This window comes from Nyctereutes procyonoides, unplaced genomic scaffold (genome assembly GCF_905146905.1).
Source record: "Nyctereutes procyonoides isolate TBG_1078 unplaced genomic scaffold, NYPRO_anot_genome, whole genome shotgun sequence".
In the NCBI taxonomy this organism is placed as follows: domain Eukaryota; kingdom Metazoa; phylum Chordata; class Mammalia; order Carnivora; family Canidae; genus Nyctereutes; species Nyctereutes procyonoides.
In genome coordinates, this window is record NW_026575141.1 from 5766157 (window position 1) to 6342872 (window position 576716).

Consider the following 576716-nt stretch of genomic DNA (forward strand, 5'->3'; position numbering starts at 1 on the left):
TCTAATGCCTTCAGATTCAGGTTCAATCAAAGAGGGTGGGGGATGGGGACATGACAAGGCTCTGCCTCCTTCTCTCTAGGCTTATTTCCCAGCAGGACATGCACCAGGGCCACATGATCTGATCTCCCCTCACCCCTGCCCTCTCTCACCCACAGCTCCTGTCCCACTGAACTGCAGCCACCATCAACTTGTCTAGCTCCTCTCTGGACCATGAGAGGGACCATGTGGCACCCCCTGGCACAGTGCCTGACACAATAGTTAATATTAATTGTTGGCAAGCCAAAGATTGACAGTCCTTCTCTTGGGAGCCTCTTGCCCCAACCCCACTATTTCCACCTATCGCTCCACAAAGAGTCAAAGTCCACATGGTCCCCAAGCCCTGGGTCAAGTGCCAACTCCCCTACACAGGCTTCTCTGGTCCTCAGGGGCACGGACTCACCCATCATTAGTCCCTGGATCACTTAGAAGAGTTCTCATGGCATTGACCATATTCTGTCCTAAATTGCTGTTCTCTATGTAAGTTGAACACCTCCCCGCTGCGCTGTAACTTCTCAGAGCCAGAACTGGGTCTTGCCCATCTCCATGTGCCCCACATAGCTGAGCTGTGCCCAGCCCAGGCACGGTAGATGCTCAGGAGATGTTTCCTGAACTGAACTCTGCAGGTCTGCTCATGATCTCTCAGCCGTGAGCCTGGCCTGAGATGGGCAATAATGCTGTTGATGAACTCTGCAGGTCTGGGCTCAGAGACATGTCAGTCTGATGCCCCTTCTACCCCACCCCGAAGACAGAGGCACTGGGAGAGGGTCCTGTTCTCCTACCCTGGGGGAAAGCACAGAGTATGTCTTGCCACCTGGGACGATGAGGGGGACGTGAGGGAAGGAAGAGACCCACAGGGGCAAAGCCACAATCCACCAATCAGCTCTCTGACAGGAACACAATTATAGGACAGACCCTCGTCTCCCCCCCTGGGCCCACAGCAGCATCTGCTGTTCAGTGAACAACAATAAACTGGAGACCCAGAGTAAGGCAGGGGCTCTGTCCCTGCCAGTGAAAATGTGGCAGCCACCAGCCCCCTTCACACAGGTACAGACCTGTGACTATCTCAGGCTCCACACTTGCTGCATTGCTTCCAGAGACTGTCTCAGCTGTGCATCCTAGGCTGGGGGGCACATCTATTTTTTCAGACTGTGTGTCCTTAAGGTCCTTCTGGGTCCCCTAATATAGCACCCCTTGTCCTCCAAGTTGGGCACTAGAGGAGTGCTCTATGCAGAGGGGGCAGCAGCACCCTACTTTGCCTCCAAAATGCAGCTTTCCATAAGTATGTCTCTGCTGCCATCACAGGGGCCTTTTGGTGACAGGGACTCACTCCTGCTGCCTTAGGTAACAGGCCATGTTGTGAAGAGATGTGTGGGAGTCAGGCAGCAAAGATATTCTGGGTATGTTCAGAGGTGGCGGACATGGGGATACAAGGGGAGCCAGGAAGGCTGTTTGGGATCCAGGGGGGCTCTTTTGACTCCTTGGGCTGTCTCCCAGTCCCGAAGCAGCAGGAGCTGTAAGATCCCATGTTGGCGTGCTGCCTGGAAGGCTGCTCAGCAACTTAACTTGTCACTTGCTTCCTTCTGGCTTTCTCTCCACAGTTCCAGTTTAAATTACTAACAAGGGGAGAATCTGATGACCCAAGTGCATATCAAGATTCCCAGTTAGCCAGAGCCTTTGACCCAGGCCACCTCTAGGCTCCTGGGATGTGCAGAGATCCACAACCCTAGGATCAACATCCCCCCACTGGTCCAGTCAGCTGGGCCGAAGTAGGGCCCAGTGCAGGCGGGGGTTGCTCAAATGTAAGTAGTCATGACTCCCCACCAGCAGAACTATAAGAATGGCGAGTTCCTTGGAAAGACCTCTTTGATACGTTGACCACTCTGGCTGGCTTTTCCCATATAGTTACACTCTGGAATAGACCTCCACCCTCCTCCACCCTTAGCCTGGGAAGATCAAGATATTGTTAATATCAAGATATTGTTGGGCAGCAGGTTTCATTGTGGAGTTGATTTTCATGCCAGGCCTCCCACTGGGGCCCAGAAGGCAGTGGTTGACCTCACTGTGTGCTGCTGATGGCAATGGGATCAGAAGGCCAGTGATCTAGGAAAAAGCCTGCCAGCTGTCTCCCCAGAGGCTACTCTGTGTCACACTCAGCCTCCACTTCGTTTGCAAGAACAGGTTCAGTTGGAGAATACCTGGGACTCCTGCTGAATGCAGGTCAGAAGGAGAGCCCCCTAGTCTCCCAGTGGAGGCCTTGTTTTGAGTCTTGCAAAGGCAAAGTGACTAACTTGGCCACAGGGTCAAGAAGAGAGAGCTCTGGGCTGGAATTAGGAAAATTGGCTTTGACTCCAGTACTGCCGTAAGTTATCATGTAAGTCAAGACAAGTAATGCCCCCTCCCTAAGACTCTTTTCATCACCTGCTTCATGATGGAATAGAATAACCAAGCAGGGTTGTCAGCACAGATGTGGAAACCTGGCCATACCCTTGTCTTCAGTAAAAAAATTGGCCCAGCCAGCAGGAACCCCAAGACCTTGGAATCTGGGACTATAGAATGGCAAGTAGCAGAGTGGGCTGCTCTCTTTGGATCTGGCCTCTGGCTGGCTGAGCTTCTGGTGGCCATGGGCTCTCTCTTCCACATCAGGCCCTCCATCTTATGCCTTCTTAGCTTCTCTTGGCTGGCAGCCTTCTGTATTAAGCGAGGATGCCACAGCCCCTAAATTCTTCCTAACAACACAGGTGAAAATCCATTCATTCCATCATTCAACAACTTCAATTAGTCACATGTCACTTTTACTCAGATTGCTTTCTCAGTACCTGTTCCTTGACCATCAAATGTTATCCCAGGCCCTGCCCTTGACAGTTGAGGCTTTGCCCTCAACATTTCCCTGTACACGAGTCCAACCTGTTTTCTAGAGGCACCATCATCCCCATCATCATTTTGCCAATGTCCACATCTGAATCTGAGAGTCCTGGAAAATCCTTGTCCACTTTCTTCTTCTCCACTGTGCTGGTGTTCCTCCCACTTAGCCACAATCTGTTTCCCCATATCCGGTTTCCAATCACTGGGAGGGGAGAGCTGAGCCAAGGTTACAACATTGCAGGACCCTAAGTTCAGGTCTTGCTTCTGATAGAGGAGCAATTGTGCTCATTGCTCTTTTGGGCAGAGGTGAAGGTAGCTGAGCAGCAAATGATTAAATTTGGAAAACCTGCCAAGGATCCAGTGGCATAAAGCCAAGAGTTGGATTCAAACTGAGAGGTGGAGTAGGTGCCAGCTCAGCTGGTGTGGACAAATTTTGCAACCAACATTCAGAAAAGGGATCATTCAGGTTGGAGAAAACTGGCCGGCTACACACTGACACTTGGACTGAACCCCAAAAGATAAGTAGGGCCTGGAGTGGGGAGTGGGAATGAAAGGAAGACAGATAGGTGAGAGCAACTGTATTAAGCAATGGATCTCAACTCTGTTTGCACTTTAGAATCACCTTGGAATAAATCTGAAGATGGTATAAAGATATTCAGGCCACACTCTCAAGAAACTCCAATTCCCATGGTCTCGGGTGAGGACCAGGCATTTGTAGTTTTTAAATGTTCACTTGTACTTTGTGATTTATTGGCAATTAATCGTGTTCCATGCTATCAGAAATTATTTTTAATTTGTAATTATCTCTAATATAGTTTAAGGGACTACACAGTAGTGGTTTAGAGGGAAGTCCTTTCTGTTGGAATCCTGGATCCTGACTCACTGACCCTCTGACCAGGACTAATATCCTGAACTTCCTAAATTTTTTGTTGTTTCTTTTGTAGAATGGTGATGATGAGAGTACTTACATCTCACAGAGCTGCTTTGTGGCTCACAGGAGATAATGCCTTCATGTGTTGAGTGCTAAAATGCTGGGCTCTGCTCATGTTCAATAGCTCTCGATGATTCTAATGTGTGGCCAGGACTGAGGATCTCCAGCACAAAGTGATGGACAAAATGGGCTGTCTGGGGGACTCCCCAGACAACATACCCCCCTGGATATTGGGGAAGATCCATATAAGAGGAAGGAGGAGTTGAAAACTTTGGGGCTATATTATGGAACAGTGTAATGACAGGGTGAAATGTTGGGGCTTCATCCTGTTAAACACAACAGGACCCCAGGTTTTAGGGTTTAAGGACGGTGAGTGACATGATGAATGTGACACTTCAGGAATCTGGAGGTTATGCAGCCTTGCTTGGAGGGAGAGAGATGGAGTCAAGAGAACAGGCTGGGATCAAAACAGGCCATGGAAATTACAAAAGAAGGGGTGAGTGTGAGGTGAAGCGCAAAGGAAGAATCAACAGGACTTAGGACCTTGTGGGCATAAGAGCTTAGAGGATTGAGGGAAGAAAAATATATTTAAGTTTTCAAGTCTAGCGAGACTAAAGAAATAACCCCCATGTTGGTTAGGATTATATTAAACTCTGAGTATCAGACACTCAAATTAACAATGGCTTAAACGAAATAGAAGTTTCTTTCTTTACTGGTTGTATGTCCAGAGATCTGCAATTCAAAGCTGGGAAGGCAGCCCTATTCCACAAAGTTCTTGGAGATCCAGGGTTCTGACAATTCACTCATCTGCCATCCTGGGGTGTGGTCCTTATTCTCATGGTACCAGCTGGTGGCACTTGAGTTCCAGCATCTGTATGGAGAAAGGAATGAAAAACTGGCAAAAGGAAAGAGGCAGGGTCACTTGAGGAAGATTCCTTATAGCTGCCACTCATCATTTCCACTCATATTCCACTTCTAGAGATGAGTCTTGTGACCACACCTATTTGCAAGAGATGCTAAGAGTGTGATCTTTGTTTTCTAAGTGGCCTTTTCTAAGTACCCAGCTAAAAATTCCATGATATCGGCCATGGTAGAAGTAGATTCTGTTTCTATAAAAGAAGAGGGATTTAGATAGTGAGGGGAGAGCTAACAGTCTGTGCCATTGCCTCATTTCCTTAAATGGTGAAGTTGAAACATGGAGTCAGTTTAGGAAAGCATTTGTTTCTGAATATGCTGAGTTTGAAACAGGGGCAGTCGGGTCCAGGCCTAGGGGCTGTGGGAGGTAGAATTCTAAGATGGCCCCAGGATTTCTGACCCTCTGGTGTATACACCCTGTATAAACCCCTCCCTGTGGGTGGGATGTGTGAATATGGTGGGAGCCTTTAGAGGCCTGATGGGATGCAAGTCAAACTGTGGGAAGTTAGTGAGGAAATGGCTGATGAGCAAGGGGAGGTAGACATTAACAACGAAAGGCCTTAGCACAGCACACAAAACTCTTCATGAGTTGGCCATGATCTCACTCTCCAGACTCTTTTCCTTTTACATCCATTCAGAGGATGACTCTCAGGCTTCTGATTCGAGAAACGGAGTGGACACAATAGAAAACACTGGAAACAATAGAAAAAGCATGGATTTGAGGAAGAAGACAAGGAGGTTGATTTTGATTGAGTTTGAGTATCTGTGAGAATACCAGGTGGAGAGACTGCAGAAACAGTTGAAATACTCAGAGGGATGGGAAGACATAAATGTCAATGGCCTTGAAGGATCATTTCCCTTTTTTGTAAATTAGCAGTTTGTTGGCTCAGCAGGTCTGAATCAGCTCATGGGAAGAATGGCTCAGCCCAGCACTGAGCTCTGAGATGCTACTTCCTTGACCACAGAGCTGCCACTGTCACAGGGCTGCGTGGATGTGTCTGTTCCTCTGTCTCTATAAATAGGTAGAGTTAAGGGAACAGAGTCCCTCTCAACCAAATGGTTCTAGTCTCATCTTTAGATGTCGCCATCAATATCTGTGAAACAGACTCTAGGAAAAAGACTAAAAAAGCTATCTTTATTTAGCCTGGAGAAGAGAGGGAGGGAGAACTGTGAATTTGCTAGGAATAAACGGGGCTTCTTTTATCTTTTTGTCCTCAAGGAGGCCGGAGGAGGTCGACTTGGGATACAGTTCCGCAGGGTTGATTCTCCAGGAGGTGGGGAGTCGGGGTTTTTGCACACACACCCTCCCCTGCCTCCGCCTACCAGGGGTCATTTGGCGATGTCTGGAGACATTTTTAGTTATCATGGCAGGCAGAGGGTGGGCGGGCAGTGCTATTGGCACCTAGTGGGTAGAAGCTAAGGATGCTGCAATGCAGGGGTCAGCCCCCCAACAAAGAATTATGAAGCCCCAACTGTCAGTAGTGCCAGATTGAGAGACCCTGAATTGGAGGAATTTTAATTACTTATTTCTTTTGAGGCAAAGAACAAATAGTCAATCCATGCGCCTTAAGGGAAAGGGTACTTTATTTTCATGTTTGTTGAAGGATCTAAGCGGTTGGGAACTGGGATTAGAACCGTGACAGCTGTCAGGAATCCATCTCTCTCAACCACCTCTTTGTTTCTAGTTGCCTGCTCCCGCCTCCTCTCACTGCTGATTGGCCGAGCCTTTTAAAATTCCAGGAAAAGCAGTCTGATAGGCTTAGCCAGTCACCACTGCTCCAAGTCTCTGCATGCGGGCCACCTTCCGGAGCTCTGGCCAGCTTGTCCATGGAATAATACCGCTTGGTCAGCAGTCCGCTTCCCCCTACCCCATTCAATTAGAGGCCACTCCTATAAGGAACAGTCTAGACATATTCCCTGGATAGGAGAGCTGAACCAAGGCAGTGTGAGTCAGAAGGGGCTCTTGGAATCAAATGCACCATGGCCAGCTTTTGTATTTAGTGGCTACCGTATGGGATGGTGCAGGTGCTGAACATTTCCATCATTGCAGAAAGTTCTATTGAACAACACTGCTCCAAAGGAAATTACTGACTGAACCAGAGGGATCGGATATAAATGGAAAATACATTTTAGGGTCAGCCCTAAAGAGAAATCAGAGTTGTCTTTTACTGATCTGCAGTCATTAGTGCTAGGTGTGTATGAAATACTGTGAGCAACTGTGCCTGTTCCCGAGTTTATCCCTTGGTGTGGAATGTCACCCAGGGATTATATGCTCCTGCTCACTGAAGCGAGGGCTTGGAGAATAATTTTACCTGAGGAGGATTGCTGTGACTTACCCATTTGGAAGGGTGCTATAAATGTGTAAGAGTAAAGAGTTGAAGAGCTCTGTATAGTGCATAATGAGCTTTTCAAACACCATGACAATAGATGACACACAGAAATTTACAGCTCAGGTGAACAAATGAGTGTGACCAGTTGCTAAGCTGACTGGCATGCCCATGGGGGCCTCTGAGACCTTTCTTCCTTAGCTTCTATCTTTCTTGCCCTCCCTTATCCTGGTCTTATTTTTCCTCTAAAGAGAACAAATTTTCTTCACCCTGTGTGGTTGTCATTACTGCTGTTCATCAAATATTCCCAACCCTCTGCCTTCCAGGCACAGGATAGGATTGCTCTCTCGTCCCTCGTGACTGGGAGCTGAGTGCATGTGACTAGTTATGGCTAGTGGCTGCAAATGCTCTGTACTTCTCCATCAGAGCTTAAGGTCCCTTTCTGGCACAGCAACTAGCAACGCTCAAGTTGGCAGCTGTTCTGCCATCATGGGTTCCTGGGTGACCACCATGTTCATTGGGCTCTGTCAACCCTTGATGGAAATGTAATGTGAGCAGGAAATAAAGCTGTGTTGTTTTCAGACACTGAGATTTGGGGATTGTTGTTTTACTGGGGCATAATCTAGCCAATTTACCCCATGCCTTGTACCTTTCACATATGCATACCCCCAGCTGTCTGCAGCATTGCAATTGGCCATGTCCATTGGCTGGGGTTGTTTCCTGTTACTCAGAAAAAGAAATGAGGGGCACCTGGGTGGCTCAGTCGGTTGAGCGTCAGCCTTCAGCTCAGGTCATGATCCCAGGGTCCTGGGATTGAGTCCTCATCAGGCTCCCTTCTCAGCAGGGAGTCTGCTTCTCCCTTTCCTTCTGCCACTCCCCTTGCTTGCACTCTCTTGGTCTCTCTGTCAAATGAATAAATAAAATCATGTAAAAAAAAAAAAGAAAGAAAAGAAAAGAAAAAGAAGTGAGATGAAACTTTTTATATTTGTACCAGTCACCAAACTTGAATGTTTATATGATTAATCTTTTTTACGGATTGGGGCTCTTGATAGTAGAAGAAAGAGCCTTTTCACCTGCTGAGAAGGGGAGACATTTCTTCCTTAAACTGGTTAAGTACCTGCTGTCTCCTTGGTTTTTTGCAGAATGACCTTAAGGCTGACAACTTCCTCGGGAAAGGAACTGATGGCAGTTAGTAACAGCAGTGGGCGCAAGAGGAGAAAAAAATACTAGGGAGGAGTTGATGGGAATATGTCCCCTAGGACAGAAGTAACCCTGTTAGGGAAATGGACACATAGCTCCTGGGCCAATAAAGGCCTCATGTTCATTCATTCATTCATTCATTCATTCATTCATTAGAAAACAGTTCTTGAGCATCTAATATATGCTCTGCCCAGGTGGAGCTTATGTCCAGGTGGTGGTGACAGAGGATGCATAAGTAGACAGACAAATGGAGGACAGTGCAATGGAGGAGTTGAGGAGGGAATGAGATGGAGGGACAGGGGCAGATATGGTCAAGGAAGGCCTCTCAGAAGAGGTGACATAAGAGTGGAGACTTGGAGGGACACCTGGGTGGCTCAGCGGTTGAGGGCAAGATCCTCAGACTGGAGATTAAGTCCCGCATCGGACTTCCTGCAGGGAGCCTGCTTCTCCCTCTCCCTGTGTCTCTGCCTCTCTCTCTGTATCTGTCATGAATAAATAAATAAAATCTTAAAAAAAAAAGTGGAAACCTGGAGAAAATGGAGCCAGTTACACAAAGAACAGAAGAGCATCACAAGAGAGAAATAGCATTTCTGAGGAGGAAAGGTTAGCATACACAATGAATGAGGGGAGGGGACCCAAAGTCAGGAGACTTAAGTGCGGTGGTGCTGGTGTGGTCGGAGGACAGGGGATGAGTCAGAGAGGCAGGGGGGCACCTCTGGGACTTTGGGTCTCCCTCTGGGGGGAGGAGGAAGCCCTCAGAGGAGATTGGGGAGGGGATGATGACCCTGGTAGTTAGCCTTTGCTGGCTGTATGATCACTGTACCAACTCTTCAGCTCTGTGGAAGCAGCCATGGGCAATACATAAATAAATGAGCATGACTGTATTCCTATAAAATTTATGTATGGACAATAAAATCTGAATCTCATATTCTCATGTGTCACAAAATATTATTCTTTGGAATTTTTTTCCAACCATTTAATAACATGAAAATCATTTTTAGCTCATGGACCAGATTTGGCTTGCTGGCTGCAGCTGGTCAACCCCCCAACTTGGATCACTCGGGCTGAAGGACAAATGAAGCAAAGAAACTAGTTAGAGGGCCCCTGGCTGGCTCAGTCAGTATGGCATGAGACTCTTAATCTTGGAGTTGTGAGTTCGAGTCCCATGTTGGGGGTAGAGTTTAAAAACAAAACCAGAAACTGTTTAGGAGGCTTTTGCAAAATAATCCATCAGGAGGTGATGAGGCTTGACTCCTGTGGTTACAGTGGAGGTGATGAGAAGGTATTGGGGTCCAGGACATGCTGATTTACAAGATGCGGAGGTGAAAGCAGGACACAAGTCAACGATGACTTAGTGGTAGCTCCATTCACTGAGAGACCCCTGGGCTGGAGCAAGCAGGAGTTGTCCTGGGCCAGAAACAGAAACTTTGAGTTTGTTTTTGTCTTGATTGACTTAGCCAGACATGAGCCCAGGGAGCAGTGCATTCCAAACCTGGATTTTTTCCAGAGCCTGTTGCCTATCTGCTGTATAACCTTGGGCAAATCCCTTCTGTTCAATCTTTTGCTGCTCTCAATATGGAGATAATACCTCCTGCCCATCCCTGTCTAGGTCATAGTGGATTTCAGCTGAGATTTCACTTGAACTCGAGTCAGCACTCAGCACACCCTTCCTAGCCAAATCCAACTCTAAATGAATTGATGGGTGATTCTTTAGATTTGGGGGGAAATGGAGAAGCTGCAATCAGTCACCACACAACTGATAACCCCCTGTAATCTTCTCTGTTCTTTCCATGAAGTGCCTCTCCTACTACAGCTGCCTCAGGAAAACAAAACACTCACTGTTTCCTCTTTCTATTCAACATTTCCAACACCAAATATGGGGGGCAGTTTACCCGCAATGACCCATTCTCCAATTCTCTGGACACAACTGGATGTTCTAGAATTCAACTCTGACACTAACTGCCTGAGGGAGGGCTCAGTCCTACCGGATTGCTTTCACTTCAGACACCAATTGCCAAGTAGTAGGTCCCAGGTTACTTCCACTTTTGTCCAACTTGGCTACAAATCAGGGGTTCCCATAATCCTCTCCTCATGTTTGATACTTTGTTTTGCCATTTTAGGATGCAGGGAAGCACTTGCTTATGTTTGCTGGTTTGTTAACAAAGGAAATGATAAGGGATACATACATATGAACAGCTGGAAGAAGAGGTCCACAGGGCATGGTGCAGAAGGGTCCCAAATGTAGGAGCTTCTGTCCCCATGGAGTTGGAGTATGTCACCCTCCCAGCACGGGGATGCCTTCACCGACCTGGAAGCTCTTTGAACCCCATACCTCAGGGATTTTGTGGAGGCCTTATCATGTAGTAAGATCAAAGATTAACTTCATCTCCCACGCTTATCCCTTCTTCGGAGCCATCCAGGGATCCCCTCTCCATATCATTTCTTACAAGTACATGTGAATCTACGATTATCTCAAAATAAAAAGTGTAGTTAAAAAAAATCTTAGGGAGCACCTAGGTGGCTCAGTTGGTTTAAGAATCTGACTCTTGGGGATCCCTGGGTGGTGCAGCAGTTTGGTGCCTGCCTTTGGCCCAGGGTGTGATCCTGGAGTCCCGGGATCGAGTCCCACGTCGGGCTCCCGGCATGGAGCCTGCTTCTCCCTCTGCCTGTGTCTCTGCCTCTCTCTCTCTATGTCTATCATAAATAAATAAATAAATAAATAAATAAATAAATAAATAAATAAATAAATATCTTTTAAAAAAATAAAAGCCCAGGGCTTCATAAGGGAAAGAATGATAATCAAAATTGCTATAATATAATCATATCATCTACTCCTGATATGGCGTCCTGGGACTCTAGCTCCACAAGACACTTAACACATATTCCTTGAACATGAGCCCCACCGTGCAGGAAGTTAAGGGAACCGTGTGCAGTCCTCTTGTGTAAAACCCTCCTCAGAAACCCACAAGGTGCAGTAGAATTTAAAGACTCAGGCATGGGATCCCTGGGTGGCGCAGCGGTTTGGCGCCTGCCTTTGGCCTAGGGCGTGATCCTGGAGACCCGGGATCGAATCCCACGTTGGGCTCTCGGTGCATGGAGCCTGCTTCTCCCTCTGCCTGTGTCTCTGCCTCTCTCTCTGTGACTATCATAACTAAATAAAAAAATTTAAAAAAAAATAAAGACTCAGGCAAATCCCTCAATAAGCCTGTTTAGCTTTGTTTAAATCAGCAATTCTTCAATTTATTGGACACCTATCACTATCACTTGCTTACCTGGTGTTTGGAGAAAGGCACTTTGGCTATGCTGGTGAGCTCCTGCTACCTGTCTGCCAGGTGTTGCATGGTTTCCATTCCTTTTGCTGCAGGTATGAGAGCTCTGGCTGTCTTCCCTTTGCCTACCCTTTCTTTGCTGCTCTGGAAGGGTAGGGGGCTTCTGTCTTCCCAGAGGGGCAGAGAGTACTAGGCTGCTGAGCCAACAGGTTGTATTCTGAAATAAAAGAGGAGGGAGAAGGAGTTTCCTAAGAAGAGGAGGAGCCTTACCTGAAAAGAGCACAGGGGGTAGACTTGGCCAAAACCCACTGCAAGGAGGGTTATTTGAAACCTTGGCACCCAGTGGAAGCTGAGTCATTGCCTGGGAACACCCCCTCCTCCATTCTAACAGTTACTGCCACCTTGCACACCCAGGCATCCCATCACTGCCCTTTCTGCCAGCGTTCACCCTGGATGTCATTGTTTATGCTCTCACCCCTAAGAAATAATCTCTGTAAAACATCTTGGCATTTGTGCTTTTCCTTCTTACATTTTATGTCTATACCTTTAAAAAGTATATAAATAACATATGAATATAGTGTCCTTTACCAAGAAAATGGAGACATAATGAATAAAGCTAACATCTCCTCAGACTTCCACAACCACCAGGAGAAACACTATTATGAATTTGATGAGTTCCTTCCAATTGTTTAAAATGCATTTTACGTACATAATTGTGTTCACAGAAAATATGTAACTGTTCTGCAGTTTTATTTACATAAACCAAGTTTTGCTATACATATCATCTGGGGCTTTATTTTTTCTTTTTCACTGAACACTGTCTTTTGAGATCTACTCAAAGTGATACATATTGATCTATTTTTTTTTTTTACCATAGGAGAAATTTTTATAACTTAAAGAAAATCTTTTAAAGTACAAAACAGGGATCCCTGGGTGGCTCAGTGGTTTGGCGCCTGCCTTTGGCCCAGGGCGCGATCCTGGAGTCCCGGGATTGAGTCCCACGTCGGGCTCCCTGCATGGAGCCTGCTTCTCCCTCCTCCTGTGTCTCTGCCTCTCTCTCTCTCTCTGTCTATCATAAATAAATAAATAAATAAATAAATAAATAAATAAATAAATCTTTTAAAAAAAAGTACAAAACAAAACCTAGATGCCATAAAAGAAAAGATTGAGAGGAGCACCTGGCTGGCTTAGTGGCGAGAGTGTGACTCTCGATCTTGGGGTTGTGAGTTCAAGCCCCACTTTGGGCATAGAGATTACTTAATTAAAAAAAAAGATTGATAGATTTAGCTATGTAGAAACAAAAACTAGTCTGTAAGGCAAAAACCACCATAAGAAGAGTCAGATGACTAACGATGACTACTTACATGTGCATTTGCATTTCATATCATGGGAAAATGGATAATTTCCCTCTTGTTAGTTTTACTGAGAAGTTGACAAATAAAATTATAAGGTATTTAAATTGAACATTGTGATGATTTGATATATGTATACATCATGAAAGGATGCCTCCATCTAGTTGATTAACATATACATCACCTTACACATCAATTTTTTTTTAAAGATTTTATTTATTTATTCATGAGAGACATACAGAGAGAGACAGAGAGAGAGAGAGGCAGAGACACAGGCAGAGGGAGAAGCAGGCTCCATGCAGGGAGCCCGACATGGGACTCGATCCCAGGACTCCAGGATCACACCCTGGGCTGAAGGCAGGTGCCAAACTGCTGAGCCACCCAGGGATCCCTAGATTTTATTTTTTAAATAATTCTCTACACCCAATGTGGGGCTCAAACTCACAACCTGGAGATCAAGAGTTGCTCTACCAACTGAACTAGCCAGGAGCCCCTACTTATCTTTTTTTTTTTTTTTAATGAGAACATTTAAGTTCTTCTCTCTTAGCAAATTTCAGTTATACAATATGATAGTATCAACTGTAGTCACTATGTCACACATTAAATCCTGGACCTTATTCATCTTATGGCTGTAAGTTTGTATTCTTTTACCAACTTCTCACTATTTCTCCTACTCCTAGCCCTTGACAACCACTTTTCTACTCTGTATGAGTTTGACTCTTCTTGTTTGTTTGTTAGATTCCACATGTAAGTGGCACCATGCAGTATTTGTCTTTCTGTCTGGCTTATTGCATTTTGCATAATGCCCTCAAAGTCCATCTATGTTGCTGCAAATGGCTGGAAATGGCTGGATAATATTCCATTGCATATATGTGTGTATACACACACATATGTATCATATCTTTTTTATCCATTCACATTTTGGGGAGCACATAGGTTATTTTCATATCTTGGCTATTATGAACAATGCTGCAATGAACTTGAGAGTGTAGATATCTTTGATATCCTGTTTTCATTTCCTTTGAATATAAATCCAGAAGTATGGTTGCTGGATCATATCATGGTTCTACTTTTAATTTTTTCGAAAACCTCCATACTGTTTTTCCGTAGTGGCTGCACCAGTTTGCATTCCCACCAACAGTGCACACCACATGCTCACCAACACTTATCTGTTGTCTTTTTTATGACAGCCATTTTAATAGGTGTGAGAAGTCATATCTCATTACAGTTTTTAATAGCATTTCCTTGATGTTCAGCACCTTTTCATGTACTTGTTGGCCATCTGTATGTCTTCTTTGGAAAAATGTTTATTTAGTTCCTCTGCCCATTTTTTAAAAAAGAGATCTTATTTGTTTACTTGAGAGAAAGAGAGAGAGGTACGCGCCCATATTCTCTATTGGGTTGTATGAATTCTTTATAAGTTTTGGATATTAACCCCTTATCAGATATATGATTTACAAATATTTTTTCTTATTCTATAGGTTGCTTTTTGTTGATGGTTTCCTTTGCTGTGCAGAAGATTTTCAAGATTTCAAGGGACATTGGGATGTTGCCACACTGAAGGTCCTTGCGTGGGTCTCCCTGCACATGGGTTTGAATGAACGGCAGTGGAGCTACCGCTGGATTGCCAACAAAACCAATGATCAGACTTATACCTAGGCCAGTGCTGTGCAAGGGTGCTATTTCCCTACTTCAGTGACAACCCTTGAAATGGTCAGACGTTAAAATTTTTACTTAGCCTCCACATAGTTTTCAAGAGAAAACAAAATGAAGCAAAAACAAACCCACATCTGCAAGGAGAAATCTAAATCCCATCCTCCCTCTCCATCTCTCCACATCCCTCCCCCAGCCACCCACCACCTCTCACTGCCACCACTGCCAAAGCCACCAACAGGGCTTGCTCCTCGACTCCCTCCCCACAACAGCTATGGAATGCTCTTTTTATTTCAAAAATAAATATTTCAAAAACTGAGACAAGTAAAGAGAATACTATAATAAAGCACCCATACTCCCACTTTATCACTCAGCTTTATCAATTTTTAACATTTTTTGTATTTACTTCCCGTGCATGTTTTTATACTTTTCCTACAAATTTATGTGGTAACCATAACCATAAACAATATATAGTCTAGTTTTGCATATTTTGGAACTTTTTATAAATGGCTTTAGACACCATGCATTTTTCTGTTACTTACTTGATTTAAATCCTCTGACTTCAGAGGCATCTACATTGATATATGTAGCTCTTGTTCACTTACTGTTAATAGCGGCCTTGTATTCTGTTATCCACTCTCTTGTGATCTCAGTTTTTCATTATTACAAACAGTGCTGGGATGAGCATTCCTGTTTATAGTCTCTTTATTCATATGCATGGTGATTTCTCCAAGGAATCTGCCCAGGAGTGGGATTGGTGGGAGTAAGGACATACCCCTCCAGCTCTGCTGGATTTTCCCAAATTGCTTTTGAAAGTGGTTATACCAGTTTACACCCATAAAACTGTAAGTGTGTATTAATACTAAATGTCTACTATCTGACAATGGCTTGATGTATATTTAATGTGCAATTGCTGATGACTTGATGTTGAGCAGTTTTTCAGATTGACTTATTGACCATTTGGGCTCTCACCATTTGAAGTGCCTATTTGCACCATTTGTCATTTTTTTTAGTGTGTCTTTCTAAAAAAATTGACTTGGAGGACTTTTTAATACATTCTAGATGCTAACTCATTGCTGGTTATTTGCATTGTAAAAAGTCTCTCCAGTCTGTGTTTTGTGGTTAACTGCATTCATAATATCTTTTGTTGTACAAAACCTCTTAATTTTAATGAGGTCAAATTTATCGATCATTTTCTGTAATTGGGAGGTTTTGTGTCTTGTTTAAGATACCTTCTCTTCCCAATCCAAAATCACAAAGATATTCTACTCTGGTTTCTTCCAAGAATTACAAAGTTTCGCTTTTCACATTGAAGTCTTTACTCTAGAAAGAATTTTTGTCTGGTATCTATGATGATTGATTATCCAATAAAGATAATAATTTGTTCCAGCATATAAAATAGTCCTTCTTTTCCCTACTAATGTAATCAGCCTCTCTCATATATCAGGTTTCCGAATACGAGTGAGTTTATTATCTAAACTGTAGTCTGTTTGCATCCATGAGGCTACTTTTCTGTCCCTGTGCTAATACCACACTGTCTTAGTTAGTACGACTTTATAATAAATCTTCATATCTTGTATGGAAAGTTTCCCCCTCCCCATCTCCACCCCTCTTCACAATTATCTTCGCTTTCCATTTTAAAAAAAATTTTTTGGTCTTCCATATTAATATTAGAATAAGCTTGTCAAGTTCCACAAGAAGATTTCACACAAATTTTCATTTGTACTGTATAGGATTTATACACTAAACTCACAAGAGCTGACACCTTTACGAGAGTATCTTCCAACCCATGAATATTGCCCATGAACATTTAAAAATCTCCATTTATTCAGATCTTCTTTTATGTTCTTCAATAATATTTTGTGATTTTTCTCCATAAAGATCTTGCATATCTTTTGTTAGAGTTATTCCAAAATGTCCTAAAGTTTATTGTAATTGTGAATGACCTTTTTTCTGTCATATTTTCTAATTGGTTATTACTTATGTATAGAAATATTATGCATTTTTTATGTCAGAGTCTTTCAGCAATTTGCTGAGTTCTCTTCATTAGTTTGATTCTTTTTCTGAATATTTTCATGGTCAATAATTCCTAGGACTTTCACTTCTGGGAAGTAGCAGTCTAGATACCCTGACAAGTCTTGTTGCTACCATCAGGTCTATCCTGCAGGAGTTTAAGTAAAATCTCCAGGGGACCACATGAGCTGAAACCAAAGTGTAAGGTTACAAGCAGAGAGGAGAGATGGAATCATCCTGAGTGCACATGCCCATGCTTGTAAGAGGTGCAAGAAAAACTTTTGGCCAGCAGGCAGGCAACCTAAACTCAAACTCCTGCAATAAACCGGGACCCTCAAAGGTAGCTAAGGTGACACCAGCCCTGATTCAGTACACCCTTAGACATCTAGAAAAAGTAAACACAAACCTTCTCTGGAGAAATTTATCCTCAATTAGGGCCCAAAGATTTCCACAGATTAATATTTATCAATGTGAACTTAGAGTAAAAAATCTCCAGGGGTGACTGGCTTGCTTGATTAGTGGAGCATGCAACTGTTTATCTCAAGGTTGTAAGTTTGAGCCTCATGCTGGGTGTAAAGATTACTTTAAAATATTTTTTAAAAAATCTCCAAAGAAAGCAAATTCCCATGGGTGAGAGTCAGGGAAATAACCAACAAGAGGGTTAAAACCCTCAGGATATTGGATACTGGAGTCATTAGACAGAGGGATAGAGTAACTACATAGGAAATATAAAGAAATGAGAGACGAAATCACAAAAATGGGCCAGCAATGAAAGATTATCAAAAGTGGGGGGAACTGACCATTTCTGACATGCATGTAGTGCTTTGAGAAATGAAAAATATAATTTTAAAATAAAAAAATTCAGGATTGGGGATGCCTGGGTGGCTCAGAGGTTGAGCATCTGCCTTCGGCTCAGGGTGTGATCCCTGGGGTCCTGGGATGGAATCCCACTTCAGGCTCCCCTCAGGGAACCTGTTTCTCCCTCTGCCTATGTCTCTGCCTCTCTCTGTGTCTCTCATGAATAAATAAATAAAATCTATTAAAAAAATTTCAAGGGGGGATCCCTGGGTGGCGCAGCGGTTTGGCGCCTGCCTTTGGCCCAGGGCGCGGTCCTGGAGACCCGGGATCGAATCCCACTTCGGGCTCCCGGTGCATGGAGCCTGCTTCTCCCTCTGCCTATGTCTCTGCCTCTCTCTCTCTCTCTCTCTCTCTCTCTCTCTGACTATCATAAATAAATAAAAATTTAAAAAAAGTGCTCGCTTCGGCAGCACATAAAATAAAAAAAATTTTTTTCAAAAAATCCATTCATTCATCCATGATATTCACACACACACAGAGAGAGAGAGAGACAGAGACACAGGCAGAGGGAGAAGCAGGCTCCATGCGCCGGGAGCCCGATATGGGATTCGATCCCGGGTCTCCAGGATCGCGCCCTGAGCCAAAGGCAGGCGCCAAACCGCTGCGCCACCCAGGGATCCCAATAAAAATGTTAAAAAAAAATTTCAGGGCCGACTAGCAGATTGGATTCAGTTGGAGACTTAGCTGAGAGATTAGTGAACTGGAAGATCAATACAAGGAATTACAAATAATTTAGTCCAGACATAGAAAGAAAGGACATAGAAACTATAAAAGAAGTTAAGAGATATAAGATAATCTGGTATATGTTTGACAAGAGTCCAAGAGGGGAAAATAGAGAATTGAAGAGATTATAACTGAGAATTTGCCAAAACTGATGAAATAAATCAATCTTCATTTATCCCAAGCAGGATGTGTTATGAAGAAAAATCCACCCCCAATGTGGTGGATAGAACATCCACAATTCTTGGACACTCCTCTCTTCAAAAGGGGAGCCTAATTCCCTGTTCCTTGAATATGAGTTTCATTTAATGACTTCTACATCTCTTTGTTTTTCTTCTCTATTTTCCATTTCTTTTTTTTTCCTTTATTTTCAGGGGAGGTGGGGTGCAGAGAGAGAATCTTAAGCAGGCTCCATACCCAGCACAGAGCCTGACTCAGGACTCAATCTTACAACCCTGAGATCACAACCTGAACCGAAATCCAGAGTCAGACACTTAACCGACTGAGCCACCCAGGTGCCTTTCATCTCCCATTTCTTCGTCCTTTCCTTCTTCCTTCTTGAAGATTTCCTCAATCAGACCTTCCAAGTCACTCCTCAGCCTGTAATTACCCTATCCTGTTATTGCAACACTTCTATTTTCCATTTCTAATATTCTATTTTAACTATTACATTTTTCATATCCAGGGCTGTGTTTCTGCTTGGTTCCTTTTTAATGTTTTCTTATTTTGTTTCATGTTACTAATATCTTCCTTTATCTTTCTCTGCTTATGAGGCTAATTAGAACATTTGGCCCATCTGTTCTAATATTTATGCTTCTGATGGAATCTGAAATCCAATATGTTGTTTTTCTTTTGAAATATTTGTGCTCCTCGGTGTTCATTTTCCCCTGGGGCTCTGGCTACCCTGTCAGGCAATGAGGACACCCGGACTTCTGTGCTTGTCAGCCCCCATTAGTTCTGTGGACAGGGGGGTGGGGCAGATGAGATCTGGGGTGGAAAGCCCCAGACATCAGAAAACCTCAGTGTGCACCCCACAAAACAACTTCTTGTATCAGACACACACACACACACTCCCCCCAAGGATTGGGAGGTGATACTTAGATCATCGTTTAGCAGAACTGGGGGTGTGCAGAGTGAAGGGTGGGGAAGAGACTATCCAGGGATAATCGGTCTCTATTTTCCTCAGCTGCTCACAGGTAGAGGGCTTCTAGTTCACTCCCACTGACCCCTGGACCAGAAGTCTGAGTGCACAGAACAGGTACTATTTCTCCCCAAGTGATGGCAGAGGAGACAAAAGAGAGGAACCCCAACAGTTCCCAGGGGGTCCTCAGAGCCTTCTTGGTGTTCTCCTCATACAGCTTCTTGGGCACTGATCTCTATGGAAGGAGCCAGAAGTTGTGCTTGTTCAGTACCTTGGTCAGAAACGGAACTGCATCCTTTTCTCATTTCATGGATGCAAAACCTCTTTTGCCTCCCAGGGTATTTATGATAGCTCTGTTATTTTTTTCCTTCTGATTTCCTAGTCTGTTTCTGCTGGCTTGCCTTGTAATGTCGTTTTGGCCTCTGTCTTTCATGTTGGAGGCTTTCTTCAGATGGTGATGATCCTTGCTTGTGTGTTTATGACCAAGAGCCAGAGCCATGGAGCTGTTTGGAAGCTCTGAGCCCTTGGGAGTATGAGAGGTGGTGGTGTCAACTCTGAGCTTCTTTGTAGAGTCCTCTGACAGACCGTTTGGTGTTGGCCTCATCTTGCCCCCTTTTTAGGTCTTTTGTGTTGGGAATCTAGTAAGGAAGAAGGCAAGGCAGTCTCTGCATTCATAAAGCATGCATTAACTAAATTCCTTCTTTCTTGGATACAGTCTTCATACCCTCATAACTTGGTTTTCTCAATCCCAAAAATCATCCCTCAGACTTCTGCCAGTGTGGGAATGGGCATTGCTCAGCAGCTGGAGCAGGAGGGAGGCTGAGATCTAGGGTCCAACTGGTTCCTGAACAGCTTTCAGCCACTTATCCCTGTGTACCCCACCCATTACGCCCAGTCTCAGCAGTGTAGGGGCTGCCAGCTTCTGAGTCCTTTGAGGAAGCTAGGGGTTTGCAGAGCTGGTGCCCCGCTAACCGGTCAGTGTGCGGTATGGCCTCCTTGGACCTGCTGAGTCAGCAACTTCTCGTCCATCCCTGTTTTTCATTGTCTTGTTAGTTTGAATTTCACCCCTTTTTAAATCACAAAAATTTTCTTTTTAAAGCTGGCAGTTAGGGGGCACCTGGGTGGCTCAGTGGTTGAGCGTCTGCCTTCAGCTCGGGTCATGATCCCGGGGTCCTGGGACCAACTCTTGCATTGGGCTCCCTGCATGGAGCCTGCTTCTCCCTCTGCCTCTCTCTGCCTCTCTCTGTGTCTCTCATGAATGAACAAATAAAATATTTAAAAGAATAAAAATACAGCTAGCAGTTAATTGCTTATTGCATCCCACATCTTCCTTTGGGTTCATTTTTCTTCTGGCGGAATTATTCTTTCTTGTGGTCAACATCCCGAGGGAGGTAAATTCTCTTTCTATGTCAGAAAATGTCTCCGTTTTGTCCTGCATGACAATCTAGCTGCATATAAACTCAGAGCTTTAAATATATTACTCCATTGTCTTCTGGCAGATATTGTTGCTAATGGGAAGTTGGCTGAGAGTCTAATGGATGGGCCTTTATTTTATCTGAATGTTTGTGCCCCCTAAAATTTGGATGTTGAAATTCCAACCCTCCAAGGGGATGGCCTTTGGAGGTGGGGCCTTTGGAAGGAGCTTAAGTCATGAAGGTGGAGCCCTCATAAGTGGAATTAGTTCCCCTACATAAGAGAATCTAGAGGGATCCCTTGTCCCTACCACCATGTGAGGATATGGCAAGAAGTCTGAGACCCAGAAGAGCACCCTCACCCTACCACGCTGGCATGCAATCTCAGGCCTCCAACCCCAGAATTGTAAGAACTAGACTTCTGTCCTTTGTAAGCCGCCCAGTTTGTGCTGCTGTGTCATAGCAACCCAAATGGACTAAGTCAGTAGTGTTTCTGAAATCTCATTATTCTCTGTACTCTGCAGTTTAGTACGATGTGTCTAGGTGCACACTTATTTTTCTTGACCCTGCTTGGCACCTGGAGTGCACTGATCATCAAAGAATTCATGTCCTCTTCAATCCAGGAAATACTCGGTTTTATCTTTCCAAATGTTACTTCCCCCTTCTCATCTTCTGAGATGCCTATTTTCATATATTGGAGGTTCTTTCAAGCATTCATGAGTCTTAATTAACCCTTATTTGAGTCTCACAACCTCACACTGCATTCTAGGCTATTTTGTACTATCTTCAGATTCACTAATATACTCTATGTTTCAATTGTGGAATGTGTACTTCACATTTTTTAATGGTTAATTTTTTCCCCTCATTTCCAAGAGTTTACCTCTTGGTTCATTTTCACCTATTTGCACATCCTGTTCTTTAAAAAAAATTATTTAAAGATTTATTATTTATTTTAGAGAGAGAGAGCACAAATGGGAGGGGCAGAGGGAGAGGAAGAAAGAATCTCAAGCAGACTGCGCTCAGCACAGAGCTCATCACAGGGCTCAATCTCACAACCCAGAGATCGGGACCTGAGCAGAAACCAAGAGTCGGATGCCTTACTGACTGCAGCACCCAGGTAGCCCTAAAATTTTTTTATTTAATAGAAGATACTCTTTCTTGAGCCCCTAAACACATTTATTCAAAAATATTTGTCAACCTATTCTATAAAATTAATGCGGTTCTCATGAGTTTGCCTTCTGATTGTAGATTTTGTTGTCTTTCTTAGCATTAGGATTCCTCTATGTCTTCTAATTTTCAGTGGAAAGTTTCACTGGTTTGGGTTTTTTCCCCTCCCTCTCTTTGGCATTTTTTGTTGTAGTAGTCCCTACTTGGCACCCCAGGGACCCCAGTTCAGAACTAAATCTTTTAATAAGCCATCACCCATGCCTTAGTGGAGTTTAAATATATATTTTTTAAAGTAGGCTTCACGCTTAGCATGGAGCCCAACAGGGGGCTCAGACTCACCACTGTGAGATCAAGACCTGAGCTGAGATCAAGAGTCAGACTCTCAACTGACTGAGCCACCCAGGCACCCTTCTGAAGTTTAAATATTAATGGAAGGACAGACATTAAGCAAATAAATCTAATCTACGTATCAGGTAGTAATAAGTGCTATGGAAAAAATAAAGCAGGATAAGGAGACAAGGGTTGCAGAGGTGGGGGTTCATTTGAGCAGAGACCAGCATGCTCCTAAGATTCAGGCTGCAAGGGTGCAGGAAAGCGGGGGGGGGGGGGAGTCCTTTTGAAGGGGCCTGGCTGGCTCTCTGCCCCCACCCCCTGGTGCAGCCCTCTCCCACTGGTTGCTAAGCCTCTGATACCAATATTCAGACATCAGCTGAGAACCATGAGCACTCCCGAGCCCAGGGAGCCACAGAATTTACTTAAGTGAAACAAGGAGAGTCAGCAGCGGAGCCTGGGTGAGATGAAGCGGGTGACAGGGGCGCAGCCCTCCCGGGGGTGGGTCTCCTACTGGAACCATCTGCCTACAGAGCCAGGGAGCTGCGAGCAGGGCCAGACGGGATGGCCTATGAAGATTGAGGAGCTGCAGGGCTGCAGGCTGTGATCTGGCTGTGGCAGGAGGAAAAGCAGAAGGAAGGGGTCCTTCCTAGGACCTGGAGGTACAGGGAACCAAAGAGCCTTTGGGGGACAGGAGTGAGCAGTGGCTGTGAGAGTTTGGGCCCCAGTGGTGCTGCCTCCCGGGGAGCATGTATTGAGCTGGCACTGGGTGAATCAGCCACTGCCCTTGAAGGGCCTAGATGGGCTGAGGGTGAAAAAGCCACCTCCTCTACTACAAATAAAAGGTGCCAGGGTGCCTGGGTGACGCAGTGGGTTAAGTGCCCGCCTTTGGCTGAGGTCATGATCATGGATCCTGGGATGGAGTCCCACGTGGGGCTCCCTGCTCAGGAGGGAGTCGGCTTCCCCCTCTCCCTCTGCTCCTCCACCCAGCACTGTGCTCTCTGCTCGCTTTCAAATAAACAAACAAACAAACAAACAAACAAACGATCTTTTTTAAAAAGGTGCCAGAGTGGCCCCAGCTGAGGTTAGCCAAGAGGGACAGTCAGCCTAAAAACACAGAGGCCGCTTTTAGGCAAACAGGCCTGCGTGGTAGAAGTCAGAAAGGGGCCACGGCCACCCTCTGGCTGAATCCAGACAGGCCCATCACGGGGCCCACCTCAGAATAGCCACAGGCCCAACTGACCAATGGGCTACGTACCACTAGGCACACTTAACGAAAAAGGGAAAATGCTATATGTCACCACACCTCCTCTTCTTCCCCCTTTAAAAACAGCCCCTACCCACTGCCTCAGGCAGACAGCCGCTCCTCTACTCCCTGTGGGGTGGACTCAATCAACTTCTATCTCCTTTGTTGTGCCTCAGGTGAATCCTTCCGTGGCCGCCCCATGGGCTTGACATGACAGTCGCCCCGCATTTGGGACAGACACCACATTTAGACACTAAGCTAAATGACTCATTTAATCCTCAGGCGACTCTTGTGGTAATGCCTTAAGTAATCCCATCTCTCATTGTAACTGAGAGGAAAAAGAGGATTGGAAGATTAATGTTAAAAAGGAAAAACAAGCCCAAACTGGAGTCATATGCCCCCCACAACAGCAAACCAAGACTTACAGTTTCAATCTATTCCAGGAATAGGAATTATCTTATTTTTTATTTAAGTATATATACATATATTTTTTTATTAAGTAAATTCCACACCCAACGTGGGATTCGGACTTGCGACCCTGATTTCAAGAGTTCCCTGTTCCACAGACTGTGGACTGAACCAGCCAGGTGCTTCGAGGAATGTGATCTTTTAAAAGGCAATCTGGAAACACCTAGGTGGCTCAGTGATTGAGCACCTGCCTTTAGCTCAGGGTGTGATCCTGGGGTTCTGGGATCAAGTCCCACAGAATAAATAAATAAAATAAATGAATAAATAAATAAAAATCTTTTTAAAAATAAAAGTCAATCTGAAATTTTCTTTTTTTTTAATTTTTTTTTAATCTGAAATTTTCTGATCAGCCCTAGTGAAGTCATGTGCATGATAAAAACCCTGCCCATCCCTTCTCCCCAAAAGGAAGACCCTGCCTGAAACAATCCTTTCTTTACTTTTTCCAATAACTTCTTCCTCTTCTTTTTAAAATGTATTCATGAGAGACACAGAGAGAGAGGCAGAGACACAGGCAGAGGGAGAAGCAGGCTCCCCCCAGGGAGCCTGATGCAGGGCTTGATCCCAGGACCCCAGGATTACACCCTGAGCTAAAGACAGGTGCTCAACCACTGAACCACCCAGGTGCCCCCCCAGTGATGTCTTACCCCACCCTCCTTCCCGTAAAAACATTCCATTTTGTTTTGTTTTTTTTTATTAAATATTTTATTTATTTATTCATGGGAGACAGAGAGAGAGGGGGGGGGCAGAGACACAGGCAGAAGGAGAAGCAGGCTCCATGCAGGGAGCCTGATGTGGGACTTGATCCCGGGACTCCAGAGGCTCTGGGCTGAAGGCGGGGTTAAACTGCTGAGCCACCCTGGCTGCCCCAAAAACATTCCATTTTGTACAACTCCTCAGAGCACCTCTCCAGCTTGCTAGAGGAGATGTTGCCCTATTCAGGAATCGCTTTAAAAACCAATTAGAGGGACTCCTGGGTGGTTCAGTGGGTGAGTGTCCTGCCTTTGGTTCAGGGCATGGTCCCAAGGTCCAGGATCGAGTCCCACGTCGGGCTCCCTGCATGGAGCCTGCTTCTCCCTCTGCCTGTGTCTCTGCCTCTCTTTCTGTGTCTCATGAATAAATAAATAAAACATTTAAAAAAACAATTAGAGGGGAGCCTGGGTGGCTCAGTTGGTTAAGCGTCTGCCTTCTGCTGAGGTGGTGATTCGGGGACCTGGAATCCCGTCCCCTATCAGGCTCCCTGCTCAACAGGGAGCCTGCTTCTCCTTCTCCCCCCTGCTCATTCTCCTGCTTGTGCTCTCTCCCTGTCCAATAAATAAAATCTTTTAAAAAAAGAAACCAACTAGATGGCCAGATTTACTTGGCTGGATTTTGTTTTGTTTTGCTTTTAAGATTTTATTTTATTTATTCATGAGACAGAGAGACACACACACACACACACACAGAGAGAGAGAGAGAGAGAGAGAGAGAGAGGCAGAGACACAGGCAGAGGGAGAAGCAGGCTCCATGCACCGGGAGCCCGACGTGCGACGCGATCCCGGGTCTCCAGGATCAGGTCCTGGGCTGAAGGCGGCGCTAAACCGCGGAGCCACCCGGGCGTCCCTGGATTTTGTTTTCTTAACAGTAAAGTCCTGCACGTCACCCGGCTGGTTAACGGGACTTGAACTCGGGTCTGCAGGACTACCAGCCCTGCGCTGCCATCCCAGCGGGCAGGGGCACTGGGGGAGCTGGTTAAAGAGGCCTGGTGGAGAAGAAATGCCCAAGGCTGGGAGGGCTGAGCACCCAGAAGGAGCCTGCGTCTGAGCCAGGGGTGGGGAAGGAGAGGCCTCCGGGTCTGAAGCTATTTGCCCTGCGCAGCTGCCAACTCACCTGCCCGCTGGCCCTGACATGTCCTTAACCTGGAACACTCCGTGCCAACCGGCGCGGGGCAAGGAACGTCCCTGGGGCCTGAGTCCATCCCAGCCGCGGCTGTGAGGAGAGGCGCTAACCGCCACCACCCGTCCCACCCTTGAGGCACGTCGTCTGCGAACCGAGGGCGCAAAGCTCCGAGCGAGCGCTGCTCTCTTCCAGAGGCTTCTTTTAGTATGTGACTATCTGCGGATGTAATAGGGTGGGATAGAAGTCAAACCTCGAATTTCTCCCTGTGGCGGAGCTCACAAGGCATTCATTCAATCAACAAAAGCTTGTCGTAGTCTGCTGGGCTCGGCCGGCAGAGCCCCAGCTCCCGAGGGGTGTGGGCAGCTGGGGCCGCTCCACCCAGGCGCCCCTCCCGCCGCCCCGCGTCCGCCTCCACCGCAGGCGCTGAGCTCGCGCGCCCCCTCGTGGGGCCTCCAGCCGCGGCGCGGTCCGGCCCGGCCCCCGCGACCCGGAGCGGCGGGGCGCTCACCCTGGGCGGGCCACCGAGGGTCCCTCCAAAGCCAGGGGAGGACGGCGCGGGCGGTGCCTGGCGGAGCCCTCCGTCCCCCTTGGTCCCCAAGGTCCGATTCGACGATCCAGACGCCTCGCCCTTCCTGGACGCTGGTGGCCAACCCCTACCTGCCTGCAAAAGGGCCCCTTCTTCCTCCTTCATGCTGGCTCCCAGCCCACCCTCTCTGGGGTTTCTGCTCCAGCAGAAAATGAGTGACTGAAGAACAATCTACTCTGAACCAGACTTTGAAAATTCTCTTAGTCAAACTCCTTCAGGGTCTTCACCAATTTTTCCTAAGCCTCACTTGAAAATTGCACTGAGCTTCCAGTTCTAGGCATCAGACATAACACTTACCTCTGCCCCACCTGGGCTCGGTTAATACGATGAAATGCCACTGAGAGAAATCAAACAAGACCTAAATACTTGGGGAGACATACTGCGTTCACAGATTGGAAGACAACATAGCGAAGACGTCAATTCTAAACAAATTGATCTATAGGTTACAGCATTTCTATTAAACTCCCAGCAAGGTTTTTTGCAGAAAGAGACAAGCTTATTCTAAAGTTTATGTGGAAATGCACAAGCGCTCTAGGAGCTAAAAGAATTTTGAAAAAGAATAATACAGTGGGAGGAATCACCCTACCTGATATCAAGACTTAGTATATAGGTTAAAGTAATCAATACTATGTGATATCGCCAAAGGGATAGACATAGAGGTCAGTGGAACAAAATAGAGAACCCCAAAATAGAGCCAACACAAAGATGGTGGACTGCTTTTTTCCAGAAGTGCAAAATCAATTCAATGAGGAACATTGCCTTTTCAACAGATGGAATCTACTGGACATACATAGGCCAAGAAATGACCCTTGAGCTAGGTGGCTCACCTTATACCAAAAGTAACTCAAAATGAATCAAATGGTTAAATGTAACATGTAAAAACTGTAAAACTTTTAGGAAAAACATAGGATATAACCGTCAGGATCTAGGGGTAAGCCAAAAAGTTCTTTAGCTTGACACCAAAAGGAGGATCCAGAAAAGGAACAATTGACAAATTGGATTTCTTCAAAACTAAAAACTCATTCAGAGACAGACCCTTTTGAAAGGATGAAGACAAGCTACAGATGGGGAGAAAATATTTGCAAATCATAAATCTGACCCTTGAAGGGGGACTCGCTCAATCCCAGGACTCCCCCTATATTTCCCTGTTTGCTACACTCCCCTCAAATCTCCAACACTTCCTCACCTTCAGCTGATGGATGTCCTTGCTTCGTGTTTCACTGAGGACACATAATCACTTGGGAGAGGACTCCCACAGGCCACCCCCAGCAGCTGCCTCCCGCAGCTTCTTCCCGGGAGGGGCCCCAGAGACGGGCAGCGCTTCTCTTTGGATCATAATATTCCAGCCCTTCTGCCCACTCCAAGACTTGCCTCTGCAATTATCCTCTCTCTCTTCCATTGTACATCAAAATTCCTCTCTTTTGGATCCTTCCTATTAGCATACAAATATGCCATAATAACACTAATTTTTAAAGAAAAAAAAAAACTCCCTTGACCTCATATCCCACCTCCAGGCATGACCTCATTTCTCTGATGTCTTCTGCAGCAAAACTCCTTCAAAGATCCATCACAGTGGCCACCTTCACTTACTTCTTCTGCATTTATTTTTATTATGAAAAAGGCTTTATTATAAATAAATATTCGTCAAAATAGAGAATGGTATAAGAAAATCCTATGTACCTGTTACAAGTTGCCTTGTGTCCACCCCCCCACCCTCGTACCCCCCTCAAACTCATATGTTGAAATCCTAACCCCCAGTACTTCCAAGTGTGACCAAATTTGGAGACAGGGCTTTTATTTTAAGATTTTATTTATTTGAGAGAGAGTGAGGGCAAACAAGCAGGGGGGAGAGGGAGAAGCAGGCTCCCTGCTGAGCAGGGAGCCCACCACGGGGCTCCATCCAAGGACCCAGGGATTATGACCTGAGCCAAAGGCAGATACTTGGGCAGCCGGGGTGGCTCAGCGGTTTAGCGCCGCCTTCAGCCCAGGGCCTGATCCTGGTAGACCCAGGATCGAGTCCCACGTCAGGCTGCCTGCATGGAGCCTGCTTCTCCCTCTGCCTGTGTCTCTGACTCTCTCTCTGTGTGTGTGTGTGTGTGTGTGTGTGTGTGTGTGTGTGTGTGTCTGTCTCCCATGAATAAATAAATAAAATCCTAAAAAAAAAAAAACAAAGGCAGACACTTAACTGACTTTGACTGAGACACTCAAGGGCCCCTGGTGACAGGACTTTTAAAGAGGTAATTAAGGTCAAATTAGGTCATATGGGTGGTCCCTAATTCAATCTGACTAGTGTCCTCAGGAGAGGTGACTAGGGCAAAAACAATACAGCCCCATGAATGACTGTGTGAGCGCCAGCCAGGAGACAGCATCTGGAAGCCCAGGGGAGGGGCCTCAGAAGAACCTAGACAACCTTGATCTTGGATTTCTAGCATCCACAACTGTGAGAAAATAAATTTCTGTTGTTTAAGGCCATGCTATTTTGTTACATTACCCTGACCTGTTTAATGTAATACCCATCACCCAGATTCAAGAATTTTCAAAAGTTTTTCTCAGCTTGATTATTCTATCTCCTTTTTTTCTGAAGTATTTTATTTTATTTTTCAAAAGATTTTATTTTTAAGTAATCTCTAGACCCAACATGGGGGTCGAATTCACAACCCCAGGGTCAGGAGTTGGACAGTCTACTGACTGAGCCAGCCAGGGGCCCCTTTTTCTGAAGTATTTTAAAGCCAATTCCAGAGCTCATGTTATTTAGCTCCCATGTGCTTGAATGTGCATCTGGGGGAGGAAAGCACATTTTCTTACATAATCCCAATGGCTTTTTCACATTTAGAATATTAGCAAGAACTACTTAGTAATATTTAATATCCTTGTTCATATTTCCCTGATTGCCTTTAAAATGTCTTTTCATCGGCTCCTGGCTGGCTCAGCCGGGGGCACATGCAACTCTTGATCTCTGGGTTGTGAGCTGGAGCCCCACGTTGGGTGTAGAGATTACTTAAAAATAAGATATTTAAAAAAATAATAATAAGATATTATAAAAAAACAAATAAATAAAATGTGTCTTCAGAGCTGTTTTGTTGGAATCAAGATCCACACTGGTTTATTGTGTCTCTTAGACCAACTTTTGTCTAGATTAGCCCCTCCTCCTGAATCCTCCCAGATATTCTGAGAAAACCTAGTCAGTTGTGCCATATGACAACCCACTTTCTAGATTTGTCTGCCAGCTTTCTCATCCATGTATTCTTTCGTGTCTTTGTTTGTTGTTCTTTTTCCTTTCACTTTCCAATATTTCAAACATAAAGAAAAAGTGCAAGAATAGTATAATAAATTTTCTTCTTCATGGAATATTTGAATATAAGTTGCTGACCTGATGCCCCACTACCCAAGAATACTTTCGTGGATATTTCCTACAAACAAGGACATTTTCCTAGGTCCACGAGCAAAATGAAGAAATCAACACGGATACATCACTGCCACCTAATTTTAACATTTCATTCAAGTTTCACTGATTGTCTTCATAATGTCTTTCCTGTCAAAAGGATCCAATCCACAATCATGAGTGTACCTTAGTTGTCACGTCTCCTTCAGTCTAGAATAGTTCCTTGACCTACAGGACCTTGACTGTTTTGAAGATTAAGCCCAGTTATTTTGGGCAGTGCACCTCAATTTGGATTTGTTGGGCATTTCCTCATGATTAGATTCAGGTTATGCATCTTTAGCAGGAGTATCTCAGAGGTGGTTCTGTGTCCTCATTGAGTCCTGGCGGGTGGTATGTGATTTCAATTTGTCCCATTACCAAGGATGTTAACGTTGATGAGTTGACTGAGGTAGTGACTGCCAGGTTTCTCTGAAAGCTATTCTTTTCCCTTTGGTAATCAATAAGTGTCTTGAAGCTCTGTAATAGCTTCTTCAAACTTCCACTCACAAGTTTTAGCAGCCATTGATATTTCTTGGATGAGTTCATTATTATTATGAGGATTGCCAAGTTTTCTAATACCGTCATTCCTTCTGTATTTATTAGTTGGACTTCTATCATAAGGATGAGCTTTGCCATTGCCTCCCCACCCTGCCTTTTTCTATCAATACAGGTTCATGGAATCCTACTTTATTCACTGGGTTATAATCTGCTGTTATTATTATTATTAAGTTGATGCTCCAATAGCCCCAGAGTGAATGAGTGAGAGCTCATCGGGCTGGCTTCTCTGTCCTTTTGACATGATTTGAGCACTTCCTTACTTTCTGGTACAAGATTTCCAGGCTTATCTTGTACTTTTCCTACCTCAGTCTTGGAATCAGCCATTTCTCCAAGGAACTCTGGTTCATTTTAGGGGACAGTGGTATTTAGAAACCAAGATCCGGGCATTTGGTGTGCTCTTTGATTTTAGACAGTGTTGCTCCCAGACCCTCTCAGTGGAGAGAGTTAGAAAATCCGTATCTCTACACAAATTTTCATCTATCTTTGTTTCTACATTTAATTCCAGTCCAACACCATAGGATTCTAATTTTATCCTTTTTACATTTATAACTTTTTTGCCACCAGTGAGAACCCTGAATTCCATTATCCTCAATACATTTGTTTATCTGATGAATCCTATATGTAACAAATCTTCTGTTGATGCTGTCAGCACAGCGCGCCCCACTCCCCTGCTGCCCACAGATGCCCTCATCACTCCACTCAGGTTCTAACACCCTGCCCCAGGCTGATCCCCTCCACCCCCCAACCACAGATACCCATCTAGCCCAGCTGTTGGACTAAACAGCTTTAGGGCCGAATTATTCAGGAAAGAGTGAAGAGGAAGGATGCATTTTTTTCTTCCACTTAAACAGGAAACAATACAGGGTCACCAGCTACTTCCCCTAGTCACGCATCAGCCCTGAGATTCTTTGTACCCCAGCAGCATGCTACACAGCTGTTTACCCCCTCCAGACTCTCCCACTCCTACTTCACTGGCTGCTTCTTCACAGACTTCTGGGCTGGATCTTCCTCAGCTTCATGATCTGTAAACTCTGGAGGGCTCCAGGGCTCCAGCTCACTTTTTCTCCCCACCCACCCATATCATTTTCCAAGTCATTCCATCCAGTCCTAAGACTTTAAAAACCATATACTGAGGCCTTCCAAATGTTTATCTCAAGCTCCAACCTCTCCTCTACTTCCAGACTCAAATATCCAATTGTCTCTTCAGATTGCATGTCTAATAGAAATCCCAAGTTAGCATACCCCCCAACCAACTCCCAAAGCTCACTCTCCAATTTTTTTTTAATCAAATCCAACAGCATATTCTGTCAGTGATGGCTTCAAAATATATCCCAACACCAATACTTCTCACAATCTCTACCCTCCACTCCAGGTCTGCACTTCCCTAGGAATGTGTCTGTAGGTCTCCTCACTAGCCTCCTTGCTTCCTCCCTCATTCTGAATGCTCCATTCCCTGCCCCTCCAACCCCAGAAGCCACAGTGATTCTGCTAAAATGTAAATCCCACTTCCAGTTCCCAGAATAGAAAAGACAAAACAATTTCAGAATTTAGGACTAAAGGACAAAGAGCACAAAAGGACAATAGACACCATATAAATGAGAAAAGAATAGCAGTGATGAGAGTGGACATCCCTGTCTTGTTCCTGATCTTAGGGAGAAGGCTCCCAGTGTTTCCCTATTGAGAATGATATTTGCTGTGGGCTTTTCGTAGATGGCTTTTAAGGTGCTGAGGAATGTTCCCTGTATCCCTTCACTCTGAAGAGTTTTGATCAGGAATGGATGCTGTATTTTGTCAAATGCTTTCTCTGCATCTATTGAGAGGATCATATGGTTCTCGTTTTTTCTTTTGCTGATATGATCAATCACATTGATTGCTTTACGAGTGTTGAACCAGCCTTACATCTCGGGGATAAATCCCACTTGGTCATGGTGAATAATCTTCTTAATGTATTGTTGGATCCTAGTGGCTAGTATCTTGTTGAGAATTTTTGCATCCATGTTCATCAGGGATATTGGTCTATAATTCTCCTTTTTGGTGGGGTCTTTGTCTGGTTTTGGAATTAAGGTGATGCTGGCCTCATAGGACGAGTTTGGAAGTACTCCATTTCTTTCTATCTTTCCAAACAGCTTTAGTAGAATAGGTATGGTTTCTTCTTTAAATGTTTGATAGAATTCCCCTGGGAAGCCATCTGGCTCTGGACTTTTGTGTCTTGGGAGGTTTTGATGACTGCTTCAATTTCCTCCCTGGTTATTGGCCTGTTCAGCCATTAGAAACGACAAATACCCACCATTTGCTTCATCGTGGATGGAACTGGAGGGTATTATGCTGAGTGAAATAAGTCAATTGGAGAAGGGCAAACATTATATGGTCTCATTCATTTGGGGAATACAAAAATAGTGAAAGGGAATAAAGGGAAAAGGAGAAAAAATGAGTAGGAAATATCAGAGAGGGAGACAGAACATGAGAGACTCCTAACTCTGGGAAACGAACAATGGGTGGTGGAAAGAGAGGTGGGCAGGGGGTGGGGGTGACTGGGTGACGGGCACTGAGGGGGGCACTTGATGGGATGAGCACTGGGTGTTATGCTATATGTTGGCAAATTGAACTCCAATAAAAATAAATTTAAAAAAAAAGAGAAAAGAAAACATAATACAATGGAAATAAAGAACGTGATTTTTAAATTAGAGAGAAAATGACAGCTGTGTAAGGCAGGCAACGGCAATCCAACATCACATAATCATAGTCCCCAAAGGGGAAAACCAAAAGCATGGAACAAAAAAAATTATTTAGAAAGTAATTAAAGAAACAAAAGAGAAGACTTAAATCTCTATATCTCTATATTGAAAGGACAGATTGACTAAAACTATTGAATTTAGAAACATATCCTAGTATGACTAAGTGTCAAAAGAAGCTTCATGACCAGAGGAGGCAAATCCTGGGAGGAAAGAACCAGGGACAACTGACTGGCAATGGGGTGAAGCTTCCAGACGTCCAAACACACAGGTGTACACTCGCAAATGTGCACACGCACACACGTGCACACACGCACACAGCACTTTGGGTCAGGCAACAATAATTTGGGCATTTGTCTCAGGTAAAGCAATGAATGTGAGAGCTTAGGTTATAAAATTGGGCTGTACCCCAGCCCTACTGGTTGGGAGGAATAGGGAGCAACCATAGCAAGGGAAGACAAGTTACCCAGAAACCCTTCTGACTGTATGTCCTCCCCTCCACCACCTTCCCCATTAATTGAAAACAATTGTTCCCTGCCCTTTTCTCAAGACAAGAGGTTCATACAGATCTAGAACTTTCCTGCAAACATTTGGGGAAAGCCATGCCTGTTGACTACAACAACACATAGAAGACTGATACCTTAGGAAACAGTTAATAAATTGGGCAGGAAAGAATTTTAAAATAAATATTGAAAATATCTTTGAAGGGGGTACCTGGGTGGATCAGTCGGGTAAGCATTTGCTTTCAGCTCAGGTCATCAGCCCAGGGTCCTGGGATTGAGTCCTGCATCGGGGTCCCTAATCTGTGGGGAGCCTGCTTCTCCCTCTGCCTCTATCTCCCTCCTTCCCTCACCCCTCTCTCTTTGTCTCTCATGAATAAATAAATAAAATCTTTTTAAAAAGGAAAAAGAAAATATCTTCAGAGGGACAAAGAGATAAGGCATCCATGAAAAAAAAAGTCTATTTTGGAAAATATTTAACAAGGTATTACATAAATTAAAAACATAAATTATAAAATATGTTGAAGATAAATTTGGTAAATGGGAATAACAGAAGGAACTTGGTTGAAGAGCAAATCAGTGAACTAGAAGATGGAGATGAATAATTCTTCCAGAATGCAGTAGAAGGTATAAAGTTATACAGATCATAAGAGAAAAGATACAAGATGTGGAGAGCAAATCCAGAATTCCAACATCCATTTACTAGGTATTCAGATAAGAAAAAAGAGATTAAAAAGAAAGTGATATTTAATGGAGTATAGAGTAGAAATATAGATATAAAGTTCCCCAAAACTTAAGGAAGATATTAGTCTCAGGTCGAAAGGGCCCACTGTTGTAATAACTTTATACCTTGACACATCTTAGTATAATTTAAGGACAAAAATAAAGGGAAAAGCCTAAGAAATTTCTCTGAGAAGAAAAGTTATATTGCCTATAAAGGCATATGGTCAGATTGATATTAATAAGAACTATTAAAATTAACAATATTGAGGCACCTGTGTGGCTCAGTCAGTTGAGCGTCCAACTCTTGGCTTCAGCTCAGGTCATCATCTCGGGGTGGTGAGATCGAGCCCCCATCAGGCTCTGTGCTCATTGGGGAGTCTGTCTCTCCCTCTACCCCTCCCTAAAATAAAAAGATAAATCTTTAAAAAAAAGTTTTTAAAAAATTAACAATATTAATATCAGCCAAAATTTATTTCAAGGTGGCAAGCATTTATGACATCTAAATAACTGAGGTTAAACAAAAAACAATAAAACCAAAGTTCTAAACTACTTATAACTGAACAATATGAGAGACTGTATGACTTATGGGATATAACCAAGTCGTACTCAGAGGAAGAGTTATAGTCTTCATACATCTATTTGATAATAAGAAAGAGTAAAATTTAATGAACTGTGCTTTCAAATTAAGAAGCTAGGGGGAAAAAACAACAAAAGTAATGCAAAGAAATGAAAAAGAACTAATAATGATAAAAAGGAAGATTTAAGGAAAGAGAAAAACAGTAGAGGAATTGTTCAACAAAAAGAAAACATGGCTCTTTAAAACCATTATTAATACAGACAAATTTCAGGCAAATGTAATTTTAGCCAAAGAAATAAGTGAAAAGCTTGAACAAAACAGCAGGAGTGAAAAATGGACAGGTAAATACAGAGAGAAGGGATTGTTAAAATGTAAAACAAACAAAACGAAGAAACCCCACAACTTTTTACTAATTAACATGAAAACCTCTGCAAAACTAATGACAAGAATAGGCCAAGAACAAGCAAAATACCCGAATAGGCCAAGAAACAGAGATAAAATTGAAATGGTGGTCAGGTGACGAGTTCAAAAATTGACAAACCCTGACAGTATTCGAGGAGTTCTACCAAACTTTCAAATTATTAAAGAGTATCCGGCTTGTATAAACTTTCCAGAGCACAGAATGAGAGGAGAGTCTCAGTCTCATTCTCTGAGACCACCTTGCCCCTAAACAAAGACACAGGAAGCACATGGGAAAACCGGAGATCCCTGCCACTTGTTAGCATGGATACAAAATACGGATCAATTAATGATCAGGTAGGGTGGTTCCAGAAGAAAATGCAAGAAAAGAGCTGAACAATAAAAGCTATACTGAGCTCATGGGTGGGAAGATTCCATATACGTCGGACTTTTTTTGTTGGGTTTCTCCTAGTTCTTTAGTTATGTTGCCATTAAGATGCCACGCCTGGGCAGCTGGGGTGGCTCAGTGGTTTAGCGCCGCCTTCAGCCCAGGGTGTGATCCTGGAGACCCGGGATCGAGTCCTGCATCGGGCTCCCCGCATGGAGCCTGCTTCTCCCTCTGCCTGTGTCTCTGCCCTCTCTTTCTCTGTGTCTTTCATGAATAAATAAGTAAATAAAATCTTAAAAAAAAAAAGATGCCATGCCTGATGGTACTGTTCATCCAAAGTCCGACAGCATAAAAGCCACACATTAACAAAAGTGCAGAAGAAAGAAGGAAGCTCAGTTTCCTGTTGACATCATGGGGGGGGGGGGCTGTCTCTGTACCAGTTCAGGTCTGCATTTCTGTGGATTTACTAATTATGCAACACTCACAATTTTGTTATTTTAAATATATCTGTCTCTGTTGCTGAAAGCTGATACAAATTCCAGTTAGACTTCCAAGGACATTTTTTCTGTGCAACATGACAAACTAATTCTGAAATTCTTGTGAAAAAATAATACACCCACATTCCAGGCAGTGAAAGGAAGAAGTGAGAAAGAGAAAAGGACAGTGCCTGTAGCAGGAAAGTGAACCTCCCCCCTCCTTCCAAGTCCCCCATAGCTGGCTGCTTGCCTCCCGGCCTCCCACCAGAGCTAGGTGCCATGGAACCCCTAGCCGCAAAGAAGACTGGGAAATGTAGTTCTATCTGAGTACAGTATTGCCATTAAAAAAATACTCCAGATGAATTAAAGACTTAACCGTAGAAGGAAAAACTTTTAAAATTTTAGAATATATGATAAAAGACCATCTTCTTTACTTTCCAGTAGGGAAGGGTTATTTAAACAAGACATAAAGCCTGCAAACTGAATCATAGAAAGATTTTTACATAAAGAAAACTTTACAATTTTGCTACAAAATACCAGAAACACATTTAGAAGACAACAAGAGTGTGATGGCAAACTCTTTTTTGAGAAAGAAAGAGAGAGAAAGTGTGTGCACACACTTTGGGGTGGGGAGGGAGAGGGAGAAAGAATCTCAGGCAGACCCCGTACTGAGTGTGGAGCCCATCACAGGGGCTTGATCCTATTACCCTGAGATCATGACCTTACCCAAAACCAAGAGTTAATCAAGCTTAACCAACTGAGCCATCCGGGTGCCCTGGGAAACATTTTATTTTATTTTATTTATTTATTTTTAAGATTTTATTTATTTATTCATGAGAGACACACAGAGAGAGAGGCAGAGACACAGGCAGAGAGAGAAGCAGGCTCCACGCAGGGAGCCCAACGTGGGACTCGATCCTGGGTCTCCAGGATCACGCCCTGGGCTGAAGGCAGCGCTAAACTGCTGAGCCACCCAGGCTGCCCAAACATTTTAAATATATAGAAAAGGAACTGAAATCTAGCATTTATATAACATCTATAAATCAATAGGAAAAAGAAAAAACACCCAATAGAAAAAAAAAGAACAGTGGCTATTAAGTACGCAATTCATGAAAAAGAAAATATAAATGGCTGAAAAACAAAAAGATGCTTAACCCCAGGATTAATCAAGGAAACGTGAATCAAACACTACTTTCAATCTGCAGCTGGCATAAAACCCTTGTTTTATAATATCAAGTGCTAGTGAAGGTGCAGGAAAAGAGACGCTAATTGGTACAAACCACATTGGTGAGGGGTTTGATGATGTCTGTCCAAACGGAGTGCAGGGGCTCCTGGGTGGCTCAGTGGGTTAAGCATCTGCCTTCGGCTCAGGTCATGATCCTGGGGTCTTGGGATCCAGCTCTGCAATGGACTTTCTCAGCAGGGAGCCTGCTTCTCCTTCGCCCTCTGCCTGCCACTCTACCCTACTTGTGCTCTCTCTGTCAAATAAATAAATAAAATCTTAAAACAAAACAAAACAGGGTGCCTGGGTGGCTCAATCATTGGTTAAGCATCTGCCTTTGGCTCAGGTTGTGGCCCAGGGTCCTGAGATCAAGTCCCATGTGGGGCTCCCTGCTCAGCAGGGAGTCTGCTTTTCCCTCTCCCTCTGCCCCTCCCCACAGCTTGTGCTCTCTTTCTCTCAAATAAATAAAATCTTAAAAACAAAATGGAAAGTGTGCATATCCTATAACCTTGTCATTCTGTGTGTCAGTGTCACACTAGAGAGATCCATGCGTGGAAACATTCATACATGCACCCTGATACCTGCGCAAGCAAGAATGGTCTCTGAAGTAGTCCTGAAATAGCAAAATAGGGAACTATTTTGCTATTTCGCAGTCCCCTGGGGTCCCATTACCCCATTGTGTGGTATAGAGCAGTAAAGTATGGTATATTCTTAGGATAGATGATGACTGCAGCCAGAAAGAATAAACCAGGTTTAAATGTGTCAGTGTATACGGATGTACAAAATAGCAGTGATGAAAAGGGCAGTTGCAGATGTAGGGGTTCAGAATATGTCACCCTAAAATATGCTACTTCGACATATTGATTATTTTGAATTAAAGGTATTGGAGAGACAGCTGGTGCAAGAAGGACACTCTGACCCTCCTTTGTACCTCTGTAAGCAGGAAATCAATCTCCCGTGTGAAAGGCCCCCACCCTGCACCACGAGGGCAGCAGGCCTCCTTATCACCAGAGACAACGGAATTTGGGGCTGAGAAAGCTGGATAACCAACCTTGTTACTTCTACATCACTTTATTGCCCCAAGCCCAAACACCTTCATCTTGTCAATTCTTCACAAATTTATTGTTTCTTTGTCTGAAAGATATAAAAGTTTCCCGCTCTGATAATTTCTTTGTGTCTCATATGTTTGTGGGGCTCCGGATGTATATAATTAAATTTGGCTTTCTCCTCAATCTCTTTCTTACAGTGGATTTCAGCCAAGAGCCTAGAAGGGTAGAGGGAAAATTTTTTCTTTCCCTGTACGGAACATATGTGATAGCATTTCTATTTTTTAAAAAGCACACACCTAAGACAATACTATTATATATGTTTTTTGGTCTATCTAATAGATTTAAATATATATATATTTTATTTTATTTTATTTAAAAAAATTTTTAAAGATTTTATTCATTCATGAGAGACACACAGAGAGAGGCAGAGACATAGACAGAGGGAGAAGCAGGCCCTATGTAGGGAGCCTGATGTGGGACTCGATCCCAGGACTCCAGGATCACGCCCTGAGCCAAAGGCAGACGCTCAACCACTGAGCCACCCAGGCATCCCTATATATATATTTTTAAATCTGAAGGATCTACACCAAAATCAAATAGTGAGGGGCTCTCTCTGGAGATGGGGAGGGGCAAAATAGGATATTTTAGATTTATTTTTTATCATCTCTAAGGCGAATAGATTCATGTATTGAAATAAATTCAAACCCCAAATCATACAAAACAGAAATTTATATCAGAATGGTTTGTATATCGCCCATAGGCTCGCGCACATAATTGTGATCACTGAGAGCAGACCGTACCGGGCTCTCAGGCCAGTAGCGGGAATCCTTTTGCTGTCTTCCCCTAAGGCTCCTTCGGGCTCCCTCCCTTCACAGGAGGGCTGCGCCTGTCAGGTACCCGAGGGGACAGGGGATGGAGCCAGGGAGCAGGGTCCTTAGACACCTTGACATGGCCAGGCAGGCTCCAAGAGGCTCCACAGCCTCTGGGGGCCTTGCGCGATCCTATTTCCCACGCTGTCCTGATCTCTGCGGCCAGGCCCTGGGTGTCTGGTGGCCCCGCCCGTGTTTCCTGCTGCTGAGAAGATACAGACCTGTCTGTAAGTGTGGGAGCTGGACACCCTGCCTCGATGGTCACGATTACTATTCGCAGTCCCCTGGAGTCCCATTACCCCATTGAGCCCAGCACCGTAAGGCTGTGGCAGCTCTTTCCTGCTGCTGCCTCCCGGAGAGGGCTCTGGGCGGCCTGGGGTGGACCTCACATGCTGGGCACAATGTCCCTCACAGCCAGGGACACCCCGCTGCAGGCCCCAGGGACTCCTGGGCTGCTGGAGGCCTGCATGGTGGCAGTGCTGCTGGCAACGAGACCCCTGCCCCCAGAGACCCAGTGTCCCCAGAACCTTTCCAGCTGTTCATCCCAGCCGGGAGCACGGGCCACCCAAGTATCACCATCCTGGTCACATCGCTTTCACCCAGATCTGTGGGCACTGGGCGGGGAGGTGGGGGCATGCACCCATCAATTACCCCAGCTCCAGGTACAGGCCTGATACACCGAGGATGTATTTGCTGGTGAAATGCCTGTTCTCTATCTCTTGCTCCCAGATATCCCCATTTCTCAGTGAGGCAAACTGAGAGCAGGGGCCCTCCCCTGAGTGAGAACCAGAGGCCAAAGCTGGGGACCCTCTCCTGTCCTTGCTCCTGCTCCTTCTCTGTCTCCCCTGGAAGCTTGCGCTTGCAAGCACACAGCTAGCCTGAAGGGAATCAGGGTCCCCAGGCTGTCCCCTCAGCCCAGCCCCTCACCTCCTCCTCCCTCAGGAGCTCATCCCTGGCAGGCTTAATTAACTTCCAGAGACATTCGATAGCCCTGGATGATGGGAGCTATAAAATTGCAAAGTCTGATTAAAAATAATAATGAGAATGCCTATTGTCGATTAGCCTGTGCCTGGTCCCTTAACGAGGGTTAATTAATTAATCAGCCTCCTTGCAGCCTGGGAAACAGACAAGGGTGATTGGCACCCTTTTAGATATTGGGGGTGGGAGCAGTGGGAGGAAGGGCTTTGCTGGCCTCACCCTGGACCTTCTTAGCTGCTGGAGGAGAGCTCTGGCCAGCCCTCAGAGTGCACTCTTCTAGGCTGTCCACTAGCCGGTGGTATGTGCATTGGCTCCCACTCCCTGGGCCTCAGTTTCCTCATCTGTCAAATTCAGAGATTGGAATCATCTCTTTCCAGAGCCTCTTCCAGCCCCAGTGTTGGGGCTGACCAGGTGGCCAGAGAACCCTATCTACTGCCACCTCCCTGGGGTGCAGGGCTGGTGTGGGCTTTTCTCTGGGGAAAGGAGGTCCAGCCCCTTGCTCATGCACCTGCCCTGCAGGAAGATCTGGTCTTGTTAACCAATCTGACCCTGGATGCCTTCATTTTTGTTGAATTGCGGTAAAAATGTACGTAACAGGAATTTTAACATCTTAACCATTTTTGCGCGTGCAGAACAGCGGTATTAAGGACATTCGCATTGTTGGGGCATCCATCTCCAGAATGTTTTCAATTTGCAAATCTGATACCATGTAACCATGAAACAAGGGCTCCCTCCCCCTCTCCCTGGCAACTTCCATTCTATTTTTCTGTCTCTATGAATTTGACTAGTCTAAGTGTCTCATGTGAGTGGAATCGTTCAGTGTTTGTCCTTTTGTGACTGGCTTATTTCACTTAGCATAATGTCCTTGGCTCATCCATGTTGTGAATGCCCTTGGCTTTGACTTTGGGATTTTTTCCCCACCTTCTAGGATTCCAGCTTGGGGTGGGGGGTGGATGTGGGGAGGGGTAAAGGCGGGCTGTAAGACTCCTTCTCACACAGGAAGATTCAGGGTAAAGGGGCACAGCCTCTGGGCATGTCAGTTTTACTCATTGGTAAATATTGTAAAGCATTATACATGAAAATAAACATGAATATATTACAAGACATAAGGTAAAATGCACATGAATTTTTCACTCAAAACTGGTACTTGAAAGAAATTCTGTGCTTGTGGCAAGTTTTCTCCAACCTTGAGCCCTAAGGGGAAGTGATGGGAAGCTGAAGGAACCAAGCCCAGGAACCTGAGTCCCAGCCGGGGATCTGGTCTGCTTGGGCCTGAAGTGCCCCCGGGAGGGAAGGGGCAGCTGACTGGCCTGTACCCTGCAGGGCAATGGGGTTGCGCCACACCACAGTGTCATTTAGGCTTCAAACACCCAAGGGATCTAGAGGGTGCCCTCTTTAGGCCCCATTGCTGCCAATCAGACATGCACCTCCCCAGCCAAGGGACCTGCAGCTGGGGACTGGTTGGCTTGGATTCAAATCTCCCTGGTAACCTGGGATCTATGGTGGAAGTGGACAGCTTCCTGTGCTCCCCCAGCATCCCACCCCGAAGCAGGAGAGGCTGTCAGAGGCAGCAGCCAGCCAGGAGGGCAGGCAGGGAGCTGAGGGCCACCCCACACCCGGGGCCTCCAGGAAGCTGCAGGTAAGCCCCAGAACCCCTTGCTGCGCCGGCTCCTCTGGTACCAGTGTGCTTCACAATCATTTGGCCTGAGAGATGAGAGCCAGAAAGTTGCCCATTTAATTTAATTTATTTCAATTTAATTTTAATTTTAAGCTATTCCACATTTGCTCCCCCGGCTATCTTTTTTCACTCCCGAGGTGGTTAAATGATTGCAGCTCATGAAGAAAGGGAGGATGGGAAATGGTCAGAGAGCCTGGAGGAGCCCATCCCCAAGCCCAAGACCCTGACCACCACCATCGCACTGCCCTGGGGGTCCCCCTTGGGGTCCTCGGGGCTAGACTGGGGGGTTACTGCCTCTGATGGACCCAGAGACCACTTTCCCATCCATACAGTGAAAGCAGTGGTAACACTGACAATCTACTGAGCACCTGCCATATATACCAAGTCCTCTTAGCTCATGATTCTTGGCTTGGCACATGCCGGCCGGCAGGCACTCGTCCCATCTCCCAGAGAGCCATCTGAGGCTTCGAGGCCCAGTTGTTTGGCTAAAGATATATGACCTCTAAGTGCAAAGAGGGTGGGGAGGAGGAGGGACTGGCTATGTGTCCTTGGGTGGGGGAATTATCCTCTCTGAAACTCAGTTCCCAGATTGCAAAAGGCAGTGATAATCATTCTTAAAAGGGTTTCATGGGTATATTGGCTTCAAAAAAATTAAGCAAGTGCAAAGGGATTAGCAGAAAGACTGGACTTAAAATGTGGCAATGGTGGGAAGATAGCTCTTTTTGGATTACAAGCAAACTCTGTCTTGGAGGATGGAAACCTGGATTGTCTGTCTTGGGGACTAGCCTTCCCTTTGTTCTGCAATGAGCCCTTTGGGAAGCCAGGTAGCTTGTGTGGGGCGAGACAAGGACCTGCTCCCTGTTGGGTGGTCCAGGTGGGCAGACACCTGCTGACCTAAAAGGCTACCCCCCAAGCAGAGGCTCGGTTGATGCTGTTTGGTTCTCCCTTTGCTCATCTTTGGAAGAACCTGCCCTTGCAGAGGTATATATATATATATATATATATATATTATATATATATATATATATTTATATTTATATTTATATTTATATCTAAAACCTAGAAGATCTTTGGTTTCATCCCAGACCACAGGGTCTTTGTACCAGTCGCTCCCTCTGCCCAGAATACCCTTGTGCAGCTATTCACGTGGCTGGCACGCTGTGAAGAGAGCACACAGAAAGGCCACACGTAGGTGTTCTTCTAAGATCCCAAACCTCAGGCAGCAGCAAGTGCCAGACAGCAGAGTGAGGGAGCCTCGCTCAGAGCCCTCACGTCCCCACCTTGTCCCTGTCTGCCTGCCGAGGCCAGGACACCTGCCAAGAGGCAGGATGCGGTGTCTGGTTCTGGTCTGTCCCTGATGCTGCCCTGACTCCCCAGACCCGGCCAGCACCTCAGGCCTGAGGGCAACACTCAAGTCCTTGGCAGAGGGTCCCTAACCCCCGCCCCTGGCCCCCTGAGTCCCCCAGCCTGCCTGGCGTCCCTCACGGCTGGTGGTGCCGGGTGAGAGTGCCCAGGCCTCTGAGGGGTGGCTGGGCCCCTGGGAGCCGTGCGCTGCTTCCCGGCTGTCTCCCCAGGGCCCTCCTTTGCCTTCCCTTCAAAATAGTCTCAGATCAGCTTCCAGCCCCATCTCTGGCTTCTCATTTGCTCTGTTTCTTGTGCGTCTCGGCTTCGGTCCATTTAGCATGCCTCAGGGTGTCTCTCTGGTCCCTGCTCCCCACGCCTGTCCCTGTCCCTGCCCCAAGTCACTCCAGACGACTCTGCTGAGCACCACACGGAGGAAACTGCATCCTGCCCAAACCTGGGGCCTGGCTTTGTCTCAGTCTTCCTAGTTCTGGGCCAAAGAGTTGTTCTGAGTTTCCCCGGGGTTTACGGAGGAGCAGAGGCAACCAAGGAGAGGGGCTACAGGGCACCTGGGGGCTCCATTGGTTAAGCGTCGGACTCTTGCTTCAGTTCAGGTCATGGCCTCTGGTCATGGGGTTGAGCCCCGCGTGGGGCTTTGTGCTCAGCGGCGAGCCTGCTATGAGATCCTTTCTCCCCCCTCCCTCTGCCTCTCTCCCTGCTCATGTGTGCATGCTCACACTCTCTCTCTGTCAAATAAATCTTTTTTGGGGGCAGCCCAGGTGGCTCAGGGGTTTAGCATTGCCTTCAGCCCAGGGCCTGATCCTGGAGACCTGGGATCGTGTCCCACATTGGGTTCCCTGCATGGAGCCTACTTCTCCCTCTGCCTGTGTCTCTGCCTCTCTCTGTCTCTCTCTCTGTGTCTCTCATGAATAAATAAATAAAATAAAAAAAAAATAAATCTTTTTTTTTAAAGATTTTATTTATTTGGGAAGAGAGCACACAGGGAAGGGCAGGGGGAGAGGGAAAAAGAGAAGCAGACACCACCCCGCCCCCCAACTGAGCAGGGAGCCCACCACAGGGCTCGATCCCAGGATCCTGGGATCATGACCTGAGCTGAAGGCAGATGCCCAAATAAATAAATCTTTTTTAAGAGAGAGAGGGGGGTTATAATCATGGCCTGGTCCAAATCTGACCTCATCTGTTACTAGCTGTGTGAGCTTGGCCAAGTTACTCAACCTCTCTGAGCTTCAGCTTCCTCATCTGCAAAATGGGGTATAATGAGTAAATGAGTAGATGATGCATAGGAAGCATTTATTTAGAGCAAGGCTTAGCACATAGCGAATGCTGAGTGTTTGCTAGTACTATGCTGGCCTCTGTGCTGCCAGTTGGGGACTGGCAGGCTAGGGGGAATCTTCCATTCCCCTGGGGAGGGCTATGTGCCTGGAATCCTTTCTAGAAGAGGAAACGTTAGCATCTGCCTCCTCCCCTACCCTCACCTTCCACTGCATTTCCACATCTTTCTTTTTCATTGTTCTGACCCAGCTGGGGAAAGGACCAGCTCCGGGTCAGCCAGGTAGCTCAGGCCTCCATGCTCCCCAGCTAACATTCTTCCAGCCCATCTTTCTTTCTTTGTTTTTCTTTGAGAGAGAGAGAGAGAGAGAGAGCCCAAGCATGTGCGAAGAGTTGGGGGTGGGCGGGGAAAGAGGGGCAGAGGGAGAAAGAGAATCTTAAGCAGGCCCCATGCTCAGTGTGAAGCCTGAGGTGGGGCTCGATCTCCGGACTCTGAGGTCACGACCTGAGCTGAAATCAAGAGTTGGATGCACTCGACCAACTGAGCCCCCAGGCACCTCTTCCAGCTCATCTTTCTGCCAGTGTCCCATCTCATGCTGTGGTCACGTGGGAGGTCACGATTCCGAGGAGTCCCGTTCACAGCAGCATCAGCTCCAGGAGACACCAATGTCTACAGGACTTGGGTCCTACTCCTGCTCCTATTTCTGGCTTTGGGATTCTAGAAGACCTAGCAAATCACAGCCTAGAAGGGGGGGCGGCATTCTCTCTGTTTGGGGATCATCTCCAGCTGAGCCCAGAAGGAGACTGCTAGGGAGACCGGGCCCCTCCTGGAAGAGTTGTGGGGACAGCTGGGGTGGCGGCAATGAGACAGTCCCAGCTTTCTGCACAGGGTGGGTCACTGGAGAGGGGCAGCTGCAAGCCCAAAGTGCCCAGGATACCTCTGTCTGCCCTCATCTCCATTTGTGCATGCCCTTGCAATCCTTCTAGCCCCTCTCAGGTGTTCCCGGAAGGTTCCAGCATCCCTTATGCCATCTTCTGCTGGGTGGCTTTGAGAGTCCTGTTGGCATTTTGGTACATGACGCTGTGACTTGCTCAGATATTTCCTGTGTCCCAGAAGGTGAGGCCTGTGCCACCTTGGACTCTGAATCCCTACCTTCTAGCATGATGTCTGCTGATGTGACCAACGCACAGGTGACACGGAGGCTTCAAGCCTCTTGTCCATCTCTAGAAGCTGGGGGTCTGCTGGGGGCTCCACGCGACTCACAAGAGCCGGGGATTTGAAGTCATCACCACCCGTGTCACTAGCCATCCCTGGCTTTTGTCAAGCCCCGCCTTCCTGAGTGGTGACCTACTCTCTCCTCGCCTCAAGCCAGAAGCTGGAGCCATGCTCAGCTCTTCTGCGGGAAGACGGGGCACAGGCTGCTGGCAGCCCCTCGTGAAACATCAAAGTTCAAGGGCAACCACAGAGGACGACAGAGGGAAACTGCCTCCCTCCCGTGGAGCGGGGAGCTCCCCTTGGCAGGTACCGGTGCCACCTCCCGGCAGGGAGCACCCCACCAGGAAGGAGGGGCACACAACCATCAATCACAATTAGTCATAATCACTAACAGGGACGCTGGCAGAGCCCTTGCTGTGTGCCAGGCCCCCGGCTTGTCGTCACCTCTCTCACTCCTCACCTCGGCCCCACGAGACACAGCCTTTTACTGTCATCCCTAGTTTATAGATGAGGAAAATGACTCACTTGTCCACGGGCACACATGGCAGCAAGAGGCAGAGCCAGGACTTCAAAGTGGGGTGCTCTGACTCTGTCACCATATTAAGAGCATCCTTACCCCTGTACCCACCCATCCTTACCCTGCACCCACCAGCCCTCAGCGCCCACCTTGCCTGTGGACGGGCCCCCACCAGCACTGCTCGCTCCTCCCAAGTGCTCCATTCTCCCTGGACCCGCTGGCCCAGTCAGCTCTTGGCACAGTGATGCTGTGTAACAAAGCACCCGAAGAAACCTGGGTGGCTTGTTGGAAAACATGTTTATATCATGAGTCTGCAGGTCGACTGGGGCTTGGCTGCATTTATTTATTTATTTTTAAGATTTTATTTATTTGACAGAGAGCATGAGCGAGAGAGTTAGCACAAGCAGGGGGAGTGGCAGGCAGAGAGGGAGAAGCAGGCTCCCCCTGAAGCAGGGAGCCCCATGTGGGGCTCCATCCCAGGACCCAGAGATCACGACCTGAGCTAAAGGCAAATGCATACCTGACTGAGCCACCCGGTGCATTGATTAGACGTCTATTATGTGCCGGGCACTGTTCTGAGTCTCAGGCCCTGGGGATCCAGCGAGTCAGCAGGAGACATACACAAGACAGTAATTGTAATGAGAAATGTGACACTGTGATAGAAACTGTCCAACATGCCTGAAGACACAGAGAGAATGACAATTTTTCTTTGGGATGAATCAGGGATAGAGGGTACCATGTGAACTGGGCTATGGTAGGAATTCAGACCTCCTGGCTGGCTTAGTGAGTAGAGCATGGGACTCTCCATCTCAGGGTCATGAGTTTGAGCCCCACATTGGGCACAGAGCCTACTTGAAAAAAATTTTTGTAGGAATGGAAGAAATAGCAAAAGTAGTGTTCTAGAAAGTGGGAGCTGCCTTTGTAAAGGCAGAGAGGAATGAAGAGATGAGTGTCTCCTTTGCTGAGGAAGCATGTGGGTCAGGCCAAGCAGTTTGGGCAGCCTTTTACATTTTTTAAGCTGGAGAAGGGATTTGAGGGGGATGGGGTCGAAGGTGGGAAGATAGCTAGAGGGCTTTGGCCATTCTCCAAGTAAGACACGCTGGGAAAAAAAAAAAAAAAAGACACGCTGGGAAGCCAGCCTGCTAGACCCGCACTGGGCAGGGCAATTAGCAATATTTCTGGGGGGCTCACGCCCTCATTCTGTTTCAAAAGAGGCATCACTGAACTGTGTGCTTCAGCCACGGCAGCATAGTCATGATTCGAGATAAATGTTTGTCCCACCTCCTGGCCCCAGGGGATGCTTTGCAGAATCCCTACTCATCCAATTCCTTACTAAAATGTTCATTCTTTGTTTGAAATTAAAAAAAAACCCAACAAACCCTTCATTCTTTAGAGACACAGGTGCACACACCGGACACCACTAGAGGCTCTTGGAAGAGCCAGCAGCCCCTGCCCTCCAGGGTCTCCTCTCTGTGAGCACAGTGTTCCAAGAGAGCCAGACGGGCGGGGGTCCTGTGTGTTCTTTCCCCCCAAGGGCCGGCCGCTGGGCCCCAGGGGCTTTGTCTCAGGCTCCTTAGGGGCCCAGCTCCAACACGTTGCTCAGAAAGTGTCTTTCACCCGCTGGCAGCTGGATGTTCAGAACAGACAGGAAGCAGCTGGGGGCCAGGTGACCCGGCCAAGGCCGCCCAGGGGGCCACCCTGCAGTCAGAGGAACCTCCTGCCCATCCCTACTACCCCGTTGCCCCCCCACCTCCTGCAGGCACCCCAGCCTGGGCGGTGCGCAGCAGGCAGACACCTGCCAGCAGGGAGGAAGCCGAGTCGCCAGGGAGCGGAGGGCTCCGCAGCAGGGCAGCAGGGCAGCAGGGACAGCAGGGACAGGTTGCTTATTTTTAGCCCACTTACTGGCTGGGGCTTTGCAGACCAAGACACAGCTCCTGCTCCTCGCTGATGCTGTTGTTTCTTCCCACCAGGCCCGGGAATTGGTTTCCTTTGCAGGCAGTCACCTCTGTGTGGCCGGCAGCCGCGGCAGGCCCCGGGCAGGTGGCCGCGTGTCTATTATCTTTGATCGCCCGGCTGTCTTCTGGACCATGAAATCACCAGGGGGCTGCGGGCTCTGCACGCGCCCTCATCTCCCCGGGGCGCGGCCGAGGGCGGCAGGGGGCAGCGGTTGGGGCCTGCCAGGGGGCCTGGCTCAGGGGTGCTCCCATGCCGCTCTGTGCTCCTTGCCCTCCGGCCCCAGACGGAGCACTGGGAAAGGCGGGCAATGGGAAGCAAGAGGAAGGCGTCAGCGGGGAGGCAGCTCCCGGCCCAGTCCCCCTCCCTGCCCTGGCAGGTGCTGCGGGAAGGCAGGCCCCCTTCACGCCCAAGGGGAGCAGAGGTGGCCCGGAGCCTCTGTTTCCCCTTTCTGTCTAATGAGCAGGGCTGTGCCTTCCCTGCCGGAGAGCTCCAGGGGAGAGCTTGCCTCTTCTAGTCCAGGGTGGCTCCTGGTCCTTGGCATGTGCTGGCACAGCTCTGACCTCTCCCTCTGCCTGCTGAGGGAGAGCCCAAAAGACAACTGGATGAGCTCAGGACCTGCCATCCCCAAATATGCTGCTTTGGCACATTGATTATTTTGAGCTTCAGGAGCTTGAAAACACTGAATGCAGGGAGAGGCTTTCTGTGAACTCCCCTCATCGGCAAGGCACTCACTTGTCACCAATCCCCTTTCCAGGGGTTGCATCTGGGGAGACTGAGTTTTGCATCAGGAGAGGGCACCGGCAGTGACCCCACACCCATGCAGACTTCGTCAGAAACAAGCATACTCCCACCTTGCCTTCTAGGGGCCCCTTTGTTTTTCCTAAAAACCCTCTAGTCTCCCCTAAGGGGCCAGTCTCCCCCTTCCCTTCCCCTATTCAGATGGTACTTAATCCTGAACCCTAAGGCACTTTGGGAGTTACCCAGTTTCCTCTGGGTCTCTCCCATGTTACATGAGGTACATGTTAATAAATTTCTATTTATTCTTGGCTAAGGGGTGTCAGCTAAGAATGCAGAGGGATGGAGGGAGGGTGATTTTTCTACTGCCTTCATCACTTGGCCTCTGCCTCTCCTTTTTCTTATAAGACACCAGGCACTGGATTTAGGGCCCGTCCTGAAACCAGAAGGATCTCATCTGGAGTGCCTTCCTTAATTCAAGTGCAAATCTAATTATATCTGCAAAGACCCATTTCCAAATAAGGTCGCATTCACAGAGACCGGTTGTCAGGACATGGACATATCCTTTGGGGGGATGCTATTCAACCCACTATAGCCAGGTACTTATGGAGATGTTGCTCCGTTCTCTTCCCTGGCTCTAGATCGACCAGGTCAGAGGGCATGAGGCTCCTGGAAGAAGGTGTCTGCCCAAGAGCTGCTTCTGTGTGGAGCTGCTCACTTACCTCCCAGTCCTGGTGCAGATGAGAAGCTTGATGAACGTCTGAGCCCTGAGCACAGAGTGAAGGCTTACCGCAAGCCCTTCTCCTTCCCCTACCTGGAAAGCAGAAAAAAAAGGAAGAAATAAGCAGAAAAGGGATTAAATAAAAGAAATCGGAGCCTTACAGAATGTGCGGCCACCTGGGCAGAGAAAAGAAGGAATAAACTAAGGGGGTGCCCAGCTCCGCAGGGAGGCCTAGGGCAGAAGCTCCAGGGAGAGGAGAGCTGCAGCCCGGAACCTGCCCCTCCCTGGGGTATGAGCAGAGGGGTCAAGTGCAAGGGACACCTCAGCCCCCGCCCCCCCAGCTCCTGGCAAAGCTCTGGCTTGTCTTCACTTCTCCTGCTTTCCTGTTGGACACTTTTCAAACTGAGGGACCTTCCCCTGGAGACCCCAAGCTCCCCACCTTCAGCATCCCACCCACTTGGAGTAGCTTCCCTTGACACACATTCCAGAGGCTCATTCTCCTTTCTTCATCAAAATGTATCAGGTGCCCAGCTCATCCCTTAGGCCACTCTTCTCAGCTGTTCGGTGATAGGGAGCTAATCCTGTAAACAAATTCAAACCAACATGGAAGTTAATACTGAGCCTGTTGATGACTGCTAACAACAAAATGGGCTGGTGTGTAGAGGGGGAATATTTTGCTTTTTAGCGAAGAAGAGGCTTTAGGTGGAAGCAAAGAAACCCTAATGGTGGCTTGTCAGTCCTGTGACAGGCTAGTTGGTGAGACATAGTTTTGTGCTGAGAACTTTGTCAGCCCTCTAGTCATCCCATTGTCACGGTCGTGGCTGCTGCGGGACCATCTCCCACAGCTGGAGCAACTCCTTGCCATGCATGTTCAGGCCAGAGGCCTTCGGGGACCCTGCACCCCAGAAAGGGTCTCATTGGACTAGCATCTGGTCTCATAAACATGCCTTGGGATCTGTTTATTACTGTTTCCTCCTATTTTACTTTATTTATTTTAAAGATTTTATTTATTTGAGAGAGAGAGAAAAAAATGAGTGTGGGGGAGGGGCAGAGGGAGAAGCAGACCCCCGCTGAGCAGGGAGCCCAACTACGTGGTTGGGCCAGGACCCTGAGATCCCAGGACCCTGAGATCATGACCTGAGCCCAACCAAGCCAGATGCTTAACCAGCTGAGCCCCCCAGGTGCCCTGTGTGCATGTATTTTTAATCTTGAGTGCTTCAGAATTATAGATCTCATTGTCTGTCTTGCTTTCCCTCCTCCATCCTGCTCTGAGGACCCCATGCTGACGTGGGCAGCTACCTCCTTGCCGTTGCAATCTGCTTCCCGGGCATCTAACCGGCACAGCCGCCCAGGGGTGGCTCTCCCTCTACTGTCACCACAAGGAATCCGCCTGCCCCCGTAGGAGACTGTGTGTGAGGAGTCTTTGGGGCTTGTGCCAGGAGCAGAAACGCCAGGCCTCAGGACAGGCAGAGCCGCATTTGCCTCGGGCCTGCCGGCTCCCTGCCCACAACGGCCACTTTGGTCTACACCCCATGTGCACTACCACGTGAATCTTCTCCTCCACGTCACATGGGTTCTCTGGTCACGAAGACTGCCAAGGCTCTCGCTGAATATAGGTTCTGATGAACCAAAAATGTGAGAAGCGCAGCTCCTGAGTGGCACAGTCTGTTAGGTGGGTGACTCTTGGTTTTGGCTCAGTCCTGATCTCAGGGTCATGGGATCAAGTCCTGCATCGGGCTGCCCCTCTCAGGACAAGGTCTGTGTGGGATTCCTTCTCCCTCTCCCTCTGTCCTCCCACAGCTCATGTGCTCTCTGTTTCTCTCTCCCCCCCTCTCTCTCCATAAATAAATAAATAAATATCTTTAAAAATGTGAGAAAACTATAGAATTTCACTGTATAGGAATATTAATCATAGTCACTTTTTTTGCCACATTACCAGACTGTCCAATAATTGCCACTATGTGCCAGTGGCTGGATGTCTTCTGTTTGCAAATCCAGATCTATTCTCCACCCTGCTCTCTGCCCTGAGGCTGACCCGTCTGGGCAGCACCAGGCTGCCCCCTTGATTGCTGGCTTCTGGGTTGGGGGTGGCCGTTGGAAGGCACTGGCAGAGACCAGAAAGCGCAGGGAGAGTGAAACAGGGTTTTCCCCTGGCTTCTCCCTTCCATCAAAACCTGCCTCATTCCCTTCGGTCTTCTTTGTTTATCTTTCTAGGTGATGGCGAGTCTGGTCACCTAATGGCCTTCTCCATCCAGCTACTGCCCCTGCCCTTCATCCTCCAGGCCTCAGGGTGGTAACAGCCCTTCTCTCTCCCTGGCCCTGGGATCCTGCGTCATTTCTTGTTGACTTCCCTCAACTCTACGCATACACCTTCAAGCATATGGCTTTCTTGAATGGAATGTGTTACCTGTTTATACTGGGACCCTGACTGATGATACAGCATCTGATATTTGAAAAGAATACATAAAATGTTGGGTTAGACTAGGTGATAGCGGAGGACAGTGGCCCCACTCTGCATTTGAGGACAGCTAGCGCCTGCTCTCATCGCCTGCCTTGGTGTCCCACTGGGGACACTGCCTGGCCTGGGGCCTGCCTTCCAGGACACACTCATCTTCAGAGCTCCAGAGCTCACTTCCCCCCTCCCCAACAGACGCCTCAGGTTTAGGGCCATGCTTCACCCCTCCCACCCCAAATTCCTTTGCACCCTCTCCTCTCCCTGGGCTTACCTGCCATAGGTAGTTTTCATCCACTTGCTTACAGTGTGACTGTCACCAGATTGCAAGCTCTCCAAGCCAGGCACTGGGCCCCAGACTCATAGGTTCCTAGCACAGTGCCTGTCTGGTGGCAGACCAGTGGCTGTGGAATGCTTGCTGGCCCTGGGGGTGGGGGGCGTTTGCTCTAGACCTTGGGATCTGTTCTGGCCCAGTGGAGACAGTGGTCCATTACCCTTTTCTGGGCCCATGGCCTGTCCCATCTTTGGAGAAGTCAATGACAGAAGCTGGAAGATGTGGTTGGGAGATATGGGGGCCAGAAGGCAGACACTTTAATTGCATAATAATTTCCTCAGTACTGATGGTGCTGGGGAAGATGATGCCTGCTGCCTGCAGGATGGATGATGTGGGGATGGGTGAGTTATATTTTCCCAGATAAAAGCACCAATTGCCTATAAACTCTGATTCTGCCTGATGTAAAAGCCACTTTATTGCACATCCAGAAATTACTACCCGTATAAAAGCACATTATTGTGATGTAAAAATAGATTTTTATATAATTTTTTCATGCCACCACCTTGTAATTCCTCATTTCCAAGCACCCTGAGATTGCACTGGGGTTTATTTTTCTCTTTTAATTGTTTGCCATGGCACGCCAATTTATGATGAGATATTTTCCCTGAGATCAGAGCAGGGCCCAGGCATAAATAACAGCCATCACCTCATGGCAAGCAGAGTTCTGGGGTACTCCAAATGCCATCAAACATTAGGCTCCAAGTGACAACACAATTTGGAGCGGGGAGGGGTGTGGTTTCATGCCCATTTGAAGCCCTCCTGAAGGCAGGAAACAGGGAGGGGCTCCATCCCCCCCACCTGACCAGAGGGTGCAGTATACTCCCACCTCTCCTGTCCCCTGCCTGCCAGAATGCAGCCAAGGGAAATGCTCTGGGCTGTGTTCAAACCCCACTGGCTTGATCCATGTAGCTCATAGTTCCTCTTCCTCTTCAGAAATTCGACCTTTTCTTCATTGAGTCCCAGAGCCTGGGTTCCTCCTCAGGTGGTCAGCCCACAAGAGTGCATCCAGAGATGAAGGAGGGTCCTGTCCTGCAGAAAAATCTGTCCTTCCCCCCTGTCCATCACCCCACCCCCACACACACCCCAGACTGCTTCCTCTCTACTCGGGGCAAAAGACTCCTGACCCTCCAGAGACTGTCCTTGTTTGCCAAGGGCAGAGGAGGTTCATTCTCTGTCCCTATGGCTTCCATGCTGGGTGCTGTGAGTGCATCACACCTCACTCCAGGGGGACCCTTAGCAGCCACTCGCTCGCTCCTGGCCTGGACGTGGGCCTCCTTTCCTGTTCCTGAGTCCCTGGTTTGCCCTGTCTGCCATCCTGAGCTATTGAACAGCATCTCCCTGTGGGCAGCTGGGGTGGGGCCTGGGTAGGGGGGCATCCTGGGGCTTCAGGGTGCGACTCCTCCACTGGCCGAATTGCATAGGTCTGGGGATGAATGAATAAAGGAAGGCACGTTTAGATCAGCGGCTGGCAAACTTTGGTGTGCCTCGCAATCTCCCGCTGGGCTCCTTGCAGTTGTTTGTTTCAGTGGGTCTGAGGTGAGGCCCGAGTTTGCAGCTTTAACAAGTTCCCAAATGCTGCTGATGCTGCTGATCCGGGAACCATATTTTTAGAACCGCTCCGATTATTTGTGTCTCTGTTACCCTGATGAGTGGGAGGGATTATTGACAGCAGGGAGTCGGGAAGATGGGGGAAACTGGGTGCCTGCAGCAGTTCCTGGGACGGGAGTGGAGAGTGGGGCGGGTGTCGGGGGGAGGGAGGAGGGGAGAGCAAGGACAATTTTAGAAAGTGCCCAGAGACCTCAGGGAGAAGGATGGGGGCCAGAAGACGGTGGTTTTCTCTGGGGCTGGGGTCGCGGGGCCCCTGGCAGCCCCAGAACGCGCCGGTTCCCCGCGCGGGAGGGGCCGGGCCTCCGCCCCCGCGCCGGGCTGGCTCGGTCGCGCTAGCGGGTGGGACCCCAGCGCGCGCGGCCAGCACCCAGGCCGCCCCCGCCCGCGGCCCCGCCGCCCCGTCCTGCTGCCCCCGGCCCGAGGTGGCGCCCCGGGCGAAGGCGGGGGCGCAGCGTCCAGGCGGGCCGAGCGCGCCCCGCGGCCCCCGAGCCCCGGCGGAGAACCAGCCGCCGTCCGCGGGGTGGGGGTGGGGCACCCGGCGCAGCGGCAGGAGGCAGGAGGCAGGAGGCAGGAGGCGGCGGGCCGTGGGCGCCTCCCCGCCCCCACCGCGGCCCTCCTCCTAGCTAGTTTCGCGGCCCTGGCCCAGTCGCTTCCTCGCCTTGGTTCTGTTTCTTCATCTGTAAAATGGGGGGGGGGGGGGTGACGGCTCCCGGTTCTGAGGCCCTACGGCATTGTGCCGTGGAGGGCACGGGGGAGCTCCTGCAGAAACCAGCCCACGGGTCGATCCCCTAACCTCGGCTCGCAAGCCGGCAGCGGGTGCCCTCGGCTGTGACACCGGGGCGTGGACTGCCAGCCCTGGGGGCATCCCGCGGCCATCCCTCGGCTCCCGCCCGACTCGTCTTGCCCCCTAGGGGGCGCTGCTCCTCGGGCGTGGGCGTGGTCGCTGGAGTTGGGAGCCCCACCTCAGTCTGCGACCTTGGACCACAGGAAAGTGGCTGTGGGAAGCAGGCATGTGATGTGCTTGGCACAGACCTGGCACAGGGAGGACAGCCATGTTTAGGGACATTTGGATAGTGTCAGCCTAAACTGCACCAGGTGCTGCCCTGCCCGCTTCAGCACAGGGGACCTGGGTTTAGAGATCTCCAAAAAGAACTAGGGTGTCATCGACTTGGAACAACAGGGCTTAAGGATTTCTTTTTCCAAGCAAAGGCTGGCCACAGGCCCCCAGCTGGCCTGTTGCCACAGAGTCCTGCAGGGGCTGGTGGCAAGGTGACGGCTGTGGGGGCATGGGGAATCCTGGGTGCTCCAGCCTTGCTTCCCATTCTTTCTCTCTGCCTGGTTCCATGCAGTACCCTCTGTGGGGGCTGAGCTGCACTTCATTCATCCATTCGTTCATTCATTCATTTATAAATCACTTACTGCATACATGCTTCTCTGACAAATACTGTGCCAGGGAGGGGGATACGTAGATCAGTAACACCTGGCCTGTCTCTGGAGGGGATCTGTAAAATTGGGGGCAAACAGTCCTCCTCTCTTAGCACCTAGCCTAGCACCCAGCAATTGTTAGCTATTGCTGACATCATGATGTTAGAGGGAGCTTGTCATCTAGAGACCCTCCACTCCGTCATGTAGGTCTGCCACTCTCCCATGCTGTCGCTGGTACTCCTAGAGGAGAGAGTTAACCAGCCTGGAGCGCCGAGTCAGGATCTGGATCCTTCTCTCAGATTTCTAGCTCTTTACAGCATGAACTGTTTTCTCTCCTGGTCTCCAACCTTAAGCCTTGGTCCACCTCACAGCACGGTTTCATAGCCAGGCAGTTTCTCTACCCACCTCCTTCTGGTAGGCTCTGAAAAGGGGAGTGGGGAGGCCTTGCTCCTACTGCCTGAGCCCCCTCAGGGAGTTAGAGATGCAGACTCTTAGCCTTGCCCCAGGCCTCCTGGATCTGAACCTACATTTTAGTAAGACTCCCGGATGAGTTATATGCATGTTAAAGTTTGAGAAGCACTCTTCCAGGGCCCACTGGCCTGAAACCAGAGGAAAATGGAGAGCTAGTCTTCAGGAAATGCCCCCAGTCCAAGTCACTCAGATACTTCCAGGTTTGGGGCCTCAACTCTTTCTGCTGTTGGAGAACGCCCTGTTTCCACCTTTAGGCGCCTCTCCTTCCCTAGGAAAATTAGTTCTGCTAAAGTTGACAGGATTCAAATATCTGCAGGTGATGCCCACTGACAGGGCAGGGAACTTGATGGACTCAGCTGTGGGTCTTCTGTGGCCAGCACACAGTAGGTGCTTAGCTTATGTTTATTAAACTGCAACACATTCCTTGCAATTGGAACACAGTTCAGTAATAGGGTAGGATGCCTGCGGTCAGAAATGTGAAGCAAGTGACCCCTGCTCTGATGGGTCTGAAGCCCCTTCCCAGAAGACACCAAGAGCAAATATATGGGACATGCATGATGATCCTCTTTCCCAATCTCTTGGTAGACATCAGGAATTGATTACAGCTGACTTTCTGGCATGACGTTGGAATCCTTCTCTACATAGCACCCTAGGGAGTCACTATCAATCGATCTCATGGCACTTTTGGAGATCTTTGCCTCAGGTCTTCCTCTGGGAGCTGCCCTCTACAGATCAGGCAAGCTGAGACAGGACACTGGGCCAGTTCTTACTGATGCCTACTGCTCCCACCCTCCCACGGAAGCCCCCTGGTTGGGTGTGCTGCTGCCCCTGGGGGACTGCCCTCCCCAAATGTTCACAGCTGGAGGGATGATGTCCAGCCCCAGACCTGTCTTGCTTACACAGGCTTCTCTCCCTAAGGGGTAGGAGACCACATAACTGGCCACCATGGTGGGCCTCCATGAGGCTTTTGATGCTCTCGTCCTTTACTGACTTCTCCTGCTACCCTGTCAGATGGGAATGCCCCCAACAGTCATGCACTGTGGTGTTCTGGAGTGTGCCCCTCTGACCCCATGGTTTTGGTGGAAACGAGGGGGTTCTAGGGAGCGCCCACCCAAGGGTGTTCCCATCTCCTCCCTGGCATGGTGCCCTGGTAACCGCCAGTACTAGGATTCTTGCCATGGGTCAGGGCAGCTCTGCTCTGTACTGGACTGCTGTAGCACCCTGTTCTCCTAGCACTGCCCCTGCACCCTGGTCTCTGCCCACTACCCCTTGGCTGCCCCCCCACACTCACCACACCAGCAGGGAGGAGTCATTTTCTTTGGCATGTTATCAGGTCTACTAATCAAACTGCCAGTCGTCGAGAGATACCTATACTCACAGCCAACCCCTACCACCATCTTTCCCTTCTGCCTACTAGGTCCAGAGTTTAGCTCTAAGGAAAGGTGTCCATGTGGAACTTTCGGCTGTTTGTGGGCTTGCGCCCTCACTAGTCTGTGAAGTCAGGCCTCTGCTGTGTTTACTGCTATCTCCAGTGCAATGCAGGTGCTCAGGACATGTGGGCCGCTTACCAGCCCTGAATCCTGAGATCACCTGTAAAGGCTGGATCTTTTACCTTTTTAGCTTCAGTTTACAGATAAGGAAACAGCCTCAGAGCTTACTTAACCTGCCCAAGGGCACTCCATGAGTACAACGCAAGCTAGGGCAGCCTGTCTGCCCTCAGAGGTGTGTCCTCGGCCCCTACGCTGTCCTGAGTCCTTGAGGTAAGTCTCATTTCCACATACTCTACCAGCATCAACTCAGCCTAATAATTACTAATCTGGTTGACTATCTAGCAACTTGGCCTTTGAATGCAGCCTAAACTCCGCAATTAATTCCGAGTCCCAGAGTCTGAGCCAGGCGCCGCAGGACAGGCTGGAGAGAGTACAGCCTGGCAGGGCAGCAGCCGGGGGCTGGGAGCATGGGCCACCGTACCGCCTGCCCCGACACCACTGCCTCTTATGAAGCCTGAGGCCCAGACACTCCTGCCCACGGCCATCTGTGCATGCAAACACCACCTTCCGATGTCCAACAGGGGGACTGTTTAGATTAACTGCAGCTGTGTCTTCTCCTGCTTCCACGCGGACAACTGGGAACGTGAAATGTTAATACTGGGGGCTCTGTCCCTGGGCCACACTCACCTGGCCTGAAACAGCACTTGGGTGGCTGCGAAGAGCACCAGACATCCACTCCAGAGTAGAGGGTGAGCTGGCGTCCTCGGCCCAGGCACCCAGATAACACCTATGGATTGAGGCCGCCTGCTCACTGAACCGCATCAATGTCACACTCTCAGGGCACAGTGGCTGAGCCTAGGGCATAGAATGACTCCATCGAGCTGGGATGATGGATCTGCGCTGTCAGGGTGGCAGCAGCCAACGCCCTCAGGCAGCAGGGAAAGGGACTGTGGCCTCCTGCTGGCCTTGTCCAAGGTCCTGAGGCAGTCATGATGGAGCTGTGAGTCCCCTGTCCTGCCCGGAGTCGATTCCAGTCCCGGGTTTAGATGCTCTCATAAAGGTCCCTAGAGACCACGCAACAGCCTCACTCCCCCAGGGCTGTTTTTGGAAAAATGTCTTTTGAAAGAGCCCGGCACCAACAGCCAAAACTATGGTGACATACTTCTGTCATTACTTTTAGGGGGGCAGGGAGGGACTATCAAGGAACCTTCTGGGATGCTGTTGATCTGAGTGGTTGCAGGGAAGTTCAGATTTATGAACATCTGCAAGCCATATACTTAAATTTGTGTATCTTAAAGTTATACATCAACTTGAAAAGTGATGTGGGAACCCTGAAGTGTCTTATGCAGGCCTTGCCCACTCACACTGACTGCTTCTCCCCACAGGGCCGATGGGACCTCAGCTGGTCAGCACCCAGGGCTGGCGAGGACAGGCCTTTGGTCCTTGGTGCTATGTGGCCACATGCTGCCCTGGAACCTAGGCAGGCAGTCTGAAGAGTGTCACAGGCCAGCAGAGAGCTTTGCTGTGTGACCCCTGGACTAGACCCATTCTTCCATCTGGCAAACCTGTTGAGTCACCTCGTCCTTGAAAAACCTCCCATAACTTTCCTTGGTAGACAAGTGCTATTTGAGGTTTCTCTAACCATAACTTCTAGCCCCTTACACTCTCAGACACATCCCATACATTATCACTTAATATTTATGTATGTAAGCAGTGTATTACTTGGTTTTGAACTTTATATAATAATGCTCAAATGGCAATGTCATCTGAGATGTGCTTTCTTGTTTAAGATTCATCCATTTTTCTGCATGCTCACAATTCATTTTCATACACCTGTATCAGTAAGGTTAACTGGGTTTTCCTATTTCCTATCACCAGTATCTGATGTCCTCAGCAGCTTGTAGGCGGATATGAGGGATGATTCTTCCCTTTATCCCGGCACTTAGAACAGTGCCTAGAGGCAGTGGGGAGGAGGGCACTAAGTGCTAAGTGCCTCATTACCAGGGGGTTAAGGGTTCAGGGCAGACCCATTCCTAATGAGAAAACCACCTGAGGATGTTGCTGCTGCCAGGGCAGGACAAGCAGTGGCATTTTGCACATGCTAGTCAGTGCAGTGGCTCTGCACAGAGCAAGGTTGTAAGCGTTCTGCTCACTGGAGGGGTCGCCTCCCTGTACCTAGGCAAGGGCACCCTGGCTTCCTTCAACTGAACCAGGGCAAGGGCACCCTGGCTTCCTTCAACTGAACCAGGTCCTCAGGCCCCTGGGGGCCAGACACTTGCCAAGGTGAAAGCCATGATGTAGAGAACATAGGCTAGGGACTGGTTTTCTATTCCTGGCCCTGCCATAAATAAGCTAGATGGGCAAGTCACTTTGTCTCCTTCCTTACCTTATAAAATGAGTTTGGACAGTGATAGCTAATTCTTGAACTTGAGAACTAATCAGTATCACCAAAGAAGCTTGTTACAAGTGCTGGTTCCCAGGCCCTGGACCACAGGAATTGAGGGAATGGTTCTGGAGTGGGAAGCGATACATGCAGATTTACCTGATAATAAATAAAAAATCAGAAATACTCACCGATGATGAAAAAGTTGATACACAGGGAGTTATAATAAGTGCTCCCAACCTCAGCTGTTACCTATACGCAACCACTTTTAATCATCTGTTTCAGATTTTTTGGTGGTTACCATCATTGCTAAACAGGACAGTTCTTGTTTTATCAACTGCACAAACATTACCCATTGTCCTCCTACTGTGATGGACGGTTCAGTTACACTCCCACGCCCAGTGAGTCCTGGCAATTTTTGGAAGCTGTGTTTTAACGAGCACCTCAGGTGATTCTGAATTAGCTGGTCGGTCAGCCACACTTAAATAAGCACTGGTCTAGAGTGGCTTCTGATAGACGCTCATGTTTCCTTAGATCACCTCTTAAGCACCTGGTTCCTCTGCTTGGCTTCTAGAACATGCTGACAGACCCTTTCCCCATCTCTGGGAGCTTTGAAAGGCGGGGCAAGGGAGCCACTCTGGCAACCACACTATTCCACGTTTGTAGTGGGTGGAACTGCCCTGCCCTGTCCTCTTGCTACCCCATCTCATCTAGTGTTACCTCCTGTCCCCCAGTTGCATAATTAGAATGAGCAGATTTCTCCTCTAGGGACTGGCATAGCTCTGGCTCTAGCAGATTGTTGAGCATCTGACTCCTTCATAATAACCAAGAAGTGGTGTATTCAGACAACAGTACATACAGAAACAAGGTACACAGCAAAATGAACCTAACAAGGACACAGCCCACAGACATACAAAGTGAGAGAAGGCAGGCACACAAGAATCCATACTGCAGGACTCCACCTATGTTAAACTTAAAACCAGACAAAATTGAAAAAAAAAAAACAAACCACAAAACAGACAAAACTCTGGACTGGGAGCAAGGTCAAGAGAGGCACTACTTTGGAGGGGGACAGTGACTGAAGAGCAAGTTTGAGGAGCTGGTAATGTTCTTTTGACTTGTGTATATTTACATGGCTATGTTCACTTTGTAAACCCCTGTATCCTTTAATTTGTGGACTTTTCCAAATTTGTATTTCCTTATAAGTATCCCCAATAAAAAAAAAAGAAGAGAAACCAAGCAGCTCTCTCTCCTGCCTAAACAAGCCCTTCCCCAGGATGGGATGGGCCCTGGTAGGCAGGGGAAGCCAGGGATGGGGCTCTCATCTGCGTAGCTCGGCCTAGGTTGGGGGAGGAAGGCTGGCGTTCTGAGCGCTGATCCTGCTGGTCACTGTGTATTTCCGAGCTCCAGCCTGGAGCCCCACAGAGCAGAGCAGCCTGCTGGGTCAAGGAAGTGGCTGGAAATGAGGCCCAAGCATATTCTCTGGGAAGGATGACAAGATATTAGCCAACCAAGACTCATATGCCATCTTCCCCACCTGCTAGCAGCCAAGCTGTCCGGGGGGAGGGTGGTGGATGGGCCCCCAGCCCGCCTCCCCAGGCTGCTAGCCAACCCAGTGTAAATATTATCATACTCCTACGCATCTGAAGGACGTTAATTATTAAAACACATGCCACCCAGGGTAGTGCACTGTAATTAGGTTAAAATTAAATTAGCATCCTCTCGTAATTAGGACATCAATAACTACTCTTGAGGCACCAGTTCTCCAGCCCCTCCCCAATGCTTCCCAACATGAGCTAATGCAAGGAAAGGGGTCCATTGACTCTCCCTGGGATGCAGAAATAATCAAAACCATAAATAAAGTAAAGGCAGTTGCAGAAGCCCTTCCCTCCCCCCTCCCCCCCGCTTTCCATTCTGGTCCTGCTTGCTGGCAGGGAGAAGGTAGATGACAGTCACTGGGGAGGGTCTTGGGGTGGCAGTTACTTCCCTGTTGGCTAGCCCAAACCTGGGGCTCTGATGCATCAGCCCTCAGAGACTGGGAAGCTTCCAGAGCCTGTCCAGAGCTTAGCATGCTGTTTTCCTTCCACTTGTTAGCTCTTGACTCTGCTGCCCTCCCCATGTCCTGGTGCACTGCCCATGGCTGTGGCTTGTTAGGGAGGTTTCAGTTGCTCCAGCCTGGCCTACATGGCTCCTGGGGGCCTATGGAGACAGCCTTGGCATCCACTGGACCCAGTGTTGTCTGGGTCTTAATCTGCACTTGGTGGGTGGGTGGATGGATGGATAATAGGTGGTGCTCAGGAGGTTTTCGAGCTCAATTGGAAAGGCAGGCAGGGGAAGGGACTCTGGAGAAGTTTTTGGTGCTACTGGTGCAAGTGCTGGTGTTGGCTGATCTTAAGTATGGACAAAAGGCAAAGTCTCTAATGCATCCACATGCTGAGTGCCCCCCTGAAATTCTGCATCCTATGTGCCTGGCTCCCGTCACCCCAGTCCCAGCTCCACCTACAACAGACCCCAAGAACTCAACAGATGTGCAGGGGAGGAACTGAGATGAACTGTCAGCCGCACCGTCCAGCCTTGTGAACGGTCTAGCCTGGGTTGAAACCAGCCTTGGAAGAGACAGAAAAGAAGTAGGAAGGTTCAGGCATTATTTCAATTGCAGAGCCACGGAGGGCTTATCCTTTGGCGCAGATGTAACCAAGGCAACTGTGGAGACAGTGAGCTGATTTCAGACCCTTCTGCTAGAGAGTGGGCTGGCATCTTGCCCCTGCCAATGGAGCTCATGGGGAGTACATCCTGACCTGCCTCTGGACCCCACCAGGAGGTAGAAAAACGGGGGAGGCGGGAGTTCTCTTCTCTATGACTAGCCTCCCCCATGCATGACAAAAAAAATGTAAGACCACAGGGAGTGGGCTTGCCTGCTGGGGGCAGGACAGCTTCTCTAGGAGTGGAGACAGGCAGGGACCTTCACACTTCTGCTTGGGTCCTGTCAGGGGCTATATGAAGTAAGTCAGGGGAAACTAGTTTTCTGGGCCGTAAAGGCTCTGATTTGAGGACCATAAGCTCTCTAACCCAGAGGGATTGGCAGGCAGGCAGGCAGGCAGGCAGAAATGGGAGTCTTCAAGGGAAAGGAAGCACACGGTTTCTAGAGATGCACACACACTTCTCCCCCACTCACCTCTCCCCTTAGCTAGAATGCACCCTGAGTTCAGTTAGCACATATCTTTTCACCTAAAAGACAGGTTCTGGGTAGAACCCCATGTAAACTCTGTGCCTCAACAAGCGGGTGTAGGAGCAGAATTGCCAAGAACCAGAATTTTCTGAGATCTAGGATGTTTGGTTTAGGGATAAGAGCTCGCCAGCCAGGCCCTACCACCTCCCCTTTCTTCAATATCAAAGGACCAACCTTATATGGCAGCTTGGAGCACCATCCCAGATTGGAAATGGGGGGTTGAATGTGGGGCCACCAGGAAGGTATGCCACGTTTCACAGGATTATGTGCCTAGGAAGGGGAGGGCTGCATAGATGAGGCAGATTCCCAGGACAGGACACTGTGGTGACCTGTCGCATACCTCATTTCTCTCCCTGGCATTCTCGGACTCACACAACAGGTTCTTCACTGCACATGACAGTGGCTGCTCTTGAGCCTCCCTCTTCCATGGGGGGGGGGGGGTAGGAGTGGCCTGGGGTTTCTGAGCTCTGTGGCCAGCTCTACCTCGATCCCCTGGAGGTTACTCTGTTAAGTCAAACAGAGCAGGAAGAGCAGGAACTAACCTGGAATGTCAGGGTCTCCTTGGCGAGCAGCCGAGACCCCTCTTGGACTTGCCCTTGTCCTCTAGCAGCTCCATTTTCCAATGAACACACACTGTGGAAGGAGATGGGCAGGCACTGGGGCCCCCAATCCTTAACACACACTGTGCCAGCTTATCTGGTGCTAGCCTTTACTCCAGCCGCAGCAGGAGAGGGAAGAGAGTTCCTTCTGGTCCCCTGCCGGGGCTCCAGCAGAACTTGGCAAAGGACAGTATCAGCGACTCTCCATAGGGGCCTGGTGAGACCGAGCCCAGCCTTTTGTGTGTGGTCACTCCTGGGCACTGCTTGACAAGCTGCTCTAAATCTTCCAGGTCCTTGAGGGCAGCCACATGCAGTGGGGAGTCTGGACTGACGAGTTAAAAAAGAAGCTCTCCAGCCTTCTACAGGATGGCCAGGTGCCATCATGCCTCCCAGGTCCAGGGAGCTGCCTATGACTTTGAAGAACTGCTCTGCTTCCCCTGACTGGCCGTTTCTAGGGCTGAGGCCAGGCATGCAGATGACTATGCTGAGGGTCAATCAAGTGCCCAAGTCTTCTCCTGCTGGGGCTGTCAAGACCCCAGGCTCTGGACTCCACCATGACCAATAAGAGCTGCAGACAGCAGGTACTATTTTATTGGGCCTTGAAAGCTTTAAATACAGAAGTGGGGAGGGCTGGCAGGGGGCAGATGTAGACACGCTGGCATTTGAGAATGGACGTATCAGAAGAATCACATAATCAATCAACAGGTGGACAGAGAGCTGGGGAGAAAGGCAATCTGGGATAGAAGTGGGGTGCCAGCTGGCCTTGGGTGTCAGGATCATGCCCTATGTTAGGACAAAGTCTTTCATGTTCCTGATTTGAGGACAACTTTAAAAACAAAACTGCCAAATAAAAACACAAAATCAGCTGGGACAGACTGTGGACAGCAGTGCCTGTCATCTCAGAAGACAATGGCCTGCCCTCCGAAAGCCTTGGGCTCCCCCATCCCACCTCCAGCCCAGATGGTGCCCCACAAGACATTTCCATACACTGAAGCAAAGCTGGACCCAATCTACACCCCTGATCTGGGGTCTGGAGCTGAAAACACCCTCCCTGCAGAGGAGGAGGTATTGGTGTGAGCGGGGCTGGGGGCCAGACCCGCTTCCTTCCTTAGCGGCTGTAGCCAAACTCATCAGCATCGTCGGCCCGGAAGTCTCCATAGCGCCACAGGTTCAGCTGTGAAAAGGCAGAAAATGACTGTGAGGTGGGACCCGTTGGAACCCTAGAATTAAGCCCCCTTTCTCAGCTTCCCGTGGAGCCCTTGAGGCAAAAACTCACCCTGGCGCTCTTGGCTGACTCTTGGGCATTCAGATATTCTGTTATCTGGAGGGACAAGGGAAGAAAGGGAGGTCACAAAGAGGGTATTTGCCACTGAACAGCCAGAATGACCCTGGGGGCTGCCTGGGTCTGGTCTGCGTCATTCCCCCACTCAGCGGGTCGCCAGTTCCCTCAGAACAAAATCCAAAGTGCATGGTCACATGGGCCTTCTTGCTGTTCCCTGACTCTTTGGACTGGCTCTTCCATCTGAAACGCTCTTCCCCTCATGTCCACCTGGCTACTAATCTTGCTTCTTTGAGAACTGATAAAGCATCACCATCTCAGTGATGCCTCAAATGATCCCATTTTGAATTCTAATCATCCCTCCCCCACACTCCTGATTCCTTTTATTTCTATTTTCTCTTTTTCTGTTGCATTTATCTTTTTTTTTTTTTTTTTGCATTTATCTCCTATCAGTCAATTTCACTGACTCAGTATATACGTTTTTTGTCAACTCATGTTTGAATGTAGGCTCCATAGTGGCAGAAATGTCTCTTACGGAGGTTCGTAGGCCCTCAATAAAAGCTTGTTGAAAGAAAATCAGTGAATGAATGAACACTTGTAGGGTGTTTATTCTCAGATACTGGGCAAAGGAATGTTCTAGACACTAGAGACGTTATGGGTAGCTTCCTAGGGGAGACAGTGAGAGCTCAAACATTTACAGGGAAACTTATGTCAACTCCAAGGGCAATCTCAAGACACTGGGGGTCTCTAGTGAGAAGACTAGGGGTGTCACGCTTCTCCTGTCCAGAGGAGACACAGTAGCAATTCACACTGTGGTCTTGTTCCAAATGAATCACCATCCTGCACAACCAGTGCCATAGACCCAGAGGCCGCAAGAAAGAGAGGCCTGGGAAAAGGCACACTGGAGAGAGAAGGCTGCTTTCAGCACTGCCGCTCTCATCCTTCCTCTCAGAGAGACTGCGGGGAGGAACTGGGTTCCGCAGGAGGGCACAGGCTTCCCCCCAGCCCGTCCTGAGGTGGAGATGCCCATCCCAACTCCCAATGCTTAGTAAGAAAGGCAGTGCAGGTGGGTCCCAGGTGTCAGCCACAGGCCCTTCATGGTCCAGCCTGTGAAGCAGTGAGGCCCCAGGTGCCTTCCCCGTCTCCGCACCGGAAGACTCAGGCCCAGCTCCACACTCTGGGCGGGTGGCTTTTCAGAGAGGCAGGAGGGTGGCAGGGGCAGTCCCTTAGGCCCATCCCAGTTGAATCTGGCTCCAAGTGGCACTGCAAGTGAGCAGCTGGCTCCAGACTTGGGAGTTTATGTTAGAGAGAAGGAATGATAAAGGGAGGTGGAGGCCCTCTCCAGGCTACCCCTGGCAAGGCTTTTCCAGCCTGCCACCTGGGGGCACATGCTAAGGGACCCTCCCGCTCTAGCTTATAGCTGCATTCTCAGCCAAGCCTGCAGCCAATTAATTTGAGATGTAATTAGCTTTTTTTTTTTTAAACCCCAACAAACCCAAATCCATTATCTTTCTCCAGCAGTAACAGCAGGATGGAGAGTTCCCTGCTTTGTCACTGGCTCTTGATGCGGCCCCAGCCCCCTTGTGATAGCAGGTGGGGAGCACTGGCAGCCTGGTTCCACATCACGTACCACTTTCTGGAACTGTTTCTCCTTGCGCACCTCCACCATGACCAGGCCCTCCTTTACCAAGCCGAGCCCCACGTCCCCCTTGGAATCAGCAAACTGTAGGGTGACATGGGGGCAGCCAGCGCTCAGGTGTTCCACATTGAGCAGGCACTGAGTGTTCTGGATATCCCGTACCACACTGTCCACAGCGTCTGTTCGAGCATCCTCCTGGAGCAGACACACATGCAGCTTAGTGGGAGGCAGAAGGGTGAACTTTAAAGACAGCCACGTGGGCCCCAGGTCCTGTTCATGGACCTCCAAGTAAGTGTCCAGCAGGTGCAAGCATCTCATTCCCCACTTCCTAACAAGGAAGGAAACAGCCTCCAGACAGGAAGCATCCCCTCTCCCTGGCCTGTCCTTTCCCTCCCCACCTAGCCTATCTGCATATATCCCAACCTTGTCACCACCCCTATACCCTGCCCACCTGCCTTCTGTCTCTGAGAAAAAGTGGCTTTTGTCCATCCACAACTGACCCTCCACTTGCTGTCTTGGCCCCCCATCATCTCCCACCCCCACCAGACTGTGCTCTAGTGCCCTGATCCCTCATAGTCCTGCTTTTGTGCATGCATTGACCTCTCAGGCTCTCTCCATCATGCCCCTGACCTATGCTATCACCACTTTCTCCCGCTGTTTCTCTTCTGCCCTTCAGCAAATTTCATGAAAAGGCATAAAATGTTCTATGGCACCAATTCCTACCCTACCATTTGCTCCTTAGCACCCTCCATCTGGCAGCAGCTCCAAGCAGGCTGTTCAGACCCTGCTCTGAGCACCAGGGACCTCTGTTAGGGCTGAAGCCAAGGGTACTTGCCAAGCCTTATGCCTGACCTCCCCAGGGAGCTGGACACTGCAGATCGGCTCCCCACTTCTGGAAACTGGGTGGCTCTGCCACCCTGAGCCCACATTTTCCTCTCTGGATGCACACTGTCTCAGGTTCTTCGTTGGATTGGGGAAGGCCAGCATTTGCCAAGACTCACTCTCTTCTACAACCTGTCTTCCACATACTGCCCTATATGTGCCCATGGTTTTGGCTCCCAACTCTGTGGTTCTAGGTCTCCTCGCTTTCCAAACTGAACACTATCAAGCTGTCTGGAGTTCCCACAGCCCCTAATTTGCTCCTTTTTGTCCTAGTATCTTGGCCAACAGCATCATAGCCACATGTAAGAAACCCAGTCATCTTCTGTTCCGCATTTCCTGCTTCCCCTCCTCAAACAGTGCCCCTGTGGCACATTGGTGTGATCAGGCTGTCACTGTGTCTAGCCTGGACTTCCACTACTACCCCATCCAGTCTCTGACAATGGCCCCTGGAGGAACTTGCAGAACCAGATTTGACTGTGTCACACCTATGCCGAAAATCCTGCCCCTACCCATCAGGCCCTGATTTATCTTTCCATTTTCATCTCTTGCCACTGCCCACAAGGTCCCAGAATCCCAACCGTGTGGACTAGTCTTTGCCCAAAGTGCTCTGGCCCACTGGGCCCATCCATCTACAGAATCAGCTCAGATGCTCTAATGCCACCCCCTCTGTGGCACCTTCCCTCAACTTCCTTGGTCACTCCCATCTCTTAAGTCCTGTCACTAAAAGGCTAATGGTCACTGTTCTATCTTCTAGTAGCCTGTGAGGGCCGCCATCAGTGGCTGAATGTCACGGGACAGCCTTCTTAGGAAGGAAGGAAGGAAGGAAGGAAGACTTACGTCTTGGGGCACCTGGATGAAGGCGAAGGCATACTCTGTGGCCTGAGCAGGCAGCACACGAGTGCTGAAGGCAGGTGGGAGGGTCCCCAGGCGGGTGGACGGCAGGATCTCTCTCTGCAGAGGACATGTCAGGCAAGAGCATCACATACTTGATGCCCACCCACCCCTGCCCTTACTCTCTCACAAGATGACTCCTGTGACTGGGTCTCTGGAATTCTAACTCAGGCTCCGGCCACGACTTGCTCCCACTTAGCCCCATGTGCAAGCAGGCAGCCATGGCTCACACCTTCTCATCCTGGGCCTGGTGTTGGCACACCTGGTGTCTACTAAAATAATCAACTTGATCACTGATCTCTAGCCACGATTTCCACCTTTTCCCAATGCTTTCCCTCTGTGATTCCTTGAATACTTTTCCACAGTCCAGGGGGTGCTCTGCTGGAAAAGCACACTGAGGGTCCCGACAGTCCTGCAACATGGCAGGACCTCTTTTGTGTATCCCCTGGTGCTAAGTTGGGAGCATGGCCCAACTCTGGGCTTCTGCTAATTGACCCTCAACCCTAGCCTTTGAGGAAAGTAGACAAACATCAGGAGTAGCATGGTTCTGAACTCCAAATTTCTCTCCTTGCTGCTTGCTGCCGTGCCCACAGGGAATCTTCCAGAATTGTTAACAGACTCCCAGGCCCAGCCCTAAGGGCTTTTCTCAAGGGTGCTCGTCACTCTGCTCCCTTACGACTGTCCTTTCCCAGCAAGCCTAGGTTTGGGCACATGCTGGGATCAGCACACAAGCACCTAGTCAAGCATGAGGACCAGGAGCTGTGGGGCAGTGAGAACTTCCATGGGCTCTCTCTTCAAAGAAGTTGGGCAGAAGATGAGCCAACCCTGGGTGTGGCTGGGCACTCATCCTTAGTGCCCAGAAAGGAGACTCCTCAGAGATCAGAAACCTCTGATGAGATACATCAGCTGTGCCTGGTCTCTCAGGGTTCAGCAGCCTGTAACACGAACCGCAGAGATGCTTACATGCTCACCGTGGAGTCAGGAAGGGATTCAGAGCTTGCAGGAACCTCTGAGAGCTCAGAGGGACTTGACGCAGGGGACTATTGTGCTGAATGACCCTGGCAGCCCCCCGGGGGCCTACTCTTTGCCTACTCTTCCACTTTCCTGGTCCCCCACACTTACATTGCCATAGTCAATGTAGAAGACGTGCACTTTGGCAGGAGACTCGACTTTTTCCACTCGGGCGCGGTACCTGCAACGGCAGTACAGGCAGAGCTCAAGGGCCAGCCCTGGAGAGTCTGGCCTCCCTGGAGCCTTAGTGACAGCAGGGAAGTGGCACACTTCCCTGCCCTGGGCTCAGAGTGAACACCCCTGGGTGTCGCAGAGGGCAGTTCTCAGACTCCATGAAGGCCCAGGTGCGGGGCATGGTGGCCACCATCTAATGGAATCAGAGCCTCGCTGGGAGCAGGGGGAGGGAGAAGGGAGCATGTGGAGCAGATTAATGTGTCCTTGGGGCATAAAGCAACAAGACTAATGACTAGATTGATGTCTGCTGTTTAAAGCCAGCACACTGAACAGCAGCTGTAATTAGCCGGCAGATCTGTCTGGGAGGCCGCGGCAGGGAACACATCCAAGTCAGTTCGTCACCCAGGGAAGGCCATGGGCCCTACTCTTGGTAGATCAGACATAAGTGACCTTCTTGCAGCCTGTGAGTGCTCCTGCTCATGTTCCAGACAGCTGGGCTGGAGGGTCGGGCGGCTGGTCTGGACTCACTAAGAGTCAGCCTCCACCCTCCCTACCCCGTGTGACATCATTTTTTCCCGTGTGGGGTAAGGGCTGTGTCGGAGAGTCTCAGCCAGCCATGGCTCCCTCAATAGTTTCCCAGGAACAAGAAGAGACACTACTTCTATACATGAGGCTCACCGGGCTGCAGGAAAATCATAGGCCCCAGATGGGTGGTGGGCAATGAGGAGGGTCATACTGGAGAGCTGGCCAAAGTCAATCACCACCACCACCCGCTGGAAACCAGGTTGCTAAGGCAAATGCCTGAAGTCTACCTGGTAGCTATGCAGGCCTGTGCCCTGAGGACAGACCTGCTCTTGCTCCTGCTTAAGACTCTCTGCTCAGTTCCAAGTGGCTTACCATTCTCCATCTACAAACTTGGCAATGCAGAATTCTCCCCGGCGGGGGGCATAGGAACCTTCGACAGGAGGGTGGCTGGCGATGTCATTTCGCATGTTCTCCATCAGCTTCTCCAGCTGGGTGCCTGCAGGGAAGGAAGGAGTGAGACCTGGGTTGGGGAGTAGGCAGGGCATGGTGTTCTGCATCTGCCTGTGGCACTGGCCTGCCCCATTCCACAGGGAAGCCCTCTTTGGTCTCTGCTCAAGAGGTTTACACTGTCTTCAAAAGTGGGACAGGGACCTGCTGACACGTTGGGCTTCAGAGGCACACAACCACACAACGTCAGCTCTCCAATCCACCAGCCAGGGCTTTGGAAGTCACTTGGGATGTTCTTGGGCTCCATTCAAGTAGGTGGACGAAACATGGGGATGTGGAGCCAGGCCAGCTGGCCTCGTCCAGGGTGGGAGTGGAACAGCTTACACCCATTCCCATGAGGGCTGCAGCCATTCTTTGCCAGTGTCTCCCCGGGACAAACATGAAGGATGGACCCCACACAACCTTGGGCAAGGAAAGAGCCTCAGACTCTGAACCACAGAAGATGGGGAGCAGAGCCCAGAGTATATTCAAACTTGGTTACTCTGGCTTTGCTTACCATGTCAAGTACATGCAAAAGCAAGCTTTGGTACTGCTGGCGTTCCAACCTCCCACTCCAACTTGTGCTCCCTTTGGTGGGTGGGGGAGAGTCTTCTTCCCTGCCTATCTTTCCCCAATCTTGAGTCCCTGTTGCTCATCAACTGGTAATCACGTTTGGCAACACCCAGGGTCCTCTCAGGTTCCCTCCTCAAGCCCTAATGCTATGTCCTCCGGCCCCACTCAGCTAAGCATCAGTCCCCAGTAACTTTACTTTCCCATCCCCCTTGGCCCTGCCTCTAGCTCTGCATCAGCCCTGTTGTGCCCCCTTTGCTCCCTGAGTTAGTGGTAGCTGGGTTCGTGTAGTGTGGGTATGGGATTCTTCTTTCCACCTCCAGAGCCCATGGCCACACTGTAACAGGTGCCTAACACATGCTGGCTGTTGGTACACTTGTCAACAGTTGGCCTTATATGTTCCTTGTCTGGTTTATGTTTCTGCCACTATGCTGTGAGCTCCTTCAGGGCACAGACCATTGCTCACTTGGTTCTGTTTGCTCTTGCAAGGCTTAATAAATCCCTGACACATGCAGAGTGCTTAAGAATTCAACTGTATTGAAGATGCACTCTGCATTCACACACAAAGACATGTCCACTCTTGGACCTCTGCATGGGCCACTGTCCCAGCATTCATAAGCCCCAGTTTCAGAACAGGGACTTTTAGGAAACAGCTGTCCTCCCATCCCCACCCAGCAGTAAACTTTCTACAAGACAAATTCTTTCCATACTTGGTCTACTTTTATTTTTTTTGCTCTAAGGCAATAGAAGCAGACTTTGCCTCCTGCAAACAAGTCCTTACACAGAGCCTGGCTGGTCATTTACAGCTAATGGCAACGCTTTCATCATTTCATTAGATCCTTCCTGAAGGCAGGCTTTAATTAAGAGAAGAGACACAAGGCAAGAGGATGTCCCCCAGGAGAGGATGAAAGGTTTCAGAAGAGGGAGGCTGTAGTTGCTGAAGTTTATTTTCAAGGATTTTATGGAACCGAGGTCAGGTCTTCTCTTCAGGAGTCCACTACAGCCCTCCAGATAGCGTGCCAACAAGCGCCTCACCCCCTTCCCCAGTGTTTCAAGAATACATGGTTTCCCCCTTGGTTCCTTTTCTCCTACCTTGGCCACTACTCGCTGCAGTGTTCTGGCTCCCTAGAGCTGACCGAGATAGCCAGGTGGGACACAAAGCGTGCCCAGGAAGCCTCTGAGATTATTGGCTGAGGCCTTGAACCTGTAAGCTCTGTCCCCTGGAGAGGCCATGAGGAGCCTGCTAGGGAGCTGTTGAACCTTGGCCAGCTCTTCAAGCTCCCTTTTTCCTGAGCTTCCTGAGGCCCATTCTTCCTGGCTCCTGTGCTCAGAAACAGCTCTTCTTCCTGCCTGGACCACCAGTCAAAGACTCCTTTCTTTGTCACACCACCCAGACCTGGCAATGCCCAGCAGGACTGCAGCTGACCTCAAGGGAACCTCATCCTGAAGGCTCATTAGCTCATCTCTACCCCTCTCTGGCTCTTTTCCCTCCCAGGCCTCAAGAAAGTTGGTTTTCCTTGGTGAACTGACATGGCCACAGAACAGCTGCCTGAGAAATGTCATTAGAGGGAAGTGGCTGATGATGCGGAGGGGCCAGGCAAGGGGAAGGGGGCACCGGGGGGGCTGGGCAGGCCATACCCTGCCACCCACAGGGCTGCCTTGAGTGTCACTGACATCCTCAGGCTCCTCTCCCTTGCAAGGATCTGGCTTCTTGGACCCAGAGGTGGCTATGAGCTTTTCCCTCTACTCTCAACTAAAATGGTTCCCTGCAGAGGGATTCAAGGAGAGGAAGGAGGGGAGGGTAGAGAGCAAAGGGAGTGGAGGTGGGAAGTTGAGCCGGAGGGGTCACAGGGCCATGGCTACAAGAGTGGCTTCTACTGCTCTGTCCTCCAGAAGCCTGAGGTATCTGCTGAGGTGTCCCCTGGTCACAGGGCACAGCATTTGAAGGCAGGAGGAGGATGGAGACAGAGGGTCCTTCAGAAAGACTGCCGGGGGATGACTTCCCCTTGAGCGCAGCCTGTTTCCACGGCAACTGGCTACCACTCAGGGCTCTGGTAACCTCTAGAGAAGGAGAAACCCCAGAGAAAAAAGCCCAGGCTCCTCTCCTCCTGCTGCCTTCCCAAGGAAGCTGAGGGGGAGGAGGGTTAAGTGATGCTGGTTTGTGCTTCCTGACCACATTGCGTCAATCTTTTCCTTGCTTCCTGATAGACTCTCAGGGCTACAAATCCCCATGCCTAGCCCAGCCAGGGGTGTCTGAGAAGAGCAAAACAATTCCCCAAGAATCTGAGTATCACCCAGACCAGATGGGTTACCTCACCAGCCCTCAGAGACCCTGCTTAGCCTCATCCACTCCAGGGCTCACTTGCGGTACATGAAATAACCTGAGGGCCCAGAGCAGCATGTGGGGCCCAGGGGATGGCCAGTTGCCAAAGGCTATTTGGGAGAGGCCCCTGGAATGCACAGGCTGTGCCCTTCCCCAACCCTGCAGAGCCGAGGTGGTTCTGGAGGCGGGCCGGGCTGGCGTACTCACCGGTCTCCACATCCTGCACATAGAAGTGCAGGTCATCAGTGATCTCAGTCACGAACACTGGCTTGTAGCTGGCAGAGCGCTCTTTCTCCTCTAGCACGGGCACCACCTCCTCCACAGGCTGCTCCTCATAATGGGCCCAGACCTGCATGTGCAGTCAGCAAAGGGGGTTAGGAGGTTAGGAAGTAAAGCCAGAAAGGACACAGGAAAGGGGCTGTGGGCAAGTGGGGCCACCCCTGGGATGAGACTGTAGAGTCAACACAGGGGCATTCACATCACACTGAGCTGAGCCCCTAGAATTCTCCTACCTCTGACTGGGTAAGGAGAGCACTCCGAAGTTCTTCTGATCAATCATTTCTCAAATGCTGGCAGGTATCAGAAGCAAGTGGGGAGCTTATTAAAAATGCTGGTACCTGGGTCCCAACACAGTCTACCAAGTTAGGATGTGTTATAACTGCATTCAGAGAAAGTAAAACAAACCAAAGCAGGCACCCAGGCAATCCTCACACATACCAGAGCATGAGAACCTTGGTGTTGCAGTGGTTCTGGATCCCCACCACCCTCCTCCACAGCACTCCAGAGGGGTCACTCTGAACTCCCCAGGCCCTCCAGGGCCATGGTGCTCCTGACGCTCTCCAAGTGACAGCCCTAGGCCATGGAGGGGAGGGTCTGTCACTGTTTGAGAATGCCTCCTCACAGCACCTTCTCTGTCTTCACTGCAAGCAGGTTGTTCTGACTGCAGCTCAGAAGCTGGGCCACTCCCCTCCACCCGGGCCCTTCCCCTCCTCCCCTGGCCCTGCACTCTCAGTCAAGGCCACAGCTGCTCAGAAGCTGATTCCGTGTGACAGCGCGTCAAGTCCGATCCTGCGGCCAGGAGATTATCCCAGTAGTGAAGCCTGTCAGAGTAGGAGTGGGCAGGGGCTGTCCAGCTGAGTAGTGAGAAGGGGGTGAGGGGCTGGACCACACACAGAGTCCCCACAGATACACAAGAACAGGGGGTGACAAAAGTAATAGTCAAAACATACACACTTCCTAGGTGCCAGGCGCTATTCAAAACATGCTCCAAGCAGAAATTCATTGAATCCTCATGACAACCCTCCGGATAGGTATTAATGTTGCCCTGTCTTACAGACAAGAACTGGAAGCACCCAGGCTTGCTAGAAGCAGCAGAACCATGATCTGAACCCAGGCATCTGGGTCTCCTGAGGCATCTGGGTGTCAGAGATCTCTGAGGGGGCGTATCGACAGTGACCAGGCATCTAGAAATGGAGGGCAGCACTGAGCAGTAGGAAAAGTTGTAGATGGGAGATGGGGTGTCTTGTCCTTGAATTTGCTGTTGGACTTTGGTCAAGCCATGTGCCTCCTGCATCTTCTTTTTTTCCCTTGCAAGAGGAGCAAGTCTGACCACATGATCACTCAGGTGATCCTGAGATCCCCAGACGGCAGGTGGAAGCAGCCCAAGGGCAGGAATGTCAGAATTACTGAACTTCCCTGGGTCACACCTGCAGAAGCCCTGCTCCCGCCTTCAGTGTGGTGTGAGTATGCTTCCACTAGAAGGGGAGGCCAGGGCCCTGCAAACTGGCATGAGCAATAGGGACTGAGCATGGGGGAGGCTGCTAGGGAGTGGCTGAAGGGGATGGGAGAGATGTCACCTGGGTGCAAACCTCTGCCAGTCACACACAGCAGTGACATCACCTTCTGACTTTTGGGGAGGGGCTTTAACCCAACCCTCCCTGACCCCTCTCACCTACTCCCAATATTGGTCCCACACAGCTACTTCCCTCCTCACTAGCATCCAGACATCTCTGTTTTGCACGTGCCCAGGCCTGGGTGCCGTAGGAGAGGAGACAGACAGACAGTAAGGCTTTAGTTTAGTCACATCAGAGCCTCCAGGCCGAAAGGGGTCTCTAGCTTTCAGACTTCCCTGTGAAAGGGCCTCTTCAATCAGAGGCCATGGCACGGATAGCTGAAGCATCCTGGGGGATAGCCACAATGATTTCTGGTTCCAAGGCTGACATCCTATTGAGGCACTTTCTCCCCAGACCCGAGAGTGGAAGGTCCCCAGGGAAGTGACTGTTCAGTCACCGCACCCTCCCCCCACCCCAGCCACTCTGGGATGCATCCGTGCAGGGCCAACTGGACTCTCACAAGCCTGCCAGCACTGCCTTAAATGAGCTGAAGCCAAGTGCTGCCCCCTCCTCCCCACCCTCCTCTGCTCCCTTCTCCAGCCAGCACCTATCTTCCAATCTGTCTGCAACCCATCCCCCCCACAACCCCAACCAGGTTAGTGGGTCCTTTATGGCCCACCTCGTTGTTCTTACTACCTATCTCCCCACAGCACATTAGAAAGTCAGGGCCCCATCCCAGCCCCACCCTGCATCCCTCCGCTGTAGGGAAGGAGGCTCCTCAGCAGTGTTGATGAATTGGGAACAGACTGACAGGGTGAGAGCAGAAACTGCTAATGACTCCTCAAGCTAAAGCGCCCAGGGCGACAGCATCAGGTTTCCTCCTGGGGGAGGGGGAAGGAGCTCCTCTTCCGGCAGGCTCAGGTGGGCAGTAAGCTTGAGGTCAAGGATGATGTAAACAAAAGCTCCAGGGAGCCTGCAGGCCTCCAGCTCCCACCAGGGAGGGTAGCAGTAGGGCCAGTCCCCTGACAAGTTCCACAGCTCACTGAGGAATGGGAGGGGCACAGCAGGGTGTACCCTGCTGCTTCCCAAGGTGAGAAGACACCAGAAGTATGAGGTGGCCTAAGGGTAGGACATTGAAAGCTGCTCCTCAGATAAAGAATCTCCAAGGGAGGGCTGGCTTGGCCCCACAGTAGAGCCCTGCAGGTTTCCCTCGGAGGATGGAGGTGACCATCTATTCCCTGGGACCTAGCTAATGGCATTTGGCAAACTGGTAAATGCAGCCTGGCTAAGTAGCTTCTAGGTGGGAACCAGCTAGCCAGCTGAGGCCCTGACCCACTCTCAAAACAAGGGCACATTTTGCCCATATTGGCTTATGTTGCCCTTCTGCAGAACTGGGGCAGAGAGAGGACAGACATACTGGCAGACAACTGCCACTTCCCCACAGCCACGCTGAGCCCTCTCTCAGATCAGATCCCTGACAAAGAGCTTGTTTTGGTGAATTCCCAGGGAGATGCTCCTCATCCTGGATCCACGGGGTGATGACAAGGAAAACCCAAAGACCCTTTCCAGAGAGTACAGTAATTGTGCCTGAACACACTGAACACAGACTCCATGCCTTACGACTCTCCCCCAAGTTCTGGGCAGATGGAAGAGCTGGGGAAGGACCTGCATGGCCAAGATGCCAAGCAGAGGATGGGACTCTGGAGCTGGAAATGACCTTGGCCTTTGGTGGAGGCCAGCCTGAGCTGGGCATCAGCAGCAGGGCCCAGGGATGCCCGGAGATCCACCCAAGGCAGGGATCTGCTCTGTTCTGGGCCCACTCCAAATGTGGCATTAGTGTGGAAAAGTCTTTCCCAGCTCCTCTAATTTATAGTAGGGTCTGTTATTAGGCTGGGGGCTAGGATGGCACTGTGTCCTGGGGCGGGGTTCCTCTGTAAGCCCTCCATGACCCTGGTTACAGACCCAGGCGGGGAAATGCCTAGAGAAGCAATTCCTTCCTTCCTCCCTTATCTGCTCCACTGCCACTCTGTCATGCCAATTCCTGTTCTGCTCAGGTCCCCTCTACATTGTGGGGCCAGATTAGGAGCACAGGCTGTCTCTCCTCCTATCCTCACCCATCCCTGGCCCTCCCTCTTTCCTGCACTTCCTCCCCAAGGAGCCCCCCAGATCCTCGCCTGGCAGAAGATGGGCGATGTGGACTGAGGCTCCACTGGCTAGAGGCTTTCCTATTTAATATCACTGCTCAGGAGGCTCCAAGGGTGGGGCTGGCATAGGACCAGGGTGGTGGAGGCCTTCAAGTTTGCAGTGGGGAAGACAAGTTCAATAAAAGGCAATCAATGGCCAATCCAGCCCTGTCCAGGGCCCTGCTGGGGCAGAAGGGAGGCTGGGGAGGGTGGTCCTGCTGCCTGCCATCTATGGCTCTGTCTTTGGTCCTCAGACCAACCCAGTATTCCTGCAGGAGGAGGGGATAACTCGGCATTAGCCTCCTATAGAGGAAAGCATCTCCTGACTAGCATCTTCATGAGAGGGGTCTTCAAGGTACAGGAAAGAACTGGGCCCAGTAGGGAGGCAGCTAAATTCTCATAGCTGGGAAACCAGCATTGCCAGGTTCCCGCAGATAGACCCACCATGATCTCGTAACCTCACACGTGCCTGTCTCTGGACAGTGAAGGCAGCCCTCCTGGGGTCACAAGCAAGGCAAAGTTGGAAATCCTGGAGACACTTCAGACATGCCATTTGCTGTCCTCCAGCTGGCTACCAAATTCTCTGAGTCCAGCCAACTCTGAGGGGTGGTGCTATGTTCTACACATGCTGCTCCTGGGAACCAACCCCACCAGAAGAGGCAAGCCACACCAGATTCTGCCAGGATCCTCGAAGAGGATGGGATGTGCAGGAGAGGGACCCAGGAGGCAGGCAGGCCCTCACACTGAGAGGAGCACACTGCATTTTAACTGGCCTGGAATAAAAACACGTAGCCTGTGTAAGTAACTACTGAGGATTACTCCTCATCATCATTGTGCGGCACCAATGAAATGATGTCCTGGGCTCTTTCAGACAAATCCACCGTGTAGTAAATAGTGATGCCAGGGTAACACCCAGCAAGGCAGCCATCCCTCCACCTCAGGTCAGATTCCCCCCTCTGTCTTCTCCTGGGTCACTCTGGGGTCTCTAATCTCAGACAGCAGAGCCTGAGGACAAAGATGCTTTCAGAATCTGAGCCTTAGGAGCCAGTGCTTTCCACACAGACCCCCAGCTAATTCTTCAGTGAAGGCTCAGCCCTTTGCACACATGGCCCCAGTACCACGTCTCCTCCTACCCCTGTAGTAGGCAGAAGACATGGGGGTGGCAGCCTTAAGTTCAGCTGTCACCAACAGGAAACCCAAGAAGCAGTTCCTTTGTGCTAGAAGCTAAGACTGCCCGCTCCCTGTTACTCTAGAAAGATGGGGTTTAATGTGAGCAGAATTGGGACAAGAAACGGTTAGAAGCCTCCTCAGAGGCTTCATGGTGGCCTATTCCTCCAAGGCATGGACAATCCCTTTCAATCTGTCCCAATCTTTTTGGGTCATCTTTCCCTAGAGTTCTTTCACCCCTACTGGGGGTTGGTCATGGATAGGGGATGGGAAGAAAAGGAATAGAGAGATCCAGGCAGGTGTCCCTCAGCTGGGTCCCTGAGGGAAGACAGTCAGGAAGAGGCAGAGTGAGGTGGTGTCTGTTCTGGGTTGAAAGACAATGGGGAGCCCTGGGGCCCTGAAGCCCCCTACTCCTTTTGGCAGGTGTCTGGGCCTTGGCTCTGGGAGGCGAGTTGCAAGCCAGATGGCTGCCCCATGGGGAAGGAAACGTTTATTCCTGGAACAAATTTATGGCTCAGCACGGCTGTCCCATGAAATCCTCCTCAAGCTCAGAGAAGCCCTGACAAATTGGTGGCCGGCTGATTTACTCCCATTATCAGGGCTGGGCTGTAAGTCAGTGGTGACAGGCTGAGTTGGAGGGTGCCAAGCCCAGCTCCCACCACCAAACCACTGGGTTCTTTAATCGTCCATTTGTTTCCAAAAGCTGCTTTCCAACCCCCACCCCCCCTTGTCTTTTCAATGCAGTGTCTGCAGAGACTGATGGGCTCTAAATCTGTTTTCTTAACAGCTTTATGCATCTCCTGGGGCAGCTTCCACAATGGGGCTCCCTGCAGGGCCATGTAAAGGAAGTTCAGAAGGGGGCTGCAGGTGTCCAGGTAGCTCTGAGGGCAGGGGGAAGGGTTGGGCTGGAGAAGGGACAACCCCCTGGGTTCCTGCTCCCCAGGGGCTCCCCCAGTCATTCCTCTCATGGTTTTGAGATCACTTTCCAGACACCTTTCTGCTCCACCAGGTCCACCAGAGTAGGCCTATAGCCGAGGATGCCTAAGCTGGCAGGCTCTGTCTCGCTCATGTGTGGTTCCTAAGGTAGGGTCTCAGACCAACACCGACCAGGGTCCCTCAACTGTGGGATAACAAAACCACTCTGCCTGCTGTGCGGAGGCTGTAATGTTTTGGGGGAGGAGATGGAAGGAGAGTCTGAGCTCTGGGGTGGCACCCGCCTCCTCCCCAGCAGGCCCACTTCCCCATGATACCTTCTCTTTCTTCTGCTTGGCGGCCTCCTCAGCAGACAGCAGGGATTTGTAGTAGGAGCTGCGCTCGGCAGTGAAGTGGACCTTGGAGAGTGCGTGCTCCACCAGCAAGACGGACAGGTTGGCGCTGTCAATGTGCAGCCAGCCGATGAAGTTGCCGGCCTTGTCCATGCTCTCTACCTCCACCTCTACCTGGGGAACAGAGGAAGGGGGTGTCAGCCTGTAGGGGGCAGCCTCTGGGCCACCAGGGGGGCCCTCACACCACAGGACAGGGGCTCATCTGGCCCAAAGAGCCGGAGCTTCTTGGAGCTCTGGCACTGCTGACCCCTTTTAGAACCCTTTGCTTCAGTTCCGTAAGTGTGATTCTTGCTTTTCTGCCTCACACCCAGAATCATCCTTTACAGAAATGTCACTGACCAAGCAACTTCAAAACTTCCCTCATCTCAGCTCTTTTGAAGTGAGGGAGTCTGTGGTCATCGCTGCGCGCACACGTGCGAGTGTAGCTTGGGGAGGAGTGAGATAAGCCGTAGACACAACTCAGGGAACATCACTCTCTTCTTCAGCACCCACCTGGCCCAGCTCTTCTAGAAAGACAGGCAGGCCCCAGGAGCAGGGCAATCCCCGAGGGTGCAGAGCTGAAGGAATTAATGAGGAACAAATGTAATGAAAGTGGCTGGATGAAAGCCAGGTGAGGAGAGGAGGTTAAGGGGGCAGGTGAGCAGAAGGATGTGAGCAGGAAGTGCACACAGGGCAGCTAGGGGGTGACCCCAGCAGGAAGCTGCCCAACAGGGAGCACCAGGAAGGGTGTAGTCACTACTCCAAGTCCAGTCCTGGGGGCTGTGCACTGTGGCTGAACTTCAGAACCCTCAGGGACCCCTGCGGTGCTCTAGAGCTCCTGAACCTCTTCTATGGAGGGCCTTCCCAAGACCCAGAACCACAGACACAGTACGGACTCTGCTCCTCCAAGAAGGTGGTCTCGATGCCACAGCCTTTGCGGTGGCTGATCGGCTCCCACCTCATGAAGGCAATGGCCCAGGGTAAATTTCTTCTTTGATTCTCTCCCAACCTCCTCCTTTCTCTGCTAAAGGGGCTTGTAAAAGCCTTTGATGCCAAATATGAAAACTTGTATTAATTTAAACAGCTTCAAGCTCGATTAAGCAATAAAATGAATGTCTAAATACGTGGGAATTCTCTGAAGCCTGGGCTGGAGCCTGGGCTGGAGCCTGCGGCAGCAGCCTAGGCCAAAGGGTTAGAGAGGGGAGTATAGGGGAATGGGGAGCAATGTGGGGGACAGGACAACTCTTAAGGAGATGGAGGTGGCTTGGGCTTACGGAGAGAAGGCAATGGGGAGAAAAAGAGGGACAGGACCAGGCAGGCAGGACCTGGGCTTCTCCCTATCCTTGAGCACCCTTTTCCTACTTAATTAAGGCTAACAGCTTACCTTTCCAATGGAAATGCAAGTTCAACGATACCTGAGGTTGGGGTGTGGCCCAGAAGCAGATATGAAGAGTTTATTAAGAGTTAGGAAAAAAGATTCTACATAGATCCATTCTAAGTTGACTCTGTATGTGGGTAGATAGGTCCCCCATTCCTGGACATCTTATCTTTTACCATGTTAGTGGCCCAATACCTTTTCCTAAAACCGATGGTTGCCCTGATGGAGTGCAAGGCCTCCTTCTAGTTTCAAGTAGCCTGTAGTGGGCCAGTGTGGTTGTAACAAGAAGCTTGATGGCTACCTACGTCATTTCTCTTGGCACCGAATTGCTCGGACAGAGGCAAGAACCTCAGAGGCAAACTGATGAAGTACCCAGGTAGGTACAATCATGCTCATCTTAGAGGGTGCCCAGATTGAGACCTCAACTCACCAGCAAACCCTGAAACCACACCTCACCCTGGAGGCCACAAACCAGATGCTGGCCTTGCAAGGGCTTGCACTAGCGGGAGACTCCAACAATGAGTAGCCATGCCTGGGGTCAACACTGCCAACTCTCTTGGCAGGTGAACACTGCCTTCACACTACCTAGCCTCTCCCTGCCTGCAATCGATACACTAACTTGGGCTTGACAAGTCCCTGGGCCCAGCCAGCTTCAGAGGAAAGAAATCTCTATCCTTGGGCACTGTCTTCCAGCTGAATCCATTTTGCCTTAGAGAGGGAAATAAAGTTGTAGCCTGGAGGTCTCCACTTCCCCTTTTATTATGGCTGCTGCAAACTCCTAATTTCCCAAAGGCACTCAAGGGAAGGTGGACTGGGCTCAGTGAAGGGATGAGGCTACTCCTGAGTCTCTTGGCTTGTGGCCTCTCTATCCAAGCCCTGTGCTGTGTCTATTCTTCTGGGCACACAGCATTCACTTTGAAGACCAAAGTCTTAACCCTCCTCTAAACCTCACCAAAGTTTCACAGGGAGCAAGCAAGGGTTAACAAGCATGATGCTCCCAGGCTGGTATATGTGTTCACTGTTCATCACATTTCTCTTAGATTAACTGCCAGGAATTTGTGGCTTGACTCTAGCATTTCATGGGCCAATGTCTGTATATGCTCTATTTCTCTGATCAACTTTAAGACTCAGGGTTTTTTTTTTTTTTTTTTTTTTTTTTTTACAATTTCTCTATCTCTTTTAGAAGATTTATTTATTTATGGGGGTGGGAGGGGAGAGAGAATCCTCAAGCAGACTCCCCACTGAGCAGGAAGCCTGAGGCGGGGCTCTATCCCAGGACCCTGAGATCATGCATGACCAGAGCCAAAGTCAGAAGCTTAACCAACTGGGCCACCCAGGTGCCCTGGTATTTTCTCTTAAATAAAAAAATACATATAAATACATACTCATATAGAGATATACAGATACAGTTGATTCTTGTTATTTGTAGTACTTATGTTCTATAAAGTTACCATGAACACTGAATTAGTGAATCCTGAGCCACTGCTCCCAGAGGAAACATAGGATTAGGTTCCTCCAAGACTCTGGTCACAACTTATCAATACGTAACCTGCTTCTGTGCATGTTTTTGTTTAAAGACATCTTATTTAATATATACTGATGTTTCATTAACATTGAATTCACAGTCAATAGCACTGTAACTCATGCCTGAATAAAGCTTATCTAACACATATATTTTCTTCTTCAGGCACATCACAGCCTTCTTGTACTTAGGAACACTAGACAGCACTTCAGCACTCTGCTCGGAGGCCATTTTAAACTGAAAAATTGCCAAGAAAAAGCACACACCAAAAAGAAACGGGGGGAGGAAACGTGGCACTAAGGAAAAGTACACTTGTTTATGGTGTGAGAGCTGAAACAAAAAGGCAGAGCACCACCTTTTGCAACCTTAATTGGGAATGTACCCACCTGGAGTCTCCAATCTTTCATGACTCTGCACATCCACAAATGATCAAAAAGTACCATGAGTACTGATTTTGGGTTATAAATAAAACTTAGTAAGCGAATTTGCAAATATGGAATCGTATATAACGAGGATTGACTATATAGTGATGCACAGAGAGCTATTTCTTTCAAGTTTTCCTCAAACTGAAGACAAGAGTTAGGGGAGGCTTGTTCTTGTCAAATACACAAGAAACCGTTTCTGTTTTTTTTCTGGCTATTGTAATCACGAATGAGACCCATTATTCATCATGTGTTGAGTAAACTGCAAAGTGCTATACAACATTGTTACTTGTCTCTTCAGCATCTTGTGGAGTGTTTTAGGGAGAGATTTGGACTCTACAACTTCCCTACAACGGCAGGTGACATCAGGGAGTTCAAGCCTTGGGTGACTACCATGGGCTACCAGGATGGCTGATTTGTGTGTGGGCATTTGGTGTGTACACGTGTGAGCTGATACGGCCTTGAGGGCACCACAGGATTTGTGTACACATGGACACAAGCGGCATCAGCAGGGAACAGATGGAGGCTCTTCTCTTCATTCCCCTCTTCAGTGTTCAAGTTGAAGCTGAGACCTAGGAAAACAGCACAGAGGGGAGGAGAAGGCTTCCTGAGAGAGATGAATGGGGCCATGGCATCCCACTGGGGAAGTGGCTGGGTGAGAATGAAGCAGCAAGCAGCCTAGATGCCCAAAGGTCAGACCTGCTCCTTGGGTGCTGCTGCCTCACTGCGTACCCCTGCTGGTCTGGCCAGCCACCAGCATCTCTTGCCCTCTGCTCTTGAGGCAGACAGAGCAGGTGGTGAGCCAAGCCTTGTGCTTTGTCTATTCTCCTGAGCACACAGAATTCACTCTGAAGACCAAAGTCTTAACCCTCCTGTAAACTTGACCAGAGGCCCTGTGAGCTGAGCTCGTTCAGTTTCAACACCACCTCCCTGTGAGGGCTTCTCTAACCCACCAAGTGAATCACCCTCTGAGCACCTAAGGGCTCCCCCACCCTTTGGCACTGAGGCAGCAGTGTGTAGCACAGAGGTTTGGAACTTAGACTGTGGAGCTAGAATGCCTCAGTTCAAGTCCACCTACTAACTGCATGAGCTTTGACAAGTCACTTATCTTCTGTGTCTTTGCTACAAAACTGGAATTGAAGTATTACCTATCTCAAAGGATTTGCTATGATTAAATGAGCTAATACAAATATACTAAGCAGACACATAAATGCTTCATTATCATCATCATCAACTTTGTAAGAGGGGCACTTATTTCACTTCCAAATGTCTTTATTCTCCAACTAGACTGTCAGAGCCAAGGGGAACAAAACTAGTTCTCCACTCTGAATCTTCCTCAGAGCTGGGCAGTGACATAGCAAGGAAGAGCATGGATCTTGGAGTCAGACAGATTTGGGTTCAAATCCTATCTCTGGCTGTGAATTTTTGGAAAGTCACATGAACTCTTTTCTTTCCTAGCCAGTTTTCTTTCTCTGTAAAAAGAGAAGTGGGGCTTGTGTATTAAATAAAGGCAGTAACATAAAACGGCTTCCTCTTCCCTTCATCAAATAGGGAGCAGCAACAGCTCTGCTTGGGCTGAGCTCCATCCCCTTAGCTCTCTCCCCACCTAAAAAAGCTTTGGGTTTCTTAAGCCCTGGTGGCCTCATGTGAAAGACAGAATGGAGGGAAGGCAAGTAGGAAGAGCTAATGTGTGACTGTCCTCAAACCCAGCCGAACAAGCAGATGTCTTTCTCCACCCTAGGGCCAAGGGGGGTGGGGGGCGGTGCAGTCCAGCCAGCCGTGCCCAGCCAGAGAGCAGCTAGACACACTGGACTCAGCCTGCCTGTGGGCTGGGGTAGCAGGCCCTGCTGCCTCACAGTGGGACACGTCTTCCTGCTCCCAAGCACATTAATGTGCCACTAATGAAATTGTTCTGGCTTATTTACCAAATTAATACAAACGGCACAGGCTGTTAATTTGCATGTCTCCTAATTACTGAGGAAGAGCTCCCATGCCCAGGCAACTGGCACACCTCAGGGCCCACCCAACCGAGCTGTGGCCTCACCCTGTGGGTGGGTGAGGAAGGGGAGAAGGGAAAAAGTAAAGGGGAGAATCAGAACAGCCCCCAGCTCACTCTCCATGGCTGGGAACAAACAAGGAAGAGAAGGTGTCGGTAGCCATGAATTAGTTTCACTGCCTATAATTCTCCCCTTAGGGGCTGGAGTGCCTTGGACTCCAGAAATATACTCTGTCCCTGTCCTGCTCTGTCTCCCAAAATGCTCCTTTTTCTACTTGTCTGGATTCTGTCCAGCTTCCTAACTTAGGAACTACTTCAATCAGGCAGGCAGTGGGGTCTGAGTCACCCTCCTCTAGGCAAAGCAGCACTTGCTGAGCCTGGGGGTACAGTGCTGGGCCAGAGCGGTGCCGGGGGTCACAGGAAGGGAAGTCCAAGTGAGGTAGGGGACAAGGCTCTTATAGACACTCCTCCTCTCTCTCAAATTGTTCTGGTCCTTCCCAGCCAGTCAGCCTTCAGATTCTAAACCTTCTGTAAAGTGAGTGTGTGAGTGTGTGTAAAGGAGCACGGAGAGCTATATCAGTTAAAAGGTCACCATAAGACCACAGAGAAAATTCTGACTGCTCTGGGCGTTCATTTAGCTGCCCTACCTCTCCTGATCCAGAAACCAAACTGGATGCCTACTGGTTTCAAGTCTGGGACAAAGCTGAAAAAACACATAGGTCCTCCCGTAGCCTTCTTTGGGTCTTGGGGAGGTGTGGGCCAGGGAAGGAAGAAGGTATTGGAAGGTGCCTCCACTGAAAGGCAAGCTACAATAAGGCAGCTAGTTACCCCCCTCCCCACCACAAACCACACTCAGGGCAAAGAAACCCCATACATATGTATCCCTCTTCCCTTTTCTGTGTGTCAAGAGGATGGAGAAAAGGTCCAGCCTCCCCAAAGTGCACTGGCCCCATCTCTCAGCAAAGTGTCTGAGGCAGCACAGGGAAGGCTGTGGAATGCGCGTGCGTTTGTGTGTGTGTGTGTGTGAGAGAGAGAGAGAGAGAGAGAGAGAGAGAGAGAGAGAGAGAGAGCCGGCGCGCGCAAGAGAGACAGAGTGTTTAGAATAGCCGAGGGGATGCTCCCTCCCTCATGGGGAGATGCTCCCTCCCACAGGGGAAGTGGGCTGCCTCAGGCAGGACAGGTGAAACCAGGTAGGCCCCAGGAGCAGCGCAGGCCACCCCTGCCCTGGCACCTGGAAACAAGGACTTCCCACGGGTGTGTGTGTGTGGGGGGAGGCAGGGGGGGGAGGTGTGTGGGGGGAGGGTTATACAGGCCACCAGTTCCTCCCACAGGCAGAAGGCAGAATGCTTAGGGCTGCCTCTGGGGAGGCAACATCAGGGGCCCTAACAACAGGCAGAAGCCTCTAGCCATAAGCCTGCTTTAAAACACCCCCAAAGCCACCAGCAACAAGAATGGGGCAGAAGCCTGGAACTGGGAACAAAATGGGAAAGCTTGGATGGGAAGAAGGCCCCAAACAGCAAAGAGAAAGCCAAGAAAAAGCCTAGACTGGAACTGTGATCTGAGCTGGGTGTGTGTGTGTGTGTGTGTGAAAACCTCCCCTAGGCTCAGTTTCTTCAGGTGCCAATGTGAATGGAACCAGGGTTTTACGGTGCTCTCAGCTCTGAAGTAGCTGAGGTTAGAGTCTGGCTAGACGGCTGGCGGTATACTAGTATGACTAGGGGCAGAGGAGAGAGGAGACAGTGGGTTACGTGGGAGGAGGGCTAGTGGAGAAGCCCCATGGAACCCTCAAGCCCTGCAGAAAAACTTGCAGAGGGGGATGAAAGGCACTCAATCCTCTTCCCCACCCGTGCCTCCCACCAGAGTTCTCAGCCACAATGTGAGTAGTGATCCAGAGCAACCAGATTGCAACTGGGACTCCTTGCCTGCTACCCAGAGGTAGCCACGTCTCTGTAGAGCTGGGTTTTCCACCATCACTGATGCTGCACGAAGGCTATAATGTGCTGCCACAGCTACAGCTGTGAACTTAAAGAGACACCTCACCTTAATATAGTAGCAACTTAACACAGCCAACGTGTCCCCTCCACTCACAAGCACGCACAGATACACCGTCTCTTAGAGACGATGAACATTAACACAACGCAATTAATAATGTAACGCTCTGGGAGCTAGAGAGGCAATGCCCATGAAATACCTCCCGGGTCTCATTACCGGTGGCTGCCAGCAGGGAGTGGGCAGGGGAGAGAGGCAGGCAGCTGTACAAATCCTCCCGGTGCTGGAGCAGCGGGGCCCTAGTCCTTACCAGTGCCTCTGCTCCTAACCCCTCAGCACCTCCAGATCAGATGACTCTTTCAAGTCCAACCCACAGTGCCAACTGTTCTCCAGAAAACCTCTTCTCTGACATCCGTGCGCTGGCCCAAGCCAAAGCCCTAGGAATGCCTGGAAATCAGGCCTGGGTTGGCACAGTGGCAAGAGGGGCCAAGGAGCTCCTGGAGGTTGATGGAAGGCCTGAGCACTGAACAAGATGGCTCAGCCAGAAGCTCAGGGTTTCTTTCTCTCTCTCTCTCTCCTTGACTACCTCAGGGATGAAGGGTGGGATGACAGGGGTAGGGGTGGGGGGGACGGGGCAGCTCCCAGTCCCGCCTGAGGCAGAGAAGCAGCAGCCAAGGCGATGAGCAGTGTCTGAGTCTGCCGGGAAATGCAAACCTGCTGACTCCAGGCCTTTGCAAACGGTAACACAGTTTATAAACTGACGCAATCTATTCCTTTGGTGCAGACAATGAGGAAAGGAGATTGTTCATCTTCCCAAGAAAACCCAGGGTAAAGACTGGAAGATTTAACTCTCTCTTCCCTGAGGTTCACACAGGGAATGAAGCTGCCCGCATTCTGCCCCCTGTCCAGGGCACCACTGGTGGCAGCCGTTCCCACAGGTTTCCTGGGCCTGAGGCAAGCTTTGAAATTCCTTCAGAGAGTAGGGCATGCCTGAATAGCCCAGCTCCTCCCATGCTCCCTGGCTGGCGCGGAGAAGAGCCATGAAGACTGCTTTCATTGGGCCAGGGAGGCAGCCACAGCAGTGTTCTCCAAAGCCCAGCCAGAATACCCCAGGCTGTACCCAAGCCCCGTGAGGACTGAGTTAGTGGTAAGACGATGGTTGGCGTCTGGTCAGGACAAATCAGCGTGTGCATGCCATGGCATAATTGCGAGTGGTTATCAAACATCTGACTTGGTCTGAAAGGAACCGAATGTTGTCCAATCACATTAGATTCAAATGCCAGTTCCCCCTTTGCAAGCACCTGTATCTCCCTGATCCCAAGGGCTGCTCTGGGATACGGGCACTCTGCTTTACTACCCTGACTCTCAGGCTTCTTCACCTCAACTACAGAGGGTTCCTATGGGGGACCCACACCTCGCCCTTTAAAGACTCCTTATATTAATGACTTCTTTCCTTTCTACCTTGGAGAAAAGGAAATGAAGCCGACTCTAGATCACACCCTCTTCCACTTCCTTAGGCACCAATCACCTCTTTTCTACCATTCCTATTCCCTTTTTTTGTCAGTGTCTGCCTCTTTGCCTATGAATCTCTTGCCCATCCTAGAAAATCTTGCTGCAGTCTCCATTCCCACCTGGCTGACGGGGTTCTCCTTGCCCAGACTTCTGCTCCCCTCCTGTTTCCTTCCCGGTCCACCGTGGTGGCTCACCACTGTTGGTATTCCAACATAACTAGCCCCACACAGTCATTCAAGAACTCTTGTTATTTTAACTATTTCTTCTCGTGTTTCATTGTTGTTGACCTTTTGAAGGATCTGATAGTAAAGAACCCCTCTTCCATTTTAAACTTTCTTTTCTTTTTTTTTTGTAAAGGCTTCTGCGCTTCCCAGTCATGGTTTCTTCTCCCTGTTCTTGGTTTCAATTGTGAACTCTTTCCCAACATGCTCCTTGAATATGGATATTCTCCAGGGGGCCATTTTAAGCTGTACAGTCCCTGTCTTTCACTGCTCTCGGAATTATAGGACACCACAACTTTTATTTCCAGTCCAGACCTCTCTTCAGAATTCAACTCCACCTGAGAAATTTCACATATAACAAGCGGAATCCTGAATCTACTATCTTCACTATAAAACCAGTTCCTCCATCTGCATTTCTTATCCCAGTTGGTAGCATGAGAAGCTTGGAAATCATCCTTGGCTCCCTTACATTCACAATCAAACTCCAGGGCACACTACTCCTACATCATAAATATCTTCTGGATTCTCCCCCCCCCGCCCTTTTTTTACCCTTACTATCTCTCCTTGAGTGCGGGTCCTACTTTGGGTAGCCATCTCCTTCACTGGTATCCCTGTCTCCCTAATGGCCCTGCCACAATGCTGTGGAGAGGCTTGTCGCAGCCAGTATGGCCTGATGGGTAGACAGGCTAGGGAGCCAGACTACCTGGGGCCAAGCCTTGCTCAACTACTTACTAGCTGTGTGACCTCCAGTGACTGATTTAAACACCCAAGAAGAGTTTGGTATATAGCAAATGCTCAGTAACTGTTGTTCTTACTTAACAAAAAATCCAAACCTGGTAATTTCTTCCATTGCTGAAATCCTTTCCTTGTTCTCTGCTACAGTTCAAATTCCTCAGCACAGCAGGGTACAAGCTTCTTACAACTGGATTCTTACCAGTCTCATCTTCTACCATTCTGGCCCTCATTATTTTGCTCTAGTCATGCCAAACCAACTCTAGCTCCACACACGATGCACTGTTCCAGGCCTCTGTACACACGAGTCCCTGTGGCTAGAATGCTCCTTCTATTATTGCACCTGTGAACTCCTACTCAACACATCAAGACTCTGCAGATGGGATTTCACTCAAACCATTCCATTATTTACTTAGTAATGCTTTTCCCCACAGCACTTTGTTTATACCACTATTACTTACAGTATTCTAATGAGCATTTATTAATGGTATCTTATTGCTAGCACATGGTAGGCATTCAGTAAGCAGACGATGAAAGGTAAAAGGTCTTAGGACAGAAAACTATCTATTTCTGGGGAAATCCAGTGGCACCAAACCGACTGGAGAAGGCCTGTTTTGAGAACCTCTCTAAGGTGACAGGGCTGTCCCATAGCTGCCCCAGTCAGGGCAGGTCTGCTCATAGGAGCCCAGAGGGGCAGATACCGGCTTGGTCAGTGCAGCCAGCACTGATGACTCAGAGGCTCCCAGACGTCACGAGCAGAAGGGGCTGTTTCGCACTTGGCTTTGCCTGTACTGAATATAACTGGAGCGAGGATGGATTCTTCTATTTATCCAGGCATGAACACAGGCAGCAGCTGTGTATGCCTCCCTCTGGTCTCCTACACATCTACTACTCCTGGCCACCATCCCTCAGCAAGGAAGGGGCGAAGAGCAAAAGCAGACATGAGACAGCTAGAGGAAGAGCTATGAGGACAGGACAGGATCCTAGACCCTATGTGCTAAGTCTTCCAAGCCAGGGAGCAGATGTCCAGTTTGGCCTTGGTTGCCTGAGGCAGTATCTTAGCACAAGGCTGAGAAAGCCTTAAGTTCACAAGTCCCTTGCCAGTGTGGGCAGGTCTCAGGCCCTTCTACAAGACCACAGAAATCTTCGAGGAAAGGCAATTGCTGTTGGGTTTAAGGGCATCTGGGGCTTGGACAGGCTCAGCCACTCCAGAGTTCTCAGAACTGGGCCGTGGCCAAGGGGGTCACTCAAAAGCGGTCAGGTTGTGGCAAAAGATGTCCTAAGCTGTGGGAAAGGGAACAAGGATCTCCTTTTCTGTCACCATCACTCGGTTTCTTAGAAACAGGAACACAGACACCAATCCTTCTTGCAGGCCAGAGAAAGGCACCAGAGAGAAAAGAACTTGGAACAGACAGAAATCCTATACTTGCAGCTAGGGACCAGGCAATTTGCTTATTTTATTAAACTGAATATAAGAAATAGCAACCGATTTCAACACAAAAACATGGAATATCCATCCCTCCTAATGTCAGAACACCTGCATGAAGGCACGGTGGAAGGCACTGAGAGGATGCTGGAGAAGCCACCAGACTATGAGGCCCTCACCTCTTCTTCTTTCCCTCCCTCCCCACCTGGCTAGGTAAGTATCATCTCCTCTGGGCTCCTCTTATTGAGCCGCCTGCCCTGTGTTCACCTGTGTCCTTCCTTAAGATCATGCTGCCTTCACTTGCCAGCCGGAAGCCTGGCCTTGGTCTGCTGTCTGTCCTCAGCAGGCCATATGCCGTGTATGCTCTGCACTCTGCCACCCAGGGATGGACATGTGCTGGGCTGGCAGCAGCCCTGTGATTGACATTCCTGGACAGGCCATAGGGAAAGAGTCCCCTGCTCCCCCCTCACCACACTGAGGGGCTGCTCTCTTAGGCCCAGGGGAGAGGAGATCTCAGTCTCTTCAGGGACTCTGTTTCATGCATGTCCTCAAACTCTGTTTTAAACCTATTTCAACACAGTAAGGAAAACAAAAAAAATCCTCTGAGATGATACAGTGTTCATGCTCCAGCAATGCTAGTGGGCAAGGGCTATTGTGTGTTCACCCTCCTCTCACATGGGCAAACTGGATCCTTGCTTGGTAGGACCTGGAGAGCTTATGATCTCTGTGGTCTCTCCATAACACAAAGAAAAGCCTATGGGTAAAAGCTGCCATTATATGGTCTGAGTGCATACAAACCAGATTGGGCTAACTGCAGCATGCCAGAGGCCACACTGGCCTAGTCAGAGACCCTGGCCCCTGCCCTTGTCTGTGGGTTGAGGCTAGACTTCTTCATTGCCCAGTTTTTATTGCTCATGACAATTAATATATGGCATTGCTTATGCTTTCACAGTTGGAACTCTTGCATACCATAAGCCCTCCCAAACCCCTCCAGTCTACAGCTGGCCCCAGCCTTCTTTGTACAGGGAAAGCCTGGGAGCAATGGGCACGGGCCAGCATGGCCATGCTGACTCCACCGCTTCTCCACACTGGGACCATATTCCTTCTTCTTCTTAGTCTTTACCCATTCCCCAGGGCACGGCCTCCTAATGCTGTTTTGGGCCTTGGAATTGCCTCCTGAGAGTACTCACAGCCACTGGAGTGAACACAGGTAAGAGAGGGAAAAATACTAGTGGCAGGAAAGGACAGTATGTAGGAGGGGTCAGCAGGTAGTTGTTGACACAACTCTGTCCATCCTCTTGACAGGAGCCAAGGTGCCATTAATCACAATTATTTATCTCTCCCATTTCAACCAAATGTCCCAAATAAAATTCAGCTTAATGAGGTCCCAGGGGCTAGTGGGTGGTCCCTCAATTTGCTCAGGCTGATTTTGCTGTCCTCAGGCAGGAAGTAGCTATCGTATGTTCCCCTAAATGGGGCCAGAGCGGCCTCACTTGCCTCGCTCCACCTTCTAGTTCTGTTGCACTAAGCAGAATTCCATTGACATCTGCTCTCCCGCTCTATGTGGGGAGTGCTACCTCTAATGTAGGTGCGTTCTGAAATGGAGACAGGAAATGAAGATGCTCAACATGTCTAGCTAAGATTTCTAGAAGTCACAATTAAACTTTTAAATACAGTTCCTTTGATTTTGGAGCAAGCATAGTGAACCTGACACTTGCGCCTAAGCCTAGCTGCCTGTTCAAGGCTCCTCTGGCAGAAGACAGCTTCGCTGCAGTCACTACTGTTAGTATAGCATCTCCCATCGTAAACTTTCTACCAGTGTCCTTGGAAAGAAAGCTCTGAGGCTCCTACCCCCACCCTGACACTCCGTGTAAACATCATTTAAGCAATTTGGTTTTTTATTTTATTTGTTAAAAGATCTGTCTATCTATCTATCTATCTATCTATCTATCTATCTATCTATCTAATGATAGAGAGAGAGGCAGAGACAGGCAGAGGGAGAAGCAGGTTCCATGCAGGGAGCCCGACGTGGGACTCGATCCTGGGACTCCAGGATCACACCCTGGGCCAAAGGCAGGCACTAAACCGCTGAGCCACCCAGGGATCCCAGCAATTTGGTTTTTTAAAAAAGATTTGAGAGAGAGCATGAGTGCATGCATGTGAGCACGGGGTGGAGGTACAGAGGAGAGAGAAAATGAGAGAATCTCAAGCAGACTCCCAGCTAAGTGTGGAGCCTGATGTAGGCTATGTCCTAGGACCCTGAGATCAAGATCTGAGCCGAAATCAAGAGTTGGGCACTCAACCAACTGAGCCACCCAGTGTCCCTGATTTCTTTTAATGCTATTTGAAGACGCTCTCACTTGCCCACTGCTCCTGAGCTGCTGCCTAGAGCCAGTGGGCAGGTCAGAAGCAGGAAAAAAAAGAAGAAAAAAAAGAAAAAAAAAGTGGGGTGGGGAGTGGTGTGAATCAGCACCATCCTCTAGGTTAGGCAGTGCTCACAGGGATGCTGTAGGGAGGACAGAAAGCAGTGCTGTGAGGAGAGATTCTCAGCATCATGCACCTTCTTAAAGTATACCATACTCCCCTTCTCGCCAACCTTATTTCCTCTACCCCAACTCCACCCCCACACTCTGGTCCACGTGATCTGCCTGACCTGCCTCCTGTAGCCTGGCTAGTCCCTAAGGCCTTGACCCTATATCTCAGCTGTAAAAGCCAGATTTGCAGCAGCCCCTGTCCTGTCAAGGGAGGAGCAGAGAGAGGTGCAGAGCATACTCAGGGAGATGCCTGGTCATTTACCAGTAAGGGAATGCTAAGGCAACCCTCTCCTTCAGGAAGTTTCTGCCCAGGAGTACTGAGAGAAATGTGTGAGGCTGTTTGCAAGGGGCAACTTCCCCCATACCACTTTTGTCTTTTGGGAAGCCTTCCCTGATTCACTCTTCCTGACAACTCCATCTTTAGAGCTCATGTTATGTCCCGAATCAGCTAGACTGCTCATTAATCCATTAGCTTTTACATTATGCCCTCCAAATGAGGCTGTTGCCTATTTCTTGTGAACCCACCCCTAGTCCCCAAATCGTATGCTCAGGCATCAGGACTCTAGGCAGTGCTGGAAGGTGCTTGTTGGAGGGGGATCCTAGGCTTCTGGGAGATACTGTGCTTGGCAGGGCTCTTTTGTTTCTGGGCAACACCTTCTACATGGGTACAATCCTGGTTGCTGTCCAGAGGTTCCCTAACAAAGACAGCTTCCAAGGCCAGGCAAGCATCAGAAAATTCAGGTTACAGTGATAATAGAGTACAATGTACCCTGAAAGAAGAGATCATTGTGATTCGGCCTTGCATCTCTGGAAAGATACAGCAGGGCTGGAGAAGGACCAGGGATGCCTAGTTGTTGAGCTGATTAAAGAGATGAGAACATGCAGAAATGATTAGGATTCTTCAAAATAGAAAGACAAATGCCGAAGGAACTGAAATGTATAATAATCATTAAGGACATGTAAAGAGACCTAGGACTTATTGTAATCAACCAACCAAGAAATAGCTATTTGGCATCTACTAAGTAGAAAGACATTGCATTAGGCATTGCAATAGACGCAAACAGAAAAAAGTAACTTCTGTCTTCCAAGAGCTTAAGTTGAGAAGATACAACAGAGCCACATCCTGCCGACTAGTAACAAAATGCCATGTAAAACACATGACCACTGAGTGGAGGTACTGGAGGGATTGAGTCACAGGAGTTGCAACTCTGAGCGTTAGACAGTTCAGGGAGGGACCGGGCAGGACATTACAGGTGGGGCCAAGCAAACATGCTCTAGCACATGGAATTACTTGGGTCATGCTTTGGAAATAATGCATGATCAGTAGGGTAAAAGCAGGAAGAAGGTAGAATTTCAGAACAGAAAGGGAGGCTGAGGTCAGTGGGGGTACAAGGAGATATTGAGGGGACATGGGGAGGGGTGACAAAGACAGCGGACCAGGAAGAAGTGCAAGTTGCTCAGAAGACAAGCTCAAGAGGGTGACCCTGAAGGACAGGGTGATGAGACAAGTCACCCTCCCTCCCTCCCTTTCTTTCTTTGAGATGGAGATAGTATAAACACACATGCACACACACACAGAAAGAGTGAGTGCATGAGCGTGGGGAGGGGGAGAGGGAAAGAATCTCAGGCAGACTCTGCACTGAGCATGGAGCCCACTGCTGGGCTTGATCACAGGACCTTGAGACCATGACCCAAGTCAAAAACAAGAGTCAGATACTCTACTGACTGAGCCATCCAGGCGCCCTAGCCCCTTCTTAATATAGATCTGGGACAGATGGATCAGGGGGTGGGTTCTGTACATTCTTAGGAAGGCAGGAAGGATGGGAACCTAAACAAGATGCACAGTAGTCCTGTTACATACAGCGACAGTGGTTGGGAGGCAGGAATGAGAAGGAAAAAGCGCAGCATAGCTTGTTAATGGATCGTGCATTGCAGAGGGAATGCAAAGAGGAGAGGAGGCAACGAAGTCAAAGAGGAGGAAAGCCTTTACCAGGCTTGGTCTGTTAGCATGAATTTCCCTTGCTCTCTTGCATAACGGATAGGCAGGATGCTCTGTGCCTGGTCCCACCTTCATCTACTCGTCTCAATTCCGACATGCCTCCTGATTTGGGGGACCTCATCCATGAGCATAACTGCATAATGGTTACCAGCCAGAACTCTGGAGCCCGACTATCTGGATTCAAATTTGGCCTCTGCTGTTTAGTAAACTGAGTTATTTTTAAGTCTGGGCTTCAGTTTCAAACTTGAACATGGGAGCAAAAAACTGAATACCTCCCTAAGGAAAATCTGAAGTTTCAATGAGTATACATGAAATTCTCAGAACAACATCTGGCATGTCATAAGCACTCAATATAATGTTGGTGCTTCTTACTGGGTTAAGCATAGACAGTGAGAACAGAAATGTTATTTTGAGTGTGCATAGGTCACACAGAGTGACCAAACTCTGGTTTTCTCAGGGAAAAATCACAGCCTTTGTCCAGTATCCAGTCCAATTTGCTGGGGCCTAGCCTTAGCAGTGTGACTTCTAGACCAACATGGATGCTTTCCTTTGAGAGGGAAGGGTCTGAACGGGAGGTGCTAAGCTGTGGCCTGAGGCTTTGGCAGATGCCACCTGACCATCCCTGCCTGAGCTCTGGCGATTTCCCTGTTCACCGGAACAACAGAGCTTTCATACCCAGAGGGAAATGTGGACTTCTCTCGTTGCATGTCCTACCACTTCTCCCTCTTACACTAACCACATGGACTCTGGGACTCAGGCAGACTGAGATAGGTGGTCCCTAAGCAAGTACTGAAATGTCACATCACATGCTGTCTGTGGCACAGACCTCCCAAGAGGCCTTCTTTCCTTCTCAGTAACAGGTATTCTTTTAGTCCACGTGTCAGTGTGACCAGCTGAAAGACTGTCCCTCTCATTGGTCACACCATGGAGATTTAGCTGAAATTTTTGAGTGGGACTTCTGAGAGCATTTGCCATCATGGGGTTTTTCCTTTTCTCCTGGTGTCCCAACTAGAAGGCAGATGTGAATGGGTGGAGCTCCAGAGGCACCCCGGACCCTGAGATTGGAATCCATGTGTGTTATGACCCAAGCAGAAGAATGAAGGGAGTTCTATCTCTGTTGACACTGAGAGTCACTGTACCAATTCAAGACTATCTCTGCAATTGTTCATGAGAGAGAAGTAAACTTTAATCCTGTTTAAGCAATTACTGTTTCTGAACTATACCAGCAACTGAATGTAATTCCTAACTGGTGCATTAGTGTCTCTATGTGGAAAGCATGTTCTTCTACCCTTGGTTTGGCTGACGTATACTTACCCTTAAAAATTCGGCCTAAGCAGTACTGTCTCCAGAAGGTCTTTCCTAAACTCTTCATTGTGCTCTAAAGAAATCCTGTGAGTTCCCGAGCATGTATCACCCTGTACTCTGGTTCTTGAGGAGCTCTTGAGCCTGCCAGCCAACTCCTTGACAGAAAACATTACCACATAGTACCTGACTTTGTGGTGCCAACTCCTAGCATGGCACCTGACACACAGTAGAAAGTCAAAACGTGTTTGTTAAATAAACTGAATGAAAAGAAAACCCACATGCCAATCACTGGCACTTATCTACTGATTTGTCTTCACTTTTGAGCATGTTTGATTTAAAGAACATGAAAGGAAGACAATCTCAGAGAAACAAGGCCTTTCTCTTATTACAGGTCCCAACATCGTCCCTGGCACACAGTGTCTAGGGCAGAGGTCTGCTCTGAGGATCCACAGCATTATGGCTATACCCTTCTAGCTACTGTCCTGAACACAAGCTCTGTCAGACAGCCAGGATGGGTGCCGGGTAGATCATGAACACTCCGGGCAAGAAGGTTCAACAGTTCCCACTTCCACATCTGGAAGGGAAGAATGGTAGCCCCTCACTATAAGGAAGGGGGAAGGGAATTAACATTTATAGAGTACCTTCTGTGTACCACACAATGAATTAGGTTCTCTGACATGCATGTTGCCTTGGTCAATCCTCATAGCCTTTTGGTGAAGTGATTATTTTTAGTCTCAGTTTACTGATAAGGAAATGGAAGCTCAGAGAGGCTGAAGAACTTATCCAAGGTCATTTATTAAGGAGAGAAGCCAAGATTTGAACACAGTTCTGCCTAATTGCAGAACGACCTGTTGACGTCCAGGAGAATCACACTCCTAGGTGCCTGAGAGTTTTCTGAAGCTCTGACCCAGACAGTGGGAGGACATTAGGGACTGGGAATGGGGAACGAAGGCATGCCGAGAAAGGCCAGGAAGTGGACTTGGGGAGAGTCACTGGTCTTCTTGCTGGCCCTGGCCACTCTGCTCTTGGGCCAAGAGGTGATATGTCAGTATAAAGAAAGTCATCAAGAAAGCCTTGATTCCCCTCTACAGAGATTTGTCTGAGCTTGTTTCCCAATGATCCCACGCTGAGCACTCCAGTTAGCAGTGTTATGGGCTCATTACCCTTTGGGACTTGTTGCAGCTACTCTCCGTTTGTTGCTCAGCATGAGTGCAGCCCTGGGAATGCATCACCACCTCCCTGACTGCCTGGGAGAGCCACAGGCTGCAAACCCTTCCCTCAGGCCTGCATCGGGAGGTTGTCAGGCTAGAGACATCCTCTCACCATGAGGCCAGGAGGTTGTGGTATGAATGCTCTAGCAGACACCCACAGAGGGGCTCCTTTAAATCCCTGTGGTGGGGACACCAGCCACACTGAGATGATAAGGACAAGGGAAACCATGGTCCAACAGAAGTGCCCAAGGGAGGAGTATGGGCAGCAGTAAAGGTAAAGATGAAGGATGAGCCAAACTTGGCATATCTGCCTGTTCTCCAGCCCCAACTGGATCTGCCTTTTTAATCCCTTGACCAAAACAAAATCCTTCTGGCTGCCCGACCGAAAACGAAGTTTATAATTGAAAAGCCCAGAGAATTTATAGCTGTGGAGATGAGGAAATTTAAAACTCATAACCACCCTGCAAGCCAATAGATCAGGCTGATATCCATCCTATTAGGATTACTCTACACTGCAGATATCCATCATATTAAACTAAATGGTTAAGAAGGCCTTTCCCCCGCATCACAGAGATGCTGGATGGTTTTCTGCTCACCTTTCCAAGTACATTCATCAGCCCATTTTGTTTCTTCTGTTGAAGGCGGCCTCAGAATTACAAACTGCTGCATGGCAGCAGAAGTTTTAAATTAAGCATTCATGGGCGTAGGTGAGCTTGGGAAATGATGGTGGGTCGGGAGGCAGGCAGGCAAGATTTAGTGCCTCGTGTGTGGGGGAAAAGCTGAGGCTCATCAACAAGTCTGGATCAAGCCGGGGATGGAGGAGCCAGGGAGCCAGGGAGAAGAAAGGGCTAGGGAGGAGGAATTTAAAAGCTCTCTGGTCAAAGGGCCAGACGCGCCGTGTGACAAAATGAAAATTATTGAGACTCTGAACCACTGCTAACGCCAACCTTTGTGCAAGGCATAAATATCTGCTGTGTGAACAATGTCTGTGCAAGGTGGGGACCTCGGGAGGACAGTCAGCCAGGTGCTCGTGCCTCTCTCCATCTCCCTTCAGGCATTTCCAGGTACAAGACTCCCCCTCTTACAGCTAGTTTTGTGTTGCCAGGCACCTACGCCAGGTATACCCCATCACAGATTGTACTATCAAGGCTTGTCTTGGGGTCACCTGAGGGCAGAACTCCTTTCCTCTGTACCCTGGTTTGCCTTAAGTGAAATTCCCTGTCTTCCTGCCCTGAGAGAGCTGTGAGAAGGCCCCAAGGCCTGGGGTATATGGAGTGCTGAACCAGGATGCATGTGTACATGCTGCTGTTGCTTCTATGATGGACCACTGCGTGGGGCTGCTCACTCAACCCTGGAAAGGCGGCCTAAGGGACTGCAGATGACTTCCTGATGGCAGCCTTAACAGTGATCAGTGGTGCGGAAAAGAGGGGCAGCAGCGGGCCCAGCTCTCTGGGGGGCTGCCGTCTGCACCCATCATTCCCATTACTTTGGTTTATTTTATTTCATTGCAGAACGGCTCCTGTGCGTGGGTAATAAAGCTCTGCATGCTGCACTTCACAGGCCTGGGGTGGGGGAGAGCTGCACTTGCTCAAGTAGGGCCGTGAGGGGTGACAGATATCAGAAGATTCTTCCCGAGTTTGAAAGGCCCTTTGAGGAGTAGGAGCAGCAGCAGCAGCAGTAAGGGGCCACTCTGAAACTCTGGCTTCTCCCTAGTCTCCCATTCATCCAGGATCCCCACCCTCTGCCTGCTGATTTTTACAACCCCCTACCCACGCAAAACCACCTCATTTTTCTCAGGTGTTGTGTTCCACCCTCCTGCTCCTGGGCTGACCTCTTTCCCTCACCATCCAGACATTCCGCTTCTATCTTTTAAAAAATTTGCTGTTCTGGTCTTCTAGCTAGTGGGGAAAAAATATTACCTTCCAAAGTGACTGGCCTCCTGAAACATTTTTCTTTGACACCTGTGAGTCATTCAGAACCCTGATGGGAGGGCAAGCAAAGGGAAGAGAATTACTTGGTGTGGCCACCACCAGAGGTGGCAAACAGGAGAGTTCTTCACTTAAGAGCCAGGAGCCTTGGGCAATGAGAGTGCTGGAGTGGCTGAGAGTTAGAAAAGGTCTTCATGAAGGTTCAGGTACAGGCTTGTATGGGATAAAAGAGGCTTTAGGGAGAAGAAAGAGAAGCAGCTGGCTGGCTTACCGCCAAGACACAGGGTGACAGAGATTCTTGCAGCCCCAAATGGTTTACAAACACAGAACCTTTGCCAACACTTGTCCTTGTCAATTTGAAAGCCTTAAAACCTCATAATTGCTGTTCTAATGAGACCTTCTAAAGAGACCCTTCTCTACCAATTGTCTACAACACACCATGCAATCTGGTCATGCCCTACTCAAAATACACCTGCAAAATTTTAAATTAAATCCATTTTATGGGCAGCCCGGGTGGTTCAGCGGTTTAGTGCCGCCTTCAGCCCAGGGTGTGACCTGGAGACCCGGGATTGAGCCCCACGTCGGGCTCCTTGCATGGAGCCTGCTTCTCCCTCTGCCTGTGTCTCTGCCTCTCTCTGTGCCTCTCAAGAATAAATAAAATCTTTAAAAAAAAAATCCATCTTATTTATGCTCTATTTTATGCCAATCAATTTGAGATAATCATATATATATACATATATATATATATATATGTATTAGACCTGCACTGTCCACACAGTAGCCACTAGCTCTAAACTGCAAGTTCCTAAAGGGTAGGGGCTGGGATGGGCAGTTGTGCATTATTTTCTTAACTGTGATTCTCCTGCCCTAGGAGGCCCATCAATGTAACACTGAAATCCCAGAGGGAATGATTTTCAGGGCACAAAATAGGGTGGGATGTAAGACTGGCATTCTAGACACAGCCCATCGGGCCAGCTTTGGACAAGGAGATGGATTTCGTCTGATTTCCTTTGACGGACGAGTTGTGTTCAGCAAACAGCCCAGCATGCGGCTGTCACTCTGATGTGGAGCTCTGACAGGCATCGATCAGGCTGCAGTGTGAGCATGCAGATACACACAGAGGCCTCGTCAGCATCCCTGGCTTGAAAGACAGTTCTGTCTGGGGCCAGGAGGGCAATACCCCCCTTGCTAGATGCAGCCACAGAGGAGGCTACAGGGAGCGGGACAGGGAAGAGATGGGATATAGCTTCCTCCAAGTGCCCATTCCTGGGTGGGAAGACAAGCTGTGCCAGTGGAGTCAGAAAGGGGAGGAAACCAGCCCCAGCCCCGACAGACAGGCCACTGGGAAGACAGCCTGTTGGAGGTACTGAGACTAGAAAGCAAAGCAAAGGGGCAAAGGCTGGCATAAATAGCCTGTCATCTGTGAGCCCGGGCAGAAGGGGTGCTGGCAGTTCCCAGCTTGCCCTGCACCCGCCAAACAGCTCTCCTGTGCCCAACAATGCCCTCAGAGAGCCCAAGAGAATTCCAGAACACCCTACCCAAACCAAAGGTCATCGTGGTCTTCCCTCCCCACACCTCTGGGAAATGGTCAGCTTCTATGAAAATATTCCAGACCAGAGAGCATTCTACTTTAAGCAAAGTCCATTTCGCTTTAGAAAAGTCCTCTTTCAAGTTGAAACCACCAACCTGATGCCTTTCTCTTATTTAACTAGCAAATAAAGTTCTTTAAGTCCAAATGCCTCTTAGCTCCTAGGACTGCTTTGAGAGTTACATGAGAAAAGACTCATTTGTGAGTGACTAACACAGTGCTTAGCCATAGCAAGTCTACAAAAAGTGTCTGTTCTCTGCCTCCCTCTGTGAAACAACCAATCATATTATTACCGTTTACTCTGTCCTCTCTTTCCATCTCCCATTACTCCTTGAACCTGGATCCCACATACTGTACCATCCAGTCCTTTTCCAGGAATGCTCTCTTATCAAGAACTCTCTAAAAATGCAAAGCTCAGAGCTGAACACAATGTCCCAGATATTGCTTAAGCAAAGCAGAATAATTGCCTCCTTCAATCTATACTATTTCTGTATTAATGCAATTTTTATCAGTCACTTCACACTGTTGTTAGTGTACACTTTGTAGTAAACAAAACACCTTGGGGTAATTTTCAAATGAATTGCCATCAAGCTAGGTCACCATCTTGTAACCATGTAACTGATTTTTTGAACTTCAACACAGGACTTGGTATTTGTCACAACTGGTAAACTACATTTCAGTTTGTAAGTTGCAGCCCATCTCTCTTCATACTTGTAAGAAATTCTGAACCCTGGTTTTCTGTTCTAAACAGAACACAGTCTTGTTGATCTCAAATGTAATAAGCATGCTTTCTGTGTCTTTGCCCAAGTTTTAGAAAGGGTAGACAGACCCAGGGGCAGAAACCTAAAACTTGTACTGTGATTCCAAGATGCCAACATCCAAGGATTTGGTAAGTGCTTTCGAGAAGGTAAGCACTATGGTGGAAGCTTGCGGAAGCTCTTGAGGCAGGGCAGAGCTGAGAAGGATGGGGTCTGCATTTTACACTCTGCAAACCCAGACCCTTTCTCCTTCATATTTACTGGACTCATGGTTTCCAGAAAAGTAAGGCTACTGCCATTTACATGCACTCACAGATGGATATGGGTAAGAGTCTATGTTAAAAATGGAGATGAGGCAGAAAAGCACTTAGAAATAGCGAGGGAATGATGTTCTTCCTCTGCCCAGGAGGGCTGACTTGGCTCTGTTGCCTCCCAAAGCCCCTTGTCTCCTCTTGGCAGCTCTGCCTATCTTCTTGGAACAATGGTTCTCTCTGGTAATTATAGAAACTCTCTGGGGAAGGCTGGCTAGGTCACAGGTAGATGGCTGTGGGAATGCAGAGAAGGATCTTGGCAGCAGCACAGACAGTGGATTTGCGAGCGACGTGATAAATGGAAGAGGAATTTGCGCCGAAAGACCAGGGGAAAGTGGTGTGAGAGAGGACTAAAATAAAATAAAATAAAATAATTAAATTAAGCTAGGAACCTGAGGCCAAAGTGAGCTTTCTTCATAGACTGCTCTGATGGCAAACCCCTAGACATCTCAAGGGCATATGTGACCTACTGGGGGTCCAACTCCCCAGATTTTACACAGCAATAAGGTCTTCTGGGTAAATGGGTTTTACACCAGGGAGCTCCCTGATAGCACAGGAAGTGAATCACTCAAGTCAGTGAAGGCAAGACTTAAAGCTTTCTTTCTTGGGTGTGAGAGCATAGGCTCTAGACGAGTTTTCTGGGGAAGGGGGTCAGCAGGGGAATGATAAGGCATGGAGATTCTTTAGGACCTGCTGGGTCACACTGACTTGATCTGTCTATAAATGATATAAAAATGGAGGTAAGATCACCAGAAAACAGTGTTTTTTTGCAGAAATTCTTTATCCTCATAGGGGTAAACAAACAAGAATTTTCCACAGGCCAAAAAGAAAAAGGAGAGAAAGAAGAGCGTGAACTGGTAAACATCTTCTGTTAACTACCCACACACACACACACACACACACACACACACACAGTGCCCGGCTCAGCCTCCTTATGAAAAGTGGATGGGACCAATCACATGGTACCTGAGGCCATGTGCCTGGGGCAGAGGGTGTCCTGAGGTTCATTCCTGCTACAGAATGCAGTGCTCTCTGGGAAACTTCTGTGTACGCTTGCCTCAGCCTCCCTGGTTCCAGCCAAGCTTTCATCGTGTGAAACTACAGCATCAACTCAGGACATCTTTCCCACTCACAACCCCACAAGAGACCTGCTGCTCCTGTGACCTCACCATTCTCTCCCTTCCTACACCTTGGGCTCTCTGGGTATTTTCCTCCCTAGCTGTACTTCCTGGATCTGTACTCCATTTCATAAGGAGGAGTCAGAAAGTTAAAGAGATTCAGTGCCTTAGGTGTAAGGACACACAGCTACTGAGTGATAGCACCGCAAGGGAAAAGTGGGGCCGTTTTCCCATTTCACGATGGTTGCTAACCATCGTACCATCCTGTTGCACAGACATGTCATTAGACTCGAAGCTCCTCAAGTCTTCTGGTCTCATCAGTAAGTTGAGGTGGTGGGTGGTTAGAGCCACAATGGGCCCAGGAGAGAGAAGGAAGAGGGGAACTGCTGGGCCCTGTCAGGGTGGCACCTAAGGAGAAAGCTGTCCTCTTTGGGAGGCCCCGGAAGAACAGAATGGGCAGCTTGGGGTAATGAGTGAGGGCTGCGGGACAAAAGCAGGGAGCAGCTGGGCCTTGTTTCTTTTATCCAGACCGGAAAGGGGAAACCTTCTGGGAGTCACACAGAACAACAGATCAATCACTGAGCCCTCTATGGTACTTCCTGTAAAAGACCTGGATGGAAAGGGAAGAGTCATCAATTCCAGGCATTGAAATGATGCTGTGTTTGCTCCTTTTGTGGTGGCAAAAAAGACCGGCAAGGGAGCAGATCCTTAAGGGTGAAGGTTCTAGCCCCTCATCTACTCCCAGGAATGACCACAAGGCAAGATATCTGAGGTTGATGATAAGCTCTGAAAGGCTTTGCAATCCTGCTCAGCTTCCCCACATGGCTTGTTCTCTGGGAGACTGAAAGACATACACCCATGCAAACGGCTAGAAAGTTCTGCAAACCAGAGACAGCATTTTCCATGGAGGGCAAATGTGCAGCCTGAAGCCCTCGGAGTGGAGGCAGCATGCACAGAGTGATGAATAGTTTATGTGGGGAATGGAAGATAGCTTACAACAGCAGGGATGATACATATACACTCTGCGTGGCTTGAGAACCTGACGCTACCCCTCTCCTAATGGCTTTCTGCTCTCTTGCTCCCAAAACAAAAATTGGTCCTGGACGCTCTCCCTTGAAGCCATGCAGTAGGCCAGGTCACCCCTTGAAACAGTTTTCTGTGGGAACACCTTCCCTCCCCCCTTCCCTCCGTTCATTCCCGAGGTTGTTAACAAACAGCCTGCATGTTTCCCCAGTTCATCCCACTCTTTCCAATCAGGGCTAATTGAACCACTTAACTCAAAGACAATAACATTTGTGTTTCAAACCATTAAGAAAGCGTCTCAGTTGAGGCGTTATGCATGAGGCCTGCTCAGGGGGGATGGTTAGTACACACTCACATACAAACATGCCCACAAGACATACTCAATGTGTAAACGCACAAACGACTAACAGCTCTAGGAGAAATTCTGCAGAAGTATATTCAGCAAAAGTGTCAGCCTGTCTTTTTAACAGGGTTTTCTAAATTAAAAAAAAAAAAAAGAAAAAAAGAAAAATCACTGCCAGCTCTAATTCAAGGCCTGGGAATTGCAGCTGTGTGCTTATCCTTCCCAACCAAGAGCTTCTACCTCCTGTGTTCTCTGAGGTCCAGAAAAGAGAAGGAAAGAAGAGAGATGCAGAGCTTAGATGCTACCACACTTGGCAGCTAGAACCTTTCTGGGAGGAGGTAGGATGGCAGAGAAACAAGTGCTTCCTGCTGCATCCTTTTGGGGTTTCCTGCTAGTCTCCTCTTGTCATAAGGGAAGCCCATAAGCCACAGCATTACATAAAGGAGAGGTCCATGGGGCACAAAGGTTTGACAGCACCAACACGAATATCCTCGCTGAATAGTTTCTCTCCAAGTCCTAAGAGGCCCCAGAAACGTGAGGAGAGGGATCAGGGGCGCTGCTCTGTCCTCAGGAGCATGGTGGAGAAAGTGAGGATTAAGGGGTGACGCCAGTGACAAGTGAGGAAAGGGGAAGGGGAGGTGGGCCCGTGACCCCAAATCAATTTTAACCCTAGGCAGGAGACTTAAGATAATGAGTGGAAATAGCCCCTGGTCCTAATCTTAGCTCTGCCACTACTTTCTGCCAGTGTAACTTTCAGGTTAGCCATTGAACTTCCCTGGGTTTGTGTTTCCTCATGGGATGAGATGGCAAACACCCGATTCCAACCCTTGCTTTTTTACCTTCCAGTTGCAGGCTTCCTTCTATTCCCTCTCCAGCACGTGCCTCACCTGCCAGGACCAGGGCCTGGAACGCTGGGGCAGTAATCTGGCTTTTAGGGTGTTTGCTCATCTCTCTTTGAGCTCAGGCGCTGTACCTGAGGTGCTGAGAGGAGGTGCTTCTTCTGCCATGGGATTCCAAGACCGATGCTTTCCCCTGGAAAGTCCCATTATGTAACAGCAAGCCTAATCAGTTCACCACAAGTTGCTGTATTACAGTCTGTATGCTTTCAGGGACCACAGAGAAGAGATACTGTTAGAGGGAGACAGGCAAATGCTAGTCTGACCTTTAAAAAGGGGGAGAAAAGATCAAAGAAAAGGAAAAATGGTGAATTCATAAACCACAGGTTAAGAAAGCTTAAAGTCTGTCCTGGACCAAATCCCAGAACCAGTTGTTGAGATGTGGTTTGTGAGCTCTTAGAAAGCATTGATTTGAGACTAACCCTATTTCCTTTGTTGGGGGTCATGAAGCCATATGATGAGGGGTCTACCATATACTTGCTTTCCCCAGGGAATAGAACTATTTTGTTTTAGGGGGGTGGCAGGGCATAAAACGATAACCACAGTTATCCCCCTCTCAAGTATTTCTCAACTCTTTTTCTTAAGTTAACGAGAAAGTCCCGGCTTGGTGCTAAACTGTCTTTAGCAAAAAGAGGGCGGCCCTCAGGCTCAGAGCCTGGCAAGCCAACAGGCTATAGCCAGAATTCAGTACCACTTTTCTGTGTTCTCTGTATTTACGTTCAAAGTTTCCTCTCACCTACAGCAGGTGATATATTTCCAATTAAGGACGTTTCCTTTAAGATAATTTATTTCAGAAAAAATACACAGAGATTTAAAGTATTTAGGAAATTATAGTATGGTAGTACTTGCATTTGGCAATAGCACATAGGTGGTATAAAGATACCTGGAGTTTTGGAGGGAATGCTGGGAACTGAACACAGGCTGGCACAACCAGGGAAGGAGCCACTCAGTGGTATGAGGGCTGCCCACTGGTTGCCCACTCAATGGCCATTTCCCCTTCTCTCTGCTGGCAACTATCATTTTTTCCTTGTGACATCTGTATGTGACTCAGGAAAATGCTGAGTCTAAGTTATATTTTTGTGCCATGGATTTCTTTGGCAGGGAGGGAGGGAAACCTATGGACCTCTTCATAGAATAATGTCTTTGAGTATAACAAATTAAAACATACAGTATTGCAAAGGAAGCCACTTATGCCCAGAGTTATTAAAATATTTTTAAAAGCCATCCAAATCAGGATATATAATATAAAATATTATAATATATATGCACATATATATTTACATATATGTAAATATATGCTTCTTTACTAACACACTAAATAGCAAGATCAAAAAAAGGTCTAAAAATTGTAATTTCGGGCAGCCCGGGTGGCTCAGTGGTTTAGTGCCGCCTTCAGCCCAGGGCCTGATCCTGGAGACCCGGGATTGAATCCCACATCAAGCTCCCTGCATGGAGCTTGCTTCTCCCTCTGCCTGTGTCTCTGCACCTCTCTCTCTCTCTCTCATTAATAAATAAATAAAATATATTTTTTTAAAAAATTAAAAAATAAAAATTGTAATTTCAAGGCAGTGATAGGAGTAAACAATTATTTTGGAATTCCTGGTACAATTTTGATAGGAAAATATTTCTGATTTCTTTTGGTAATGAAGTCATAGATACACTAGTTTTACTGATTTGTTGCTTACATTCATATTTAAAGGAAATGCTAAATTTGAGTTAGAGTTTAATAAAAAAGATGTGATTTTTTTCCCCGTCCAAATTCATGGACCCCGTACCTGGTCTCAGTCAATCATTTGGGTGGAGGAGAAAAAAACACCCTTCCCTAATCCCACATAACAGTTTGAAAGTGTCATCCAAATCTGGATAATAAGATATAAGAAGTCATGTGAAAGGCATGTGGGAAAGGACATTTTTGCTTTTAAAAAGAGAAGGCATAAAATAAAAAGCCTAATTTATCCTGCCTTTGGAGATTAGTGTGTGTGTGTGTGTGTGTGTGTGTGTGTGCGCGCGCGCGCGCGCAATGTCTAGAGCTATGGCAACCATTTTGCAGCCAAGAAAAACACTTGTGGTCATGCTGAGAGAATGGCACAGCAGAAAAGATGGAAAGAACCAAGGTGTCCGTTCTGATATGGGGCCACTTCTCAGTTAAACCAACCCACCCTGGAGCTCCCTTACTTTGGGACTGACTTTATATAAGGTAATCAATCTCCTGCTTGGATATTCTATTACTTGCAGCATAAACCATCTATAGCCTAAACACCATGAGCTTTTTCCATGGTTACAGGTCATTTTACAACCTCCACAAAAAAACCAGGTAGGTGGATCCCCTAATATTTCCAAGGCATAGGATTGCTCTGTATCCCAAGCCCCTGTCTTTTGTCAGCCTCTCAGGCTCCTCAGTGTAGAGCAGGAGAGTTTTCTATAGTGTGATGGGACTGCTAATGGCAGGAGGGCTTTTAGTAAAGGATGCCACACAGAGCATTGGCCTAGAGCTTTATTGTGGGTGCAACAACCTGTGTGGACAGGCAGAAGAATCAGGGTTCATGAACTCGGTCTAGGAAAGAGGGCACAAGTGGTTCAGCACAACTATAAATGGACAGCCAGAAAGGCTAGGTTTCCAGGTTTTTAAGTGGTTCTGATTCAAATATCAGGGTGTATACCATTTCAGTTCTTTACAAGAGATTCTTTCCCTTTTTCTCCCTCAGCAGCCCACATCTACCTTCAGTTTCCATTCTATCATTGCATGAATTCCTCAATTCATAGCCATAAATCTGATAGAAAGCTTGGAGAAGACATCAGAGACTTTATAATCTCTGCTAATCCTGTAATCGGGAGCTAAACCCAGGACACAAGTGGATTTGCAAAAATAAGGATTTTGGAAACTCAAATGGCATTAGCAGGCCCCAGAGACAAATGTACACAACGAATGAATGAGATCCATCAATACAGAAATGGGCACATTCCTTCTACTCCACGTGAACCATGTAGAGAAAGGAAGAACTGAATGGGAAAAGGCTGAAGAGGAGAGTAAAGCCATCCCTTTTGAAGGTTCTCTTAACTGTAAATTTGGGAAGTAGGAGCAAGAAGAGGAATAAGAGGTTGGGGAAAGGAGGTAAAAAGGGAGACAAACCTCTATTCTAAGTGCTTTTTTATTATCTTCTTTGGGGCAAAAACAATGAGTGACTTCAGCAAGGTGAGAGCAAGAAGGACAAATTTTTAAAAAGAAGCATCTTGCCTATACATGGGTCCCACATAGAAAATTCCTTGGTCACCAGTTTTCATGTCACTGGTTTTAAAATTTCTGCTTATCTGACCTGCTTGGGGCTGGGGGTGAGGGGGTGTTTGCCACCCATGACAAGGGTCTCTGTGAGAGAAGCAGGGCTAGATTCATCTACAAAGCCTATTTCTTCAGAGGCCTCCCTGTGTCTTTTTGGATGAGGCCTGAATAAATCTGTTTGTGTTACCCATCGGGGCAGCAAAGCTCCTCAATTGCACTAAGCAGAGAAGTGAATGACACACAAACCACTGGTGAAGGCAACACAGCACTGGAGATGGGAGCTGGGTCTGGGGGAAATGTTCCTTTAGCTGGATGGAAATATTTCCCTGGGTTTTCTTCTCCGCCGAGCATCCAGATATGATGGCATTGAGTCTTTGGGTGAGTCCCTGAGTGGGGCAGCATCTGCTCCTTTTGGGGACCAAATGTTCCTTGGGAAAGGCTAAGTACAGGCCAGTGCAGGACACCCTACTCTGCTAGATTCTTGGCCCCACACAGAGCCTTTTTCAGGCCCATGGTGTTTCCTAGAGGTTTCTGAAAACAACAAAGTATTTGTTTGGTTACACCCTCCTACTTCATGGACACTCTTTACAAAGTGTTGCAATGTTTCATACATTATTTAAGACAGACTAAAAAAATGGGGAACCATATTTTTTGATCATATTTGTAGCCAAAGAGTTGGACATCAGGCCCTTTGTCAAAATATTCAACATAATTAGAGAAAATGAGATACAAAGGGGGTTTTAGCCCTGGCAAAGGAGACACCAACAGAGAAACCCTGCAGAACTGAAATGAAGGGGCAGGGATAACTGAAGTCACCTTTGAGATATGCCATGTAAGACAAAACTCAGCCGCTCTCTTGGTTTCTCCAACAAAGATGTAGCTTAATATGGAGATGTTTGGGAGGGGGTCTGTCAGAGACTGAGAGGACCCCTCCCCCGCCTCACTTGCCAGTGCTATTGTGCTCTAGCTCACATGTGAGGCTTTAGAAAAATTCAATACCTACTTAATTCTTCTTCCCAGAAAACAGTATTTAATGAGAATGGTCTTGTTCACCTAAGCAAGTGAGTCAAGGTTATGTGTTTAGAAAACTCATTAATAACAAATAACATTCTTAAAGAGACAGACACTAGTGGAGACAGGAGCTGGCAGGGAGCCAGCTGAAAATGGGGTAAGGTTGTCCACAGTGGTAAAGGCCAGAGCTGGGCCTGGTCTATCAGAGTAGGAGCTCCTCTTGGTCTCAAGTTGACAAAGAATTTTACCCTGCAGCCCCCAGATACACAGCAGAGCGTCTTTTTCCTGTCCCTCTGCACATACAGAAGCAAAAGACTGCTTTAATTGGTCAGGAAATTGAGAAAGCTCAGGCCAACACAGGGTCCTGCTGGCTGATAGACAGCTGGACCAGTAGAGCACAGTGTTGCACATAGTCTATATCCTAGTTGAGGTTTCTGCCACAGAGAATTAGAATGTCCCAATTTGTTGGTTGGTATTTTCATATTCGTCTTTCACTTACTGTTTCATGTGCACACACATGGCCTTAAATAGATCCCATGGACTGGCATCTGGAGGCAGACTGCCAGAAGCCACAGCCGGAGGGAAGAAGCTGAAGTTTCTCCATGTACCTGGATCCCAAGATGGCCTCCTCTTGGGGAGGGATACCGAGGGTTTGGTGCCAGCTCCAAAGCACCAAGTTGCTAGGCCAGAGGGGCCAGTTGAGGGGGGGTGGGGAGGGTGGGGTAGGGCAGGCAGCCCTTCTCCAGCCCAGAGACTGCTCACTTACACAAAGAAACCTTTCAGAGTTATTGGCTGACAGGGCTCCTAACAGACTCCCCCCACCCCGCCATGGTTTATGCACTGAATACAAATCAAGCAGCTTCACTGGGCTGCCACACAAACTGGCCCAAATCACCAAGAAAATGATACAGAATGAGGGCTCCTCCCAGCAGGCTGCCAGGGTCCAGATATTGTGATAGGTGGTTTCCAGATCCCCATCTCATCGCCTAAAAAAAGTGTGGGCTTTAGCATCCCTCATCAGAAACAGCCATTTCAGTGTGCTGTCCTTCAGAGAAGTTTAAAATAGATCAGTGACAGGTTCATGAGAACACAGTTTACCATTCTTGGCTGGTAGTGAGGCAAGAACTGAAAAAGTGGGTATTCATAGCCAGGGGGTGGCATTCTGAAGTAAAGGAGTATAAGTTTCAAGGTAGTCATGTTATTCTTGTATAGAAACAAACAAATCTACCTGTCAGTTCAGGCCAAATTTAGAATTGTGTGTGAGAGATAGTAAGTAAAAGAGAGAGAATATGAACATGAGCAGATCAACTGACCAACCAACCAACAAACTGAGGAATTCTAATTTTCTCTACACTTGCTAGAGGAGTGGAGGGTGCTAACTTCTTTATTTCAAGTTCTTTCATCCCAAATTCTTCTAGATATAAAGGTGATTCCCACTAGAAGCATTTGCAGATAGAACTGCATTTAAAAACACAGACCAAGGGGGATCCCTGGGTGGCTCAGCGGTTTAGCACCTGCCTTTGGCCCAGGGCGCGATCCTGGAGTCCCCGGGATCAAGTCCCACATCGGGCTCCCGGCATGGAGCCTGCTTCTCCCTCTGCCTGTGTCTCTGCCTCTCTCTCTCTCTATCATGAATAAATAAATAAAATATTAAAAAAAAAAAACAAAAAAACCACAGACCAAGAGCAGGCTGGAGGCTGGGAAGATCTAACTCCTGAAGAGGCTCACATCACAATAAGAAAGGAATGCAGCATCTAGGAACCTGGGTGTCAGCCAACCTACCCGTCAGTCCTTTGATGACTCATGGGGAAGCCAGTGGTGTGAGCTCCAGGCTGGTCTCCTGGTGTTCCCAATGCTATATTCCTCTCCACTTCTAAGGCTAGAGAGCCTGTCCCTCTGCTCAAGGATTTTGAAGGGGCAGGGGGCACAGTGAAGATGCTCACAATGGCATCTAAGAGACAGAATTCAAGTTCACGTTTCCATTAGGATCCCTCCAATTCTACCTCTGAAGCTCCTTAGAGGAGATCAAAAGAACCCACAGAGCACTAGGCTGGTACTGGATGAAAAACTAATAAGGCTACACCAACTGGAACTAAGAAAACTCTAGCCATAGCTGAAGCTGGAAGCATGAAACTGAAAACAACAAGTTTTGTGAGCCAGCTTGATGGCTACAGATGCTGAGCCACAAAGAAACCGAATAGCAGATCAAGAAGGCTGGCAGAGAAGAGGTAGTGCCAAAATAGCACTGCCTATGAACTGAGGGGATTAGAGTGGCTTGGAGACCACACAAGAGATTCAAGAAGAAAGTGCAGAAAAGGACACAACAGGTTTCAAGCTAAATTGAACAGATTAAAACAGAGGTAGTTCCAACCTGAGCATAGTTCTTAAATTCAGTCAGAAATTCCCTAGGGTAAGTATAAAAAGTATGTTCTCAACTTGTTCATACTTTCTAAACTAAGTTTTTCCCTAGAGCAGTGAGCTGCTCCATAAGAGACCCTAGAATATTCCCAGGAAGATAGTTCAAAGCTATGGGACTGGAAAAAAAAAAATTCGGTGACACACTCATAGTTGAGTAAAATGGAGTCACCACATGAAGAAGCAGGTTCTCTCAAAGCAAAAGGGAAACAAAATTAATGATAAAGCTGGTGAAGGACCCAGGTGGCCTGGGCTCCCAGTCAGGCTCACCACATAGCTCTTTGCCTTGTCTTGCCTGAGTGTTTTAAATTAAGAGTTTGTTGATGGAATTGTTTGTTCTTTAGGCATACAGAATTTGAAGACTGACAGCTAACAGAGATGAAGACCCTGGACAGAAGCTCTGGGCACCTCTCATTGCCCAGCTGGATGCCCACCAACTGTGCTATAGCTTAGGCACTCAGTGGGATATTTATAGCTGCCTTTATATTTACTCAGCTCTCCATAAAGCGAGATAATGGGGCGCCCTTTACTGCTGCTAGTGGTGATTGTCCTAACATTCTTTAATTAGCAAAAAGCGTTGGCACAGCCACTTTCAAAACATTTGATCTTACTGTCCCGGTGTTCCCTATTTCAGGCTCAACAGCCCCCACTCCCTTTGGAGAAAATGCACTTTAACAAATTTGAGATTGACCAGCATGTGTGTACATGAGCACCATTAAGTGTATCTGCGTTTCTCTACTCACTCTTCTGCTCGGTCCTCACACATCACAAACTGCCAAGAACCTGTGAGGCTTTGTAACTCCGTGAAACTCTCATGAATCTGTCTGTAAGGGGCTAGGAATTCTAAAAATTGAGGACTGGAGAAAACTTAAGGTCACTAGGATCCTCCTTAATTTTCCCAACATCAAAAGCAAAAAACAAAACAAACAAACAAAAAAAAACCCAAACCCTGGTTATTCCTCACCTATCTTTTCAAAGATTTATAGAGCAGGGCTAGGGCTATTGATATATGACTAGGGAAGCCTGAGCTCTTATTCACATGGGCCAAAGAACATTCCTCTTTCCTCTGAAATAATTCACTATTATGATAGAGGTACTGGACATAAGATGGGAAGGGTGAAGGGCCTCTGCTTTCTTGGGGATGTGTAATAAACGAATAAACAGGGCAGCTCTGGTGGCTTGGCGGTTTAGCGCCGCCTTCGGCCTAGGGAGTGATCCTGGAGACCCAGGATCAAGTCCCACGTCGGGCTCCCTGTGTGGGGCCTGCTTCTCCCTCTGCCTGTGTCTCTGCCTCTTCTCTCTGTGTGTCTCTCATGGACAAATAAAATCTTTAAAAGAAAAAAAAAGAAGCTTGGAAATTTCAACCTTTTAAAAAAAATAAATAAACGAATAAACACATAAACAAGATAATTTCAGATAAGGGTAAAAAAAAAAGAACAAGAAAATAAAACCTGTAACATAATGTTACTGTGAGTGGTGGGGCTATTTTAAACAAGGCAGTCATGGAAAGTCTCTATGAAGAGACCTGTTCTGGAAAGAATAAACACCTGAAGAGTAGCGGAAGGACATTCCGGGTAGAGGACAGAGCCGAAGACCTAATAGGGAGAGAACTGGCTTACAGTATTCCAAGAGAAGAAAGCAGAGCAGTATGGCTTAAGTGGAAGAAATGAGGAAGATGATAAAAATATGAGGGTAGAGGTGCAGGCAAGGCAATGATGGCTTAGGACGTGTGGTCCATGGTAAGCAGTTTGGTTATCAAGTTAATTATGAAGGGAAGACACAGGAGCATTTTAAGCAAATCAATAACAGTGTAATAGAATGTCACAAAGATCACTTTGGCAGCTGTGGAGAATACACTGTTGAGGGCAAGAGTAAAAAGCTACGCCTTTAAGAGGTAGATTTCTTAGTTCTGAAGTAATGTTCTGTGGTCATCTCTTATGTTTACATTAAGGGAAGCTGGGGAGAGGGTATATTTTTTATCTGTAAGTCAAGAAATTATCTAAAAAAAATTAACTGGTAAGAACAATGGAAACCACTTTATTATTGTTAATGGAGAATTAAAAGGTCTAAATCAGGTATGCTGCCAAAGACAGAGTAGTGTAGGGTGGGAGGGAGGGGAAGGGAGAGGAAAAAAAAAAAGGATCAAGAATCGACTTTGGATAAATTATTTCATTTCAACACTAGTTTCCATATGAAGAAATAATAGCTGCTGTGGTCACAATCTACTAAGATGGAGTGTGTTTTCCCTTACTCCCTTCTTGTCCAAAAATACCACACAGTAATTATAGTTATGAATTCCACTTCATACATGAAGAATTTGAGCCTTACAGAAGTAACTTACATATGCAGTATGCAAAAGGAAGAACCAGGATTTGAACCCAGGCCTCTAACTCCAGAACACTTTCATAACCACCACTATAATGCCCCACTAGCACATGCGCAAGCACATGTATGTCTGCCTCCTCCTCCCGAGCTCCACACTATCTTATAGGAGTCAGTTTGGGGGAAAACTTGTTTGGGTTTCTCCCAACCAAAATATGAATACATTTATACACACTGGCAAATCTGTGAAAAGGTTAACTACAGGCATGGACCCCTACTTAAGGATCCAATTTATGATGGCACACATGAATTGTTGAAAAGTCATTCTATGCATAACTCCCAGTCCCACATCTGTATTTGCTGGACTCTGATCTTAATGTGTCTCTTAGTCTTCAATGAACAGGAAGCTCAACATATATGTGACATAGTTATACTTGAGCCAGATTAGGTAGTAATGTCCAAAGGTACTTCTAGCATTACTGGTAAATGCTCGGGATAAAATACTGGCAAATGCTTGAAATAAAATCTAGAGGCCAGGTAAAGAGTGAGCAAATTACCAAGACAAGGAATCATGAGAAGCATAAGGCAAGCAACAGGATGCAGATGCTTCACGTTGGTCTAGTCAGCCTGCCTCCTTCACTTGGCTCATGTGATCTGTCCTAGCTGCTGAGCTGACTGAGGAACAGACGGATTCCTTCCCTCCTGGGGGCTGTCCTGCTCCCATGCTGCTCCTCTCTACTTCTCAAGCACAGGCAGGTGGAGGGGCACACTGCTGGCTGTCAGATGCACCCTTCCCTTCCTCTCCCTCTTAAGTGGCACCTCACAGTGGTTTATAATGTGGGCACTAGACAGATGTGAGATTGAACCTGGCTCTGGGATGCCTGGATGGTTCAGAGGTTAAGCCCTGCTTTCAGCTCAGGGTGTGATCCTGGAGTTCAGGGATGGAGTCTCACATCGGGCTCCCTGAGGAGAGCCTGCTTCTCCCTCTGCCTCTCTCTCTCTCTCATGAATAAATAAATAAAATCTCAAAAAAGGAAAAAAAGAAACCTAGCTGTCACTGTAGTAAGCTCAGTGAGTCCCAGAAAGGTATGTCCATATCCTAATCCTGTGACTATGACCCTATTTGGAAAATGGGTCTTTGTGGATATGATTAAGGTAAGGATCCTGTGATGAATTCATCCTGGATTACCTAGGTGAGCCCTAAATCTAATGACAAGTGTCCTTATTAAGTCACAACGCAGAGAGAGAGAGAGAGAGAGAGAGAGAGAGAGAGAGAGAGAGAGGCAGAAGAGTCAACATGACCACAAAGGCAGAGATTGAAGTAATACAGCTACAAGTCAAGAAACGCAACAGTCACCAGAAGCTGAAGAGGGAAGGAACAGATTCTCCCCTAGGGCCCTTGGAGGGAGCATGGCCTTGCCAGATTTTGCAATTTTAGCCTTCAGAACTGTGAAAATAAATTTCTGATGTTTAAGCCACAAATATGTGGTAATTTGTTATGACAGCCTCAAGAAACTACTATAGTCACTTACTAGTTAGTTCTGTGACCCTGAGAAAGCTGCTTAAATTCATCTGCAAAATGGGGACTCTAATGGTACCCACCACACGAAAACTGTGAGGATTACATGGGTAAGTGCCCCGTACCTGTGAACCCCAAGTAAATATTGCTGTTCACATCATTACTGTTACTGCTGTACAAAGGGAATTAAAGAGAAGGATAGAACACAAGAGCCTGTAGTGGGCCAGTGCACCTGCAGAGGTGAACATTTCTAAGGCTTCTGGCTGGACCTCGGGTCTGTTTGAACACAGAGGAGGTTGTGGCTAAAATGGGCACCAAACCGATTATTCCAAAAGAGGAGGCTGTGGGGAGCTTTGGGAGGTTTCTCCCTTTACTAAGGCTTACCAGCCCACAAAGAAATTTTAAGCCCCAGGAAACTAGCCTCAGGAGAGAGAAAGGCCCTTCTATTCTATAGTTTTTTCTGCCATTCTTATTAAGCATCTCGTCTCTTCTTTGCTGAGGTTTTTGCAAATTACTCTGGATGGGACCTGCAGAGAAAGTGCTTTTTTTTTTGTCCACTTCCTTCTGATTTCCTTAAAGAACAGAGTTCTTGGGGGTGGGGGAAGAAAAGTGGATTCTCAGGGCACTCAGAAGAGTAATTTTACAATACCTGGGTTCAAGGGATAAAACCCATTTCCTTTATGATCATGTATATACAGCAATGGTATAGCCACAGCTTCACTAAGGAATCACAGCCAAGAGGGGTGCTTAGGTGGCTCAGTTAGGTGTCTGCCTTTGGCTCAGGACATGATCCTGGGTTCGGAGATGGAGTCCCACAGCAGGTATCAGGCTCTCTGCTCAGCAGGAAGCCTGCTTCTCCCTCTCCCTCTGCCCCTCCCCACATTTATGCTCTGTCTCTCAAATAAAATCATTAAAAAAAATTGTTTTTAAAAGGATCACAACCAAGAAAAATAACATTATTATTATTTTGCAATAGTGATTTTATCCATGAAAAACATCGTGATCGGTTGACCATGTAGGGGTATTTGCATACATGGGGGAGAGTGCGAGATGCAAACATATGAGAGCTTGAGTGCACATGATGTGTTCTCTGCTTGGTTAAGAGGAGGTGACTATTTCCATATGGATGGTTTCTTATACTATTCTGTTGTTGCTAATTCACCAATCAACTGATGTCTTTCCTTCATTTGTGGAGGATAATTTCTGTACTATTTTTTTCTTTTCCTTTCTTCCTATTTCCCAAGTCCCTTTTCCACCCTTGCTCTTGTTCTGTTCTTTCCTCGAATGGAAGAGTAAAATCTATAAAAGTGGAAAAGGTGCTTGAGTAGAGGTTGGCAGCCCAACAGTACTGAAAATAGGAACTAGAGTTTCAGAGCATATGTGATCTTCCTACCACTGGTGGATCTACTTTAAGGGACCAAAGCCTATTGGAGGCCAAGATAGCACTTGGCCAAAGATTATTCACTCCTGGCAAACTCTATGAGGCATTATGGACATCTAGTGGCTGCTCGGGATAATGGCTCAGGGATGCACATCAGTGTAGGGAGTAGTCTAGCTCTGGGCTTTATCAGGAGCCCAATTATCCTGACTGAGTGAGGCGGTCCTGTGTCCCCTTACAGTCAGTTCCCTGGGTGACTATTTCTTTCATTTCTTATTAGGATTTCAAAGTCACTCAGAATGGCAGACTGGTTCTACTAAAGACCCATCTTGATCCCTGTCCAACAAAGTATAATGACAACACCGTATAAGACCACAGAAGACCATGGTCTTCAAGTTCCAGGCTTAAACATTATTACGCTGTCCTCCCGACCAAGGGGCAGAGCTCAGGAATGACAGACTCTTATCAGTCAATCCTGTGGCTTTAGGTCAGTCACTATGCTTCTCTGAACTTCACTAATGACTCTGATGAGAGGCTGAGTCAATATGCTCTCCAAGATACCTTTCACTTTAACATTCTGTGATCTATCAGCCTTTTTAGTAGTTGGGAAAACAAAGTGTGATCTACTCTACTCTGGCACTGTGAATCTCTAGATTCAACTAAAGGAAGCATTCTCTTCAACTTTGTGGCTCATTTCCAAGTCTTGGCTACCATCCCAATGGATTAACCTTCTTCAAAGGGCTATGTATCTGAGAAGAGGTGGGAATCAGGGACTATGAAAGTCAGAGGGAATATTCTAGTCTACTTCCTTCAAATAAAGAAACCAGTGTTTGGAGCTGTTTTAAGATCTATAACATTGTCTAGCCAGTGTCAAAAAGGAGACGAGAACGCAGGTATCCCAACTTTAGGGCAGGTACCAAGTTGCTGACAAAAGCCTTGCCTAATCACTGGCTGGCTTCTTCAGTTCTCTCTGGCTTTATCATAGCAGTCTCTTTATGCAAAACCACAGTGACAACATTCTTGAACCAGTGTTTCCTCTTACTCTTCCTCTCAAAGTTTAAGCTTTCCTCTTTGTTTCTTGGTTGTACCACTCCAAATCAAGGAAGCTGTCAGAACCAGGGGCTGAAGAGCAATGGATGATGGCTAGACATTCAGGCTCTGGGATTAGAGATCTTAGGGCCACTTTCAGTTCAAAAGGACTGTGGGGCACCATGGCTCTACAGCCTCATCAGTCAAGCCTATATCTTCTGTGGTGCTCCCTTGGCTTAGCCGGCCTCCAGAGGGCAAAGCAGTCCCATCTAAAACTCCATGGGCTTCACCAAACTTGGGCTTATTCATGGTCATCAATCATTCACAAATATTTACTGGGAGACAACCTCATTATTACGTACTGGCTGGATCCAAGGCAGCCCACCCTTCCATCCACCTATACCATAAGGGGGCATAACCTTTCATTTTCAGTGCCTGAAGTGAACAGATGGGGTCTGAGTTTGCCTACATTGGCAGGAAACCGTCTGGGCAGAGTCCCTCTGTTGCCTGAAGAGGTAAGGGCAGCCATACCCCAGTGTACCATCACACCCTGGCCGGGGTGTCCTCTGGCATTCTACCAGCCTGATGCCATTTGTGGCAAGGAGAAGAACCACTCACCAGTAAGCTTCTGATTTTCCTCCACAGTTCCCTGTCAGGATAGGATTACATTCCCCGGATCTATAAGATGGTAGGGTTCTGCTTGAAGCTGATGACGTGCAGATGGGGCTTCAGCCAGGAAAGCAAAAGGAGCCACTGCAGAATCCAGATAAAGCCTAGTATCAGGGTTTAACTAATCTCCCCTTTCTCTCTCATTCTTTCTCTTGATAGAATCATCGTGAATAAAACAAGTTAAAGGATGTATTTTCTCAGTTCCTCCACTCCTACCCTTTGTTCTGTTTATTTCTCACACACCTGTCACTGAACTTTTTTATACAGCCTTTCCCTCCCTTTGCTTCTGTCATTTACTCTCTGCAACGTAGACACAATGGACATTTTTGTTAGTGATGAAAACACTGGGCTCAGGGTGAGAAGACTGGATTGAAATGCTGGCTCTGCTGCTTTGAGGATGTATGACCTTAAGTGTGTTATTTGCCTGCATGAGCTCAGTATCTCCATCTGTTAAATGGAGGAAACTATGGCAATTGCTTCACTGAATAAGCAAAGATTAGACAAAAATACAGATAAATTCTCTCTCTCTAAAGATCCTTGTAAATGACTTTTTGAGTTGGAGGAATGAAACCTGAATTCTCATCAACTGGGAACAAACTGGAGAATTACTTCCATGCCCAAGTTTCTATACATCTGCAATCTGCCAGGGTTCACATCTTGGCTCTGCCATTTACTATGTAACTTTAGGCAGCATATTAACGATTAAAGTTGTTGTTATTTGACTGCAAAGGCAGGATCAAAATGTCTCAGTAATCAATGGGGAATCCAGCTTGCCTACCGTGGAACTGTTTCCAGGAATTCAAGAATTCCCTGGCATATTTAAGGGCATATTCCCTGCCCAGGTTACTGGGCAGCAGACAATCCTGAGACACAGGGGTGGTAGAATGCAGAGAGCTGAGAAATCCAGGACCGCCTCATTCCTCAGCATTAGCCCATACACAGGCAGAGGGGGGTGGTTTATCTAACAGGCAAGCTTGCCAAGGTGGAGGGGTGGGGCACAAGGGAGGAGTCTGGTGGCAGTCCCTGAAAAGAAGCAATACTAGACCAGTGCCATATTCTAGGGCTTTCCAGGGCTTAGCCACAGATGGCTCCACCCCCACTAGGCAGAGAAAAGGGCACTCTTTTTCTGGGGTGGGAAAAAGGCTGACCTAGTCTGGGTTCTCTACACGGGTCTGTGAAATGCCCCAGGGTGCCGCTTCACCAGCAGTGAAAGCAGGTTGCTATGCAGTACTTCTCGGGAGATCCAGCAACAAAGGGGAGCTAGCGAAGCCCTCTGGCAGAAGGCTTGAGACCCATCCTACTCCAATTCTCCTGGCTTAGCGAGGGGAAAGGGCGACACAGGACTGCCAAAGAGTGAGAAGTGGTTGAGGCTGAGGCTCCCTGAATGAATGGGTTTCTCCAGTGGTTTCTGGGAATTCACCTCAAACCCTCCTGCAGGCCGCTGTGTTGTCCCAGGCTGTCACTGCCCGGGCTCCTCACACCTGGGCTTTTCTTCCACTGTTTGCCTTCTCTGTAACCCTCATTAAAACAAGAACGACAACAAACTGCCATTTAAAAGTTAAAACCGAGAAGGGGTGAGGAAATTTGCAAGGGAGGAGGCAGGACGAGGCATCGATGCTGCTGCTGCTGCGGAGCCCAGGCTCTCCGTCCTCTGGCTCCCAGCAGCCCCGCCGCCCCCGCGTCCCCACCGCGCAGCTCCGAGCTCCGCGTATGCTGCCCGGGCCGCGCGGCCAGGCGCCCCGTCAGCAGTCGGCGGGGGTAGGATGACGCGCTCCGGACGGGAGGCCAGCCAACTGCAGCAGCCCCGTCGCGCCACCGGCTTCCCAGTCCGGAGCCCACCGCGTCCGGAGCCAGAGGGGGCCGGGCGCCCGAGGGCGGGGCGGGGCACCAGCCAGGTCTCTCCCGCAGCAGCCCCGCTGCTCCAGCCTATCAGCAGCCACCCGGCGGCTCCCTCGGCTGGACCGAAATAGCTGCGAACGCCTGCGACTTGCGCGCGGCCCCTCACTTGACGCTCACTCCGGCTCGCTGGCCCCGCTCGCCCGCCCGCTCCGCTCCCCTCGTCTAGAGGGGGCGGGGAGGAAGTGCCGGGGTGGGGGGTGGGGGGTGGGGAGTGAGAGGAAGGAGGAAGGAAGGAAGGAAGGGAGGGAGGGAGGGAGGGAGGGAGGGACGGAGTCGGACGGAGGCGCGAGCTCGGGGCTGCGCGGCGCCTTCCAGCGCCGGCGTTAACCCCTCGAGGGCAGGCAGCGGAGGGGGAGCGGTGTTAATACATAAGAGCACTGCATCACGCTAATCTTCTCCCCAGAACACTATGCGTCAGCAGTACATTCACGTTCTGACTGAAGGACAAAAGGATGAGAGAGCAGTCTGCGTGGCTGCTGCCTGCAACACCGCGAGCCCGGCGCGAGGAGGAGACGGTGGGCGCCGAGCGCAGGGGCTCCGCTGCTGCTGCTGCCGCTGCTGCCGCCGCCGCCGCCGCTAGCAAGCGCGGACCATGTTCTCGAGCTCCGGAGCGTTCCCCGCAGCCGCGACCCCCGCTGCTCACACCGCCGCCACCGCCGCCGCCGCCGCCGCCGCCGCCAGTGCTCGGGCCGCTGCAGCAGTCCGCAGGCGGCGCAGCCTCTGAAGGCGCCGCGAGCCGAAGCCCGCAACTCGCTCCCTCAGCACAAAGCCGGAGCCGGCGGCGCGCCGGGGGCCCGGCTGCCGCGGGCGGCGGCGGGCGGTTGCGCGCCACCAGGGGCTGTGGCCGCTGTGGCCGCTGCCGCCGCCGCCGCCGGACCCGCGCCCGCCCCCGGACTCCTTGACGGGGCCTTGCGGTGCGGGCGCGACCCGGCCGCCGTGCGCTTCCCTGGGCAGCGGACCTGGTCCCCGCGCTGCCTCCACGCCGCTGACCCTCAAGGGGCTTGGACGGACTGCTGCTCCTCGCGCCAGCAGACGGCGAATTGGGAAACTAAGCCCAGTTTTGATCTTTTTAACCCTTAAGAGAAGAGGCGAGGCGAGAAGGGGGTGTGTGTCTGGGGAGGGCGAAGGAGCCGCGAACACCGCCTCTTAACTCTCACAGCCCCTCACAGCCCCGAGCGCGAACGACTGCATCAGCTGCCTCCGGCCGGGAGCCGCCGTCACACGGCGAGGGGGCAGCGCAGCGCAGCGGCAGCTGCTGGCGGGCGAGCGAGCGAGCACGGCCTGGGAGGCTTCAGGTGCCCCCTCAACCGCGCCGGGTGGCTGCCGCGGGAGCGGGCCGGGGGCACCGGAGGCAGGCTCCGGCGATGAAGCGGCTTCCCCCGTGGCTGGTGCGGGCCGGTGCCAGGGTCCAAGGACAAAGCAGCGAAGCGCTGGTGGCGCCGCTCCTCGGGCTGAGGGGGGGGCATGCACCTGCATAGCCCGCCGGGCCTTGGCTCTCCCCCGCGCGCCTCAACGCCTCAACTCCGCCGCTTCGTCGTAGCCTGCTCCGGATTTACTAGAAGCCATTTTGTCTCCCCCACCCCTCCCCTCCCCTCCCCTCCCTTCCCCTCCCCTCTGCCCTCCCCGCCCCCTCGACTTCCCCCTTTTGTTAATTAAAACTAAGAAGTAAGAATGGCAACGACGTGGCCGGCTCCGGTGGAGAACGCTTAAGGACACCACTCCAATCCCTTCCTTCCGAGGTAGGTGACAGCGACTGGATGGGGATGGTTGCCACGGGGGAGAGAAAGTCTCAGCTCTCTGAGGGGTTGCCTTGAGGGGGGCTGGAGACACTGGCCACGCTTTCCTTGGGCATGTTTTTTTTCCGCCGGTCTGCTCGTCTCTCTAATCGCCCCCTCCCCACCTCCTTCTCCAGATGGAAAGAGGAGCTCCTAGCTCATTTAAGCCGGGGTAGGGCTGGTTCTCCTTTCCGAGCCAAAATCCCAGGCGATGGTGAATTATGAACGTGCCACACCATGAAGCTCTTGTGGCAGGTAACTGTGCACCACACCTGGAATGCCGTCCTGCTCCCCGTCGTCTACCTCACGGCGCAAGTGTGGATTCTGTGTGCAGCCATCGCCGCTGCCGCCTCTGCCGGGCCCCAGAACTGCCCATCCGTTTGCTCGTGCAGTAACCAGTTCAGCAAGGTGGTGTGCACCCGCCGGGGCCTCTCCGAGGTCCCTCAGGGTATCCCCTCCAACACCCGGTACCTCAACCTCATGGAAAACAATATCCAGATGATCCAGGCCGACACCTTCCGCCACCTCCACCACCTGGAGGTCCTGCAACTGGGCAGGAACTCCATTCGGCAGATCGAGGTGGGGGCCTTCAATGGCCTGGCCAGCCTCAACACCCTGGAGCTGTTCGACAACTGGTTGACAGTCATTCCCAGCGGGGCCTTTGAGTACCTGTCCAAGCTGCGGGAGCTCTGGCTTCGCAACAACCCCATAGAAAGCATCCCCTCTTATGCCTTCAACCGGGTGCCCTCCCTCATGCGCCTGGACTTGGGGGAGCTCAAGAAGCTGGAGTATATCTCTGAGGGCGCTTTTGAGGGACTGTTCAACCTCAAATACCTGAACTTGGGCATGTGCAACATTAAAGATATGCCCAATCTCACCCCCCTGGTGGGGCTGGAGGAGCTGGAGATGTCAGGGAACCACTTCCCTGAGATCAGGCCTGGCTCCTTCCATGGCCTAAGCTCCCTCAAAAAGCTATGGGTCATGAACTCACAGGTTAGTCTGATTGAGCGGAATGCTTTTGATGGGCTGGCCTCACTTGTGGAACTCAACTTGGCCCACAATAATCTCTCTTCTTTGCCCCATGATCTCTTCACCCCACTGAGGTACCTGGTGGAGTTGCACCTACACCACAATCCCTGGAACTGTGATTGTGACATTCTGTGGCTAGCCTGGTGGCTTCGGGAGTACATCCCCACCAATTCTACCTGCTGTGGCCGCTGTCATGCTCCCCTGCACATGCGTGGCCGCTACCTGGTGGAGGTGGACCAGGCCTCCTTCCAGTGCTCTGCCCCCTTCATCATGGATGCACCTCGAGACCTCAATATCTCTGAGGGTCGAATGGCGGAACTTAAGTGTCGGACTCCCCCTATGTCCTCCGTGAAGTGGCTGCTGCCCAATGGAACAGTGCTCAGCCATGCCTCCCGCCACCCAAGGATCTCTGTCCTCAATGACGGCACCTTGAACTTTTCCCACGTGCTGCTCTCAGACACTGGGGTATATACATGCATGGTGACCAACGTGGCGGGTAACTCCAACGCCTCGGCCTACCTCAATGTGAGCACGGCCGAGCTCAACACCTCCAACTATAGCTTTTTCACCACTGTCACAGTGGAGACCACCGAGATCTCACCTGAGGATACAACGCGCAAGTACAAGCCTGTTCCTACTACATCTACAGGTTATCAGCCGGCATATACCACCTCTACCACGGTGCTCATTCAGACCACCCGTGTGCCCAAGCAGGTACCCGCAACAGACACCAATGATAAGATGCAGACCAGCCTGGATGAAGTCATGAAGACCACCAAGATCATCATTGGCTGCTTTGTGGCAGTGACTCTGCTAGCTGCCGCCATGTTGATTGTCTTCTATAAACTTCGGAAGCGGCACCAGCAGAGGAGTACAGTCACAGCCGCCCGGACAGTTGAGATTATCCAGGTGGATGAAGACATCCCAGCGGCGGCGTCTGCAGCAGCAACAGCAGCTCCATCCGGTGTATCAGGTGAGGGGGCAGTAGTGCTGCCCACAATTCATGACCATATTAACTACAACACCTACAAACCAGCACATGGGGCCCACTGGACAGAAAACAGCCTGGGGAACTCTCTGCACCCCACAGTTACCACAATCTCTGAACCTTATATAATACAGACCCATACCAAGGACAAGGTACAGGAAACTCAAATATGACTCCTCCTCCCCCCAAAAACTTATAAAATGCAATAGAATGCACACACACACACACACACACACACACAAGACAGCAACTTTTGTACAGAGTGGGGAGAGACTTTTTCTTGTATATGCTTATATATTAAATCTATGGGCTGGTAAAAGAAACAGATTATATTAAAATTTAAAAACAAAAAGTTAAAACAAAACTATTTTCTAACTTGTAAGTTCTATTTAAAGGGGGAGTGGGGTTCTTGGGAACGTTGTGGGGCAGAAGCCACAAGTCAACTTGCTATGATGCCAGAAGGGATTTCTGATCTAAGGTCGAAACTAAGATGAACTAAAACAACAAACATCCCTAAAGAGGCAGGGTGTGGGCTGCTGAAGGGTGCGGATGGGGTGGGGGGCAGATGGTCATTTTTTAGAAGATGCTTCATAGCATACAGGACTACCCATTTCTAGAGACACCTTTCTTAAGCTGAGAGCTGTCTTTGCAAATTTCTCTTATTTTAAAAATACAAAAAAAAAAAAAAAAAGAAAAAAAAAAAAAAGAAAGCACCAAGAATTTGTACTGTGCTAAGTGTTGCAAGGCAATAATTTTTTTTCATCAGAGGCCAAGGGGAAGATAGACTTGTAAATGTATTTTAAACAGGAAAACCACTAAACTTCAAGTGACTCCTTAAAGGGGCTCAGTCCTTCCGTCTGTCTGTGTGCACAAGTCTCCTTGGTTTGTGCACTGGGACACGCGTGCGACCCGCCTGACAGTGCACCTCAGGAGGGAGCAGAGAAGGAAGGGAGCTGGCGTAGCTCTCAAATGCTTTCCCACTGCACCAGATTCCTGCAGATGGGTTTAACCCACTCTCTGCAAGGCATGTGTCTATTCAGGGTTTCCCTTGAGGGAGGAGGCCCCTGAAGGGGGTGCGGCAGCAGAGGGGGGACAGGAAAAGAGAGCAGGAGTAGACAGAATGGATTCATAGGAAGCCAGAGATTAGCATTGTGCTATGTCCACCTGTTGTTCCTGGTATCTGACAAATGATTGTAGACAATGATGGCATTTTATGATTTTGCTTTTTATAAAGATTTTGTTTGTTTTAAGGTGGAGAAGGAAGAGAGGCTGGGATTGGGGAGCTTGGGGGAGTGGAAGCTTTTCTCATGCTTGTGATTTGGTGACTATTCTAAATGCTGATTCATTAGGGATTATTACAGCTGATGTCAACTGGTTGTGGCGGTGGGGTGGGGGCAAAACACGGGTGGAGAGAGTAAAAGGGCACAGGCTCATTTAAAGTACAATGAAGCCTTGACTCAACAGGATGGTTCACAAAAAAGATGTGAGATACACAGTTAAAACAAAAGTGATACACATGCACACAAGAAGTGAGTTCTGCAAGGAGTCCTGTTGAATGTAGTGGAATGGGGGGAAGGCTTCCCTCTTCCAGGCCTACCTCAGGAGGAGGTGGAGGAGAAAGGGAAGGGTGTGGGTGGTGAAGGCAGAGATCTCTGTTATTCTGGTCCATTTAATGCTGTAACTTCTTTCATTTATTATTTTAGCTTTAAAAAGAAATAAAGGGTTCAGATTTGAAAGGGGTGGGATGGGTGGGGTGGGGAATGCCAACAAAAGAACACTGATTGTAATGTGAGAAAAGTGTATTTTTGTATTTTAATAAATATTGTTCAATTTTTACTTCAATGTCCCTAAAGGGTTAAATTGAATAAGATCCTATAGGTTCTTACAAGCATCAACCAAGTCTTTTCTATTTAAAGATAAAAAGGGGAGGGGAGGGGAGAGGTAAAATCGGAGGGGAAGACAATGTGAAAAATGCTAAAGCTGTCAACAATCTTTCCTTAGCTTAAATAAAAGCACCCCAATTCTAGTGCACCTTCCATAAGCTAAGTGTGTTGGTACCTGGCTTTGTTGGGGCTAGAACCAAATTCCTGATGCCCTGGAAAAGCAGGGGAAATGGGTCAGCCTCAGATCTTGGGACCAGGCCAGAAGTTAAATGCCACCTCAGCAGAAGCTGCTGGTCAGGCAGCACCGGCTCTACTCAGGGACCCTAGGGGACCTGGATTTAAGAGGTCTGCAGCAATGCTGTTTGGCTTCAATTTCCCACAGGCACTGTTCCTTCTGTTCTCTGGGAGCCAAATAGCCAAACGCGTCTTGGTGGTGGTGGGTATCTGTCTCCTGATGCTTCCCCAGTGATAATGTCCAGGGATGCTGCATGAACTGGGACCCTGCGTCTCTTCAGCGCTTTTATACTACTGCAGGGAATCGGGACTGAGTGGGTGTGATCTCTCTGGCACTGAACAAGGAGAGAAAGGCAGGCAGCACTTTGCAGCAGCTGGCTAAGAAAGGGCCAATTCTTAATCCCCTGGGCATATACATGTCATTTCTGGGTATCAGTGTGTGTGGCAGCATGCACGCATGGTGCACAATTAGAAACTGCCACTCACATTTCTGGGCTCTGAATATATATTTCTCTCTGTCTCTCCTTTACCAGCCTACCCCCAATACGACAAGGAAACTGCAGCAGAGTAAAGGGTGGGACTTGGCCAGGACCAGCTGAAGAAAGGATGTGGGGCCAATTTGCTCACGCCTCTGCTTTTGTGACAGCTACTTGGATAGTTAGGGATTATACAGTCACTCTGGAATGAAGAAGTGTCTGTGGCTGTACCAGAGGTCTGAGGGGAGGGATATAGAAATGGTCTCAAAACATTCCTGGGGAAGAGTCCAAAGGACAAATGCATGTGTCCTGGGGGCTGAGCATGTTGCCATCTTGGGATCTGAGGGAGAAGTGCTTTCCAGAAGGAAGATGAAAGAAGGTGGGGGAGACTGAGAATATGGTTCCTGGGTGTAAGCGGCCTTAGAGCTGCAAGGGTAGTTTGCTCTCCCCACTGGGCTCACTCCTTGACCTGGGCAGTATTGCAGCTTGTAGAGTGGCAGGGCTCCACTGCCGTAATGTTGGGTATATCCTCCTTTGTAGCAGGCACCTGGGACAGCTTTTCAGAGAGGAGTCCCAGGAGCACCGAGAGTACAGCCTTTCATGCCGTGTTGGTGACTCATCCTCAGGCTTGGCGGCCAAGCTATAGGATTTGTTACTTAAGAATGGGACATGGGTTGGTAGCTCTTCAGGGGAGTAGCTGGAGCAACACATTAGAGGGAAAGACCACTGCTGATTATATGCAGTTAGAGAATTTTCATTAGAGAATTTTTTAAAGGACGTGAAAGATCATTTATTTAGTCTAGAGGTGGGACTGAAACCCAGATCTCCAGACTCTCAGGTCAATGTGCCTTCCTCACTCAGGCTCTTCTGGGCCTTCAAGAACCTAGTTCTTTCCTGGCCGATAATGCAGTGAAAATGGGACCTTCCTACAGATACTGCTGTGTTCTCTTCTTAGTGGTGCTCAAGCTCCTTCAGGACTGGCTCTGTTGTCCTCCCAGGACTGACCAGAGTTCTGACCACAGGGGTCCCACACAGCTGGCCCAAGAGCCATGTGTGCTCACTAAGGACTACACATAACAGCTTCTGATTCTGAGGTTCAATGGCAGACAGCTGCCAGAGAAAGGGTGACGTAGGTAAGCAGGTATTCACAAAGGGAAAGGTAGCTTGGCCTTCTCCCAGACCTCAGCCTTGGAAGCTTTGCAGAGTAGAGGAGTGGAGGAGGTCTTAAAGGACTGATCAGTTTAAGTTCTCCATAATGGAATGGTTTCTACTTATTTGGCTCAACAATGAGACTACTGGGGGAGGCTCCTTAACTCCTCTCCTCCACTAAACCTCCTTAACTCCTCTCCTCCACTAAACCTACCCCAGCCCAGTCCTTCAAGTGCCATGCTGTGGCTGCCATTCCCATAATCCCATAAAAGTGCCTTTTATCACTCTCTAGTGTTCTGCTGCATCTTTTTATCAAAGGAAGGAGAGTAGACAGGATACTTTCAAGGCCTAGAGACATTAGCTTTATCATGGCTGTTTAACATGTTGAGGCCAGCAACTTGCTGGGTGGAACAATGTATTAAAGAGTCCCTGGTAAGACAATTCCTGTTGTTGGTGGGGGAAGAGGTCCAGAATCCATGACCATTAATAGTAAAGAGCTCTGGCTTACTTCTGTGGAGATGGACATCAACTAGGAGAGGGCTGAGGGGGCCTTAGCCCAGACTACTACCTGAGAGGGCCAGAGCCCACAATTAAGGCCCCAACATTTTACTGCAACAAAGCAGCAGGGGATTAAAATTAGAGGAAAAGAAAAAGAGAGAGAGAGAGAGAGAAGAGAGAACATTTATATTCAAACATATGTCTGATTTTATCTCCTCTGCTGGCACTCAGCACTCCATGCCATCGGCTAATGCAGGCACTGTTCACGCCATTTCTAAATCCTGCCTCAGCTAAACTGCAAAGGCAGCTTTTGGCTCAAAAGCACCTCTCCTGGTCTCTATCATTCAGAAAATACCCTTTACACCTGAGGGGGTGAAAATGGTTTGGGCTGTAGATTAAGGTTGTTTTCATCTTTGTTTTAAATTAAAATGAAGTGGGACATCTGGGTGGTGGCTGCCTTTGGCTCAGGGCGTGATCTTGGAGTTCCGGGATGGAGTCCCGCATCGGGCTCCCTACCTATATGGAGCCTGCTTCTCCCTCGGCCCATGTCTCTCTCTCTCTTTCATGAGTAAATAAAACTTAAAAAAAAATTTATAAAAAAAAAATAAAAAAATAAATTAAAATGAAAAATTGTTTCTTGGAACAGGAATAAATGCTTCAGGAACCAGATCAGTGAAACATACATATTTACAAAGCAACACAGCACAGTGCTTTCAAGTACAGACTTTGGATCTGGTCTTTTTGGGTTGAATCTCAGCTCCATCGCTTACTACCTGTGTGACTTGGGACAAATACTCAGTTTATTCATATGTAAAATGGATATAGTAGTATCTGTACTGCACCACCTCATAGGTTGTTGTGAGAATTGAAATTATATAAATAAAATCACACCTAGAATGGTAACTGACATCATACAGTAATTCTGTATTGCTGATAGTTATTTGATGATAAACATAAGGATACAGACCAACTGACCAGCCTTCCTCAGTCACAGTCACTACCTCTATTCTAGAACCTCATCTGTGCCCAAAGAGAGAATATGCCTACTGAGCTGTTCCAGAGAGGAAGGATGCTTATCGAGAAGTCTGGGACAGTGGGACAGCACTATCTATATAAGCCCAGACCCAGTGAAAAAGAGGAGTTGTACTTTTGTCCCCAGGAAGGCAATGCCTTGTGCTCTGTTGCCTAATTCAACTCTCTAGCTGGCCCAAGGCACCATTTTTAGTCCAGGATCAGATTACCTTCCCCTGAGGTAAGCCAGAAGAAAGGAAAGGTGCTACTGTTGATATGATGCACAAGCTGAGGGCTGGGCCAGGAAACATTTATATTGGAAAGCTCGGTCCTTTACTGAGAGTACACAAACTTCCTACAGTCTTCTCCACCTCTCCTTGTTTCTCTGTCGGGGTGCCTTAAGAAGGGCGGGGGGAAGGGTGAGGCCCTAGGAAGGAGAAGGCAGCACAGAGAGGAGCTATCAGGGCCTTAAGACAGAATCAGAGGGCTTGGAGAAGATACAGGTGGAAGAAAAAGTACAATTTGAGCAAGTGAGAACAGAATGGAGCTACATGGCAGATGCACAGGCTAAGGGTCTGCAATGCAGTTAAGGAGGAAGCCAGGGAGATTCCTCTGTCCTAGCAAGCAAGAGGTTGGCTGGACCCTGGATGGGGGAGGACTGTTAGTATGAAATCCATGACATAGAACAGAAGTGAAGAAAAGCAGGGAGATCAACTTTCCAAGAGAAGCCTAAGAGAGAATGCATTTTGATTTCCTAATGAGTGGCTAGAATTAGATTTTAGGATGATCACAGGTTTTTATCCTCCAGAACATGCCAGCTCTGTCAGTACTTGGGGCAAATCAGCTACCCACAACAGTCCTGTTCTCTATCCCGCAGGCTGTCCACTGCTTGGGGGAAGCAACCCAGTCTTTAGGACTGTAATCTAATCCTGACCCTGACCAGCTCACTCAGAGGTCTGCTCTGAATCTGATCCTTCATTTCTATTAGGGCAAAGTCACAGGGGGACAGAAGAGGGTGGTGCAAGTCACTATTTATCCACAAAAGGAATATTACTCCAGAGGGAGGATATTATATAAATTGTGTTTTCCCATAAAAATGGTGATGACTTTCAGTGCACATGGATGCTGGCAGTAGGTCACAGAGATTAGGCTGAGGCCTGTAGGGGATATCCCTGGGAGAAGCTCTCTTTCAAACAGTGTTATCATTTGAGAGGATGGTGTCTTCCCTACCTTATCCCACTAAAACTTTTGACCCTCCAGCGGGAAGCACTGAGATGAAAGGCTGCTCTAATGCCAGGTGTAGGGATGAGATGGAGTGAAGTAGGATTTAGGTACTTTCATGGTCATTCTGTGCACCTACGAACAATACTAGATCAATTACTAAAGTTTTGATTACTATATACCAAAGGAACAGTCCTTGATCCACTTGTTTCTTTAATACCCATGCACCTCCTTATAACCCCATTAATAAGCAGCATCCTCCAATTTCTTATATTAGGTTGTTTCCCTCCATAATCCCCATCTGAGTACAATCATCTGTCATGATAGGACCTAGGACATTTTTGCAAGATCCTTCCATTCTAGAAGACTGGTGACTCTTTCTTCCAACAGTTCTCATGCGGTTTCCTCTTCCAAAGCAAGTCCTTCATCTGTAGTCTTTTCAAGTTCCTTTAAGGTCTCACCTCTGGTTTCCCTATATCTGCACTGGTGCTGATTTAGTCACTGGATAAGTCACTCTACCTGCTCAATGAGTCAGCAAGGATGACGGAGAAGGGCTTTTATACACTAACCGGTCTCTAGGCAAAGGTTGGTTTCCTGGCCTCCGGCTACTTCCTAGAGTCTGCGTGGCCCTGGCTTCTTCCCTTTACCTACCTACTCAACCAGATTCATTAAGACCATTTAGACAGCTTGTCCCACTCAGATTCCGCCCTGTAGGTGAATTGAATGAGTTCCAGGCAGCTCTCCACAGAGGCAGGTCCCTGCCCTGATAGCACAGCAGTGTTTGTAGGAATGCTCAGTGTGTCCCTCACAAAAGGCCCAGCACAGGTCCAGGGATGGAGCTGAGGCCTCAGATACTAACAGATTGTTTCTGCAGCCTACCAGCTGCAGTGGTTACAAGTTCTAATCTATTACCATTGCTAGAAGACTTAATTTCTGGACTTAAAGGAAGTCGGATAATACTTTATCCTATTAGCTTTGCCTGTGTGAATTGACAATGGCTTCCTTCTGACATGACAGCATATTCTTCCAATTCATCTCTTTAAGGGGATGAATTGGGAGAGTCTGGAGTAAGGAGGGAGGGCAAAGGAAGAGACTGCCAAAGGAATCAGGAAAAGAGAAGACAATCTTTTAATTAGAAATGGGAAGGGGGGGCTGGGAGATATCTGGCAAGACTGAGATATCTCAAAGCACATTTGCATTTCACTTTGTTATTCTGATGAGGTAAATGATTGCACCTACTCGGTGTACTGTGTGCGTGTATGTCAGAATAAGGTTCTGAAGCCACAGAGAAGTATAAAAACAAGAAGCATAAGGAACTGGCCTATCCCAGTGTTCTTGTTTCAGCCTGCTGTGCCTGCAGGGTAGCTTTCCCTTTCCTTAGCACCCTCTGCCACATTCCTGTTTTAAGTCCACATCTGCTCTGACCAATGGTATCATGCCAGCTGAGGGCACCTTCACATCACGGGTGTGTAATCAAGGCTAGCCAACCTCAGGATGGCAAGACACTTAAGATAGAATGATGATTTATAGCTTCAAAATTCAGAGATGTGGAGACAGAGAAGGGAATCTCCAAGTTAATTTAGAAAACTTTTTCTATTTATGAGAAAAATGAAGGCCAGGGAGATGTGACTTGCTCAGGTATCACACAGCTGATGATACAGAGATCAGATCTCTGGTCTTTGGGTTCCCAACTCAGCACTACTACGGAACACCAGTAGGACCACAGTGACTGACAAATCCAGGGGGGCTATTTACAGAAACTACAAAATGATTAGTGCCTGCTGGAGTTTGCAATTTGGTACAGTCCCTTACAGTTGGCCTCTAGGGAGAAAAGGGGAAAGCCTTTCACACCAGTACCTTATCTGGGCTTGATTCTCTGACATGGTGCCTACTCATGACATTGTTCAAATAGCTGGAGCTGAGAAATCAGGCAACTCTTCCTTTCTCTTCAACCAGACATGTTCCAAGGCAGGTGAATTCTGATGGCAGCCCAAACAGGTAATAAATTAAAAGGAGCATTTGTTGCTTATGCCACCCCCCAACCTTCCCCTACAAGAGCAAAGAACTGTAAGATAAAGAACATGTACTCCTCTTGTGCAGGGAAGGCATACAGAAGCTAAATCAGGTTAGAGGTCTGTTCAAGGTCAAGATGACCACTGGGGAAGCAGAGAAGTCTGGAGTCCTGCTTCCACTTCTCTTGCCTTCCCTGGTACTACGTAAACAAGGGGACCCTTGCAGGGAAGGCTCAGACAGCTCAGGTTGACTCGGGGGCCTTCTTTGAAACCTGGTCTGGGAAGCTAGTAAATGTCTCCTCTTCCCAGCCATGTCAATAAATCCTCTCTTGGGAAATGGAGTGGTCCTGGCTATAATTTTATCACATACATTTAATTAGAATCTGTCCTTTCATGATGGTTTCAAGCCAAGTCCCAATAGAAACATTCTAAAAGAACAGCTGCTATCAACCAAGGATCTTTTAACCAAGTTAATTTAGCAGAAATTTGCAATCTTGGATGGGATAGCGATAGCATTACCTCTCTTTTTGACTTCAAAGCTGGGAAGAGCAGGGAGGGGGGAGAATGCAGGAAATAAAGAAGAGGGCGGGGGCTTCAAGCAAATGAGTTTTCATCTATTAGGAGTGGTAATTTCTGCTAGCTCCCCTAGAGACTGGTCCCCTTCAATAATGGCTTGACTCTAATGATTCCCACTCCTAAGCAAAAGCCTGTGTTCTGCTGGTGTTGAGACAAACTGTGCCAGAGAAATTCCCTTTCTCTCGGAGGTGCTGCTATCATTATGCAGGAGAGATTAGCCAACCAGGAGGATATGCTCTTGGTGGGGAGCAAGGGTAACAGGAAAGTGTGCACTTCTCCAGTGGCCACGGTACTGCTGACCTAGGATAGAAAAGGCTGGGTGGGAGGCTAAGGTTAGTGAGAAGATGAAATGGCAGGCACTCTGACAAGAGAGAGGAGACGAGAAAGTGACAGCTTAGGTACCTCTGAGGAGTGATGGTCTCAATGTGAGACAAGCACTGGTGGGCTGAAAGGAAGAGGGAGGGCTCTGGAGTGTGGACTGTGGTTGTGAATTGAGCTTGGACACAATGGACAAAAACTGAGCATTTGAGAAGTAAAACATGGTGATAAGTTTACTGAATCAACCTCGAGTCCCTAAATATGGATCTTTTCTAGAAGTACAGGGATGTGGGCCAACACAGAAATTGGGGTGATAGCTATTACTGAGGCTATGGTGTCGGTTGAAGGGGTGGGGTCCTCCCATTCTGCCCCCTCCCTTCCTATACACTGAAATCAATGGGGAAAGCTAATGTTGTGGCTCTAGTTTTTCATGAGGCTGCTGCCAGCAGGTCTTGAGTAGGGGGCAAGGAGCCCTTATTTTGCCCCTGGTGGCTTTCTTGTGATAGAGACGGAATGCTTCCAGAGGCTGCCTCTGCCAGATGTGCCAGCAGGCAGCCCCGCCAGAGAGCCTGCAGTGCAGACAGATGCCCTGGGCCGGATTCAGGATGGTGAGACCCTTTATGGTACTGTGGCTCGGCTCTGGGGCAGTGCCAGAGCGGCAGGGTAATGTTCCTCAGCCAGATTCATCCCCTCCCCCCAAACATCTTCAAACATGTGGGCCATGGAGGGAGGCAAATTTAATTAAATTACTATGTCATGGGCTGCCCTTTCTGGGCAAGGGCTAAAAATGGGCTCACGCTGATATGCAGACCCATTTGTGTACACAGAGCATGCGTTTCTTTGTGCTTGGGCTGTCAGCAGCTGGATGGGGTTGGCAGTGCCCAGCGCTGGCCCTACTGAGATGGACCCTTTGCTGCAGCAAGGCAGAGTTAACAATAATCTAACTCAGGCCCCATACGGCTCTGATGACCTTTTCCTTTCTGCTTAAAAGATGACCAAGCAGCACTCCCCCTTCCTACATCAGTTCATCTCTCCTCAAATGCTTCTCTTGCTGACACCCAGGACTTTCCCGTAAGGCGGCGCCGTGTGCTGAGCTCGGGAAGGAGGAATGAAGCTGCAGAGAAATGTGATTCAGAGTGGTGCATGGGCAGGGTTTGTTTAGCTTGGCAGGAGACAGAGGGGTCTCCCTAGTGATTCTCCAGAGTGCTACTTCAGCAGTTCCCCACTGGCAACTCTGTGCAGCATGGAGAACCATTTTCAGGTGCCAAAGTAAAGGAGCCAAGCTCTCTCTCCCCGATCCCTGCATGAATGCCATGGTTGATATAGAACCTTACCATCAAAAAACAACAACAACAAAAAAAAAAACCCCACACAAAAGAACCTGACCATCACACAGAGGCAAGGAAGTTCAGTAGTGATGAAAACCATTTAATATGTGTAAATCAACAACTCAAATAAATGCCGGCTGGGCTGTACATGTCACCCCACAAGGTCATTCCATTTCGTTTCTGTTGTGGAAGTTAAGGTCTCACTACTTCAGTTTACAAAATACTACAAGGCTAAAGACTTTGCTCCCGAATAGTGCTTGCTACTGTTGCTGCTGGACTGAGGGCTTCCCTCTGCTGGTACAAAAAGGCCTGAGATGGAATCAGGTGTGGTGTGTAGAGCAGGAGCCTGGTAATGGGTTTGTCCATTTGGAATTAAGACCCTGGAAATGTCAGCGGGGGGAATCCTTTCCCCATTTATCCCCTGAGAGAATAGAGCCACCTCTCATATCTAAAACTTTAGTGCAGCATGTGGAGCCTGAGACGCAGCCCTGTACAGTGACGACAGAAGGAGTTATCCTTCTGCACCCTTCTGCACGCAGCCCTGTACAGTGACGACAGAAGGAATTATCCTTCTGCACCCTTTCAGGTCAGGGCATCCTGGCATGGAGCAGACCCCCAGGCAATGTGAGCAGTGCAGGCAGCTCTGGGAACTCTGGCAGAGTTATGGGCAAGCGGTGCCACAGTGAGTAGAGAGGGCAGACAATGCAGGGCAGGACCTTCTTATCCCAATCTCTTCAGCAACTTGCAAGGTGGGGAAGGCAGCAAGCCCCTTTGGAGAGCATGACCTGGGCCAAGCAGCTCAAGGGCCATTCTCCTTCAAGTAATTGGGGATACGGTTGGCAATGTATCTGGCTACAAATCTGATGGTTACTCTAAGAGTTAAGGCAAATCCTGTCAATTTGGGTTCCTTGGGACCCAACTCAAGGACCTGGACTGTGCCATGAGTCACTCAGCCCAGCAGTTTTGACTAGAATTTGTGGATCAAAAACCAAAAGCAGGCAGTCATTAAAATGTGGTCAAAGGAGAAAACAATGGACCCAAAAGAGTATGTATCCTATTAAGAGGGTAAGCAACAACTGCAGCAGGAAGAGAGTACAACATATAATGTTAGAAGGAAGCCTAGGGGGCAGCCCGGGTGGGTCAGCGGTTTAGCACCGCCTTCGGCCCAGGGCGTGATCCTGGAGACTGGGGATCGAGTCCAGCGTCAGGCTCCCTGCATGGAGCCTGCTTCTCCCTCTGCCTGTGTCTCTGCGCCCCACACACCTCTGTCTTTCATGAATGAATAAATAAGATTTAAACACACACACACAGAGAAGGAAGCCTAGGAGGGCAGGGCCAGTTGTGAAGAACAAGAAATTGACCAGCTTGGTGATCTAGATTATGTGGCTTCAGAGAAACAAAAAGATACTGGGCTATGCCTAAGGATCTTTCCTTCCTTACCTGCCAAGTGGGACAGAAGAGAGGAGACCCCCATCCTCAGGTTGTAGGAGCCATGGCATCTGGAGTGGAATAAGGTCCCTTAATTCCATTCCACCCACATGGCCCCATGCTCATGAGGACAAACAGCACTCACCAAATGCCTGGCCTCGAACTATGGAGACAAAAGCAGGTAACTCTTCAGGTAGTCGCTGTCTCCTTTAGTCAGTATGTTACTGGTTGTTGGGCACCAACGGACATATTTTATCATTATTAAGTATTAAAAATATCTTTATCCTAAAGAAAACACTACAGGGGCTAATATATCTCAGTCCTGATATTCCCTATAAAAATGGTTGGCTGGGGGGCTTATGTTCTTGTTTAAGCAGCCTAGGACTGGGACAGTTTTCTCCATAGAGAAATCATATGTGTACAGCTGAGTAAGCCTCAGGATGAATCATGTGATTATTAATACTGCTGAACCAAAGGCATTCCAAAGCTGCAGGTTTACAGATGACCCAAATGAGCTGGTGCATTTGCTCTGGATGCCCCATCCAAAAAGTGGACAGACTGCTACCACAGTACTTCCTCCCTGCAGCTGGCTGTGGCTGGAGGGCATGGCTGTAGGTCTGTGTCAGAGAGAGCCTGCTAGATGGGACACCCTGATTCCAGTGTCTTGTCCTCAGCTCAGCAGTGAGCTACCACAGGGAGAGGCAGAGTGAGGCCCTCAGGCTACTGCAGCACATCTTTCTCATATACAAGGTCACCCATGACCCCCTCTAGCATTTGTTACCTGTCACTTCATTTTCCTTGGAGAGGGACAGAGAGAAGGGAAATGAACTGATTACAACAGTGTATTACAGCACAGTACCTTTCAGCACCCTGAACTAGACGGAGGGGCTGAGGGATGGTGCCAGGAGAAGCTGTCAAGTCTGCATCTGAGGGAGGAGAGGGTAGGCAGAGCAGAAAAGATGATTTCTGGCACCTGCTCTCTCAGCTCCCAATAATATTTAGGAAGCAGGGTGGGTGGAACTAAGCATATTTGCAAAAATAGATGACCTCTGATGTAGGCATCAGATCCTCCTGTACCTTTGTCCTATGTGTTTCAGATAAAATTTTTATCATGTTTCCTAGGTTAGTATGCCAGAGCATGAGCTAACAAGAGTGGTCTTCCTATTAGTCTTAGGCTGATCTGCAGGCAAAGCCTGGCCCAGCCCCTTCATCTGGGGGAAAGCAGGGCAGGAGAGGGATGGGAGTGGCAGACATTGCTGGTGAGGCTGGGGCCATCTGCACTACTGTGAATCAAGGTTGGCCCAGACAGAAGGCGCGAGGGAGGAGGTGCAGCTGCTGATGGCTCAGACAGCTTGGACCTGTCCAGGCAAACAAGCCGCTCAAGTGCAAGAACAGCCAGCCAAGTAGGCAGAGCACGAATAAGGACTTAAAGCTTGAAATATCTGACAAGATATGGAAGGAGGGTAGGAAGCTGTCTGGGATTTCAACTGGTGTCTGGCCTTGCTTCTCATTGCCGAGGCAGACTCTTCTGCTACCAAAGGATGGGATGTGATATTTGGGAGCCAGTGGGCAAGCATTATTTGAGCTAAAGTCGTAAAAGAAATATTCATCTTAAATTGCAAAGACAGTTCTGCACGGTCTGGGAATGGTATCTGAGAACTAGCTGAGGAAGGAGATGTGGGGTGTGCTGAAGAGGCAAACACATGCTCTTCTCTTCCACCTTCTAGGGTGGGGGGAGGGCAAGGCCAGCAGATGTTCAAGTGCTATTATAGCTCCTTCTAGTGAAGACTCTTGGAGACAATGATTCTCAGTCCTAAGTATACATTGCCAGCACTGAGCAAAACGTCCAGACTCTAGATCAAATACAGAGGCATCTATAAGGGCGATGGTGACAGGATTTTGATATTTAAAAAATATTAGCTGGGTGATTCAAGGGCAGGCCCAGGATTAGAACCTCTGCTCTTGAGTCTAGAGGGAGCAGGGAAATTCTCAGTGGTCACACTGGTTTCTGAGGCAGGACAGTCCTGTCACCAACCACAGAAGCACTTCTTGTACATAGTTTTGCTGTAGCTGAGCTAGTGCCCCTGAGGTTTCCCTGAGGTTCTGGAGGAGGAACCTGTGAGAGAGCTGGCCAAGTATCAACTGACTACCCTGGAAAAACAAAGGGAAACCCTCCTATAAACATGTCCATTTATTCCAAAGGAAAGCGGAAAGAGAACCAAATAGCATGCTTCTCTCTAGCCATTACCAGTCAGAAACCCTCCCAAACACATAGGCTGCTCTGTAAGTTAACTCAGGCAGGGCTCAAGATTACCACACAGTTCAGTTCATAAGCCCAAATGAATGAGAAACTACTCTTTAAAATGCTAGGTTTCTGACCCTTAGCCTAGTGGCTTTCCCTGCCATAACCCTCCTTTGGTTCACTTACTCATCTATATGTTTACTTAGAGCCAGTACAGTGACTGGCACTGTGCCAGGTGCTGGGAACAATGGAGATGAAAGACCTGATTCTTGCCCTTAAGGAGTTCCTACAGTGGGGAAACAATACAATGAACAGCCTAAGGGTGACAACAGGGGAGATATGTATTAGGGAGCAAAAGACAGTCAGTGAAAGCTTCTGCCTCCTCCCATCCAAACAGCCCAATGAAGGCCATATGGCTTGGAGTTTTAAATTTTAGTGACTCTAGTGACTCTGAGGCTGAAAGTTCTTATGAGCAGGCAGAGGAAGAAACTGTCCTTTTGAATTCTGGGTGTAGGCACTGGAGAGTGGTAGGACCAATAGTGACTGGACCCTGGGGAAAGTCAGATGCTCTGGGCCCTCCTACAGAGGTGCAGAGGGAAACTTCTGCACCTTTCTCAAGTTGGCATTTGCTGAAAGGACCATTCCCAAGTCTTCCCAAGGGAGTGGGGAGAAGGGCACCCGTGCACTCGGTAAATACTATTGGTAGCAAAGCTCTGGGCTGGTCGAGTGACCGAGTGACCGTGGGCAGTCTATAGCTTTCTCTCCACTTCCCTTCACAACCACACCAACTTGTTAATAGATCTACATCACAAAGCCCCTAGAAAAAAGGAGAGCCAGCAGCCTGCTCAAGAATGGAGAGGTGGGTGTTAAGTCAGGGTCTTAAACCAGGCTGTGATATTTAAATGTGGCCTGGAAACTTCCAGCCAAAGCTCCAGAGCACCATTTAGTTGGGCTGCAGCAAGCTTCTGTTTATCCCACCTGTTGAGCAGCCCGAGCAAAATACTGCTTGGGAGTTGGGACTGGTGCTAAGGACACAAAAGAGCCCTCATACACTTGCACTCAGAACTGAGAGCATGCAGACTCCCGGGAAGGACAGGGAGGTACAATTTCAGTGCCCTTGCCCCCCACCCTAGCTTCAGCTAAATCCCACTAGATAAAGTGCTGAACACTACAGAAATCAGCGCCTTCCCGTGCATGCAGCACACTGCAGTGGTCTTTTATTTCCCTGGTGTGGCAAGAAAGGTTCTCCGGTCAGTATGCAGGAGTGCTGGCAAGTGACAAGGCAGGTAAACCACAAAGTACAACAGCCCTTGGGGCTGGGTGATACTGACGTCTCTCAATAGAACAGACAAAGCTGTCTATGTGCGTCTGTCCACTCTGAATTCTGATTCTAGGTGCCTATGCTGTTCTTCACCTCCTCAAGAACTGAGGGTCCAGATTACTGATGGGAACTTATCCTGAAAGGTCACTCTTAGGTTATCCAAAGTGCCAAGTCAGAGCTGACCTAGGGTGTGGGGATCCAAATTTAGTCTTCTATTTTTTTTCAAGATTTTATTTATTTATTCATGAGCAACACACACACACACACACACACACACAGAGAGAGAGAGAGAGAGAGAGAGAGAGAGAGAGAGAGAAAGAGGCAGAGACACAGGCAGAGGGAGAAGCAGGCTCCATGCAGGGAGCCTGATGTGGGACTCGATCCCGGGTCCCCAGGATCACACCCTGGGCTGCAGGTGGTGCTAAACTGCTGCACCACCGGGGATGCCCCAAATTCAGTCTTCTAAACCACTGGTTCTCAATCTTAGCTAAACGTTAGAATCACCTGGAGAGATTCTAAGTGGTTTTTTTTTTAACATTTTTTTATTACTAAAAAAAACTTTGATTTGAAAAATTTGAAACACTAGAACTAGAGAATATACCAACCATCCAGATCCAGTAATTATCAGAACAGATCTGCTTCATCTATCCCCCTTTCTTTGCTGATATATATTAAAGCATATCTGAGACATGATGTCACCTCACCTTTCCATACTTCAGAATGCATCTCTAAAAAACACAGCCATTTTCTTACATGATCAAAATGCCATTATCACATCGAACAAAATCAACAAACAATTCCTTGGTATCACCTAATATGCCTGGGGAACTTAAAATAAAAAGCTGGGGCCTAATGAAGACAGAATCTTGGAAGGAAGGCCCAGGTACGAGCGTCTTTCCTGAAGCTCCCACACTCCATGATTCTAGTGTACGGCCGAGGTTGAGAACCTCTGCCTCATCAACCCAGAATCCTGCTATAGGCCCTAATGTGAGCTCCAAGAATGTGCCTTTACCCCTGATCACATGGTACACAATAAAAAAGCTAAGGAAAAGGTGGCATGTCACAGAACAGGACAAAAAGAAGGAAATAAGGGAAGCCTGGGTGGCTCAGTTGGTTATATGGTGGACACTTTTGATTTCAGCTCAGGTCATGATATCAGGGTTGTGAGACTGAGCCTGGAGTTGGGCTCCATGTGGGAGTGGAGCCTACTTAAGGTTATCTCTTTCCCCCTGACCCAACACCCACTCTCTGGGGGTGGCGGGAAGAGAAGGAAAACTAAAGAATTGAGTCAGCAAGATACAGAATGGGATCTACTATATAATGCAAGGAGCTGAGGCCTGCTCACTTGATCCTCTAGATGCATCAAAGGTCTGAGAGGCCTGGAAAGAGTTGTTCCCAGCTGCCAAGGCTGCTCAGAGGGCCCTTAGCACCTCACACCAGGCCAGCCTGCATTATGCCTCCTCTCTATTTCTAGCCCTTCTCCCTTTCTGTACATGCTGTCTCTCTGGCCTAATATTCTGGCAAACTCAGAGCTTCAGCACCTGGTCTTAGGATTAATTAGGCCTTTGGTGAAGGGGTGTGCCAAAATTTCTTAGGCCTTGGCACTAGGGCTTGGGACCACAGTCTTCAATTTTAACTATTTATTTTATTTAAAAAATAACTAAACAAAACATCCAGCAGAAAAGATGAGGCTGTATCACTGCAGCTAAAAATACCTCTACCGAGGGCGTCCGCTTACCAGCTCTTCAATTAGAGATGTTACAGGGCCCTCTGTGAGCTGTGCAGAGTTGGCAGCTCCACAGGGGCTCTGGGCGGCTGGGGACAATCCCTGGAGCAGTAACCAGTGACTGCTGGGTGGAGGGGTTGGCAGACAACCAGCCAGCCAACATGATTGGCACACAGAGGTAACTCCCAAGCCCCTCTTTTGCTTTATGGACCCAGTGTCCAAGCCAAGAAACCTCTTGCCTTCTTTCCATGATGGATCAAAATGCTACCTCTGAGGATGCATCAAAGTAACTGGGGAACCTTGAGGTTCACATGAGTGTGATAATAACCAGACGAGATAATGCTACCCAGTCTACCTCAGGGTGTGTCTGTGCTGCCAGACAACTTCCAAGTTTGAGTCAGTGCTAACTAGACACAGGTGAGGCATCCTGGCAGAGTCAGGAAAGTCAAGGAGGAAAGCCTGCTTGAAATGCAGGCCTGACATCTGAAGGGAGAAACTGAGGGAGGTATACGACTTTATAGTAACTAGGGTTTCTTTCTCTAGGATCTCTTTTCTACGTCCTCTCAGTCCTAGAGGTCATTTAATCTAGCACATTCATTTTTATGTGGGAAGATGAAACCTTAGGGAGGTTAAATGATTTTTTTGTCAAGGCCACAGATTTAGTAAATAGACGAGACAGGCAGGACTTACACATGGGATTTTTTATTACAAGTACAGTGCTTCATCTACTTTACTGTGTCATCCCAATGAACGGATCCATTCTACAAGCGTTTAAAGAGCTACTAGAGGGGATCCCTGGGTGGCGCAGTGGTTTGGTGCCTGCCTTTGGCCCAGGGAGCGGTCCTGGAGACCCGGGATCGAATCCCACGTCAGGCTCCCGGTGCATGGAGCCTGCTTCTCCCTCTGCCTGTGTCTCTGCCTCTCTCTCTCTCTCTCTCTCTCTCTGTAGCTATCATAAATAAATAAAAAAATTAAAAAAAAAAAGAATAAAGGCTCTAGGCACAGCCAAAGTTTAAAAAAAAAAAAAAATAAAGAGCTACTAGAAAAGGTATTTTCAGTTTAAGGGACCAAAGAATGTCAGGTGAGAATTCCCTGGATGACCTGGGAATTTTATAATCCCCTGGTTCTGCAGAATTCAAGGATCAGACTCACAACTGAATCAGATGTTCTGTGGGAACAGCACCACAGATGGGTGATAATTCATTTAGCCAGAGATCCAGAGCCATTCCCTTCATTTCTGCTTGGGGGAGTGGGAAACACTTGACTGGCGGATACCAGGAGAAAAAGGGGCAAGGACAAATAGCTGCCTGGTTGGATGCAGGCACTGATCCTTCTCATTTCTTGACATTGTATATAACCCTTATGAAAGAATCTGGAAGCTTAAGTTAAGAGCATGGGATGATTGGTTTAAACAAACAAACAAACGAACGAACAAACAAAAAAACTCCAAAACATTAAACATTCAGAAGTATATGGGAAGGTGCAGATTGGTTCAGGAAGAAGAGTACAATGCAAAAACAATGTTTCCGGGGTGTTTATCATGGGCAAAGACTGTCTAGAGTCCTGTGTTGTCCAATATGGTAGCCACTAGCCACATGTGGCTATTAAAATTTTAGTAAACATTCTGTGCCTCAGTTGCACTAACTACATTTCAAGCGCTCAATTTCCATATGTGGCTAGTGGCTACTGTACTGGATAATGCAGATAAAGAACATTTCCATCACTGCAGAGAAGTCCTATTGGACAGTGTGGTCTGTAGACTCTGGTTGTCTTCTTACATTCCTTGCTGGTCATAGTGAGTTGTTTCTGAGAACCCTTTGGGAAAGTGCTGAACTTGGGGAAGCCAGAGGGTACCATTGCTCACTCTCCAGCAGACCTACTAAACCTAGGAATTCAAAGAAGCTTAGAGCAACTGGAAGCATGAATGCCCCAGTGTACTAGACTCACCAGGCCCTAACTCTTCTCCCCTCAGGGCCTTGTCTACTCCTTCACAGCCATTCTGACCTTTGCATATTTTACTTGGTTTCTATTTTACACTGTTTTAATTGATGTTTAATATAGCTTTACTCTGCGTGATGTTCCAAGCCCCTCACTAGGGGGCCGCTCACAGGCAGAAGCACAATTAATAGCAATCCCCAGAAAATTATGCCCTGTATCAAAGCTGTCATTGTACTTTATAAATGCTTATTATTACTATTGAATTCTCCAGCCCTGACACCTCCCTGTGTTTACTAGGTAGCGGATAAACCTCTGTGTTTGTGTCTTCCTTACTCTACCACACCATCCAGACTAAATATAGCCCCTGTGTGTATGTTTAGCTCCATTTAGCTGTGCTTTGGAAAAGGGGGGAGAGGGGACTAAGAGTTAATAAAATTAAATTGCTGGAAAATGCGATTTGTTCCTCCCCCACCTGACAAGCCCTTAAAAGACACACAGACATCACCACTAATGAGATGGGTAAGCAGCCTCAGCTACAAGGTGGGGGCAAGGCCCAGAGCCTGCTAACATGGCTTACAGCTTTCAGATCTGCCTCCTCTGAGAGAATAGAGGGAGCAACCCCAAGAGCACAGGGCCCTAGGGGCAAGGGATGATACCCAGGGGTCCACCCTGTGGTCTGGCAGAAAGCGACCAGAAAACTGCCTGAGCTGAAGTCCTGCCTAAGGAGTTAGAGGGCAATAAATTTCACCTCTGCCCTGCAACTCTCAGTTTGGGGAAAAAAATAAAAAATAAAAAGGCAAGCAATGTACGCCTCTCCCCAACCCCGAAAGAAAAAAGAAAGCCCCTCAATTTAAAACAGTTTAGTATTCCTTGGTTGTTTCTTTTGGGCATTTCTGAAGCTTAGTTTTTGGCATGAAAAGATAACAGCTTTTCTATGATCACTAATCAGGAAAAGCAAATGGAAAATTCCAGGCTTGTAAGACACCTGTACTCCTCCCTCTCTGGCATGCCTTCTTATCCTGTGTGCATTCTCTCTGCAACCCTGTCTAGTTAAGAGTCTTCTTTACAGAATGCTGAGGCCACGGATGACTTCCTCCTCTGACTTAGCCCTATGTCCTTTTCTTACTAAAATAATACAATTTGGAGAATGCATGTGTTCACCTCTTCTGTCCACCTCTATCACAAACACCCCACTCCATCTTATATGACACTCTCAGTCTTCTCCTACTTATCTGTACTGCCAGTGGATGAACAGGTGGCTGTCTGGGAGGCAGGTGAGGGTGCAGGTAAGATCAATACAACAGTAATGTGCAGACGTTAGCTTTCCTGTGCATGACAGTGAGTGTCCCGAGGACTACCTTCCTCATGCCTCAGTTTCTCAACTACTGTGAACTGCTTTGATTGGACTGTGTAACCTCTAGAGCCCTGACAGCTCTCAAAGGATCTAATTCAGTATTATGAAGGCTACGACTCAAGTCCTTGGAAACTGAATGGGTCATGTTTATTTCTATTTATAATCCATTTTTAATTTTTGCACTCAATGCTCTATGGAGAAATGTAGATTCTAAATTCTTCTAACCAACAAAGAAAAAGCTCTATTTTAAGCTGTTTGACAGGAAAATATTTCTAACTACATTGAGTTTCCCATATTATATTTGCTTTGCTTTATTCCATCTTTGCCTAAAAAAGAAGTTTCTAAAAAACCATAAATGCTTTTTGTGCTCAGGCATAGCAGGAATGAGGCTGCCTTGGCTGAAGGAAGAAGATGGTGCGGATCTTGGGCCCCAGTGGGGCAGGACTGTTTGCCATCTGCTGTACTAGTTGCCTCGTCTCCAAATCAGGCCTGGTTTGTAGTTTGCTGCAAATATTAGGAGCTGAGCCACTAGCACTTCCCACCCATCATGGCAAGCCTTGAACCCTTTGTACTCTGGCTGCCAAGAGAATCTGAAAGCAGGGGGCCACTTTCCATCTTAGGATAAAAACATGTGTTATATGGAAATAGATTTTTCTTTTCCCTTCCTCTCCTCATTCCCAACCATTTTGAATGCTTTAGACTGAAAGGGAGGAAGACCTGTCCAACAAAGCTGAAGACGGTGATGGAATTGTCAGAGACTTCCCCTGCCCCATCTATGCAGGCCAGGATGGTTTATTAATGATCCATGGGAAAAGAACAATCATCCTGCTGGCAGCTTCACATGTAATTAACCAGCTTCACAGAGAGCTGGCTGCCTTCTCCAGGTCTGGCATCTGCAGACTGCAGAGCTACCTGACATAGTGACAATGGGTTTCTAGTGAAATCTTCCTACTGGGAAAGGGGCATCCAAAATAGTGACCTAAACCCACTGGGCACTCAGGAAACATAACTGTGATGGCAGTGCTCTTCTGGAAGCCTGACTGTGTACGTGGGCTGACACAAAATCCTCCAACCTCCCTGATGGCAACAACCAGCTCTGGGGAACTGCAAATCCCACTGGTCACCATTAATTGCCTGCTCAGGTAAGTGGCTCCCTCTGCTGGGTAGAGGTCATGGAGCAGGGTAAGCTTCCAGGTGGCCCTGGAAATACTCCCCCAGCCAAAACTCTACCCACAGGAGTTTCGGGAATTGGTTCATGCTGTGCAAGGCAGCGGACTCAAGCTCTCTCTGCCCCTCCGCAGTGCTGAACAACCTTGCCAGGCGTGGTAGGCAGCAGTTGCTTCTGTGTATTTATGCGTTAGAGAACCAACAAAATTCAAACTACAATACACAAAGAGAAAAGCAGCTAAGTTAACCACGTTTTGCCTCTGTAGTCAGCGCTAACTTCCCTTGTAAGAGCCCTGGGATTGAAAGACTCTTGGTCATCCCACCAGGTGAGTGAAGAAATAACTATTTGCCATTCAAGATGCAGTTTTAAAAATGAGCTCTTTAGTGCACGGCACCAGAAATGTCATGGATTGTGTTTCCATCACCATTTCCAACAGAGTCAGAGGTATTTCAATGAGGGAGAACAGAACAACCCACAGACACACATGACCTTCCTGTGCTTGTTTCTAGAGTGGAGAAAGAAGCAGATAAAAACTAAAAACTGTCTCCATTCTCCATCCCCTCGTAGATACAGACCCCTTCTAAGCACTAGAGCCCTTCCTTAACCCCGACTCAAGCTCGAACCCTAGGCACCCCCAATTCCCCTAGGGTGAGCCAAAGTTACTACCTGAAGTCTCAAAGGGAATGACAAACATTTGCATGTGCAGCAAAGCCAGAGCTAGTTCACAGGTGTCATGGACTTTTTGCTCCCCCAACTCCGTTTACATTCTGTAGGATCATAAAGGAAGGCTGTGCCCTTTAGAAAAAGGGGAGAGGAAATGCTGGGTAAGGTGGTAGTGTCCATCAACTAATACCATGCTCTCTCTTCTTGAGAATACTGCACGTGTGATGAACCCCTCAAATAAAGCTGTGGAGTTGAAGAACAGGCTCCACAGTCATTTTCTTGCTCCTTACTTGCAGTCTCCTTCCTCACTCAGCTCTGATTACAGGAGCCAAACACAAACTCATTCTTGTTAAAACAGCCTAAAATTCTCAGCTGCAGCTCAGCAACTAACAGGCAGGAAGAGGTCACTGGTGGCCTGGTAGGAAATAGATAGCTCATGATGAATGAATTGGTACTGCCTGCCATTTTTATTTGCCACCACTTTAATCAATAAGGGAAAAGGTGAATTGCTATTGATCTCTTCAATACCTCTCAACAAAACTGTACAAATTACAGAAACACAAGGGGGAGGGTGAAAAGCATCAGAGAGGAAGGACAGATGAAAGAAGTCTAGGCAGGGTGAGAATGCTGCATCTTCCCAGTAGTCTCCTTGTCACTGGATGTTAGCCATGGTTGGGTGTATATGTGAATGTTTCACAAAAAGCCCTTCCTCACACCTTGAAGAGCTGGCCACGGAGAGCAGTTTCAGGGCCTCCCTCTCTACTTCATGTGGTTGCTATGCCTCATCAGGGCAACAGGGCAAGTGAAACCATATGGCTTCCCTTGATGCAAGGCTAGAAGTCTGCATGTTGAGAGGTGCTACAGGTCCCAGGGCCTCAAAAATTTTAAAGTTGTCATTTTTGAGTGGTGTCTAGCTGGGCTATCTCTCAACAACTAATATAATTCTGGGTGGGAAAACAAGAATCAAAAGCTTTGAGGGCAAACTCCAGCTTTGTCATACTGACCCCCAGCCCTGGGTTAATAGCCAAAAGAAGCCAGACAAAGCTGATAAAGTAGAACTGTCTTGCAACATACTTGGATAATAACAAAGACCATGGCTCCAGGAGTTCAAGCCTATCCTTTGAAACATTTTGGGCTGAAAGATACATCATAAAGATCAGAGGCTGGGGCTAAAACGTGAGAATTTTGATCTGAATCCCAGGACAATGACCATGCACAGACACGCAAGATGACATACTGTATGTAAATACGGTTTTACCCAGAGAATCAGGAAGCAGTACACACTGTTATGACAGACAGGCATAAACAACTAGTAACAGAAAGATATACATTTAGTGTCGGATTGTCAGGGCTTAGTCCAACCAGCTGGCTATAGGAAAGACTTGTGAGAATCCTTCAGTGCTCTGGGACAGCTTCTGTTTAAGATATAATGCTTATCAGAACCAAAGTCACGTCAAGAAAAGGGCAACGTAACAGACATTTTATGCCAGGGAGAAAAGTGAAAACTGACTAGAGCTAAGCCCATGAGGTAAAAAATGGTCAGATCTCAGAATCTGTCTTCTGTTTTATCAACCGGGTCTAATTATTCAGATGCAGGTGAGAAGAAAAAAAGCAACCACAGGTCGCTTTCCAGGTCACACAGTGGCCTCAGCTTGTATGTGGTGATTCGCCTTCTACCTAGGTGGGAAGAACTAGGGCTCCTTGGATCCTATGCACCATGCCTTAGTAATCACCTTTCAGCTCTCTCCAGGCAGAACAGGGCTGAATGCTCCCATTCTGCAGATGGTGAAACCAAGAAGGCTGTCACATATCAAATATGAAAGAGAAACCCAACCTTTAAAACCCATACGTGAAAAGAGTGCAAGCCCTTCAGGATGCTCTTGGCGCTCTTGTTTAAATGATTCTCCAGAGACAATGACTCAGGGTGTAATTGTGTAATTCTGAAATCAGTGAAAACCCAGTTTGCCAGTCCCCTCACCTTCCTCCCACAAATACCTGAAGGGCCAAAACATAGGGCAAAATAAAATGCAAGTTACAAAGCTGCTGATGTGGTTAGAGTGGAAGTGCTGATATTAGAAGGAAGTGGTTAAGTGTACCCTGGGTGTTTGGAAATGGCCACGTCTGCAGCCCTGTAAGCTGATGAAGGATGAGCTCCAGCTGTCTCTGCCAGGCAGACAGAGAGATTGGTCCTACACTCAGGAGGTGGGAGCATGGCAGTGAGAGGGCATGAAGATGAGAAACACTATTTAGCAAACACCAGTACCCTCCTACACGGAATCTTCCAATTACGAAAGTGACCCTATTCTAAAATTACCACGTGGCAAGTGGCCAGGCCAAAAATCCATATCCAATCAGTGGTAATGGACTATTTGTTGAATTTCCTCATATAGGGTTGCAGCACTGCTATAAAAATCTTGGGTCAGTAGTTTTAGATTTATTTAACCAGAGAGGTACCAGCATCCTAGCATTGCCAGCACCAGAGAAACCTGTGCAGGCTGCTGGTAGTGGTGGAGGGACCTGTTGGGTTTTACTTGCATAATCTTCCCCTTCTAGCTGTATGTTCAATGCCAAGACCCTCTTCTGGTACCATTTGATAGGAATTCACTGCATCGAGAGAAGGCAAAGAGGGAGGCATTACGCTAACCTGGAAAGAAAAATGGTAGAGTGAAGCTGTTTCCAATTCAACTTTTCACTACTGGCTCAATAGATAGCTTTTCTTCTTCCTGCAGTGACTGTCCCAAAAGATTCATCTTGGGTCCTTTTCTTGTCTCTTTCTATCCTGGTTAACACCTAGATCTTTCTTTAGAGCTCGTGCCTGGCACTCCACTATTCTCCAATCCTCAAATTTAATACAGATCAAAGATAAACCTATGACAATCTTAGACTGCTGTGGCCAGCCTAAGGTGGCATGGGGCCAAAAAAGAGCAAATGCTATTCCAGAGGATAAGGAAGCCTGGGCCAGTTAGGACCTAGATAGGTCATCCCTATATCTGTGATTCTCAAGTCACAGGGACACCAAGAAATAAGCAAGGTCAGAAGTCCTGTGTAAATGGAAAGAAAGCATGGAGAACCCTGAGGATTGGCAGATCATCCTCCAAATATTCATATGGCAGTTCGACTGAATGGCAAATATACCCAAGCCATTATTTCTTAGATGTCTATGAAGAATCTGTAGAATCTTGGCTCTTGGTGAGGGTTGGCCTTACCTCTCCAAAGTCTAGAAGAGGCTCTATGCACAGGTTAGGACTCTGTGGCCATTACCTTCCAGATCTTCACTTTTCCACTGAATGTGACACTGCCTAGAAAGATGAGATTCTAACATGTAGGACCATGTGGAAGCAGAGGCAAAAAGACCCTGTTTCTGGGACGCTTGGGTGGTTCAGCGGTTTGGCGCCTGCCTTCTGCTCAGGGCGTAGTCCCGGAATCGAGTCCCCGCATCAGGCTCTCTGCATGGAACCTGCTTCTCCCTCTGCCTATGTCTCTGCCTCTCACTCTCTCTGTGTCTCTCATGAATAAATAAACAATCTTAAAAAAAGACCCTGTTTCTTCAGAGAAAAGGGACTGGATAAGCCCTGATGGTATTTAGACTGCCCTCTGAGAACTTAAACCAAGGATGGCAAATAGGTATCAAAGTGCCAAATTCACTCAACTGGTAGAAGCTCCTAGGAGTCCTGTTTTAAGAAGATTCTGAGCCCTAAGCCAAAACAGTGCTGTGACTGTAAACATGTGCCATGGGTGCTAGATGGGGGGAGCATACATATTTGCCATCACTGGCTTAGACAGGACTGGTGTGTGAAGAGCATTGGTGAGGACTAACCATTGTTCTTTGTTGATTCTAATATGAATACTGCTTCCAACACATAGGCTGATGACCAGCCTACCTCCCTACTTGGTATCACAGTTTGTCCGTACTAAGGTTCTAGTCCTAGATTTTAGCTAACGTCTGAGGGAAGAATTTTCATTCAAAATAAAAATAATGACACAAGCTGTTGTTTGCTGAGTGTTTACTATTTAACAGGGCACCACTGCTGGGAATTTTACATATATACATGATTTCCACAATAACCCTAGAGAGAAGGTACCCTTTGCTGCAGGTGAAGGAGTTAGATTTAGCAGGACTGCTGCCCTGTGCAACTCTAGGAGCACCATTCTATTGAATTTCATTATGCACTGAGACGGTCCTGGATTTAGAAAGATTAAGGATCATGTCCAAGGTCATTCAGTGAATGGTGAAGCCAGAACAAGAACATAGGTCTGACTCTGAACACATTACTAATGGAGTTTTTAAGTGACCAAGAAGGTAAAAAACGTCCCTAAATGTTTGAGATATTGGTCTAAGGATGAACTTATCCTTCCTGAATAAGTGACACATGTTGTTTAGACCCGGTTAGGGTATCTGATGTTAATTCTCAAGCCTGCTCATAATCTTATTTCATGCACCACAGCATTTCATAACAGACCATTGGTCACTTTCATTTTCAAAATCCATTTAAGTTCAGCTGACCAGAAACTGTCACAGGTGGAGTGGCAAGTGGGAAGTTCATCAATAAAGCCAGATTTGGAACACAGAGAATCTTGTCTAGTCGTTGGCAACAGACACAGGGAGTGAGCATGCTAATGGCAAGAAGAGGGCAGGGTTAAGGTTGGCTCATGCTCTAGAACAGTCACTATTATGTCCTTGGAGGAGTCACACGTGAAACACCAGAATGTTAGTATTACCTGAAGAGCAAATTAAATGTACAATCTTTATTCCTTGCTGGCAGCTCTGGCAGCCCTGCTATTATATATTAAGGGCTTCGTTCTAAAAAGATATCTGTTGAATTATGTAATTCCAAGGAGAAGATATGAACATTCAGGCAGTGGGTGTGTCTGGTAATGGTTAGGACAAACTGAAGAGTGAGATATGATGCCTAAAGACCCCCAAACGTGACAGCATGAAAGCTCACACTCCATTTTACATGGGTGCTGCCAATGTCTTGGGGTCCTGTGTGAAGCTCTTCTGGAAACAAGAGAATGGGGCAAGTCTGCATGAGGTCATCTTTAGTATGTAAAGTAAGTATGATCTGCTAGTCAGAAGATATGAAATAAAGAACTGTTTTCCAAATGAGGCTCCCAGAAGGAAATGGACAGACTTCACAAATAAGGGACTTCATTTGAAAAAAATCTGGAGCTGCTTTTCTCTTCTATTCTATTCTGGATATTAGCTTCTTTTTTCCCCATTTTTCTTTTTTAAAGAGAATCCTTACCAAAGCTCAAGAAGCAGTGAATATTCAGGATGACTGAAGAGATAGGAAAAACCAGGCATTATTACTAGTGGCACCTGATTAAAACTAAATCAAATAAGTGGGGGCAGCCCCGGTGGCTTAGCGGTTTAGCACGCCTTCAGCCCAGGGTGTAATCCTGGAGACCTGGGATCGAGTCCCATGTCAGGCTCCCTGCATGGAGCCTGCTTCTCCCTCTGCCTGTGTCTCTGCACCTCTCTCTCTCTGTCTCTAATAAACAAATAAGTAAATGGCACCCAGCTCTCCTAGCCCAATCCTAACCTAGGAGTTGTCCAGAAATTTCTTATTTCTTACCTCTTGATAGAATGTTTCCATTTGTTCTGGGTCACAGGCTCTACATAACTATACAGAAGGCAGACCAGGATGCACCTGGCAATAGCTGCTGTCCACAGGGATGGCTCATAAAGAACTCTAGGTCAGATGGGCAGACAGTACTGAATATCATAGGTGGCAGGAGTTCTGCTTAGCAAAGCTCTGTCCGAAGGATTTTCATGGTCATGTGTGTTTATAATGATAATCTTGTATGAACCAATAAATGCACTCTCCAATGGCAATCAGTGTCCACTATACTCATTTCCAGGCTTCAATTTAGATGAGGTTCAAAGTACGTACTGTGGACCATTCTAGCAGAAAGATGCAAGAGGAAGTAACGTTTGAGCCTTTTGCATCTTTACTCTAAGACTGATGTCGGTCAGAAGTAAAGATGGAGAGAGAAAAAAAAAAAATCAGTCCAGGGACCTGCCTCACCATTGCTAAGGACCTACTTATGGAGGAAACAACATCCGCGAGGTCTAAGGCCTATACTTTCTATTTCCTTCTACTGGTAGGAACAAATTGAACTGGCAGAGGAAACATTAGTGTCTCTGAAGGAAGAGTTCATAGTAGTAAGGACCAATTCCCCAGGGAAAGGAAGAATCCCTCTGCTGAAAAGGATTTTCTTCCTTGAGACAGGATTACATCCTTGAGACCTTCCTACATGTCCCCCAGGAGGCCAAATCCCTTGTGGCCATAAACCTTATTCTACCTTATTCTGTCCCCAGTCCCAACAGGCAGGCTGGGATGTGAACACTAGTCTCGAGAGGGCAGTGAGGCCTATCAAACTTTACCAGTCAGCCTGTATGACATAATTACAGGTAATAGGATCTTGGCCAAGCCAAAGAAAAATTAGGCCCAGGAGCTATTTCAGAAGAATGGATGCAATTCTATGCTTGACTGGCTATGAAAATTCCAAGCAGAAGAACAGGGAAACAGACAACAGCTTAAGCTGAGCCAGCAGCTTTGCAGAGAGGAATCCCACTGGAGCCAGCACACTATCGGCACCTATCAGCATATGCTGCTGAACTAGCTTAGGGAAGGCTACTGGTGACTGTCCACCCGGGGAGTTTAAAAGCTGACAGGGGAGACTTAGCAGCCAGGGGAAGGGAAAAACGGGGTGACCTGACAGTATCCTCCATTCTTCATTTTTACCTCACCTCTAAATGAAATGATGCCGTTTTCATTTAGGCGTTGGAATGGGAATTGAGGACCTTCCTTCTAGGGTTTTTAGAGATACTTGGCAAGAGCCAAGAGCCCAGAAAGGAAGGAGCTATAAGTAGGCCGGTAACAGCCTAGTTACCTGCCTAGTTCACATGGTGCTTACAGCCTATCACTGAACAAGAAATGGTTGACTTGAACTTCAAAATAAACCCTTTGATCCACAAAAGCAGAGGACAGGAAATACACCATGGGATGAAAGAGAGGAGGAGCATACTAGGAGAATGATGAAGGGATACTAATGATTTCTATTTGAATACTAGAAGTTTTTCAAAAACACACATCATGATCTCATTACCTTTAAGTATCTTGGTTGGTGAGCTGGGGAGACCCAGGGATGTCAGAGTCCCAGAGTGATAGCAGAGTCAGGTCTTGATAATGTACTTTTTCAATGAGAAGCACCTGAGTTAGCAGCTGTGTGTCTGGCTTCAATACTCCAGTCTTCCTCCCTGACCCACAAATGCTGAGCTTAGAGAGCCTTCCCAAAGTACTACAAGGAACAACAAAAGAACAGGCCTTCTTCCCAATCTCTAGAGTTAGTCACAGGGAACCAAGTAGTAGATTTAATGAATGTCAATCTATTAATTATCTCTCAGACACTAGGCGAAGTACAAAGAACACAAGGACAAGAGCATGCATGGATCCTGTCCTTGAGAAGCTTATGATCTAGGCGGGAGGCTGACCCACAGATCCCTTCAATGATATTGGTCAGTGCATGACAGATGTGTGCACAGGACACTACAGGGACCAAAGGAAGGGCATCTTTCCCAGTCCGGGTGATCAAAAAAAACCTTCTCAGAAAGGAGTTGTATCTTAAAAGGACAGATAGGAATAAGAAAGCAAAGAGAAAGTGGTTGATATACTGGGTGGGGAGCCTGGGTTGACCTAAAGAATGAGGTGAAATGGAATGGTAAAAATGGGGAACTGGGAGTATAATAAGGTGAGTGAAATGAGTAATGGTGAAATATGAAGCTGGAGAAGTAATCAAGGATATATGTAAACTAAGGAAAGCAGACTTTATCCCAGGGACAATGGGGAGTAATATATATAGTTTATTTATTCATGACAGAGAAAGAATGGGGGGGGGTGCGGCCAGAGACACAGGAAGAGGGGGAAGATGGAGAAGCAAGCTCCTCACAAGGAGGCTGATGTGGGACTCGACTCTGGAACCCGGGATCATGCCCTCAGCTGAAGGCAAATGCTTAACTGCTGAGCCACCCAGGTGTCCCAGGAGTTATATACTTCTAAATGATTAACTTACTAGATACATCTTTTAAAAAATATTAGAAATAGGAATATGGATATATATATCAAGCTGAAATGGAGCAAGGTAGGTCAGAGAAGAATCATGAGAAAAAAAAAAGAAAAAAAGCCCACAAAAGTCAAACAACAGATAAAGCAGGTATCAGACAATTGAGAGGTGTAAAAGCTGACAAGAGAATAAATATTTTGGGAAGGTGTGGCCATAGTAAATCCCTCAGCTCCCTCAAGTCTTATGAGCATCCAGAATCACACTCAGTGGTTCCTTACTGGAGATGAACTCTCAGTTTATTTGCTGGACTTTTAGGGAAGTCCTCTACAAATTAATTAGGTCCTGATATTTGAGGGTTGAGAAAGGGTATGTACTGTTAAAAGAATGACCACATTCTAATAGAAAAATTGGCAAAATTTAGGGAAGAAAAAGCACCTGATTTGGAATGCATTTGGGTTTGGTATTTGTGCTGCAACAAACTCTGAATAGAGGCAGGTCACCATCCATCTCAGTTTCCTGAACTGTGAAACTGGGATATTTCCTGTGTAGGTTTACTTTGAGATTAAAATGAAATATTGTATATGAAAGCACTTTTACAGTAGAAAATACTGTATAAATGGAAAGTGTGATCATTATTAAGACAGGAGGTCCTTACCCGAGCTCCCTTCAAACAAAATAGCCTTTAATGGAAAACTAACTGAAAGACCACTGGGAGGGGCTGAACCATCAAGAGTGTGTGGGGAGGTAAGAGAAAAGCCTTAGCCTCCAAAAGCCCTCAACACCTCATGAAGTAGGAAAGTGGCTGAGAAAGGTGACCTTACTGCATTCCCTTTTACCTGGGCAGTGGCAGAGATGTAGAATAGGGTGTTCTTTGGAAATAAGGGAAATGTTGGTAGAGAGCTGGCTTGCCTTCCCAGCAGGTTATTATTTATGGCTCAGTGAGGGTTACAGAACCAAGGGAGATTCTAAGAGCAGTGATCACTGGCTTTATGGGCACTAGATTTCCTTTACCTTTCTGGGTTTCCCCGTGGCTTGAAATATCCTTATTGCTTTGATCCAGAGATCTAACTATGCTACTGTCCCTCCTCCCATATGTCTCCTGGACAAGGAAGGGACCTGCGTGGATAGCTGGGAACAGCAAGGGTGAGAGCATATACCACAGCACTATGGGGAAACGGGGGGCAACAGTTTCAATGGTAAACTTCTTAGACTGTTTATTATCTTTTTCAGACATGATGCAGCACACTTGGTGCTAAAAAAAAAAAAAACCCAAAAACCCCAAGAAACCATCTCTTTTATGCTAAGGTTTCTCTTCCAAACATCTCTCCATAAATACACACCAATATTCATTGCCAAGTCCATAGTCCTCTGAAACGTAAAGACATGTTCTTCAGACACCAAGAGTTGCTTGTGATCTTTTGTGCATCTTTGTTTTTTTAAAAAAGCAGGGGGTAGTGGGAGAGAGGGGATCCAGATTATGCCCTGGCCATGGCAGCCTGCAGAAGGAGCTCCCTTGGGGGGGGGGAGGGGTGGGCAGGCGGGCAGCCTCCCTTTTGATGCCAGCAGGGAAAAGGGAAATAGGTCAGGGCAGTAGTCAGAGTTTTCAGCTCAGGCTGCCCAGCATGAGGATATTTTCCAGGCAGCAGCAAAGGGTAATTTCTGAGATCTCAAGAGGACAATGGGGTCATTGACAAAGGTCTTAGAAATGATCACCAAACCTCCAAACATCCCACCTCCTGCCCTGGGGAAATGTTTACCTCTCATAGCCTGGAACTGTGAAGAGGGTTAATTGTGACACTGATCTCTACTAATACCTTAGAGCCCCTTCTCTAAGAGTGCAGGATTTCCTGACAGCAACCAGAGTGCTGTATAGGCAGCAGCTGGTCAGTGAGTGAGTGCTGGCTAGCTGGCCTTCTGGCAAGGTGTGAAGATCCCAGATGACTGCTTTATTCATAGGAAGGCCCTTAAAAGGAAGAAGATGGCTTTGGATTGCCAGATTAATACTTTAGACAGGAATACCAAGTTAGGAAAGAATCATCCAGAGCCACACGATAACTGTAGTACAAAAACTGAGAGTTTGCACATTTAAGCCAGTTATCTACCCATTAGCAAATGTTATCTCTTGCCACTACTTCTGGGAAGATGCTAGCAAAGGGCACAGTTCCCCAACTGGGAAGCTACACCAGATCTTCCTGTTCTTGGCAGTGCAGCAGAGAACTGCCTGAAAGAGGCAGCTGTATTGGGGGAGGAGGGCCCACAAGGGGGGATTGCAAGTTCATGCCATCCAGGGGGACACAGAACTCATATAGCTCACAGTCACAGCTACAGCAATGGACACAATGATCTCACTCTGCGTGGCCCAGAAGTAGCCCAGCCTCAAAGGCAGGGGCATAAGAGCAAATTGTCATTTTCAGGGCTACAAGCTATTTAAACCAACCCACTCAGCATATACCTACTGTATAGCAAGGGTCAGCAAACTTCTTGTGATAAAAAGACAGATAAGTAGGTATTTTAGGTTTTGCCAGCCTTACAGCCTGTCGTAACCATTTAACTCTGCTGTTAGAATATAAAGGCAGCCATACCCGTAGTTCATAAAACAATTAGTATGGCAGTATTTCTTTCTTTTTCTGTTTTTTTTCTTTAGTATGGCAGTGTTTCAACAAAACTTTATTCACAAACACTGGCAGTGGGCCATATCTGCCCACCCCTGTTACATACTGAGTCAGGGTGGGAACAACTGCTGAGCTAATTGGATTTCCTTCGAGTAAAAAAATAAGTATAAAGTCCTTTCAGAGTTCCTTGGCTGCTTTGGCCAAGGCTACAAAGAGTCAGGTAACAAGCTGGTGTCTAAATTGCTCTTTCTCTTGCCCTGGAGCAAGAATGCCAGAATACTCAAACTCCTGATGTGGAATAGTCCTCTGAGACCCCTAGTTCAGGGAAAGCAACAAAAGACAACTGGGGTGCCTGGGTGGCTTAGCTGGTTAAGCGTCTGCCTTCAGCTCAGGTCATGATCCCAGTCAGGGTTCTGGGATGGAGCCCTATCTCAGCAGGGGAGTCTGCTTCTCCCCTCCTCCCACCTGTGTGCGAGGTCGCATGCACATGCGCTCTCTCAAATAAATAAATAAATAAATAAATAAATAAATAAATAAATAAATAAATAAATTCTTAAAAAAAAAAAAAGACAATGGGAACCAATGGCTAAGAAGGACCACATAGAAAACTGGAGAAAGAAGAAATACAATGATACATGAAAGGTGACAGGAAAATGGAGCTGAGTGGTGGCCAGGAATGTCAGTAGTTCCATGCTAGTGTGCTAGTGTCACTGTAAAACACATTTAAGGAAAGGAGGGCTATTATGTCTCTGGTATTAGGGACCATCTGAAATGTCAACAAGAGACTTGTGTGATACTCTGGCAGGCTCTACATGAGGCTATGGGATGGAAAGACTATGACTTACAACTCTTTACTCAAAACAGAGAAAGACATAGGCAGCAATTTCTCCTCTGGCTACTCAAAGCCAGACAATGCAATTCATAAACAGGGAGTCAGGCATCTGTACCCCGGCTGTCTGTCTGCTCCCTAGCAGGGGGGCTAACCTGGGGGCAGTGTCATTATAGTCTCCCCCCCACTCCACATCCTCTTCCAGTCAGTTTACTGGTTCATACATGTGAGTAACTTGATGGAAACACCACTGTGGGATCACACAGGGGGCCCAGGACATGCTGTGAAATCAAGAAATCTGTGTACTTCTCTCCTATATGATACTGTAAGTTTCTAGTGACTGGGGAAAGTGGATAGAGGGTAGAGAAATCCTGGTCAAAAATAATATAATAAAAGAAAAATTTAAAGGGGAGGGATGGGGGTCAAGGACAATCACATCATCATCATACCTGAATACTTTAGCTAAATCTGATTATCAAGGGAATAGGCACAAGATACAAAAAACCTGTTCAACAGGGGCCATGAAAGCAACAGTTCCGCTCTAGAAGAACACCAGAGTGGGGCACAATGGAGGCGGCCCTGAAGGTAAGAGCTACTGGGTGAGAGGTTGTGAATCCACACTCAGACATCCAATTACACAGTAGTTTCTCCTAAGGGTGGGAGGGATCTCTGCACCCGGGAATGCCAAACCATAAGGCTGTTTTAGATCCTTGTGGGGTGAAAGGAAGAGAAAGAACGCCAAGAAAAATGTTCTCTAAGACAATGTACGGAATAAAAATACAGGTAAAAGTTAAGTGAATAAATCTAGAACAAAACAAAAAACGTTCTTCATTTGTACAGCATTCAGAAAACAGTTTTCATACATGATATGAAGGCAAATGCCCAGGAGAACAGGCTAGAAATGTCCTTTATTAAATAAACTTCCAAATTATCCTGAGTTTAGGCCATACTCCTTTTTCCTCTGGATAAAGACCTTCCAAAACAGGCCAGGAATGCCCGGGTGGATCAGTGGTGGAGCATCTGCCTTTGGCTCAGGGTGTGATCTTGGAGTCCCAAGATCAAGTCCCGAATCAGGCTTCCTGCATGGAGCCTGCTTCTCCCTCTGCCTGTGTCTTTGCATCTCTCTGTCTCTCTGTGTCTTTCATAAATAAATAAAGTCTTAAAAAAAAAAAACCAAAAACACAGTCAGGCCAAGTAATCATATAAGCAGCTAAGAAAAGGCAGAAAGTTTCTATATCAGGAGACCCCAACTTAGGGCTCTGCAAGATTGGGCCACTACAGCCAAGAATGCTAAATATCAATCTGGATTATACTAAGACCTACAAACTCATGCACATGTTAGGGGCATCAAAGAAGATAAGGAAAAATTTATCTTTTCCCACAATCAAATATCAGTAAACATACAGATAAAGTAAGGTCACAGTAACTAAGAGAGTAAAAGAACTTTGGGCCACTCACTCTGTTTAGTGGTCAGTGTTCTCTCTGACCCCCTTGTGCTGTTGGATATCATCAGTGGGCCAGAAACACGAGCAGGTAGAAAAGTGGCTGGGGAAATGAGAGTTGAAAAAGAAAGGGAAAGAAACTTCAGGAGACTACACGAGGGGAAAGGTGGTGGTGAGAAAAGGGAGGACAACACAGAAGTGGGGAGGGGCAGGAAGTGATGAGAATGTTGCTACTGCAGGTCTCACGGGATCCAAGGAGGGCCTTTCCTCCCTCCATCCAAAGTACAACCACCAAAAGAACATCTGTTGCTGCTACCTCTGTGATGTCTTTAAGTCCCAGACCTTGTGTGGACTTACCTGCTTTTTCCAACACAGAACTGCTCTGTAGTTCGTTATCCAAAGGCCCACATGAAGGAAATTCTAAAATATCTGTCCCTTCTACCTCATTACCATGCCCCAAATCGCAACAGCTACTGAGATAACTGGAGTGTTTGGATTCTTAAAATACTTCTATAGCAGGGGCCTATCTTCAATTGATAAAAATTCAAGCTACGTTGCACAGTTACATAGGGGAGGGATAAGGCACTTTGCATGCCAATATGAGGATTTCTTCTTCACAAACATGAATGAATGCATCTTATCAAAACCAAAATAGGGGTCAAGGTGAGACTGAAGAGACAGCTGAGGGGGTAAGCACTCCATTGTACAGATGGCCAACAGAGCTGGCGCAATGCCCAGGAAGCTGCAGTTTGTTTTTGGGAACTGGAACTCATAGCTCTTGAATTAAGAAACTCAGGATTTCTTTTGCCATACCACTTTTCATGAAATGGGAAGGTAAGTGCTAAAGAAATCTTAAAGAGGTGGCAACCAAAAGCAAATAGTACTGCTCACCCAGAAGTCAAAGAGGTGGTTTTCTACAGGCCAGGGCAGTCCAATGCAGTATCTTGGGCTAGTGTGTTCTCTTGTGCCCCTAGTACCCAATATATTCACTGGTGATTCAAATCAAAATGAGCGATGCTGAAGCTTATGAACCCCCCAAAGCCCTCATGTCTGATTGCAAGGATCTACAAAGACCCATGGAGCGAGCTAACCTCCTGGACTCTATAATCTTTTAGTTCTGTGCATATTATGATATTGCATGAAAGCTGAAGGGACCCTATGGGTTTGATGGTAAAAGAAATGAGGACAAAGGCAGATCTAAAATCCTCAGTCTGAGCCTAGCACACACTCCCCCACTGTTCTTTTCTTGTGCCCACCTAGCAGGATGAATGACTGGAATACTCCTGGAAAGAAGATGGATCAGTTGACTAGGACTCGATAAAAAATTAGCAGGTAGATGGACACCACAGCAGCTAAGAATCCTGACTCCTGCCTGCAAGAGCCAGCCCAACAGGCAGAAACAGAAATACAATTAAATTAAGTCAGAAAACCCGCTACAGAAAATGCAATTACTCAAAGATACAAATAAATGTTCAAAGAAAATTGGCCTCTGACAGGGTTAGTCAAGCTTCTAAATCCAGCTGGAGGCAGGCAGCTCGGGCTAATTCACCAAGAAAGAGAACTGCAAAGCTGTAAGCCCTCTCTGCGTTAGGACGCTGGCTAGGCGGGCTTGGTGTACACCACGTATCCTGGGTTGCCAATGGTGAGGGGCGACTTAGGGGTGGCTGGTCAATGATGCAGGGCTCAAGGAAGCAGGATGAGGGCAGACACACAACAGATGGTGGATGTGGAAGGCTGAGCACTGGAAAAAGTGACACACTCATCCCTGACGTGGCAGAAAAACATTAGACCAAGGGAGCCCCATTTTCTCACCCCCCTCCAGACAAGAAGCAATTGTAAAATGTCCCACCTCTCGCTGCAGCACCAGCTCCTTGGTGAAAAGTGTTGCTTCCTCACTGAAAGGCTCTCCCTCCTGCACCAAGCCTGGGAGGTTTCGCGCTCCTCTGGGGCATTCGATGCCTGTGTCAGGAAAGAAGGAGAATTTGTGATGAAAAGGGGCCCAGTAGGCCTAATGCCCCTAACCTTTCCAATAAGGCAGGAGTCAGATCAGAATGCCATCACATCTGAGATAAGGGACCCCAGACGGAAAAACCAACACCACCAGGGCAGCAACAATGGAGAGGAACTCTCAGTGACAGCACCTGGAAATTATCATGACGACCAAGGGAGTTCCATATAAGGCATGCAGGAACACAGGACACCCAGATGCAGGATGCACCCCACCCCCATCTTGTCCTCCTTGCAGTCTCAGAGTCTGTCCTAATGATCACTTACATAAATGGTTCTCTCACCTAAATGATACTGCTATCCCCAGGCATTCTGCCTTCTGAGAGCCATTCCAGTGGACTCTTAGACGTCTTCTCTTTATGATCCGACTTAAACGGCCAATTCAAAGTGTTAACTCAGTGTCATTTTCCCTTCATAAGCTTCCCCCACCGTCCTCTGGCTATATTCTAGATAATAGTACCATCAGTTTTTCATTCAGAATGAGAAACAGAAAAGACAATACTGATCAAAGTACTAGGTGTCTGGAACCAGACAGACCTGGATTCACATTCTAATTCTGTCACTTATTTGCTTTGTGACCTTAGCCAAGTTACTGAACCACTCAAAGCCTCAGCTGACCTATTTGTAAAACTCGTCAAATAATATATCTACCTCACTGGGTTGCTGTGTGAACTAGGGGAGATTATGTATGTAAAATACACAGCAGACAGTAGCTTCGCATATGGAGAGGTATAATACATTTTAACTCTTATTGTTTTACCATTATGATTAATATTATTGCCTCATAATGCCTCAGTTGTCTTTCACTCCATACCTAGCCTATAAAGATCTCTGAGGATCCCGTTCTTCACACTTCTTTATATCTAGGACAGTCTTTTTTTTTTTTTAATTTATTTATTTGAGAGAGAGCACAAGTGGGGGTGTGGGAGAGGGAGAAGCAGGCTCATTTCCAGGACCCCAAGATCATGACCTGAGCCAAAGGCAGATGTTTAACCGAGCCACCCAGGTGCCCCTCCAAGGACAGCTTTTTATACAACACACATGCTTACTGCCCATCTCAGACTGCCTCTTCTTACTCTGAGTCAGCCATTCATTTTGCCGATGTATTTATCACTTACAGTGGTCACCAGTGACAGACCATGAAATATGTCATATTTTGACAACTGAGTTACTTATAAATATTTCAAAAAAAATTCATACTGTAGCTGTAATTTTAAAGCAAAAAGCTAAACTAGGCTAGAGACACAATAAAAGGAAAGGATCAAAATATGGGGGAGGATGCATTTAATGCCCAAGTCTCTGAAGCACCGCTGGTCTCTCTTGCTGCATAAGGCAGAATAGCGGGGTGTCTAGGCTACTACCAACACCTACCAGGGAGCCTTTGGGCGAAGAGGGGCAACCGTTGCTGGGAGAGAATATATATCTCTTATGGATGAAGCCAGGTGGCTGCTCATGTTTCTGGCCACAGCAAAGATTCAAGGTCATGAAGCTCAGAGGAAAGGGAATAGTTTATACCTTGAGTTTTCAGAAGCTCAAGAACAGAGCCTTTTCTCCGAGCCTCAAGGCTTCACAAAAGGAATACATCACATCAAACGAAACAGCAGAGTGGGAGAGCAGCAGGACAGCAGCTTGGGCTGGTGGCCAGGGCCATTCTCCCACCGATGCAAAGATGGGACAGCCACAGGCCCTGCCCAAGTGTCCCACGGGTAAGAAGATCACCAGGGCTGCCTCATTTTGGGTACTTCAATGCCAGGCTGCATGGGAGAAGTGGAACTTATTTTTGTAAAAGAAAGTAATAAACTCTGAGCCAAAGAGCTTGAGATTAACCTTGAAGGGAAAGATGGAGCTAGAGTAAAACTGAATGAAAGACAGCCCATAATCTCTACAACAACAGCCAAAAACACTTTTCATTTTATATCTGCAAACTAAGCAAAAACAAAATTGTCAGGAAAAAAATAAAAAATTCTATTGAACTTTTTGGCCACATACCACAAAGCATTGCTGCAAAACAAGAACAATGCTAAAGTAAGTTTCCAGTTTGTTTCCAACCCTTAGCAACCATCTGGGTGGGACCGAGCTGGGTGCTGCTGGTGGGGTGGTTGCAGACTGGGAGCCAGAACTGGGAGAAGGCTGGGACAACTGGGCAGCAGGAATTGGGGGAATGACTGCATAAAAAAAGGCAAAGAAGATTTCTGAGACTCTCTGGCTGAGTAGATGTACTCACTCTACTCTGCTGTCATGATCTTGGTACTCAGAAATCTCAAGAAATCTAGAGATCCCAGTAGCTCTCTCTCAATCCTGGGAGACTACAAAGTAATTACATTCAGAAAACAAGATGGCTCAACAAGCCCAGGGAATTAAACAAATCAACCTGAAATGAATTCAGAATGTCTTTCAGGAGAGAGACCGTTGGGCCTGAGGTGACTAAAACCCAACTGCTCCAAGTGGACTCAGAGACAAAGGAGGGCCTTTCTTATGCTGCTCCTCCACCTGCCAGCAGCTTCAGTTCTTCAAGTGGAGGGAGCAGAAGGAGGTGGTCTCCCTGGTTTTTTTTTTTTTTTTTTGAGTAGAAAAATGTAAAAACCTCACTGCACATTAATTCCTGTCAGACAAGGTGGGCAAGAGAAAGGAGAGGAAATAGAAAGTACTTGAGAACAGGAGCATCATCTCTGCTTTTCTCATTTACTACCTTTTCTTCTGGGCTGTCTCTTATAAAGTAACTCCTTCTCAGTCAGAAACTCAGTCAAAACTGTCACATCTCAGCTCAAGACAGACAGGAAGAAGTTGTATGCTAAAAACACATGCAATGGAAGTAGGAACCTGGGTATTAGTGCTAAGGGGTGCAAAATGAGTATTTATTGAGTACCCTTTACCTATAAATAGACATAAAGCCCAAGATCACAAAGCTACTAAGTGGCCTATCTGAACCCTAGATTGTCAGATGCTAAAGCCACTGAGAAAAAGTCCAGTTTTGGAGTTCAACAACACTGTAAATTAGAGGGCGTTATAAGCTATAATGGAGACTAGGTAGGAGTCCAGGGTCTGTGGTCCTCCATTTCTTGGTGAGCAGGGTTAGGGAGTCCAGGCACAGCTGGTGTTGGGACATAAAGTGGAGGGGTGCTTGGCCCTGGGGCCACCAAAGTAGCAGTTTCCGTGCTCAGGAGAAATTGCTAGACTGGGGAGAAGGGGCACTAGGAAGGATACTAAAACAGGGCCTGAGCAGGGAGAGGCAGAATGTACTTCTACAGATACAGAACTGTGTAGTTGAGCATTTAAGCTTTTAATTTTATTATGACCCATATATACATTTACATATAGGTATATACACTTACACAGTGAGGTTTCCACAAAACAATGGTTAGTCTCGACTACAAGTGATATGCTCTGTATCTCTTCTGTTCTATTTCACTAAAGAGAAAAAAAGATGCTTATGACACTGAATTAAGACTCCAGTGGGTCAAGGCCCTCAGCTTGACACTGGTGTAGACTAAAGTGTTAAGATAAAGGCCTGGGGGAGGGGGGGGAAATCCCTGGATGGCTCAGCGGTTTAGTGCCTGCCTTCGGCCTAGGGCATGGTCCTGGAGTCTCGGGATCCAGTCCCACATCAGCTCCCTGCATGCAGCCTGTTTCTCCCTCTGCCTGTGTCTCTGCCTCTCTCTCTCTCTCATGAATAAATGAATAAATAAAATCTTAAAAAAAAAAAGATAAAGGCCTGGGAGGGTACTGATGGCCCTCTTAGAGTTCAAAGGTTACACTGAGTGCTTATTTATCAGCTTCTGGACTTGCTTTTGTGTCCCAAGGGATCAAGGAACAGTGCAAGAAATAGGCTGTTCATAAGAGGGGAAAGCAAACAAATGTTAACTTCTAAAGCCAGAAGGACAGCTGTTGCTGCTAAACACCAGGTAAAGGAAGATACCAGGTGAAGGAAGTGCTCTGTTCAGCCCACCTTCCCCAAGAACCTGGCCAGTAAGTCAATGGGAGAGTAAGTCTATGCTGCACCTTTATTCAAACAAAGACTGCACTACTGGGCTGGTGTCCCTGGTGTGCTGCTTTGTTACCAACAGAAAGCAAGCAAGCAAGCAAGCAAGCAAGCAAACAGGTCAAAGGAAAGAAAATTGGGCTCTCAGAAAGCAAACCCCCAACTGTAGCTGTTGAGCTGTGCAGGCTGACACGCAGCAATGGGGAGCTCCTAAGACTGTAAATATGAGGTGAGATATCACTGGAGTTCCAGAAGCTCTCCCCAGCCAAGTGAGAAAGTGCCGGTAATTCTGGATGGTGTGCATTACCACTAATAGCTGTCTTTTCTGATGGTGCACTGGGGCAGTGCTGCCTGCTGATAAGAACATACCAACTCTGCTGTGATTCAAACAGCACAGGTGCAGGTTAACTGTCAAACTTACTCCTGACACAAGCCATTCAAAAAACAAACATTTTGCCTAAAACAAAACATCACCAAAAACTGCATTACAAAAATCCCAAACATTCTAAAACATTTTACTTCCCTATTATGGAGTGTGACAGAATGAAGACACCCTGTACCCTGTGGAGTTTTTCAGCTGATGTCCATGAAGGGCAGATTAAGACACACACCCTCTCTCTCCTAATCTATACATATGGTTCCTTGGCCTCTTTATTTTTTAAAGATTTTATTTATTTGGGGAGGGGGGAGAGAAGGGGCGGGCACAAGCAGGGCAGAAGAGGGGTAGAAGTGTCAGAGGCAGAGGGAGGCAGAGGGAGGCCAATGTGGGGCTTGATCCCAGGACCTGGGATCATGACCCGAGCCAAAGGAAGACACTTCACTGAGCCACCCAGGCGCCCCATCCTTGACCTCTTTAAAGCCCGAAAGACCCATCTGCCTATAGCTAAACACCCCCCCATTTTTAATATCTTTTTTTTTTTAATGCTTTCTGGGATATGATGATTGCCCAAGACTGCTTAAAATAAAAGAGGATATATCTGATTTTGTTTGGTTTAGAAAGATAAAATGTATACCCTAGCTATCAGCACATCATGATTCTGGTTTCTGTTCTGCCAATGATGAAGTATGAAACCTTTCTGGGCCTCGGTCTCTGTCTATAAAATAAAGGACCTCCAAAGCCTCCCCTGGTGATAAAATCCTACAATTTTGGTTATGCCCTTTTGAGATTCCTCACACGAGGCTTGACTCCTGGAGTTCAGGGTGCCCCCCTTTCAAATTAAAAATGCTGGGCTATAGAGCATTCTATTAAAAAGAAATTATACATTCAGAGACACTGACTAACTAGGTCAATTAACACAAACACTTCGGTCAGTCAGCTTTGGAACAAGAAGTACAAATTCTTGTTAATGACACAATAATGGCTATATAAGAGATTCTATTGAAGGCTATGTAAGAGTCATGTATCGCTCTGAATATTTTACATTGTATGTTAAGTTTTATGATAATTAAGCCTCTGCACTCAAAGTGTGTTTGCTTTTCCCTTTATTGGGCACTAAAAGGAAGTGTGGCAAATCTGCCTTGGCTAGAAGTGACAGCTTCTCAATGGCACTTTGTCTAGCAAACAAGAGATCAGGCATTAACTAAAAGAAACAAAACTCAGGTGAAAACAACAACCAACTGGAAATATATATATTTTTTTAAATTTATGATACTCACAGAGAGAGAGAGAGAGAGAGGCAGAGACACAGGCAGAGGGAGAAGCAGGCTCCATGCACCGGGAGCCCGATGTGGGACTCGATCCCGTGTCTCCAGGATCGCGCCCTGGGCCAAAGGCAGGCGCCAAACCGCTGCGCCACCCAGGGATCCCGCAACTGGAAGTATTAGTCAATGATGCTGACTTCATGTCCAGTGTGTTTCACAACTGCATCAGACAGTACTGAGGGATGGGCACAGGAAGCATGCAGACATGATCTTTGCCTTCTGCCTGCTTTGGATACTTAAAAATGTCACAGTTCACTCAGTTCCATTTCACACAGACATATCATCAGCACCTACTCTGGGTCAGGCACTGTGCTGGAAGCTGAGCACTCAATGAGGAAAAAGAGGACTTTGTGCCAATAAAGCTTAATTACCAGCAATGAAAACATTATATCCATCATATAAGGTCTGTGACTGGTGAATGAATTTACTCTTAAACCTACAGGTTGCAGAATGTTGAGAAACAACACATGCTAACTGGACTATGTTAGGCAGATGCATGTGTGCCTGGGAGACTTGGTAGAATGTACCGGACAGGTCAGTCATGGGGCTCACCACACCAAGTCCCTTGCTAAGGCATCAGGCAACTACGTTTTCTAGCCCTTGACTCTGGCCTCTGTCCTCTCCCTTCACCACAAACTGGGGATGGAGGTGAGCTGACAGGGGGCTGGGAGGAGAGGGAGAGAGCTGCTGCTGCTGCATGTGATTCTATGTGGCCAATCTACAGTTGGTCTGGCAAAGGGAGAAAAGCTCTGTCCAAAAAGAAATGGGAGATCATGAATGAGCCAAAAAGATTCTCTTTCTGGAATCTGAACCCAGCAGTGTGCAAAACATAAGCCCATCAGGAGCCAGAGGAAGGAGACAATAAGCAGAAGGGACTTACCAGCATCAACACTGGAGCACTCCCTCTGGAGTCCTGCTGTGGAGTGCTGCATACCCACAGACCACCTCCCATTCTAGGAGTGGAGACACTGGACTTTACCTTGGATCCTGTTAGATTTTTCAGGGATGTTCCCAGAAATCAGCTCTCTCCTCTTATTGCTACCATGAGCAAACCTCTAGGAGAACCTGGTATTTGCAACCCAAATAAAACTAAAATTAAATTGCTTCTTAGGCTGGGTACTGTGTCATTTAGATTTTATTCTTCCCAAGATCCAGTACACTGCCTAGCACACAGTGGCACTGTCGATCCTCAAGAAATGATGAATGAGTGAGTATGGGTGAAAAAACTTCTGAGAAGAAGTAAAGACACAGAAAAGGAAATGGCTAATGAACTGTCAGGGTTAATGCAGATATTCCGCAAATACCAGGGGAGGGGCCCAAAGAACCCCTGGCTACATGCATCCCACTTTCCCATTGGTTACATAACACTTCAAGAAAAAAAGGTGAGCAGAGCTACATCCATTTACCCCAATGGTCTTTAGCTTGGCTCACTTGGGAGTGCAGCTGAGCTAGGGAGAGGAAGAGGTCAGCGCTGACCAGCAATGCCAGGGAGGCCTGATGGAGCATGGTAGAGATATTCAGGTTCCTTTCCAATACAACAAAGGAGGGAAACCATCCCCACTTATAACCTGGAGTTCTGCTATAGGAAGCTGTGTGGCCACATGGAAATGAAAAAAACTGGAGCACATTTCAAGGGAGCAATGGAAATGACTCAGGGGCGGGGAGGCCTGCCTTTAAAGGAAAGATAAAAGGTGCTAAATCTGTACAGTTCGGCTAAGCGGTGACTAAGAGGGTGACAAGATAACAATCTGCAAATATTTGAAAGGTGTAAACACAAGAAAGGAGGGAAAATGCTTAGCTTGAGAACAGGGAGGTGTAATTATTAGGGGAAAGAAAAATCTGGACAAAATATCAGAAACACTAAGTGTGGGGATGACTACTGGGTTATAAATAAACTTCCCAACTGAAATGAAAATACTGTTTTTTTTTTTTGACCCTAAAACTGAAATATGGCCACTAAGCCCATCCCTCTTCTTACAAGAAAGTAGCCCAGACCAGGGAGCTGTTATTTTCTTTTCTACAATTTTGGGAAAGACTTCTTAAATAATATTCAAGTTTAAATATCTCTGCTTTAAATGCTGCTCCCTGAAAATTTTAACACATTTTTGTTGATTGAATCAGACAAAATGGCTGTCTTGGTGAGACTTTCAGAACAGTGGCTTTATCTGCTAGTATGTGCCACATGCCTGGTTGACAGCTAGAGGGGGGCTAGGTACAGAGCCAGGTGGCAGACAGCTGGGAAGAGGATGGGAGACTATATACTGTCTCATCTAGCAGCACAGCTTCATCCTTTGCCTTTTAAGACCCCAGGTAAGAATGCTGTAAAAGTTTCCCAGATGGAAACGGCAGACACCTCTTCCTTCTTTTTAAATACACAGTCCCCTGGAGTAAACGTCAAGGACAAGGCAAGGCACAGAAAGAACCAAAATAAGCTTCCTGTCATACCGACTGTACTCCAATACCTGAGTTCCTGCTGCTGCAGCGAGCCAATTTATAATTCACAGACTCTCAGTAGAGATTTTTACCCCCAGATTCAATTAGTTCCATTTCTATACTTTTTGCCATCCTCCAACACCACCAGAAAACTAAACACAAATTTTAAAACCCCACTCTGTATAGAGAATAAGACACTTGAACTCTGTATGTAGCCTAAGAGAAGTAACACTTAACTATGTCCAAGTTAATGTAATACTTAACTATGTCCAAGGCAATTTCAAAAATTCTTAGGTGTTAACAATGTTTAGACAGTTATTTCTTCCCTAAGCATCAAGAACAAAATCCAGAACTCTTAAGCCACTGGCACAAAATACAGAAGCAGATAGGCCATCTGCCTAATTTTGAGGAATGTAGTTATCACCTGAATATACATATAAAACCAAATTAACAAACCACATTGTTGGTTTTCAGCAACATATGTAACACATCTCATGCACCAAAAGCTTGCTTTGAGTTTTCTCATAAGCTTTAAATTGGAATTAATTTGGAGACCTCAAATTGCAAATACTATCAATTAATCTGTTAATAATGGAGAACTATAAAACATCCCATTCGGGCCAGCTGGTCCTACATTACCTAAAATGGCTCAAAGAGCAAGGCCAATGTTGGACTAGTTGGCTTCTAAGAGTTAGTTCTACAATTATATGAGGCCTTGACTTGTATTAAAAGGGTCAGAAATGGGATCCCTGGGTGGCACAGCGGTTTAGCGCCTGCCTTTGGCCCAGGGCACGATCCTGGAGACCCAGGATCGAATCCCACGTCGGGCTCCCGGTGCATGGAGCCTGCTTCTCCCTCTGCCTATGTCTCTGCCCCCTCTCTCTCTCTGTGACTATCATAAATAAATAAAAATAAAAAAAAAAGATTAAAAAAAAATAAAAGGGTCAGAAATGAAACAAGGATTCTGTGCGGTCTCAAATTCTTTCTTCTCTCCCTTGTTCTCTGAACTGCTATGTTGTTACCTTAGGGGAGGTAGCATCTTGTGGGCCAATTTTGGAACATGTCACTGCTAAAGCTCTTTCAGTGATCAGAATAAAGGCATAAAAGAAGAATGAAGGGATTCTAATTAAAGGGATCCAACTCCTCAGGTAATTGTAGGCAAGGTGTCAGAACTGGGTAAGAGTGGAGACTGAAGCTGTTTTTAGTTCATAATTCCAATTGACCAATTGGTCACAAATATGACCCAGTCTTTACAATGCCACGGGAATTACAGCTTCTTTTGAAGAAAGGAAGGGGAGGCATCTACAGAAAGGAGGTACAGTAGTTCCCCCACTATCCATGGTTTCACTTCCTGCAGTTTCAGTTCCCCATGGTCCAGTGTGGTCCAGAAGCAGATGATCCTCCCTCTGATGATTGTCAGAGGGTCATTATAGCCTAATGCTATGTCATAGTGCCTGCATCATGCACCCTGCTTCATCTTATCATGTAGGCATTTTATCATCCCAAGAAATGGGGGTACAGGATAATAAGATCTTTCAAGAGACCACATTCACATAACTTTTATTACAGCATACTGTTGTAATTGTCCTATGTTATCATTGTTATAAATATCTTACAGTGCCCAATTTATAAACTAAACTTTATCACAGGTATGTAGATACAGGATAAAATGCAGTATAGAGGGTTTGGTTCTATCTGTGGTTTTCAGGCATCCACTGGGGGTCTTGGAATGACCCCTCTGCGCATAAGGCAGGGCCACTGTACAGTGCTTGGTTTCAAACATGTCTGGAGTTTCTCTGATGTAAGTCACGGGCTTTATATCACCAGGACAGGGCTGACTTCTCAGGTCCCATCTCCAGCTGCTGTTAGCCTCTTAATGGTGGATCCCCACTCTGCGATTATTTGAGGTAAAGTAAATGCCAGTTCTCTGTGTATCCCTGGTATCTGGAACACAGTTGATACTCAAGAATTGTTTTTGCTAAATGAAAGCCAGAGACATTAAACCTAGCAGAAACAGATGCAACAAACCTGTTATAACAACACTTGAGGAGTTCATTAAGGAAATCTAGTAACTCTTATTTCTAGGACTCTAAGGTGAGTGGGTGTTAAATGCTAAACCACTGCCCACTTCTAAGGAGATGACAAGGAAGGGATGGCTTAGGGGCTTTCTACTGGATTTCTGGCTCTAAGTCCAGCCAGGCAGTGTGCAGAACTGGCTTCATCAAACTTGATTTATCATTGGCTGTAGACACCAAAGAATCATTCCCAAAATGAAAAAAAAAATTCAGATAACAATCGGGCCAGCATCAGAACCACCTTTTATAATTCTCCCCATTGCAGAACAGGATCTGAAAACGATTTTTAAGGGGAGGGAAAATGCTCCCTGATTAACAAGACCTTTCCCTCCCGGTGGCATCTTAAGAGCCGGGTGGTAACGGGTGGTAAACAATCCAGCCAGGCTGGTTCTGGGGGTGTGTGGGAAGGGGGGGGCGGGTTGGAGATGGCAGGCTGTCTGCTTCCCAATACACACATTTGTTTTGGGTTTGCTATAAGTAGCAGCTGCAATAATATCACCACCAGCTAGGAGAGGAACGAAACAAGCGGGCCTAAGAAAGAACCATGCCAACCCCCAATTGTCTCTTTGAATTTCTCTTCAGTGCCCATCTCAAACATCCACCTCATATGGACATTACATAGAAAACAAAGCATTGGAGATCAAAAGCAAGGGTCATGATGGTCTTTTCAATGACAAGAAATCAACAGGGCTTTAGCTTTTATGTAACACCGTGGCACCATGGCGACAGCACCCAACAAGCACAAATCCCATGTCTGAGCAATGAGGAGGAGTTGGTTTCTATGAGAACCCTCAACTTTTGCTTTTTCTGACTTATTTTAAACATGCAACTTTATCTTTGAATCAAATAAAACTTAGATGTATTTTTTTCCCTTTCATTTTTGGCACTAAGGAATTCTAATCTTGGTCTTTTAAATTCCATGTTAATAGATAAAGAAGAGAATATGAATCTACTGTCCAGGCTGATAGAGAATAGCCACTGGGCCAGGAGAAAGCAATAGGAAATGCCCACGTGGATCTTGCAAGTACAAGCTTCCAGAAGGTATTCTGACACACATCTGGCAGCCAAATGTAAAAGCTACTTACTTGAATAAATTTAGAATGACTTTCTAAACCAAGCTGTGTTGTGTTATTGAACAAAATGCTTCTGAGATGTGTGAGTGTACTTCCAATCTATTGCCCTTCTTGAGCCTTCACTCATAGAAAAAAATTGTTCTGAGCTTCTACTCCTTAGGCAAGTGAAACTCAAATGTCTAGCAATCAGTATATTTGGCTATCAGAACTGAAGCAAAAACAAACTAGCTAGTGTCAGGAATACTAAGACCCCCAAACCAATGGGAATGAATAAAACTCTGAGAGCAGACAATCTTTCATTAAGAGCCCTTTACTGACGTAACCTAACAAACCTAACAATAAATAAATAAAAACAAGCAAAAAGAAAGGAATTCTGAAAGGGCAAGCTTCTTCAAGAGGCTGATCTTTTTTTTTTTAATATTTTTTTTAAATTTTTATTTATTTATGATAGGCACACAGTGAGAGAGAGAGAGGCAGAGACACAGGCAGAGGGAGAAGCAGGCTCAATGCACCGGGAGCCCGACGTGGGATTCGATCCCGGGTCTCCAGGATCGCGCCCTGGGCCAAAGGCAGGCGCCAAACCACTGCGCCACCCAGGAATCCCAAGAGGCTGATCTTGATACATAAACCCATCCTATCCTGAAAAGTAGCTTGAATTCTGGGCTGTGGGTGAAGAGTGGCTTTAATTTTTCCTTTTTATTTTTTGGTTAGCATAACATAAAGGGGTCAGGAGATAACTTCCTGTAGACTAAATCCAGCCCGCTGCCTACTTTTGTACAACTCATGAGCTAAGTAAGACTGGGTTTTACATTTTTGAATGGTTAAAAAAAAAATTGTGACGTGAAAATTACATGAAATTCAAATTTCAGTCTCCATAAACGAAATTTTACTGGAACATAGCCATGCTCATTTGTTGTCTATGGCTTCTTTCATGGTACAGCAGAAGAGTTGAGTATTTGTGACAGAGATTATCTGGCCCAGAATGCCTAAAACATTTACTCTGTGGCCCTTTATGGAAACAGTCTGCCAACTACAGCTTTAAGGAAAGCTATATGCTGGTTAAAAGAAAGTCTACCCAAGACAGAGTTCAACTTCCCAGGACTAGAACATTAGAATGGGTGACAGGCTAAGAATATCTTAAACAGTAAAAATAATACTAAAAAAAAGCCTACAGTCCTGGAGCAGAGAAGAGGAAACACAATGTGGCTCAAAGGAGAGTGGCCAAGATAGCTGACATTGACCACAGGCTCGTGCTCAGCTTTCTTCTTCTGCACCTCATTTTAGGAATGTCTCCTCTCCTACACGGGTGATCTTTCCTCTTTATTCCCGATCTACTCCACCCGACTCAGATTTCCCCATTCAAAAACTTAAATCCCATAAGCTCTAAACTTGATGTTTCCAGAGTTGCCGTTCTTCATTCCTTGCCACAATGGCTTCTCTCCACTCCCTGACATTACACTTGTACTATCACTCTTCTTGTACATACAGAAAGCCTTTGCTCCTATGATTTTGTACTCAGACTTTATCTTTCTACTAGAAAAGTAACCTCTTCACTCACAAATATCTAATAATCTCTTCTCAGTGGGAGCCCTACTAGATCTCTACGTGGCTTTCAACACCATGCATCAGTCCTGTAGTGCAACGCTTTCCTTCCTTTGCTTCTCTTGATTGGTGTCTTAGCTCTCTGGGCTGCTTGTCTTGTCTCCTGCTTTGCCCTCCCTCACGTCCTGGACTTTCTTTTTATGCTCTGCACTATCTCTTGGAAGGCCCACCCTTTTTTGTGTTCTCGATAACTGCGATCCCACAGAACCCACAGACTAAGCCACAGACCCAACCCAAATGTCTCAAAGACATGTCCCCTGGGAGGTCCTGCCAAAACCTCACAAACTCAGGATGTCTATAACCAAACTCCTTCTCGTCTTCCTTCCCTTGTGCCCTATTTCAGTTTCAGTACTATCATCCTCCCAGTCTAAAAACTTCATCTCTGATTTGTCCCTACTTTATCCACGTGACTCAATGACTTCTACCTCTTACCAAGTCCAGGAATTTCACCTCCACAGCTGTTGCTCAGTATACCAAATCTTCTCAACTATCAACATAACTCTGATTCTTGAGGCTTCTAAGGCAAGAATCTTCTATCTGCCTGCCTTCTATTTTGCCCTATATGGATTCTTCTTACACATAGCTAGCAGATCAATTTTCCTGAAGCATATGCTGTCAGTGGCTTCCTATAGTTTATCTATTATAAAATCAGAACTCCACAATCTTGACATTCTAGGCCTTCTAAAATCTGGCTCACTTTACCATATAAAACATCCATTACACACTTGACAGCCCCTCAAATATGTGAAGACAGTACTTCTAGTTCCTGCCATTCTCATGTCTTATTTTCTCCAGGCTAAACATTGCCAGGTACTCACAGGATGAGGGTTTTGATTTCCTACCCTTCTACTTGTTTTTCTCTTTCAGCCCAGATAATATGAAGGGTATCGTTATAGGAAATAGCTTTCTGGTTGATTTAATTAAAATTCTGATGGGATGCTGGGGCACGTGCAATGGGGACGTCCCTTCTTATGTGCCATTGTTGAGAGCCATCTTCGGAGGGGAAATCTGCTGCCTCTGCGGGGCTGACTGGGTAGGGGTGTGGAGAGATGGCATACCAGTCCTCCCTCCTTGTGACAGGGCAGAGCTGGACTTTTACTCCAGGCAGCATGCTGCGGCAATACAGACAGCTCCATTAGTGCAGGAGGAATCCCTGGGCTGAGGAAGAAGGGAAGCCCTCAAGGGACTGTGTGGGAGAGGCAGAGCACGTCCTGTGGAAGGCTGCCTGCTGCCATGGCCTCCATTCCAGCCCACTTCCATTGTCTATCTCTCAGCAGCAGCCTCAGGCACTGTGGAGACCCTGGTGGTGTTGTGACAAGCAGTCTATTCATTTCCTTCTCTCATTCACTGGGCTCTTGGGGATAAAAAGGAACAGCAAATCCAAACCACTGTCTAGAATCCACTTTTCAGAATTCAGGAAAAGACTGTTCTATTGAAGTGATTATTTTCCCTGTTTGGGAGACCCAAGGGAAAGAACAGGATTTCTGCATCCTTTACTTTCCACGGATGCAATGTTGCAGAAACCACTATTTCAGTCATCATTGTGGCCAGTGGGACAAGGAAAGCACGGCTTGCACTTAATTGAGGCTTTTTAGCTCCTGTCACAGTGTGGCAACAGGGCACCAAAGCACCAGGATTTAACTGTGATGCTGGATACAAAGCTTCAGTTGAAAAGCAGGAGACAAGGGAGGACAGCAGGAGACAAGGGAGGACAGCAAGAGAGAAAACCAGGAACCTGACAGACAAGCTTCTTGATTTTTTGCAGCCGGATGAGAGGTATTAACCAGTCTCATCAGGCTGTGCCTGTCTTTAAGGGAGAAGAAAGCTGCTCTAGTGTGCTGCTTATTGCATGACTGAAGGATGGCACAAGTCCCTGGAAGGGAAGCTTGCCAAAAATCATTGTTAAGAAGGGCCCAACAGGTGAGGAAGTAGTGGTGGAGTGTCTAGGGAGGGAGCGGGCGCTATGCTTCCCAAACAGAGCTCCAAGTCAGGCAGGTTGCCCAATGATGACTCCCGGTGCCCATCACAACCAAGAGCACTCCTGTGCCTGTCTAGTGTGTGCACACCTGCGTGTGCTCGCTTGCTCAAGGCAAGAGGGCAGGGGGCAAGGCTGAAAAGGGGGAGGGAGAGGAGGAAGGTCCACTAAGGAGGAAGAGGGAGCACTGGAGAAACAGAAGTGCATGTCTCCAAAGGCTGAGCTCATGTGTCCCAGCCTATGGTGGGGGACAGCATCTGCTGTAAGGGGGCCCAGATCAGAAACTGGGATTTGTGGGGAGAAGGACACCGGAGCTGTTCCTACCTACTGACAGGCACACATACACTCAGTGGGGAGTGTCCAATGTGGCAGACACCAGAGACAGGAATGGGGGGAGTCCTCGGCACAGCATACATGAAAATCTGGTTTTATTCTAAGGGACAAGGAGAGAAGCCACTCCATCTGCTTCGTGCCCTTCACATCTCGTCCAAAGCACCTGGCTGTCTGCCAGTCCCCTCTACTGACCTGAAATCTGCACTAGATGTTGGCTTGAGAAGTGCCTTCTCACTTACTTTTGTTTCTTGCTTCTCTCCACCGTATCCCAGCCCCATTCCATTGTCACAAATGGAGAGGGAATGCCATCAGCTGAAGTCTTCTAGACAATGCTTACTGGCTCCTTGGGGGTGCAGGTGGGGAGAAATCTCTCCCTCCCTCCACCCGCAGTGCTTGCTCCTCCCATATCTTCCTATGTGCCTGGTGCTGGGGTCTACAAGGCTTGTGAGAAGGCATCTAGATTAATGGACAGTTATGGATAGGGTTCTTTCTTTCTGGGGCCTTCCTCTGAAGTCTAGCCAGTGACTGGATGTCCTCTGGCCCAAAAGGATCCCTTGGGGTCAGAAGGCAATAAGATTTCCCGGCACAAGGAACTCTTCGGCTCTACAGCTGTGGATGTATGTGTGGGGGGGTTGGGAGGTGAGGGGGGGTGGGGGGCGGCGGCGTGGAGAAGGCACTTCCCATCTCATATAGCTATCCTAGGGAGGAGATGCCAGCTCCTGAATGGCAAACAGGACAGTTGTCAGCAAAAGGATGGGGAGCGATGAAGCAAATTTCACAACATAACAGGAAGGAGAAAAACAAAAACAGAAACGTTTCATATGGAGGCTGTCTCCCCTAATGTCACCAAACTGGAAAATCCTACATTCTGTAATTCACCCACCCTTAGCGGACAGCTGTTTATGCCTGAGTCAGGAGAAAAAGGTGAATGCTTTTGGAAGGAGAAAGAGGGATTTCTCCTAGCCAGCCTGGAACCACAAGAAGCTTAATCACGTAAATGTGTCATATTTTGGGCTGCCACAGAAAAGTGGACTCACTTCTCCATTAGAAAACCAACTTGCTCCCTATACAGTGAAGGACAGCACAAATGGACTGCAGCTCCAAACAGAGGCTGACCCCACAGGGAGACAGTTGCATGCCCAATTCCTGCCTATAGGGAGGACAGGGTCAAAGGAGTGTGGGAGAATCTTGAGGCACCAAGTTTGGTCCAAACCCCTGAAGTCACCTTTTGTACACTGAGAGAACCAGCACTTAAAATTGAGAGGGCCTCAGCATTCTTATTTCTCTGTTACCGGAGTTCTGGCTGAGACTCTATAATATATTAATCTCTGTAGATGAGTGATGCGGTTTAAAATACTGCAGGGTTTGGCTGCCATTCCCTCCCCTGGGGTCTCAAAATAACTCCACACAAATCATTTCTGCTAAACACTCACTCAAGGCAGCTCTTTCCTGCCAGAAAACACACATCTTATATAACCAAAAAAACCACGTAGCTTGCTGGAAGAGGAGGGCGTTCCCAGAGAGCAGTACAGCTCACTGCCCTGGAGGCTCTGCAGAGCTGGGCTTTAAACCTATCCCTGTCCCTGGCCAAAAGGCACACAACTCAGTCTGGCTGCCATGCCTGAGCTCCTTCCTGAGCAAGAGAGCCCCCAAGGAGATGCAGGCAGTCAGATATGGGAAGGTCATCCAGCCCACTCGGGGCTGTCTTAGAGACAAGTGCAACCTGGACATGCAGCGACCAGTTACTATGTAAAAAGTCTACTCTGGTAGATTTTGGACAGGAATAAGGAATGGAAAGAACATGGCCCTTCTCCTTCGAGAATCCACACAGTTCAGTGCATATCGTGAAGCCCAGGGAGTGAATTTAATTGCGGAACCCAATTCCACGATAAACTGGTGACTCTTCAAGTTTTAATCCCTAATCCTGGCCTTTTTAATTGAAGTCATTTGGATTTGCAAGAATCCATAGGCAACTAACATTAAAAGTATCAAAATGAAGAGTACTTGCAGATATTCTATTATTTACAAGCTAAGCTAGGAAGCTATCATCTTTCTTCCCCATCATCTATAATCAAGTAACCAAGAGAATTCTATAGTTTAGAACCCTCCTAAGCAGTTCTCAGATCTGTTCTTTTCTCCTCATTCCCACCCTGCAGCCTAGTTTAGGCTCCTGTATCTCTTGAGAGGTCAATGGCAATCACCTCCTAGCTGTACTTCCTGACTTGAGTTTGGATGCTCTCCAATCTAAGTCTTCATACTGTGGTAACACCAACTGTTTAAAAATACATACTGCAATGAAAAAGGAAAGACACTACATTTAACAACAAGGATGAATCTCATAGACAATAGGGCAAACTAAGATTAGGATTTCTGGTATGAAGTCCAAAACAGGTAAAACTATATCTATGGAGACAAAAGCCAGAATACTAGTTATCTTGGAGAGAATGGCCATGAGAGAACATGCCAGGATGCTAGAAATATTATATATTGTGTTATAAGCATATTTTCATGCACATAAAAATTAATGAAGCTTAAGATTGCTTCCTAAGGAGTTCCTAGCCAGGGGTTGAGGGGTTCAAGGACAGGCTTGGAGGCTAGTGTTTGTAATCTAATGAAACTGTATGAAATCTATGTGTACGTGTATTTTCTGAAGAGAAGACTGACAGCCTTCTTCAGATTCATATTTGCTAAGAACAGCTGTGACTCAAAGTTGTCAACAACTTATCTCTGTGGTACAATCTAAGCAAACTTGCAGACACAGGGCCCTTCAAAGACCTGGGTATCTGACTTTCCAAACTACCCCTTAACCACTGTCCCTCTTTCAGCTGACATGACAGCCACTTTAACTTATTTCCCATTTTATTTATTTTTATTTTTTTATTTTTATTTATTTATGATAGTCACACACACACAGAGAGGCAGAGACACAGGCAGAGGGAGAAGCAGGCTCCATGCACCGGGAGCCCGTCGTCATGGGATTCGATCCCGAATCTCCAGGATCGCGCCCTGGGCCAAAGGCAGGTGCCAAACCGCTGCGCCACCCAGGGATCCCTTATTTCCCATTTTAAATAACAATGCTTTTTCAAGGCCCTCACTTTCCTTAGCTGGCCACCCCACCCCCACTCCTGTCTTCTCCCATATGTGGCATTTTCTAGAGGGAAGGCCTATAGTTTTCTAAAATGGGTAAAAAGGTCGAGGACCGGGGGATCCCTGGGTGGCGCAGCGGTTTGGCGCCTGCCTTTGGTCCAGGGCGCGATCCTGGAGACCCGGGATCGAGTCCCACGTCGGGCTCCCGGTGCATGGAGCCTGCTTCTCCCTCTGCCTGTGTCTCTGCCTCTCTCTCTCTCTCTGTGACTATCATAAATAAATAAAATAAAAAAATTAAAAAAAAAAAAAAAGGTCGAGGACCAACCCAAATAGCAAGGAAACTGAGTTACAGGGTAAGGTGACATCTAAACAATTCAGAGCTGAATCCTAGCAAAATAATCTGCCTGCAAAGAGTGGCTTGGGGCTGGGCGAAAGCTCAGTAAATGCTGTTGAAGGAATGAATGAATGTGAGCACTTGAATTCACTGCCCCATGGTCCTGTGAAAATGATCAAGTGATGATAGTGCACACTTGGGTCTAATCAGAATATTTACTCAAAAATGAGGTGAAGGTACTGAAGATCTACTTACTTAATATAAATCAAACAAGAAAACAAACACAAAAAGATTCAAATAGGCAAGAAGCTAGGGTCAATGTTAAAACCTAACATTGAAAAGGGTTAACACCCAGTGCTGCACAGAAGATGGGGGTGGGGTGAGTGACATGGTTTAATTTAAGCTCATGTATAAAATATGCAAACCCGGGAGAGAAACTCACACTGCCTAGCTTTCCTGGGTTTCCAGCCTAAAATGAAAGCGAATGATGGCAAAGTCATTTACATCTATCACTTATGTGTTGACAGAACTGTAACATTTTATAGCTGGAAAGAACCTTCCAAATGGTTGAGCCCCAACTCTGTTTTTACAGACAAAGGAACAGGGTCATATACAAGGTCAGAGGCCAACTTGGTTATAAGGTACAGATTATAAACTATATCTTTTGATAGACAGTTGTTCTTCCATTGTATCATCCGTTCAGGATGAATGCACTTCATCTCACTCAGACTGCCCAGTGCCCCAGTTTAGCCTATGGAATTCTGGGTTTATATGTCTCTGAGTGGATAATCTGATAGGCTATACTGGGCTTTTTAAAAACTTATTAGGAAATACTTGGTATTATCATAGCTAGGCTTACATATAGTTTTCTGATGTATATCAAGAGAATACAGACTGATCACAAAGAAATTAGTAGAGCAACGACAGTTACTATAATAATTTGTTGACTTCTGTTGTGCCAGGCATCAGACAGTAAATTAATTTACAGATAAGATAACTAAGGCAAAGATAGGCTGAATAGCTTGTTCTTGACCACAGGGTTTATAAATGAAAAATCCAGAATTTGGGCCTATGCCTAGGCCCACTGAAGTGTCCTCCTCAAAAAGGGACTTTCCACAGAATTCCTGAAGCTGGAGTTAAAAGAGACCCGACCCTTGAGATTATCTTTGTCCACCACTCTCATTTTATATATGAGGGAGTGGAGCCATGATCAGACACCAAGTGTCATGGGACTGTCCTCTTAAAATCTTACTTTTTTCCTATACACCACCTTCCACATGGAGTCTGCAGATTCTGCTTGCTTGGATATGTGTGATAGAAGAATGAGCTCTGCTCACCCTCGTTCCCAGGTTGAAGGCACTCACAGGGACTGACTATAGAGATGGGACACTCCATGATGACATTTTTTCCTTAGGACACAGTGGTTGGGTAGGTTGACCAAGAGATCACCAACCTACTAAGTCCCTATGAGGTCCCAGGTATTAAAACTCCAGATGAAGCAACAGTCACCAGGCAATCCAAGGACAATGAAGTTACAAGGGTCACATGATGGCAGAGGCAGCAGAAGACGCCGTGGGAACAGGGGGCAGGCAGGGCAAGACTCGTAAAGGGGTCAACTTTGGCATTCTTATCCTTAAAGAATGAATAATAACTGGCCAGGGGAGCATGCATCAAGGAAAACAGTGGGAGTGGTTTACTGAAATGGTGGAAGGGTGCTGTGGTACTTGGGAGGAGGAGCAAGAGCAAAGTCTATACATGTGCCCTGGCAGGTCACTCGAGCTCCTTTTGAGAGCCATGGCCCAAGTCAGGATATGTGACAGCAGATCCCTGGGAAAGCACAGTATCAAATCTTCCTGTCACAACTCACTTCTAGAGTCAGGAAAGGAACCAGGTAGGTAAAACACAACTCACTGACTGCTTCCTATGCATTCTTTGTCCCAACAAATTTTGCCATTAATTTCATAAAATCAAAACAGCTAGTAATTATTCAAACACACTATGTATAACTACCATGTATACACAGCGTTTCATGTTATCAATTTCTTTGTAATTAAAATTATGAACTATTTGAGGACCAGTGTCATAGCCTTCTTCTTTCTTCTGTCAATGTCTAATCATCAAACCTCTGCAGAGAAATTCAAAGGAGGCTGAAAGGGTAAAAGGGGGCCTTTATGTTGTTTTTATTTTTATTTTTTTATTTTTAAAGAGTTATTTATTTATTTATTTATTTATTTATTTATTTATTTATTTATGAATGTATAGAGAGAGAGAGAGAGAGAGAGAGGCGCGCAGAGACACAGGCAGAGGGAGAAGCAGGCTCCATGCTGGGAGCCCGATGATGCGGGACTTGATCCCAGGACTCCAGGATCACACCCTGGGCCAAAGGCAGGTGCCAAACTGCTGAGCCACCCAGGGATCCCCTGAGGGGGCCTTTTTAAAGATTCATCCGCAGTTTCCAAAATTCATTAGCTTCCTATTCCTATGGAGATGGCTTTTCCCCAAATTACATACATTTATCAGGCAACAGGGACTGCAGGTTTCTGTTACTGAGACAACTTTCAAAACCAAGAGTAAAGTGGGTTAAAGGGGGACAGAGATATTTGATTGACAGGAGGTCACAATTCATTGGCAGAAGAATAAAGAACTTGTCTCAATGGAAGATCAGAATTGAAAAGCTTAAAATATTCTTTTTAAAAAAGAAACATTGTTCTGACATCTGAAGAGGACAAATCAAATTGGTCTCCTCCCTCAGTGTCTGAAAAGGAGAGGGAGGAAATGGTGGAGGAGTAAGTGCCAGTTTCATCCTTAATTAAGCTGTATGACCTTGGCCAAGAAACAACTTTTGAGTCCCATGTTTTAACTTGTTACATGGTGACAACCACCCTCCCTACCTCACAGCACTGTAATAAAGAAAAAGAATGTGAAAGCATTCTAGAAAGTATGTATTATACAAATTGATACTCTAGATGATAATCATCCTGATAAATGTTAGCATATTTAACCATGGCCTAAACCACCATTTGAAAATGGCCACACTGGTGACTAGAGAGCACATAACCCCAAAGATACCTGTTGGCCTTCTTGGAAATATTTTTAGGAAATTTAGTTACTGCAGAATAAACCCGTACCTAATGTAAAAGGATACAACAAGAAAAATTTAATTTGAGAATACTTTGGATTCTGAAGAGCATGGCAGGAGTAAGGATCAGCTGGGAGGGGTAGGGTGCTGCACAGGAAGAAATGGCCTGCATCTCCTAGATGCCAGGACTTGTTTCTGACTGAGGTCTGTGAAGCATGAAGAACAGACAACAGCTGGGAATCGGGGAGAGAGTAAATCAAGCTGCTGTTATTCATGCTCAGAAAGCTACAGCACAGATAGCAACAAGTGATAGTTACATGAAAACAGAAATTACATTCCGTACTGATTTTTTTCCATTGTGATTTCAGTAAAAAACTTTTTTCATCATTCCCATGCCTGCCACTATCTTGTGTATGATGCATCAGGGTAACATATGAGTGAGCTTTCTGGATGCTGCTGTCCTTAAACACTGAACCTATGAAAAGGGTACTGCTGGCTCCTGAAGCAGGAGAAGGGGTTGTCAGGGTTCCCTCAGTTTCTACCTTTTGCCTTCTCCATCACCAGTACCAAACAACAGGTCTGCCTGTGCAACATCCTCTGGGAGCACTTGGAAAACTGTGGGAGTGGTGTACTAATGTGCCCAGCATTCCTGATAGCAGAAGGTGCTATGGGATTTCTGAGGGGGAAATGATGCTAAATACCCTGCAATTCATAGAAAGTCCAGGTGAGAAAGTATTCCACCCAAGATGCCACTCTGGACCCCCTATGAGAAATCTGCAACTCTAGCCTCACCTCCCAGACCCCCTCACTTGCCATCTACACTCATCCCAAGACAATGACTTTGCTGCCTATTCATGCTTTGCGTCTCACAGTTTCAAACCAAGCTGCCCCAATCTTCTTGTTCAGGTCAGAACATAATGATTTTGGCCTAAGGCTGCTGAACAACTTAGAGAAAAATAGATCAAATAGAATGCAATCATCAGAATAAGCTATAAAGTAATTGTTGATTTGACTTGAGGTTCTAAGAAGGAAAATATGCTCCACTCCAAAGTTTTCCATAGACTCCAAGAGATCATAGTATCATTTGAACTGATGCTTAAAGTAGCTCTGGCTCTGAGTTGGGAGCAATCCGTTCAAAGAAGGTGAGTTAAGAAATGTGTTATGCCTGAATGCAAGCTATAGAGCTGAAAGTCCATGGGATGAAGCCCATGATTTATTACAAATAAACCTGTTTGTGACCATGACAATACAATTCCATTTCTTTGTGTCTCTGTTTCCTCCTCTGTAAAATGAGAAGCTGGACAGTTTGCAATACTTGCTCTGGAAAGGCCGTCAGAAGCTGCCTGTAGGATTGGCCTGATGAACACACTGGGCTTGATCATTGTGACCCACAATGATCTGCAGCCAGCCAGAAAAATATTAAGAAACAAAACTCACATTAAAAACAATCAACAAACATAGGAAATCTAAGGATCCTTAAAGCCAGAAAAAACATACAAGTACCATTTATTCTTTGCCAATGGACTTGTCTATGTCTGATAAAGATTGCCATTTGGGGGATCCCTGGGTGGCGCAGCGGTTTGGCGCCTGCCTTTGGCCCGGGGCACGATCCTGGAGACCCGGGATCAAGTCCCACATCGGGCTCCCGGTGCATGGAGCCTGCTTCTCCCTCTGCCTATGTCTCTGCCTCTCTCTCTGTGTGACTATCATAAATAAATAAAAATTAAAAAAAAAAAAAAAAGATTGCCATTTGGGGAAATCTGCTCTGCAGTTTTCTTCTTCTTGGATAGAGGATACTTTTTGCCAAAGAGATCTGGGACTGCAGGAGTAGAAATGCAACTCTTTGCACATGTCAAGAGAAATATACACATATGTACAAAGAGGCTGGTTTTGTTCAGCCTCAACTAAGATCACATATTCTTTGGCAAACACTTCTGTTTGATTTGTAGTCAGCTTGCTTACACAGCACTATTTGGGTTTCGAGGTTTAATCTATTTGACTATATTCATTTCCTTTCCCCATCTTCCTTCCAGCACAGCAATTCCAAGTAGTGAGGGAACTCACCATACTGCTTTATGTAAAAAAGTACTTCTGCTTTACGTTAAGATTCTCTGGAATTACTTTTTCTTTTTAATAACAATGAGAAAAGGCATACATTATGCACACCAATGTAGTGACCCTATCTTTATATTCTTTTAATTTCTAAAAAGTTACGCAAAATAACCTTATTACGCTCACAGGATCAGATCCCTGCAAATCACAGGTTCTGTGCTTAGAATGAGCAGGCTGATCAGCTATCTCTGGTGATGGTCGGATGACCTACTGTCTCCAAAGAGCAATGGTGTTGTTGCAGGAGGGTGTTCTGGGCTAAATCTGTTGATTTCACCTAAGTTGATAAGATAATACCCTTTTCCTTCCAAGTAGGTCTCAAAGGCCTGGCAGGGGAACAGACACTGGCATTTGTGTTGATTTATTTTGGTTGAGAATGGACCCACAGGAAATGGTAGAGAAGCATATTCCAACCCAGGGAATCTTTCTGCTTTCATAAGCCCATAAAGATACTAAAAATGAAGCATCAGAACAAACAGAAGCTGATGATGTCAATAGAAGAAAATGAGGCTGATTAGACAATTTCACGTGGTAAAAGTGGTATTTAAATTTTGGTTGTTTTGGTTTTAGGTTTTGCTTTTTTTCTTTTCTGGAAAATGAGTACTTTTTGCACGTGTTTGCTACAGTGGCAATCAAAGAATTTAATTTTATTTGCTTTGTTATCATCCAAAGTTTTCTTCTATTTACTTACTTCAGCTTGCTTTTTAAGCAGCTCAGAATAGATACCTGAATCTAGACCTCATCATCATGTAGCTCCATTTGTAAAAAAGTGAAAAAAATATTTGTAAGTAAATACCATTTATAGCTAGTGTATGAAAAAATTGCCACTGATTGACTGTAACAAGATTATTTTAGAAGTGTACTTTGGTAATACGTTAAAATTTCATGCTCTTTAATTATCTAATTCTGCAAAGCAGGTTAAGTATATATTTCTCATTATCCACAAATTCTGTAACTATCTGGATAAAATACCGACTATGGGAAACCTGGAGAGGGCCCACATACGGGTGGGTTTACATGGTTTGAAAGAATGGGGATACATTTAATGAATGCCTCTCCTGCAGAAAGAAGTTGACTGTGGTTTGAGGCACCTCTGACAAGGACCTACCTATGCCTCCCAAATCCATCTGGAGACCTAGCACCTCTCGGGATTCCCCTAAGCTCTATCCCAGAATGATCCTGGGCAGTTGGCAGCCTAGCATCCAGCCTCTCAGAAGTTGTGCCTTTGTTCCAATTTCACTGTAACACTGCAGCATCCGATATAATCCCTTAAAGGCTCTCAGAGTCTGGCCCTAATCTCCCTCCTAAAATATAACTCAGAGAAGATGTAACTATAGATGGCAACCTGGTCCATTTTGCTGCACAGATCAACACAGAAGGATCATGGTGAATACAGATTTAATGTCTATTTCCTCAGCAAGTGATGCCCCTGGGGCTGCAGAGCACAGCTGAAAGGGATTAGCCCTATAACCATGCTGATTTGACTTCATTATTAATGCATCTTTATTTAACCTCAGCTGAGGCCTCAAAAAAAAAATTTATGATGCTCATTAAAACTTCTGTACCCCACCCCATTTCTAGATAGATGTGATACTTTCTTTTTTCTTTTACTAGTGACCAGTGGCTCTTAATCATGAGCTGTATCAACTCCCAAAGGGAGTTTGGAAATATGTGGGGAAATGTTTTTGCTTGTTACAATGGCTGAAGAAGGGGAGCTGTTAATGGCATTTAATGATAAAGACCTGTGATGCTGATCTGGCCAGTTCCACACAGTAAACTTACTGTCTTAGGTAAAGCCTACGCCTCCAGTATGGCTAGGAATCAGCAATGAGGGTCCATTCTGGAAAGCTGAGAAAAATAGGGTGTCTCAGCCACTAGCTGTGATATTGGCCCAGATACTGACTACCGCATGGGACTGGGAGAGGAAAAGGCAACATAAGCAAAGGCACTGTTTGCCTTATCTTCCCCCACCCAAGCCAGTTCAGGAGCACATCTGAGCTAGAAGAGCAGGTCTATTTCAACTTCTTTCCCCACCTGATGAGAATACATAGTAGACTGCTGGGGAAGAAGTAATGGAGGGAGCAGGGCAGAACAGGAACAGACTCTTCCACTGGTTGGTGTTTGCCAAGTACTGAGGACTACACTCACAACATGACTGCCAACACAGCTTTCAAGATCTCTCCATTATGGGGAAGCACAGTGATCATCATTCAACAAATATGTACCAAGCACCTACCACATGCCAAGCATAGCCACATGGGTGGAAATACACAAATTCTGGAGGGGTAGATGGGGCATACTCATAGGCCACAATAAAAACTCTAGTTTTTACTCTGAATGAAATGGAGAGCCTGTGTTAGATTGGTATCCAGGGACAAATCAGTATACAAACAGCTACATGTGTAGGCATGGCTACATAATCTGCCAGGAAAAAAAAAACCCTAGTGGTACCCCATGACCATGAAGACCTGACCAGTATGTTGCAGAATCGTAAAAGCCACTGCCAGCTGATGTGTAGATCCTGTTTCTCCCATTGCCTTATGGAATAAGGCACAGGGCATGTGGCAGTGCCTGGGGAAACTCTGGAGGGAATCACCCCCACCTTCTCCCGAACTCGTGGGCTGTTGCTATTACAATCACTACCATTCTAGGATGGTGTTAAATTAGCCAATTTAACAACAACAACAAAAAGCCCCACACAAGTGTAGCTTCCAATGGCATATTCATTTTTATTAATTGGCTAATTTAACACTGCCTTAGATCTGAAATGAGAGTGGCAATCAGTAAACATACCAGCGCGCTGCACACTCTCTTTCTCCATCCCTGGTCATATTTCTGTGTGTGCAGACACATACCAGGCAGCTGAGAAGTCACTGGTTCTGGGTTGGTACTCTGCCTGTGGCTTTAGAACGTGGCCCCACAGTTTCCTCTCCACAATGCTCCCCACCTATGCAATCTATGCAGGCAACTGCTACTTCAGGAAAAGCCTACTTGCCTCTTTCAAAGTGGAGCAGATACAGCTCCACAAGAAGTAGCAGGCCCTTTGGATGCATAAGAATGGATGGAATGAAATAAAAGAGTCTATCTAAAATGATGTTTATTTTGCCAGTAGCTTCACACAGAGGCTTGAATCTTTGAGGAAGGAACTTGAACTCTGATCTTACAGGAAGGACTCTTATTAACTTGCTGGCCAACCCTGATGCTCAAAGTAGTCAGGGTTAGTGCCAGTTCTGCTTCTCAGGGCTGCCACACATGGTTATGCCCCACATGCCCTGATTAATTCCAGGGGTGCCATTCACACAGACAACTGCTCTCAGTTTCCTTACCTGCGAAAGAGATCAAAATTTAAATGCATTAAGGGGTTATTAAACATATTAAGCCAGATAAGGTACTATTTATTAAGTATCTAACGATGTTAGGGGAATAATAATTGCCTACTACAGTAAGTCAGAAGAGAAAACCACTTCAACCTAAAACCCTTTGCAGCAAGGACCAGTGTGATTTGATAGGGAGGAAACTTCCCATGGCTGATCTGACTCTTGAATCTGGACTGGCCTAGTACTACTGGACTTCAAGCAGATTCTACTGGGGCCTGTTGGTCCACACAGTTCACCATATATCCTCATTCCCCTCAGCCTTCAATAGAGCCGTGCACCAGTGAAGAAGCCGCTAAATACTTGCTGACCACAACAATTAACTGCTGTCATTATTCTCATCACCCTCTGTGTAGTCTCAGAATCCTGAGCAATTCTGCTCTAGGAAGACCCACAACCTCTACTATACAGTCAAGACTATCAAGGACAGGCCCCTAATTTTGTTGCTGTTTAAAGGTACATACCAATAGAATTGAAACTACGGCTTTCCAAGGAACACGATGGTCAGAAACAAGAGTATTTACAAGGTCATATTCAATGCCTGTTTTAAATCAACAAGATGGCAGCTGTGGCGTTAAAAGAACAAGATGAGGGAATGAATTTCAGTTCGTCGAAGGCATGTTCACAGTGATAGGGCATTCTAACTGGCTAGCACCTCTGAAGGACTGGGCTCCACGAAGATGCCAGGAATCTCTGCAGCAGAAGACACTAGTTAGCATATTACTGCTGGCTCCAAACGCAATGCTGATGTGGTCCCAACACTGTCACATCTCTATTTTCATGGCTCAAAAGTGGCAGGGACAACACGGCAAGACTCCTTTGAAGAAAAACTGTACTCCGACTTACTTTCTTGGGGAGGTGGGAATAGAACTCTAGGAACACACATTTTAATTACTTGCGGTTCTCCTGGCCACAGAATAATGAGTAGCAGACTGGTAAATGCTAGTGTTCTCTATGGCTCCTTATACAGTATTTCCTTTTTTAGGGAAATGGTCTCTATTGATTCAAGACCTGCTCTAACTAGGCAATATTCTAGGTGCTAGGTTTCCCTCTATGGTGGTGAATAAAGAGCAAAGAATCCCTGCTTTCGTGGATCTTATATTTTGAGTAGAGAAAAAAAGTTAATAAACAAGCAAATTGCATAGCATGATTGATGATGAGTGACATGCAGTAAAGTGAGGGAGGTGGTGGGTGCTAGGGAGAAGACAGCCAAAAAATGCATGCACACACAGTACCTGACCTGGAGTGCCTGGGCCTAGGATGACAAGATGATTTGTCCTAAATTATGGTTTGTTTCTGTCCTTGGAACTCAACAGTAGGCCAGTAATAATCATTGGCAGACCAGGCAACAGCCCTCAGGACTCTGATGAGGCTAGGCTCCAGGCCTTCCACAGAGCTTCTTCTGATCATGTCTCCTCACATGAACTTCCATTCTGTAATCTCATCCTTGCCTCGCTTCCCTGATAATCTAATCTGATTTAATATGTACGCTACCTTATCCAACATGGACTTGTCACTCCTTTTGATGCCATGTGATGTATCCTCCACAGTTCTTCTGCACACAGTGGAGAAATTTAAGCAAGTAGGGTGCCTGGGTTCTGGATTTCAGGGAACATGTACAGTCCCACAGGAAGCAAATGGTAGCGGAGACCTGACAGGTGATGACTGGATGACAAATGTGCATTGCTCCATTCACATAGCATGCATGAACCCCATCTCTGCTCTGTGCCAGATACTGAGATGAACAAGAAACATACAGACATGTGCATGGAGAGTCAGGATGTTAAACTGAGCTTTTTCTGAGAGCACACAGACTCCTGGGGGGTGAAGGAGTGATGATAGAAGGAGAGAAGGGGTGAGACACTAACCTGAGTCAACAGAATGTGTACAGCCCCTGTGGCCAGCATGGCTGTTCTGGATATTTTCAAGTACATCTGCCGAGGAAGAGGCTTGGTGAGGGTGGAGGGTGGCAAAGCTCCAAAGATGAACAGGGCTCAGATCACAGAGAGCCATAAATGCCTTATTTTGAAGGCAAAGAAACTACTGAAAAGTTACAAACAGGTGCAGGTACACATTTTAGAAAGGTCTCTCTGGTACATGGAAGGCAGACCAGGAGGGTCACGAGAATTGAAGCAGAAAGACTCACAAGAGACTGGGATCCTGTCTGGGAAGGGAGATTAAATTGATTCTCTATACTAAGGATCCCTGACGATACACACAAGAAATGAGGGTGGCTGGTGGTCCTTGAAGAAGGGGTCTCAGAAGTTCCAAAGGAGCCCAAAGTTTCCATTCAACCACAAATTCCAAAGGCCAGGACCAACGACAATATAACAGGATTTAGGGCTGTCTTCAATCCAGCTCTCTCTCCATTCTGTTCTTAATCTCCTTTAAATGTACCAGTCTTATATTTTCAGGGCAGAGACAAGTTAATCCAAGTTACTGAGGTCCTTTGCATCAGATTCAGAGATTAAACCAGGTCTCTCCTGGCTCTCAGAGCAGGCAGGGAATAGGCGGAGAACACTACGGGAGAGCACTTACATGCAAAATATTGGAGACTGGATGACAGAGTTATTAGTGATTATTCATTACTATGAATGTTACTATGTATTTCCTTAAAACAAAAAACAGAACAATAAATCACTCAAACTTTTCTTTTAAACATGAATCTAGGGCAGCCCTGGTGGCGCAGCAGTTTAGCGCCGCCTGCAGCCCAGGGCGTGATCCTGGAGACCCTGGATGGAGTCCCACGTCAGGCTCTCTGCATGGAGCCTGCTTCTCCCTCTGCCTGGGTCTCTGCCTCTCTCTCTCTCTCTCTCTGCATCTCTATGAATAAATAAATAAAATCTTTAAAAAAAAATAAACATGAATCTATATGGTTAAACCAAAGAGAAGAGAGAACATGCCAGGAAGCAGGTCAAAATATGCCACCCCAAGGAAAGCTTATTAGTTGTGTTTTCCTGTTTCCTGTTTTTCAGTCCTAAATCATTTTTCACCAGAGTCTCCCTTGTAAGTATGATCCTGAGCCGCCCTGACCCCAGCAGGGGGTGAAGTAGTTTCCCACACAGACTGCCCCAAGGCCCGGGGAGGATGAGTTATGGGTGTACTTTCCCAGCTCCCTCTCAAGATAAGGTGCAGCCCTCCATGGGAGCTGCAGGCAGATATAGATCAGAGCCCTAACGAACAGAGATAAATGTCCTAACTCCAGCCCCTGTCCATAAATACACAGCGGCAGGAACAACCTGAAACAGCCCACTGTGCCCAGAAGAGGCAGGATTTAGTGGGTTTCCTTACTTGCTCGTGTGCTGAAAAGCGCTTTTAGGAGGGTGTTAAATAGGCACGTTACGCAAGCTCATGGACCCAAAATAAATAAGGCACTCTCGTTATGTGGACATCGCCCACATGGAGAGGCTGCATGTGCTCTTTCCAACAAGAAAGAAGAGAGATTTTACAGAGCTGCTGCTCTAGAGCCAGGATCCTTCAAACCAGTGCCAGCAGCTGCGGTGGCAGGAGGGTCGGGGAGGAGATCCCCCCCCCCCTCCGCCCCGGGAGGAGATTCTTAAGCCCACTGTAGACCCCAGGGACGCTGGTTCTCAGCAAGAGACCTTGCTACCGTCTTCTCTTACCCACTACCTGTCACCACCAAAAGATTCATGTTTCTTGAGTGTAACCGGTGGGCTCCTTCCTATGCAACACCCTTTATGATGTTAACCAACTCCCAGCATCTGCTCCTGCTTTTAAGTCTAGGCTATTAATTTGGCTTTTCATACAAAAGCTCTGCTCCTAAACAAGCAACTGGCTCTTCTCCCCAAATCAATGAAGCTCTCCAGCTCCCCAGAGAGGGATATATTAAGTATCAATCATGCGTATTATTTTGCAATATAATTACTTTGGCAATTAATCCATAAGAAGCATTGCTCTCCAGATCCTAACTTCTGCCAACACAAACACAATACTCTTAGAGAGTGGTCACGTGGATGGAGACTGAGTTTCCAGGGGAAGAGAGACAAAACTGAAGACATAAGAGATTAGAGGATGAAATGAATCTCCCCAGGGTCTCTCTCAATCCTTGCTTCAAGAGTCCGGCAGAGCCCCTGTTTAATCACACAGAAAAAAATCCAGCAGCAATTAAGGAAAGACTGACAATTTTACTGAAGTAGGTAATAACAAAGGCTCCTGAGCTCAGAAGGTTTATGTGTGACATTGGTGGGGGGGATCAACATATATATTTCCAAAATCAAATGTTCAGTAGTGCAACGCCATACCAAAACCCACTGGCAGCTCCATGAAGGTTGGCCTTTAGTCCTGCTCACTGCTGTGTCCCTGGAACACAGTTTATGTTCAATAAATACCTGTCAGAAAGTGGGAAGAGAACCGGGGAAGGAAGGACACAGGTTCTGCTAGATTCATTCCATGGAGAGGCACTTGTGTAGTTGCCCTTTGTAGCTTCTCAACTTGGTCAATCAGGCAATCCATCTTTGGCCACAAAACCAAGAGGTACTTGTTAGTGAATTTGAGAAAGTCAATCCAATTTCCTAAACCTAAACTGTTGTCAATTTTTACATATTGCCTCAGAATAATCTAATTAAAAATAAGGAACAACATTTACTGTTTAAATTTTCTTTCCTTTCCCCTCTCCTTCCCTATGCTGGAGGAGGAACAGTGAAAAGGCTAAGATAAGAGTAGCAGCAGGAGAGTGCAGAGAAGGAAGTGATAATTGCCAAATTGGATAAGCAGCCTCTGAATAAATGAAAATTAACAAGACTTGCTTTCCAATAGCTTCAAATCTAAGTGAAAAGGATTCACTGATGGTAAAAGGAAAAAAAATTCATTTGATTCAAAGCATTTAAAACTTTTCCTTGATTCCTTTTACTATCCCCCAAACTATCATTGTGACAGTAAATTAAATAAAGGGCAGATTGAGAGAGTTAAGGGAGATTAAATGAGCAATCCACGTAAAAGCACTGAGCACATGCGCTGGCTCACAGCCACACAGAAGAAAGGTTTATTTCTTAGAGGGAAATGGGAGAGAAAAAAGTTAAGGGGCAGGAAAAAGAAAAGTAACTGGGATAAATAAGAGGAAATGGGATTGAAACTATAAGAGATCGGAAGAGGAATCCCTGAATGAGAAGCGTGCGTGGGTGGTCAAGCTGCAGAGAGGAAAAGTTCACGGAGGAGGAAGAGAACATTCTAGCACATGGCCCTCTGCTCTAATCAGCAGACCTCAGTGGCAGAGAGGAAACTCTTAAGTAAGTCAATCACTTTTACCACAAATGCTTTCTTCTCTTTTAACTGTATGCTCCTCTTACTTGTGTTATAATCAGCCATTCTAGGAAAAAAAGTCAAGTCTGTATTGATAAAGATGTTTTACAGGTATTCTACATAAATAAAAATGTCCTAGTTAATTACTGGCCTCAAAATATTGGGTATCTGACACTTTTAATTTTGATAAGCAACTTCACAAAAAAATCTGGACTGTTGTAGACTGTCATGTCAAAAATGAATTAGGAACATGGAAAACTAAAGCAAAGAGCCATAAAATCTAACATAGCTGTTTTCCTTAGTGTATGATGGATCAGCTCAGGAATCTCCAGAGGCTACAAAGGCTACAGGTCTGAAAAATACAGGAAAGCTAAGAGTTCTTAATTTTTTGCCTAGAGCTAATAGTTTCTAAGTGAAGTTTGCTTCTCCCATTCCCTGAGGTTGCTCCATCAATTTGCACCCTCTGTGGCTGATGCCGGCTCTTTGGAAATCAGTGATGATCTCTACTTATGTACAGTCCTGGTTCCTGGAGGCAGAATATACTCTCAAGAGAATCTTACAAATGTATGTTGGTGCCACAAATACAACTATAGAACAAAAATCCATGAGTACCTTGGAAATGTATTCAACAGAAAGCTGCTGTACGATTAACCTATATCTAAGACTATGCATCACCTTCTTGCTCCCTATATTCCACTGAAGAAGGCATGGCTTCAGAAGCAGGGCAAAGCTTCCACTTACTCAATACTTACTTACTGAGTGCCTACTATGAACTAGGGGCTGTGCTGAATAAGCACTGGGGGCACAACATAGGCAACACGAAGACAAAGGGAACTTAGCAGCTACTGCAGAAGGCTTACGTAAAAAATAAAAGCAAGCATAAGGTAGAACCTTGGGAATCTGTGGGAGGGAAGGGCTTACTCTATCTAGTCCAGGAGTCAGCAAAGTTCTCTGGGAAAAAATGAGAAGTGGAGAAGTGAAGGATGAAAGAAGCTAGCTACACTTCAATGTGGCAAAAGTGGATTTTCCAACATGCAGGGCCAAGTAAGTCCAAATAAGAACTAAAACATCCTCTCTTAGAGAAAGTAGGACCCCCACTCACCCCATAATACAAGAGAATACCTGGGGTTAGTTGAGGTTCCCACACTTACTACGGAAGGGACCAGGATGTGTGAAAGGCCTCATGATCTTGGGCATGCTTTTCAACCAATTCAGCTCCCCATTTCCATCTTCTACTTTAAATCATCACATTCTGTCCTCAACAAATATGCTTTAATCCCTAGAAAGCCTCTGCAGACACAGAATCTATTTTCATAGTGTGTAACCTTGTACGTCTGAGATTGAATTGGCAACTACCATTGCTACTGAAGACAATGCCTGGGGACCCTTCATGGAGGGCTAACTTCCCCACTTTGCTGTTTTATACAGAAGACTTGAGTACAGGTATCAAGGTAGGAAACATTCATTCCAGTTCCAGAAGATGGGCTGAGGCAGAATACACTTTCAAGAAAATCTTACAAATGCATGTTGGTGCCATAAACACAACTAAGAACAAAAATCCATGAGTATCTTGGAAATGATATTTAGACCTCAGTGACAGACCAGCTTAGGATGCTGTGTTAGGGGCCCCACATCTCTGAACAAGCAAGGGCTACTGTGAGTGGGAGGGAACACATCATTAAGACTATAGTTTGAGGTACATGGATGAGAAAGAAAGCCAAGTAGGGCACTGGTTCAAATACAGCACTCCCCTAAAATATAAGGATGAGGCCTCCCCAGATGGCATTTCCAAGAACAGAATTCAAATCATGCATCAAGTATGGGTCAACATGGCCACTTAAGGTTTTGCTGGTCACTGGATAAGAAGAGCCTCACATGAATGATTTGCTGATCACCATTTCATCCCTACTTCATTCATTCATTCATTCATTCATTCATTCATTTTTAAGGACTTTATTTATTTGTGACACACACACACACACACAGGTAGAGACACAGGCAGAGGGAGAAGTAGGCTCCATGCAGGGAGCCTGATGTGGAACTCGATCCCGATCCCGGGTCTCCAGGATCACACACTGGACCGAAGGTGGCGCTAAACCGCTGGGCCACCCAGGCTGCCCTCATCCCTACCTCTTTTTTATTTTATTTTATTTTATTTTATTTTATTTTATTTTATTTTATTTTATTTTATTTTATTTTATTTTATTTTATTATTTTATTTTTTCATCCCTACCTCTTTAAATGGGGAAAGAGAGTTTCAAATATCTAGGCAGTGGAGAGCCTAAACTCAAGATTAGATGGGGGGCTCCAAAACCACTAAGGCTTGGTGTGTACAATGGTATTTCATAATTTCTGAGTCTAAGGGAAAACAAAATAGGAAGACAACCTAAAGTGTGTCCCTTCAAGAGTGGCCTGCAAATTAGCAGCAATGACATCACCTGGAACCACGTTAGAAATGTAGAATCTCTAGCCCACTCTAGACCTACAGAACAGGTAATAAGAAGCACCATACTAGAACTCACTGGGAGTGATGGGCTTTCAAGCCCTACCTGGAAGTGCCAGGGCACAATGCTGTGACTCTGAGGCCACACCACAGCAACAAGTGGTGAGAAACCTACCAGTTTCCATTGGGTCCTGAGGACTCCAGGGTCTCCCTTAAAGCTCCTGCTCCAAACTGCAATCAAGAATTTCCACTCCAGGGATCCCTGGGTGGCGCAGCGGTTTGGCGCCTGCCTTTGGCCCAGGGCGCGATCCTGGAGACCCGGGATCGAATCCCACATCGGGCTCCCGGTGCGTGGAGCCTGCTTCTCCCTCTGCCTGTGTCTCTGCCTCTCTCTCTCTCTCTGTGACTATCGTAAATAAATAAAAAGCCTTTAAAAAAAAAAAATTAAAAAAAAAAAAAAAAAAAAAAAAAAAAAGAATTTCCACTCCAGCAGGACAATCTTCTTTCAAATGCAGGGAGAGGAGTGAGTTGAGAGGGAAGGGGAGGGATAACTAAGTTATTTTCTATTCAGCATAAAACCAGGCCCACCAAATAACAAGGGAAAGAAAAAACAAAGTGGTAGAGCACTAAACACAGCTGGTGATTAGTGCTGACAAAGGCTGAGGAAGCACCTTTTCCCTTCTTTAGAGAATCTAACCCACAATTCACCCTGAGGAGGGGAGGGAGCTGAAAAGAAAGGGAAGGAGCTGGTCTGGAACCAGAATTTCTTTCTCAGATCAAGTACAAAACAAGGAAAGAGGATTTCTGAACTACCTGAGTGTTTTTCTATTTATTTTCCCTTTAAATTCAGATTCCACACACACATGCTATAGATGAGATGCTTTTTTTGCCTCAAAAAACAAAACAAGAACAAAAAGACCCACAGTTTTTTGTTCTTAAATGTTGCTGGGAGAGGGATTCAGTTTCGAATGTAATAGTTAAGGTTGCAAGCTTACTTTCTCACTGCATACACGCATCTTATCTCCTTCCAAACATTAAGAGATTAAAATCCACCTCCTCCAAACGTGGCTCATTAAAGGCAATCTTCCTGCTAAGTATTGAACTGCTGTGAAGCTCAATGCAAATAAAGGTCAAACTATTTTACTTCCTTCTTAAACATTTAGGGAAAACAAACTTCCACAAGGGCAGGAGGTTGAAAAACTGAATGATCACTGAGAAGTTACCATTCAAAGTGATTCAAGAAAGAAGAGTTCCATTTATTTGCCAGCTCCACATCTTATCACCCCCCCCCCCTATTTCTTCACATTTGCATTGTTCATGTAAAATGAGTCAGGGAATGCAAAAGTTAAGGTTCCACATAGCAACTGTTAACAATCACACATGGTACATACGCAGTATTGGCAATTGCTAATTGGGTTGCTGCTAAAGGTGAATCCTTAATATACCTCACGTGTGAAGTGGGCGAACCAGCATGTCAACAGAATTTTAAGCTTAAGTGTTTCTCAGCTTCTGTGTTTACATCTGTAGCTTTAAAAAAATGGGCACATGAAGAAGAAAAACCAAATCCCAGATAAAGCCAATGCTTAGCACAACACATCTAATTTCACCAAGAAGAGGAATAAGAACGTTAGACGCCCCAGATCCTACATGAACACATGGAAGACATTTGAGCAAAGGGTGCATCTCAAACAAACAGCTTGCCTCCAGACTTCTCCCTGGTGCTATCCCAGAAGCCCCGTCCTCATCTCATTAGGGTCCTAATTGCTTTTCTGAGAACTTGATCGATGGCTTTAGTGTTAGCCTTTGGCTAGCTCACCTTTGAGCTCAGGATACTTTAAAACTGAGGTCTGTCATCCAATTAGAGCATTTATCTGATGAACAAAGAGAAGACACTGGCTGTCTTAGAAGTTCTCATCTCCTACTCGCACAGATTACATTCATGTCAAGGTGAAAACTTTATCAACTCAATTTATTGGTCAGCTGACTTGATTTCAAACCCCAAACGTAAGAGTAAGGGGAAGGGCTCATAAGATTATGGCATTTTTAGGGCTTGAAAGAAGGTCAGCTGCCATTTAATATCCAAGGCCACAGAGCTAGGACCATATCCTGGAGTTAACAATAGTGGGGCAGAACACATAAAAGTATAGGCCAATGGGAGTCAGGGAAGTGGGGGCAGACACCTGTGTGAACATTGTTTAAGGCCATAAAGTGCACAGTAAAGTCTGGGTGAGAAATCAGGTCTTCCAATTCTTTGGTGAACTATTACCCATTTTCCTTTAAAGTATTTCAAATTCACCTTTCCCCTATTCTATTTCCATATAATTAGACTTATCTCAACTCTATTAAGCCGAATAATCTCCTGCTATACTGAAAGGTATGATCTCAATGAAGTCCCCTAAAGGATCATGAAAAGCAGTGGGGGCAAAATGCTTGACTAAGATGTACAAATGATAATAATGCTGGCATCATTATTGTGAAATTTCTTGCTGTTATAAAATCAAGACCATTCACCAATGAATGAAAAAAACAAATCCCAGTGAAGTTGAAAGAGACACAAGCAACAGGACAAGTACACATACCAACACAGTTTTCATTTCAGTGAAAATTCAGGAAGACATTAAGACGGAGTGGATTCAGAAGAGCAAATATAAGAATGTACAAAGTTGAAAGCAAAGAGAAAAAAGACTTAAAATTCTGTGCCATGAAACATGAGATTAAGCAGTCAAGGTCCCTCAATAGTTGTCGTCATGCTTTTTTAGCTGGCACGTGGGGAAGTATCAACCTTGAGATTCCTTTCTGTGGTGTTCTGTAGCTTGCAGCAGCTTACAACTCAAATAAATGTAGACTTCACCAAGACATCACTGATATTCACAGAGCACCTTTAAAAAACAGAACCCCAACATACGTGGAGGTAGGTGTACGTGGAGGAATCATTTTGCTTTATTCTGATCCCTTACTTACTGAAATCTTAAAGGAAGTAAGACTAAGACTATAAAGCCCCTATCATTTCTAGGGGCAACATGAAAAATTCAGGACAGCAAGCATGCAGAGATACCAAGGTGTGCTTGCTCCCAATGGCTTACAGGTGGAGCTCTAACTACCTCACAGAAGTGCTGCTTCCAGGTCCTCTCACCCATGGAGACAGCAGAACCTGACAGGGGCCCCAAAGTTGTTATAATGAGATCTTCTGAACCAAAAAGATCCACTGGACACTAGGCCTGAACTTTGAACACTTGAAAGTAAATGGCAAAGCCAAGATGTATAACTGCTGCAGCCCATCTTCCAAACATGATGTTTCATGGTTGTCACCAGAGAGCAAGTAAGGTGACTACACAAACTTTTTAAGTATGTTCTGTATGGAAGAAAGTATTTTACAATATGAGAGGCAATCTGGCAAAAATCTTCTGATTCTAAAAATACATTGATAGCAAATGGGGCAATATGTAAATTCAATAAAGGTAACTTCAAGATCTCTGTACTACGGTTTTTCTATGAACTTGAAATTATACCAAAATTATACCAAAGTTAAAGGAATTACTTTTTTTCCCCTTTAAATCCCAACAACTTCTGGTGCTTAAATGTTGGCTATCCTGGGGCACTTAATCATGACATTGTGAAAGGTGCAGTAGGTCAGTCCAGGGAAACTCAGCAGGGGCAGTCCCCTCCAAGGAAAGCCCTTTGTTAGTCTACAAAGTTAACATTCAACACCAGTTTCATGTATTAAGCTCTCAAAACTCTGCTACTCAAGGTAGTCAGTTTAACCCTTTCATCTCTAAATTAGAAAGGAGGGTTCCCTGATGGTCAGCAAATATTCTGTCCCTCTAACCTGTTCTAAGCTATGCTTAAGTATCACCAGGACTAGGCTTTATTAGTAAAGCAGCTGAATAATTTATAAGCGTTGCACAGGACCCATTAGAAGTGCCAGAGCAGTAATAACTGGCTTAGGACTTTGCTTACTCAGGGCTAAAGTTTAATTTGTCCATAAATGCCCTAGCTCATAAACCCCTCCCACAGGTCTGACCTGCCTGCTCTTTCCACAATCACATGTCCCAGCCATGTTCTCATCTTAGATGTGTTCTTATCAGTGTCATCTGGAGGGCCAAAAAAAATTCAAACTCCAACAGCAGCTAAAATCTCATACCCTCATTACTACATTTCCTAAATAGGGACACTTCCAATGTCCCCTTAACCTTTCTTTGGGTCATCCCCAAAGGCTTGATTCCTGGCCAAGAAGAGAACATAGGCAGATGCAACAAAAGGAGGGAAGACTGGAGAAAAAAAAAAGATTAAGACCTTGGGAACAGTATGTTCAATATCCATTTGGGCACTGCCTTCTAAATGATAGGACATACAACATGATCAAGAACATGTGCACTACTTATTTAGGAAGTTAATTACCTTTTCTAAGCCTCAGTTTTCTCATTTGTGAAATGGGGACTATAATGATATCCACTTATTAGGGCTGTGGTAAGAATTAAATGAGTTAATCCACAGCATAAATATCCATTAAGTTAAACCTATTGAGATTCAGTCCTACAACGAACCCTAGAGAAATCTAATCCACTCCCTCAACTCAGTGCACAAACCCAAGGCCCAGAGACGCTATGTGACTTATTCAAGGTTAAATGACTTTGGGGACAGTTCTAAGTCTTAATTCAGTTCTCCAGACCCAGTTTGGTAGTTTGCTATTTTAGGGCTGCTGTGGCTCTAGCACTCATTCTCTACAGGAACAGAGTTATTTTGTTTTCTGAATTTTAAGATCAGCTAATATAAGGGGCACCTGGGTGGCTCAGCTGGTTAAATGTCTGCCTTTAGCTCAGTTCACGATCCCAAGACCAGCCCTACATCAGGCTCCCTGCTTCTTCCTCTTCCTCTTCCTCAGGGTGTGCATGGCTCTCTCTCTCTCAAATAAATAAATCTTTTAAACAAACAAACAAACAAACAAACAAACAAACAAACAAACAAACAAAAATAAGTTAGTAAGTGTCAGTCCAGAAACTTCAGTGTTTGTTCATTCATTCACTCAAGAACTCTCTACTGAGTTCTGAACTCTGAGGCGATATTTTAGGGGATGTTATAGGGTTTCAGCACCTACAAAACAGACAAGGTCCCTGCCCTCAAGTATCCTGCATTCTGGAGATGCGGTAAGTCAACAAAAAAGCAGATGAATAAACCAAGTAATTCCAGATAACGGCAAGTGCTATAAAGGAAATAAAAAGGTGATATGAGAAAGCGAGTGGCAGTTGGAAGGGCAGAATTCTCTTCTGGAGGCCTTCTGGGCTGATTTCTTTGCAGTTTAATCTCTAGGAAGATGACATTCTAACATCGGTTTTAGCATATGCATATATGAATATGCATAGGTACATGTGGTAAGAAATTAGTCAAAGTGGCATCAACATCTAAAAATTTCACTCTGGGGCAATCATATCAGAAATAAACACACTAGCCATTACAACTTTAACATAATAAACCTTTTCTGGTCTTCTGTCTTACTTCCCTGGCTATTCCTTCCAGTGCAGATAGGCGGGTTAAGACAAAAGGACACTAGGATAAAGTTCACATGACTTTCTTTTAGGTGAAGTGCATTTCTCTTACCCTCTGGAGGTTAGATGCTTAGCCCCTGGCATTTGTGCTATGGTGCCATGAAATTCCTGCCCCAAGAACCAGTTCAGGGGATCAAAGAGCTATTATTAAGGTCTCAGTTTAGGCCAACTAAGGGAGGGAATGGCAGTAGAGGCAGGCCACTCACCCCTTCATTCAGCCGCCCTCCTCCACAACGGGACCATTGAGCAGGCGCCACAATGGATGGCTGAGAAGAAAAGTCCGAAGGAAATCATACAGAGTCCCCTCGCACAGACTCGGTCATTCATCACTAGGCAAGTGCCAATATCTGGGAACAGCAATCTCAATTTCTGCAAATCCTCCAACCTGCAACAGCTGCTAGTGACTCTGGTGGGCGGCTTTGCTGCTTACGCGAATTTCCAATACCAAGCCCTGGACCGGATCCAAGTTGACATTACTTAGGTTAGAGACACTCTGGCTGCAGAGAGCAGCAACAATGGACTTCACAGCTTATAAAGCAGCTTACAAAGGGCTCCCGTGTATTTCAAAAAGTACTTCAGATAGCTGGTGAGAGAGGCTATCTTGCACAAACGCATTCAAGCAGTTTATTCCTAACCCACTTAATTCAAGGTTTCTGTCAGAAGCCAACGACATAGTGGAGGAAGGTGCAGAAGCGTGAGAGGGCTGGATGGCTGGGCAGCTAGGGGAATGCAGGCAGCCCCAGCCCTCCCCTCCGGAGCACCAGCTCAGCAGGACTGGGAGTGACAGCAGCAATCAGCCCTCCACCTGGATAACACAGGCAATGAAAACATGGAAGACAGTGTGTGGGATTCCTTGGTTCTTTAGTGAGCTGTTTGTCTCCACTGCTTCCGTCAGTATCATTCAGGGGAGCATTTGTAAATGAAGAGTATGAATGCCCTCTAGATGCCTGCCACCACACAACCAAATACACCATCATCTGTGATGTATGGAGCACAGGTGACTCCAGTCTTAGCACTCCCAAGTCTCTAGGGATCCACTCATCTCTTCCATGCTATCTGTGCACACCCTGTTGGGCACAGCTTAAGTTCATAGAAAACAATTTTGCCAGGTAAAAGTCACAGAGACCAAAAGAAGCTAAAGACTAGAAGAAAACACTGAGGCCCAAAGGCCCATGGATTTGGAGCCTGGAGCTCACAGAAGCCACTCAGGTAACAGAGCAAATAATGAGTGTGCCGAACAGGAACCATGTCTATGGAAGAAAAGGGATATAGAGTAGGTAAGAATTTTTTGTTAATTTTGTCTTATCCGTGACCTTTTCAAAAGAACTTCACAAGTGCTTTCGTTTTTGGAAAAGTTGTGAAGAAGACCATTCCTGAACATGTTTAAATGGAAAAACCCCTCACAGGACTATGGGCCCCTCACAAGACAACAGAGCCCATTTGGAGATCTGTGGGTTTCTTGGAAAAACTGCATCAGCAGATATCCAGGTAAGAAATTATTACAAGATTGATTAACAGAATCCAAGAAGATATACAGAGCTATATTAAGTGTGAGGTATGATTTGGAACTGGAAAAAAAAAATTACTAACTTCCCAGCACTCATTCCAATGGGTAAGACCTATTTGCTAAGGGAATAAAGAGGGATGAATATGAGGGCACGTGGGTGGCTCAGTGGTTGAACATCTGCCTTTAGCTCAGGTCATGATCCCAGGGTCCTGGCATCAAGTCCCGAATTGAGCTCTCCACTCAGCAGGGAAGCCTGCTTCTCCCTCTCTCTCAAATAAATAAATTAAAAAAAAAAAGTGAATATGATATGGCAATGTTCACTATGAGGCCAGTCTCATAGTATGAAATGGGTCAACATGAGAGTAGGTTTAAAATGCTATTATAATGTGATGTGGTGACTGCAGCATCTTGACCACAAGAAGCAAAACAGAAATGTCCAGCCATGGGTCATGGACCTGTGAGTAGAGCCTTCCTAGGCTTAGTGCACCCAAATTAGCCTAAGCTAGTGTTTTGATGGTTTCTAGCAGCAGATTAGGGGCAGAGCTACAGCAGTTAGGTCTGTGATCATGCCACTGTGCTGTTTTCTCTGTGATCTTCAGTTTTGGTTCTCTTGAGTTCTATTGCAGGGACCTTTCCATTTGGTGAAATTCGACTTTTAAAACATAAAAAAATCCAGGAAGTCACACTGGAAGTTGCGCATTCTGGGTAAGCAAAGTTTGGTTCTGGTAATCAAGATGAAGTCACCATCTGCCAAGAGCAATAGTTCCCCCAAGAGGACTGACTGAACTTTTACTGAAGCAGGTCACTTCTAACCCAGTCTCATGAATGCTGATATTATATATCTATATATGACATCCTGTAGCATGCGCTTCTTCCTCTCAAAAGGAAGGCACACAGTTTCCCAATCTTCCCCATGCAAGCGTCATTCAGTAACAGGTTTACTGACGAATCAACAATAAAAAAGAGGGATGGGAGCATGAATACCAGCAAGAACAAGTACCCTTTACCATGTCTTCCCACCCACCAAACTGTGGAGGAGAAAATTCCCTCCTTTCGAATCAAAGCACACTGCTTACCAGGAGCACAACGCAAAAGGGAAAGATGGCCACTCTACGCAATATGCCTATTTTGATACAAATAGCACTTCCCAATCAGAGCACTCACAAATAGGTCTAAACTTGGAACAGAATAAAAAAAAAAATCCCTATCAAACAATGAGAATCAAGAGTGAAAAAGAAACAGTTTGCTGAAAGAGAGACGAAAATATATCAGGGCCCTAGAGGAGTTATTTCTGAATTCCCTGCACATACGACATCATTCATGAAGAAGGCAATGGTACAAATATAGCATAAATGTCGTCTGCTCTAGCTTGTAATTTAAAATGCAAATGCTAATGAGCGAACTGGTATATCAGTGGAGTTAATAACCGCATGCCTAGCACAGGGGCTGCATCCAAAACACACACAGAGAAGAGACAGACACCATGTTCCAATTTAAAAATAAAAACACCCAAATTAACCCTAGAAAAATCACTAGCAGATGTACAAGCTCAGGAAAAGGAGGCACACCAGGGCAGGGAAATGGGAACTTCTCCACCCGTTGTAGACTAAGTAGTCAATTTAAATAACTTCCTACATATAGTGAAGGTAAGTATGGGAGTTACTAGGGTTTATTCAGGACTACTATTGTAAAACACAAGTATAATAAGGAAAAACTACAGGGAATCCAGAAAGCTTAAAGTTTCTCCAAAGCCCACTTGGAAGCCCATAAACCAACCTTGAAGGGAGCCATATGTCCAAAAATCAAAGGCCACAGAAGAGAGACACAGACCTCATTTATTTTAACATAGGCAAAGAGCGGTTAAAAAACAAAAAACAAAACAACAAAAAACCCCAAACTTAACAAGTCTGGATTAACGTGGTAATTTAAATAAATGGGTAAAAGCTCTGATGATTTAAAAAAGTAAAAAATAACAGAATGCAATTGTGTCTCAGACGCCTTCGAGATCTGAAAAGAACTTCTATGAATTGTTCTTCCTCCTACAAGTTCTGTGTTTGGCAGCTCTACATGAAATTCTGGGACCAATCCCATGGTACCAAGACTGAGCGCAGCCTCAAGACTGAGGCTTCCTTGGAGCCCCTCAGGCAGGAGGCATGAGGACATGCAACATGTGGCCAGTGCTTTTATCCAGTTCTTTGAGTAAAAACCCGTGGTGTCTGCTCGGGCAACAGGAGGGTGTGCTAGGATCAGTTGCCCATAGCTGGGCACCTAGAATGTTCTAATTCTCGTGTTAGTGCCATTCACTGAAATTTTATACAAAGGGCCAGGCTTAGACTGGCATAGCCAGCCCATAAGGTTGGGGAAGCCTCAGGAAAATTTTCTGAAAGGAATCCAAGGTGAGCAATGATCTAGAGTTTGGGGGCCAAGATAGTTTTTCATGATGAGGAACTCTTTTTTTAAACCCAGTCATATCTCTGCTTGAAAGGGGGATGTGAGAGGTGGTTCCCATAGCAACTAGGATTAAGTCTCATAGGCAGTCTGTACTGTTCACCCTGAGGCTGCCCATTACCAGATTTCAAAGCATTTCCCTTTAATTTCAAATTACCACACCATTTATACTCCCTCTCCTGCATCCAGGTCCTGCCATTTTCTACTATTAGGCTGGCCAAATAGACACCCTACAGGGCACGGTAGTGGTGAGTAGCCCAATTCTGGATGCTGCTGCTTGCCACCACTACTACTAAATGGTTGCTGACAAATGCCAACAGGCTGACAAGATGACAGTGAAAAATCCACACTAAAATGTATTTTTCTGGGAAAGCCACAAGGATGGAATTAGAAGTGAGGTATTTGGGCACAACCAGGGACAGGTGCTAGTACTGGAAACACTCCAGCAGAGAGCAGAGATCTGACTTTTGTAAGCTTCCTATTCCCTACCCGCCATGCCCACGAGGTAGAAGGCAGCCTCGATAACTTTTAACAGATTCAGAAAGAGCCATCCAGTGGGAGGGGAGGAGAAGGAATAGAAGAGGAAGCTTCCCAGGGGAAAAGCTCCCAGGTCTGATCATTCCGTGCCACTCTACTGGCTCTTATTGGCTCTGTATGGAATAGGCCTGATTCCTATTAGGAATATTTTTGCCTTTGTCTCAATTAAAAAACCAACCAACCAACCAACCAACCAACCCTCAAACATCAAGAGTAAAAAGCAATAGAAGGCAGGAGTCCGAGGATTTGGAAGGAAAGAATTCTTTTTTCTTAATTTTGACCCATCCATCCAGAGGGAATGAATGGGCCCATCCCCTAACAGCTGAGGAGAAATCAACAACTTTCTTTTCTTGGCATAGAAAACCCTACTGAAATGGTAAGAGCTGAGCATCCCCATTAGGAGGCTGTACCACCCTCAGCAGTCTGACGGGCTCCACAGAAGGTGGTGCCACTGCTAACATGCTTCCCTTCAGTTGCAGGTCTCTAGACAGGCTGGCACAGAACTGCTATGTGGGCCTTGCTGTCTCCATCATCTCTAAGGTCCCAGCATCAGACCAAGATGCAGGCCGGTCTGATAGAAATAATTAACCAGGAAGCAGGAGAGCAGGAATTCGTCTTAAAATGTTTTTAGCTCCAAGGTCTGTGACTGCCATTAAACCATGATGAAGAAATCTTATTTTTATTGATGTCTTCATTACTCTGACTCAAAAACCAAACCAAACCAAATGGCTACTGAGCAGATAATATCCCTGCCCTTGGACCCGGAAATATTCCATTATGTCCTGAGAGTCTCCTTTGATTCCTACTACTAGTCTTCAGGTCATGGCATTTTTAGGTCTCTTACCATCCCAGTCACTCTCCTCTGATCCTTCTGCAATTTGCTAATGTCCACCCTAAAAGGGTGGTTCTCAGAAGATCACACTCCAGGCCTGCTCTGATCTGGGCTAGACCAGCATTCATTTCCACCCTTCTCCAGATGGTTGTACTGTTGGGTTATAAACTAGGATCGCCTTAGCCTTTTTGCCAGTTATCTCAATATATGTTATTGTTTTATAAAAATTGGAGTTGTTTTCATTTATATGGTTTTTAAGGCATGTTTCTCTTACTCTTAGCTTTCTTACAGAGATTTTTATTTTTCCTCTTCATGTCTATACATTCTTTACCTCAGTAGACACAACTACTTTGCTTGAAGCCTAGAACTTATGTTCCTAAATTCCTAGCACAGTGCCAGTGGAAATAAATTATTAAACAGCCATGTCATTGAATGACCCACAAACACGATGAGGATCATTCTGGGGATGATTCACAATCTAAAGACAGGAGATAATTAGGCTATCTTTGTAGGCCTGCACTTCTATCCACGTGACATGATAGGGGTGGTGGTATGGTATGCATGCAGAGATGGCAGTGGAGGGCAGGGCACTGAATGCTCAATGGCAGGCGAGCAGAGAAGGAGATTTACAGAGAGAGGAAAATGATTGATGAGTACATCCATTTCTTTTAGACTACTCTTCCTGAGAACTAATGATATAGGCTAAGTTGTTTTGCCTAGATGAATCACTCCTAGCCTGCCAAAAGAAAATGTTCCTGATCTTGGATGCTCAAATGCCACCTCCCTTGTGAGGTCTTTGCCATTCCCCAATTAATTGTACTTTCTTCTGCATTTTCATGGTATGTTGCTCATAGTTTTCATAACTCCTTTTAAGTTCTTTGTTCAAGTTATTCATATGGCTGTCTACACTGCTAGGCTAAAAGCTATTCAAGAAAGCAGGAACTATCATATTAATTTATGCATCACCCAAAATCTATCTATCAAAGATTGCTTTCTCTTATAGTGGGCTTGCATAATCTTGGCTTCATTAAAAAAGGGTCCCCAACTTGTTTATCGTGTTAATGCTTTCCTAACGGGCGATCCTCCAGGACCTTCTGTCATGAATGTAATTCATACAATGGTATCTTTAAAAGTGAAGACCTAGAGCAGCTCCATAAAAGTCTCCTGTCAAGCTGCCCATTTCTGGTAATGGGACCCAACTGAAAGCAAGTAGGTGGTGGAGACAGAATCAAACTGGCAAATCCCAAGAGAAAGAATACCCCACTTTGCAAATACCCATTAAGTTGCAATTCAATTAAAGCATCTGAAAGGAATTCATAAGTATCAGCAGACCCTGTAATTGCTTAATTAAGGATAGAAACCCAGCAAACACAACCATATAACAGTCTGATTCATTAGCACCTCTGTGATAGCAGAATGGGATTTCTCACTTAAATATACATTGGCTTTAATTGTGTAATTTGGTTAGGCACTGGTAATCAATGGGGATCCACCATTTCTGGGGCCAGGAAGATGGGAAGGATATTCCTGTTCACCTTCCCTCTCCCCTCTCATTAGAAGTTTTTGGTCTATTGAAACAAGCAGTTGATATTCTAATAGGAATAGAATGGAGAAGAGGCATTAAAAAGAAAGGAGGACATGAGATATTTTCCTCAAAGGCATTCAGGGTCGAAGGACACACAGCCGAACCTTCAGTTTATCCATCAGGTACCATCAAAATTTACCAAACCCTAGATACTTAGGGTTTCTCACTGCATCCCTTGGCTCCAGTGGGGAGTTGTAATCAAAGAGAGAGAGAGAAAAAAAATTGAAAAATGCCAAAGGGCAGGCAAAGGGAAGTCTCATTTTCTAGTCTTGTTTCATATGACTAGGTAACTGGTTAATTAAAAGTCACCTGCTGTGATCTACATGGGAACCCCCTGCCAGGTAGCTGTTGCCTCCTAGGTGACATCTACTCCCCCACACTCCAAACTTGCTTCAGTCCCCAATTCCACATACATACTGCTGCCCTAGCTTTAGGAACATAGAAACGCAATTGGGGTCAGTGAGTTAACAGAAGACATCAAATACTTGATATGAGACTACTTAGATGACTGCACTGAAACCTTAAATTATTATTCTCTTCCAATTCAGGCAGCTGGTTCACAAACTTGATACCTGCTTAGTCAACAGGACTACTTCCTGAACTATGCCCTTAGCATGACCCAGATACCCCAGAGCCAAGAAAGTAATTCAAAATAAGGAAATGTACTATCAAGGTCATAGCGATATGACACACACCAAATGCCCAATGGCGCTGTTAAATAAAAAATGTGAATCAAAGGCCAAGTGATATGCAAATATGTGCACCTCAGTATCCCTCTAGCCAAAAAACAAAAACGTGAAACATGTGACAAATGAAAATAAGTGAAAAATAAAGACTGGGAGCAAACTGCTTTTGTTCTAATGGAAGGAAAAGCATGGGGCACACTAAATGCTAGATGAGGAAAAAGGGTGCTTTCAAACAAATGTGGGCTGCCCAGGGATCCTGACTTTCCTGCAAACTCGGGACAAGACCTGGCTGTGATCACCTCCACGACTGAACGAAGTCTGCACAGCAGCAGAGGGACCATCAACAGTCTCTCTTCTGATGCTGTAAGATTACCTGCTCACCAACCAAACCTAAGCCAGGTGCTCAAAGGACTAGAGGGCAAGAGCCTTCAGGAGGTACTGACCTGTTAGCTCCAGCTGACTCTGGCCAGCCCCACCTGCTAGTCCATCTGACCAATCATTCCACATACAGGGGTGCAGGAACCGTGACAGAGAGGCCAGCTGGCTCGCGCCAAATGCCACTCCCTATCAAGCTGTGGGGCCGTCTGCCCAAAAAAGGCCACGTAAAAATGCAAAGTGTCCACCCCACCTTGATGTCCAGAAGGCTCTGTGAAAGGCTGGGATTAATGAGAGCAGCACATATGGGATTGCTGAGCAATTATCTTGACTTTCCCCTTGAGAATCACAGCCCAAACTCCCTCTTGGCTGCAGAGACATCATTTCCAGCAGAATGCCTTTTTTTTTTCCATGACGTAAAGCACATCCCACGGATATCTGCAAAGCTGTGCCATTCATCTCTCTGTCCAGGTGAATCACCCCACAATGTGAATGTTGTGTCTGTGTCTACACTCACGTTCAGCGTTCCTTGTAGTTGGTCTCAGAAGACCAAGGGGCCCTCCTCTAAGGATCCTCCCTCCACTCTGTTCCCCCCATCCATCTCATCCCAGCCGTCTTCTTTAGGTCACTGCTCTGTCAATCTTTCCTTGCAGCCTTTCTTCGTTCTTCTCCTCAGCCTTCAGACCAGTGTTTCTCATGTTTCCTAGAATACTTTCTCACTCCGTCTTTTTAATATCCTCATTTGCCAAGAAGATTTTGTTGAGTTTTACATTCTGTAATGGTATTATGAAAACAATCGGTGTACTGAATAGCTTTTCCAACTACATGCCATGTTTTGCTCCAGTCTTGAGGAAGAATTACCAATATCAAAGTACTCAAGTTGTTGACATCCTTACAATGTTATTGTGACCCTTTAGCTTTCATTTTTATGCATTCCTTTTGCAATCTGTTAGAATTTTGTAATGAGCACTCTATTTTTGATTCTGTTCCTCATTTCCCATATTTAGGCCCTACTCGCCTGTAATCTGCCTTTAGCTGAATCAACTCTGATGAAATTGCACTGACAAAGGTCATTTGTGACTTTCTAATTGATAAATAATATAACACCACTTCATAGTTTTTACAGACTTGACATTTTAGGTAAAATCGGACACTGCCGACTCCTTGGACTTCTTTCTTCTCTTGGCTTCCTGAATATTACTTGCAGTATTCTCAACCTAATCCTCTGACCACCAATCTGTTCCTAAAACTTATTCTTACTTTTGTGTTGATATCCCAGTCTGCCCAAACACTCAAGCAGGTTACTTTCCCTCCTACACTCAATGTCATCCCCATTTCTGCCCAAAAAATACAGTCATTCCCCTAATTATTTACTCCTTAATACTTTTCCAACCTCTCCTCTTCTTCATTGCCAGATGTTAGGCCTCTACCTTTGTTTCTTAACTGCTTTCTCAGCCTCCAGCTGCGATAGGCACTGGTAATCAATGGGGATCCAATGTATTCACCAAAATAAACTTTCTCAACACAAATGTGAGCATGCTGCTCTCTTAATACCCTGAGTGACTCTGAGGGTCCACAATACATCCTGTATGCATTTCTAGCCTCATCCCACACCAACCCCTCACTCTTTATACTCCATCAATACAAAAGGGGGCACAGTTGGCTGGACACACCAGGATATATCATACCTCTACACCTTAGTACATGCTGTTAACCTCAATTTAGAAGGTTCCTCTCTACCTCCTTTTCCCCTCCTATCCTAACACTGAAAACTCTTATTTGTCCTTCAAAAGCAGCTCAGGTATTAGCTCCTCAGGGAGAGAATCCCCGATTTCCCTCTAAGTAACCAATCACTCCCTCCTCTGTGTTACTTCTGTGCCTTAAAATGCATTCTCTCGTTTTGAGCCCAGCAGTTTGTTTATATTTCTGTCTTTCCTCTAAAGCTTCCAGAGACCTAGGACAATGCCTTCCCAGGATGCAGAATTCCTTGTTGTAAACCTAAAGGGAAAAGCCAGTAGCCTTCCTTTCAGTGAGCCTTCTGCTCATTCAGGAGGAGGCTAGAACAGCAACTTTCCTTGACTTATTTCCATTAAGAGATATGTCATGGAGAAGGAAGATCCACAGCGCACACATGCTCTAAAGTCCTGTCCTTGGTGAGTTAGTCAAAAAGTATACTATTCCATGTAAGAATTAAGAAGAGCTCTAGTTATGAACTCACCAAGTCTTTGTGAGAGGAAGGGGAAGGAAACCTATTTATGAATCATCTACTTTATGGCAGCCTTGTTCTGAATCCTTTACACATCTCCTTAAACCCTCACAAAAATCCTAAGAGGCAAGAAACACTTTCCAGTTAACTGGTGTGTAAACTAAGGCTTCAAGAGTAAAAAAAACCTCCCCTAAAGTCACCTGCATGTGAAGAGTAGAGCTGTGATTCAAACTGAGGTCTGCATGCTCTTACAACTTTTCACCATCCTGTATCCTTGTCAGGTTTCTAAAGAAATTGGAAGATGCAGAATATAACTGCATAAGGTATGGCAGGAGAAAAAACATAAAAGCTTCTATTTTATCATGTATTTGCTTTGGTAATCAGGCACTGTGTTTCAAACTGCTAAGCTTAGAATAATGCCAAGTACACACAGGAACTGGCTGCTATGGAGTTGAGTGACCAGTCTGTGTGTCTGAGCTTCAGTGGGCTGGAAACTGGCCCAGTGAACACTTAAGCAACACATATTCTATTTTACATATAGATGGGACAAGGCCTTTCTAGCAGTTGGCTGAAGCCCAGAATAGTCAAGCAGGACAAATGGTCCATGGGAAAGAAAGTACAACCAGAAGGGTTCTTCAGGAAAACCCCACCAGGATAGATCTCAAGCTCTGAGCTGGCTCCATTCAGGTAATTTTGAGTTTAGAAGCCAGAACTTTACTGTTTTCTTTCCCTTACAAACCTGTGGCAAAGTTTCCCAGAAAGAATAACACGTTTTCTCTTGTTCACCTCTGGGAAAAAGCTCCACGCTGCCAAGAGGATGTTTTTGTTTTCTAAGTATAGAACAAAGGAGAATATATACTTCAAACTCTGTAACAACAAGAATTCACTGATAAGAAACTTCTCTGCTCTGGAAATCTTAAGTGCACAAATGGCCTCTGTCACACACTGCTGTGCCACCCCTCAGTTTATTACAACTCACAAAAGTATAGCCCTTCAGTAAGGTGTGGATTTGTTTTGGCCCTTCTGTTCCACGGCTGCCCCAAGCTTCATGTCATACTTCAATTAGTCCCTTCAGAAAGCCTGCAGAACTGTGCAGTGATCATTAACTTCTCAGAGTGTGAGAGAGAGCTTCAGTCAGAGGTAGTGGCCCAGCAGCATTAGGGCCCTGTGTTTGGTGAGTGATTTATCTCACATAACAACCCACTTAGTTAGGGCCTGAGGGACACCCTTATCCAGAGGAGAAGCTATTGGTGCCTTCTAGGAGAAGGAGCCTGAGGCAATCTGGTAGGGGACAGCAAGCATGGCTCCCATTTCTCTTCTCCCATGGCAAATTCTACTCAAGAATTCTAACAGAAGGAGCACTGAGGGAGCAGAGCAGCAAGAGAAAAGGCAATGCGCACCGGGCAAACATTGTAGTCCTGTCCTTGGTGAGTTAGTCAATGTGTGTGTTTTACGAGGCAAAGGATGTGGGCCACTGAAGTAAAAGGACACTTTCTCTCAAAAACCATAGTCTCTGTGAAGTACTGCCTGGAAACAAATAACTTTATTATCTGCCATTGGGGAAGAAATAAAGCAATCTGCTCTTTCAATGCACAAATGTAAATTGGTTTGTGAAATATTAAGTTACTAGAAAAAACAGGGTAAGAAAGATGAACACTGAGTCAGCAAAGAAAGGGTGGCTTGCCCTAGCATGTCAAGCTTAGTGCAACAGAGAAATACTATAGATGCAGAAGCCTGGGAAGGTAATGTCCTATCTGACGTTTCATAAAAGATTTGGATCCCAATGACATCTGAAAAGAATAGAAGAGAGACAAACAGCAGTGCCTAGGGAGACACAAGGGGAGGGTGTCTTAGCTCCTTGGTGGACTGCCTGTGACTAACATGGCAAGGATGGTCTATCCCAAATGGGAAATACCAACTGAAAATTCCATCATTAATAGTTTTCTTTGTCTGGAATTCCCTTCACTCAGGCTGTGAAAGGATACATGTTGTCTTTCAAGCTGCTCTACTCTTATGCCCTGTGGTTGGTGGAAATGAGGAGCAGGAAGAGTTCCAGTGTTTGGTCTGCAGTGACAGAGGGATCAGATCTAGCAATTTTGTGTTCATCTCAATTAAAGACTAAAACACCTATAAGGGCTCAAGGTCCTATCTAAAACACAAGGGAAAGGAGGGCATGTGACCTCTAGGCATGACCTCTGAGCTCCAAGAAGAATCATCAGAACATATAACATATAAGACTTACCGGCAAGCAAGAAGGTGATAAGGCAAGTTTCCTTTGGCAAATATAGCTTGAGACGAGAACCACTGAAGACATATTCCACCACAGCTTCAGAACGACCTGCCCGCTGAAGGAAGGGCAGAAACTGCTTTGCTTTCTGGGTATCCTAGTGGACAGAAGAAAAGAATCATTAGAAAAACATAATAGAATCTGAGCAAATGATTCTTTCTCTCTGTTCTAGGGCAAAAAGTCTGGCAGACAATAGAAAGCTTGGCAAATAATCCTAGAAAAAAATCAGACAATTCTGAAACTATGACATAGGCAAGATACCCATGTGGCTCCCACAGAAGAAACAGAGTTAATCTGAAGTTTCCAGAACATTCTGAGTGCTTCCCTCTGTTCTGTTACTATGCACTCAAGTTAGGAAGGTGCTTTGAAATGAAAATTTCATTTCTCACAGGATGTGAGAAAGGTTCTCTTTCTTTAATAAAATTGATGGGAGAAGACTAATTCTAACCTTTTGTGGAGGTTAATTTAACTTTTAATTTTTATTAAAAAAAAAAAAAAGAGTGACTTCCAGGCTATGTTATATATAAAGCCCCTTCCCAAGAAACCCAAGCAGTTCACCTTTAATCATTAATTGGTTATGTAGATTCAGAGCTCATTGTTTCTGAACATGAAGAGTACAGCCCTCTTTGGGTGCCTATGCAGCAAGCCTTGCTCTACCGGCTTTTCAGGAGTGAGCCGGGACATGAGCATACTATTATTGATCCTAGCCTGGGAAATCTTTGACAGTAGGACATGCCGGGTGGGGACATATACCACATCATGTCAGCATGAACAATAATAGAAACAAGAAAAACACATGAAACCAGGTAGTACTTTAAAACTTTTTTTCACACATAAAACACAAAGTGCATGCCCTCTACCCTCAAGAATAATCAAACTATGGACATTTTGAACCTCAGAGCTCTCAGCCACAGAGCTTCAAATCCTTTTGGTCTTTCAAGCTCATTAAACAGATGGAGTAAGCAAGCACCAAAACATCACAGTGCATGTGCTGTGGGAGTAGTCAGGGAATGTCAGAATTTCCAAGGTTTTCAGCCCAGCCAGAACTGTAAACTCCCACCAAGGACAGCAAACTCTGCATACTTTCCTGACTCCTGCGACACAAGCAGCCTGCAATCCGCCAAACTCTTCCTTTCTGACTCTGCTCCTAGCAACAGAGCTATTGTATCTAAATTAATGCACATTAGATAATGAAATTTTAACAAGCCATCAAGTATTTGAGAGCTTTCACAGAAGCCAGAGGGGCTTCTCTCATTCAGAAGCAGTGAGGTAGGCTGGGATGAAAACAGTATTTATAGTAATGAGATTCATCCTTCCCTTCAAACAGATTCTCAGAGAAAAGGAGAGACAGTCATCCATTCTCAGTGTCTCTAATGGCACATTGGTAAAAGGTAAAGTAACAATGAGCTTTAGCGAGTTGGGAACTCCCCCAATGAACACTTAAGCAACACGTATTCTACTATACACATACAGTGGCACAATGCCTTTCTGGCAGTTGGCTGAAGTCCAGAACAGTCAAGCAAGACAAATACTCCATGGGAGAGAAAGCACTACCTGATTAAAATCCGTTTGCCACACTAGTCTAAATCTGGGACATTATTCATGAGCTGAACCAGTAAGTCAACAACAATTATCAAATTGATTATCGCAAATTATGAGGCAATATAGTGTCTCTGAAGAGAGGGCCTTTCCCCTCAAAACTGCAGTAATCTATATTTTGCAGAAACAGACTTTTACTCACTGTCATATGAATGTATTTATCTGGAGGGGGGAAAAAGTGCTTGTAGGAATAATAGCAGCACGCGCATACATAAGTATTAATACAAAAAGAAGGTTGGAGCAGCCTCTCATCCTATTTTGCTAAACGATTACCTACTTTTCCAAGAGAGATCATTTCACAGAGTGGGAACCAAGGAGAAACGAAGATACCTTACTACCAGCCATGCAATTAAAACAAATTTTATATATATATATATATAAAAGTACTCCTCCTAAGTCTCAACCTACAATTTAATAGTCCTAATCCAGAAACAACAATATATGGGAAGATAGCAAAGAGAATGTGACATGCCACTGATGATGACAAAGATTAGAACTGAAAGCCAACTATGACAACTGAAGGAATGCAAACAAATTTTAAAAGCCCACCACAACTATCCATGTTTACTTCCAGAGACCAAATTGCAAGACAGGACACACAGCCCCCTCATCATTCCAAAGGCTTAAAGATGATATGCCTAGGAACAATCCGTTATGGGAAAAAATACAAAATTTCACCCAAATTCATTGATTTTTAAAAATAAAAAATTCTTATCATGTCAATTAAATTGAGCGTAAGCACCAGAAGATGTCAGTTCTTTCAAATCTCTATCACAAGCAGACAATGGTGTCGGTCTTTCCCTGTCATCTCAAGTGCTTCTTTTGCTTGCCATGTTCTTTTACAATGTTTCAGTGGCTCTTATGAAAAGACTGGGAAATCAGACTGAGAAGTTGCCTCAAGTGATGTAGCCATACATCATTCCCTGCTAATTTAGCTATGGAATTTATTTTAGGGCTTTTGATTGTTATTACCATAAAATTGACTGAATGTGCTTTAACTCTGATTTGCCTTCCAAAGAGCCCATGCCAGTATGGCGATGTGCTTCAGTCTCTTACACTCCTTTCTAAGTTTCAATGCTATGTAAATAAGAGAAAACCTGATTATAAAAAGCAGTGTAAGAGAGAAGCTTAGGCCCCAGTGAGGAACTGAAGATGCCAGCCAAGTGGATCTTAAGCACAGCAGAAAGAGCAAGTTCAAATGACATCATTAATACATTTGAAATTCTCCAGTAATCCTGAAGCAGCACCTAGTGAGATTTAGTGAAATCAAAAGTTTCTTTATAACCTTATAACTCCAAAAGATATTTTTAAAATTAAAGATTAAAGGCCTCAGATTTAAAGTGATAACAACACTGAAACTTATGGCACAGAAGGCTCATTCCAAGGTTAAGGTTATTCAGTTATCAAATATTTCTGTCTAGTCTAATCGCAGAGACTCTCCTCCACAGATATTCCATGCTGTGACTTCTGCATGTGAGGCCTGGGAATCTACCCACCATAGTTATATGGCATGACATTGGTTCAAGGCTTTAAGAATCCAAGCAGATAAATTAGCTATAGTTTTCTGCACCAATATTCCCCTCCACTGGTGTAAATAATCAAGAAGCAACTGTACTTCTGAGCAGGTGAGTCCTTTTTTATTGCACTGCTAGTTTTCACATTACCTGCGCTCCAAAACAAACCACACATAAGTATTTTCCTGTAATCCTAGAAAAGCTAATTTAAGTTGCATTAGCTAAATTTAACTTGCTATTGTGGATGGCACCTCTTTAAGGAATGTTTCTGCCTCCTCAATGCACCTTGAAATTGAGAAAGTAATGGTGCAACAAATGTGCCTGGGGTGACTTCATTTCAAAGGATGCTAATATCTATACCTCAGACTTCTTGAAACGGGGTTTGGACTGACCCCAAAAAAGGCAGGATGATCCTTAGAGGGAAACGTTGTAAAGACATCTTAATTACACACTTCTCCTCTGTCCTTATGTCTGGCCTGTCAGGCCATACCTCTTCCAAATATAGGTATATGTGTTAATGCCTATAAGAAATGCCCTTCAGCAGTCAGACTGCAATCTGTTTCTATAAAGTACCTTTGCTCTGTAAGCAAACAGGTGTTTAAACTAATTTAGTACAATGAATCATCAAGTTTGGGATAGTGGGAAAGTTGAGGGCAGAGAAGAGGCAGAGGCAGAAGAAGCAGAATCCTTATATGGCATGCACAGGACTGATTGAGGGTGACATACATGCTACTTAGACACCCATGTCCTCTGTATCCTAGAAGAGCACAATTTACATAAATCAAAGTTCTGTGATTTCTGGAACAGGATTTAGGCTGTCAGTTTGCGCTGGACGTTAGCAAAGTGAATTCTATGATTTTCCTACTGAAAATATCCATATAGTAGGCATAAACATAGTTACTGGTGAGAAGCAAACATCACAACACAAAAAACAGCACAGAGAAATGGGAATCAGAGTAAACCTATTAGTTAACCATTAATCAGGATTATCATGGGCAAGTCTCAAAAGGGAACTGTTAATAATGAAGCTCACTAATTAGTTTTCATCATCACAATCACTCTTTGATTAACATCATAGCAGAAAGAACTAAAACAAACACATGCAGAGCTTATTAGGGTGCCATGGGGGTACTCTACCAGCACTTGAGAAACTAAATTTGAAAGAGGCCTATCAAACCTGAAGCAGCTGCCTGGCAGTACAACAGAACCCTGCACTGCCCACTCCAGCAAAACAGGAAGGCTTCTCCCCTGTGAGCGCTGACTATCCTCTATACTGGGCTGGCCAGAGGCTAAACAGCCTCTAGAGCACAATGCTGTCTGGGTCCAACCAATTTTAATACTGAAGCAGCAGAAGCTCTTTGTACAAAAGAACAGATATAAAGGGGAAAAAAAGAGCATGGAGATCAGAACTAATAGCTAAGGATAGGACCCAAACACACTTGCTTTTGAAGGTACTGTGATAACTCATTGCCATACTCATAGATCTTTTCAGGCCTCCCCAGGCCAGGAGGATTTTTCCTGCAGCTATGTGGAAGACAAATTATAAATATATCCCCTACCAGAAAGGCAGAAAAACCATCCATCGCTCCACGCTCTTCCTCTTATCTACAACCTGGGCTCTATGGCCACCACTAATGTTTTAATTCACAGAATGAGGCTGTGATTCTGTGAGGAACCAGCTGTACAACATGATAATCTCTTGATATAAATGGGACCCTGGAGGGAGATACTTGGGAATGCCCTCCAGCTCCAACATTACCAGAGAGTACCTAAAAATTTGAAACCACCATTCTCTGGCTAGTTTTTCGATGTTTCATGGTGAGGTGTGTGTGAGGGAACTGAGGGTGTAAACATCAGTGAGGGTCAAGTTTAATAGGAATGAAGTGAACATAGCAGAGAACCCAGAATAAAACACTCTACTGAAAAACCAACAAAATTACAAGGAAACAAGAGGAAAAAAAAAGTGCTGAAGCTAGGTCATCAATAATCTTTCATTAAGTGCTGTCTATAGTTTAGTTTCTTACACTATTTGCTTGCTTGGCACAGAATCTCACTCAGACCTCCAACATATCTGGGCATAGGAGAAGCAAGGCTTTATGCTCTGAGCTCCACTTCTGGGAGCATGAATCAGGAGGACAATCTCAGGAGCACTAAGGTTATAACACAGTTTTGAGCTTGGGAAGCTGGTGTTCCAATCTGTGGCACCCTCAACAGAGAATACAACCTTCTGTTTTTTTCCCTGGCTCTACTCCTTTATTTTTATTTTTTTAAAAAGATTTTTAATTATTTATTCATGATAGAGAGAGAGAGGCAGAGACACAGGCAGAGGGAGAAGCAGGCTCCATGCAGGGAGCCCGATGTGGGACTTGATCTTGGGACTCCAGGACTGCGCCCTGGGCCAAAGGCAGGAGCTAAACTGTTGAGCCACCCAGGGATTCCCTGGCTCTATTCCTTTAGCAATTAGTAGCTTAGGATGGCCTGGCTAAGCAAAGCTTCCAAACTTGCAAGCTAAGGACAGACCAAAGGGCAGAAGGAGCAGCATGGTGTGCTTTCCAAGTTGGAAGAGAGCTGCAGAGCATGTCAGTACAAGTGCAGCTTCATGCCCCAAATATGGAGGAAAAGCAATTTCTCTGCAATGAGACTTGAAAGAAACTCTGAGGATATGCCTGCTGGAGCCCTGCAAAGAACAGGTGTCTCTAAATGTTTGCATTTGGTTGAAAATGTCCACTATCTATTTTCTTTCCAAAGGGTCCAATACTGATAAAAGCAAGCAGGGCTTGGCGATGCCAAGATGAGAAGATACAACCTGTGTTTAGAAGAAAAATAGGCAAAACAGCATTCTGATGGGCAATCATGGCAGCCTGACTAGGAAGAAGTCAAATTGAATTACAGAAATAGATTTGGGTAGCCCAGAATATGGCCTGGACTTCATCTGTACTCACCCCAAACTGGAAATAGCCTAAAGCTCCCTCAAGAGAGGAGGGAGCAGTACCAGCTGCAGTACACTCACACAATGGAATGCTACTCTGCAATAAAAAGGATATGGCCAACAACACAGATGGCTCTCAAATACATAATTCCATTGATAGGACACTGTTGCAAAGGTTAAGGTATAAGAACAGAAAACAGATCAGTGGCTGCCAGGGATTAGGGGAAGGGCTAGAGTTTGACTCCAAGGTGGATGGAAGAATTTTCTGGGATGATCCAATATTTCTACTGTCTTGACTATGGTGATGATTACATGTATATGTTGCTTCTCAAAATGTACATGTTTGTCAAAACTGATAGAATTATATACTACAAATGATAAACTTAAATTTGAAAAAAAATTGGCCTAGATAGGTAGTCTATACAAAATTTTGATTTTTGGGATGCCTGGGTGGCTCAGTGGTTGAGCGTCTGCTTTTGGCTCAGGTCATGATCCTGGGATGGAGTACCGCATCAGGCTCACCACAGGGAGCCTGCTTCTCCCTCGGCCTATGTCTCTGCCTCTGTGTCTCTCATGAATAAATAAATAAAAATTAAAAAAAAATAAAGTTTTATTTAAAGCGTTTTTGCTTAGTCAACTAGTTTGTAAGTATCTCAGAGGAACAATTTCAAAATGAAAGACTTTTAATGCTTCTAACTGTTCAATAAATTATTTAAAAAATTCAAGCCGAAAATAGTTTAGATGAGAAAAATCATGAGGTTAGAAGAGTAGAAAAAAATCCTATTGGTTTCCCAAAGCAGCATAAGAAAGTATTAATTTTTGGCAACAGCTAAAGGAAAGCATGATGCCATCCTCAACTGGCTAAAGAGGAAATGTTTTGTTCAAATAAAGAAAAAAAAGTACTACTAAGTACATACCCCTATTGACATTTCTTTTCTACCTTGAAATAAAATCATGTGATATGGCTTAATGTGAATAAAATAATATCAAATTCTCTATCAAATGAAAATTCTATACTAGCTCAGAAATTCTTTTATTGAATGACTTCCAATTTCCCAAATTTAACCAGCTGAAATTATACTGTGATAACCATTCAATTTAACCTTTAGAAATGAAGTTATTGCCTTTTAGTGGAAAAATCTGCATTTTATCATCAATAGGAAATACAATGCCCTTGGCCTATTCTACAAGACTTCTTTTTGTACTTCAAATTTAGCACTGAAAGAACAGATGGTGGTATATGTGTGCCTCATACAAATAGTGGAGAAGTATTTACCTAATTAGAATAAACTATCAACTATCCAACCCTGCTTTCTTCCAATATTCAATCCTCTTTCCCTAACTTGGGATGAAGCGTGTGAAGCCCATTAGGGTGGTATGCCAAGGGATGTCCTTCCTCAAGTCTGCCAATCCACAGAATTACCTAAAAGTTATGACTTGTAATTGGTAAAGTCCAAAAAAGTTTCCACAAATAAAACGTACCTTTCTCCCATCCCAAACCATCCCTTTTCTCATTTCTCCATACTCTAACTTCCCGCCAGATTATTACATTTTTTCTTAAATTGATATTCAGTGTTCAGTAAGACTGTAAATTACAGCCCTCCTTAGAGTATTCCCTTCCTTTCTCCTGCGGACTTCTGCATGATGGCCTCATGAGGTCTGCCTCACAATGGATGTCCCGGGCATTCCCTTCACCAATTCCCTTCACATCCTGTCCTGGGTTGTGCTTCCTATATCCATGACTTCTTTCTTGGTATACTTCCTTTCCATTAAAAAAAAAAAAAAATCCTATTCTTATTTCACGTAGAAAATGTCTTCTCTCTCTAAGGTCAGGTAAGTATAGTATTGATTTCATAGTTTTATTCAGGAGATACACTATTCTGTTCATAAGTACTTTGAGTCAACAGACAAATTCCTTTTATAATCCATCAGCATAGTAATAAGGAAACTAGAGGAACTTCACACACTGGAAGACATATCTTCCAGTTATTTTCAGGTTAAATAATTTTCAAAAAAACCTGTGTAATTTATTCAAATTGTAGACATATGATTTGTAATAAAGAATTAAATTGGTTAAAAAATAGTTAAAGGAAGCATTTCTATGTCAAACTGATAAAAATAAGTACAACTAATGATAAAAGAAAAAGACTATATACATTTAAAACAACTGTGCTGTTTGGGCATCTGTGTGGCTCAGTCGGTTAAGCATCTGACTCTTGATTTTGGCTCAGGTCATGAGACAGAGTCCCACGTTGGGCTTCAGGCTGAGCAAGGAGTCTGCTTTTGATCCTCTCCCTTTTCCTCCTACTTTCTCTCTCTTAAATAAGTAAAATCTTTAAAACAACTGTTCTGTTACTTTTCTAAGAATGAAATGATGAATCTTTATAGGAAAACCATAATAGACATCCTGAACATTTTTGGAAAAAGGACAAGAGACTAGTCTAAAAACACAGCTTATACATGGCAGGTGACAGTGAGAATCTGGAACAAAGCAGACCAACCAGTCTACTGTTTTGGATATTAATTACAAGGCCATGATCAAAAATAACAAATTTGAAATACATTTTTTCTGTAAAGTTTTAGATCAATTTTTACCACTTCCAAAGTCTCTATAGGCAAGAGGTAAGAATTTATTACAGAAGCAGAAAATGGCTTGAGAGATAATTAATATGTGTGAAGTAAAGAATTTAAAAGACTGTCCGATAAAGCACAAGTTTCATTTCATGGGCAAATCAAGAACTCAAGGGCAAGGAAATCAATGTTATGCTAAATTCTACCCCACCTGAGATAAGAAGCAAACTTCAGAAAAGGATAAAGGGGGGGAAAAAAAGAAAAAAAAAACAGTAAGCAATCTGTGACATAAAATTTAAGAAATCAAAATAAATATTATAAAAGGTTAAAGGATTAGAATGATTCCAATATTTCCTTAAAGTACTCTGAACATTCATTTTTGCCTGGAGACATAGCAATTTAGGTTCAATGAATCTTATTTTTTTTAAAAAAAGATTTTATTTAAAAAAAAACAAAACAAAACAAAAAAAAAGATTTTATTTATTCATGAGAGGCACAGAGAGAGAGAGAGAGAGAGAGAGAGAGAGAGAGAGAGAGGCAGAGACACAGGCGGAGGGAGAAGCAGGCTCCATGCACAGGGAACCCAACGTGGGACGCGATCCCGGGTCTCCAGGATCACACCCTGGGCTAAAGGTGGCACTAAACCGCTGAGCCACCCAGGGATCCCCAAGTCCTACATTTTTAGAGTTAATAAAAATAGACAAAAAATTGGGGAGAGGAAGTTCTAGTTTTTGAGATATGGAGAAAAATGACAACTATTACAGCAGGAGTTTAGTACTAATTAAGACAGAAGGTGATCAGTATTTTGAATATATCAAACCAAACTCTAGTCATTTCACTCAATAAAGATTTATAGGTGATGTTAAAAAAAAAAACCTACATGCATCCTTTGGCATAAGTGTCCACTTTATGGGATCATTCTAAGAAAATAATAACAGACTATGAATTAGCTAGAGGAACAAAAATGTTTATGAAAGAAAAAAATAATCAAAATAACTTAAATATTTAAGAACAGAATGCTGATGAAATAAATTACAGTACATCAAGAAGACCAGATAGACATTAAAAGTATGGTTCAAGGGACACCTGGGTGGCTCAGCAGTTGGGCATCTGCCCTTGGCTCAGGGTGTGATCCTGGAGTCCTGGGATCAAGTCCTGAATCAGGCTCTTTGCATGGAGCCTGCTTCTCCTTCTGCTTGTGTCTCTGCCTCTCTGTCATGAATAAATAAATAAAATCCTTAAAAGAAAAAAAAAAAAAGTATGGTTCAAGAAGGCATTCATGTGGAAAAATAAAATTAACCGGAAAAAGCAATTAAGTACCTACTATGTGCCAGGCACTGTTCAAGGTGCTGTGTAGTTAAGAATAAAACAAAGCTTCTCTCCTAAAAATAGTTTATATCATTTAAAGAGGAGGAAGGAGGGGGTAAATAAAATTTAAAAACCTACATTTTGATAATAGGGTTGTATTTTTATTAAATAGATGTATTTTTATTAAAAAATTTCTGATGTAGTAGAGATCATTTTCTTCTTTTGGCTTATTTATATTTGATGCATTTAAAACAAAAAAAAATTGACAGAAAATCTTTGGTACAGAAATGTGTTAAGTTTTTGTTTTCCAAAGAAAATATATTAACATTCAGTGCTGATTCAGCTCTGCCCAGACAAACTCACAAATTATTCAGGTCAGATAACTGTCTCTCTGGTTTTTTAAGAGCCCAATTCAATATTTTCCACAGTGATAATAGGCTTAAATTGTAATGAAACTACCCTTACAGAAAAGGGTAGTTTGAAATGTAGTGTTTTGGATATACTGGGGAATTCTAATTTCTCCTAAAAAACAAAAAAACAAAACAAAACAAAAACAGATTTAACTCTGCCTCACCTAGTGACTTTATAATTCGGGTTTGATGTCATCACATGTGGATACAGTACTGGGGTTCTGTAAGTATGACCCTCAGGATCTAGGTTATCAATGGAAACCATGTACCCCAGAATGCATGAGTTAATGGCAATTCAGACAAAGAGTTTTTTTGATCAAGATACCCAAAGAAATTTGGGGGTTCTCCCATTATTGTCATATCTTTCTTCAAGAGTACATATGTAATTATGGATACTCTGGATTTCTTACTCATTGAAAACTACACAGAGGGGCACCTGGGTGGCTCAGTCGGTTAAGCATCTGCCTTTGGCTCAGGTCCTGGCCCCAGGGTCCTGGGATCGAGTCCCAAGTCAGGCTTCCTGCTTGGTGGGTTGCCTGCTTCTCCCTCTCCCTCTGCGGCTCCCTCTGCTTGTTCTCTCGCAATCTGTCTCAAATAAATATTTAAAAAAAAAAAAAAAGAAAGAAAAAAAAAAGGAAACTACACAGACACCATCATTACACACATTTATCTACTTGCTATTCTTAGGAAACCCCCAACAGTGATGGCATAGAGCCGCAAGACATTGTTCTTGGGGATAATCCAATTGGGACAATTAGTTCTTGCTCCCTATGCCCCTTCAGGCAGTTAAAACTGCTCTAACTAAAAAAAAAAAAAATAAAAAAAAAATAAAAAAAACTGCTCTAACTAAAGCCACGAGTAACCGGTGTTGCTAAATCCACTGGACAGTTCTTGATCTTCATCTTTCTTGACCTTAAAGCAAGATGGTCAAGTCTTGTATTGTAAGGCTCTCTCCTCCTAGTTACTAGGATTTTTCTGATAGCTCAGAAAGCACCTTTCAAAGTTTGTTTGGTGGGTGACATCCCACCTATACATGATCTTTAAGTTTTGGAGATAAAGGGCTTGGCCTAGGAACTCTTCTCTTGATATTCTCTGGGAACTTTGTATATTCACACACACACACATATATATATACAGCCCTTAAGTTCATGTATGAATCCAGTCTACTTTTTGGGGCTCTGGAACACTTGAATGGTTTATGGGTACCTCAATTTTAACATGTCTAGAAATTCTTAGTGCCTCCCCCAGCCCCCACCAAATCTATACCACCAGTGTTTCCCATATGGAAAAAGCAGTACTACCAATCACCCAATATTTGTAGTTGGACACTTAGAGTGCTTATGCCTGACACCCAGGTTTATCCCCCTGATGCAAGCAATGGCCAAATTCTAACAGTCCTACCACCAAACTAGATGTCAAATTTATTTTTCCACATCCAATGTCACAGCCCCAGTTCCAGCCACTGTCTAGTCCTCCAGTAACTAGTGTCCTAAAGTCACTGTTTCAAGTTTATATCCAAAAGCAGCCAGGGTAGGGGCAATAGGGTAAGTATATCATAATACAGAGATATAATGATAAAATGCTGACCTAATTAGTTCTTCCCTTGTTAACGATTTCTCATTATTTTTCAGACAAATTTCAAAATCTTTCCTCAAGGATCACAAAGTAAATGTTTCAATCATTTGCTGTCTTAATTCCAATCACTATCTTCAACATTCCAGCAATAATGGCCTTGCCTTTTGAACCTAAGCAACTTCCTATTTCAGGAACTTTCCTGTGCAATTTCATTCTTTTTTAATTTTTATTTTTTATGATAGTCACAGAGAGAGAGAGAGAGAGAGAGAGAGAGAGAGAAAGAGAAAGAGAGGCAGAGACATAGGCAGAGGGAGAAGCAGGCTCCATGCACCGGGAGCCTGACGTGGGATTCGATCCGGGGTCTCTAGGATTGCGCCCTGGGCCAAAGGCAGGTGCTAAACCGCTGTGCCACCCAGGGATCCCATACAATTTCATTCTTTAGCCCTGAACAAGATCTTCAACTAACTTCTTCTTTGACCTCATTTTAAAATTATTTAAAAGACTGTCTCTGACAATGTGGAATGAGTTTGGGCCCTGAGCACACACACTCACTACTAGCACAAGTGTAATTATAGACAGAATTGCATATGCCTTGTAAGGACTGTAACCGTCTTGTTCAAGGTTACATCCTCAACACCCGGCACTGTGTCTGACATAAGCAGCAGTTGATAAATACTATTGTTTGATCATTCATTCACTGACTCAACATGACAAATGCATTTTAAAAACAGGCCAGATGGCGTATGTTAAATGTTTAAAGACATAAAGAGGTGGTAAAAGAACTCAGAAGAGGGAGGGTTATGATCTGCGACTTGAATTGGATGGAGAGTTTAGAATACAAATACAACTGATGATGATGGTGGTAGTTATCATTTATAGCAGACTTTCTGTATGCTCAGCAATTTAATAATAATAATCACCATCACATGAACCACTACCCTGTTGAAATCTTATTGTGTCAACTGTTGTTAAGTACTCTGCATGTATTAAGGCATTTGCTCATACCACAACCTAATGAGGTAAGGGCCATGATTATTCATTTCATAGTGGAAAAACTATGGCATGGAATTATGGGTAAAATCACCACCTCACAGTGACAAAGTAATAAGGAATGGAGCTGGGACTTGAGCTTGGGTCATTAGATATTGGACCCATGCTACTACTCAGGATTCCATAGTGCCACTATATGGTAGTAAACATGCACACTTTCTGCTGCATCCTTCTATAAGCCTGTCCACTTCCAGGGTACTTAACTAACACAGTTAACCCTGTACCTAGCAGCAAGGGTCACATATTTTTCCAAAAACGGTATCATACTGCTTTTTGATGATCTGCCATCATACTAGCAAGTCAAATCTAAATTAGGCTCTGTGAAGAGAAACAAAAAAGACCTCCCCTTCCTAGGAGTTTAGAAACTAGTGAGGAAAACCAGTGCACATTTCAACTTGAGAATAGTTACTGTCAATAGACCAATAAATGCATAATCATGATAGTAAATGATTATATAAATCCTGAAGAAAGGCCTGATCAGAAGGCAGTGAAAATAAAAAGGGGAAACTACCTGGAAGAAGAGAGATGCCCTGAAGGAAGAGAAAGGCAAGGTCAGGAGAAAAGGGACAGCACTCCAAGAAGAAATCCCATTCCAGAAATGCTAATTAATAACATCGTCAGGGACACCTGGGTAGCTCAGCGGTTGAGCATCTGCCTTCAGCTCAGGGTATTACCCTGGGTCTGGGGATCGAGTACCACATCGGGCACCCTGTGAGCAGCCTGCTTCTCTCTCTGCCTAGGTCTCTGCATTTTTCATGAATAAATAAAACCTTAAAAAAATAGTTAAGAACTGAGAAACTGAAACAGGGGTATAGACTGAATATGACCTGAAAGAAAATAAATAGTTTTTACAGTGGGTGAAGTATTTGGGCATGCTGCAGTAATGTATTATCAACAGAACTCTACATTCGAAACGTTGGTAATAGCTTTTATTCTCAGACACCTCCCAAATCTGATACTGTCTTAGGAACTTTATCATTTCTTCCTGAGAACACCATTTTCTGAAGAACTGAGGCACAAAATTACTAGGTAATTTCAAGCTGAGGCTGAATTCTGATTCAAGGATATTTATCTGGACATCAACATTGCATTCATGTCCAAAATTCTGTACAATATATTCTGTAGGAAATATGTTGGAAGCATGCTAAATAAAGCCTTAAAATACGAGTAAGCTCTAAAATGACTTATTTTGAGATGTTTATATAAGCAATAGCCACAGGACAAAATGAGTTCAATCTAGGGCTAATTAGTGTTATGATGGTGAAGTGGAGAGTGAAAACAGGGCTGGTCAGAAATATTTCAAGTTCTATCACATAACTCAGCAGCCATGGGACAGAGAAGACAACACAATCACACACCTGAACCTGGGAATCAAAAATTTTATTATTTGCCCTCAAAATACCGTAACATTCATTTAGCCACGCCTGTAATGAGCTCATTTAACCAATTTGGACCCATGAAATAGAATCAAAAAACAGTAACCACATGCACCCAGAGAACGGGAAAGAAAACTCAAGACCATGAACTGATACCCAAATCTATCCTAGAGACCACTCCCTGTAGATCCTTACTCAGAATCCTTCCTACCAGAACTCACTTGAGCTTTCAGATTAGCAGTGCCCATTGCGTGACTAGAAATATCATGGGATCAAAGACATTGGAAAACTTCAGTGGAGTGACCAGTGCATAGATTGTCATTCTTTTTCTCTGTCTCTCGTCATATCCTCTTTTCCCCCATTGCATCATACAGTCTCAAAGTCTCTATTTCCAAGCACATCATAGACACTTATGCCACTGTACTAGTGCCCTGCAGACTAGTCTAAGAGGGAGGCTGTTTGGTTCCCAGCAAATTCTTCAAAATCTGGTTTTAGGGACCTACGCAACTCAAAATAAGCACCTACAGCAAGTAAGGGAAGTCACATTATTGTTTGGAAAAAATGCTCCTCAACTCCCTCAATTTTCTTTCTCCTCATGCTGAACAAAGGAAGAAAGTAGAGTCATTATCAGAGCTCAGGACACTGAAATGAAAGCCAGGACCCTGTTTCTAAGGGGCTATTTGCATGCATTCCTATGCCTGAAGTCATGGTTAAATAAAGAATCAGAAGGGAATCAGAAAAAATCTGAGGCAGATAACTTCCTGAAACAGAGTTCAGTGCAGGGACATACCAAGTCTGATTATTTTGGAAAGAAGAGGTTTTATTATCAGAAACAACAAATTAAGAATGCCTGTCTTTGATAGTGCTCCACCTCTGGGCAAGTCACTTGATCAGATGTTTCTTCAGAGGTGCTGAATTGCACAGCTGGGACACACTTAGCAAATGTCAAACTGTGCCCTGTCTTCAATGTCCAATCTCTTTACTTCAATTGGCTATGGTGCCTGAATTTTCTGTAACAAAAGCCTACTGGTGAACATAATGGCAGACCAAGTAAGGTACAGGCATAGAACCACGCATTCTGCAGATGAGAGATTCACTTTAGAACTTTAAAAAAAATTACTATCACAACCAAATGGATCTTCACATTTCTAGGCATATAGCAGGCAATAAAATAAAGGCCTTTCAAAGCACATGATTACATGATCTCTTATTGGCCAATTTATAAATTGGTTTTCTAGTTCTCTCTTGTTTCTGTAATGGCTTCCCCTTTTAAAGAATAATTCCCAAAAAGGGAAAAGTCATGACTGTATGTATGTATTTATTTAAAGTAGGCTCCACGTCTAGCACAGAGCCTAGTGTGGGGCTTGAACTCAGAACTCTGAGTTCAAGACCTGTGCTGACATCAAGACTTGGGACACTCAACTGATTGAGCCACCTCGGTATCTCCAAATCACAACTTTAATACAAACATAAAATATGAACACATCAAATATTTATTTTAACCCCCAAACTAATGAGGGAGCCAAGAAGATATTACAACTTATTCAAAAGAGAATTTGAGGACCATATATATATATATATAGGCAACTAGGACACAGAAGTGAATTTACAAAAGATGCAAAACTGTACAGTAAAACTAGAGTGAACATGTAAAATCTGAAATTATTTATTTTACAGGGTGGAAATCAACTGTGTGTTAAGTATAGGACCACATTTGTACAAGCAAGAGATCATTTGCATCACATGGGCTTTGACGAGTTAAATTATCTCTCTGCAGAGGTGCAAAACTGCCCAGACACAAAGGAACAGACTTGGACAGAATCAGATAACCCCAAGGGGTTTTCTAGGCAGAACCCAGAATTCTACTGAAAGATTACCGAGTCATCTGTGTGCCTGTCCCAAAATCTTTAATAATTTCTTCTGATACTCCCAACTAAAGATGAGATACTATGTCCTAAATCTCGTGCCCTATGGTGCAAAATGAAGAAACAAACAAAAAATGTACTACCACTAACAAAACCATGCACACACACATAAAAAGAACAGAACTCAGTGGAAAAGTGGATTAAATTTGTAAAAGGAGGTGCCTTAAATATAACCATCACGAATTGTGGTAAACACTGAAACACAATCTTGAAACAATTCCAGCATTTCTTTCCAGTTTTCATTGAGAAACTCAATCTGAGAAAGACTTCTCTCCTATGCCCACTGAAAGCATAAATCCTTTCAAATTTCATTAGAAGGAGAAGGGGATACCCCTGCAGTTCTGGGGAGTTTGAATAAAGAGCTTCAAAAAAATAAGAAGTGGCCACAAAGGACTTCTATGGCTGAAAGGAACAATGGACAAAAGACAATGAAGCAATGCCCTCAACTGTTAGGGAGAGCAACTAGCTGAAAGACTCCCCCAGTACAATCAAGGTCACCTTAAAAACATCCAACTCTGGAGGGGAGGAGTGGGGAAAAAGAGGAACAAGTTAAAGAGAAAAGACCCCCATCCATCTGAGCAGCTGAGAAACTTCCAGAGTAGCTGCCAATTTGGCATCATAGGTCCCTGTGCCACAGGGCTGCAGTACATGTTTCTGTGCTACGAGAATCCAAGTCAATGAGCTGTATGCATGTTGCAGTCCACTTCAAGTTCAAGAACCTTGAGTGGGGACAGCGGAAGAAGGAAACAGAGGAGTGATACCTTCCCCTAGATTAGCAACAACTTGGCCTTCTAAATATATAGGAGAAATGAAAGAAAACCACCACCAGAACCTACCACCAGTACTAATCATGGCTTCCCCACAAGGGGCCATCATATCTATGAAGCACATCATGCTGGCTCTAGAGAGCAAGGTCAGCAGACAGTGAGGGTTCCTGTGGGATTTCCCCAGGGTGGCAAATGCACAGCCCACCTGTGGGGTCAGTGGCTATGCTATGAATGGAGCTCTAGTGCTAAACAAACCTCCAGGTCACAGAAGCCCACCAGGCAGAACCACAGGCCACGGCCTTGTGTAGTTGGTACAAAAAGGGACATTAGAACAAGCTCTGAGGCTAAGAAAGAGTAAGAGAAAGGAGGGCTATTTAAACAAGACAAAAATAACAAACATGAATAATGGTGCCATCAAGATACAGTGATTTAAAAGAACAGAAGGGTTGTTGAAGACTACAACTAATGCAAGACCATTTATCCATGTGGGCCAGAAGACATGAAAGGAAAACTAATTTCACATTGACTTAACTTACATAGCTTCTGGGTGATGGTGTGGCTTTCACCTTCTTTACACTTACTGGGCAAACCACTTTTAACTTCTCTTTAGCCAAAAAGGATATTATTATTTAACTCTTCCAATGAGGCCCAACTTCATGGGGAAATAGGGAAAGAGAATTTCTGTAAAGAGCCCCTAGTCTCTTACAAAAGGAAGATAGCTTAAATACCCTAAGGAAAAGAGGACAGTACTTGTATAAGAAGACACTGAAAACTCAAGAACTAAAGAAAAGGTCAGAAGATGCTGAAGAAAAATCCTATTCATTCATTCATTCATTCATTCATTCATTCATTCATTCATTTTTAGGGAGAGAGCATACACACACAAAGTAGGGCAGAAAGAGTCTTAAGCAGACTATGCACTGAGCACAGAGCCTGACATGGGGCATTTCAATCCCAGGATTCCGAGATCACAAACTGAAACAAAACCAACAGACACCCAACCAGCTGTGCCACCTAGGCACCCTTATTTACTTATCTTAAAAGGAATAACTTTGATCCTTGAGGTTTTCATGTTAGAACCTCACTGGTCAATTCTATAAGCCCATCTTTCGTGATATTCTAGAGCAAGAGAGACCCAATTTTTTTACCTTTTACTTCCTATCCCCAGAGCTAGCCTGTGGGTCACTCCAGGCCCTGCTTTAAGGAAATTCTTATTATTAATACTACGCATGTCCAACAAAATCATCACAAAGAGGTTACCAGAAAGTTTGCATGTCATAAGAGCAAGGAACCAAAGTCCAAGTGAACACAGCAGCATTTAACATAAAAAAAAAAGAGACACAGGATTTACTGAAGGCAAGGAAGGAAAGCAAGCAATAGCAATATGAACAGAGGAGCTGCCATGACTCTGAATCAAGAGGCAGAGATGTTCAGAGGAGGGAAACTCCATCTGACAGACCTGCAGAAGTTCGACTAGACAGGGTGCTGGTCCCTGCTCTATCCCCTTGCACTGCTGTCAAAAAACAAAGTTCCTAACTCCTCGGGCACCAGGAAGGAAAGAACAGACACAACAGGAAACAGAGGATGAGGGAAACAGATGGTGTGACTCAGTGAGTACTACTCACACACCAACAGAAGAGGAAGAATTGATGGGAGGCGCAGGAAAAACTCAGTGCCTGCTGGCTGCGACCTGAGGAGTGGGTAGGTTCCGTAGAACAATAACTGATGTGTCTGATTTACCAGAACAGTAAGCCACGCACCAGCCCCATTTTATTGCCTGTTTTACATTCTCTATCTGCAGGGATCGTATTTATTACAGAGCAGGCTACAGCAAAAACAATAATAAAGCTAAGATAAGAAACAGCCTTATATTCCACTGACATGCACATTCCAACTTTCGTCTTCTGGTAAGGGAGGAATGGAGATGGGATCCAGGAAAGACAAAACACACTAAGAATAAAAACGTGAACCTATAAAGTGAAGCAGTTAACACAGAACCATCTTCCAAAACAAATCTGATCTAGTGCCAAGCCTGTCAAATTCTTCCATTGGTTTTAAATTCATAGGAGGGGGAAAAAAAATTAATTAATTAATTAATAGGAGGAACATCTTGGCCTAAAGGAAAACCAGAGGATTACAGAAGAGACCACAAAGATACCACTTTCTTCTGGAAACACCAGAAATAAAGGAAACTAGTAAACTTCTTCAGGATCCATATTACTGGACTGGCAGTATTTTTTTCTTAGTGGTACCCTGAGAACACATGCAAAAGATGCAGAAAAGCCAAATTTAACTAAAATATCACTGTCCAGGGATCCCTGGGTGGCGCAGCGGTTTGGCGCCTGCCTTTGGCCCAGGGTGCGATCCTGGAGACCCGGGATCGAATCCCATGTCAGGCTCCCGGTGCATGGAGCCTGCTTCTCCCTCTGCCTATGTCTCTGCCTCTCTCTCTCTCTGTATGACTATCATAAATAAAAAAAATAAAAATAAAAAAAAACCGTAAAATATCCCTGTCCAAGGGGTGGGGTTCACTCAGTTGGTATTACACACAGATGCTGTATACCTTATGGAAAACACAGCACTGGGCAGCCCCGGTGGCCCAGCAGTTTAGTACCGCCTTCAGCCTGGGGTGTGATCCTGGAGACCCGGGATCAAGTCCCACGTCAGGCTCCCTTCATGGAGCCTGCTTCTCCCTCTGCCTGTGTCTCTGGTTCTTTCTCTATGTCTGTCATGAATAAATGAATAAAATCTTTATTAAAAAAAAAAAGGAAAACACAGCACTAAAATAAACAAACAAATAAATAAATAAAAATGAAATGAGATGAAATGAAATGAAAGAAAACACAGCACTCAGCTGACCTTAGTGGCAGAAATCATCTGTATTAACAAGAAAACAACAGAGAAGAGAACCACCCAAAAGTTGGGAGCTAATAACATTCTTGAAAAATCAAAAACCTGTAACAAGCTCATAATATGGGAAGTGCTGCAAAAGGCTCTAACAGCGTAGTGGAACACGAAGTTAAAAAGCATGTCAAGTAGCCAATAAATGTCCAGTCCAGTCCCAGAAAGCCAGTGAGCGGATATGAAAAGGCCTCCCTGTCTCATTGCCCAAAGGCTAGTGTCTCTCTTCCCAAAGCAGGCACTCTTTCTCCCACTCCTATGCTGGGACTACACTCCCTTTTTACCACAGGAAATCAGCTACACAGGCCTTACTCTTGTTAATACTCTGTACAAGGCCTTTTAAGGTACTCTTGACCATTACACAGTGAAATCGTCTTTGAAAGCGCAAGAGGAAAAGATATGGACGAGGATAAACTCAACCCTAAAAGTAGAAGGCCATTAAGCCTAGAACAAATTTCATTATGACATAACATCGTCTGTATAGCATATTTCTTGAGGGTGTTTAGGAGACAAAAATGTGATTAGTTTATATGTGTCTTGTTTTTATTCCAAGGATGTCTATTGGGATGGGAAGAGGCATTATGTGTAAATACTGGTCTACACTAAATTATTTTGGCAGTATGTTGCATATCTGATCAGTTCAACCAACACTTCCATTTACCATGACCTGCGCTTAAGAGGGGGAAATATGAACTGGGGACAGACCCAGTTAAAAAGAAGGAGGAGGAAAAAAAAAGGGAACTCAGAAAATTTTACAAAACCATTATGCATGTATGTATCTGTACTGAGGGTGTTGTCTTCATTGCTTGTAAGCTATTTGCATGTCCCCCTTGGACGGTAACATCACCAGCATGCTTTAGGAAGCTGAAAAGCCATACGTTTCACTGAAATGGCATAAGGGAGCCCAACACACACATATGTTAATACAACATTGTAATGGAAAGAAGGGAGGGTTAAAAGCAGAAGACAAAACTCCTCTATTGGTGGGGGGGGGGGGGGCGCACACACACAGAAGCCTGCACTCAGAGCTGAATCATATGTGATGGAGGTAGACAAGTTCACTCTTACATCTATTTAAATGGAACAGCTTTTTCACTTTCTCACACTTGTTCAAGCTTTCCTTGTTTATTTATGTGATAACTGAGGGAGATTTAACTCACACGTATTTTTAAATAACATGAGAGCAAACCAATTTTCCGAAATCAAGACAGAAAGGAGAATAAAGATATGTATGAAAATGAGTTATAGTTGGGGAGGGAGGAGCCAAAAAAGGGGGGGGGGATGAAGACAAGTTTCATTAAGACCTTTGCTGAAAAAAGGAAAAAAAGAAAACACCCAAACGCCTCAACGCATAAGCAGAAGAGTCGAAGATGGTAATAAAGAACATTAGGATACTACACTAGCAGGGCCAAAAGCACAGAACTGAGGCAAGCGTGACTCCATTCAAAAATCTGCTGAGGACCTTCACCTCACTGCCAATGGGTAATGTGAGCAAGAACATGAATTCCACAGCCCAAAGGTATCGCCATCCCCAAGGCATATTTCAGCTTCTAGAACGCCCTGGAGTGCAGGCCTGACGTAAGTTTTTTTTTCTCCTTCCATCTGAACAGCCAAAAAATTGCCCTTAGATTACTCCACTATCTTCAACAAAAGAATATTAAGGGAAATATTGTTGAGAATACCACAGGAGACACACGCGGCAACTGTTAGGTATGTTTAACGACAAGGTGAGCCACAGGGAAAACAGGCCTTAACACTAGCAGGCCAGGAGTCACACCTCTTAACAAGGAGCCTTTAGTAGATACATCTTGGTCATCCAGGGCTTGAAGGCCACTGCCAACAGGTTTCTGGGCTTCAGAGGAATCTTAGCTACAAAGAATGTGTATCAATGTACAGCACTCATCAGACAGACACACAACTTTTTGACAAAAGTCCACTCAATGTAAGGAATACTATTTAATCTGTAGTTTGAAGTGACTGGTCAGAGTAAGAAAAGTTCAAGAGAATCCCATTGCTTAAAATGAACATGGTACTGCCACACCCAGGCAAGGGACAGCTGGCCAGACACATTTATAATAAGCAATCACAAGGAACAATAAGCAAAGTCTCAGCCAGACTCGAGAACAGAACATAACAAGAAGATAATACACTCTAATCCATCACTGCCGTGGGCCAGGCTGAGCTCAAGAATCAAGAAGCTTTTGTTTATAGGAGCATTTTCTTCTGGGTGCCCAAGGCAAGCTCCCTGAGTAAACATGCTAAGATTTACTAGCCCTTCCTCAGTCATCTTCCCTGGGCAATGTAGTGCCCCCTACACATGACCTGGATCCTCTCCTTAATCATAAATTACTAATGGAGTTGAAACGGATGGTGTGTGTCCCAGGAAGAGAGGGTAAACCGATGAGCCAACAAACCTTCTCTGGACACCTTCAAATCAACACCTAAGCGGCTCACTCTTCCCCTAGTTGGTTCTGTTTCTCTTCATAGCAGTTGCTGCTACCTGACTCTGCCACTCCCCTTTCCCACTTGGATGCAAGGACTTCTATCAGTTTTGTTCATTGTCACATTCTTAGTGCCTACAGCAGTTCAGGCACAATAGGTACTCAGATACTTGCTGAATAAATGAATAAACCTTCTCAAATAACAAAAGTATCTTCTTCAGCCAAGAGATTCTAAATGTGCAAAAGTAAAGTCCTATTCATTAAGTAGTCACTTGGACACAGCCCTTTGGGAGCTCATTAAGTATTTATGCCTCCCATTCTTCTATATCATCTATATGTATTAGCTCACAGGATGCATACACATTCCTCCCACTTAGAGGCAACAAGAGGAAAAAGCAGCCATAAGGAAATTATGACAAATTTTTAAGGTTGTCCTAAAATCTACACTTAACTAATTAAAAAATGGAAAGGCAACAGAGTAATTGTTCAGGTGAAGAGACAGGAGGAGGTTTTATGCCCGAGTTTGAATTCTGCTTTTTCAGAATATAGAACAGGATCTCCATAGATGCATAAGCAGCAGCCCTGGAAAAATTCACATTCTGTGTCTGAAAACAAACGAGCTACAGAAAACACATAAGCTGAAGTCCTTTGGTGAATAAGCAGCCAAGCTCTTGGCGCCTCTGAACCCCACAGCTCTATTCAGGGACACAACTCACCCCAGATATGTCTGCGACACGGTGGATAGGCACTTCCTTCTTGCTATGCAATCCTTTGCCATTCTTAATAGCTCTGTAAAGGAAGAAGAAAAAACTCAATTAATACACAAATCACATTAAAAAGGGTAGGAGGGTGGGGAAAAAATGGGTGAGAAGAGAGGTCGTTCAAATGCGGGGGTCTATCACCACACAAGTCACACTGCACAATGCTGAGTAGCCAGTCTCTGCAGGAGCATTTGGTAGACTGGTAGACGGGAGAAGACAAGCTTGCTCTTCTAAGCCCAGTTCCAAGGACCTGGCTGCTAGTTTCAGCTAACAGTGTGCCTGGTAATCAGAGAGAGCTTCCGAACTTGTTTCCAAATTAAAGGCATTGTTCCAGGCACAAAAGAAGAATCAGTTGGAAGAACACACTCCTAAGTAACAGAAGTAATAATGTTTCTTTCTGCATTTAATCACACAAAACATTTTAAATGCAAAATATGCAGTTAGTGTTCCAATTCTAATGGAAATAAGTTCCTCCCAGGTAGAAAGATAAGTTGCCCTGAACAAAGAAACACTGTACTGTACAGAAAAGTCATTTTTAAAAGTGGGAGAAAAAATTAGCAAAGGCTACAGTAAGTGACATTGAGCCTCATTTTAAATCAGTTTCAGGTTATAACAGATTACAACAGCAGATGTAGTGGGGGAACTCTGTCACATATCTGATCACTGCTTGGTTTGCTCCAATCTCCCATCTTTTATCTCTTAATCCCCTGAGTGGTAGCTTCAGGGACAGAAGCCTAAGCATCACTGGGTGTGATCATTCATGTTAACAATGAACACTATTAGATTAAACCTTCCTACATACTGCAGACCAAAAGCAAGGAATGTTTTTGAGTTTAGAGAATGGGAAATAGAGATTCAGGGACTAGCCTTTATAGAGTTTCTGAATTCCAAACAAAGTGTAGAGAAAAGTGCCCAGACCAGGATGGGTATGTTGGATCCTTATACTATACACTAGCAACCACACTTCTTTCTTCCCTTGCTCAGGCTCTTACTTATTAATGACCAGAAGTAGAGGCCACTACTTTGCAGGGGTTACTCTGAGATCCTAACTTTCTAAACCAACCAGATACCAAATGGAGCATGTGTTGCTCAATGCAAAGAGGCACAGTCTTATTTCTTATATACTTGGCTGTGAACATCCACCCCTCAATCCCTGCCTGCCTCCATCTCTGGAGATTTCTCCCTCAATTAATTTGAAATACCTTCTATTCAGAAATAACTTACTACCTACTTCCTATTCCATTAAAAAGGGTAGGAAATGGAAGATATAGATGTTCAATAAGAAAGACAAAGCAAAACACTGACTTTGATCTGCACTGTTAACAGAAAAACCATTTCCCAGTCCCTTGAATTCTCATAGTTCCTTCTGAATTTGAGTCAAGGGCTTCGGCTTTACAAATTGCAAATGGGTCAGAATTTTCCATTTACAATTTAGTGTGGTGATTTATCATTCAGGGAATGTGTTAAATGATCAGAGATCAGGGCTGGTTCTCAAGGTGTGCTGCTAGTACCTTGGAATTTGCAAACTAATGGCAGAGGATGGGAGGATATGGAAAACCAATGGGTAGAAGCCAACAACAGATTTGACTCTTTCAAGTCACAAAACCAGGCACACATCCTCTGCCATCAACAGGCTCTTTTCATTTTGCAACCATAAACTCAAAGGAGCAGCCTTGGGAACAAGCAGCCTCTGTGAGGTGAGGCAAGCTCACTGCCACCCTGATTGTAACTCACCTTCCTTTCAAGGTGAGGCCTGCTAAGTCTTCTGCAGGTCCTCTGGGGGCACAAGATGCCTACAGCCTTATCCTCTTCTAACAACAAGGACAACCAAAATAAATGGGCCTGCCCTATAAACAGATGGGTTCATATGACAGCACTGCTGAACTTGTGGCCTTTCCTGGGGGTTGGAGAGCATCTCATAAACTACAAGGAAAAAAGAAGACGGTCTGAGCAGTAAGTTAGAAAACAAAGGTTCTTGAGGCAAAAGCAGTTAGGTGATAAACTATAATTCTGTTTTCTTTTTGTGACTCCAGAGTATTTCCATGCCCAAAGCAGAAATCTAGGACAAGAGTAAGCATGCTTAAGAGAAGAAAAAAAATATTACCCTAAGACCAGAAAACATGAATAGTGTAGATGATATTTAAAAACCAAAATTCTGGGCAGCCCGGGTGGCTCAGTGGTTTAGCGCCGCCTTCAGCCCAGGGCCTGATCCTGGAGACCTGGGATCGAGTCCCACATCGGGCTCCCTGCATGGAGCCTCCTTTGCCCTCTGCCTGTGTCTCTGCCATTCTCTCTCTCTCTCTCTCTCATGAATAAATAAAATATTAAAATAAATTAATAAATAAAAGCATGTCCTTTTTTAAAAAAAACCAAAATTCTTTAAAATTAAGTCTTAATAAAAAATTCTTGGGGATCCCTGGGTGGTGCAGCGGTTTGGCGCCTGCCTTTGGCTCAGGGTGTGATCCTGGAGACCCGGGATCGAATCCCACGTCGGGCTCCCGGTGCACGGAGCCTGCTTCTCCCTCTGCCTGTGTCTCTGTCTCTCTCTCTCTGTGACTATCATAAATAAATAAAAATTAAAAATATTAAAAAAAAATTCCTGAAAAAAGGGAAAGCTCTATGCTCTACCTTGTTCCCAAAAAGGATACTATTAGTTATCTATTTGCATATAGGCATTGATTTTGGAAAAAATTTCAAAGACTTAATCTTTTCATACTTTTGACTGCTAAAATAAATCAATTTTGGGCACATTCAAGAGGCAGCAAGAAAGCAGTATTTTATCATCATCATGCACAGAGAAACAGTTCTGTTCTTAAGAAAACAGAGGCAAAATAGAAAGTTAATAATTTATAAACACTAAGCAAAATAATGCCCACCTAAGAAGCACTTTAAAAGGTAAGTGGTTCACCAGACCCAGGCTAAAAAGCTGAGAGCGCTCAGAGAAATCAGCAACAGAGTCTAATTCAGCTTGGGTCTCCTTCTCTGTGCTGAGGTTGTTTTGGCTCTTGTTCCCAAACTGCCATAGAAATGACCCAGGAGGCATCGTCGGAAAACCTCCCTCAGCCTGATATGAGGCTGATGCCACAGCAAGAACTTTTTCTCAAGAGAGTATCTGGGGGAAGTGCCCAGTATAGAAATTCATGCATGTAGCTCAAAGAGGAAAGGAATGGAGCATATACTGAGAGTGGCAGGCTTGCATGGTTCTCTGCCAAAGGAAATATAATATACATTTTGTTCCAGGACTATAAGGGATATGTGACATGACTGCCTACTAACTGTTGTATAAATGGTAAATAAAGTGGAGATCCAGCGTCTGTTCCTTTGTCACTGCTTCTCAGTGGACCCCCCCTGCATCTTATGTAACCAAGTTTCCCTGGGATAGGTTTGGGAAGCTCCGTCTTTGAGACTGGGAGGACAGGTCAGGTACTGGAACCCGCTCCACCCAGCTAACACCTGACTCCTCTCCCTACACTCCCTTTACCCTATCCCTCTCCCTGCAGGCTGCAACCACAGCTCAACATCCCTTTTCAGGAACCCTCTTACACTGTTGGTGGGAATGTGAACTGGTGCAGCCACTCTGGAAAACTGTGTGGAGGTTCCTCAAAGAGTTAAAAATAGACCTGCCCTACGACCCAGCAATTGCACTGTTAGGGATTTACCCCAAAGATTCAGATGCAATGAAACGTCGGGACACTTGCACCCCGATGTTTCTAGCAGCCATGTCCACAATAGCCAAACTGTGGAAGGAGCCTCGGTGCCCATCGAAAGACGAATGGATAAAGAAGATGTGGTCTATGTATACAATGGAATATTACTCAGCCATTAGAAACGACAAATACCCACCATTTGCTTCAACGTGGATGGAACTGGAGGGTATTATGCTGAGTGAAGTAAGTCAATCGGAGAAGGACAAACAGGGTATGTTCTCATTCATTTGGGGAATATGAATAATAGTGAAAGGGAATATAAGGGAAGGGAGAAGAAATGTGTGGGAAATATCAGAAAGGGAGACAGAACATAAAGACTCCTAACTCTGGGAAATGAACTAGGGGTGGTGGAAGGGGAGGAGGGCGGGGGGTGGGGGTGAATGGGTGACGGTCACTGAAGGAGACACTTGATGGGATGAGCACTGGGTGTTATTCTGTATGTTGGTAAATCGAACACCAATAAAAATTAATTTATTAAAAAAATAAAATAAAAATTAAAAAAAAAAAACATCCCTTTTCATTAGGCAAGGAATGAAACTCCTGACTTATAAACTTCTCCTGCTGTGTCTGCTTAATAGCTGCTTTCTCACAAAAGCAGGCTGGTGCTCAGGCCAGCCAGGAGAAAGGAAGCAAGGAAGCAGTAGGGGAGAATACAGCCTGCTCCTCTCAGAAGCTTTTGTCTCCAGGAAGCAGAAGTATAAAGACGGCAAAGCCAAGAGGGGTCAGTAATGGACAGAAATCACCAGACAGGAAAAGTGAGTATATGTCCACCTACATACACAAAGGGGTAACAGGGCAGAAGAAGAATTAAAAACTCAGCTTTCTAGGTTACTTTTAGAAGCATCTTGAAGCCACAGTGTGGGAGAGGAGTCCCATTCCAATCACTGGAAATCACTTTTCTTTCTTTAAAGTTTGAAATTCTCATGTATTAGATGTTACTGCCTCCCCAGTAGAAGTTAAAACATGAACTTTTCAAGGACAGGTAAGAATACTGTTTAGTGAGCTATGTGCCTCAACACCACAGGATTAGAATCTTAGCACTCTTAATGCAAAGGAATGGAGCTTACTTTAAGGTTTTGGGGTCCCTTGCTCAGGCAGTAAAACCCAAAGACCAACCTATTCAAGGCACTACTGACACACAACAGTTCATCTTGTGCCAACAAAGAGGCTGTGGTCTTAATTCCAACTCAATGATGGCACATTGTTATTCTCAATGTATATTTCTGAGTGATTACAAAGAAAACCAAAGGCTTTACAGTTAGATCCAATCTGACCCAATCATAGAACAGTGGATCAGGGATTCTTAACCTGGGGACATATATGAGCTTCACACTTAGGATGCTGGGAATATCTATAAACTAGCCTGAAACAGCAGAACTACACATGTGAATTCTTCTCAGGAGTAGAAACTTCCAAAAGGCTTTCGGAACAACTCTTTCACACATAAAAGAAAGAAATCGAAAGAAAACAAAGTAATGGAAAGTAGAAATTGCATACAACAAAGAGGTAGCCAGAGAATGATGAGGCAAGGGAGGATGGAGAGCTAAGAGATCAGGAGATCCTGAATCCATAATTTCCCTTTAACAACACTTTCTTGGTAACTAGGAACCAAATTGTCCCTTAACTGCTTCTGCTTCATCGCTTACATCCAATATTTTCTTCCTTCCTAACTGTACTCACTTGGCTCTTTTGTAACCCTATGGATTCAGGCCCTTCCCAATTTATTCCAAGATAACATCAGAAAATTTTTAACTAAACTCACTCAATCCCTTTGGACACTGCAAACACTGCTGCATGACTTCTCCGTAAAAATCTTTTTTGTTATTTTGTGGACTTACTTTTATAACCAAAACAAAGACTACCACCACCCTGTGACATCAAGTAAAAAAAAGAAAAAAAAAAATGATGCTTGGTTTTCATGGGCGTCTATCATACGGTATCAGTTTATGTCATCATATGATTTTCGTATTAACCCTACCAATCCAATTAGGCCCATTATCTCCATGTGTCTTGTAAGTTATTCATTATGGGGGCCTAGCTAGGTCCAAAAGTCATAGCGTATCTGTAGCAACAACCTCACCATAATAAAAAATTAGTTATCACTTCGGGAATACTCAATCTAGGGTCCTAGGTATGCTGCAGTTTGTATGCTGGGGTCTCTAAGAACTATACTTTGAAATGATAGTAGAATCATATTCATATATATATATATATATAAATAATATTTGACCTATACATGAGTGTGTATCACTCAGTTCAGCATGATATTATGACATATAATACATTACTTTCAAAGTTCATTATGTGTTACTCTTTCTTATAGGGAAACCTCAGGCTCTTTGAGGGTTAGAATTCGGTTGGTCCTTAATATTTGTTATGGTGTTTAACACAGAAGCTATGTTCACATCGTCCTATACAACTCAGGGTCATCTAGTTCAGTTATTGTGTGCCAAGTAAAGCTGAATAAATGATTGGCAACTGACTAATGCAGAATGCTGAAGATATTTCAAATTAGAGATATGGGTAATGCCCAAGTGACAGCAGGGCAGGAGCGTGAGGCTTGCTGGCTCTCTTGGATACAGTTTTGTGATCTATGCTCCAGTTCTAAGGCATCTTGGTTTTGCTACTTGGAATGGTGCAGGGCAGAAGAGCTTAGAGTCTGGCCTCTGAGCAGAGGCAGTACATCAAGGACTAGAGGAGATAGGCAACCATCAGAATGGCAGTGAGTGGGAGCAAAGAAAGCCCTGACCGCCATAAACAATGAAACAGAACAGAGTGGCAGGATTTTATGAAACTCCTACTAGATAGCACAGGATAGATGACTGAGGGTAAAGGAAAACAATTCCAACAGAAAAGGTTAAAAAGCAGAACAAAGAGTAAATAACCTGCTAAACTTCTAAGGCACCTCTCACTGTTTCAGTTCACATTGATGAATAGTGTTTCAGCATGAACCAAACATAGATATCAATGAAACACAGTGGCAATAAACAATCCTTATGGCATTTCTATTGGTTCTTTGGTAGCTGGAGGAAGCAACAGGTCCTGATGATGCTTAGAAAATCAGATACATAGCAGGTGCAGGTGCACAATGGTAGATGGGGGTGCTAAGATTGTGCAGCTGGATTTTCAGTGAAATCAGAATTTACTGATAAGAAAGACAGAAAAGATGGAGAGTGCATGGACTGGAAATGAGAAAACTGAATCATATGGTCAAGGGAACATAGGTGGACTAATGAGTCAACAGGTGTTATGAGGCAATAAACCAAATAAAGAACTCTAAGCCATCATCTCCTCTAAAACTAATAGAAGAAACCAAGACACATGCTATTGTGCCAGGTGTGAAAACAGATGTGCAGTGCTTAGGTAAGGGGCAGGGTGGGTGACGAGGAGGATGGATGGATTGTGAGGTCTGTGGCTGGTGACTACTGGAAAAGAGATACCCTGGTGCTAGACTGATGGGAAACACAAGCAAACTCTACTGTCCCAGATTAGGACCAAAGGACTATTAGAGCTGGGTAGAAATAGTATCAGTCTAAAGTCTTTTTGAGAGGACAAGGCCTTAAGACAGGTGAGATCGGAAACAATGATAGCCCCAGTGACCTTGCTTTTTTATAACTTTCTATGTCACCAAGGCAATAATACATGATCATCAGAAAAAAACTGGTAAAACAACGATCCATAATTTTATTCTAAGATCAAAGCACCGCTAGCATAATTTCTAAGTGCTTATACACACACACACACTCATCCATTATATTTTAAGAAAACTATGGAATAGTTTTGTAGTCTTTTTTTCTGCTAGAAATGATAACTAAATGAATGCTTATGTTATTAATTGTTTACATCATTTTAATAGCTGAAGATAAATCCATCACATGGATGTAATGTGATGTAATGTAATGTAAACCCTGTAATTTAATCAACTGCCTATTGCTGATGCTTATGTGAATAAAATACTATTAAAAACAATGCCATGAGGAATAGCTTTTAAATAAACTGTTGGGTCTCCCCTAATTATTCCTTAGGATAAATCCCTAAAAGTGGAAATGCTGTTTCATATGGCAATGGAATACAGACTCTGGTTTCAATCTCCCTTTCCCAAGGTGAACCAGCAAAACACATTTTGCCTCATGGACTGAGAGGATAAGGCTATGACTTAGGTGCTTCTTCTCCACGCATCCAGATACCTACATATTATCTCGTCTTACAACTGTATTTGTAATGACTTAATTGCTCGTTCAAATCCCCATGAAACCACCATGTGTTTGTTTTTATCTCCAATGCACTTGATGAAATATTTGTCACTGGAATATGAACAAATCAGAGAAAATTTTAATGTATCTTTTGACTGAGAAAAAAGCAACAGACTCACAGTTCAGAAAATGGTTTTTCCAATATGAGCTACATTTACTGGGGACCTACTAGAAAAGATTCATTGCTGTTCCACAAGAGATTTGGCTCTCTGAACTTGATGCAAAAGCAAGAGGAATGGGAAATAATCTTTCTCAACTTCTGTGCCCAAAGCTGGAGGGGGAGAGTCAAGGGCAGCTTAGGATAAAGCAGAAGTGCACAAGAGAGTTTATAAGAAATTTGGATGCAGAGAATCCTGCAAATGAAAGAAAGCTATGAAGAGGATTTCCTCTTCACAAGCAGCTATAAAAGTTCTGTACATTGATGTATCAGTGATTAATTATTCGAACTACAGTCATCCTGAGAGATTTCCAAGGATTAGAGCACAAGTAGGATAGGGATGTCAGTAATAGAGACTCAGCTCTCCAACCCACTCAACCACCTGACATTGCAGATGAGCCAAATCAAGTAAGCACAGCAACTCTCAAGATGATTTCATGTTAAATTAGCCAAGAGCTGGTGGAGGCTACTCAAAAGGAATCCAATTAAGGAGCCATGAATGCAGAGTATGAGGAAGGGGATAGAGACAAGAGTCAAAGGGAATAAGCAGCTGTTCAACTGCCTTGGTGGAGAACAGGTATGGCTGTGATCACAGGGAAGGCACTACTAGGCAGTGAAGTCCAAAGAAATCCAAAGCTTCCCCATTCCCTGGCTTGTTCTCTATTACTCAGAATCATGATCTTAATTCCAACTATAATAAAGATTATTAATCTTTCATAAAAGGATATCTGTTTCGATTTGTTTTACAGTGGTCAGTAATTGGGCAGTGGTTATCAAATTTCAGTGTGCACCATAATTACCTGAAGTATGTGTTACAAGACATTGCTGAGATTTAACTCCAGAATTTCTGAAGCAGGAGGTCTCAGGTGGGGGAAAAATTGGTGGGAGGGGAGAAGCCCATGAATTCACACTTCTAACAAACGAAAGTTATCTAGAAAGATAACTCTAGAATTTCCTCTGAATGACTATAGCCAGAGCACACCAATGAATACAGGAAACACTGGGCAAGGAAGATTTATTCTGAGTTCATTATTTGACCATGACCTATAGAACCACCCATGTCTCTGTGTACAACATAGCAGAAAACCCTAATGGGTTCCAACTGTACCCCAAATCTTCACACCAGTCATCAAGATACATCTCACAGTCTGAGTTCTACCAGAAGGAACTGGGGGTAGGGTGGGAAGAGAAGGATATGGTAAAGAGAGTGAGCAGATCCTCATAATATCCTGAAGGAGTAAACTATCTGGAAATGGAGACATTATGCAGCTCTCCAGAAGTGGCCATTTGTGTTGCTTTAAATGCAGATTGATTACTGCTATTTGGATGTTGAGTGCATCATCTTTTCTGAAGAAAGGGAAAAGCTAAATTTCCCCACATTCAGCTGTATCGTCAAATCACTTCCCCACACCAGCTCTTTTAATGCATTTTCCTGTTATCATATCCACTTGCAATAGCTGATCTACCCCACTCAACAGTGAATCCCTCCCCTGGCCCACTAACATGTGCTGAATCCCATTAACAACTTCATAACCATGACATGTAACTGCAAGCCCCAAATGTAGTGAGGTGTGCACTTCCAGGGTTAAAAAAGGAAGGAAGCCACCAAGATACTGAAGAGAAAGAACAGCCTCCTTTCTCTGTATTGGTCTCCAACCTGTACTGGCATGATGTAATGCAGCTGAGTGGAGAGAGCAGCAGAAGACCATTCACCCAACTCCAGCTTTCTAGGATACTCAGGCTAGAAACCCAAAAGCTCCCCAGTGTTACAGAATTCTACAACTCCACAGTAAAGGAGAGAGGAAAGCTTCCAATCAAAGCTGTTTTTCACAGTATTCAGGAGGCCCTAGTTTTATTCAAAGAGAAGTTTCACTTGTTGAGGTCATTAGATTGAAAGTGAGAAATCTTGGTTTATTTAAAGCTGTACCATTAAACTATTGAGAAGATAAGAACAGAGGCTGGATAGAAGAGATGAATTTCACAGAAATGCTCTCATGGGAAAATTTAATAAAAATGAGAGATGGAATAAAAAAAGATGTAAGGCAGGCTGAGTTAATGGAAAGGGAGAAAGGAGGAGGGGCTAAGAAAACAGGAGGAAAAGCAAAGAAATAGGGAAAAATCACAATTTCCAGAGGTACTATTAAAGTTATTTAATGTCGGTCCCTCTGAGATTACATGCTTTGTAAGGCTGGAGTCTATTATCTTTCTTCTTCTTTACTATTATCCCCAATGCCGGGACCCAGGATACACTCAAGAAAATGAGAATGGAGAGAAGAAATGAATGCAAAGCCATCACTGGCAAGAGAAATCTGCCCTGGGGCAGCCTGGGTGGCTCTGCGGTTTAGCGTCACCTTCGGCCCAGGTTGTGGTCCTGGACACCCGGGATCGAGTCCCACGTCAGGCACCCTGCATGGAGCCTGCTTCTTCCTTTGCCTGTGTCTCTACCTCTATCTCTCTCTCTGTGTGTGTGTGTCTCTCATGAATAAATGAAATTAAGAGAAACCTGCCTTGAACCACTATTCCCAGTAGAGGAATGATCTGTTTTCTTGGAGAAGTGGTTAACTCATATAATCTATACCTTGTGATAGGACATATTAGTATCAAAATTTCAAAACACACACTCAAATTCAATACCAGTTTCCTCACTGGATAGGTATAACACAGATGAAACTTGCTTTTTATTAACACACTTAACAAATGGAACTGCATTGTGCTGAACTCTTCCATTTAAGAATCCTAAAGCCAGAGGTCTTAACTTAGCAATGGAAAGTGCTGGTGAGTAAGTCTTCACATTTCATTTATAACCAGTACTGTAAATGCAGGTTAAAGATACAGAAAGGAGGGACTCTATCCAAAAGCTCTGTTTTTTGTTTTTGTTTTTTTTTTCCCAAGAAATAGCTTAAAAAGATTTTTTTTCACCTATTGAAATTTTGTGGAAAAACTCCTATAAATCAGGAAAAAAGTGAAGGTGCTCTGGCTACATTAAGAATAGGAGACTAAAACACTTCTTTCCCAGTGGTACTGAAAGCACTTTAGTAGAAATGCAAAATGCATTTGTAATTCACTGCTACTAACGCATGGAAATGGTAGGTCCACCTTGGCCCCCAATAACTGCATCATCAAGGGAGAATGTTACTTCAAACTGCTTCCCTCTTCATAATGACTACTGATATTGGCCTAGGAAAGGGTTAGCAAGTTCTAGATTTCTGATCAAAGTCTGTGATGGAAATGCCAGTCTGGATTTCCTAGAGGTTCCAGCAGAGAGAAGCCGCAACAAGGGAGTGTGCTGTCAACCACACTAGGTAAAAGCACAAGAGACAAATGACAGGATTTTAATCAAGGACTGGTGTTTATGGGGTTTGGAGACTAGAGGTGCAGAGGTCAGCAAGGCAGGATTACTACTTATTTTTTATATTTTTAAAGAAAAGGGATCTTGCAAGATTTGTTCCATAAGAAACATAAGTCCCCATGGAGACTGGAAAGGAGCCCAGGCAGAGCTGAGATAGGGGCAGGCTTCCACTTGCCTTTTAAAGAGAGGACACCACCAGTTTCCTGAATCTGCAGTGTGCAGGGCAAGGAGCATACACACAAAAAGATAAGGGAGAGTCTGCCCTTTTCTCTTCTCATGAGATAACCCTAACCTCATTATGTCCAGAATGATTCTAAATTCATTTAAATCTGCTCAGACACTAGATTGTTCGATGCAATTGCTTTCCCACAGTCAAGCTGGGGCATCAATTTCTTTTTTGAATATATACATCCTTATGTTGAAATTACAAAATCTTAGAATTAAAAGGTGCCTTAAAGGAATAAAGTCCCAATGCTGAGCTAACAGAACTTCTGTGTTTTCCAGCAACAAGCCACAGATTCTAACAGTTTCTAAGAAATTTTAAAATATTACATTTTTAAATCACGTTACTGGTAGCTTCAGGAGAATGCACAGATGATATCCCCCGGGTCTGGATGTCCAAGGAAAACAAGGCACACAGCCAGGCTTTGATCTGGCTCCAAGCATTACCACCAGCTCATCTTCAGTGCCCATAACAAGCTCAACAAAAGCCCACTCGTAAGACCTCTTAGAATGCTAAGGAAATTCACATTCTGGGCTACTTAAAATTAAACTGGAAGTGTTATACCAAATACATAGGCTAGAATATGAGAAAAAATAAAAAAGGTCCCAATAATGACTCACTCAGTATCTTAGAAATACTTCAGAAGGATATGAGACAGATCCTCTAAAGGAGTCAAAAGCCCCACCTTAGGCTTAGGACACCCATCAATCCAAGTAAAGCAGTGAGCCAGCTGAGTGAGAAATACCACAATAAAATAAGAATTCAAAGTGTTGGAAAGTCCACATGGAAATGAAAAATTAGGGGTGTGCAGAAAAGACATGATGTGTCAGGTTCCCAGTGAAGCCTATACAAGCCCCCTAAAAGGGAGAACCAAATTCAGGAGTGACAACATGAAGCATGGGTCAGCTGCATATAAGGTCTTTTTTTTTTTTTTTTTTTTTTTACTAAAAACACAAAGTACACACACTAAAACTCTCAGAACCCTGGGACAAAACCAAGGGCTTTTCAATGGAGCCCATAAGAGAGGCAAGGTGTGAGAGTACCAGCAAAAATGCCAAAAATCTTATCTTGCCAGGACACAAGGTAATGAGGGAGGAGGCAGCTGATGACAGACAACCCAACTGGAAAGGAAGGTGCCTACTGGGAATTACGAGTGTTATTTATCCCTCTAACAAAGAAGATGTGCTTTCCTCTAAATATGCCAGGTATTGGAGGTATAATGAGGGTTTCCCAGAAGTAGAGAAGCATGTGAAAAAAAGGGCCTGGAAATCACCGTCAGGCATGCTGAAGAGAGTGGCCGAGATGATATGAACTTGTTCCTGGCAGGCAGGAGGATACGCTTGAAAGTAGTGGGCTGACTTCAAACTGGTACTTTCCCTCCCCTCTCTCTCTCCTGGCTTCCCAGTGAGCACATAATGCATCACTTTCTGAACTTGAACCACGTGGTCCGAGAAACTGTGACAGGACAGAGTCCCTGGCAGGGGAAGCAGCGGCTGCAGAGCCCTGAGAAAGCTCATCGACTCCTGGACAGGCAGCCACGCTGACCTGCGAAGTCAGGCACATTAACAGGCTGCTCTTTCCCCAAAGCTTACAATGTTTCTCAAAAAGGATTAATGGCCAAGCAGTGCTGTGGAAAGCAGAGTCAATGGAAGAGCACTGTGCACCAATGCCGATATTGCCAGTGATAACCAGAGGGAAAAACAGGAATCTAGAGGTCAGGGACAAAGCAATCTGTTAGAATCAATACACCCCTGTAGGGAAGGGCTAAAGAAAGTGATAGCCTTGCTACATTACCTTCATCCATGTATTATTTACCTAGTGAGTTCCAGGATGAAAGACTGATATGAATATAGCAGAAGTTATTAATTTGGCCTTTGCTAAAGCATTAGATATAGCACCTCAAGAAATTATACTTGGGAAATTAATTCAAATTGGCTTGGTTCGGCACACAATCACCGAAGATTAAAAAGTAGCTGAAGGATGATTATTAAAAGACAGTTAAGTGACAGTCCATGTAGTGAGAGACTTGGGGTCAACATCAAAGCCATTCTTGTTTAGGGGTTCTATTCAGGGCCCAGGAAAGGAGTAAACAACTCACTAATGAGATCTGCAGAGGACACGAAGCTGGGAGGTGGAGGAACTGCACTGACAGGGGCATAAAATTACAAGGCAGAGTTCAACTGGAAAAAATAGCTCATCTATCTAGGGGAAAACAGCCCTATACTAAAATAATATTCAGCAGACAGGCTAGATAAGGGGCAGCAGAAGCATGTAAAAAGAGCTCAGACATGCTGTAATGTGCCAGAACCAAGTAAGAATGGTAAGGGAACACAAAGAATGTATGTCATGAAGAAATGGAGGGCTTCAAAGTGAAAGCAAACCAAAAGCAGAGTGGCAGAAAATAGGTGGTCTTAAAGCAAAGTCAATTCTACCACTAATAAAATGGGGGAGCATACATTCTGAACTGAAAACATTTTTTGGATGGCTACAAAACCACCATTCCCATCTGGCAGGTGTTCCAATCTTTCTCGGATCTTCATTTACCTCACTGAGGGGTCGTATCTACAGGATGGCACTGGGCCACCATCCTGGGGCTAACATACTGCTTTTAAGGAAGACTCACAGGTCATGCTGGCCATTTCTCCTACTTCTTTTATGAGGTCTGTACTGCCTTATGGCAAGGCTTCACCCGTTTGGGAAGTGGTTAATTCCTCTGTTTACTCAACCTGCAACAGTGCAATGGCCCCGAAGCCAGTTTTTCCACTACCAGTCTGAAAGCAATGGCTCAACACAATTATCTCTAGGTTGCTCACTGCTTTACCAGACAAGCATGTTGTTACATTGATTCCACTTTAAAATGAGTGCTAAGTAGGCCGTTTTCTTCCTAAAACCTCAAAGTTTAAAAATGTCACTATCCTCAACACCCAAAAAATAGATAACACAATTCCAAAATGGGCAGATATATGAACATTTTTTTCCAAAGAAGACATACACACGGTCAACAGACACAAAAAAAGATGTTCAATATTAATGATCATCAGAGAAATGTAAATCAAAACCACAATAAGATATCACCTTGCACCTGGTGGAATGGCTAAAACATAAGAAACAGGTGCTGGTGAGGATGCAGACAAAGGCGAACCTTCTTGCACTGTTGGTAGGAATGCAAACTGGTGCAGTTACTCTGGAATACAGTATGGAGGTTTCCAAAAGTTTAAAAATAGAAATACCTTATGATCCAGCTATTGCACTACTAGGTATTTACCCTAAGAATACAAAAATACTGATTTGAAGGGATACATGTACTCCAATATTTATGGCAGCATTATCTACAATTGCCAAATTATGGAAAGAGCCCTAGTGTCTGCTGATTGATGAAAGGATAAAGAAGTGGTGTGTATACATACACACACACACACTGGACTATCACTCAGCCATAAAAAAAGAATGAAATCCTGCCATTTGCAACAACATTGAAGGAGCTAGACAGTATTATGCTAAGTGAAATAAGTCAGAGAAAGACAAGTATCATATGACTTTACTCATGTGGAATTTAAGAAACAAAACAAATGAGCAAAGGGGGAAAAAAAGAGGGAAGCAAACCAAAAAACAGTGTCTTAACTATAGAGAACAAACTAATGGTATCAAAGGGGAGGTGGGTATGGGAAATAGGTAATGGGGATTAAGGAGTGCACTTGCTGAGATGAACACTGGGTGATGTATGGAAGTGCTGAATCACTATACTATACACCTGAAACTAATATTACACTGTACCTTAACTGAAATTTAAATAAAAACTTAAAATATATTTAGAACATAATCTATAAAAACAATTTCAATATCTATGCATACTCATTAAACATAGCACAAGTAGCTATCTTCAACAGCATAAGAAAGCTTGTTGGGGTGGCTGGCTAGCTTAGTTGGAAGAGAAGGCAACTCTTGATCTTGGAGTTGTGAACTCAAGCCCCACAATGGATGGGTGTATAACTTAAAAAAAAAAAAATTAGGGATGCCTAGGTGGCTCAGCGGTTGGGCAGCTGCCTTTGAATCAGGTCATGATCCTGGGATCTGGGATCGAGTCCCATATCGGGCTCCCCAGGAGGAGCCTGCTTCTCCCTCTGCCTATGTCTCTGCCTCTCTCTCTCTGTGTGTGTCTCATGAATAAATGAAAAAAATTAAAAGTTTAAAATAAAAAAGAAAGCTTGTTGTGGCCTCACTTTCCAGAACAGCTAGGCAAATTATTTTCATAATTCCAGCAAATATTTGCCTGTTACATATATTTACTAGTGGCAGAGTGACACCAGGGCAGAAAACAGGAGTCTAGATCCCGTTGTATTAATTAGTGCTCCTGCTATGCTGGGAACATATAACCTATTTTTTTAAGTTATCACCAGGTCACACTGAGCCCACCCACACAGGCTGAGCACAGACTCACCTTCTGAATCCCACTGAAGTGTGGTCTAATCGCTATCCATTTCCTAGAGTATCCATATCATCAAATAGTATTTAGCAATGTGAAGCTGCATTTCCCAATATGGGTTCTTTCGGCCAGGCTGCCTTAGTGATAATATAGGCATGGAGAGAAGGAAAAGTGAGGAACAATTGAGAGAAAAACCAATTATGGATTACATATCATATTATTTTATGCTGGCCATTAAAGAGTCTTAAAACAACAAAGATACTGGTGTTTTCACTGAACTCTTTGTGTTTGTCAATTAGTTTTTTTTTTTTTAAGTATTTTATTTATTTATTCAGAGACACACAGAGAGAGAGAGAGGCACAGAGACACAGGCAGAGGGAGAAGCAGGCTCCATGTAGGGTCTCCAGAATCACACCCCAGGCTGCAGGCGGCGCTAAACCGCTGTGCCACAGGGGCCGCCCTGTCAATTAGGTTTTATTTAGACAGGGGCTACTGGGAAAAGCCCACAAGAAAGAATCCAAGAAGCCACAACAGTCTGACACACTGATTTCTTAGCTGACATTCTGTGTGACATTCTATAGATGCTCTATCCATCAGTATGTGACATGATGTTAGAGGTAAATGTCACATATCAGGGCAATGTTCTGTGCCAAAGAGCAAAAGAAGTGATCTCAATGACAAAGTCTGGAGTATAGATAACATGTGCCCAAACTCATTCCTCCTCAAACTGAAGAGTATAACCTGGCAACTACCAAACTTCTAGAACTAAATAAGTGGCTGAGTGTGGCACATGCCTCTTTGAAATAGTGGCTATATTTTGATTGCGACCAAGCAGTCAGCTGAACTACCCAAGTTAGTTCAGCATCAGCTCATTTTTTGTTCTTTCCTAAGAAGTCTGGGAATCACTAAACTACCAGCACCACCCAGTGACAGAAGTCTCTGTGAGTAAGAGCCATAAGGAATGTCACTGGTTAAGAAATAACACTGAGCAAAACGCATGTCCTTGGGGCAACCAGCCACAGGGATGAAGGACAAGAATAAAATGTCACAGGGCTTCTTAAATGCTCTCCTGCCAGCTGTCAGAAGTGTGAAACAAAAACTCATTTCCTAATAAATGTTTTCATTTCCTTTGTACATGATGAAAGGCTGAGAGGTGATAAATGGGAGGGGCTTGGGAGCAGAGGTCTCTAGAGGTAAGAACCGGAGGCAAATGTCCTGCACACATAAGCAGAACTTCATTGTTAGTCCCATAGAACGACAGGATGGGGGTGGTAAAAATACCTTAAATTCTCACCTAGGTTTCATTTTATATCTACTGGAGATCATATTTAATATATGTCTATTTTGCAGATCTAAAGAAAATGGAGGTCCAAGTGTATTTAATCAAGGTTACACAGCACATTCAAAGTGTGCCCTTTTCTTTCGATCCCTAAAGTGTGGGATAAAAGTGTACTACAAGCTTTTTCAGCGTATTGCTTTCCATCACCTTTTGCTCAGTGACAGGCAGGATAGTGAGAAAGAAAAAGTGGGACTGTTGGTCCCAGTGTGTTCACTTTGGAATTATTCATCTCACCTGGCCTCTGCAGCAAGCAGCTCATCATAGTGAGAGGATCGCTGATCGTCATCCTGCCGGTATCTGATCACCGTGGCTAGACCTTTGCTGACAAGGGCCTCAGCAATGTTTCTGCAACAGAAAAGATAGGTCAGTGAGCACTAGAGCTGCATACAGGGCTCAGTCAACAGAAATAATAACATTTAGCACCTGGAGGTCTTAATGCATCCTGACACAGGCAGGGAGAAGACCAATGAATTGCTTAACTAGAAATCCAAATAAAAAATGGAATACCAAAGTTCCTCCCTAGTTCAGCACCTTTCTGGTTACTACAGTCAGATGCTATATGAATCCATACATAAAAACTAGCAGAAAATATCTGTAAAAAGCCCACATTAGGCAGGGCTATTTACAGAATGTTATAAACAAGCCACTACCCTCAAGAAAAGTCTTCTCTAAAATATCAGGCACATAGATAAAAAAACACATAAAAGCATGACCTAAATTTCTTAAAATCTCCTTTCTAGTCTATACTGTAACTAGAAAAAATTTCTCATTCCAGCTTGGCAATGTTAGAAAGGTTAGTTTAACCTAATACCTCAGTGCTTCTCTTCTCCTCAGAACTCCTGAGAGTGGCTCTTCCACCCAAAAGGGGCTTCTGGAAGGTAAAACTATGAATTTGGTGGCTGGTGCATGGTTCACATGGTATAAATGGAAGTTCTTTATGAAGAAATGGCATGAGATAGAAGAAAAAATTAGGTAAGAAGTGTAAATTTGAGATGACCAGCTTCATAGCAATTCTCCAAATAGAGAGTCCTTTTAGGACTACAGAAATATTTAGCTTAAAACCCTGTTTATTAAAGCAATTCTCAAATGTGTCTTCTTCACCAGAATAAGAGGTGCCACTGTAAGTGGCCTCCATATACTCTAACTAGAGAAGAATACATTGGAAATACTCTCAGACAACAAATAGAGCATATTTGCATGGTTCCTCCCCAAGATGGAAAAAGACTTTTGATGTGAAGCAAAATAAGCTGCAAACTGCAAAAATAAATTTTCAAAAATTACCTGCAGCAAGCACTGTAGGACAAGAGGCATGATACTATTGGGGGAGAGTGATGGTTATGTCTTTCTTTGTGTCTGTCATAGTTACACCAAAGGCCCCACTCAAACCATCTGGTTAGCTGCCCTACAGGGAGGAGGTAGGGTAAGCAATAGGCTACTGTACCATATGCTATGATTTAGTGTTGTTTGGAAATGTAGTTAACTCTTAACACACTAACGTTCTTAGAACGCCAGACCTTAGAGATGCTGGAAGCCAGACTAACCATTCTACATGCATGTTTAAAACACTGAAGGGTTCTCTTCATCAAAACCCAGGTATTTAGTTTTTTAAAAGAAGAAGAAAAAAATATGTGCGGGTAGAGAAAAAGAGGAAAAGATGCTATGGCTGATTCACTCTCATTATGTGCCCCTCTACTGCCTGCTTATCTACTGCCAGCATGATATTAATATCTCCAAACCGCCACAGAATTAGCACTTCTCAAAATCCACTCCCACAAAGAGGCTGCTTTGCTGGCCACCCTGTCTCCTGAGTCACCATATAAGTGTGCTGGCAAATGCTCTCATTATCACAGAGTCGGGTTTGGCAGCATGGAGAATACCAACAGCCCCAAATCAGCAGCTGTAGGTATTGATCTATGGTGAGAATTTAACTAAGGGTACTATCAAGAACCCCAAAGGGGCAGGAGAGCAGCTCCACCCACCAACAGGTGAGAGAGACTAGGGGGATGGCTCCACCTACGGCAGGTTGAGATGTCGTGGTGACCTGAAATGCTCAAAGAACAAAGACTTATTTGTTACTGCATTTGGAACTACTGCACGCTGACATTTTACAGTCAATACATGGGGACTGAAGGAGAAAGCTGGAATGACTGAGCAGGCAAGAAAAGATCCACACAAATAAGCCCCTGCATGAAGAGAGAAAATGAAGCAAAAGAGCACAAATGTTCAGTGATACACTCCTGTTAGTACTGCTCACATCAATCCGCAGAATGGAACTGAGAACTTACGCAGCCAGCAGACAACCAAGGGCACAGTCCTTCCCTTCTGTATCCTGTCAGCTAACAGACATTATTAGACAAAGCAGATAAGGCCTAGGATTCCCACTCTACAACCTGTCCACAACCAGCCTCTCCCTTCTCTCCATGGCTTAGCGCGTATGCCTTGTTTTCTTTGCTTCTTATCCCTAATTACAGATTTCTCCTGGAGGAACAGTGGTGCTGGTGCTTAGTGAGCAGTGAGGAGAGTAAAAACACATGAAATAATAACAGCTGTCATTACTGGGTGTTTACTACGAGGCAGACATGTGAAAATAACAGCACATATATTTTCTTCTTGGTGTATATTCCCCTGTGATGACTCATCACCCCATCTTACAATTATTAATTAATTGCCTATCTGTCTTTCTGAGAGGGCCAGGGCTGCATCTTTCTACACTGAAGTGCCTAGACCAATAGCTGGCATAAAATAGGCAGTACATATTTTCTGAACAAACTTAGTTTATTCAGGGTAATTTTTAAATGTGGCAAAAATCACAGTACATTCTTTTATTTTTGTTTTAATACATCCTGAAAATTCTGAGATACTCTTTTGGAGTATCAGAAAAACACCTAATGGTTTTGGAAATACAGCCTTGGAACATTATTATACTAAGCAACTATTAACCAAGCTTGCCCAGCATAGAATTAAGGACAAAAGCTTTCTATGTGCCTTACCAACTTTTGTCTTTCTCCTCTACATTATCTAAAATTTCAATTTAAAGAGAATGAAAGGGAGAGAGAAAATGGAATTAGCCTAGATCCATGTACTTGACTCTCTCATTCATTTCTTTTGGCCACTAATGAAAGGTCAGGAGATTTTCCCCTTGGCCAAAGATGGCTCAAAACCTGACATGGGTGTACTGACCAGTTGCCCAGTGGAAAAAAAGAAAATATTAAATTATGTGCCATGGCATTAGGCTGCTTTAGACAAATTTATAAGTTCTGCTTTCTTGAGTGTATCAGTAATTCTACTCAAATTACACATGTCTGGCTCGAATGGATAATTCATAATCAGCATATAAAAAGGGACCTAACAGCCTTGGAAGTCTAACAGGAAATCATCTCTCTGTATCAGCTAGAAACACAAAGAATTAGTGCTGATATTGAAATTCTTCTCCAAGCTAAAAGAGAAATTTAGGTTCTGGTAAAACTGAACTGTTGCCATCAGGCATGATCAGATGTTTCTGATACAAGCACAAACAACTTTGGCCTCACATACAGGCTGTCTCAAAAGGTCTCCACATAGTTGACACCTTCTCTGCCCACTGTTTCCTCAGCAAGCAGATTCCAAAAAGCTCATACTTTCCCCTCATAAGATACCTTTGAAACCATGGGGTAGTAAACTCTGCCAACAGGGTGAACAGGTGTTCTATGCCCATACAAAAGAGGATTCTTAAAAAGTCAATTTGAATTACAGTAGTTTATAGTTCATCACATTTTTGCCTGCCTTTCCCCATCCCGAGACCCCACCCCAAGGATGGAATAGCAACACGCTGATAGGTCAGATAACTGTCTAAGATTACCTCAATTACTTAACTGGTGTATATGTGTGCAATTCTGAAACAAACTTACAGAAAAGTTTGGCATACTGCATTTAACAAGGAACATGTCATTACTCTTTGATCTATTTGGTAGTGAGTAACCCATCTGTTATACCCTCACCCGCCAAATCTTTAGTGTGCATTTCCCACAATTCAGGATATTTTCCTACAAAATCAAAAAATAATAGAACCAGAATACCAATAAAGATACATTATTATCATCTAATCCACAAACCCTAATCAAATTTTGTCAATTATTCCAATAGAATATTTAGGGGGGAAAAAGGATCCATGTCTCTTTAGTCTAGACCAATTCTGCCATCTTTCTTAAGCTACCCTGCAGCCTTGACTCTTCTGAAGAGTACAGCCCAGTTATTTTGGTTTTTCTGATGTTTCTTTGTGATCAGATGCAAGTTACGTATTTTTAGCAGGAATATCATAGAAGTGATGGATGTACAGTTCCCTTGGCCTCCTATGAAATGTACAATTTACTGATAATGTTCACTTTGATCAGTTCCGTTTTTTTTAAAGATTTATTTATTTATTTATGATAGACAGAGAGAGAGGGAGGCAGAGACACAGGAGGTGGGAGAAGAAGGCTCCATGCCGGGAGCCCGACATGGGACTCAATCCCGGGACTCGAGGATCGCGCCCTGGGCCAAAGGCAGGTGCTAAACCGCTGAGCCACCCAGGGATCCCCTGATAAGTATTTTTTGAAGAGACTTTGAATTATATAATTTTCACCCCTCAAATTCCAAAGTTATTCATTTATTTAATTATAGCAAGATAACATCATGGAATGTCATTTCATTTAGTCATAATCCACTACTATCATTATTTGTTGTGATACTGAAATGGTTCCCAATTCGGCCAGTGGGAGCCATGTCAAGCTGGTTTCTGTTTCCTCTGGACATGCCCCCACCCCCATCATTCCTTGAGTACTTCCTTGCTTTCTGGTATAACAACATGTTCCAGGCTTCTCTTGTACGGTTTTCTGCAGCTCTGAAATTAGCCATTTATCTAAAGAGCCCACATTTACATCTTTATTCCCATACATTTATTTCTAGATCAATCTATGACTACTGTGTGTGTGGCAGTCATGAAAATGTGCCTTTCAGATCTCTGACTGCAGGAAGCATAATTGATGGACAATCCCAGCTGCTGTGCTCTGAAATCCATCACTGTTTCGGCCAAAGCTATGCTTCCCACCAGCTGCTCCTTGCGTGGGCACAGCAGATACTAAGGCAGGCCTATTGCTAAGAGATGTGGGACTTCTCTGATGGCAACTTTGGCTTAAGGACTCCTTGTTGGCTTTGTGGTAACTCTCAGACTTTTCCAATTCAACCTTCCTTTACTCCCATCTTTTGCCATAGATATTAGGGCTGCACTGCAGTCTGATGGCACTCCCAGCCTCTTTGAGCTCCCCTCCCATTTTCCCACAGAAGGGTTTTCCACCAATTAATCTCTTTCATGTCTAATTCTGTCTTGGCATCAGCGTTTTAGAGAACCTGAACCATCTACCATGAGTTCACAAAGATACCCACAATCTCACTCCAACACTACAGAGTTCATTTTCATTTTCTTCCTTTCCATATCTGTTACTTCCCTTCTGATGGAAACTTGGCTTCCATTATCCTTAATAGTTTTACTTATATGAAAACCTTCACTATATATATACACATACACAGTCTCAGTCACTCACACATTTGTGAATTCTATGATTTGGTCCTAACACTAGAGCTAATTTAAAGAGAATGCATTACTTGATAAAACAGAATCTGCTACATGGATAAGTATTTCAAGAGTGGGAAAAGAGTAATTCCAAAACACACACGCTTGTGCACATGCATGCATACCCCCCCTTCATTCTCCATCTGACTAGGGAAAACAGATAACTCAATAGCTCTGTCTCACAGATCATTCATTCATTCATTCATTCATTCATTCATTTATTTATTTATGATAGTCACAGAGAGAGAGAGAGGCGCAGAGACATAGGCAGAGGGAGAAGCAGGCTCCATGCACCGGGAGCCTGATGTGGGATTCGATCCTGGGTCTCCAGGATCGCGCCCTGGGCCAAAGGTAGGCGCCAAACCGCTGCGCCACCCAGGGATCCCTGTCTCACAGATCTTTATCTAGATATTTGACCCTAACACTTTCCACTAAGAAAATATCTACATTTTATCAGTCACTGACATGTCCATGGACATTGCAAAAGCAGAATATTTTCCTCTTGGTAAACATACACAAGGACACATTCAGAATAATGTAAGCCTATAAAGAAATATCTTTAGCCTACATTCAAATCAAGGCAAAAGAAAAGGGTTGAAGATATTTAACAGCTCGATTCATTCACAAAAGTCACATCATCTGTATCAGAGGTTCATATCTCAACGTGTGCATGCATACAGACACATACATTTTCCATACAATGTCTTTACAGTAACTTTAAGGCTCCGTAGTCAAATTTCATATGCCAAGAACAATATGCTCTCCACGGCTATTCACTGTGACAACATGGATCCAACAAACAAGACATCGGGCATATAGCTGGGCTCTCTGTCACCCATGACCCTCGAAGACTCCAATGTCTTAAAGCCAGAAAACTACCTTCACATTCTTTTTATGTTGGCTGTACCTTTGCCATAAGGAGAGGCTTTCTCACAAGTGCTGGGATGGAGATCCCCAGCTGACAGGGTTTCAATATTGATTTCTAACATACCAGATGCTCATCTCACTTTTCCTCAGCTATACAAGGGATGTACTACTGTGGGGCTGAACCAGAGACACTACAAAATGCTAACATCTCTCTTCACAAACAGGTAAGAGAAAAGGAAGGAGAAAGAGGTCACCAAAGGATTTGATAAGAAGATAGAAAGCAGTAAGGACAAGAAAGCTATTTCCTTTAGAATATTAGGTCTACCTTTACTCATATGGTTGGCTTTCCACTCTAAAAAGATAGTGCAGAAATGGGGAAAATGATTAACGGCTACCAGGCCCAAAAGCCAGGCTCCCTTTAGATCTTCTTTACAAGGTCACACTAAGGCCTCTAATATCCATGCCCTTTGAGTCAGGAACCTGACAATTTCAGGCTTGAGACAGACTTGTTTTTTTATAGGCTGACAAAATAGGCTATAAAGGGTGAGAGTTAAATTCTAGATGAGAGGCATCTACAGACAATGGTCAATGAATAGGTTTACTGTTTTCAACCAGGTCTCAAACCAGGAAAAAGTCTTAGCAACAGGTAGCTTCCCAAACCTAGTATGATAATGACACCAAGGGGGAACGTGTTGCCCCTCCCACCCAATGTCTTTATCCTCCAATCTCCATTGACTGAGGTCCTATGGATCTGTAACAATAATGCGGCCCCCACACACACCATTTTTTTCTTAAAATACATTCATTCAAGAGGCACTTCCAACATAATGAAGCAGCATATGTCGACAGGAAACTGTTTTAAAAGCAACAATAATTAGAAACGTTTGAGGTGGCACACAACGCCCTCTATAGATTTACCAAATCTCTCTCCTACCGTACCTTTGAACTAACATAATTCGAAAAATAAAATGGGATTTTTTTTTGATCTTTCATCATTAAAATTTCCTTTTTTTTATTTCATTAAGTCCTATCACCAGGATGACCACTAAAGGATCTGAACAGTGGCTAGAGACTTTCCCAGAATTCATGACACAAATTGAAAACAAGAAGATAAAAATTTCTTGATGTCCCTAGACAGGCTCAGCCAGGAACTATGGTAAAATGCGGAAGAAAAGCAATAATTACCAAGGGCTGTATTAAGGCACCTGGAGTCTTAGGATAGGACATCTTTGCTCCTGACTTGGATATCCACCAACTCAGGTGTGGTTATGTGGAACACAAGACACAACATAACCCACAGAGAAGCATGACCCCAGCAAGTCAGACTCACGAATAAGCAAGTATGGAATGAGACTGATCTGAACCCACAGAAGCAAATTAAGCAATAAAACAAAACAAAACCAAGAAACCAACCCCCACTCCTCTGAACAAAACTCTCCAATAAGTTTTAGTTCACTTTTAATGAGCATTCAGAATATGTACAGGTTCTAAACACAACTGCTTTGTTGATGAGAGCATTTTCTAGAGACTGCAGTTGAGAAATGAAAGTCAAGAACTCTTGAAACATGGACTCTGTCTCCTCTTTGTACTTTAATGAATCCTAATCCTGCTTTCTCAGCAGGAGGGGGATGCGTAGGGAAAGAAGGAAGACTGATGGAGGCTGACTTCAGTTTGAAGAACTCAAAGGGTTACCCAATTCTAGTGGAAGAAGGCCCGTAAACAAGACTGGCAGGCAGGCAGAAAGAAAGGAGGGCACGAGGGAAGGAGGAAAGAAGAAGAAAGGGAAGATGGAGGGGAAAGAAAAAAAAATCATTCCATGAATAAATTACTGCTTTGGAGACAGATAAATCCTTGAGTCCCCACAGTACACATCCATCAAAACTTCATTATTAATAATAGGCTTACTCCTGAGCACTGACAAAAGCCTCTCGCTTCAGAGGCCATGTCCCACTGAGCAACCAACAGTACTCCTCAGTTTAGGAAGAACTAAAAGCAAAGATATCTAGGGAGCAGGGTTTCAAAAGTGGGTGATGAAGAGATGTCACTTCATATTCAACCTGTCAAGAACTGCTAATTCTCTACCCCAAGGCAGTCTGTGCCACATCATACCCATTACTTTAGTTCCACTCACACCTCACATGAGGTCATATCTATTCTTGATCTCCTGAAAGAACAACTAACAGGAAAAGAAGATGGAAATATACTTGGAAGCAGTAGAATTAACATCTAACCCGCTACAGAACTCTGGATAGTGGAGAGAATAGTGTTGAAAAATATGGGTCAAAGTGATTTTAGAAAAGGAAGGAGAAGCAGCATAAGATCAAATAGTTACATATAAAATAGTTATGCTTACTAAACAGACAATTTTATTCTGCCCCCAGGATTTCTGCAGTGCTGTAATCTCATTGCCACCTCTTACATGATAGTTTCATTTATTCAGCAATATCATGGTTATGGCTTTCTAAGGAAAACTGCTATTATACTCTATTATGTCAGCTCCTCTGAGTCTCACTGCACCTACCAGTCCTATCTGAGATAGTTAGGACAATGAAGACTCTTGGATGAAGTAGGAGGGTTATATTAAATATAAGTGGCAATAAAACAATGTCCACCTTCAAAATACCTAATATATTCCCCAATCTCCATACCTCAAAATCAGACAGAAAAGAAACAGGAAAGAAAAATGTCTGTTTCACAGACTTTTCTGAATCTCCCTTACACTATAGGACAGAATACAGAGTAGGTACCCAAAGTGACACATCCCTGGTTAAACAGTAATGCTTCCTTCCCAGGAGACAAATAGATCCTTCAAACACTATTAAGCAATTAAATACTGGATCTAGTTTGAAGAAAGCAAACTGTCTAACAAATATGTACTCTCAGTCCAGCCATGTTGGGCCCCTCAATGCTAAATATGCCATGCAGTTACATTTCCAACTATTTGCAGGACATGTGAATTCACATGATTCATCACCATGTAAAACTCAGCATTACAAAAATAAAATTCCCTTCCCCAAATTAAGCTTTTCTAAAACCTACTAAATTAGCTCATTCTCCTAACATCTCTAACCGTAGGGCCATCACACTCCGAGTCACCTAGGCCTGCCTGATCTCTTATTTCAACATAAAATTAGTTGTCAAAACTTTCAACTCAAATTTCCAATCTTTCCCTCATGAATGCTTTCTTTTCTTTCACCCAGTTGTGGCTCCCACTGCCTCTCACCTGGACTACTTACAACAGCTTTCTCCTCCTTGGTCTCCTTGCAATGCCTACCAATTCTCAACACTGTCAGCTGAAGCATCTTTAAGCAGGCCTCGCGAGTGATCCTCATTCTCACATCCACCACAATTACAGTGACCTTTTGTTTGAAATTTTCCAACATGGAAACAATATTAAGTTACCATATATGAAATGCTGATGGAGGGAAAGGAGAGGAGAAGGTTGGTGGAGGGGGAAAAGGGGATACAGAAAGAAAGGGAGAGAGAAGTGGGGAGGACTACTTAAATGCTTTACACATTTATTAAATTCACTTAATGGTCACAAAATCCAGGAGTTAGGAACTCTTATCATCCCTATTTTACAGATGAGACACATGAGGCATGGAAAGTTTATAAAGGTCACGAGTGACAGTTATAACCAAGAAAGGCTATGCAGACACTTGGCATTACAGTGATGTAAAGGATCTTGCGAATCACCTTACCCGAGCCCCATGCCGTAAACATCAGATGACAGAACAATTTCTTTGATTTTAATTCAAAAGAAAATTTCAAATTTAATGAACATCAACTGGGAGTTTACTAGAGGATAGGCATTTAACACATTAATTTACTCCTGCTTGCGATGCGCAAAGTGATTATGTATAAACAGTAAACAGTTCAGACTTACAAGTAATCCTGTTTCTACGTGGCAGAGGCACGATTAGAAGCCCGATCTTTAAATTCCAATTCCAGTTTTCCTTTGACTATACAGTGTCATAAATTACAGGGTAACAGACTATTTTTTTTTTTTTGGTAACAGACTATTAAAGGCATTCTGCACTAGAGCCTTCAAATACCTCTTTAAACCTAGTCCATTAAACACCTTTCAATCTTCTCAATCTCAGTCCATTTAGCTACCAAGCAAGCTAGCTGCACTCTGCTGTTGGCTGTGCCACTCATTTTATACTCATCTTTGCACTGCTGTATCTTATTATCTCCCTTTGTGTATATATCTTGTCTTCCCAACCACATCACATCCCTTTCTGGTCCAAAAAAAGCCAAACACTTAGTAGGCACTCAATAAATATTTATTGGCTAGCTGATTGATTGCACTCTTGAGTTCCCGGGGGGTGGGGGGGTGGGGAGGGGTTCTGTGGGTGCTAGATGAAACAAGGCAATAACTGAGTCAGAGAATTTTTGAGCAACAAGTGCCCAAAAAGATAATCCAATCCAAAAACCTCCATATACAAATGAAGATGGACCCAGAGAGAAACAGAAACAGAGAGAGCAACACCACCACAATAGGCAACTAAGATCCTTCAGATTCTCAGCCTGTTTCCCTTTATGATACATCTGTCCTTTAAAAATTATATAAAATAGGGGGCACCTGGGTGGCTCAGTCATGATCTCAGGGTTCTGAGACTGAGTCCTGCGTTGGACTCCATGCTGGGCATGGAGCCTACTTAAGATTCTCTTGCTCTGTCCTCTCTCTCTCTCTCTTTCTCTAGTATAAAAAGAAATTTAAAAATTTTATAAAATAGGAATAAGTATTTTGTGTACATGAACTATCCAGGATGCCCTTAATCCATTAAAAAATTATCAGGACATTTAAAATAATCTAGCCAGGGGATCCCTGGGTGGCTCAGCGGTTTGGTGCCTGCCTTTGGTCCGGGGTGCGATCCTGGAGTCCCGGGATCAAGTTCTGCATCAGGCTCCCGGCATGGAGCCTCCTTCTGCCTCTACCTGTGTCTCTGCCTCTCTCTCTCTCTAAATAAAATATTTTTTAAAATAAATAAATAAATAAATAAATAAATAAATGAATAAATAAATAAATAAATAAATAAATAAATAAAATAACCTAGCCACATATTATAAATTGATCACACGATGACTAATGTTAGCTACAATAAATATATATAACAATTATAATTATTTGCTTATTATAGTAATTGTCTTCTGAGCATTTGGAGGACTTTTTTCTAGGAGACGAGGAGAAATGATTCAAAGATGTGTGATGATTTTTCTCCCAATATATATTCCAGCACGAGGTAGAAATGTACATTGTAGACATAAATATGCTTTCTTTATCCCCTATTTTATCTGCTCCAGCTCCTTTGCCTACCACTGTCCTGGACTCATGAATCAATTCACTGAGCTGGAAGAGGTCCTACTACAAAAGGTGATTGTAGTCATTCCATACTTTTGTGCATGGTCTTTACACATATTTGAAAGGCAAATATCCATGTGTTAGACAATGGATATAAGAGACAACTGCAGTCCCCCTTTCAACAAATGGCAATATTCCACTGTTGGAGCATTCTACCAAGGAAGATAAAAATCATCAGATGCCTGTCCTTGACCCTGTCCCTAGCAGCCAGAGCACAGACATGTTGACAATGGCTCTCTCAGTTAAATGCTCCTGATTTAGGGGTGATGCAAAGGAGAAGACGCAGTCAGAATTCATTTACAACAGTGTCTTTCCTCTGGGGCAGTGCCCCATGCAGATGATGATGGTGTCCTAGGCACACTGCACCAAAGTTAGGACAATTATCCTACTTCCTGCCCCTTTGGAGGTGCCCTGATCCGTATCTATTTTCCAAGTCTGATACTCCAGCCTTAGGTCAGTTCTCTTAGCTCTTCATAACTTCCCAACCTATTCTCTTCTTCTTTAGGACAGAGTTGTTGCTGTTTCTTACAACTAACAACATCTTAATGGATTTAACTTATATAATGAAGTTGCATCCCAAGAGTTTAAAGGAAAAGTCCCTAAGCATGGGTTACATAGGTCACAGGTCCTTTAAACCAGGTCCTGGAAGCCAAGGCCTAGGATGAGAGGCGGGTGCCATAGTGAGGCTTGCAGAGTCTGCAAGCCCGATAAAGGCCATATAAGGACACCTGGGTGGCTCAGTGGTTGAGCACCTGCCTTGGGCTCAGGGCATGATCCTGGAGTTCTGGGATGAGTCCCACATCAGGCTCCCGGCATGGAGCCTGCTTCTCCCTCTGCCTATGTCTCTGCCTCTCTCTCTTTCTGTGTCTCATGAATAAATAAATAAAATCTTAAAAAAAAAAAAAAAGAAAAAGGCCATATAAGGTGCTCTCTTCCAGAGTTCCACTGAATCACCCAAATCTCATCCTACCACAGGATCCAGGGCTGGTGGCTGGACAGCACTAACTTTTACCTTTTTGCTTAGGTACTTAGTGTTAGGGAGGACAACTCTATCTTGCTCTCACTACTAGCTGAGTTAAGGACTTATTGGTATGATCTGTAACTGAACACTTGATCCTCTGTGATGTTCTCCAACCAATCTATAACCTAACAGTTCTAGCCACTTTCCTAAGGAAAAGCAGAAGTGCAGGAAAAGGAGAGTAGTGAAGGGTGGCTTTGAGGATATTGCCACTGAGAGAATATAAGTCAGTTGAGGAATGTCCATAAACATTAATTAAAATGTGTAATATAAAATGAAAATATCATAAAGTCAAGAAAACATGGGTCTATGCCTTTACAGAAGTACTACTATATTCAGGTGCAGGGATCAATTATAAGTGCTTTTAAGAATGGGTGAACAAGGTGAATGTAAAGAAGGCCTATTGTTAGTAAAAGAGATATTCTACTAGTTATTTCATTTGCGTTTCTAAACAAAAATGATGTCCCAACTACATTCATTTTAATGGATAAAAACAAATTAGAGGTGATAAAATGCTTACCAGTTAAAACAATTTTGTATGTTTAGGAACTAAAAACATTCCACATTAGCTTTGTTTGTTTGGTCTGATGGCCTTTCAAAATGCACATGAAAGGAAACCAACTTTTTAAAAGACATTTATAGTGTAGCAGAGGTTTTTGTTTGCTTGTTTTTATTTTATTTTTTATTTTTTATTTTTTTTTAATTTTTATTTATTTATGATAGTCACACAGAATGAGAGAGAGAGGCAGAGACATAGGCAGAGGGAGAAGCAGGCTCCATGCACCGGGAGCCTGACGTGGGATTCGATCCTGGGTCTCCAGGATTGCGCCCTGGGCCAAAGGCAGGCGCTAAACAGCTGCGCCACCCAGGGATCCCGTTTGCTTGTTTTTAAAAGAGGGTCTAACACAAGGCATTATTTCATATCAGCACTTTATTAGGGCAAAAAAAATCTTTAGATAAACTATGAAAAATGGGTAAAAAGAGTAACATAGTAAAACAAATGAATATGATAAAAAAGAAATGTTGAAAAATGTTGATCAATTCTCCTTCATCCAACAAGAGAGAAGTTATATGCAGCATTTGTATTTATTCTTCAATAGTGAAAGCCACTTAATGTTTCCCACTTCCTCCAGCCCTTTGTGGCCATAGAGAGCAATTATGAGCTTGTTTCATAAAGAACTCCTGACACAGAGCAGTGATTCAGGGCAGAGGATCTCAGTTCTTAACCCAGCTCTCTGGCTGTTTAAAATCTTGTGAAGAAGCTAAGTCTGTACCAGCTTCTGTATCTATAAAATAAGGGAGCAGATCTAAATTCTCTATAAAATAAATTAGAATATATGGGAACTAGAACATAATTTAAAAATGAATTAGCAGGGCAGCCCAGGTGGCTCAGTGGTTTAGCGCCGCCTTCAGCCCAGGGTGTGATCCTGAAGACCTGGGATCGAGTCCCATGTCGGGCTCCCTGCATGGAGCTTGCTTCTCCCTCTGCCTGTGTCTCTGCCTCTCTCTCTGTCTCTCATGAATAAATAAATAAAATCTTAAAAAAACAAACTAAGCTTTAAAAAAAATGAACTAGCAATTACAGATCAATAGTCATATATATTCAATAATAGCTTCATCTTCCTACAAGTATTTTTATACAGCACTAGCTGATAATATTCAAAGCAAAGTAGATAATGTATTGTTTCAGTAAGTGTATAAACACTGAGGTGTGTTAATACACATTTCTGGTTGTGGTTTGTAGAATATTGTGGAAGCAGGCACAATTTCTTCCAACCCTTCTACTAGGGACTTTAATAGCCCTATCCTTTCCGTGGATAGGGGTGAAAAAGGGTGGGAGGCAAGGATGTTTGATATTTATGTATTCTCAACAAATACTTATTCTTGACAAATATTTATTCTATTCAACTGTTTGATGTCTACTATTTCTTAAAGATATAATGCATTCCCCAAATGTTCTGGAATATTAAAAAAGAGGACAGAAGGATGAGTAAATAAAAGAATATATGTATATGGTATATCTTCTACCAAAGAAACTAAAGACCAACATTTTGGTAACATCTGGCTAGTTCCTTATACTTAGGCTAAGTACCTTTTTCAATGGCAAGAAACTGCCTTTACGCACTAGTAGAAATGTGTTCCAAAAACGGATTCAAGAGTAGAACTGACATTTAGCAGGAATTTATTACATTTCTTGAACCTCTGAGGCTCACTAGATCAGGTAGAGTAGGAGGTTTACTTCTAATCTTATCACTGAACATAGTGAAGAAAAATCAAAGACTCACCTTTACATAGTTTGCCAAGTACTGTTTTGGCCTATCATGCTTTCACTTGAGTAATAGAAGTAGCAGCAGCATGTCAATAAAACAATTATGTTTCTTGAGTAGTCCTTATGAGAATATAGAAGATTACCGCACAGTAAATATTAACAAGAGACGTTGACTTCATTACTACAGACCATAAGGAAATATCAGAAATACTTCATTTTAAATACAGAATTTTGAGCTGAAAGGGCCTTAGTGTTGTTCTACTCCAATTCTCTCATTTTATGGATTGTAAGGTCTCTAAATCTCAAATTAGGAAACTATTTATTGACTGACCTGGATTAGAACTCAGGTCTCAAGTCATAAAACAAGCATCCTTCCATCATGATAACCTGCCTCCAGTTTCATATAAAGACTGGAAAAACTACTGCTACACACAACTCAGTTGGATCTCAAAGGCATTATGCTAAATGAAAAAGGTCAACATCAATAGATCGCACACTGTTGGATTCCATTTATATAATGTTTTTGAAATGCCAAAATTATAGAGATGGAAAATGGATTAAATGGTTGTCATGGATGCTGGGAGGGAAATGGCGTGGTAGTAACACAAGGGAGATCCTTCTGATGACTGAATTGTTTTCTGCCTTGACTGTGATGGTGTGCACATGAATCTACACATGTGATAAAAATGGCAGACACGTACACTGCACCAACACCACATTCCTGGCTTTGACATTTTATTATAATTATATAAATAATAACCATTGGGGAGAACTGGCTAAAAGGTATATGGAATAGACCGCTGTACTACTTTTGCAACTTCTGTAAAACTATAATTACTTCAAAATAAAAGTTAAAAAAGAAAAAAGTCAAAAAACTTGAATTTAGTTTTAAAAAGAAAACAAAAGCAAAGATTCTAAGCTCCATTCTCAATCAGAATAATCCTCATCCAGAATAATCCTTTAAAGATTAAAGTCAACAAAACTTGCCATTACTTCTCTGCTCTAAACTCCACAAGGGTTCCTTTAAGATTTTATTTATTTATTTATTTATTTATTTATTTATTTATTTATTTATTTATTTATTTGAGAGAGAGAGAGAGAAGTAAACACAAACAAGAGTACAAGCAGGGGGAGCTGCAGCAGGAGAGGGAGAAGCAGGCTCCCCACTGAGCAGGGAGCCCAACGTGGGGCTCAATCCCAGGACCCTGGGATCTTGATCTAAGTAAGCCAAAGGCAGACACTGAGCCATCCAGGTACCCTTCACAATGGCTCCTATCTCATTCAATGTAAAAGCCAAATACTTGAGTGGCTTACAAGAACCTATAGGATCAGCTACCCTTTAAGCTTCCCAGTCTTATTTAACCTCATCTCTCACTGGCCATGCCTTGGCTCCCCTGCTCCAGCCACAACACATTCTTTCTATCCAGGCACACTTGCACACAAGATCTTTGTCCTTGCTGTTCTCTTTACCTTTGTACCACTTGCTCCTTCACTTCATTCAAGTCTTTGCTCCTGTCACCTTATCAGTGAGGCCTGAGTATCCTACTGAAAATCTGTCTCCTTCCAACCCTGGAATACCTCCTCTACTCTTCCTCAGCTTTATTTTCTCTACAACACTTTGACCATCTACATATTTTGTTTTTGTTTTGTTTTGTTTTGTTTTGTTTGCCACCACTGGAATGGAAGTTCCTGCCTAAAAGACAGATTTCTCTCTAGAGTATTCATTACTTTATATTCAGTGACAAGAGTACCTGGAACATCATGTACTAAATAATTAACCTGCTGAATAGACAAGAAAAAAAAAACCCAGCCCATAAACCAAAGTAGAAAAGTAAAACAAACATGTTATGTTTATGTGGCCTATGGAAAAGGTGCAACTTAGGGATTACATATAAATGAAGCTGCATTTTGTTTAGATTTGCAATCATGAGACCAATTCTGGCTTTAATTAGAAGAAACCTGACAAAAGACATTTACCTTTAAAGTCCCATTTTTCTGTGCTATCATACCAATGGAACTAAAGTGAATAACCTCTAGGGTCCCAGACAAAGCTAAAAATCTAAATGGTTCCATGTGAGGCAGAGAACATTTACATTTCAGGTCTAACCCAGGTGAGTCTAGAAAGGAGACAGATAAACATGGGAAGCCATGGAAGGTATTTGAGCATTGGTTATCTCAAAGACCCGGTATGTGCCAAAAATTGCAATATGGACCGGGAATAAAAAAAAAGAGAGAGAGGCTTTTAAGCGCCCAGAACCTCACAGTAAGTAAGCACTGGGTGCTGATGAAGCACATGCACAGAAGCCCAGTTAGGGTCTTGTCTGGGAAGGGTACCTAAGTATAAAGCTTCCATAAGAGGTGAAATGCTGAAGGATGAGTAGGAAAAATGTTCCAAACAGAGAGAGAGCAGAAGGACTTCAAAAATAGTGAGTTTTTTTTTTTTACAGAAATGATGGATGAGAGCCAGAGAGTATTAAATATAAACACAGAGAGGTAAGCAAGGCCTAGATCACAGGTTTGTATTAATCCTAGAGGCTGTGGATGATTAATGAAGACTTTTAAGCAGGAGAATAACAATCAGATTTGTGTATCAGAAAGCCAACTGCAGCAGTAGTGGAGAAAATGGATCAGAAGGGAGTAAGACCAGGAAGGAGACAGCATAAACCAGGCAGTTAGGAGAAAAAGGCTTGAATGAACGTGATATATGCCCGTAGATAATCGGGTATGGAGAGTGAGAGAGGAGATAAAGATGACACTTTGATTAGTGGAAGGGAAGACTGAATAAATGGTGGCACCATCAATCAAGATATGGGATCATTCAAGGGAAGGAATAGCTTTTTAAAGGGGAGAACATGAGCTCACTTTGAACCATATGGAGTTCTGCTGTCTAAGAAGTGAGATGCACTAAGTACTTGGATATACTGGTGGGGAAAGCCTGGTAAAAAGAATGGGGCTAGAGACCTAGGTTTGGGAATTGGCAACATCTACCTAAAAACTGAAGAGATCACCCTTGGAGATCTGAGGTGGGGTAAGAAAACGGACAAAGATGGAAGCCTGTGAAGCACAAATATTCAATGAACACTCAAAAGCAAACTGAAGAGAAGTAATCAGAGTTGTAGAAGAAAAGCCAGTCAAGTATGCCATACTAAAAGAAAGGAGAGAATTAAAAAAAAAAAAAAAGATTGTGGTAAATTTTAAATAATGCAGAGATCAAGTACAAGCAAGGATTGAGAAATGTCCTTAAGGGAAGGAAGCACTGGTCTCCTAGGTAAGCTCATTGTCAATGATGTGGAGAGGTCAAAGCAGATGGTAAAGGAAAGAGGAGCAAATGGAGATAAGATTAAAATTTCTTTTAACTCTTTTAATTAACTTGGCTGTGAAGAGAAGGCAAGAAGTAGAAAAGTAGCTATAATATAGAGAGGACTGGAGGATAATTTTAAAAAATTAGTTAAAAAGAAAAGGGATAACTGATGGCACAAAATCCCTAGATCAAAAGAGAGAATTCAGAGTATATAGGAAAATTAGTTCAGAAAGAAAGAGGCTGAAATCTTCCATGTAGATGGGAAGGCAAGAGATAAGCAAGCAAGCAGGGGAAAGACAGGTGTGGAGCTGTGAGAACCAGTTTAAGGCATCTTCTACAGAAATTCCTATTTTTTCCATAAAGTAGGAGATGAGGCTGTCTGCTGAGAATAAGGGAAGAGAGAAGAGAGTAGAGGGCTGGATTGAACATAGTTGTGAAAATCTGAAATAGCTACTGTGGTAAAATAACACAAAAAAACCACTAATGGGGAATCAAGCCAGTATCAGTATGCAGGAAGAAATGGAAATGGGATAACTTGCAGTTAGGAAAGGCTTATGGAAAAGGCTACTGAAATAACCGAGGTCTGAGTTGTTGAGTACAAGAAGTAGAGTAATGGCAAAAGTAACAGGAAAGAATCAATATAGGAATTTGTTAACAAATGAATCTATGACCTTTCCTAATTAAACTGCTTCTCCTCCCAAGGCCTCCAGAGCCACGAAGGCAGGATCAAACATCTTCAGTTATTTCAGCTCCTGTTAGGAACGGAAGCTATGGATGGTTTGTCCCTGCCTTGCCCCCAACATTCAGGCATTGCAGTCCAAAATGTTTGCTCTGATTCTTGAATGATGGTGCAATAATCCAATTTATCGACCCATTAAACCTCAATGACCATGCCTATTTAAATACCCTGTATGAGCAGTGATCAATTCTAACAGCTGTCCAATCAACTTGGACAATTCTTCAAAATGATCCTAGATTCTTGGTTACTGTCCAAGCTCACTACATCACAGACTGATATGAAAAGAAATAAAATCAGTGAGCCCTACAAAAGTAGAGTCCATTCCATTGCCTGGCGTGCTTTTTTAATAACCTACACAGGGGATTCCAGGGCACGCAAGTTGGAAAGCCACCATTTTAAATCAACATTAGTATTAAACATATTAGCTTTGAGATGAGTGCAGGACATACAAATGGTAATGGAAAGCAGGTATGTGGTTAAGTTAGGAGGGATAAGCAAAGAGTAATAAAGCTGATAATCACCACCATTCAGGGGATAGGTGAAGCTCTGCATTAACAAAAGACTGATGGGAAACCATTTACAGAGAAAATATACCAGGATCAAGATTAACCCTTAGAACATGTGAAGCCAAAGGACACTTCATTATATCTTTTAAACACATATATATCAAAAGCACTCAGAAAGAGCACATCCATTTTCCTGCTTCTTAATCTCTTGAGGATAGTTCAGGTGAACTCTGAAGTTCATTTCTTTTTTTTTTATTTTTATTATTATTTTTTGAAGTTCATTTCTAAAGACTGATCATCAACAATATTTTCGGTAGCTGTATGGCATCCTTTCTCTGAAGAAATATGCAGTATGCTACTGCTCTGAGCCACATTTACCTAACCTACTTCTAATCTTGATCTTTCTAAATTAACCAAATGGAGAAAAACCACCTCCAATTCTTTATAGGAGCAAAGAGGTCTGGTAAGTTACAAAGGGCAATAGGCAAGAATAAGTAAAGCTCTAGAGAAATTCGAGAAAGCCAGCATACGTGCAGATGTCCTTAGAGGGACGCACTAATTAATCACCAGTAGTTTCTCTCTCTCTCTCTCTCTCTCTCTCTCTCTCTCTCTCTCAATGGAATTCCTGCCTGACTGCTGATCTGGGTGCAAGCTAATTTCCCCCATGGTGAATACTGCTGTTGAGATGCAGAACTCTCCACCATCTGTTACCCAGAAATAGCATAATGACAGATTATCTAATCCCTTACATTTAATAGATACAAATGGCGCTCTTGTAACACCAGTTTCAGTCATATCCTCATTCACGTGATCTGTCTCCGCCCCATAAAAATTGGTCCTCCCACTCTGCTGGTGATGAATCTGATCTGAAGTTTACCCCCAATCTTGCCTAAAGGTCCAGATGCTTCACCATGAGACATTTTCCTAAAATATTTTATTCAGGAGTGGGAATACAGCTGTTATTCCAGATGCATCTGAAAAGGGGCACGCTGAACAAAAAGAAAATCTGTCTCTAGGAGACTGGCTAACCTAGTGTGCAGGGCAGTGCCGCCTTGAATTAGATCAGGTTGAAAATTTCAAAAGGGACGACAAAGGTGAAGTCAGAGCTGATCTGGGGACAGTGACAAAGGGAGAAATGCAAAAAGAAATCAGAAAGTTAATTGGTAGCAAGTAATACAATACTAACAGGAAAGCCTCTGCTGTTTTACAGATTCAGGGGTTCTAGACTGACCCAGGGTAGCACTAAACAAAAAATGGGAATCCGACATCTAGAAAAACAAGGACAGGTTCACAGAACCAAATAATTAGAAGAGCACAATCCCTAAGAAGTAGAATGGAAGAGGAAGTGAATTGTCCTATCACCGGTGACTAGTATAGAGCCAATGCAATTAGAAGGAAGTGAAAAGCCATCAGAATGTATTGAAAATAATTTCCAAAACCAGCAATTCCTCAGAAAGTGAGCTTCCAGGGTCAAGAGAAAACATTACAAGAAATGCACTTGCAGATAAAGGGATACCAGGTTTCCAAGGTGGGGTGGTTTCTTGTTCATTTTGAATATACAATTCTTTGGATATAATTGAAACCATCAAATATTTAAAATACTTATTAATCTAGAGGTATTGTTTATTTATTTTTTAGAGGTATTGTTTAAAACTTTTCAGAAACAGTAGTCCTCAAGCTAAACTCTCTATAAGTGTATGCAATATACAATGTACACCATCATCAGAGCCACTTTCTAAGATTGTTTTCTTTCAACTTATCTATCTTAAGATTTTTACACATAACTGTTTGGGAATCTACATATAATGTTGTTATCAGAAATACTTTAAGTCACAAGGATTCATTTTCATAACATTTGGATGGCTGGTTTTATTACTTGTTCTACAGGTATCTATTCATTCCTCCATAGCTTAAGTCCCTACAGACTCAGTCTCTTTTTAACTAAAGTTTTATCAGAACATAGCCACACCCACTTGTTTGCATATCGTCTATGGCTGCAAAGCGGAGTTGAACAGTTGCAGCAAAGACCTTATGGCTTTCAAAGCAAAAAATATTTACTATCTGGTCGTTTACAGAAAAGGTTGTCACCCCTGCCTTACAGTACTGCTTAAAAAAACAAAAAGAGAGAGAGAACTTTAAAAGGTCACTTTCTGGGATGCCTGGCTGACTGGCTCAGTCACAGAGCACACAGCTCTTCTTGATCTCAGGAGTGTGAGAGTTCAAGCCTCACGCTGGACATGGAACCTGCTTAAAAAAATAATAAATAAAAGGTCACTTCCTATGACATCCAGCACTTGCAGTTAGGGAGACATACTCAACAGAATAAGTATTACACTGTGGAAAAAAAAATTTGGCTCATTTTTATGATTCTGCAATGCGATCTTCATGTACCACGGACTGAGGTTTTATCAAGCTCACTGGTGTGTTCAAAATAAACTACCTGGGGCACCTGGGTAGTGCAGCAGGTTGTGAGATCAAATCCTGTGTAAGGCTCCACACTCAGCCCAAAGTCTACTTAAGATGCTCTTTCTCTCTCTCCCTTTGCTTCACCACCCCCGCGGGCACACGGTAGTGCACACTCTCTCTCAAATAAATAAATCTTAAAAAAAAAAATTAACTGACGAAGCACTCAGTAATACATGAGCTTCTGTGAAGACTCAAAGTAGGAAGACTTCCCCTCATCTGAGCACTGGCAGGCAGGGAAGGCCTGTGTCTGGCATTTAGAGTACTATGCTCCAGCGTACAAGACTCTAGAGTACACAATAGCCCCTCTCTTCCAAGGAGCGCTCACAGTGCCACCACTAAGAGTAAGGAAAGCAACCAACACTGTCATCTCTGTGGCAGCAGAAGGCATGCAGTACAGTGAAAAGTCACATGGAAAACTGGACTTGCAGCACGATGAATGTTACGTCATGAAGCAGTGGTGAGCAAGAAATAAAAGACTATACTTCAATTCCGTCAGGCAAATAGTAAGTATTGTGGGTTGGTGATTACTCTGATTGGTCTTCATTATCACTGACACTGGCCTAGTTGTGTTACTCATCCTGGACCTAACCTTGTTCATAAAATGAGGGAGGTAGACTTGATAGTCTTAAACATGTTTCCCTACTATAAAATCTATTTGGCTAGGGGAAAAAAATGTTCTATGTAAAGACATGAAGATACACATTCTCAATGCAAGCATTTTTCAGGAAATAGCTGATAAGGTGAGCCTGACTTCACAAGTTGAGAGATCTGTCCAGGAGATGAAGCTATCAGAGCAGACTCCTACTTCAAATCCAGCTGTCCTGGGAAAAGGTCACCCTGAGCTGATAAAGACACTGTGTTCACCCCTTCGGCAGCAGCACGTGGCCTGGGAGAGCAGCCATCCATCCACAGCACTCTCAATCACACATGCCACTGCCAAGGCAAGATTCACGGCTCTGGCGGCAACAGGCCAGTGTTATCCAATATGCATGAAATCAAAGTTTTCATCATTTCCAGTGGTCAAAGGCCAGTGAGTGATAAATCCCAGAATACTAAGATTAATGAAGGAGTCATTAAAACCCAACATTAAATCACTTCTGTAGCCACTGCTGAGAGTGATGTCTGTAATACATTACCAGGTTGATTAGAAAGAAACAAGTTCCATTTAGAAATGAATTACCTGGTTTTTTAAAAAACTAACTGGATGGCTGTCACAGCAACTTTGCTACTACAGGAGAGATAGTGGCTAACATGTATGTTATGTCATAAACAGGAAATTATCATCTCAAAATCAAAAGGAACAGAATATGGGAGGGGGGAATAATCTCCTAAAGACAGTAAGATGGAGAAGGAAGTCCTGACACTGGCCAGATTTTACTTCTTTTTTTGAGTGCAGGTGTGTGTGTGTGTGTGGGGGGGGGGGGCACTCGTGATTCAAACAATCCAAACCAAAACAGGAATACTTCTTGTTCTTGATTCCTCCCCTCTCTGCCAAGCTACTTGTGAGAAAGAATGACATCTCTCCCTGAAAACAAGTCTTGAAGGATTCTCTAAGACCAATTGATATAATGCAAATTCTTATGTCTTATAATCAGATAATATTCAAAATATTTAACATATGGCACTGGCCAGTTTTTCAAACTTGTATAAACCAGCTGAGTATAAGCTTTGTTTATAAAAACAGAAAGGTATGCAACAAAACAGCTAGAGTCATAAATGTGGTTGTATCTAGAAGGGCATTAGGATAAAATAGCAAATCTCTTGAGGATATTAATTTGGATTAAAGGTTGCCAAATATTTATGCCTCAATCATCAAAACATACATCAGTAATTTCAGATGCATCAATCTACACTCCCAAAAGAAAACAATTAACTCTAGGGCTTCTTCAATATTTAACTATTGGCTCAAGTCTTTAGTAAACCCCACAACTGGCATTTATTGAGTCCAACAAATAGATTATACTTGAATTTCTTTGGTCCCCCAAAATATTTAAAAGATATAGTTTGGCTTAGTTAGCAACAACACTTCATATAGCCAAAGAATTCCTCTTAAGGAGAAAATGAAAACAATAGTTGCCAACTAGACGAAAACCTATGAATATGATAATTACAGATAAAGTAAAAGGAAAATTAGAAGTCTAAGTTCAAAGCTCTTTCCTTTTTTTTTTTAATTTTTTTTAATTTTTATTTATTTATGATAGTCACAGAGAGAGAGAGAGAGAGAGAGAGAGAGAGAGAGAGAGAGGCAGAGACACAGGCAGAGGGAGAAGCAGGCTCCATGCACCGGAAGCCCGATGTGGGATTCGATCCCGGGTCTCCAGGATCGCGCCCTGGGCCAAAGGCAGGCGCCAAACCGCTGTGCCACCCAGGGATCCCCTCAAGCTCTTTCCAATGTTCTACACCTTATTACCTCAGGTACACAATTTAACTCGAGGTCACGTCAGTGGTGAATGGCAATAAGGCCATTAAGTCAATTGGCAGTAATAACTAAGATTAATTATTAATTAATAATTAACAATTAATTATTAATAATTAATTATTTGGATAAAGTCTGATTCTGCAAATCCACAGACTTCAAACTAAATCTAGTGTTTATGATTAAAATCTGGGGAGGGAGGGCTACATAAGGGAAAATCCAAGGCTACTCTTTCGCAGAGAGCGATATAGGCCTCACTCAGGACAACTGGCACAAAAGCCACAAGACAAGGGTCAAGAGAAAGGCCTATCATAAGAAGAGAAGTATGAGCTGGGACATCCTGCTGTCAGTACTAAGACTGGCCCTCACTGCATACACACAATCCATGTTCAGGGAGGCAGTAAAAAGAACTGTGCCTTGAGGCTGGACATGGGGAACTTTTCTTGGGGCTCCGAGTGTTGAACCAACAAAACAAAAATTCCTGGTGCTGTCTACAGTGCATTTGCCAATGAACTAACTGGTCAGCCCCAAGACTCTGGTGAAGAACTGCATCGTGCTTAATGACAGCACACCTTATAGATAGTGGTAGGAGTCCCACTATGTACTGCCCTGGGGCTGCAGGAAGGGACACAAGCTGACTCCTGAGGAGGAAGAGATTTTAATCAAAAAACAATCAAAGAAAATTAAGAAATATGATGAAAGGAAAAAGAATGCCAGTCTTCTGGAGGAGCAGTTCCACTAAAGCAAGCTTTTTGCATGCATCACTTCAAGACCAGGCCAGTGTGGCTGAGGAGATGGCTATGAGCTGGAGGACAAGAAGCTAGAGTTCTAGCATATTGCTCTGAAGAAAAAAAAATCCATGGCTAGACTTTAAAGCCAGTAGGAAAACCTCTCGCATCACTGCTACTACTTCTCTCACCCCTAAACACACCCCTAGTTCAAGTTCTCTTTAAGAATGTTGAGAACAGGTTTAAAGAAACTTTAAATTACTAAAAAGAGACACTAAGATATTAAAGAATATTAGCAATATTATTTGTTAGTTTTTTTTTTCTTCAACAAAGGCCAGATTAGGGCCTTAGGGGAAGAGAGTAGGTAAATGACTTACCAAGGTCATGCTACATGCTGGAGGCAGACCTGGAAATAACCATTACCCCTTTAGCCCCTCCACTGCTCTGCCACTCTGTACTTATTTCTAGGCAGAGTTAATGAGACAGAAATTAGTGGAGGTAAAAGGCTAGGCTTAGGGACCAAAACTGATCTAAGAAAAAATAATTTGTAAAGTTTCTTTTATTCTCTCTTACGTATATTTATACTGAGAAGAGAGAAAAATGTTGGTTTTAGAACTTCCTGTTTCCTTCAGATTTCTTTTCATAGTGCTTATTAACACTGGCTGCACATTAGAATTACCATTCAAAATATCAATGCCAGGCCCTATGTCAGGCCAGTAAGTCTAGAATCTCTAGGGGTGCAGAACAGTATTTTTAAAAGAACAAATATGGGGGGGGGGCACGTGCCTGGGTGGCTCAGTAGGTTAAGGACCTGACTTCAGGTCATGATCTTCAGATCCTAGGATGGAGCTCCACATACAGCTCACTGCTCAGCAGGGACTCTGCTTCTAGCCACCGCCCCCATACTTGCTGTCTCTCTCAAATAAATAAAATCTTTTTTTTCAAAAGGGGGAACAAATATAGGTACCTAGATTTTATATATGGGGCAACCATTATTTTTTTCTTAAGTGCCCCAGATGGTTCTATCACACAGTTTTGAGGAAAACTGCCCACACAGAAAAGCTCAACTAATATATTCTCTTCTTCCAAATTTCAAGGGCCCATGAGTGACCTCACACAACCTAAGGCCTCCCAAATCATAAAATATGTTAAAGAACCTGGCACTCACCAAAGAACAATAACCTAAGGTTTATGGGTAAGCACAGACCAATTTTTGGAGCTGGTTCAGGAACAGCAAATTCATTCCTATTGGTTTGATTTAAGTCAGAGGAAGACAAGTGATGGGTTGTGAGAGCAACCAGAGAGAAGATTCCCCATCTTTTTCTCTTCAGAATAGAACTGCCAGTTGCCATGCAACATTTTCTAGGCAGCCGTGATGAGCCCCCTCCAAAATGTACGCATCATTTGGGGGGGGAGAGTACCCCACCTCTCAGGGGAATAAGGAATAAATAAGCAATCGTGGCCATTATGACAAAACCAGGCCTACATACCCAGTTTATTATTAGCCTGACATTAAACACCACTTAAAAACAAAACAAAACCACCCGCCCACACAAACACACACACCAAGACAGAAAATTACATAATGGCATCTGGAATGATCTGCTCTGACAGTGAAAATAGAACCAGCCAAATCAGAGGTCTAGTAAAGACCAAAATGGGCATGAGGTAGCCCCAGAGAGTCATTTTCAAGTCCTCTATAGTTTACCCAAATTTTAAGATACATAATGCTTTGTTTAGAAGAAGAATTTCAAAATAATATTCTAGGTTCTGAAAGGTTGTCATTCTGCTCTGAGAAATACCAAGTCTCTATTAAGTGGAAGAGTAACTCTGTGTTCTTTTAATAAACCCAATCATCTAGAGAAGTTAGAGGAAAATGATCTTTACACAGGTGGAAGTTCAAGAGAAGTTTTGCATATGGCTCAGAGAGGGAAAAAAAAAAAAAAAGGCCCAGTAAAGACTTCCACTACCAGTCCCGTTATGGGTGATAGTTCACAACCCAGCCAGTGGGCACCACAGGAACAGGAGAGTGGTGTTCTTACTCCCTAGAATCCATGAGTAAATGGACCAAGACCAATGTCAGTGTGGCTGTAAGTTTAGGATAGGAAACGGCTTTAGACTTAACTGCTTTCAGAACCTCTGCAAGTAAAAGCTCCAGATGAGTCTCCACTTTAAAAAACTACATCAAAACCAAATTGTTTTTTGGTGGTCAACATTTTTCTCTAAGAATTAGAAGACCCAATACTTTTTCACTAGATGATTATTAGCTCTTGTAAAAGCAACAAATGACCCTAAAAAAAGGCTAAGGATTTTGAAATTTCTTCTCTCCTACTCTTTGGGGAGGGCAGGGTTATTTTGGTTCTTGGCTTTGAAACACAGTTAGCTACTAGAGAGCCTTTGTGGTCAACCTTCACTCAGTGGTCTGATCTCTCCACAGCCACAGGCTGTGCTAGGCAACAAGTGAAGGAACAGTTTCAGAGGGAGGTTTTTGAGAAAGTGGTGACAAGAATAAATGTTCTGCATAGTTGCTTCTTAAAGAAAAAAAGATTTTGCAATCAATGCCAATGTGGTTGGGTGGGGGTGGTAGTGAAGAAGAGATGGTCTAAGAACTACCATATAATTCCCCTTGCTGTTGACCTATCATGGTTTATTAATCATAGTTTTAACTCAAAAAAAAAAAGCTCACATTAAAGCAACAGTCTGCTGAGTCATAGTTGATATATAAGCAGATAGGTCAGAAATCCAAAAGGCTCCATGTAAAACCCACACTGGAAACTTGAGAGAAGACAGCGACTTTTACCTGTTGTGAAGTTCATGCTGTTATTAAACATCTCCAATTTCTATCATACACTGACTTCAAAGGTCCAACTATTTAGTCTCGTGAAGTTCCACTTGTTGTAAACACATTTACTGATGTCATAAAAATTCACAAGGGTGTCACCACAGAGAGGGTCATTCAGTAAACTCCACAGAATACAACTTTTCAGAACTATTCAGGTGGAAAGCACAGAATACAATTTCCTAGAACACTTAAGATTAGTAGCCCTATGCTTTTCAACTATTTGATATATGTAGATAGGCAGATCACTAGCTGTAACATTATATCCAGATAGGTTGTTTGCTAGCACACCTCTTGCTTTGCAAGATTTTTTTTTTTTTAAAGTAGGCTCCATGCCCACTGCAGGGCTTGAAGGCAGTATCCTGAGATCAAGGCCTGAGCTGAGACTGAGAGTTGGGCATTTAATTGACTGAGCCACCCAGGCATCCCAAGATGCTTTTTTTTTTTATTTTTTTTTAAATTATTTATTTATGATAGTCACACAGAGAGAGAAAGAGAGGCAGAGACACAGGCAGAGGGAGAAGCAGGCTCCATGCACCAGGAACCCGACGTGGGATTTGATCCCGGGTCTCCAGGATCGTGCCCTAGGCCAAAGGCAGGCGCCAAACCGCTGCGCCACCCAGGGATCCCCCAAGATGCTTTTAATAAATTACTTTTATTAAGGGATAAATTATATGTGTGCTGATCTTCTTAAAACATGAAAGCTTACAAGTATCACTTGTACCTTAATGCAAGTACTTATCAATCATTTCTGTGTAAACATAGTATATATCAAAAATTTAGAGGCAAAATGGATATGTTAGCCATCATGGTAATTTAAAATGTGAGAAAAGAGATAAATCCAATCGAAGGGCCTGGCATGGAACAATAAAAATGGTCTACAGGGGTGCCTGGGTAGCTACAGAGGTGCCTGGGTGGCTCAGTCAGTTGAGGGTCCAACTCCTGATTCCAGTTTGGGTCATGATCTTGGTGTTCTGGGACTGGGCCCCACATAAGGCTCCCTGCTCTGTGGGGAGTCTGCTTGTCTCCCTCTCCTTCTGCCCCTTCTCCACTCATTTTTTTCCTTTTAAAAAATGGACTACTACAAAACCTAAGCCACAGTACAATGAGGTATTTTGTTTTGTTTTCTAACTACATACCAGGTATTTCCTATATCTTATTTAAACTAACACTTAGAACATTCTGAGAGGTAACAGTATTATCAGTGGGTTAGCTTAGCCAGGAGGAGTGTGAAGACTAAGCAGAGGATGAAATATAAAAACATTCAAGAAAAATCCTTAAAAAAAGCTGAATGAGGGGGAAAAAAGGGTCAGAAATGTGCGAGAAAGGACAAAGAAAGGCCAGCGGACGCCTGGCTGGCTCAGTTGGTGGAGCATGTAACTTTTGATCTCAGAGTCATGAGCTCAAGACCCCCCCCACCCCCCGTTGGGTGTAGAGATTATTTACATAAATAATAAACTTTAGGAGACAGAAAGAGAGGGAAAGTACAAAAGCCACTAAATACAAAATTACATCAATGGTGACCAATCAAGTTTAGAGGCTTGGAGCTGATGTGAGAACTTGTCTGTTAGATCTCAGTAAATATACTGAATATTTTAAATGCATTAGTATATTTAATCCTCACAACCACCTGATGAGATGTGAGATTATTAAATCTAAGTTACATAAGAAAAATCTAAGGCCCAAGATCACATGGCTATCCAGAAGCAGAGCTGAAGTTTTACTTCACGTCTGTTCATCTCCAAAGCCTGCTTTTATCAACAGCCAGACTCCCAACAACTTGCCTTAGATTTCATGTCAACACTAGGCCAAGTAGTCAATTTTCCTGTTCCTGGATTCATTTCTCAAGAAAAACCAGCACACAAAAGGAATACGCCCCACATAACAGCTATTCTATTAGCATGCTTATTAAATAATGGATAGTTTCCCTTTATTTTCCAAACTTCTGAAAAAGTTATGATTTTTTATTACTTAAAAAAAAAAATCACTCAGTATGAACTGGAGCAAATTCCCTGTAAAGCAGCAACACTACTGGCAGATAGCAGATTCTACAAAAACATCATTCCTATTCACCCTACCACTTTGTACTGTGCTGGCCACAGGAAATATAAAGAGAAAGGTGCTGAGATGTGGCATAGAAAATACACGGTATTTTTGCTTATTGGTAACCATGTCAAATGTCCCCTCTCCTTATCACATCAATTGCATTATCCAAAAGAATAAAGAAAGAATGCTTGGGGGAGGTCAGAACGGCAGACTGGGAACTTCTGTCTACATAACATTCTTTACAAGGTCCCACTGAAATGATAGAAAAGACAGATATGGACAAGAATAGAGCCCTAATGGTGCTAGAAAACAAGAAAGTGTGTTAACAGCATATCAGAAAGTTTGCACAAATCCTGAAAGACAGAAAGCAGATGGGATCCGATTGGCAGAGAATTGGCAGTGCCTCAAGGGCCTTTATTGACAAAATACAAAGCACCAGAGCGAGGAGGCTTTGGGGACATCATGTGAGCAATTAATGAGGACCCAGTTCAAAAGAACTGGATCAGCCAAGCCTCTTTTCTGTCCTGTCCCAATGATGCCCACTAAGTTATTAAGAGCAGGGGTTTTCTGACTCTTGGCAAATACTCAAGAAGTAATCTACCAGCAAGCACAGGCATTTCTTATATCATACATTTTGTGTTCCCCAACAGTTTACATTCCACAAAGCCACCTAAAACCCCTAAAAAAAAGAGCTTGAGAAGAAAAACTGGGTTATGGGCAGACTACTTAAACCCTATGGAACTTTCTAGCCCAAGCACTAGCAAAAAAAAAAAAAAAAAAAAAAAAAAACCCTAATAACAACAGGGGTACAGTTAAGTCTCTACTGGGCTAAATTACACTTTAGATTTCTCCTCCTTCTAGAGGAGCTTTGTTTCTACTAGAGACCATTTAATCAAAATATAAAATCTGACTCAGACTGTATAGCCTTCTTTATCAATCCACTGTTTAAATACTGGAGGAAGTGTCTTCACAGCTTTTTTTTAACTACCATAGCAGGGTGTTACTAAGGTTAACCAAGCAGAAAGCATACAGGTTCCTGAAGACACCTAAGTAGTCATGACTTATACTAAAGGAAGTCACTGCGGTAGATTTCTGAACTGCACATTCTGAGATTTTTCTAAGTCTCTATATTGCTAAAGCTCTTCCTTTAGGTGGGACATGGCTTTCCTCTTATTGATTCAGTATTTTAAAGAATCTGGGAATATTGTTTCTAAACCAACATGACTTCGACATTAAGCCAATGAGATTCCCCAGCATTACCAAGGTCACATATAGGATAATTCACAATTAAAGAACAGAAGGTAGGTGATTTAACTGGGGGAGGACCTCAGATGGAGGTTGTAGTCTGTGGGAAACACAGAGGTACAGCATTTGAGACTGAGTCAAACAAACACATCACATTCCCTTCTTACTACACCCCAGTGAAGTACACATAAGCTCATTTCCAGCCAAGAATGCTGCCTTTGCCTTCACAGTTTTAGTGGGGTCTGAAATTTATGAAAGAAAAGAAACAAAATAAACAGAACATTTAGTCATGGGGGATAATTCAATAGAAGAGGGTTTTTGAATTTTTAAGTATTATTCTCAGAGAAAATATCATATTTGTGGACTAGGAACAGGATGCCATTAAAAACACTTGAATAAAAAATTTAAAGATGAGTGCTGGAATAAAACATCTAGGGGATGCCTGAATGGCTCAGTGATTGAGCGTCTGTCTGCCTTTGGCTCAGGACAGGATCCCAGGACCCATGATCTAGTCCCACATCAGGCGCTCCACAGGGAGCCTGCTTCTCCCTCTGTCTCACTGCCTCTCATAAATAAATAAATAAATAAATAAATAAACAAATAAATAAATAAATAAAATCTAAACAAAACAAAAACAACCAATTAAAATGGATTAGATTAAGAGAACAGTCTCTGTAAATTTCATAGAAAAAAATCATTTCCGTTTTAGAACTACCAATACATTCCTGATGCTTAACACAATGCTTAGTATATACCAGATATTTTATAATTACTTGATAAAATGAACTAATGAGTAAGTGAATGAGTGAATAAGAAAGTGAGAATGAATGAAAATGACTGGTGGCTGGCTGGTGAAACAAGCTGAAACAAAGTTGAAGAACAAAAATGCAAAAGAGGTCTTAAAAGAATGGAAGAACATTTACAGAGATATGAAGCGTAAGATACAATACTGATAGGATTTACAGAGTCAGAGGCAAAACGGAGAGAAAGAAAATAATTGAAGAAGTAATACAAAAAAAAAAAATCTCGGTTGAAAACATGAGTGTTTGGCCCATTGCATACGCAGCAAAAAAGGACACACCTAGAAACGTTTTGATAAGTTTTCAGAAAACCAAAGAGAAACAGAAAATGAGAAAATCTTCCAGAGCCAGAAAAAAAGGTTAAAAGAAATGGAAATTTAAAGGAATGGAGATAGAATTCTCATAAACACTGATGAAGCAATTGAACAACATGTCTTCACAGTTCTTGGGAAAATAATTTATTTTGAAGCTAGAATTTCTATAGATATTATCAAGAATATAGGAAAAATGAAGACATTTTCAGACACGCAGGAATTCAGAAGTTTTACCACCCTCACATGTAAAATCAAGGTTCTTCACTAAATCAGAAGGAAATACCACAAAAAGAATGAACTGAGATACAAGTGGCAGGTGCATAAGAAGAAATACAAAATAGGGGCACCTGGGTGGTTTTGCTGGTAAAGTATCCGACTCTTGATCTCAGTGCAGATCTTGATCTCAGGGCCATGAGTTCACAGCCTAAGTTGGACTCCACACCCAGCATAGAGTCTACTTATTTAAAAACAACAACAAAATAAAAACAGAAAAAGAAGTACAATATGAAGAGACAGACATACACACATCGCGAGAGAAACACACAGGGAATTAATTTAACATTTTTCTGGGGATATAATAACATAGGATTTCTTTTTCTGTAGGTTTTCGAATTATCATACTTGGTCCAACAATAACTTAGAACTGCTATGGGTTGGGGGTGGAGGGTAAATTTTTTGGGTTAAACTTACAAGCAAAGCTTAGAAGACAATTACACAGATAGGAGAAATGCAATAAATCTTGAAATCTAAAACTTTTATTTGACTGAAAGAGACCTGTAGGGAGAGAGGAAAAGGGAGAGAATCTTAAGCAGACTCCCTGCTGAGTGTGGAGCCAGATGGCAGGACAGGTTCAATCGCATGACCTCAGCCAAAATTGAAAGTGGGACACTCAATGGACTAAGCCACTCAGGTGTCCCAGAAGAAAAACTTTTAAAAAGAAGGAGGAGTCCAAAAAAGGTAGCATTCTTTCTAAGCTTTCAGAGAGGAAAATACTCTAATGTTAATCAGCAACAGTAACTGAACTTTATGAAGTTCACTAATGGTAAAACTTAAATAATATAACAAATTGGAAGTTAAAGGATGAAGAAATAGTGTAACTATTCAAAAATACTCATCTTTTATATAAGTAAATAGATACAGTTTAAAGTTAAGCATTTTTTAATTAGTAGTGTTAAATTTATAAGGATAACTATCCAAAAAGTAAAAAGTAGACATGACTAAGAAGTTAGTGTCTATGCTTCCATGAGAGTATTTGTGGGAGGCAGTGGCCCAGTCAGTGATATTAATGTCTCCATACTTTCTCAGGTGCTAAAAGAATATCTTCAGAATGTTGTAGGCAACTCTAAGTAAGAACACTTGTCCAGAAAATTGGGTTTCAAGAGGCCACATTCATCCTAAAGTTTAGCTTAAAAGTCAGATATTAGTTATGTTTTAAGATTTGAAAACTTGAGAGAGAGGAGGTTTGGCTTGATTGTGAAAGCCTTAAAGCTAGAGAGAAAACTCAAGCTAGAAAAGCTGCGGGTTGTATGACACTTCTACTATGGCTGAGAAAAGCCAAAATAGGATTAGAAAAGGATTATTCTAGAAGGACTAGACCTGACTTCAAGCTTCAGTCACATGAGGAAACTTGAGGAAAATTCCTACAAACTGGAACCAAAGAAAATGAAAAGATAAGGGGCACCTGGGTGGCTCAGTGGGTGAGTGTCTGCCTTCAGCTCAGGTCATGATCCCGGGATACTAGGATTGAGGCCTGCTTCTCCCTCTGCCTATGTTTCTGCCTCTCTGTGTGTTTCTCATGAATAAAGAAATAAAATCTTTAAAAAAAGGAAAAGAAGAAGAAAAAAGCAGCACAAGTCTCATTCCTTGCAAGTGTGATTATCTGGTTTACATAAACATAATAAAAGGCAAGCTCTGTCTATGAAGAATCCAAAGAGACACAAATAAAGTTCATAAGGATGGCTCTGTGGCTCCTGGATAATAGTCATTATAACAAAGAGGTAACTAAGATGTCCCAAGTCCAAAAGATCTTTGACAATACCTCTGGCAGCAAGGCCTCATACTTGTGTGGGCAACAAGTGAGCAGAAAGCACAAGGGCAAGGCAGTAAAGCAGTAGAGGGAAACATGGTTTCAAAAAGAAGGTTAGGAGAAAAAAAATCACCTCTCCCCCCAAAATATGACACTGTACAAAAATAGGCATTTTCTAGTTGTTCCTATTCTATAGTTTCATCTCTATGCCATCGTTTACTATCCAAAAACAGGTCATGTCAATGGTCTACTGCCACTGTGAAATACTTCACATAATGAGAAACATTGGGGAAATATCTTAAGCGATACTGTATCTGCGGGATCTGTTATAGTTTTCCAGGGCTGGAGTGACAGACACTAAGTGTGACTGTGAGCATGTGAGGCTTAACCCTAACTTGTAATTTTTAGGCACCGCCTTATAAACGTGAACAAATTTTAACACCTTTCTCTGAAAAGGTGACATGCAGAAAGATGTGAGCAACCAGTTAATAGACTATAATATATGGGTTTGCCAAACTGGAGCTCCAAGTAATCGGGAAGTCCAGCACAAGAAAAGGTCACCTCAGAAAAATCTCACTCTTCAAGAAAGCTCTGACAATAAAGAAAGAACGAGATTTTAATCACTGAAGCTAATTACACAGAAGACTAAATCACAAGAAGAGTTATTTAAGCATCTTAAATACAATAAAAAGTAATTAACAAGAAGCGCCATCTTGACAGCTTCATGTCACAAACCAAGCCTAAAAGGCTCAGCTAATTCCCAGCCTGGGAGCCAGAGAATGAGAAACAACTCTAAGTTTGATCTTTTTATTTTTTATTTAAACTGTTTTGATTAACAGATAACAACTCTTGCCAACTCTACAGTGAAGTTAATCAAGAAAAAAATTTTAATCTATTAGAGGAATGATGAACCTCGTTTTCCTTGATTCTCCAGAGGGCAAGAGAAGAGAACAGAACACGGTCACATCAGAGGTGTCTCAAAGAGATCCTATGACTCAACTCCCTCTCGCCATACCAAAAAGAAAAACAGGACTAGATAGACCGAACGCTATTGAGGATACAGACATTTCACATACTTTGGCATGTAAGATACATTGAAAATCTGCTCTAAAATAACTGCAAGAGACTCCATCTCATCTGCCTCTTCTTTCTCATTACCCTGTGATCAGCAGCTTGAGAAGCTCTTTCATAGCCAGAGGAGACCAGCTGATCTCTTGAACAACAGGTAAGCCTTTAAATGCTACACAAGCCCATATATAGGAATATAAGTCCACAGACGATGACAGGCATAATTTGGATCGGATGACTTTGTAATTCTACATTCCTACAAGCCTGAACACTGTCTTTCAGAGAGATGATGATGCATTATAGGAGCTCTCCTAAGTGACCTTCTCTGAACTGACCTGCACATTCTAGGATTTCAGCTGATGCCAATCAGAATGACTGAGGGCCACTCAGACACCTGTGCACTTTTGTCCCAAACTGTTGAGCCATTTGTTTCTGTCCTCATAACTATTTATACTGGTTGTGCTTGTTATTTTTAATTATGTACTTCATTAAATAGTTTATTAATAACTGAAATGAGTACTCAAAAATGTGTTTATGAAAACAGCTGAATGCTTTTTAAAGGTTTATCAAAATGAATGGCTTTAAATGGCTGCAAAATGAGGGGGGTGTAAATCACAAAAATCCAGAGTTTCATAATTAGTGTTTTTAAAGACTCATTCTAAAGAGGAAGTTATGCATTTATCAGGTTAGCAAAGAGTTGACCTACTCTGCCCACAGACCAAAAATCTGGAAATATACATACATTTTCAGGTTTAAATGAAATGAAAATATTTTAGATTTTAAAAAAATCCCTTCCTTAGCCAATGTTTTCAAATAATTAACCATTACACTCAGAAAGAAGGCTGTTAGTATACCTAGATTCTGACTATGAACTATTTGAACACTCTTATTTATTCATACAAGTCTTTTAATAGTATTATTTGGAATGATTTGCAAAAGGACAGAAAATTCAGGAGAATAAATTAAAAACAAAATCAAAGTGAGAAGAGTAAAGAGAAGCTATGATTACAAATAGAATATAAAAAGCATAATTGGTATTAAAAAGCTGATCTTCCAGAAACAGCCTATCTTTGCCAAGGACATCCCAATAACCAAACAAAAAAGGAAAACTATCCAATACAACTTCTCCAGTATTGATTACGTAACAAAATCAGGGCTCAGTAGAAATAAGTGTCCAAGGTACTGAGACATCTAAGTATTATTCCCTGTTATGCTTCTTAAAAGGACACTCTACAATATAATAAAAACGTATTGAAACTCCCACCACAGGCTGAATACTGAGACTGTAACAGGAAATATAAGTAACGAAAATCCCTACCTTTAGGGAGCTCATGGTCTAGTGAGAGTTTGTCTCAAAAGTATCCGTAGATCTCAATTATTTCTCCTGAATGCAGCCCAGTAGTTGCTTCACAAAGTCTAGTATAGTAGAAACAACTCTGTAAAGAAACTCATAATGCTTCCCAGGCACCTTGCTAGGCTGGTCTAATCCAAGGAGACAATTTAAGTTATCTAGAAGAATCAATACACTGGTAAATACTTTGGTAAATCATATAAAAATAGTATTTCTTATAATCCAGTTACAAGAACTGAAAGGTAGAGAAAGGTAAGGTCAAGGTTATCATCTCTGGCATGAACCTGAAATATAGATAGTCTATGCTGTCAATTAAGATCCATCAACTTGTGTTAACTAACCAAACTGAAAAAAAACATTGATACCTTCTCATGAAAGCTTGAGAATCTGACCATAACCTTGGCTGGAACAGAGTCACCTAACCTTTGCAGAAAGGCATACTAGCCTGAAGGAGTAATCTTCATCAAAGTCAATATCAACACAGTTGAAACTTAAGGTTTCATGGCATAGAACATGCCCAAAACACCCTCTTATGGAATTTTTAACTAGCTGTTTCAAATTGTCCTATAAGAAGAAAAATCTTATAACATACCAGATTATATAAATTTTAAGCAGTGTGAATTTACTTTAAAAGTATACCTCAGTGGTAACTAAATGAAATAACCTGCACTAATGGATTGTTAAATATGGGTGGAAACCATCTACAAAAATAAAGATGTGGATTTTTACAGTACTGATGCAATCGTTTTTACCAGTGTATTAGATAGGAGGAGTAGTTATTTCCTGAGATGACTCCTTTTTTGCGACAGTTAAAATCTTAATATATAGGAATACCAACTTTCCAGCTCCCCATAACAGAGTAGCATGCAACTAGCTCCTAGTGACAAAATAGTAATCATTATTGCAACTTACACAGACAGAAGAATGACCAAAATATACATCCTAGTCTCTCCCATGTCAAAAATATTATCTAAGATTTGTCAAGATTCTGCTTCTAATAAAACCTGTCACTTGTGATGGTATTAAGGTAGTGACAACAAAAGCCTGCATTCAAGCTCCTCTCCATGAAGTCTCTGACTAATGTACAGTAACATTTACATAAATATAGGAGTGATAACCGTGACCAAAAGTTATTGCCAAAATGTCATAGCGCGAGTGAGCAGAAAAGGATCCTATTTGGTAGGAGAGCTTCTGAAAGGTAAATTAGCTACAAGATCTTCTCTTTCCTTTCAGAGTCACACTGTAGCTTAGAGGTATTTCTCTTAATGGCTCCACTGTACTTTCAACAAGACAACCCCTGTTTTGATGGGAAACCTATTTTTTTCTTTCCCTCTACTATGCCCCCTTAAAAAAGAAGAAAACTATCAGTTTGGTAACAAACAGCATTTAAGATTGTTAACTAGAAATGGAAACAATGATCATGCTGGTACATTTTATACAGACTAGAACTGCTACTGGGGACTGTTTTAATATTTATTGTGGAAGCATGGCCTAGCAGGCTACAGGCTTCTTCCTTCCCCCATCAGATAGAAAAACTGTTCATCAACAACGTTCCCAAGAGACTTTGGAATTTAACAGGATATGGCCAGCACAGAAGAGAAAGGCCCCATTATCTACTGAAAACATATGTCTATACAAAGATAATGTCGAATGAACCCCTCCCCCCCTTTTTGAGGAGTGGAGGGTGCCTATAATTGAACTTCCTAAATTAATGAGTAGATAATTTTTCTACCCAATGTTGGATAGTACCTAGGACCTGACTCTCAATAAATGGCATTATTTTTTTAAATGGCATTATTAATACTAATAATGCATGCTACATATTGCCAAGCACACAGCCCAGTAAATCTTTTTTTTTTTTAAGATTTTATTTATTTATTCGAGAGAGAGAGAGAGAGAGAGAGAGAGAAAGAGCGAGTGCGAGAGCAGGTAGACACACAGGCAGAGGGAGAAGCAGGCTCCACGCAGGGAGCCCGATGCAGAACTCGATCCCGGGTCTCCAGGATCGCGCCCTGGGCCAAAAAGGTAGGCGCCAAACTCCTGTGCCACCCAGGGATCCCCCACAGCCCAATAAATCTTAAACAATAATGAAAGAATATGATTAGCTAATGAATGATTATAAAATGCTTTGCAAATGCAAACTGCTATCAAGATATAATTAAGACCACTGTGTTAAGAGCAACAGGAAGCAATTCAGGAAGAAAGGAAGTAAAGACTCGACAGAGAACAACTCATAGCTATGGCTGAGCCTCTGCCAGCGGAACACTCACATTCCTCCAATGGTGACAGTGGCACATGTACGCTCTGAAAAGGCAGGCACCGTCTCTGTGGCTGGGCTGGCTGGTCTAATGTAGTCCACAGTCACATTCACCTGCAAATAAAGAATCAAAGGAGTTAAGGTTGAGAGTTTGCAACATAGCTCACTAGCAGCATCGTGTGCCTGCCCAGTTGTGAAAGACCACCTCACCCAGTTTGATTTTAACACTTTTTAAAAAAACATCAAACAACAACAACAACAACAATCAAAAGATAGCTCAACCACAGACTGGCAGAAAATATCTGCAGAACCCTTATCTGACAGAGGGTTTTTAACCAAAATATGCAAAGAAGTCTTAAAATTTAACAGTAAGAAAGTGAACAACCCAATTTAAAAATGGGCTGAAGACCTGAACATCTCACCAAAGACCTTGAGATGGTGATGATGCTTTCCATCAAAGATCACTGGGGAAATACAAATTACAAAACTAATAAGCTACCACTACATTAGGATTGCCTAAATCTAAATACTGACAGCAAATGCTGGCTTGGATATGGAGCATCACGCACTCTCATTCATTGTTAGTGTGAATACAAAATACCATAGCTACTTTTGAAAGATGGGTGGTTTCTCACAAAACTAAACATATTTTACCATACGTTCCGATAATCACGTGCCTTGGTATTTATCCAAATGAGCTAAAACTTATGTGTAAGGTGTCCTTCAGTAGATGAACATATAAACAAACTGTGATACATCCAGATAATGGAATATTAATCAGCACTGAAAATGAGCCAATACACCATGAAAAGACACAGAGGAATCTTAAATGCATACTGCTAAGAGAAAGAAGCCAATCTGAAAAAAAGCTACATTTTGCATGGTTCCAACTATGTGACATTCTGGAAAAGGCAAAATCATAAAAACAATGAGATTAGCAATTGCCAAGGGTCAGGGGGAAGAGAATGGGATGAACAGGAAAGCACAGGTGATTTTAGGGCAGTGAAACAATTCACTATAATAATGATGGATACATGCCATTATAAATTTCTCAAAATCCAGGGAACACAGAACACAAGAATCCTATGTAAACTACAGAATTTAAATTGTGATGTATCAATGTAACTTCATCAACTATAACAAGTGTACCACTCTGGCACAGGATGGTTGTGCTTGTGTAGAGGTAGGGTTTATATGGGAGCTCTCTGTACGTTCTGTTCAATTTTGCTATGAACTAAAACTGTTCTAAAAATTTAAATGACTGATACCAAAAGAGAAAGACAAATGGCTAAACATTTAAGGTCCCATGGCTATTATACTTGATAGAAAGGAGGTTGGCAATGTTCCTGGAGGACTCCTAGATAACATTACATAAAGCAGTTCTTTAACCTTTTCAGACTCCTTGGAAGATCTGTTTCTTAAAATATGAAATTACTCTATGGAAAAACTGCATGTAATTTCAGTCCTCCATAACTTCTCCCGAATCAAGTTAAGAAACATCAAGAACAAGCTGACAGTCAAATGGATGCTCAGGATAGGATGCTCAGGACTGGTATCACAGTATATTAATAAAACTACAAGCTAACTGCACCCAGTACCAATACAGTTGGAGTTAGGAAGTTTTTTTGGGGAAAAAAACATCAAAAACCAAAAAACCAAAGATCGAATGGACCAGAAAAACTTTAAATTCTGAATGAAGGGACGCCTGAGTGGCTCAGAGGTTAAGCGTCTGCCTTTGGCTCAGGGTGTGATCCTGGGGTCCTGGGATCGAGTCCCACGTCGGGATCCCTGTATGAAGCCTGCTTCTTCCTCTGCCTGTATCTCTGCCCCCCGCCCTGTGTCTCTCATGAATAAATAAATAAAATATTTAAAAATAAATAAATTCTGAATGAAGAAAGGATATGTATACAAATAGGTTAGGAAGCTAGGAACCTAAAATGAGAAAGTTGTTTAACCCTAATATACAATATATGGATATGGACATACTGAACAATGATCTTTCTCTATGAAAACTTTTAAGAAAAAAACAAGCATGTGGTATCCATTAACAAACATGCAGTGTCTGTTTTATAGCATTAAGGTATATGTCCAGTTTTGGTCACAGTCAAGGTTTACATATCTGCATTAAAGAAAGTACACTAGATCCTGAAGCCAACCTCATAGTGAGGGATATGATCAACTTCATTAAGTTCAGAACCTAGTTTTCTAAACACATCTTTAGGTCCCACTGATCAGCTTAAAGAAGCATATTGCATAGACATCAAGATCAGCCACAGTACTGGTGAGCACCGTTAAAATCCTTTCAAACTGTGTTAAAAATGAATACAGAAATTTTGAAAAGGACAGCTGCCTCAAAATTTGGACTGTCAGATCACTCATTTAAACATTCCATCTAATCATGGTTTAAAAGCAACAGGGAGCCCTATCAGAGAGAAAGCCAATTAAGGACTGAAGGTAAGGTAAATCTTCCTTACGAGAAGTACTATCATAACATAACATAACATAACATAACATAACATAACATAACATAACATAACATAACATAACAAGACAGACAAGAAGAAAATACACAGAAGACCTCTAGAGTCAAGTGTATACACTGGAATTATTGCTAGGTCTCATCAACTTGTCTAAAGCTAAGGAGCTTGGTACATTTGAGGGATATGATCAGACGAGAGTAAGGATGGGGCTTAACAACTTGTCCCTCCTACAAAGAGGTTTTAATAGTTTCCTTGTATGCAGCTGGCCAGAGTTACTACTGGCCAAAAGATAGGACAAGGACTGAGAGGGGCTAGAAACAGAAGCATTACTGACTCAAATCCCTCGGAATAGGGGATCCCTGGGTGGCTCAGCAGTTATTGGGGGGTGTAGTGGGGGGGATGATAATAAACAAAAATTAACATCTGACCATGACCATCCTCCAGTTCAGAAGGCCAAAAGGCACCCTATCCCAAAACTGTCTTTCAGGAAAATAAGTGAGAAGACCAAACAAACAAATAAAACTTTAATTTTCAATAACCTAAAGAATCAATAATTACATTCATCTCCCAATTAATTTCTTCCTTTATTCAGGAAAAGAACTGAAAATAAGGGATTAATGAGCACATTGGGGAGACAACACTGTTAAAGCAAACCTGAAGTATAGATGATCAGGCCCTGATAACAGCTCACAGCCAAGACACACCCATCTTAGGCAGTTGTGACAAACCAAGAATTAAAGTCAATGTGTGATTAGCATTTATGTCCCTCTCCTGTGGATTCTGAGATCAGTTTCTATACCTTGGAGCCATTTCTAGATACTCATCACTGCCTTGTCAATCTTCTAAAAAAGAGCCACAATTTACATAGTTTCAATTAAAACTGTAAATCTTAGCAAGGTCTTTGAATAAATTATAACTTGAGTTTTGTGCTTGTGGGTAAAGTACACAGGAATGGCAGGAGTTAAAAAGTAGCAGGTTAGGGCCAGCCCGGTTGGCTCAGCGATTTAGCGCCGCCTTCAGCCCAGAGTGTGATCCTGGAGACCCAGGATCAAGTCCCACATCGGGCTCCCTGCATGGAGCCTGCTTGTCCCTCTGCCTGTGTCTCTGCCTGTCTCTCTCTTTCTCTCATGAATAAATAAATAAAATCCTTAAAAAAAAAAAAGTAGCAGGTTAGGGGGGCCTGGGTGGCTCAGTCCACTGAGTATCTGCCTTTGGCTCAGGTCATGTACCCAGGGTCCCGGGATTGAGTCCCACAGGGTCTCCCTCTGTTTCTGCCTCTCCCTCTCCCATGAATAAATAAAATCTTAAATAAGTAAGTAGGTCAATGCAGATAGGTTCCTCATTTAATCAAGCTTATAGATACTCCTGAAATGTTAAGTATACAAGTATTTTATACGTACATAACACAAAGACAGGGCTTGATCTCTGATCTTTCTTTACAGCAATGACCCGAGGAAGGCTTGGGCTCTTGCTTGATTCAAATTGTCATTCTTTCTCAAAAGAGTCACATCCCATCTTTGGGTCTCACTTTTTCACCTGGAAAACTTAGAGCACTAGACTAGAACTTTACGGTATCACCAAACTCTCAAATTCCTAGCTAGCCAGACATGGTGTATTTTATGGCATTTTCTTAGGTCTTTGCAATTCCTACCTTACCCTTACTGTAATATATTGGAACACATAAATTGTAAGTTCCAGGAGAAGGCAGGCATGCTTTTTACTCCCTAAAACTGTTGTCATAGGGCCAGTACAGGAGTAGGAGAGTATATAGTAAATGTCTGTTTCATGAATGGATATATGTCATCCATCAGGAGCCCTTTCAGACGTAAAATTCTAAAGGACACCTTTGAAATGAGAAGGCTCATTTTTGAGGGCTGATTTGTCAGGTTGTTGATCTTTCCACCTTTCTGTATGACAAAAATATATTTAAAACATGGAGGAGAAGAATATCCTGAAATTAGGATAAAGCTTTAATCACAGCCATTCCTGTAACAGGTAAAGCAAGCAAATTACATGTAATTTTCCATATTATATGTTTCTCAAACACATTTTCAAAGAAAAACAAAAAGGTAGGGGGCAATCTAATTGGAGTCATCCTATTAGATTGTGGAGTCTTCCCTGAAAGGTAATTTCAGGGACCATTCAGAGAAATGAAGATGGAAACTTAAGACCAAATTTATATCACAATCTCTTATAAAGCATGGAAGTAATTTAGTTCAACAGAATAGCTTTGGGCCACAGCTAAAGAATTCTAAGGCTCTATGGATGGATATTCTTCATACAACTGATCTCTCAAAAAGTCAGACTACCAAAGAACTTCGTAGACTTTATAAAAGTGATGATAATGAAATGACAAAATGACAAAACCTGAACCATGTATAAAGGATAAGGAAGTAAGAAAAACCTCATATCCACAACATTTCCAGGTCACAGCCTGAGTTTAGTATTAATATAACTAGGGCTCTTATGTAAGGCTATTTTGCATGATTACCATATAATCCCACCCCCTATTCCACATGGCCAATCATAAATTCACAAAGAGCTGTAATAAATACCCTGCCTCTGGAAATAAGCTCTTAAATGACCCTTCATTCTTATGACAGAATTTCCAGGTAGTTATGAAAAGCTTCTATGCACCCCCAAAAAAGACACTGTCATCTGGGCAAGTCCAGCTAATGCACCCAGAAGACAAAAGTAAGTAGAACAAACTATTTTCCACAGCTTAAATAAGAGCATAGACTCTGGAGCCACGAGGCTGCAAGGTTTGGTTCCCAGCAATTCTACATAAGAGCTGTGTGAACTTGGATAAGTTACCTAACTTCTCTGTGTTTAACATGGACAACTCTCCCTATCTCACAGTTATAGGAAGAAATGCATTAATAAACACAAGGTGTTTAGAATAGGGCCAGACTCAGTAAGCTCTACGTGTCGGTTATGTTTAGATAAACATGTACTGACTTTCTTGGAAGAGAGCCTGGCTAAATAAGTGTATATGAAATAAATAAATACATCCATACATATATGCATAAATAAGATGCATATTGACTTAAATCATTAGACTGCTAAAATCATTAAGTAGAAAGACTCCATTAAATACACTTTTCTCCTTAAGGAGCCACAGCAAACAAGAATATGTACTTCATACTTATTCATTCCAACTTAGAGATAAGTAGGGCTTATTTTAAAGAATGATACTCTATTTAGTATTTATTTACACATCTTCTAGATTAATTTTGCAGGTACCAGTTATTGGAGATTTTATTTACCAAAGATAATTAAGGCAGAGTGTGGGGAATAATCTCAATTAATTAATAGGTTAACTAGAGATATTTTGAGAGGCTACACCTTGCCTTACTAAATTAGGAAGATAATCAACAAAGAGACCAAGGTCTCCATTTGTCTGGACAGAATAGGGCCTTTATAATACTCCTCAATATTTAAGTATGCTTAATCTTTCTTCCCTACTAAATAAAAAGCACCTTATGTATTTCTTATAAAAATATTAGATGTATATATTTTTAATTTGCCAACAAATTTTAATTACCCATTCACCTAGATATAGGATGAGCTTCAAAACAAATTACTGAAGGGGAGCCTCTTGGTCCTGCTTCTGGCAAGCTCTCCCAACCAAGGAAGCTACTCAGATACAAGCCCTTGTGGAGCCCCTCAACTCTCAGAAGAGGAGGTAAAACTTACCTCCTCCTAGACAGGCACAGGGTCATAGAAAGACCGTGAGTCACAAATAAGAGCAACATGTGTACATTCACATTTTTAGTAACATCAAAAAGGGAAAAAACATGAAATTTTTAATAATATTTCTTCTTTAACTAAAAATATACAAAACATCCTATCAAGAAATAACCAATATGAAAAGGATATTGAGACTATTTTTTCTTTGATATGAAGTCATTGAAATCTGGTGTGTGTTTTGCAGCTCCAGGACACCTTGATCTGGACCATGCACATTTCAAGTGCTTGAGAGCCACATGTGGCTCTAGTCACCACACCAGACTGTACTGTACACACTTACTCTCCTAAGGCACAAGTGTGTCTTAGCGTCATTCCTCTATTACATGATTCTATCTATTATGATCCTAACTTTCTCTATTTTTTTTCCTGGGAGCTTTTGTTTTCTTATATTTTATGAATCCCTGTAAACATCCTTAAACAAAGTATGAACAAACATGGTATGAAAAGCCAGATATGAAAAATAAAATGTTTATTCTTCATTTTCTTTTAAAAAATCTGTTACCTGACTAGATCAGGAAGCTTTGGAATTTTCAGTTCCTAAAAACAATTTCAGATGTGAGAATAAATTTGTACAAAGGAAAAAAATTCCTTTAATTTATGACTATCTTTATGAAATATATTGTTTTGTATTTGATGAAGATATTTTTCTTTTTTAAGATTTTATTTATTTATTCATGAGAGACACAGGCAGAGGGAGGAGGTGGCTCCATGCAGGGAGCCTGATGTGGGACTCAATCCTGGTACTCCAGGATCATGCCCTGGGCTGAAGGCAGGCGCTAAACTGCTGAGCCACCCAGGGATCCCGAGGAAGATACTTTTCAATCACTTCTACCAATTCAATGGCTGAGCTTCATTTATTCTTGTCTTTGCTGACTATTATTCTAGAATTCTTTACCTTAGTGGCTGGAATTTATTCTACTGGATTGATGGTGGCTAGAAACTTGGCTAAGGAAATATCTGCTTTTTGTAGCAGTGATTAATACTTCTACTGAGTGTTGACTGATATTATTAGAAAGAAAATGAGCAATTGGTAGATGTTGAACTATTTATTTTTATAACCATAATAAAAAAGCTGAAATTTATGTTTCATTAGGATATTGCTGAGATCTGAGCTCTCTTAAAACAATTTTTACAGAAGGCCATACTGGAAAACCTAAGCAATTTTGCAGATAACGGACAAAAAATTATACATCTACACTGCAAAGAGAAGGAAACAACGAATCCTTCCTTCCTACCTCTCCAATCCAGCCTAGTTGTATGTGTAACAACCCTCCCCCCTTTGAAATCAGTGTAATTAGGTGCTAAGGCTGGTTATTTATTCACATATATTTATGTTGCTCTCCCCCCAGCTATAGTCACCCTTCCCAACTCCCCAACAGAGTCAGAACTATTCTCAGAATATCCCATTTTCATCAATGGAATGTTAACCTATAGTATAGTGCTTACAAACCTCTATAAGCACAGAGGCAAGGAGCATTCTTATTTGATGTACTTCAGACAAAATGAACTCCTTACCCTCCACCACCTTGATGGATGGACAAATGCTTTTATGTGTTTTGAGAAGAAAGGTAGAAATCCAGCTTAATACAGGGCCTGTAGAGATACTTAGAGTCTTTAGTGACATTAAGCATTCATGTAAGTGGACATCACTGCTTCCTGATAAATAATCAGTTTGGTAAATATTTAATTAATAGCATACACAGGCATGAGATCCACAAATACAGATGAAGACATTTCATATAAGGACACATTAGAGATTAGCAAAGATTTCTAGAAGTAGTGGTAACTTGACAACCATAACATTAAAATGGTCTCAAAATATTCCTTAGCTTATGTATGAGGTAAATAATAGGCACATATAAAAGTCATTGGATAACAGTTTTTGACAGCTGAAAATATTTCAAGTCAATTTGATAAGGATCACAGAAGAAACCAGAGACCACTATATGAGTATAACCTTACAGCTGGCAGTATTTTCATTAATCCTCTAGAATCTTCAGTCCTTACAAGCATGCAAATATATGTAAAAGGCATAATCTATGTTTGCACGAATGTTCCATCATTTTGTTCATTACTCTATCATGGTATAATTCATCCCAATACCCAATTGTATTACGATAGGATCCCTAACAATGAATGCTAAGGCCCCATAAGTAATACCGGAAACTGTATTTTATGTCTCCCATATGACTGGCTCTTCTTTTTTTTTTTTTTAATTTTTTTTTTTATTTATTTATGATAGTTACAGAGAGAGAGAGAGAGAGGCGCAGAGACACAGGCAGAGGGAGAAGCAGGCTCCATGCACCAGGAGCCCGACGTGGGATTCGATCCCGGGTCTCCAGGATCGCGCCCTGGGCCAAAGGCAGGCGCCAAACCGCTGCGCCACCCAGGGATCCCCCATGGCTGGCTCTTCTTATTCCTCATCTGAGCTACCATCTCCCAATGCTTTCCTCTAGAGGATGGAAGTTGCACAAGGGTCTTTTTTCCTCCCCTGTAAAAGTGTCAATCACAGGCATCTGTGTCCAAAATTTTCAAGGTCAGCAGCAGTCAGGGGAAATTAAATCATTTTGTCCAGAACTCTCCTGGAGGAGTTCCAGCCACACAAGCAGCACAAATACACAGAGATACTTATGCTTTGTGTAGAATACACACAATGTCACTCAGTCTTTAAAACAAGAGTAGTAATAAAACTGAGAAGCTCAGGGATATGAAGAAAGAGGATGTGCATAATGGCATCTGAGGAGAATTACTGGGGGAAAAGGGAATATTATTAAGACGTGGATAAAAACAAAAGGTTACATTTTCTCTGCAAATATATGCCATTCTATGAAGAAAATGTCTCCATTCACCAAAAAGGCCAAACTGGGGAACCTAAGCAATAAAGTGGGGGCTAACGTATTCACCTTGTCATGAGTTCCAATAAACCCTTATTGCTCTGGGGGCTACGTGTTGCTTGGGTGAGCAAAGCCAGTATAAAAAAGCCATCCTGTATTCACTAAATTTCATAGCACACCCATTTCTCCAGCATGCCCATGAGCTGGCATTTAAAGTCACTCAGACGAAGGGAATACATATTCACGTAAATTAACTGAAGGCCAAAGTTAGAATTGTGAACTGGACTAAAAAGAAGTGTATCATGACCTCTTAGGAGAATTATGAAGAAAAATATAATAATTCTTAAGAACAGCTGCCAATGGCACAAAGAAAAACAGCCAAAGGATACAGCTCTTCTGTATTTTATATAAATTATTCTTGGTTTTGATGCTAAGAAAAGATTCCAAGATAGATGGATGTTAACATTACAGGTCTTTCTTCCTTTAGACAATCCACCCTCTCCCTGTATTTCACACAGTAGATAGAGGCCTACTAAATGAAACAAAGTTCCTTGATGAAAGGCACAGCATGCACGGAACAGTATCACCTAAAGTCAATGCCTGAAATTACACACAGAGACTGATCAAAGACCATCCTGCATTGCATCTGTGTCTACCTCCAAATCCAGGTATCTTGACTTGTATGCAACCACTTTTTTTTAACTAGTTTTTTTAAGATTTTATTTATTTATTCATGAGAGAGAGAGAGAGAGAGAGAGAGCGCGCAGAGACACAGGCAGAGGGAGAGGCAGGATCCACACAGGAAGCCTGACATGAGACTCGATCCCAGGACTCCAGGATCATGCCCTGGGCCAAAGGCAGGCACTGAACCGCTGAGCCACCCAGGGATCCCAGTAACTAGTTTAGTTTATAAGCATACAAGCTAACTCCTAAGCCCACAAACATAAATACGTATTTATGAAACCAGGTGAACATAAAAATGGACGATAAACCTAGGTCAAATGCAGCATTTGCATATCTAACTGCCTACGTTCATGAAGCTAAGCTCCAGGCAGCTATATAGACAAGCCTTCTCTGAGACTCCTAGTCCCCAGTCTCCACTGCTAACTTATCAGAGACAAGAAGCAGAAAGATTGCTCAGTTTCCTCAAAAAATTAAAAGCAGAATTACCGTAAGAACCAGCAATTCTACTTCTGGATATATTCAATTGAAGGGGTGACTGGGTGGCGCAGTTGGTTAAGCATCTAATTCTTGGTTTTTTGCTTGGGTTGTGATCTTGGGGTCCTGAGATCAAGCTCTGCGTCGGGCTCTGCACTCAGCCTAGAGTCTGCTTAAGTTCTCTCTCCGTCTTTCCCCCAACGCGCACGCACACACATCCCCTCCCTTCCTCCCTCCCTCCCTCTATCTGTCTCTCTCAAAAATAAATAATTAAAAGAAGAATTGAAAGCAGGGTCTCAGAGACATTTGTATCCCATGTTCATAGAAGCATTACTCACAATAACCAAAAAGCAGTAGGAACCAAAACGTCCACTGATGGATAAATGGATAAACAAAACGTGGTATATACATACAATGGGATATTATTCAGCCTTAAAAAGGAAGGTCATTCTGACACATGCTATTACTTCAGTGAACCTCCAGGACATTATACTAAGTGAAATAAACCAGTCACAAAAAGAAATACTGTATGATTCCATTTAAATTTTTTTTAATTTATTTATGATAGTCACACAGAGAGAGAGTGAGTGAGAGAGGCAGAGACACAGGCAGAGGGAGAAGCAGGCTCCATGCACCGGGAGCCCGACGTGGGATTCGATCCCGGGTCTCCAGGATCGCGCCCTGGGCCAAAGGCAGGCGCCAAACCGCTGCGCCACCCAGGGATCCCTGTATGATTCCATTTAAATGGGTGATCTAGAGTAGTCAAATTCAAAATTCAAAGAAACAAAGTGGATGGTGGTTGCTAGAGACTAGAAGGAGAAAGAAATGGAGATATGTTAAATGGGTGCACAGTTTCAGTTTTGCAAGATGGAAAATTTCTGTAGTTTAAGCAGTGTTGAGTATTACCCTGCAACCACAAAGTACACTTAAAAATGGTTTTGATCATAAATTTTTTGTAATGTGCATTTTGCCACAGTTAAATATATCATGGTTTGTTTTTTGTTTTGTTTTTGCTTAGGACTTTATACCCACACACATTCCATTAGGCAATAATTCAGCAGCACAAGCCAGGCAAAGGTCAGATAACTCTTATCTCAGACTTAGCCAACTCCAGAATCTGAAGAAGATACTTCCATCACATTCCCAAAAAACAGATGTGTATGCAAAGGCAGTAATAACGAGAAGTTATGTCCAACAACCCATTAAAATAAAAGAGCAGTCTCAGGCAGTTGTAGAGGACCAATTATTCCACTCTTCTCAGGATATGAAATATTTTTTTTTAATATTTTTTTTTATTATTTATTTATGATAGTCACAGAGAGAGAGAGAGAGGCAGAGACACAGGCAGAGGGAGAAGCAGGCTCCATGCACCAGGAGCCCGACGTGGGATTCGATCCCGGGTCTCCAGGATCGCGCCTGGCCAAAGCAGGCGCCAAACCGCTGCGCCACCCAGGGATCCCTATTTTTATGTATTTTTCTGCTTCCGAAAAAGAGCCAATCCAAGCTGCATGTCTAGGTATCCCAAGTCTAACTAAATGTTACCTGCTTCACTGTTTCTCAGCAGCAAGTCACAGAGTAAGATAGAGTAATCTACAGCTCACTGACTTCCTATAAAATTGTCAAATAATTTTGGATGTGTTGTGCTTGGACACATTTCCTCCAGTAGGAATAGACCTTCCTTAGAGATCTGTCAAGTGTAGATCTAGACTTTGGGGGAAATTTTCATTGTATCCCACCATAATTTTTCCACCTCTGTCTAGTTCTCTGTTGAATCTAATCACTATTGCCATGCTTTTGTCTAATGAGCCTTCAATTTTCATGTGCTTCTCTAAGTGCTATTTTCCCCACTGTTGGCAGAAACCTAAATTGCTATAACATCTTTGAAGGTCAAACTGACAACTGTACCAACACTTATTATGTAGATGTCCTTTGACCTAGCAATTCCACTTTAAGGAATTTAGTCTATATTAACAAAAGATGTATGTGCAAGGACTCTGTCCTTTGCATTCACAGTAGTTTAGCACGAATGCATAATTACAAGTTGTGATCTAACTCTCATAGCAACCCACAAGTTCTAAGTTGGTAGCAGCCATGGCTATTTTTTTCTACTAGTGTATAACCAGCACTTCTCAGCAAATATCCCATAGGTGTTGAAAATAAGGGAGATCTATATACTCTGCTTTGGAAATACATCCAAATAAAAAAGCAAATGTGCAATGGTACATGTAATAAAATTCTTTCGGGTGGAAATTCAGGACCCAGAAACAGAATCTGGAGGAAAATATCCAACAAAGGTACAATTATAGGGTACATTCAGTTTTTCACACCATGGGTTTCTGAGATTAAAATTTCTAAGTTACATTTGGAGAAGAAAAAGATTAAATTTAAGAAAACAAATGGTTAGTTGGAATAAAATATATAAAAGATAACATGTACCTTTATTAAGAACAACAACAAATTGGCCTGCTCAAACCAGATACTTTCAATACTGATTATTATTATATCGCACTCATTCCCAGGCTGAGGCCAGAGTCACCGTTCAGTAGTGACTGCCAACCAATAAGAATTATGCAGGGCAGGCTAACCACTGTTAGGACACAATCATGAGGGCTTCCGGGTGCCCAGCGGTGCACTGTTTCCATGGCAGGTGGGCATCACTATCTGCAAGTGAACTGCCAATCTCACTGTGAGCTGATAATGATGCTGCTGCCACCACCTGCCTGCCATATGTCTTCTCTACTTGTCACATAACAAGGAACTGCATTTTGGCATGCTAATCACTGATCAAGTCTGATACTACTGGTTTATGTTTGTTATACCTATGCAGCCCTTCATATAGATGAGGAACAGTGTATGAAAGATATAAAATATTACTACCAACTGACCACTCACTAAGCCCTAATATTTTGCAGTGGGCTAATCTGCTATTCTTTCTTTAGTCGTAAGGCCAAGAGCTACTAATGTCTGAAGGGCTATGCCCCATCCCCAGTTCATGCCCTGATCCTGTTTCCCATTGGCAGAGCAGACAAGGAGCATAGATTTCCCGTTGCAACAAAGTGAACTCATTCTCTCTCTCTAAATCATCACAGTATAGTCGATAAAACCTGATGTCAACCCATGGGGTTTCCTTTTTTAGTATAATGTACGACACGGATAAGCGAAGGCTGTGACATCAGGAGCCAAGAATTGGTGGTAATGGAACACTGTCTCATACCAGCAAGTAATCTAAAGATGATCAAATACGGTAAAAATATGTTTGGTATACCAATAAACTGCCACCAGCACTATACCTCTCATACATTCAAGTCTGCATCTAACAGAGAATCTCAAAGTATAAGGCTTGCTAATCTAACACCTAGGCAGCAATCCAGTAACTAGTTTCCAAAAAGGAGAGCCAGAGATTTTCAAAACCAAGTTCAGATAAAACATAGCGAACATACAAAAGAGAATAAAATCAATCACACATGTTAACCAAATGTCTTGCATTCCCATTAATAACGGGAACTTAAAGGTGATTATCCAACAGCACTTTCTATGAATTATCAAATCACTGCACAAGTATGTTTCCCTTAAGGAGGGGACTCCTCATATATTTCAGGGGCCATCCCTACTATTCACTACTTAACTCACTGGGTAACCAGCAATAGCATCAAGAAGCAAATACCTAATGCTTCTTGTCATTCATTCAGCAGCCATTCCACCAAAATGCAGATGAACCTTTTCATCTTTAAGATAAAATTTATATAAAACTCTCCAGTGTAACCATTCTAACGTATACCAATTTAGTGGATTTTAGTATATTCACAACGCTGTAAACAATCACCACTATCTAATACCAGAACACTTTCATCACCCAAAAAGAAATCCTTTATCCATTAAGCACTCTGCCATTCCCTCCTTCCCCTAGATCCTGGGAATCATTAATCTACTATCTCCTTGTGTTTGCCTATTTCAGACATTTCACAAAAATGGAAATGTACATTAAGTGGTCTTTTGTGTCTTTTTTCATATGGTATAATGCTTTAACTTTCATCTAGGTTGTTCCACAGGTCAGTACATGATGTCCTTTCAGGGCAGAGTATGTGTACTATATGGGTATACCATATTTCATTTGTCCGTGACGATACACTTTTGAGACTGAAGCCCTAGGAGAGAGTGCATGGAAAACCACTTTAATAAGATCTTATATAACAATAATCTTGCTTTTTGTAATACCATAAAGTGCCTTCAGAACCAGTTCAGAAAGCAACTGATAGCATATGCAGAAGACTTATCACTAACAAACACAACTAAGCTATCAGAATCAAATAACTATTTTAATTTCCTAATCTAACCAGTTCAGAGAACCTCAACCAAATTCATCTTTTTTTTTTTTTTTTTTTTTTTTTTTTTTACAAAAGCTACTCTTTTGTAAAAAGGAAGAAATCTTTTGGTGCCTAAGTCTCAGGGGATGGTCCAAATAATTAAACAAGCAAGCAGCCACTTCACAGGAACGCAAACTTCCTCACAACAGGTCCTTTGCTTAGGACAAACAACACAGCACCACTGTTTAGGATGCCAAAAAAAAAAATGATACAACATATGGAAAGAGTCTTCCAAAAATTACAATCTCTACAAGCTTTTACCGTCTCACCAGCTGTGTGTGCTTCTAGTTTTCTTGCACATACTCGACTTGCTTAAAGTGAACTGGACTTAAAGTGAATCAGGATTCAAGGCCACCTATGTCTTCATTACTCAGGTTCTCTGACTACATCCTTGGTACACACGGCAACATATCTCTCCCTGATGGGTCACGTATGGTAATTTCTATGTGATGCTCTTCCTATCAGCTGACCTTTTACCACAATGGAAAAACTAATGAGAAATTCTTCCACAGCATAGTGGTATAAGGATAAACAGAAGGACCCAATGAACTCTCCTCCACAATTTAGCATGTAAAGAATTTTTGTTCTTGTGCTATTAAAAATCTCTATCTCTCTCTGTTCATGAGATGTGATCTCAAGAACATGGCAGTTGGTTCACTCATTAATCTTTTGAGCTATAAATTAATCTTATCATTGAAAGACCAGCCTACGCAGACGGTGATATTTAAAATATACTGCCAAATACAGAATTACCAAACAAGTTTAGACAATTTCATGGGAAATAAAATAAAGCCAAAACTTCTAGCTGCTCCTGACACAACCACCAAGTTAACTTTCTGAATGAGATGAAATGCACATGACTGAAGTGCAGGAAAACGAATACACTTCTTAAATGACCAAATCTTACCTAAAAAAGTACTCAATGCCATCAATTAATAGACAGGAATAACTCTTCTAAAATTTGGATCCTCCCAAATGTAAAAGTCTGTGATTTTGTATGCTCAGGAAATTTATTTGATTCTATTATATAGTATAGCTTGTTTATCAAAACCTAAAATAAAACCACACTGCCATAGGTCTAAAAAATTAAGATGAATCAAATGGTGTAATAAATCATCATACAATCATGGAATAACATAATAATCACTGAAATTATTACATTAAAAGTTCGTTGAAGGATGTAGGGAGATGTTCAGGTTATACAGTAAATTGAAAAAATAAGGCCATACAGATTGATTCCAAAAGAAATATAAGTTAAAGAAAAAAATCCCAACGTTAACAATAATTTAAAATACTTTTATTTTTCCTTTGTACTTTCCAAACTTATAATGAACATACTCTGCTTTTATAACCAGAAAAAAAAGTAACCACAGAAGAAAAGCAAGAGATCATCATAGGTAAGGTGTAGTCTAAGGTAACATTAGTGACATTCCTGAAAAGCAGTAAGCTGTATGTCACGGACAACGGGAGACTAGATTCCCTGGCTGTATGTAGGTCTTGTAATCAACTGACTGATTTTTATTCAGTGCTCATGTTCCCACTTCCTTATTTTCAAAAATAACTTAAAGCTAAATGGTAACTATAGAACATATTCTCCCTTTCCCACCCAAAAGACAGATAAAATATTTGGCAAATCACAACCTAAGATGTAAGCTAATGGGGTTAATTAAAAAAAAGGTCAAGATTAGAAGTTTAGAAAACTTTCAAATTTAAGAACTAAGGGAAGAGGATGAAAAACATCAGCAAGATGGTTAGAACTACCCAAAATGAAGACACTCCATTCCTCAACCAATTTTTAAAGCAAACTTAAATAAAGAAAAATGGGAATGCATAAAGAGATTTGTATCTGCAGAAACCGCAAAGGAATCCTTCATCTTTTCCTAGCAGTGGGAATGCTAGCTCTAGCAAAGGGACTATAAAACCAGATAAAGTGATTAACACAGTGAAAATGAATGAAGATGGGAATTCAGATTCTAGGCTATCTAGCCAAAGAGAATCCTAACCTAAGTTGGCTTAGATCTTAAAAGAAGCAGGCTTTTGAAGTTTCAGATAACATGAGGGCAACCACAGAGGTGGCATCTAACACTTGTTCTGTGTCCACTGACCAAGGAGAGAACAGATTTAATTACAATCTGGGAACTTGGCTTAAATGTTTATAAAAACAAAATAAAACCTCACTGCTTTCCTTAAAAAATGAAGCTTTCTATAACCATCTTTCTATGACACATTCAAACTGGCAGATAATTCTTCTGTGACAACAAATGATAAAAATGCTGAGGATGTAAATAAAATCTGGTCATTTATTTCAATCAAAATTTTGGTTAATTTGCACTTAATTATAAAAAGGATGTCATTTATTTTTTTAAATGTTTCATTTTTTAAATTTTTTTTTAAGATTTTATTTATTCATAGAGATGCAGAGAGAGAGAGAGAGAGAGAGGCAGAGACACAGGCAGAGGGAGAAGCAGGCTCCATGCAGAGAGCCTGACGTGGGACTCGATCCAGGGACTCCAGGATCATGCCCTGGGCTGCAGGCGGCGCTGCGCCACCGAGACTGCCCCAAAAGGATGTCATTTAGAATCAACACAGCACAAGTGACACTATGGAAAAATGACGGTATAATCAATATTCTATCTGTAGAACCAATTTACCTATATTTAAAAAAATAAACCAGCATTTCTACTTCATTTTGTTTGCAATATACCCCATACTTAGCACCAGGGTAAATCCTTAATTGCTTAAGTGCTGCCTAAGATGTGAGCAACCAAAAATCATCACTCTGTAATACAAATCATAACAAAACTCTCCCCGGAAGTATCAGGTGCAGTACTGTGAACAAAATGTATTGTCTATGGAATTAGAAACAAACCTGCTTCAAAGTATTAACGCAAACTTAATGAATAACTACTCTGCAATTCAACATTTAAAAGTAAATGTGTCAAATCTGCAAATAAATAATATTTTGAAATATTCTGAAATATTTAATTGAGCTTTCATTTGGGGAACTGAAAAGCAGGGTAGCCAATGTTTACTTCTGACTGATGATCAGTTTGATTGGATAGGTGAGTTTAGGAGGAAACATCTCAAACCTGAGCTTCAAGTTTGGGATTTCAGAAAGAAGGGGGTGGGGGAATTGCTGCATGGGGCATACTTGGCTCTTTATTTCCCTTCCTTTGGGTCACAGTAAATTAAATTCTCATCAGATCTCCTGTCAGTTCCCATGGGAACTCTATCAGGCTGTGAAAAACGTACCAGAATTCTCAGAAAAGAAGGAAACAGGATGTTAAGAGTTCTCTCCAAGCTTCTTCCTTACCCAGGCCCACTCCCACTTCCTCTCTCAATTGGGTGACCCCAATCAGGGCCGACTCAAGTCAGGGCCAATAAACACCTGGAGATCAAAAAGACAATCTTAAGAAGAGGAGGAACCAACAGACTATAATCTTGTTAGACTGGTTTTGTCTAACTAGCTAGCTATTGTCCCTCAAAAGCATTTACTCTCTGTTCCTCCTCTCTCCCCCAGTGTTCCCTTTTCAGTTCTCTCTCTCACAACCAACCTTACCAGGACACAGAATAAAACTAGCTCATTTTATTTGTCATATTATATATTGCTCTTTGTTCTTAATTTTCCTAAGCCCTGACTCCGTAGTTTGCTATTATCGATTAATTTTTTACAATATGCCGAGCATTGCACTAAATGCTAAACATACATTATCTCACTTAATGCTCATGACAGGACTGAGTTAGGTAATACTACCCCAGAGATTCAAACCCATGTCTGTTTGGCTCCAAAGTCCATATGCTAAACCACTACAAATAGCCAACATTAGGATATTGATTAAACATTCACTTGATATTAAATGATAGAAATACCTCATGTAGAAGTCTAATGACATAGGGAAACCATCATAGTGAAGGTTACAAAACAGTAAGTACCATATAATTACTAGCTAAGTTGAAAATTATGCAAATACCCAAATACATAAAAAGATTGGAATATTTACACTCAAGTATTAACAGATGCTATCCCTGGGTGGTTGTTTCCTTTTGCTTTAATTTTTCTTTTTTTCAAAAACATTTTTTTTAGAATAGAACAATCACTGTTGCTTTTGCGACTGACAAAAATGGGCAGTAAATGTTATTTGAAATGCAACAGCAAAAACAAAATTCAGTATCAAAACCAAGATAGAATGGACAAGATTACCCATATTAGCAGAATTCATAATTATATTTTCAAGTCAGAAAATTATGGCCACATAGAAAACTAGGCTGAAATTTTGTTGGAAATCTGTAAGCTTTCCTTCCCTAAATTGTGCAGATCAACAATGACAACCATTTAGTACTTTTAAGCACATAAAAATGAGATACAAATGCAAGGATACTATTTTTGGTTATACATACAAAATTTTAACTGTATTTATGATGCTAGCATTTGTGCAAAAAGGGAGAAGAATATCCACCCAGCCACAAACATCTGCCTATATAGACCTTAAAATATCTCTGGAGAGATTCACAAGGAAGTAGTAATAATGGTTGTTTGAGAAGAAACTGAATCAGCAAAGGACTAGAATAGGATAGAAGGGAGCTCTTTAACCGTATACCCTTTATCAAGATTTGAGTTTTGAACCAAATGAAACAGATTACCTACTCAAAATGATTAAAATAAGAAGGGAACACCACACCAAAAAGAGAAAAACTTAAATCAAGGTTACTAGTTTCCTAGTAAATAAAAGTGTCTAAAACATAAAAGATATGTTAACTAATTTAAACGTCTGCCTATTTTATACAATAGTCTGTCAAAAAATATTCTAGGTTTCCATATTGGCTTTCTTGCCAAATGACTTTAAAATGTCTATTTCAGCAAATGAAGCAACCAAAGCATTTAGTTTCTTGATTTGACTATGAAAATCTTTAGGAGAAAATAAAAAAAGAATCACTGCTTTATCCATATATGTGCTTTCTAAAAAGGGTATCTACATCTATTTTTTTAAAAAAGTAAGGAACTTGTTATGTTAAATAAAACCATAAAAATATTTTAAATTATGGCTTCCTGACTGTTTAAAAATTAAATTTAAAAAATCCTGTAAGGGAAATATCTTTGCCTTGTCATGGAAATCACACCAATGCAAAGTGTACTCTCTGAAAGGGAAAAAAACAAGGAGCCAAAGCCATCAACCCTGCACTACTACTCACCACCCTGGACACACAGGGATACTGACATGGAGTCAATGAAGAAACAAACCTGAATGTGAATTCCAGGAGGCTATGCCATGCAAGGAAAACAGGATTCCCAAATACTCTGAAGCTATCCAAATACTACTCTTTTCTTAGGCCACTACAACATACAAGCACCTCACACAGTACTTCTACTTGGGGCAGCAGCAAGCCGAGGGGTCATTAGAGCACCTAGCAAGGACACAAATACCCTGGCGCATTCAACTAGAATCCCTTGGGGAGGGAAAATCTAGACTAAAAAAAATAACTGACAATTACTTCTTCATTCATGTTTTCCCTTTGCCAAAAACAGTAAGAAACAACAGTGAAAATACTCAGGAGTTTTAAATCAAGCACAATATTATCAATCCTGGAAAATTCTTCTGATAGAAGCAAATGCTCTATCAACTTTGGTACTGAACCAAGTTTCATGCTGCTGAGAGGAAGTACAGAAACAAGAAAAAATGACATTTAGCAAATCACTTCTTTCCTCTTAAGGCCAGAAAGGTCCCAGGGATCCACTGCAACGGCCAAGTCAGACAGTATGGCAGATGGGGTGTGTGTACTGGAAAATGAGAGCTACTACAAGCTAAGAATTTTGAAGTTGTTCGTGTTGAAGGTCTAAGCACCTGTGAAGAGAGAGAGCAAAACTGGAAGGCAGAGAGATGGAAGGGAAAAGGAAGAATAAACTGAGGAAGGAAAACAAGGAGGTGAGAGAGAGAAAAGGAAAGGAAGAGGGACTTTGTGACTGTAAAGGGAGGAATAAAGACTATCAATACCATTTTCACTCCCTTGGTGGTAGAGAAAATAGTTAAGACTACCTAGACTTAGTGATCCTGTTACCATTTTCCTTTCAGAAAGCTAGGGTTAGTGACTACCAAAACAGAAAAAAACAGAAGAGCAGCAATACCACTCATCTTTGTCTTTCATCTTCAAAAACTTCATACATGGGGAGTTCAAACCACATGCTGCTGTTCTACACAGCTGGCAACACCACTGGCAATGAGGCAAACTGGTGGACAATGTGAAAGTGTGGAAAAGTGCCAGGCGGATGTCAAGGAATCAATCATTCTGATGGATTTGGCTCCTAAAGTCATCATTTCAAAATTCAGTGAATTGATGAATTGATGGAAGGAAACAAACACCAGCTCTCAAAAGGGTGAAAATCATTTAAAGACATAAGTCTTAGAAAAGGAGAAAAGAGACCCCTGCCTCAATGGAAACCAGACTGTAACCCCAACCATAAACATTTCATTTGGAAAGATGTAAAAGATGCTCTGATTACAACTCAGTAACAGAAGCAAAAGTAGGAAAAGAATGAATTCAATCTCCTAGCGTTCTCTTGGGGAGGGAGAAAGAGGTGGTAAAGAATTGTATTATAGCACCCCCAACAAACAGTCCTGTATTCAATGTTCTTAGTAAGTACAAAGAATCATTTAGTGGTCACATGATTCAGGTTTGTGTGTCTCACACATCTATACACCTATCCTCCTCAAATCTTATCATTTTGTCTACTACACCACAGGTATTCACATTTATTGACATTTAAAATAAACCTTTGTAGCAAAAGATTAAACTTTCAGAAATGAAAAAGGATCATATAGGTCAATCTGTGCTAACAGAGCAAAAAATCTTCACTACTGGATTTAGGAACAGATCTTTGAGATTGCCAGTCCACTCCCCTTTTACACATAAGGAAACTAAGGACTAATATTGAAGAATCCATGGAGTTAGGACAAGATGCACTTCAGGTCTGGGGCTCCAGACACCCAGGTTTTTCTACCTTTAACCCATCCTGTGAGGTGAAGCCAGTTCAGGCCATGGAAATCTGCCAGCTTCTTAATGTGGCTCTCCCAGAGTCTTAACTGGGAAAGATCACATTTATCAGTAAATGTTGTCATATCAGAGTCTGATTAGAGATACTAGGATGACTAATTGAGACTTTCTGGATTTTTTTAGTAAGATTATCTATTTAGAGAATAGAAAATAGATTACTTCACATTTCACAATTTGAGAAAACAAGTAACATTGAAAGAAGGGAATTCATCCCTAGTGTAAGAACATGAACATACACAATCTTCAGCTGTGTATCTTTCTTGCCTCTGAGGTCACAAAAAGGTCCTACCTTTTCACTGTAACATGGGCTGATAAACTGTGGGCAAGCCTGGAGGTCTGCATTTGAGACACTAGTTGGTATTTCTACTCTAAAGAACTTAAAACAGTTCCTTTCTGCCTTGCCTAAAAGTTACTAACAGTGTTCTGCTTCTATTCCCCCCTAAATGCACCCTGAAAGAATCACAGCTGTCAAAACACTGTACCCCATTTACAAATAAAGAAACAAGAGGTTTCGCAAATACTCAAACCAATACTTAAGATTACATCTCTTAGCTATTAGGATTCGGCCAGAAAACTAAAGAACTTCTCCAGCTGCAAGTGGTACGTTTCATCAAACTTGTTCACCTAATTTCTAACTGGTGCTCAAGCCATTTCTGTCATTTTCTTCCTTCCTTTCATTCCTTATTTTCTCTTCCCTTCTCCCACCTTTTTTGGGGGGGAAGAGAGAGGGGTAAAAATAAAGAAGGGCCAGAGGTTTAGGGATGGTGGAAATCTGGCCTAGTGGGTATATAAGTCAGATGCTTAATTGGCCTCTCCTTTCACAACACTCCACCATGCATCAAGGTCAAGCCTGCCAAGCTCCGAGGAGCTGGGCTCAGTAGCAACCTGCCAGGCTATGCACCATACACAAAGATAAACTCAAAATAGATGAAAGATCTAAATGTGAGACAAGATTCCATCAAAATCCCAGAGGAGAACTCAGGCAACACCCTTTTTGAACTTGGCCACAGTAACCGGAGAAGGACAAACAGTGTATGTTCTCATTCATTTGGGGAATATGAATAATAGTGAAAGGGAATATAAGGGAAGGGAGAAGAAATGTGTGAGAAATATCAGAAAGGGAGACAGAACATAAAGACTTCTAACTCTGGGAAATGAACTAGGGGTGGTGGAGGGGGAGGAGGGCGGGGGGTGGGGGTGAATGGGTGACGGGCACTGAGGGGTACACTTGACGGGATGAGCACTGGGTGTTATTCTGTATGTTGGTAAATTGAACACCAATAAAAATTAATTTATATATATTAAAAAAAAGTGTAAAAAAAAAAAAAGCAACCTGCCAGGCTAAAAGGTACCCTATACATTGCTGAAATGGCAAAGTGGAGCAAGTCAGTGACTTACTTCCAATTCATTCGGATTATTATTGGAGAATAGGGGCCTTATGAACTCCAAGTCAGGGGGGATGGGAACAGCAGGGAGTAGTGGGGGGCCATCAAGCTTCTGTCATTTAGAGCTTTGAAATAATAGAGATCCAAGTAAAAAAATAATAGTTTTGCCCACTAAATTTGTCAGATCATCTTAAAAGAGAATAAATTACAGATGCTGCACATTTTTGATTATGAAGTAAAGCCACAGAAATAACAGCCGCAGAGCAGACCTCTAGCACTAAGGAGAGACTGTTCAGGCAGCCATGCGAAGACTTCAAAGAGCAACCTGATAGTGAGCGGTGGACCACACAGGCATCGAGCATACTACCACTGATCTGGTGAAGAGATAAGTTCATAGTCACAATCCATATACAGAAAACCAAGAGAAAAACTTACTTATTCAACATATTTTTAATGACTTCATTTGTCTCTCAGACTGCTATGCCTAAAGTTTCACTGAAGTCAGGCTCAAAGTCTTTACCAGAATGAGATAATTAAAGAAAGCAGGTGATAAGGAAACCAGCTCCCTAGGTTAGAACTACAGGGTGAGCTCTCTGTATCCCTCCTCAATATCTAGATATCCCCAATCTTTAAGACCTTCTAGGTACCATTTACCAAATCCCATCTTTTCTGTGAAGACTTAATAGGGATCAAACCTGATTCCTGACATTAGGGACCAAGAGCTGAAGAAAAGACTAGTTCTTTGTCCTGCATGACTGGGGGTGGGGGCTCAGAACTAGGAACTGCTCCTGGAAAAGTAGGCACAGAGGTATACTAGGAAGACAGAACCTAGACTTCACACGGGGATCCAGGAATACAGGACAGTGGTAAGATTCTTATAAAAAAACAAGTGTGAAGGTAAGAAGCTGTGAAAAGGATGGGCCCTGTCCATGGAATGGGGAGAAGTTCTTTGTGACATATGGGCGGTAGGTAGAGTAGGAAGGAAGACGGGAAATGAAAGCAAGATCTTTAAAGGACATTATGATATTTTACACACACTGCCTTTCCTCTGATTTTATGTTCATTTAAGGAATGAGAGGCTTTTCTGCAGGCATCTGGGGACCCCCAGAGTTTGTGAAAGGGTCAGGAGTATGCATGTAGAAAGCAATCTGACAGCAATGTGAAAGACTGTAAAGATCAGAAGGAGCAGACCAACCTAAGGTGGAGTTGCAATTAGTAAATTGAGATATAAGGAGTAAACAGACTAAAAGTCACTGGAAGTACCATGTAAAGGAAGATCTGAAAGAGACAACCAAGGCAAAATGAGGCAAACTTAGGATGAGCAGAGTGTGGACACTAAAGTTCAGGACAGTGGGCAGGGAGACTTTATTTAAGATTAAAGGGACCCAAGGCAGTTTGTGGGCAGGGAAGAAAAATCATATGGAGGCCATGAGCTACATTTTGGACCTAACAGATGTCACCTATTTACTGGGTACTGTATTTGAGTACCCAGTGGTCAGCAGCTGGAAACAGATCTGCAGGAACGGAAAGAAGTTATGAGTGAAAATATTCGTATATAACAATCAGCAGCATGTGCAGTAGCTGAAGCCAGTAAGTACACAAGGTCACACAGAAGGTGACACCTCTCCTGTTTCTGAAAGATAACTATGATCTGTACAATCCACATTAATATTAATCCAGTACTGCCAAAGACACATTTTTCTGTTATTTTACCAGTTATTCATATCTGTTCCTTTTCAACTTCACATATTTTGATGTAATCTTGCTCCAGTTAGACTGTAAGCAACTTGTAACACAAATGACATTTTTATTCATCTTTACTTCACCTCCATTAAGGGTACCTAATAACCATACGTGCTCTTTCTAAAACATTAATTCCAAGAGATCAGGTGTTTTGGAAGGTTCTATCCCCAATACCTAGAAAAAAATATGGCACATAGTAGTTGCCCAAAAAATATCTGCTAAATGAATAAAAATGACTTGATTTCACTAGGCTACCACCTCTGGCCTTCTTAGCATATCAAGTGATTAGGTATGACCAAAGCTTTAGGGATTGAGTCCTTGGAGAGAATAAATCTACTTGACCTTCGTCTTCACAAGAAGACTACCTGCTCATCTGCCCAGCACAGCCCAGTCCAAACACCTGCTGAAGCCAGAAGGGGAGAAAAGGCAAAACTGCAGAAAAAATACCTTGCTCAAAGAGGTCTGACTGAAGACAAAACCTGAGATTCCTATAGTTACAGAAGGAAATTCACACATAGCTCTGCAGGCAAAACGTTAGACATGGTGCTCCAGACTTGTAATTATTCCTAATGTTCTATTCATCACCCTTGAATGGTATGAGCATGGTTCATCAAAAGCTATTGCCAGGAATAATTCCCTTCCAGAGCATGCCATATTTCAAAATGCTAATAATTACTGAAGTAGAAGTGATAGAGGGACTGACTATGGCAGCCTTCTTAAGTGGACAGCAGAATTCATCCTCCAAGGAAGAGAAATAGCACAAGTGTGAGGGTGAGCCTACTGACAAAACTAGAAACATGCTCTCAAGTCTATCAATTACTCTATAGCAATCATCAGCTGGCCTGGCAATGCTAAAACAATGCTAAAACCCAAAAAAGTAATGACAAAAGAATAAACACAAATATAAAAAGAAAAACAAACAGGGGATCATAGGTGAAAGAACGTCACACATTCAAACACTTTGGTCCTATGGATCAATTGTGCAGAGGAGCTTTTGATCAAAATACAAACTCATAAACAAGAACTCCGACCAAGAGCCAAGTGGCCAGATACATGAAGCAGCTAACCTATTTACCTACTGTACCACCTACCTAGGGCTGCAGTAACAAGATCCCACAAATTGGTTGGCTTAAAATAATAAAAATTCATTCTCACAGTTCTGGATATTTCAGGTTTGAAATCAAGTCATTATACTGGCCTTGTCTCTTCCTAGCTTCTGGTGGGTCTTGGTCATCCTTGGCATTCCTGGACTTGCTAACTGAGTCACCTCCATTGTCATGTGGACTTTTGTTTGTCTCTGTGTCCCATCCCCTTCTGATGAGGGTACCAGTCACTGGGTATAGGGCCCATCCCAATCCAGTATGATCTCATTTTAACTTAAATTATAATCTGCAAAGACCTTATTTCCAAATAAGATCACATTCGGAGGTTCCAAATGGGCACGAATTATGAGGGGACACTGTTCAGCCCACTATACCTATCATCATGAAAACACCAGGAAAGACTGTGCAAGTCAACCATCCCCAAGAGACAGAATTGCAGCACTTTAGAAAATTTGTCAGAGAAAAGGTAACAAACAAGTAAAAGCAAGAAGGCAGTTCTAGGTAACAATAAAAGAACTTGTTCAGATAACACCAAAAAATTTCAGATTTTAAACATACTAAAACAAGGAGCTTACAACTACATGGCCCCAAGTATGAAGATAGAGGTTTCTTAATTTCTATCACAAGCTGTGAAGAGTTGACAGAACTTCCACGTTAGAGCCAATAGACACTTGTGTATGCCCCCTTCTTGTACATGCACAGGTTGTTCATACCCTTGTAGAAGAAATACAGAAGAATATGCCTAACTCTCTAAATATAAAAAAAGCAGAGGTCACACAGAAAGAAATCAAAGCAATCCTAGAAAGTCGGTGCTTAAAAATTTAATTCATTGATTCTGAATGATGTGTTATTTTGCAAACATACAAGATTTTTTTTTAGGATTTTTTATTAGAAAAGTTGTATGTACTCTCTATAGGTCCTTTGAAGAAGATGAAACTATTAGAGAAAAAAAAATATTAAGAAAAGATAGCAAAGTCAAGTTTCCTTTCCAACTGAGCATATCTGTACCGTCTCACCTTACACCTTTCTAGAACATAAGATATTCTATACACCATCACAGAACCCAGTGCAAAGGAATCTATTCTCTATAAACCAGAAGGTATAGGAAGTTCGAAGATTTGCAATTCAGCACATTTTGTAAGGTTTTTGGCATATAAGAGTTATTTTTAAAGAGGGAAAAAAAAGCCTGTCCTCTCCCTACCCCCAAACACAGCTGAGCTGATTCAGCACAAATCTCCCCCTAAAATAAAATCCTAGTTTGCAGAGAATAAGCATGGAAAGTTCCAGCCCCAAGGACGACATTTCAGAAACCTAGCTGGAAAGATCAGGAGAGGGTGGCTGAGGAGAGCCTGACTACAAATCATGTTCTAAAACCTAAGAACTATCACCAGAAAACCTCGAGCAACTCGGGAGTCCAGGGAAGAAAGTCTTTAATAATAAGCAATGTAATATATGAATATTACCCAGAGATATGAGAATCTCGAGGATTCTTGTAGCTAGTGAATCATTTCCCACAGGTGAGCATGCAGAAATTTCCAGGAATGCAGTTGACGGTTTTAGTTTCTTCATTTAACTTAGAGATGCTTTCTGAAGAGGATATTACAATATACATCATACAAATACTACACTTCACCAAGGAGCAATGTGCTCAGCTCAAAACCCTGAAGGCCCCTAAGGCGCAGAAATACTTTTCACAATCTGCAGATAAAACATTCAAGAGCTCATTACCAAAAAGAGCATTTAGGTGGCAGGAGGCAGAAAGCTACCTTGCCCAGAACAGCTAAATTTCCAGAAACAGACAACTCTACAGTTTTGCTAATTACCTTCACCAGATGAGGGAATGAAGGGGTCAACGATCATTCCCCAAACCCACAAGATAAAGGGCATCTAGATGACTCCTGGTCTTCAGTGCATACTGACATGTTGCCCTCATGTCTAAGTGCGTGAAGTCTTACTAGAAAAAAAGGCATGGTCAGAAATTATGAGCCATTCGAAACATCTCTTGATTTGGTAAATATCTATAGTCATTTATTCAAAAAATGTACAACCTCACTGATGGTAAGAGCTGGCACAGAGAAGACAAGGACAAGCAATCCTGTATAAACCTGTCAATTTAAATCACAATGCATTCACAACCTTAGGGCCTGTTTTGATCAAAGAACTTTTCCATAGCGTGAGGGGATCAAATTAATATCAAGTAGAAAATGTGGAGATGACAAAGGAAATGTTTTAAAAAAAACAAACTAAAATACATCAGAGGTATTAAGAACAAAAATCCCTAGATTGCCAGCTTTGCACTTAATGCAACTGATTAAGTAATACAATACGAAAGACAGAACTTAGAAGTGTTTTTAAGGAAAAGGACAGCCCTGCTAAATAGCCAGCAAGGAGTGAAGGAGTTCCTCCTCAAGAGAGCTCCTGGCCCCTCAAAGGCTTTCATAAGCTGAGTGAAAAACCACTTCTGCTAAGGAATGTCATTCCAGGTACCTTCAGAGATCTGTCTTTGCAAGGCGAAATGAGTACTGAGAATGCTCCTCAACCTCTCCCTGGCTCTGGGCCAACATAAAAAAGCAATGTGACCTTTCTTTTTTCCCAAATGCTCCCAAGCCACACCTATGCCAAGAGATCAAAGAGAAAAGGAAATCAAGCTTCAACATTGGCTTATTAGCAAAGTTACCCATGACCTCACACTGTCGGTGTAACTAGCAGAAGAACATGTAATCTGACACAGGTTTCTCCGAAGAACAATTTGATGAAACATCACTTCACAGGGACATCTCAAAGACTAATGAGATCATGTCTAGAGGGCTGAAGGCATTCTGAGGACTGATCTATGGTGCTCTTACCACCTGCTGATATCTGTAAACCAAGACAATACAGTTAAGGAGAATCAACTTTTTTTTTTAAAGGATTTTATTTATTTATTCATGAGAGACACACAGAGAGAGGCAGAGACACAGGCAGAGGGAGAAGCAGGCTCCCCACAAGGAGACCGATGTGGGCAATCCAGCATCCTGGGATCACGCCCTGGACCAAAGGCAGATGCTCAACCGCTGAGCCACCCAGGTGTCCCGAGAATCAACTTCTTATAGCACATAAGGTATGTGTTATATAGAAGAACTGACACGATCCCAAAAAGGAGCGTGACCCTGGCTATCTATATTATTCAATAAACACAACATGGGTGGGCCTTTCTAGATGGCCTTCAATTTAGCATAGCAATTAAAAGCATAGACACCTGGATAAAGCAATTTCTATAAGCTTCAGTTTCTTTACCTATAAAAATAGGAATGATACATATATCTTGGGATGGAGGTGAAAATTAAGTAAAATGAAATAGAAGTGAAAATATTCAGTGCTTACCACGGAGAGACAATTCAATAAATGACAGCCCTGACCCTGTTAAGCTCAAATGAGCATTATGTAAAATGTCTTAATAGCCTGTCTAGTTCACAGTACAAATTGGAATGGCATGAAAATCATACAGAGGTGTTCACCAAATCGCAAATGAACAACATCTTCTATAGCTGGCATCCCAAGAAAACAAGGCTATTAACAGTAGTCGGGTCACCAACCAGTTCTTAAAGCACATTAACCCAGAAGAGAGGGAAGATCATTTACATACTATCAGCCATTTCCAGATTGACTTGAGACAACCTCATGCTGCTTCTTCCATATCTGGCTAACTATAGGCAAATCAGGTAGAGCCTATTTCTAGCTCCTTTAATAGATCTTTATCTGGATCCACACAGCCTTCATCCCAGTGCTCCCATTTTCCCCAGAGCTAATTAATTTAGAAGAAATTTATTGAGCACCTACTGTGTATCCTAAACTAGATGTCCTGAGCCCTGGGGTGGTGAGCAAAACAGACGTGGGCCCCAGTTGGCCTAATATAATGAATCTAATGAGAGAGAGAGAGAGGGATTAACACAGAATCTCTCAAATATATTAAGATGTGAAAAACTGGGCAGCCCCGGTGGCGCAGCAGTTTAGCGCCGCCTGCAGCCCAGGGCGTGATCCTGGAGACCCAGGATCGAGTCCCATGTCAGGCTCTCTCTATGGTGCCTGCTTCTCTCTCTGCCTGTGTCTCTGCCTCTCTCTCTCTCTGTCTCTATGAATAAATAAAATAAAATCTTAAAAAAAAAAAAAGATGTGAAAAATTTTGTGCAAATTACTGGAAGGGGTGGGTTGTTCTGGGACAACTTCCCCCAGGAAGTCATGTTTAAATTGAATCTGAAAGATGACTGTTAAGATAAATAAGGGGAAAGGAGGACAACAGAAGAAACTGCAAATGCAAAAGCCCTGAGGTGGGAACAGAATGCATTTCAGAAACCTAAGGGCAGCAAGAAAGGTGGCTAGTAAGTGGATGAGAGAAGGGGTAAGGGCTTCTTTCTGAGAAGCAGGTTGGAACTAGATTATACTGGACCTTGTAGGCCACAGGAAGCAAAGAGAGTCAAAAGTCAGGCAATGGAAGAGCATGATGTGACTGTCATTGGTGAAGTTCCCTTTTAGCTGCGGGTGGAGAATGGACTAAGGTGGGAAAAAAAGAATGGCTGCAGGTTCCAGGAGTCTAGGTAAGAGGGGATCTAAGATAAGGCAGCAGCAGTACAATGGAAGGAAAAGGAAACACACACATCTACATAGCAGGAATTGGTGAGGGACTAGAATAGGGGGTAAAGGAAGAGGGAGTGTCAAAGAGGTATCTGACAGCAACAGAAAAGTGGTACTTCCAGAACACTGGAGGAGTCCAGATTTTCTGATAGAGTATCAGGAGTTTGGATTTGAACATGATGGACTTAATCTTGGTGCACACAAAGATCATTTCCATCTATCCCAAAGAGCTCCATGCCTCAAAAGTACAAACTTCAGGAAAGAAAAGTTTCCAAAGAAGCAGAACCACCTAATGCAATATGAATTTGAAATAACTGCCAGTATTATTTATAGCTCAATAACTCCCCCATATGTCTGCATTTATCAAGAAAAAACGCTCAATTTTAAGTGCCTAAAAAAGAGTCAGCCTAGTTCACAGAACAAATTATGATGGCATGGAAACCAAAGTTGGCTGTTAGTTTACAAACGAGTCATCTCCAAAATCTGCTTATTCAACAAATACTGCCAAAAACACTTAGGGAGCACAGACATTTTTGGGCAGACGATTCTGAAGATAGGAGAAGTCCGGACCAAGCTAATAATGCCAGGGCTGAAGCTTCTCTGCACTTTCACTCCTTGCAGTTCCATCTCTCCCACTCATCCATTTTTCACCCCTCAATTGTCCAAGCAAGTTACAAGTCCAAACACAACAGTTCCCGTGGAGATAGAAATTGTACAATTAAGGGGCAGGAGTTGTAGTGATTCATAAGTCATTTGTAAATGTTGCATTACATGGATTTAAAATATTTTTGAGATTCTACTTTATTATTTTTTTTTAAGATTTTATTTATTTATTCATGAGAGACAGAGAGAGAGGCAGAGACACAGGCTGAGGGAGAAGCAGGCTCCAGGCAGGGAGCCTGATGTGGGACTCGATCCTGGGTCTGCAGGATCAGGCCCTGGACTGAAGGCGGCGCTAAACCGCTGAGCCACCTGGGCTGCCTTTCTACTTTAGAGATTGAGACAGTTGGAAAAAATTCCCAGTTGTTAGGATTACTTTCCGCCACTGAGAAAAAAAATGATTTAGGCACACAAACTCTTTCTGTCAAAGGGCTGACCTTCTCTAAACATTAAGAAAAATAAAATATCTATACACAGAAAGACACTGTTCCTGTTACTACAAGAGGACTGTCGCCCTGGTTATTTTAGGACATCAATCTCATCGTCTTATACACACCTAGGAAGTCATGCCACAAAACTGATAGACATAGGGAAGTTACCATGGATTCTATTTCTTATAGCATTCTATTATGTTAGGGCCATGAAGAAAGAACCCCAGAAGAAATTAGCAAGACAGTTCTTCACCATGTATATTCCTTAGTCAAGATTTTAGTGAAAGCACAGATGGCAGATGGTAAACAGAGGACGGGAAGAGAATTCTATCAGGCAGTTATGGCAATTCCAACAGCTTCTGAAACACTTCCAGATACACACGTATCCTTCTACGTCTCCCTCAAACCAGAGAACACACAAACACACACTGTACACAACACATACACACTTTTACACATATGCAAACTGCACAAGGAGCCACTCATTTTGTGGAAGCTGGAAATGTGATACCACATCTAACCAGATCCCACTAAAATTTGTGCAATGGGATGGTGTCAAATTAGTTGCACATTGATTCACATCTCTTGACTTCAGAGCCAGTTAAAAAAAAAATTGGGGGTGAACTGAGAAAAAATAAGACTGTAGTAGATTCTATAGAAAAGCAGCATTAAACAAAACAACACATCTTACCTGACTGGCATCTGGAAAACCATGAAAGGTTAATATCATCCTAGATTCTTATTAACAATTCCATGAGAGAGGGAAGGCAAATAATATTCCCAGTTCACAAGTGATGAAACCAAGGCTCAGACAGGTGTGTGGTTACTTTAATTAAAGCACTTAGCCAGAAATAAATCTTGGGAGTGAATCAAAGTGAATTTCCATAACTGAAATGGAAACCACTGAATATAACAAAGCACCTTAGCAGTTTACTTTCAATCTATTTCTCTACATTCTAGAAACTCCTCAAAACTGTCATTTCATACTCTCTGGGATGGTCAAATAATAGTCTGGGCAGAAGATGATTTTACCTCCAAAATTATCTTGCTTATTAAGCTGTGACAGGCTGCCCTAATCAGCTTTCGTGCAGAGGCACATAGGCACACATGCTCCCTCTCGGTGCCTCTTAATCACCATGTGCCATGCTGAACAGCTGCAGAGGTCTGAAGGGAATTGGCAGAAATGTGCAATGATGTGCTAGCCACCCCCGAGACAGCAACCGCCCTGCCTGCTCCCAGACTTGAAAGAAAACATGGGTGTTCACTGTTGCAACTGACAGGCCCAGAAGACAGGCAAGTGGTTTCAGGTGGTGAGTCATGAAGCACAGTCTGATCAGGAATGTTCCAGCCCAGCAGAGCTGTGCAGCATCCTACTCCCCCCATACAGGGATACAGTATTCATCATTTACACAATGTCACCATGGGGGACAAAACTTGGGCTCAGCACAAACTGAATCCAATCAATTCTTAGGCAGAAGAACCAGTAAACAAGGCTTCTCCCACCAAGAAGGAACCTTAATCGCTTAAGAATTACTACCACATCTGACACTTGAGGTCAGTCTTTCTTTTTTTTTTTTTTTTTTTTGAGGTCAGTCTTTCTATCCTGAGACAGGTGTCTTTACAAAGTGCTGCCACATCGGGTTTGAGCAGAACCCTGGGCTACCCCTCTGGGACCACTCAGCAGCGGCTTCAATATGCTGTGTTCTACATTCCCAGGGATGAAACAGAATTAGGTGAGGACAACATTGAAGGAAGCCAGGTGGATGCCATAACACACAGGTCGCAAACAGCGGCACAGGAGTCAAATAAGTGCTGCTCCCTCCCTTCCCCTCAAGGTGATTCTGGATGGATTCCCATAGAAAACCACACTTTTGAGGGAATTCTTGTTTGTTTTTATGCTATTGTTTATGAGCCAGCAAATGAGTGATAGGATATAAACCTGGTGAAATAGAGATGTCAACATTAGATCAGATAACAGGAGATCTAGAAAGTGAAAGAGGCTTAAAGCCATCATTTGCACTACACTTCATGAATGAATACAGCATTCTGTCAAGTTTTATACAATGACAAATGAGCCTATTCTCTGAAGGAACCTGAAGAGATTTAACACTCATTTTTAGGGAATCCAGTTTATTTATTTATTTATTTTTTTAGGGAATCCAGTTTAGTTTCTCCACTTCAAATTAGCAATTTCATCCCATGCCAACTTTAAAATCTCTTTACTACAATTTATATTTCTAGTGACTATGGTATATAATAAAGGTTATGTTTATGATACACTACTTTGGCATTAGTTCAAAAGCCAGAGCCTTATCAAACCTGTCACATCAGTAAAAATTTGCATTTAGGTAAAGAATGCTAATGTGGCATTAATGTACTAAGGCCAGGTATATAGCCGAATGGCCTTATCTTTATAGAGACAGGAGAAAAATCAACCTAAAACATGGTATTTTCACAGAAGAATCCTCCCTGAAGCAAAGTACAGAAAAGACAAATCACAGTCCCTCCTTGAACAGATCAACATCGACTATCAATCAAAGATACAGACCTTACCAGGGTATTTAGGGGTGTAGGGGATGTCAGGGAAAATAGGGAATGCTGAGAGGCTCATTCTCAGCCCCCCAAAATGGCAAATTCTGCAGCTGGTCATAGAATGCATGCCCTAAGAACAAAAGGAAATGCACTCTTAGGGCCTCTGAGTCATTGCACAAGACCAGAACGTCACTGCACCACACAACACCACAGGTTCCATGGGAAACACTGGGAAACCACACAATCCTCCTCCAGCAAGGCTGCCCTAGCCCCTGCAGTAGAAGCTATAGGAAGTAGGACAAGCTGAAGAAGTGGGGGTGGCATATGCACCACATTGCATTTCAATAAGCATGTTCCCATTCCAGGAGAGCCTCTCTTCTCAACAGCCAATCTATTACTCAGAAGTAAGGGAGGCAGAGAAAACCAGCAGCCTTCCTTCAATAGCATATCCCCCAGCACCGACTTTTAATGGAGGTGGCTGAAGAGAACAAGAGAGCCAAGTAAATGAAGCTCAGGGCGATATGCAATTATTGAAACTGGAATTGAGCCTGGACCCTGGAAAGAACATGCTGTGAGAGCTTTGGCAATCACACTGTGGTCAGGGCCTCAATTTTAAATCTCTCCCACAGGATGCCACTTCCTGATACACAGGCACGCCCCTCTTCCTACCAAAGTAATTCTGCTTGACTTGGCGGAGGGGTGTCATCTGTTGGTCTCTGGGATTCCATCTCAAAGGCTCAGCTTAAAATGATTCCCAACCATTTGCAAATAAGTTTCCATCATCATTTACCTTTTTCCCAATAAGCTTCTTTCGAAGAAATTCCCGGGCTTCAAACATGTAGGGAATGTCATATAGGGGACGTAGTTTCTTGTTCTTATCCTAAAAGAAAAACAAAATGTCCTATCAGAAATGAAAAACAAACATAAAAAAAAAACACACAAATGAATACAGCCAATAAAACAAGAGATACTGGAATACATCTGAAATATGCTACTTCCCAGTATCACAAATGCTAAGTGCCAGGTACACAGTAAATGATTAATAGATATTTGAATAAAATGCTTTACGGGAATAGGATTATCTTTTTCACATGACAGACTTGAAAATAAGTAATGGAATGTTTGTAATTACCCAAACTGGAAACAACCAAATGTTCATCAACAAGGAAAATACCTACATACACTGTAGTATAGAACCAGCTAAGTATTAGGGCCCTTCAAATATTTATAGATACCCTATGAATCTAGTTCTATTATTCTGTAAGCCGTTATTAAGCACCTACCAACTCTTAGCCCCACATAAAGCTCTCTGTAAATATATGTTATAATCCTGGATTCAAAATTCTTGTATTACTAACAGAGTAATACAAGAAAAGCTATGACATGGCAACAGATACGAAATGGCAACACAAAACAATTTTGAGTAAGTGCTAAATTGTGTGATATAGACTAGGGACTAAGTGCTATCAGAGTTCAGGGAAGTGGAAAGAAGTCAGGAAATGTTTCACTGACAAGGTAACATGGTTTCATTGACTTAATGTGAGTTTACAGGATAAGAAAAAACTAGGAAGAAAATTAGAGTTGAGAAAACAACAAAATAAAAGAGGCAGGAATAAATAGTATTTCAACACAACATGCACACACATGAATATCAACACAAACACAATTCTTTGATTATGTCACAAATCCCAGCCTTCTTCCTGAAGAGGTTACTACTCTAAGCAATGTAAATTTGAGAATATGGGAGAAGGTTCTAGAGGAACTTGACAAAGACGGAATGGGTAGGAACTAAAGAGATATGAGAAGCATTTCAAGAAATGAATGAACAGAATGGATAGAGGGGATAAAAGAAGAATCCAATATTCTAACTCATGATTACACGCATAGAAGTCAAGAGAAGTTGGCCTTTTGATGGGGAATGTGGAAGACTGGAGGCCATTACACGAAATAGGGAGATGTTAGCTAGATTGCTTGGTCTGATTACGGTTTCTCCCCAGCTAAGCCCCTAAATTCCACAAGAAGAGAGATGCTCTCCACTTCCATCATTCTGTAACCCTGGAACCAAGTAGAGTGCCTCCACTCATAGTACATGCTCAAATCAAATAATAGTTGGATGAACTAACTACAAAAGAAACATCCACAATGACATATATACAAAAATCAAGTATGCTAGAACAATAGGACTACATGTACAGGTTTCAGAATCCCCAGGACCCAGATCATACTGGGGAGAAAATTCACAAATAAAGGAAAAAATCAAGGACTAACCTCTAATCCAGAGGTGTACTGCTACTTACCATCCTGTACATTTAGCCCACCTGGCCTCACCTTTGCCATCTATTAAACCCCTGAGAAAACAAGATCTCTTTATAACCCACTCCATACTCAAGTGTTCAAATTATTTTCTTAAGTAGTCAACTACTCCTTATTAAGAAACTTTGTCATTTTAATACCCCATATTTAAACTAATGCTAATAACAATATTGAGGTCAAGGATAAGTTTTTCCTCCTAGACCCTAACCAAGACTTGGTGCCCACACACATCATTTAAACATTTCAGTTCACTGACACCACCAAGAAAATATCTAGGAGAATGCACAGAATATAGAGTCTGACCTTCACATTCATCATCCAACTGCCTTCTAGCTCCTCTGGTTAAAACAACTGTAACAACAAGGTGAGGCAGCATTCCAGCACTCAGTGCTCTTCTTGGGGGTTAAAAAAGCATGTTCAGAAATGAAGGCAAGTTCCTATGCCTTCTCAGATGTGTAGGACTCCATGTGCTTGCAATGGGAACAATGTGGATGGCCACACTCGAATCTAAGTCCTGGGGTGTCACAATCACTTTCTCATAAGGGATGGCCCTCAACATGAAGTTAATTTTTTTGCAGTGGCGGTGGGGAGGAAAACAGGATACATGAGAGTTGCTGGGATAGAGGGAGTTCTGGGTAACACAATGGCAAACGTACAGGATTATGGATATTTTATAAACATCCAAGCAGCCAAATCAAAATAGCAAGTCACTACTGGAGAGTTAAGTATATTTATAAGCCATAAAACAGAGTTTATGATGACACTCAATGATACGGTAAGAATGCTTACCAGACAGAAGATTCTAGGTGTCACTTATGAATAAGATTTAAAAAAAAAAAAAAGATTTATTTATTTATTTATTTATTCATTCATTCATTCATTCATTCATTCATGATAGACAGACAGAGAGAGAGAGAGAGAGAGAGGCAGAGACACAGGAGGAGGGAGAAGCAGGCTCCATGCCAGGAGCCTGACACGGGGCTCGATCCCGGGACTCCAGGATCGCGCCCGGGCCAAAGGCAGGCGCCAAACCGCTGAGCCACCCAGGGATCCCCATGAATAAGATTTTTAATAAAGACAAAATCAATGATTAACAGAATCAGCCCTTGGGAATAAAGAAGGGCCAATGTATTCATATTCACCATGCAATGGAAGGCACTCTATTTACAGAAAGTAGCTGTAATTACACAAGCCTAAGTGAACATTATAATGAAGTGAACAAAATATTGACATTTACTTTGCACAGCCTCATGATTTGTCACAGAACCTAAATGTGTGAACCTTACCTTGCTTATTCTGAAACACAACAGAGATCACAAGGCAGTATGACTTGACTGGACTGTGAAACAATGAACAAAAGCTAAGAAATACAGTTTTAACAAGTATTCAAATGAAGATCATGAGATGAGATACACCTAAATGAGTAAAAATGCCTATGTGAACAAGAAAGACACTCAGCAGAACTGGCCCAGGCCAAAATGTTCTCAGAAGAAGAAAATAGATAGTACACTAACAAACATCCCAATAAAAAACTGGCTAACTTCAGAGTCTGATTATATGTCTCTCATGAAGCTAGGAAAGAACTAATAGCACAAGCAGAAAACAAGGTATCTCAAGTGAAAACAGAATGATCTTGTTACTCTAACCCTTCAGAAATGGTAGCTATTGACATCTGCAAACATCTTACAAGAGAGATATTAGAATTCCCTAGGAAACCACAAAATAAAAGCAATTCCTCCAAATTACCAGGTACATAAAAGCCTTTGAAATCTCTAGGAGGCAATTGAGCTATGGAATGTATTCTGAGAAAACAGGACTTTAGCAGAATCTTGCCTGCTAAAAAGGACTGTCTAGTTTAGATTCTAATTTACACAGAAATATTTTTAAAGAAATAAAAATAGAAGAGAATCCTTGCTTTATCTGGTGGGCAGATGATACAACACCAATATGTGCTGTAATCACTGTTCATCCTGAGAAACGACGTTGTATGTAGGCCCTGCAATGACTCACACATTAGAGATAACTTCAATTATCTGTACCTCTCACTGGTTTAGAGAGGGAGGCCCAACACCCATATCTCAGCATCTAAAGACCCACCTGGAAATTTTATAGGAGTTGTATTTGGCTGGTTGCCAAAAAGCAGCTGCCATTCAATGCTCACTTAAAGGGAATGGAAGAGACCTCCAATCAAGGCTTTATATTCAACCTCTAGTTTTGGGTCTCAACCGCAGGCCAAATTTTATCTAGCTCCCCCTGGAGCCAAAAAATTAAAGTCAAAAAATCTAATGCCCTAGGGATACTGCAGGATTTCTTTTTTTTTTTTTTTTTTTTTAAATTTTATTTATTTATGATAGTCACAGAGAGAGAGAGGCAGAGACACAGGCAGAGGGAGAAGCAGGCTCCATGCGCCGGGAGCCCGACGTGGGATTCGATCCCGAGTCTCCAGGATCGCGCCCCGGGCCAAAGGCAGGCGCCAAACCGCTGCGCCACCCAGGGATCCCACTGCAGGATTTCTTAAACAAGGCTGAAACACAAACCATGGGCAAAAAAAGAGAGAAACTAAAGCAGTTCTTTACTGAAAAGATTTCACGAACAAAGGGATAGGCCAAAGCACCAACACTTAGTAGCTGATAATTGAAACAGATTACAGAAGAAGCAGAGCAGGATGAGAGGCAGCTGGAGTGCTGGGCCACAGTTGTCATGTGATCAGGATGGGCCCTTACAGAGCAGATTACATTTTAACAAAGACTTAAAGAAGGCATGGGATAGAGCCACCTGGAGAAGGGCAGAGAGAGCGACCAAGGCAAAGACCCCAAGTTAGGAGCATGCCGGGTGGGTTCAAGAAGCAGCAAAGACATCGCTGTAGCTACAACAGTGTGCAAAAGGGGAGAGAAAGAGGAAATGAAGACACAGAGCTGACAATATTTGAGAAAACTACTTTTGCCACCGTGTTGATAACAGACACTATGGCAAAGAAAGGGCAGAACAAAGGGAGCCCAAGGAGGAGATTATGACAGTAACCCAGGGAGCAAATGGTGGTAGATTACATTGAGGAGGTAACAGTAAAAGAGGTAGGAAGTGGTCAGAATCGGGAAATAGTCTGACATACAGATGGCATGAGAGGTGTCAAAGAAAGGGAGAAGCCAAGGATGACTGCAGAAGGACAAAGGGAAGGGGTCATTAGAGGAGATGGCCAGAAGTTCAGTTCTGGACATGCTGCTCTTCCAAGTAGACACACTGGGCATACCAGGGTGGAGCTGGGAGGAAAGCTCTCTAAATTGGCAGTACACATTTGGCAGCTGCTGGTATGTAGGTGGTGTTAAAGCTAGGAGTTTGAAAAGGACTGAGGACTGAGACTTGAGGCACTGGAACATTAAAAAGGAATGAGAGAAGGAATCTGCCAAAGCAGAATGAGAAGGAGCACTCAGTAAGCTGAGCAGGAGGAAACTACCAGAGTGTCAGGCCCTGGAAGCCAAGAAAAGAAAGTGAATTGAGAAGGAAGGAATGACCAATGGTCTCAAGTGCAGCAAGGCAGAGGAGAGGAGGACTAACCATTTGCATGGTAGATTAAGCTAAGTGAAGGTCATTGGACAAGGAGAATTCTAGGGGAGCAGCAGGGGCAGAGGCTGACAGGAACCAGGAATAGGAAGCAAAGCCCTAGAAACAGCACACACAATGCTTTGGAAAGCTGTGCCATAAAGGAGTATGTTGGGATTATGTGGCAGTTGGCAGAGGAAGAAGGGTGAAGAGAAAGTGCTTCTGTTTTCCATTGTAGATGACAGAAATGATAGGTGATGGTCCAGTGGAGAGCAAACAAGTGACAATGTAGTAGAGAGGAGAGAACTTCCAAAGCAATATCCTTGAATAGGCAAGGCACTAGTGGCTTTACACAGAAGTACGTAACTCATCATCAGGTATGTGCTGAGAGATACAGTCAGGTAGGCAGATGTGGTCTAAGAAGTTCTGATTACGTTCATGTGCTCTGCAAAGAAAGGAAGAAGTCTAGCAAATCAGTAAAAAAAAAAAAAAAAAGAGAGAGAGAGAGAGAGAGAGAGAGAGAAACAATCCAACAGGGGAATTGGCAAAAGACGTAAACAGACATTGTACAAAAGAACTCCAAATGAACATTAGGTATAGAAAAAAATAATTTTTTAAAGATTTTATTTGCAAGAAAGAGAGAGTGTGCACACAAGTGAGAAGGAGGAGCAGGCTTCCCAATGAGCAGGGAGCCCCATGTGGAGCTTGATCCCAGGACCCTGGGATCATGATCTGAGTCGAAGGCAGACGTTTAACTGACTGAGCCACATAGGCATCCAGGAAAAAAGTATTTTTTAATCAATAATCAAGCAAATGTAAATTGAGGTACTACAGGACATCCACTATATAGGCAAAAGCATTTAAGGTGAGAATGGGGGGAAGTGGGAGTGCCCACTAAGCACAGATGGGGAGTAAAACATGGCTCAACTATTGTGACGTCCTGACACTGCTACTTATCGTCATTTGGTTAAAGCTGAAGATACGCATCCCTCGAATTAAGAAATTCTACTCAGAAGTAGAGACTCAAAAAGTCTCATAGGTACAAGACAAATGTAATAACATTCACAATAACATTTATGGTACAGCCCTAGAGTAGAATACTACAGAGCAGTTAAGCTGAATTAGAGCAACCCAAAAAATGAAAAAATTAAAAAAAAAATTGAGCAGAAAAAGTTGTAGAATGATATAATAAAATCCCACAGAAACTGAAAACACATGCATGCAAACATTATTCATAGAGCTATATAAGCAGCAAAAGTATAAAAATGCAAAAAATGAAAGAATGGTTACTGATGTGGGATGGGTAGTGGAAAAAAAAGAAAAGGAACAGGGGGAAAGAAATGGGTTTGAGGCTGTATTCAGGAGACTTCCAGCTTTCTGTGAGGATTTCTGTCTTTAAAGGAAAGAGAGAGAAGAACATGTGGTATAATACCAAGACTGAAAAAGGAATGCCTGTTATATTATTCTATAATGTTGGAATGTCTTTTAAGCAAAAAATGTTTAGGGATAAGAAACCCCAAGCCCTGTTTGGTTAACATTTTCCCTTTGTTCACAATATTTTACTGCAGAGGAATAAAATATGAAACAACTGGTCATTCTTTTCCTCATAAAAAAATACATGAAATTCCATTTTTTTCCTTCTCAAAAAGAAAAAAAAAAAGGTTCACAGATGAATCCTTCCAGGAGGCAGAATGGAATAATTTAACTACAAATGTACTCTCAACCAACCAGGGTCAAAAACAAGTTTGATTTTTGTTTTTAATAGGAGACTTTAACTATAATAATATTAATTAAAGTGAGCAGAATTGTACTCTATGAAGATCTTAAAACTGGCCGTTGAACTAAAATAAGAACAGACGTGACCAGACTAAAATGGATAAAATTTCCAACAGTAAATAATGGACCAGTCCCAGTTGCCCTGCCACACATGCCATTTTAAAAAACAAAGGCTGCTATTTCCATTTGAATTATAGACTGAACATAGGAACATTACCACAAGCCCTGGGCATATTTACAATCAAGAACCTTTCAATTCCCTTGGCAGCCAGGAGATAGAATCCACAGGGATATTCACTATTTATTTTATGGTCTTTAACACATAGAATATTTTTAATAAAGGTGGCTGGCTAACCAGAAAGCTATAGTTAGTACCTGGGGAAAGGTTCAAAATTGGTAAGGTAACCACCTTGGCCAAGAGGAAGTCAGCTTGTACCACTCCATCTAAAGGATCATACACAGAAAGTGCATATATCCAAACATTTCTCCTGGATATTGTTTCATAGAAAAAAAAGATGCTTATTTCCCAATTAGCTCCATTTCATTCTGTCAATCAAAGTATCTCTCAAAGGTAAACAGAATCTTTTTTTTTTAAGATTTTATTTATTTATTCATAGACACAGAGAGAGAGAGGCAGAGACACAGGGAGAGGGAGAAGCAGGCTCCATGCAGGGATGCCGACATGGGACTGGATCCCGGGGTCTCCAGGATCACACCCCAGGCTGCAGGCGGCACCAAACCGCTGCGCCACCGGGGCTGCCCAACAGAATCTATTAAAGAGACACAGTCTAGGTAAGTCCCAAATTTACAAAGCGATACATTTCATATATATTTCCAGAAAGCAAAGAGGGAATGGTAAACAATAGAAACTTAAACGGGGGTGGGGAGCGCCTTATAAAAATGCACAGGTATAAGATTGGAAGGGGCTAGTATTTCAACTCCATGATTATGCCCAAAAAGTGTTTAAATGCTTCTATAGGACCCTCAAATTTCTCAATTTTTCTGACAACCATATTTGGTCTTGTTGATCCCACGTTTAAGGATCCTAATAGTACATATGAAAAACACACGAATTTAAGGTATAATAATAAATGCTATTATTAAGGAAGAGGTTTCTACTGCTTTCTCATACTCCTTTTGACAGTTTGAGAAGGCACTAGATACAGAAAGGTCATTTTGACCTTATCCCTACCCTTCCCCCCTCCAACAGATCATAAAACCTCATGGGAGAGATGCCCTTCCTATATCTGGAAAAGGAAAAGAGAATCCTTATTTCCAAAGATAACACTGTGAGGAACCCAAACCCACAGGCCTTTACACTTCCCTCATACTCTTTCTCCTATCATATTTCTACCCACTAGTCCATTCTTCATTGACCTAACATAAAAACACCCAGGTCTGTTTCTTAGTCTTTATTTCCTTATGAAAGCTCCCATGTCACATAAAACTTACATTAAATAAGTCTGTATGCTTTTCTCCTGTTAATCTGTCTTTGTCAGTTTAATTTTCAGACCCACAGAAGTACTCTATGGGGGAAGGAAAACTTTCCTACCCTGCACCAGCAACCTTATCACTCCTACAACAAACAACAACCCTATCAAGCAGGCTGAATGCCGCCAGCAATGCTACCTAGATCGTGGTGGCAAGGATTATGATTCCACTTTTACAGCAAGTAAAAGAAAAGTTCCTAGTTCATGTGACAGGTAATAGTAGAGCTGGAATTCTGGACCCAGCTATCTCAGGGGTCTTATGCTCACTGCTGGTGTGGGACACTATACTCTTGGCTTGTTATTTCCAAAACGCAATCATTGCCTGTCAGTGGTTGTCACATTTTGGTGTGCCTAAGAATCACCAGGGAGCTTGTAAACACGCAGACTGCCAGGCCTATATCAGATATTGTGACTCAGTAAGTCTGGTGTGTGATTTCCATAATGCTGTGTTTTTAATAAGGAGCAAGAAAGCCTACGGGCCACACCTTAAAAAATGCTGCTGTATCAAGTGCCTAGCCCCACTTAAAACAATGGTGAGAAGAGGGAGGTTAAAGGTTTTAAGAGTCAGAAAGTAATACTGAAGTGTTTGATTAATGTCAAATGGTTCATCAAAAATAAACAAGTAAATAACTGGGGAATTCAAGTGTATCTCCACACATGTGGCTGGAGGTAACTCAATACACTCCTTAAACTTCTATATAAGATAACTTAAAACATTCTAGTGATGGTGGCAAAATAAGACTTTCTTTTTTTTTTTAGATTTATTTATTTTTATTTATTTATGATAGACACAGAGAGGGAGAGAGAGAGGTAGAGACACAGGAGGAGGGAGAGAGAGAGATCGAGACACGGGACTCGATCCTGGGACTCCAGTATCACATCCTGAGCTGAAGGCAGACGCTCAACTGCTGAGCCACCCAGGTGCCCCAAAATAACACTTTCGAATATTCCCAAGTCCAACTACAGGAAGACTGAATATGGAATCTGAGAATCAATACAGAAAACCAACCTGCCAGTGAGCAGGGAACAGCAAAAGTAAGCATATCCTCTCTCCTGTCTGCCCCTGTCCTCAGACACACAGTGGTCTAGACCTAGATTAGCTACAGTGATAGCAGAAAAGAGGAAGTGACAATTCCCCAAAACAGGCCCAGTTACAAATGTCTTCTGGCAACATGCCAGGAAAAGGGCTTCACAGTACCCAGAGAAGGAAAGAAGCAGAGTAGATTCAGGCAGCCTCATGTCCTTGAAGGGACTCACCCATCATCTGCACTGCACAGCATATGATTACGTTCCATAGGAACTTGCACATCCCAAAATTAAAGTACCATTTTCAAGACCATCATGAAAGGAGGAAAAATGTCTCTGGAGACTGCTCTTCTACTCAGTTACATTAAGTCAACTATAAGCATTTTCAGGAGTACTTGCTATTTATTGCTCAGATGCAGTAAGGCTTGGGCTGGGGAGGCAAAAGGCCAAATATCAGGTCTTTTCTCCCCAAGATCCTGTCAAGACTTTAAGAATAAATATATTTTTTAAAGATTTTATTTATCCATGCGAGACAGAGAGAGAAAGAGAGAGAGAGAGAGAGAGAGAGAGAGAGAGAGAGAGAGAGAGAGAGAGGCAGGCAGAGACACAGGCACAGGGAGAAGCAGGCTCCATGCAGGGAGCCCAACATGGGACTTGATCCCAGGACTCCAGGATCACACCCTGGGCCAAAGGCAGGCGCTAAACAACTGAGCCACCCGGGGATCCCCTGAGACACCCAGGGATCCCCTAAGAATAAATACTTTAAAGGCCTGAAAAGCTCCAAAACCATTACCCAAGCAACAAACCATATGGGGTCCCTTCACTTAGCTACAAATACTTCTGCAGGCATAGGAAGGAGTGAAATAAAAGAGCAGCACTATCCCTCACAGATCTCAAGGCTAAAGAATGCCAAAGCTCACAAGTAAGAAGGTGTGCAATCCACAGCAAAGCTGCTCCCCGACCCAGGAAGAAAAACCGAAAATAAAAGAGACTCTCGAGTCCTGCCCCATCTTCTTCTCCCTGCACAGGAATGGCTTCCAACAAGTCAGAGGGCAAAATCTTTTCCCCCACTCACCAACTACTCTGAAAATAGAAGTCTGCTCCAAGGGGGAACACCTTTCCTAAAAGAATTGTGAGGTTTCTGCCAGTAAGATGGGATAATGAGACAGAAAGGGCATCCGATCCTTGAAGAAAACAAAAGCTCAAGTTCACTACTCCTCAAACACTCCTCAAATCAAACACTCCTCAAGCATGTGATAGCAACAAATGATCAAGAGTAAGTGCACAGCTTGCTGCTGATCAATAGAATAAGAGACTGGGCTCTACATAATGATTCTAGCACCAGCAGCTCCTGGCTGCTCATATGCCTCAGTTTCCTCCTAAGAATCAGCAATTTACAGAATTACCTGGCATTATACAGGTGAAGAGAGAGAAAAGCAGGCAAAATTATTTCAAAACTCTGTAAAAATCATAAGATTTACTAGTACAAATTAAGGAAACTCCAAGTTTACATTCAAGGAACATTTCAGGTAATATAAACTCCATGAGAAAACCAAATCTACATTTTCAGTGTTATGAAGAAGCAAAGCTATTTAGATAAGTTTTAGAACATCTAACATGGATGTTAACAAGAGTTAAAATGTCAAAGAGACAGAAGAGATAAGCCAAAGTTACAGCACTAATCACTTTCTGCCTTATTACTGTAATTTAATTACTCCATATAGGTCTTATCTTCCCAACCAGACCACACAAGGGAAGATCACTGTGAGAGAAAAAAAGATCTTTATATTGCCCAGGAAGTGCCTAGCATAGTGTCATATTCCTAGAAAATTCAATACACTGAGAAAATAAGATGAGGAAAAGAGAAAGTCCTATCTAAAAGTTGTTTTTTTTTTTTAACTCAAACTGTACTTCTTGTGATTATAAGAATAAATGGAGCTGGTTCATAAATATCAAAGTGAATGTAAAAGATGACGGGGAGAGACAATATCACTGTAGGTTCATACCATTGTTAACAGATACAGTGAATGAAGACCCCTCATACAGCACTACGTGACGATGAACCATTCTAATGTTTCTATCTTCTGGCTAGTATTACCAAGTAAAATGCTATACTACACAAATGGTATTACTGAATAATGATTTTAAAAGATTCTAGGCTAGATATCTCACTGTACCGACTATAAAATCTAGGCTCCCTGTAAGCAGTGATGCAAAAGTAATACTCTTAACTGCAGTGTGTAATGTCAGAGAAGACGAGTGTACAAAATCCAAATAATTGGTCTGTTCTCTTTTGACCTAAGAATTTAAAGCAATCTCCTGTTCTCTCTCCAAGTTTTACATAATGAATTCTATTACTTACAATCTTTGAAGAAAAAAAATAGTCTTGATCATTAGCTAATGGCTACCAGAAATCCTTATAAGGGCACACATAATACCACTCAGAATCTAAGTAAAGCTGAACCGATATTTTAAAAATATCAAGTATGACAGTTCAACATTAAAATAAATAATAGTAAACTACAATATAAATGCAGATTTCCTAATGTGAAATCGAAGTACCAGTGCCCTACCCCAACTCAAATTTGAGATTGAACTTAAGCCTAGGGACAGCTGGGTGGCTCAGCAGTTGGGTGCCTGCCTTTGGCTCAGGTTGTGATCCCGGCATCCAGGATTGAGTCCCACACTGGGCTCCCTGGGAGAAACCTGCTTCTCTGCCTTTGTCTCTGCCTCTCTCTCTCAGTCTGTGTCTCTCAAGAATAAATAAATCTTTTAAAAATAAAAATAAAAAAAATAAACTTAAGCCTAGACAAAGGCCTGTGCTGGGGTGATGTTTTTGGGGTGGCTAAGATGGAAGAAAAGAGAAGGCCAGGGGAAGACTGCAGGGCCCTTCCTCTGTTCTGGAGACTGATGGGCAACAATCCTAACAGGTGCAAAGTGATGCTGAATGACACACACACTCCTCATGTGGGGTTCAGATGAGCAAATGGGGCTGAGAAGAAATAAAAAATGAGTGACTCTCTATAGGGCCTCTTTCTACAGAGTATTTCTGAAGATTGATTGCAAACATGCATCAATGTTAACATGGGAAACCCCTTCATTGGGAAGAACACAATGTCTGCAAATAAGAAAACAGTTTAAAAGTGGAAGGGGAAAAAATGGAGCAGGGAGAAAGCATCTTCAAGGACAAAAACAGGCCTGGAGGTCTGCGAGGTACTGGAAACCAGCAGGGACTGGGTATATTACAACTGGCTCTTCCCTTCTGGAACTGCTTTCCCTTTCAGTGGAAGCTCATAATTAACCAGTTGGCCCCAAATCATGTTTTCTAGTAATGTAGAAATCTTCTCCCACATTTCTTACCCTTCATCCCTAAGCTAAAAATGGAGAGCCAATGCCCTCAGAAGAGACAACCCTGTTACTTAAAGTACAGGCTACATGCCAGATGAAACCCATCCAGCACGGTGATGTGCCACAAGCCCTCCCACAGTTCTAGAAGAGCAGGAAGAAAAAGGAGGAAAAGAAAATAAATCTCTTACAATAGGAAACCAATTTTCTCTGTTAACAGACCACAGGATCAGGGAAGCCCATTCAGAAGATAATTTTTTGTTAGAGAAATGTTTCTTGTGAATTCCCATCCTTCTTCACCATATTAAAAAATAGTTATTAAAAGTTTCTTCCTGGAACAACACAGAAGAGAAAATGATGCTGGATATGACGCCATTATTTAGCTGGTGCCAGTGGAACCTTCAATTGAGCCAGATTTCCAGTCAAATTTGTGCAATAAATTATGATGCATTTCAAAAACCAAGACTGAATTATGTAAATGCACAGCTTAAGGTCTCCCTTTAGACACTGAGCTTCTGCTTTGCCAGTTGCATCACTCTAAGGTCTAAATCAGGCTGCAAGGTCTAGTGCCACATATTTTATCCACCAACTTCAAAGTATTCTCAGTCTGGTTTTTTATTCACTACAATGAGGCCTGCACCTTCAGGACAGGTATCATTCTAGCCCTACAGAACAAAGAGGACTCTCTTTTACGCTATAGTGTACCTGTCATCAATCAGAAAACGACATTTATCACCTACTACCACCACAGAGAAACAGACGAATCAAGTTCCCAGAACTACAAACAGCACAGACATTCATATCTAGCACCCACCTGGCGAGGCAATTTCTTTCTAGAGACCTTGACAAGACTGAATCCAGACTTGCTAAAAGTTGTTCCTGGGAAAAACTAACCTTTCATCCAACCTGGAATAAATTCAGTCCGGAAGGGGTTGAGGTTCTGTACCATTCAATTGCACCTAATGAACAAGCATTCAAGCGACTAGATTCCCCACAAAAGTTGGGTGAGGGCAGGAGGGCCAAAGTAGGGAGGCTCCCACTCTGAGCTCTACAACAGTGGTTATCATTCCTGGCTGTTTGTGACGTCAGTCTAAGAATGGTGCCTTGGTCACTGAGAATGTAGTTTAAGCTCCTGGCTTACGTAATGCCACTCTTAAATTCCTTGGTTCTTCTAGCCATAAACGAAACTTTAACTGTGCCTATTTAACAACATTTTTATGTCAATCACATCACCATCCCACTGTGACAACCACACACTTACTGTTCCTATTGCTGGTCTTCTGACTTCACTCCCTAACACAAAGGGATGGCTCCATTCTCAATTTTTACAACACTTTGTTAAAAAGCCAAACAAATATCCCATACCATGTGAATGCCTACTATGTGCTTGGTATTTTAAAAATTATTTCTAAATCCCACAGCAACCAATTAAGCTGAAATGATTAGCTTTGCTCAACTGGAAGTTAGATGCCCAGAGAAAAAACATGCTCAAGATAACACATGTCAGAGCAGAAGATCCCGAAAAAGACTGTCTGGCCCCAGAGCCCATACTAGTTTCTTTCTTTCATCTGCCTCACTACTACTGAGGTGGCAAGGACTGACAGATTACCCACAGGCTCTTGGTTCCCATCTGGTTCCACACCCAATCCCCCACAGCCCTGAGAAGGTCAATTAGTTTCAACATGTACTGCATGCCCACCCAAAGCCACCAGCTTCTGGGAAGCTCATCGAGATTAAGTAAGTTAGGCACAGTATTTGTGCCAGTTATAAAGGTACTGTCACTCAGTTTCAAACTTAACCTTTTTTAAATTCTGATGCTGAGATGGGAAAACTGCCAAGCATGTTTCTGCTTTGCCAGCTGGTTCCCTGTTTAGGCTCTGCCAATAGGGGATGTTAGCAGGAAAATGGACAGGAAGAAGTGACAAACTCTTTCCTCTTCCTGTCAGCTTCTCCAGAGCTACACTTCTTCCTCTCAGCAATGGCAGTTTGCTCCAGGAGCAGTAACTGATTCCAGCTTATAGTTTTCCCAACACTCCCAGAAGTCGTCTCATCACACCTCCTCAGCTTCTCCGCAACCAACTGACTGGCAGTCCCTCCTGGTGGATCTGGGTCCCGCTCAATGGTGTTTCTCCTTCAAGCTTAGACACACAAATATTGGCTCAAAAGAGGTCTGCATCCCCCTTCCAATGGGTCCATCCTCCATATTTCTAAGTTTTCATATTTTCATATTCCAATCTCTTCTTTTTCCTCCCACCTCTACAAGTGGTAGCTGCATCTTAAAATGAACAACTCCATGCGAACCTTAGGGTCCTCTGCCTTTTTAGTATTCTGATACCTGATTAATAATTTCTTATATTAAGTTACACTCGTTAAAATAACGAGTATGGTTTCTGTCTCCTAAGACAGTGGTCAAAAGACTCCTTACTATATAACTAGACAAACATTCAGATAGTTCAACACTCTTGACAACCAACACCTTCCTCCAAGAACACTGCCTCTTACCTGTTCTAGACTACTGGCACCTGGCCAGTACCTCTATGTCAGGGCTATGATGTTCCTGTAAAATGTTCCTACATTTTTACACTGTTCCATCTACAGTGTAAAAATGTACATAAAGACCCAAGAAAAATAGAAAGAGTGCACAGTTAAAGCTCCCACCATTAAAATAGATGATGGAGTGGGGCGCCTGGGTGGCTCAGTTGGTTGAGTGTCCAACTCTTGATTTTGGCTCAGATCATGATCTCGGGGGTCAGGAGATCGGGCTCTGTGCTTAGCACAGGGTCTGCTTGAGATTCTCTCTCCCTCTGCCCCTTTCCCTGCTCATGATCTCTCTGTCTCTCTCTTTCTAAATACATAAAATCTTAAGGAAAAAAAAATTGGTGATGAGAGAAATGCTTCAAAGATCTAACTGGTAACACAAGCACCACAATAAAGAGATTTCTAAGCCAGTATGTGCTTAATGTCAACAAGACATAAAATTTAAGCAATGGGAACAATGTATCCTAAACTTCTATCTGATACATTGTAAAACGACCTCATTTTGTGATCTTAAAAAGCTCAACTATACCAAGGCTACATTCATGGTTTCATAGGTTGGGATCATGGTAAAGACGGAAAAGTAAAAACCTTAAATGTGTCAATGTGGTTACTATAGCATAAAGAGGAATAAAAATAAAGTTAGGGCCAGTTGAGATGGCCAGACTTACAGGCATAAAGAACAACAACATGTCATTTTTCTACTACAGCAAGATGGAAAAGTAACACCAGCTTTTGATATATATCTTATCATAAAAGGTCACTGAATGGATTCTAGAAACTTCTCTTATGTCATGAGCCAATAAAACAAAGTGGAGCTCACTGGTTACTAGGGACCTGATGGGAAGGGGAAAAACACTGTTTAATGAGTATAGCCCTTCAATTCTATAAGATAAATTTCTGGAGATCTGTTGCCCAACAATGTGAATATACTCTGATTTACACACTTAAAAAATTTACTGTGATTTACACACTTACACTCTGATTTACACACTTAAAAATAAGCAAAATGGTAAATCTTAAGTTAGGAGTTTTTTGTTGTTGTTGTTGTTGTTGTTTTACCACTAGAAAAAAGTAGAGCTCATTCCAGGTAACAGTCTGATCTCTACAATCTGGGAGATGTATCAACATTCAATCAAATTCCAAGTTAACATGAGAGTTTTCAGATATAAATCCAGATTTCTGGTTGACAGCACAAAAAAAAGATTATTTGGTCACTATTTATGGATATAATCAAACATGCTAGCCCAATTCTGATCCCAACAACTATATTCCAAACAGTTTCCCTCCTGAATAATAACCACAATGGAATTTTCTATTCCTCTTTTTTATGTTATATCCTATGCCTGAATGTGACTGCAATCTCAGCACTAAAGACTCTGGCTTACTAAAATGACAAAAACTCTGTAAGTGGGCAGCCCAGGTGGCTCAGCGGTTCAGCGCCATCTTCAGCCCAGGGTATATGATCCTGGAGACCTGGGTTTGAGTCCCACGTTGGACTCCCTGCATGGAGCCTGTTTTTCCCTCTGCCTGTGTATGTCTCTGTGTGTGTCTCTCTCATGAATAAATAAAAAAATATACATATTAAAAAAAAACCTTCTGTAAGGCCATCTTCAAATGCCATCCACCCCCATCAGCTAAACTTTCTCTAAGCTCTCTAGCCAAATATCCTTGCTTTCTCTTCTTGTGGGAAGAATTCCCACATATTCACATATTCACGTATTACCCAAGTCAGTATGTAAACTTCTTACATCCCATATGTGATTGGAAGCTACTCAGGTTAAAAACAGTATCTTACCTTTTTAATCCAACAATACTTATTTAATCCTCAGAACAATTCAACAGAGTAAGCAAATGAGGCTCAGCATAATTTAGACTCTCAGTCCCACCAAGAAAAAAATGGCAGGGGCAAGAGTTAGACTCTGATTCCATAATCCATAGCTACTAGATTCTACTACAGGGCACTTAAAGACCCTGTGTGTACCTACAACAGCTTCGGGAAGGAGAAGAGCCATTTTCCTCCTTTCAACTACTAAGTATTCTGTCCTACAAGAGTAGAGGTGGTGTGCAAAAAGAAGAGTGAAATCACAGTTAGCCGGAGCATTCCCTACAAAGCAACCCCCCCTCCTGGGGGAGATGTGCGCAAGGTGACCTCCTCACCTAGAACTCCAGCTCAGTCTTACCACTTGATGACAAGAATGCTGGGTGACTCCTAACAAATGTTGCTGAATGTGAGAAAACTACCCAGGGTCACTGCTAATGAGAAGCCAGAACATCTTGCCACTTAGCTACAGAATGTTCACCTAATAAATCTTAGAGATTTGAACACAACCCAAGACAAGGAGGTTACAGGAAAACAAAACAAAAAATTTAGAAACACCAGCTTAAAAATCCATACACCTCCCTTCCAAGAAATACTTCCAAAAAATAAGGTATAACTCATACACTTTTGTTATCAGTCCTAATCAGAATAAAAGAAGAGGCTATACATAAAAAATAAAACCAACCCCTCCCCCCAAAAAAAACCCACTCAATATTTCCTTCTGAACAGTTTAATTGTAATATATGGTCACTTATACTCCTGAGGAAATTCCTGTTTCTACCTTGATTTAGCTTTATTGATCTAATTTTAATCAAGGACAAGTGTACAGCAAAGGATAAAGGGTCAGCAACTCAAATGAAATGGAGAAACAAGGGAAAAACACTCTAGCTCAGCAAATGGGTCAGCTTGATAACAGGCCCGAAAGAACTATCATGGCCACAAAACAAGGCACTGGGGAAAAAAAAAAAATCAATCTGCATACTTTTTTCTTTTTTTAATTGCAGCATACTTTTTGTCCTTAAGGGCAGAAACTGTCTTTTGTAGGATAGAGTGCTGCTCAGCACCAATGAACTACAAGTGTTTAGATTATGATTAAGTATGGAAGTAACACCATCATGTAGGATATTCACTTTCATAGTGAGAACTGGAAAACACCCTTGTTTTAGCTGTCTGTAAGATACTTATTTGTCTCATACTAATTACGAATGCAGATTTAATCAGACAGATGAAAAGCTCAAGTTCACATACATATAATTTATGAAAATTTTAAAGAGGTTTGCCAATCGATTTGGGTATAACTAAGGGATTTATTTAAGCTTCTTCCTTGAATTAATATACTGACAATTCACAGAACTATAAATCTACCATTAGCAGCAAACCACCATGAGCTGTTTCTCGGCAGCAACATAGCTCATAGAGCCCAGAAGAGAGCTGAAGAGAGAAACAAAGGGATGGACTGCCTCAGTCAGTGAGAAGTCATTCTGTGTTCAACTACATTTTCAAAAAAACATCCTGTGCCAGTCGCTGGAGAAAATGGTCTCAGTTCTTAAGGAAAAAATTCAAAGAAAAACTGGATATGCACAACATAAAATTACAGGATTGGGAAATAGGTACAAAGTGCTGTAAAGACAGAGATGGACGTGCCTAAATGAAATCTTGAGAAGGTCGGATAGCTAAAATGTCATCTCCTCAGGAATCCTAACTCAAGAAGAATGACCAGTTTCTATAATTCGTGCAAAGCTAGGGCCTATTTGAGGTATAAAAAGTATATAGCAGCAGAAACTCTAAGGGAAATTAAAAAGGAAAGAGTTAAGGACAATTGGGGCAACAATAATCCGATGGAGAGTTTTAAGAAGATAGGAAGACATGAAGTTAAGATAAAAACTCAAATATGCCTACAAGATGTGGCAACGACTTCAGCCGTAGTTGCAGTCAGACTCGAGGGGGTTAATAAACATAGACAGGTAGCGGACACTAATCTTTCAAGAAAGAGGGGTAGCTAAGAAATACTGATGTCAAAAAGAAGGCTGGATTTTATTCTAGAAATAAGTGAAAATCTTTATTGAATGATGTAGTAAATTAAAGGCAGGAGAATGAACAGAAGGATGACATAATTTCTGCCACATCCATATAGAAAGACTTCAATATGAAGGATTCATAAATATTCTAACTTCCTGACCTGCTAATTATAAACTGTATTATCTGAGAACTATGTATTATCTCCAGGAGGGACTTAGACTTATTCATCTCTGTAGCCCCCAGCACCGAGTATTGGGTCTAACATATGGTGCATGTTCAATTAATGTTTGTTGAATACAATTATTTAATCTCTCTGGGCTTCAATTTCCTCCTCTTGGAAAGGGGGGAAAAAGGTGGCTGGATCTAATTGATGTTCCTTCTAGCTATAAATGACCATCAGTCTGTAACTGTTACATAAAATGGGTCAATTCCCTATGACTCCTTGAAAATATTCCATGTTGTAACATTCACATTTAGGCAAGGGCATGAGAAGCAGTCACACTCATTCATCTAAATAATGAGACTGTATGTTAATCCTGAGATGGTCCTTTGAGGTGAAAATATCTTCATTAAATCAGATAACAGAAGGAAACAGAAGACAGACCTCTTCAAAAAATGTTTTGATGAGTGTTAACTCCTTTGCCCACTCCCTGCCTCCAATGTAATTGGCAGCCTGCACAGATACGGACACTACTTGGAAACTTAAAAATGTAAAGTAAATCTTTAAAAGTTCATTTTAAAAAATTCAAAGGTAATAAATCTGCAACTGTGTAAATGTCTTATGTCTTCCAGTTCTGGGCTGTTTAAGTTTTAATCCAAATTGGAGCTAGGGAGGTGGGACAGGAAGGACAAACAGAAAAGAACCCCAAATTTCAAAAGTAGAGAGAGAGAGGTCTTCTACATCTACAAGCAGTTAAGAAATACTTATGAGACATTAAAACATCAACACTAATCAGTAGTTTCTCAAAGCACTCAAATGAATTTAACAATTTCCATGGTTAATAAAGCCATGAGCCCTTAAAAATCAGAAGTCAACTATGTTCAATACTAAGTGAAAAACTAGAACACTAAAAAGAACCAGACTCTGATGAGGCAGTGACATGAAACTGCCCCACTTCTCACCTTTACCATAATCCTTATTCCCAACAATCCTAGTACCTCTCCACACTGGCCCCTCAAATCTGGCCAACCCTTTCCAGAACTTCTATTTAACTTGCAAAATCAGAATTTTTTTATTTATTTATTTTATTTATTTATTTTTTAGATTTTATTTGCTCATGAGAGACACACAGAGAGAGGCAGAGACACAGGCAGAGAGAGAAGCAGGCTCCAGGCAGGGCACCTGATGCAGGACTCAATCCTGGGACTCCAGGATCATGCCCTGGGCCAAAGGCAGACACTTAGCCACTGAGCCACCCAGGTGTCCTGCAAAATCAAAATTTAAATGTAAAATAACAGGACACTATCTACATGGATTTTGAACAGATTGACACAATTTAGTTGGACTTTATCCACGGGAAATATTTAAGTTGTAGGTTTTAACAATACAGTTTTTGCCTGGGATTATTTTCAAAGAGCACAGAATGAATCACCCAATGGTGGTATGTTCAAACTTGGTAAATTACATCACTTTATCCTGTTTATTTTCTACACTGATCCACAAACATTTAGTTGATCAATCCAAATTGAAATCAAGTAGCACGGTTTCAGGGTTTAAAATTTATAGCAGGAAAAAAAAAGCAACAAGTAAACAAGGGGGAAAAATGCTACAATGATTATTTGTGTTATAAAAAGATTCTTCTCTCTACGCAGAAACTTTAAAAATCGTTTCTTTACAAAGTTATTTCCCCACTGCTTCTAAAGCATAAATGGATTTACCAATAGTCATTTTTATTTGCAGCATTCCAGGAACATCACAGTGAGGAGCCATACACCTTCTTTCTGCTTCCAAAGCTTTTACACTGTCATCATAAATTTAACAAATTATCATTATTAAATTTAACAACAATAAAGTTAAACTGTTCAAGAGGAGAGAGGATATAACAGATTAAGAAAATAATAAGGACTTTGCTTCTTTTTCATCCCATTTTTTTCAACAGCTTCCAGTCTTCAATGATAACAGATATTATTCCTCCCCATTCCACACTGAGGTTATAACTTAAGAATTATGAGTGGCAGGGGCAGAGGAGTAAGCAGAAAGTGTTCTGATGAGCAGATGGATGCATGGCAATGATGGGAAGCTTACACTGTGTGCCACAGGCACCCCCACAAGGATATGGTGGAGAAACTCTAAATAAATATGCATATATGGGCCTATCATAAAGGGGCTTCTTATTCAAACAACCCATATGGTTTATGTATAGGATATCACATCCATCAAACCACTCCAAAATTCCCTGTAGTTTAACTCATGTGCTCACACTTTTCTAAGAAAAAAGAAACAAACAGCTAAGAAACCCACAGTAAAGCATGAAAGTAACCAAAAACGGATCAAAGGAAAAACAAAAAGGAAAGAGTACCAAAATATTTGTATCAAGGAGGGGACTATTATCCACAAATCTAAGCCTTATGGTTTAACTCCTGTGCAAAGTCCCAAAACCAGCAGGATATATGGGTAACAAAGGGTGGAAAGAGAAATCATTCTAAATGAGATTTTAAGTGAGTCACGCTCAGTAACCCAGACGATTTCATTTACTTATCTAACTGAAAAATGTATTTTATTCAAGGAGCCATTAAGACGACATCACATATGCCAAAAATACAGTAATCAATTTAAAAAGAAATTCAAGACAAAATGTACAGGTATGAAACAAAATATCCTTTAGAACTGTAGGCTTGCTAAATGTAGCTTCAAAATTTTAAGGTGAAATGTGGTGAAACTTTTGGTCTTCAAGTATAATCATGGAAGGCAAACATTAGAGAAAAGAAAAAACAAACTGATGTCAACAAATCACAAACTGGTATGCTCCAGGCTTCAAGAAGTGTCCTAAAAATGTCCCTCACATTTTTTAGACATCTTTCCTAATGCAAGTAGATGTGAAGGTAAAAACCAAAATGATTTTATTTTCTTCTGTCATGCTTAGAAAGCAGAAAGGCAAAGGGAGGTCCTGTGACTAAATAAACATGCTGCATAGCTTGGGTTATTAAGGCAGCCAGATCTTCTGCAATCTCAGTACAACTTAAATTCTGTGATCTGTGCCAAGAGTCAGATAATAGAAAAATTTAAGTATCCAATACATATTGTCCTTAAAAACTATCTTGTCAGCCACCATTAAATACCATTTGGTAGCCTGTAAAATTGACATTTCATATCTAGGGAGTGTACAATGGATTACTCTGGGAAAGCATTCAAGGCTTTGGACACACATTTGAGGTATTGCAAATAAACATTAAAAAATCAATTCAACAGCGAGAATGTTAACTAAATTTCATGACTAACATCTCGCAATTATAGTCACCAAGAAAGATGCTGAATTGTTAAATTACTCTTAGGCCAAAAGACTTATTAAAATGGCTGAGTTCCCCAGTGGGCACCACGGATGGTATTTCTTAAAAAATGTAATCTCACGACTAATAAACTTGTATAAAGAATTTTCTTTCTTTCCTCTCTGAATAGCATGCATCAGAATTCACAAGATGAATCAATATCACTTCTGTCTTTGTATAATTGGTAATCAACTCCAAGTAGTCATTAAACAGTCTTGGAGAAGGGCTTCATGTCTCCCCCTTTTTCTACGTGTTGTTCATCTTCCAATTATTTTCTACTAAATGGTCAATTAAAATGCCTTTGTTTAGGTCAGGCCCCTTTTGATGATTACTAGGTTTCTTCTTTCTGCTCTCACACTGCTTTCTCTAAAACTATAATCTTCCAATATTCTCCATTTCGATAAACAGGACCTTTTAAAAAATTTTTCGTGCTTCATTCACATCCTCACATCTCTGACCTTTCTGCCAATTTTACTATGTTCAAAAACACAAGTCTAGGGATCCCTGGGTGGCACAGCGGTTTGGCGCTTGCCTTTGGCCCAGGATGCGATCCTGGAGACCCGGGATCGAATCCCACGTCGGGCTCCCGGTGCATGGAGCCTGCTTCTCCCTCTGCCTATGTCTCTGCCTCTCTCTCTCTCTCTATCATAAATAAATAAAAAATTTAAAAAAAATTAAAAAAAAAACACAGGTCTATGAACTAGGGCTTGCCTACGGTAAAAATTTTCCGTTCTCGCAAAAATCAAAAAAGTGAGGGAGAATAGTGTAATGAGTCTGGGCTTCAAGAAATTTATTGTAAACTACTTAGACTGAAAGCCTATTATTCTTAAAATACATGTTGTTGGGTTTTTTTTCCCCCTGATTTTATTTTTAAGTAATCTCTACACCCAGTGTGGGGGCTCAAACTTAGAACCCCAAGATGGAATCACACATTCTACCAACTGAGCCAGCCAAGCATCCCCCTCCCCCATTTTAAAACTTTTGGGGAATTAGTTGTTTATGCTAAGAAGTAATGATGTCAGAGGCAGGAGAGACATTTTTCCAGAGGGAGGGATGAGGTAAGTAGCAGGAAAGAGAGTTGAAAAAGGAAGCAATGCTGGATAGGGATCCTATGGACAGATCATCGAGGGCCTACTGTTGTTAACCAGGCAGAGACGTTAACCCGTGGAATATACAAACAAAACTTTTTGGGAAGAAGAATGATGAGTTTTGAATTTCAGAGAGACTAAATGAGCAACAGTGTGGAACAACAGGTTGGAGAGAGTGATATGTGAAAGATGCAACCAAAATGCTTGTGCCATACATGAAACAAAGGATGAGGCTTCAACAGTGAGGGAGGAAGAGTTCTGAAATAATATTCTTAAGTTTAAATCCATTAAAACATACCAAGTGCCTGGGTTACCACACTATAACCCACATGTGGGATTTCAACAAAAGTCAGTATCTTTCTGTTCACTTTGCTTTCTTTATACCTAGGAATACCCCTCTAGATATGGTTACATTAAGCCATAAGTATCTATTAAGAACCCAAAGATTAGTTTAACATGTTCTTCTTTTTACACACAAAAAAAGTCAGAGATAACTGGCATATGTTCCCACTTTAATGAATACTAGTTATCCATACTCTAATTATAGTATTATACCATGACTAAAGTCACAACCAAACCAGAGAAAATTTAAGAAGTCTTCAAAGCAGAGCACAGAAAGATCCAGGTATAGTAGGCACTCAGTAAATACTTACTGACTGAAAAGAAAGTTCTCTCATGAATTGTCACATGAAGTGAAAGAATAACGAAAGGTTAAGGCCCAAGTATAGCTGCAACAAGAGTCCCCAGGAACACGCAAGTATGCTTGGCCTATCCCTTTAGTTTTGGCAACTTTAACAATCAAGGTGTTAAGAGCACTCAACATATCTCGTAATGAGTACAGGCAATATAAAAGCTAAAACTGGAAGGAATTCTATTGCCCCATGACACCAAACAACTGTGCTATGGCACAAAACTGCTGTTAGTGTCTGTTATCACAAATATTCATCAGGGAAAAACAGGAATCACAGCATACTATTAATCATCGTCTGCTGACCAGTATCTTGTCAATCACTGGAATAGGAAGCCTGTTTCTTTGGCAAAAATTGCTCGTGTCTAATAAGGCTTCAAAAATCTAAAATGGCTGAAGTAGACAGAATAAAGATATTAAAGAGGGTAGGTTACAGCTGTCGGGCTTCACTTCTGTAGTAGCAGGCACATCTGGTTCAAAGTCTGCTAGGAACAGTCACCAAAGCTCTACGTATTCAAATGAAAAAGAGTGCCACAGTGGAAAGTGACTCATGCATGCTTCAGAAGGTAAAGTGATAACTATCCTTTAAAGGACATGTAGCCAGAATGGATTTCCCTCTCCAATATCCTATGAGCAGATGCTTACCACAAGTTCTCACCCTCCGGTAATATCTTTGTTGAATTAAAGAAATAACTGGCCATGTATATTACTACACCACTCCAACAGATCTCTTTCCTATTTAGCAAAATTGGAAAATATAAAGTCAAGAAGAGGAAGATAATACCTCATTTGCTGGGAAATTCTAGTCCTTGGCACTTCTACAGCAAATAAATGCAGAGCAGTTGAAAAAATTCAGTCCAGGCCAATGAACATGGTCACTAACACTTCTCAGAGGTGGGGCAGATACTGCCCCCTTCAGCTACACATAATGGTCAGAAGCTCAAGTGTGCACAACCCACAATCACACAAAGTCGTCTACATGCTTGGTTTACAAAGGATCAATGGTCCAAGTGGGGTTTTAGTTATTTTTTTCTAATTTTCATACAATCTTAAAGACCTAACAGGCTGATCAATTATGACTCTTTTGCCAAATTAAAAAACATTACTTTGTACAGTAGCCAATTAAGCTCTATTTTCAGCAAACTAACAACCCAAAGGATTGTAACCTATGACAGAATGAGGTTTAAACAGAAAAATAAGTTCTCCAAGCTGTTTAAAGGTGTCTTAACCTCAAAGGAATTGCACATCTCATCTGAATTCCAATCTTATCAGAGTCCTTGGCAAAAAGAATGCAGTTAATGTTGGAATGTAGGACCCCAGTATTGGTTTTCAAACTCATACACACATATCACAGGAAACACTATTCTTAAAAGATCTTAAAAGATTAAGATCTTTTTAAGTTAACTTCCCTTCTCCCCCTGGAAAATAAATCAGATCTCAATGGTAATCATCCTCAACAGCCACAAAGGAGGTCAGTGTATTAAATTAATCTCCCTGGTCTGAGAGAGGCAATCAAAAACAACAGGAAATCAGACAGGTAAATAAGGTACTGGATTAAGAAGAGTTACTGAGGATCCTGACAGGCAAGGCAGGAAACTACTTTCTCCCTTCATTTCTAAAAGATGTACAGCTCTGAGTAGGGTCACAGATATCACAGTAGATATCTAAAGATACCTTAAAAACCTACAAAAAAAAAAAAAGAAAGAAAAGAAAAAAAAGAAAAATAAAAGAAAGAAAAGAAAAAAGAAAAAAAAAAAAAAGAAACTGGTCAGGACTTACACAACTATACATAAAACCCAGGCAAACTTCATGGGAACTTAAGTAGAAAAAGAATCTGGTCTAGGTTCTGCAAATAACTTCCTAATTTCAGTCTCTTGTGGGTTTCTCCTATATGAAATTATTGTGAATAATCCAGGCAATCATTCTCATATATTTGAGATTACAAATCTCAATGTGCTTTGGAATATTTTCATTATTACTGGAATGACATTTCATTATGATTGCTTTTACTTTAATGATTAATAACAGAAGAGAAAGCTCTATAAAATATATAAGCATCTGGCTAATTTGCTCTAAACTAGCCAAAGTCATTCTTGGGATTGAAAAGTAGGACTTATAAATCAAACCAGGATATAAGGTTCAGACCTTGACTTCTATTCCAAATGAAAATTCAAAAGAGCAAAAAAGTTTCCTCTTCCTTGCTTAATGCCTAAGAGGCCAAAGACACTGCTACCTTTGCCCCAGCAACTTGGCATAACTGGAGTTAGGAAATTCAGAATCACAGGGAATAAACCGGTTTCCATTTTTCTTGACAATGCTATAGTTCAATTATATCATTTATTATAATGAACACAGGAAAAAACAAAAAAACAAAAAACAAAAAACCACGGTTGTCAAATGGTGGAGGCAATATTCAACAAGAACCAGCTACCTCAGGCAGCCTGGGTAGCTCAGTGATTTAGCACCGCCTTCCACACAGAGTGTGATCCTGAAGACCTGGGATCAAGTTCCACATCGTGCTCCCTGCATCTTGCTTCTCCCCCTGCCTGTGTCTCTGCCTCTCTGTATCTCTCATGAATGAATAAATAAAATCTTAAAAAAAAAAAAAAAAAAGAACCAGCTACCTCACTTGTAATGAACAAATGTATGAAAAGACAGGCGCAAATGCATGGTTCCCAGAGTGAACTCAATCAGTCTTATAACATTCAGGAATTTATAAACTACAGAATCACAAGGTCTGTGAGGTGAATGGAAGCTTCAAAGTTTACATCTAGCCTCCTATCATGGTCAAATCCCGCCCATGCCATTCCTACAATATGGTTATTCAGCCTTGTAGAAATGCCTTCAATCAAAGAGAAATCATAACTTGGCTAGGGGTGGTACACTTTCCTACTGAACAGCTGTTTTTTTCGTAGTAAGGTTAAATATGTTTCCCTGTAACTGGTCCTAGTTTTAATCTTTGATGCCCAACAGAACAAGCTTAGTAAACTTTCTTACTTGACTAGGCAATAAAAAAGTTTATGTGCAGTGCAGCCTAACAAAGAGATCATGAAACCGGAGTATCTGTAATTGCAGTTGGATTCTAAATGCTGCCAGAATCATAAAGAACGTGTTTTTCCTTCATAGAGCGGCTTAGGCTACTAAACCCCAGTGTACTGTGAAACCCATTCTTCGTGAACTAGACAGCCTGTTGCTCCGATCTAAATGACCAAGCTGGACAAAAAGGGATCTAAAATTAAGGATGTCTTATTATTGTCTAATCTGTCAGTTAAAGCACTGAATTCTAGCAAAAGAGATAAGAAGGACTAATGGTGTCATTATGATTAGTGAGTTAAACCCTAAACAAAACACTGGGATCGGCTTTCATTATGTCAAGACAAAAAATTACAAAAGAGGAGGCAGGTGATTCTAAGCACAAATTTGAGATGTCAAAGAAAATAAATATGACAATGCTGAAATTATTTCCATAGGGATTCATATTGTTGCCTTGGACAAGGTAACCTCACTGAGCCTCAAATGACAGTTGTAACATCAGGAAATTGGGCCCACGCATATGAAAAGGCTGGCAATTTTGATACTGCATTATCCTAACTGGTAAAGGACTTCTGACTATCCTACTGCTTCCTCCAAAGAATGTAATCCTACTCACCATAAAATGAAACAATCCTCTAATGGTTTCATGTGTTGGCAAGATTTCACAAGTAGAAGCTACCACACTTTAGTCAGTATAATTTAAAAGTGATTATAAAATATATAAAACAAATGAGAAACCAAAACTACTACAAAATGACTCAGCCCCTTTATTGGGGATTTTCAAGTAACCAGCAGCAATTCCTGAACTTGTTCTTGCTTCAAGGCAGGAATAGATGTCTACATCCACTTAAATAAAACAAGTGTTAATGACCCACAAGGAATCATGTTGCATATGCTGGGGAAACAAGCACAAATCAAACATAAAATCTACCTTCACAAGAGCTAAAAGTTTAGTAATAGAGATGAGGTATGTGCCTACAATGCAAAAAAGAAAATAGTACCATAAAACAAGATATGTTTATGTTTACAGCTAAAATGCTATGGCAGCTCAGGATGAGAGATTAATTCTGACAAAGAATCTGAGGACGCTTTGTGCAGAAGGTCACAGCTGTCTGAATACTGACGAGGGGGTAAACTTGTATACAGATAAGGGGAAAAAGCTGGAGACAGATCAGGAAAAGTGTAAAGAAAGCATGCATGGAAAACCACAATCCAGTATGTCAAAGTTGTGCATACTGCTGCTCAATGGGTATACCTTGGCCATTCAGGCTAGGTAAAATCTTCAATAAGTAGGACTGTGGGTCTAGTACTTTTAGCTCCCACCCGCTAAAAATGCCCCCCAAAGACATAACACAAAAAACTGTCCATACAGATATCCAACTTCTCATTAAAAACTAGTCTAAAAAACAACAGTATATAAAGAATATCTTAACAAACTGGTTTGGAAGCCTAGGCCACATCAAGGGACCTTGGAAGTTTTGCCCTTTTCTTTAGGAAAGTTTAGTGTAAGGAGAGTGGCAGAATCAGAGGCATATCTCAGGAAGATTAATTTAGCAGGCATAGGGATCCCTGGGTGGCGCAGCGGTTTGGCGCCTGCCTTTGGCCCAGGGCGCGATCGAATCCCACATCGGGCTCCCGGTGCATGGAGCCTGCTTCTCCCTCTGCCTATGCCTCTGCCTCTCTCTCTTTCTCTCTCTGTGACTATCATAAATAAATAAAAATTAAAAAAAAAAGAACTTTAAAAAAAAAAATCTAGCAGGCATATACCGAACTGGATTGGAGGGTAAGGAGGCCAGTGAAGAGCCCATTATACCGGCTGAGAGAGATATAATCGGGACCAGAACTACTCAAAAGGTGTTCTGTTCAACAGACACTGTCCAAACCAATTTTAAATGACCCCAACAACCATGTATCCCTAGCTTTCATGATTTATTCTAGCATAATATGTCACTACATCATTCATGTCCAAGAAAGAACAGATTTCTTTAAGTGCTGCAATAATCCCCCCTCCCCCCACCATGGTGCAAGCTGAGCTAGGGGTTTTTTTACACAGAAAATGTGGTATGCAGGTATGCATGAGGGTATCTTGCCTTGTACATATGGACTAATTAGAAAGCACATTATTTGTTAAGGCATTAGCCTAACAAACCAATTTAAAATAACACTTGAGAACAGGCCATTCAAAATACAAGCCAAGGTTACTAGTGTAAGTCTTTCAATAGGGAAAAAACCATCAGGCCTAAAGGGAAGCAGCCAGCAGCTCACAGTTAGGTGAGGTGGATGTGCAATCAATGAAAAGCCAGAAGCTGCTTTTAGGCACTTACTTTCTTTTTTTTTTTTTAATTTTTATTTATTTATGATAGTCACAGAGAGAGAGAGGCAGAGACACAGGCAGAGGAGGGAGAAGCAGGCTCCATGCACCGGGAGCCCGACGTGGGATTCGATCCCAGGTCTCCAGGATCGCGCCCTGGGCCAAAGGCAGGCGCCAAACCGCTGCACCACCCAGGGATCCCTAGGCACTTTCTTATTTAGGGATACAAAGTGAGTCAGAGCTACTAAATAAGCATGGTTGACAAAAATAATTATTAGATAACTACATAATATCTGAATGCCTAATATGCACAGGCACTATGTATGACCCACTTAATATTCCAAAGTCTAAGATTTCAACAATAGGACTTCACAAAGGAGGAAGCCAGAGCTCAAATACATTAAAAAACTCATCCAAGTTTAACCACTACTCAGTCACAGAAATGGACTTGCAACCCAGGTCAGTCGGACTACAAATTGTCCTCTTTCTACAGATGGCACTCAATCCAAAATTAATGTTAACAATGACACAGCACATGATTTGAAGACAAACATAAATGGACTGGCAAGAGGGTAAACAAACATGATCAGTTAGGGCCAAGACATGGAAGGTAAGGGATAAAACTTAACGTCAAGTGCAAACTACTGAAAAACTCCAATGAAGCCACAAAGTTGAGTGACAGTAACTGCAGGAATGAGGGACACTTGATTTTAGCAAGGTCTTTAGGGATCCACACAATGAACCTTCCAAACAAGGGGTCTTTCTTTCTCCTCTCCTTTATGAAATGTGTGAAGATTCATTATGTGGTCTGCTATACCCAAAAGTTTCTATGCTAGAGTATAAAAATCTCGAAGTCAATCGATTTTCTTTTATAAGTAGACAGACACATTGAGCTTCTCTTTCAATACCCTAAAATACATTTTAGTCTAGAGCATACCGTGATTATGTGTTTCTGAAATCAAGAACATAAAATCCAATCTTATGCATTATAGTAGCTATCCTTTTACTTCTGTTCATTCCTGACACTTTCCTCAAATACAGACAACTGAACTCACTCTTGCATTTATCTCAGTAAGCAGGAGGAATAAACAACCAAGTCAGTGCTACAAGAATCTCCGTTCCAAAATCGCTTGACCTACCAAATCCTCCCTTAAGTCGAACAATTTTACCAACTCTACCTGGGAGTTTTTCAACTTTTATTTCTGCCAACTACAAGATGATATTTTGTGTATCACATTAAGACACTAGTCTAACTACAATACAATTTTTTTCCTAAATTCAATCCCTTCTGCCCTATAAAGGTCTCACTTCCTCTTATTTTTTTTTTTTAAGATTTATTTGAGAGAGAGAGTGCACGCGCGCACACACACACTCGCACAAGCAGCGGGGAGGGGCAGAGGGAGAAGGGGAGACTCTCAAGCAGACTCTCTGCTAAGCTAAGCCCAGAACCCTCCATAGCTCATTCCCCACACTAAGATCATGACCTGAGCCATGGAATGAAGAGCCAGCTGCTTAACCGACAAAGCTACCCAGGTGTCCCTCACTTTGTCTTTGCAGGGATGTGTTTCCACTCATTATGGGGAGGTGGGAAGGAGGTGCAGTGAAGCCTTGATCATAAGACAAATCTGTGACAACTTTGACTTTCTTCTTTACTACCCTGACATCCTCATTCCTGTGCCATGGCCAGAAATGTCTTGAACTGCTGGTTTTAAGAAATACCCACTGTTTTGTACTACCCCCTGCACTTGGATGTCTACAAAGCACAGTAACAGGAATTGTACACACACACGAATTTTCTCTCCTTAATTTCTTCACTATATCCACTTAGGTAAATATCGTTTTCACACATTTTTCTTAATACTTACACTTACAGACCTCTGCCACACTATTCCCAGGAAAGGTCTGAAGAGTAGGAGGAGAAGAATTATTTCCTGAGAAATAGGAGTATTGTATTAAAATATTCTTGTGCCCAGAAAACTGCATAGTGCATGGTCTGGCCTCCAGGATACCACATTTCAAACACATTCATCTTCTAATTTAAAGCATCACTGCCCCTACATATATCCCATTTTCTTAAAACAGCAACAAATCACTGAATCTTAAATGAAACAAGATAAATATAAACTTTAGTTTTAATAAATAATCAAAGTTGGCACATAAAAATCATGAGGAAAACCGGCAGATCCTTTTACTAGAGCCATTTCAAATGCTATGCCATGCATTAAAGATCAATCCAAACAAATGAATTACTCAGATTCCACAGGGCTTTGCCCTAGAACAACCAGACAAGAGCCAATGAAATGAAGATCGTAAGCTAGTTTGGCCAGAAGATGAAAGGGTCGATATAAATTCATGTGTTCATTAGAAAGCAGAGTTAGAAGTACCTGTTCATTATATAGCCAGTAAGTTTCTATTATGTAGACCAATACATTTCTATTAAGATGATAGAGATTATAATCCTAACCATGTTCAGTTTCCTATGAAAAAACAGTTCCAGTGTCAAAGAAAAAGGGAGCCAGAATGGGAACATATTGTATGGCACCATTCAACTTTCACAGCTTTTGAGAGCACCTTGCTCTTCCTCAATGGTCAGTGGAGTCTTAGCTGCTTAGTCATGAAAACTGCTTTGTGACTGAACTTTTCTCTTCTGGGCCATGACCAAATGAATGGTTTTCTAGGTATTCATCCTCCTGTTGTATGATTCCATACTGCAATTACAGACTCAAAGTGGAGTATAATGTCAGAGAATTAATTTTTCTCCCTTCAAACTTTACTAGCTAACACTTTTTTAGCAGCATTATCTTGGGCAAGTTTACTAAAACTGTGTCTCCATTTCCTCGTTTGTAACTGGTGAGCATAAATGCTTTCAACCACATACTGTTATTAGGAGTAAATCTATAATATATGTCAAGAACTCAGAAGCAATACCTGGCATCTTGGGAGACACCAAAAAAAATATCTGTTACAGCTATTCAAACTTAAGCCACTTGAGAGTTTGAAGTAGCAGCTAGCAACCTGAGGAAATGTGCACACATACTCTACATGTATGTATTCACAACACTCAGAGTAAATCCTGCCACCTCATACACTGGCCAATGTCCATGTTAAAAGCCAATTTTCATTTTCAGAAATGATTAACCTTCTGCACTAAAAACAAGTGTTTCACCAGTAGGGAGTTACTGAAGTTCAGTAAGCTTCTAGAATATCTGTATGGCTGTTTCAGAGAAATCATTTGTTGAATGAAAACCAAGGTTTCAACAAGCAGTTTTAAAGGGATGGTTTGAGCTGGGCTGGAATAAACTGGGATGCCAGTTACTTCTCTATCAAGAGAGTTGGATTCTGACAAGAACTCTGCTTGTTTCAACAAGAATTGCAATAAACTTCTAGTCTCAACACATAATTAAGCTTTAAAGCAAATAAATAGGGGATCCCTGGGTGGCTCAGCGGTTTGGCGCCTGCTTTTGGCCCAAGGCGTGATCCTGGAGTCCCGGGATCGAGTCCCACGTCGGGCTCCCAGCATGGAGCCTGCTTCTCCCTCCTCCTGTGCCTCTGCCTCTCTCTCTCTCTATCATAAATAAATAAATCTTTAAAAAAAAGTAAATAAAGCAAATAAATAAATGGGGGATAGGATGGATAGAGATTTAAGCCCAGCTTTGGGAAGACAATAAATTTAAGACATAAAATGACCAATGCTCTAAAGCAAAAAAAAAAAAAAAAAAAGTTTTATAAAATGAAATGTATTGGAAATTCATGTCCAAATACAGAAAAGTAACCATATAGTGACACTCATCTGAAAGCCACACTAGAAAGATACATACAGTCAATAAAATTATTCTCCTTTAATTAATCAAAGGAGATAAATGGTATACCCAAAGGGAAACAAAATGTGATAAAACATGCAAAATGCACATCTTTCCTACCAATATTATATGCAAATAAAAACAATTCTAAGGTCCTATTAATCTGAGAAATCTAACAAAAATAGTTAATAGAGAAATCTAACAAACCAAACCAAATTATATGTAGAAAAGTTTATTTATGGGGTATATTCTGAAAATTAGCTTATATATCCTTTGGCCTATTAACCCACTTTGAGAATATAATTCTAAAATAAATAACTCTAAATAGAACAAAAAGATGTATGTTTAGTACTATTTTAAAAAATGAAATTGGAACACGGTAATAATTAGAAAATAGAGTATTAGCATAAATTAGAGTATTAGCATATGTGTGTGTACATAAAATTAAAAATGCCTTAAAGAAAAATGTGGTACTTCCATTTCCAACCAAGATGGAACAAAGATCAAATCTTCCCTCCTGCTTAAAACAGTCAAAAACACAACACCATTTTGAAACATGGTTTCTAATATAATAGATAAAAGGTAACAAAGGGCAGCAATCCCTAAAAGAGAGGACACAAATGAGCCCTACAACTGCTTACTACCTAGAAAGAGTTTTTTAAGGGGAAAAGACAAGGGTCTGGGGAGACCAAGACAGCTGGAATTCACTGCACACATGAAGAGGGAGAGCAGCAAAAGAGAACTGCTAAGATCTGCACAGGGTACCCCCTTGAGCATAGTACAGATTAGCACAGGGGTGTGCAGAAAATATCAACCAGGTGAGGTCAGGGAAAGAACCACAGGAAAGCATTAGAAAGAATGATGATCCGACCATCCCACTCCAGGCTGTTTACCCATAGGGTGAGAAAACATATATCCAAAGGAAAAACGTATCCAAATGTTCATAGAAGCTTTACATGTGAATAGCTAAAAACTAGAAGCAAGCAGAAACAACTCAAATCACCAACAGGCAAACAAACAAACCATGGTACTGCCCTACAATGGAATACTACTTAGCAGTAAAAAGGAATGAAGTACCAATAGACACCACAATGTGGACGAATCTGTAATTATGCTGGGTAAAAGAAGGCAGATCAAAAAAAGGATGCTATATAATTCCATTTTAAATGCTATCTATAGTAACAGAATGTGGATCAATGACTGGAAGAGACACAAAAGTACATAAGAAAATTTGGGGAGAATGAGTTTGTTCACTATCTTCATTGTAGTGATTTGATGGGTATAAGCATTTCTCAAAATTTGCCAAGCTATGTATTTTAAATATGTGTAGCTTCCTGCATATCCATTATGTCCCAACAAAGCCCTCTGTAAAAACAGAAAAAACGGGGAAAAGTGGTGACATGAACAAAATTGTAAATATCAGAATATAAAGTAACACATACATATTACAATCATCAGAAGTTTAGAGATCTACATAAAGTTTGTGAAGGTCTTTTGAATTTTCACTTAATTACGTTTTTAAAAAAAATTACACTCAGAGTCAGTTTAATCTGAACGGCCATTCTTATTTTCCAGAAACAAGAGCTGGGAGATAGTTTGGCCAAGAGCACATGAAAAGGTCATAGGAGAGAAACAGATACCACGCAACTCATAATATGCCAACCTCTGCTCTACATTTATCACTCTCAATTAAATTTCACCAGTACCAACACTTAGAATAACAGGATGATTGGAAATGAGACAGACACTTCGGAAGAACTACAAGCAGAGAAGCTAGAAAAATGTTTCCTAATTCTACCAGGGCAGCCAGAGTGCTCCCAGAGGTGAAGCACAAAGGGATATCTTGCCCACAGGAAGGACAACAATATTTAGAAATTTGCCCCCACTCACATTCCCACAAGTGTCAGTTCCTTTAAAGACCAACTGGAGCATTTCAAAGCAACATTTTGAAATTTCAAATTAACATGTCTTGCCATACCTGATGTTCACTTAGAAAACCATGTTTGGATGGGAGGGAGGGAGGGAGGGAGGGAGGGAGGGAGGGAGGTAAGAAAAGAAAGAAAGAGAAAGAGAAAGAAGGAAAGAAAAAAAAGCAAGCAAGCAAGCAAGCAAGCAAGCAAGTCATTCTTTCTTACAAGATAGAAGATGTAAAACGAAAAGAAACAGGGGCAGGGAGCACCCACAGGTATCAGTTTCCTAGAGCTACTACCATAAGATATTACCACAATCTGGTGGCTTAAAACATGAATTAAATTCGAATTTAATTTTCTCACAGTTGAGAGCCCAAATTCTGAAATCAGGGCCAAGCTGCCTCTGAAGTGTCTGGGGAAGAATCCTTCCTTCCCTCCTCCAGCTCTGGTGGTTGCCAGCAGTGCTTGGTTTACAGCCCCATCACTCCAGTTTCTGCCTCTGTTGTCACATGGCCGCCTTCTGTGTGTGGCCAACCTTCTTGTAAGAGCACCAATCATTGGATTTAGGGTCCAACATAATTTGGTATGACTGCATCTTTACTTAATTACAACTGAAAAGACCCTATTTCATTTTTTTTAAAGATCTTTTTAATTTACTTATGAGAGAGACACAGAGAGAGGCAGAGACACAGGCAGAGAGCCCCATGTGGGACTCAATCCCAGATCCTGGTATCTCGGCCTGAACTGAAGGCAGATGCTCAAACACCGAGCCACCCAGGCATCCTTCAAAGACCCTATTTCCAAATAATGTCATATCCACAGATACTCAGTATTAGAACTTCATCATTGGTAGAAGACAATTCAACACAAGATGGGAGGGGGCAAACATCTAACACAGTAAAGTTCTCTTCAAGGAAGGAGGCAGTAATGAGGGAAAACTAAATTTTTGTTAATGTAGCAAAAAGGATTTTCCCGTCTAAGTACATACTTGCAGCAATCTCACTTTGAATCAAAAGAACTTCAATATGGCTAACAAAATGCAAAAATCTGTTTCCTGTTTTTCTAATTTCAAAATTATGCATGCAACAAAACATCCCTGACCCTTATTCCATTCATCCTCTGACTAATAACAATTTTCTTTCTCAAATATATTGCTTAAATTTTAGGAGCCAAGAATCTACAAATCTCCCCCAATTTCTAACAGGGTTACATTACATTCTGATAAACCTATCATGAACTGAAAATATCATAAGACAAAAATGCATTTAATATATCTAACCTCCTCAACATCATAGCTGAGCCTAGCCTACCTTAAACATACTCAGAACGCTCATGTAAATGTATTGAATACTGTGCTGAAAGTGAAAACCAGAGTGGTCGTAGGAGTAGAGAATGCCCTAAGTTTATCGGTCATTTACTCTTGCAATCGAGTGGCTGACTGAGAGGTAGGTGCAGCTCGCTGCCCAACATCACCAAAGATTATCTTAGAACATATAACTAGCCCAAGAAAAGATCAAAATTCGAAGCATATTTTCTACTGGATATCACTTTTGCATCATCATAAAGTAGAATTTTTTAAGCCCAGCCATAAGTCAGGGACCATATATACTTTCACAACCAGAAAGGAGGAGGGGAAAGTGTCATCTTAGAAGTGAATTTGCTTCTACAGTATTAGTCTTGTCCTTCAGAGCCTTCATTATTATAAAGGTGTTTCATGATCTTTAACATGTTTACATACATACTCATTTACACATATGCATAACACTACTGTTAGAATGCACTCTTGAATCCTTACAGGGCTAAGAGTAAAGGATTTTACCACAGCTCAAACATTCTTCTCTTCCATGCAATGTCTAATGTGTACCAATCAAATTAGCTTAGCATAATACAGAACACACTAAAAATCTGATTTCTAGGGCAGCCCTGGTGGCTCAGCGGTTTAGCGCCACCTTCAGCCCAGGGCGTGATCCTGGAGTCCCGGGATTGAGTCCCATGTCAGGCTCTCTGCATGGAGCCTGCTTCTCCCTCTGCCTGTGTCTCTGCCTCTCTCTCTCTGTCTGTCTCTCATGAATAAATAAATTCTAAAAAAAAAAAAAAAAAAATCTTTAAAAAAAATCTGATTTCTATACTCTAGATTTTCAAGTATTAAAAAAGGTTTGTTAAATAGAGAAATACTTATTAACTGAAATTAAGTGATTACACCCATTATATCACTAAGGAATAATCTGAAGACTAAGCTATAAGTCACCAGATCCTCAAAAAAACCCTCTCAGATGCACAGATGAGAGAGGGTTCATTCTGCTATCAATGCCAATATATCAAATAAAGGTCTCTGGTCTCAGATGATTTGCTTGCCAGACAGTGCCTGGAGATGTCTGTCTAGTAAATTACTCGGTAATTAAAAAAATGGAAACTATACGTTTCCTAATTTATTTTTAGGCAGCCTGTAAACAACAGAATTAAAATGGACCTCTAACATATCCTTTTATATTTCACAGCATCATGGTGGCACAGATGAGAAACTAGGTGATTTTTTTTTGATGATTCATAATAATGCATAAAATACGGTTAATGTTTTAGGAGTGAATCTAGATCTGGTATAAAGACACCGTATCTAACACAGTCCATTTCTTCCAACCCTAAAAATTACCATCCATAAGCAGGGTAGGGACAAAAACATTACATCTTTTTTTAAGTTTTATAGATATAAAAAACAAAGGCATTTCTTTAGAACTAAGGGCACAAAGCCGACTACCTATGATAAAAGTGCTGCAAGCATAGGAAAATATTCTTACAGAGGGGGTGAGGAAATACTAAACCTCTGTTCATGTGGAAAAGGACCATTCATTAGAAGAACTTAAATCTAATCTTGACTTGTGAGAAAAGACCTCTTCACCTAGTCTCCTCAAAGTCTTTGTCCGAGATTCAAGGACACAGCTACTGCTCTTTCTTGATCTTGGTAAACACCATTAAATCCAAATAAATTATCACCGAAATATATGTTCCACTCCCCTCCTCTAATGTCTGTCTGCACTGATTATGTTTATGAATACTATGCTTCTGGTGCATTTATATTAGCATCTTTTCCATCACCTACGATTCTCAAATGTCACAAAAACTCTCAAGTATTACAAAAATTATCTAGTGGGCAGGAAAGCACCCATGACAAAAGTGAGTAAATATCTATTTAAGTAAACAGACTAGCCGGAATCAAAAGAACTCAGGTGTTCCAAATCTATTAAAGCAATTTGCCAAGTCAACAGAAATAGACATCACAGTGGAGATTAAAACCAAGTAATGACGGACGTAACCATCATATTTAATCAAATTTAAAACTCCACTTATTGTAAGATAAACTATGATTTTATTAGCCATTAAAAGCTGTCAGTTATAACAATAAATTCCATCTTGAAATCAATCTGATATGCTAAACTGTAAGGGGATAGATCTTTTAAGAATTAAAAGAAATGTGGTATAGTTCCAATAAAGTCAAGATGGAAGGATTATATCATAAATGCAAAGCATTATTTTTATCTATCAGTTAAAAAAACCTTATTGGTAAATTTACTTTATAGCTATTCCCACCCCTTATGCTCATTATGTATCATTTATATCAAGTACAATCACTCACCCAGCAAGTAGACCTCAAACAGTTAAAACTGTATGCGCCAACCAGATGCAAAAGAAGATAGAAGAAACCTAGCTAGGTTACAGCCTGGCCAAACATCATCCAAATTACTTACACCAATCTAGGGAAAATAAACTTAAATTTGCTCCTTTGGGAAACCCAATAGTATGTATATGCCAAGAATTAGCCTGTGGTCCCAAGCTGATCATTTTCTTTGCATTAACTCAGAGTGAATAATGATCAGAAGGCAATTGGCAGAGACACACAGCCCCCAGCTCTGTTTGATACATGATCCTGTGACAACACGTTTACTAAGAACCATTTCTCTTGCACCAAAATACTGAATCCAGATGTCAACCTGGTGCCTGGAAACAATGCTACACAGTGACAGCTGTTACATGCTTCTATCCTGAAAAGCTGCATTCTGACCAGACACACACTTTAGCCAATGAATTATCAGTGCAAAAATAAAGAAAACATTACAAGTCTGGCCACCAAAATTTAAAATTAGCACACACACTTTTTTTTTTTATTGGCTTAAGCCATAATAAATGAGCAGTTTTGCAGAGAGATGATAAAGGGACTACTGCATTTTATGTAATTAAGCAATAAGCATATAGAAGCAATTAAGTGTATAGCATGAAATAGCAATAAGCATTTAGCACAACACAAATTACTCAACACATTCATTTCACCACGCTTTTTATAATTGAAAGAACTGGTGACCTAGATAAAGCACTGAATTAAAAATCAAGAGAATTTAAACAGTAAGATGTAGTAGTTAAAAGTACGACATGTGATACAGGCCTGGATTCTATTTCCAAGGCTTCCATTTTCCCGTGGGTATGAGCTTGCACAAGTTAACCTTTCTTCCCAAGCCTCAGTTTCCTCACATGCAAAATAAAGGTAATAAAACCTTCACCTCATGGGGCTTTGGCTTTGTGTACGATTAGTGCAGAAACACTCTAACCAATTATCTGGCACAGAGGAGAAAATGCACTTCCCAACCCTCAAACCTCTTTCTTGTTCTAAATTTCATTGGTTTGTTGCTTTTGTGCGTTTCCTAAAACACCTTTATTCTATGCTGCATTGTCTTTATTTGTATTTTATCTTGATTCACCCACCCACCACCCCCATCTACATTCAGGAATACCTCTGTATCCCCTCAGAAACGAATAGGGCACTGAAAAATACTTCAGTTCTTTAAAGCAGCTAAACAAATATCTGGGCAATGAAACATGAATGGACATCAGTCTGTGGCATCCACTGCCTGGCAGCATGCACTCTGATGAAGGTAAGTGGAACAAAGCTGAAGGGCTAGGCAGGCCAGTAGCAGCAAGAAGTCCCAAAGCATTTCTATTTCCCTCCATTCAGAAGGATGCCTCTACATAAATGCTTCTACTCAAAGACAACACTAATGTGCTTCTGTGGAATTCTGCCAGTCTGACCCATAAATATCCTTATCAGGCAGAGTCAAAAACTATTTAATTCATTACAGGCTGATACTTTAAAAATCAAGAGAGGAATAAGCAACACACACTCCAGTAGTGGGCTACAAAAGGGCACTGTTCCAGTTAATACAGCCATCTCTGTAATGCATAGGGAATAGAAAATGATACAAGAAGATACATGAATATGGAATTACATATTAAATATACACACATACATATATATGAAGTCTGCCAACATTATACCAGAAAGGACATTTTGAACAACCCCACTCAAGACTAAGATACATGGAATAGACCTGGATAAGCAATAGAAGCTGGTCAGAACCTATCTAACAAATGAGATACCAGGGAGGGGCTGCCAGAAAAATAAGTAACCAGAATTGGACATGTTGCTAGAGAGAAACCAAAACAGCCCTCAGAATTTAGCAATAATGCAATACCCTAGGTAGAAAGTCACCCAGCAACAGCATGAAGAATCCAACAGAGCTGGGAAAACACATTTTCTATCCTACCCTGGGCAAACAGCATACACCTGCCTGACTTGTGGCCAGACAGCCCAGGATTCTGATTAGTCACCATCCAGCAACGCCTGGGTGGCTCAGCAGTTAAGCGTCTGCCTTCAGCCCAGAGTGCGATCTTGGAGTCCCGGGATCAGGTCCCACATCAGGTTCCCTGCATGGAGCCTGCTTCTCTCTGCCTATGTCTCTGCCTCTCTGCATGTCTCTCATGAATAAATAAAATCTTTAAAAAAGAAAAAAAAAAAAGAACTGATTAGTCCCCAACTGATTACTCCCCAAAGCAGAGTAACTTTAGTTGTTAGCGCTGGCAATTCTTAAAAACACTACACCTAATACTTCTGGGCCTCTGGAAACAAGCCCAAGGTCTACCTCTTGAAGCCACTTTAATTGTTGAGTCTGACACAATTTCACCAGCAGTATCAAGAACTTATCTATCCCCATTTCATTCTTCTAATCCCTAAAATAAATCTTATGGGATTTACCTCTCCAGAGGCAATTCCTTATGGATTCCAGAGGTGCACTGAAGACAAAGAATTTGCCATATATTTTATGATTGTATATTCTCAGCTGTCTATCCACCCCTGTTTCCTAACTCCACTCAGAGAAAGAACTTGATTTTAAACTGTTCCTGGTCTCAGACAATATATCTGACCATCCTAAAGTCCTTCTTTGTGCAAAATAATAATAAAGGAATTTTTCATGAGTGATTCTTACTATACACAATTTTTATCTCCTACTCTGAACTTGGACTCCAGTTCCCAATAGGATACAGCTCCACTGTAATTTGTCTTTCTGGTATTTAAATTTAAAAACCATAACTTCCCTATATTTAATTGGCTACAGAGAAGAGGAACATCATCTATTCAAGTTTGAAACCAGTGAAAAATGGCTCTTCAAACCACAGGAATGCTCACATAAAGTCAAGATTAATCACCTGCAAATCTTTAGTCCATTTTATCACTTCATTAAAAAATATTCTTCAAATATCAAGATTAGAGAAAATCTATCTGTTCTGTCATAGTCCCCCCATAGATTCCATTCAGATATCTCACAGTTGCAGTCTTGTCTGTGTAACTAAGAGATTGTGGGTTGCACAACAAAGGGTCACCAAAATCCAGGTATCCCATCAAAAAAAAGCAAGTAAGCAAGAAAAGGTGAAAAAAGATTATGAATCTGGGATCCCTGGGTGGCTCAGTGGTTTAGCACCTGCCTTGAGTCCAGGGTGTGATTCTGCACGTTGGGCTCCCTGCATGGAGCCTGCTTCTCCCTCTGCCTGGGTCTCTGCCTCTCTCTCTGTGTCTCTCATGAATAAATAAATAAAATTTAAAAAATAATAAAATAAAATTCTACCAAATCCTATTTTTTAAAAAAAGATTATGAATCTAAATTACAAAGCAAATTAGGAGATGATTCCGAGTCACGGAGCATACCCAGGACAGTTATTTCCTCCCTAAAGCCTTTGTAATCCTGTTACAAAGAGAGGCATGCTCTGCCTCACAAGTTTGTTATAAGGTAAAAGTGATACAAAACTAACACCTAGGTCCTTTGGAAATGAGTAATGAATGAGGTAGTGAAATAGTGAAAGGACAGACTTTTATTAAAATCAGAGAGAACACAAATATTGACCCTATTAAAGGAAAGTTGGGAAGGTGACAGGCTGTTAATGAGGTGCTGAGAGATAAACAAGGCAACCCAGCTCTGACAACTAGTCTAACTCAATACATGTCCCAGACTATGCTATAGTATATTCACTTCTTCAACTCAGTTTTATCAGCATATCCCTCTTCCACGTTCCTCCTTGGGGCTATGTATGGAAGAAAGGGTTCAGAAAATAAAACACTGTAGAAATTAGGTCTCAGACAGAGCCTAGGCTACAACTAATTCCACAGCCATGTTATTCTGTCCTTTCCCCTTTACACATCAAGACCAAATCTTCCAGGCCTATAAATTGCAGATTTTAAAGGCAATTCCAAACATAAACACTGATCAACTGTCTATGTTTTTTATTCTAACCTAGGATGCACTCAGATTACAGAATTAAAAAGAAAATAAACTCCTGTTGATTTCTCAGAATGAGGGAAAAAAGGAATCCTTTATGCCACTACCATCCAGAAAGTGTGTCTCAATCTCCAGCACTGATCACCAAAGATAGCTAATAGATTTGCTAAAATCATTAGAACCTCAGAGTTGTTAGATCCTCATTAGCAAGTCCAATTACAGAGAGAAAAACCAAGCTATTTTAGCTGAACAGTCATACCAGTGGAAAAAATAGAGCCTTCTTAATCACTTTCATTATCAAAACAGACTCCCTGCTGGAGCCTTTCAATTGGAAGTCTACCCATTTTAAAGACATTTGCATTTTATCAAACAATATTGACAGAGCTAATAGAAATCGCTTCTAGCTTCACGTCTTCCAAATACATGATGACATCTGTAGCGATACACTGAACAAAACCAGGAATACCAGAATAGGAACCTGGGCCCCTAGCACACAACCATCTGGTTTAGAAATTTCATCACACTGGCAACCAGCTTTCCCCTCTTCATCTCTGCTATGTTAAAAGAAGGAAGCAGTAGGGAAAAGAGAGAATAGCATCACATTTAGTTTCTCTCTCTATAATGTCCCAAAGATCAAGGGATGTCATTTACTATCAAATGAAAAAAATCAGAAGCACTATTGATGTATGTGAGATGAATAGATTTGCATGCTAGACATTTTGTACCTAAGATAATAGGTCTCTCTCCCCCATCTTTCCAACATACACTCTCTAAACATGTAGAGCACCACAGTGTTATTGCCATGAGCTATATTGTGTTATTTATAGAGGCTATAAAAGTACACAGCTCTTTACAAACCATAGAACATAGGCACTAAAGCCTGGAGGAACTCAGACTGAATTAGAAATGGACAGAGTGGGGAGAAAAACAGGAAAATATTTACTTGCACCAAATTCTTGGCAAGAATAATTCTGGGAAGGAGCAAGAAAATGACTAATTAATAAAGAGTGATCTACAGAAGAAGAATTTACACAAACCAAAAGCAACCCATCATCAGTAATCCAAAGCCTTAATTCCTGAAGGTAAAGAACTGATAGTGGAGCACTTCTTATGACAATTTCCACCTTTGGCATTAAACATGAATTATGGTTTTCTAATCACATGACAAGTTCATCCAAGTAATATTAAAATGTGAATACTGAATAAACACCCAAATGCTTAAAAAGAAGGAATGAAAAACAGGTCATAAAAATGATCTTCTGGCAGAGCTGCAAACCTAAGTTTATGAAGTTCAGCCCTTACAAGTGATAGCTGCACAATTCTCATCAACTCAGAGCCACCGAGTCCTTTATCCTCCTAGATAAACAAAAGATTTGAGCATCCAAAACATCTATAAGGTAAGTATTCCCAAGAGACACAGAACTAATGCCTAAGAAATCCCACTGACAAAACACACAAAAACCTGTATTCCCAGACATTCACAATGTACCCCACCAACTCGATGAGCCAGATCTCAGAAAGACCTCAGTCTTGAAATGGTTAATTTAAGTATTAGCTTAATTTAGTGCTCTCTGTACTTACTAGGAATGCAGCACAATGGACGGATGTTGTTAGTATGGAATTTTATAAATTACAAAAGACCTGCTGTCACACAATTTTATGATTTACTATTACGATAATGATTACTATTATTTATTATTTTAATCTCCCATTTTGAAGGGAGATTAAAAGACTTTCTCAAATATATAGCGGGTAGTGGGTGTCTAAGAAAGACATAAACCAGGTCATCAGAATGCCAATCACAAGTACTTTCTTGATGACCACTATTTTAACATAATTACCATGAACAGTCAAAATATAGTATTTTTTCCAAATGCAAATCTAAATGCTTAGTAGTTGACTTAATAGATAGTAGAAATAATCTGGGGAATCCCTCATCCTCTGAGCTGGCTCACTGAGGGTATACAACAACTGTAAGTTTCTTGGTGCTACTTTCTATAATACAAACGATTTGACAATCCAATGTTCTCACAATGTGTAGCCAATATTGAAAAGAATCACCTAAATGATTCTGATGGTCTTTTCATAAATTTCTCTTTAGTTTCCTAAAGCCCATGTTACCAATTCATTGCAAAATCAGGCTTTAATCTCCTCTCATTCATCAACAGTGACACCAACCCCCTTCTCTATTCAAGGGGGAAACCATCTGCAATAGTTCTGCCCGATTTCCCCGAGAATTTTAGCTTCGACTGCCTGGTTTCTGAACCCTCAGCAATGGGAGCAATTTACCTCGATTGACTTCGCCAGTCACTGTCGCAATTTAGCTAAGACATTTCCCAAGGGCCCATTAGAAAAGGTTTCAATTTGAAAAACACATCTGATCCTACAAACCAGTCCTAGAAACATCATTTGGTACCAACTTAGAAATTATTCTTTTTTATGATCCCAAATCTTTCACTTTGACATAGATACGCAAAGAGGAAATGACAGGATTTCTGAAAATCAGCTCAAATATACAAACATAAAAAGACATTCTGATAAAAGTCTCAGCCTGCTACATGATAGTAGGCTTTGTTTTGTTATTTAACCCTACACTGAGCAAATTGAAGATGGCGGCCCAGGGCAGAGGAAGCCTCCCTCAGCAACTATAACACAGTACTATCAGAAACGTAATGAGGATGTGGAATTCCTTCCAGAGTTAAGGACCATGAAAAGCCAAATCGCCCTTTTCAAGTACCTCACACAGGCACACACACTGCACCTACTCAATGGAAATAACCAAAAGAAATTTGAAAGTACCCATTATGTAGGGATGGGCAAAGGATGGGAGAGTGCTCCTCTAGCAAAAGAAATGAAACACTTTAATACCAACGGGTAAAAAGTCAGTTGCAACCTTTATAACGGATTACTGTTGCAAAAGCTATAATAATCAGATTGGAATTAAGTTCTACCTCATAGAATATAAAAATTAGTGAAAGGGAATAAAGGAAAAAGAGAGAAAATGAGTGAAAATATCAGTGAGGGTGACAAAACATGAGAGACACCTAACTCTGGGAAATGAATAAGGGTGGGCGGGGGGTTGGGGTGATTGGGTGATGAGCACTGGGTGTTATGCTATATGTTGGCAAATTGAACTCCAATAAAAATTTTTTTTAATTTAAAAAACAAAAAAAAGTTCTACCCCATAGTTATATCAGTATTTGAAATTAGACTTAATAGGCCTTGACAATATTTTAGTAGCTTTTCTAAGGTACTTTAGTAGCTTCTGAGACAGAATGCAGAAAAAGTGTCATCAGTTAAAATGTTAGCAAAAATTAGTAAATAAAACAGCCTCAGTTTGGGATTTTTGTCCCTTTTTCTTTAAAAAGAGCATCTGCTGTCAAATGGCAGTAAATCAATGACCAGTATCAAATCATTATTACTAGTGTACTGCATTAATTACTATTAATAGAATGAATATTTTAGTTCACACATATGCTTCATTTTATATAACTTATGTATAATGCATTTTCTACCTAGAGAACTGTTCTGAATTTAAATGACAAAGTTAAATATTTCCATAGACCAAGAGTTCTAGTTTTGCCACCTGAACAGGTTTGGAAACCAGTGCTATCTATACTTATAAAACTTAATGGTGGCACAGTCCCAAATGTTCAGAAAAACAGCTCGTGTTAGATATTAAACAAAGGACTCACAAGATGCACAAATCTAGACGGAGTATTTCTGTTCCCTGACTCAGGTGGTCAGCCAGTAATTCTGGGGATTTAACTTCCCTACTTGTAATTAGAGAGCATATTCGCTCTTTTAGGTGACTACATTCATCTAAGTTTCAACTGTAAGGGAATACAAGAGGACTGTCCAAAGATACTGATTTGTAGATGGTTCCTTTTCTTTAATAACAGTACCACTCACAATCTACAGCCACACACACACACTTCAAGTCAAAAGCTTTCTACAAGGTTCAGGTAGTACATTCAGTATGACTGACAATGTCATTTGGGAAAAACCTACAGCTATTTTAGAGCAGTCCTCAGATATAAACCAAAGATCCCCAGCTCCTTGTTCTTCCTCCCTTTCCAACTACTTATGTATGTGAAGCTAAAATTTCTTCAAATGTTTCCATCAAAATAACACATCGAAACAGAAAATGCAGAAGCAGGTAAGATTCCAGCTGTCTTCTATTAAGCCATACATTTTGCAGATTTGCAAAATAAAAGTAATGTCACTCCTCAGTTTGGTGGGAAATATTTTTCATAAAAACTTATGTTAACATAACAGGCTTCTTACTGTTACTTTTAATGAATTAAACATTTGTAAACGTCTCATTTTTCATTTCCCAAACAGTATGTATCAACAGATACAATCAATCCATATGAACAAAAGCTCTTTGGGTCCTCAATGAATTTAATATACAAGAGTCCTCAAATCTAAAAGGTTAAGAACCACTGTTTTGGAGGAACTCAAGAGATACAGTTACCTACAGCATGAGAGGCCCAATGCAGGAAAACTTTAATGTGATATTTCTTCAGCAAAATTCATCTTTGAAATAGGAGAGTCAGTTATATAGACAAATCTATAGACATATATAGAACGAAAGAGAAAGAAAGAAAGAAAGAAAGAAAGAAAGAAAGAAAGAAAGAAAGAAAGAAAGAAAGAAAGAAAGAAAAAAGAAAGAAAGCCCACCTTGAAGGAAAATTAAAATTGAAATTCCACTTTTCATCCAAATACAACTATGTAAGTATGCTCTAAACATAGTTCCCTTCCAATCTGCTCTGTGCTTATATTTCTGTACAATAATTATTGTAGTACAAATAGAATGATCCTGGCCTCTTTGATCACTTAGCACTGTACCTAAGCAATCTTCCCAGATCTATAATCATTTTCCTAAATACAGAATTACAATACACAGCTATGTATAAATGTAAAAGTTCAGCAAACCAAAAACAAAAAAAAAAAAGGTTCAGCAAACCGTACATTTAAGGTTTCTACACTATACTGAAAAAAAAATAATAATTCAATTTGAAAAATCTTAATGGACCATTGATATTCCAGAATTTACTTAACCTAGCCCTTATTTCTGGCTATTTAGACTACTACTACTTTTTCTGAGATCGTATTACAGTGAACATCTTCAGATACAAAGTTTGACTCTTCCTTTAAACCCTTTCCTTAAACAGAGCTTTATGAGGTGGACTATTCTGATTAAAAAGTATATACCTCTTATAAAGTCACCCACAACTTTAGCCAGCTTGACTGCTTGGTCCCAACAAAGGACAGGATGCCATTGCATATCCCATTTCTTTCTCAATTATTCCTTAAAAATAAAGGATTTTTTTTAAACCTGAAATAGCCATGAGTTCAACTTATAATTTACTTAAGAATGTCTAGCCTTAAGCAGATGAGAGTCAGCATGATGTGTCAAGCCTAACTTGGGACTCAGTCATAGTTGGGAATATAAAGTCTAGAGCAAAGTCTTCTCTCTGCTGGACTTGAGCTACCTGGTAAATTGAGGTTACTGTTATGAACTAAACTGTGTCTCCCCCAAATTCATATGCTAAACTCCATTTTGAGATAGGACCTTTTAAGAGGTGATTAGGTTAAAATGAAGTCAGTAGGGTAGGCGCTTAAGGACGTGACTGGTGTCCTTATAAGAAGAGGAGATTAGGACAGAGAGACACCAGGGTTGCACAAGTACAGAGGGATGATCATGTGAAAAGTAATAGAGCAGATAGCCACCTGGAAGCCAAGGACAGAGGCCTCAGAAGAACCTAAATTCAACAACTGTAAGAAAAAAAAAATTCTGTGGCTTTAGCAGTGTAGTCTGTGGTATGTTGTCACTGCAGCCCTAGCAAACTCCTGGTTACCAGTCTGACTCCCGAGGACATTTCCCCATGTTCTCCCCAGTCTACTTCAAAGCCTTCCATTTACAAATAAGGAAACCAAGCTCTTTGAGGTTAGGAATTTTCACTGTGACTACAAAGCAAGGGGAAGATCAAGGTAGATTTCTTCACACCAAAGCTCTTTCCATCATATCACAAGAATAATTACAAATGAGAGGCCTAGATATTTCTAAGATCAATACCAAAGACCCACAATTTAATGTTAAATCAATTAATTTCTGGAACACAATTCTTAAGGATGCTCAAAATCAGCCAGTAGTTTTAAACAACAATATGTCTAGGTGTAAGGCTTTAGAGAATACTATACCAATCATACCCACCTACTATAGAAAAGACATGCCTTCAAGGAAAAACAAACAGGTTAATTTAAAGACACAAGGGCTTTGAATGAATGAGAGGAAGAACTTCTTCTTGGCAGGGAGATGAAGCTAATTCTAACAGTTTTCAAGGAAAAATGGGCATTGAAAATGAAGTCAAATGACCAGTAATACCAGATAGATGTTAGCTTTGAACCATGGATAAAGAAATTTGATGAAAACTAGAACTTTCAGGTTCTCAAAGCTGACAACTTATAGAAAAGGATAGAAGAGACTGGTGAGAGTTACAGGACAGTTTAAGTAGAACTATGTTTTTATTTTAAATATCTAGGTCTCTGTAAATCCTTGGCATATTAAGTATTTCTTTGTTTAGCTTCACGCTCTTAGTTGATACATTCCTCAGCTAATCGAGGAGGTAAAGTACCCCAATATACCAGATGAGATGATGGCACAGCTTACTCACCCTGAAATTCACGAAAAATGATCCAAAAACCGCAACTGGTCAAATGATAACCATGCACAGCATTAGTTATTAACCACTCAAGTCTAGGGATTTGCTTTATATAGGAAATCACATGTAAATGGTAACAGCAATTTCCTCCCTCAAAACCTCCACCCCTCACAAAAAAAGAAATGTGTTTGTGTTTGGGAAAGATTAATTTAGTAGAAGTTGAATTATAATTAGAGTCAGGCAAAATATTCAAAATTCTTCAGCATGCTGATCTTATACTTGATGGCCAAAACGGTAGTGGTAGGTGGCCTAGAAAACCATATGGAGACATGAAAACAGTAATTTCAAGAAGTCCTAGTTAAGGTATATATGGAGAGCAATAAACCACTTGGAATCTATTTTTGAAATCTTTTTATACTTTTTAAATATGCTCTAAAAATTATACTGTGCTATAAACTGAAATTGTGATGACATAAAAATTTGTTCAGAATATAGTTTGCAATTATAATGCAGTTTCTATTTCATCAAGTCCATAATGTTACAATACCAGCAATTAGTAAATGTCTGGACACATAGGGCCACAATGCTTAAAAGTATGAAGAAACAACTAAAGAAGAGGAAGCTGTTAGACAAAAAAGCTAGCACTTAAAAAGAACCAATGGATTATCAAGATAATTAGGTTAGAGTTTGCAGAGGTGTATCCCTTAATAATGGTAAAGATAGCATGACAAACCATATAGCAGAGAGGTGCCTTTTAAGACTGACAATGTTTTAACATTAATTTCTTGACTCATCTTCCCTATTGTCGTGAATGCACAAGGATGACTCTCCTAGACAAAGCTAGGAAAGTTCAAAATTAGTAACGTTAAAGTCAAACACTTTTCTCCTAATTGCCCATCATCAGGTAATCAGATTTCTCTAAAAAATAAATAAACAAAAGACTTAGGAACGTCTTACATCTTACGCATTATCTTTTTAAAATTTTTTGAGAGAGATCACACAGCAAGCATGCGGGGAGGGGTAGGGGAAAAGGCAGAGGGAGAGAGAGTCTTAAGCAGGCTCTATACCCAGGGTAGAGCCTGATGTGGGGCTCAATCTCACGACCCTGAGATCATGACCAGAGCCCAAAATCAAGAGTTAGAATTCAACTAACTAAGCCACTCAGGTGCCCCTCCTATGCACTATCTTAATTAAACCTCATTTACTACACAACAACCAAGAAAAGTAATCATTATAATGTTCATTTTACAGATTCAAAAACAGATTTCCTTATCATCTTAATGCCTCAGAACTAGTGGTAGGCTAATTTCAGACACACACTATCCTAATCCTTTCAGGTCTGTTCCTTTGCTATTCATCATCAGGTATCCCAAGTAATGAATAAATAGAATAGATTAATGAAGTTGCGAAGTCAAAAAAGCCCAAATCCATCCACATTCATTTGCCCTATGACCCAACAATACCATTCCAAGGTCTACACAAGGAGAAATAAATGTGCATGTTCACCAAATAACATACAAGAATGTTCATAGGCAAAAGATCCAAGCTGGAAATAATCCAACTGTCTATTAATAAGAGAATATGAAAAAAAAATAAGAGAATATGTAAACAAAGTACAGTTTATTTACACAATGGAGTATTATCTACAAAAGAAAAGAACCAATACTGATACATGTAACAAAATGCGTAAATCTCATGGGCAGAAGTTCCATGAAAAAAGCCAAAATCAAAAGAGCACCTAATATAGGATCCCATAAAGTTCCAGAACTGACACAACTAATTGATGATGGCAGATATCAGAATGAAGGTTACCTTGTGACATAAAAAAAATAAAAATAAAAAAATTACTAAGAATGGGGGCCTTCTGACATGATAAAATAGTTTATGTCCACCTGGGTGGCATACATACCTGAAAATTCATCAAGCTGTATACTTAAGGTTACTTCACTTAATACACTGACTAAATGTTTACGTTCAATAAAATTTCTTTTAAAAATGTTTCCAGACAGTATCAAAGATAGAGCGATACCATTTACGTTTAAATGAAGATAACTTTTATTAGCACTGGGAGTAGAATCTGGAAATTACTTGAAATTTGTACCACTATGCAAATATATTGTTACTTCTAGGTAGCAGCTGGCAATTCTACCTTTTAAAAATGAAGCTGTACATTAATTTGTTTGGGGGCAAGTATACAAGTTGGGAAGCCCAAGTTCTACATTGCCATTTGCAGGGCAAGAATTCAAGAGGAATGGCTAGTGCAGAGGCTGAGGGGATAAAAGGAAATTAAAGACATGCAGGAAGATACAAGAAACAAGGGAAGGATGCTGGAAGAAATAGAGGCTATACATTATGGGGAACACAGCATCCACTTGAGAAAAATGAAGGTAAATTGGGAAAGATACAAAACAACTATTCTCTAGTTTGTGAATTTTAAAAAATTGTACAAAATGCACTTATAGAATGTACTTGTAGTCCTTACTGCCCCCTCCCCCCTCTGCTTTAACACCAACCCACAAGTCTGAAGTACAGCTGACTCTTGAACAATGTGGGGATTAGGGATACTGACCACCCGCTTATAGTCAAAAAATCCATGTATGAAACTATTGGGTCCTCAAACCTTAACTACTAACAGCTCACGGTTGACTTGAGCCTAACCAATGACACTCAGTTAACATGTATTTTATAGGTTATAAGTATTATATACTATACTCTGATAATAAACTATAGAAGAAAGTGTTAAGAAAATCATAAGAGAAAATATATTTGCAGTACTATACTGTATTTATTGAGAACAATTTGTGTACAAGTGGACCTGTGTAGTTCAAATCCATGCTATTCAATGGTCAACTGTATATAAGCCGCCACTAAGCAGGTGTGAAGGTGGTACCAGGGAGAGAGGAGAGGAGAGCTGACTGGCGGGCAGCAAGGTCACAGCTGTGGGGGTGTAAAAAGTGCATGACTCCAAAAGCCTTCATCTCTTGCTACTTTAGATTTACCGGCTGCTTTTGCTTGTTTTCTTGTTTCTTTTAATGCCAGTGCCCTAAATTCTTGATTGCCTGCTGCATTAACTTGGCACATTTTATAGTCTGCACTCTTTAAATGTCCGCGCACTGTAGGCTTGCCCAAGTGACAAGAGCCTGCTACTTTCCTTATCCAAAGTGCCAAAAGAAGCCCACTGTTACCTCTGAAGCTCTGAAATGTAACCACTCTTGTTGAAATTATCCCACATTTGTGTACTCTTAGGATTCTGAAACTCCCTGGTTCTTATGCTGGATCACTTTCCATGCTGGGAACACATCTCTCAGAACCCAGAAGTGGATTACACACAATTCACAAGAAACCTCTTTCTTATCTACCTGGACCCACCCAGTTTCTCCTGGATGATGAATTCCTTTCATAAATAAGGTTAATCACTTCTAGTCAACAATCCAGGATTCAACTATCTCAAACTGTCACATTCATACATAAGAACATGAGAGAATATGCAATTAATATATTGCAGATCAGAGGCCATACAAATATAATCCATCTCCCCAAAGGCCCCAGCACTTGCTCAATTGAAGACCAAACCCCAGACAGATTTAAGACAAAAGCTCCTCTAGTTGTAATTGGTTTGTAAAAACCAAAGTTTATCTACTGCCCACCAGCATTTATCAGCTCTAATACTTCAAAGGCTGATATGAGAGCTCATTTTATTTGAGCTCCACAAATCCCTGAACATTCATAAGTATTTTTTAATTCAAATTCAAATGAATATTATTTTAGTGAGGACAAATGTTTTTTAATTTTTTTTTTAAAGATTTTATTTATTTATTCATGAGAATACACAGAGAGGAGAGAGAGAGGCAGAGACACAGGCAGAGGGAGAAGCAGGCTCCATGCACCGGGAGCCCGACGTGGGATTCGATCCCGGGTCTCCAGGATCGTGCCCTGGGCCAAAGGCAGGCGCCAAACCGCTGCGCCACCCAGGGATCCCGACAAATGTTTTTTAAAAATAAGACTACTCCTTACCAAACGTGGAACACAAGTATTCATTGGGTAGCACACTCCTGTACTTGTGTATAATACTCCTACATTCATACAGCACTGCAATCCCATTATCCCCAGGCTTAAATTAATAAAATTGTTTGTCTTGTCAGCTTGTGTTACACGTTGTACAAACTTGTTAGATAATCAGCAGAGGCATGACAATTCATTATCCTACAGGGAGCCGGTCTGAAACCAGCAGCTTCCGCTCTCAGACAGAGCCAGAGCCACCACATCAAATGAGAGCAGCAGTTGCTGCACACCCTGAAGGGCACAGACACAGAAGCTCAGCATACATCCTTCTCTTCACCAGCAGCAAGAGATTTTAAATTTCACTCCCAGATACAAAGCACGTATGGCTACATGGTATCAGCAGGACTGTATTTTACGAAGTATCTGAAATAAGACAGATTCTACTCATTCTGATACTCAGATTGGCTGGCAAGGGTAAAGATGTGGTCAGATGTTATAGTGGGTTTTAACAGCAGCACTTGGCTCATGTCAAATCACCAAATGTTATTCTTCTCCAGCAAAGATGGGGGAAAAGGGGAAGGTAGGAGAGAAATGAACCCTTTCAAACAGCAGAACTTCCTTTTGGTTTAGCTTCAACCAGATGCCTCCACACTACAACTGCACAGAGGTAGGCATTTAGTTGTCACTCCACTGGCTGTGGAAGAACAAGATGTTACTCCTCTTAGGATCCATGCTACCCAATATAAACAATACTGCACTGAGTTAAGTAGGCAGGAATCTACTTCAGTACTTCAGGTAATAGGAAGTAGATGTCAGTTACAAAATAGACTTCTTGGCATCATTCACCTAAAATACAAATTGGTGACAGATGGAAGACCATACTCCAATTGTTTTTTGTAGGTTACAGAGATCACCTCTACAATTCGGCCCTAGAGCTAAATACTGATATGCAAATCATATAAAGTCCATGGATCCAAAGGGATTTGTTCAGGTCTGAAAGAAATGAGCTTTTGGAAAAGTCAAAATGCTAATGAAAATAAGACCCACGACTTATTCCCTTAGGCTTTTAATGCTTATGATTACTGACCCACCAGACCAGTGAGAATTTTTGCAAGCCAAAAGTAGTTTGACATTTCTCCCCAAAGTAAAGGAATATGGGTTCTCCATTTGGGGCTGGATAAGTCTGGCCATCCATCAAGTCTGTGGTATTGTTTCAAAATACTGTCTCGCTCTCTCACTGGGAGAGGATAATAATCTCCTACCTCACTGTCAAATGTGGCCATGTGGTTTATAGAACCCTTCCCCGGGGAAGGATTATACATTGCTGTCCTAGTGAATTCAGAATGGCTAGTGAAATGAAAACGAATCAGCTCTTGGTTTCCAAGCCGGTCTTTCCCTCCACTATCATACTGGGAAGAGCCCAGATAATGAATGATCACCCTGAGTCTCAAAGTGAGTAACTCATGAAGCAGAGCCATAGCTTACCTATGATGGAGAGAGGAGTGACTTTTTATAAGCCACTGAGCTTTGTAACTGCAACAGAACCTAGCTAATGTGGACTAATTAAAGGCTACAGGAAATTTGGTCCCAGCAAATGCTGCAGTAAAAAGCAACAAAACATCTAATCAGCAGTAGAATAGTATCTTCCAAAGAATGATGGATCATGTTAGGAAAGCAAAATTCTTTCATTATACCTGACCTCTCAACCTGAGTCCTATTTTCACTCAAGAAGATAATCTATACAATTCCAACACTGAAATCATTTTCTATTCTCAAAACAGAAAATACCATGATACAAAATGACACACATACTCAGAAAGTCTAGTATCTGTTTTATCTTTCTCTGCTTCCTATCTGGCTATAAGGCTGCTAGATCCAATTCACTTCTAATTGATAATCTACTTTAGGCTAAATGTGAATAAAATATGAATAAATAGGCTCTGAGGGCTCCAGGGGCCTCTACTGACAGCTAATTTTTTTTTTTTTTTTTTTTTTTTTTTTTAATGATAGTCACATAGAGAGAGAGAGAGGCAGAGACACAGGCAGAGGGAGAAGCAGGCTCCATGCACCGGGAGCCTGACGTGGGATTCGATCCCGGGTCTCCAGGATCGCGCCCTGGGCCAAAGGCACACGCTAAACCGCTGTGCCACCCAGGGATCCCGACAGCTAACTTTTTAAAAGAATTCTTTATGTGAGAGAGAGAGAGAGAGAGAGAGAGAGAGAGAGGGAGGGAGGGAGGGAGGGAGGGAGGGAGGGAGGGAGAAGCAGAGGGAAAAGAAGATTTTTCACTGTGTGTGGAGCCCAACACAGGGCTTGATCCCAGGACTGTGAGATCATGAACTAAGCTGAAATCAAGAGTCAGACACTCAACCAACTGAACCACCCAGACCCCCCAGAAAGCTAATTTTTAAGAAGCTACCTATTTTAGCTCTTCAGGAGTCAAAATTTTACTTTCTCACTGGAATCAGGATAAGGTGAAGTATGACAAAGAGAAGTAACCATTTTAACAGGAGTGAATTGTTACAAAATTTTATTAGCTATACAGAGTTCAAGAGAAAAGATGTAAAGAGTTGAAGTACATCTCAGGATCAGCAAAACTCTGAGTACTAAGAAGGCAAAATATAACAAGCAGTATCTTAACGAATATAACAATGGGGGAAGGAAAATCCAGGAACCAGATTGTTCCACCTTACTTTGTTTACACAATTTGGATTTCCTGCCAAAAAAAAAACAAACAAAAGATTTATCAGAAATGAGGAGCACTATGCATCTAGGCACCCCAGAAATGTTTCCTGTCCTACCCTTACCATAGCCCTTTCACAGAGCCAATAATTGTAATACATTAAGAAACAGGGGCAGCCCCCGTGGCACAGTAGTTTAGCGCCGCCTGCAGCCCAGGGCGTGATCCTGGAGACCCTGGATCAAGTCCCACATCGGGCTCTCTGCATGGAGCCTGCTTCTCCCGCTGCCTCTCTCTCTCTCTCTGCATCTCTATGAATAAATAAAATCTTTTTTTTAAAAAAAAAAAGAAAGAAACCGTTTGGTTGGGGGCTAAAGGGCAGGGAGTGTGAGGAAAAGGGACTTTTTCAATTAAAAAGATTTTTTTTTTTTTAAAAGAAAAATCAACATCGATTTTCATGCCCAACATACCTACATACAACATCTGGCTTCCCAGCATCCAAGACTCCAATAGGCCTGTTGTGTACCACCTCTGCTCTTTGAAGATTATACAGTCCACTGTTTCCTATTATCATTATGGCTGTTAGTAAAAATTTCCATCCAAATTACCCTCCCAGAAGCACAACATATTCCAGTAAGAATGTAAAACAGATTGTTCAGAACCCAGTTTCTTCTATAACAAAGTCTGAGTTTAGATACCTGACAGGAATTTATTATCCAGGAGCAGGCACTGAACTTTTGATCCTCTGAAGCCCTGAAGGGAGATGCTACTTGTCCCTAAAAAAGCTGGGAGTCAGTTAAGATCACTAGGTCAATACCATGTTTGTCTCCAAGCTGCCAAACCACACAAACAAGAGTTCAGGGGACAAACAAAACCAAAAACCGAAACAAAAAACAGCTCCCCGATCGATGCTAAGCCAGCGGTCTTCAAAGAGACACTCCTGAGAGAGCAAGAGGGGAGAAGGAAGCCAAGTGAGATACAGAGGCCAATGCCCAAACCCTTATACCAGGGGATCAGCAAACTTCTGCCCACTGGCCAAATCTCACCTGCCACCTATTTTTGTATGATATGTGAGCCTAAAATGTTTTTTATGGGGCTGGTGGGGGGTGGGGGTGGGTTGTCGTCAAAGAATTGAGTGGTTGTGACAAACGGTATGGCCCACAAAGCTTAATATTTATTTAAGCTATTTACTATCTAGCCCCTTATAAAAGAAAATGTGCCAAACCCTACCTTCTACTCTCTAAATTCCTCTTCTGCCCCTCCCAAGAATGGAGCCTATAAGGCCAGAGCTCACCACTAGAACCACCAAGAAGCAGAGGAGCGTAGCCTGTCCAGCAGTGGGAGGCTAGCTGGGACCCTAGAGGAAAGTGGTAAGATTCATCTTTAGATTTCCCATGTCTGGGGCACAAGAGGCATTTAATAGAGTGTGTCACTGGATGGCTTGTGAATATAAGCATTCTTACTGCTCTGCAACGAAACTCCCCCTGCTTTCTCCCTGGGTTTACCAAAACGTCCCATCCCCTCCAAATCTCTACATAATCATTTTTTAGAAACCACAGGGCATCACCAGAGAGTAGAATGAAAACCACTCTTTTTTGATTGATATGGAAACCAGCACAAACAGTACAAATCCTGCTGTGATAAATTCTCCAATTCTATTTGGAAGACAGTATCTTAGAATGTTGACAAAGGAGAAGATGAGAAGGGTAGAGGGCTGAAATGCTACATCTAACAACATGGCTGGCTCAGTTGGAATCCAACCAATACACAGCCCCTTCGATCAGATATTCACAGAGCAGCAAGTAGAAAGGAAGGGGAGTGGGGCAAGCGCCAGCTTTGCACTCGGGTGCTACTTGTGATTCAGGCAACAGCTGCACACGGGGTAATGCTCCCGCGAGCAGTCAGCTGGGGAAGCACTGTGCCTCATACTCACTAAGAGCTCCGGCTGCAAACCCACTCACGCTATTTGGACAGCCAATTGCCCATGACTAGGCCAGTATCCAGAGGGTGCTGAGGAACCAAGGAATTCAATAGGGTCATTTGTTCATAACAACAATCCTGGAAAACTGCAAGGACACTCCTTATTTTCCAAATCCTGCCCTAGCCAAGGATTTGTCAGAGCAGGGATATTGCTGTGAGTCACACAGAATCCCACACCATTATCATTCAAACAAATGAGGACACTGAGGCCAGTCTCTCTAGAAAGACTGTCCACAGGCCAAACAAAAGCTATAACCTAAGGTTCCCACCACCAAGTTCCTTCCTCTCTACTAATCAGTAGCTTAGTCTGCCTTGGAAAATCTTCCTCCTTCTAATCCATCCCTCAAGTTATGTGTGTGTGTGTGTGTGTGTGTAATGTACATATATATATTATGTTAAAATATATGTGTATATATATTAATAACATAAAATATATGTTATATACATATATAATGTTAAAACACAAGATGTCAGAATTTGACAGGGACAGTGTACAATCAGTCAGAAAGGCAAGCATCCACTCCTCACCTGGTATTCTGAACAATGCATACCACCTACATAATAGACTACAATACCAAATGTCTCAAGTACTCAGAGCCAAATGAAAAGCTGCGAAACCCATTCAGGGAAGCAGGGAATGCTTCTTCTGAACCAAGTCAGACCATCCATAACCTGAAGTTAGGTAGCTTTTGCCCCTTTCAACAAAAGGGAAACTAAATGGGCCCTGACACCCCCCCCAAAAAAAAATGCTGCCATAGAAACAAAATCCCAACACCTCTTAAAAATGGATGTGTTTGCTTGTATTGTCCAATTCTTTAGACTGGCTTCAGTAACATCAAAATGCCTAGAATGGTCTGCACTCAACAGAGCCATTTGTAAACCAAAAAATCCTACTATCAACACTAGTACCATTACACACAGCCCAGAATGAGGACCCCTAAATGGAAGGGAAGAGTTTGGAGAGCAAAGATACTAGTACAAATTCATCCTTTTAAAGAGATTCCCTACATTGTACTTTTGACTTTCTGCCAGATTCTGGTTTGGGGGGTAGGGGGTGGCGGTGGTGACTGTCAAAATTCTCTAGCAGAATAGCCTCAGACTACCCGTTTAATATTCCTTATCCACAATTTGAACTTCGAAAAGCTCTAAGAACCAAAAGATTGTAACTTAACCTAACCTGAACTGAGTTGCTACAAAACCTAACCTTAGATGTGAGGCAACTTTAAAGTTTTTACCCCACTTAGTGTGAATATTTGTATTTCGCTGCAGATATATTAACATGTTGAATTACAGGGGTGCTATCCACAACTCCACTGAGGTTCCTGTGCAATTAATATACCATGTCTGTACCATATAATATATATTTTCTCAAATCCAAAGGACTCTGAATTCAGAAACATGTGATCCTAAGGAGATTTCTAACAGGGGATCCCAGATTTGTATCTTCTGACTCTCTCATCACCCCCAACAGTGGCCAGCTTGAACTCTTTCTACTCATGGGAACCAGCACACCGAGTGCCTCCAAATCCTCCAGCCCAACTCTCAAGCTTTCTCAAGACTTATTCTCTAACCCATGTGCAGTACGTGCCCTGGATTAATAATAAATCTCAGTGCAGATCAAAAAATTTTCATTGCCACGCATTTTACCAAGTTACACCTCACCTTTTTCTCACTCCCTGCTTGAACACTCCCACCTGCAGGTTGTGCCAACTTCTCAGAAGCTGAACTCCCTATGGTTAACCCAGTCTCTCATACCAGCTCTATTTCTATCTATCCATTAACTAAATTCTTATCTCCCAGGATCAAAATCTTACATCTCTATTGACAAATCCATATCTACTAACATACAATTTAACCATCCCTCCCAAATTTAATGAATCAACAAACTTCACTGACTCTTCATAGCATGAATATTCTTGCATCTTTTCCTTGTCCATGTCTTTACCTGATTCTGACTCTCCATCACTAGTACCACCAAAAGCCACCTCACTGACACTCCACTGTAGTCTTCTTCAATTTAAAGTGCACTTTTCTGTAAGATGTATATTCCTAACCCTTCTCTTCCATCACAAATGCCTACTTAAAATCTCATCATAGGCTTCTCAGCCCACAGAATGAAGCCAAAACTACTCACCTTACAGTGTAGCTTTTGAGACCTTTCAATTTTGGTTCTAAGCAAAATTTCCAAGCTTATCTTCTTAAAGCTAGATATACATCTGAATCAATGGGAATTTTTTGATACATACTCATGTCTATGTCATCACTCCACCTCCCCCAAATATCTTGGTTAAATTAAGAGGGCTATTGGCCCAGACTGTTATTATTGCTCTTTGTATTTTTAGGTCCCTCTATGACTCCCATGTACATTCATGATTTGGGGGCCACTGATATAAGAAAACTTTTTAGGGACATCTGGCTGGCTCAGTTGGTAGAGCATACAATTCTTGATCTCAGAGTTGTGGGGGGGTGTAGAGATTACTTAAACATTTAAAACAAAAAATCTTTAAGAAGAATTTTTATTTTTTTATTTTATTTTTATTTTTTTACTCCCAGTAGCCTTGTATGCCTTGCACCTTTCACTCACCTACCCTTCCGGTCCTACTGAAATACCATTTCTTCCACTAAGCCAGCCTGTTCTAACCTATTTGAAACACTCTCTTCTGCCTCTGAACTACAGCAATTTCTGACAACCAGTTCATATAGTCTCCTGAAGTTATTCTCTACAGAAACAGGAACATTTTATAAGATACTTCTTTTAAAAATTTTTTGTATGTTTTAAGTTTGTTCAACTAGATCATAATTTAGAGAAAGACTAACACTCCTTTTTTCACTGGGTACATAGTTTAATTCTCCCACATTATATTAGGATATATTTTGAAAGCTTATAAATTGATTTTAAAATTACTTCTGCCATATATCCAAGGGTTAACAGGCTTTATGGCTACCAATTCCCACAAATAGCTGCCAGCATATACCAGGCTGTTATGGTTATGGACCAGTGCCCTAAGCAGGGTGGTGATCAGTGCTCTGGATACACATAACCATGCATACTAGCTTTGATCACAGTATACATCCTAAGAAAAGGTGCAAAGACCTCGTCCAGGAAATCATATTACCAAGTATTCATATCTATTTGCATGGAATCAGTAGGCAGAAGACAAGATATCAATGCAATGATACAGGAGACAAGGTCAGGTAAGCAAAAGAAAGAACCATAGGCAAATCCAACCAAGGCAGAATGACTCTCCTGAGTGCCAGGTTCTTGCTTCAGTGTCCTGTATTCAGGTAAGTGTGTGTTTCCACCACTGGGCCAGAAAATAAGGTCAAAGGAACAAGTTAGGACAACACTGACTTAGACAGTTGGCAACTAAATATGTAAGATATAAAGGACCAAGATGTTTCCTAACCAAGGAAATACAACACATACACAGAAAGGGGTGAGGAAGGAGGACAATAACTACACTTGCCCATCATCATACAAAAATATATTAATTCTACAATTACCAAGATACATTGTTCTACTGTCTACAACATACAGTTTCTTCGTACTTTAGTCTAATAAGAAGTCCAGAGAGATAGTCCAACTAAGTGACAATATGGGGACATTAATAGATAGGCATCAGTTGCCTTCAGCTAAAGCTGAAGTTATCATTATAACCGAAAAGTTATTACAGTGGCATGTCCTAAAAAATTAGTCCTTGTAAGAAAATACCATGCTATGGGCCTAAACAAGTAAGAGTCATTTCCTCAAACCACTAATGTTCAGTATTATCAAATATGTCAACCAGGCTCTGATAACTGCTGTCAGAAAAAAATTTCTTCTAAAGGATCTTCCAAGTTGGACATGAGGTTTTTAGATTACTGGATTCTAATTTCCCTCCAAGACTGTATGTAACTAGAGAAATCATTCATGTCCAGAGAATGCATTCTCATAGAAACATCTCTCAACACCCAATGCCAATTCCTTGGAATACCCTGCGAGCCTGGAAAAGAAATGATGCTTTATGGTAATTGGCTAAATTAGCACAAGTGTTGGTGATCTATAAGAGTAAAATACAGAAGTAAAAATCATTTCAAGTCCATGATTCCCCAGAGACACAGGGCAGGAATTGCTACAGGCAATCTTACACTTAACAGAGTCCTCTCTTATAGCCACATGTGCTATTTATATCCGAAGCATAGGACACAGGGCCTTTGACAATTCATTTAATGATAGGGTACACCGGAATGTCTATAATTTTCAAAGGCACAGAGATGTTTATCCATTTGAATAACATGGCCAACCTGGAAAGCAGCCCTGCAAATCACATTTTTCCTTTACTTCTATAAAATTTAACTCTACCACCCAAACTCCATCCTCCACGAACACAAAAGACACCTATGTGTACTGAGTGCAAAACCATTCATAAAGTGTTTATTCCAACATAGTTTTTTTTAAAAATTATTTTAATACCAAAGAAAATGCAGAACAAAATGTGCTAGCAAAGAAGCACAGAGCACTTTGCCTTGAAGTCATATTGCTATCTATAGTCAAACATTACTAGCATAGGGTAACTATTCTGGTGGCAAGACTGAATGTTAGCTGCCTTTATTAGCCATTTCTGCAACCCTTTCAAAATAGCAGACTGAAGGGAAAGAGACTGGATGGCAACAAAGCCATACAAGCCAGCACATGAATGGGTATTTTTGTACTGCCAAAGCTCGATTTCAGTTGTCTAGCCTAAAACACTACTGCACGCAAAGGATGAATGTTCACAGGATGAAAGAAATAGTAAAGAAAAGGCCAGCCACATAAAGCAATAAGAAGCATCTCCCAATGAAATAAGGCACAGGAAATTGGGAAGGAGGGAAACTTTCAATCTACCAGCAGGATGTCTGTGTTTCCATTCTTCTTTTCCATCTCTTTTGCCCTCCTCTGAAGAGTCTGTGACATTACAAACAGATTTCTCATTTAAGCATTCATGGGTTCCTGCTATTCACTCCCACCTCAAATCACAATCCCTAGAGTTTGAGGCACAACAACCCATTGTTATGGAAATGAATGTAAGACCACAAGGGCGAGGGCTCAAAAGCTAGTTTAGCTGGCAAGAAAGAGCTGAATGAAATGTGTAAGAAAATTAAATCAAGACCTCTGCCTGATTCTTTAAGGCAATGATATGGCCAAACTCTATATTTTTTAAAAGTATCTGTAAAATTACAATGCATCAGAAACGGCAGAGACTAATGCTATGAAACACAGGGGGGTTTCTAAAGATAGAGTTTTCAGCCATGACCATTCCCTTCAAGTACTTCCTATAGTTTCCCCACGGCGCTTAAGAGTTCCAACAGCAATACACATGGGTGTGCACACAATCGCAGCCTTCTCAGCAGAGAAAGCACAGAGTAGGCCATCATGGCCTCAACGCCTTCTCAATACCTGAGCACATACTGGAGACCAAACAGACAGGAGCTGAAATTAGGGGCTCTGCTGAAGGTCCTCTGGCCTGATACCTCCCCAAACATTCAGAGCCTTTAAATGGCTCAGGCCATCCTAGAACTATGATCAATAATCAGCATTTTACCAGACTATATACAGCATTTTATCAGAATATACAAGGTTTTGTGAATTGGAAGGGTCATCAGAGACTTAACTATGTCCATGATGAAGCCACTCAGCAAAAGAAGAAAAAAATCACTTTCACATAAATTTGTGGCAGCTCTTGGAAGACAAGCAGAATGTATCAACCCATAACTTTACAAATAGTCAAAGATACCTAATCACAACTTACTTTATCATTCTGTTAAGTAGTCTCTCTCCACCACTATGAGTCATTTTACAGCATGCCAAAATAGGTATACTATCAGAAATTCTGGTAAGCAAAGTAGTAAAATTCTGAAAATAGGATAAACAGTCTTAAAGCTGCTACCAAAACAAAACATCAACAACAAAAAAGAGCTGAACAAATTAAGTCCCTTGTTTCCATCCTTTTCCCAAATCTTCACACAGTTGAGTGAGCACCTCCTCCCATGAGTATCTTTCTACTTATCAAGGGTATTTAAAGGATTAACAGTACTATTTTTACATAGTTTAATGTTCCTGGAATTAATCTTCCTAAATATCAGTTTATGAATGTAATGTAAAAGGAAATCCTGCTCAGGGATTACATAATTTGCAGGATGCAAATGGGACCGCATTTAGAGAAAAATCCGTTGCACATGTGGTCATCTTAGAATTTAAATTGGAAAAAAAATTAATTCATTAATTAAAAAAAAAAGAATTTAAATTGACTCCGGGGATCCCCGGGTGGCGCAGTGGTTTAGCGCCAGCCTTTGGCCCAGGGCGCGGTCCTGGAGACCCAGGATCGAATCCCACGTCGGGCTCCCAGTGCATGGAGCCTGCTTCTCCCTCTGCCTGTGTCTCTGCCTCTCTCTCTCTCTCTCTCTCTCTCTCTCTCTGTGTGTGTGTGTGACTATCATAAATATATAAAAATTAAAAAAATTTAAAAAAAAAGAATTTAAATTGACTCCAAGTGGCCATCTAAGCATTTAGGGGAGTTATGAGTATGTTTTTATAAACAGGAGTATTTATTATCTCTCCAAACCCTCTCTTTCTACTATTTATTTTGCACTCTTTAGAAATCACTTCTCTTTCTGTACTTCTGCATTTTACAGGAAAGAGACCAAGATTAAAAGTCATCATCTGACAAAGGACTTTATCAAGTATGTTATTTTCTTAAACACAGGGGAAAAGATAATCACACACAGATGGTCCCTTTGAGAGAAAACATAGGACAGCTAAGGGGAAATGAGCATACCACTATTTACATATTCACATGGGAACCTGAGTGGCCCAGTTCAAAATGTTTCGTGTGCGGGACCGGCAAGGGATACAGAAAAGAAAAAATGGGAGGGAGGAGTCCTTTCAGGCACTAACATTTACTCCATGCTCACTGTACATTCAACAACTCTAACTTTGGCCATGCAAGGCTGTACAGAATAAACTAACTTTGCAAGTGATCATCTCAGAGTACACGGATTTTTTTTTTAATATCATAAGTTCAGTACATAAAGGGAAGCAAACATAAGCAGAGAATGTCTCCAAGGCCACCCCCTCCAAAAAAAAATTAATTAAAAGAACATCAAAGAAATAGGAACGAAGAGGAACCTAAGTATATTTAGCATACCTTCAATATCTATTAATTATAAATACAGATCTTCCCTAAATCAGTGTTAATTGCAAAGGGAATATTCATGATCACTTTGCTTAAGTAAACAGATGTTTGACTAAACTTACAACTTAATCACCATCATGAAAGATATATTATAATCTATAATCTACTATCATTAAAAACCACCACATACAAACTTAATTTAAAAAGTTTTTACAGTAACTGTAGGTTCTTCATTATAAGTAGCATCATCATTACACATTTGAAAAATATTTGTATCTTTGTGCAATTTACATGCCAGTTGATAAAGATGGGTGCAAAGCCTGGGAAGTGAAATGGGGGCAACAAGAGGTGAAGATTTTACTGCTAAAATCACCATGATTAGCTATCTCACTGAAATTGGCCAAGGTAATCAAGATCATAATATGCTCAAGCTGTGATGATCCAAGAATGTAAGCATGCATGGCTTAAGTCAAAAACACTCCCCCTTAAAAAAAAAAAAAAAATCAATGTTACTTTTTTCCATAAGTCAAAATCATAAATCATGAACTTCCTCCTGAGGAATAAGGTGACTACCTCAAGCTCACAGTGCACACTAGAACCTTCAGATTTGCTGAAACCATGCTCTTTAAAATATAGCTCCAATGATTTTTTTCAAAAACAGCTTCCAGAAGGGACAGGTTATAAAGATGAGAGTGAAGACGGAGGAGACAAGAGAAGGAAAGAGGGTGCTGACCTTTAAAGGTAGAGATACCAAAAGGCTGGGGGCTATTTTGCAAGAAAGTAAAAGCATCACCTTCCTCCCTAGCATCAGAGTGGTGACACTAAATGCTTGCTGACATTCAGCAAAACGACAAGGGCTGCCTGAGGAGTGGCCTTCACAAAATACCTAGGTAAAAGGCAAAACTTCAAGAGAAAACACCTTGCAGACTCAAGTTCTTATACACCAGGAGACATCTATTCAAAGGGAAAACCTACAACTAATGACCAACACTTTGCAGGTTCCTGTGGCTTTTGACCAGCTTACTAGTCAGTTCCATCCCTGGTATCAAGCTCTCCAACAATCTTTGGAATCTTTTTCTTTCTCCCAAGAGGAAAGTTCCTAACTGTTGTTTTTTGTTTTGTTTGATAGGAGGTTGGCTCCTGCAACACTGGATTTGCCTAAAAGGTTTAAATGGAAAAAACAAATTCCTGAAGCAAGAATAAAATTTGGGGGTAGGGAGGTATATAACATGTTATTGTCACCACCCTGCTGAGTGAGAGTCTCTAAATGGCCTGTTTGGGTTTCTACCTCACAAGGGCCACAAGCAGGACCACCACCAGAATCCAAGCAGTAAAGGATAAGTCAAATGGGATTTCTCTCTCCTCTGATTTCCCACAGCACTCAGCTTGGAGCCCTCTCAGCTAGTAGCACATACTACCTCGTTTAACTTGTACATGACTCAGTCCCACTACTAGACTGAACTTTTGACTGTGTGGGCTTCACTTTGCATATCTTTGCTGCCCTCCTCATCCCCCAACACAATGCATTGCTCAAACAACTAAGGAAATACCTGGAGAACCATTCCCACTAGAAAATGGGGAGAAGTGGAACACAATCATATGACCCATGCTTTGTAAGGCATTTACACACAAGAAAAAGCACATGGTGCTTGCCATGCTCTCCCCACCACCCAATACCTTTGCTCTTGTAAGTATGATAGACAGGAGTTAACATGAACTTACTACAGGTTAAAAAAAGCACTGCAGGAAAAATGATGAGTAGGGTTCAGCAGAACTGGAATAATTCTAAGAAGTCCTCCAGAGAAGTTTCTTGCCTTTTCAGAATGTGAAATGCTGAGTTACTACCCCTAGTGACCCTCAGGAAGAGTGACAGTTCCAGAAGCTCAAAGCTGCTGAAAATGACATTAATTCAGCCCTTTGGTGACACCACAATGGAGAATGAGAAATACCCTTTAATTTGAGGCAATTTAAACATCAGCCAAAGATATATGTTGGTAGCACATGTTGCCCTCTGGGCTCACTGGTTCTGCCTTGGCTCAGTCCAGCTTTCATGCCCACTTTCACACACTTACATTAACACTACAACATCCTCTGTCTACAACTATCCAAGCCCAGCCACCAGCTGCCCATCAAGTAGAGCTCTTCACCAAAGATTAGAAAGAGTATCTTTCAGAAGGCTTCGCAGGCCTTATCTTCTGAGTAAAGATAAGCAAGGTGATAAATCTTACTGCTCAGATTACCAGAAAGGCAATCTGGGAACCTGTCCAAACCCTAAGGGGTAGCATTCAAGTTGAGAAAAAGGGAGCAAGGACCAGTAATTTCGGGGTTTTAGACTTAACAAAAAAGAATACCTTACCTGACTCTGGGGAAGCACTGTGGGGATTAATTATAAGGCTTTTAAAGAGACTGAGCAAACTACCCACCCCCAAACAAACAAAAAACCACTAAATAAGCAGTGTTATCATTTATTAGAGGTGAAGTTCAAAGGTAGGTCTACTGTGTTCCATTCTATCAAGAGGGCCTTTTAAAGTTACCTGCAGAAGAGAAATTATTAGGTTTCTCTCACAAGGGCCGTAAGAGATTAACAGCTGAAGGCAATTAGAAAGAGGAAGGAGGAAGAGCAAGGAGCTCTTCAAGATGCAGGCCACCAAGCAACACTCAAATAGTGGTATGTGGTTTGCCATCCTGTTTGAGAATTAGCATTGCCTGTGTACAACGCCTGAGCTCCATTCCCAGAGACTTTGATTAACTGTTCTGGTTGAGGCCTGGAGTTCAGTCTTTTTCTTTTTTAAAATTCCACAGGTAATTTTAATGTAGTAACTTAATAAAAATGTCACAAACAAGGAACAAGCAGACAAAAACTAAACATAGAAAGGGCATTTTAAGAACCAAGCTTATAAAAAAGAGAAAGCCAAAAACCTAAAATCACAAGATTTAAAAGTCATTTTAACTTCTATTTCTTCAGAAAGTTAATTATATAGAGAATATGAAACACCCACCTAAGCATCTGTATAGGTTATGAAATTCCTAAGAGAAATTAGCGTTTTCCAGGTAAGTTTCATAAATCAGGACGTACATTATAGCTTTCAAGACAACTATCGGCCTAAACAATAGAAGACAAGGCCAGATGCTATTATTACTATTAACAGTTTTCATACCAATTCTACCTTGGCGGGACACACAAACACACACACACACACACACACACATCAACAAGCAATTTTCTGACACTAGCTGGGTGTCCTACAATTTAACAATTCTGACACTATCTACCTGGAGATAACGTCAGATCCCGCTGATTAAGGGTTAAGGACTCCAAGACTGTGCCTCTATCTTCAGATGCCAATTTTGATTCTAGGCAGTTACTTATGCTTTTGACTGAATGGCTATAAACTGGAGTTTCAAACAATCTCTTTCTTAGGTTGTTAATTTGCTGTAACAGTTCACAGAACTCAGAGAAGCATCTTCCTTACTAGATTACTGGTTTATTATAAAAGAATAGAATTCTGGGAACAGCCAGACAGAAGCTCTAATCCTGGGATCTCAGAGTTGGTTCTTCTGACAACTAGGCCCCATTCACAGTTGGCTTTTCCAACATTACCTCATTAACATAACAAAAGACATCGTCATCTTGCTCACCCCTTAAAAAATTCCAAGACCTCTTTGCCAGGAACAGGCAGGAATATCAAATATATATTTATTATTATAAATCATATATTTATATAATATAAATATATTTATAGTATAAATACTTATTATTATAAATCACAACTATGATAATGATTTTCCCTATCTCCAGAGGTGACAAGAATATGTAATAATGCTTTATAAGGGAACAGCTTTCCCAAAAGTAAATACTTAAACTTGTCATGTCAGAAACAAGTGACTATGACATCTTCATACTGAAGTAAGCTAAAATTCCCCAATATTTAAAAAAAAATCCCCAATGTGTAAAGGAACATGATTCCTTTTTTTTTTTTTTTTTTTGAACATGATTCCTTTAAACAATTCATAAGGTAAGCTTAACAAGACTTACACCTACACAATTTGGGTTAGATGCCATCACTTTTCATAGTAAAACCCAACTCAGAAGCCGTGCCACCAGATCTCCACTTCCACAGCCACCTAGGACACACACAAAAAAAGGTGGTTGTCCGGGATCCCTGGGTGGCTCAGCGGTCTAGCGCTGGCCTTCGGCCCAGGTTGTGACCCTGGAATCCTGGGATTGAGTCCCACACATTGGGCCTCCCTGCACGGAGCCTGCTTCTCCCTCTACCTGTGTCTACTTCTCTCTCTCTGTCTCTCATGAATAATAAAATCTTTTTTTTTTTTTTAAGGTGGTTCTCAACCCTGGTTGCTCATCAGAAGGACCTAAGAGAGGGAAAGAAAAAAAAAAAAGAAAAGAAAAAAGGCATCTAGGACCTACACTTAGAAATTCTGATTTGCAGAAATGGGGCATGTAGGATTTTTAAGATAACCCCTAGGTGATTCTGGTGTGCAGCCAAGGTTTGAGAACCTCTGCATTAAAAGCCTCACTACTCAACACTCCCTTTGCACTGCTCTGCTGACTGAGCCATGTTATGAGAGTCAGAGTTGAAGCAGGCAATAATTGGTTGTTCCATGACACACAGATGAGTTACTGTGATTCTTTACGACTATAATTTAGTGGAGTTGAGACACTGATGAGTTCATGGTTTTGTTTCCCATTTATCTTTCATTGGGTTCCAAGTTGTGTGTGCTTTTCATTCCATGATTCCAAATCAACATATACAAAAGTTAATGTCTTAAAAAAAATACCCCCCCCAAAAAAAATACCCAAGTTACTATCTTTTTCTGTTAGCCTTTTACATTCAAAAGATGCTTAATGGGGCACATGGGTGGCTCAGTAGGTTAAGCTAAGTAAGCATCTACCTTGTCTCAGGTCATGATCCCAGAGTCCTGGGATGGAGCCCTCGCTTCGACAGGGCTCTCTACTCATGGGGGAGGCCTGCTTTTCCCTCTCCCTCTCCCCCTGCTTATGCTCTCTCTCTCTCATAAATACAGTCTTTAAAAAAAAAAAAAAAGATGCTTAATGAATGAAAGCTACCCATCCCTCCCCACACACAGCCAGACATGTGTCCATTACAAACAAATGCAGCCAGTTACAGTTAAAGCAAGAGATACAGAAACCTCTTTTGCCCTGAACCTTAAAACAACACCTGAGACCTGTGCTTGCAGGCAACATGAGCAAGAGCTCATCAAGGAGGGATCTGCCAGGAAGGTACGTAAGTGCTTTATGCTGGCAAAAATGAAAGGTTGGGGGGATATGCATTGTGCAAAATGTATCTCCCCACTCAGAGGCTCTCTGCCAACCAGTCTTTTACCACCATGATTTTAGGGCTTGGCCCCCAAGTTCTGTGACTTATTTCCAGAGTAACATCTCAGAGAACATCCTTATTAGCAAGCGCCTTATTACCTTAAGAATTTCTGAAGCAGCTTGGCCAGTGAATTAACCATGGCCAAAACCCCCAGACCTAGAACAAGAAAAGCTCCCAGAGCAAGAGGTCCAAGTCCATTTTGATATGTGGCATCTCTTCCATGGTGTTGCTGGGGGGGGGGGGGGGGGCTGAGTCTTATCCACTGATCTGCTATATACCCCGAAATGAGTTACCCTGTCCATTGGTAGGGGCATTTTGCCACCCACCTAGGGGGAGGAACAGCTAGAGGCTTCATCAAAGCCAAGAAAGCTCCAATCATTCCCTTGAGGATGGAGGCCAGGAGAGGGCAGGAGAAATCATGGCAGTTGTCTGGGCCTCAGCACAAGAGAGAAGTTATTAAAAAATATAATAAAATAAATAAATCGGCCTTCTGGGTTCACATAAATATTTCACTAACCAGTTAAAGGACAGTAAAGGGAATATAGAAAGAGTGCCCAACATTTAATGGGATTTGGATAAAATATTAGACTTTCCAAAAGTTACTCAACTGTAGCAGGGAGTCTACGAGCCAAAATTACTTTTTCAAATGACCACTAATTTCTCCCTCAGAACCACAGGGAAGGACCCATATGAACAACACAATATCACAAAATGATCACCAGCCCTGAACCCATTCTTTCCCTCCCTGAAATTGCAGACACACTTCAGCACAAACCCAGCACTCTCAGTTTCATCAGAAACCAGAGGGAGCCAATGTCACTCCAAGCTACACACCTGTGCACAAATTAAAATATCTCCATTCATACTTCCTGTTCATCAGATACAACTAACCCTGGAAGTGTCCTTCCAAAGCCCTCTACTGGCTCTTACAGCTACCTCTCCAGAGCCAGAGGGGAACAGGATGAGTTTATCCAGCAGAAGCAGGAAGATGGGGGTAAAAAGAGTGAAGACCACTCCTGGGGTCACACAGGGCACCTCCTACAGTCAGAGAACAGTGACTCAGCTCTTCTCCCTCCATCCTCCCCAGTTTTCTGGGATCCCCAGGCCATGTTTATCTGAAGAGACGATCCTCTCTGAAGGACAGATATGAAAATGATCCGAGTTTAAAAAAATTAAAAAAGCAAACAAATACAACTTTCATTTGGGGCCCTCTAATCGCATAATGACAGAGTTCTCCCAGATACATAACTGATCCTTAAAGAAACAGTTTTCAGTGTGGCCATGGCTATTCTGCCAGTGGTTGGGAAAACACACTAAGGAAATGTGACAGTCCTCAGCTTGGGTGTGGGGGTCTGCCAATACAGCAAGTACTAACCTTCAGAGAAAAGACAAAAGTAATCAGAAAAAAGAATGCAAAATTGTGCATGTGAACAGTTTATAGACAGAGTATCTGACTTTGTTGTAAAGATAGTCAATTAAGGAGTTACTATAACTTCTGGGTTGGTGTGTAATAATATGCTCTATGCTCCCAAGGCACCCAGTTTTTAGCCAGTAAGAATGCAGCAGCTCAACTGCTGAGTGACATGGAACACAGATAGTACCTGTGTCTGCATTTGTCCATAGCTGCCTTTTTTGCCTGAAAGAGTATTTGGTGATGCTGACTGTAGCTTAAAGCCTCAATGCTTTGAACCTTAACTCCCTGTAAATACCACTCCACTTTTTTTTTTTTTAAAGATTTATTTATTTATTTATGACATAGAGAGAGAGAGGCAGAGACACAGGAGGAGGGAGAAGCAGGCTCCATGCTGGGAGCCTGACGTGGGACTCGATCCCGGGACTCCAGAATCACGCCCTGGGCCAAAGGCAGGCGCTAAACCGCTGAGCCACCCAGGGATTCCCTACCACTCCACTTCTTGAGATCAAACAAGACTATCTTGCCAGTGCTCAGACTTCCTACATAAGGGTTGTGCAGAACCCCCATTTGTCTCATTTCCTGCCAACTTTGAATGGGCAGCAGCCTCCTCCCCAAGATGGGGCGTGGCATGGTCCTTTAAACTAGCATTAGTGATTTTAGTATCTGCCAGTCACCAGTGCTGTTGCTTTTTAATTAAATATAATTGTTTTACATACACTTATTTGTGGATAATTGTTTTTAATCACAATAGGGTGCTATGTAATTGTGCCAATACTCATAAGTACATGGCACCATGGAAGTCACTGACAGAGCAGCTCATGGGATAAAACAAATTCTGCAAGCTGCACTCGCAAAGCTGCCATGGGAGCCTGTGTGTTCCCCATTAAAGTGTCTCATCAGATCCCAGCCTGGGCAACAGAAAAGAGCAGTGGTCCCTGGGAGAAGATTTACCATCTATTCTACCCTTTATTTCAGATGCAGCAAGTTCAGCTGTTGGGGGGAGGGAGCCATCCTGGCAACAAAACATGAAGGGCCTGGATCACAGCCTGCTTCTAAATAACACAAATAGATAAGGAATTAGGTGATTAGAGAAAGTACTGCAAGTGGGGCTAAATATCAGGCCCTCTGGGAACGTGTATATTATATTGTACTACTACAATATAATATCTTATATTGTACTACTACGTGTATCTATATTGTACTACAGCACAACTTGCCCAAGAGCTACCTCTGTTCTGAATGGACCTTTTCATACTTTCTTCTTTAAGGCAATTTTTCTCTTTTAGGAATTAAGAACACCTATAAAAATTTAAAGTAATTTATATACACAAAAATTAGTGGAAACTGCCTATGGTACATCCACATTTTTAAAAACCATTAAAAATCATGTTTGCAGGGGCACCTGGCTGGCTCAGTAGGTGGAGCATGTGACTCTTGACCTTGGGCTCAGGGTTCAAGCCCCACCCTCAGTGTGGGGATTACTTAAAAAAATAAAATCTTTAAAAAATTGTTTTGAAAAATTACTTAAATGCCAACAGAGATAAGCTCAGAAAACATGAACACAAAGAAGGTGAGAAGGGCATGAGATATTAACAGTAGTGATGTTGCCTCCAGATGGTAAGATTTCATTTGTATTTTCTTCTTTAAATTTTCCAAAATTTAGGGGATCCCTGGGTGGCTCAGCGGTTTAGTGCCTGCCTCTGGCCTGGGGTGTGATCCTGGAGTTCGTCCCACGTCAGGCTCCCGTGAGGCTCCCGTCAGGCTCCCGGCATGGAGCCTGTTTCTCCCTCCTCCTGTGTCTCTGCCCCTCTCTCTCTCTCTATGTCTGTCATGAATAAATAAACAAATCTTTAAAAAAAAAATCTTTCCAAAATTTATTAAATAAACACATTTCACTTATAAGAAGGAAATGATATTTTAGGTAGAAAATTTAGATGAAATCAAAACCTAAGCCATTTATCTAATAGGGTTAAATGAACATTAAATAGTGAAAATAGGGGATTTTCACTGGGTGGCTCAGCTGTTTAGAACCTACCTTCTGCCCAGGACTTGATCCTGGAGTCCCAGGATTGAGTCCCACATCAGGCTCCCTGCATGGAGCCTGCTTCTCCCTCTGCCTGTGTCTCTGCCTCTCTCTCTCTCTCTCTCTCTCTCTCTCTCTCTCTCGCATGCTCTCTCTCTCATGAATAAATAAAATCTAGAAAGAAAGAAAGAAAGAAAGAAAGAAAGAAAGAAAGAAAGAAAGAAAGAAAGAAAGAAAGAAAGAAAGAAAGAAAGAAGAAAGAGGAAAGGGAAAGGAAAGGAAAGGAAAAGGAAAAGGAAAAGGAAAAGGAAAAAAAGGAAGGAAGGAAGGAAGGAAGGAAGGAAGGAAGGAAGGAAGGAAGGAAGGAAAAAAGAAAGAAAAAAAAAGAAAGAAAAAAAGAAAGAAAATAATAAAATGTATAGAATAAATGCTCACAGGGCTCAGAAACCTATACAAAGATGACTAGTGTTAAGACTCTTACTAAAAGAGAATCCAGGGAAGCCTGGGTGGCTCAGCGGTTGGGCACCTGTCTTCAGTTCAGGTCGTGATCCTGGGATCTGGGATCGAGTCCCACATTGGGGGTTCCCTGCATGGAGCCTGCTTCTCCCTCTGCCTATGTCTCTGCCTCTGTCTCTCACTCTGTGTCTTTCATTAATAAATAAATCTTTAAAAAAAAAAAAAGAACCCAATCTCTTCTCTCTTCATAGAGTTGCCCTGACCTAAACAAGGAGATTACTGCCATGAAAACTTCATACGGGAGTCAAGGACATTGATAACAATGTTCAAGAACAAGAACATCCACTTTTCTGATGCTGAACACCCATTTGAAGTATAAATTAGAATCCCTCAGTGAATTATGGTACCTCCAAAATGGTCGCAGGAAATATTTTATTTTATAAAAATACATGGCCATAAGAAAGCTTACGTTAACAAAGACAACCAGCAGCAGCTTCGGTAGGTGGCAGAAATCCTGAGAAACAAGAGTGTAGACAGAGTGGTGTTTCCCCCCTCCTCCCCCCAGCAGCGTGTAAGGTTACTAACCTGGCCCCGGCAAAATCAAAGTCCATGGAGTACATTTGGAGATGTGTGAAACAAATCTCTGTTAAAATCCTGGATCTTCCACTTACCAGAGAAAAAGCCCTGGGTAAACTCTTCTCTTCCCAAGCCTCTTGTTTATCTGTCCAACAGGGATAGGAATGGAGACAGCATGCACTGGGTCCTGGTGTCTCACTCTCTGCCTCGGCCACACAGGCAACCCAGGGCAACTCAGCCTTCCTCAATATCCGGCAACCCCCTTCACTTCAAGTCTATAAATATTAAACCAACTACCTCCTAAGAAAGAGAACACTCTCACCCATCAGAACATTCTGGTCTGCTTGGCAGCTGGACTTCGCATCATAAATAAATAAATCTACAAAAGGACTTTTAAATCACATCTTTGTGAGTTCATTTAGCCCAAATCAGTTAACCAGTCTGACAGAGCATTTTGCAGCTTATAAAGCTCAGAGCTGCCCTACAAGAGTAGCTAAGCTGAGCAGAAGATCTTCTGTAAGGTCTTAAAAAACGGATAAGCTTTCCTTCTCCCTCAGTCTTAATACAGAGTCATCATCACCCAACACTAAACCTATACAATGTACCACTGTGCACCTGTAACGACTCAGAAGGCACTTTGGATTTCACCGTGCTGTATCGTGAACTGCGATCAAGCTCTGGCTCCTCTGTATGTGCCATGAAGCACCTGTTATTTTCTTCCAGTGATTCCAGTGCTGCTTGCACGTGTCCAACGCAAGCACATTCTTTATCCTGCACCCTCTTCTCCACCTTACTAAGTTCAGTTACTATAATGGCACATGAGGTGTGACATGGGACTCAGATCTAACAAAGCACCACTTCATAAATCTTTTCACTTTTTATCATGAAATTCACCCAGAAACTGTGAACAGGCCCCACCTAAACTAAACCGGCTCAAATCGTATGCAATAAACCCCAAGAAACTCCCCTATTCCTCAGAGAGTTGTTCTCTGAAGCAGATAAATGTTTTCAGGTAGAACTCTCCTATCTCCTTTCACTGGAATCCTCAGGAGATGTTCTAAGCTAAGAAGGGATATATCTGGTTTGCAGTTGGCTCTGAGACCTGAGAGAAGAAAGCTCATACAGGAAACAGCAAAGATGTTACTGCATCTAAGTCTGGCTCCAAGAAGAAAGAGGATATTCTCAGAGCCCCAAATCCTGGACAGCCAGCATTGGTAAAGTCCCACCTTCCTACTGCTAGGAACAACAATCTAGAACAGTAGCTCTAAGAGGAAACACAATGGAAACACCTGGCAAGTGCTTCCTAACCACAGAGATTCTAACACAAGCAGCTTACAAAGCAAAGCACACTCTCAGAAAAACTGACTTTGTCTCTAGAAGAAATGTTCTCATCTGGATTTCATTGTGAGAGTCAGGGATGCACATACCTTTGTAATCTGAGCTGGGGCTTAGAGGGAGGAGAAGGAAGGGAAATCAGGAGAAGGGCAGTGACAGAACCCTAAACACATTACAAGGTGGCTGTTCAATCAAAAGATATGGCATCAACAGGGATCCACTTAATCTTTGTCCTTGGAGCAGTCCTGTGAAAAGCCAGAAAGCCAGAGCTCCTCTGTAGCAAATGAGAAGCAACAGTATTGCTAGCCATATTTGCGGTGAACTTCAGTTAACAATCAAATGATTTGCCTTTGTAGAACTTCCCATTAGGGAATACCTTTGAACCACACATAGAAGCATCATTTTCGGGGCAGCCTCGGTGGCGCAGCGGTTTGGCGCCGCCTGCAGCCTGGGGTGTGATCCTGGTAACCCGGGATCGAGTCCCACATTGAGCTCCCTGCATGGAGCCTGCTTCTCCCTCTGTGTCTCTGCCTCTCTCTCTCTCTGTGTCTATGAATAAATAAATAAAATCTTTAAAAAAAATAAAAATATTGTTTAGAAAATTTATTTATATATATATATATATATATATATATATATATATATATATATATAAAAAGAAGCATCATTTTCCTAGCATGGAAGGCAGAGGTAGAAGAGAGTTGTGCCAGGATCAAACAGCTGCCAGAAAGAGCAAGGAATCCCTATTCATCAGCTTCCAAACTCAACTCAGTATCACCACGACGCTGTAAGATACATAAGCATGAGGAGGGGGGAGTCAAAAACTGCTTCCTTAGATCGTACATTACACACACACACACACACACACACACACACACACACACACCACACCCCCAGGACTCTTACTACATTAAGCTCAGTGACCTCTACTACCATGCAGGGCTCTACATCTAATATCCCAGGATATTACAACTGGGCAGAAAAGACAGTCATTGTTGAGTTAGGGTTTTAAAAAAATAAAAAATAAAACTATTTTCTTAGTTCTTTGCTCCTGCCCATTACTCCTGCCCACCACCAGATACTAATAATGAGGAGCAAGCTAGAGAGAGGGAAAGGTGTAAAGACAGCAGTGAAAGAGGGAGCAAGAAACCAGCTGGGAAAGGTATTTGATGCTGCAATTGTCTAAGACCTGTTTTCTCCCAGAGGTACCAAGGAAGAGAACCTTACAGTCTCTAAAGAAGTGGAGTTCTGAAACCTTTTACCACTAGTTATAAAGAGCAAGGATAACACTGCCTTCACAAACAACAAAGATTCTCTCCTTGACCAAACTCTACTCAGGCTCCTCTGAAGTCCATTCTTAACCAGGCCCTGACTTTTGGGCACTATTTACAAGTGCCTCATTGTCCAGTTCTGTCAAGAATCCTGCCAAGATCAGTTTGGCCCCAATTCCCCACCTTGGTATCAGATTACTCTCAATATCTGGGTTTGGGTTCCTCATCCTCCATCATCCCCACCCCACAACCTGCTCCTTGATTATGAATTCCTACTTGTCTTTACTTTACTCAGAACCTAAGCTCTCTCCTCCAATACAAAACCGCACTATGGGTCCCTACACCCCTCACAATGGTGAAGAAGCAGTTGTACCTTACTTTATCAAGTGTCATGAATAACACTTTAACACAAGCCAAAAGAAGAAAAACCCTGCCCCACTGCAAGCACACAGTACAGGCTCAAGAGACTCTACTCCAACCAGTGAGGCACCTTCTTCAAATTAATATCTATCAGCTATAGATTTAGAGATTTGGTCAATGAAAATATCAATTTATGTAAATTCTAGGAGCAGAAGGATATTGGCCTGGCTTAAACTGAGCAAATGTAGTTTTCTAGAACATAAAATTACATTTCATAAGCAGCTAAATATGGGTATCCAAGAAAACTAGAACAATCCAGTTTGGTTGCCATCAATGTTTTTAGCAAATTCAGGTTAAAGTTGCCACTCCTGGGGGCTCCTGGGTGGCTCAATCAGGTAAGCATCCAACTCTGGGTTTCAGCTCAAGTCATGATCTCAGGGTCTTGAGATCAAGCCCCACATTGGGCTCCACACTTATCATGAGTCTGCTGGAGATTCTTTCTCTCTTCTTTTCCCTCCCCCCATCAGCTTGCACGAATGCATATACTCTCTCTAAAGAAAAAAAATACCACTTTGTTCTCTGTATTGAAGAGTCTGTTGTGTTGTTTTTTGTTCTTTTTCTTTTATCTTAAATTCCACATATGAATGAGATCATATGGTATGTGTCTTTCTCTGAGTGGCTTATTTCTTTAGCATTATACTCTCTAGCTCCACCCATGTTGTTTCCACTGGCAAGATTTCATTCTTCCTTATGGCTGAATAGTATTCCAGTGTGTGTGTGTTACCACTTTTTTATCCATTCATCTGTGGATGGACACCTGGGTTGCTTACATATATCTTGACTATTGCAAATAATGCTGCAGTAAACATAGGGGTGCATATATCTTTTTGAATTAGTGTTTTCGTTCTCTTTGGGTAAACACCTGGCAGCATAATGACTCTTCAATACAGAGAACAAAGTGGTGGCTGCCAGAAACAGGTGGGAGGTGGAATGGGAGATAGAGATGGTGGGGATTAAGGATATACTTAACTTGACGAGCACTGAGCAATGCACAGAATTGCTGAATCATTATATTATACACCTGAAACTACATTAAATTATACTTGAATTAAAAAAATAACAACATAGAGCCAAATTGTTGGTACAGAAGCAGCTTAATGGTTTCTCAACTGAGACACATTTTTCTGAACTCTGACATTATGGAGTCCAAAGCACCTCCAGAGTAACTATAACTTGGTATGCAAACAAGAGTGTCTAGACTGAAAAAACCATTCACTCCTCTGACAGAAGAGGACTGGAAGAGGGGTGGGGGGAGGGGAGAAAGCCAAAAAGCTTTAACAGTGAGGAGGCAGCACCACAACATGATCTGCGAAGGCAAGACAGAGCCTGGCCCAAATGGAGGGAGGAACCCTGGATGTTTTCCTAAAGAAAATACTGAGCTGTTAGTTTAATACACATTGAAAGGAATAGCAAAGGGCTGGGATAACTTCCTTCTCCTCCACCAGAAGTAAGAAACAAATAAAATAAACTGCTTTAAGTGATGTGAAGTCTCCCTCTTCTTAAAGCACAAACTGGCTTAGTACTCCTGACTGTCCCAATGGCCAAAACCAGCAAATGGAGCCGGCTGCCAGTTCTCCCACGCAGAACACAGTGTGCTCACTCACAGCAGCTGCACGAAGAGGTAAAAAGAAAGAGGGTCCAATAAGAACAGGGAGGACAGTACAGATTGTACCCCCACCCATAGGGACAAGCTTCTAACCAGAGTGCGGGAGCAGGTAGGCTGCAAAGGGAGCCCTGGGCATGCAGCACATCAGCAGCCCTTCCGCAGAGATCCACCTACAGTCTTCTGCATGGCAGTGTTTCTAAAACAAGCCCCTCCAGCTGGATAAGCAGATGCTAAAGGCAGCTCCATATGAATAAGAATGTGGCTTTCTCCTAATTCCGGACCACCTTACAAAAGACAACTGCACATAAAAAAGTCAAACCTTCCTACTAGCCTCCCTAGTAATGAAGAGAAAAATTCCTACAAATGGAATGGCTACAGACTCAGAGTCAAGTGTTAGTGTTCTGCCCATCCTCCGGTCCCAAATTATGAACCAGAGTAAAAGACAGCCAGTGAGAATGAAATGAGCCATTACCCAACAAACATGTGAGTATCAACTATGGGAAGGGAGCTAGCAACAGATGTAAAGAAATGAGGAATCTACTTGACCCAGAAAACCCAAACTTGGTAGGGAAGGGGGGGTGAGGGCGGGGAGGGAAGGGAAAAAGCATTTTAAAGCAGAAACTAGAAACCACAGGCATCCATTTTGTGGGTTATCCAAAAATTAGCAGGACAGTAGAAGGACCCAAATTCTGGGACCAATGTCTGAACACAAAGATGCAGCGGATACCCACATAAAGAGGATATTTCCACTTAGCCTCCTAAGGACCCAATATAGTGAAACAAGGATGAAGGAGAGCATATCAACTGGCTTCTCTCTCTACAGAGATCCTCCTGTGAAACAGCAGTGCACCATGGTGGCAACCAACATATCACTGAACCAGGCAAAGGTCTTTGCCATTTGCAGCCAAAACCAGACTGCTCTCACATTAAATGGTGAAATGAAGGCCTATGAAATGTGAACAATCCATAAAGTGTGGCCAGAGATTTTCAAAGAGCAAGCCGAAATAAAAAGTGACATCAAAAATATGCCTAAGCAATAGACCTGTCATTTACTAGGAAAAAAAGCAAGCATCTGTGTCCTTCAGCTTCCCCTTCTAGTCTCCCTACTGAAAAGCCTTTTCCAAAGCAGTGGCACGAAATGATGCTTCTTCCTCCACAATCTATCATCTGGTCTGAAGTCCACCTTGTGATCATAACACACACCAACTGGTCAGGATTAGAGATTCAGTTTCTAAAATTATAAACACTTTCCTAATAAAAATAACTTCCCAGATCCATAATACCTAGAATACATGAGGATCTTAAATATTTGGTTTTTGAGCCAAATCAAATTTTCCCAGTAAAAAGCTAATTAGCCCACCAAGGAATGAAACCTATAGCCCTGGCCTGAAGAGGTAGAAAGCACTGATGACTGTACTAAACTTGCTTTGAATGTAAATGCTATGCAAAAAAAAAAAAAGGCAATTTGTCTAAACACATGTAGGTAGCTCGGCAATCAGTATCTCATAAATAAAAAGAGAAAGATGAAGGGAAAGCTCTCTAATTGATTTTAAAATTAGTTCCAAGCAAAGAAATAATCTGACAGCCAACAAGGTCGACAACAGTTAAAAAAAAAAAAAATTACATAGCTCTTGGGGAAAAAGTATATCTAAAAACTCCAATGACTCAAGACACCTGGACTGCCATGGAGGAAGGATATTTGGGAAAGCCTGAATAAGAGTAGAGGTGTTAAGAGAAAGTCAATTGGGGAAGGAATGCAACATCACTTAAAATCCTGAAATTAACCCCTCTGGTGGACTGAACCCAATTCACATTGTGCTAATGGAATGCCATTATGAGGAAAACCAAGCTCAGAGAGGGGCAGGACTAAACAATCTACCTGCAGCAACTAGATTAAAACATGGGAGTGGGGAAGAGGAAGTGTCTACAAAAAAGGAAGCCAGGTGTGGCCTGGTCATCAAAACAAGCAATCCAAGATGTCTGGGTGGCTCAGTGGTTAAGCATCTGCCTTCAGCTCAGAGTGTGATCCTGGGGTCCAGGATCAAGTCCCACTTTGGGCTCCTGCGGTGAGCCTGCTTCTCCCTCTGCCTGTGTCTCCGCCTGCCTTTCTCTCTCTCCGTATCTCATGAATAAATAAATAAAATCTTAAAAAAAAAAGGGGGGGGGGCAATAAATTAGGAAGGAGAAAAAACAGGAGCGTAAAATCCCTCCCAGGACTGTTCAATACCAGGATGCACTGTCTCAAGTTGGAATGATAATCAACAGTCAAGGAAATGAGCAATGGATTGGGTAAAAATTCAATCCATACTCAAAAAGCAATCTATGCGTTGGGTCTTAAGCTGCAGTATATATTTTGACATAAACATTTACTAAATGCCTACTGTAGTCACAGCACTCTGAAAGATTCTGAAAGAGGGGATATGAGGCTGAGAAAACTATTTCCACTCCTGTCCACAGTGGAGTTTAGGCTTCATAATGGAAAGCAGGTGGACATCAATAAACAGTATAGGATGATACAGAGAAGGGAAAGACTATGTGTGTGGAAATCTCAGGCCTAAAGGAGCTGTCCTGAAGTAGGGCAAGAAATGTGGTTACCTCAGCACAGCAGCTATAGTAAATGGACACAGGACAGTAAATATGATGGTGCTGTCAACTCTGGAAACAACAAAGAATTACTGCAGCTCACAGGACTGAAAAGAGGCAAGAAATATGAACACACTAGCACTCAGAAGATTTAGATAAACTGAAAATATAGAACTGTGTAATAGTGATGATTAAATGAAGAGAGAAGAAAGAGAGGAAGATGGATTCAAAGAAGTAAATGCACATTATTCGGGGAAGGATAAGCACCAGGCCCCATGAGATTGTTAAAATTCCACAAAAATTATTGGAAAGGGATAGGCAAAATCATGAGAAAAGGGAAGCATTAACTTAAAAAAAAAAAGAAAATATAATTTGTTAATAGGGAAAAGAAAGTAAATCAAAGGGAAATAGGCAATTGCTGTCTTTTCCCAGTTATAATTCACTTACAGAGATCAGTGGAACGTACATTTTTAAGGAACCCTGCTATCCACCCAGATACCAAATGTCTTGACCTCACAAAGAGTCAGGCTTGGCCTCCAGTGCCCTCCCCAGCAGAGGAACAGGAATTAATCTTTTAAAAATGACACAGTACCTACATCCTGAATCTTAAATAGATGAGCTAAGACCCACCCACAGTCTCTGAATGGTAAATTTTTTTCAGTCTTCTAACAAAGGAGGTTTCAAGTGTTCTTCTCAAAAATGCCCAGATCAAACAAATCGGAAACTGGTACAGAATGCCTCTGCCAGCGCTCTGACATATTCTACGTCTTTTGATCACATTGCTGCAGTCCCCAAGTCTCTCCATTGGAAACCAGTGAAATGCTATATCCATTTCAAAGAGCTTTTGCTTTTCTCCAAGGTCCTTAATGCCAAGCTGGAGTCCTGCTCTAATTTGCTATTTGCCTTATGCTCCCAGTCCCAAGCGCGAGATCACAGTCAGTGGGTTTATCGGTTTGCCCCGGCTTCACTTAGGGACTGTGGTCCCACAGCTCTCTGCTGGCAGGTATCGCAGTAGCGGCGGCGTCTGCCTTAGGGTCCAGAGGGACCAGTCATCTGGCTTTCAGAAATCTCAACTGAAGGGAATAGGTTGAGAACCGCTTTTAATCGTGCCTAAATGGCAAAGCACCCTGGGGCCCTGTACAACAAATGGAGTTATTAGCACCCGAAACTGCCCTGCCTCTGAGAAAAAGCCCTTAGGAATCCCAGGGTATCACTAACAGGGCCTACCTGCAGATTGTCTGCCATGACTGCCTACAGAGGAGACCCTGTGGGGTCAAGCCTGGGAAACAAACACCATCCCCTCAAAAGGCAGCAAGGACACCAGGAGATTAGGCAGATTATGGCTTGAACAAAACTGATCCTCTGGTGCCCATATCTGAATATTTAGAGGCCTGCTGTGAAAGAACATTTATGTGTTAAATAAGTTCCACAGGGATAAAGGTGAAAGTGAAAGACAGTATGATGGAATCAAATATAAGCTGAAAGCGCGGGGCTGCAAGGTCAGGGGAAAGGCTCCACATTCAGGTTTCCAGACTTCCCAGAGGCCCAAGCTGAAGGGGTGTGTGTGTGTGTGTGTGTGTGTGTGTGTATCTCTCCAAAGGGCAGAGAGGGAGAGTGATGGTAGGGATGGAGAGAGAAAGAGGTGGGGGGTGGGGAGGAGGGAGGAGGGAGGAGGGTGGGGGAGGGGAGGGAGGCTCTAAGGATAAGAGTTTGAGGAAGAAAGCCCTGCAACTGAAAGCAAACTTTCCACGCTTAACACCTGCGAGTTGGGTAAATTCTGTACCTTTTTCAAGATAAATACCAGCTCTGTATCTTTATCCACTACAACAGCACTGCACAGGCAGAACCAAGAGTAAATCAGATCTTTCATCAGATACCAGAGAGTCTGCATGTCCTTTGTCATTAACACTACAAGTGTGACCTGAAGCCACAGCAGCTCTAGGCATAGAGCACTAGGTTTCCCAGTCTCAGGTGAAAGCCAAACCCTCCCTGGGAAGTCCTGAGACTGCACAATATGTCCTTTTCTCTAAGGCAGTAGCTCAGAAAACCCACAACCCTTCTCCAACACTCAGCACGTGTTTCTTCGTGGCAAACAACCATCTCAAACAAACTACAGTATACCTTTAGAGAAACCCCGATACACATTCAGGTCTTCAGGAATACACACATCAGTGTCCAAAATGGCACTCAGCCTGCAGGAGTTAAGATCTCCAAGGAAATGACACTGCATTCACCCTGAATAATCCAGAAGCCAAGATACCACAGAAACAGAATCAACAGCATCAGACATCCAACTGTAATCATCTTTGAGGAAAGTATTACACACCCTTGCTTTTAAGTCTCTGTCACACTTTCCAGCAACAAATCCAGTTCTAACCAAAATCTGAGAGTAATGGCTACCCCTGAATTCCTGGATATTATTGGACAGCAAATGCCTAGGGATGAAAACAGCTCCTTTGATCATGCTGTTATGTCCAGAGTCATTCCTCTGGCTGCATTACAAAGTAACCAAAGGAAAAAAAAGGGGGGGGGGTGGGGATAGAAGTATACAGTTAGCCTTGAGCAAAAAAACCTCCTTGCCTTCATGTATAATTTAAGAGAAGATAACTTGTTCTGTGTTCAAAAAAGGAAAACCCAATTTGCCCGACTATCCCCACAATGTAGTTATGTCTCAGAAGATCTATATAAGTTAATGACAGATTATTAAGAGTTTTTAGGGTTTGGTTAAGATAAACATTAAAAGAATCTCCCCTTCCTTACCTGAAGGGCAAACCCCATTGGGTGGTCATCTGGGAGCCCATAGGGAGGCCTAGCCCGCAGCAGGAGTCACACCCGCCATCTGCCTGCCCTTGAGGGAGCTCATGCAAAGACTTTTCCCTTCCCTCTTCACCTACTCCTCTAGTTCCTTAACCTGCACCTTCTCCCTCTCTGCTCCAATACCATAAACTGTCAGATTACCTTTTCCCCCATTTCAAAGTCAATGATCCCCAGCCAGAAGCAGAAGGCAATCTGTGTCTCACGCAAGGCCATCTACAGTCCATCCGTCATCTCCAAACAATCCTCAAGCACCCCACATCTCTGCAACTATAAGACCATTCTAATTCCTGAAACACATCCAACCTTCTCACTGGAGATTATAATCAGTCCTGTTCTAGCTATGACAGCCACATATTCTTATGCACAAGGGCACTGGCCAAGGGGACAGAGGCTGAATGGAGCTGAAATTCAGCTGCCATTCTGCTTGCCAAGCCACATGCCCTGACAAGAAGCTGTCCGGAAGAAGGGGCACCCCTCTATAATTTGCACAAGGGAACAACATGGCTAACAGAGGCCCCAGCCTCAACATTTATGCCTTGAGTATTTAACTGGACTCCCACTGTAGCTACAAGAATGGTTTTTTAATATTCCTTACTATTTACAGACCAAAGATTCCAAGGAGATGCCTACTTTCCCAGTCCTTACATACATATAGTTATGGCCTCACTGGGGTGATTCCCCAGGTGATTTTTATTCCTACCCCCATATTGTAAATCTCTGATAATTTAAAGGTAAGCATAGAGCAGAGGTCTGGGGAATTCTTTAAGCAGAAAGGCAAACACTTCAAATCCTGTGTAGAGACTGCTAGAGCAACATCCCAAATCCTCCTCCAGTACTCCATTTGCCCTTCGGTCCTTGGTCAACAGGGGTTCAGCAAAAGAAAAACCACAACTCCTTCCTGCAGATGAGTTTTCATCTAGTACAATCTTCTCTTATAAATGCAAATTACTTTCATGTTTTGTAAATGCAAGCCACCAACACAAGAGTACTCAAATCCAAACATGCCATTCCCTAGTTTAAAATTCTTCACACAAAAATCTGAAAGTATAGCAACGTTTTCCGCATGTGGCCCCTGCCTAACTCCCAAGACCATTTCTCAGTACTCTCTAGCATAACTACCCTCTATTCCCAGTCACACAAAATACCCAATAGTCTCTGAGTATCCTGAAATGTTCACAAGACATGCATGATCTGGCCCTGCCTATGTTTTGACCCACACAGGTATCATACCACTCATGTACTACCCATAATGGCCAACCATTACCTCTTCCCAAATTCACTCAACTCTTGTCATTACTGCTTTCTCAGTTAGAAACAGTCTACTCACAACATTTTACCTAGCTCAATCCCAGTCACCCTCGAGTCTTTGGTTGGTATATAGTAAGGAATATTAAACACTTCCTCCAAGAAGCTTTCCCAGATTATACGTTCTTGTAAACTAAATTTTTTTTTCCATAGAATTTCACATAAAATTACTTGTGTATTTCCCCTACTTGGTTTTAAAGTTTCATGACGATGATTCCATGTAAGTTTATTCCCTGCTGCATTCCCAGGATACCACCTGGTGCAAAGTGGATGCCCAGTAACACTTATCAATGATGACAAACCCAAACATTCATTTTAATTTCTATAACTATGCTGTCCATTACAGAAGCCATTACCAACAGATGGCTGCTGAGCTCTAGAAATATATGAGAACGGGGGCACCTGGGTGGCTTAGTGAGTTAAGTGTCTGCCTTCCTCTCAGGTCATGAACCCAGCATCCTGGAACTGAGCTCTGAGACAGGCTCCCTGATTAGCAGAAGCCTGTTTCTCCCTCAGCTGCTCCCCCTGCTTATGCTTGTTCCATCTCTCTCTCTCTCTCTCTCTCTCTCTCTCTCTCTCTCTCTCTCAGGCCAGAAGGCCAGCACACATCAGAACAAACTGAATTATGTTCCAAGTATAAAACATATACTACATTGCAAAGACTTAGTTTAAAAAAAAATCAAATTAAGTAAAACATCTCATTAACTCTTTACATTCATTAAGTATTGAAATGAGGGGCAACTGGGTCACTCAACTGGTTGACCATCCAATTCTTGATTTTGGTTCAGATCATGATCTCAGGGTCATAGAGATCAAGTCCTGCTTTAGGCTCCACATTCAGTGAGGTGTTGGCTTGAGATTCTCTCTCTCCCCCTCTGCCCCTCTCCCAATCTGTGCAGGTGCACATGTGGGCATGCTAAGATAAATAAATAAATCTTTAAAAAAAATGTTGAAATAAAACGTTTTGGATATATATATATATATATATATATATATATATAATACTAAAAACATCAATTTCAATGCAACTACTAGACAAATTTAAATAACCAATATAGCTCATATTAATGGTTTGCATTATAGATGTATGGAGCAGTGCTGGTCTAGAGTGCCCTTTCTTCCATCTGCTAACTTCTCACCAGTCAACACTAGTCGTTCCTAGGGAGACTTCCCTGAGTGCACACTGAAACTGGGTTCTTCACAGCACCCTCCATCATTGTACTCAAAGATCATTATGTTAACTTATGTGACTGCCTCCTTAAAATCTTTCAAAAGAATTTAATGAAGAAATAAAAATCATTACTTCAATTAAGTCTTATTATAGACTCTTTGACATGAGCCTTACTTCCTTAAAATGGAGTAAGATCTCAGAAGTGAACAGAAGTTAAAAATAAAAAGTGATAGCCTACCATGGTAAAGAATAAGGAATTCGAGATCTCTGGGTGGCACAGCGGTTTAACGCCTGCCTTTGGCCCGGGGCACAATCCTGGGGTCCTGGGATCGAGTCCCACGTCAGGCTCCCTGCATGGAGCCTGCTTCTCCCTCTGCCTGTGTCTCTGCACCTCTCTCTCTCTGTCTCTCATGAATAAATAAAATCTTCAAAAAAAAAAAAAAAAGAATAAGGAATTCCATAAACAAGATCCTGCCTAACCTAGGGAATATATTCCAACAACTCCCCATTATCTACTAGGCTAAGAGAAAAATCCATCCGTTACCCCTGAGGAGTTCCAAAGCATCCTAGGAAAACTAAAAATTCTCAGTAGTAGTACCTACTACTCCAGAAAACCTGCTATCACCCTACCTAAGCTACAACATCCCCACCTCCCTAAAACCTGCTTGAAATTCAGCTACATAGTCTTCATTAACATAATGCTTTGGCCAATGATGCAGGCACAAAAATTAACGTTCAAGAATTTCAAAGTTGTGGTTGCTGTGGGAACGTTAATTCCAACTGCACGGCACAGATGCAAATTGTGGAGTACTCCCAATACTGATAAAATTGGAGATGTCTATTTACTCTGTGCAATGAGGCACAGCTACAGTTACTGAGAGAACCTTATTTTGGCATTTCTAGGCTTTCCTGCATTTAAATTCTCAACCTTACCACAATACCATTTGCTGCATTAAACTGCCTCCTCTGTGTGTGTGTGTGTGGGGGGGGGGGGGGGTGGTAAAAAGAGAGAACTGATTGGCCAGACATTCAAAGAACCCATCCTGTATATGTTTCTTATGCATGATTTGATTCAAAAGACAATCATGATATTTTTACTTTACTCTTTGGGCTGTCTGTAAACTCTCATGCAAATGAAAATAGGGCATGAATTTCAACTTGTAAATGCACCAAGACATGTGTACGTGCAAAACATCAGAAAAGAACATTTCTTGTCTTTAGAACTACAAAGGGGATAAATTAAAGCACAGAGCACTAATGTCAACCATGCTGTGTTTAATTTCTGAAAACTGGCCAAATCTGCCTGTGGCACTGGCACTCAGTTACACACTGTAGTTATCAGAGAGTAAAAATAAGAGTTGGAAAGAGGTCTGTAAAAACAAGATACAATCAAACAAATTCAAGAAACACTTCAATCCCTATCCCCAACTTTTCGTAAACATGGAAAGAAAATTTAAAAGACAACTGCCAGCCCAGGTAGCTCAGCGGTTTAGCGCCGCCTTCGGCCCAGGGGGTGATCCTGGAGACCCGGGATCGAGTCCCACATCGGGCTCCCTGCAGGGAGCCTGCTTCTCCTTCTGCCTGTGTCTCTGCCTCTCTCTCTCACTCTCTCTCAAGAATAAATAAATAAATAAATATAAACAAATAAAAGACAACTGCCTGCAAACTACCAACTCTTATAGTTTTCATCTTAAGCATTTCTCAAAATTGATATATCCCAATCATATATGTTGGTTGAGCAAGCACCTTTGCGGCCAAAAGATCCAACAAATAGCAAAAAACAGTGTAACTAATAATCATTTACCACTCACAGATTAAGCAGGTGACTCCAGAGAATATATATACCAAGATCCATTTCTTCCTTGAACAAAACATATGCAACTTTCAAATCAAAATGAATGGGCCTTATAATCATGCACCTGAGATACAGACCTCCTCTCTTTATTCTCAGAGAAGTAAAATCCTGTTATAAATAAAACTTAACCACTGCCTCACATATCTCAACCCTAACTCTCTCAAACCCCTTAGGGAGGAATGCCAGTAATGCCCACCCAAAATGAAGCAGAGCAGTGTATGTGGTCCAGGAGAAACTGATGTCTACCCAATGACAGTGAGGCTACAGACGTTAATAAATATTTTGGAGATATAAAATATTGTCATTTAGCATTCTCACATATATGTACCATGTTTGAGTATTTTCCAGCATCTTTCCCTTTGGTTTTTGAAAAGAGGCTCCATTGCCTCCCTATTCTCACCTGTGTGTTCTCCCCTTCCAGCCTCGGTGGTCGGATACTGGACAGGTGGATGGTCTTGTAATCACCAGAGTTCAGTTTCACAACAATGGCATCTGCATTCAGCACCTGCATCACCTGTGGGCAAAAGGCAAAAATACTTAAACCTGCTCCAATGGCCCAGATCTCACAGCACACATGCTAAGGAGTAAGGCCCACCATAGTCACAGGGAGGAATGTCAGATCTATAGCCATTTGAGGGTAGATCCAATATCATCCTTCAAGGTGTAACTATGTTAGATAAAATAATGCTAGAATTATCAGTCCTCTAAAGACCATATTGTGATTTCTCAATGAGGCAGAATCTGTATCATTCATAAAAGTGATCTTTTTTATCTTTTGCCCTGACCAAGACTTGTGGTTAACTACAAAGCTTACTGGAAATCTAGTCTATACATGTTATTCAAGATATTCTTTGAAACAAATTCTAAACTAAAATCAAAATCCCTATTTCAATGTTAATCTAGGAAAAGAGGTAAGGGCTGGATTAGAAGACATTAGCACTGGATAAGAACCAAAATATGATGTCCCTAAAGAGCAGAAAAAAATCAAAGACAAGTGAAGGGCAAAAAGAACTGTCACCACAGTGTGGGGAAAGGAGAGGCTCAGCTGTTCACCTCACAGTAAACGTTTCAAAATGCTAAGACATTACTTCAACTACTCTGAAAGCCAACTTTTCAGAATACTACCATAGACAACTTTGTTTTAGACCACAATATCAGTAACATTGGAGCACAATCTCAGCTAAAAAAGATTAACTTCTACTGTTGAGAAACCTACAAGGATACCTACTCCAAGGACAAAAGCACAAATATTCCTCTGTGGAGGTTATTAGAACATTCCACCAGGGTGTAAAGAATGAAATTGCATTGAAACCAGCCTAGGACTACATCAGGGTTTTAACTAGAACCCATAATTCAGCTAGCAGTCTACAGTTCACCTGATTATAGTCAGAGCCTATTGTTACAAAGCTGTTTGGGATTTTTATTTTTTGGTGGGGTTTTTGTTTTTTGGGTGGGGTTTTTGTTTTTTTTACACAAGTAATACTTTTCTACAAGGCAGCTATTGACTACAAATCACTGTCACCATCCACTTCGTCTGCAGAATCAAAACCAACTCTGCCAGGTTTCAATCAGGCTCCATCAGGAGCCAACAGGCAGCTAAACAAACTACAGGGTAAGCTGCCACAGTGAGGGAAGACTCGCAAAATTTCCCTCCTCTTTTATGCAACAAACAAAAGGAGCTAGACTTTCCTTTGCTATGGTGGATATCACACTGATAAGTATCCTAAAAGAGTCCTCTCTATTCCATGGAAGGCTTCACATCTTTTAAAACAGAATACAACCATTTACTTGCAGACTCCTCCAAAAATGGCTATTCTCTACCTTTTCCAAAGAACAAGCCAACCACATACCAAAAAGGGTAAAGACTGATTTAAGGGGCAATGTGAAAGAAGAGCAAAAACCAAAAGGAAGTGAGAAATTATACATGATAGGAAATAGAAGGGAAAAAAAGGCCATCAGACAGAATGAATGGGAAAAAAAAAAAAAAAAAGATGACGGTTAGAATCAAACTGTAGTCCATGGAAGGCTGACTATGGCTGGCAGATGTGGTAAAACCCAGGGATTTATTCCCAAGTAATGGGAAGCACGTTTAGGGAAAAACAGGCCAGTGACCAGCAGAATAATAAAGGTCTGAGAAAGAATGGTGTAAATTAAGAGAGCGGGTATTTTCAAATATCTAAGATTAACTTGCAAACCTCAACACAGCAAAAGATCGTCTCAAATAACCATAGCCATTCTGCTTTAACCTTTTGACAGATCTGAGAATCACAAAAGCTAAACACAAAGGCAACAAGAACCCAAAATTTGCCTGGCCAGAAAAAAGTCCAAGGGCAATCAAAAGCATGATTTGTGGTCACCCGAGGACCACAAGGTCAGGGCTGGTTACCTGGGTATGGGTGGTACCAAAGTTTAACAGACCCTCCAAATCAAAGAACAATCACGCAGAACTTAAAAACAGCCCAAAAGGTATCACCAAAACTACAGATTCACCAACTGAAAGAAAAACAGTACATCTTGTTCTCATTACCATCTAGACACATTAACACCAAGCAAAAATGCCCTTCACAATAGAATCTTCCTCCCACTCCCTAAAGATACCAGTAGTGGCTTGGACAACTGACCAAGAAAAAGACCACAGCTAATGATTCTCTACCCTTCAAAATCCCACATTTGGGTAAAAGGAGAAGTATCATAAAACGGATGACAAAACTTTTGTGGGGTAAAGTATCCATGATACATGTGATTCTGCTATCCAGCCTTCAAACCAGAGAAGAAAAATTCCACAAAGCCATACCAAGCAAAACAGCTATTACAGCAAATCAATACTGCTCCTCCTTCAAAAGTACAAGACTATCATCTTGAATGCACACATCTCACAGAATTCCTAAATCTCAGTGACAGAGCTACACATTCCTCTCACACCAAAACTAACTATTATTAAATTATCAAATGCCAAAAACAGAGAAATTCCCGTGATCAAGACATGAGAAATACCTAGACAGTTTTCACTCCCTCATCATGCTCAGAGGAATAAAACCAGGGAAAGCATTGTAGTGCTCACACCTTCACCCCCTGATTACAGAATGTGAAGATCTAAGCATACCCCTGTGACAAGTTACTGGTATTCGTCACCCCTTAGAATGTGTTAGCAGTAGCAGCAAATGGATTCTTAGAGCTGTAAATTTCAGGCCTCAGCAGCAGACTTTCTGCTCGGCATCTCCCTGATTAGAAACCTCCTCTTCAGGAACTGCACTCTGATGTTGGCAACCTAACAAGGCTCGGCTTTCTGAAGAAGAGGTGTATAGTGAGTGCATGTGTGTGTGTCCATGTGTGTATTTAAGTGGGGTTTACGACTTTTATTCCTCTTTAAATTGTGTCATTACTGTCCAGAGAACAAGCAAGCAGCTCCTGCACAGACACGGAAGAAGCAATAAAATGGTGGTTACAGTCACGTACTGTGCAATAAGTAAAATGAAGAGTGGATTACTGTTCAAAGCCTGCTCATCAGCACTGCTGCAGACCACATTTATAACTGTGATATTTCGTATGGTGCTTTCACCAGGGTAAGTCTATGTATGCCTGCATCACTCACTCTCTCCACAAGCTATGAATCCCCTAATCACTCCACCCCTATACACACCTACCAAACCACATACTTCAGGATATAATCTAAGAGGCAGGGGCTTCTGCACCACAAAATTCACTAGCTGGACTCAAAATACAAGCCCTAAATCCAATTTCTCCATTTCTTGAAGCCCAATTGTAAAAGGAAAAATGAGTGGCTTAATGATGATGAGCGTAAGCGAAGGGCTGCCACAAGTCAAGAGAACTGCAGAGGTCTGTCAGGGGCAAGGGACAGTCATTCCCATCCTTGGCCTGCTGCCACACTCTCCATCTGCAGAGCCTGTCCATAGTGCTCACCAGGAGGCCAAAGGCTGCTACTGCTCAGCTTCCTAAACCCCTGCAGCATATATAAAACGAGCAAAAAGAGCCACCAACAGTTTCCTGAGCTACAGAGATCCTCAGAATAGCTCCCTAGACACAACTACCAATACTCCCAAAGCTGCCTAAATTGTCAGTGCTGGACAAAAATAAAAAGACCATCAGCGCACACAGGGCTTCTCTGGGTGTCGCCAAGGAGTGCCCCTGATGAAGCTACTGGGAATGCGACACCAAATACCCTTATTACTGTCTAAAATCATGACATCCAGCTGCTTCTCCTGCTCCTTAAGACTGAATGCTGCTAGGTCTCTTCTCCCCAAAGCTAATCGTGGAAACACCACTGAAGCAGAACCAGAAGTTGGTAAAAAGTATGTCCTAACTGTTAACAGCAATGGCCTGGAGCCACACCCCCTACATGCCTGAGCCTCCCCCAGAAGGGTACAGCGGTCACCCTATACCCTTGACAAAATACTAAGCACAACAATATCTTGATGCAAGTAATTCCAGGCACCTAAGTATGAGCAAGCAGATTAGTTGGTAATAAGTAATTAAAAAGAAACCAGGCATCAGACCAATTCCAACAGATGGGGCACCCTACAACATAACTGACCAGTACTCTACAAAACTGTCATGGTTATCAATAGCAAAGAAAGTCTGAGAAACTACCACATCCAAAAGGAACCTAACGAGACATGACAACTAAATTTAGTGTGCTATGGTGGGTGAGATTCTGGAACAAAAACAGGCTAGAGAAAAACTAAGGAACTCTAACTAAAGTATGGACTTCAGTTGATAATAACATATCAGTATTGGTACACTAATTATAAATGTACCAAACTAATGTCAGGTAATAGAAAAAACTGGGAGGAGGGCAGGGGTAATGTAGGAACTCTGTACTATCTGCTCCATTTTTCTGTAAATCTAAAACTGTCTTGAAAAATAAAATCTCAATTGAAAAATACCAAGTAAATATTTTTTTTTAACAAAGCTTTTCGATTTCAACTTTATTTTCCTATCAGCAAATCAGCTTACTAACTTAAGCTACAAATCAAGTCTTGATCTCTTTTTGGTGCAGAGGACCCCCTTCCTAACCAAACCATACCCAGAACTTCCTCTTCACCTGAAAGCTCTCTGGCAAAAGTCCAGGAAATAGCCAGTATTTTGTTGTTGTTGTTCTCTCCACATTACCAAATGCAAATATAAAGTCTAGATAATACCAAAAATATTAAAAGGTGGCTTTGTTTAAAAGCCATCTCAGAGAGGCATGACAATAAAACTCCAGTCAGAGCTATGACTAGAAGCATAGCAAAAAATGATCAGGGCAAGACCAAGTAAGTCCTGGAATCCACTGCATGCTTCCATGAATAGCTTTAACCTGACCTCCAAAACTGCACATGCCACCAAGTCCAGACAGTTGACTATTTAGGATAATCTTCCAGACAGAGCCCTAGACGGTAGCCCCTTGAAAGCAGGAATCACTTCTCATTCTTCTGCATCTTCTCAAAGCAGAAGGGCTCTGCTTGTTTAAGCAATCACTCAATACAGAGAACCAAGCAAGAGGCCTTTAATCAAGGCAGTGAGAAGACTCCACCTCCTAAAAACATGCTGTCAACTCCCCATCCTTCCCACCACCCTTGAGTGTTATTCGGGTCTGTAAAATCTGCAAGGCCCAAGAATCCAGCAGCAGGGACAGGGAAGCCAAACCACGTGCTCAGGGGACCATATGGCTACAAACAGCACAGATCAGCTAAAACGCCACAGGGAAGGCAGGCAGGAAACTGGCAAGCCACAACAGGCAGAAAAGTCTCAAGCAGGCTCAGCTAATCGCTGTGAAGTGAACATGTTTCTCTGCTAACCTGGAGAGACAGGGAGAGCCCTCCCTTTCATTTCCTTAAGAAGTGAAACTGTTTAAGCAGAGGATGGAAAACATTCTTTCAGCAGGCTACATGTGTCAAGACAATACTCTGTTGATTTCAAGTTCCTAGGAAGTGTGACTTGACCAATACATCTTATCTACAGCATCAGTTCCAGAAATCACCTATAGGGCCCAAGAGGCATCTAGTTCAAGAGTTCACAGGTTACTTTTAGCTGTTCCCTATACAATTAGCTTCTAGGAGACAGGGTAGGTGACTGCTGAAGAGAGAACCATTATTTGTTCAGGCCTTACAGTCACATGAGCATCAAAACAATCCTTCAGCAAAAACTTGTAGGACCATCAGACTGTGTTTGTGAAGTCTCAGGGCACCTTAGGACCCTTTGAGGTTTCCTTAAAAAGTAGCATAGTATAGAGGTGCCTGGGTGGCTCAACCTTTGCCTTGGGTATTCATCCCGGGGTCCTAGGATGGAGCCCCACATTGGACTCCCTGCTCGGTGAGGAGTCTGCTTCTCCCTCTGCCCCTCCCCTGCTTGTGCTCGCTCACTTGTGCTCTCTCTCTCAAATAAATAAATAAATAAATGATCTTTCAAAAAAATAGTAGCATAGTATAAACAGACATTTTCATCAGGTAAAATGACTACAAAACAGCAGTTGGGTTCTAGGTTATGAAAAGAAACACAGATCATTTTTTTGTTTTTGGACGTAACATTGATAACCTGTGCTCTACAACAGGGGATAGCAAACTATGGCCCAAGGGCCATCTAGCCCATTCCCTATTTACTATTGTAAATAGAGTTTTACTGGAACACAACCGTGCTCATTTATTTACATATCATTCACAGTCTGTTTTCTTGCTAGGGCAGCAGTCTAGCAGGTGCAACAGATTATATGGTTCATAAAACTTAACTTTTTCCTATATGGTCCTTTAAGAAAGTTGGTCCACCTCTGTTCTACAGCATGTTAGAAAATGAACACATGTAGGGCTATACATGGTTAACATTCCTAGAAAGCAATTTGGTAAATATGTTCTAAAACATTCCTGTGGAAATAACTGCCATTTACATAGATTTATTCCATTTTCTAAATAATGGAAAAATTATACACTATACAAATATCGACCTATTGGGGACTGGTTACATAAATTATGCAGTCTTACAATGGAACATTATGAACAAACTAAACAAACTCAAACATTTACTTTGGCACCCTCTCTAAATACCTTTAAATAAAAATAAAGGGATTGGGTGGGGGGGGGAGAAGTCCAATAGAACAAATATAACAAGAGAGAAGAATAGAGCAACAAAACATTGGAAGCTAGAAAGCAGATGAGTGGTAACAGACTCCACACACTCACATAAGGTAAATCCTGGCCTAGTGATAAGAAAACCTAATAGCCAATCTGATTTATACTGCAAAGTTTCCCACTGGCCAAGATAAAGAAATTGTCAAATCAGAAATCCCAAGTGGTGATGAAAATGGGACCAAAACCTAGGACTAGATTTCAAGTATATACCATAAATCCCATATATAAGTTCACTGTGTTAACCAGTGTTTAAGATCTTGTTCTAAAATAAGAGAGAAAAAAATAAATAAAATAAAATAAAATAAATAAAATAAAATAAAATAAAATAAATAAAGAGCTAAGGACCACCAGGTAACTAAGGAAAGACTCTCATACAAAAAGTAAGAGACCAAAGTAACTAAAAAGAATTAAAAACAACTTAGAAAATATACACTATGCAGGGAAAAGAAATTTTCAAAAAATTATAATTACTCAGAAAGGTAATAGATGATATTTCATCTCTGAAACAAGTAATATTACTATTAAAAATAACAAGAAAAAATACACAGATAAATCAACAGAATGGAATAAAGAGGCCCAGAAATAAATTCACAATTACATGATCAATTAATCTACAACAAAGAAAAAGAATATACAATGGAGAAAAGACAGTTTCTTCAGTAAATGGTGCTGGGAAAATTGGACAGCTACATGAAAAAAAAAAAAATCAAAGTGAACTGCTCTCTTACACCATAAACAAAAATAAACTCAAAATGGATTAAAGACCTAAATGTAAGACCTAAAACCATAAAACATCTAAAAGAAAACACAGACAGTAATCTCTTGGACATAAACCTTAGCAATATTTTTCTCTGGATCTGACTCCTCAGGCAAGAGAAACAAAAGCAAAACATAAACTACTGGGGCTACATCAAGCTAAAAAGCTTTTGCAGGCCAAAGGAAATCATCAAAAATGAAAAAGAACCTACTAAACAAGATATTTACAAATGAAGTGTCCTGATAAGGGGTTAATACCCAAAATATATAAAGAACTCCACAGAACACCATCAAAAAACAATCCAACTTGAAAATGGACAGAGGACTTGAATAGGCATCTCTCCAAAGAAGACATGCAGCTGGCCAACAGACACATGTAAAGATGCTCAACCTCACTTATCACCAAGGAAACGCAAATCAAAACCCCAAGAAGGTATTACCTCATACCTGTCAGAATGGCTAGTGTCAGAAGACAAGAAATAAGAAGTGTTGGTAAGGAGGTAGAGGAAAGGAAAACTTTACCCATTAGTGGTGGGAATATCAACTGGTGCAGCCACTGTGGAAAACACAATGGAGGTTCCTCAAAAAAAAACAAAGAAAAACACAAAACCATACAACCCAGTAACTATACCTCTGGGTATACTCAAAGAAAGCAAAGGCACTCATTTGAAAAGATATATGCACCTTAATGTTTACAGCAACTTTATAATAGCCAAAATATGGAAGCAACCTAAGTGCCCACTGATAGGTGAACAGATAAAAAAGATGTGAAGTATGGAAACACATAGGTGCACAGGCATGCGTGCGTATACACACACATACACACAGTGGAATATCACTCCACCTTTAAAAAAAGTGAAATCATGCCATTAACAACAATATGGATGAAGCTAGGGGGTATCAGGCTAAGTGAAACAAGTTAGAAAAAGACAAATACCAGATGATTTCACTTACACATGGAATCTTAAAAAAAAAAAAAAGGTGGGGGGGATGACAGGCAAACATATAAAACAGAAAGATTCGAATACAGAGAACAAGAAGTTGGTTGTTGCCAGGGGGTTGGGAGGTGTGGGAAATGGTGAAGGCAAAACAGGTGAAGAGATTAAAAAATAAGTAATATAGATGAAAAGCATAGGAAATATAGTCAATGATAGCGTAATAACACATTTCATATGATGATGGATGATAACTACTCTTATTGTGGTAATCACTGTATAATGTATAGAATCAATAAATCACTATGTTATACACATGAAACTAATATAATACTAATATAATATGCCAGTTACATTGCAATAAAAAATAAAAGAACCATCCAGAGAACAACAACAAAAAAAAAGAAAGCTCTTAAAATACAATATCATAAATGAAATATTCAGTAGTAGGGCTAAAAGGTAAATATGAAAAAATTAAGAACAAGAGACAAAGATTGAAAAACAGGAAAAAACTAGAAGACCAGTCAACAAAGTCAAACATCTGCTAGAAAATAGCAGAGAAATTAGCTGGAAATCAACAACAAAAAGTAGTTGAAGTTCCCAGACGCAAAGGGCTAAAAATCAAAAAGTATAATATGCTCACTCATGGATATACACAGTGCACTACTGTGAAATTTCAGGATAAAATAAGAATATGCAAAAACTTTGCAGAAAGAAAAAAGACAAATCATATTAGGATGAGGAATCAAAATGGTATCAGACCTCTTAAAAAGAAAAACAAATTTCCAATAGCTAAATGACAGTGGAGCCATTCCTTCACAATTCTGAAGGAAAGTAACTTCTAACATAAAATTCTATATCCAGCTAAACTATCGATCAAGTTTAATTACAAAATAGACATGAAAAGTCTCAAAACATTTACCTGCCAAGCACTCTTCCCAAGAAGCTACAGAATGTGTGCCACCGAAATAAAGTAGTAAATTATAAAGCCATGGGATCCAGCAAACATAGCTCCAACCCAGAGTAAGGCAAAGAAAACCCCAGGAAAATGGTGAAGATATCCAAAGATGGCAGCTCTATAACAGTGAAAAAGAACAAAGAACTAGTCCAGATTGACACAGGTCACAAGGCTCCTGGAGGGTATTACTGAAAAAGATAAAATTAACAGGCTGATGAATCAGTGTCTTAAGGGGAAATTTAGACAGGTAGAGTCTGGAGGTCAAATTAATAAGTACATAAAAAATACATAAACTTTTAAAATTATTAAATCCAGGGTAAACAAAAAGTTCTGCACAGAATGAAATGTAATCATAATATATTATATGGCTCGGTGGTAATTAGCATTTACAAAGTAAAGACTGAACCAGAATTAGGATACAGTCCTATGGGAGAGTTACAGAAAAGCATATGCACATTTATGTGAATCCTCATCTTCCATGGTATGAAAAAAAAGGGTTATGCCTAACACTGAAAAATTAAGAAAGAATAATATAAACATTTTATTCAAAAATATAGATTAGCTAAGAATTGAAAATGGCTGTTTCAAGGGACTGGGAAAATGGACTAGTACATTTCTTAATAAGCCCAAAAAATTCTATAAAATCTTTATGCATTAAAAATAAAAACTTACAAACTTAAAAATTATATACAAAAGAATATAGTATATATTATATAATTATATATATTATATACAAAAGAATATAGTATATATATAGAGAACATACTACTCAAAAGCTGCTGCCAGTCTTCAACGAGAGAAGGAGCTTGTACCAGAACATAAATCAACTACTTCACTGAGAACATTGCTGACATTTTTTTCTCTAGCAAGCTTTTCTTGATGAAAGTAGCAATGCCTTGATCTACATTCTGGCTCAAGCTCCTTATATTCTATCAAGGCACTTTGAATAGGGCTGGTAGAGATCAAGGGTCAGCATACTTTTCTGTACAAGACCAGATAGCATGTAGGCTTTGCAAGCTATATGGTCTCTGTCACAACTCACCTCTGCCACTGTATTACATGCATAGACAACGTGTAAACATGTAAACAGACAGACATGGTTATGTTCCAATTTATTCTTGACATTGATATTTAAATGTCATAATTCTCATGTGCCACAAAACATTTTTTTCTACATAAAACCCATCCATACTTCACAGGCCATACAAAACAAGCAGCGGGCCAGACTTGGCCCCTGGGCCATAGTTTGCCAATCCTGGGAAAGACCGTATAATAAACTTTTTTTAAAAAACCTTGTGGAATAATAGTTTCATGTAGTATTTTCTTCTCCTTTTTATACTTTTCTCCTATTTAAAAAATAATAATGCTGAAGAATTTCTAAAACTCAGGAAGTTTTAAAACCATTTATCTACCTACAAATACATTTCTCTCTACTCTCTAAGTAGGCCTATATCCAAATGACCTAAATTTATACTATAGGACAATAGCTATTCCCCATAATCCTCTGATAGTTTTTGGAGGCAACTTCCTCCATTCTGCCATTTTAACAAACAAAACTTCATTGTAATGAAAAAACCCTCACTCTTTTAAAACACAACAAACAGGGATCCCTGGGTGGCGCAGCGGTTTGGCGCCTGCCTTTGGCCCAGGGCGCGATCCTGGAGACCCGGGATCAAATCCCACATCGGGCTCCCGGTGCATGGAGCCTGCTTCTCCATCTGCCTGTGTCTCTGCCTCTCTTTCTCTCTCTCTCTCTGTGTGTGTGTGACTATCATAAATTAAAAAAAAAATTAAAAAAAATAAATAAAACACAACAAACATATCCTGGAATCCTAAATTTAAAAAGGAAATGAGCCAGCTCTTTTCTAGTTACCAATGAAGTCATATTTAAGAAAAATACAAAGCTACTGACTTAATCATCTCAATTTTTGAATTTCTTTCTTCAGCAATGCATTAGTTCCCCCAACCAGTGAAGGCCCAAAAACCCTTCAAAATCTTCTGGGTTTCTCTAGAAGCTCAGTTTCAACTAAAGAATGGCCAGTAAAGACAGTACAAAAGAATAGGACCCTCCTAAGCCTCATCTACATCACTAATATCCAGCCTTTCAAAGTGATGGTGAAAACCAGAAGGCCTGACTCCCTTGCTGAGTGAATGATCAACCTTCCACTGTGCAGCTATAGTCCTAGAACAGAACAGATTACAGGAAATATAAGCAGAACCACGTAAGTTCCAGTTAGGTAGAGCAACGGTGTCGAAGTTTCCAAGCTAGTCTTGTCCTCACACAGAAAGGAAGCAGGGGTTCATTCTAGTCTATTCACCAAGATTTGGAAGATGTATGAAGGAGTATCCAACGAGGAGTATTCCTACTAATGTCCACTAAAGACCCAATCAAGGCTAACTTGACAGCTGCTTAGAGACCACCTACTACAGGAGGGAGAGAAGACACTTGAGTACTCTGCGCCTTATTGCTTTGGGCATAATAAAAAGGAAAGTGAAGAAATTCAACCAATTCCTCAAAGACTGTTAAAATTTTATCATTCTGAGAAACCAGTCCAGAATTTTCTAGGCTGACAGTGCCACCTAGTGGCTTTCCATCTTAAACTCACTTGGGGCAGCCACCTTTAAGTAGATATAGATACGTTAATTAAGCTCTTTAAGTTCATAAAACCAAAGCTTCCAGCATCTCTTGCCAAAAGAAAAAAAAGACTGGAAAACATTACAGCAGCATTTTGGGAAAGTGAGGAAAACAGGTCTACCACTCAAGGTACCAAACCCAACAACAACTAAGAAAACATACAGCACCGTTGCTGAACCCAAACAATCTATTCAACAGCACTAGTTCCTGTCAAAGGAATACACTCCAGACACTTCAGGAGAGCTCTCCGAAAAAAACATCACATGAGAAAAAAACTCAAAACCACGAAAGTCCCAAAATAAGAAGAAAAACTTGAGGTCACATAACGCTCTGACATAGGAAATCTGAGAGAGCCATCTGCTAGGCAGACAGAAGTCCCAAAATAGGAGATATTCCAAGATGGCAATATCCACAACTTTAAGTCATGAACTTCTAAATGAAGTTAAGCAAATTATGACAAGAAAGTTCTTAGGGTTTATAAGTCCCCTGCAATAAACAGACACATGCATGCAATCACTGCACATACATCCCCACACCACTGGCTTGCCTTAAAATAGAAATGCTTCACTCTGGGTTGACTGTTCAGATCTTTGTATTATTACAATGTCCACCATGCATCTTAAGATGCCAAGAATGACTCACCTTGGCAACAAACTGCTTGTCCTTTTGGTCCAAATTAGCAGTGGGAGCCACATAATCTCTCCATATTCTCAGCCTGCGTTCCTTGGCAAACCTGGCAACAAAAACGAGGATGCAAATCATTCAGACGGGTCAGCAAATGGAATCTGCCATCACCATGGGAACAAACAGTACAGAATCCTACTCTACCTCAGATAAGACACCCAAGAGAAAGGCCACCAGTGAAACCAGAACAAGTGTGAAAGCCTCAACAAAGACTGTATAGAAATGAACTATCCAAGAGACATATACAGCATACACCCTTGGCTGGTAGATCGGGGTCTAGGTGTGCAATTTGTCAGGCCCAGACAGTACAAGTCCATCTTGAACTAGGTAGGTCTTTAGTTTATCCAGTATCTTCTGGGAGACTACTAAATGGGAAGAAATGGGAAGAACACCCACATCTAAACAAATATATTTTTTAAAAAGTGTAAGTCCAATTTCCATTTGAATAAAAAGTATCAGCTAACCAACATTTACGTGGAAAATAAGAACAAAATTGTCTCTGTAGTACATCTAAAGAAAATAAGGGACAAAAATCCAACAGTTCAGACAAAAGTGAAAAAAACTAGGTTGGAAGACATTTGTTTTACAGTACCAAAATCATTAGGAATTTTTCAGTCAGGCTAAGAGAGCCAAATGGAGTATGTGCAAAGATTTTTTAAAAACCAGTGAACAGGGGATCCCTGGGTGGCTCAGCGGTTTAGCACGGCCCAGGGTGTGGTCCTGGAGTCCCAGGATCGAGTCCCACATCAGGCTCCCTGCATGGGACCTGTTTCTCCTCTCCCTCTTCCTGTGTCTCTGCCTCTCTCTGTGTCTCTCATGAATAAATAAATAAAATCTCTAAAAAAAAAAAAAAAGTGAACAGCTATATTGACAAATACACTTTGTGTTTTGTACTTACAAAAGTCTTTATAAATAAGTATGAATAAGATACATGTGCAAGGGAAAGGAACTATTTCTGAAAACAGTATTACTTTTTTTAAAAGAAGCACTAACTGAGAAAGAGACAAAGTAGCATGTAGTAGTTGTTGACAGAGATTTAACAATGCAAGCAAGTCAAATACAGCATGCAAAATAGCAGGCAAGTAATCACATATTATTGAAATAGGATTTGCATTCCTTGCTGTAAACCTGTATTTTCATGATGAACACTCTAAAAAATCCATAAAACCTACAGATGTTATAAAACATGTAGATACTACTGCCATTATACTCACTTTCTTCAAAGAGAGGCAGGAACTTAAAAAAGGCAAAAAGAATTATCAACCAAATTTATATTTAGAATGATGGACTTACAGGATTTTCTGAACAACAAAAAAGTTTTTGAGCATCACAGAATAATCAGGTATTTGAAACACTGTATTTGGTAAGAGTATTTTATCTTTTGACTTTAATTGTGGAACATAAAGACCAGAGAGTTTTATACAATCATTTTTTAATCAGATATGCCGAATCTATCTAATGGCCCAGATTAAAATCTACTTTTATAAAAAGTTGCAAGTCTTTCTGCTTATAGGCACAGAAGGATATGAAAGACCCAAGGGGGGAAAAAAATCTAGTCATCCAATCATATTCTTGCATATCTCTTAGCTGCACAAGCTTAGTTTTTGCCTCAAAGGCAAAAATTGTAAAGTTGTCAAGACCATTATAATTTTATGATTCTGAAATAAGTCATACAACACACCTTGAGAGCAGATCATTGTCATCAATGTTTGGTGGTCTTCTGCTTAATTGTATGCTAGGAGATGGTAGCTGGGCCTTTCCCCAAGCATCAGCTCTATTCATCTACTCTTGCTACCTGCTTCATTTTCTTCCATTTACCCTATTAAGTTAAAGAAGTTCACCTACACCTGGATTTCTTAACCTTGACACTTGAAATAGCCACCCAATCTTTGGAATATCCAACTACTGTTCTTCTGGAAATAAGTTATTTCTATATATGCTTTAACCACAAAGCACCTAGCTAAAAACGTGACAACAGCACCCCATGGTTGCATTAACATTTTTAATTAAAACATGCTTCAGGGATGCCTGGGTGGCTCAGTGGTTTGGCACCTGCCTTCGGCCCAGAGTGTGATCCTGGAGTCCTGGAATCGAGTCCGACATCAGGCTCCCTGCATGGAGCCTGCTTCTCCCTCTGCCTATGTCTCTGCCTTTCTTACTGTGTCTTTCTCTGTGTGTCTCTCAGGAATAAATAAATAAAATCTTAAAAAAGAAAAAAAATGCTTCAACAAATGAGGGCATGAGGCCTCACAATAAGAGGATTGAATGGTCCTGTTTCAGGACCCACAGGCTCTATCTTTCCATCATACTCCTGCCTCCAGCCTGCCTGTTTGGTAGTAGCTCATAAGTGATTATATCATCCTCGAATGAGCCTCAAGATTTTCATTCCAAATGCCTGAAACTCAGAATTTCAGTGAGGGGCTTGGAAGAAAAGTGACTCAAAAACATTAAAGAGCAAATCTGGTGAAGAACAATTTCTGAAAAAAATCTAGGCCTTACTACACAGCAGTGAATCAGACAACCCAAAGATTTATAAGCAACTCTTCTATGAGATCTTAGCCTCTTTTGGAATTTCCTTAATCCTTTACTGAAATATAACAAATACTGACATAGATAGGTGAGAGAAGATCACTAGATTTCTTTCCCTAAAGACCCTAAACAAGATCCTTGACTGGAAGGCTTCCCTGACAGACCTTACCTCTCAGCTGCCCTCAGCTTCTCTGCACCGCGAGTATAAACTGCAATCGACCAATCCACACAGCGTGCAAAGCCTTCCTTGAGGAGGAGCTCTGTGATGTTGCCATTCTGAAAAACAGGGAACGTGAGAAGGAAGACACAAGAAAATCCATTTCTCTAGACTTCTAACATAATCAACAACCACAGTCTATACTGCAGTTCATCTTAAAAAAAAAAAAAAGAAGAAGAAGAAGAAGATAGGGAAGAAGGGGAGGTAAAGAAGGGATGAGATGAGGAAAAAGGATAAAGCTGTTTCTCTCATTTGGAAATTAGCCCTGAGATGGAAGACACCACTCTGTAGCAAGTCCTAATAACCTTGGCTTCCCATCCCCACAACACCCAGCATAGTAACTCTTGCTTAATAGGAAAGATAAAAGTTAGTGGCATTGAATGGAACTGACATTTCAATAGCTCCTCTGGAGGATGTTATTCTTTAGTAGAGATTACACCTTATTATTTCCTTCCCTAAGATCAATACTTACTCCCCTTTTCAAAAGGAGAAAGCTGAAGAATGGGTTGAGGAGGGGTTAACTGCAGCTCCATTTTGCCCTGTGAATTACAATTCCCATTCTACGGTGACACAGAGCCAGCTGGTAGGGCATAGACAGACAGCTAGTCTCCAGAAGAAAAAGACAGGACCTTGGTGCATTCCTAAAACAAGCCTCCCAGCCCTCCACAACAACTGTCAACAACCATCATGAAAGAATTCTCTAGCCAAAGAATAAGTAACAGTAGTATAGCCTATCCTGGATACAGGTTACAATAATGAAAATTCACTTGCACTTGGATGGTACAATATAAGGTCACTCCCTTTCCAGGAGGAACCCACCTACCAAAGCCTATGTCTGAGTAGAATTGACAGGCACAACTAGAAGAACATAAAGAACCTATTTCCTGCTCAAAGACAGAGTTAGGAGGTAACTAGATAAGGTTTGGCGTACACAAAGTAATTTTTCCATAAAAAGGTTTCATCATCGGAATTCCATCAATACTTTTTTTTAAGATTTATTTATTTGAGAGAGAGCACGTGGGCAGAGGGAGGGGCAGAGGGAGAGGAGAGAGTTCCAAGCAGACTCCCCACTGAATGGGGAGCCCAACAGGGGCTCAACCTCATGATGCCTGAGATAATGACATGAACCAAAGCCAAGAATCAGACACCTAGCTGACTGAGCCACCTGGGCACCCTGGGTTCCACCAATACCTTAAACCTAAAGAGCTACCCCCTAGACCTACATACAAACTTCAGCAATCTTGTTCTACACACTTCAGTGCCCCCTGCTCATCTGTGGGGCAGCCCCTCAAATCGCCTACTCTCAACCTCAAAGACCAACACCTGAAGAAATAGAAGTTTCTCTTCCCCTGACATACTTAAAATCTGAGGTTCATTTTCTAAAAGTAAGTTGGATACATCTGTCCAATTCTATCAGCTAACTGGTATCCCCCTAGAAAATGGCTCAAAAATCAGAGGATAATCCTGCCAAGATATTTAAATGCTTTTTAAATACAGAGAGAGAGAAGAGAAGCAAACCACAGCCCATCAAACACCAAATGTACTCCTAACCCCACACAGCCCAGTCTGCATGTGCACACTCACTGGATGAAGGATGGTACCCAAAATGTTCTGGTTGTGGCAGCTCTCCAGAATGATCTGAACATCTCTCTGAAGCAGTCGAGACTCGGTGAAAAATTTGGCTTCTGCAGCAAAAGGCTCTGGTGTTTCACTGCCATCTGCTTCCCGTCGAAAAGTTGGGCACTGAAGCAAAAGGAAAGTAGGTGGGTATGCAGCCTCAATGTGAGTGCCAGGTGCTCTCACACCACACCAAACCATCTAAAACCACAAACATAAAGCTAAGCTAGCCAAAGTCTCAAATCAGGCTTTCTAATCCCTTTTTAAAACATATTGGTAAAAATGACTAGAAATAGCATCTTATTAGACTTCTTAGGAAGGCAACTGAAACACCTGTCACTATCATGGGGAAATTTTAAATTACATTTAAGAATGCCCCCTTGCCAAGAGTCACAAGTGTCTAGTAAAAATCTCTATAATTCCTTAAATCAAAATGGCTATTTTTCATTGAGACAAGCCATTCTCAGCGAACTTCAGAGCTTCTCGTCTCTCCTTTGTCTCAACAACCTCTCCACACAACCCACTCCAAACAAACACTGAGTATTTCAAAAAATAATTTTATTTGATCTCTTAAGAATAGTCCCTCGGCAAAATTTAGAGTGTAAAGTACCATAGTCAATGTTAATAGCCCATACTAGGAAGAATCAGTAAATCCACAATCCCAGAGTAGAGGAATATAACTGTCACTGAATGTTTCCACAAACCCTATATATCCACCCCATAGCCCAGTATATGGTCTGACCTTGATCCCTGACAGCATGACCGTAACCAGGTAGTAATCTGGGAGGAGCAGGGCCCTGACCACACTGCCGTCCCGCACATGCTCGATGATAGCTGTGTGACAGAATAAATAGCTTAAGTCATTAGCAAAAGTTGTGCCAGGGATAAACAATGTCCAATCAACTGCATTTAACACAGTTCCTCTCCCCAAATTCCCCCTGAGAAGTGCACTAGAAGATCATGAATATCCACATAACAGACTCTTCTACAAACTATTCCTAGGAAGACAGATTAGATTGATTTCTAGGTCTTCTCAACTTTCTGGGATCTAATGGCTCATACCAAAGCTTTGTTATCGGTAAGCTAGGCTGCTCATCTGAGTTACCAGGTGCCCAGCAAAAAATAAGTAATAATACAGATAGATTTGGTAATAATTTTACTCAGTCTGTAATTAACAAGGTCTCAAAACTGGGCCAAGAACTACAGTGTGTATGAGTGTGTAAAAATGTGTCTCTATGTATACAGAATACAGTTTCAGGGATGTTACTGAAGCAGCAGCTTTTAGAAAACAGGAAGATCTCAATGTGGAAAATTACCAGTGATCTACTACCCTGCACCAGCAAAGGACTAACCTCTGTCAAATATATCTGTTGTAACCTCAACGAACTGGATCCAAGTTACCTTCCAAAATACCATGGTGCTGCTGCACTCTTAACAATTTCCTTTGGATACCAAGTAAAATAGTTTTAAAAAAACCTCAAAAAACTTGAGAATAGGAATCACTCTGCATCATATCTGTCTTTTCCCACCAGCCTCACCATTGACAGGCTTCTGATGATGTGAGTCCACAAAGTGCCTTGGGTTCTCAATGGTGTACTTGAGGTCCCGGATAGTATGTGAACCATTCCCCTCACTCCACATTCCTTTCTTAGCTGCCTTCGCTTGTTCCTCACATTCCGAGAGCCGGTTCTGCTCAGGACTGGGACATGGAAAAAGAAACACACTTGGTGAATTCACAACAGGGGGGAAAAAATTCAGGCTCTTCTTTGAAGTCTGGATTTCTTCAGCATCTGCTCCCCTTGAAGAGACCAAAGCATTTGTTTCAGATCTATGGCTGCAGACCCAAGCCTATATAACCAAAAAAATTACCATGAGTGCAATTTCCCAATTCCAGGCTTGTTGCCTCAAACAACAGATTTGCTCATAAGAGCATTTAATGAGAAGATGTAAAGAACACACATCTCAGTACTGCCACCATCAGTGATTACAAAAGAACAAGTTGGTGGCTCAGAGGGAAGCCTCTGGAGGGGGGAGGGGTACAGCTTCATTTAACATGTTAGACTCAGGAACTGGAATCCAGGAAGAGCTCAGCAGGACACAGAGCAAGGAAAGTGACTAAGAACCACCCTTACTCCCTATTGTCTACAGAACGGGGCTGGGGAATGCAGAGCAGATACTGTTATAGAGGTCATCCCAAAACTACTTACACATTCAGTAAGACCAGCTAATAAGCAAAAGCAGTTTGAAAAGCTTCCATTATGAAAATGGAAGACTCTTCCTTCATGAAGCAGGAAACCAAATATAGATATCAGCTAGGAAACCAGAAGACAGACCAAAAAACAAAACCAGAAATGGCTCCTCTCTCTCTCACACCACACACACAAACTACATACTACACACTACACACACACACATCCCTGAGCTAAAGTGAACAGTGAACTCCAAGGCCTCTCCACAATCTCAATACCCAGTTCCATCAATAGCTATATGCATAAATTGAATCTCTCACCTTGAGCAGTAGGGATATCTGAACAGGATCCCTGACCTATAATTTCTTAAACCAGAAGTCTTCAGTACTGTTTTTTCCCCATTACCCCTCAGAAAAGTCAGTCACCTTTATGGGATCATACTGCAATCAGAATTCAATAAAAAAAAATGTAGCTTAAGAGATAGAAGCAGACATAGAAACTGAAAAAAGGAAAATTTAAGTTGAGACAGCTTTGGAGAAAAAAAAAGATTGGGACTCCAGAGGGAAATTTCTTTGTTGAGATGGTATAATAGAGCTACAAGCTTTTTTTTTTTTAAGATAGATTTATTTATTTATTTATTTATTCATTCATTCATTCATTCATTCATTCATTCATGATAGACAGAGGGGGGGTGGGCAAAGACACGGGAGGAGGGAGAAGCAGGCTCCATGCCCAGAGCCCGACGTGGGACTCGATCCCTGGACTCCAGGATCGCGCCCTGGGACAAAGGCAGGCACCAAACCGCTGAGCCACCCAGGGATCCCGAGCTATGAGCTTTTAAAAAACTTTCATTCTGGTTGCAAACTGGATTCCCCAAAAATACTGCAATGATAATCAATGCCAACGATTTTAAGATACAACTTGAGCTTCCAAAAACACCACCTAAGACAAATGTCTTTATTCAATTAAATTCTCACATGTCCACCCCCCAATTATAGGCTCCAAAAAATGTCTCTTTGCAGCTAGAAGGGACCCAAAGAAGTATATGGTGAATGGGTTGGCCTCAAAGTCTATGAAGACAGAAGAATGCAAAAAGTGCCTTTGCTCATCCCCATCACTGGTACAGTTCATGCAAATATTTACCTAGAGCCTTTTGTACACCAACAACAGTCATATAATACAGCAAGGACTTAATGATTTAAACAGCATCTTTAGCCTCCAAATTACTGATGTAACACATCACTTTTCAGAGACTAAAGTGTTAATTAAAGCCAGCTGCAATCCATCCTACTGTGAGCCAACACTAGTGAACTTGAACATGATACATGTGCTATAAAGCTTACATAACTAACACTCATTCCTATTACGTTCACACTGCCGTTAGCTAAATATACTTTTACCTACTACTTAAGCATTTACAGATTTGCAGACCAAAAACAGACCTAAAAGGCTTTGGAGAAAAAGAAAAGTTTCCCTGACTTTAAAACAGGACCACTGAGGGACGCTTGGGTGGCTCAGTGGTTGAGCATCTGCCTTCAGCTCAGGGAGTAGTCCCAGAGTCCTGGGATCAAGTCCTACATCAGGCTCCTTGCATGGAGCCTGCTTCTCCTCCCACTGTCCATGTCTCTGCCTCTCTGTGTCTCTCATGAATAAAAAAATAAAATCTTAAAAAAAAAAAAAAAACACAGTACCACTCAGCCCATTTTTGGTTTTCCTAGATTCTAAGCAGATTTTGTAGAATTCAACACAACTTAATTTTCCTTGCACTTATTTCTTGTATGTGATATATTATGTATCTATCTATTGGTTTCTTGTCTGTCTCCCCATTAAAATGTTAGCAGAAGCTGTTTGCTTGTTCACTGCTGTATTTAGTGCCCAGAACATAGCCTGGCACATAGTAAGTGCTCAATAAATCTTTTGGGATGGATGGATAAATACTCTGGAACTAAATATCTATGTCGTATGGCATAGCCTGTTGGCTCTTATGAATATAAAGAATAGAGGTGCCCTGTCTTAAAGCCTGTTTTTAAAGGATTTATACATGTCAGATGCCACTAATGAGTCTTGAGTGACCTCCTGGCTCAGAACAATCCATACTGGGACAGGTATATCCTAAAAGTCAGGAGAGCACCAGAAGTTACCCACTATATGCCAAGGAATGGTAAAGAAAATATAGCAAAGCCACAATAGAGCTTACTATCCATCCTCCCTTGGGCAACCCCAGCTCTCTCATGGTGGAGGGGAAGGAAGTTTGAGGGGGTCAGAAGAGTAATAAATACTTACTTATTAGCTCTCATGCCTTCTCTCCGGGTGGCCAAGCCCTCTGCAACCAGAGATTCTGCAATGTTTTCCCCATTGGTATCTGAAGAGGAAAAAGGGAATTAAATACAAAATTCAAATCTGTCTCCAATAGCAGCAGAGCTTGAATAGAACCACTTTCACCCTTAGCTCTTCAAGAATGATGTTGCCAGGGAATTGGACAAGGCAGCAATATAGTGTTGGGTTTTTCAGAAAACCTCTTGTCTGAAAATGTTTAGTCTTGAAGACCCAAGGTCTATAAATCTTCTTCTTTAAGACTTTGTTTCTAATTTTCTTGTGTATCTCCCAGGTCAAAGGCAATCTTGGGAACTACGGAGACTGAAAGAAAGCAAGACACACAGCAGCCCAAGAGAGTATAAAGAACACTGACCTAAAGAGTAGAGGCCTGGAGCGGAATACAAATTCCACCACTTAATAGCTTAGACAAGGTCTTTTGGTATCTTAATTCATTCACCTATTAAATGGAAAGTGTGCCTGCCACATGAGTTCTTGCAAAAATTAAACCATGTCTGTAAATCTAGCACGGTGCCCAGCACACAGCAGAAATTAAAAACAAACAAACAAACATAGTACCCACACCTGTACAATCAAACGGATTCATTTAGGATTGTCTATCACATTTTACACAGACAATCCAATTCCTCTCAGGATGCCCTATCCTCTGCTCCAAGAGGACACCAAGACAAACTACACCGTAGTCAAAGACTTTCTCCTGCTCTCAGAGACACAGGGGCAGAGGTGGTGTCTAGATTTCTAATCTATCATATAGCAGCAGGCAAGAAATATGAAGTTAAACTTAAAACCCAACCTGATTAGGTTCTACTTGAGCACTTGAAACATTAATTGCATTTCCATGCTATTGAAAAAGCTTTCAGATTCTGTATGCTCTTAAATCTCGTCAGACAAAGCAATAAAGGAAGACATCTGTAAAGGAACTGTGGCATAAAAATCTTTAATATGGCAGAGAACAAGAGCCTAGATAAACTGAAACAGAGGAATCTAGCTAATAGGTAATGTCAGCAAAGAATAAAATTCTGTAAGATTTATATTTAATACAGTATATATTGACTTCTGTAAGCAGTAACAATATACGCATCACCCTCAAGCCCAGCCTAAATGCCTTGCCATTAGCATTGCCCAAATTGCTACAGAAGCAAATTATAAACTTCTTTTCCTACCAAGGAAAGTTAAGATGAATATTTATACAATGAATTCTCAGGTTCATAATGGATCACAAGGACCTTTCCACTGAGGTTACTGTTGAGGCCAGACACAGACACACACAGCTATCTAACATTAGCAAATATTACACTGGTTGTTTCAAAGCAACAGGAACCTCAAAGAGTAAAAAGTCAAAAAGAAGGGTTTAACAAATAAAAGTTGAGCAGTAAGGTGCCAAGAGGCCAGAGAGTAGAAACAACGAAGCCCAGGTACAAACAAGATGGGTAGGTCTTAAAACTAGCCAATCAAATGCATGCCAAATAGCTTTCAGTGCCTTGGCATAGGGCACTCTGAAATGGCCACTGGCTGGCCCACTTCTAGAAAGTGAGTTCTCATTACTCCTTCTAAAGGGAGAAAAATATATTTCCCTGGGCTGAACTCCAGCAACAAAATGTGGTGGATAGAATACTGAAATGGGGAATCTGTAGGCCAAGGATCTTATTCTTGCTTAGTACTTATCAAATTACAAAATTGATTAAGTCACAAATGGGATGGTATTCTGAGCAAGAGAATGACTATTTTCTCCAGAAGTCAGAAGATTAATCTTTTTTTTTTTTTAAGTTCTAGGTCAACCACAAATTCTCAAATTCTACCATTCTTCCCCATCAGAAAATGAAGTGAGTAGCCATGAAATAGGATAAATATATAGAGACTGATTATCTAAGCCACTGTACCCTTTCATTAGAATTGGTATGGAGATTACCTTAAAAGAGCTAGTGAAAATATTAAACTTTAAGTCATTTAAACCTTTAAAACTAAAAAATGTAGATAATTCCAAACATTCTTTCAGTATATATTTATTGAGCACTTTCTATACACCAGGTTTCAGTACATATTCTTTCAGTATATATTTATATACTTGCTATATACTTGGTTTTATCCTAAACACTAGTCCATTATCATGCTACATTATATTCAGTTTATAATTTGGGTCAATTTAAAAAATGAACTTTCTAAAAACAAAGAATTTTAAATGTCAACTTCCCTTAAATACTTAGACCATTTTATCTGAAGACTAAGTTTACCTAAAAGAACTCTTGGGGCACCTGGGTGGCTCAGTTGGTTGGGTGTCTGTCTGCCTTTGACTTGGGTCACAATGCCCGGGTCCTGATATCCAGCCCCAAGTCACTTAGCAGGGAATCTGCTTCTTCCTCTCCCTCTGCTTTCCCCACCCCCAGATTGCCCCCTCTTGTGCTTACTCTCTCTCTCTCATAAATGGATAAAATCTTTAAAAAAAGAACTCTAAGAGGTGGTCACTTTATAGAGGTAACTGTGCCTGACATTTTGTGTCAGTTTCAGTGAAGTCTCTGGCAGGGTAACAGAAGACTGACCAGCTGTTATGGAATTGCAATTTTTTAAAGTGATAAAATCCTTGAGCGACTGCATTTTGAAGACCACACACTTCTAGTCTTCCTAACCAGCAGCCATCTAACAATAATGCTTAAGTGTTTTGTTTTATTTCCTACCAAATTATTTGAATTTTGGGTAAAAGGCAAATTTGTTTCTCTTTCTGAAAAGATTCTATGTATTTCTATAATTTCCCATTCAATCAAAAAGCAGATGGTCATCTGTCTGGAAGGCTAACAAGAGTGTTCATCTTCTGGGTAAATCAAACAAGATATCTCGGGGTCATCCCTAACTCACTTTCCTAAGACCTCTACAGTTAAAATCAGAATCTTAAGAGGATGTTGCTAGCTGCTTGCTTACATGCAGGTATTTACTGACTATCCAAGTCAAAAGATTATCTAAAGCAGCTCAGTTGAAAGGTTATTTTATCAGAGTCGGAATTTAATCAAAGATTTTTTAAAAAATACCTCCCAAAATGGCTGCTTTATGGAGGACACCCTACCAATCCTTTCAATGTTCTATTTCTGTTCAAACTCCATTCCACAATCTTATTTTTCTCTCCCTCTACCAAATCCAAAACAATCAGAACACCTAAGACCCCATGAGCCATCTGGCCCAACTAAACAATAGGCATATGTGCATGTACACATAGAATTACTGAGTACATAATCTGTGCCGATAGCCAAGTACTTTACATATACTATTTATTTCAACTCTCTCAATAGCTTACAAATGAAAAGACTAGGACTCACAAAGGCTAAGAGTTAAATAAGGGTACATGGCAACAGAAGCCAGAATTCTAACCCACCTCTACACAACTCCAAAGCCTGTGTCCTTTCTATTCCATTGCAAAACATGTAGTTTGCAAAAACCCACAAGCCCTAAACAACTTTTCCTTTCCTAAAAAGCCCCAGGAGAAGTAAAGCCACAAGACAGATAAAGGAAATAGCAGATGCCATAGGAATTCAGTTAGCACTAGGACCTAGAAGCACAGAGCCACTGAGTTCCACAGAGTGATGGTCTAAATACAAGAATGCTATGGGTGTACTACGCACACATAAACCAGGCCAAGAAAACAGGCACAGGAGTAAACAAGGAGCAGGAATCAGGGGCCTATGCACCATCAGCTCCAGTACTCAAAGGACTTCCTATTACCCTATTACAACTGTCCTAGAACTACCTCCACCAGAACTCACAATGGCCTTCCATCAGATAAAATCTGATCTTTGGAGAAACTTTAGACTCAGAGAGAAGTCAGTCCTTTTCTCCTTGCTAACTCACCTTTTCCAAGGTAGATCATGCCATACTCTCGCCCCTGGGGAGTCTTGTTTTCTATCGTGAAACAGACTTCCTTCCCAATCAGCTTCTTCCGAAGGAACTCTCGGGCAGGAAATGCCCAGGCCTGAAAGACAAAACAGATGCGTCACGTGAGAACTGTCTAGTTCCGACTACAATCAGCATTCAAGGAACTTCATTCCTTTAATACCCTGGCCCTACGCTAAGCCCTGAGGGGAATATAAAAATGAAATGCACACAACATAGATTACATTCTTAGGAGGCTCATAAAAAACAAAGGATCTCACAGTTGGTTTAACTAGCATAGGCCCTAAAAACACATCTCATAATTGCTCAGATACTGGCTGTAGTACTTCCTCCTCCATCACTCCCTATTCAGACTATAGTTTACTTCATGAATTATAATTACCAATAATTTTATAGCACTTGCCATAAGCCAGCCACTATTCTAAATGCCTTAAATTTATCAATCCACTCCTGAATGGGAAGTCCAGTCTCCAGGAACTCACCTGGTCAAAGGGAAAACATTACTAACTACCACCTCCATTTGTTTGCCTCTTTCCAGTTTACAAAATGCTTTCACTGATTAGTAAACTGGCCTGAAACCAGTTCAAGGCACCATCAGAGCAAAGGCAAGGTTCTAGTGCTCTTATTTCAGAGTCTCCTGCTCATGGAAGAGCCTTGTTTCTATCATTTCCCTCACCTTTTTTTTTTTTTTTTAAGAACTGGAGAATTGAGAAGGGCAAGAACTATTCTCCCCAAAACATCCTTTCCTGCTCTAGTCTGAAGCTGTACCAGTGCTACCCAAGTCCCAGAATCTTAGGAAGACACCAGTAACAGGCCCTGGTAAGGAGTCATCCTGAGAATAGTTCTCCCCTCTCATCCACCTAAGGCCCTGACACAAGGGGTGAACCACATAACCACAAATGCAAAGGAATCTCCATGTGATCTCCAGATGCCCACCCCATCACTTTTAGGATAGTACAAGGGAGAGGTCTCCTCTGAAGCCATCCTGTCAGTCAGCGGCCGCCTGTACTGGAACTTATAATTCAGATGCAGCTCAGTGCCCCCAAGTTCCCTCAGAACAGAAATGAAGAAGGAGGAGGTAAGAGTTCAAGGAATATAGGATATATAGGAGTTCCTGTGTAGAAAACATCCGAAGTATGAAAGGGAAGCATGTATATGATACGCATACGTTGTCTATTACAATCACCCGGAGCCACAGAGCTCGGGCTACACATAAGTAAAGGCAAACAGTACATCACTGGTCTAGAAAGGAAGCCTCTACTAATCTTTTCAGACCATTAAGATTATTCCATGGGGTTATCCAACAAGCTTTTCTAAAAGGAAGACCTCTGTATAACTTCTCAGAAAGCAGAAGCCAATCAAAAGATGGCAGTCCACCAACCCGCTGGGCTGGTATTCACAAAACTAGTACTGTTATATAACAGTAGTTATAGTTGGTAATGCTTCTAGGAAGAACTGATCCTGTGTACGTTTTCTGAAAGAAACAAAAACAAGCTTATCCTCACTCATCTAATGCTCTTTCCTCAAAGCACCCAAGAGCAAAAGAGCAAAGTCACTCAATGGTCATAGAAAGTTCACCATATTTTTGTGTCCCATTTCCACCCTCCTGCTCCACTCCCTAAAAATGTCACCAAAAAAAAAGTCTTGTAATTGAAAAATAAGCCCAATTATCAACCACATCACAAAGACCATACTGAACAAACTAACACAGCCTCTTCCATTTTTATTACCTTAGTAATCCACTTAACTCTAAAAACATCCTCAGCTACGGATCTAAGGTTAGGATCCAGTTCTGAGTACCACGCTAATACCTAAAATTCAGTAACACACTGTTTTCCTAAATACTTGGAAAAGCTCTGACAAAACAAGTCCTAAAGGACTTTGGTAAAAATTCATTTATCAAGGGTCAGTTCACAAGGAACTATTTAGTACCTAGCACCTGTGGGGAAACCTGCAATTTCTACCAACTACACAGAAATACTAAAAGAAAAAAAAAAAAAAAAAGAAATACTAAAAGCTTTTAAGACTTGCTGAAGGAGCACCCTTCTCTTAGGACCTCATACCTCATATTTTACAGCTGGTAAGTCACTGGGCAATAAGAGAAAGCCACACTGGAGGTCTTGGAAAGGACAGATACATGCCTAATCCTGTAAGAAAAAATAATTTCTATAACCTTGCTTTTTTTAAACCAGCCTTCTCCAATTGTGTTCCATCCAGGTTGGGCAAATTCACAAACTGCACAAGATTTTAGCTATGGGGATCCCTGGGTGGTGCAGCGGTTTGGCGCCTGCCTTTGGCCTAGGGCGCGATCCTGGAGACCAGGGATCAAATCCCACGTCAGGCTCCCGGTGCATGGAGCCTGCTTCTCCCTCTGCCTGTGTCTCTGCCTCTATCTCTCTCTGTGACTATCATAAGTAAATAAAATAAAAAAAAATTTAAAAGATTTTAGCTATGAAGACAGGCACCCAAGAGACCCACAGAAGCAAATGACCACACATCACTCCTCACAAGGGCAAGAGAGCACTCCAGGACAAATCTTTGTGCAACCAGCAGACAGCTTATCTGCTGGGGAAGGCTATCCCAACACAGTCTCCCAGAACAACTCTAGGAATTAAGTATAAGGAAAGATGTCCAAAGCATTTACCAAATAAGATCCAGAATGGCTTCATAGGGAGGATAGCTGTGATCTGGTTCATGATGTCCCAAAGCTCAACTTAAGAAGCAAATGGCTGTTAAGTAGCCAAGTGTCAAAATTACTTCTTCCCTTCAGAATGCTCAACAGCAGGCAACGGAGCAGCTGGCACTCTGCACCGACTCAAGCAAGGTCTAAGGTCTACTACAATGAAATAAGGTTTTTTAATTCCAATCTTTTTTTGAACTAGGTAGACTCCTCCACTACTAAACAGTGTATGTAAATCCTTAAAGCTAGCTACTTTTGTCCATGGCTCAGGGCTCAATACTTCCTGTCCCATCTTCTAATCACCTCACTCACTGTACTCCATATGTATGGAACCAGTTCCTCTCTGCCCCACCACCCTAATTCTCAAAAGCTTCACTAATCGTAGACTGTAACACTCATTTCTGTATTTCTCATGAAACCAACATACAGCTTCACACATAATAGGAACTCAGTAAATCTGTGGGAAATAAATGTGTAATTCCCACAGTGCCCATCAGTGCAGTATCTAAGCTGCCTAGAGTAGCTAGGCAACGCTGGGGATTAGCCTGGAACAGGGCAGTGACGGCTGGGGACATACAGTGGAGTTGCTTTTACTGCCACAGAACTTAGAAGAGATCTGAGCTTCTTTGAAAGAAAGTATAATAAGTGAAGGCAGAGAATAATCAACCAAATGATATGCAAGACAGTGATAAAATGAGAAGCAAATGAGGAATACCATCCTTGACTCTATCCGTTAAAAAAAAAAAAGGAGGGAGGGAGGGAGGGAGGGAGGGAGGGAGGGAGGGAGGGAGGGAGGGAGGGAGGAGGAAGGAAGGAAGGAAGGAAGGAAGGAAGGAAGGAAGGAAGGAAGGAAGGAAGGAAGGAAAATGAAAGAAAACATGCTCCAAGACAAAGGAAAGCCAGAAAGAAAGGGTAAGACCACATTCCACAATCTACTGATCCCCAGAAAGGAGATGCTCAGGTTTTTTACCCTCATTATTCACATTTATTCACTGTATATCTGTTTCATGTCAGGCACTGCCTGAGCGCAAGAATAGAGACAAGAGATAAGGTCCCACCCGCTCAAAGAGCTTACAATGCAGTAGAGAAAGACCTAAACATGGAATGAATGTGGGAATAATACTGCTAGGGAATAAATGAAATTTTGTTTCAAAAAGATCTGGGAGCATATGGAGAAAGGATTAGAGGGGAAGAGAATGAAGGCAGAAGGTCCATAATTTCAACATTCCTAGCACATCATCAGAGTGGAACAAAGAACAGTAGGAGGAATAATGAAGTTTCAAGGATAGAGAGGAGGTATCTTAAAGGAGGCAGACTCTCTAGGTCTTAATAAAGGTCTGGATGTCACAGGGGAAGGGTAGAGCAGGGAAATCAGGTTTCTGATTTGGGTTATCAGTTGGCATCACCAGTCACTTGAGCCAAAGCAGTTTCAAAAGTGTGGTACGGGGAGAAAACCAGATCACAGCACAGAAAAGAGAGACTGGATTATCAGGGCAGAGAAGTAGCGAGTGTGGCTAAGCAAGGGTGAAATCTGTAGCTATCAAATACTTCATGTCTCCAGGACCTCTGAAGTTACCAGAAGAAATATAGTGAGATGGAGTTGCTCTGGAAGGGAGAGAAAAAACAACAACAACAACAACAACAAAAAACAGCACACTGTACAAATACATGGAACTATAATGAGGGCTAGGATCAGATCACGTAGTATTCTCTCAGCTAGGGTAGTTCCTGTATGACTCTACTGTACTGTTACATAGGATACAGTTAAAATATTTCAGAACAAGTTCCAACTGGCTTTGTGTTTCTCTGCCCTAGATTTCCATCCATGAATCAGGAAATTAAAACCCAGCCCCCCCTTCTTTCTTAGAGGCTACATTGCTTCTTTCTTCTGGGGCAATGAACTTGATCAGCCCTAGCCAGCCAGGGTCGACTCTTCTCTCACAAGCACTCAAGCTGTTCTACAACACACAACTGAAACGAAAAGAACTATTACAAATGTTGGTCAAGAAAAGCACTCAGCATCCAAAATCTGAAAAATACTGCAAGAGAGTTAATCTTTAGAGCCTGGTCTAACAGTACTAGGAGTATTTAGAGTAACAGAAATTACCAAACAGCAGTAGAGATTAAAGGTAACATTTATCAAGTACTTTATAGACATGTGCTAAGCACTTCACATGATCATTTCATCCTCACTAAACAACCCCAGTTTCTACATTATCACTATTCCCAACACTTGTGGTCACTGATGGAGGACCAATGAAAAACAATTTCTTTGGCCTACTTTGTCATCATCCCATGGATTGCTGCTGACATAATTATGGGAGACTTTTCTCCATTTTCTGGAATATTGCTTCATTATTAAATTCAAACAAAATGCCCCTTCATTATAGATTTTTTTAAAACTACAGTTTTCCTTAAATAGAACATCCCCATGAGCTGTATTTCCTTCTTCACTTCCATGTCAGGTAATAGCAGAGGAAAGTGGAGGTACCAAACTTGCCCAATATCATCAAGTTGGGGAAAGGACAAATAATTAGAATCCAGAAATTTCACTTTTTTTTTTTTCTTAAAGATTCTATTTATTTATTCATGAGAGACACAGAGAGAGAGAGAGAGGCAGAGACACAGGCAGAAGGAGAAGCAGGCTCCACGCAGGGAGCCCGACCCGGGACTCGATCCCAGGTCCCCAGGATCATTCCCCAGGCCGAAGGTGGCACTAAGCTGCTGGGCCACCAGGGCTGCCCCAGAAATTTCACTTTTGATGACAGCCAAAAGCACTACTTGCAAAGAGACAAGAACTGGGTTTCAAACTAGGAAAGCCAAGAAGACTAAACCATGCCAAATTTGGACTCACAGTTGTTGCTAGGAGAGTTCAAGCCAGACCAATAAGACAACAAGGTGGGCAGGCATTAGAGGCAGGGGAACAACAGCACAATGGAGGGGATGCTGGGACACAAGGTCAGAAGTCTCTCAAAGTACCATAACACAATGGTTCTTGACTACTAGGCCACAAGGTGCCTTGAGAAACCAATTAAAAACTCCCTTTCTTGGGGCGCCTGGGTGGCTCAGTTGGGTATGAGTCTGCCTATGGCTCAGGTCATGATCCCAGCTCCCCCCACCCCCCGCATCGGACTCTCTGCTCAGTAGGGAGCCTGCCTCTCCCTCTCCCTGCCACTCTGCCTATTTGTGCTCTCTTTCAAAAATCTTTAAAAAAAAAACAAAAACCTCCCTCCATTAACAATACATGTTTACACAAATCCTTGCAAACAATTTCAGGGGGTTCACAGATGCCTTTAGGGGTGCATGGATCCAAAATTGAGAATCTGTAATAAAGCACAGGCATGCAGTTTGTGACTACTTATGAAAGGAAGAGTCCCTGTTTGGACAAGTGATAAATCTCTCTGGAAGGAGACACAAGATACTAACAACATCATATGTTTCACTCTCTATCCTTCTGAATTTTGAACATGAAGAATTAAAACATAAATTAATAAATAAAAGAACTCTGCCATAATCAATGGCAACCTCAAATGACTGAGACGAAATAGTTCAACCTATGCCAAGAGAAGGAGTGAAAACATGGACAAACCTGAAAAGGCTCCTGGCTTATGGGAAAGGGTAGAAGAAAAAAGCCTGAGGCTGGGATTACTGCTAATGGTGGCGAATGTGTAAACCTACAAAAGTCATGTTGGGTTATGTCCAGAGTCATCATTCCTGTGACACAAAAATGCTCAAAGTATACACAGAAAGAAAGAGTATACAAACTTGCATCAAACTAGGAGACTCGGCTATAACCTGGGTCCACAGCTTCAGGGAAGCCTCTGGAAGCACCTACCTCATCAGGGGTATCCTTTGCATCAGGTTGTGTTGCAGCTGCCCGGCGGGCAAGATTTCCGGCTCGAATGTTGCTAAGGTTGATCTGCCTCTCCGGAGGAGGCCCACCACGAGGCTGCCCTCTGACAATGATGGCACAGCCTGAGAGGACCTACGGAGGGGGAGAAAAAGAAAATTAGTTGTCTGGAGGTAAGATCACTATAATATAAGTTGTTCACTTACTGTATCCCCAACATCTCAAACAGTACTTGGCCCCTTGGAGGCATTCATATATTCGTGGAGTGACTAAATGAATGGATTGTTTCTAATTGCATAAGAGAAATACCTACAGAAACATTGAGCCAGCTTCTGAAATGACAGACCCAGAAACAGAAGTAGGAATTAAGCAAACAATGGAGAAGTCATAAAATAAATAGACTGTTTGGGATAAAGAGGCATGTGAGACATGGAGATGAATGACCTTTGTAATTTCATCCCAGCAAGCACCACTACCCATGTTCTTTTCAATTATTAAGAAGTTAATGTCTTCCCATCCACACATCCCATTTTAGGATGGAAGCAAGTGATGGAAGGCCTTAGAAAAAAGGGAAGCTGAAGGAAGAAGCCCCTACAATCCATCAGCAAGGAGTTGAGTATGCCTAATGCTACACTTCCGTTGCAGACAGCACTCAGTCTAGACTAAGGGAGACATACAAAGTGATCTAGAAAATCCACGCTCTCCAGGAATAAAACAGAAAAATCAAAGAGGCATCTTACACTCCCAAGAACAGTAACACTTTTTATCTTTCTAATCAAAGGCACCAGGCATAGAACCCCCTTGCAAAAGAGCTCTGAAGCTCATTGGAATTTAACTTAAAATATTTGCAGGGGAGAAGAAGGGAGGATTTCAAGTGGGAGAAGAGAAGAAAAGCCATACAGAAAAAAAAAAGACAAATGTCACCCAAGCTATTAAAGTTGTCTTTGCTCAGCAAGGCACAATTTAATGAACAGATGGGCTCGAGCACTGGCTTCACTAGCTCTGAAAGACTCCCAATCTCACACTTCAAAACAAATAGCTGCTGAAAAACTAGTGGATAGAAGGTTAGAGAGTTCTGCCAATATAGAGCTCTATGGTAGACAATACCATGGAGTTCTCTGTAAAAGAAGGATGCTTGAAAAGGAAGGAACCCCTGTATACAGTTGCTTAACTAATATTTCTCCCTCATCTCTTTAATGCTTTAAATTGTGAAATATTAATATAAACACAGAAGCACATTTAAACACACACATACACATTAAAAAATAAGCATACAACTGAGTAAACAGCACCCAAGTAAAGGACTAGGAACACTGCTGGAACCTAGGCTCCCCTCTGTGCCCCCGTTTACTTATAGCCCCTTTCCCTGTCACCATTATGAAAACCCTTCCCTTGCTTTCCTGTACAGTTTTACCATCAATGTATACATCTCTACACAACATGGTTTCATTTTTCCTATTTCTGAACTCTATATAAATCAAGTCTACTGTGTGTGCCCTTTTGTCACTTGCTTCATCTGCCTTTTGTTTTTCTTGGCAAAACTCACCCATGCTAATGTAAAACGTGTTTATTCACTTTCATGGCTGTATATTTCACTGTATGAACAATTTATTCATCCATTCTACTACCTTTTTGCAGAAGCTGTTCAACAAACATACTTATTCCAATTTAAAAAAAAAAAAAAAACAGTGCTCTGATTAATGTCTCAGTATCCTCAATACCTTAAGCACACAAACCTTGGTCTAAATGGCTCTCCTCTGGCTACACCAGGACAACATATAATAAAAGACAGTCTTTCTTATCTAGTTACAAGTCATGCTCTTCATTTACCACCTTTCTGATCAAGTGTTACCAGCAATTAAATTCTATAGCTTCCAACCAGCCTTTGTAACCACCTCTCCTGAGAACCCATGCCCTAGGCCATCATCCCTAGGAACAGACATTCTAAAAAGACAAGCTCTCCAAGTGAAGCCAGGAAAGAACAGGTATACTAGAGCACAGGATTGCCTGGTGCTCCCAAAATGAGAAGCGCCAAAGGAAGTAAAGGAAAACAGCTTGGATGGGATTCGTTTATAGTCAAGTCTTCACAAGCAGCAGAAGCAAGAATAGCACATTGTAGAATACCTGTGCTTGAAATCATTCACACACAATTTCTGAATGGGGCTGAGGAGAGCCAAGCTACATACAGCATATAAACCAGAACATCTGTCCCCAGTGCCTGCTCTTCAGTTGTAGTCAACCTTTCACCGAAAGTAATAAGGCACTCTCAGGAGACCCAGTACTTTTCAGTGAGCCCAGCTGGAAAAGCTAAGGTCCATTTAGAAGAAAACCCATCTTAGCTAATCAAGGTAAACACAGATGAGTGAGCACTGATCTAGGCTAGAAAAAAAAAAATTTCTTATTTCTCAAGTCTGACCCAAAAAAACAACAAAAACAAATAAATAAAAAAACACTGAGAAGCTCAAGAACAGAACTGATGAGAAGAATCTCCTTTGTCCCTAAATATCAGAGGTGCTACCTCCAACGCTTCTATCTAGTAAACTAGATCCCTGGGGGGCAATGGGTCTATAAATATTACCCTGGCCCCAAAGAGGGCTGTGGCAAACAACTTGTGTACAGGAATTTTGCAAATTTTCCTACCTCCTCCTCAAGCTCTGAATGCTATTCTAAAGACTACTGTCAAAGTATCTTTGCACTATTGTGCCAAATATGCCATTCAGACAAGAGTCAATGCTTGGATTAATTTAATCAGAGAAAGAGGACTTTAACTTAACAGGTTGTTTGACCCCTTTTATACTACTGAGTATATAAATTCAAGTAGCAGGCATCAATACAACCTCCTAAGCGACAAGAATAGATACTCATCATGGCAGGCATTGCCATTCCTATTCCCCCAGGAGGAAAGGACACATGTACATCTTTCCAGTGAAACTTGCTCCCCCTCATCTAGCCATAGCCATGGTGGAGAAGCAGGAAAAGACTGCATCTGCAGACCATTAAGAAGAGCCCTATTTTGGGACGCCTGAGTTGCTTAGCGGTTAAAGCATCTGCCTTTGGCTCAGGGCATGATCCCAGGGTCCTGGGATCGAGTCCCAGCATCAGGCTCCCTGCATGGAGCCTGCTTCTCCTTCTGCCTATCTCTCTGTGTCTCTCCTGAATAAATAAAATCTTAAAAAAAAAAAAGAGAGAGAGAGAGAGAGAGAGAGACTATAAGAGCTCTATAAGAGCTATAAGAGAACTAGTTTCCTTCCTACTATTTACAGGAATAGAAATAGCATAAAGAAGGTGTAGTGTAGGGACACCTGGGTGGCTCAGCGGTTGAGTGTCTGCCTCCAGCTCAGGAGGTGATTCCGGAGTTCCGGGATCAAGTCCCACATCAGGCTTCCTGAATGGAGCCTGCTTCTCCTCCCTATGCCTATGTCTCTGCCTCTCTCTGTATCTCTCATGAAAAAGTAAATAAAATCTTGGAAAAAAAAAAAAAAACAGGTGTAGTGTCTCCATTTCACTTTCTAAGGTTTGTTAAACTCCTTTCACCTGTCTTATTTCCCAATAGTCTTTACTAAAGTTCCTCCTCAATTAAAAAAAAAAAAAAATTTTTTTTTTAGAAGGAATGGGGGCAGAGGGGGGCAGAGTGAGGGAGAGAGAGAATCCCAAGCAGGTTCCACGCCCAGCATGGAGCCCAATGCAGGGCTTGATCTCACAACCCTGAGATCATGACCTGAGCTGAAATCAAGAGTTGGACATTTAACCAACTGAGCCCCCCAGGTCCCCCTCAATAAAAATATTTTAATGGCCTTCTCTTATCCAAGGTTCCTCACCAAATAAACCCAAGGAGAAATAGCTTTTGGTGGGAGAAAAAAAAAAAAAAACTTAAAGGGTGTTTAAAAACGAAAAAGACCAAATTATATATTTGATATTTATATATCAAATTTAACTTGTATCTCCTATAGCACACCAAAATAAATCATTTTTCCTCCCTGAAAGACCTGACATCTAAGTAGGTAATTGTTATTGTATTCGCTGACTGATTCATTTATTACATCAATGCAAATTTGAATGCCTACTATGTGCCAGGTATTGTTCTAGGCAAGTGACATATTCAGGGAATAAGACAGATAAAAATACCTACTCTTAAAGAGCTGACATTCCAGTAAGAGGAGACAAACAATAAACATAACAAGTAAATAAAATATATTGTTTATTCAGAATTTAAAGTCAGAAGAAAAATGTTAAGATTGAGAGGAAACTGTCACAGACAATTGTTCTGCCAAAGCTGTACTGATCCATGTTGCAAACTTTCATAGATGCAGTAATTATCCTTAATTGCTAATTTATAGAGCATAGAAAGCAAATCCTATGTAAACTGCTTTACCCAATTATATTAATAAAATGACATACTCTACTCTAGAAAAACGATCTTAGCCCTACCTGATACAGCAGGTTTGTGAAAACAGCTGTCACAATGAATCAGTTTCATTGAGGTTATGGATTAGACATTTCTCAGCTCTGCCAATAAAGGTTGCAAAGGGACTGGTTTGATTCAGAAGACCTGGCTTCAGGGCACAAGTTGGACGGTGACAAAGGCTGAAACAAGCCAGCTAAGTAGGAAAATAGGGACTCGAACTATTCAAACTCACTTACAGGCTTACGGGGAGATTTACCTACAGTGAAACATTTTATGAGCAGCCACTAAAATGTTGCCCAGCAACAGAATACCACATTAAACCTTTACTAGATCCTGATAGATGATTTGGTGCATTTAACTCTTAAACCTCCAGACCACAGATAGAAAACTTATACAAAACTCTAACCATGCTATATACTTAGGGCAAAGAAAGTGACAGTACAGAAATCCATTTAGGTAGGGGGCAGCTGGGTGGCACAGTTGGTTAAGTATCCAACTCTTGGTTTCGGCTCAGGTCATGATCTTGGGAGTCATGAGACTAAGCCCCACGTCAGTCTCTACACTCAGCAAGGAGCATGCTTGGGCTCCTCTCTCCCTCTCCTGTACCTCCCCCCAACATACTCACTCTCATGGCAGTCCCTCTCTTTCAAATGAATAAATAAATCTTTAGGGGAAAAAAAGAAATCCATTTAGTATGACAATAAAACCAGTATTCTTTTCACAGTACCAAGAGTAAAAATTATCTTGGCCTGGGAATTGAATCTTATTACTTGAGAACATCTGATTAAGGTCTGCGAGGACAACCAGCTTAACAGATAAGTCTGTTGAGATTCAAGAGGAATATCTTAGCAAGACCCACCAATATGAAGACCTAATATAAAGAAAAAGGGCACCCACCTGAACACTAATAGATTACCAAAAAGGCCTAAAATAAACCCATATGTTTATGGCCAAATGATTTTCAAAAAGGATGCCAAGATAATGCAGTTGGGAAAGAATCTTCAACAAAAATGGGCCAAGAAAACAGTATCTGTGTGCAAAAGAATGAAATTGGACCTCTACCTCACATCTCATACAAAACTTAGCTCAGAAAATAGCCAATTTAAATATAGGAGTTAAACTACAAAACCTTTAGAAAAAAATATATATATGATAAATCTTCATGACCTTGGATTAGGCAATAGTTTCTAAGATATGATGCCATCTTGCAAAGCACAAGCAACTAAAAACAAGATAAACTGGGCATTAAAATTTAAAACCAGTGACTCAATGGACACTATTAAAGAAGTGAAAACACAATATTCACAAAACATATCTGACAAAAGTCCAGTATCTAGAAAAAGGAATTACTATAACTCAATTTTTTAAAAATGCAATTAAGGGGGATCCCTGGGTGGCTCAGCGGTTTGGCGCCTGCCTTTGGCCCAGGTGCAATCCTGGAGTCCCGGGATCAAGTCCCACGTCGGGCTCCCAGCATGGAGCCTGCTTCTCCCTCCTCCTGTGTCTCTGCCTCTTTCTCTCTCTCTCTCTCTCTCTCTCTCTCTCTCTCTCTCTCTCTCTCTCATTCATAAATAAATAAATAAATAAATAAATAAATAAATAAATCTTTAGAAATGAATGAATGAATGAATGAATAAATAAATAAATAAATAAAGCAATTAAAAATGGGGAAAAGATTTTAATACTTACCCAAAGAAGATATATAAATGATCAATAAGTACATGAAAAAAATACTCACATCATTAGTCATGGGAAAATGCAAACCAAAGCCACAATGACATGCCACTTCACAGCCACTAGGATAGCTATAATCAAGACAGACACCAACAATTGTTCACAAGGATGTGGAGAAATCAGAACCTACCTACATTGTTGGTTGATAATCACCAACCTAGATCGTTGATGATGCAGTCATTCTGGAAAACAGTCTGGGAGTCCCTCAAAATTAAACAAAGCATTATCACTGACCTAGCAATTCCACTCCTAAGTATATACCCAAGAGAATATGACCACACAAAAGCTTGTATACAAATGTTATTCCAACATTGTCCATAAGAGCCAAAAACAGTGGAAACAACCCAAATGTCCTTCAAGTGATGAATGGATAAATAAAATGTGGTATATCCATAAAATGGATTATTATTCGGAAATAAGAAATGAAGTACCGATACTATAACATGCATGAACCTTGAAAACATTACAATAAGTAAAACAAGCAGGCAGAAAAAGCCACATATTTCTGATTTCATTTAAATAAAATGTCTAGAACAGGCAAATCCATAGAAAGGATTAGTGGGTTCCCAAGGGCTGGAGAGAGGGAAGCTAATGGGTATAGGGCTTATCTTTTCAGTACTGATGAAAATGTTCTAGAATTTGACAGCAGAGAACATTATGTAAATACAGTAAAAGCCGCTGAATTGTATACTTTAAAAGGGTGAATTTTATGGTATGTGAATTTATTTCAAAAAAAAATTTTAACATCCAACATGGAAGTACAAAAACATGAGGACATTAAGATGTACGCTTCACTACAGAGCATTTCCATACCTAGCAGGAAGATCAGATGCTTAACTGACCAACACTAACAAAAATACGTTAAAAAGACAGTTGACTCAGAACCCAAAGTGAGGTATGGTGACCCACCAAAGAATGAAGGGCTACGGTATACTTTCAAGTCCACTACAAATAACAAGGTAGAAAAGTCACAGGAAGAAAGCAGAAGTTCAATGAAATCTACAAAACTCTAAAAGTGAAGAAAAGAATATAAGCTTTTTCTGAGAAACACTACAGCAAAGAGAATGAACTCCTTTCCCTCTGTGGCACAGAAAGAAGAACCAGGAAAGTCACTGGGCTGAAAGAGCCACAGTGCCATCTGGGAGCCTGCAACTGCCACAACCGTAGCTGCACACACAGGGACTACATGTCAGAATGACAAAGCAGCAGGCCAGGAACCCTTCCCTGGACAAGGCATTTTCTCTACCTAAAAATACCATCAGGGGATGGGGAAGGAGCTGCTGTGGATCAGATAAGAAAACCTTTAGTAGATACACTTTCATGAAGCAAAAAACTTCTATTAAAAAAAAAAAAAAACAGAATTAAAGAGTAACTGAAGAGAAACTAAACTGGGGGAAATTTCAGGAAGTATATCAAAAAAAGCTTCTTGGCAGCCACAGCTGTTGCCTCCACAAGAATCATCATCACTTGAAAACTAAAAAGTCACTGAGACAAAGAGCAACCAATCCCAAAAGAACATAAGCTGTGTGGTCTCGGAGGTCTTTCCCAGAATACCTGCCAACAAGCCAACTCTTTCTGGCAAGAGCAGAAGGAAACCTAAATTAGAGGCCCAGCATTCAAACACACTGAACTGGAAGCCCATGGCCTCATGACAAGCCATTTCACTTGCTCTGGGCACACCAGTACATTTAGCAGAGACGAGCGTTAAGTAAGTGGCTGCTCCCCAGAATAGCTATACCACAAACTGGCCCTCAGTTTGAAAATTGGGGAGTTCACATCTCAGAGGGACTAGAACAATCATCTACAGATAAGCAGCAGCTAAAGAGAACATCTAATCTGGGTCATTTTAGAGATGAAAAATCTGCAAGCAAAAGAGGCAAAATGACTTTTGTGGACAGTAAAGTATGGATGGCCGAGCAAGGACTAGAACATGAAGTCCCCAAATCCTGATGTTCCACTACGCCACCACACGTTAGAATAAAAGTATCTGGGGAGCTGACGTCTATTAAAGAAGTATCTTAAGTTACCTACGGATTAAATCTAAGGTTACCTACTGATTAAATCTTTTCCCCCAATTACAATCTCCATTTATATGTGTCAGCAGAGCAAGTGTCAAAGACTAAGTCACTAAGCAAGTAAAGCTTCCATGAGCCAGTTGCTCAAAATCAAACCAACATTTGTTAAATACCACCATATGCAAGACAAGCAGAGACTTAAGACTCCAATATTACAAAAGAACACCCAAAAAGGAAACACAAAGGAAGAAAACTCCAGGATGATAAAACAGAATTGGCAAACTACACCCGACTGACCAAATCCATGCTACCGCCTGCTTTTTGTACAACCCATGAGCTAAAAATGGCTTTTACATTTTTAAATGGTTGGGGGGGGGGGGGAATCGAAAGGGTATTATTATGTAACATTTGAAAAGAGTATGAAATTCAAATTTCAGCATCCATAAATAAAGTTTTATTGGAATACGGCCAGGATCATTTGTCTATGGCTGCTTTCACATTGGAAGCAGAGTTGAACAGCTTCAACAGAAACCGTATGGCCTACAAAGCCTAAAATATTTACTACCTGGCCCTTTACAAAGTCAGTTTGCCAACCTCTGATATATTATGACAAGGAAGTGAGATGAAAACTAGTCTTATGGTAGTCTAAGTAGCAAGTGCACAACAAAAATAAATTCTGGACTATCACTTCAAGTTATACAAACTGCTCCTTTTTGTAATCAGAGAAGGGACAGAGGTATGTGGCAATAAAAATTTAGTTTTCGAATCAAATCAGTATCAGTGGTGATCTTTGAAAGTTACTGCCTCTATTTGCCTCAGTTTCCCCACTTATAAATATTCATAAAATATATAATACCCACAAGAATTGTTATGAAATCTAAGTAAGAATAAAAGCATTTAGCATAAAAAAAAAAGCATTTAGCATAGAAGCTGGCCAAAAGACCTAATAAATAACAGCCAATATTGTTTAAGAAATGGCTCAGGGGTGCCTGGGTGGCTCAGTGAACTAAGCGCCCTACTCTTGATTTTGACTCAGATCATGATGTCAGGGTTGTGAGATTGTGCTCCGTATCAGACCGCACTCAGTGGGGAGTCTGCTTGGAATTCTCTCTCCCTCTGCCCCTACACACTCTCCACTTTGTAAAATAAATAATTAAATCTTTAAAGAGCAAGAAATGACTCAAAGTGTGGTCTCAAGTAAAGATTGTAAGAGTATGTACAATAGAAAAAGGTAGGGCAGCCTGGGTGGCTCAGTGGTTTAGCACCGCTTTCAGCCCGGTGAGTGATCCTGGAGACCCAGGATTGAGTCCCACGTTGGGCTCCCTGCATGAAGCCTGCTTCTCCCTCTGCCTGTCTGTGTCTGTGCCCCTCTCTCTGTGTCTCTCATGAATAAATAAATAAAATCTTTTAAAAAGAAAAAAATAGAAAAAGGTAGACATTTCCTCCAGGGGTATAGAAGTAAATATCAAAATCATGGAAAATTCACCAACAACTGAATTCAATCAGAAAGGATTAAATAATCCATAATTTTTTGAATTATTAAAACCCAAAATTCTCCTATTTATCAGCTAAGATACCCTCAGTGTAGGAAAGTAGATTTAAGTGCTTATGTCAGAATCTTTGTCCTCAGAGATAAAGGTAAATTAGTATCATAATGTACATCTGCACTGAACTTTATCCCTAACCAAGTGTGGTGGCACCCATAGCCTCAGAGGACGATGAACTCTGAAATCAGTCTTGAGTCTGAAAACAAACTTAAGTAAAAATCATTCCTAGCACTGTGATATTCCCTCACATATAAATGAGGTCAATACTACTATTCTCTGAGTTGTTAGGATGACTAAGTGAGAGGCCTCACAGTCCCTGACACTAACAGGTACTCAGTGAAAGTTATATAGGTACATTGGTCTCTCTTCCCTTCCCTCCCTACCCTCCACCTCCTTCATCCTCACAACAATGCTCGGAAGAAGCTGAGCAGGCACTGTTATCCACATCTTACAATGGAGGAAACTGTGGCACAGTCATGATGGCAGCAGAGCTAGAACCCAGGTTTTCCCAGTACATTTTCAGTAAACCCCAAATGCTAAATATATGAGAACTGTGAGTCCAAAAATTGGTTGGCTGGGGTTGGTGGTAGGCAAAGTAGGTGAAGAGAGTCAAAAAGGTACAAACTTCTAATTAAAAATACATAAGCCATGAAGATGTCACATACAGCATGGCAACTATAGATAATAATACTGTACTGCAGATTTGAAAGCTGCTAAGAGAGATCTTAAAAGATCACAAGAAAAAAAGTTTTGTAACTATGTATGGTGACAGATGCTGACTAGACATTGTGGTAATATTTTACAATATACAGTCAGGCTATTATGATATATTAGTTTCAGGTATACAACAATTATATGTTAAAAAAAATTGGTAGCTTATATAAAGCACCAAGGTTATAGCTTACTCCTCCACAAATAAAATCTCCCCATGAAAGAAATGACTCCATCTCTGGGAAGCCTGTACCAGGACTATCCCCAGAATGATGGTCCTCTGCAGCACCAAGTCCTTGCTACTCGTGTGCTCTACTCTTGTCAAGGACCCAGAGATCAAGACAATTACTCAGAAAAAAGAACTCAGGAAGAACTATATGGCAGGCAAACAGGAGTGTCATTTCAGAGAAATCCATTCCAGTTGTCAAGAGAAAACTTCAAAGTAAGCAACAGTCACATGTGAAAACTGGCAAAAGAAGAAAAATTAATTGACTTCAGAACATAAAAGAGTATCACTAAAGGACTTGGATGTCTGGTTGTGGTCAAGTAGTCAGACTATGTTAAAGGTAAAGGAAAATTACTGCAGTGACCAGGGCTTCTTGTTGATTTCACAGTTTAAATTTAAAATGGCCCCCTAGGTGTAGTCCTGAAGTGTTCTTAAGCACAAAGAAAGATGTTGTGATGTGCCTTACAGAGAAAATGCTAGATTAAATTTCACTCGGGCATGAGTATATATTAAAATAAGGCATCTTTAAGCACAAGCACATATGGAACAAGGTCAGCTGTCTATCATTTGATGATAATGTGATGACCAGAGGCTTGCAGGAATCTAAACCTGTATTTCTCATAGGAGAGATGGTTCAGTATTCTCTAGTTCAGTGTTTGCAACTTCACAGAACCTAACTACCATGAATAACGACTGTAATAAACACAGAGAGAATGACAGGGCAATTGGGGACCCTGGATGAAGGGAACACAGAAATTGTCTGTACTACCCTCACAATATTTATGTAAGTTTGAAATTTTTCAAAATAAAGTTTTAAAAAATTTTTAGGTGCTAAACATACTACAGGCTGCCCTAGGCCTACAAAACAATCACTAAAACTAGATCTCACGGTAGTTCTGAAGTTGGTGGTTGTCTTGCTCCTCACCTCCCTCCCTCTCCTGCTCTATGCATACAACACTAAGAAAATAAATGTCAAATTGTTATTATGTTGCAAGGACCACATCTTTTGACATGAGCCATTCACTTCTTCACAAAATAAAATGCTTTAAAATCACAGAATCCAAACCTCCTCTGAGCACACAGTTCAAAAAGGCTATTGCAACCAAAAAGCATCTCTTGGGTTTTAGAGAGTCTCTCTTTCTTCCTATGCTGGTAGGGATTTTAAAAACTTACATGTGTGATCTAATTAGATTTAATATTCAGAAAAGTCAAAAACTCCTTAATGTCTCAAAAGTTTTAAGAAACAACTGATGGGAATTCAGTTATGGGGGAATCTTTGGGTGGCTCTGCGGTTTAGCACCTGCCTTCAGCCCAGGGCATGATCCTGGAGTCCTGGGATCAAGTCCCACATCGGGCACCCTGCATGGAGCCTGCTTCTTCCTCTGCCTGTGTCTCTACCTCTCTTTCTCTCTCTCTCTCTCTCTGTCTCTCATGAATAAATTTTAAAAAAAAGAAAAAGAAAACTGATGGGAATACAGTTATAATAATTGAGAACGTTCTATAAGAAACAAGAACTCCACACACATTTTTGTTTTCAGTGAAGCCTTGTAATCTTGGTTATAATTTCTTTACCCCTCAGAGTGGGCTGCCTTTATTATAAACAATGCCTGAGTACCCCACGCTAATCTAGAAGGGGTCTTTTGGGAGATGCCAAAAGAAATTCTCCGTTAATAATGTAAGACATTATTGGATTTTCTTTTGTTCTTAACCACAACCTAAATTTCCTCCTCCCATCCTCCATACATTTGGCCTTCTCTACAAAGTAGGTTGTGATGGAAGGACAGAGTAGGATTTTCACCTGGCATGTGGAGGGGACAGGAGAAGACTCTCTACTGCTAATCAACTATAGCTACAAACACTCAACAGTGATAGCACTGCAGCCACCATGGCTACAGACTGGAGGAAAAAATAACCCAGTCCAGTCCCATGATCTTTCAAATGAAATAAAAGAATAAAAAAGGCAAAAGTGAGGAGGATGCACAGGAAGCCTCTGAAAAAAACTACAGAGCAGCAATGACTTGAGAGCTTGTTAGAAATGCAGACACTCCAGTTCAACCTAGGACCTACTGAATCAGACTCTGCATTTCAATAAGATCCTTGAGTGATGGGTTTGCACAATAAAGTTTTATTAATTCCGGATCTCTATCCCCAAACTGCCTGGCTCAGGAGCATGTTCTCCAGCAAATTCAGCTTACATGGTTTCCTCAAAGAGGCGTACCCAATCTCCACACTGGGTCAGACAGACTTGCTATATGTGCTGAGTACTCTGTATACTTCTTCCCATGGGATATATCACAACGCTAGAGTTGTTTAGTACTAGTTTTCCTCTTGAAGCTACAAGATCTATGAGGATGGGGCATGTGAGTGGCTCAGTGGTTGAGTGTCTGCCTTCAGCTAAGGTTGTGATCCTGGGGTCCTGGACACTCCCCACCAGGACCCTGCTTCTCTCCCTCTGCGTAGGTCTCTGCCTCTCTCTTGGTGTCTCTCATGACTAGGTAAATAAAATCTTTCAAGAAAAAACAAAAACAAGATCTAGGAGGACAAGGACCAGGTCTACCCTACTTATCCTAATAGCTCCAGAGCCCAGAACAAGACAGGAGACAAAGTAAGCATTCAGTTTATTTTTTAATAAATGAGTGCCTCTACCATGTAAAAGCACAATGCCAGACTCTGAACATCAAGTCATGGTCCTTGTCCGTACCTCCTAGCTTAGTGAATTTTTGCTGAAGCTAACAAGAGCCAGGATCTCAAGAGCACGTGCCACATTCACAGCTGTTTTCCTATTTCTCTGCCAAATGACAACAGGTAGCCCAAACACCTGCCACCCACCTCCTGGGCGTGACCCACAGGCAAGCATGTCCTCATCTAGTCCTCCTCCCTTCATCCAGGATTCTCCATTCCAAGAGTTCAGTATCTTGTCCGCCTTCTCTCTGCCCTCTCTAACGCAGCTCCAACAGTCTTCAGCATCATTCCATTCTCCCCCTGGGAGTGTGTTATTTCTGGCAATATCATCTTCAGCCCCCTTCCCTCATCAGTCCTCTTATTAAAAGATGTCGAATTTCCCTGGTTACCTCCTTCAAGAACATCTTACCTAACTCATTTCTAACCACGCAATTGATTATTTCCTGTAAGCTGTCAAGTCTACTCTATTCAACAGAAACCACTCAAATCTATATCCCAGACCACAATGGAGACTCTCCCAATTAAGTGTTCAATATTCAATTGTTTTCCCACTTTCCTCAATCATTTCCTATATCCCTCAAAGGGACACTAAGCAAGAGCGATAATTTCTTCTAGGATTATATTCTCCATGATTCTTACATTTATTCTTATTTAACAGACAACAATGTCTCGGTAGATTTACACCTCAAAGCCTGTATCCAAATAGCAAGGTAAGAAAAATCTATTTGAATGTCTTAATTGAAAGCAACGAAAGTAACACTGTTTTTTTTTATCTTCAGAGAAATGTTAAGTGGATAGGCAAAGAGCACACTGTGACAGGGAGGGAAGTGCTCAAAGAAGGCACAAGCAAGCACACAGCAGTCTCTGACAGGCTCATAATCCTGATCCCAGATGGAGTCCAATGCAACACTTGAAACATCACACTCTAGACTCTAGGACTCTAATATAGAGGTCTCTTCTAAGCACTGTACGTGCATGGTCCTAGTGCCAGTCATGAGCAGGGCTAACAATTCAAGGGCCATGCCTTCTGAATGTTTTCCACATCCCAACCTGTAGCAGTGATTACCAAGCAATGGTGGATTGGAGCCCTAGTCCAAAGATTTGGTTAGGGACTGCCAGAAATTTTAGAGCACCGAAAGCACTTTAAAAAGTCACTGATTTGGGATGCCTGGGTGGCTCAGCGGTTAAACATCTGCCTTCTGGCTCAGGGTGTGATCCTGGAGTCCCAGGATCAAGTCCCACACCAGGCTCCCTGCATGGGAGCCCTCTGCCTGTGTCTCTGCCTGCCTCTTTCTCTCTCTCTCTCTCTCTCTCTCTCTCTCTCTCTCTCTCTGTCTCTCATAATAAATAAACTCCTTTAAAAAAGAAAAGTCACTGATTTGTACTTTTTCTTAAATACTTCAAAATACACACTTCTAGAGTATCTGAAGAAGATACCTCAGCTGGTCTTATGGATTTCAAATAACTGATAGTTTTTCTGTTCACATACATTTCATCCACATGTCCACTCTGTTTCAAAACTACTTCCTGTGGTCACAGAAGAGGACTGAAGATCATATGCCTCTTAAACTTCTGTTGTCCCCACCACAGACAGAGGATACAGTTCCCCAAAGACAAAGACTTCTTCCCTTAAGGAAACCCAAGAAAAAGTTGTTCCTGATGACAAAAAAGGCCATCCCTCCCCTGTGCAGGAACTGATGGAGGTGAAGCAGGGGTTGCTAAGGCAGGGTGGAGAAGCCTGGGACTGCATTCAGGGAGCTACTCGGTTACTGGGTCAGTCCAGGCCCCAGCCTACCCATCTCCCCCATCCCCAACTTCAACTCTTTTCCTCCTTAGCACCCTCAATGCTCAGAGGAAGGAGGGAAGGGACCCCTTGATTTCTGATCCAAGGAGGCAGTGGCCAGAGGACAGCTATTACCCTACTAGCCCCCATGGCTGTAGCTGCCATGTCTGACTTCTCATAGCTCTGCCTGCATAGTGGCTGGGAGTACAGAATGTCACACCACAGTCCGAAAGGAGGGCTGACACCCGCTACAATGAAAGCACACCAGAGACCCTGAAATACCTGAAAGAAATGAAGATTGTTGCCTTTAATATTATTTCTCAGGTTTGCTTCCATAAAGTCCTATGTATTTTTCTTAGAAGGAACTTACAGCAAAAAGGATGCTAGCTTATAGAGAATACTCAGATTCAGAGTGAATCATCTCTAAAGAATATCTAATATATTTATTTTGGTTTATATGCAGAACTGACTGTAGAACTTAAGGATGTAATTCAATTTCTAAGCTACCCATGAAAAGCATTAATTTTCCCATTTTATTTTCTAGATTTGTTTGGAAACTTTTCCTATTTGCAACATTAATGGTCAATTTTAGATGTCAAAATAAAGTACAAATCACAAATCTACCCTAAACATTTCAGAGTTCTTTACTGCTAAATTAACGTACTACCCCCAGAATTCTCCTTATCATTAAAATCCTAGGAAAACTACTATGGGGGAATAAAAACTGCAGTCCCCATGACCCCTCCATCCTCCATCACAGATAATGCATACCTCCTCTAGAAGCCAAACAGAAGGCTGTCTGGCCTACCTGGAATTCTCCTGTGTTATTTTAACTACAGCTATTACCCAGAAGAGACTGCTCCTCCATTTTTATTAAAAAAACATCCAAGGGCGCCCAGATGGCTCAGCCCCTTAGACAGCTGCCTTTAGCTCCCTTTAGCTCAGGTCAAGACCCTGGGGTCCTGGGATGGAGCCCTGCTGGGCTCCCTGCTCAGCAAGGGGTCTGCTTCTCCCTCCCTCTGCTCCTCCCCCTCCCCATGTCCCCTCATGTGCTCCCTCTCTGATAAAATCTTTAAAAATAAATAAAAAAATAGAAACATCCATAATATTCTATATATCCTATGCTAACCACAAAGACCAGCTCTGATTCCCCTCTCCTTTTTGGGGTAGGGGAGGGGAGCATACTCTCTAATAAATAATAAAATATATTTAACATATAAAGCAAGGAAATTTCCAAGTTTATAGATAGCTCAGACTCACAGGGCATCTTTACTCTTCACATTGTGCCATCAACCACTTTCAAAAACCAATTTTCTAACTTTCTCACATAATCTAAGTCCCAAACTTCTTATTCTCCCTACACTGGCTTTCAGCTTCTCCTGTTGATAATCAAAGAAACACATTTTCTTTGACACAAGAGCAAGAGAGGTACTTTCATTAAGAGCATTGATACGGGAACACTTAAGAATTAAATGGAAACCAAGAGGTCCAGCTAGCAGCCCTACGCTGCCTTGCTATGTAACAGAAAGTTAGTCCTCCAGAGCTGGAATCATGATGACTAACACGGGGGCAGGGCAGGCTTACCCAAGAGCTGGGCCTGTGCCCCACAGAGAGCCCACAGGAGGTCTCAAGAGATTCTAAAGCGCTCACAAGAGAGGAGTTTAACAAGATAACTCAGCTTTTAAGTAATAGAGGCAGCCTCCTGGCCTCTGGGCTGTGAAAGGGCTCACCTGCCAACAGTAATAACACAAGCAATTACTACACACAGAATAATAGATCTCAACAGGATTCCAGGACCCAGGCATTCCAGAGTCTCCCTTCTGCACAGAGGAAAGGAAAAGGAGGTAGGGAAAGAATGCACCACTCTTCATGAAGATCTGGGAGCATCCTGTTAGTTAAGTAGATAAGTTACACCTGGCATAATTCACTATTTTGGGCTGCTGCCAAAAATAAAAATGGCCCTGGTATTAAAGGCTATAAAACAATGGATTTTCCCTCTCCTGGAAGAGAATTCATAAAGTTTAAAAGCTCACTAACCTCACATTCCAGGGACTGGAAAGAAAAACTCAGAAGCCTCACCGCTTGTTCCTTTCTCTACTACAAACTTCCAGCAGTGCTTAGTCGCTTTAAGCAAGTTGCCTTAATCCTGCTCATTGCATCCAGACTGCTCATAGCTGCTTCCAAGCCTATCTGAGTATTCCCACACTTGTACTTACCCATTTCTCCTTTTTATCTCATCCATTTTATTCCTCTGCCTCTGTCAAGACCTGTCACTTTCACCACCTCTCCAGAAAAGGTTTTTTAAACTTTTATAACAGATCTGAAAACATCACACCTGATTTTCTAACCCATCCATCCGCCAAGAAAACCATCAGTATTTAAACTCACAAGTTCCACTTTCATTATAAAACAAAGCTACCTACCTCTATTTAACAGCAACATTTTAACGAGACTGACAACTCAAATCTCCTCAGCCCAAAGCCTCGGGTCTCAAGCCTAGGCCACATCCTCTCCATAAAAGGCTTTCTTAGCCATGAGACCCTCCTCTCAGGCCACCCCAGTTGCTAGGTTTACAGAAACATCTACCTTCTGTTTATATTGGTCTCTATGAGCTTTTTCATCCCACACTCTCCCAGATTTGACTGTTCTTACTAAGCACAGTAAACATCCATTTTATCCCTGGAATCAGGGCACTTCGAAGTGAAAAGGGGTATTAATGAAAATTATGCCAAGACAACAGGTGTGAACAGCAACAGCCCGCAGCAGACTGTTCTTACAAAGGTGCCAAGGCCAGGTAAGGAACTATTCCTTGCAAAGAATGAATTTATCTCCTTCTCTGGGAGACTGGGAATTGGCATAGGGAACCAAGAAAAACCCAAATTTGGATTACTGAGTCCCCTTGGAGAAGAAAACAGAAAATGTTTAAGGGGCACCTGGGTCGGTTGAGTGACTGACTCTTGGTTTCCACTCAGGTCACGATCTCAGGGTCATGAGATTAAGCCCCCAGTGGGACATGATTCAGCTTGGAGTCTCCTTGAAATTCTTTCTCTCTCCCTCTGCACCTCCCCCCACTCACATGAGCACTCTCCTCAACAAATGTTTTAGGGGTGCCTGGGTGACTCAGCTTAAGCATCTGCCTTGGGCTCAGGTCATGATCCCAAGATCCTAGGATCAAGACCCACATGGAGCTCCATGCTCAGTGGAGAGTGTGCTTCTGCCTCTGCCCCAATCTCTCCCCATCCCCCAGCTTGTGGACATGGTCGTGCATTCTTGCACCCTCCCTCAAATAGTCTTAAAAAAAAAAAGTTTTACTTTGTAGTGAAAAAACCGTTCTAGGGCAGCCCTGGTGGCGCAGCAGTTTAGCACCGCCTGCAGCCCAGGGTATGATCCTGGAGACCCAAAACTGAGTCCCGCGTCAGGTTCCCTGCGTGGAGCCTGCTTCTCCCTCTGCCTGTGTCTCTGCCCCTCTCTCTCTCTCTCTCTCTCTGGGTTTCTCATAAATAAGTTAAAAAAAATTTTTTTTGTTCTAAATATGTCACTATATCAACTTCAAGTTTGTTTTTACTTTTTTTTTTTATGATAGAGAGAGAGGGGGGCATTTACACGCAAAGCTGCAACTTGAAGGGATAAAATTAACCTACCCATGGTCATATGGCTAGTAATCAGCATTGCTAATGACTTGAACCACAGCCATTCCAGAAATCAGTTCTACCCCCAAGACACAAGTAATGTCTATTTCCCAATGCGGGGGTGGGGGGAAGTGGGGAGTGGAGTTAAAAAAAAAAAAACTGCCTTATGTGGTAAGTAAACCCTGTATATATCAGCATTTAATATTTACACATATATAAGAATTGACTCCTTTCCAAATCTCTTTCAATCGTTCCTATTAAATGAAGAAGAAAGTTCCAGTTTGGTGGCAGGAAGCCTTTAGCACATCTTCACAACTTGTTAAGCTTTCTTCAGAGCCCCCCACAAGATGCTGTACCTAGCTAGAATTTAATAACACTGTTTTCGTTGTGCATTTTTTAAGGTACTTTCAAGTTATGGCAAGTAACACTGGTTTTCCATTTCCAATAGTGAAAAAAACTTTTTTTTTTTTTTAAGATTTTATTTATGTATTTGAGAGAGAGGGAGGCAGAAGACTAAGCAGGAAGCCTGATGTGGGGCTCAATCCCAGGACCCGGAGACCATGAGCTGAGCCAGCCAGGTGCTCCAAATTAAGTTTGCTTTAAAAATATTTCAATTTTTTTTTAAAATAGCTGATTGCTCAAAAGACTTTTGAACTAAAGACAAGTAGAGGCAGTGCTCCAGTGCTCAAACCATGGTAGGGGTTCACGCACATGTGAAGCCCAGGAAACCTGAGGTAAGCCATTACACCAAGGCTGGGCTCAGCACTTCACTGAAGACTACCAACGCTGACTACCCTGGTTGTCTCTCTAAACAACTCTAAACATAGCAGGGTTTCCCCACACAGGATGTGGTCATGCTTACCACCTCCCATCTCCACCTTCTTATCCAAGAAGAAAAAGAAAAAAGAAAAGCTATGTGCCAGTCCACAGGAAAAAAGTCAAACCTTTCACATGAACTTGCCCTTCACCTCCTCATGCCATTTGCAGCTAGGTAGCTGCACACTTCCTTAGTCACACAGCTCTCTAGAACCCAGAGAAAGCAGATGAAGCTAAAGCTCAAGCTCAAGTAACCTACTCTCATTCAAATACTAGGACCTTAAAACACCTGAGGATCTTCAAGCAATTAAAAAGTAGTTATTTTGTGATTCCCCAGGCGGTTGGGCCCTGCCCTCTAATGAAGAGATAAAGTGGTTTTCAAGGATACTCTGATTGGAGGAACAGAGGACTACCAAACGTGCAATAATTAATGAGTAATGAGAGGTTAACCTGTATTTTGCCCTGAATTTTACCTAAGATGGTATCTATAAGAAATAAACAGGTTAAGTGTACGTAAAACCACCCTACAACCACCAAAAACATTAAGTGATATGAAAAGGTACCAGCACTGCAGTTCCAGGATGTATCTTATGGAAATGCCAACACAAGAACACAAAGATGGAAAATGCACATTAACTCAGTGTAGCAGTATTAGAACCATGAAAAATCAAAAACATCAACAAATGGGTAAGTAAAAACACCCAAATGATAGAATACTCTTCAACTACTAAAGAATGAGGTAGGGGATCCCTGGGTGGCGCAGCGATTTAGCGCCTGCCTTTGGCCCAGGGCGCGATCCTGGAGACCTGGGATCGAATCCCACGTCGGGCTCCTGGTGCATGGAGCCTGCTTCTCCCTCTGCCTATGTCTCTGCCTCTCTCTCTCTCTCTCTCTCTGTGACTATCATAAATAAATAAAAATTAAAAAAAAAAGAATGAGGTAGGATCTATAATTATGACATAGATGATCGTCATTTTTTTAAAAGTTGCAGGACAGGGGACACCTAGGTGGCTCGGATGGTTAGGTGTCTGCCTTTTCCTGGAACAGAGAGGGAGCCTGCTTCTCCCTCTCCCTCTACCGGTCCCCCTGCTCAGTCCCCCTGCTCGTGTGTGTGTGTGTGTGTGTGTGTGTGTGTGTGTGTGTGTGTGTGTGTGTAAAGTTTAGAAACACATTTCCTGAGGAGAGGTGGCCGCCACGGTGAGGAGAGCCATGGGTCAGGCGGCCAAGGTTTTACAGCTCTATAAAACATTACACAGGACAAGACAACAGGTTTTTAAAAATGATACCAGAGCATTAGAAGCAGCCAGAATAAAGATAAATGAAGAATTCAAAAGTAATAAAAGTTGAAACTTCTCCCAATAGAAGAGAATTGGTCCCTAGGGAAGAACTCCTTGTAGAAAATGTGCCTTACTGTGATGCACCAACTCAGAAGCAATGAGTATAAAATCAAGTCTTTGTAGTTTTTAATCTTAAATATATAACACTGGCAAAAGTTTTAGAAATGCACATATTTCAGAACTAGTTTCTTGAAAATGAACGAATTAAAGTCTCAATTAAATTTCACATTAAGAGAACATTGTTGAAAACTGCAGAACATAGCTAAATATTTCTAAACAGCATTAGATAAGACATATCATTTGTTTTGAAAAGCAAACTTTATGAACTAAAATAAATGCTCAGGAGGTATGTCATATTCAAAAAAAAAACAAAAACAAAAAACAAAAAAAAAAAGAAAGAAACACATTCCCTTAGGGGAATGAGTCCCCCTGCTCGTGTGTGTGTGTGTGTGTGTGTGTGTGTGTGTGTGAGTGAGACAAGTTTGGAAACACATTTCCTTAGGGGAATGAGAATGAATGACAGAAAACTGAGGGCTAAGGCCAGAGGGAGAGATATTTTTGTATTTACTTTTATATACTTTTATACTATTTGAAATATTATGAGCAGGTATTAAGTCCAAAACTTAAATATTGGTAATTACTAAATTATTAATGCTGGTTGGCATTCACCTCAACTTTTTGAAGAAATTTAGGGATGAACTAGAAAACTGCTGGTCAAAATGAGGAAAAGCCACTAAGGGAACTGTAGATGTGACCCTTAATCATAAGGACCTCGAAGACCTGAGAATTATAAGAAAATTTTATTTTCATATTAGACAAACTAGTGGTATAAAAAATAAGGACTAAGACCACCAGAGGTCACTCACGGTTTTACTGATATTTAAGAATGGGGCTTATAAACAAGAAACATGATAGAAGGTCCAAGTGTGTGGCTCCCAAGGATTACAAAAGCAGAAAAGTGATTAGCATAAAATCCTCATGTTTGTAGATGACACTAAAGACTTCACAGCAGTAATGTGCCAAGTTATTGGCGCCAAATTATAGAAAGATCTTGGGAATCTATGCAAATAGAAGAAAAAGTGGCAGATGAGTGTTAAAATGAGCATATGGCCTATATCAGGCATATAAAACAACTTCTCAGCTGTCAGTTATGACCCAAGAATAGGATCTCAGATCACTGTAAATGGACCCTTGAGGACGGCAGCCCAATATTGAGCTACAGGTTAAAAGCAATGCAAAGTGTCCTGGGAGCCATCAAGACAAGCACTAAAAAGAAAGAGAAACTAGTATCCTCCCCTCATAAAATTCTGATGCACCCACCCCAACACATATTATGCTCCTTTTGTCATTTGTGTCCTGCCCGTTCAACTACATATAGAAAAGCAGTTAAACAAGATCAGTGGGTCTCAAATGCCAGTCCCTGAATAGATCCAAAAATGACTCGTGCAGAATCACCTAGGAGAGGCTTTTTTAAAATAGATTCCCAGGCTGCACTCACAGAGATTCTAATTCAATGCCTCTGAAAGGCCTTCTAGATGGTCCTGAAGCAATTATCTGTTCAAAAAAATCACTGGACTGCTTCACTCTAAATCTACTCCCAGAAAGGATTCAAGAAAGCTTACAATAAAAAATAAACTCAAAAGAAAAGAAACCATGTGAGGAACTCCCAAGAATAGATTATGATTCCTATACTTGCACATTAAATGCAGTGGAAAAGATCTGCAAAGGACAATTAGGATGATCTAAAGGAAGAAGCTCCAGTCTTGAAGTGTGAAAAGCAGAACTCAGAACCCTACCAACCCCCCCAGATTCCTCCAATTAAGAGCAGGAGGAGAATAAACTCTCCCCATAAGCTACAGGTTCCCAGAGTGCCCTTCTCATCCCCACCCTTCTCAATTCAAGACCTGTTGCCCCAGGAGAATGTCAGGGTGTTCTGAAGCAGAGGTGAAACTGTATAAATAAAATCTGCTGGCATGTTCCTCTGGGTTCCAAGCAAGCACTCCCACTAATCTATCCTGAGCCCAGGAACCTCCTAGCTCATTTCTATCCACCACCTTCAACCAACTCTGCTACCCAATCACTTAGTCTAATTCAAATTCTAACTTCCTCATCTTTTACACTATAAAAACCACATTTCATATTTCATCTGTCTCAAAAAAAAAAAAGCAATGGAAACAGAAAACATGTTTCATGCAAGATAAGCAGCAATTCAAAAAATTTTTTATTTTTTATTTATTTATGATAGTCACAGAGAGAGAGAGAGAGAGAGAGAGAGAGAGGCAGAGACATAGGCAGAGGGAGAAACAGGCTCCATGCACTGGGAGCCTGATGTGGGATTCGATCCCCGGTCTCCAGGATCGGGCCCTGGGGCCAAAGGCAGGCGCCAAACCGATGCGCCACCCAGGGATCCCGATAAGCAGCAATTCAAAGTGAAGCCTACCATAAGGTAGATTTCTCAGTTTTGATTCATCATGCCTAAAAGACATGCAATAGAAGGTTTCTTATACAATCACAGCCTTTTTGAGACTGTTAAAAGCTTAAGAGACTGAGTTTACCACTTAAGAAAAAAAGAGCATCTTTGAGGTGAAATATCTTACCCCACATCACCCAAGTGGAGAATAGGAGCATCTGGGCTAGAACTGTATCCCCTGAATCCTAGGCTAATCTCTCTTCTCTGCCAGGCTGCTTCCCAGAGACAATGTTAATAAATTAGATTAATTAACTTGAGGCACAGATTCTCCAATCTTTACAATTCCTCCTCTTACACATTAGGTTAGTGTTATAAGACCATCCCAAGAAGACTATTTCCCATATGGAAGCTAAAGCACCCCCAAATATGGTAAGGCATAAGAGAAGAGATAGTGCCTTAAAGAATCACTCATCATAAGCATATAAAGGGAAAATGCTCCAAGATCAGTTTATATTATAGATTGGACATCTCAAAAATGACATATGAAAACATCACCTAAATTTTCATTAGATTTTTACCTATAAGTTGTTTTACTTCCTAATTTTCAAAAAATGCCAACTGAAACCAATGTTTTTTTCCTAAACATTAGAGCTAAGTGTGAAAAACATTAGTTGTTTATCAACCGAGTCTCACTGAAATAAGTGAAATCCCACAACACTCCATCTGCATCAAATGTTCAAAGCCTGTAATTCTGCATTAATTTCTGCTGTAAAAACAAAAAGCATGTCAGTCTCCCAAGAGAGAAATTAGCAACAGAAACTGGGTGTCTATCCATTTCCAACAAGAAATAAGAGGAAAAGCTACATAAGCCCTTATGAGTTGAATCCCTTTACTTCATTCCTTGTCCCGGATAAGGCAAAAAATTGCCTACAATATTTAGCTATGTCATTTCTTGGAGAAATGAAATAAAATAAATCCAAAGACATCTACACACCCCATGCTAGAACCACACCTGTCAGCTGGACAGCTAGTCTACACTGATAAGTGAATACACAACAAGCCTTAGAACCTTCACTCATTTCCCAAATGTCACACTCCAAATAAACTGAGGCACAGACCCCAACAACCGTGTCCACTTATTACCAGCAGTGATCATCACCCAGCCTCAGGAGTCTCCCCTCATGTTAATAAGCCACACTATGTATGAGCTAGCTCCTTCCAGAACATTACTTTGAGCTCTCAAGCCTGCTACTTTGCTTTTCACCATTACTATCACTAAAGCTTGCTAGGTTAAAAAGTGTTGCCAGAAGCCAGAGCAGAACATTCCATGTAGTAATAAAATGCGAACAAAAGTTAGCAAAAGGGATCCCTAGGTGGCGCAGCGGTTTGGCGCCTGCCTTTGGTCCAGGGCGTGATCCTGGAGACGCAGGATCGAATCCCACATCGGGCTCCCGGTGCATGGAGCCTGCTTCTCCCTCTGCCTGTGTCTCTGCCTCTCTCTCTCTCACTGTGTGCCTATCATAAATAAATAAAAAAAAATAAAAAAAAAAAAGTTAGCAAAAACAAGGACAAATTCTACATACAATTTGACTCTCATTGAGCCTGCTCTTGGCATTTATCTTTTCAGCTAAGTACCCTCCATCCACTGAAAGGTGGTTACCTTAAGAATACTCAGGACTGGCTGACAGGAAGTTAAAAAACCTTAGTCGTGGCCCTGTAAGAAACATGAATATGACCAAGAGCAAGTATTTTTATCAGTTTCTCACTGTTTACACTGAGCTAATGTCAGCTATTGATCTTACTGGGGTACCAGAACAGCAACCACCTCTACTGCTTTTTGGCCTTCTATCATCCTAAAACCCATATTATTTATGTAGAACACTGAACTTGAAGGCGTTAAAGAGCTACTATAAAAACACTGAAGACAGGGATGTCTGGATGGCTCAATGGTTGAGCCTCTGACTCAGGGCTTGATTCCACGGTCCTGGGATGGAGTACTGCACCAGGCTCCCTGCATGGAGCCTGCTTCTCCCTCTGCCGTCTCTGCCTCTGTGTGTGTGTGTGTGTGTGTGTGTCTCATAAATAAATAAAATCTTAAAAAAAAAAATCTGAAGATAAACATTAATGGGGACCCTACACCTTTTGTACTTGCTGTTCCCTCTATGAAGAACACACTTTCCCTATGGCTGGTTCTTTGCTGTCCATCAGATTTCAGCACAAATGCTGAGAGAAGCCTTTCCTAACACCTGATCTAAGAAAGCCACTCCTTTCCTTACTCCCAACCACTCTATCCCATTTCCCTGAAATCACCATAATACCATGCTTATTGCTTGTTTACATTTTTGTTGTCTGTCTCCTCCATAAACCATAAGGGCAGGAATCTGATCTACTTTTTACCACTGTTTCTCCAACATCCACACAAAGCTGAACACTGCAGATGATCAATAAAATCTGTTCAAGAAAGAATGATTGCTCATCATTTTGTATCATTAGTTAATACGCTGCAGCAGCCACTGTGAGCATTGACTAGAGCCAGCTGGATGCTTCCTTTTCATACAGGAAAAAAAAAAGAAAGAAAACATTTCAGATACAGTAGAAATTTAGTTCTTTTCTGCTCCTTTACTTACAATCTTGACTGAAAGCTACCATGCTCACCTGCTGAGAAGGGAGAAGTTTTAAGACTCCAGGGAAAAGCCTTCCATCCTGTTCTACCTAGTTCTTTGCAAATGGCTCTACTAAAATACTGTTATTTGGCTACCTTGTCCCTGTGAGTAGTAGCATAACAGTATTTTAATTAGGTTAGAAAAGATGTTTTCTTCTTTCAGTCTGCATGAGCTTAGTGCACATAGGAAGGAACAGATCAATGGACTACTACTCTTCATCCCTACTATACTCTGGAAAGACACAGACTTCTTAGTTCAGAAACCTAAGAAACATTAAGCTATAATAATCTAAATTACAGGTAGCAGTTCCTACAATCTGCACACTAGAGAAATTTCCACTAAGCTACTCATCAGGAAGTCTACATCCCACTTTAGAACAACCTGGCAGCACAATTCCTGTTGAAGGAGGAAACTGTGGCCATCTCCTCCTTTTAATGCCCCTGTACCTTAATCACCCAGTGAGAATTCTGGTTCTTAGCATAAAATCAAAGACTGGCAAAGGGATTCCTTTCTCCTTTAGGCAATTAAATGGGGTGGAGTGAAATGAACTGAGATTTGGCATTGTCCTCCCTTTGGCCTATCTTATCCATAAGCAGGATAAGATATGCTGCTTCCAGAGCTGCTTCTGAAAAGCACCAAAGATTCAAGAACTGTGGTAGAGTCATTCTGCTGTTCTGAAAGCAACCTACATGGCTCCTGCTTAAAAAAGACACACAAACACACAGTTAGAATGGGAATCAGAGTGAAGACATAGAAAAGGGCTCTATCCCCCAAAATAGAAAGTAAGTTAAGTGTGTAGGACCAAAAAAAAAAAAAAAAAAAAAAGTGCGTAGGACCAGAGAAAACAGCCATTTCTAACTAAGTAGGGTGACCAAATTTCATACTAAGTACCCCAAGACTTCTACCAACCTCATCTAATATATGCTAGTAACAATCTGTTGTGGCTAAAGAAAGTCTAGCAAATTATTCAAAAAAAACCCAGAGTTAAAATCTTTCAGAGTTTTGAGAAGATAGTATCTGATTTGACAGAGACATTTACTTTTTCCAGGTTATATTTCGTCTGCCCACACTCTTGCCAGTCTCATCCCAACTCAGGAAATAAAAACCCACCTTCAGTTTTTCCATCATCCTCACTGCCTTTTCACTAACAGAACAGCTCCAAAATGCTTTTGTCAACTTACTGCCCACTTCCTCCTTAAACACATTCCAGAACCAACTCTGTTTCTGTCCCTTTGCTCCCACTCTCAAAAGCAGACACAGACTCTACCTTCACCATCATTTTTTAAAACTGGTCCAATGCAAAGATTTTTCACAACTTGATTTCGAGTTCTTTCTTCTTCAACCTTAAAAAAAGTAACAGAGAACTTACTAGATTAGAAGACAGAGACCAGAAAAAACACGCATCTTCCATGGCTCTATAATTTGATTTTTGCTTTCCAAAAAAGGGGAAGGACTATTCCTCTTCACTGTAGCAAAGCTCATCCCTATACCGTTTCATATCTGCAGCTCAGCCGGGGTCTAGGCAAATATGGAGGGCTCGCCCTGAAAAGCACACCTCCAGGTTCTACCCCTCTCCCAAAAGGCAGTAACTATTTCCTTCTCACTTTCTGTCACAGAGCTCCATCTTCCTTTGTAAAGTTCTTACAAAGCAGTTCCTAGTACCACTGGAAATGATTACTCTCCGAGAAAATACAACTTTGCTTAGCAGAAGAGCTTCACACAGAGCAATTTGTCAGCGGTCGAGATTTTTCATTCCAGACAAGGCTTCTACGCCTGGCACCAATCTGCCTGTCACCCTGCAGTTCACCTGGCTTCCCTCCCCTAGCCCCTACCTGCATTTCACCCACCTATCCCTGCAGTTTGGCCACAAAGAAAAGCAGTATAGACTACTCAATGGCTAAATTTTCAAAGCTTCCTCCCACATTCAAATGTGTCTTCCATACCACACTCCTATGCACATAATGACCATAAGCACCAAATGAAATCACTCACCACAATAACAGCTCAAGGATAAGACAAGGAGTAACATCTAATCTTTCCTCAACTTGATTACAGTCAGCTTCACTTTCCTGCAATTTTGTGGTCATGCATCACTGGTCCCACCCTCCACATTATAAAGTCATGCCCTGAAGGGAGAAGCAGCATAGCATGAAGTCTGTGGTAGACAGGCCTAGGTTCAAGTCCCAGCTCTGCTTCTTATTGCCAGTAAAAAGTGCCTGTCCTTGGGTGAACTATTCTTCCTAAACCTTAGATTACACAGCTCTAAACCGTAGCCAATAATGCTATCTACTTGTTAGCTGTTATAAGTGAAATAATATAAACAGAATACTCAGCACATGACCCTTAATAAATGATTGTTGATATTCAGTATCCATGGGGGTTAGTTAATCCATGGGCTTGGTCACTTCATAGAATCCAGATGTCCTAGAAGCCTCTAGCACTGACAGAAGCCTCATTCCACTCCTACCTCACTAATGAGAGGGAACTTTAAGAAAAAAAAACAAGCAAAATTCAAGCCTTGGGACAACTGCATGGCTCAGTCAGTGAAGTGTCTGCCTTCAGCTCAGGTCCTAGTCCCAGGGTCTTGGGATAGAGCCCTGAGTCTGGCTCCCAGCTCAGCGTGAAGCCTGCTTCTCTATCTGCTACACCCCCTAATTGTGCGCTAGCTCTCTCTCCTTCAGATAAATAAAATCTTTAAAAAAACAAAAGATTTGAGCCTCAGGAAGGAAAAAATTCAGAAAGATCCACTCAATGCTGCCAATCCCACCACTGAACCACCAAGCAATGCTGTGTCCTTATGGTGGAGGGAAAAATCAGTGCAAATGAAAAAAACTAATATAAGAGGAGCTACTCATGGGTCAGATCAATAAAGAGGCAAAAATATGTGGACCTTGGAAATTCCCTTCTCACTCAGCTTCTAATAAATTCTGAATTTCCATTTATGTATAAAGTGGAAAAGCAATACTGAAAACCCTGGGAATCTCAGCTGGTGGCAGAATATTACCTAAGAAATAAATACATGAGAATTAGGCTGGAGAAAAAAAAAAATCTCAAAAATTCACATACACACAAGCTAAAGAACATCTTAACTCTGACAGACAATGAGCCAAGAAAACAGAATGTTATTTTTTTAAACTTTCTGCAACTGCAAAAAACTTGTGGAGCTTTGGGAGACAATGTCATAAATGGTATTTGCTGTTCCAGAAGAAAGTCAGTACTGAAGTTTGAAATGTCTTAAAGTAATCAGTCTGCAGTCATCACAACTGGGAAATCTATTAACAATCAAGAAACATCAAGTTCCAAGATTTGGGAGGGTTGGGGAGAGAACAGAGGTGACAAGTGATAAAGAGAATTTATACTACAAAATTATCATGGAGCTGGAGGATAAATTATTCTAAAAAATTAGTCATAGGGTTTTAAATTCAAAATTCAAAAATGGAGGGAATGGAAGGATAAAATCAGGCAGAATCTAGTATTAGGGCCAGAGACTGGGAATCCGAACCCGGGCCCTGATCCTGGCCCCAATCCAAGCCACCACGTGATGACCTTAGGCAAGTCAATGCCCTCTTCAAACCAGTCTCCTCGCGTGTACGGGGTGAAGGAACAGTAATGATCGCTAAGATTCCTACTGGCCTAGCATTTAAGGGTCAAAAAGAGAGGGAGGGGGGGCATAAATCCTAAACTTCCGGGACTACACACTTGACAGAAGTGGTAGAGAGAAAAAGACGGAATACGAGGGCCAAAGAGCGAGAAAACTTGGGAGTAAGTGAGCGTCTGTAGAAACTGAAAAGCTTCAAGATGGCCAAGTGCTCTTGGTTTCAGGGAAGAGCGGATGTCAGGATCTCGAAAAGCTGCACACTGCCCAGCAGAGGTCAATGGACAGAAGAACGGGGGATGGGAGGGCAGACAGCAACTTATTATCTCCGTTAATCAATCAAGTGACCAATCTGTCTGGGTAACAGCAGATCCAAATGCCGCGACTACGGAAATCACCGTGACCCCTGCTGCCGGAGGGGGGGGGGGAAGCAAAGTACCGAGGGCAGTCTGTGTCGGGTTCGGTCTAAGAAGAGAATTCCGAGAATGGGTGAAAAGTGAGGAAAGAGACAGAGAAAGGGGATCTGGGAGACCAGGCAGACTGGCGGAAGGAGAAGAGGAGCCAGCGCCAAAACCCGCCCGGAGTCGGACGGTGGTGGGGTCAGCGTCCCGGGCCCCGCTCTCACCATCTTGACGATGCCCCGCTGCACGGTGGGGACCGCGGGTCCCCCGGAGGTGCCGCCGCTCTGCGCGGAGGAGGCCATGTGTAGAGATGGAAAGGCAGCAAGTAAGGAGGTGGGCCGGCCTGGAGGTGTCAGTGAGGGTGTCGGTGCTGGTGGGAGGCCGCCGCGGCAGGGAGCTGGCAAGCGACGGGTTTCGGGCAGTGGACGGCACGGACTCGCCGGGCGCTCACAGCAGCAGCAGCGGGACTGGGAACGAAAGAGGAGACGCGTTCTCCACCGCCGCCACACGTTCTACTCGCCGCGCAAGCGTGCCAGAGCGCCACCGCCCTCCGGCCAATTAGCGCCCAGAGCCCGCCGGATCTCAAGCCAATAGGCACCCTGCTCGCGGAGCCCCGCCCTTTAGCCCCCAAACCGGGGGCAAGCTCCAGGAAGCGCTGAAAGAGCTGATTTGCGGTGACGGGCTAAGTTTGGGGCGGGACTTCCGGGGCAGCCGTAGTAGGTAGTGTCGGGAGGTGTAGTGGGAAGGAAAGGACACGTCAGCATCTGGCCGCGGGGCGCGGGGGGCCATGGGAGCCCCGGGGGCGGGGCCAGTCTCGCCCTCCAGCCTCGCCCGGCGCGTAGCGCCCCGCCCCGTGGGCCAGGGGGAGCCCACGTGGACTGCGGGGTTCCGGGAGGGAGCGTCCAGATCGGGGAGTTCCGAGTACCCGCTGCACACCTAATCCCGACATTTTACCTCAGCTAGAAGTGTAAGGAGAAGTTGGAAAAGTCTGAGCATCGCGAAACCTACGGATGTTGGCGTTGACAGGCAACGCGGCCGGGCGCCCTCCTGTAGTGGGGAGAGTATCTCGTTTGTGTTGCGGGTGTCTAGCACTCATAAGCCTCTTGATTAATGTTCGTCGTTGGGAGAAATAATCTCGTAGGGGGTGGTGTGCCCTGTGCACGGCGGAGAATGACCCTCGTTTTCAGGCTCTTCCTAGCTTCGCCAAGGAAGTTAGGGAAAGCCTTGGTACACACTCTCCCCGGGCCTGGAGGAGACATTCCCGACACCTCTAGTGATGCGCCACACCGCCCCCAACCACCGGACCGCAACCCGGTACCTGATCCTAATCTCTCTTGAATAAAGAGATTGGGGGAGGGGGTGCAGAGCAAGGGCATACTACTAGAGACGACTAGTATTTGTTCTGTGCCACTACGTGGAGCCAAGGACCTTTCCTTTAAGCCGTTTAATCTTAATCTTCAAATCGGACTCTACACCGAGGTCGCTACTTGCCCTGTAGCTCTTTTTGAGAAGAGGTTGTCTATGCTTTCACACTTCACATAGACCAGGGTCATGTGTTGGGGGTCAGCATCTTCCTAGATCCTTAGGGCTGCCCCTTGCATCCCATTAATTTGCCACTTTTCAAAAAATAAATAAAAGCTTTGTGAAGGTTCATTCCACCTGGTTTATACCACTCCCTATTTCATTAAGGTTGTTGTCTTCTCTGCCTCAACTGCCACCTTATCATTCCTTGAAATAAACACCTGGTGCCCATTTCTTCTCCACTCACTGACCCTGAATGGCTTAAATATTTGTGAACCTGACTTACCCAATACCCTGGGGTCTCAATTCCTTGGCCTCATCTTCAGTGAGCTTAACCTCTGTGCCAGTTTAGCCACCCTTTTCAGTACAGATGAAATATGGGAACTGTTTGATGGCTGAAATTGTAAACTCCAGATCCCTCATTCTCTGATCTTAATTGCTGTCCTTTCTCCCTTCTCACTCAGTTCTTTCTTTTATACCTTCTATAGTTATCTATTGCTTCATAACAATTTACCCCTAAATTTAGGTATTAAGCAGTGAACATTTATTATCCCACATTTGTCAGGAATCTCTGCATGGCTTAGCTGAAAGCCTTTACCTACAGGTCTCTCCGGGGTAGCTGATAGCTGGTTTCCATCAGAGCAGGCGGATCAGAGAGAGCAAGAGAGGACAAGCAAACAAGTCTTTTTGAACCTAATCTCAGAAGTAACATCCCACTGCTTTGGACACATGCTATTCATTAGAGAAGTCTTTCCGTAGGTCGGCCCCCTCAAGGGGAGAGGATTACACAAGGGCAAGAATACTAAGAGGCAGGATCACTGATCACTGGGGACCATCTTAGAGGCTGCCAATCACACACTATTCTTTGGCTTTACATAGACCTCAAAGTCCCTGACCCTCTCTATCTTTATAATCAGTTATCATCTGCTTTCTCCTGGATCCTTGGTTAGACTCTCTTACTTGTGCCCTCTCTTCTCAGGATCCTCATCTCTAATCCCTGTTGTCTTCCATTGGACCTACCTGTCAAAACTCCAATTCTACATCTCTTTGCCTTCTCCAAACCTGTCACTTAGCTAGAGAAAACACTCGACTGTTCAGGTTGGTTCCATGGTGAATTTGTGGGCCCTCACATATTGCCTGGAGTTCTTCTGTTTCCTCAGCCACTTTGGTCACTGAGTCTGGTTGTTGTTGTTTAATTAACTTTATTTTTTTAGAGAGGTTTTAGGTTCAAAGCGATATTGAGGGGGAAGGAACAGAGATTTCCCGTAGATTCCATACATATGCATAGCTTCCCCTGTTATAAACATCCCTCATCAGAGTGGTTCACTTTCTACAGTTGATGAACCTATATTGACACATAATAATCACCCAAAATCCATAATTTGCATTAGGGGTCACTCTTGATGTTGTACATTCTATGCATTTGAACAAATGTGTAACATGTATCTACCATTATGGTATCATACAGGGTAGTTTCACTGCTCTAAAAATCAGTTGCTCTCTGGGCAGAGGGAGGACGCAAAAAATATATATATATTAAAAATAAAATAAAGTCAGTCTGTTTAAACCTGTGTTTCCTTTTAACTCCAATTCCACTGGCTCCCACACTCTCAAATAGTGATAGGCCTTCTACTCAGAGAAATAATAAAAGCCATTAAGAACTCTCTTCACTTCCCACCACCAGATCTGAAAACTTACCTTCCCTCTCACTCCTCTTCTTCTCCCTTGTTACCAAGAAAAAACATCCTCCTACTGCTTAGGCCAACCCCTCCATCTATGTTCTGGATCTACCACCTCCTCCTTGTCAAGGACTCTCTCTTTTTTTTTTTTTTTTTAAGATTTTATTTTTAAGTAATCTCCACACCCACTGAGGCCTTGAACTCACAACCCCAAGATCAATAGTTGCAAGCTCCACTGACTGAGCCAGCCAGGTGCCCCAAGGACTTTCCTCATAGATAATTCCTCTCCTGTTGTTATATCCTCTCCGTTTATCCTGGATTCTTTTTTTTTTTTTAAGATTTTATTTATTTATTCATGAGAGACACACAGAGAGAGGCAGAGACTCAGGTAAAGGTAGAAGCAGGCTCCCTGTGGGGAGCCCCGTGTGGGACTCGATCCAGACCTGGGATCAGGCCCAGAGCCCAAGGCAGATGCACAATCACTGAGCCACCCAGGCGTCCCTATCCTGGATTCTTCTTATTAGCATTTAAATATTCTCAAATTTCTTGCATACTGCAAATAAATAAATCTTTCCTTTATTCCACATCCCTCTTTCAACAGCTCTCCTCCTCCCTTCACAGGCAAACCCTCTCAGTGAAATTCTTTATGTTTGTTGCCTCCCACATCCTCACCCTGCATTCAATCTTCAGCACACTACACTCACTTTTGCTCTTTATCAGTTTACTGAAACTCTTTTCTCCAAGGTCAATACTGACCTCATCACTACATTCAGTGGACACTTTGCACACTTCACTTTGCTGAGCCATTTGTAAAATTTGATATTTGTTCTTCTCAATGCCTTTTTCCTTCCCTTGTTCCTTTTATTCCTCCCATCTATCTAGCTGCTCCTCCTTATCTACATTGTGAATGACACTTCTTTAGCTTGCACTCAATATTGACGTTCCTCTGGGTCCTTCTCAAAGCATCTTCCTTTCTTATTTGAAACATTCTTCCCAAGACATCTTAACCACCCCCCTGGCTGCATGCTGAGGATTCCCAAATATAGGTACATATAACCCCTGTCAAAATCTCTCTCTTGAGCTCTAAATCCTATGTTCAAAAATACTCTGGATGTTTGCCCATGGTTGTCACCTTGGGAATTCAAATTCAACATATCTCACAAAGAACTCTGTGTCTTTCCTCCCAAAACTGCTTTTGCCTAGTGTATGTCATAGTTCAGATAATGACACCAAAAGTTACCCAGTTGCAAGCCAGAAATCTGGAGATCATTAGTGACTCCACCTCTTACTCATTTGCCACTTCTTAGTCAACCTCTGAAATCTGTTAGATCCACAGGGGCACAGCCAAGCATACATGCCCTGGAAATAGACCACCTGAGTTCACATCCCAACACTGTATTACCTTGAGCAAGTTATATAGTATCTCTATTTGATGGAAGTCTCTTCTGTAAAATAAATATGATAATAGGACCTACCTAGGGATCCCTGGGTGGCTCAGGGATCCCTGGGTGGCTCAGCGGTTTAGTGCCTGCCTTTGGCCCAAGGCGTGATCCTGGAGTCCCGGGATTGAGTCCGGCATTGGGCTCCCTGCGAGGAGCCTGCTTCTCTCTCTGCCTATGTCTCTGAGTCTCTCTCTCTGTGTCTCTCATGAATAAATAAACAAAATATTTTTTTTAAAAATAGGACCTACCTCCTAGGGTTGTTCTGGTCTTGAGGATTATGTAAATTAGTATATGTTAAACACATAGAACACTATGTGGATCATCTATGTGTTAACTTTTTTATGATTATTATTAAATATCTCCTATTGCTTAAACTTGGCATTCTTTTACTTGGACTGCTGCAAGGGCTTATAATAGGGCTCCCCAATACCATGCTTCCTTCCCTACACCCTATCCATTCTTCCTATTGCAGCCAAAGGGACATTTCTTTCTTTTTTTTTTACAAGATTTATTTTTTTTACCTGAGAGAGCGTGCATGTGTGAGGCAGAGGGAAAGAGAGAGAAAGCAGCAGACTCCCTGCTGAGCACAGAGCCCAAAGAAGGCTTGATGTGGGGCTTGATTCGGGGCTTGATTCAAAGCACTATCCCAAAACCCTGAGATCACAACCCAAGCCAAAATCAAGAGTTGGGCACTTAACCAAATGAGCCACCCAGGGCCTCCAAAGTGACATTTTTAAAATGCAGATCTGCTCATGTCTCTCTTCTTCTCAACTCCCTCCTGTGATTTCTTCACACCAGATCTCCTCTCACAGTTTTAGCCTTCAAACAGCTATAGGGGCCAAGTAAACTTGGTTTTGATCTTTCAAGAAAACACTCCTTTGCCTTCAGGCCTGTTTGCATACTTTTGTGTCTTCCTGGATCACTCTTTCTACTCCTCTGTCCTCCTCTCCACCCCCAGTCACTTCACAGGGCTACCACCTCCCCATTCTTCAATTTCCCACTTAGAAATCACAGTGCCTCCCTTGAAAGGCATTGAGAACAGTGACAGATTTAGTTCTCTTTCTTCTTATTTTTGGTCTATCAAAGTACTTATCAGATTGAAACATAATTGTCTCTTTGCCCTCTAAAAGGTCATCAAACTCAGTCTGATTTATTTACAGTAAAATTCCCAGCCCAATGTCTGGTCAGTCAATATTTGTTAATAAAGAAATGAGAGAAAAGTATTGTCATACACATTTTACCTATAAGGAGCTGGAGACTCATGTAGGATGTTTGTTGAGGTCACAGAGCTAGTAAGTAGCAGAGAAAGGATTTGACACAATTCTTGTGACTCTAAAGCTCATGATCACTTTGCCTTTATAGAGAGGAAAGAGATTTTGATACTCCTTAGAAGTAGATTCTAGTCACTTCTATGCCCAGGCAGCATCAGACCAGAGGGGGTAAACTGAGTGTTGAGCAGGTGTAGAGGTGAGAAAGCCCCACCTCCTCTCAAGAAGTTGATCCAAGAGCATTTGCTGGTTTGGAAACATGGTGGAGATTGCATCTCTGGTTTCTCTCAGTGGAATACAGTAAGAACTGTAGCTCCTGATCCTAATTATACATCCCAATCCCTTGCTTGGAACTAGGCCTGGGGTGCCAAAACTGCCTTTCTTGGTTTATATAGCAGCTTCTTGGAGAAGGATCAAAGCTCAGATGCATGTGATTGGGGTAAAAAGCCAGAATACAAACTTTCTTATCTCCAAGAGCCCCTACTCCCACCTCCCCTCAGAAACCATACTTGCTGTAAGATGTCTCTAGGTGGCCCTGTCCCTAGACAGGGGTCAGGCATTTTATATCAAGGGTCCCTGTATATGTTTAATTTTAAAAGGATCTATGTTTGTGCATTTTATGTATACTGGCATGATTTTGAAAATGTATGTAATCTTATACTATTTACCAATGATTTATTTACAAGCTATTTACTGTTATAAGTGGAGCTGCTTACAAAAAAGACAGAGAGAGATAAAAAAGAGATACTTTGAAGTCCTTAGAGGTGACTCCTTATGTGTGGTTGAGAACACACACCACACACACACACATACACACAGGTGTCTATCTTGTCTATCTCTAGACCAGATTCATTTAACCAAACAAAACACCCTGCTTCCTGTATTCCTTTGGGAGCAATTTTTTAAATTTAATTTATTTATTTTAGAAGGCAAGAGACAGTGAGAAAGAGAGCACAAGCAGGGGGAGAGAAGAGTAGAGAGAGAGGAAGAAGCCGACTCCCCACTGATCAGAGAACCCTACCCAGGGCTCAATCCCAGGACCCTGAGATCATAACCAGAGCTGAAGGCAGATATTTAGACAACTGAACCACCCAGGTACCCACTTTGAGAGCAAACTTAAGAAATATATCCCTGGTAGTAATAATAAGCAAAACATATTGAACCCTAAACATATACACTAAACAGACTTTGTGCTAAATGCTTTCATCTGCATTACATAATTTAATTCTTAGACCAGCCCTATGAAATATACATAATCAATCTCTCTCTACAAAGGACAGTAATGCTTAAAAAGGTAAGCAAGCAACTCTAGGTCAATAGCTAATAAGGGATGGTGTCAAAATTTAAACCCAGAACTTTCTTTTTTTAAAAAAGATTTTACTTATTTATTCATAAGAGATACAGAGAGAGAGAGAGAGAGGCAGAAAGAGATACAGGCAGAGGGAGAAGTAGGCTTCCATCAAGCAGCCTGATGTGGGACTCGATCCTGGACCCCTGGACCCTGGGATCAGGTCCTGAGCTGAAGGCAGACGCTCAACTGCTGAGCCACCCAGGCATCCCTAAACCCAGAACTTTCTGACTGGGGTCTGCTCTGAACTATTTGGCTAGCCTGCTTCCAAGGTGGCCACGCATGCCCTCCTCACTCTAGATCTGCACTTGTAGGACCTAGAAGCTGGACAAAGCTAGTAAGCTTCCTGGAGGGAGAACACTCAGCACTGGAGTAACTCCTGTCTCCATTCTCCTTGACCCACCTCCAACATCAACCCATCCCTGTACTGTTAACCTGGTGTTTTTTCTAAAAGGTCAATCTCAGTCATACAGAATTTCTCCTCCACACTGCAGTGCCCCTCTTCCTGCTTCAGGGTAGTTTCAACTCTATCCAGTAGCACACAAGGTCCTTACCATCTGGCCCTGGCCTACTTTTCCTCCTTATCTTCCTTTTCTCCTCCTCCTCGTTTTTTTAAGTTGTTTTTTTTTTCCTGTAGACTGAATAGTGTCTCCCCCAGATTCCTATGCTGAGGCCCAAACCCCAGTGTGTCTGTATTTGGAGACAGGGCCTTTATGGAAGAAATTAAGGTCACAAAGTCATAAGAGTAAAACCCTCATCTCACAGGATTGGTGTCCTTATAAGAAGAGGAAGAGACCAGACCTCTTTCTTTTTTTCCCCTGCAGTTGTACAGAGGAAAGGCCATGTGAAGACGTGGTAAGAAGATGACCATCTGCAAGTCAGAAAGAGAGTTCTCCCCAGAACATCCCTGACACCTTGATCTTGGACTTCTAGCCTCCAGAGCTAGGAGAACATGTTTCTGTTTTTTAAGCCATCCACTGTGTAGCATGTTGTTATGGCAGTCCACACTGACTAACACAGTTTCACTGTATATCTGCTTAAAAGAAAAGCCTCATAAACACAAATTGTCCAGATTAGCCCTGATCAGAAGAACCTTCTAAGATGACAGAACTGCTCTGTATACCCTCTCCCCAACACAGTAGACCAACTACATTTGGCTGATGAGCACTTAAAACTTGGCTAGTACAACTGAAGGACTGAATTTTTCATGTTATTTAATTTTAATTAATTTAAGTTTAAATAACCCCATGAGGCTAGTGACTAATGTATTACACAGCACCAGTCTAGGTGATTAAACTTGAGTCTTGATTAAACTTGAATATCTAATACCATAATTTTCTATATAAGTTTTTAAATTAAGAAATTTCTATATTCCTCGTGTAGTCCAAACTTGATTAAAATGCATGACAGCATAAGGCATCATTTAAAAAAAACTTAAGAAACAACAAAATAAATGTATAACATTAAAAGTGGAACTTCTGGGGATCCCTGGGTGGCTCAGTGGTTTAGCGCCTGCCTTTGGCCCGGGGCGCGATCCTGGAGTCCCAGGATCGAGTCCCACATCGGGCTCCCGGCATGGAGCCTGCTTCTCCCTCCTGCTGTGTCTCTGCCTCTCTCTCTCTTTCTATGTCTATCATAAATAAATAAATAAATAAATAAATAAATAAATAAATAAATAAATAAATAAATAAATCTTTAAAAAAATAAAATAAAAATAAAATAAAAGTGGAACTTTTATTATCTTTGCAATAAAAAAAGGAACAATTTATCCTGTGCTTGAGACTTAGACATTATTTCTCAAATCCTTAAAAAAAAAAAAGGAAAAAGAACCTTAGAACAAAATTTGTATCAACCTAAGAAAGATAATGCACTCTTCCCAATTTGCTATATCTATATAGTAAGTCAACATAAAGGATTTATAAAGGTGTCAGATGCATTTATGCAACTATATGATTATTTGGACAATGGATTCAAAACTCTTAGTTAATAGATGAACTTTGTATCCTGTCCTGTTGTCATTTGATGGCAAGACCAACCTTAATTCCATTCTCTCAAATGTTATTAATCAATGAATCTGGGTTCTCAGTAGCCTTAGATAATTGTATATTGATTTTCTTCTGCTACAGCCATCATTTTAACTGCCATCAAGTTTTGTCACCTTGGACCCTCCCTGCCATACTCAAACCCCTGAGAAAGAAAGCAGAAGGAAAGTTCCAGCCAGTGGAGCCATCTTTATCACAGGGAAGCATGTTGCTCTGAATCTCTTCTCCTCTATGCAAATTGAGATGATCAAGCTAGTATGGAACCTAAGGATTCCTTTTTCTCGATCCCCAGAATCCTGAAGTCGCTGGCTAGCAAACTCAAGAGTTAGGAACATTTGAGCAAATAATAGCAAACTACATGAACCATGGTTTAAGTGTATATTTTTCTTTCACAGATCAAGAAGTTGGAGACATTTGTTTATAGGCTTAACCATCTCAGGATGGACATCTTTGTAATCTTCTTAGCTTTTCCCTTGTGGTTGCAAAATAGCTGCTTAAGCTCCAGACACTAGAAAAGGAAGAAGAAGGCAAGAAAGAAGAGAAACAGCAGTACCAGAAATATCTGCCCATTTTTATTTGGAAAGCAAAAGCCTTCCCAGAAGTCCCTGACCTAGGCCTCACCTTGCTGCAGGGGAGGCTGAGAAGGCCTTTAGATTGACAAGGGAGAAGGATTCCAGAATGAGTGCTGAGGCGGCTTGAGCATTGGGTGTCTTCTTTGCTTCTGGCCCTGGACTGCCCTTCCTAGAACTCTGGCCTATTTCTCAGCCCCATTCCATTTCTCAAGGGAGAATATTGTCCCCTCATTCTTTCCAGACTAAAAAAGGCTAAAGCAGTAAACGTGTTTCATCTCTGCTGTGTCTGGACTCTAGGCTTCCCTATAACCTTCCCTACTAAAATCCCTGCCTCTGTGGAGTGAAGGGAACACTCTCTACCTTCTCTGCCTATGGAAAAGCCTTCTATTTGCTGCAGGACAGAACCACATGTTGCATTGCCCTGTGTTGCTCACTGCAGCCCCAGCAGCTCTACTGCACTGGAAAACTCAGTCTAAATATAGCCAGGGCCCAGTTCCCTCCATGTAGGTTGCCCTTCCACTCAGTGCAGATACAGCTTTTCCTATAAAATCTTCTGAGACACCTGCAATTAGAAGTGACTTCCACCTCCTCTCTATCCCCAGGGCCCTTGGGTTCTACCTTTCCAATTTTGTGTACTATACTCTTCCTGTGTCATAGCTATTTGTGTAACAGTTGAAGGAGGCTGTGATCTTTTTGATAACAGCCTCCTATGAGTCTTGTTAGTTTTTGTGTTCCCTATATGCGGGGCATTGCCTTGTAAAGAATGTAGCTCTTCAGTAAGTATATTTTAAATTCAATTGAAGTATTCAGTCTCTTTGAATGATTGAGATGGCTTATTTACTTTCTCTTTTCTTCTCATATTTCCATCATGTGTTTTGTGTGTGTGTGTGTGTTTTCTGGAAACAAACTGAGAATGTTGGGGTATTTTAGGTGGAAGTTGGGGATTATAGGTGGTTATCAGCAGTGGACAAAAGACAGTTCTTCTGAGGCATGAATTTTATCTGTGTCTTCACCTCTTCTTGAACCCTGGCAACCACATTCACCTTAACTTTAATTTGTCCTTTGTCTTAGATATGATAGGCCAATTGCTGAAACAAAAGAACTAACAATTTTTCAGTGACTTAAATAATAGAGAGGTATAATTCTCTCACAGAACAACCCAGTCACACAGTTATCCAAAGGCCCAGGTTAGTTGCAGCTCTTCCATCCATTGACAGGGACTCTAACAGAACTGTCCTTTAAAGTCAAGAGCAAAGGAAGAGGGATCATGTAATGATGCAGAAACATTTTGTGGAAGAGAAGAAAAACAATGAGATGGTCACATTGGACAATCTCAATATTCTTCATGAAGTTAAGAGAATTTAGGTATCAGAAGACAGGATGAATCCCTGCAGAAGCCATGACCCCAGGCTTGAAGATGAAGCCCTTTCCAGGGAGTCTGTGGCCTGGAATAGCCAGAAGCTGATCCAAACCCACTCAGGACTCTGGGGTGGTTTGACATACTCCCCACCAGGACAGCCAGTGTCAGCTGTTAGAGTTGAGGGGTCAGAGCAACAAAGAGGAAGCATGGCAAGAGGTTAGGATCGGGGTGAGAGGTGACAGTGGGGAACGTAGGGGCAAGATGAGGTGAAGAGAACTGGGCCCTGGGCTTAGGGAACAGAGGCAAGGTAGCTGGAGTGTGTGGGGGTTGGAGCTGCCAGTGTTAAATGACCAGAGTCCAGGCACGTGTGTCATCTGCTGGGGGTGAAAGAGTAGGGGTGGAGCTGAGGCAAGGGGACAGGGTTCCGGTGGTAGCTTGAAGGGACTCATGGTCTGGGTCTGCTCAAGGTGAATTTCAGGATGATCTAGGCATCTTTTTTCAGGTGCCCTTTTCTGAATTTCCTCTAGCTTAACTCACTCAAAGGATAGCTATTTCAAGTAAAAGTACACCCTATTTCAGCCACATTCCATATAAATGCCACAGAGATATTTTGATGTCAGAAAATCACTTCTCTTTCCTCTTTACCCAAGTCTTTGTTTCACATACTTGAGAGTGGTATAAATTCCAATAAGAAATGATTTTATGAAAAGGCAAGATAATTCTAAAATTACACTACACCCTGTTGTTCAGCAGAGAGCAGTTAATAGAGTTTGCTCTCTTAAGAGTACTTCAGAGGACAGGATGTTGCTTTATGCTGCAATTGAAACAGGCTAAACGACCATCAAGTTCTGTGATGTTTACATGCTTTTTTTTTTTTTAAATCTCTTTTCTCAATACAAGGCCTTTGAACAGTTTCTGTCTAGAATTCTGTCCCTGCAACAAGGAATGAAATGGACAGGATCTCTGCCTTCTGGGAGCTTATATTCTGATATCAGAAAATCAGGATGGGATGATTATGATGGCTGAACTTTAAATTTGGATTAGAGGTATTTGCAACCAAGGCAAAAATAAAAAGGACACATTAAGGTTATGTAAGTCTTACTGTCTGGTTAAAGGAAGCATATTCTTTTATGAGAAGCAACAAACTTTTCCCTTTACATTGAATTCTAGAAGGTTTTTGTTACAAGACTCTTATCTAAAGAGCAATCAGTGGGTAATATAATGGGCGATGTTTTTAGCAGAATTTTGAAAGACATGCAGAAATGTGGCTCTTTCTTATAAAAAGTTCACATAAAACCTAAAAGAATACTATTGGATAGTAATTCAGTGAGAGTTTGATAGGACACTACAATCATCATAAAGAAAAAAATATGCTTGATAAAAGAGCACAAAAATAACTAACTCTTTCTAGGTACTGACAGTTAACTAAAATATTTAAGAAAGGGAAAATGAGATTTATAATATTCTAAGTGGATCAAGTGTATTAAGGCATTCACTAACACATACCATTTTGCTGTGGGAAGATGTACGGAGAGGCTACATAATTGGATTCCCTAAACTTGACATGACCCTGACCCTTCACTAAATTTTACCCGATGTCATTGTAAATTGGTTTAGAGTACATAGAGAATAATCTGATGTGTAAGAGTCTTCTAAAATTGCCTAAGACTTCTAACTTGGCAATTTCACTTTGGGAAATCCCCAGGAAAAAAATGCTCTTTGGTCCCTCTTTGGTCGGGGTGGAAGGAGTCCAAAGCAAGTGTTCTGACAAAGGGGTAAGGAATAAGAGTGCTGGGATGTGATTGCCAGAGTATGAATTGTTGGTGAAACGTATACTTTGCAAAACTTACAGTTACTTAACCTCTCCAAGTCTCAGCTTCCTTATCTGTAAGATAGTAATAAAAATAGAACCTTTCTTATTAGGTTGTTCTGATAATAAATAAGATAATGAGTAAAAAGTTCTACTCACAGTGCCTGGGATCTAGGGAGCTATTAATAAGCTCTTAATGATGATGATCTTGAAAATTTGAAGTCACTCACAGACCCAAAAGATATGAAAATAACAGAAATTTTGTGGTATGTAAACACAATGAAATACTAGGTATCTATTAAAAATGACATGTTGTAGACTATCTTTATAGTGCAATGTAAAAAGCCATTATGTGAAAGAGTTCTACATATTGATTATAACAAGGTAAGAAGACATATTTACATTAAAAAATAATCCAGTGGGGATGCCTGGGTGGCTCAGTGGTTGGGCATCTGCCCTTGGCCTGGGGCATGGTCCCAGAATCCCAGGATGGAGTCCCACATCAGGTTCCCCTCAGGGAGCCTGCTTTTCCTTCTGATGTGTCTCTGCCTCTCTCTCTCTCCATGTCTCTCATGAATAAATAAATAAAATCTTTAAAAAAATAACCTAATGAAATTTTTAATAGAGTTTAATGATCTGTCAGTTTGCTGGCTACTGTTTCTGAAGTCCATAGTGAATACTTTTTCAAGTAAACTTAATTCTCAGTGCCAAGAGATTCATTTCTTATTTTGAAAGAATCATTATATGATTACAGGACTCATTTTCTTATCTTATTGTGTACTGTAAGACACCAGGAAGGTGCCCCCAAACAAAAATGTACAATTTAATGATTTACCACAAAGTGAACACCAGTATAATTACCACCCAAGTCAAGAAAATGACACCAGCATCTCCAGAACTCACTCTCCTAATTATTGCTCTTCATATTCTTTAAAATTTATAACTGAAAATAGACAATATATATTCCTTCCTATGACTTCTTTCGCTCAACATTATGTTTGCGAGATTCATCCATGCTGTCTCATGTAACTGTTGTGTGCTCATCTTCATTCCTGTGTAGTATTCCTCTGTAACAAATATATCCTAATATATTTATCCATTCTACTTTGATGAACATTTGGTTTATGGCAGGTTGTATTTTCCAAAGATGGCCACAGATATATCTCTCAACATGCGTGTTCTTCTTACAAAGTGACCTTGACCTTCCTCCCCATTAAGGTGTGGAGTTTATGCCCCTCCCTTTGAATCTGAATGGGCCTTTGCTCTGCCTCTCCCAATATACTACAGTGAAAAGATTTCTTAAGCCACTTCATAAAATATGCCTTAGTCTTCTGCTATCATGTTTTTTTTTGGGATGCTTGTACTAGGAATCCAGCCACCATGCTGTGAGAAAGCCCAAGCCCAACAGAGAAAAGCTGCATTCCAGTGTTTTGGTCAATAGCCCCTGCTGAATTCCTGCCAATAGCAGGCATCAACAGAAGGATGCATGAGTGAAAAAGCCTTTAGATGACTCCAGCCCTTTACTACTGAGTCACAGTGTTTGAACCTCCCAGCAGAAACCACATTACAGAGCTGAGATAAGATATCTAGACTGTTTCTTTCTAAACTCCAGACTCACAGAATCCATAAGCATAACAAAATGGTGGTAGTTTTATGCTTCAAAGTTTAGGGTGGTTTAAAACATAGCAACAGTGTCTGGAACAGTATTGCATACAATTTTTAGATATTATAAATAAACATTCATGCACATGAATTTCTTTGGGGAATAATAGAGGGTCATAGGTTATTAATATCTTTAACTTTGGTGAATAATGCCGATCTTTTACCAGAGTGGTTGTACCAAGTTAGACTCCATACAGTAGTTTCTCATTATGTTCTTAATTTTCATTTTCCTAATTTCTTTTGTTTTTCCATGTAGACATCATTTTCCTAATTTCTTTTCTTTTTTTTTTTTTATGATAGTCACAGAGAGAGAGAGAGAGAGGCAGAGACACAGGCAGAGGGAGAAGCAGGCTCCATGCACCGGGAGCCCGATATGGGACTCGATCCCGGGTCTCCAGGATCGCGCCCTGGGCCAAAGGCAGGCGCCGAACCGCTGTGCCACCCAGGGATCCCATTTTCCTAATTTCTAATAAGTGTTAGCATTTTACAATATGTGTATCTGGCATTTGGTCATAAAGATATTCCCCTGTATTATCTTCCAGGAGCTTTATTATTTTACCAATCATATTATTAGTAACAATTCCAAGAGGTACTGTGACCTCATTTCATTTGTCTTTCCTCAATTTATTTTTTTTTGGGATTGTAACTACTTACATGCTATCATAATCCAAAATGAGGTTGGAGGGTGAGAGAGTATCTAATCCTGGGAATATTCTCCTTCTCCCAGAGCTTAGAAATTCTTCATTGTAAACCAACTGATAAAACAAAAATCCTATGCCCCTAAAAGAGTAAAACTCTTTATTCTTCAAGCAGCCTGGTGCAACTTAATTTAGGACCCAAATTCTGTAAAAGAAGTAACTAACTCACTCTATTTTCATCTCAGACCTCTCCTCCAAACCAAGTTCTACTTGAGCCTATGGCTCTCCACCTTTCTCACTGTGATAGCCAAATAAACATAAGCTTTTCCATTCCCATCTAGTCCTTGTAGCCAGAACAAGATGATTAACTCTTCTGAACTCTGGATTCCCAGATTTAGGGGCAAACATGAGGATATCAGTGCATTTTAACTCTACTTTAGACCTTTACATCTTAGTGTTTGAATTCCCCTGGAAGGATTAGGATTGTTTCTCTTCCTAAGAGTTACTACCCATGGAATCCCAGTGAAATTAGATTTCCAACCTGCTCTTCTCTGTGATATGAGACCAATTTTTTCTTCCTCACCATGACAAACTAATGGGAAAATCTCTTCAGTTACCCTAATGTTAAATGCTGCTCAGACTCCCCTAGTCATTCATTTCCCTTCTTTTCCTTCCATTCATCTTTCTTCTTGCTTATGACTCCTTCACATTTGTAAATGCTTTTGTCTCTTTTCCTAAACCAAAAATAAACACATTGTAATTGAATGCCCCCCAATACAAAAATTCCACCCCCAAGGATTTTTTTTCCTTCAGATTTTCAACCTAAAATGTAAAAACTTTGTTAGGGCTAGGAAATAAATGCAATAGACAGAAAAGGAGTCAAAACATAGTGGGAGCATAATAAATGCTCACAGAAAAGTGTAGCAATTGGTTAGGAGGTCAGTGGTCCTGATGAACTTCTCCCCAGTGAGGCAACCTTGAAGTGCTTGGTTGCTCACAGAGGTTCTCACCTCCCTCCCCTCCCAGATTCCCACAGGAGTGCTGGTTGTATAATGGAGAGAAGAGCCCAAAAGTTCAGCTCTAATCATTCATTCAGGGAATAGTGTTGTAGCTCCTCTGCAGTCCTTGGTCCTGCAAGTCCTTGTCTACTGGCCAACACAGCCCAGAGTGCACCCTAGAAAGAGAGCAAATTGCTTCTCCTTAGTGACAGCTTGATAGTTATACCTTTCTAACTTCTAGATCAGAATGCGCCTAGGTGAGAAAGAATGAATAGGAGAGCCTCATGTGACTATAAGCCATCAGCCTAGAAAACCTACAAAAGACTTTTCTATTTGAGTTGTTTGTTTAGCTTGATTTTGTTGTGTACCACTTCAGTATGGCTGCATAACGCACATGCTCATCATTTTTTATAGCAAAGCAGCCTCCTGTTGCCTTCTACTGGTGTGTAAGCAAGTTATAAACATTACCTTTTATTCAGTCTCTACAATGCAGCAGGCAAGTAATAGATATTTTGAATATATTATCATTTTATCTCATGAAATTGCTATAATAATACCACAGGGGAAATGTTTCCATTATAAAGACAATAAACTTGAGGCTCAGGAGGACAGGATTCAAACCCAGGTCTGTTTGACTCCTAAATTTAAACTCTTAATCCTTCTATCAGCTAATCTTTTTTTTTTTTAAGATTTTATTTATTTGAGAGAGAGAGAGCTCAATCCAGGGGGAAGGGCAGAGGGAGAGGGAGAAGCAGACTCTCCATTAAGCAGGGAGGCCCCTGTGGGCCTTGATCCTAGGACCCTGATATCATGACCTGAGCCAAAGGCACATACTTCACCCACTGAGTCACCCAGGCACCCCTCTATCATTTAATGTATTCATGAAGTATATTTTGGAAGCCTCTTGGAGTCCATCCCACCCTGCCCAAAGGTTGAAATCATTGTCAAAGACTTGTTCCATATAACAACATTCACCTTATCTGCCCATTTTTTCTTATTTTTCAAGGTCTCTTGCTCGCCCATCTTTTATTTTCCCCACCAAATAATCCTTTTTATTTCAGTCCTAGAAACAAAATGCTGGAGAGATGAGTCATTGTTGCAAGCCACTGTGGCAGTTCTCTGCTTTCCTCCTACAGAAACTGTTATCTAGCTCATTGGGGATTTTTTCCCCCTTTTATACAACTTGATTGTCCTTTCTCTGCTAAGAAATTTTCTGTTCCTACAAAATAGAGATTAGAGGGAGTCTCTTCTCAACTCCCTCTTGGGTTCAGACAAAACTGACAATACTGAGAAAGTTGGAAGTCCTGGGAATGATTTTTAAGGAGGGGATTTACTTTAATGGTCCTTGTTTGTTCCAGCCCCCTCCCTCATTTCCAGGGCTTTTGCCCTCTCTTGGGGATTCCTTCCTTCCAGGTACTTGGGGATCAAAATGCTGCCCTCTAGCTGCCCAGCAAAGCCTTATGGGCAGGGCATGCCCAGTGCTTGGCCTGTGGCTTCTTTCTCCATCCAACGGACATATTGTGGATGTCATACGATGGTCAAGGTGGATTTGCATGAGGCAGTGAGTCAACTTGAGGACTGTTTATCGTATGGACCCTGGGCAGCAACTGATCTCCTCCTCACCCTGGGGCCTAGAAACTCCAGGAAGAGACAGGATGAACCTAAAATGAGTCCGAGAAGCACTTCTAAGAACATGATGACCAGCACAAAGTGATGTCATGTTTGTGAGAGCCAGCTTGGCTGGGCACTTGCTCTAGAGTCCCTTCCCAAGAAGCAGGGTAGGAACTCATCTTGGGGACCAGACAGGACAGGATAGAGAGGAAGATGCTCTCTTCTTGGGATGTGGCCGGGAAGGGCCTGGTTATCTGTCTCCAGGCCTCACTGCTAAGAGGTTACCATAGAAGAGGTCCTGATTAAAACAATGGACTCAGTCTTGTTACAGGTTGAACTGTGTCCTCCTAAAATTAATGTGATGGAATCCTCACCCCCAGTACCTTATAATGTGACTGTACATGGAGATAAGGTCATTGTAGATGTAATAGTTCAGTTAAAATTGATTATCCTGGAGTATGGTGGGCCCCTAATCCAATATGACAGGTATCTTAATTGAAGAATGCCTTGCAAAAGGACATATACACAGGAAGGGCACTGTGGGGACACTGAAGTCATGCAGCCACAAGCCAATGAACTACCAGAAACTAGGAGAAAGACCTGACACAGATCCTTCCCTAGAACCTCAGAGGGAGAATGGACCTGCTGCCACCTTGAGGTCAGACTTCCAGCCTCCAGAACTGTGAAACAATAAATCTCTGTTAAGCTACCCGTTGTGTGGTATTTGGTTTCAGGTGCTATAGCAAACTAATACAACTCCCTGTAACAACAAGACAAAGTGAACTACAGATAGTTTATTCATAGAAAGCTGAGGTCCCATGGCAAATAAGTAGCAGAGTTTGACCTAAAAATTAAATTTTCTAGCCCTCCACATACTTGCCAATGGTATTCTCCCACCTTGTCTTGATGAGGCAGGACAGAAGATGCCAGGCAGTCAAGAGTAGAGATTTTCCCATGTCTTCTCTTTCTCATTCCCCTCCTACATACTACTTCCTCCTACTCCAGACTGTTCCCTTTCATCTCCTACTCCATGAATTTAAAAAAAAAATTCATGAGAATGAATTGGGAGAGGAACAATTTAAAAGCTAGGAGGCAGGACTCAATGGAGATTTTTATTCCTCTATTTTGCCTCTACATCTTTGTCATCTGCCAAGGGAGACTGAAGCTCAGGGAACTCACCTTCTAGGGCAGAGAACCCCAAGCTTCCGGGGGAGAGAAGCTGCCATCATCTTATTTGAATTGCCTGGTATCTCTGTGAACTGACTGATGAAATTCTCTTGTCTTCTCTCTTAACTGGGGCCCTCCCACTACTCAAGATGTGTGAACTCAATCCTAAGGGAGTTTGTTATTTACATACTTTCTTTGCTTCTACCCATCATCTTCATAGACAAACACCTCCATTCTTCCCTGCAAGACTCTGCCAACAGCTTCAAAATCAGCTTTAATTTTTTGAGACCGTGATGATGAAGAGGAGGGCAAGTGGAAGCATGCACAACAGATTCCTTCTTAAAAACACCATGGTAAATGAAATGAGTCAGACACAAAAGGACAAATGTTGCATGATCCCATACATTCGTGGTACCTAGAATAGGCAAATTCGTGGAGAGAAAGTAGTGTAGAGGTCCAAGGGTTGGGGGAGGGAGGAATGCAGAGTTACTGTTTAAAGGGTACAGAATTTGGGATGATGAAAAGTTCTGGAAATGGACAGTGATGATAGTTGCACAACACTGTAAATATGCTTAATGTCACTGAATCATACATTTAAAAAGTGGTTAAAATGGTAGGCTTTAGGTAAAAATCAGCATTTTTTACTACAGATCCTACATAATTACAATTTTTTTCTGAGTTACTAAGATTAGTGCCTTTGAGCAATTATGTTAGATAATTTGACTGATATTTTTACTGTTTGTTTTAAAATAAATTCCGTTTTCCCCTGAAAAAATAAAACTGGAGAATTCTATTCTCAAACCCAGCTTCCTTGAACAGTGGCAATAATACCCAAAATAGTTTACTCTGTTGGGTTCCAGAGCCTGTCTTTTCAATTCCATCCCTGGAGACAGAAAGATGCATAGGGGAGCAGTTTGGGAGGATGTGGGATTGAAAGGGTCCAGGTATCCCAGAGCACTCCCAGCTGCCGTTCTTGCCCAAGTCTGCAACTCTTTTGCCCCTTCTGACCTGGTGCTGACTCCCCGACCAGTCACACTGCTCACACTTTCAGGGAAGTTGTGAGGATGGAAGCCTGGGTCACCTACGGTTACAATCAGGCTGTCCCCACCAAATGCAAGGCACTGGGCAGGCTGCAGGGGGAGCCCACCTACAGGCCCAATGAGCCGTCTGGGTCTGCCAGGCTCCCAAGGGACTGATCTCCGTGGGGTCCAGCAGAGATAGCCAGCTTTCTCTCCAACTACTGTTTGGTTGGAACAATTATTATTATACATTAAATTACAGAAAATATAAAGAAAATTAAGAGAATTAAATCAAGGTACCAGGAGGCTGGAGAGAAACTGGCAAGGTGGGTGGAGTAAGTCCGGGCTGCAGTCAGCGGTCTAAATGCTGGAGAGTGGGAGAGAGGGAAGAAGAATTAGATAGTCAACAGAGGCTTCCCCTGAACATTAATGTTGCGTGTCCTCCAATAAAAATAAAAGGGAAATGTGGAGCAGTGCAGGGAAGTCTAAAATCATTGATTCCAGGTAGTGGAGACTTGAGAGTAAGAGCCCTTTGATGTAAAACCAAGAGTGGACCTGAGGACCAGTAAGGAGGAATCAGGTGAGCTGGGGTTGATGGTAAAGGGGATGCAAACTGGGACCATGGATGAAACCTGGGACCATGGACCATTCAGAATATGGTTATTGTATTGGATGGTGCCAAGCCAGAAATAGCAATGAGACTTTCTTTAAAACTACCTATCTTTACACAGCTTAATCTCTAGATAGGGTGACTTCTGTTGGGCTTGAGCAGGTGTTGCTTTGGAAGCCTTTGGAGGCACAGTAAAGGTAAGAGCTCTGGATTTCTGAGACAGAGATGAGATCCTTATCCTTAGAGAATTTTCTTCCCCATTGCCTTTGAGTCTTACTAAGCAGTGGAAACTTACCTGAGCTGGAGCACTGAGCTTTCTTATGTAGGACCCTTGACAGATCTAGTTTCAGGGATGGTTAGCTTAAATTAACACAGTCCCTGCTCTGCCCTGGGCCTGGCCAAGCCCCTGCAACCATCAGAAAGCATACAGACAAAGACCTTGGATCATTGATGACTTTTGTTCCTCATTCCCTCCCTTTCAAAAATGAAAAACTTTTACTGTATTTCAAAGGCAGCTGAAAGATAGCCGCCCAATTATCTCCCAAGTTAGGTGACTCTAGGTCAGAGAAGGAATTTCATATAATAGGCTTCATGAACCTGGAGATCAGAAGGGTCAACTGAAGAAGCATAGAGGCAGAAATGACAGGAATGCAGACTACAGACAGCAAGGGTGGGGCTGGGAAGCTTCTAGACTAGAGCTACAGAACTCGGTCAATAGATAATGTGATTACCTACTGGTGCCTAACAGTAGTAGTAAGAGCAGTAGTAACAATAATAATATAATACTTGTATGGAATGTCCTTTATATATACATGTATATATATGTAATACAACAGTCCTATGGAGTAAGCACTGCTATGGTCCCATTTTATAGATGTGGAAAGCTGAAGATGTGGAAAACAGAAAGTTTTAAGATGTAAGCCCACAAAAAGCAAGCTCTGAAAGGGTTAGGATTTGTCTTTCTTTATTATTTTTAATTTAATTTAATTTAATTTAATTAATTTCCAGTATAGTTAACGTACAGTGTTATATTAGTCTCAAGTATAAAATATAGTGATTCAGCAATTCCATATATCACCCAGTGCTCCTCACAAGTACACTTCTTAATCCCTGATTTCATCTGTCTCCCCCTCCCCCGGCCCCCTCCCGCTCAACCATCAATTTGTTCTCTGTAGCTGAGTCTGTTTCTTGGCTTCTCTCTCTCTCTTTTATCTTTGTCCCCTTGCTCATTTGCTGTGTTTCTTAAATTCCACATATACTGAAATCATACGGTATTGGTCTTTCTCTATTAACTACTGCTATCCCAATGCCTGGCACATAGTAGGTGTTCAATAATTATTTGTTAAATTAACAGTTAACTGGCCCAAGATCATGTAGATATCATGGCAGAGACAGGTTAGAAATTGAGGTTTGATGGTTTTAAAGGTCCTGCTGCTAATTACTGAGTCATACTGTCCTGGATGCAGTGACAGGAGATGCATTTTGTGTGTCTCTCAGCCTGAGTTACATCTCCTTGGCAGACCCTGCCCTCACTCTCAAAGCTGACTATCCAAGAGAATACTTCCCAACTCATGGTAGGAGACCAGCATTAATTACCCTAATGACAAAGAATGGTAAAGAAGCTACAAGAAAGGAAAACTGAAGACCAATATGTCTAATTAAATGAAAAAAATCCTTAACAAAGTATTAGCAAATTGAATCCAACAATGTATAAAAAGAATTATATACCATGACCAAGTTGATTTATTCCACGTATGCAAAGCTAGTTCAACATTTAAAGATCAATCAGTATAATCCACCACATCAATAGGCTAAAGAAAAAAAATTATGTCAACTGATGTAGAAAAAGCATTTAACAAAATCCAATACCCAGTCATGATAAAAACTCTCAGTAAACTAGGAATACAGGGGATCTTCTTCAACTTGATAAAGAACATCTACAAAACCTATAGCTTTGTTTCATCAGTCGTAACATGGGGGATGTTGAATGCAGGAGACTATATATGTGTGGAGGGCAGGAGGTCTGTGGGAAATCTCTGTCTCTTCCTCTCAGTTGTACTATCAACTTAAGATTGCTCTAAAAAAAATGAAGTCTGTGAGTATGGTGATTGTCTTCTTAGATACAAGTAAGATATAATCCATGAAAGAAATAACTGATAAACTGGATTTCAGTGCAATTAAAAACTTCTGCTCTTTGAAAGACAATGTCAAAAAAATTAGAAGATAAGCCACAAACTGTGAGAAAATATTTGCAAAAGATACATCTGATAACTGTTATCCAAAATGTACAAAGAACTCTTAAAACTCAACAATAAGAAAACAATCTGATTAAAAATGAGCCAAAGACCTTAACAGATACATCACCAAAAAAGATACCCAGATGGCAAATAAGCACATGACAAGATAATCCACATCAAATGTCATCAGGGAAATGCAAATTAAAACAACAATGAGATACCACCACACACTTACAGAATTGCCAAAATGAGAGAGGAGAGAAAAATCTTCTGGGCAGAAGAAATCCAAATAATTTATGTAGGTGGTCCACCCTCAAGCGGAAAGCATAACTCACCTCCCCATTCCTTGAGTGTGAGTTGTGCATAAGGACTTCCTTCAGAAAAGCACTGTGTGGGAAGGAGGCACAAGAGTGACTTCAGTGGAGACACCTGACAGACACTACCACAACCAGGTGATCAAAGTCAACATCAACAGTGATGTCATCATTTGACAGCATATACTCTTAACATGATGCGATAGGAATGACACTTACCTTCTGTGGTCTTTTCCCTCAAAACTCATAAGCCCAATCTAATCATAAGAAAAACATCAGATGAATCCCAATTGAAGGCCACTCTACAAAATACTCGACTCTTCAAATTTTTCAGTTATCAAAAACAAGAGAGTTTGAGAAAGCTGCCCCAGCCAAGAGGAGCCTAAGGAGACATGGTGACTAAATGTAATGTCCTGTATGGGATCCTGGAAGAGAAAGAGGACATTAGGGAAAACCTGAGGAAATCTGAATAAAAGATGGATTTACTAATAATGTGTCAGTGTTGGCTTCTTCATTACAAGAAATATACATACTAATGTAAGATGTTAATAATAAGGGAAATCGAACATAGGGTGTATGAGAACTCTATGTATTATCTTTAAAGTCCTCTGTAAATCTAAGACTGTTCTAAAAAATAAAGTTTATTGAAGTGTATTTAAAAAATGGACTGCTATCTGCCTTCCCAGATCCTCTACCCCACGCAAAGTGGAAGAGGGGAGGAGGAGGGAAGCTTTGCGAGGAGGAGGGAAGCTCTGACAGAGCTAGCAGGCTCCGGGGAACAGACTGAATTTCAGGTTTCTGGGTGGGTGTGAAAACCCCAGCTGGGCCGCAGCTTCCCCACCCGGGCAGGGCTGGCGCGCGCGCGGCCCGAGGACACATTGTCCACAGGCGGCGGCAGAGCATCACCGACCGCCCCGGCCGGCTGCAGCCGGGGGCGCACGGTGCCGGTCCCGGCGCCTCTGGGCTGGGCTCTTCCTAGCCTGCCCTTGTATCCCCTTGGGTTTCCTTGCCTGGCCTTCTGGGTGCTAGGCTTTAATTCTGGAACTCCCCAGCTCTCTTAGGGAAGTGCAGACTCACCACCCTCCCCTGCAGAGCCCAGTCCTGAGAGAACCTTGGGGAGGAGTTGAGCTCAGAAGCTAGGGGCTCTTGGAAAAAAAGAGGAGGAAAGGAGGCATTTTCGGTGCCCCAGTTCAAAGCCACAGTTGGGAGGACAGGTTGTTACTGCTTCCCTGGCGCATTCAGAGGGAGGGAGCCAGGTAGCCGGCCTTCTAGAAACACAATGGAAAGTGCAGGATTTGCAGGTGTTAAAGCTTGGTCTGGGTAGACAGAGCAGGATAACTACCTAAAGCTTTGGGGGTGGGGAGGGGTTGCAACTTCCACATCCAGCTTAGGAATAGCCAGGGACCTTGAAGATTCCCCGTGCTTTCGTAGCAAGGAAACTGCTCTGACAGTAAACGGAGACGCATTTGCCAGAGAGTGGCGTTGGAGAGGTGGCGCAGCGCAGTGCGCTCTGGAAAGCTGAGGGCTGGCCAGAGAAGGTTCTTGCTGAAGAGAGGGAAGATGGGAGACAGGACCCCACAGCCAACTAACAGCTGCCACAGGGAGGGGGTGGAAACAGCCTGGAACTGGTGTTACCTTCCCCAGTGAGTGCCAGAAACCCTGGCTGAGGTGTCAGACCAAAGCCGCCGTCACCGCTGGGTCTCTGCACTGGCTGCCCGTGCCCTCTCCAGCTTTGCGCACGGGCCTGTCTTGTCTTCTGGCCCTGTGAGGAGGTCAGGGGAATTCCTGCCCCCTCCCCTGAGGACAGATCTTTTCCACAGCCACCAGGCTTTATTCTAGGAGGTCCCGAGGGCAGAAGAAGCCAGCAGTTAGGGCTTTACATCAGGACGAGCGACAGACTAGAATGGCCATGGGCCGCCTGGAGAGGGGCGCGCAGTCTGGCTGGCGGGTGGCAAGACCTCAGAGTTAATGTATAATTTCGAGCAGATGGCGGGGGCTGGTGGCAGCCTGGGCCCAGCTAATGAGGGACAATTAGCCCCAAACCTGGTGAGGGAGGTTGAGAGAGTCAGACAGTGAGGGCAGATATTTGCTTCTCAAACAGTCTGGTGCGCTGGGCAGAGGGCTGAGTGGCTGAGCCTTTGGGCTGGCTAGGCCCCCCTGCCAGGGCCCTTCCTCTCTTCTCCCTCCCTCCATCAACTCTAGGTCGAAAGCCTCTGTTTGTTCAGACCCAAGATCCCGTTGTAAAGGCGGGGGGGGGAGAGGGTAGTTTATGGGGGAAATCGCTGCCACCACCATCTGCCAGGGCTTGTCCCCTTTCCCCCTGACACCCCTATCCCCACCCCTCATGCAGCTGTCTATGGGAATAGCAGGTCAGGACACAGAGCCTTGTGCCCCCAGACACAGGGGCAGATGTGAGGGGGAAGGGCTGAGGCAGGAAAGGAGGACTAAGAGCAGGGCTTCCATGGGACTTACATGAGACCCTCTGTCACCCAGGCATGGCTGAGTAGAGTGAGCAGCAGTTCCAGATGCCCAGGGATTAAATGGGCTCCATAGGTACTAGTGTATGTGCCACCCTGCCCATGGTGCTGAAGCCAACTGCTACAGTTTCCCCTTGTGGCCCAGGGCTCTAGGCCAGCCTGAGGAGGCTGGAGGGGGCTGCAAGAGGAGAGGTCATATAGAACACCCATTTCTATGATACATTTGGCCCTGCTTTGAGAACAAGCGTTCTCTACCTTAGGATCAAGCTGAATATACAACATCCACACCTAATCTCCCCCCCCCAACGTGAAATCCATTTTTCCACTCTCTGGGTCTAGCTTTATTGCTCTACACCCTGCTTACTTTCAGCTTGACTTCTGAGAGGGTTTCACAGAATCCAAGGTATGGAATGGACCCAAAGGACTTTCCATGTTGGATTATTCATAAAGGATCTGCACAAGACCATGGTGGCAACAAAGCTTCCATCACTAGAGCTATGTTTCACTTCCAAGCACCCCACTCCACAAGAATCACCTAGCCAGCTCCTGGTTTACCCCACCCCAACAATGATCCATATAACTTGTGGTGTCCTCTGTGGGCACAGGAGCATCATTCATGACATGGAGTTTAAAAGCACCAAATCATTAGTGGAATGGAGCCTGATAATATCTAGAGATGGAAGAAGAAAACCAAGTTGCACACCTCCTCATAAACACCCCATCTGCATCCTAACTACCCTAGAGGTTCATTGCCATCACCACTATTGCCAGGGTTCTATAGTCCAAGGTGCCCCTATTTCTAAAATTCATCCTTGGTGGCACCTCAGTCAAGGAGTCAACTGGAGTATTGGTGAAGATGCTCTGTGGAGAGAGCTGGTGCTATGTGACACATGCTTTTCTACATGTACCATCATTCTCTCAGAGATTTAGGAGCTAACTTGGCCAATATTAGATATCAGTCTATATAACCAATTATCTTTTATAGTAATATACACAAGACCCAGGAATTGACCCCCAAACTCTGGCATGTGCATTCTGGCTGGAAAGCTGTCTGTGGTTCTAGATGTCACCCTTGGCTTCTGTGCATTCAAAACATTGAGGATACAGTCTGAAATTCCCCCATCTTCTATATTCCCCAATCCCTTCAGGAGTTCTGGCCCTTGAGTGGGTGCGCTTGAGGGTGGCAGGTAAACACCAGGTGGGCTCTGAGGACTTCCCATGGAAGGACAGAATGGGTTGTTGGCTGTGGTTTGCTCTGCCTCAGGGCCAGTGTCAGTCAGCCCCATGCACAACTCCCTCCTCCTCTCTCCTCTGCTCATGGCCTGTGACATCACTGGCTGCTCCCAGAAGGCTGCCCTCTGCTTCTGAGCACGGGCTCTCTGTAGCTCTGGACCCCCTGGCAGGACTGAAGCAGGAGCAGAGTGGAGGCTGTTACTAGGACCAGACCACCATCACCCCTGGAGCCTGCAGGGGTCTCAGGAGTCCAGCATAGGAGACTGAGATCATCCTACTGAAGCACCCACCTCCTTACCTCCACACAGGTAGCTCACCTGCAGGCTCATTGTCTGCTCTGCCTCCCATGCTGTCTCCATGTCTTTGTGTGGCCAAAACCAACTTCCCTCCTTTGTCTTTGCAGCCTTGCACCCTCCTGCCCCTCCAACTCCCTACCCTGCTTTCCCATCTTGTGAGAACCAGCTCTTTTATCAGACAAGTTATGAATGTTGGGGAGGAGTGGGGTGGCTGTTGGGAATGGAGTTTCTGTTTGTGAATTTTACATTTGGACCTGACTGAGGTTTGGATGTTGAACCCAAGTCCCCATTCCTCCTCTGAGTTCTGGTCACTTAGAGGGGACATAGTCATAGCAAAGTTTTGGCTGATATCCTGAGCTCACATCCCCTGCCCTGGCAGAGCCCTTTCTATTTCCATCTTGACTCTCTTCTCTTTTGGTGGCAATTACACAAACATGAAGCAGGGGTAGGGGGCAGAGAAACAGCCCCAGGAATAGAAGCTGGAAATTTTGGCTTCCAATGAGGGACTGGCTTCTAAACCTCCTTGAGTTTTACTCCCTGGGTGGCCCCCTGATTTGTGGGAACCCCAATCTGTGCCTCAGATTTCTTTTTGGAAAGATCTCTGCCTTCTATCCTGGCTTTCTGGAAAGATGAGAGCTTGAAGGGGGAACATGTCTCCACCTCCTTGGGGAGGAGTGAGTAAAAGCGAATTCAGCCACTGAGTTAAAAGCAACTCCAGATTCCATACTCTGTGGGTTCTTTGTTTCACCTGTGCTGGTCTCCTCTTCCCGGCTGCTCTGTAATCTCTTGGGGGGCAAAAACCTTGTTCCTTCTCTTTTCACTCCCTTCATCCTGAACAACCAACAATATACTAATGGTTACTACTTTATTCAGAAAAGAATTGCAGATTAGTGAGCTGAGCCAAGATGGCATAGTTATTACAGGAAAGGTCTCTGCATGAGCTATTTTCTGGGGTGACCTCTAGCCCTACCAGGTTTGCAGGTGAGAAAGGAGGTGGTTTCTACTCCTGTTACTCCCTGATAAAAGCAAGAAAGGCATGGTGGCCCATGATCTGCAACCTTTGCTGGTCAGACTCTCTTGTGCTCACAAGGTATTGTGCGTCAGCATGCTGCTCACTCCTGCCCCTCACTCTCTTCCTTCAACATGTCTTTCCTAAGTGTTAGTTCAATGAGTGATCCCAGAAAATTGGTCTCTGAGAGTGAAGCTGCTTCACTGCAAGATCTAGAACTCTCCAGAGTTAATAGGAACCAACAACCCCAGCAGGTTAGAAGATGTCAAGAGATGTTTCTTCCAAGAGAAACCTGGACTTCATGCTTGTTCATCTTTACTTCCAGTGGGTGGGACCAGAGCCTCAATGCCCAGGGGTGGAGCTGAGCCGCCATGTTTCCTCAGAGCTTCCTGGAGAGTATAAAAGAAAAAAAATCAGGAGCAAGACCCTTCCATGAAGTGCTCTGAGGAAAGCTCTGTGGTTGGTGGTTTGGAGAAATTAAGCTTGGGAGCTGCCTGATAGTGAAGGCAGTCTTGAACCTAGTCTCTAGCCTCAGACCAGAGCAAATGGGATCTTTAGTCACTGATGCCCTCTTCTGGCTGGGCAGAATATTATAGATTTTTGGGTTTTGACCCAGTTGAATCTGAACTTAGGAGGCCCAAGTATATCACCCAGGGCTGAGAAGGCTTTTGAGGGGTCAGAGACAACAGGCGCTGACTTGTAAAAGGGAAAGCCTGAACATTTGTAAGCATAATCCTTTTCTATTTCCCTGACCCCTTATGATGGCAAGTATGAGAAATGAGAGCCTTCCTACCCTCTCTCCCACCCTTATAGGACATCCAGAAAGATCTAGTCCTCTGCTGGACTGGTGATATGTTAGTTCATCACTGAAGGGTATAAGTAGAGAGAATTTGAATTTTCTCAGTCAACCTGCTTGCAAATTTGAGAAACCTGACCCTCTATCACAAAACACTACAACCCAAGACCACCATGAGCCAGAGACTTCACCCAAATAATTGCGATCATTGCAGACCCAACCCCAAGACCAAAGAAGGAGCTCCTCGGAGGAATTCTTTTCTCTAGTCTTCCCAGTCCCTGCCCTTCTGTGAAGAGGGTTGGCCGGGAACATGCCGCGGGATGGTAAGACACCTGGGAGAAGTGGGAAGAACAGGTTGGCGTAAGGAGGGAGGAAATACCTCAGGGCCCTGCTTCCCTCCACCACTTTCCGTGCCCTTGGCTGGTGTTCTGGGGGAGCCTCATCCAGTAATTTCCTTCCTGCTCCACCTTGCTTCCCTTAGATCACAGGGGTCAGTGTAAGTGGCCTCAAAGCAAAGGCTCACCCATGAGCCATCTCCCAAAGAAAATGGGAGCTGGGGAGTTTCAGGGGAGGACTTTCTCTGTGATGGGAAGCCAGACTAGAGCAGCCTGAGTAACCCTCCCCAAGAGAGTCCTCCATGCCACAGGTGCGCTGGGGAGAGGGGAGATGTGTGGATGCCTCCTTCTTATGCCCAGGGATCAGCAGTGTGAATCAGCTGGGGGGCCTTTTTGTGAATGGCCGGCCCCTGCCCCTGGATACCCGGCAGCAGATTGTGCGGCTGGCAGTCAGCGGGATGCGGCCCTGTGACATCTCACGGAGCCTTAAGGTAGTATGGTTTACCTGGTGATGGGGTCAAGAAGCAGGGACAAAGCACCCTCCTAAGGCAAGTGTGAGGCTGTTGCAGACTTGGAGGGCTTTGGGGGCTTGGGCTACTTCCTAGGAGACCCTCTTGGGGTCCAGGGTAGGGATCTTTAGGCTCTCAAAGGTGTCACTGAATTCTCAACTCTGCAGCCTGGGGCATTAGGTCTCACTGCCTTGTAGCCTCCTTCTGCCCCAGGGACGCTCACCCTCTGCCCATCATGCCATCACCTGTCCCTGCTTCTCACCCGACCCAGGTATCTAATGGCTGTGTGAGCAAGATCCTAGCACGTTACTACCGCACAGGTGTCTTGGAGCCCAAAGGGATTGGGGGAAGCAAGCCACGTCTGGCCACACCCCCTGTGGTGGCTCGAATTGCCCAGCTAAAGGGTGAGTGCCCTGCCCTCTTTGCTTGGGAGATCCAACGCCAGCTCTGTGCTGAAGGACTCTGCACCCAGGACAAGACTCCCAGTGTAAGTGCTCTCCCCTGCCTGCACCAGGGCTGGCAACCTGGCCATCTGGGGAGAAGACCCCTTCTTATTTGGCAATGAGACCATCCCAGGCTGGGGAGGCAAGGCTGATGGGCTCTCTTTTGAAAAGTGGGGTCGTGGGACAAGAGAGTAAAAGAAAGCATGGGAAGAGAGGAGGCTGCACTGGGAATGATGTGTGGGCCTAGAGAGAGGAGAGAAAGGTTATTGGGGAAATATCCTCAGGATCTAACTAACCCTGGGTCTGTGCACCGTCTCCCCACTCAATACACACGCCAACACCCCCAGGTCTCCTCCATCAATCGAGTCCTGCGGGCACTACAGGAGGACCAGAGACTGCCCTGGGCACAGCTCAGGTCTCCAGGTGGGTCTTGGCACTGCCCCCAGGGATGATCCGAGCAAATGTAAGAATATTACAGTTTGCAAAGCCTTTTTTTTTATTCTCTCCTGGATCACCCTCACAAAAAGACAATAAGGAGGGCCCGGCAGGGAGTATTGTTCTCTCCTGGCAGAAGAAAATTGAAGCTCAGAGAAGGGAAGTGACTTACCCAAGTCGTTGGCAGGTCCTGGAACAGGACTCAGGCCCCTTGGCCCTCAGATTCACAGGATCTACTGAGGAAGAGGAAGGACTGGACCTTCCATGCCCTCCCTCTGCCTCGAGAACAGCTTCTCAGAGCACACTTCAGGTTCTGTGGGATCATGCAACCTGGACCAACCTTGCTGCTATTTCCCCAAACACCAAGCATGCACCCAACCATGGCATTGAGTGTTCCTCCCCCTAAGTGCCCTGCAGTAACTTCCAAGGAGCTGTGAATGTTCTGCTAGCATGGCTCTGCTCTTATACCCATACTGTCCCCTGTCCACAGCCCCAGGGGCTTGGGAACCCCATGGGAAGAGAAGAATCACTATCACAAACAACCATAAGCCATTGTCCGCCTTTACAGCTGTTTTAACTCCAGTTCCTCACACGCCCCATAGTGGCTCTGAGACTCCCCGGGGTCCCCACCCAGGGACTGGCCACCGGAATCGGACTATCTTCTCCCCAGGCCAAGCCGAGGCGCTGGAGAAAGGTGCCAGGGCTGGGGCAGACAGTGGGTGAGAGGGTGCTTGGTGTGACCCATGGAGGCAAAGCCCTGTGGCCTGTGGGCAAGGCTGAGAAGCAGAGGCTGTAGGTGGCCCTGCCCTGGGGAGGAGGGTAGTGTGGGATTGTGGCCGGTGCAAGGAGCCTGAGGGGGGAGACCCCAGGCCTTGTTCCTCTCTGCATGCCCTCACTGTGCAAGCCTCAATCTCTGCAGAGTTCCAGCGTGGCCAGTATCCTGATTCGGTGGCCCGTGGGAAGCTGGCTGCTGCCACCTCTCTGCCTGAGGACACGGTGAGGGTGAGTGAGCTCTGCCACACACGGGGCACAAACTACAAGAATCCAGAGTCTGTATGGAGAAGGCTTTGAGTTCTGCTGAGGTGGAGAAGGGCGCTGGAAGGTGGAAACAGATCTGTGTAGCCGAAATCAGACACAAGACCCTCCTTGTTCTCCTTCTGCTAGTTGCTCTCCTCTCCTCCCCACTCCAAGCCTTTGAAGTGAGGAAGAGGACAGAGAACAAAGGCCAGAGCAGGGAGGGAGGATGTCAGGTCTGAGGACAGGGCTGTGCTCTGGGTCTAGACCAGGAACATGTGATGAGAGCAGTAGGGGCCAGGCAGTGGGGAGCACAGCCAGGTCCACTGTCTCTGCCCTCCTTCAGGTCTGGTTTTCCAACCGAAGAGCCAAATGGCGCCGACAAGAGAAGCTCAAGTGGGAGATGCAGATTTCAGGTGATTTCTCTGCACATCTGTCCTTTCATCCATCCACTCACCTACCCACCAATCCTTGCATGTATCCATGCACTTACCTATGCATCTATCCACCCACTCGTCCATCCGTCCATCCATCCATCCATCCATCCATCCATCCATCCATCCACCAAACATTTACTTGGTATCTTCCATGTGCAAGGCCATGTTAGATGCTTGGCATTCAGTCTCTGTTCTTCAGACCTACACTGTTCCCAGTTTACCATCTCTGAGATTTAGTCCTTCTTCCCCCGTTTCCCAAGGCTCTGCCTTAGAGAGGAGGCTGTTTAGGGTCATAGCATCCCTCTCCTCTCATCCCTGCCGTAAGTTGCTGGCTTTCCTAGGACCTCCCAGCTACTCCCCACTACTCCCCACTCCCTAGACCCATTACTCCTTCTGAGTGGATCTGCTCTCACCTTGTAGGTGCTTCCCAGGATCTGACTCTCCCGAGTGCCTCCCCAGGGACCACCTTTGCACAGGTATCCAGGAAGAGAGGGGCGTTTGTGAACTGGGGAGACAAGAATTCACTGCTTCTGCCATTCCCAGTGAGCCTGAGCTAGAATTCCTGACTGCTCCAGGTTCCTACACTGCACACTTTAGAAAAGCCCCATCCTCATAGTCTACCCTGTGAATGCTGCCCTCCTGAGTGGTACAGGATACAGCCAGAGGCAGAGGGCTGCCTTAGAACCCCAGGTCTGCTGAACAGGAGCCATCACTGACACCTGGGGGTCTCTTACTTTTTCTAGCAGTCCCCTGGCAGTGTGCCCACAGCAGTCCCACCTGCCCTGGAATCCTTGGGTCCCTCCTGCTATCAGCTGTACTGGGAGACATCACCAGACAGGTGTCTGAGGGACACCCCACCCCAAGCCTCTCTGAAGCCATGCTGGGGTAAGAATCCACAGGCCAGGCCTCACTCCTGCACAGTGTGGGGAGGGCTTACTCTATGACCTACAAGAAGGCATGGATCTTCAGTTGGGGTCATCGAGAAATCTTGACACAGCTTTCTTCTTTCCTTGCATGGCTTACAAGGTTGGACACTAGAACCCCCTGGCCCTAAGTCTCTAGCGTCACTGAGAGCCTTAGCAGGAAGAGGGGATGGGATTGGGACTTGAGTATATATGTCCCCAGGGGAGAGAACTGAGGTCTGTCCCTCTTCCCACCAGTGACTTTGAGGGCTGGGGTGACAGCAACAAATGCAAACTCAGCCTCTTTTTTGTCCCTGTAGGTTACCTGCCTCCTGCAGCCGAGATCCCTGGATTCAGTACTGCTCTGCCACCCTTGCCCTTCCTTCCATTGCCTCCATTACCAGTCTTGGTGCCCCTTAGACCTTGCTCTGGCACAGCCCCCCACCCCTGCAAAGCCTGGCATGAGGGAGGAGGGTCAGGCTGGGAAGGAGATAGGGTGAGGAGGACCTAATCCTGCCCAAGCAGATTATTGCTGCCCCTTCCTTCCTGTGACTCTTTCTCATCTGTGGACCTGGCTCCGCCTCACTGCCTCTCCAATGCAGCACCGGGGCTGGAGAAACCGTGCCCACCCACTACTCACGCTGACCTTAAATGGCTCCTAGTTGGCAAGAATAAAAGCATTTTTTAAATTAGCAGTAGTTCCTGTTAGTGTTTATCCCATGAACATTCATACTCCCACCCCTACGTTTAAGAAAGTTTGCTCTATCTATCTACCTATCATCTTTATCTTCCTATATCCCTATCTTCTAATCCATCTAATCTATGTATTTATCTATGATCTATTTATACATGTAATTATGTATGTGTGTTTCTAATTATCACCTATTTAATGTATCTATGTCTATGTAACTATCCAATCTGTCTAATCTATATATTTAACTATCTGTGTATATATCTACATATGTACGTATATAGATATGATCTATAATAGTGTTTGGGTACTCATGCACCCATATGCACACGCACCCACACACCCATACACTGATCATGGCATGTCACCCCTAAGTCCCCAACAGACATTCCCCTAAAATAAGGAACTTTTCTTAGATAATTACAACATCTAAAAAAAATTTACAATAATTCCTTTATCTAAGAAAATACACATTACTTCCTTAATTGCATATGTATTTTTTGCAAAGCAGCACAGCGGAAATGCCATTATTCATACTCTGCTTGCCCACATGCTCCTGGGGCATGTTTGCTTGGTTCTTCTTGGCAGTAAGTTCCAAATCTTCTCAATTCTGTCTCCCTTCAGAGAAATCTCTAGGCTCCTCCTGGGAAGCCTCGGTATGTAGTGAAAGAGAAGAATACAGGGAAAAGAGGGTGAAGAAAGGGATATTTTGAATGGGGGATGGGCTCATCCCTCCCAATTTTTGCCCTTTTGGTGGGCTGGGGATAGAATGATGATGATGTGAAGCAGGATAAAAGGAGTGGGGGCAAGTTTGTTTTCTCCCATCTGGGAGGAGTACTCATCCAGAAGTTATCTTATCAAAAACTCTAGTGCTGTGCTCTTCAGTAAATAGCCACCAATCACACTGGATATTTAAATGTAATTAAAATTAAGTAAAATGAACAATTCAGCTCCTTATTCACACTAGCCACATATGGAATGGCCAATAGTCACAGGTGTCCCATGGCTACTGTATCAAAGAGTAAACATTATAGAACATTTCCATCAGCACAGAAAGTTCTGTGGGACAGTATAGCTCTAGAATGAAATTCCAAGAGTGGTGGAGTACACCCTGCCCCTGCCCTGCTGACAGACTGCCCAGGAAAATGAGTGAAGTTTTGTGGGATGACAATCCGCACAGGACAATCTAAGAACAAGCCATTCACTTAGCAATGGGACTCATGTCAGCCATGGAGGGAGCTGCCAGCTGAGGCTCCAGGGCCAAATACAGTCAAATGGAGGATGAATGCCCACTTGTGGGGAATGGGAGATAAGAGACTATGTGTAGGGTATGTGTGCACGTGTGTGTATTTCTGTGCATATGCAAGCTCATGCATCTAAATTTGTACATGCATTTATGGAATGCCGAGGAAGAGAAGAATCTCTTAATCTTTAATCTACATTAAATGACCTCTAAGGTCCTATCTCTCTGGAGGGTGTTGTGTATTCCACTCCATATCTTTGGCCTGTTCTCAACTTTCTCTTGGAAAGAGATGCCCTGGTCTCTAGTGTTCTTTAGCCTCACTTGCTAGATTAAAATTTTTACAGAATTATTTTATATCTCTTGAGGAGAAACATACTTACAAAAACCTGAGGTCATTTTCTCTATGAAAATGGAATCTCTTTCATGTTGTGATATTAGCTTCTTTTCTCAATAGATTTAAAAACCAGGCACTCATTATAGTATGATGCAATTTCCCAAAAGTTGGGGTCAGGCATCACTGTTGGTATTTGAGAACATTTTAGGAGGCATATAGACACTGCTTTAAATAACATTTAGTCAGAAATGAGGAAATTATTCCCCTTTTGACTCCTTTTCAATTCTGATTGTATTGATGAGAAAACTTTCACTTTGATTCTATTTTTTAGTGCCTCTGTAACAGTTGTAAATCTTTTTTGTAACAGAGGGAAAGGGAACCTCAGGTTCTGAGCCTTGGGCAGGGGAGGGAAATCTAACTAGAATTTGATAACATCACTTTGTTTTCATTGTATTTATTTTTAAGTCGCTTTCTATTTATGGCAAGTGATTTCTCATTTTCCATTTTATGATAGTGATTAGAATATTCCTTTCCAATTAAAAGTACTTAAGAGTTCTATGTCAATAAAGACATTGATAGAACAGATAGTAGATAGATGAAGGCCAAAGTTATAAAGACAGTACAAGAGTGATGGTCATTGTGGAAGCTCTGTTTTGATGGAAAGAGTAATGGATATTATAGTCCATTCTAATCAAAGAATTGAATCAGAACTCCCAGTCATGGGACTTTGGGCAAATCACTTCAGGTCCCTGTAAAAAAAGGTGGGCAGTGATAGGGATAGTACTCATCTTGCCCAACTGATGAGATCAAAGGTAAGGATAAAGCAGGATATTTGGTAAACTTCATGGGGGATCAGGAGGGGGGCCTTATAGCCATAAGGTGTGTCATTACAATGACCCTGTGCCCATAGGACTCATAATACTTCATTCTTTCAAAACCAAAAGGACATCTAATTATTTCTGGATTCTGAGTCCTTCAGGGCAAAACTGGCTCCTTATGGGATTACTGGAAAAATTATGTTGGTCCTGGCAGGGATGGGGAAGATGAATGGAAGAACTGGTTACCATTTGGTCTTGCCTCTTTTGGATAGAACTTGGAGTGGCCTGAGGCCTCTGTCTACCCACATCAAGACCTCTATTCCGTACTGAAGAGCACAGCACACAGGGGTCTTGGGGGTGGCCTTTTGAGATGTATTGTTGCCCGAAACAGGTGTTTTGCTAAACTGGGTAGGGAAAGTAGTGTAACAGACATTCTCATGGATCTTGACTTTGAGGTTCCTGTTGTGTTTAGTGCAGTAGTTTCTCCTGGAAGATTTGGATTTCCATAGGTGGCATCCCATTGGCCTGAGAAGGTAAGGGGAAATAGAAACTTTCAGTCAATCATTTGCTCATCTTGGGCTTTTAGGAAAAATCTGGTAAGATCATCTGGGAAAAGATGGAATAAAGTGATTTTCTCCATTCTTTTTTTTTTTTAAGTTGGATCCACACCCAGCATGGAGCCCAACACAGGGCTCAAACTTATGACCCTAAGATGAAGACCTGAGATGAGATCAAGAGTCAGACGCTTAGCCAACTGAGCCACCCAGGCGCCCTGTTTTGCCGTGCTTGATGAAGATTACACAGATGTATGTGAAGTTAATTTATAGGAAAAGGTAGTACAAATTCTTTTTCTAATCAAATTAATGGTGTAAAAAATACCATCAGAGTCCAAAGGGGTACTATATTCAAGAGATAAGATTTACTAAGAATTCAATTGGATCAGGAAAGACTTCTGATAGACTACAGTGCATTAGGCACCAGGCTGTTTACTACACATCTTGTAATCATTATCTCACATTACATAACAATCCTATGAGATAGATACTGTATTCCCATTTCACCAACAAGGAGCAGGCTTTTGAGAGGTTCATTTTTCCAGGGTCAAACAAAAAGTTTAACTGATAAAAAATCTAATTAGAATCCAGTTCAATATCCAAGAATGAGCTCTAACCACTATGATACCTTGTCTACTAGAATGTCAGGCCTGGAAGGAGCCTGAGAAATTTAGTTCAATTGAAACCCTTCATGGAACAGATAAGAAAACAAGCCCAGTGGGATTTCATTTGATTTTTTCCAGTTTGGCCATAGTAAAGGGTTTGTGTAGAATACCAGTAGAAAATGCAGGAAAGGAGTGAACATATATATTGAGGGTCTACATCTTGATTCATAGTTACTTAACCTTCATACCACCCTATGAAGTAGATATTGCTCCCATTTTACAGATAAGGAAATAAAGCCCAGAAATGTTAAAGCAAATTCCCTGAGGTTCCAAGATATCAAAATCAAAGCTCTTCTTCCTATAACATCCTTATGATTTTCCAAGCCAAGGAAGCGAGGTCAACTATGAAGAAATACTAAGAGCAATGAGGTATCCTAAAGTGTTGTGAATAGGGAATGATGAATTAGAGACAGCACTTTAGGAAAGTGACCTTGATGTGAAGAGATTGGATGGGACGGATCTGGAGTTAGGAAGTGCTGCTGAGGAGTCCTTATATTGCAGTAGAGGCTTTGGGTGAAAAACCTGGATCTACACAGTAGCAAAGGTAGTTAAGAAGGAACAAGCACTAGCGATGCCTGGGTGGCTCAGCTATTGGACGTCTGCCTTTGGCTCAGGGTATGATCTCAGTCAGGGGATCTAGTCCTGCATCAGGCTCCCCACAGGGAGCCTGCTTCTCCCTCTGCCTGTGTCTCTGCCTCTCTCTGTATCTCTTATGAATAAATAAATAAAAATAAAAAAGATTTAAGAAAGAACAAGCACTCAAGAGGCATTAAGGAAGTACCCAAGAATTTCCAGGGTTCAGTGAAGTCATTGGAATGAAAAGGAGGAAAGAGAGATGGTGCTGAAGTCTTTTTTTTTTTTTTTTTTTTTTTGTGCTGAAGTCTTGATGCAGAGCATTTGGGAGGACAGCAATGCCCTAGATGGCCTTGGGGAACTTAGGAAGAATCATCTTTGGAGGGGAAGGTGAGGAGGCTGATTTTGAGGGGATGGCAGGACAAAGTCAAGTCAGCTGTAAATCAGGAAGTTGGAAAGGGAAGAGGTTAAAGATCAGGACAAGGGTCAGAGTTGCAGATGAATATTTGGAAGCCATCAGCACTACAGGGATCCAGGGGTGTAGGAGCAGAAAGTGCATAGGATAGAAAGCATACCCTCAAAGTTATCTGTCTTCCCTAAAAATGGGGCAAAACTCTGCGTCTTAACAAAGAGAGATAAACACACGAGTACCCCTGATTCTGTCCCCTGCAAGCTTGCCTGCACTCACATGTCAGTGTGGCACAATAGTGAGAGACCTAGATCTGATTTCCCCTCCTTTCTCCAGCAAGTCTGCGTTTAGAAGCCCTGAGAGGAAGGGCACAGATTTGGAATAAATGTCCTGAGTTGATCAAGCAGCTGTGGGACAGAAGTCAGTCCACTGGTGTGTTTTTGTCTCATTCTCCCCCACATCCCTTCTTTTCTTGCCCCTCAGCTCCTGCTCTTCCACCTCCAGGTCCTTACCCACTTAATCTTACCTAAAACTCCCAAATACACTCTTTGGTAATCTCTTCGCTGTCTGCCAACAGGGTGCCACTTCGGTCGGATCGCATGTAGAAGCCATTGGGTGCCAGCACTGTGAGCAAGTTGCTCCCATGAAGCTCTATACAGAAGTTGAGAGCAAACTTTCCCCAAGGGCGAAAGGTACCAAAGGATGTTATTGACCAGAAGGATCCACCCTGTGCTGGGGAGGAAAGGGTGAAGGATGAAGCCCTCCAGCGGGTATAGCCTGAGGAGGCTCCTGAGAAGCATGCCACCCCTCCCTAACTACCCTTCCCTGCTTGTGTTGGCAGGTGCCTCTATGAAAATGCAGGAGGGCTTGGTTTTGTTCTGCCAACCCATTCTGGGGGCCTTGAAGTGTGAAAACAAACAAAAACTCCGTTTCTGATGAGTAGGCTCTGAGCAGCAGGTCCTGAAGTCTGAGTTGGGGGTAAGGCAGGACTGGACTGTGAACCCAGGGATGAAAAAGAGGAGCTCCTCACCCTGGAAGTGGTAGATGCCCTGGCGGCAAGGCAGCAGGTGAATGCTGTCGGGCTGATCCATATTGCACTTCATTAGGTCGTGTTCTGATGAGGTGCCCACATACCCATAACGACCTCGCAATACAAGGAAGCGACGGTTAGCTAATCGAATCCCAAATTCCTCATTTGGGCCTGAAAGAAATAGAATGGAGTTATCTGGATGAGCAACTTCTAGATTCTTTCCCAAATAGAAGCAGGAAAAGGGACACTAATTGCAGAGTGTTGTCAACATTTTAAGAATTAGTGAATGCCTACTATGTGCCAGATCTTAGGCTAGGCGATTATGGAATGTTTATGAAAGCACTTAGTACAGTGTGAAGCCCGAAATTTTAATCTTCTTTCTTCCTGCAAGATGTGTGAATCTGTTTAATTTTCATGATAATCCAGTGAGGCAGGCAGGTTGGATATCACCTCCATTGATAATGGAATCAGTGAAACTGAGGCTCAAAGGAGTGTTTGCTCAAAGGAGTGATGACAAAAATTCAGTGACACAGCAAATATACAGACCTAAATCTTCTGGTCCCAACTTCAGTGCTCTATTATATCCCAGCTCCCCCTTAAAGCATCTCTGACTTGGAATAACCTGGTGAAAGGGCTGTTCTACTCACCTGGAATGGTGGCATTGGCCATCAGCAGGCCATTGTCCACAATGCCTAAGAAGCGTCCATTAGGAGCCTGCAGGATGATCTTGCCACAATTCCAGTGCACGCGGAAGAAGGTGTCAGACTCCATTGGGTGTCCATTAGCCACCACTGTCCTGTGGCGCCTCTGGAGAAATTATAGGGAGCAGAGAAGGGAACAAGGACAAAATCTCAGCTTTCTTCCCATCATCTTTATTTCTAGACCCTTTCCTACATCTCACCCACTAGCCTTCTTCATTCTCCCAGGGCATGCTTTATGCTTTCACATTGTTTTTGGAAAACATATTATGACCTCAGCTCTCCCACTTCCCCAGTCTTTGCTATATCCCAGAGTCCATTATCAAAAAGGGACTTGGATATCCACATGGAGAGAAATAAACCTTGGCCTACACTCCAAAATCATTTCAAAATACACATAAAAATGAAAATGTCTAAAAGAAAACATAGGAGAAATTCTTTGCAATGTTGGAGCAGTCAATGATTTATTAGGACAACAAAACCAGGGGGTCCCTGGTGGTTTGGCGCCTGCCTTCGGCCCAGGGCATGATCCTGGGATCCAGGATCAAGTCCCAAATCAGGCTCCCTGCGTGGAGCCTGCTTCTCCCTCTGCCTGTGTCTCTGCCTCTCTCTCTCTCTCTCTCTCTCTCTCGTGAATAAATAAATAAAAATCTAAAAAAAAAGGACAACACAACCACTACTCTTTCATAAAGTGGAGAGATTGAACTTCATCAAAATTAATAACTTGCTGCTCAAAAGACACTATTAAGCAAATGAAAAGGCAAGCCACTGACTGGGAGGAAACACTTAAAATACATACATTTGGCAAAGAACTTGACTTTAGAACATAGAAAGAACTCTTACAACTCAATAATAAGATAAGCAACCCAATGACAAATGGGCAAAATATTTGAAGAGACACCTCATGGAGAAGACACAAATGGCCAATAAGCACATGAAAAGATACTCAACATTATGAATTATAAGGGAGATGCAAATTAAAGCCATAGTAAGATGCCACTACACATCCATTAGGTTGGCTGAAATTAAAAACACAGACAATACCCAGTGTTTATGAGGATGTGGAGCAATTAGAGCTCTCATACATTATTGGCAAGAATGTAAAATAGTATACTCACTTCAGAAAACGATTTAACATTTTCTTAAAAATATAAACATGGGGTGCCTCGGTGGCTCAGTCAGCTGAGCCAGCTTTGGCTCAGGTCATGATCCTAGGATCCTGGGATGGAGCCTTGAGCCTTGTGTGGGTTCTCTCTCCTTCTGTCCCTGCCCCCCAATCACGCTCTCTTTCTCTCTCCCTGTCTCTAGCATGGTCTCTCTCAAATAAATAGAATCTTTAAAAAGAATAAAAATATAGATACACATTTATCACATAACCCAGTATTTCTACCCCTATGTATTTGCCTAGGATAACCGAAAATATAGGCCCACAAAAAAACTTGTACACAAATGTTCCTAGCAACTTTATTCACAGCATCTGCTCACCTGCCTTAAAGAAGGAGAAAGTATGTCTAGAATGGGAGGCTCAGGTATTAAGGGTTCTCTTGCTCAGAAGGCAAAGGTCTCACCTGGGCTAGGTAGCAGCCATTGGCTGCACGAAGCTGCAAGGTGGAGCTCTCATCATTGCATTCGAACTGGAACAAGGACATTGGGGTTACGTGCTCAGAGGCAGCATATATCTCAACATCTGAAGGGAAAGAACATGTCAGAAGAAGCCAGACTCTGGCCTCACCCTCAGTCTCAGTTCCTCCTCCACACTTCATGGCTGGGTTCCCTGTTTTCCCTCCTCAGCCTTCTCTGCCTTCTGTTGGACCGTAGGAGCCTGGAGAAGACCTAGGCGACTTTTCCCTGAAGCCCATGCCCTGCCTTATCACCCTGCTCCATGGCCTAGGAGATCCTGCTGGGACCCCAGGATCTTCCTTCTTGGGAGGTTCAAAAATCCTTACTGATCTTGAGCACATTTTTCTCTTTTCAGCAGCCAGCTCTCCCTCCCTCCACAGCTGTTTTGAACCCAGCACTTGCCATAAATGATGGAGAGGAACTTCCGAGTCTTTGACCTGAGGCTGACCCACGTCGGACAGCGCTGTAGGATGAACCACTCCTCGCCCCTGTGGGGATTGGAGCCCAGGCCCAGGAGCAGGCGTGCACCCTGTGGGTACAACATGCCTCCTTCTCCATCGCTTAGTGCCACAAGCCCTCCAGGCCGTACCTGCATGTGAAAAGCTGTCTGTGTTGAGGGTTGGGGGACGAGCCGGTCTAAGTGGGACAAAAAGAAGTGTGTTGAGGTCTCCAGGTGGTAGCATCCGTCTTGGAAATGCAACAGGAAGCCACATTCCTCTAGGCAGGGAACAGGTGCATCCACCCAGACGCGGCCCACAGTGGGGTCAGCCCGGGCATAGCAGTGGTTGACAGGGCTGTAAAGGATCACATGGACATGTAGGGCTGGCCGGGGCGTCCACATGTGGTAAGCTGAAAGCACCCTTGAGTTGCAGAACACATCCTCACCATCAGACTCCAGATAACGACCACTAATTATGCACTGGAGAGTCCACTTGCCATTGCGGTGGAAACGCAGTAGGAAGCATCCATGGTGACTGGTCCTTGGCCGGCCATAGCACAGACTGCCATCTGCCTCACACAGGAGGTAGAGGCCTTGCAAGCTCCTCAGTCGTACTACAGCCTGGGTGTCGTGCTCATTGCTCACCAAGATCTCCCAGGTCTGGAGGCATTGGGAGGGAGAAGAAAATGTACTACAGCCAAACGACTAGGCCAGGGAGTCCTACCACCATTACTCCTGGCCTAATCCTAGAACCTTCATGGGGACCAACCACCTTCCCCTCCACATCGGCCTCCGTGTTGACTGTCAGCTCTCCCGCTCTCTCATCCAACAGTAATCGAAAAATTTCGGGAGGTCTCGACTGCTGGAATCAGAGTACTACTCAAGATCCCAGGAGAAGTTCTAAATGTCTACCTCTTCTAGCTAACCAAAGGTAAACCTCTTTCTCTCTTACTTGGTGGCTTCCTTCAATACCTAATTTTCTAATTAGTGCTCTGGTTTAAGTTTTACTTTTCTCTTCCTCACTGTTGTCCCTGGATAGCACACTAGCTAACACTCCCATCCCCAGAGCCCACCTCTCCAGCATGGCAGGAGAAAATCAAGATCTCTTACAGGTGGGCCCAGGGTCCAGGGATAAGGATGGGAACACACACAGTTGAGATGCAATTGTCTGGTTCAGCTGTGATCAACCCTGTTGTAAACGAGAGCCTTGCTGCTACCTCACTCTGTAGTGCCATTGTGGGGTTGCTTACATCTCTCCCTAAAATGAAGAGCTTCACTCTCTTAGGGCTTTAGAGTTCCCCATTCCTAAACCACAACCAGAACAGCATCACCAGCCCTACAGTCCCTCCACCCATCCATCTTGCTCTGGACTCCCACAATTCTGCCTTCCAGCCTGGGCTCTTGACCTCTACTCATTGTGATGACACAACCACCCAGTGTTGGGGCAGAGGGAAGAAAGCAGCCAGAGAAGACAAGGCAGCAAGGGCTGAGCCTTTGCCCCTCAGAACAGGTTTAGAGAGGAGGAGACAGAGAGAAGGAAACCTGTGAGCAAAATCCTGGGGTAGGAGGGTCTCAGCCTAGTAGTGACAAAGGCTAGGAAAATGATTAGGTTGAAAGTGTACCCCAGGCACCACACACTCACACACATATGAAAGAAAGAGAGAGAGAGAGAATGTGAAAGAGCAAGCTTGGCCACTGGGAAAAACAACTCCAGTACAGGTTCGCTTTGTTACCTGTCTCCGGCCCAAACCCTTTGCAGTAGCAGTGACCGTATTCTTATAAGCCTCAGAAGTGAGGTAGGATCCTGCCCAGCTGATGAGCCCAACCCTCAGCTCCTCAGGGTTGGGTCTTCGTGTCCACTCCACCTCATCCATGGGGCCGGCACCACAGGTGATGACTCTGTCCGGCCCTGCCTTCCCCCCAGTGGTGCGGTTCCACAGGCCATAGGGCCTGGAATCAGGCCTGTAGTACCCACCAGAAGTTCCCGGAGAGAATTTCTCAGGCAGAGGCTGGCCTAGGGCCCAGCACCTCTGTGACCCGGGAGCATTGTGACTGTGAAGGCTGCCTCTTATCCACAGTGAGGAAAGGGCACTGGCCTGGCAATGTCAATTCACAGCCCAGAGGAAGTAGGTCTAGGGCTTCTGGCGTTAACCTCCCCACGCAACTCCAGACACCAAGGTAGGCTGAGCTGAGACTGGGAATCAGAATTTTGGCCTGTGCTGGCGCTCACCTGTGACTATAGGCAAACATCGTCTTCACTTGTTTCCCATTTTAATCACAGGATAAAAACCAGCCTCCTTCCTCCCTAGGAAGTAACTTCTGCTTGGCTCCCTTGGGACTCAAGTGTTTTTTTTTAAAGTTCAAGATATCCAGGAAAAATCTATTAACTTTTACAGCCCTTGGGAGAATGAGGCCAAAATGTCTCAGAAGGTACTTTTCAGGAAATGTGAGGAAACCCTAGATAGATAACCAGCAAGGATCAAATTACTCATATTCATCAGAAAGGGCTAGCTCAGAGCAGTGGAAGGAAAATGTTCTAGATGGGAAGAGCACTGGGCATCTCCCTCAGAATCCCCAGCTGCACTGCTGCTGGGCACATGGCTAGTGCACCCTTTCCCTCAAAGGGTCCCTGTTGGCCAACAGCCTCTGGGACTCACTTCTTACAAAGCTCATGGAGAAAATCAGTCCAGAACCTAGAGAAATTGACATGAAAGGAGAAAGGCAAGAAGAAATAATGGTGGTGATGGTAGGTTTTAAGCTTTGCTAGGATTCAAAGAATGGATAGTGTGAACCACACTTGGACAATAGCCCACCCTCCTGGTTCCATACATACATTTTCCTAGGCCTCCGTGGTGGGGGTGTGGTAGTAAAGGGCAGGGATGTCTTCCCAGGTAGGAAGTCCAGTGCACAGTGAGGAGCTTTCACCCCCAAGGATTAAAAAGGTCCTACCGATGTTTTATAAAATAAGGCTAAGAGACTACTAGTGACACAATCACCAGTGTAATTTTAAAGATTCAGATTCTTGGGCTTCAGACCAGTCCTTATGAATCATATTTCTTGAAGTACACCTCAGGACCGTATTTTTAATAAATATTCCCCCCCCCCCGTATTAATGTTCATAGTAATCATTAAGAACCACTGCTCTAAGTAGCTAGGAGATAGAGAGGAACAGGATGTATGGGATTTACAGATTCACAAAGGTAGAGCCTGTTTACTCTCAACAAAGGTCCCCGGGAATTGGGGAGGGAATGTGGTACCTGAGGTACTTGTACCCTCGAGAATAAGGTGGGTGAAGCTGAGCTACATGAAGGTAGCAGTGTGTCCGCAGGCGCGCTGGTGGGAGGGTTGGCGCCACAGCCTTAGCTGCTTTGAGTCTCCCCCATATCATATTGTCTCTTTGTACCCAACAACACCCCCCCCCATTCTAGGCTACAGACAACACTGTGTAGAAACCACAGCAAATTTATTACTCAATATCCATCATAGCACCACCCGGAGCCCTCACCTCCCCTCCCCACCTGGCCCCAAGGGTACACCCAAAATGGAAAAAACAAAAGTAAACCCAGATCCCTGCTCCTCCTCTGGAAGAAAGGGCCTCAGCCCTGGAAGTCCCTTCCACAGTCCGAGCAGGCAGGAGAGCAGACCCCTCCGTGCCCGGAGAGTGAGACTCCAGGCTCAGATGACAGAGACAACATGCAGGCAGGAGCAGGAGCAGAGGCCTGTGTCTGTGGGAGAGGAGTGGGAGGGAAGGGCACCGCCTGAGGAGTCCGGGAATCTGGTTGTCCCGGGGATGCACGCGGGAGCTTCCGGGCAGCAGGGGCCGGCCCCTGGTTGGTTAGCGCTTTGACAGCTCATGGGACAGCCAGTCGAGCCCATCATACAGGCCTGTGCCTTGGGTGGCACAGGTGGCCTGAACGTACCACTGCGGGGGGGAAAAGGAAAGAATGATCAGCAGCAAGGAAGAAAAGGGGATGCCCTGACTTCCCACCCCAGCCTGTGGCTCCCTTGGGAGAGGCAGCACCCTCACCGTGCGGCTGCGCAAATGCTGCAGCCCCAGCTTGTCGGTCAGCTCGCTCACAGGCATGGCGTTGGGCATGTCCTGCTTGTTGGCAAACACCAGCAGCACCGCATCCCGCAGCTCATCCTCCTGCAGCTGAGGGAGGTGAAGGGGATGGAGTCTGGAGTCCTAGCGGAGTCTCCAGGCTTCCTCTTCCCTGCTGTGTAGGGGAGCACCCTTTCCTACCTCCTACCAGATTTGTGGGAAAAAAAATGTAATACTGCATAGTCTACTGCTGAACACAAGACAGAGTCATAAATCAGCTTGGAGCCATTTGGACTTATATCCAGAAAGACCCTTTTTCTAATGACTTGCCCTAGTCAAAATGACAACATTTCCAAATGGGAAAACAAGAATGTAAGATGATATTTCTCTCCACCACATATAATTCCTCCTTTCCCCACCAACTTCTCAGATATGAAGACATGAAAATTCAAGGAAAAAGTCAGTCATATGCCTTTCACCCAACTCAAATTCAAAACAGGGTGAGATACTCCTTGTGTCTGCATCCACAAAGGGAGACATTCAAAGCCTGTGAGCTATTTCCTGACTTTCATGTTAGCACAGAGATCTCAGAGATCTGTCTCCAACGAGGGCTCAGCAACCAGGGCTCTGGGTGCTCACCATCTTCTGGAGTTCATCAGCAGATTCCTGGACCCGCTCTCGGTCATTACTGTCCACTACGAAGATGAGGCCCTGGGTGGGAAGGAAGAAAAGACAAGCAATCACTCTCACCTGGGACATAGCCTAGTCTGGCTCTTTCTCTTTTTCCCATCTTTGTGTCTAAACCTTCTCATCTAGTAAATTTTCACTAAGGTTCTGCAGACATGCTGGCACAAACTGGCGACATCCTGCGAAGGATACAGACTCTGCCCTCAGGCAAGCAGTGTAGCTAGAAGAAGTGCACGGGAACAAGGAAAGATGAGACCAGAGCTAAATGAGGCAGCATGAGTGCACCCGGCCGGCTCAGTCGGCAGAGCATACAACTCTTGATCTCGGAGTTGTGAGTTCAAGGCCCACATTGGGTGAAAGCTTACTTTAAAAATAAATAAATAAACGAGGCCACATGGCCTCAGAACCCTGCTTCTCAGGAGAAGCGTAAGGTGGCTAAGTCTCAGAAGACTATGGCCATTTCTGAAGGATGAGTAGAAGCAAGCCTACAAATGAGAACAGAAGGAGGTTAACGTTTTTTTTTGTTTTTTTGTTTTTTTTTTCCCTGGCTTGGGGGCCTAGCCTATGCCAACATCTTGGTTTGGAGCTCTAACACCTTTTCTCCCGGGGTTGGGGAGCCCCACCCCACCTGAGTGTTCTGGAAGTAGTGCCGCCACAGAGGCCGAATCTTGTCCTGGCCTCCCACGTCCCAGACTGTGAAACAAATGTTCTTGTATTCTACTGTTTCCACATTGAAGCCTGGAGATAATGGGAAAAAAAAATATGAGAACAAAGTCCTGAAAGAAAGGAACTCATTAAATCTGGGTGGATTCATCAGAGACATATAAAACCAGAAGGCAACGACGAAGTCCCATGGGAACAGAACCCATGGGAACAGAACCGCAGAGGACCGGCAGTCCACAGACCAGGCGGGGCTAGGTCACATTCACCCTGCCTCGGCACCATCCAGCAACTAAAGGTAACTGTGACCCACTTCTCAGGTGGCAGTGTCTGGTGTCAGGGTCAGCTCACTGCACGGAGATAAGGGCCTCAGGCAGAATGGGGAGCAGCCCCTGAGGCGGCCTCCCATCAGCCTCCCGCTCCTCCCCGCCTCGCCTCAGAACTCACCTATGGTGGGGATGGTGGTGACAATCTCCCCCAACTTCAGTTTGTACAGAATTGTGGTCTTGCCAGCTGCATCCAAGCCAACTGCAACCGAGAGGGGCATAGGGATGGAGACGGGAGCGAGGGAGCCCTCTAGAGATCAGGGAAGGGGAGAGGCCAGGACAGCTGATGGAGACTGGGGCGGAGAGCCCTAGCGCCTGCAGGTGCGCGCTGTTCTCCACCTCCGAGGCCTTGAGACCAGTCTGGGTGGTGAGCACCAACTCGTGCACCGAAGCGGGCGAGGCGGGAGAGGGGTAGGGGTCTAGGAGGAGGGCTGCGCTCCTTTTAAAAGTCGTCTCCAAGGGCGGAATCCTCCCTTCTTACCAGCCTGGCTGGGGCGGAGGGAGCTTCACCCCACCCAGGCCCGCAGCTCCCGGGCTCAGGCCCCGGGGTCCGCGCTGCAGATCGCGACCCGCCCGAGAGCAGTGACCGCAGGGGGTTAGGCGGCGGGTGACTCGGGTTCAGAGACCCGGCGGAGCTGGGCTCGGAGGGACGCGGGGGCGGGAGGGCTGCGCGGGGGCCGACGCTCCGGTCCGGGCCGCGCGCTTGATCTGCCTCACCCATGAGGATCCGCATCTGCTTCTTCCCGAAGATCCGCGAAAAGAGCGCGGACACGGTGAGGCCCATGGCGGGGCCCGGGGGAGGGGGTGCGGGCACGGACGCGGGGTGCGGGCTGGAACCGGCCGGCCGCTGGGGGATGGGGCGCAGCAGCAGGAGGAGGAGGCTCCGCCGCCGCCTCCGCGCGTCCCGGCCCGCCCTACGTCACCGCGGGCCCGCCCCCGGCCGGGCCCCGCCCCCGCCCCGCCCCTTCCCCGCCCCCAGGCTCCCGCTCGGGCTAAATCAGAAGCTCAGCGAGTCTCCGCAAGCTCGCCGCGTCCCGCCCAGGCTTAAAGAGGGGATGGGTCTGGGTTTCCCCTCGTTTCTCGAGGGCCGGCAGATCTGTGGCTGCTTCACCGGCAGCCCGAGCGGGGCCGAGGAAAGTTTACAATGCTCCCCAACGGCCCCTGACCCTCAGCTTAAGTGGCCGGCCTCTTGGGCTTTGGTTTGTCGCGTCCAGCCCACCCTGCTTTCTGGTTTAGCTCTAGCGAACTAGCATCATCCACTGTATGTATGCACCACCCTCCTAGGGGAGCGGAAGCTCTGTGAACGCGTCTTAGTCTGCTTTGGCCCCTCAGCGCCCAGAGAGGGGCTTTGAGCGTTGCAGGTAGTTCAAGTGACTGTAGAATCTCGAGAGGAGTGAGAAAGAGAGTTGGTGGAAAAAGGGTGTCCAAGCGCTAGCTGGCCTTCTTGGTTTTGCAATCAGCAGAACCTATTCCTGCATGCTGGACAACAACGCCTTTGCCTCGATGGCCCCGGGCACAATGCTTTTCAGTAGATCCAGGCAGCTTTTCTGAAGCTTCTTCACTTTGCCAGAGACCTGGGAACCCGGATTTTTAATGCACACCTATCCAGGAATTTATGAAACTCTTGTGGCTTTAGACTCAAAGTGCTTCGTAAGTAATTTTCCCACTCAGCAACCAAGGGGGAAATAGCAAGACAGGAATTAATTTAAATTGTGTCTATGGCTGAGACTGGGTCAGTGCCAGGCACCTAATATATGCTTAATAAATACAGTACTTGCTGGTTTGAATGGACTAATAGGCTGCTCAGTGGAGCAAGGACAAGCAATTTGAAACTGGATTGCCAGTAGGCTTCTAGGATCAATTGCTTAGGGACTGGACATGGTGAGGGGAGCTGAGAGTCAGAGAACCTTTATTCATTCAGTCACTCAACAAATATTGAATGCCCACTATGGACCATTGTTCCAGGTCTCAGTCAAATCTCAGTTCTGTCCCCACCCACCCCCTCTTTTGGAGGGTTTAGCTTCAATCCTCACAACTCGTTTATTTTCTACAGAAGGAGACTAATATCTGCCCTATCTAATGAGGTTATGGTGAAGATTAAAATGATAATATATCTGTATGTATGGTGCAGCTGGATGTTATCTGGGCCACTAAGAAACTAATTAGGTCTGAATAGGCCTCCAGGGTCTGCCCCATCCTGACCTGAAAAGTCTGTAAAGAGAACAGACTTTGGGCACTAGGTATGAGTGAGTCCATGACTTTCCTTTACTCTTCAGCCATAGACTTGCATTCCTAAGAAGGCTTTTTACAAGGTTGAAGAGTGCATTTAAAAGAGTCTCGATATAATAACTAGTGACCGAGTCAGGTCAGTTCTACAGCTTTTTAGCTCTTTTAATTAGCTTCTTCCTTTGCCCTATTTTCATTGCCCTATTTCATTACCATATCCTCTTCCTTAGGACAAAAATAGTGTCCTTACCAGTCGGCTGCCCCTTGGTATCTTCAACCTGTGATACAAGTCTGGATGATGCCACTCAAGATTAAAATTGTTTAGTGTCTTCTTAGCACCCAAGATAAAATCGAAAGGCCTTAATTTGTCTCCGCCTATTGTGCCAGCCCCATCTGTTGCCACCTCCTTCACATACCCTAAGCTACTGCCATGAAATGATTCTCAATGCTTTCTGGGTAAACCAGCCTCTCTGAAGCTGTAGGAGTCTGTTGCAATCTTTCCCCTCTACCAGGAATGCTTGGTTCCCTCATCTTTAGTCAGATGGACAATTGCTACTCATGCTTCAAATCCCTGAGTATTTTCCCTGAGAACATTCTCTGCCTCCCCTAGACAGGCTGCCCTCCTCTTCACTTCCACGTCACTTTGAAAATCCCCATACATACTGGTATCAGAGCAGGACTTGTGTTTGTAACACTAGATAGAAGAAGCTCCTTGAGGACAGGACCTTATCTCTTCATAGTGGTCACCTGGAGCAGCACTTGGTGAGAGTTAGACACATATAGGTAGAATTCCTAGTTGTATGACCTTGGGCATGTTATTTAACCTGTGTCTCATGTTTCCATCCACTGAGCAGAATAACTCCAAGGGCTTAATATCAAAACTCTCGTGAAGGTCCTGGAATACAGTTGGCACATACGATGAGGGTCATGGCCATAGGGTGCTCTCTACAGATATTTGTTGAATCAACTCAGCAGAACTCAGGAAAGGTGCTAATAATTTTTTTAAAAGATTTTTAAAATTTACTTATTCATGAGAGACACACACGGGGCGGGGGGGGGGGGGTGGGGAGAGGCAGAGACACAGGCAGAGGGAGAAGCAGGTTCCACGCAGGGAGCCGGGCGCGGGACTCGATCCTCAGACCCCAGCATCACGTCCTGGGCTGAAGGCGGCGCTAAACCGCTGAGCCACCCGGGCTGCCCAATGTGCTGATAATTTTTATACTATATACCTAATAGGTGCCAAAACTGTCCTATCAGGGCTTACAGTTTTCGCGGTCTAAATGGGAGTCTTACTTGTTGATCCTTAGCGACAGAGCTAAATGTGGGGAAGCGTCGCTCATCCGGGTGTTTGAGGAGGACCCAGTGTGACGCTGCGCACTGTTCCTCGCTCATCCGAGCCCGAGGGTAGGCTCAGGCGCCCCCACCATACCATTGTCACTCCGGAATCCCGGGCTTGGTGGTCCTGCGCTCGCAGCCGCACCGAGTTCTGAACCGGTCGCCTCCCACCCACCGGCCGAAGTAACTCCACCCACCACGCGCCCACTGGGGGGCGGGGCCAGTTGCGTCACGTGTCGTCACTTCCAGCGGACCCGGAAGCGCCGTTCTCTGGCAACTGCAGTCAGGAAGTGGGGATGGGATTACGCTCCGTTTAAACTCTTGGCCGGCCGTGGGCTGAGGGCCGGCCGGGACTGCTGTGGCCTGGGCGAGCGCGGAGCGTGGGGCGGCTTCTGGGGCAGTACAGGCGACCTCCGGCCGTGTGCTCCTGGAGCCCGCGTCGCCCCGCCTCTAAGATAGGACCCGCCCCCGCCCTCGGTGCCTGGGACCCCGCGGGCGCTTCTGCCCGGCTGCCCAGCGCTCTGCGTCCGGTCTCCGACAGCGGGGGGAGCGGGTGTGCGGCTTCGGGGACAGTTCTGTCCCTGTCGTTTACTGCCCCCGCCAAGGTCTCCGCGGGCCTCTTCTGACTGACGTCGAGCAACCGGTTCTGAACATGGAGAAGTTTGGCATGAATTTCGGGGGCGGACCGAGCAAGAAGGACCTGCTGGAGACCATTGAGACGCAGAAGAAGCAGCTCCTGCAGTACCAGGCACGTCTCAAGGATGTGGTCCGCGCCTATAAAAGTCTGCTGAAAGAGAAGGAGGCTCTAGAGGCCAGTATTAAGGTGCTGTCGGTATCCCACGAGGCGGATGTGGGCCTCACAGGTGTCCAGCCTCCAGGCCTCTCTTTCCCTGACTCTGCAGATGACCGATGCTCCACTCACAGCGAAGATAGCACTGGGACAGCCACGAGCTTGGATACTGCGGCCAGTCTCACCAGCACCAAGGGTGAGTTTGGGGTAGAGGATGACAGGCTGGCTCGTGGCCCACCACCTCCAAAGTCCGAAGAAGCCAGCGGATCAGAGAGTGGCGTTAGCAGTAGCAGTGGAGATGGAGCATCTGGGGGTGGAGAAGTGGACAAACGGCTGCACCAGCTGAAGACTCAGTTGGCTACTTTGACCAGCTCTTTGGCTACAGTCACCCAGGAGAAGTCTCGCATGGAAGCTTCTTACCTGGCTGACAAGAAGAAGATGAAACAGGACTTAGAGGATACCAGTAAAAAGGCAGAGGAGGAGAGGGGCCGTCTGGAGGGAGAATTGAAGGGGCTGCAGGAGCAGATAGCAGAAACCAAAGCCCGACTTATCACCCAGCAGCATGATCGGGCCCAAGAGCAGAGTGACCATGCCGTGATGCTTCGTGAGCTCCAGAAACTGCTGCAGGAGGAGAGGACTCAGCGCCAGGACTTGGAGCTTCGGCTGGAAGAGACCCGAGAGGTCCTGGCGGGGCGGGCATATGCAGCCGGTCAGATGGAAGGGTTTGAACTGCAGACCAAGCAGCTGACCCGTGAGGTGGAGGACTTGAAAGGTGAGCTACAAGCTCTTCGAGAAGAGAAGAATCGGCCAGACCCTCGGCTGCAGGAGCTTCAGGAAGAGGCCGCTTGCCTTAAGAGCCATTTCCAGGCTCAGTTGCAGCAGGAAATGAGAAAGGTAATTATTGTCATGTCCTTCAAACATTAGTCATTTAGCCTGAAGTGGAAAACATTAGGGTTTTTTCTCCTTTGGTAATTAGAATTAAGTGGCTGCACTGTTGATTTTTGATGCTATTCAGAATGTTGCACTGGGAAATATGGGAAATCCTGGAAAATCTGTTCCATGGGGTGTTGACAGTATCCACAGAATGCACTTCCAACAGGATGTGGACTCTGTTAGTGTAAGGCTGGTTTGGAGCCAGACGCCTCTGAACTTCTGAGCAGTGGCATCTTACCAGCTGTGCTCTGTGGAGCAGTAGAGTGGCAGCTGCGTGGTGAAAGGAGTGTGTATGCCTACGGGTATATGTATTATTTAGGTAGTGGTATATGCCTGGGGGATCAGGAGGTGCAAAAGGAATCTTCTCAGAAGTACCCTCTTATAATTGCTTCTCAACAGTTTGCCTGTTCAGGAAAGATGTGCTATTTTACACTGCTCCTTTCAGTGTGGAGAGAGATCCAACTGAGTTGTGAACTTCTGAGAATATTGGGAGAGGAAAAGAATGTCATGTGATTTCTTAGTAGGATTTGGGGAAACACGATAAAGATAATATGCTTCGTATGTGAGCCTTGTTTATGGTAGGAGAAAGTGGAAGCACTAAAGCAGAACAACAGCAGATTTACAGAGGTTCTTAATATTGTTTGGTATAACGTATCTCTGGGAGCAGAACCCAAACAGGTTATAGGAACTTTCGTTAGTATCCAGATCAATAGAAAAATCCCCAGTTTCCATTCTTTTTAGGTCATCCCAATCCCATGACCCCTTTGCTCCCCTCTCCTGCTTTCTCAGTTTGCTATAGGCGTTTGTGGCTTTTTGGGAATGCATTTCCATCTGTTCCTTTGTTTTACAGACAGCCCTTGCAGAAGATCAACTGCGGCAGCAATCTGAGGTAGAAGAGCAGAGAGTGGCGGCCCTGGAGAATCAAATATCTGAGGTGTCTGAACTACTGGGCACCTATGAGAAAGCCAAGCAGAAGGACCAGCTGGCCATCCAGAAGCTAAAGGAGCGCATTCTGCAGCTGGATCTGGAGAACAAGACACTGGCTCTGGCAGCCTCCAGCCGGTCCCCTCTAGACAGCCATGGAGAAGAGTCCAGTCTGGATGTCAATGTCCTAAAGGATAAGATGGAGAAGCTGAAGAGGTTGCTGCAGGTGGCAGCCAGGAAAAGCCAGGTGACCCTGGATGTGGAGAAGCTCTGTGACCTGGAGATCATGCCCAGCTCAGAGGCTGCTGACGGGGAGAAGGCTTCCGTGCTCTACTACCAACAGGAGCTGAAGCAGCTAAAGGAGGAGTTTGAGAGGTACAAGATGAGGGCCCAGGTGGTCCTCAAGAGCAAGAACACCAAAGACGGTAATCTGGCCAAGGAGCTGGAGGAGGCCCAGGAACAGCTTGCAGAACTGAAGGAGAAGTATATCTCATTGCGGCTGTCCTGTGAGGAGCTCGAGCGCCAGCACCAGCAGGAGGCTGAGGACTGGAAGCAGGAGCTGGCCCGGCTGCAGCATCTCCACCGGCAGGAGCTAGAGCGGAGCCAGCTGGACTTCAGGGACCGCACGCTGAAACTCGAAGAAGAGCTGCACAAGCAGCGGGATCGGGCCCTGGCTGTGCTGGCTGAGAAGGACTTGGAGCTGGAGCAGCTGCGCTCTGCAGCCTTGTCCTCTGGGCTGCCAGGTCGCAGAAGCCCTGTGGGGGGCGGGGGGCCCGGAGAGCTTGCCGATGTGTCTGCCCCAGATAGCCTGACGCAGGCACTGCAGCTGGCTGCAGCCAACGAGCCCACGTTCTTCCTGTATGCGGAGCAGCTGGCCCGCAAGGAGGTGGAGATCACATCACTGAGGAAGCAGAAACACAGGCTGGAGGTGGAGGTGCATCAGCTGCAGGATCGGCTGCTGGAGGAGGGGGAGCGGCACCGTGAGCGGGTCGGAGCCCTACAGAGCCACATTGAGAAGAATATCAGGGACCAGAGCAGGGAGGGAGCCAACCTGGAGTACCTCAAAAACATCATCTACCGCTTCCTGACCCTGCCCGACACCCTGGGCCGCCGGCAGACGCTCACAGCCATCCTGACCATCTTGCATTTCAGTCCGGAGGAGAAACAAGTGATCATGCGGCTTCCAACCGGTGGTAGCTGGTGGCCTTCTGGCAAGAGATGATACCCTTTTCACTAACTCCCGACATTACTGTGCCTACTGTGGGAAGGGACAGACTCTGTTTCTACTGCCTCTTCTATTACATTATCAATTTTTTTCTTCACTGTGTCGAACTGGGAGAGTCTTTAATGTGGGGTGGGATTTTCTGCCAAACGCCATTAAGGCCACATTGTCCTTGGGCCCTAGAGATACTGGAAATGTCCCCAAGATTTCCTCGGGTAGTGTGCTTGTGAGGGGGAGAGGGTGGCGAGATGAAGACTAGGAGGTGCCAAAGTTGGGGAAGTGGTGGGAATCTTTTAAAATAAGACTTTCTGATTTAGTATTATGCTCCTAGCCCAGAACCAGGAGTAAACGTGACTCCAAAGGGAGTTCAGTTATTTCTAAACCCCCACAAGGACCAGCTGTTTACTCTCCATCTCATCATAGTCTGAGTCTGGTCCACTGCTGCCCCAATTTTCTGGGGACATAAATCCAGGCTGGAGAGAGGGACCAAGAAGTTTGAAATAGTGACAGATTGTCTGCTGTTGTCCACAGATTCTTCCATTCTGGAACTGGGAAGCTTGGTCTAGTTGGGGCTAGGTTATGGCCTGGTCGGTCTGGACAAAACACACCACTGTGTCCATCCTGTAGAAGGCCCTGAGCACCATGTCTGTCTTAGGCATTTCCTGAGTAACCTGCTTTTCGCCCTGGATAGGGTTATCGGAGGCCTCTTGCATTTGACCCTGCCTTCACCTATCTGCCTCAGGTTGGCCTGAGACTGTGAGTGAATGATTTTGCTAGCTTTCCTCTGTGTTGAATTTCCATTAAGAAAAAAATCCTGGCTTCTTATAGAGAGGGGTCCGATTGGGAAACTGATCCTGTCTGGATACAGAGAATTACCTCAGAGATTTACAGCCTCCTCACCATCGCCCCCGACCCTCAGCTGTTTCTGCGGCTTTGTAGGGACAAGGAAGAGGAGGAAGATTTGCTGATTGCAGAAGATTGCTGTGACCCTCCCAAGAGAGTGGTGGAAGTTTAGGAGGAGCTGCGGCGCTCGCTGACCTGTGAATAGCATTCTGGCTAAATCTCCAGTCCCTGCAAGCCAGGGTATTCATGGGTTGCTGTCACCAGGGTGTTTTTCCAACTCCTTTAGGGGGTAATAGAGTTTCAGTACACAGTCCTCATCTTCCCCACATGTGTTACTACAAATTTTCCTCCTTTCTGTTTTTCTTTTCTTTTTTTTTTTTTTTTTTTTTAATGTTTGGTCTTGTGAAAGTAGCTTTGATCTGTGCATAAAGAAAGGGGACCTCAGGCAATCTGGAAAGAAGGGACTCAAGAAAGTTGGGTTGAGACAGTATCAGTTCCTCTATTCTCTCCTTTCCCTCATCTGCTCTTGCTGGCATAGAGATCTTTGGACCCTAAAGACCAGTGCTTTACCACTGACTGGACTAACATGTATCTTTCTGTTATTTCACCATAGAAACCTGATTTGTGTAGGTTTGGGATAGCAGAAGACTTTGCTTACATGTTCTAATTGGGAGGCTGGGTGGGTACCTTGGACTGTCTACAAACAGCAGACTTAATGAAGCAGATGTGATGTGTTCAAATGATAACAGATCATGGAATCATTAAATCTGAACAACCTGACCTCTGTGCTTTCTTAGTGAGATGCACACATACATACACATGCATACACACAGAATGTGAATATAAATGGTGAATAAAAAGGATGGAGATAATATATTAATCCATGAGTTTGAGGGGCACCTGGGTGGCTCAGTGGGTTAAACATCTGACTTTAGCTCAAGTTGTGATCTCAGGGTCTTGAGGTTGGAGCTCTGCATCCGGCTCTGTGCTCAGTGGGGAGTTTGCTTGTTCCTCTGCTCTGCCCCCTTCCCCTTGCTCATGCTCTCTCCTGTCTCTCTTAAGTAAATTTTTTTTAAAGCTTTTATTTATTTATTCATGAGAAACACAGAGACACAGGAGAGGGAGAAGCAGGCTTCTTGCAGGGAGCCCAATGTGGGACTCCATCCTAGGACCCTGGGATCACGCCCTGAGCCACCCAGGTGTCCCAAGTAAATAAAATCTTAAAAAGTAATCCATGAGCTTGAATCTAGAGAGGAATGTCTCAATGCTTTACCTCAATTACAAAACAAATTTTTCAGCCTGGAATTACGTGTGTGTGTGTTTGTGCTACAAGGCTGTAAATAAGCAGCTACACTAGAAAAAGCTTTCTCCTAGGTTTGGTGAATGGGCTTGAAACTTCAGTAATTGCTGCTTGAAACTTTAGAAGTAATCAGTGTATTGAATGCTTTATTATGCTTCAAATCATGGTTCACAGTATCCTGGAAAAATTTCTGAGTATTTCAAACTAAACTAAAATCATAATCATCATTTAATTGTCTTAATTAACCCGATCCCCTCAAATGTAGCATATATTTTTATTGTTATTTCTAGGTGGTTTTGGACAGCACAGAAAGATCCATAGTCATAGCTGTTTTCCTAGGACTAATCAATCATTCCTATGCTTTTTATTTTTGAGAAGACACCACAGGGGCAAAGAAGCAAGTCAAGTTCTGATAAATAATTGTTAAAGTACTGATATTTATAAGCCCATGACTACTCCCTACTGAAGTGGAAAAGGCATGGTCCCTTCCTACCTTTCAGAAGAACACAAGTTCTTTGTCTCCCCACATTTTCCTCCCAAATATGTTTTCCAGTTGCCTGACTGGTTTTCCAGTGCTACTACATACTCTGAGAAAGGAAAGGGAGAGAGAGGAAAAGAATTGGGATCAGATACAGTCAGAGAAAAATAAGTTTTCCCCTGGCCTTGGTTCCAGAATATCGGACAGTACATGAGGTGTGTCACTAAAGGAATGAGACAACCTTATTTATTACCACCCAAATTGGGAGGATTGCTGAGAACAGATGCAGGGAGAAGGGGGCAGGAAGGCAAGTTGATTATTCTAAGGGCTCTCAGCTTTCCTCCTCCACTCTCCTCTCTTGTTGGGGATCTCCTCTCTGGGGAGCAGATAGCCATATAATTATGCCCCAGATGTAAATCCCCAGAAACTGCCACTACAGGGTTGTGTTTGGTAACTTGCCAAGTGTACCAGCACCGTGTCAAGCCATTCACACCCATTATATCATTTACTCCACATACATGTTGCTATCCTCCCGTTTTTACAGATGAAGAGAGGGTGGTTGAGAGGTTAAATTTGCCCAAGTTCACATAACTGGAAATGTCTGAAACAGGTTTGGCTACCCAACACCTGCTCAATCTGGGTGTCCTTTCTTAGGACTTGTGAGGGTCAGGGCCTATCTCCACAGGTGACTTCAGGGATGGAGAGATGGATTGCTAGGTTGAACTGGGTTGGTTCAAATGGGGAGAAGGTCTCCAGCCATAAATTGCAGTCAAGCAATGTTGCTACGCCTTAGAGTTAAACAGGCGACATTGGTTCCTTATAAAGAGCCCTAAAGCTGTCCTCTCCCCCAGGTTTTAGATGACTGCTAATTTTTAGGACTTGGATCACTAACAAAACAAAAGGAGGGCTGGGTATCAACTATTGCTGTGTGGTTCCAACTATGACCTCTAGTAAGGAGGGAAAACAGCTTGGGGAATTAAAAATAGAACACTAATGAATGGGTCACTAATCTTCAGTTCCTTTTACTTCCTCCCCCTCTGTCTTTCCATGCTTCTCTAGGCAGCCTGGTTACCCCAGGTTGATGGTTTTGGAGCAAGGAACTAGGTTCACACATTCTGGGTTGAAATCTCAATCCAATCTCCTGTCAGTTCTGTGACCTTAACAAATTAATATTACTTAAGTTTCTTATAATGGGGGTAATACCACCTATTTCAGGGTTCTGTCCTCATCTTTTTTTTTTAATTTTTATTTATTTATGATAGTCACAGAGAGAGAAAGAGAGAGAGGCAGAGACATAGGCAGAGGGAGAAGCAGGCTCCATGCACCGGGAGCCCGATGTGGGATTCGATCCCGGGTCTCCAGGATCGCGCCCTGGGCCAAAGGCAGGCGCCAAACCGCTGCGCCACCCAGGGATCCCTCTGTCCTCATCTTAAAGAAAAACTAAGTATATAAAGAACCAGCCCAGTACCCAAAACAAAGTTGGTGCCAAACCATGTTTGAGTATACACCGCCCCCCACCCCGCCCCCGCCACCCAGAGTGTTTAGGTGGCAGAATGGAGGTTAGACTGAGCTCTCTGGATTTAAGTCCAGTGTTTCTTAGCCACAAATCTTGCTGTAAGCAAAAGTAGAAATAACAATGGCCTTTTGGGGTAGTCTGGGTGGCTCAGTGGTTTAGCCCCACCTTCAGCCTAGGTCTTGATCCTGGAGACCCGGGATTCGAGTCCCACGTCAGGCTCGTTGCATGGAGCCTGCTTCTCCCTCTGCCTGTGTCTCTGCCTCTCTCTCTCTCTCTGTCTCTCATGAATAAATAAATAAAATCTTAAAAAACAAAACCAAACAATGGCCTTTTGTGGAGTGCCTGCTAGGAAGCAGACTGCTCACATTTCCTCTACATTATTTTATTTACTTATCATACCAATCTTGTGAAGTGTATCTATTTTGCAAAGGAGGACATGGAGGCTTGGCAAAATGAGATGAATTGCCAAAGGCCCAGGGCTGGTAATGGCAGAATCGGAATGCAAACATGTTTATCTGAGGCCATGCTGTCCCCTGTCAAAATATTTTGGAGGTTAGTATTTACAGTAGGGTCCCTAGTCTTTATCTTAATTCAGCAGCTATCAGGTCTCTGAAAATACAGCTTCAGTCTAGACAGTATCACAGACCCTTCCCGGGGCATCCTATCCTGGCAGCTTGCATACTCCACTGGCCTATCTGCCCAGCATGTGGCTTTAGTCAGCTGAGTTGCGATTGGAAGGCGTCTGGAGGCCTAGCTTGTTCATGTTGGGTTTGCAGGCCTTCGCTGGGTCACCTGGTCAGTTTCCATTTCCCGAAACTGGGATCCTCCACACCATTCTCTCTACCTCAAGGTCCTTCCCCCAGTGCCATCCCAACCTGGATGCTCCTGCCCTTTCACGCTTGGCTGGAATGTCACTTCCTCCATGCTGATTTCTCTGATACTTAGCCATGTGCAGTGCTTCCTTCTCTGAGGTCCTTTGCGATTTTTTTCATACTGACCTTGGGCACAGTGATTTCCTGTACTTTATTATTATTTTTTTTAGAGAGGGAGTTGTGGCGGGTGTGCAGAGGGTGAGGGAGAGAGGGCTCCCTAGCAGGCCCTGCACTGAGTGCGGAGTCCTAGGCAGGCTCGATCTCATGACCTGAGCAAAAACCAAGAGTTGGATGCTTAACTGACTATGCTGTCGGGTGCCCCTCTTGTACTTTTATTTTTAAACTTACTTCTCTGTGTCTTTGACTAGCCTGTAAATTCCTCAATGTCATGCCCCATGCCTTATTCATCTTTGTACTTTTAGGACTTCTCATTCCTGGCACTTACTGAGTGCTTAATACAGAGCTGACTGGATGGAAAAGAGGCTGAAAATACCAGTCTCATAGGATTCTATAACCTCGTCCACCATCTGCCTTCCAATTTGTCAATTAATCCAATAATATTCTTCATAGGATTTTTCTTCGTCTTGAAAAGGATCTTGTTAAGGATCACATATTGCATTTAGTTGCTTTATCTCTTTAGTCTTCTTTAAGATAGTTCCTCACCTTTTCATTATCTTTTACAACAGAGGCATTTTTAGATAATACAGCTCCCTGCCTCCCCTTAATAGAAATTTCTTTATGATTCAATGGCTGGTTATACATTCCCTGCCAGCATATTATACAAGTGATGTCATCTCAGAATATCACATCTAGAGGCAAATTGTATCCATTTGTCCTTCATTGATGATATTAATTGTGGTGCCCACACAGATATCTGATTTCTTCACTATGTAGTTAATATTTTCTGCCTTGCTACCAATAAGCAATCTATGGGGAGATACTTTATGTCCCTGTGGATATCCTGCTCCTCATCAAAGCTTCCCTTCTAAATTTAGTATCAACCAATGATAATCCAATCATTACTCTTTTGGCTGTGATGGTTGCAAAATGGTTTTCAACTCTGGCATTTATCTTTTGGTCTTTGATATTTTTCTAAGCAAGAGCCTTGCCTTCTCCGTTGCTTATTTAACAGTTTATTTATCTATTTATTATTAGTATGAACTGATGGATTCCTATTTTTCCACAGTTTATAATTCACTATTTTACTTAATTATTTTAACTCCAATTTCCTCAGATTTGTTCAAAGTCGCTTCAAACTCCCATATTCTTGTGTCATTCCCCCATCATTTCTGGCAAAAAATGTGTTTCTGGCTCATCTTCTGAGTTCTATACCCCAGTCATGAAATCAATTATTTCTCTGGGGATCCTTGGTTCCTATTAGTGGAGACTGGTATTAGAAACCAATATCTGGGAGTGATGGAAGTTCATTGTTACTGGGGTATCTTTGCTTTTAGGTCCTCAAGGTAGGCAGACTTAGGAAATGTATGCATATAATATATATACATAGACACACATACACATGTGGCTATACACATATGCAATACACACTTTATACATCATGAGCTCACACTGATATCTCTAATTCCAATCCATTTCCACACAGTGTTTTTGCATTATCCATCCATTCCATATTTGTGTTTCTTCTACAGCAAGAACCCTAGGATGGATCCCGTAATGTTTCATTAATATTATATGTTTCATTGACATTTAGAAAACAGGCAGAGTGAAATAGGCACAAGGAGACAGACAAGAACAACCAGAAAAGGAGGAGAAACCCAGTGGAGGGATGTTAGAGAATTCAAGGTAGACTGAGTTTCATTATGGAAATATGGAAAACAGTGGCTGAGCTATACAGCGGAATACATGTGAATGTTAAAAAGCCATTTCAAATCCTGTTGGAAAGTCATTTAAAACCTGACAGGGCTGAGGGCACCTGGATGGTGCAGTCAGTTGAGCATCTGACTCATGCTTTCGGCTCAGGTCATGATCTCTGGGTCATGGGATTGAGCCCTGCAACAGGCTCCATGCTCAGTGCAGAATCTGCCTGAGACCCTTTCCCTCCCTCTCTGCCTTTGTGCTCACCATCTCTCTCTGTCTGTCTGTCTGTCTGTCTCTCTCCCTCCCCTTCTCTCTCTCTCTCTCAAATAAATAAATCTTTTAAAAAAAACATAAAATTAAAAATTTAAAATCAAGGTGTCCACAGGGCTCTATTCCATTCTGGAGGCTGGAGGGAGGAGCCATTTCCTTGCCTCTTCCAGCTTCTAGAGGCTGTCTGCATTCTTTTTCCCATGGTCCCCTTCCTCCATTTTCAAAACCAGAGATGTGACATTGCTGTGTACCTTTCTCCCAGAGTCACATCTTCCTCTAACTGTTCTGCCTCCCTTCTTCCACTCTTACAGACCCCATGATTACATTAGGTCATTGGGATAATCCAGGATCATCTCTCTATTTTAATTCCCCTTTACCATGTAAGCGAACAGGTTCTAGAAATTAGGACATGAACATCTGTGGTGGACATTATTCTGCCTACCACAGTATATATTTGGTAAATATTTTACCTGGAGAGAATGTTAGCGAGCAGAAATGGAAAATGAAAATTCTAACTTCTTAGTAATAAAAGCTTCCAGTACTACTGGAATATTCCTAGCGATATTCTTTTTCATGGGAAACCAGCAACACCTAGTGTCTCTTCAAATAAATTTCAATAGAAAACATAAAGTGTTCCATAATTAAAAAGATAGAAGGTACAGCTCAGTTCCTGATGGCAGAGGAAGGAAATTCTCACCATTCATAGTGGAAGAAGCCTGATGATTCTCTCTTCTATCTGTTCTCTCTCTCTTTTTTTTTGACGTAATGTTTTCAAGGTTCATCCATAGCTCTTCTATCTGTTCTTTAGACCTAGTTGTGGCCCCGATATCCATGCATATATCCAGAAGTATTTAAATTAATTCTGCTTGGGCATGACACAATAATGGGCTCTGTGACAGAAGAAGAAAGATAAGAACATGATTTCCATTTTCAAATTGCCTTCAGTCTTATTGAGCAGACAAGACACACTGTGGGAATTAAAGCATATATATGTACCCATTTATAAAATACTAGAGATTTAATGGCCAAGGATACCAGTTATAATGAGGCTTAGTTGTGCATATATCAAAAACCAAAAGAACACTGGCTTCAATAGCAGAGAAATTCATTTATTGTTCTTGTGAGTTTAGTCATTGGAAGCCCTTCAAAAAGTTAAACATAGAGTTATATAGGACTCAGAAATTACACTCCAAAGTTTATATCCAAGAGAATTGAAAACACACTTCCATACAAAAACTTGTATTAATGTCTCTTAATACAGATAATAGCCACAAAGTGGAAACAACCCAAATGCCTGCCGTCTGATGAATGGATAAGCAAAATGTCGTATAATCCACACAATGGAATATTATTCAACCATAAAAAGGAAGGAAGTACTGATACACGCTACAGCATGGAAGAACTTGAAAAACATTATGCTAAGTGAAAGAAGTCAGACACAAAGGCCACATGTTGCATGATTCGATGTGTATGAAATGTCCAGGACACATACATTTATAGAGACAGAGAGTAGATTAGTCATTGCTAGGGGCTGAGGAGCAGGAAGGGAAGAATGGAAGTGACAGCTAAGCACAAGGTTTATGTTGGAGGTGATGTTTTGGAATTAGCAGTAATGGTTGAACAGCTTTGTGCATATGCTAAAAACTCCATCAGCTGTTGAATTGTACACTTTAAGTGGGTAAATTGTTTTATATGTGAATTGTATCTCAATAAAGTTACTAAAAGCATGCTAGGAGGGCTAGGGAGGCAAAATGAGTAATGAATAATTAGAGGACATGGAGAAGAGATTGGAAAAGTTTCTCCCATTTGTTGTTTGCTCCCCGCCCCCAGTTCCTTCTCTAGGCCTCAGGGTGGTTGCCCCTTTCTTTCCCATGTATTAGATCTCCTTCCTACAAATAGGAGGATATTTACTATGAGAGGCTGACCTGGCCCTCGCCAGGGAGAGAGATGGCTTTTCTGGGCCCTATGGAGATAAAATAGAGAATGTGCTGATGGACGCAGAATGGAATAGGGTTCACGCTCCCTATCCTGATGGTGTCCCCATGTGGGAGGCACTTCTGGTTCAAGGGAATATATGTCCTTGAGAGTCCTTGGCCCTGATGGCACAGGGGAGGAGCTCTGTGAGCCTGATAGATCACTGTTGGCCACTATGTGACTGACTGGAGGAGGATGAATCTTAAGGATGCCTGTGTCCCTAATCTCCACGGGGGAATGTGAACTAGCAGTGCCTGTCTGCACGCCCTGGCTGACCCTGCTTTGGGCCCTCAGGCCATTTGACCTCCCTCCAGTCCCCAGTGATAGAGAGTTCCTCATTAACACATATTTTGGAATCCTCTTCACAGCCCTGTGGCTTTTTTCTTCATCTGTCTCTTATTTCTCTTCTTGTGCTGTACAAACCAAGTATTCCTCCTGCCTGCTTGCTTGTTTGCTTTTTCTCTTTTGGAGTTGTCACACACAAAGAAACTTTCATTTGTAGCAAATAAGGAGGTCACAGGGAATAACTGCCAAAGCCATGACTCCTCAAGTACTATTTCTGACATCACTGTAAGAGTTATCTCACTTGTTCTAATAGGCCTTTGTCAACAGTACAGATTGGATTAGACTTCATGTGTTACCTTGAGTGACTCATGTCTGTCCCTATGACCTTTCTCCCCATATTCATAGATCCCAGGAGTCTAGGTAGTGTGGAGATGGATAGAGATTAGCCTGAGATGGAGGAGCTATCGTAAAAGATAGAGTCCCAATGGTCACAGCCAGAAGTGCAAGGAGACATGATGACTAAAAGTAGCATGGTATCCAGGATGGGACCCTAGGACAGAAAAATGACATTAGGTAAAAACTAGAAAATAGGAATCAAGTATAGACCTTGGTTAATAATCATGTATTGATACTGCTTTATTAATTGGGACGAATATGCCATAATGTAAGACGTTCATCATAGGGAAAACTGAGTTTGAGGTATGTGGAAACTCTCTATATTGTCTTTGAAAATTCTCTGTAAATCTAAAATTATTCTAAAAATTAAGACTTCATTAAATCATACCCAAATATAATGTCCCCATTCCCATCAGAGAACTTAGCTCTGCATTGGCCAGACTATTTTAAAGAATGTCATCCTTCTTTATTATTTATTTATTAAAAGATTTATTATTATGTTTAAGTAATCTCTACATCCAATGTGGGGCTCAAACTCACAACCCTGAGTCAAGAGTCATATACTCCACCTACTGAACCAGCCAGGTGCCCCCCATCTGACTTCTTTAAATGCTAGTTATTGATACCACTTGAATCATCAGTGTAGCCGGAAAAGATCCATTTACCTTTACTTTAAAGTCCTGGATGAATGGATAGGAAGATGAGAACACTGGAGCAGAAGTGCACATTCTGGTCCTAGAGGGGATGAGGCCTTGAAGGACGAGTGACAGTTGTAATCCTGGGCCATGTCCGAATGGCTGTTAGGAAAGGACTGACCCATGAGGACACATCTCAGGGAGTTCAGGTAAGTTTTGCATCCACAGCAGAGCCAAAGGTCAGGAGCTGAAAGTGTTGCCAGGCTTTGTGCCAAACTCGTGAGTTTAGTGTGAGAATGAGCAAAGGTTGGGGTGTGTAAGCCATGTAACTGGGTCATTCAGAAGTGAGTTCAGGAGCTCTAGGTTCCAAGATCTCTGACTGGGGGCACAATGGGTCAGCATACTTCTTATGACAAGCTGTTAGAGGTAGACAGCCTGGCCAACCAGATGCCTCTGTCCACCTCCCTGGGGGATCCTGCTGAGGAAAAAGAGGGATTGAAGAGGTAGAGGAAGGGGAGAGAAATGACTTGGCAGGCTGTCCTACCCCTCAAGTGGTGACTGGTTTCCTTAGGCAGGTGCTTACCTATTTAGTGTAATGGGCTGAATAGTATCTCTTGAATTCACATCTATTTGGAGCCTTAGTAGGTGACCATAACTGGAAATAGGGTCTTTGCAGGTATAATTACTTAAGATGAGGTCATACAGGATTCAAGTGGACCCTAATCCAATGACTTTTGTCCTTACAACAAGAGGAGACACACAGATGGGAGAAGGCCATGTACAGTTGGAGACAGAATATGGAGTGATGTACCCATAAGCCAGGGAACACTAAGGATTACTAGGAGCCATCAGAAGGCAGGAAGAGGGACGATGGCCCTGCCGACACTTGATTTGGGACTTGTGGCTTCCAGAATTGAAAGAGAATACCTTTCGGTTTTAGGCGACCTAGCTTGTGGTTCTCTGTTCTGGCGGCCTAAGGAAATCCACACATCTGATGGGGATGGTGCTGGGAGGGTGTATAGAACCAGCTACGCTTGGCGGGCCTCAAGCTGGGGTGATTCCTGGTCCCTGGCAGGCCAGAAGCCTGAAGCTGGAGACTTATAATTGTGAGACCCAACATGATCCAAAAATTTATGAGTAATTAGTATAGATGATAATATAGGTTACCCCCACCTTCTACTCCCCACAGTGAAGGCTTGCATACATGGGATTTCCTTGTGAAATCTTTGTCCCATTATCTGAAAGAACCAAAAGGTGTAAATTCCTCCTAAAAACTTTGCCCAGTGGTTCCATGGGATATGCCCACATTTTCTTCTCTAGGGGTTACCCATCCCACACCTGCAGAAATTTTTCAGATCCTTCATGCCTCTCTTTTCAGATCCTAGATCTGCTTGATCATTGTGACCTCTGACCACATGATGGTCATAGTGTGGCCACAGTCTCGGACACTATGAACCATCCCTTTCCCAAACTTCTCTCCTAGAAAGCAACACCTCTTTCTTCTTTCTCCTCTGACTTCCTCTCTTCGTATCTCTGTGACTTAATTGCCTCTTCCACTTGCTTGAAAATGTAGTTCATTTGAGTTCTGTATTTGATCTTCTGTCATCACTCTACAACTCTCTTGGGGGACCATCCAATTTCCTAACTCTGATTGCCCCCACCACATGGCCCCTAAACCTGTGCTCCAGTTCAGGACTCTTCCTTGAGCTCCAGCTTCATAGGTCAATGCAAGGTTTCCCCATGGGGGGTACCAGCCACTTGTGAATCAGGGTGTTTCTAAGCACTGGATTGATGTGTGTCTTCCCTCAGCTAGAGCCACAGACCCGCCCTCTATTGAAATAAAGAAGTCAAAAAGAGTTTTCATGAAGATTTAAAAGATAAATATTGAACAAGTTTGAAGGAAGTAAAACTCATGTAAAGTAAAATTCCTACATGTGTTGAGTGTAGGAATGACGCAATCAGTAGATTGTCAAAGCTTGTCCACGCTAACTTTTATTATGATAGAAGGTGGTTTAAGGGCACAAAAATACACATTTAAGGAAATCATAGGCTAAAGTATAATGTGTTTAATAGCTCCTTCTAGCCACCTTAGTGGCTTTCCAGATCTTAGCCCTGACTTAGAGGTTCCTCTTCTTGGTCACCTGGTGTTGCCCTCAGACCAGGCTGAGCCCTTCAGAGTCTCCTAAGTGGAGAGAAAAGCACTCTTCCGCTGTCTTTAATCTCCTTTATGCATGAAGCTCTGCCTTTCTTCTCTATAATGATGTCCTTTTGCCCTTGCTCTTGGCAGACCTCAGCAGGGTGATGAGCCTCGAACCTCCTGTGTGAGTCATGGTCCCGAGCTTTGTCTGTACTCCCTTGTGGCTCACTTTAGCTGCCTCGGGTCAGAGTCTAGGCCAGCAAACACCTCCATGAAATCACGGGAAAGATCAAAAGTCTGCAATGGTCCAATGGCCATTAAAAAAAACACACACACACACACACACACAAAAAAAAAACCTTAAAGTGTCTGTAGGTCCAGAAGTACGCTGGGGAAATGGGATGAGAATCCACATAATAAAGTTTATTTTTATTTTTATTTTTTTTAAGTTTATTTTTAAACATGGTGTGAAGTCATCCAATTCCATCACTAAGGAAGCTAACATGCTGGAATGTGTGGATGAAGATGCTTGGGTGGATAATGCTGGCCGTTTCCCTTGGTGTATTCATGCACAGTTTGTTTTTGAGACATCCAGTAATGATTAGAAGTGTGCCCCTAAGCAGCTCTGGGCTCAGCTCTGGCACTCATGGCTTAATTAGGTGGATTTTGACTCATCATTATTTAGTTGCCCATTTTTTCTTAGCAGAGTGCTTTCCTTGTTTTATCCAATTAGAAGGAGGAAGCTTACAAAAGTCATCACATTACAGAAGAGATATGACAGAAAAGGTCATTAATTCTATCTTACTGTACAAATCCCAGCAGTAATTAGGGACTTGCACAAACAGCACCGCTTACATTATTTAGTTGACAATTGCTAATAACAACTCCAGCTGTGTGGTAGTGCACTTTATTCTTCATAAAAGCAAAAGCGATTAGTTCGCCATATAATCTAATCATCGGAAAAATGTAATTCCCATGGCAACATCTGTTATTACTGCCTTGTAAAAGGGCAGGCAGGATTTTGACATATGAAATTGTATCGCAGCCTGAAAACCAAAGTAAGTGTTTCCTCCACTAGAGGACTGGTCCCCACGCTGTTTGGGGGAGTTCTCCCCTGGGCAGCAGGCAGTGTGGACGGAGTGGGGCAGAACCAGATTCTCAGCAATTTCTTACTTTTTCATTACCTGGGTGAATTCGAGGAAGAAATACTGCAGAAGCCAATTCTTTTGGGAGAAGAGTGGTTTCAGAAAGATGATTGAAGTTCACGTGAGAGATTTGGAGGGGATTTTTAAACTACAATCAGTGAACAATTCAACTTAATATGTACTGGGTTCCTTGGTGTGAGGGACTGTGGGCCAGACGCTAATTACAAAGGCAGTGAGACACTGCATCTGGTGTCAAGGAGCCTCTTTCTAACCTCAAGCTTAGTGACTGTTTCCAGCTTTCCCCGGCACTTGGTCACCTGCTAGAATTTGGGCGTGGTCATGTCCCTTGCTTTGACCTACAGGAACTCTTGCATGATTCCTCCATTTCCCTGTCTCCCTCCCAAAAAGTGGCTAGTGAGTTTTCTCTTTAACAGTATCAAATCTAGCCCACCCTATTACTGAAGGTCAGACCTCCTGCCACACCTGCTGGTGGATAATCAATGAGAGGACAGATACAAAGACGCCTTGGTTGGCATGTAATAGGCCTTGGTGAAAGTATTTTTCCTCCCCGTTTTCCCTTTTAAAATCTCATGAAAAATGAGAATCCTTATTCCTCAAAAGAGAGCTGGATTTACATATATTTTTACTATACCAATGTCTAGAAATGTTTCTATGAGAGATTCCTTCATTTGAGGTTGGAGTAATGGCCCACATGATTTTACAGTCACAATATGTTATAGAGACTGCTAATTGTCTCTCTGTATTTATTCTCCTCTTCCCTCTTAGAAAGAACATCTCAATATCTAAGTGGGTACATTGTGCCTCAAGCTCAAAGACATTTGCTAAGGTCCCTGCAGCTAGGCAAGCCCACGTGACTATTATACAAGGAGACGCTCCCCACAAAATGGCGTTGGGGGAGGAAGTACCCTGTCCTTTTCTTTGCTCCATTCTGCTGCCTGGGATGGCTATGCAGTGGCTGAAGCTCTAGCAGCCCTCTCAGACAATGAGGAGGAGGGACCTGCACTAGAGATGGTGGAGAGTGGGCTGGAACGCACCTTGGGTCCTTGGTCACTCAGTGGAGTGTCAAAAAAAGTCATGCATTGTCTACTTCTAGATTTCTTCTAGATGAAAGAAAGATAAATTTCGTATTTACGTAAGCCACTGTTTTAACATTTTAAACTAATATATTCATTTTAAAACTGTGGTAAAAAAGAAAAATAAATTTCCCATCCTAACCATTTTTAAGTATACATTTCAGTAGTGTTAACTATATTTGTGCAAACTGCTGTCGTTTTGGGTTTTGTTTCTATGAAGTCAAAGCTAATTCTAACTAAAACACAGTAGAAGCTCTTTGAACTGACCTCCAGTTAATGACCTTGTGAAATTAAGGGTCCTGACTAGGGGCACCTGGGTGGCTCAGTTCGTTAAGTGTCTGCCTTCCACTCAGGTCATGATCCCAGGGTCTTGGGATCAAGCCCCATATTAGGCTCCCTGCTTGGTGTGGAAGCCTGCTTCTCCATTTCCCTGCTGCTTCTTGCTCTCTCTTCCTCTCAAATAAATAAAATCTTAAAAAAAGGGAGGGGGGGGTCCTGTCCACTTCCTCAGTGATGTGTGCTAGTTGCCCATCATATAAATGTTCCTGCCTACTAACTGTATATTCTAGAAAAGTCGTTCTCAAACTTGCCTGTGCTAAGAATCACCTGGAGAATTTAAGATTGTGATTATAAGTTTGGGATGGAGCCTAGGAATTTTGCATTTCTAAGGGGCTCCCAGAAGACATTGCTGCTGCTGTCTGGGGATACTCTTTGAGGCTGATCTGAGGACACCACAGCCTTCTGTCACTGTAGGCTGAACTGAATGTTATATTCATCTATATCCTGAAACCTGTGTATATATACTGTATTTCTGATTGTCTTTACAATTGTAAGAGTGTAAATTTGTTTATACTTAATGTACTTGTGATTGTAATTTAATGAATTATCACATCAACCCACAAAAGAGTAGTTGAAAAAAGGACTCTTACTATGAAATTAAACTGAATGTCTTTGCAAGGATTTAATATAGGTACTCACTAGAATAGTTTATGTGCTGCCAAAACCAGCACTGTCCTCACTAAAATAATGTTCAGTTTGGTGGGGCAACTGTTAAAGGCCAGAAAAAAAATCTATAAAAATTTAGAGGAATTATGCATTCAGGTTGCTTGAACAGAGTCTTTAAATTACTGTTTTACTTTAAATAATTCAAGGCTATAAGATGTAAATGATGTGCTTTGGTTGTGATTTAGTCAATAAAGATAAAATAGAACTTCAATCTGTGGATCCGGGCTTGATAAAAACCCAAAAGCCTCTGGAGAAGTAGCAAACAAATGCATGCTTAAACATTTTAAATCAAAATAACATTTTAAATTAAAACTAAATGTTTAAATTAAGATAAAATATTTAAAGTACATTCCCTGCTTCCTTCCTTTTTCAGTTAGCTGCTTGTCTTACACTGGGTTACCCAGAATGCGGAATGCAGAGCTGGTGGAAATGGCTCCTGTGCTATTGCTGTAATCAGGAATACAACCCAGGCAGGATGAAGGAAAGGGGAGTGAGGCAAGGAATGAGGGGCGCTTGTATGAAAAGTGCTAGTACGAGCTGGCCTGCACTTGCAAGCAATGAGGGATTTCTTGATCTTATACGACTACTTTCTGAGAAACTATATAAGTGGCTGCTTTTCAGGGCAGTATATCTAGGGTAAAGAGGGAGAAGAGTTTACTTGCTGCCTCCTCTCTTCCATTGGTTAAAAGTTTGCTCTGTGCAGTGATGATTTGTTTACACCCCCTGTGTAGGCACCCATGGGCACTAGGGCTGGCTTCCTGGGCAGGCAACCCATACAGGACCCTGAGCTCAGGAGGGGCTGACTCCTGGGTTTACCGTTCCGTAGTTGCTGTCTTGAAATTCTTAATAATTTTATCTCTGAATGTGTGTTTTGTAAGAGAAGTCTGAGGGATAGTGAAGCACATGTGTGGGGGCTTGGAGTTTCTGTTCATGGTGTGTTCAGTCTCTCCTCTTTTCCCTGCTATCCCGATGGGTTCTCAGCAGCCTGCTTCCCACCCCCACCAATGTCCTCTGCTCCCCCACCTCCACCCACCATTACACTTTCTATTAGCCTGAATGTTTCAGGGTGATGAGGTACATGTGAGATAGTGGAGTCCATGGGCATGTGTCCCTTGTTACACTTTCTCTTCTCCCAAGTGGTTTCCTTGGTCCGAGGCAATGTTCCATGTGATATGTCCAACGCTATCATGGTAGCTTGGATGAGGCTGTGGATAAAGCATGGGTCAATTGTACAATCACTATGGTGGCCAAGAAAGAAAGGTCGACTCATGTCTGTAAAACAAGTCACCCTGTCCATCTGGTTGGTGAGAGCTTTATCTGAGAGGGTCACTTCCTGTGGACATTCACATGGGACCCAAAGATCTAAACACTTAGTGTCAACTTCCATAGATCATTCACATTCCTCTTCCCCAGACCTTCTTATTCCCCAAAGTCCAAGCTTGTTCCTTTCAGAACTTGACCAAATAGGCCATTCTTTGCCACTGCTCAGGAATCTATGTGTATCTGTACTTTAGGCCATCCAAGATTAGAGTGGGTGACCATGTGCAATGCTCAGAAGTCTGCCTACTGGAAGAAGTTCCCTTCATCACAGTTCTTTTATGTCTGTTCCTCACTAATTTTTATTAGTCTTTTATTTTATTAAAATCTTTTTTGCCTTTTTTTTGCTTTATTTTGGTTTTGTACCAATATATTATTATTGACCCATCTATGAACCCATCTTGAGTTCTTTCTCTCTCTGTTAATTGGTATTAAAGAATCCTCCGTGCGTCTATGGGAGTGAATTGAGGAAGAGATATTGATGCCATTGAGACAGGTGAATGGGAGTCTGGATGACCTGTGTAATTTACTCAGACCTCATTTTCCATCATTTAGTGGATTGCTGTACTTGCCTGACCTCATGATTCAGTGAGAAGCTGAACTCATGATTCGTTGAATCTAATCATATCCAGTGAATGGGCAATTCTCATACTTATCTGCATAGCCAGTTGGTATCCCAAGGTGAATCAATCTCTACTAGGACCCAGTGGCACACCAGGAGCTGTTTTTTTTTTTTTTTTGAGGTTTTATTTATTTATTTATTTATTTATTTATTTATTTTTATTTATTTATGAGAGACACAGAGAGAGAGAGAGGCAGAGGCATAGGCAGAGGGAGAAGCAGGCTCCATGCAGGGACTCGGGACTCAATCTTGGGACTGCGGAATCACGCTGAGCCAAAGGCAGAGGAGCTCAACCACTGAGCCACCCAGGTGCCCTAGGAGCTGTTTTTCAAATGGAAATTAGTTCTTGGCCATAGATGATGTGGCTTTGCTCTCTAACCTTAGTATTTTGTGCTATCTCTACCACTGAAGCTTTCTTAGACTCCACACAGTATTCTTATCCATCACAGCCTCCTCTAGCATGGCTTCTAGCACCGCCAGATCTGCTGAGTGATAAGGTGGCAGAGCAGCTGCATCTCCACCTGGACTCTTCCGTTCTGAATGTAATCCCAGAGAACAATGAGGGGAAAAGGGTAATGAAGCAAGAGAGGAGAGGAGAGTGAATAAATATGAGCATGCACTAATCAACTGGCCTCCACTTGGATCTGAGAATGACTGATTTCTGGGGGCGCCTGGTTGGTTCAGTCAGTGGAGTGTGCAACTCTTGATCTTGGCAAGGTTGTGAGTTTGAGCCCCACATTGGGTGTAGAGATTCCATAAAAATAAAATCTTAAAAAGAATGACTGATTTCTCAATCTTTTTTTTTTCAATATTTTTTTAAAGATTTTTTTTATTCTTTATTTGAGAGAGAGAGAGAGAGAGAGAGAGAGAGAGAGAGATTGAAGGTAAACAGGGGGAGCAGCAGAGGGAGCTACAGAGGGAAAGGGAGAAGCAGGCTCCCAAATGGGCAGGGAGCCTGTTGTGGGGTGGGATCCCAGGACTCTGGAATCATGACCCAAGCTGAAGGCAGATGCTTAACCAACTGAGCCACCTGGGCGCCCCTGGTTTCTCAATCTCGTGAGGTCATTTTCTGACAGGCTTTGATGTATTTTATTTTCAGGTCAGTTCATAAAGTCTAGTGGAAGGAAGAATTTATCTGTCAGCTGCCATTTTGCCTCAGTCAAAGACCTACCCCAGGGGGCATTAGTTTCCTAACACTTCCCAATTGCACATATGTGGGCAATATATACATGTATATGTGGGTGGGCAGGTCTGCCTCCCCAATGGGAGGTCCTCCGGAAAAACCTGGAGGTCTATGTGAGAGATGTAGGGTGTGGGCACAAAGGCAGATTGTGGCAGCTGGGTCCAGAACAAGGGATTCTGGATTCAGTTGAAACCAAGAGCCCTGTAGCCGTGTGAAAGGAATGTTAATTAACCAACTACAAATCCGAAGTGAATTGGGTTGGAGGGCTTCTGCTACATTTATCTGTGAGATGAAGGGTCTTAATCAGAATTATTGACTATGATTGTCATTGACCCTATCCCAGTGATTTACAGATCTCATCAGATCCCTGAACTTTCCCTGGAGCTCCAATATCATGGGCCCAACTGCCACATACACATTTAATAGGGCATTTCTTTTTTTTTTTAATTTTTTAAATTTATTTATGATAGTCACACACACACACACACACACAGAGAGAGAGAGACAGAGAGACAGAGAGACACAGGCAGAGGGAGAAGCAGGCTCCATGCACCAGGAGCCCGACGTGGGATTCGAGCCCGGGTCTCCAGGATTGCGCCCTGGGCCAAAGGCAGGCGCTAAACCACTGCGCCACCCAGGGATCCTAATAGGGCATTTCAAACTTAACATTGCCATACCAGAACTCTTAATTCCTCCCACCCCATGAGACTTGCTCAATTCTCCCATCTAGAAGTTATACTCGTTCCTCTCTTTCCCTTGGTGTCCTCTCCTTGACTCATGCCCATTTGCTCCAGTAACGTCTTCCAAGACATGTCTTGAAAATGCTTACTTCACCACTACTTTCAGTTGAAGCCACTTTTACCTTTACTTGTATTATTGAAATAACCTCCCTTCTATACTTGCTCCACCTAGAATCCATTCTTCCCAGAGCAGAAGTACTTTCTAAAAATGGAAGGTAGATCATGTCACTACCCTGCTTAAAACTCTCTGATATGTTCCCTCCTATAATTAGCATAAAATCCAATCACGTAAGTTGTCTGGCTTGCACCTATCTCTCTGACTTTATCTCACACCACTCACTTCCTCCACCATTGCGTTCTAGCCACACTGGCTTTCTTTCTGTCTCTAGCTCTTCCCTCTGCCCACAGTGCTCTCCTCCCTAGGTCTTCTGAAGAGTCCACTGCTGCAGGGTAGCCTACCCGGTTCCTGTCCCAACACCCTATACTAATCTTATTTTTGATTGTTTGTGGTCTCTTCTTTGGCCCCCATTTGAATGTGAGTTCCATGAGAGCAGAGCACTTACTCTTTTTCACTCTTGTATTTATTGAACCTAGAATAGTGCTTGATGCAAATTGCATGGTCAATAAATATTTCTTGAACGAATGCATGGATACGGATACTTGTAATGGAAATATTTATAACTAAGCCAAGAGTTCCCTTTTATAAATATAAAAAGTTCAGGAGATATATTTGTCAAATAATTTTTTTAAAAAAATAGCATTCTGTTTTTCATTTGACTGAAGAAAACATAGAAACTGTTTTTAGAAGACTAACAGCTTGGGCTCCATGGACAGATAGGTCAAGTAGGCTTCCCTGTGGAGGATTGAGACTAGGAATCAGTTGTAGCAGCCAATTGCCAGAAACTTTGTGGCTAATTTCAAAGGAACCTGGTTGCAGTTAATTTTTATGCATAGCCTAGGGATGACCAGAGCCTCTAGAAGGAAAAATGTCAAGCCCAGTGGTGCCTGGGTGGCTTAGTGGTTGAGCATCTGGCTTTGGCCCAAGTTTGTGATCCTGGGGTCCTGGGATCGAGTCCAGCATCAGGCTCCCTGCAGGGACCCTGCCTCTCCTCTGCCTATGTCTCTGCCTCTCTGTGTCTCTCATGAATAAATAAATAAATAAATAAAATATTTAAAAAAACCCCCAAAACTTTCAAGTCCGACCTGTGGTAGTGAGGCTATCCTGTTACATAGAAAACGTAGGATAATGAGAAACGCATTTGTATTACTGTGGTCTGGATTCTTCAGAGGAATGTTCTCATCACTCTTTGATGTTATTTTTGGGATGGCCCTTGGAAATCATCTAGTTTAGCCTTATTTTATGAATGAGGAAAGGAAGATCTGGAGAGGGAAAATGACTAAGCCAAGGTCATTCTGTTAGTCAGGGGCAGAGCCAGAACCAGAATTCAAATCTCCTAACAGAGCCTTGATAGAGATTTTTACAGTATACCATGGCACCTGTTCCTTCACTCACTGGTGCCCCCCACCTCAAAATAAAATAAAATGCCTCAAAGAATTTGCCTTAAAAAATGTCCTTGTGAGTCCTGATGGGATCACCTTGGGTGTCTGAATGCTGGCAGTGGTGACAACAAGGAAGGCGCTGATATTCCTTTCTTATTTTGCTTGGAATATTCTTGACTCATCATCAAACAAGGGAGTAATTGTGTTTTCAGATAGGGCTCCAGGGAGACTACAGGGAGTCAGTCACAGGAAACATTTCCCTGCAACTGTTAGCAGTCTGCTGAAATTCACTAGAAAGAAATTACCCTGGGTGTGTTTTCTTCCCGTGACTCGATTGGTCTCATAGTGAATGGACAGATGCAGTTGTCTTTGCTGGCCAGGTTTCGGTTTGCAGAATTTCAGGAAGTTTATCCAGGTCTCAAAAAACCAGAACGGTTTTTCTTTGTACTGTGTTGCTGTAGTTAAAAGTTAGGACCATCAGCGCAAGATCTGGGGGAAGATGGAATGTTTTCCTTCACCGAAAACAACTGGATTCTATATTCTCTTTCCCGCATAGTGTTCACCATTTACTTCTTCCTCTGTTTTCCTGATGGGAGGCCCAGTAGCGTCCAATATGGGGTCTTCCATCCATATCTGTTTCCTTTAGACAATTCTTGGGACGATGAGGGTTTGGTTGTTGGGGGTGGCGAGCCCCTACGAGCCAACTGAATAACTTACCAGCCCTGTGCATTTCTGGCTAAGCATGCGGCCAAGAAGGTCAGGACTGGTGTTTTAGGGCTAAGCGTGCCCTTCCTGACCATTCTGTGAGATGTGATTACAGCCGCACGGTGTCCTTTTGTTTCCAGGGTGGGTTTGGGGAAGAGCAGACAACTCGGGACTTTTGGGTTCGTCCCTGCCCGGAGGAGAAGCCGCAACAAGCGGCCGGGGTCCTCCGGGTTCCTTCCTCCCTCCTGCCAAGGGCTTGGACGAGCCTGACTGCCGCGCCCGCGTTTTCGGCCCTCTCCGGGCTCGGCGCGGTCCCCGGGGAGCAGCGGCGCGTCCTGCTGCGCGGCCGTCGCCCTCCCTCGGTGCCGCCGGTGCCCTCCGCAGGAACGTGTCCTCCGCGCACAAAAGCCGCGGCTGAAGGGCACAGCCTGGGCGGAGAGGGACGGAGCCCGCCGGCCGCCGCACCTGCTCCAGCCGACGCGGACCTGCTCGCCCTGCCTAGGAAACTAATGGAGCGTCCCTAAGAGACCCCAGCTCCCAGCTTTCTCCCCCACCTGCAGACCCCCAGGTGAGACGAAAACGAAAAGCGCCAGGCCCTGCGACTGCCCGCCGGCGCCGTCGCCCGCCCGCCCGCCTGCAGAGCCGCGCGGGCAGCGGGCTTCTTAAGCCCGGAATTCGACCTGATGGAATCCTTAAGCTGTTTTGTTTAGTGGAAAGAAATGTTGCCATCGCCGTTTCCTTTTGTTTTCCAGCCAGTTCTTTTCTTGCGGGAACTTAAAAACATTTCCTCTGGGGATGGGGCGAGAACAGTCGGATAGGGACGTTTGCAGGTGCAAAGCCCTCTGGCTTCCTGTGCGGTTCGCGCCTCCAGGGACGCCTACGCCGACCCAGGTCCCCGGCAAGGCGTCCAGCGGCCTCCTGAGAATGGTGGCGGAGAGCCAAGGGTGCAAATGGGATGCTGCGGTTTGTGGGGGTCTGTTTCAGCATTTATATTTAAATATCTTTCCCTCGAAGAATTTTTAATTGGAGATTTCGCCCTGAGGTGCTCCAATAAATCAGAGAAGGAGCCAAACCTAGTTATTTCGCTTCGTAACCAACCTTTATTTCAGGGCTTTCTTTCCCCTGCGGTTCTTGCCCCGAAGCGATCTGTAAAGCGAACCCACTCTGATACAGTTTGAAAAGTGCATTTTGTACTTGGCTCTTTCTTTGATCGAATTAATCTGGGCTTTTTTGTAGTTCTAAATGAGGCCTATGGGCTGACAATGTAGCTGTTTAAAGGGGATTTTAGGGGATAATAGCCAATGCAAATAGTGCCATGAGAATGGCAACTTGCTTTTGCACTTTCAATCACATAATAACGGCAAAGAAAGCTTTTAAAATGAATTGAAATTTTGTGGCATGCCATCTGGGATTATTTGGGGAAACAGTTCTGAATACTGCAGTTGGGCAAAAGAATGGTGGTACGGTCTGCTCTTAAGCTGACATGTTTCAGATGGCAGCCTTATGCTAACTGGTGCAAAGTTGGCTAGCATTTTTTTTTATTTTATTATTTTCTTTCTCTCGGATTATCTGCAAAAATTCTCTTTGATTGCTGGTATTTGGGTCTGAAAAACTTTTCCATTGTTGAAGAATTCAATTCAACCCCTTGCAGCTGCTGATCCCCTCATTGTTCCACTCGTTATGTGTACGCGTCTCAGATGAATGTAGCCAAGCCTTTTAGTGCCTTAATAGGTGTCTACATAAAGGTCATTTATTCTGCCGTACTTGTTTTAACAAAAGTTTATACACAAACAACAACCACAGCTAAAACATTCACATTAATCAATTTCCTCCTGATGCAGAATGCAAAAACTGCCTCAGGCCATGGCCCAGGCATGAAAAATGTTTTCTGCATTTGATGTTGTAAAGCAGAAAGTAGTTTAAGTGATTTCATCAAGGGCAAAACATAATTATTTCAGCACAGTTTCTAGCTGAGAGCACCCATTCTGTGCTTCTCTGCATGTGTAGCTGTGGTCAGGTTACACTGGGGGCAGAGAGGTGTTTTGGATGGAGTGAGTTGAGGCTTTAGCCTTTCCCTTAATGTTCACCCTGCTTTGGAGGCTGTTCTCCGTGAACTTCTGCTCCTGTCTCTGTAGGGAAGGACACGTAGGTGATATTAGAATCTGGAGAAAGTTGCATAAAGGTATCTGGAATTTGCATAATTAATTAATTAACTTCCTTGCAGGTGTAAGTCCTCCTGCTATACAAAGGAGAAAACCACAGCCACTTCTTTCCATCTGCTTTTAGAATGAAGGAAATGAAAATAACCGCTTCCCACCACAAGGGCTGGTGAGGATGGGCTAACTAATTTCTAGACAGAGCATTTCAGGGGAGGGTTCCTAAGAGATCTTGGTACTTGGCGGGGGGGGGGGGGGGGGGGGATTGCCCAGCACAGTGGACGTCATGTGGGAATTACAGAACTCTGGCCACGTGGGGGAGGGAGCAAGGAGGCCCACCCACCCTGCTTCCCTGAGCAAACTGAAGTTCCCGAGGAGCTTGCCTCAGCAGGGTAATTCAGAGAGGGGGCCACATTCTTTGATCTATCTCAGGATGATACTTAATAACTGATCAGGGCCCTAAATTCACCCAGATCCTTCAGGAGGCAAATATAAACCCTCCTGAGCATCTACAGGCTGTCCTCCCCTGCTGTGTCAGTTTACTTGCTCCAGGTTTAGACTTGGTGAGTTAAGGATTCAGGTCCTTAGATGCTTTGGGGGTTTTGTGAAGGTCAAAAAGCTCTGAGATTTGGCCTCAGGGTGGGTTCCACCCCTTCCTCCACCCTCCTCTGGCGGTCTCTTCCTTTCACTCACTCTCCCAGGGGCTGAGCACAGCTAGCTGATTCTTCCCCACTGGGACTTCTCAGTCTTTTGGGTTAGACGGGGCTTCTTGCACTTTAAGGAGCTGCAGAGGACCTGGGGTCTTCTTTAAATGCATGTTGTGATTCTGTTTCTCTGGGATGGGGCCTGAAAATCTGCATTTCTAATGAGCTCCCTGGTGCTGCTGATGCGGGGGGTGGGGGGTAAGAGGGGTCTGAATTTTTAACTCACATAGAGATGAGGTACAACTCTCACTGTCCCACAGCCAAATTATCCATCTGTCAAGTGCTGGGGATGAAAATGTCCATCGAGGCAATCTGGGGCTTCTTGGCTTTTCAACTCCAGTAACTTTTCGGGAGATTGGGAAAGACAGGGACAGTCTAGTTTTGGGGAGGCTTATCCTTCCGTTGATCTTGCACTTCATTTTATCTTCCAGTTCCAAGCGGGAGAGACAAAGTAAATGATATTTGGTACTAGTCTTTTATCATTTCTATATTATTCGCTCATTTAACAAACTTAATAAATGTTTTTGGATGCCTACTATATGCAGGCACTGTGGGGGTGCTGTGGGTACAGTGGTGGCAAATAGCTCTCATCCGTGTCCACAAGCAGTTTGTATTCCTGGAGGCTGCAGCAGAAGGACAGTCTCACACTAGCTGCACTTTGGAATCACTTCGGGAGTTTTTAATAGATGCCTGAGCCCCACTCCCACTTGGAGAGAGGCACATTTAACTGATCTGGGATGGGGCTCAGTCATTAGTTTTGAAGTGCTTTTCAGGGGAATCTAGTGCAGCCGGGACTGAGCATCCTTGGCCCAAAGTGTCTCTGCCAGCCTGCCTTTCCAGAACATGAGCCCATTGTAGGAGAGAGGACAGGGCAGAGTTACCATGTGTTCCCTTTAGCTACTCATGTGTCAGTGATATCACATCCTGATTCTAAGTCCTAGGACATCTCTCTGACATGAGCCCCTCCACTGCTCAGCTAACACTGCTTTAGTGCAAAAGAGGGGCAAGACTCCATTGGTTCCAGTTTGGGTGAGCAACTGACCCGGTTTGTCTAAGACTGAGGGGTTTCTCAGGATGTGGACTTTAGGTGCTAAAGCCAGGAAAGTCCTGGACAAACCTGGATGAGTTGGTGGTCACCTTAATGACTGCTACTGTGGGGTTCTCAAGCTTGACACAAAAAGCATGATTCATAGAAGGAAAAATTGATAAATTGGACCTCACTGAATGAAAACCTTTTGCTTTGTGAAAGACTATGGAAGATGATGAGATAAGCCACAGACTGGGAGAAAATATTTGCAAACCGCATGTTTGATAAAAGACTAGCATCTAGAATATATAAAGAATTTTTAAGACTCAATAAGAAAAACCAAACAGTACAATTAGAAAATGGGCAAAATGCATGCGCAGACATTTCATTGAAGAGGATATACAGATGGCAAATAAGCACATGAAAAGATGTTCAGCATCACTATTCATTAGAGATATGCAAATTTAACCACAATGAGATATTACTATATGCCTATGAGAATGGCTACAATGAAAAATAATGACACCACTGAATGCTGGTGAGGATATGGATAAAGTGGATCACTCTTTTCTTTCTTTTAAAGATTTTATTTATTTGAGGCAGAGAGAACATGAGTGGGGTTGAGAGAGAGGGGCCGGGGGAGAGGGAGTAGCAGACTCTGTGCTGAACAGGAGCCTGATGTGGGGCTTGATCCCAGGACCCTGAGATGATGACCAGAGCCAAAGGCAGATGCTTAACTGATGGAGCCACTCAGGCACCCATAAAATGAATCACCCTTATGTCATGTAAAATGGCACAGTACCCTGGAAGACAGTTTGGAAATTTCTTATAGAATGAAACATACAACTACCATATATCCAAGCAATTGCACCCTTGAACATTTATCCCAGACAAATGAAAACTTATGTTTACACAACAAACTGTACACAAATGTTAATTAAAGCTTTATTTGCAATTGCTAAAAACTAGAAACAACTTAGATATCCTTCAACAATTAAATAGAGAGCCAGTGATTGCATTTCAGTAAATAAAATCTTTTAAAACTTTGTGGGGAAAGAAAATAAAAGGAGGTGAAAACATTGGGAACTACTTACGATTCCAGTGCTTACTAGGTCTGCATATTTGATTTTGGGGTTCTACATTCAGAGGGTAGTCAGCCTGTGTGGTGAGCTGGGAAAAGCCCTCTGAGGGGCTGGGTGAAAAACAGAAAAAGAGGACACAGTGAACTGGAAAATTTAAAAAACCCCAAAACAACAACAATAACAAAACCCAAAGCCAAGTTGTAAGTAAGAAAACTTACATCAAGGATATTTAGTTTTTAAAAAGGAGTATTTCTAGGATATAGTTGATGTAAGTTCAACTTGATATTCTTCTATGTCTGTACCTTTTATAGTATAGAGATAACAAATGCTCATAATAATGATTGGATCATGAAGTGCTTTCTTTTTTTAAAAATATATTTCATTTATTTATTCATGAGAGACACAGTGAGAGAGGCAAAGACACAAGCAGAGGGGGATGCAGGCTCTCCGCAGGGAGCCCGATGTGGGACTCAATCCCAGGACTGTGGGATCATGCCCTGAGCTGAAGGCAGATACTTGACCACTGAGCCACCCAGGCATCCCCATGAAGTGCCTTCTGACTTGTCAAAACTGCTTTATAAGTATTGTTGTTATGGGTAGACTCTACTGTATCACAATTTTCTACAATGTGGTAATGCATGAATATTCTTGCTGTGGCATCTTTTAATTAATGTTTGCTGATCCAGGCCATGTTCTTTTTTTTTAATTTTTTTTATTTATTTATGATAGTCACAGAATGAGAGAGAGAGAGGCAGAGACATAGGCAGAGGGAGAAGCAGGCTCCATGCACCGGGAGCCCGATGTGGGATTTGATCCCGGGTCTCCAGGATCCCGCCCTGGGCCAAAGGCAGGCGCCAAACCGCTGCGCCACCCAGGGATCCCCCAGGCCATGTTCTTTCTAAGAGTTGAAGGTACCTGGACAAAAGAGAACTCATGAATACCCCCTTACATTGCTAATAGAAGGGCTCATCTGTTGGTTCGGGAAATCAGGTTGGATTTTTGGGGCCCAAGGATCCAGAAGTGCCAAGCCAAGGGGCTCACTTGAGTCTTTCATGCTAAAATGGTACCCTACTGGAGCCCCCACCTCTAGTACCGTAGATGTAATAACAATTGACACCTATGCAGTACTTCCCATGTACCAGACACTGTTCGGAGTATTTTACTCTCGTTAACTCGTTTAATTCACCTTTCAAGCCTATGAGATAGGTGCTATTTCTAGTCCCATTTTACTGATAAGAAAACTGAGACACAGGGATCCCTGGGTGGCGCAGCGGTTTGGCGCCTGCCTTTGGCCCAGGGCGCGATCCTGGAGACCCGGGATGGAATCCCACATCGGGCTCCCAGTGCATGGAGCCTGCTTCTCCCTCTGCCTGTGTCTCTGCCTCTCTCTCTCTCTGTGACTATCATAAATAAATAAAAATTTAAAAAAAAATTAAAAAAAGAAAAAGAAAACTGAGACACAGAAAAGTTAAACTGCCCAAGGTCACGCAGCTTAGCAGAATCAAGGTATAAATTCAGTTCATCTGGCTCTGGAGTTCATTTCCTTTCAAAAAAAGTATGCAAATAGGGATCCCTGGGTGGCGCAGGGGTTTGGCGCCTGCCTTTGGCCCAGGGCACGATCCTGGAGACCCGGGATCGAATCCCACGTCGGGCTCCCGGTGCATGGAGCCTGCTTCTCCCTCTGCCTGTGTCTCTGCCTCTCTCTCTCTCTCTCTCTCTGTGACTATCATAAATAATAAATAAAAATTAAAAAAATATTTAAAAAAGTATGCAAATGCATAGGTTTTGTATAGGTCATCTATTTGAATGCCAAATATTTCTATTTTAATATGCCTCAGATTTTGTAGACTTTATTTTGGTTCCCTTCTCTGAATCAATTTCTCTATTAAGTGCCTATATCACATACGTGCAATATTCCAGTTTGTCAAAATGGTAACCCATGGTAGGTTGCATTAATTGTGGAGTCTCACAAATGGCAACACAAGACTAAAATGGAATAATGTTATTCTAAATGTCATTGTGCATGTCAGCTGTCTTGATGAGACTTGCATAATTTAACAGTTACTGATACTATGGAATAATTTGTTGGATGGTTTCATTTTCATTTATTTAAAATTATGATTCAGGATAACGTGTCATTTGTTTGTGTTCATGGATTGCCATTTTCCCCATGGACACCATTGAAGAAGGACGAGCTTGCTGTAGAAACCCTAGTAAGTTTTAAATGATTATCTGAAGTGTGTGTCTGCTCCCCTCTTCTCCCATGTTGGCTGAGGGGCTGACCTGTAAACACCAGTATGTTCTTTATTCTATATGTTCACAGACTTGGAGGGATTTGAATGGCTCTAGATTTAATCACAGGTTGCTGTTTCTTAATGTAGCACGTGTTCCTTTAAAAATGAAATGAGACCATGTTGCAGCTAAGTGTAAGGGATTTTTCTTGTAGGAGTTTGTTGTCAGTACTAAGGCTCTCCTTTAGTATTACTTTCTCAATTTTTTTGAGAAAACTCAGAGGGTCACTTCTATGATTCCTCCCTTTCCTCACTCTCAACTCAGACTGCTGGGCTAGCTCAGTAGGAGAGATAATGTTTGGTAATTAACTTTTAGATAAATTGCTGCTTGAGGGAAAGGGAAAGTACCTGGAGAGCTGGAAGTCAGTCCATCAAAGCAGTCAGAGGAGACATCCCTATAATTTTGTCATTTTGTAAATTATGACAATGTTTGCTTGACAGTCTAAGAAATAGCATTCCAAGCATGCAGGCATCCAAATGAGGAGGAAGAAACCCCATGCCATTGTCAAAGTGTCTTCTCTCTGACTCAGAATGTAAGGGGCAGAGAGAACAGTGTCACCACAGCTTAACATAGACTAAACTTGCACATCTATCAGTTGTGTAACCCTCCAGAACAATCTGCAGTATAAGAAAGTCATGGCCCTGGATCTAGCCAGATTATGGAAACTACTTTCTCTGAGTAATCAGGCAACTGGCATAAGGCGGAAAAAAGCATCAAGTATACAACATTGTAATGTCAGTGCTTGTACAGAATGACAAGAGGACTTCAGCTGTTTCTTACTATTTAATGCTCTATGTCAAGTTGACTTAAGTCATATTGTATGTTTGTTACTATTTTTCCTCTTTAGTTTTCATTTGATTAGTTCCTTAGAATTAGTTTATAATTATGCATGCTAAAAATGACAAGTTTTATATTCTTCTGTTGACTAAACAACTCTTGCTATACATTCCATATTTTTTGGCTCATACTTCACTGAATTATGACAACCTTCTCAACTGTTTGAAGTGGAGTCACTGTTTTTACTACATATACTACATAAGTTGTAATTCCATTGGATATCTAAGAGACTTTGAGAACTGGAAGGAGCCTTTGAGCCAAAAACTGCTGCATTTGCAGAGTGCTTAGTCCTGTCAAGGATCCCAATAAATGTATATTGTTTCATTCTCAATAGTCTGTGAGGTGAGTGTAAATAACCCCCTTTTTTACAGTGAGGACGAATGAGGCCTGGTAAGGTTAAATACCATGAGCCAAGTCTCCCATCTGGTAGAGCTGGGAGTAAAATAGTAGCTGCCCTGACTCTAGTGTGTGCTGGGAATGAATGTCCAGGTGCTAACTCCGGGGGTAAATGCCTTAGAAAAACGGAGGTCAGGAGAAGTTAATTCACCTAAAGTGACATCAACAAATAACTGATTTTCTGAATTGACTAAAGAAAAAAAGGAGGAAGGCCAGTTGAAGACACTGGTGTCCTCGAATGGAATTCTATCCCTTCTAGGTCTTAGACACTTCCCCATCCCCACATCCTGTCCTTCACTGATGACCACACAAAGCACATTCTGTCAGTAAGCACTTAGGAATAACAGCTGGTTGAGATATAATTTATATATCATAATATTCATCCTTTTAAAATATATAATTCAGTGGTTTTTTTAGTATGTTCACAGAGTTGTGGGACCATCACCAACGACTGGCAACCACTGATCTGCTTTTGTCTCTATGCATTTGCCTATTCACAGAAATAAATGGAATAATTCATTATGTGGCCTTTTTTGTCTGGCTTCTTTCACTTAGCATAATGCTTTGAAAGTTCATCCATGTAGTAGTATGAATCCATTGCCTTTTAATGGGTGAAAAATATTCCATTGCATGAATATACTACATTTTGTGTATTCATTTATCAGTCAGTGGATATTTGTGTCATTCTACTTTTTTTTAAAGTATTTTATTTATTTATTCATGAGAGACACAGAGAGACAGAGACATAGGCAGAGGGAGAAGCAGTCTCCCTGCAGGGAGCCCGCCGATGTGGGACTTGATCCTAGGACCCCCGGATCATGCTCTGAGCTGAAGGCAGACACTGAACCCTGAGCCACCCACGCATCCCTATGTTATTCTACTTTTTAGTTATTGTGAATAATGCTGCTATGAACAATTATGTATAAGTTTTTGTGTGGATGTATGTTTTATTTTAAGAAATATTTATTTACTTGAGACCGATTGAGCATTTGTGTGAATGGGGGGAGGGGCAGAAGGAGAGGGAATCTCGAGCAGACTCTCCTGGGAATGTGAAGCCCCACGCAAGGCTTGATCTCATGACCCTGAGATCATGACCTGAGCTGAAATCAAGAGTCCTTTGCTCACCCAACTGAGCTACCCAGGTGCCCTGTTGGATGTATGTTCTCATATTTAGGGGCCATGTGCTTAAGAGTGGAATTGCTGGGTCATATGGTAACTCTGTGTTTAAAATGTTTTTTTTTTAAAGATTTTATTTATCCATTCATGAGAGACACAGAGAGAGGCAGAGACACAGGCAGAGGGAGAAGCAGGCTCCATGCAAGGAGGACCCCAGAATCACTCTCTGAGTGGAAGACAGGTGCTCAACCACTGAGCCACCCAGGTGTCCCTCTATGTTTAAATTTTTGGGAAACTGCCAAACTGTTTTCCAAAGTGGCTGCCCTAGTTTACATTCCAACCATCACTGTTTGAGAGCTCCAGTTTTTCCACATCTTGCCCATACTTGGTATTGTCTATCTTTTCCATTATAGCCAACCTAGTGGGTTGTGAAGTGGGTGTGAAGTGATATCTCATGATGGTTTTGGTTTGTATTTCCTTAATGATTAATGATATTAAACATCTTTTCATGTGCTTATTGACTATTGTATATCATCTTTGGGCAAATAGCTATTCATATCCTTTGCCCATTTTTAATTGGGTTGAGTGTTAAGAGTTCTTTGTATACCCTGGATTGTAGACCCTTATCAGATATATAATTTGCAAATATTTCTCCCATTCTGTTAGTTACCTTTTTGCCTTTTTTAAAAAAAATTTTTATTCATGAGAGGCACAGAGAGAGAGAGAGGCAGAAACATAGGCAGAGGGAGAAGCAGACTTCCCCTGGGGAGCCTGATATGGAACTTGATCCCAGGACTCCAGGACCAGGACCTGAGCCAAAGGCAGATGCTCAACCACTGAGCCACCCAGGTGTCCCTCTTTTTGCTTTCTTGATGGTGTTCTCCAAAGCACAAAGTTTTTAATATTGATGAAGTCCAATTTACCTGTTTCTTATGTCACTTACACTTTTTTGTCATACATAAGAAAGCATTTCCCAATCCAGGGTCACAAAGATTTAATCCTCTTATTTCCTTCTAAGTGAAATACATAGTTTTAATTCTTATTAATTATAGTAAGAACTAAAATCTTAGGTTTATAATCCATTTTGATTTTTTAAATACACAGTATGGGGTAACAAACATTTTTAATGCAAGTTTATGGGAGTTAGTGGTTGGCAGATACTACTTTGATTATTAAATTGGTGTATATTAGAACAGTATAGCCCATTACTTAAAATTATGTTAATCTATTAATGTGATTGTGAATAAATATTAGAATTTTGGCTTTATTTGATTTTTTAAAGATTCTATTTATTTATTCATGAGAGACACACAGTGAGAGGCAGAGACACAAGCAGAGGGAGAAGCAGGCTCCATGCAGGGAGCCCGACGTGGGACTCGATCCCGGGACCCCAGGATGAGACCCTGGGCTGAAGGCAGTGCTAAACCGCTGAGCCACCTGGGCTGCCCAGAATTTTGGCTTTAAATTTAAAATTGATTCTAGCCCTGCCTTTTCTAACTTTAATTTTCTTAAAACTAATAATAGTAAAATGTTCTATGATTTTTTGATATATATTTATTAAGCCACTATACTGGGGATGGGAAATCATTTTCTATTAAGGGACTTCTGCTAACAGAAATAAAAAAGCAATTCGTGAGCCACAGGAGTAAAACATAACTTTAATTATTATTATAAAGAAAGTAATAAGATTTAAAAAAGTCTACGAATCTGGTTCTTGCATTAGGAGCAAGCAACTAAAAGTACTATGTAAACACTTAGGAATTAAGTGTTTAAGCACCCTATTTCGTTCCATATGTTGGCTAACTGCTGAGAAGAGAAAAAAGATAGGATTGGGAAGGAAGGATCAGGCAAAATGAATTCAGGAGAGAGAATAGTCAGGAAAGCTGCACGCAGATGGCTAGTGTGGCCTGGCAGCTCAGATGGGATGTGAGCAATGTGGCAAAAATTTTTGTGCTGTTAAAAATACAAAGGCAAATAGAATAAAAGAGGAAAGAAAGAGACTGCAGTAAACAGAAATTTATCACAGCACTGAAGAGAAAAGCAGGTTTCTGGAAGTAATAAGCATTTTGGGAGACTGGGATTAAGTCATTTAAAGGGAAAGTTTCTCTTTATTCAATCAAAAGCGTAATGACAGATACCTGTCTTGGTACTCTCACCTGGGCAGGAGGACATGCAGTTAGGAGCCCATCCAACTTCACAACCATGTATTTTATCTGGTCAGGGTCTCTCCTGTTTCACAGCTAGACCTAGTGCAGAAAATGGAATTTCTTCTAGTGAGTTCACAGGCGTTGTTGTTGTATATTATTCTGTTTTTTTAATATTTATTTATTTATTCAAGAGAGAGAACGAGAGAGAGAGAGAGAGAGAGAGAGAGAGAGAGAGAGAGAGAGGCAGAGACACAGGCAGAGGGAGAAGCAGGCTCCATGCAGGAAGCCCGACGTGGAACTCGATCCCGGGTCTCCAGGATCAGGCCCCGGGCTGAAGGCGGCGCTAAAACACTGAGCCACCCAGGCTGCCTATTATTCTGTTTTTTAAATATATCTCATGCAGCCTTAGCACACTAGGTACCTATTAGGATCATGTATAAATGACTCTTTTTTTTTCTTTCAAGGAACTCATAGCTACAATGTAGGTCAGTAGGCAAAAGAATCTCAGTCTTTAAAACATTAAATATGTAATATTATTATGGCAAACTTTAGCTTAGATTATGAGCTACTAGAATTCAGTTGTACCGGATTGACATAAGCTCCAGGCTCTGTACCTTGATAAAAAGGTTTGAAGTGATTAAAACAAAATGTTGATAAATAGCCAACAATGTGAGACTCGATCAGTGTGTGACAAGTTTTTAATTTAAGAATATTACATGCTTTTGTATCAAGTCCTTCAGTAATATTAATTTTCAAGAACATTAAATTCTGTCTAGTGTACTGAAGCTGGTAATTATAATGCATAAAAATAGCTAAATAACCAGGGTAGTGCCAATTACTCTGTCACTCATAAGTAATCAATTATTTTTGTGCAGCATCTTATATATGATGGCTGCACACAAAGTGATAATGTACAGCTCATAAATGAAAAATAATTCTTCAAATGCATGGTAAGGCACACCTGAAAGCCTTAACAGATTTACTTGCAAGCTAGGTTATGTCTCTTGGAGGGGTCTAAATTGCATGGTGTGAAGGGATTTTGGTCCCGGGCTGGCCTGTGTGTCACATTCTCAGAATGTTGGACACAGAGTTTCCACATGCTTCAGATGACTCAAGTCATCTGCTGACGGCATGTCAGACATTGATGTATGGACTCTCTGATGAATGGAGCATATGACGTGGGTGGATTGCAGTGGTGATAATGGTGTCTGTGTGGAGACTAAGTCTTTCTTCTCCAAGATTTGCCCCTAATTTCCCAGCAGCCACCCTGTGAAGATAGGAGCATCTTCTCTGAGGCCGATCACTCCTGGCTCTTCTTGGGCTGTGTTCTGGCTGACTCACCAGACCCCTTGCCTTTTGGAAGGCCTCAGCAGTGAGCCTTTGAGATGTCTCAAGGAGAGCTCCCTTCCTCAGTTATGGACTCTTTTGAGAAAGGAAGCTCAGGAAGATGTTGGTAAAATTCAGAAACAGCAAGAAAACCTCTTGATAGGTTGTTGTTAGAATTAAATGAGATGTTTGACAGAGCATTTACTGTGTGTGCCAGGCACTGGTTTAATAGACACCAAATTATAATTTTTACTATGAGTGGTTATTAATGATAACTATACATTGGAACTAATTGCCTGTTCCGTACTCTAACAATCTATTTTCCCTTTATGAAAAACTGTCGTCATGAAGGAGGTAATGGAAAGATACTTTTCTTTGTAAAGGCTGTGTTTCATCTTAGATTTATATGTAATTTATTAAAGTCCCTCTAATTCAAATATATGAAAAAAAGTTTGGACCCAGAGGCATCTGGAAGATGCTAGGTAGGGTGATATTTAAAGCAAATTATTGGGTTCAGTGGGTGGCATTTATTGAGCAATTGCTGAGAAGCTCTCTGAAGAGCGAACCTCAATTCTTCCCTCAGGAGTGTGTAATGTGGCACAGGACATGGGGCAGATACATTCCAGACACAAAGGATTAATTGCAAATGCAAGAGGAGGTCTAGGACAAGGAGAGTAATACCGTGGGGTAGCTAAATATTAGAATAATAGATGTACATGAAGTTAGAGAAAAATTCACAGAAGCTGAGCTATAAGCAACTTGAGAGGGAAGGGGAAGGAATGAGAGCAGATGGATCGTGAGGACTGGAAGGAGGGCTCAAGTGGACCCTTGGTGAGTGAGTGAGTGAGTGTGTGTGTGTGTGTGTGTGTGAGAGAGAGAGAGAGAGAGAGAGGATAAGAGGGAGGGGGCATGAGGTAATAGAAACCAAGAGAGGAGAGTATGAACTAGGGAGAAATTGGGCAGAATGGATCCTAGTGGTTTTTACTGCATACCAGGCGCCGTGCGGCCTGGCGGGATCCACTGAACAGGCAGAGCCAGCCCTGCCTCCTTGGAGCTTGTGTGCTAGAAGCATGTGCAGACAGGACTGAAGGCACAGATCCACCGAGTCACCTGTCATAACCTGGGGGAGCACTGATGGTGCCCTGAACTAGGGAGTGTCGGAGTGTGCTTCGGGGGCTACAGCAGACAAGCCCAGAACTCTCCATGGCTCTGGCTCCACACAACAAGTTTGTTTCACACTGTGTCACAGCCCAAAATGAGTATTCCTGGTAGACAGCATTCTAAGTGCTCATTCAGAGACCTAGGTTCCTCTATCACATGGTGCCATCATCCTCTAAGACCCAAGAGTCCACCCTATTCAGACGGTAAATGAGGAAGGAGCCTTGGAGATGTACATCTGCTTCCTAAGTGCTAAGTGGTACAAGTCACATCAGTTTATATTCCATGGGCAAAACTAACCATATGTTCTCTTCCCCATGCCAGACACTAGGGGCTTAGAAAATATACTTTCTGTCTGGACAGCTGTTTCCTTGTGACAATTCCATGCTATAGAAAAGGAGGACAAATCTTAGGTGGTAGACCATGGTCTCTGCTACAGTTGGGTTGGTGAGACATGAATGAAATAAAGAATAGCCCAGGAGCTGGTATCAACAGATGAATTAATCAAGTTTCTGTGGTTGATAGGTATGATATCTGAGGGACAGATAGAGTTGTGGATGGATGCCTCCCAGGCTTTTGGCATGGCAAAGTTAATAATCTCTCTATTTATGGAGATAAGGAACAGAGGAGAGGGAGACAGTTTATGGAGGAGGAAGGAAAGAATAGGAGTTTGGTTTTAGATATGGAGAGTTTCAGGCACCCCAGGGGGATAGCCAAGTGAAGATGACAAATTGTGGATTATGTGGATTACGCGGGTCTGGAGTTTAGGGAGAGGTCTAGGCTGGAGAAGGGAAGTGGGAGTCATCATACCATAAACAGTCCATGTCATGGAGGGGAAAGAGCATTCTGTTGTCTCTGTCTGGGCGAGAGGCAGTGGATGGGGGTCAGGCCTCCTGCTAAGGGAAGGGATATGGAATGTTGTGGGAGAGAATAAAAGGGAGCCAGCCACAAGACCACAGCCAGTTGCAGTTAAGGGGCTAGGAGGATAGTGCTGCACTTGGTAAAAATGGGGAAGTTGGAATGGGGTGTTGATTCGGAAGGCAGGACAACAGCTCAGTTTCTATGGTAAAGTTATAGATATTGATTAATATTGATAAAACACAGCATTAAATAAAGGACTTGGGAGATAATCTCTCTTATTCTAAGTCTTTGAAACCTCAGGGGACACAGAAGAGGAAAGTTCAAGGTGTTCTTATCCTATGGGATATTAAACTGTGTGCTTACATAGAGTGCCATTAGACACTATGCATTAGAAGGCCTCCAGAGGCCTGGAGAGGGAGTCTTTGTGGATCCTCAGAATGAGCAGAGGAAGAAAAAGAGGCGTGAGTGTAGGATCTGGAGAAGAGAAAAACACAAAGGAGGATGGGGTCAAGAAAGGAGAGAATAGCAGGCTGAATAGCAGGAAGCATTTGTATGGGGACATGCTAATGTGTCAATAAGCATGTTTGTGTAATCTTCCTCATAATGTACATTTCAAAATAGTATCAGTAAAATGACAGTTCTCATTTATGCAGCTTGTATTTGTATGAATGTGGGTATTGCATCCACTAATGTGTGATTTGTTTCAGAAGAGAATTAAAATAGCATTAAAGTCTTATTTCATGAGAGAGTTGAAGGCTGATATGAGAAACTATGAACACAAGTTTGCAATCTATTAAGAATGAAGGACATAACATACCTTAAATAGTCCAGGGCCGTTATGAGATTTAGTTTAAAAGGGAGTTGTCCTGCAGCTGCAGAGCAAGGAGGGACCAGAAGATCCAGTGCACTTGTAGCCAACAGATGTCAGTGTTGTGATGCGATGCAGGGTTTTTGGAGTCTTCTCTCCTGCAGTACTTAAGGCTTTGATTTAGTGTATGAATATTGTCAGTTTCTCCCCCTTAAAAAATGCAATGAAAGCTTTTCTATCTATGGAGAACTGCTTCTACACCTGTTAATATGACCATGAGAATGGACAAGGGCTGATGTCATTTCAATGTAACTGCAACAAACTGTAAGATGATAGCACTGGAGTGCTATCTGATAATGAATGTCTTAGAATAGACAGGGAAATAGTCAATGGTAAGGAATGCATTGGCTAAATGTTAGCACACATCTTTATTTTGACACAGTGGCTGGCTCTAAAGGGGGCCACATTAATTCTTTCATCAGGCTCCATTGTAGCCTCTGAAACATTATGTTCATTTAAAAGATGCAACAGCTGTATAGTATGCTTAGTACTTCTTATGGCATGTTTAGGCGTCATGGAGGCTAGGGCCTAGTGGTTTTGAGGGGTGTCAGCAACCCTGAGAGGACAGAGTGGGGTAAGCAGTCAATTCCTACTTTTTCTTTGGAGAGCCTGCTGTGGTGACCAAAAGCACTTGCTGTTCGAGGCTGAAAAGAGCTATGTGTCTCACCCGCCTGCTGGTTTTTAGACCACTACCCAAAGTGGTAGCTTGGATATCAAACTTTTAGATTGAATGGGATGAGCTTGCAGACTGAATTCTTTGGGGCCTACTCTGACTTCTTTTTTCTCTGTGGATGGGGCTGACAATGTAATCACCTGTCTGGTGAAAGTGCAGGTAACAGGGAATGACATAGGGGTCAAGGTCAAGGAGAGAGAAGCTGTACTTCCAACACTGCAGCTGGCTGGCCATCCTGTATTCTCAAGTCTATTAGGGAATTTGATCCTCTTTGTTGCCTGGCTTCCCAGATATGACCAACTAGTCTTTTGAACAAC

The 576716-nt window shown here is 43.3% G+C and overlaps 7 protein-coding genes and 1 pseudogene across 7 annotated transcripts; 5 read left to right on the forward strand and 3 right to left on the reverse strand.

Annotated features, from left to right (window-relative positions):
• Positions 1 to 64270: 64270 nt before the first annotated feature.
• On the reverse strand, positions 64271 to 483047 carry SND1 (staphylococcal nuclease and tudor domain containing 1). The gene is made up of 24 exons (XM_055307416.1): positions 482743 to 483047; positions 452550 to 452699; positions 445993 to 446113; positions 442108 to 442186; positions 439174 to 439334; positions 438378 to 438469; positions 437603 to 437761; positions 435971 to 436077; positions 433231 to 433321; positions 420584 to 420697; positions 330530 to 330619; positions 295655 to 295755; positions 256668 to 256778; positions 238938 to 239010; positions 215811 to 215952; positions 162836 to 162945; positions 79914 to 80102; positions 73689 to 73830; positions 70475 to 70598; positions 69515 to 69584; positions 68339 to 68452; positions 66611 to 66814; positions 64978 to 65022; positions 64271 to 64875 (listed from the first exon to the last, which is right to left on the reverse strand). Exons 1-24 carry the CDS (start codon positions 482818 to 482820, stop codon positions 64810 to 64812), a joined length of 2733 nt encoding a protein of 910 aa, XP_055163391.1. The 5' UTR covers positions 482821 to 483047; the 3' UTR covers positions 64271 to 64809.
• LRRC4 (leucine rich repeat containing 4) lies at positions 122552 to 127223 on the forward strand. The gene is made up of 2 exons (XM_055307417.1): positions 122552 to 123437; positions 123611 to 127223. The coding sequence occupies exon 2, from the start codon at positions 123711 to 123713 to the stop codon at positions 125661 to 125663; it is 1953 nt and encodes a 650-aa protein (XP_055163392.1). The 5' UTR covers positions 122552 to 123437; positions 123611 to 123710; the 3' UTR covers positions 125664 to 127223.
• LOC129498116 (40S ribosomal protein S8-like) lies at positions 279241 to 281799 on the forward strand (annotated as a pseudogene).
• Positions 473322 to 473509, forward strand: LOC129498182 (complex III assembly factor LYRM7-like). The gene is given in 2 exon segments (XM_055307419.1): positions 473322 to 473466; positions 473469 to 473509. Coding segments are annotated over 2 exon segments (186 nt in total).
• Positions 483048 to 511937: 28890 nt separating the features above from the next.
• On the forward strand, positions 511938 to 516202 carry PAX4 (paired box 4). Its single transcript, XM_055307359.1, is given in 11 exon segments — positions 511938 to 511950; positions 512323 to 512453; positions 512743 to 512958; positions 513262 to 513337; positions 513918 to 514043; positions 514269 to 514351; positions 514710 to 514779; positions 515221 to 515276; positions 515544 to 515685; positions 516023 to 516036; positions 516038 to 516202. Coding segments are annotated over 11 exon segments (1092 nt in total).
• Positions 516203 to 521515: 5313 nt separating this feature from the next.
• On the reverse strand, positions 521516 to 526650 carry FSCN3 (fascin actin-bundling protein 3). Its single transcript, XM_055307315.1, has 6 exons — positions 526510 to 526650; positions 524740 to 525436; positions 524286 to 524404; positions 522667 to 522826; positions 522020 to 522190; positions 521516 to 521721 (listed from the first exon to the last, which is right to left on the reverse strand). Exons 1-6 carry the CDS (start codon positions 526648 to 526650, stop codon positions 521516 to 521518), a joined length of 1494 nt encoding a protein of 497 aa, XP_055163290.1.
• A 1572-nt stretch (positions 526651 to 528222) lies between these two features.
• Positions 528223 to 531393, reverse strand: ARF5 (ADP ribosylation factor 5). The gene is made up of 6 exons (XM_055307450.1): positions 531209 to 531393; positions 530613 to 530693; positions 530134 to 530243; positions 529458 to 529529; positions 528804 to 528929; positions 528223 to 528698 (listed from the first exon to the last, which is right to left on the reverse strand). The coding sequence occupies exons 1-6, from the start codon at positions 531273 to 531275 to the stop codon at positions 528612 to 528614; spliced, it is 543 nt and encodes a 180-aa protein (XP_055163425.1). The 5' UTR covers positions 531276 to 531393; the 3' UTR covers positions 528223 to 528611.
• Positions 531394 to 534320: 2927 nt separating this feature from the next.
• Positions 534321 to 539544, forward strand: GCC1 (GRIP and coiled-coil domain containing 1). The gene is made up of 2 exons (XM_055307626.1): positions 534321 to 535736; positions 536626 to 539544. Exons 1-2 carry the CDS (start codon positions 534705 to 534707, stop codon positions 537919 to 537921), a joined length of 2328 nt encoding a protein of 775 aa, XP_055163601.1. The 5' UTR covers positions 534321 to 534704; the 3' UTR covers positions 537922 to 539544.
• The last annotated feature ends 37172 nt before the right edge of the window (positions 539545 to 576716 follow it).

What these genes read in the sequence shown, in the direction of transcription:
- ARF5 (XM_055307450.1), bottom strand. Translation starts at nt 531,275, where the DNA reads ATGGGCCTCACCGTGTCCGCGCTCTTTTCGCGGATCTTCGGGAAGAAG. An exon ending in GCAGATGCGGATCCTCATGG is followed by an intron (nt 530,694 to 531,208) that starts GTGAGGCAGATC and finishes TCTCGGTTGCAG; the next exon opens with TTGGCTTGGATGCAGCTGGC. An exon ending in ACTACTTCCAGAACACTCAG is followed by an intron (nt 529,530 to 530,133) that starts GTGGGGTGGGGC and finishes CTTCCCACCCAG; the next exon opens with GGCCTCATCTTCGTAGTGGA.
- SND1 (XM_055307416.1), bottom strand. Translation starts at nt 482,820, where the DNA reads ATGGCCTCCTCCGCGCAGAGCGGCGGCACCTCCGGGGGACCCGCGGTC. An exon ending in TCTACATTGACTATGGCAAT is followed by an intron (nt 68,453 to 69,514) that starts GTAAGTGTGGGG and finishes TGTCCTCTGCAG; the next exon opens with AGAGAGATCCTGCCGTCCAC. An exon ending in AGAAACAGTTCCAGAAAGTG is followed by an intron (nt 65,023 to 66,610) that starts GTACGTGATGTG and finishes TTGTCCCTCCAG; the next exon opens with ATAACAGAATATCTGAATGC.
- GCC1 (XM_055307626.1), top strand. Translation starts at nt 534,705, where the DNA reads ATGGAGAAGTTTGGCATGAATTTCGGGGGCGGACCGAGCAAGAAGGAC. An exon ending in TGCAGCAGGAAATGAGAAAG is followed by an intron (nt 535,737 to 536,625) that starts GTAATTATTGTC and finishes TTTGTTTTACAG; the next exon opens with ACAGCCCTTGCAGAAGATCA.
- FSCN3 (XM_055307315.1), bottom strand. Translation starts at nt 526,650, where the DNA reads ATGGATGAGGTGGAGTGGACACGAAGACCCAACCCTGAGGAGCTGAGG. An exon ending in GTTCCTCTCCATCATTTATG is followed by an intron (nt 524,405 to 524,739) that starts GCAAGTGCTGGG and finishes CTTTCCCTTCAG; the next exon opens with ATGTTGAGATATATGCTGCC. An exon ending in ATGGCTGCTACCTAGCCCAG is followed by an intron (nt 522,827 to 524,285) that starts GTGAGACCTTTG and finishes TAATTTCTCCAG; the next exon opens with AGGCGCCACAGGACAGTGGT.
- LRRC4 (XM_055307417.1), top strand. Translation starts at nt 123,711, where the DNA reads ATGAAGCTCTTGTGGCAGGTAACTGTGCACCACACCTGGAATGCCGTC.